At 45.3% G+C, this 550,768-nt stretch overlaps 25 protein-coding genes, 3 long non-coding RNA genes, 1 other non-coding gene and 1 pseudogene across 83 annotated transcripts; 18 read left to right on the forward strand and 12 right to left on the reverse strand.

Moving 5' to 3' along the window:
* Positions 1-54,599: 54,599 nt before the first annotated feature.
* On the reverse strand, positions 54,600-82,590 carry SEMA4F (ssemaphorin 4F). Of its 4 annotated transcripts, XM_086700762.1 has the most exons (15): positions 82,295-82,312; positions 80,606-80,677; positions 79,869-80,020; positions 79,148-79,207; positions 78,816-78,914; positions 73,811-73,904; positions 63,616-63,735; positions 63,367-63,518; positions 62,510-62,688; positions 62,154-62,301; positions 61,806-62,028; positions 61,559-61,668; positions 61,284-61,444; positions 57,178-57,236; positions 54,600-56,949 (listed from the first exon to the last, which is right to left on the reverse strand). In XM_086700762.1, the coding sequence occupies exons 4-15, from the start codon at positions 79,196-79,198 to the stop codon at positions 56,339-56,341; spliced, it is 2,007 nt and encodes a 668-aa protein (XP_086556888.1). In that variant the 5' UTR covers positions 79,199-79,207; positions 79,869-80,020; positions 80,606-80,677; positions 82,295-82,312; the 3' UTR covers positions 54,600-56,338. The 4 variants fall into 4 exon arrangements, with proteins under 4 accessions (XP_086556888.1, XP_025788003.1, XP_086556887.1 ...); XM_025932218.2 differs by lacking the exon at positions 80,606-80,677 and having other exon boundaries at positions 82,295-82,590; XM_086700761.1 differs by lacking the exons at positions 78,816-78,914; positions 80,606-80,677 and having other exon boundaries at positions 82,295-82,572.
* A 1,468-nt stretch (positions 82,591-84,058) lies between these two features.
* On the forward strand, positions 84,059-84,160 carry LOC112869803 (U6 spliceosomal RNA). Its single transcript, XR_003224447.2, has one exon. It is a non-coding gene; the product is annotated as a U6 spliceosomal RNA (small nuclear RNA).
* Positions 84,161-87,477: 3,317 nt separating this feature from the next.
* M1AP (meiosis 1 associated protein) lies at positions 87,478-158,299 on the forward strand. Its single transcript, XM_025931967.2, has 10 exons — positions 87,478-87,541; positions 93,391-93,682; positions 109,771-109,956; positions 111,435-111,603; positions 135,174-135,347; positions 138,881-139,043; positions 140,025-140,166; positions 154,367-154,573; positions 155,697-155,837; positions 156,818-158,299. The coding sequence occupies exons 2-10, from the start codon at positions 93,443-93,445 to the stop codon at positions 156,998-157,000; spliced, it is 1,605 nt and encodes a 534-aa protein (XP_025787752.1). The 5' UTR covers positions 87,478-87,541; positions 93,391-93,442; the 3' UTR covers positions 157,001-158,299.
* DOK1 (docking protein 1) lies at positions 158,255-161,768 on the reverse strand. Of its 2 annotated transcripts, XM_025931836.2 has the most exons (5): positions 161,083-161,768; positions 160,424-160,723; positions 160,180-160,273; positions 159,764-159,948; positions 158,255-159,525 (listed from the first exon to the last, which is right to left on the reverse strand). In XM_025931836.2, exons 1-5 carry the CDS (start codon positions 161,140-161,142, stop codon positions 158,689-158,691), a joined length of 1,476 nt encoding a protein of 491 aa, XP_025787621.1. In that variant the 5' UTR covers positions 161,143-161,768; the 3' UTR covers positions 158,255-158,688. The 2 variants fall into 2 exon arrangements, with proteins under 2 accessions (XP_025787621.1, XP_086556896.1); XM_086700770.1 differs by lacking the exons at positions 159,764-159,948; positions 160,424-160,723; positions 161,083-161,768.
* A 167-nt stretch (positions 161,769-161,935) lies between these two features.
* LOXL3 (lysyl oxidase like 3) lies at positions 161,936-180,867 on the forward strand. 6 transcript variants are annotated; one of them, XM_086700766.1, is made up of 16 exons: positions 161,942-162,083; positions 163,476-163,800; positions 165,855-166,018; positions 166,656-166,870; positions 174,355-174,411; positions 175,050-175,109; positions 177,389-177,608; positions 177,851-178,031; positions 178,176-178,330; positions 178,572-178,739; positions 178,877-179,039; positions 179,245-179,488; positions 179,581-179,696; positions 179,776-179,912; positions 180,009-180,120; positions 180,305-180,867. In XM_086700766.1, the coding sequence occupies exons 2-16, from the start codon at positions 163,488-163,490 to the stop codon at positions 180,376-180,378; spliced, it is 2,379 nt and encodes a 792-aa protein (XP_086556892.1). In that variant the 5' UTR covers positions 161,942-162,083; positions 163,476-163,487; the 3' UTR covers positions 180,379-180,867. The 6 variants fall into 6 exon arrangements, with proteins under 6 accessions (XP_086556893.1, XP_086556892.1, XP_086556894.1 ...); XM_086700768.1 differs by having other exon boundaries at positions 161,959-163,800; positions 174,319-174,411; XM_086700764.1 differs by having other exon boundaries at positions 161,959-163,800.
* HTRA2 (HtrA serine peptidase 2) lies at positions 180,814-184,197 on the reverse strand. Its single transcript, XM_025932102.2, has 8 exons — positions 183,507-184,197; positions 183,202-183,406; positions 182,918-183,112; positions 182,645-182,677; positions 182,305-182,410; positions 182,057-182,126; positions 181,280-181,375; positions 180,814-181,172 (listed from the first exon to the last, which is right to left on the reverse strand). Exons 1-8 carry the CDS (start codon positions 184,010-184,012, stop codon positions 181,007-181,009), a joined length of 1,377 nt encoding a protein of 458 aa, XP_025787887.1. The 5' UTR covers positions 184,013-184,197; the 3' UTR covers positions 180,814-181,006.
* A 24-nt stretch (positions 184,198-184,221) lies between these two features.
* AUP1 (AUP1 lipid droplet regulating VLDL assembly factor) lies at positions 184,222-187,344 on the forward strand. Of its 6 annotated transcripts, none has more exons than XM_086700771.1 (12): positions 184,225-184,435; positions 184,517-184,654; positions 184,734-184,884; positions 185,083-185,267; positions 185,505-185,577; positions 185,673-185,746; positions 186,000-186,066; positions 186,168-186,270; positions 186,402-186,521; positions 186,634-186,771; positions 186,935-187,053; positions 187,163-187,344. In XM_086700771.1, the coding sequence occupies exons 1-11, from the start codon at positions 184,386-184,388 to the stop codon at positions 187,039-187,041; spliced, it is 1,206 nt and encodes a 401-aa protein (XP_086556897.1). In that variant the 5' UTR covers positions 184,225-184,385; the 3' UTR covers positions 187,042-187,053; positions 187,163-187,344. The 6 variants fall into 6 exon arrangements, with proteins under 6 accessions (XP_086556898.1, XP_086556899.1, XP_086556897.1 ...); XM_025931904.2 differs by having other exon boundaries at positions 184,234-184,435; positions 186,634-186,749; XM_086700772.1 differs by lacking the exon at positions 187,163-187,344 and having other exon boundaries at positions 184,222-184,435; positions 186,873-186,940.
* Positions 187,345-187,491: 147 nt separating this feature from the next.
* On the forward strand, positions 187,492-194,311 carry DQX1 (DEAQ-box RNA dependent ATPase 1). Of its 2 annotated transcripts, XM_025932243.2 has the most exons (11): positions 187,492-188,486; positions 188,733-188,926; positions 189,313-189,697; positions 190,032-190,265; positions 190,356-190,455; positions 190,558-190,716; positions 190,819-191,010; positions 192,596-192,715; positions 192,888-193,078; positions 193,405-193,595; positions 193,839-194,311. In XM_025932243.2, exons 1-11 carry the CDS (start codon positions 188,250-188,252, stop codon positions 193,993-193,995), a joined length of 2,160 nt encoding a protein of 719 aa, XP_025788028.1. In that variant the 5' UTR covers positions 187,492-188,249; the 3' UTR covers positions 193,996-194,311. The 2 variants fall into 2 exon arrangements, with proteins under 2 accessions (XP_025788028.1, XP_086556895.1); XM_086700769.1 differs by lacking the exon at positions 193,839-194,311 and having other exon boundaries at positions 192,888-192,962; positions 193,405-193,585.
* Positions 194,312-195,026: 715 nt separating this feature from the next.
* TLX2 (T cell leukemia homeobox 2) lies at positions 195,027-198,202 on the reverse strand. The gene is made up of 3 exons (XM_025932244.2): positions 196,992-198,202; positions 196,360-196,597; positions 195,027-196,214 (listed from the first exon to the last, which is right to left on the reverse strand). Exons 1-3 carry the CDS (start codon positions 197,389-197,391, stop codon positions 195,998-196,000), a joined length of 855 nt encoding a protein of 284 aa, XP_025788029.1. The 5' UTR covers positions 197,392-198,202; the 3' UTR covers positions 195,027-195,997.
* A 3,938-nt stretch (positions 198,203-202,140) lies between these two features.
* On the reverse strand, positions 202,141-203,623 carry LOC147582431 (uncharacterized). The gene is made up of 2 exons (XR_015249097.1): positions 203,485-203,623; positions 202,141-203,275 (listed from the first exon to the last, which is right to left on the reverse strand). It is a non-coding gene; the product is annotated as an uncharacterized LOC147582431 (long non-coding RNA).
* Positions 203,552-205,856, forward strand: PCGF1 (polycomb group ring finger 1). Its single transcript, XM_025932265.2, has 9 exons — positions 203,552-203,679; positions 204,107-204,212; positions 204,323-204,475; positions 204,647-204,718; positions 204,841-204,946; positions 205,172-205,205; positions 205,303-205,389; positions 205,525-205,605; positions 205,709-205,856. The coding sequence occupies exons 1-9, from the start codon at positions 203,587-203,589 to the stop codon at positions 205,754-205,756; spliced, it is 780 nt and encodes a 259-aa protein (XP_025788050.1). The 5' UTR covers positions 203,552-203,586; the 3' UTR covers positions 205,757-205,856.
* Positions 205,857-211,881: 6,025 nt separating this feature from the next.
* On the forward strand, positions 211,882-213,945 carry LBX2 (ladybird homeobox 2). The gene is made up of 2 exons (XM_025932567.2): positions 211,882-212,126; positions 213,387-213,945. Exons 1-2 carry the CDS (start codon positions 211,922-211,924, stop codon positions 213,761-213,763), a joined length of 582 nt encoding a protein of 193 aa, XP_025788352.1. The 5' UTR covers positions 211,882-211,921; the 3' UTR covers positions 213,764-213,945.
* A 3,510-nt stretch (positions 213,946-217,455) lies between these two features.
* TTC31 (tetratricopeptide repeat domain 31) lies at positions 217,456-225,737 on the reverse strand. 5 transcript variants are annotated; one of them, XM_086700783.1, is made up of 13 exons: positions 225,563-225,737; positions 225,317-225,405; positions 222,231-222,333; positions 221,872-222,110; positions 221,616-221,699; positions 220,821-220,877; positions 220,644-220,724; positions 220,336-220,530; positions 220,038-220,089; positions 219,856-219,946; positions 219,626-219,767; positions 219,309-219,410; positions 217,456-219,029 (listed from the first exon to the last, which is right to left on the reverse strand). In XM_086700783.1, the coding sequence occupies exons 1-13, from the start codon at positions 225,600-225,602 to the stop codon at positions 218,739-218,741; spliced, it is 1,566 nt and encodes a 521-aa protein (XP_086556909.1). In that variant the 5' UTR covers positions 225,603-225,737; the 3' UTR covers positions 217,456-218,738. The 5 variants fall into 5 exon arrangements, with proteins under 5 accessions (XP_086556909.1, XP_086556908.1, XP_086556911.1 ...); XM_086700782.1 differs by having other exon boundaries at positions 217,456-219,032; XM_086700785.1 differs by lacking the exon at positions 222,231-222,333 and having other exon boundaries at positions 217,456-219,032; positions 225,563-225,613.
* A 125-nt stretch (positions 225,738-225,862) lies between these two features.
* CCDC142 (coiled-coil domain containing 142) lies at positions 225,863-233,973 on the forward strand. 6 transcript variants are annotated; one of them, XM_086700778.1, is made up of 9 exons: positions 225,863-226,934; positions 227,232-227,318; positions 227,396-227,587; positions 227,680-227,810; positions 227,883-227,996; positions 231,778-231,892; positions 232,103-232,280; positions 232,406-232,605; positions 232,762-233,973. In XM_086700778.1, exons 1-9 carry the CDS (start codon positions 225,863-225,865, stop codon positions 233,016-233,018), a joined length of 2,346 nt encoding a protein of 781 aa, XP_086556904.1. In that variant the 3' UTR covers positions 233,019-233,973. The 6 variants fall into 6 exon arrangements, with proteins under 6 accessions (XP_086556904.1, XP_086556906.1, XP_086556902.1 ...); XM_086700780.1 differs by having other exon boundaries at positions 227,396-227,545; XM_086700776.1 differs by having other exon boundaries at positions 227,680-227,996.
* MRPL53 (mitochondrial ribosomal protein L53) lies at positions 233,805-236,123 on the forward strand. The gene is made up of 3 exons (XM_025932120.2): positions 233,805-234,351; positions 234,454-234,566; positions 234,674-236,123. Exons 1-3 carry the CDS (start codon positions 234,260-234,262, stop codon positions 234,805-234,807), a joined length of 339 nt encoding a protein of 112 aa, XP_025787905.1. The 5' UTR covers positions 233,805-234,259; the 3' UTR covers positions 234,808-236,123.
* Positions 234,962-241,912, forward strand: MOGS (mannosyl-oligosaccharide glucosidase). Its single transcript, XM_025932460.2, has 5 exons — positions 234,962-235,088; positions 238,018-238,637; positions 238,829-239,055; positions 239,524-239,720; positions 239,960-241,912. The coding sequence occupies exons 2-5, from the start codon at positions 238,295-238,297 to the stop codon at positions 241,701-241,703; spliced, it is 2,511 nt and encodes an 836-aa protein (XP_025788245.1). The 5' UTR covers positions 234,962-235,088; positions 238,018-238,294; the 3' UTR covers positions 241,704-241,912.
* Positions 241,913-242,086: 174 nt separating this feature from the next.
* WBP1 (WW domain binding protein 1) lies at positions 242,087-244,889 on the reverse strand. 2 transcript variants are annotated; one of them, XM_086700788.1, is made up of 5 exons: positions 244,296-244,889; positions 243,868-243,969; positions 243,227-243,329; positions 242,926-243,102; positions 242,087-242,752 (listed from the first exon to the last, which is right to left on the reverse strand). In XM_086700788.1, exons 1-5 carry the CDS (start codon positions 244,362-244,364, stop codon positions 242,298-242,300), a joined length of 906 nt encoding a protein of 301 aa, XP_086556914.1. In that variant the 5' UTR covers positions 244,365-244,889; the 3' UTR covers positions 242,087-242,297. The 2 variants fall into 2 exon arrangements, with proteins under 2 accessions (XP_086556914.1, XP_025787659.1); XM_025931874.2 differs by lacking the exon at positions 243,868-243,969 and having other exon boundaries at positions 244,296-244,665.
* Positions 244,890-245,021: 132 nt separating this feature from the next.
* On the reverse strand, positions 245,022-247,910 carry INO80B (INO80 complex subunit B). Its single transcript, XM_025932294.2, has 5 exons — positions 247,755-247,910; positions 247,330-247,522; positions 246,995-247,113; positions 246,655-246,824; positions 245,022-245,642 (listed from the first exon to the last, which is right to left on the reverse strand). The coding sequence occupies exons 1-5, from the start codon at positions 247,843-247,845 to the stop codon at positions 245,112-245,114; spliced, it is 1,104 nt and encodes a 367-aa protein (XP_025788079.1). The 5' UTR covers positions 247,846-247,910; the 3' UTR covers positions 245,022-245,111.
* Positions 247,911-253,781: 5,871 nt separating this feature from the next.
* Positions 253,782-256,784, reverse strand: LOC147582432 (uncharacterized). The gene is made up of 2 exons (XR_015249104.1): positions 255,961-256,784; positions 253,782-254,313 (listed from the first exon to the last, which is right to left on the reverse strand). It is a non-coding gene; the product is annotated as an uncharacterized LOC147582432 (long non-coding RNA).
* RTKN (rhotekin) lies at positions 256,508-271,805 on the forward strand. 8 transcript variants are annotated; one of them, XM_086700797.1, is made up of 14 exons: positions 256,531-256,979; positions 257,116-257,308; positions 258,907-259,081; positions 265,217-265,416; positions 267,140-267,201; positions 267,299-267,352; positions 267,448-267,565; positions 267,786-267,995; positions 268,746-268,840; positions 268,947-269,053; positions 269,287-269,415; positions 270,088-270,256; positions 270,420-270,524; positions 271,110-271,586. In XM_086700797.1, the coding sequence occupies exons 3-14, from the start codon at positions 259,010-259,012 to the stop codon at positions 271,442-271,444; spliced, it is 1,656 nt and encodes a 551-aa protein (XP_086556923.1). In that variant the 5' UTR covers positions 256,531-256,979; positions 257,116-257,308; positions 258,907-259,009; the 3' UTR covers positions 271,445-271,586. The 8 variants fall into 8 exon arrangements, with proteins under 8 accessions (XP_086556925.1, XP_086556929.1, XP_086556923.1 ...); XM_086700802.1 differs by lacking the exon at positions 258,907-259,081 and having other exon boundaries at positions 256,533-256,979; XM_086700799.1 differs by lacking the exons at positions 257,116-257,308; positions 258,907-259,081 and having other exon boundaries at positions 256,508-256,979; positions 271,376-271,805.
* A 131-nt stretch (positions 271,806-271,936) lies between these two features.
* Positions 271,937-298,988, reverse strand: WDR54 (WD repeat domain 54). 6 transcript variants are annotated; one of them, XM_086700804.1, is made up of 11 exons: positions 298,736-298,988; positions 275,664-276,056; positions 274,963-275,185; positions 274,748-274,810; positions 274,288-274,354; positions 274,144-274,197; positions 273,689-273,816; positions 272,698-272,798; positions 272,461-272,623; positions 272,201-272,275; positions 271,937-272,123 (listed from the first exon to the last, which is right to left on the reverse strand). In XM_086700804.1, the coding sequence occupies exons 3-11, from the start codon at positions 275,182-275,184 to the stop codon at positions 271,992-271,994; spliced, it is 1,005 nt and encodes a 334-aa protein (XP_086556930.1). In that variant the 5' UTR covers position 275,185; positions 275,664-276,056; positions 298,736-298,988; the 3' UTR covers positions 271,937-271,991. The 6 variants fall into 6 exon arrangements, with proteins under 6 accessions (XP_086556930.1, XP_025788138.1, XP_086556931.1 ...); XM_025932353.2 differs by lacking the exon at positions 298,736-298,988 and having other exon boundaries at positions 275,565-275,696; XM_086700805.1 differs by lacking the exons at positions 275,664-276,056; positions 298,736-298,988 and adding an exon at positions 275,516-275,641.
* On the forward strand, positions 275,691-280,590 carry CA3H2orf81 (chromosome A3 C2orf81 homolog). Its single transcript, XM_025932463.2, has 4 exons — positions 275,691-275,848; positions 278,503-278,724; positions 278,804-279,025; positions 279,203-280,590. Exons 1-4 carry the CDS (start codon positions 275,831-275,833, stop codon positions 280,529-280,531), a joined length of 1,791 nt encoding a protein of 596 aa, XP_025788248.1. The 5' UTR covers positions 275,691-275,830; the 3' UTR covers positions 280,532-280,590.
* On the forward strand, positions 280,920-286,367 carry LOC112869710 (retinol dehydrogenase 12-like). Of its 2 annotated transcripts, XM_025932828.2 has the most exons (6): positions 280,924-281,425; positions 281,565-281,804; positions 282,067-282,156; positions 284,860-285,048; positions 285,516-285,622; positions 285,742-286,367. In XM_025932828.2, exons 1-6 carry the CDS (start codon positions 281,248-281,250, stop codon positions 285,928-285,930), a joined length of 993 nt encoding a protein of 330 aa, XP_025788613.1. In that variant the 5' UTR covers positions 280,924-281,247; the 3' UTR covers positions 285,931-286,367. The 2 variants fall into 2 exon arrangements, with proteins under 2 accessions (XP_086556936.1, XP_025788613.1); XM_086700810.1 differs by lacking the exon at positions 282,067-282,156 and having other exon boundaries at positions 280,920-281,425.
* DCTN1 (dynactin subunit 1) lies at positions 292,436-323,081 on the forward strand. 8 transcript variants are annotated; one of them, XM_086700793.1, is made up of 32 exons: positions 292,436-292,560; positions 306,343-306,588; positions 306,782-306,860; positions 307,061-307,095; positions 307,798-307,818; positions 310,160-310,177; positions 311,560-311,580; positions 312,828-313,019; positions 313,365-313,562; positions 313,712-313,916; positions 313,993-314,071; positions 314,193-314,352; positions 314,462-314,566; positions 314,741-314,932; positions 315,021-315,137; positions 315,367-315,519; positions 316,116-316,276; positions 316,380-316,548; positions 316,825-316,893; positions 317,134-317,196; positions 317,309-317,458; positions 317,622-317,783; positions 317,867-317,998; positions 318,219-318,344; positions 318,591-318,733; positions 319,022-319,188; positions 320,579-320,593; positions 320,804-320,937; positions 321,052-321,238; positions 321,496-321,575; positions 322,091-322,180; positions 322,578-323,081. In XM_086700793.1, exons 2-32 carry the CDS (start codon positions 306,361-306,363, stop codon positions 322,713-322,715), a joined length of 3,789 nt encoding a protein of 1,262 aa, XP_086556919.1. In that variant the 5' UTR covers positions 292,436-292,560; positions 306,343-306,360; the 3' UTR covers positions 322,716-323,081. The 8 variants fall into 8 exon arrangements, with proteins under 8 accessions (XP_086556919.1, XP_086556915.1, XP_086556916.1 ...); XM_086700789.1 differs by lacking the exon at positions 292,436-292,560 and adding an exon at positions 304,490-304,664; XM_086700790.1 differs by lacking the exons at positions 292,436-292,560; positions 320,579-320,593 and adding an exon at positions 304,490-304,664.
* An 837-nt stretch (positions 323,082-323,918) lies between these two features.
* On the forward strand, positions 323,919-337,923 carry LOC147582433 (uncharacterized). Of its 6 annotated transcripts, none has more exons than XR_015249099.1 (4): positions 323,919-328,611; positions 334,757-334,984; positions 336,474-336,642; positions 337,656-337,923. It is a non-coding gene; the product is annotated as an uncharacterized LOC147582433 (long non-coding RNA). The 6 variants fall into 6 exon arrangements; XR_015249103.1 differs by having other exon boundaries at positions 323,919-327,864; positions 328,270-328,611; positions 334,757-336,642; XR_015249101.1 differs by having other exon boundaries at positions 323,919-327,698; positions 327,781-328,611; positions 334,757-336,642.
* Positions 331,210-332,558, reverse strand: LOC112869681 (adaptin ear-binding coat-associated protein 1 pseudogene; annotated as a pseudogene).
* Positions 337,924-340,823: 2,900 nt separating the features above from the next.
* On the forward strand, positions 340,824-450,963 carry SLC4A5 (solute carrier family 4 member 5). Of its 4 annotated transcripts, none has more exons than XM_086700812.1 (28): positions 340,824-340,929; positions 352,298-352,479; positions 353,859-354,048; positions 364,897-364,977; positions 371,401-371,592; positions 385,068-385,197; positions 403,575-403,735; positions 404,460-404,615; positions 405,892-405,987; positions 408,530-408,585; positions 411,816-411,973; positions 412,429-412,516; positions 413,459-413,613; positions 413,970-414,155; positions 415,828-416,002; positions 418,248-418,381; positions 419,070-419,341; positions 423,070-423,128; positions 424,421-424,621; positions 429,572-429,685; positions 431,106-431,267; positions 432,015-432,193; positions 433,468-433,540; positions 437,643-437,711; positions 438,330-438,503; positions 443,990-444,145; positions 446,896-446,963; positions 448,995-450,963. In XM_086700812.1, exons 4-28 carry the CDS (start codon positions 364,899-364,901, stop codon positions 449,158-449,160), a joined length of 3,459 nt encoding a protein of 1,152 aa, XP_086556938.1. In that variant the 5' UTR covers positions 340,824-340,929; positions 352,298-352,479; positions 353,859-354,048; positions 364,897-364,898; the 3' UTR covers positions 449,161-450,963. The 4 variants fall into 4 exon arrangements, with proteins under 4 accessions (XP_086556938.1, XP_086556939.1, XP_086556937.1 ...); XM_086700813.1 differs by lacking the exon at positions 353,859-354,048 and adding an exon at positions 445,742-445,826 and having other exon boundaries at positions 448,995-449,132; XM_086700811.1 differs by lacking the exon at positions 353,859-354,048.
* A 929-nt stretch (positions 450,964-451,892) lies between these two features.
* On the reverse strand, positions 451,893-464,289 carry MTHFD2 (methylenetetrahydrofolate dehydrogenase (NADP+ dependent) 2, methenyltetrahydrofolate cyclohydrolase). The gene is made up of 8 exons (XM_025932135.2): positions 464,138-464,289; positions 459,258-459,442; positions 457,354-457,476; positions 456,269-456,421; positions 455,686-455,793; positions 454,734-454,826; positions 454,230-454,355; positions 451,893-453,011 (listed from the first exon to the last, which is right to left on the reverse strand). Exons 1-8 carry the CDS (start codon positions 464,236-464,238, stop codon positions 452,848-452,850), a joined length of 1,053 nt encoding a protein of 350 aa, XP_025787920.1. The 5' UTR covers positions 464,239-464,289; the 3' UTR covers positions 451,893-452,847.
* A 13,908-nt stretch (positions 464,290-478,197) lies between these two features.
* Positions 478,198-497,768, forward strand: MOB1A (MOB kinase activator 1A). Of its 2 annotated transcripts, none has more exons than XM_025932052.2 (6): positions 478,198-478,433; positions 482,229-482,392; positions 487,569-487,662; positions 489,024-489,157; positions 493,613-493,776; positions 495,377-497,768. In XM_025932052.2, the coding sequence occupies exons 1-6, from the start codon at positions 478,420-478,422 to the stop codon at positions 495,452-495,454; spliced, it is 648 nt and encodes a 215-aa protein (XP_025787837.1). In that variant the 5' UTR covers positions 478,198-478,419; the 3' UTR covers positions 495,455-497,768. The 2 variants fall into 2 exon arrangements, with proteins under 2 accessions (XP_025787837.1, XP_025787836.1); XM_025932051.2 differs by having other exon boundaries at positions 478,199-478,433; positions 482,226-482,392.
* Positions 497,769-503,372: 5,604 nt separating this feature from the next.
* Positions 503,373-511,391, forward strand: BOLA3 (bolA family member 3). The gene is made up of 4 exons (XM_025932053.2): positions 503,373-503,529; positions 505,704-505,827; positions 507,708-507,796; positions 511,146-511,391. The coding sequence occupies exons 1-4, from the start codon at positions 503,476-503,478 to the stop codon at positions 511,209-511,211; spliced, it is 333 nt and encodes a 110-aa protein (XP_025787838.1). The 5' UTR covers positions 503,373-503,475; the 3' UTR covers positions 511,212-511,391.
* Positions 511,392-550,768: the final 39,377 nt, after the last annotated feature.

The following is a 550,768-nucleotide window of genomic DNA, read 5'->3' on the forward strand; positions in this document are numbered from 1 at the left end:
TGAGTAGACAGCTGACACAAGTCTCCGAGCATTGGCACTAAAACTTAAGTTTGTTGTTGTTGTTGTTAACATTAAATAATTGTCTAGAAAAAGTTTAAGCAACTTTCTAGTAATTCATATACTGAAGAACATAAAAGTATACATGGAAAGCACAGACATAAGGCAATAACTTCACATCACCACCTAAACAGGTGCTCCCACCAAAAAGTTTTAGGAAGTTTTGAAGCAAGGAAAAAGCTATTGAATCGAGGGTCTGGAATTATTTCTACTCTAAAACCACTCCTTCAGCTTTACAGCTCACTAGAGACAGGGATTAAGCAAGAAGTGAAGTCCTATGAAGACATTTTTGGTACTCTGCTTTCTTAAAAGCTTAAGAGAGTTGAACTTTCATGTTTTTTCTGTCCTGGTTTCATGCCTCTGTCCTGGTTTCTGCTTCTCAGCTTCTGAATGTCATCCACCAAGGATCTGTGGACTGGAGGCTCCACAGATGGGAGCCACAAAATCTTCCCTGCTGGCTTTTTTCCCTCCATCTGGGGATCAGCCCAAGACCACAGGTAAATCACATCCTCCTACTAGGTAGATAACCAACTGCTCAAACCCAAGGAAGAGAATGGGGCTGGGAGTTGGGGGAGGAAAAAGGCAGCATCTTACCACTTGATTAAGTTTTGTTTATTTTAGTCTTTTTAAATAAACTTTTTATTTCTGAATAATTTTAGATTTACAGAAAAGTTACAAAGATCATCCAGAGAATTGGTATGTTTGTCCAAACTAAGCATACCATATTAGTATATTATGAGTAACTTTATTTGGATTTTACCAGCTTTTCCATGAATGTCCTTTTTCTGTTCTGGGATCCAATTCAGGATACCACATTTTGTGATTCATCATTTTAAATTTTTATTTTTATTTTTATCAAGGTTATATATGTTTAGGGGCATCTGGGTGGCTCAGTCAGTTAAGTGTCTGACTCTTGATTTCAGCTCAGATCATGATCTCACAGCTCTTGAGATCAAGCCCGATGTTAGGCTCTGCACTGAGAGCATGGAGCCTGCTTGGGATTCTCTCTCTCCCTCTCTCTTTGCCTCTCTCTCTCTCAAAATAAATAAATAAACTTATTTTCAAAAATGGTTATACATGTTCATGGTTTAAAACATGAAATGATCATGTATGACTTCTAACAAAGAAAAGCAGTCTTCTGTCAAAACTCTCCTCACCTCCGTTCCCTTCTTCCAAAGCCATTTTCAGCATTCCCATTGCTTTCCCCCTCTCCCTGCAGCCCACTGACCTCTGCACCAGTCTCTGAACATGCCAGACCTGCTCTTGTTGTAAGGCCAAGTCTTTACTCAAATGCCTTCTTCCCAAAGAAGTCTACCCTGACTACCCTATTTAAAATTGTAATACTCCTCACCCATACACTCCCAACCACTCTTACTCTGTTTTGTTCTTTTTCCTTACAATACTATGTAATTTATTTATTACATAAACTGTTTATTATCTCTCTGTACTGGAAGCTAAGCTCTACAGAGGCAGTGACATCATCAGACAAGTCCTAAACACCTGGAACAGTGCTTGGCACACAATAGTCACTCAATAAATCTTTGTTGAATAGCTGAATGAATGAATGAACACTGAGACAGAAAGTAGCAGATGATAAGGTGTAAGCTCTTTCCTCTTCCAGCTCCGCACTGTCACCATAGCTCCCCTGCTGACAGAGCCTCACACAGAACCAGCAAGGGAGAAATGTGGTTTGCAGAGTGGCACCCCAGCATCACAGAGCAGAGTGTGGAAGGGTGGGTTTGAAGCTGAGACATGATAGTGTAATAACTGGCTCACATACACACACATACACACACACACACACACACACACACACACTTATCATGTACTGATCTTTACAATATAGTTATATTTCAATTTTTGGTTAAATCTATATTTATATATTGTTTATGTTATCATTGATATATAATGTTATTCGCAGCTGAGTCATATAATGTGCCATGATAACACTTCCTTTCTGGGACAGCTTTCTGTTTTTCCTGGATTATATCAATATATAATCTTTATCTTTATCTTTCTCTGTCTCAATTTCATCTCCCAAATTCTCACCTAGACCTGTAAACCTCTTCTCAATACAGCCAAGCACATCAAGAGTCTATCAGCTCAATTCTTTTCTTGGCTACATCCTTCCATGCCACTCTCTGTCCTCCTACCTGTGTTCTCATCATTAGTTTCTTTATTCCTTTGGTTAAGTACTCCCATATTCTGCCACAGCCTTTCAATACAATTTTCACATGTATGAAATGATCTCAGTTCTTTTAATTTTCTTTCCTCCTAGAGCCCTGTACCCTCTGCTCTGTGCTGGTTGTTTCTTCTTCTTCTTCTTCTTCTTCTTCTTCTTCTTCTTCTTCTTCTTCTTTTCTTCTTCTTCTTCTCCTCCTCCTCCTCCTCTTACTCCTCCTCTCCCTCATCCTTTTTCCCTTAAATGTTTATCTATTTATTTTTGAGAGAGGGAAAGGGAGAACACAAGCAGGGGAGGGGCAGAGAGAGGGAGAGAGAGAATCCCAAGCAGGCTCTGTGCCATCAGCACAGAGCCCAACATGGGACTTGAACCCATGAACCCCCGAACTATCAGATAATGTCCTGAGCTGAAATCAGGAGTCAGAGGCTTAACTGACTGAGCCACTCAGGTGCCCCTGGTTGTTTCTTCTTGAAGCCTGCTGCCTAGTAGTTGTTCTCCATCATCCTGAGTGTCTTCTCTTTGGTGTCAAATCCACTATTTCTTCAATTCCAGGCTTCCTCTTTCTTGGCTTAATTGTTTTAGAGGCTCACATCCTGCACTATCTTCCTGAGAAAGTATACACAGGAGATAAGCATTTTGCCTGTCTGAATTGGCCTCCTCTCAGACTTGATGAATGGTTTGTCTGGGTAAGGAAATCTAAGCCAAAAACTACCTTCCATAGAATATTGAAAGTATGCCTCTAGGGGTGCCTGGCTGGCTCAGTCAGTTGAGCGTCTGACTTTGGCTCAGGTCATGATCTCATGATTTGTGGGTTTGAGCCCCGCATCCGGCTTCTGGGCTGACAGCTCAGAGCCTGGAGCCCACTTTGATTGTGTGTGCTCCTCTCTCTCTCTCTGCCCCTCCCCAGCTCATGCTGGCTCTCTCTCTCTCTCTCTCTCTCCCTGTCTCTCTCTCTCTCTCAAAAATAAATAAATAAACTTTTTAAAAATTTTTCAATAAAAAAATAAAAAAGAAAGTATGCTTCTATTGTCTTCTAATTTCCAAGTTACTATCAAAAAGTCATATGTTATTTGGTCTCCCAGTTGTTTACATAAAACCTACTTTTTTTTTTTTTTTTTTTTTTTATACTCCTCTCTGGACTACAGGACCTTCCCTATTTCCTGTGCTTTTCATTTGTTTGTTTGGGTCTGTAGTGATCATGACTATCTATTCATATGTGAAAGTGAGAAACTAAAGGCAGATTGACAGCCCAGTGTACATGGGTGGGGTTTGTTGGAAACTAGCCATTTTGTTGATCAGTCCTTTCTATCAGTATTTCCTCTTAAACTGGTCATTTTCTCCAGATAGAAGTGACCCAGGTTTTTTGTTTATTTGTTTGTTTGTTTGTTTGTTTGTTTCAGGTATTTTTGATGACAGTGTACTAAGGGAGGAGAACCTGTTCTGTGTGTGGTCTCTCACTTAACTCTGCTCTTTTCAGTATGGTGCTCTGCTCTGCCCTCTGCTGTGCCCTGAGTCCTCAACTCCAGAGCCTCTTCAACTCAGCCTCTGCAGAGAACACACTTGCTCCAGCCCCCTGCCAGAGGACAACTGACTGGCTGTGTGGGGTAGGGGAAGTGATAGGAAGTCTAAGAGTTTTATTCAGCCTTCCTGTTTGGAGTCACACCCTGAAATGTGTGACCCTGAGCAAATTGTGTAGGGGCCTCGGTTTCCTCCTCTGACACCTGAGGGCCTTTGAGACACACGTCGTCTCTAGGGTGCTCCCAGCCCTGGCACTGTGTGATCTATGAACCTTCACAAGGTGGAGCTCTCTGCCTAGTGAGTAACACAAACAGGAAGATACTGGAGGTCAAGGAGGAGGGGGTAACAGAGCGACAGAGTGGTAGGAGACTGCAAACAATAGGCGGAACTTGAGAACGGGAGCAGTTTGGAGAAGGAGGGCAGGGGATTCCTCCTCAAGTGGTCCAATTTGAGTACATATATTGGGGTCCAATAAGTAGAACAGAAGGTTCTAGAAGACGATGATGTTGAAGGGTAAACTTGAGTCAGAATGTGGGGAGTTTGAGTCTATTCTCTAAATTGGTGCATCTCATGATGAAAATCATCTGGGGAGCTTAAAAAAAATTGCCAGACCTTGTAAATCAGAATGTCAGAGAATAGAGCCGAGGAACCTGTATTCCTTTACACTTGCCACATGATTCCAACAAACTGGAAAGCTTTGGGACCACTTCCGTAGGCAATGAACCATGGGTGGTATATAATCAGGAATCATGATAAAAGTGGGAATTTTAGAAAGATGAACTTGACAGCAACATGCAAGGTGGACCAAGGCTGAGGGACAGGAGACAAGGTTGCATGTGAAGCAATTTCACCACCCCAGGCAGAGAGGGTCATGAGCACTTACACAGAAGTGGGGAAGAAGAGACAAAAAGGGGACTGTGCCAACCCATCTGTTATGGTTTGAATTGTTCCCCTGCCCCCAAATTCATATGTTGAAGTCCTAACCTCTGGTGCCTCAAAATGTCACCTTATTTGGAAATAGGGTCATTGCAGACATAATTCGTTTAAGTTAGGACAAGGTCATTAAGATGAGTCCTAATCTAATATGACTAGTGTCCTTATAAATAGAAGAAATTTGGGCCCTGTCATGGATACACATAATGAAGAAAAAGAGGGACAAGACAGCCACCTACAATCCAAGGAGAGAGGCCTGGAACAGATCCTTCCCTCACAGCCCTCAGAAGAAACCAGCCCCACTGAAACCTTGATCTTGGACTTCTGGCCTCCAGAACTGTGAGACAATAAATTTCTGTTATTAAAGCCACCCAATTTGTGGTACTTTTATGGCAGTCCAAACAAACTAATACACCATCTTTTTGTAAACACATTCTTGATTTTGAGTTATCTCTTCTTCACTTTCTAATGAGGAATGATTCCCCAGAGCCACCCTCCTGAGAGGGCTGGAAGCAGTGGTCGCAGAATAAGGCATGTGTTTCTAACACCACAGGATGCTCTTCTATGTGAGGAGTAAGTGGGGGTGGCTTTTCTGGGTCATTGCTCAGTTTGTTCCCAGAACCCACCTGAGAAATCAAAAAACCAACTCTATTAGTTGGAAATTGCTGGAGAGGGAAATGCCCATTCTCCTCACTTGAGGAAGTAATCAGTGCCAAGAATCTCAGACTGTGAGTAAAACCACAGAGGAGAAGGAAGACTCATCTCTGTGGAACCATGAACGTCCCGCTAGTGGCTCATCCAGAGAGAACAGAGCTGCCAGAGGTGGAGCAACCTACAAGCGAGGTAAACCCTGGCTCTGTCATTTTATGACTTGGCCTTTGCCGAAATAACTGTCCTCCTTGGCTAAACAAAGAATATCCAAGAACTCTACATATCAAGGTCAATGGCATAATGATTGATGTAACCCCATGGGACCAGGGACAAGTCTACCACAGAGTTCTTGGCCTCCAGCCATTCAGTGCTACCCTTGCTAACTTCCTTGGCCCCCTTGGCCCTTTTACCTGCCAATGCTCCCAACACCAACCCTCACTCTTGGTCACCCGCCATCTGCTCGCTCCAGGGCTGCCAAGTTTTGTTAAAGAAAGTATCATAACTGTACCACAGGGCCTGCTAAGTATTCCCACTCCCCAACCTCATCTGGGCACCCTCCCCCCCTGCTCCCATGGTTATGCATCTGGAATTAGCTTCCTGTTACTTCTCTTTTGTCCTTTCAAAGAATTTTCTAGGATCTACAGGTGTCCAGTTTCATCCCTATGTCTCTCACCTTCATCTGAGAATTTCATTTTCATTTTCCTGTAAAGTAAAAAGTCTGCCTCACTTCTGTTTCTCTCCACCTTAGAACTTCTCTCTGGACAGATCCATCTTCTCCTGGATTCCTCCTATTTCAGAGGAAGAGGTAAGGTTTTTATTTCCTTGTCCAGGCAAACCCATCTCTGCTGTGGCTCCTATCCCCTATTATAACATCAGTTATAGCATTTATTTAAAAAAAATTTATTGCAGGGGTGCCTGGGTGGTTCAGTCAGTTGAGCATCTGACTCTTGGTTTCAGCTCAGGTCTTGATCTCACAGTTCAAGGGTTGGTGGTTTGGAGCCCTGCATCATCCTCTGCACTGACAGCATGGAGCCTGCTTGGGATTTTCAGTCTCCCTCTCTCTCTGCTTCTCTCTCTTTCTCTGTCTCAAAAATAAACAAACATTAAAAAAAAACTTATTACAGGAATTTTTAAACACATACAAAAGATCTTACTTTTGTATCTTCAAACTCCTCTGACTTTCCTGACTACAAGCTCAGGTCTCTTCCAGTCTTAAAAACAAAATGTTTAAAAACTATTGTAATCTTGCTACTCCCTTGAGCTACTTTCTAATTTCTTCACATTTTTTTTTAAATTTTTTCAACGTTTTTTATTTATTTTTGGGACAGAGAGAAACAGAGCATGAACGGGGGAGGGGCAGAGAGAGAGGGAGACACAGCATCGGAAACAGGCTCCAGGCTCTGAGCCATCAGCCCAGAGCCTGACGCGGGGCTCGAACTCACGGACCGCGAGATCGTGACCTGGCTGAAGTCAGACGCTTAACCGACTGTGCCACCCAGGCGCCCCTCTTCACATTTTTTAATGGCCAGATATTGCAACATGTTCTTTCCTGTCTCCCCTTTATTTCTTAACTCCCTACAATCTAGCTTCAATCTCTGTCACTCTAGTCAAATTCCTCGTTCAACTTGTTAGCTTTTTTTGAAGTAAATTCAGACTTACAAAAAAGTTGCAAAAATTGGGAAAAGAGTCCCTATATACACCCTTTACCTAGCCATCCCAAATAATACATCTTATAGAACCATAGTATACTTATCAAAACCAAGAAATTAATGTTTCTACAGACTTTATTAGAATCTCACCATGTTTCATCAATGTCTAATTTCTTTTTTTTAATCATTTATTTATTTGTTTTGAGAGAGAGAGAGCTCACAAATGCAGGCAGATAGGGGGTAGGGGCAGAGAGAGAGGGAGAGAAAGGCCACATGTACAGGCAGCAAAGGGTCAAGGAGAGAGAGAGAGAGAGAGAGAGAGAGAGAGAGAATCCCAAGCAGGCTCCACACTGTCAGCACAGGGCCCAATGTGGAGGCTCAATCCCACGAACTCTGAGGTCATGACCTGAACCGAAATCCAGAGTCCAATTCTTAGCCAACTGAGCCACCCAGGCACCCCTCATCAATGTCTAATTTCTTAATCCATGATTTTAAGACAGGTTTTTTGTTTTTTTTTTTACTAAAGCCATCTTAACGTTTATTTATTTTTGGGACAGAGAGAGACAGAGCATGAACCGGCGAGGGGCAGAGAGAGAGGGAGACACAGAATCGGAAACAGGCTCCAGGCTCCGAGCCATCAGCCCAGAGCCCGACGCGGGGCTCGAACTCCCGGACTGCGAGATTGTGACCTGGCTGAAGTCGGACGCTTAACCGACTGCGCCACCCAGGCACCCCGTAAAGCCATCTTAAAGGAATTTTTTTTTTTAATTCTTAAGCTGGGGACACCTGGCTGGCTCAATTGGGAGAGCATGTAACTCTTGATCTTGGTGTCATAAGTTCGAGCCCCACATTGGATGTAGATTATTTAAATAAATAAAACTTTAAAAAAAAAAACACCAGCCAAAAATAAGGATTGATGAGTACAAAACTTGGAAAATGTGGAAAGATATAAAGAAGAAAATAAAAACAACCCGAACACAAGCTATTCATCTACAAGACATGTAAGAGACAGAAGAACACATTAAATGATACCATGATGGGGATACCATCAGCAAAATCCATATTGTGGATTTCTTCAGAAAAAAAAAAAGAAATTCGAGGAACAATAGAAGAGATGAGGGGGGGAATCTGCAGTTTAAACAAAATTCATGAGCTAAAGTAACTAATTGCAATGTGTGGACTTTGGACCCCAATTTAAATAAAATTTAAAAATATTACAGGACAATTGAGAAACTGTTAACTCTGAATATTTGATAATCTAAGAAATTATTGGTAGTTTCTAAGTGTGAAATTGGTACTATGTTTATGTTTGAAGAATATTTATTTTAGAGATACCTATTAAAATATTTATAGATAATATAAAGTGGGAAGAGCATGTGGCGCATGAGTGAAACAGACTGGCCATGTACTAGTAGTTGGTGAAGCTGAGTAATGGGTGAATTAGGTGCATCAAACTATTTTCTCTAGTTTGTGCATGTTTGGAAATTTTCTATCATGAAATGCTTTTTATTTTTTTAAGGAGGATTCATCTAGCCAATATCCCAAAAGTCATTAAAATAAATTTATATTTTTTGCCTCAATTTTTCCAGTAAACAACATAAGGAATTGCATTGTTTGAAACATGGCAAACATCAGTGAAAACATCAGCAGACTTTTGTGTCTTCTCCAGCTCTCATCAACTCAAGCCATGTTCTCCCTCCCACTGGCAAGCCCTCTGCCTTACCCGGGCTCTTCTGCCTTCTTCAACCCATGTCACTCTCGCCCCTTCCTTCCCTCTTCCTCATCTTCCCTGATATTTCATGCCCTTGCTCTAAGCCCTTTCCAATATCAAGCAACCCAGCCTTTCAAATATCCTTCCAGTTCTCAGCTCTGCCTGTAACTCTTTTCAGCTCAAAAAGAGCAGGAGCGCCTGGCAGAAAACATCCTAATATTGGTTAACATTCTATTCATTACCAAATCCTTAAATATTCTTAGAAAACCTGGTTTGTAATGCCTGCAGAATATTCCACCACATACACACACCATAATATGTGCACTTCATGTTCTAGCGTTAGATCCAGTGACCGCCTAGCTGTCAAAGCAATTCAGTCCTCTTCCTCTGTGACTTTCTGGAGTACTTGATGCTACTGACCATTCCTCTGCCTTGGAAAGTTCCTACATTGGCTTTTGTGATGGCCTCTCAGTCTCCCTCTTCACTAACCAGACCCTCTTTTGTCTTCTGTGACTTGTCTTCCTCCAGTTCCTCCCCAAGGTTTTATCTGGACTCCCCTGGCCCTCTCTCATCCTTTCCTTCCTCTCTCTCCCTGGGTGGGTTCTCTTTCCCCTGGCTTCATTGTGAAGGATTCCCAAATCTATATCCTCAGCCCTAACCTCACTCCAGTGTTCCAGAACAGCATCTGCCCGGTCTGTCCCCACATGACCACCAAAATATAGTCCAGTGTAGTTCCGCCAACACTACTGACCAAGAAAAGGGAGCCATCTTGGGCCACCTCTGCCTGCCTCCTGGCGCCCACCCATGTTGCTGCCATTTCCTCAGAGCCCATCATGTTGCCTTGGAAACACTGCCCAGTCTTTCCTTAACCCTGCACTTCACTAAGTCGCCAAGCCCTACGGAATCTATTTCTAAAACATCTCCACAACAACTTTTTACATTCCATTCTCACTGCTCCACTCAGACTTTGAGTTTTTACCCCTCATTTGCATTCCCCTCCTCCTTGGTCTTTCCTTCTCTGTTTCTGCTCCTTCCAATTCATCTTACCTCCAGATCCCATATTAATTTTCCTAAAGGCTGACTTTCATTAGGTGGTTTACCTGTTCAATAATCATCAGGGGCCCCCCATTACTTACCAGTTGAGTTCTGACATTTAAGGCACAATTTAAAATCACCTGACAAAATACATGAATAGATACTTTTCCAAAGAAGACATCCAGATGGCTGACAGACACATGAAAAAATGCTCAACATCACTCATCATCAGGGAAATACAAATCAAAACCACAATGAGATACTACCTCACACCTGTCAGAAAGGCTAAACTTAACAACTCAGGCAATGACAGATTTTGGAGAGGATGCAGAGAAAGAGGAACATTTTTTCACTGCTGGTGGGAATGCAAACTGGTGCAGCCACTCTAGAAAAGAGTAAGGAGGTTCCTCAAAAAATTAAAAATAGAACTACCCTATGACCCAGCAATTGCACTACTAGGTATTTATCCAAAGGATACAAGTGTGCTATTTCGAAGGGTATATGCACCCCAATGTTTATAGCAGCACTATCAACAATAGTCAAAGTATGGAAGAGCCCAAATGTCCACAGACAGATGAATGCATAAAGAAGATGTGGTATACACACACACACACACACACACACACACACACACACACACACACATACACACACACAATGGAGTATTACTCAGCAATCAAAAAGAATCAAATCTTACCATTTGCAACAACGTGGATGGAACTAGAGTGTATTATGCTAAGCAAAATTAGTCAAAGACAAATATCATATGACTTCACTCATACATGGAATTTAAGATACAAAACAGATGAACGTAAGGGAAGGTAAGCAAAAATAATATAAAAACAGGGACAAAACATAAGAGACTCTTAAACATAGAGAACAAACAGGGTTTCTGGAGGGGTTCTGGGTGGGGGGATGGGCTAAATGGGCGAGGGGCATTAAGGAGGACACTTGGTGGGATGAGCACTGGGTGTTATACATAGGAAATGAATCACTGGATTCTACTCCTGAAATCATTATTGCACTATATGCTAACTAACTAGGACGTAAATTTAATAAACAAACAAACTCTTCCTAGAAAAATAATAAAAATAAAGACAAAATCACCTGCTAAACCACCTTCTCAATCTTGTTTCTGACTTCCTTCCACACACATGTTGGAGGGGGAATGGCATGACTCCAGAGTCAGATCCCTACCTGGTAGTGCTAAGGCCTTGAGTAAATTACTTGAGCCTCTGTTTCCCCATCCATAAAATGGGAGTATTAGCAACACCTACCTCATGTGCTATTAAAGGATGGGATGAAATAAAGTACGTAAAGCATCATACCAGGCATACAGTAGGCTCTTAATAAATGTCATAAATTGTTACTTTTATTACACTACTGCAATCAAACTGAGCTGCTTGGTTTTTCCTCCACAAATTTTAGTAGTTATTTCCCATCCCCCTAATTTGGCTTATGCCATTCCCTCTGCCTGCAACTCTCATCCATCATCTTCACCTTCTGAAATCCCTCCTATACCCAGAGGCCCTGTTCAGATGCTATTTCTATGAAATTTCCTTGACCACCAGCCACAGAAGCTCTCTTGTTGCTCCTCTGAAATTTAGGGCTCTTTGCTTCCAACACTCCTGAGACATTTACACTGCCTTCTGGTGAGCTGTGTGAATGCCTGACCTCCCTACAAATTAGGGTGGGACTTGGTCTTCCTCACCTATAATACCCTTGACATAGTCTCACACAGGGTCCTGGCACAGAGCTGAGACTCGGGAAATGCTCATCAAAAGATGAAGTGGATGACCTCCCCTGTTTCTCAACAATAAAGTTTCATCTTGAGACCTGTCTATTACACAAATATTTATTAAGCATCCTATTAATCTTATTAATACATCTTATTAAAGCTAGGATTAATGGATATGGTTCTTGCCCTCTTGATACTTACAGCCTAGTTCAGAAGATTACACTCTCAGAAAGAAAACTGACAAGTCAGGGCAATATTTAATCATGTGTTTAATCAACTGTAATCAAATTTCATAATGTATAATCTAGACAGTTTCCTGGGTGGTCAAGTTAAGGTGGAGTCTGGAGAATTTAGAAGGTGAGGAGGGTAGGGGAAGAGGCAGAAATCTTCACTGGAAGGCTGAGCTTCCTGAAAGGCAGAAGAATTCAGGTAGGGAAAGTAGAGGGAGAAGTAATTTTACAGCAGAATGGTTATACCTGCTTTCATGAAGAGGGGAAGGGCACAGATAAACTAATAGGAATTTGCCACCTACTAAGTTAGTGATTCTTTGTGCTGGAGTACCAAGAGATGACAACGGGTGCCAGCTGGTGTTCACATGTAGTAATTATCATAATTACAAACACCAGGGATTAACATTTACCTGTCAGAAGTCCGTGTGAGGAACGGGTGTCTCCCAAACCTGTAGCTGAATAAAAGCAACTGCAGTCAAAGCTGATTTGATTAAAGAAGTTTCTGAGTTTTATTCTTTTTCTATTTTGAGATTCTGAATTGCTGTTCAGATTAATAAATTCCCTTCTTCATGCTTCACCTAAGAGAAGGAAGTTTGCCAAAATGTCAGACTTCCCTTTCAGCCACGTATGTTTGGCCTTACAGAAGGCATGAGCCCATTGTGAGTTATGAGAGGTAACTTAAGGAATCCTGGAAAGAACCTACTGCCCAAAAAGATCTCCCCCAACAGCCTGTCCACATGTATGAAATGACACTATTATTTATCACACAATTGTATACTGTTCTCGTCTTTTTTTATTTTTATTTTTTTATTTAAATCCAAGTTAGTTAATATATAGTGTAATAATGATTTCAGGAGAATTTAGCAATCCATCACTTCCATATAACACCCAGTGATCATCCCAAGTGCCCTCCCTAATGCCCATCACCCATTTAGCCCATCTCCCCCACACCTCCCCTCCAGCAACCCTCAGTTTGTTCTCTGTATTTAAGAGTCTCTTATGGTTTTACTCCCTCTCTGTTTTTATCTTATTTTTGCTTCCCTTCCCCATGTTCATCTGTTTTGTTTCTTAAATTCCACATGAGTGAAATCATATGGTATTTGTCTTTCTCTGACTTATTTTGCTTAGCATAATACTCTAGTTCCATCCATGTTGTTGCAAACGGCAAGATTTCATTTTTTTGATCACCAAGTAATATTCCATTATACACACATACACGCACATGCACACACGCGCACACACACACACACACACACACACACACACACCACATCTTTATCCATTCATCAGTTGATAGACATTTGGGCTCTTTCCATAATTTAGCTTTGGTTGATAGTGCTGCTGTAAACATCAGGGTGCATGTGCTCCTTCAAATCAGCATTTTTGTATCCTTTGGATAAAAACTAGGTATTAAGTTAGGTATTTAATACTATTAAATACCTAGTATTTATCCTATTCTCTTCTTACAAATGTAAGTCCTCTCATGGAAGGCCACATTAATTCTTTGATCTTTTGGTTTGCTGTGATTAGCATTCATTTGAGGGGAGGAGAAAGGGCATAGAAAGAGATGATGAACAGTTCCCTGCACAGCAAAATTGGGATAAAATAATCATCACTCGGTCTGACCTAAAGCGAAAAGCCTCCTGTCCCCAGACTGGAGAGCCAGGAACGATTCCTCTGCTTTGGTAGGGGCCTACACCAAATGGGAACTCAGCGCGGTTGAGCCCACAGCAAGCCACCCCCTGGGAGGTGCGCAGCTGCCGACCTCGCCTGTCCCCTGGAACGACACACGTGGATCCTCTGTGGCAGAGGATGCAGTTATACAGGGTTTGCATTATGACCCTGAAGGGACTGATAACCAACAGGACATTGCTCCGGCTCCTGCCCCCACTGGCCGTCGCAAAGCCTCTGGTGCAGCCTGGCAAAGGACCCTGCACCTGTCCCCCTGGCCTGCCCCGCAAGGCAACTCCCCTGGGCCCGTGAGGGCTGAGCCTGGGAAGTTTCAAGTTCAGCTAACCTGGAAAGGTTGAAATGAATGGCGTGTTTTATCCGAAGTCGGAGTTCATGAGATCTTATTTCTGTATCTAACCCCATTCTCTTCTTCTGTCTCTAAATCATTCTTTCTTGCCTTCACGCGACAGCAATGGCACGCGTGCTGCCGCCTGCAGGTGAAAGGGGAAACTGAGCGAACTGTGGTTGGGTGGCCCGTGACTAGAAGTTCAGGACAGGGCAGAGTGCATTTCAGATTACTGAATCCCTGGAATTACTGGCGTTTAAATATATTAATTCTAAGGAGCACAAAAATGGACAAAAGATTTTATCTAGCCTCCACACATCCTCTGCAGGTCTCCCTTTAGTTTGTTTTTCCATTTTGCTGATTTGGAAGGGGATTGATGATAGATATTTACACTAATGTAATTCAGTGTAGATGTTCACCACCAAAGCATGAAATTGATCCATATGGGTTAGCACTTCTGTGTTATCAGTGCCCCTTCCGTGTCACTGTGATCTCCATCACAGTCGGCTCTACCCTGCCTGTATTGCTCAACAGAGTGACCTCTGTGACATCCCCAGGGGTCATCGTCTGGGTTACTCATGGCCCTGTGGGTTACCCCATCATCCTATACACTGCACCATAGCGACTCTTCCTTCAAGCATCCCAATACCATGATTTTGAAAGTGATTGATTATTTAAATAATAATTTTAGAACGATTCCATTAGAGTGATGGCTAGGATCATACGCCCTGAGGTCAGGCTGCTGGAGTTTGAATCCTGACTCCAACTTTTTAACTTCATGACCTTGAGAAAGTCACTGTTCTCTCAATGCCTTAGTTTCCTCACCTACTAAATGGAAATGATAATACAGCCCTCATAGGATTGTTGTGCATTTTAAAGGAGGTAATGCCCGTGAGGACCTGCAGTGTAGCATGCTGAGAAAGAGAGTGTGTGCTGTGCTCAAAGCACCCAGAGGTGGGTTCAGGCTTTGCCACTTGCCAGGTTAGGGGATATATGATGAGTTACTTCACTTCTCTGTGCCTTGGGTTTCTCACCTATAAAATGATAGCTAAGAGTATCTATTGCACAGGTTATTTATGAGAACTAAATGAAATATGAAATAGACATAGTTAGTACTCAAAGGTTAGTCTTTTAAGCCTGAACTTGTTTTTGTTGTTTTCAGCATTCTTTTGTTTGGAAGATTCTGGTTTTTAGACTCCCAGATAAATAATGCCATCTGCTTGTTCATCATTTTACAGTTGTCTTGAGTACAATTGTACATAATCCTTCCATCACCCTGGGAGTTAGATGTTCTTATCCATTTTGCAGATGAAGAAACTAAGGCTCAGAGTGGTTTATTGACTTGCCCGATGTGATACAGCACATGGAACCAGCATACACTCAGCTTTTCTCTCCCCAACACCAGGGCTGTTTTTATACCATATCATGGGTGTCTTTATAATTCCTCTATATGGTATGAGTACACACTTGAGTTTAAAACCCTTTGCCAGATATCTATGCTGTGCATGAAATCTTTCAAGCCACAGCAACTTCCTAAAAACAGGTCTCAAATTTCAGAGTAACTAAAAGAAATACATTTAAAGCCTTTTCTTGGCAATCAACTTTTTCTAGGGCGCCTGCATGGCTCAGTCAGTTAAGCGTCCGACTTCAGCAGAGGTCATGATCTCACTGTTTCTGAGTTTGAGCCCCGCATGGGGCTCTGTGCTGACAGCTAGGAGCCTGGAGCCTGCTTTGGATTCTGTGTCTCCCTCTCTCTCTGCCTCTCTCCCGGTTGCGCTCTCTCTCTCTCAAAAATAAATAAATACATACATACATGCATATATACATACATAAATAAAACATTTTAAAAATTGTTTAAAAAATAAATAAACCTTTTCTTCATTGACTTATCAGTGGACTGGCCTGTTAGGTGTTGCTCTGGGGAGGGAGGGAAGACAGGGGCAGCAGCTTGGGACATTGGGGGAGTAACATCTTAACCACAATGTGTTGAGCCCTCCTTCTTTTGAACTCCTTCCCCACAGTAGTGAAATTACTTATCCCCTCCTCTTTCTTCCCTGACAGACTGTGAGCTCTGTGAAGCTCAGGATGGTATCTAACATGTCAGTTTTCTAACTGTAGGAAAGAAATACAGAGAAGAAACACTTCTCACTAAAAGGAGTCAGGAAATGATGACATTTCCTTAGATACTTGATAACAGATCCCATCTCAATCTATAGAGAAAGAGATTAGGGATAGAGTTGATAATTTTTGGCCAAATATCTCATTGATGACTTCCTGATTAATAACAATAACAACAACAACTAATATTTATCAAATAGCAACCATAAGCAAGCACTAAACTAAGCATGTTACACAGATGAGCTCACTCAAGTCCTGCAGTAACCCTGTATACTAGGTACTCTCCTTATTCTCATTTTACTGACAAAGAAGTATGCTGAGAGAGAGCTTGGGCTTCCCAACATAATACAACCAGTAAGTAAAGTAGCAGGACTTGAACCCAGGTCTGTCCAACACTGAGAAGACTCTAACTTCTGCCCAGCCTGCCTGGATAAGATGAGTGTGTGCATGCTTTCTACCCTAACCACCTTGATTCCCTCTCTTTGATTTATTTTCCACCTCAAGCAGCCATAATTTATATCAGAGTCATCTTCTTTGGCTCTTTCTCTGCCTGTGCCTGGCATTGGCCCTGCCTCAGGCCGAGAGCATTCTCCTCCCTAATTCCCGGCACCAGGGCAAGAGGGAGTATCCAGTGTCAGAGATCAGCAAAGCCCTCTATGTGACAGATGGGCACTTGTCTTCCCAGCTCCGCACCCATGCCTCCGATGAGTGATTTCGATGATGGTCAGCCAGACTGAGACCTTGTCTCTCCCTCAGCAAGTCCTGAATGCCCAGTTCACGAGGAGCAGCTGCTCCCTGCGTGCTCCTGGCTCTGAAGGCCAAACGTTTCCACTGGGTTCACGCAGCCCTGAAGCCTCCCCACTCTCTTCCCATGTCCCTGTGTGTCCCTACCCATCAAGCCTTTCAGGACTAGACCCTTTTATGACAGATGGCACAGCCAATTCGTTTCTGGAATTGGATTTGCAAATGCTCACTCAACACTTCAGTAATCTGTACACATAATCCCAAACCATTCATGACTTTTGTTCCCAAGGGAAAAAAAAAGTTTTGGGGCACCTAAATGGCTCAGTCGGTTAAGCATCCAACTCCTGATTTTGGCTCATGTCTCAGAGTTCATGAGATCAATCCCTGCATTGGGCTCTGTGTTGACAGCACAGAGCATGCTTGGGATTCTCTCTCTCTCTCTCTCTCTCTCTCTCTCTCTCTCTCTCTGCCCCTCCCTCACTCTCTCTCTCTCAAAATAAACATAAATAAATAAATAAATAAATAAATAAATAAATAAATAAATAAATAAATAATTTTTTTGCGTTTCAAAGGTTGTTTAGAATTTCAAACCATTTTCCTGTCATATCTGGTTCTGAATAATCATTAGGTGTTGTGGCAGACCCTAGGAACCACACTGATCATTTGCAGTGCAAGGCAATGGAAGACCAAGGATCTCTATGCCAATGAGATACTTGTGAAAAGGCAACTTCAACTAGAGAAGGAGGCAAAGGAGGTGGGGATTCAGGAAACAGGTTCTGAGTAGCCTCTGAGGCCACAGACCAAGAGCTTCTCAACAGCCAGATGCAGAGGAAGCAGCAAGGGAGCTTGTTAAAATGCAGATTCCTGATTCTGATTCCTCAGGTCTGAAGTGGAGCCCAGAACTTCTGAGTCCAGCAGAATCTCTTCCTACACAGGAGGTCTGTGGATGACACTCAGAAGAAAGCCCCTTGTGGGACCAGGAAGACCTGGGAGCAGGAGGCAGAGCTTACCAGGGAGGAGGGCTCAGAGCCCAAGGAAGAGGAGAGAGAGGAGGGTTTCCTAAGGCAGGTGTTTAGAAGGGAGGACAAAGAGGAAGGGGGAGATGGAGGAGAAAGAGATTCAGAGACCCCCAGAATCCCACATCCTGGAGGCACCTAAAAGTTAAGCTCTTCATACAACCCATAAATCTCACATTACCAGAGACCAGTCAGGCAGCCTCTCTCACAGTCTGGGAAATGCAACAGTGGCTCATCCCATTTTAATTCTTCTTCTTAGAATTATTTTTACTTTCTTGAACCAAAACCTATCTCCCTTTTTTCAATCTCATCCCCACAGAATAAGAAAACTTAGAAAACTAATTAATATATGACTGATTTATATCTCATAATCCTCTTAGAGATTTTTTTTAAACTTTATTTTCCGATCCAGGATCATGAACTGTACGTATTTTTTGAAGACATATTTTTAAATATAACCCAAGTGATGGGGCGCCTGGGTGGCGCAGTTGGTTAAGCGTCCGACTTCAGCCAGGTCACGATCTCACGGTCCGTGAGTTCGAGCCCCGCGTCAGGCTCTGGGCCGATGGCTCAGAACCTGGAGCCTGTTTCCGATTCTGTGTCTCCCTCTCTCTCTGCCCCTCCCCCGTTCATGCTCTGTCTCTCTCTGTCCCAAAAATAAATAAACGTTGAAAAAAAAATTTAAATATAACCCAAGTGAATCTCTAGTTGGTCAAATGCTAGATAAGAGAGAAACGGAGACCCCAACCTTTCCCTGCTAGGCCTGGCCTAGGATTCTACCTGCATAGTCCAGCCCATCCCTAGTTGTTCAGGTCTTTCTCCAGCTTCTACCTCTGCCCTCTGCTCCTCTCCTTTCCTTCTTCTCTGACACTTCCAGTGAACTGGAGGCCTCTAGGTAGTAGAGAGGAGGGACTGGCACACCAGGGATCCTGCCTGGTCACCGCCTCTGGGAGCCTCTACCTGGTCCCTACAGACAGGATGTCTTCCCCTTCATTTGGCTCTTCAATGAGTGTCCAAACACTCAGAAGTGTTCGACGGGGCACAAAGACACATCAAAAAGAAATGAAGAGATCTCAAACAAATAGACAAACCCAGGAGTGAAAATCAATGAAACCAAAGCAGTCCCGCCAGAAAATAAATGAGGGGCAAAAGGCTCAATCATGAAATAGGAGTCAGCAAACCTTATCCAGGCAACCCTAGTCAATACTGCTTGTGCCACAAGCCTCCTCACATCGACTCCAAGACTCCCCATCTGCTCCCACCTGCCCCTCCTTGCCATTACACCCACATACTCTGGCCTTCTGGAAAAGCCCTAGCCCCAATTGTTAATTACTGAAATCTGACATTGCGTCCACATCAGATCTTGCTCCCTAGTTGCAGTGGCCAGAGGCTGTATCTCTGCATCTCCAGGCCCTCTGTTATGCAGTTCCTATGCCACCAGTCTGGGTCCACCTGGGCTGAAAGTCTTTGGGTATGTGGGTCCTAGGCCCCTCCCAGACTGCATGTGCTGTCTGGAAAAAGCTCATGTGCTGCCATGGAAAAAAAATTAAATCTATTTGAATAATGATACGTGCTCTGGAGTCAGACCCGGTTTGAAATGCCAATGGATATAAGACCTTGAGCGAGTTCCTAACCTTCTGTGAGCCTCAGTGTCCTCATCTGTAAACTGGGACCATAGTATCTCATGCAATTATGGCAAAAGTTAAACGAAATAAGTTAGGCAAAGACCTCAATCCAGCATCTGGCATATTGAAAACTTTCCACAAATGTTTGTTCTCTTCCCTTTATTCATTTTTGAATCCCCAAAGCCTAACATATGTTGCCGATAATTTTATGCAAATTATGACTTATAATTATATGATTAACTCACACTCATTGTAGAACAATTGGAAAATACAGAGACGTAAAAAGAAGATAGAAAATCTTAAGTAATTTTCCAAATCCAAAGATGCTAGTGTATAAATTGGTTTGCACCTTTTGAACCTTTAAAAATACATAAATATTCATTATAACACCCTGTACACAGTGTTTTATAGTCTGGTTTTCTATATGATAATAGATGGCAAACACCTTTCACTGTCCATAAAGAGATTTACATAACATCAGCCACAATGGCTACAGAGTGATCTCTACAGGGATGTGTCTCCACTTACTCAGTCATCACTTACTCAGCCAATCCCCTACTCTTGAACAGCTAGGTCATTTGCAATTTTTTCACTGATTCTAAGCAATTGTTGTGATGAACAAGCTGTGACTCTTCACTGTCATTTTCAACTAAATTCCTATGAGTGGAATTGTTAAGATGAAGAGTATGTGAGAATGTTAGGGTATGAACAATTTTTTTTTTAATGTTTACTTATTTTTGAAACAGAGAGAGAGAGAGAGAGAGAGTCGGAGGGAAGGCAGAGAGAGAAGGAGACACAGAATCCAAAGCAGGCTCCAGGCTCTGAGCTGTCAGTACAGAGCCCAATGCAGGGCTCAAACTCACAAACCATGAGATCATGACCTGAGCCGAAGTCGGACGCTTAACCAACTGAGCCACCCAGGCGCCCGAGGGTATGAACACTTTGATACACGTTGCTGACTCACTCCCTGCAAAGATTATATCAATTTATATTCCTCACCTACTCAAGGTATACAGTCATTCTTTTCTTGTATTTTCCATAGAGAAAATGGTGTCTAATCTTTATTTGAACTTTCTTTTAATTTATTTTTTATAAACTATTTTTTTTAGTTTTATTTATTTATTTATTTAGAAAGAGTGAATGTACATGAGTGGGGAAGGAGCAGAGAGAGAGGGAGAGGGAGAATCCTGAGCAGGCTCCATGCTGTCAGGACAGAGCCTGACAGGGGGCTTGATTCCATGAACCGTGAGATCATGACCTGAACCGAAATCAACAATCAGATGCTTAACTGACTGAGCCACCCAGGCTCCCCTGAACTTCCTTTTTTTTTTTTAATTTTTAAAAAAGTTTATTTATTTTTGAAATAGAGACAGAGTGCAAGTAGAGTAGGGGCAGAGAGAGAGAGACACAGAATCTGAAGCAGGCTCCAGGCTCCGAGCTGTCAGCACAGAGCCCATTGCAGGGCTCAAACCCACGAACCGTGAGATCATGACCTGAGCCCAAGTTGGACGCTTAACTGACTGAGCCACCCAGGTGCCCCTACCCTGAGCTTCCTTTTTAAAAATACCACTTGTATGGGGCGCCTGGGTGGCGCAGTCGGTTAAGCGTCCGACTTCAGCCAGGTCACGATCTCGCGGTCCGTGAGTTCGAGCCCCGCGTCAGGCTCTGGGCTGATCGCTCGGAGCCTGGAGCCTGTTTCTGATTCTGTGTCTCCCTCTCTCTCTACCCCTCCCCCGTTCATGCTCTGTCTCTCTCTGTCCCAAAAATAAAATAAAAACGTTGAAGAAAAAAAAAATTTTTTTTTAAAAAATACCACTTGTGTTTAGTAGCTGTTGAGGTGACTGAAAGCATTTCTTTCATCCTGACCCTCAAACCAAATCTGTGTACATATTTGCAAGCTTTGCTCATCTAGGATGCATGGCCCCAAAGAGAAAATGATCATAATTTGGATGAAGCTCACTGAAGGACAAAGAGGTTAGGGAACAAGGACATCTGCAGCATTGTGAGGAACTGAAGAGGAGTGGGGCAAGACTGAGACACAGACACCTATGGAAAGGCTGAGACACAGCCTCTTGCCAAAATCAGGGAGAGAGTTCTTCATGTTGGATTTCAAGGAAGATAGGAATAAAGCTCACGATTGTGGGGCTGGGTTTTGAGAAGAAGAGAGGATGGGAAGGGACATACCCAGGGAGCAGTCTGAAGGAAATCAGGGCCTGCCAATTGGGAGCATGGTTGGAGATGTCTGGTTACGTTTCAAGGCAGTACAGTTTTTACTCTTTTTAAGATTTGTTTTATTTTTAGAGAGAGAAAGAGAGTGCAAGCAGGGGAGAGGGGCAGAAGGAGAGAGAGACGGGGATGGGGGAGAGGGAGGGAGGGAGGGAGGGAGGGAGGGAGGGAGGGAGGGAGAGAGAAAGAGAGAGGGAGAGAGAGAGAGAGAGAGAGAGAATCTTAAGCAGGCTTCACACTCAGCATGGAGCCCCACATGAGGCTAAATCCCATGATACCGGGATCACAACCCAAGTCAAAATCTAGAGTCAGATGTTCAACCGACTGAGCCACACAGGCGGCCAACTGTTTTTACTCTTATGTCAACTTCTTGTACAATATTTGTCCCTTAATAATCATTCTTCCTCATTTCCAGTTGGCTAAGTAATAGTAATAACTACCACCTATTGAGCACTTTCCACATGCTGGGTATTGTGCTCTGCTTGCATTTTCTAAATTGACCCCTACAATGGTCTCATGAAGTTTGCACAATCATCATACCCATTTTTCAGATGAAGACACAGGCTCAGAGAGATGTAGTGACTTGTTCAAGGCAACAGAGCTAGAAATGGAGGGAGCCAGGACGAGAACCCAAGCCTGTCTTTCTTCAAAGCCTAAGTTTTTGGGTTTTGTTGGTTTGTTTGTTTGTCTTAACTTTTTAATCACATTTTACAAGGGCCACTGACTTTACCAAGCACATGAGTTATATTAGATACCAGTTCAATTTGAAGGCCAAACAGCCATTAGAAAATAAAGGTAAGACTCTAATAGCAATTCCAGATAGAGAATGAAAATTGATCAAGAAATCTCCTTCCTCCATCCTCAGTGTACTCGCAAGCCCCAATTACCTAAGTGTTTAATTTGGTTTTTCCCCCATCTTCTTTGTTAGAGCAACGCAGTGCCTGCCTCACCAAGCAGGGGTAAGTTTAATGTACTTGATTCCTTGGAGATGTTACTCATTTAGGCCCAAAAAACAAATCTGTGTCCTGATTCACACATGCTGACCTCTGTCTCCCCTTGCAATCCAATCTAAAATGAGTACCAGTACCTGTTGGGGTTCTTGTAACACAGACCTGCAGTGGGACTTGGCCACACCTATAGAGAACAGGTGCAAGCTCAAAGACTTAGGAAAGACACAGAAGGACCCTCCTGCTGGTGGCTCCTTTTTCATGCTACAAAGATTTGGAATCACCCGCAGGCGGGGGTTGTTAGTACATCTCCAGGAATTGAGTTTCTACTGAGTTCAAAGTCTTGCCGTGACCTGAAAGCTGTGTTCTCCCTCCAACCCAGTCTGACTGGACATGTGGGGTTTCACTTAAGCCACTGTGACAGTTGTCTGTTCCTGTTACAGTGTCTTCTCATTACAGCATCTTCCTGGGAAATGCCAAGTTTCGTGTTTCACTTCCACCCATTACAACACAGCTGCTTCCCAGCAGCAAACAGAAGGGGAGAAAGGGCAAGAGGAAAAGTTGTTTCACTGTTTTCCAGCTAAATTCCACTTCCTTCGTGAAACTTTTTCTGACTACTCCTGCCAGTGGGTCATTGGGCTGCATCCCTCCCCTGCTTTCCAGCTTCTCTGACCTTCTAGAACACTGTTTGTCTCCACCAGCCATTCACATAATGCCTTGTTTGTCTCATCACTGATTGACATACGAATGCCCCCTTGCCTCCTTAACCAGTTCATGCATTTCTACAGGGCTGACACTGTATTTTAAGACATTTTTATATCTTCCTCCAGCTCAGAACATAGTGTTATGTGCCTTCCCTGATCACCCTATTAAAACTCCAAAGCCCCTACCCCTTCAACCTCAAATACAAATTATTTTGTTTAATATCTGACCCCCATTCAAAGATTAGCTCCATAAAGCAGGGATTTTTGCCTGTTTTGTGCACTGATTTTTTCCCCAGCATTTAGAACAGTGCCTGGCATATAGTGACTATTCAATAAATGTGTATTGAATTAATGGATGAATTAAGGGATGAATAATGTGAAAACTATGAAGTAATACACCAATATATATAGGAAGATGAACTTTTTCCATTTCAACTCTTTGATGAGTATTTTATGTATTGCTCTTTATGAATTTCAGAAGAATTTCTCAAGGCTCTCAAACCAATTTCATTTCTTTACTTCTAACTCAGGAAATCCTAAGATAAAGAATAACCACCAAAGGGTTCCTGGGTGGCTCAGTCAGTTAAGCATCAGACTTTGGCTCAGGTCATGATCTCACGGTTCATGGTTCAAGCCCCGCATGGGACTGTGCTGACCACTCAGAGCCTGGAGCCTACTTTGGATTCTGTGTCTCCCTCTCTCTGCTCCTTCCCCACTCGCACTCCGTCTCAAAAATAAAAACAAACATTAAAAAAAAAAAAAAGAAGAACCACCATACTTTCACTATGTACCAGTAACTGTTTATATTCTCATTTAATTACTACTCCTCTTCCTCACTGATACTGTTAAAACCATGATTTTACTGATGAGGATCTGAATCTTCTAGAAGGCAAGTAACTTGTCTGGTTCTCAAAGCTGGTAAGTAGTTTAGCCAGGACTTGAACCTAGGCCATTCTGGCTGATCACTGCTCAGCTTTCCTGCCTTAATGGAATCCAGGCTTCCGGGATGACCCTTGAACTTCCTCCCTGAGATCTTCAGGTCCTGACCAGCCCAGCTTAGCCCTCCCTAGGATGAGAGACCTGCCCTTCCCAGGAAGGACCAAAAGACACAGATACTACCCAGGAAACTAATGTGGGGTAGGTTTATGGTAGGCAAAGCAACTGAAAACAAAACAAAACAGTTGCTGACCACTGAGATTTCTTCATTAGATGCTGATGGACAATTTTAGCTGCACCATGAACAGGAACCAAGATGGAAATGACTACAGATAAAACAGGTTTCAGGCACAGGGATGAGTTAGGTTTTGGTCCTGTTGAATATGTGATATCTGTTCAATACTCAAGAGTAGATGTTATGTAAACAGTACAATACACAAATCTGAAGTTCAAGCAAGGGGGCTAGCGATATAAATTTGTGAGTCAACAACATCATGGAACCTTATCTAAAGTAAATGCCTCAGGGCTACCAGATATGCTTCTTAGCTGTCAGAGGCCCAGTCCTGAGGATTGTGTCAAATGTTTTTGAAAGGTTGATCATGTAGATATTTCATTGTTCCTTGCATTGCTTCAGCTGTTGTATTATAAAACTCAAATTTGAGGGGTGTCTGGGTGGCTCAGTTGGTTGAGAGTCTGACTTCGGCTCAGGTCATGATCTCACGGTTTGTGAGTTCGAGCCCCACATCAGGCACTGTGCTGAGACCTTGCAGCCTGGATCCTGCTTCTGATTCTGTGTTTCCTTCTCTCTCTGCCCCTTCCTCCACTCGCACTCTGTCTCTCTCTCTCAAAAATAAACATTAAAAAAAATTTTTAAGCTCAAATTTGCCATATTTTCCTTCTCACTGGGGTCCCAGTGGGATTCAATGAGTGTGTGTGTGTTTGTGTGTGTGTGTGTGTGTGTGTGTGTGTGTGTGTGTGTGTGTAAGAGAGAGAGAGAGAGAGAGAGAGAGAGAGAGAGAAGGCAATCAGTCACAACTGTTCAATGACTGAAATGGTGAATCCTAAAAAATTGGCCTGGAACTCCTTTTCCTTGGGCTTTCACGCCTGACTGAAGCACTTATAAACAGACACATTCTTCTTTTTGGATATGTTAAAACCATAATCCAGGCCTGGAATCCAACCTGTCTCTTCTCAGTGACTGCATATTTCTGATCTGAAGCACAGACACCAATTTCATAATGTTATCTGAGGACCCTCTGATTTCCTTTCCTTTAATATTCCAGGCATATTATGTACCACCTTCACTAACGACTCAGTCAATATGCATCCCATCTCTGCCCCAGCTGTGAAGGTGGAAATTACAGAGAGGAGGCTCAAGAAGCATGGCCAGAGCTCAGAGCTATTGACGTGGGGTATCTGAAAAGTACTGACTGATAGAGGAATAGAAAAAATTTTTGGCCACATTGAGAACCCAGCTGAGTTTGGAAATCATAAATTTGTTCTGGGACCAGTCAGCCTGGCTGTGGAATTTTCTCTAGCTGAACTCCCACAGAGAAAACACATAGTAGGGACACTTCAGGGTTGGGAAAGGGTCCAACAGGTGCATAGGGAGAGCAAGTAGTAGGTCATTGATGAGAATGTAGCCAGTGGGTCCCAGGCTGGAGAAGGGGACTATGAGAGGCAACTAGAAAAAACTGATACCCAGAATGTCCCAGCTCAGACAGGCTGTGACCTGAAGAACAGAGCATGGGGGAAACCTAGGAAAGACAAGCCCAGGACAAAAGAGACTAATGCAGCTGGACACCCGCATGCCATGTCTGGCTCAGTAACCCCAACAGCCACCTTCCCTCCTCAAGCAAGACAGCAGGAAGCCTACACAATCTCCTGTGGTCAATACCATTCCCTGCCCCTCAGAGATCCCCAGATATCAGGGCTAAATGCAACTTCAGTTTCCCAGAAACAACCCAGCCCATCCAGGAGAATCTCTCCAGTTTCACCTTTTATTAAAATGACACAGGGTTATCTCACAGTATCAAAAGCATAGCTGAATAATTAAGTCTCAAGAAGGCAGGAACCAGGAAAGCTTGGACCTTGAGGACTAGAACCAGGGACTCAGACACCATCGGGACCCTCACCTTCTCTGTAGCTTCCTTCTCTCTTCTGTTCTACAAGTTACCTTCATTCTCTCTTACTGAAGAAACTTAAGAGCTCTGGAACAAGATACCTGACATTGTAATCTTAGCTCTGCTCTTCCATTACCAGCTAAATGACCTAGAGCAAGTTACTTACCCTCTCTGTGCCTCAGTTTCCTTGTGGAGGTTATAATAGTGCCTACCTAATGGGGTTGCTTCAGTAACAAATAATTTGATACTTCTGAAGCACTTGGAATAGTCCCTGGCCGCTCAGTCTCTGTCTCATCCAAGAGTTTGAACACTAAAATGTTAATCAGGGGGCGCCTGGGTGGCTCAGTCGGTTGAGCGTCCGACTTCGGCTCAGGTCATGATCTCACGGTCTGTGAGTTCAAGCCCCATGTCAGGCTCTGTGCTGACAGCTCGGAACCTGGAGCCTGTTTCGGATTCTGTGTCTCCCTCTCTCTCTGACCCTCCCCCATTCATGCTTTGTCTCTCTCTGTCTCAAAAAAATAAATAAACGTTAAAAAAAATTTTTTTAATGAATAAAATAAAATGTTAATCAGCAATTAGCCCTCAAGTTTGAAGGGAATAAACTGGGTTCCCATCCAGGCCATTAGTGGGATCCACAGGGACCCACTCTCATGGACAGGGGGAGGGGCAGCAGAAGCTGTAGTGCTACTCAGAGTCAGGCAGGGACAGGTCATTTTGTTAGGAGTAGGGGAATCTATTCCAAACCCTCATATTTAGTCTCAGACTCTACCATTGCTTCCTTCAGTCATCAGCAGGTAACCACACCTACTATGTCAAGGGAAAACAGGGCATCCTGACCTCTTCTCTCTACTCCTACTCCCTTTCTCCTGGCCCCTTCTCATTAGCACTGAAGTAAGCTCAGGTCTCTCCTAATCTAGAAACAAATAGATCTTCCTAGACTCCCCCTCCTTAGGTCCGCACTTTCCTTCCCAGCTCACTGACTCCATTCCCCCCCCCCAATTCTCAACTCTCCATTCTCTAGCCCCCACCATCATTTGTCTCCAGCTGCCAAATGCCTACACCTCAGCTGCATTAGACATCACTGCTACCCCTATTTTAAACTCTCTCCTCCCTGGGTTTCCATAGTAACACTCTCCCCAGTCTCTCCAACCACTCCTTCTCCATGTCCTTTGAATGTTCCTCCTTCTTCATCCACCCATCCTTGAACAATCCGTCTTCCCCCAGATTCCATCCTTGCTTCACCTTGAAGCCTCCCTGGGAGACCTTATCTACCCTTAAGGTTTTGATCACCCCTTACACAAGCGAATGATTCTCAATTCTATATCCATCAGTTTAGGCCTCTCTTCTGAATGTCAGATTATCCATCCATCCAACAACCCATATAGCATCTTCATTTGGAGGCCCCTTGAAACACTGAAAACTCAGCCTGTAGTTTAGGAGACAGCTTCTAAGGGAATAATGGAGAACAGCTGAAGACACTAGAGGTGTCTGACCCACAGGGGCAACTCAGATGGATTATGGTGGTAAACTGGGCCAGAGTGGTCAACTGGAAAAGGAATTGGAGATATTCTGTATGGATGCCAAAAGGTCAAATGCAGACCAAGGATTAGAAAGGCGGAGAAGACAGATCTCAGCCGAACCTCAAAAAGACCCTTTGGAAGTCAGAATGGCTCAAAGATGGACTCGGCTACCTTAGAAGGTTGTGAGACCTTGGTTACTTAGAGCATACAAGCACCAGAATTTAAATTCCTTCCAAATTCAAGATTCTGTGGGAAAGCAAAACTGAGCTTGTGAAGATTTGACCAAATGCAGTAAAACCTGGTAATACTGGTGCTGGTGCCAACTGGGCATTGGCTTATTGGATGAAGTCCCTAATCACGCGAAATGGAAATAACAGCAGAGACATTTTAGGATAGCTGAAGGGACAGAAGACATTGAATAAATGCTCAAGTGGGCAAGGACTGATAGGCAAAGAGGACTTACTGCAACATGACTTCCTTGGGGGTATTCATACTTTACCCATACTGCATCTTTGAGTTCAAGTTCTATCTCAACAAACCTAACCAGGTGCTATTTGAGGCCAGAGCCCTGAGTCTGAATGGAACATAACGGCCTGACAACCAGTCTGGGGAGGACTTTTGTGCCTGAGTCTACAGATACCTCTGCCTTCTGAGTAAAGGACAGAAGACTTGAATTCCTGTAGGGAAAAAATGTTTCCCACTTACAGCCAATTCCATGTATCTTCACATGACAAGATACCCCAAATCTAGGACAGCTCCCTCTCTGCTCATCCCTGGGCCATCCCATCCCATAATATATATGTTGTAATTGTGCCTTTTTATTTCCTGGGTTCCTGCAACTTCTGTCTTCCTTGAGATGCAGGTTGGAGTCAAGCCAAGGAAGAGAAGGGGGTGGCTGGAGGCTGACACCTTCCATTGTATTCTTGCTCTGGATCCTCCAAATCCTAGAGATGAAAGGTATAAAGGAAGGAGTTTCGGTCCCTGGCCCCAAGGAACATCAAGGACATAGAAAACTAGGTTTTAAAGTAGGACTTGAACTAAGTATTGTTTCTTTTTTCTCTTGTAAGCCTGGAGCCTAGAGCTAGCCTTCAATATGCTCCTCTCTACTCCCTAGGCATGAGCCACATCAGCCCAGTAGGATGTAACCCAGCTCAAAGTTCTCCCCTCTCAAAATGCCCTCCAGGTCGTCAAGACCCCAATCTTACATCTGAGTCCCACCCCAGGAGAGGAGGGGGCAATAAGAGAGTGCTATCTCACCTCTCTGTGCCTCAGTTTCTAGATCTGTCAAATGGAAATCCTAATAACTACCTCTCAGGTCCCACAGAATCACTTCGAGGATAAAATTAGAATTGGCCACCTGATTACCCAACATCCAAGGCTATTCCGAGCAGAGGCAAGGCTATTCTTCTCTCAGAGAGAAGTTCAGGGAAGAGCTAATTTGGGGTGAGAGACATTGATACTCTGGACTATATATCATGCACTAGATATGCCAAGTTTTTAAGTCTAAGCTGGTTCCCCATGTTACCTAGCATTGCCTCAGAACTAATGCCCCTCAATTGATTCCAACTGGTATTTATTTACTCAAAAGATGAAATATAATTTAATATTAGTCTGAGCAGAGTATAACGGGCAAAGACAGATCTCCAGCAAAGAGTAACTCTAACTGTGGGGAAATGGTCACACTTCTACTCTGCTGATGGGATTGAAAAATGATACAGCCTCGCAGAAGGCTGTTGCAGAAGGCAATTTGGCAACAATCTATCAAAGCTCCATGTGCAGTTATCCTTTGACCTCACAAATGCACTGCTGGGAATTTAGCCCACAGATTCACCTACATTCCAACAGATGACATAAATACAAGGTTAGTTATGGCTGCAAGGGTTATTAAGGCAAAAACCTAGAAATCATCCAGGGGTCCATAAATAGGGACTAGTTAAATATACTGTGGTGCATCCTTACATGCAATACCTTAGAATGGAACACGGAAGCTTTGTATGTATTGATGTGGAAAGATTTCCTCTATAGATTGTGTTAGAAAGAGTGGGAAATAAAAATGCATTCTAATATTTTTAGATTTGCTTGTATTTTCACAAAGAGATCCTAGAAGGATTGCATAAGAAATTAACAAGAGAAATAGGAAGGAGGCTTTTCAATGTACAACTTTTCATATTGTTTTTATTTTTAAATCACTTGAATATTTTAACTTTGCAAAAAAGAAATTAATAAAAGAAAAAAAAAACCTCTAGAATGTGTTCCAGAAGGGCAAAGGGGACTGGACTGGGCGGCAGAAGATCATATTTGGTCCTGGCTGGGTCTCTGGCAGCCCTGAATTTCCTCATCTGAAAGACAAGAGGGGCTGGCCCTGTCTGCAGTCCCGCCTTCCAGCCCCAATCTTCTATAAATAGAGCCTTTCCCGGATTGTGACTTATTTTACATCACTGTCACCTTCTGTGCCCTTTCACTTGTACAGACAACTGCAAGTTGACTGAGCATGTTTAACACAACTTTCCAGAGAATTCCCAGACTCTTACATCCATATTTAGTTACTTCTCATTGTTGCATTAAATTTGTCAATTTTCCATGCCCCTGTACTTCTCTCTTAGGCTTTATTCAAAAAGCTCTTAAATTTGCACTTTAACTTGGATGCATATTTTTACAAAGCAATTTGGTCACATAAAAGGTAAATCATAAAAGTTTAATACAGCATCCTGTTTCTTTGGTAATTACCCTCTATATGACAAAGTCCAGTTCTTATTTTGTTCATTCATTTGGAGTTAACTTCAGTTAAGGGTTCTGGGAATGAGGGTGCAGGGGTAATAGAAACCCATGGACATGGGATTTGGAACCAGATATGAGCTGATTTGCTCTGTTGCATTACGGGACAGAGGGCAAAAGGGGCCAGAGAGGGCAGTGACCGCACCTGGGGCTTTTCAATGCTATACAGGACTGAGGCCCTGCTGGGTGCTGAGTGTTGTCCAGGGAGATGCCCTGCATGAGAGGATGAGAGAGGGGTGGGATGAAGGCTAAGGGGGCCAGAGGAGCTCTGTGAGTGTAAGGCGCCAACTCAAGGTTGGGTCTGGGCATAGCTACACCTGGCCTAGTGCCTGATGCTGGTGTAGACAGTGTTGGTATAACACTGAGATGCTCAGAGAACCCACCATCTCCATTTTCTTCTTTTTTTTCTTTGAAAGCCATTTTTGTCCAAAAACTCACTATTTCCGAATTAAAAAAAAAAAATCCATACCATCATCCAAACATAAATCTTTTCCTTTCTCAGCTTTTACTTCCAGGCCCTGATTGTTAAGAACTTAACTTTTCCAGAAGTGGAATCATTGTATAGGCAAACTTCCACGCTTTTCATTTAACATTATTTTACAAGCCTGTGGTCTCAAAGTCTTATTATTCCATTGCAAAAATACACTATGGTTTAGTTAACCATTTCCCTATTATCTTGGAGTTCCTTGTACATTTAGCTTCCCTATTCTTAACATTTTTCCTTACAATAAATTCTCAGCAGGAGGATAACTAGATTAAAGGATATGAACATTTTGGACATCTTCATTACTTTCTTACTTTTTTTCCTCTCCTGACATTATCCTATCTCTAGTCATGGAGTTTACTAATATAATCAGGCAGATTATCTGTTTACATCTGTCTATGTCTCTTAGTCAGTATTTGGGGTGGAGGTATTGTTTTCTTATGTGTTTGAATAAGCTTTTATAAACTTGAGTTTAAGTTACCATAACCACTATTTTTTTAATTTTTTTTAACGTTTATTCATTATTAAGAGACAGAGAGAGACAGAGCATGAGCAGGGGAGGGGCAGAGAGAGAGGGAGACACAGAATCCGAAGCAGGCTCCAGGCTCTGAGATTGCAGCACAGAGACTGACACCGGACTCGAACTTACAAATTGCGAGATCATGACCTGAGCTGAAGTCGGATGCCCAACTGACTGAGCCACCCAGGTGCCCCTACCGTAACCACTATTTTTATTTCAGAAGTAATGCTTGTTCACTGTAAAACTTAGAGTGGCTTTTATAAATTTTTGTATAATCTATCACATTGACACATGTAATCTTTTTGTTTTCCTATTTACTTAAATTCTCTTTCGAAATTTTCCATTATTATCTGTCAATCTTTTTCTTTATCATTTTTTCTGTAGTTTCAGTTGTTATAAAGTTATTCTCCACAACAGAAACGAGTACTCCTTGCTAGTTTTTTCATGACTTGATTTACATGTTTAATAAGCTGATAGACCTGGAGTTTACTTAAGCATGTCATGTGAGAGCCCCAGGTAAGAGCAGAAACCAGTCTTGATTGACTGTATTTATTTTATAACTATTTTATAATGTACACAGTCCCATTTCTGGGAGGTCAGCTTGGCAAATTACACAGTGGGAGTAGTTATTTTTAGGTCAACCAGTCAACTTACACATTGTTTTATAACATTAGGCTTCAGTTTGTCCAGGCATGAGACATTTTTTTTTTTGGTGGGGGGGGAGAGAGAGAGAGAGGGAGGGAGAGAGAGAGAAAGAGCATGAGAGAGCATGAGAGAGCTTGAGCAGGGAAGGGACAGAGGGAGAGGAAGACAGAGAATCCTGAGCAGGCTCCACACTGGCAGCACAGAGCCCAATTCAGGGCTCAAACCCATGAACCATGAGATCATGACCTGAGCCAAAATCAAGCATCAGGCACTTAACCAGTTGAACCACCCAACTACCCCTTTCCAGGTATGAGTCTTGATTTACACTTCTGTACTCCCTACAGCAACTAGCCTCATGCCTTCCTCATGGCAGATATTAATCCAACCTGATTTGACATCAGAATGAAATAAGCACACAGAACTGTTGTCTAAAAGAATAATCCATAAGCTGAAGGGTACTGTTTTTAACTTTCAGGACCTATCCCCACCAGTCAGTCTTTCCCAGGCTATTGTCAGGGTAGAATGGGAATGGCAGCAAAGATGGGCAGGGGTAAGGCTGTGGAGCAGACACACTTGACTTCAGATTCTGTATCTACCACTTCCCAGCTGGGGTCCTTGAGCAAACTGAGTTCTGCATCTCTTATCTGTAAAAAGAGCGCTCCTGCTGTGGCTAAAATAAGGGTTAGAAGTAAGACACAGCACTCAGCATGGTGCCCGGCCCTGGGAAGGTGCTCAATTTGTGGAAACAATTATCATCTTCCCTGCTTCCATCGTGTCCTTGGAAAATCTAAGTGCAAACCCTTAAGGCTGAAGGATATGGTAGGTGGTGGGAAAGCAGGAGTATCAAGAAGGAAGCGAGAAAGGATCCAACAATCACTTCCCTCCCACCGCACACACACATACATGCAAGAGTCCCAGGCCCAACCGGTTTTGCGAAGGTCACTTTATCAAACATGGAAATAGATCATTGCCAAGTTATCTGAACTCTGGTTATCTGAGTCAGAGTTTATGTGCCTAAGTTATTATCTCTAAAAGACTGAACACTTCCCAATTCATTCTTACGTACAGTGGTCCTATTTCTGAGAATTATTTTAAAGTATACCCACACATCTATGAAATCATGTATTCATGAGGTTACACACTGTGACAAAAGATTGGAAATACCCTGATGGCTGTGACAAGGGAACTAGTTGACTAAAATGTGGCACAGCCACACCATGGACACTTCGTAGCTGTGAAAAAGAATGCAGAAATGCCCTATGAACTATAGGGGACAATTTTCAGGATGTGGTGCTCAGTAAAAAAGAGTAGATTGAGCACAAGGCATGAAGCATGCTGCCTCTCCCACAAGATTTCCAAAAGCAGCAACTTCCCCCTCCCAGGTTGCAAAATCACTAACACAGGCAGACTCAGCATCAGAACATTAACAGGCTAAAGGAGAAAAACTATACCATCACCTTAATGGATGCTAGGAAGCTGTTTGACCAAATTCAACATCCATCCTGATTCTCCTAAAAGAAATATATAAAGCTCTGCTAGTGTTTGCGATATAGAAGGAGACTCCATTAATACTATAAACATATTAGAAACCGATTGGAATCAAGAAAAACGATGGTAAAATCCTAAAGTCACCACTACGAAAATTAGATTCAAATCAAGAATGAGTTCTGTCTGGGTTTGTTCTGGAAGTTCTAGCCAATGTGCTGAAATAAGAAAAAGAAGGGAGAAACAAATTTACCACTATTTTAAGCTGATACAGTGTTAAGCGATAGAAGACTAGTTAAAATAAGAAATACCAGGTCAGAAAGAATCCTATGTAGCGATCAAAGATGATAATGTAGAACCACATCTATTATTATAGAAGTTCCAAGATAGAGTACCAAATAGATGAATCAGGTTACACAACAGAATTATACCATACTATAATTTAAAAATATATATGTATATACCTATGTTGAATATATACATAGAAAAAGTCTGAAAGGAAATTCACCAAAATATACTAGAAATTACATCTCTGGCTTATGGGGTTCCAGGTGATTCTTATATTTCTACATTTTTCAGTATTTTCTGAATGCTTCATAATAAGCATATTTATATGACCAAAAAAAAAAACCAATAAATCTTTTTACCCAAAAATACATGTACATGGGAGCACATGCAAACTCATTTCAAGGTCGTCAGGATGAGCTGTGTTTCTCCTAAAGCAGTTAATGTTTGTGACTTAGTTCAATTCCCAACTCACCCTGATCTCCCAGAAAAAAACACATTGGTCTGCTCTGCCTTGTCCCTTCCTCCCTTCAGGGAGCCCCAGACCCATGGATTCCAGAAAGGCCTAGTCTGGCCCTGATTCCCCAGGTGACCATGGCCCCTGGCATCAGCACCTACAGCCAGTCCTAGCCCATCCTAGCTGTCTGCAAAGACTCCCAGCCCTCTGCAGGCTGCCCATCATACCAGAAGTTAAGAGGGCTCTTCCTTGCAGTCATCCAGCAGGAGTTTTTGCCTTCCCAGTGGGTGATTTAGAAATCATTCTGGCAGCCTCAAGCCTCCACATGCCAGGCCTCTCTGCCTCACTACTGAGCTGAAAGGTCACGAGCAGAGCTTGCCAGGTCCAGTAACCTCATCCCAGGTCTCTTGGAGACCTTAAATGTCTCGCACTTATTCCCCTTCGCTGGGGCCCCAGTCCTGCACTTCAGACAGCTGACTGGGTCCGTTCTGCTACCTCATTCCTGCTGGCCACAGTTTTGTGTCTGAACCCTGCATCTACTACCCACCTCATTGTACACACATTGCCTGGCATAGGTTGCTGCTCTATGTGGTACATCCCTCATACTGAGTCTCCATTCTGCACCTTGGAGGTTCTAAGAAGGTTCCTACTGGGTCCCAATGTCTGCTGGGAAGAGGACTAGATTTGCCATCTCCCTGTTTCAGCTTGAGTCATAATCTAGCAGGCCCTCCCTGGAGCTTCTTCTGCCTCATACTCGTCTCACACCCCACCAACTTCTCTCCTGGCCCAGAAGCCACCACACCATCAGAGAACAGTCAGGACAGATCCATAAAGCTAGACATCCTCTCCCTAGCCTGGAGCATTCTCTCCAAATTGATATAGTATTGGAGTGAGTGACCAAGTCCCAAGGTGGCTCAATAGACCAAAATCAAGGTTGGCCTTGATTATATTGGGACTTTAAAAGAAATTGGCATAGGGGCACCTGGGTGGCTCTGTCGGTTGAGGGTCCGACTTCAGCTCAGGTCATGACCTCGTAGTTCGTGAATTCAAGCCCCGCATCAGGCTCTGTGCTAACAAACAGCTCAGAGCCTGGAGCCTGCTTCGGATTCTGTGTCTCCCTCTCTCTCTCTCTCCCCCTTCCGTGCTCATGCTGTCTCTCTCTGTCTCTCAAAAATAAATAAATGTTAAAATAAATAAGTAAATAAATACATAAATAATTTTTTTAAAATAAATAAATAAATAAATAAATAAATAAATAAAAGAAATTGGCATAGTCATTCCTCATCTCTCCAGACCCAGCTCCCTATCAGTATCACTGTTCCATAATTCGGGTACAAACCAGGACGTAAATACACAAATACACATGCTTCAAATAGACTGGCTTTGAACCTGATAAACTTTATATGCATTTCTATCTAGTTTGGTTATTTGATTTCTAACCCCATAACATTTGAGGAAAAGCAAACTAGAAAGGAGAAAGCAGAGGGAATCAGGAAATGATAGCCTGAGAATGATCACAGGCTAGGACTGGGAAAGTTTGAGAGCTCAGAAAAAGCAGCACACAGCCCTATGAATGTGACACTACCATAGAGCACAGTATGATGTTCATAATGCTAACCCCAGGTTCTGGGTGGCTCAGTCAGTTAAGCATCTTGATCTCAGTTCAGATCTTTAACTCAGGGTCTTAGTTCAAGCTCCGCATTGGACTTGGCACTGGGCATGGCTCCTACTTAAAAATAAATTAAAAATTTAAAAAATAACCCCAAATCATGCAAAAGCCTGGCTCACATTCAGCATGTTCCCCAAGGATGCCTACGTGTTCACAAAGAACTCCCAGACCTCTGAAGGCTGCCCACCTTGCCCAAAGGTAGAGAGGGCTCCTCTTTATACAACCAGACTGCACAAACAGCATGGATTGATTCTCATCATTTGGATGGTAGTTCTCAGAAAGTAAATCCAAATGTATTTTTACTGTTGATACATTTATATACTAATACATTTAAAGCACAGGGGCGCCTGGGTGGCGCAGTCGGTTAAGCGACCGACTTCAGCCAGGTCACGATCTCGCGGTCCGTGGGTTCGAGCCCCGCGTCAGGCTCTGGGCTGATGGCTCAGAGCCTGGAGCCTGTTTCCGATTCTGTGTCTCCCTCTCTCTCTGCCCCTCCCCCGTTCATGCTCTGTCTCTCTCTGTCCCAAAAATGAATAAACGTTGAAAAAAAAAAATGTTTTAAAGCACAAGTAGTGTTGTTTTGCTGCATATGTGCTAATTTCTAGAACTAGCCAACAAAGAGGAAAGAAGTCTGGACCAATGAACAGTTGATGACTTAATTTCCTGGTTAGCTTCACTTTCACCATCTTTAAAGTGGAGTATACAATAGCTGCCTGAGTATTTCAAATTACTGCGGTGATAGGCTGGCTATGTGAAAGGAATAACGAGTGTGTTTAACTGTAGTAATTCCTCTTATCTCAATTGAGTCATGGATTAAAACAAGAGGAAGGGAAATTACAAGTACATAGTACTCAAATGTTAGAGATTAGGTATATCTCCAGACAATTGACTTAGAAATGGACACTGTTCAGAAGACTTCCTGGGAGTATAGCAATGTGCCGTTCTTTGAGAAAGAGCGACACCTACTGCACCCTAACTGTACTGCAACTGACTCGGAAAACCAGAAGGCTTCAAACCTAATAATGATTTGGGTACAATTTCAGTCAGGTGCGAGATACTACCGTAGAAATAAAATTAAAAACAGTCATATGGTATTCCTTGAATAGTTTTCTCTCATTTAAAAATAACAGTCATGTTTTCTCTCATTTAAAAATAGTGGTCTGCCTATTCACGCTTTTGCTGCCTATAGGCAGACCAACTGCCTATTCACAGTTTTCTCTCATTTAAAAATAACTTCTAGGGATAACTGGGTGGCTCAGTTGGTTAAGCCTCTGACGTGATTTCAGCTCAGGTCATGATCTTACCATGGTGGGATGAAGCCCAGCCTCTGGCTCCTTGCTGAGTATGGAACTTGTTTAAGATTCTCTCTCTGTCAGGGAGGGGCCAAGATGACAGAACATCATGGAAAGTTTTTTTGCATCTCTCACCCATGAAATACAGCCAGACCAACACTAAACCATCCTACACACCTAGAAAACTAGATTTGAGGATTAACACAACAATCTGCACAACCTGAACCACAGAACTCAGCAGGTACATGGCGTGGAGAGGTGAACTGGGGGAGAGAGAAGCTGCAGAGGGCAGGGGGCTGTTTTTGCTTGCAGAGAGAGGACGGAGATGGAGGGGGGAGGGGGAGAAGTATGCAAAAAGCACCTCCCAAAAGCAGCTAGAGAGAAAGTAGAAAAGTGGAAACAGCCACAGGGACTGAACAAAAAAGAGAGAAAGGAGAAAGGAAAGGGTTTAAATTCCATTAAGACTCTATAAACAGAGGGAACGCAGAGTCTGAAACTCCGCAGCTTGATACCTGGCGGTGCTCTGTGGGAAGGGCGAATCCCCAGGAGCAGAGAGCAAGGTCCTTGGAGTACTCGGGCCACATAGGGAGAGGTGGTTCCCCTGCTGGGAGGACATTTGGTAGAGGCTGTATGTCCACCCCAAGCAGAACCCAGAGAACAACCACATTCACTAGTGCTGGAACATGGGCATTAAGGGGGAAGCCTGGTGCCAGATGTGTGTTGAGATTTACCATAATTCCTGAAACACTGCTACACAATCACATGAACTTGTTCTGGGGTGGGCTGGCACCCAGACACAGTCTCTGGGCATCAGCAGCAGCACAGTCCCACAAATGTTCCTGAGGGCCAGCGGGCATCAGGCCATTGCTTGGTGAGACTCTCCCCCAGAGGTCAGAACAGGTCAAAGCCACAGTCCCTCAGAAGTGACGGGTCAGAAAATATAGCCGCATCTGAAATAAAACTCAGGAGGGAAGTGCTGCCTGGCAACCTGACGGCTTGGTCACGGACTGTAAAAGCAGAGCGTGGACGGAAGCCAGAGAGACAAAGGACAGGTGGGCGATTGCTGATCAGGAAGAAGAGTTCCAATATTAGAGACTGATACAATTTTCACCCCTCCCACACATGTGCATACACACCTACATGTGCCACAACAATCCACCCCAGTAAGCTAAGCAGCGCCATCTAGTGGAGGATGGAGCCGTTACACTAAGCCCCGCCCAACTGGGCCAACCTCCCTCTTCAGGAACACTAATCTCTCCACCTGCTTAGTTTACAGACTATAAAGTGCTTCATAGTCTGACTTCTACAGGAAACTGATGTAATTTCAATCATATTTCAGTCTGTTCGCTGGTCCATCTATTCAATTTCTTTTCCTTTTCTTATTCTTGAATAAAGAGAAAATTTTATTACTATTTTTAATTTTCATCAAAAATATATTTCTTTAATTTTTTTCTACTATATTTTTTACTTTTTTGGAAATTTTCAAATTCTATTTAATTTCCATTATTTCATTTTATTCTATTTCATTGTATTCATTTCATCAAATTTTCAAACACTTTCCTTTTTTTTCTCTTCTTATCTTTCCCTAATCTATCAACCTCCTTCAACAACCAGGTCAAAACACATCTAGGATCTAGCATCATTTATTTGATTTTTTGTGTGTGTTGTTTTTAATTTCCTAATTTTAATTTTGTTTACCTTAATTCCTTTTCTTCCTTCAAAATGATGAAACAAAGGAGTCACCCCAAAAGAAAGAGTAGAAAGGAATGACAGACAGGGACTTAATCAATACAGATACAGGCAAGATTCTGAACCAGAATTTAGAATCACGATAGTAAGAATACTAGCTGGGGTTGAAAACAGATTAGAATCCCTTTCTGCGGAGATAAAAGAAGTAAAAGCTAGTCAGGATGAAATAAAAAATGCTATAACTGAGCTGCAATCTCAAATGGATGCCACGGAGGCAAGCGTGAATGAGGCAGACCAGCAAATCACTGATATAGAGGCCAAACTTATGGAGAATAAAAAAGCAGAAAAAAAGAGGGAGACTACAGCAAAAGAGCACAATTTAAGAATTTCTAGGAATTCTAGGAAGCCAGCATTACCTTGACTCCAAACCCAGACAAAGACTCCACTAAAAAGGAGAATTATAGACCAATTTCCCTGGTTAACATAGATGCAAAAACCCTCAACAAGATATTAGCCAACTGGGGGCGCCTGGGTGGCGCAGTCGGTTGAGCGTCCGACTTCAGCCAGGTCATGATCTCGCGGTCCGTGAGTTCGAGCCCTGCGTCAGGTTCTGGGCTGATGGCTCGGAGCCTGGAGCCTGTTTCCGATTCTGTGTCTCCCTCTCTCTCTGCCCCTCCCCCGTTCACGCTCTGTCTCTCTCTGTCCCAAAAATAAATAAAAAATGTTGAAAAAAAATAAAATAAATAAAAAATAAATTAAAAAAAAAAGATATTAGCCAACTGGCTCCAACAATACATTAAAAAAATTATTCACCATGACCAAGGGGATTTATACCTAGGATGCAGGGCTGGTTCAATATCTGCAAAACAATTAACGTGATTCATCACATCAATAAAAGAAAGGACAAGAACCATATGATCCTCTCAATAGATGCAGAGAAAGCATTTGACAAAATACAACATCCTTTTTTGATAAACCCTCAAGAAAGTAGGAATAGAGGGATCATACCTCGAGATCATAAAAGCCATATATGAATGACCCAATGCTAATATCATCCTCAATGGGGAAAAACTGCCAGAAGGAGGTCAAACTTTCACCCTTCATAGACGACATGATGCTCTATATGGAAAACCCAAAAGATTCCACCAAGAAACTGGTAGAACTGATCCATGAATTCAGCAGCTGTGGGATATAAAATCAATGCACAGAAATCGGTTGCATTCCTATAAACCACCAATGAAGCAACAGAAAGAGAAATCAAGGAATTGATCCCATTTACAATTGCACCAAAAACCATAAAATACCTAGGAATAAATCTAACCAAAGAGGTGAAAAATCTATACACTGAAAACTATAGAAAGCTTATGAAAGAAATCGAAGAAAACACCAAAAAGTGGAAAAAGATTCCATGCTCCTGGATAGGGAAGAATAAATATTGTTAAAATGTCAATACTACCCAAAGCAATCTTACATATTCAATGCAATCCCTATCAAAATAACACCAGCATTGGAGAGGACGGAGGGGGAGCCAAGATGGTGGAACAGCATGGAAGTTTTTTGTGCATCTCACATCCATGAAATACAGCCAGACCAACACTAAACCACTCTGCGCACCTAGAAAACTGATCTGAGGATTAACACAATTAACAATCTACACAACCTGAACCACAGAATTCAGCAGGTACATGGCGCAGAGAGTGAACTTGGGGAGAGAGAAGCTGCTGGGGGCAGGGAGCTGCTTTTGTGGGTGGAGAGAGGAGGGAGACGGGGGGGGGGGGGCGGTGGAGGGATAATATGGGAAAAGCACCCCGTCCCAAAAGCAGCTGGAGAGAAGGTGGAAAATTGGAAACAGCCGCAGGGACTAAACTAAATAGGGAGAAAGGAGAAAGGAGAGGGTTTAAATTCCATTAAGCCTGTAAATAAGGGGAGCACAGAGTCTGCAACTCCGCAGCTCGATACCTGGTGGTGCTCTGGTGGGAAGGGCGAATCCTCAGGAACAGAGTGGGGTCCGGAAGGTTCTCGGGCCACTCAGGGAAAAGCGGTTCCACTGCTGAAAGGACATTTGGTAGAGACTGTTGAAGCCACCTGGTCCCAGCAGACCCCAGAAAACGGCTACATTCGCTGGTGCTGGAACAAGGTCGTTAAGGGTGAAGCCTGGTGCCAGATGTGTGTTGTGATTTTCCATAATCCCTGAAACACTGCTGCTACACTATCTCATGAACTTTTTCTGGGGCAGGCTGGCTGCAGTCTCGGGGCACCGGCAGCAACAGGGTCCAGCAGGTGTTCCTGGGTGCAGCCAACATTCAGTCGTTGCTCATTTGGCCATTGCTTGGTGAGACCCTCCTGCAGAGGGGCAGAACGGGTCAACGCCACAGTCCTCCGGAAGTAAAGGGCCTGGGAAAACAGCCGCATCTGAGACAAAACTAGGGAGAGAGGTACTGCCTGGGGCTTGGTCACGGAGAGTGAGAAAGCGGGGAGTGGAGGAAAGCTGAAGACAGAGGACGGGTGTGCGATTGCTGATCTGAGAGAGCAGACTGGGTAGCTGGGTACGGCAGTTTCACCGTTCGCGCGCATGCGCATATGCACCTACGAGCGCCGCAATAATCCACCCCAGTAGGCTAGCAGCGCCATCTAGTGGAGAGCGGAGCCATTACACTGAGCCCCGCCCAACTGAGCCAACTTTGCTCTCCAAGGGCACAAGTCTCACCACCGGCTTAGTTTATGGACTATAAAGCACTATATAGACTGACTCCTAGGGGAAAACAAAGCAATTTCAGTCCTACTTCAATCTGTTAGCAGGTCCATCTATTCAATTTTCTTTCTTTTTTTTTCTCTTTTACACTTCTTTTCTTGAATACAGAAAGAGAAAAAATTATCTGTATTTTCAATTTATATTAAAAACATTTTAAATTTTTATTACTATAGTTTTCACTTTTGTGTAAATTTTTTCAAATTCCATTTTACTCCCATCATTTTATTTTAGACTACTACAGTGTATTCACTGTTTCAAATTTTCAATTTCCTCTTCTTTTTTTTTTAATCTTTTTTCTCTTTTTCATTTCTTTTCTTTTTCTTGAATACAGAAAAAGAAAAAAATCATATTTATTTTTAATTTTTATTAGAAATGTTTTGTTTAATTTTTTCTACTATATTCTTTACTTTTGTGTATATTTTTTCAAATTCTATTTTACTCCCATCATCTCATTTTAGTCTACTTCAGTATATTCATTTTTTCAAATTCTCAAACAATTTTTTTTCTCCCCTCCCTTTTTCTTCTCTAATCTGTCAAACCACTTTCAACACCCAGACCAAAACACACGTAGGATCTAGCATCATTTATGCAATGTGTGTGTGTGTGTGTGTGTGTGTGTGTGTGTGTGTGTATTAAATTTTTTTAATTAAATATTTTTTATTTTAATTTCTTCAAGGGGCGCCTGGGTGGCGCAGTCGGTTAAGCGTCCGACTTCGGCCAGGTCACGATCTTGCGGTCCATGAGTTCGAGCCCCGCGTCGGGCTCTGGGCTGACGGCTCAGAGCCTGGAGCCTCTTTCCGATTCTGTGTCTCCCTCTCTCTCTGCCCCTCCCCCGTTCACGCTCTGTCTCTCTCTGTCCCAAAAATAAATAAACGTTGAAAAAAAAATTAATTTCTTTTTAATTTCAATTTTTCTACCTCATTAATTCCTTTCCTCCCTTCAAAATGACAAAACGAAGGAATTCACCCCAAAAGAAAGAGCATGAAGAAACAACAGCCAGGGATTTAACCAACACAGATACAAGCAAGATGTCTGAACCAGAATTTAGAATCATGATAACAAGAATACTAGCTGGAGTCGAAAATAGATTAGAATCCCTTTCTGCAGAGATAAAAGAAGTAAAAAATAGCCAGAATGAAATTAAAAATAGTATAACTGAGCTGCAATCATGGATGGATGCAGCGGCGGCAAGGATGGATGAGACAGAACAGAGAATCAGCGATATAGAGGACAAACTTATAGAGAACAATGAAGCAGAAAAAAAGAGGGAGATTAAGGCAAAAGAGCACGATTTAAGAATTAGAGAAATCAGTGACTCATTAAAAAGGAACAACATCAGAATCATAGGGGTCCCAGAAGAGGAAGAGAGAGAAATAGGGGTAGAAGGGTTATGTGAGCAAATCATAGTGGAAAACTTTCCTAACCTGGGGAAAGACACAGACATCAAAATCCAGGAAGCACAGAGGACCCAATTAGATTCAACAAAAACTGACCATCAACAAGGCATATCATACTCAAATTCACAAAATACTCAGGCAAGTAGAGAATCGTGAAAGCAGCAAGGGGAAAAAAGTCCCTAACCTACAAGGGAAGACAGATCAGGTTTTCAGCAGACCTATCCACAGAAACTTGGCAGGCCAGAAAGGAGTGGCAGGATATATTCAGTGTGCTGAATCAAAAAAAAAAAAAAAAAAAAACATGCAGCCAAGAATTCTTTATCCAGCAAGGCTGTCATTCAAAATAGAGGGGCGCCTGGGTGGCGCAGTCGGTTAAGCGTCCAACTTCAGCCAGGTCACAATCTCGCGGTCCGTGAGTTCGAGCCCCGCGTCAGGCTCTGGGCTGATGGCTCGGAGCCTGGAGCCTGTTTCCGATTCTGTGTCTCCCTCTCTCTCTGCCCCTCCCCCGTTCATGCTCTGTCTCTCTCTGTCCCAAAAATAAACGTTGAAAAAAAAAAAATAGAAGGAGAAGGAGAGATAAAAAGTGTCCCAGACAAAAAAAAAAAAATTAAAGGAGTTTGTGACCACTAAGCCAGCCCTGCAAGAAATTTTAAGGGGGACTCTCTGAGGGGAGAAAAGATGAAAAAAAAAAAAAAAAAATATATATATATATATATATATGTATATATCAAAAGCAACAAAGATTAGAAAGGACCAGATAACACCACCAGAAACTCCAACTGTACAAACATCATAATGACAATAAATTCATATCTTTCAGTACTCACTCTAAACATCAATGGGCTCAATGCTCCAATCAAAAGAAATAGGGTAACAGAATGGATAAGAAAACAAGATCCATCTATATGCTGTTTACAAGAGACCCACTTTAGACCTAAAGACACCTTCAGATTGAAACTAAGGGGATGGAGAACCATCTATCATGCTAATGGTCAACAAAAGAAAGCCAGAGTAGCCATACTTACATCAGACAATCTAGACTTGAAAATAAAGACTGTATCAAGAGATGTAGAAGGGCATTATATCATAATCAAGGGGTCTATCCACCAAGAAGACCTAACAATTGTAAACATTTATGCTCCAAATGTGTGGGAACCCAGATATATACATCAATTAATCACAAACATAAAGAAACTCATCGATAGTAATACCATAATAGTAGGAGACTTCAATACCCCACTCACAGCAATGCACAGATCATCTGATCAAAAAATCAACAAGGAAACAATGGCTTTGAATGACACACTGGACCAGATGGACTCAACAGCTATATTCAGAACTTTCCATCCTAAAGCAGCAGAATATACATTCTTCTCCAGTGCACATGGAACGTTCTCCAGAATAGACCATATACTGGGACACAAATCAGCCCAAAGTAAATACAAAAAGATCAAGATCATACCATGCATATTTTCAGACCACAACGCTATGAAACTCGAAATCAACCACAAGAAAGAATTTGGAAAGGTAACAAATACTTGGAGACTGAACACCATCCTACTAAAGAATGAATGGTTTAACCAAGAAGTTAAAGAGGAAATTAAAACATACATGGAAGCCAATGAAAATGATAACACCACAGCCCAAAACCTCTGGGACACAGCAAAGGCAGTCATAAGAGGGAAGTATATAGCAATCTAGGCCTTCCTAAAGAAGGAAGAAAGGTCTCATATACACAACTCAACCTTACACCTTGAAGAGCTGGAAAAAGAACAGCAAATAAAACCCAAGACCAGCAGAAAATAGTAAATAATAAAGATTAGGGCAGAAATCCTTGCTATCGAAACAAACAAACAAAACAAACAAACAAAAAAAAAAAACAGTAGAACAGATCAATGAAACCAGAAGCTTGTTCTTTGAAAGAATTAACAAAATTGATACACCACTAGCCAGTTTGATCAAAAAGAAAAAGGAAAGGACCCAAATAAATAAAATCAAGAATGAAAGAGGAGAGATCACAACCAACACAGCAGAAATAAAAACAATAATAAGAGAATATTATGAGCAGTTATATGCCAATAAAATGGGCAATCTGGAAGAAATGGACAAATTCCTAGAAATATATACACTACCAAAACTGAAACAGGAAGAAATAGAAATTTGAACAGACCCATAATCAGTAAGAAAATCAAATTAGTAATCAAAAATCTCCCCCAAAAAACACAAGAGTCCAGGGCCAGATGGCTTTCCAGGGGAATTCTACCAAACATTGAAGGAAGAGTTAACACCTAAAATCTTGAAGCTGTTCCGCAAAATAGAAATGGAAGGAAAACTTCCAAACTCTTTCTAGGAAGCCAGCATTACCTGGATTCCAAAACCAGACAGAGACACCACTAAAAAGGAGAACTATAGACCAATTTCCCTAATGAACATGGATGCAAAAATCCTCAACAAGATATTAGCCAACCGGATCCAACACTACATTAAAAAAATCATTCACCACGACCAAGTGGGATTTATACCTGGGATGCAAGCCTGGTTCAATATCTGCAAAAAAATTAACGTGATTCATCACATCAATAAAAGAAAGGACAAGAACCATATGATCCTCTCAATAGATGGAGAGAAAGCATTTGACAAAATACAGCATCCTTTCTTGATCAAAACCCTCAAGAAAGTAGGAATAGAGGGATCATACCTCGAGATCATAAAAGCCATATATGAACACTCCAACACTCATATCATCCTCACTGGGGAAAACTAAGATCATTCCCCCTAAGGTCAGGAACAAGACAGGGATGTCCACTCTCACCACTGTTATTCAACATAGTATTGGAAGTCTTAGTCTCTGCAATCAGACAACACAAAGAAATAAAAGGCATCCCAATCGACCAGGAGGAAGTCAAACTTTCACTCTTCACAGATGACATGATACTCTATATGGAAAACCCAAAAGATTCCACCAAGAAACTGCTAGAACTGATTCAAGAATTCAGCAAAGTTGCAGGATATAAAATCAATGCACAGAAATCGGTTGCATTCCTATAAACCACCAATGAAGCAACAGAAAAAGAAATCAAGGAATCGATCCCATTTACAATTGCACCAAAAACCATAAAATATCTAGGAATAAATCTAACCAAAGAGGTGAAAAATCTATACACTGAAAACTATAGAAAGCTTATGAAAGAAATTGAAGAAGACACCAAAAAATGGAAAAAGATTCCATGCTCCTGGATAGGAAGAACAAATATTGTTAAAATGTCGATACTACCCAAAGCAATCTACATATTGAATGCAATCCATATCAAAATAACACCAACATTCTTTACAGAGCTAGAACCAATAATCCTAAAATTTGTATGGATCCAGAAAAGACCCCAAATAGCCAAGCAATCTTGAAACAGAAAACCAGGGGCGCCTGGGTGGCGCAGTCGGTTAAGCGTCCGGCTTCAGCCAGGTCACGATCTCACGGTCCGTGAGTTCGAGCCCCGCGTCGGGCTCTGGGCTGATGGCTCAGAGCCTGGAGCCTGTTTCCGATTCTATGTCTCCCTCTCTCTGCCCCTCCCCTGTTCATGCTCTGTCTCTCTCTGTCCCAAAAATAAATAAACGTTGAAAAAAAAAATTTAAAAAAAAAAAAAAAAGAAACAGAAAACCAAAGCAGGAGGCATCACAATCCTGGACTTCAAGCTATACTACAAAGCTGTAATCATCAAGACAGTATCGTACTGGAGCAAGAACAGACAATCAGATCATTGGAACAGAATAGAGAGCCCAGAAATGGACCCATAAACGTATAACCAACTAATCTTTGACAAAGCAGGAAAGAATATCCAATGGAATAAAGACAGTCTCTTCAGCAAGTGGTGCTGGGAAAACTGTACAGAGACATGGCCAGAAGAATGAACCTGGACCACTTTCTTACACCATACACAAAAATAAACTCAAAATGGATGAAAGACCTAAATATAAGACAGGAAGCCATCAAAACCCTCAAGGGGAAATCAGGCAAAAACCTCTTTGACCTTGGCTGCAGCAACTTCTTACTCAACACATCTCCGGAGGCAAGGAAAACAAAAGCAAAAATGAACTACTGGGACCTCATCAAAATAAAAAGTTTCTGCACAGGGAAGGAAACAATCAGCAAAACTAAAAGGCAACCAACAGAATGGGAGAAGGTATTTGCAAACGACATATCAGATAAAGAGTTAGAATCCAAAATCTATAAAGAACTTATCGAACTCAACACCCAAAAAACAAAAATCCAGTGAAGAAATGGGTGAAAGACATGAATAGACACTTCTCCAAGGAAGACATCCAGATGGCCAACCAACACATGAAAAAATGCCCAACATCATTCATCATCAGGGAAATACAAATCAAAACCACAATGAGATACCCCCTTACACCTGTCAGAATGGCTAACATTAGCGATTCAGGCAACAACAGATGTTGGCAAGGATGCGGAGAAAGAGGATCTCTTTTGCAGTGTTGGTGGGAATGCAAACTGGTGCAGCCACTCTGGAAAACAGTATGGAGGTTCCTCAAAAAATTAAAAATAGAACTACCCTACAACCCAACAATTGCACTGCTAGGCATTTATCCACGGGATACAGGTGTGCTGTTTCAAAGCGACACATTTACCCCCATGTTTATAGCAGCACTATCAACAATAGCCAAAGTATGAAAGAGCCCAAATGTCCATCGATGGATAAATGGATAAAGAAGATGTGGTATATTCATACAATGGAGTATTACTCAGCAATCAAGAATGAAATCTTGCCATTTGCAACTACGTGGATAGAACTGGAAGGTATTATGCTAAGTGAAATTAGTCAGAAATGAGGACTTTAAGAGACAAAATAGATGAACATAAGGGAAGGGAAGCAAAACAATATAAAAACAGGGATGGGGACAAAACGTAAGAGACTCTTAAATATAGAGAACAGAGGGTTGCTGGAGGGGTTATGGGGGAAGGGTAATGGGATAAATGGGTAAGGGGCATTAAGGAATCTACTCCTGAAATCATTGTTGCACTATATGCTAACTAACTTGGATGTAAATTAAAATATGTAGATGTAGATGATATAGATATATAGATACAGATATAGATATAGATATAATTCTCTCTCTCTTCCTCTCCCTCTCTCTCTCTCTCCTCTTCCCCTTTCTTTTTTTTTTTTTAATTTTTTTCACGTTTATTTATTTTTGAGACAGAGAGAGACAGAGAATGAACAGGGGAGGGGCAAAGAGAGAGGGAGACACAGAATCCGAAACAGGCTCCAGGCTCTGAGCGGTCAGCACAGAGCCCGACGCGGGGCACGAACCCACGGACTGCGAGATCATGACCTGAGCCGAAGTCGGACGCCTAACCGACCAAGCCACCCAGGTGCCCCTCTTCTTCCCCTTTCAAGTGGGTATTCTTTCGCTCTCAAAAAGACAATAATAATAAAATAAAATAAACTTCTATTATTTTTCATATTCAAATATAATGCATATTCATTATAGAAAATTTAAAGAAAATAAAGATCATCCAATAACATTATTCTCGACACTTAATCAATACTTCATTTAGAACCACTGCCACTGTCATCATCAACATCATTCTCTCTTCATTCTGCTTTCTTTTTTCTTCTTCCAGTTCTCTCTCTCTCTCTCTCTCTCTCTCAATCCATTCATATTGTTAAAAAAAAAAATCCTTCATCACGGATAACCGTGTGCTAAAAGCTTGGTGTGTATTATTCCACACATTTTTTATAGCTATTACAAACAAAATGGACTCTACAGGTTGTCATTCTAACCAAAGACCACCATGAACACACCTGCACTTGAGCTTCTCACTCTGCAGTGAGGGAGAACACACACCATGGAAACTGCAGGCATTTCAGTAAGAGGCTGTTAGAATTTAAATGATTTGGGTTTGAGCTTGGCAATCTACAGGAGGGTTTAAGGAAGCAGGGCTCTGCTCTGAATTGGCTGTTTCCTGGCAGCAAGACAATTCTATGATTGGGTACCTTAATAAATGTCATCCAGAAGGAGGGCAAAGTAACGTGAGGCGCAAGGCTAAAGATGGGGAAAATTGGCAAAGGAACAGCAGTCCCTACTATTAACCAGGAAGGGTGCGTGCTTGGTCATTTTTGTGGTTTGGACAGTGTTCCTGTTTTGTCTGTTTGCAGACATGATTACGGAGTGGTCTTGTTTTTATCTGCTCCATCATATCACGGTGGCCTTACTGATGTTGCTGTGCTGTGAAACAGAACTCCACAGCCTCACGGAGATGCCAGGCCAGCTCCCATGGTTTTCTCTTTTTTTTTCACCTAACAATGTTGTTCCAAATTGACATTTCTTCCAAGTCAACATTGAGTCTTCTTTAACCAAATTTCTCTTGTTAAATGATTGGATTTTTCTAATATTTTAAGCTTACGATACTAAAATGAAATCCTTTAGAAATACATCTTTGCACACTTACACTGTTATTTCCTTAACAGATGGGGCACTTGGGTGGCTCAGTGGGTTAAGTGTCAGACTCTTGGTTTCGGCTCAGGTCAGTCTCGCAGTTTTGTGGGTCTGAGCCCTGCATCCTGCTCTAAACTAGAAGTGCAGAGCCTGCTTGGGATTCTCTCTCTCCTTCTCTCTCTCTGCCCCTTCCCCACTTGTGCTGTCTCTGTCTCTCTCAAAATAAATAAATAAACTTTAAAAAATTTTTTTAAAATAAATTTCTAGACATGTAAATACTGGGTCAAATGATGTACACATTTTAAAGTTTTTGATATCACCAGATTGCCTTCCATAGGGCTTGTACCAATTTCACTTCCCACAATAGGATAGGCGAATACCCAATTTCCCACCCCAAACCCTTATCAGCACCAAATCATGAAGTATCATCAATCTTTTTTTTTTTTTTTTATCTTTGTCAGTTGTAGCCCAGGGAACATCTTGTTTTGTTGTGTAAAATTGGATACACAACAAAGACCAAAGGAGCCACATAGATTTCACTAGACTACACTATGCTAGACTGTCTCAGTTATTTCAGGGAAGTCCAGTCAGGGGGCACAAAGCCTTTTGTTGATGTCTCAAGTCTGTTTCTCAAACTTCCAGTTAAGAAGACATATATACAGAAAGGGGCATCTTTGGGTTCCTTGAGATTTGGGACACACTCTGACAGCAGTGCTTTTCTTTTCTTTTCTTTTCTTTTTTAACTTGTTTTATTTTTTATTTTTTTAAATTTACATCAAATTAGTTAGCATATAGTGCACCAATGATTTCAGGAGTAGATTCCTTAGTGCCCCTTACCCATTTAGCCCATCCCCCCCTCCCATAACCCCTCCAGTAACCCTCAATTTGTTCTCCATATTTATGAGTCTCTTCTGTTTTGTCCCCCTCCCTGTTTTTATATTATTTTTTTTCCCTTCCCTTATGCTCATTTGTTTTGACAGCAGTGCTTTTCAAAATGTGTTGTTCTCTGCTCACTAGTCTGCCTCTCCACTGAATTAGGAGTTTCAAGGAGGCAGGGACTGTGTCTTAATCATTTTCTTTTCCAATATTTTTATTGTGATAAAATCCACATAACATTAAACTTACCATCTTAACCACCTTTAAATACATTCATACTGTTATGCAACCATCAGCACCATCTGTCTCCAGAACTCTTTTGCGAAACTTTTTTTGTAAAACCTTGTAAAACTGAAACTCTGTCCCCATTAAACAATCGCTCCCCGTTCTCCTCACCCCCAGCCCCTGGTCACCTTCTCATCATGTCCTCAAGGTTTATCCTTGCAGCATGTGTCCCAATTTCCTTCAAGCATTGTAAGAAATAAATATGTTGCTTTAAGCCACTAAGAGTATAGGGCTGTTTATTACTGCATCATAACAAAGCCTGTCCTGACCAACACAGCAATAAATGCCTACAAGAATAAGAACATATCTATCAAAACTCCTAATGGCAGTTTGTCATAAACGTGTGTAGAGGTGGCATTGGTTTCTCAACTAGGACCCATAAGTTCATGTTCCCTTTTCAGGATGTTCACTCAGGAATTACAAGGTGATCACAACTTGTGATGAGCTATCGTGTTATGATGAAACCATAAGTTGCCTAAATCCAGTAAATTTGAGAGATAATAGGTTTTGAGTCTGACAAAAGATTGATTTTGTGGATATGTATGAGGAGAGGCTATCTGAGGGGGAATGTCTCCTACAAAAGGATGGAGGAAGGCCCTCTTTCTTCACTTCAGACACCTAGTGTTCACTCAGCTCTACCCTGTCCACAGTCCATTCTGCTCTCTCACTCTCTAGGCCAGTTCATAATGCAGGCACTCTGGACTCAGCCAGGGTTAAAAATGCTGCTATTCATTACAACAGGCATGAATTTTTCTCCACAAACTCACAGGTGAGAAAAATATTACTTTATTTCTACACAGCAAATTAACTGGTCCTCAGCTCTCTGTCACTTCTGGGGGAAAATAGTCTATCTCAGCCATCTTGAGGGTGGCCATCCTTCTCTCGAGAATTGAGCATGAATTCAGGGAACTCAGTGTGGCGCCCAGCAAAAGGCAGGAGTCTCCAGTTCCTATGCTCAGTGATGAGCAGCTCACAATCTGAGCTGACAGAGACAAAACTTCTACACCAAACATGGGGACACTTCCCCATAACCTCAAGGCCAAGACTGTCTCCAACATTCATACATTAGATCCCTCCAGAGCTTGTGTCACTCCTGGAGAAGCTGCATGGAAGCAGGGTACAGGTCTACATCACTAAAAGAATAAAACAGCCATCCCCATCCTCACCTCAGGGAAGGGCCACTTCTGTCTCCTCACTTCTTCTAGAGGAAGGAACAGGAGCTTACCTATCATGCACAATTACATGTGTCTTAAAAGGGGAGTCTTGGGAATGGGTGCCGAGTCTTTGCATTCTTGGGCTTGCAGGGGAGAATTTCAGTGAACGAATGCATGTGGGACTGACCAGAACCCCTGAGCTGACAGATACAAAGTATGTCCACCAAGGCCTGAGGCCTGGACTTTCCCCATGAGTTCTCTACCTCAGCCACTACCAGAAAGGTCTAACCAGCCTCCTCTTCAATACTTAACCCTCAGAGAACTCCTGGGGTGAACCCAGTTCTGAGAGGATTTTATTCCCAGCCTCAACTCCAAGTCCTTGTGTGAACTTGAGGGTGGGACATGGGTCTTTGAGTCCAGTACCAGTTGCTGATTCCTCCTGCTCCAGGGCTCCAACTGCAGGTGGTGAAAGCGCTTAGCTTGTGGTCTGCCAAGCCTTGGAGTTGACGAGAGGGCTGCCAACTGTGACGTAATGAGGAGTACCACACCCGCCAGTGGGCAGGCCTGGGATTCACCTAAACCCCAGGCCCATTAGGCCTAGGGAAAACTAGTCCCATGGCTGTGAGTCTTTGAAAAAGAGAGGGGCAGAGAGTTCCTGGCTTGTGCTAATTTCTCCACAGAGCCTGGAGCAGCTCCCTGAAACTGATCTCTTACCTGTACCCTTCCAACCATACCTGGCTTCATCTAACATCCCAGGGGAGCTAGATCATTCTGTTGCTTGCCCTTCCCTACCTCAACCAGGACCTGGTGTTTTACATCAATCCAGATGGACCTCTCTGGAACCACATCTGCTATCTACTGGCCACACAAATTGCCATGTCACACAGAGGCCTCTCCCTAGACCCCACCAGGGGTCTGCATTTATTACTTTTTATTTTTATTAATCGTTTGTTTAACGTTTATTTATTTTTGCAAGAGAGAGCACAAGCGGGGGAAGGGCAGAAAGAGAGGGAGATAAGAGGATCTCTGTGCTAACAGCACAAAGCCGGACGCGGGGCTCAAACTCAAACCTCAAGATTATGACCTGAGCCAAAGTTGGTCACTTAATCAACAGAGCCACCCAGGCACCCCAGGGGTCTGCATGTAAAAACTGTGGAACTATTTCTTGTTATTTTTATTGCTAGTTTCTCCTTCAGTTGGTGAAGATGATTTTTAAAAATTCCAACCTTGCCTTTGTTACAACAAAAAGGCCAGTCCATATACACACACACACACACACACACATATATGCCTTTTTTAAGTTTATTTATTTTGTAAGAAGAGAGAGAGAGAGCTTGCAGGAAGGGCAGAGAGAGGAGAGACAATCTCAAGCAGGCTCCCACTGTCAGCACAGAGCCTGATGCAGAACTCGAGCTCACGAACCATGAGATCACAACCTGAGCCGAAACCAAGAGTCAGAAGCTTAAGCCACACAGGTGCCCCAAAAAGGCCAGTCTTATCCCCACACCCTTGAGACACAGTCTGTGTGCAGTTGAGCAAGAAACATCATTTGTAGCCATGACTGCCCCCCTCTGACAGGGACACAGTAGCCACGAGGATCCGGGCCTAGCAGATACCAAAAGAATCCCTTTACTGCCATCACTGAGCCACCAGTGAAGTTGTGGGGCTGCTGGGGACAAGGAGGGCCCCTGGAAAAGGAAGTGAGTCTGCCTGCTGCTGGGTTAGGGCCAGTGGTGCCCTGGAGCTCACTTGGCTTGTGAGAGCCAACAGCAAGCATCCTTCTCTGACTCTCCTTTCAGTGAGACCATGTGGGTAGCATACCACTGGGTAGGGGTGACAAGATGAGAGTCACAATTTATGGACCAGGGAACAGAGTCAAAAGCAGAGGGGAATTTAAGAGTGAGGGCCAGAAAGTGGGCAATCAGGAGGTAAACACAAACACAAGGCCCAACCCTCCCCCTCCCCCTCCCCATGGCTGCTTTAATGTGTGAAACCAGGCAGGTCTCTGGCGTCCAGAATCCTCACAATTCTCCATGCAGGAACCCTGCATCTTTCTTGAGCCCTCTTATCCACAGACAGATCCTCTCCCTTCCCACACAGGTAAAAGATCATGCAGTTATTCACACTATTTCTTTGGGAGTTGGCTCCACACTCCTGTGCTATCACTCATTCTTGGGGCTTGAACTTTACACCAAGAGGTGACTCTTTTCTCTTCGTGCCTATTTCCCTCTTCTTCATTTTTTCCTACATTTCTCCTCTTGTTTCCCCTCAATCAGAGCCACTGCCCAAGGACCAAATGCCCCAAAGCTACTGTGATCTGGTCCCCTCCACCTCCTCACAGAAACCACAGGCCCCTCTGACATCTCCTCACCTTTCCTCCTCCCCCCAAAATGGAACAAACCCATAATCTCAAGAGAATAAACCCAAGAACACAAAGACTTCTTCCATTCTCATATAGGACTAATAAAGTCACTAAGCTCAGGCACATCTGATTATAAAAACTACAAGTCCTGCCTCCCAAAACCTGGACACCAGCAGCTAAGATCTGGCCTGAGACGATCCAGGACAAGATGTCTGTGTAAGGCAATGATCCTTCTTCCACAGAATGGAGCTTAAAGTGATGGCATGTGTCATGGTTATCATATGGTTAAGCTATATGAATACGGCACGATAGGTCAACTTTTATAATAACAACATCTACTGGAATAGATAGTGCTTTATTGTTTACATGTTTCCCCATTTAATCCTTGCAGCAACCCTGAGGTAGGTATTATTATCCCCACTTTACATATGAGTAAACCAATGTTCCTATATTAGATTACTTGCTGAAAATCATACACTTATTAGTGGCAAAGCCACTGATAATCCCAAACCCAAGGGGACTCTTTTGAGTAGTTCACAGGCTGCTGCCAAGGTAAGTAGAGTTGAAACTTCAACTGAGAAGGGCTGGATCATTCACTGGAGCTCAAGGGGGTCCCCCACCAGGGATGAACGAGGCACATACACAGGCCAAGACCAGGACTGAGCAGGAGAAGCCTAGAGCATCTGGGAGCTGTGAAGCAGGAAGAGGTCTTTATGTTTGGTAGGAGTTGACAGTATCTTCAAATACACACAGAGCCCAGTTTCCAGGGATGGGAGAAACAAGAGGGCATCCAGCAGCTGCAAGTCCAGGGCGGGCCACAGGGAAGGGATGGTGGGGCAGGAAGAGCTGCCGCTGTGTGGCACCCCTCAGCTTGGCCAATGTGTGGCAACCTCGAGGCGTGGTCCTTTAACTTTGTTAAGGCCTTGAGAATCTGATGAAAGCCATAACCCCCCACCCCCATAAAAACACAGACTCACAGGTACAGACAACATTTTGCATATGATTTCAGGGAGTCCATGGACCCCAGGTGGAGAACTTCTGATTTAGGGCGAGGGTGTCAACCTGAGTAAAGTCACGGATACAAACCTATTTTTTTGCAACTTCTACTTCCTATGACTATTCCCCTTTTGTTGTCCCTTACACTTAGAATGTTGTGAAGTTTTTTTAATGGGAGCCAAAGAAGGCGGTCCAGCCTGTACTCCAGCCAGAAAAAGAACAGCTGTGCGTGGCAGTGGTGGCAGCCAGGAGGCAAAAACAAAGAGAAAGATGGGGTCACATGTACCGCTGTCCTTCCCACCCAAAAGGTCACTTGGGGAGTTTTTCTCTACTCAAGAGAAGGGTTGTAGGAGATGATGGGGATGGGGTGGTGGCTTGTTTCCTTTTAGAAAGGAAAGCCATTCCTTCACTGCCTGCAGGGTCTGAAGTTCTGCAGGCAATGCCTCCATTCCCACCTTCCCCTCCTGACCCCTCATGAGTACACCTGAGCATTGGCCCAGTCATTCATGCACATGTGGCCAGGCCTCCAACGAACACCTGTGTATACACACACACTCTTTTACAGAAGAAGGAAAACTGGGTTGGGGGACATCTCAGGGCAGAGATTTCATGTTGTGACATGGGGATCATGCACTCCCCACAGAGAATCCAATAAACTAAAGAGAATGAACAAAAAGATCAATGCACACTAGCCCCACACCACCTCTAGGGGCCTTCCTTCCAGCCAGGGCCCACCAGAAGGCAAAGTCATAGCTATGTTCTGTTCCCCATCCTCAAACTAATGGGCCCAAGATGGGGGGCCAAGGCTGAAGGGGTCGCAGCGGTTCAGAGGGCAGGCATGGGAAAAGTCCTGATTTGCTGGAGAAGGCAGCTCTGATCTCGCATGGCAATCAGGAAATCAAGCACAGGCTTGGGCCAGAGCCCAGCCAAACCCAGAGTAGGCAGACACGAAGTCTAAGTGATTACACAAAGACCAAAAGAGAACTCAGAGGCCATGACCGTCTTCCAGGCCCACTACCCCCAGCATCTTAATGGTCATTCCCCTCCAGGGGCTACCAATGCACTAGCGGTCATTTGCCCTAGATGGATGTTTCATCACATGTGGCTAGAGGAGCCCCGGTGAGCCGAATGTGGGCTGGGCTCGGGCAAGGATCAAGCAGGAAGGGGGGAGGGAAGCCACCAAAGCCACTGCTCCTCTTGGCCAGGGCCAGGGGCAGCCGCTCATCTTCAGGAGAAGGAGAGGGAGGGTCCTGGCTGTAGCTTGTGGTCCCAGATGGTGGGGCCCCTAGGTCCAAGCCCACCTTGTCTCTGGCCAGAAGTTCCCTCTGTCGCCGTCGCTGCTGACGCCGACCAATCAGAAGGAGAGTCAGGGATGCTGCAAGAACCCCCAGGACAAAGCCAGCCAGTCCCGCCCCTACTGTGTGGGCCTGACTTGGGGGGCCCCGCTGGCTGCCCCATACCAAGCTGTAAGCAGCCACCACACGGGCAGCCCCACCCTCCTGACATTCACAGGCATAAGCACCCATGGCTCCTGGGGTTACCACCACCTCCAGCCCATCCCGCCGGGGGGTAAGTGCAGTCACTCCACTGGGCCGGTGCCACACACAGGACGCCCATGCTGAACTTGGGGAACATGGCAAGACCACATGCGCAGCTGTAGCCACAGGAACTTCAAACACTACTGGGCGTTCTGCAGAGAGACAGCAAAGGCACAAAAGGTAGTGATGCTACCGGCTGGGACGTAATGCAGAGAAATGTGGCATGATATCAGACATAAGGGGTCGTGGGGACAAAGATAAAAAGTAGGGCCATGGGTCACCGGCTGCCCAATCTTCCAATTTTTAAAGCGGATCCAAAATGGACAACATTCTAGCCCATTTTCACCCACTCCACCCACATTTCCCTAAACCATACAGACCTCCGGGCTCTTTGGGACACAAAGAAGAGACATCCGCTGACTCTATGTCTTGGACCAACCTGTACAGAAGAGAATACTTGGTAAATCCAGTGTCAACACCCCCTTCTACCTTCCTCAGTACCACCGAACATTCAGTAACATAATGAGATTACAGCTCCCACCATCTCACAAATCACTCCTGAAACTATCAGTCAACATCCTCTTCATCAATAAAATTTCCCGATACCCCTTTTACTCCTCATGACACTTGCCACATCCAATTGTACAGATATTTCCAGAAGACCACAGGGAATTAAATTTGCACTAGGTGTGCTGGAAAAGTGTTTGGAGGTTGCTTTTAAAAAACACATGGGGGGGCGCCTGGGTGGCGCAGTCAGTTGAGCGTCCGACTTCAGCCAGGTCACGATCTCGCGGTCCGTGAGTTCGAGCCCCGCGTCAGGCTCTGGGCTGATGGCTCAGAGCCTGGAGCCTGTTTCTGATTCTGTGTCTCCCTCTCTCTCTGCCCCTCCCCCGTTCATGCTCTGTCTCTCTCTGTCCCAAAAATAAATAAACTTTGAAAAAAAAAAAAAAAACACATGGGAACCTTCTAAGAAATGTTATCTGGGTATCCACAACCACAAGATTTCTCTGGGGAAAAGAAGTCCATAAAAACTACAGTTAACTTTTTTTCTGTTAAGAGAGAAAACTTCTTTTCTATACAAGTTAATCAAAATTCTATGAGGGTCATGGCTTGTGAGTTCAAGCCCCACGTTGGGATCCTTGCTGGCAACTCAGAGCCTGGAGTCCGCTTAGGATTCTGTGTCTCCCTCTCTCTCTGCCCCTCCCCCACCTCTCAAAAATAAACATTAAAAATTCTGTGAGGGCCGGTGATGTGACTTTTTGTTTCATAAAAGCTGTTCATCTCCAAGTAGGACCATTCTGTCTCCAACAACTGTTGATATCTATTAGCCTCTAATGGATATATTTCAAACAACACAATCCTGGCACTTCCAGGATGTGGGTGGACTGTGTCTGACAGAGGGACAGCAGGATAGACTGCTCACTCCAAAAACCTCACCACTCCCCAGAGGAAGACCTCTATCAAGCTGTCAGTGGAGAGCAACCAAAAGCCTCAACCAAAGATAGGCTCCATTTGAGTGTGAACTCCTTCAACATGAATTAAGGCATCTGAAATGAGCTCCGAGACTGGTATGAATACATTACAACCTTCTGGGTAAAACCAAGGTCACTTGGTCTGGCTGAGAGTGGGGAACATGGGAAGGCCATATGTGGGCTATAGCTACAGGAACTTCATAGTCTTTCTTGCTTGTAGGAATTGAGGTTTGGAGCATAGAGTGCATACAGGCACCAACTTGGTAATTTCTTGTATTAACAAGAAATATATTAGCATATACACATACCCCACATTCCCCACACACATTTATATCTTAAGGGGACCCTGAGGCTCAAGTACACAGTATACCCAAGAACAATGAAATTCTTATTTTAATGGATATTAAAACAATGAAGCACTGGCCTTGTCTTAGACATTTAAGAGTTCTACCAAGAGAAACTACCAGATCAAAGTTGTTAATGAAAAACGGATCCCCAAAACAAGTACTTTTAATTCTAAAATACTGGTAACCTTACAGTTCAGCAATATGTACAAATATACTGCAGATTAACTGGGCTTCAACATAGGAAATCTCAAAGTCAGTTTTGAAAAAATACTTTCTAAGCAATCAATTAAAAATGTTTCATTAAAGGGAATCTTACTTAAAAATTGAAAGTCTTGGGGCACCTGGGTGGCTCAGTCAGTTAAGCCTCCGACTTTGGCTCAGGTCATGATCTCAGGGTTTGTGAGTTCAAGCCCCCTGTCAGGCTCTGTGCTGACAACTCAGAGCCTGGAGCCTGCTTTGGATTCTGTGTCTCCCTCTCTCTTTCCCCCTCCCCCACTCATGCTGTGTCTGTCTCTAAAAGTATAAATAAACATTAAAAAAAAAATTAAAGTCTTTTTTTTAAAAATTTTTTTTTTCAACGTTTATTTATTTTTGGGACAGAGAGAGACAGAGCATGAACGGGGGAGGGGCAGAGAGAGAGGGAGACACAGAATCAGAAACAGGCTCCAGGCTCTGAGCCATCAGCCCAGAGCCTGACGCGGGGCTCGAACTTACGGACCGCAAGATCGTGACCTGGCTGAAGTCGGACGCTTAACCGACTGCGCCACCCAGGCGCCCCAAAAATTAAAGTCTTATGAAACACATCAATCAGGGCGCCTGGGTGACTCAATTGGTTAAGCACCCAACTCTTGATTTTGGCCTAGGTCATGATCCCATGGTTCATGGGATCCAGCCCCAAGTCGGGCTCTGTGCTGACAGCATGGATCCTGCTTGGGATTCTCTGTCTCCCTCTCTCTCTGCCCCTGTCACATGTGCGTTCTCTCTCTCAAAAATAAATAAATAAATTTTTTAAAAAAAGAAAAGAAACACCTCAATCGATTGCAATTGATGGACATTATTTGAATCCTAACTTAAGCAACTATTTTTAAGTCTACCCACTTGAGGAAATTGGAACATTGATGGGATGTTTCATGACATTAAGTTTATGGTACTATAATGATAATATGCTTATTTTTTTTAATTCCTTCTGTGTTAAAGACGTACTCTGCAAGATATATGGATAAAGTGACATGATGTTTGAGATTTGCTGTAAAATAACTGGGAGTGAGTGAGGGTATTGATGAAGCAAGATTGGCCAAAGAGTTGATAGTTGTTGCAGCTGAGCAACAGATGATGGGAATTCATTATGTTATTCTGTTTTTGAATGTTTGAAATTCCCAATAATAAAATGTTTCTAAGAGAGTCCTTATCTGGTAGAGACACATATTGAAATATTTTATGAATATTATGCCAGGGATTTGCTTCAATGTGACATATGATTTTAAACTATCTGCTAAAGGGAAAATAGATGGTAGGATCCCCCAATGGTCAAAAGGAGACCAATTAAGGGGCGCCTGGGTGGCGCAGTCGGTTAAGCATCCGACTTCAGCCAGGTCACGATCTCGCGGTCCGTGAGTTCGAGCCCCGCGTCAGGCTCTGGGCTGATGGCTCAGAGCCTGGAGCCTGTTTCCGATTCTGTGTCTCCCTCTCTCTCTGCCCCTCCCCCGTTCATGCTCTGTCTCTCTCTGTCCCAAAAATAAATAAACGTTGAAAAAAAAAATTTTTTTTAAAAAAAAAGGAGACCAATTAAGGGGTTATTAGAATAACCCGGTCAAGAAGTGATGATGGCTTGGACTAGGGTGATAGTGGCAGAGATGGAGAGAAGTGGCTGTGAACTGAGGAAATCACAGGTGGAGCTAGAGTACAAACTATAATACAGTGCAGGCAAGTCTGGCTGGAGAAATTGGAAGGATGGAGATCCCATTCTCAAGATGAGGAAAACCCTGGGAGGAGCATGTGAAGGAAAGAAGAAACAACAGTGCATGCTAAAACTTGCTAAGCTTGAGTTGCTTGTGAAGCATCCAAAAGGAAGATCAAGTAGGTGGTTAGATAGGGAATTCCGTAGCTCAACTAAAGGCTCATCTGTAGTTGTCACTGGCACTCAGTGCCAGCAGTTGGTGTTGAAGATAATGGGAATGAAATCACCTAGAGAGTGTGCAGAAGTGTAAAGAGAAGGACTGAACCCTGAGAAATATCAACATTCAGAAGTGGGATAGAAAAGGAATCAGCAAGGGACACAGACTGGTAGGAGAGGGAGGAAGCCCAGGAGAATGCAGAGTCATAGAAGGCACGAGGAAGGAAAGAAGGAGGAGTCAACTGTGAAAACACTTCTGAGTGCTCTTGTAAAATGAAAACCGAGAAGTGTGTGGCAACCTGGAGGTTGATCAAGGTCAGCGCAAGAGGCAAGGACATTGATGAGGCAGCATCAGATGGACAGACACATGAATCAGTATGGGACTGACAGATGGACACACAAGTGACACAAACAGAATACACACACACACACACACACACACACACACACACACACACACACGTAGGGCAGCATTAACAGATGAGAAACAGACATAAACATGTGGATGGGCCAGTACCCTGAAACGGCAGGCAGACCAGTGCAGTGACACTCACCCTCCATGCTCCCCAGCATGGGCCACACACGCATCCAGCCGGAAGCTCCAGGCACACACAGGGTCTTGGGCCAGGATGCACTCTGAGCAGCTCTGGAGACGGCCACAGTTGGTTGTGTTCACTTGTGTCACCTCAGTATGGGAGCCCACCAGGAGCCAGTTCTACAGAAAAGCAGTGAGGAAGAAGAACATGCTGGATCTCTCAGACTTCAGGGTAACCAACTGGATCTGGGCTCAGATGTCCCCCCAGCAAACTCCGCAAAATCTACAACTCACTTGATACAATTTCATGCTCTCAATTGGCTGTGGCTCAGGGAATAAGGCCAGATCCTCCAGGACGCTGAGCTGGGCTCCAATCTGCACTGCTCGGTGGAGGTGTCCATCCTCTAGGAAGCAGGCAAGGGGCAAGACACAATGACAGCTATACCTGTGCCTGGGACTCTGACACCTATATGTATGGGACCCTCTCTGTGACAGGGGCATGTGTGCACTGGATGGGCAACTCACGACTATGAAATTGTACCTGTCCCCAGGTAGAGCACATCGTACTCTTTCCCTGAGAGGCTGGTCACCCTGTGGGCCACAATTCTGAGATAGGCTGTATCTGTAGTGACGAGCAGGGGATGACCATCGGCGGGAAACACCGGCCTGTCCATGAGTGGGTGGTCCCGGATGAAGGTGAGCACACGGTCAGGCAGGGAAAGTGATGAGCCAAACTGCTGGAGTTTCATGTTGTTGGCGATGCACTAGAGGAAACACAGGATGGGTGACAGTTTCCCAGGGGCCAGGAAGTCTCCGTGATGCTTACTTGGGCCCTTTCTCTCATGCAGCAATTCAGGTGTGAAGGGAAGAGATGCCTCAGCCCCCTCACCTCTCCAGGTCTGGGCTGGGGTACGTCATTGTCCATGACAGGCAGTCCCCTGTTGCAGTCATGTTTCAACTCTCTGAAGGGACCATTCAGCACTGTCCGAATGTCTTGTGGTAGAAAGGCACAGACAGCAGAGATGGCAGCCCCCTCCCTGTAAGAGCACAGGTTGGAGCCACATATCTAGAGGGAACTAGGAATCAGCAACTCATTCTGAGATGACCCAGGAGAAATGCAGGGACCATGACCCAGGGAGCCATGCATCCTGCTCCAGGGCAGAAGGAACAGGGCTCCAGGGAGAGCCTACCCATCCCCATGTCTCTCCCACCCTGTAGCTCTCCTCCACACCAGGACCTCCTCACCACTGGGAGGAAAAGATGCCATAAAAGATGAGGGTCCCCGATCCATGCTCAGGTCGAAGAATGGCCATGTCCTGCAGGACACTGGAGGCCCGGCCATGCTCAGGCCCTGGACATAGCAGGTCAGCCTTCAGAAATGTTGTCCATCTGTGCTGGAGGGTCTTCCGGCCCCCAAGGTCCCCCTGGGTGACAAGCACATGGGAAGTTCTTCTTAGAAGGCCAACATTATGGGAAGGCCACATTGTGTGTGGCCTTAGAGGGCCAACATTGTGGACACCAATATAGGTTTCCCCTGTCTTCAGGGCAGACACAGACAGATGGGAAGACAGATGCACAGAAATGCAAGGATGATGATACAGACCACTGCATGGGATAATGAGATACAGGGTGAAAAAGGTCACAATAACAATGATGGTGACTAAGTTCATTGTGCACTTTTGAAATACTGTCCTACATGCTTTACATAAGTTACCTCATTTTGTCCTCAAAACAACCCTTATAGCTAGAGGTCATTAATACTCTACCTTACAAAGGAGGTTCAAAGATGCTAATGAACCTGCCTAGAGTCACAGAGGCAGGAACTGGTGGACCTAGCACTTGAACCCAGGACTCTCTACTTGCAGTTCCTGCCTTTACCTCTCCACTAGTCCACCTCCAGGGGACAGTGTGTCACAATGGTAATTATGGGGGTGAAAAGCCAGAGCCCTTTCCCCACACCCCCCAACTCCCAGAAAAGGAGTCAAGGCAGAGGGAAAAAAGGAGACAGAGGAGAGATGCAAAAACAGGGGCCCAGAAAGGAAAAGACAAGAGGACAGACAGAGCAGAAGATAACAGACAGACAGTCGGGACGGTGGTCTTACCGCACACACACGGGCCACCCGTGGGACCTTAATGCGCTCATACGAGTCAAATGCTCGGGAAGTCTCCGTAAAGAAGAAGTAGATCTCATCATCTCCGTCTTCATCTCCCCAGTCGGCTGGGCTCAAGGCCACGGCTGCAACAAAGGCTGGGGCTGGGGAGAAACCAGTGGCTTCAGATACCAGACACAGCCTGGGGCCACCCGGCCTCAGCCAGCTCTGTCCCTCATGCACCCTGCCCCCTCTCCCCACCGTTAAGCCAGGATGGCAAGGTCTCTGTCCGAATCCAGTCCTCAGCGCGACCCACAGCCCGGGAGATAATCGGCTCCGTCCCCAAGTAGTTTTTCACAGTGGCAGCATAGAGGACCCCCCCTGCAGGGCGACAGGGAGGAGATGAGCTGTCAGAGATGACTGAGGGAAGCAAAAGGGGTTGTAGGCAGCACAGAGGATAAAGCAGGGGGCAGGAACCCTAGGAGCTGAGCGCCCATGATATGGCAGGCACTGCTAAGCACCTGACAGGCAACATCTCACTTAAAATCCACATAGACAGGGGCGCCTGGGTGGCGCAGTCGGTTAAGCGTCCGACTTCAGCCAGGTCACGATCTCGCGGTCCGTGAGTTCGAGCCCCGCGTCGGGCTCTGGGCTGATGGCTCAGAGCCTGGAGCCTGTTTCTGATTCTGTGTCTCCCTCTCTCTCTGCCCCTCCCCCGTTCATGCTCTGTCTCTCTCTGTCCCCAAAATAAATAAACGTTGGAAAAAAAAATTAAAAAAAAAAATCCACATAGACATAAAATGCTCTGGGGCAGTAAAGGCAACATGCGTTAAGGGAAACCTGTTGGAACGTTAATGTGCAGGAAGGAAAAATAAAGGCTGCCTTTGTGCAAATTGGGCTTTTTTGTCTGTTGGTTTGTTTGCTGTTGTCAGTGTTTTCAGTATGCTTCTATCCCATAATGTACTAATTATACTATGACCCTCCAGGAAGGAGGTTTGCTTTGCAGTATGCCCAGTCTTACTTTCGCTCTCCCCCTCTGGTAAATGTCTGACAGAACTAGTCTTCTTTCTGATTGGGGGTGGACATTGCTCTGGAATAAGTCACAGCTTTAGGGTATACCAGCATCACTTGGGGAATTGATCGAAACATAGATTCCTGGGCCCTGTGCCCAGAAATTCTCACTTAGTAGTGTTAGGGGATGGCCCAAGAACTAGTTTCAAACAAGCAGTAGGAGTTACCCTAATGTGTAACTTCACTTTGAGAAACCTCACTTTGGGAAACAGCAGCCTGGGGGATTAATGAATACTGCATGGCCAGCCAGAGAAAGCAATGAGGAATCAGCTCGTTCCTCCTGGTACAGTGCCGGGGCAGAGGCGCCCTACAGATGGTGAGGACTGGAGGGGAGAGAAATCACACACTCTGAAGGAAGGGGAGGTGCAGCCCTGTGGGCAGAATGTGGGACAACCATAGCCACCCTGTAACACAGACAAGGCTCAGACAGACTAGGAGAAAATTGCTCCAGGGGTAAAAGAAGGTCATGACCCCTTGGAGGAGTTTCAAGTATCACAGAAGCTCTGGACAGGACAGAGTGGCATTTTCCTTCACCACCTACTGCACAGAAGCCACTGTGCCAGGTGCTAAGCACATTGCTGCCCCCAAGAGCTCCCGTTTGAGTCTAGAAGACAAACATGTGATCAGATTCCAGGAGGCGTGGACTAACAGATGTGGAGGGGAACACGGAGGAGAACCCAGACACATCTAACGGGGGGAACAGCATCCAAGAGGTGACATCTGAGCTGGGGCTGAGGAATGAGCAATCTGCCAGATGGAAAGACTTCAGGGAGGAAGACAGGCAGGTGGCGACAAGAGGAGCCATGTTCAGGGATATGGGCACTCCCCGTGGCTGCAGCTCTGGCAGGGCCCAGGGGGCTGTGAGACTAGTGAGCAGAGATAAGCTGCAGGTGAAAAGATGGGCACCCAATTATAAGAATCTGCTCTGCCATGCCTGGCAATGTGGACTTTATCCTACAGGGAAGAGTACAGCTGCAGGTTTTCTTGAGGAAGAGAGTGACATAATCAGTCCAGGGTGTTAAGAAGACAGTGCTAGTTAAAAGGCCATTCACACAATCCAGGCAAGAGTGGAGGGGTGGAACTAAGGTAGCAGCAGAGGGGGAATAAAAGGGTTGACTGGGGAGATATTTCTGAGGCAGAATCCATTAACAAGATTTGAAAATCAGTTGAATATGAGATGTGAAAGAATGGAACAAAATAATGTCTTTAAGGTCTCCAGCTTATACGATGAATGACAGCACAGGGTGATACCATGAGCAAAGGCAAGTAATGATAGGAGAAGGCCCATAAAGGAGGTAGTTGGGGAGGAAGCAACTTCAGACGTAGAACGTGCTAAGGTTGCAGTCTCCTCAGGACATCTGGTCAGAGATCCTGGAAGGCAATCAAACAGAAGGGCCTACACAACAGGGCCAGTAGGCAACTTGGAAATTGGGCTGAAGCCATGCCATGAATATGACAGCCATGGAGAAAGAGAAAGTGAGAAGAGATCCCTGGGAATACCACCATTTAAGGGGAGAAGCTACATGAAGACAACTAGGAAAATCAAGTCAGAGAGAGGCTAGAGAAGCAAGAGAGGCTGGTGTTTTAGAAGCCAGTGCATGGAAAGCCCAGCAAGAGCTATGAGGGCTCATGCACCCTGAAGGAAGCAGTAGTGAGTAGGGCCACTCTGGGGAAAGCACAATCATCCTAGGGTCACAGATGCTTGAGCAAAGTTGCATGTCTCAGGCACTGGAAAAATAACCCTATTTTCAAAAATACTTTATACAAAGCAAAAAGAGTTGGAAACCCTCTGAGGGCAGTGGAAAAAGTCCCAACATTTTGGAGCTCAGAAGGCTTGGCTTTGGACCCTAAATACTTACAAGTAGTATGATCTTGGGCAAATTAGATTCAGGTACCGCAAATACAGCATAGAGATAATAAGGCCCTCCACTCAGCGGCACTGAGGGTTAAATGCAACACAAACATAGAGCCACACATAGGCCTGGCACATGGCCGGCATTCAGTGCATGTTGAGTTGTGGTTCCTTGTGTGGACCACAAAATGGCACCCCATTCCCTCCCAGAGCATTTCAGGAAGGAGAAAACCAGGTTAGGGACATAGTCTGGCAGTACATGGAGGAGCAAACAAGCCAATCTTCTGTACTTCCAAGGTTGGGGGGAAAGTTGATACAGAAACCAGAGCTACAATGAAAAATCTCCCTACAAGCATTGTACACAAAACACTATGAAACTTAAAACCCTAGCAGAAGCTGTGTCATGGATGCCCTGAGAATTGAGGGAGATGTGTGGAAGAGACAGTTACGAATATTTAGGAGCATGATTTGGTGTGGGGGTTGGGGGGGATGGGGAGCAACAGTCATAAATGATTTTCAGGGACCCAGCAGTGGATGGAGGTAAAAGGTCCCCAAAGTTTCTAAGAAATTAATGGGGGCATTCAGAAACTCGGAGCCTAGAATTGCAGAAGAGCACACTCACTCAGAGAGAAAGAGCAGAAGGTCACTGACACTAAAGGACAGCAAGAGGGGTCAGACACTTTGGGAAGAAGTAGTAGGGTTCCAGGTGTTCCAGGAATATCAAGGGGCTTGAAACACAGTCTTACACACACACACACACACACACACACACACACACACACACACACACGCACACACACGCACGCACGCACGCACACACCCCCTGAGGAGAAGGAACAGCGGCCATCACGGTCCACAGGAGGACACAGGATCACCACATGCCCTAGATTCTCCAGGATAGTCTCAATTTCAAATATTCTTTTGGATTGCTCATATAATAAAATATCCCTGTAAGTACAATTGTGGCAAGTTAGTACTGAATGAATCAATTCAGTAAACATTAAAACACACATTTGTTATTGGCAACAGATGATGTGCAAAAGAGAGTGGTTCCCATAGTGCTAAATTCCGTGAGCAAGCTGGTTAGGAAAAAAACACCAGGTATCATATAACCCTATTTAAAAATATACATATATGTATATATGCCTGTAGATATAGGAAAGATTGGAAGGAGCCATAACTCTACAGTGTTAATGGTATTTATTTCTGATCAATGGAATCACAATGATTTTTATTTTCTCCTTTCTACTTTTTTGTACTCACTAAATATTTTTTGTAGTTACCATCTTTTATAACTCAAAAAATTAAGATATTTTAATTTTAGAAATACTGGGGGAGAAAAGGATTGAAAGCCACAAAAAGTAAAGAATCACAGCCAAAGAAAAATCACATTCATGTGGAAATAGATCTCTACGTACCCAAGCATAAAGCCTGTGACATCGGCCTCCCAGGTGTACTAGCAACCAAACACCGACAGCCTAGAATGCCACCATGGCAGTGAGTGTCTCACTACACCCTGGGGGTTGAAATTTTCACTCTGGTATCAAAATGGCCACTTCTACACTTGTACCCCAATGTTTACAGCAGCACTTTCAACAATAGCCAAATTATGGAAACAGCCTAAATGTCCATCAACTGACGAATCAATAAAGAAGATGTGGTTTATATACACAATGGACTACTACTTGGCAATGAGAAAGAATGAAATATGGCCATGTGTAGCAACATGGATGGAACTGGAGGGTATTATGCTAAGTAAAATAAGTCAGGCAGAGAAAGACAGATACCATATGTTTTCACTCATATGTGGATCCTGAGAAACTTAACAGAGAATCACAGGGGAGGGGAAGGTGGGGGAAGTTAAAGAGAGGGAGGGAGGCAAACCATAAGAGACTCTTAAATACTGAGAACAGACTGAGGGTTGATGGGGGGTGGGAGAGAGGGGAAAGTGGGTGATGGACATTGAGGAGGGCACCTGTTGGGATGAGCACTGGGTGTTGTATGGAAACCAATTTGACAATAAATTACATTTAATATAAAAAAATGGCCACTTCTAAAGAAGATATACAATAGGAATAATCATTCATTAGCTTTTTAAAAAAAGGATTTTAAACATGCTCTGGCCTTCCTCCACTCCCTTTTCTTCTCATGGTCAGAAATTTGCAAGACAGATAATTCCTATCCTAATATTCTCTATTCCCTTATCTAAGGATTAGGCCAGCTAGACACTTTTTTTTTAAATAACAGCCTATAATGAGGACATAACTAGATAGTTGGAGATGCAGTGTTTATTCTACCTTTTCCTCTGTCGATTACCTAGGATTTCTAAGTGTCTTGTTTCAGTGTGTGCATGCTAGTCTTGGGACAATCACACTGAAATTTAAGAAGGAAGCTTGACCCTAAAGTGCTGGCAGCATGCAGTGCATCTGAAACATTTGCAAAGCTTCTTGGCAGATGCAGTAATCGCAAGATGCAATGAGATTAAACAGAGATAAAACACAGGGCAGATTCTGAGAGAGAAAGAACAAAACCTCCCTCCTTCTGCTCTTCTTGATAAAAACCCTATCTATTATAGGATGTGACAGGGAGAACCGAGGATAACTGACTGCTGTCTCCAGCTTGGGTACTTGGGGCAGGGGTGGGGGAGAGGAGGCAATGGCACTATGCACTCAGAGGAGAGGACACTAGTGGTGGAGCAGGTTTGGGGGAGATGAGTGAGGATGATGAGCTCAGTTTGGGACATGCTGATTTTCAGATTTCTGTGGGACATGTATGTGGAGATGTCTGGAAGGCAATTGGATATATGGTCTGTAGCTCCAGATAATGTCTGGGGGGGGCATCAGAATGCAGTGGAAGCAGAATCCACGCAGCTGGTTGAGATCACAACTGCAGTGAATAAGAAGAGAATAGGACCTTGACTGGGGGTCCAAGGAACCACAACACTGAAAGGATGAGAGGAAGACAAAGACCCCCAAAGGAGACAGAAGGAAATGCCAGTGTTCTTAGGCTAATGTGAACATTACTGTCAAAATATTTGCATTTTTCCAAACTGGAATAGTGCAAATAAAAATACTGAGATAATTTTGTTAATTTGATCTAAGTGCAATACAAATAAATGTCACATTTGAAGAACAAGATTTGAGACTTTTTCCTAAATAAATACAAGTACCAATGAACACATGAAAAGTTGTTCAACCTCACTAATGGCGATGCAAGCAAAAACATATAAAATTGGGCTCTGGAAGAGGTCACTGTATGTTTATTAACTATATTACTTGGGGGGTGCCTGGGGGACTCAGTCGGTTAAGCCTCCGACTTCAGCTCATGTCATGATCTCACAGTTTGCGAGATCGAGCTCTGCGTCAGGCTCTGTGCTGACAGTTCAGAGCCTGGAGCCTGCTTTGGATTCTGGGGCTTCCTCTCTCTCTGCCCCTCCCCAACTCGTGCTCGCTCTTTCTCTCTCTCTCAAAAATAAAAACATTTTAAAAAGTTAAAAAATAAAAATAAATAAATGAACTATATTACTTGGGATTGACAAGGGTGTAATGGAAGAGGTCCTCTTGTCAATGCTGGCGGGACTAACTGGAGAACAATTTGGCCAAATCTACCAAGTATCACAAAAGCCTTTACACCCTTTGGCCCAGCAATTCTACTTTCTAGATTGACTCATATGCAATTAATTAGATTCATGTAAAGGATTTACATAAACATTTATGTGAAAAGATTTCTTCCACTGCATTATTTATAAAAGCAATAATTTATTTTAAATTTTGAATGTATAATTACATGGGAATAGATTGGGCTACATTCAAGTAAGAGAGGAGTAAGTAATCACCAAAACTCATGTTTTGGGTAATTAATACTATGACAAAATGTTCAGTATATAATACTAAGTGAAATATGCATAATAATTCCAATATGTTACAAATATACACACAGACACAGCCGAAGAAAATACAAGTAATAATAGTGGCTACCTAGTGATGATTGAATTACAATGAACTTTTCACTTCCTTCTCTATATATTTGTGTATTTTCTCAATTATCTATAATGCACACTGTAATTCTTGTAATTTAAAACAAGAGATACTCCTGCTATTATACTCTAATATTTTCATTACTAAAAGCCCTTCTTTTTATTTCAAAATACCTCCATTATCCTTAAGGACATTTTCATAGACCCTAACTGCGAATTTGGTTCTAGTTCTTATGTAATGTTGCCGCTATTTTCTAGACCGCTATTTTCAAAACAAAAGGACAGCAGGGCTTAACAGATCAACATTGAAAACTCCAACCAAGTATTGGCACTTAAGTCAAATTTAAAGAAACTTAAATTATAGCCCTATAAAGCAAAAACTTCAGAGGACAGTGTATAATGTTGGGATTGACTGTGATTTGGATCTAAGACAGAAAGAGGCATGGGAAAGCTAGCCATTCTAAACTGTTAGAACTATTTCCAACCATCAATTATCAGCTGAAAGCAACCTGAATTTCATTACCTGGAGAAAAAAAAAAAAAAAGACTTGAAACCCTCTTGAAAAATGTTTTTCCTTTTAGAAAAATGTTTTTTGTCATACAATGATCTTATTTATGAAATTTGTGTTAAACCACATGCTAATGTGAATTCACTTGCTGACTAGAACACAGAGAAATTACATGCAGAAGGTTAGATATAAAGATTCCTGCTTGCAACAAAGAAAGTACGTTAATCGATTGCCTTAGATTGCTGTAATTGAGAATTCATCTTGTTGATAAAAAATTATGTAGAATCAAGAGATATTCATCATTTCTAAAACTGATGAATCTTTCTTAATGAGCCAATGACTGGCTCAGAGTTTTGCCAAAGATGCTTGATGAAAAGTCAGGAAAACTATTGAGTAAACTGTTTTATGCAAACATGTATAACTATTAACAAGATCTTGTCAATTTCAATTGCAGATAAAAGACAAAAATGACAAATCTTGTATGCAGTAGGTTTATACCTGATGTTCGTTTTCAAACACTTTTGTTATTTTATTACTTTTCAGAAAAGGGAAGTCATTAACTGTGTAAGAGTGATTTCATCTGTATAGCTAGCTTTTTAAGACTTTTCCTATAAAGTCATACATAAGAAAAAAAAGTCACTGTTAGATCTTGTATCCCAATTTTTGTCTTTCATAAAATGGAATCCAAAACAATAGGTAAAAATTAATTTTACAATTAAGTTCACAGCAAAAGTAAGTCAGTGAAGAGGAAAAAAAGCAGTATAATGAATGATGCTGAGTCAACTGATCAACTAAATGGGAAAAATTAATTTAGATCTCCATCTCATGCCATTCATCAAAGTAAGTTCCAAATAGGGGCGCCTGGGTGGCTTGGTCGGTTAAACGTCCGACTTCGGCTCAGGTCATGATCTCACGGTCCATGAGTTCGAGCCCCGCGTCGGGCTCTGTGCTGACAGCTCAGAGCCTGGAGCCTGTTTCAAATTCTGTGTCTCCCTCTCTCTCTGCCCCTCCCCTGTTCATGCTCTGTCTCTCTCTGTCTCAAAAATAAATAAATGTTAAAAAAAAAAATTAAAAAAAAAAAAGTAAGTTCCAAATAGATCAAAGAGTTAAATGTTTGGGGGAAAAACCTGTAAGAAGAAAAAATTTATCTGCTAACTGGGAAAAGATTTAACTTAAAAATGTAATCACAAGAGAAAAAATATAGATTTGAAAATATATTCTATCTAATAATTAGCCCAAGAATACAAGCAGAGGATTTACCAAAGAAGAAATAAAAATAAGTACTAAAACGTGAAAAATGTTTAACCTCATTAATATTCAAAGAAATACAAATTAAAACAAGGTGCCATTTTTAGCCTCAATTAGCAAAGATTTTCAAAATGACAATATGATTCTAGCGAAATTATGTGAGAAAAAACAAACACTCTCATTCCTGCTGATTTAGGGTGTAAATTGGTACACTCTTTCTAAAAACTCAATTAGCAACAAATAATGAGCCATAAAATGTTCACACCCTTTGATATAGTAATCCATTCCCAGGAGTCTCAAGATAATCTAACATGAGGATAAAAATTTATGCACAAGTATGTTCATTATAGTTTTATGGGTAATAGCAAAAACTTTGAGGTAAACTAAATAAACTTGGAAATTAAACTTACATAAGTGATTTAGGATTGCTTAATTAAATTGTGGTATGCTCAAAGAATAAGTAGTATCATATTATTAAATTTCTTCATAAAAAATTTTAAATTGTATAGAAATGACTATGATATAAAATTACATGACAAAATTCAAAATTAAATCCATGTAGCATGACATTTAAAAGTTTTACAATAGGGGCACCTAAAATGGCTCAGTCGGTTAAGCATCCAACTCTTGATTTCAGCTCAGGTCATGATCTCACGGAGTGTGGGTTCAAGCCCCGTGTCTGGCTGTGTGCTGACAGCACGAAGCCTGCTTGGGATTCTTTCTCTCTGCCCCTCCTTTGCACACATGCTCGTGCTTGCTCTCTCTGTCTCTCTCTCTCAATATAAATAAATAATCTTTTTAAAAAGTTTTATAATACACACGTGCTCATAAAATTTTTATTAACCTTATTGTTTTGTACTATTGTGAGAATATGGCCGGATTCTCACTAAATTTGAAGGGTGTACATGGGGTGATCTGACCTAAAATACAGGCTACGTGGCACACAAACAATTCACTTTGTGGCTGCCTAAGGATCAGGCAGTCATTCTCCAGAAAACATTTGGGCATAAACTGTGATTGAACCATTCCACACTTGAACAACTGTATAGAGCTGGGTCAAAAGAAGTAACAGCAGGAATTAACAGTCATTACTGATGACTGGTTCCTCTGAGCAACAAAGGACTGGCCAGCAAAATATATGTGCATGAGTGCACATGCGTGTGCACACACACATTTAAAAAGCTAGAAAGAAATACCCCATAATATTAGCAGTGGTTTTCTGATATTCTAGAATTGTGCCAAGATGGTGGACACTAGACACATGTGGTATTTCTGTTTAAACTAAAATTAAATAAAATTTAAAATTCCTTCGTTCGGCTAAACTAGTCACATTGTTCAAGGACTCAAGAGCCACATGTAGCTAGCAGCTATCATTTTAAACAGCACAGACATAGAACATTTCTATTGTTCCACAAAGTTCTTTTGAACAGTGCTGTTCTACAAGATTTCTTATGTTCTTCTTTATACTTTTTCCAAATTTATTACAATATGCATTGTAGTAGATTCCTCTTAGAAACAAGGGGGAAAACACCATGAGAAAAGAAAAAGAGGTTAACAGAGCAAACACTCATACTAGAGGTGCAGAGGACATATTCTCTAGAGAAAACCCAGGGGAATAATAATCTGGGGAAAAGCAGGAGGACACAGGCACCGTGGGAAGAACAGGAAAGGCTAGAAAGAGACACGGGAATAATAGACATTGCAAGGAAAGGAAAGAAAGGACACAGAAATTCCAACAGCAGGGGTGGGGAAGGAGGCAATTACGGCAAGGAGCCACAGATTCTGGGCTCTCCCCACTCACCAGCCATTACAGCTGCTGACCGCTGAGCTGGCTCAAAAGGACATTTCCCTCGGCCACTCTCAAGTCTTTCAACCTGCTGGAAACTGGACACATCCTACAGACCAGAAGGGGGCAATTGGTTTAGGGTCATGGGGAGGTTCGTGGTGAGAATTACAAAGATGGTCAGATGAAAGAACAGTTCAATTTCCATTCCAATCCCCATCCGCTACCATCCCCATACTCCCAGTCTATTCCTGATTCCCCCACCCACCCCGTCATTTCCCATCTCTGCCATCCCTCTTTTCATCCATTTGCTCCTCTTCCCTCCATTCCCCTAGTTCCAACACCCACATGTCCTGATGAAAGAATACCACAGACAGCCCTAGAAGATGCTAAGAGGCTGAGGGGGCAGATCTTTCCTCTGAAATGCTAGGGTTTGCAACTGGCTGGAGAATATGTGACTGGACAAGGGGGACTAAGGGAAGAAAGCAAGTCTCCTGAGGGCTAGAGCTCTTAGGAAGGGTAAAGAATAGTTCAGGCTGATATAAGACCACCGGAAGCAGGGGCTTAGAGAGAAGGGCCATACTCCCCCTACTCCTACCCAAGGATGAAAGACAAGACCAGAGTCAAGGAAACATAGAAGGGGGGAAGGGAATCTGTAAAGTCAGTAAAGACCTGAAACTCAGGTAAGAATTTGAGGATTTGGCAAGTAACTGCCTTCTTCATCCAGGGACTACAGCAGGACTGACCTGGACAGGGGCGAGAGATGTAAGAGTTCCACCAGGGCCAGCTGGAAGTTACCTCAGCTGAGCATCCAGCACTAAGAGAGCACTTCAAGATAACATCTAAAAATGGCAACCAGGGATGATGTCAACCTAAGACTGGCAGGGAAGTTAACTGTGGCTGCTTAGGAATCAAAGTTATGGCATAGAAAAGCCAGACACAATACCTCTAGTTCACTAGGGAGGGCATATGGTATTGCTGGAGCCTAACTACACTGATGGCAGTTGGAGTGGGAACGTAGATCTATATCCCCTAAGTGTAAGTATACTACTGACCCATTCTAACTGCTCATCTATTTGCTATGGTTGGCAAGCAAGGTTTTACTTTACTGAGAGCCTTGAAGAAGGCCTGTTAAAATTAGATGTGATCTGAGGTCTCAAAAAAAGGGAACACTGGGTCAAGAAAGTCTTCTGGAATGAGAAAGTCTTCTGCCTCCACAGGGGCATAAGCATCTCACATGTGAGGCAGTGGGAGCAGCCTAGCCTGAGAAAATGACGGATGACAGTGAGAGATTACCAAGATGTCTGGGCACTTTGGACAAAGGTTAGTACATGCTGCTGTGGCCCATCTGTGACCTCTCACCTAAACTACAGCAGTAACCTCCTCCTCTCCACACTGCCTAGCCTTGCCCCCAATTTACTCTACATACCCCCCACAGATCAATATTCCTACAGTATCAGTCACTACGCTGATAAGTTTTTGAGCAAGGAAGTGACAAAATGGCCCACCATTGCCTAGAGTACAAACACTTTAGTCAAAATTACTTACTTTCTAATACTTCTCAAAATGAATACTTTCTTCTAACCAAACCTGGGTCACTTGTTATTCCTAGAAAACAAATTATGTTTTCTGATCCCTCTGCCTAAAACTACTCCCTTACATTTCATCAAGGACTCCTTTTCTCAATGCTCACCCTCCTAATCTTTAGGCTGCATTTGATACTTTTGACTCACTCCCTCCTTCAAATATTGTCTTGATTCTCTTGGAAGCCTACCATCCTCCTCCTATCTAATTGTTTCTCTATCTCCTTTGGTAGTTTCTATTTTCCTTTCTAGCCCCTAACCATGTATCATAAAGATCAATCCTTAGTCCTTGTCACACATATTTCAATGACCTCACTCATTCTTACATTTCCAGCTAGATTTTCTATGCAAATTATTGCCCAGATTCTCTGAAAGTGTGATGCCTTCCAATCTCTAGTTTGTGTTGGCACTTGACTGCTGGACTTCCTCACAGAGATGGTCTATCAGCCCCCTTAAAACCCAGTATGTTTTACTGAAGTATGAAACAATTCCTCTTACAGTTTCCCCAGATGGCATCATTGTGTTATCTAGGTTTATAATCTTTCACCAAGTGAGACTCCTATTAACCAGATAGGTTATGTTTACTGTCTTATCAAAGTGACATTTCATTAGGGTCTGAAGGGGGCAAGACCACTCCACCACAGTCTCTGTCTGAGTGTTGAGATTCCTCACTGCATCATCAGTTGTGGTGGAGGCAAGTCTCGCTAGCTGAAAGACAGCTAGGTAGGAAGGCTCTCACCAAGCTGTAAGGTTGGAATCCATCCTTTGGCTTTGGCCAAGAAGGGTATAAGACATATAAAGGACCCTCCCCAGGTGGTTAGGGGGAAAACAAAAGAAAAGATGGCCCCTGTTACACCAAACAGGTCAAATGTCACAAGATAATGAAACCAGGTAAGGTCGTCTGTGCTGCAGACTGGACTAGAAGGACCGGGGGGTGGGGCAAAACCAGACACACCTGGATTTAAATCTTGGCTCTGCCGCTGCCACTTATATAATACTAGACATGGTACCTAACATTTTGGAACTTCCATTTCTTTGCTTGTAGAATGAAAATAAATAATACCTAAATATCATAGTGTGGTGATAAGAACTAAATTCAATTTTGAATGTAAAGTCCAGCACCAGCCTGGGCCAGAGTACATCTTCAACTGAATGTGAAATCTTGTCACTGCTATTGGTGTTTAAGTCTAGCATTTTTCTGTTAACTGCTGGAATTCTCTCAACAAAGCAAACTAAAATATTTTCCTCCAGGGGCACCTGGGTGGCTCAGTCAGTTAAGCATTTGACTTCAGCTCGGATCATGATCTCATGGTTCATGGGTTCGAGCCCTACATTGGGCTCTCCACTCTCAGTGCAGAGCCCGCTTCAGATCCTCTGTCTCCCTCTCTCTCTGCCCCTGCTCCACTCACATGCGCTCTCTCTCTCTCTCTCTCTCTCTCTCTCAAAAATATGTTTTCCTCCAATGAACTGTCACTCAATGGCAGAACTTCACTTTTAGTTAGAGCTGGTAGGTCCAGTGCTTGAACTTCCTTTGTAAGAAACTTCATTTCTCTGAGCAATCTACTCTGAGTGAGTCGTTGTGTCTGGATCAGCTAGTCAAAGATCTCACATAATAGTTATACATAGTCTCAAAGTCATCAGTCTGGGATGTGAGAGGTTTAGCACTAAGGATTGAGGCAAGAACTTCCTTAAGCAGACGGGAGTGCCAGGTAGCAGGATAAGACAGTAAAGGCAGAAGAGAACTTTGAGGAAGTCTAGAGGTCAGTCTTAGTATATGGCTTGAAGTGTTAACACAGCTGATTTGGGGGGTAGGGGGCCTGTGCCTTATATTCTCCTACAAACAAGCCGTGACCAAAGGATGCTCCTTCATTTCATATGCCTGCTAGATAGGAGTGTTCAGAGAAGGAGCTAAAAGTCATGGGAGTGCAGGACACAGATCCCTGGCTTTACTCTGGTTACTGATTTTTCTCAGGAGTAGTTAAGAGTCCAAGTGACACCAATCCTGACAGGACGTACAGAACATTTTATGTCCAGATACTTAGAATCTAACAACCATCAGGGTCCCCTCAGACAGCCGAGGAAGAATAGAAGGCCCTGGGAAATTAACTTGGAGTGATCATATTGTCTATAAGCCATGGTGCTGCTATTCACACCCTTGGGTTCCCCAAGTGTGTGCAGCCTGGAAAAAGACAAATATGGCAATGGCAGTTCCACACTACTTTCTGAGCTTTGTAAGAACTGTAGGGAAGCTATACCCTCAGCATTACTTGATGGAACATAGAGATTTTCAATACCACCCTGACCTGGAAACCTTGCCAAGATGAGGAAGCTATGCACACCCTGGGTGGAGAGTCTTTCTCATCCACATTATGAAAAGGACTCAACATAAGCCCAACTAACCCCAGGGCCAGCCTAGAGGGACTGACCGGGGCAGTCAAACATATACAGTCATAACACTGGAAACAAGAGACCTGAGGATGGCCTTCTGCAAGGAGGGGTTTGGAGATGCACACTGATAAGATCCAAGTGGCAAGGAGTACTGCAGTTTGCAAAAGGATCAAGTCAAAATCTACAGCTAAGGATCAGGGTCAGGAGAGAGAGTCATTGCACTCCCTCCTTTTGCTCCTTGGAGCAGAAAGGGGAGCCACTGAATACAAAGAACAGGGGAGGTTTCTGACTCATCCCAGGTTGTTGTCACAAGTGCATACTGGCAGAGGACCAGTAACTGACTGTTGGATAACTGATGGGAAAAGCTGAGGGTTCAAAAGCATTAAAACCCTCCTGAGATGCTACCAGTCCCAGCAACTTTAGAAGCCATGACTAGCTAGATATGATTAGGGGTGTACATGTACCAAGCCTGCCTGAGTATGAGGGCAAAGACGTCCAGGGCTCTGGCAGCAATGAACAGGACCTAGAAGAAGAGACGGCTGACAAAGTGCCCACTTTGAAGGCAAGATCCAGAATACGGGCCAGCAAGTACTACATTAGTGGGTAGTGACCTCAGAAGCCATGAGAGCAGAGGGTCACAGCCTGCGCAGAATGAAGTCGGCAGTGGGAGAAGGTGGTGAAAGACAGTCACCCACCTTGGGAGGAAGAAGCAGGCATGGATTATGCTGATTAAGAAATGGATCTAGGCTGCTGGGACAAAGCATACACAGGACAAAGGAAACACGAGATACTAGCCTCGGAAGTCTCTCCTGAATTTATCCTCTCCCTAGCCTAGCTAGCATTCCTAATTTCCTTCACCGTCCCTCTTCTCTCTTCTCACTCTGTGTACCTCACCTTCTACAGACAACCTGCCTCGCCCTCCCACTCCTACCCCCACCCTGCAAAGACATCCCTCACCCCCAATGCTTTTCATGCACAAGTGTTGCTTTAAGCATGCTCCCTGTCATGGACACTCACAGGAGACCATTCCCATCCTCCCACCCGTCACTCACAATAACCCCGCACTTCGGGTCAAAAGCGAAGGTGCCACAAGTGAGGAGGTGAGAGGCATTGGCAATGGCGAGAATCTGGACAAAATTGTGACATTCATCCTGGGGGTCAGAGATGATTAGAGAGAATCAGAAGCAGCAGGTACAGGGAAAGGCAGGGTAGTGTCAGGACAGTTAGATACAGCTCCGGGATCAGAGATGACAGGGGATGACATGGTGTTAGAGCCCCTGCCTGGGCCCACTGCTATGGGAGCACTGCAGGTGACAGACACAGAGCTAGGGCTAGAACTAGGTCTCAATGGGACACTTGGGACAGGGCCAGGATTCACACCTACCTCCTTCTTGCCTTTCTTCCTACAGTTCTGTCTGTGGGCCTCAGGCACCATCCAGTCAATCTGAGAAAGGAGGAGTGACTGTTTCTCCCAGATTCTCCCCAAACTCTTCCCAAGTCAGGGTAGGTGAAACAGTTCCACTACCACCATCAATTTGAGAACTTCAGAGACAACCCACCCCCCAGCCCCCACCCCTTCAGTCAGAGCATCATTTTTCCAACTGGAGGTCTCCACCCATTAATGAGTAATGAAATCAATTGTTTTTAATTTTAATGACATAGAATATATCAGAATGTATCACATACAGGAGAGTAGATACTGTTTCAAGAATGTGTTCTTTAAATACACACTTCCTGTACTGGGTCAAAATGTACCATATATTTCTTACTAAGGGATGGTACAAAAAAGTTTAAAAGCTATTGCCCTAAAGAAATGTGATTCTAATGATTCCTCTGCCCACTGTCACCTGAAACCTGGTTACTGTGGCCTCCTCTAGCATTAACCTCCCTCATAACGTCCCCAGTCACCATGACCCCCTCCCATCACCCTTAACTGAGATAATGAAGCCAATATTCTTCCTATATTCATTTTTACCGACACTCCCCCCTGCCACCACCACCACTGTTCCATATTTAGTTATTATGAACACACACCCCATCTCATAACACTGTGGATCTAACCACATGCTCTGGAGTCTGGGGTTCTCCCCACTTTCATTTCTCACCCTGCGGGGTCTCTCCCCAGAGAAGGGCAGGGATAAAGCGAAGATGGTGTCCCGGGCGCCGACATAAAGTGTATGGGAAGCAGGATCCACAAGGAGGACAGAGTAATTGTATGTCTGAGGGACGGTGAACCGGGTGAGATAGGAGTCAGCCTCTGGCAGGAAGAGAGGGTGAGAGGGGAGAGTGATATCAGCCATTGTTTCATAAGGGTTGGGTCCACAAAGACAAAGCCAAAGGGCTCAATTTCTGTTTTCTTCCAAGTATCATTTATTTAGCAGCCATGAAGGGTAAAAACAGGGCTTTGACAGGCCAACCATCTAACTTCCCCAAAGACAGATAACTGATGAGGCCAGAATATTTAGCATACAATGCAGCCAAGTATGCTTTTTCTATAAAAATAAAACACTTTATTAAAATAACAGCATAAATACTAAGTCTGTAATTTCTATCCATAGCAACATGATACATAATTTGAAAATACCTATAGGAAGTACAAGTACCTTCTTCTCTAAATTTCCTTTTTTAAAAAAAAATAACTACTTATTAGTAACTTGTTTTTACTTGGAAGGGAAATGATTCACTCTCTTCACCAACACTTTAGGAGACTATCTCCCGTCTTCTCACTGCTCTTGTACCTCCCCAACCCCACCCCATTTCCACCCAAAGAGGGAAAAAGTGGGCATGAGAATGTGCTGTGGAGAAGGATCAGCCCCAGTTTAAATGTGGCTCTTTCACTTACCAGCTGTATGATCTTGAGTAAGTTACTTGCCCTGAGCATCACTTCCCTCATCTGTAAACACCACCAATCAGGCTTGTTGACAGAATTAAATGAGATGACATATGTAGAAGTAACTGACATATAGTGCATGTTTCACAAATGGTTCCTTTTTTCCTTCCTTAGGCATGTGCTCCATTTGGGCCAAGTCTAAACTTCAGTGTCATCATTCAAAATTCCATTTAAAGATTATAACAAATAAGTTAGCAGGAATTTATCTTCTTAGTTCACTCTGGAGCCCCTATCCTTGTACCAATACAGCTCTGCTCTACCTGGTTCATCTGCTCAGCTACCCTCAAGACTTGACAGAATGGCTACCAGCCATTCATTCCTGGATGTGCTGATGTATGGAGCCCCACCCACCCCATCCTCCCACACCCATACTCAAATCTGCGCTGGACCTGCCTACTCTCTCATGCTCATTATAAGCCCTGGAACACCCAACCTCCACTCGTATCCCCAACTCTGTTTCACCTTGCTATCTAGACTTCTCTGAATTTCTGGTTATCAACCTCAACGCCATTTTGTGGCTATTGCTCCAGCACAAACCAACCCCAGGCTCTGACCACAACTTTGTCTTCTGGATTCAAAGTAACCCTATGTCACTAGGCTGAAGTTTAGACTCTAAATTACTATTACCCAGTTGCGAGGTTTTGCCAACAGGTTGCCCTCTCAACTTCACTGGGTCTGCACTAGGTGCTAACACTCAGTGCCCACTGAGAAGAAAACGAGGTCCATGGCCATGGCCATGCCCACCTCAGCAGAGAGCTTTTAAAGTATGAATCATTCCAATGACCATTTTTAGCCTGGTGGCATCCCTTGGCTTCTTCCAGATCTTTTCAAAGGACCAAATCTCCACCCTCCTTTTTTTTTTTTTCTTCTGAAGACTTTAGAAATCATTTAAACAGAACTTTAAATCAACTCACTGAATGATTTCCTAACATTCAATGTAGGGAATGGGTAGAGAAAGCACGGAATGCTGAGGAGTTAAGAGGGTTACGATGGATCCACAGATCGTGTATCAGACAATGGGAGTTGGTGTAAGAGTTGTGAGAGGCCTGGGAAGTGGGTTAGGGAGATGAGGGCTTCGAGCGAGGCAAAAAGCCTGCAGGGAGATAGAAATGATAAGGGAATAGATTTGAGAAGTGGGCAGATGGAGATGCTGAGTTGGTCATCAGAAGGATGGGTGGCTGGAATAGAACGAAAGACCAATGAGTTTGGAAGCAGAATAGGCATCAAGCTGGCGTGAGGGACACAGGTGTATGTTTGGGCAGAAGGGAATATGGGAGTCCATTCCCCGAAATGGACGACCTCGGGGAAACTTCCATCCCCTCCCTGGGCCTCAGTGCCCGCTTCTGCACGATGAGGGGCTTAACTCTCTCGCGGTCCTGCCAGTAAGGGGCAGCAGGAGCCGCCTGGGCGTGTCATGGGAGCCGAAGCGCGAGGCCGGGAAGCGATGCTGCGGAACAGCACAGCGTGGGGGTCCCGCCCGGGTCCTGGAGGGGCGTGGGCGGCGCGGGACTCGGTGCGCAGCGCGGAGGGGCCCCAGAGCGCCTGCCCGGGCTGGTAGGTAAGGGCAGGTGGGTGCCGGCACCTGCAGGCGGGGCCCGGGAGCGGCGCGAAGGGCTGAGGGCGAGGGCACCCACGCCTTACCTGAGATAGGAAGCGAGGTCCTGGGAACCGAGCGGGGAACGCGGCCGGATACCGGGCCGCTCAGCACCGCCAGCAGCAGCAGCGGAAAGGGCGAGGCCGGAGGCGGCTGGGAGCCCGGGCGGGGCCGCCTGGCAAAAGCCAGCATCTTAGGCTCCGCCTGGCCGCTGGGTGGGGCGCGCCCTGTCACCTCCGCTCTGGGCCGCGGTGCCACCGGCCTCGGCCCCACTCGAATCTCCTCGGTCCGGTTCGGCCTGCGTCGGCCAGAGGAGAACGCAACCCAGCTCCGCCTCTTCAAGAAGGGACTAATGGTCGGGCCGATTTCCTCCTCCAGCCAATCGGAATTAGGTGGAGGCGGAGCTAAGGAGCGGAGAAGCCCAACCCAGGTACAGGAGGAGCTAGACCTAGGTCTAGGTGGGAGTTCTACTTCGGAACCGGGCTGGAGGTGCGGGTCCAGGTCCTCCAATGGCTGGTTTGCTTAGTGAGTTCCAAAAGCTTAAATGTCCATATCTGTACTACCAGGGAAAATATGTGTGTAAATGGGTAAACACACCACATTTCTCAAAATTATTATTTTAGCAAGCATTTCACCAATAACTGCAAATAGATCATTGCAAGGCAAAGTGATTTATGTTTGCATAAAAATGTGCAATAAATGCTCATAAAAGTTAGGTTTTGCCTGAGAAAATCAAGAAGGTTTCACAGAAATGACATTTGAACTGAGTGTTCAAGGATAAGTAGTAGGCCTTTGAGAGTGAGGGGGGCAAAGACTCTGGATATGTCCACTAGGAAATCCTACATACAAGACAAACACAGGACCTGAAAATAACTCACTGTCTCCATCATCACACCCTCCCTGATCCTTCGTCAAGCACTTAGTCCTCCAATTTATAGCCTTGTAGGTAATCTTTGCTTTCTTCTCTTATATTCCCCATTGCTTAGTTATCTAGGCTGCATACCAGATGTAACAAATTAACATCAAAATTTAGTGGCTTAAAACAACAATAAACATTTATTATCTCTGTGTGTCAGGAGTAGTTTAGCTGGGTTGTCTAGCTCCCAGTCTCTCATGAGTTTATAGTCATGATATTGGATGAAGCCACTAGTCATCTGAATGCTTGACTAGGGCTGGGCGATCCACTTCTGGGATGGCTTAATTTCATGCCTGGCAAGTTGATGCTGGCTATTGGTAATAAGTCTCAATTCTTTTCCATATGGACCTCTCCATGGGTTGCTGGGATGTCCTCACAATATAGTATTACTTCTTTAGAGCTAGTAATCCCAAAAACCAAGGTGAAAGCCACAATGTCTTCTATAATCTAGCCTCAGAAGTAAAAATATAACGTCTGCCATATTGTCGGTCACACAGGCCAATCCTCATGCACTGTGGGGAGGGATAACATAAGGATGGAATACAAGAATTTCAGTGGACCATCCTGGAGGTTGTCTACCATGTCCAAATGTAAGCAGTCATCTTGTCCTGATAACTTACACTTATGAATCATAAATAACTTAAATTTGTCATTTTCTTTCAATTATTATCATAATTCAGGACTTTATTATTGCTCACCTAGACTATGCAATAGTTTCATTAAAAAAAAACAAAAACAAAAAACCTGCCTCCAATCTCTTTCCAAGTTATCATCAGGGTAACCTCTCTGAGGTGCAAATTCTGTTTTATTTATTCAGTGGTTACTGAGGACCTATGATGTGCTAGGCATTTTATTAAGTAACATAGATAAAGATTATTAAAAAGATTCCTGCTGCCTGCTTTGGCAGCACATATACTAAAATTGGAACAATACAGAGATTAGCATGGCCCCTGCACAAGCGTGACATGCAAAACATGGATCCTGGATTCAAATTGCTTAGTCTAAAAGGGAAAATAGACACTGAAGATTGATACTTCAAGTCTTCTCTCTGAAACTTTTTTTCTAATACACCAGCCTCAACACAACAGGACCCTCCTCTGTGCTACTTCCTTTGGCACTGATATATGCCTCTCCCTAGCTGCTCCCCAACAATCTAACCTAGACCTTAGCCCTTCTCTGAATATGGTTTAAATATTGATTTTTTTTGTCTTTTGTTTGTTTTCAAAGAACTCTTTCCATTTTGTGGCAGCAACACACAATATGAAGTTCTTTTTTACATTGCAACCTAGTCATACTTAAGTACTTTTGTAGTAGTGAAGTAAACTTTCACAAAGTCATACTTTCACTATATTTCTTTAATTCAGGAGCTAAACCCTGATATTTTCTATGGGATTGCACTTTATTATCTTTCATTTTTTTAAATGCTGGTTGCAGCCCACTAAATTGATTTTACTACCTATTAATAGATTGAGATCCCCACTTTGAGAAAAATCGCTGCTCTAAGCTGACTGACTCATACTAAATCAATATCTATTCCTTAAATCTACATCTCCAACTCATATTTTTCTCTTCAGTTTCTGACACATATATCTAACTGGCTGTTAAACATCTCCACTCAGTGTACCACAGGCACCTTGCTTTCAACATGTCCAAAACAGAACTGTCATCCTCACTCCCACACCAGCCTGGGTAACTGGGTAAGACGGTAGAACCAATGTTTTTTTTATATCTGTATATAGCACCACTATCTTTCCAGCTATCCAAGCCAGAAAATTTGCACTCATTCTTCAATAAGTATTCGCTGAATGCCTACTATGTTCTAGGCTCTGTCATTCTGGATTCCTCCTAATCGATCCAATTACTCATGAAGACCTATTCATTTTAACTCCTAAATATCTCCTCCACATCTTTGCATCCCCCTACTAACACCTTTATTCAAGCTGCCATCATCTCTTGCCTGGTCTACTTCTTACTCCTGTCCTGCTTCCATCACCAGGCACCACCACCCCAACTCCAGCCCCCAATCCATTCCCTTCAGGGAAGATAGAATTTTCTCTCCAGTACACAAATCAGATCACTCCTTTGCTTGAAACACATCAGTCCAGCTCCTCACCATACCTTCGCTATGGGATGAAATCCAAAATCCTTAATATAGTCCACAGGACCTTTTATATTCTGGCCTCTTGCCTACCTCTTCCACATGCTGTGCTCTGGACTGGTTGAGCCTCTTAAGAATTCCCTCTACGTGGAATATTCTCCATGTCCCTTATTTGGCTAACTCCTATTCACTCTATTGATTAAGCTCTGAATGATAATCCCATTCTCTAGGAAGCATTCCCAATTCTCCAAGTCTGTGCTTTTCCTATATGTTCCCATAACCTTGTACTTCCCTTGCCATAGCCCATATCACACCACATTGCCCATTGCCCAAGTACTTGTCTGTCCCTCATAGGCTTTAAGCCCCAGGAGGGCAAAGATTATTGTATTCTCAGATCCTAGCACGGTGTCTGGTATATAGTAGGCAGCCAATAAATATTTGGTAAATGCTTTTTATCTTTGTTCGTGTTTATTTTATTGTCTGAAATTACTTGTTCAAATATTCATGAGTTAGTCTAGGTCCTCTGAGAAGCAGACACCAAGATGAGATTAAATGTACAAGGATTTTACCAGGGAAACACCTGTGAGGGAAAAGGGAAATGGCTGGGAAAGCCTTCAAGAGCAGTCAGATGTGATGCAAGTCTAACCCTAGGTGCAGAAGAGAGGGAATGAAGCATCCTGTGCCTCCCAGGATCAACTCTTCCTTAGTATCCCAACCACACTCAGGCATTGGCTAGGAACAGCCTGTGGTCTTCACAAATATGACAGTGGATTTCTAAGACAGTATCTGATGCCTTTGGCCAGTTGCCCTCCCTGTAGTTTAAAACATGCAGGTTGCTTTCTTCATGCAGGTTGTCACCCTCCGAGTTTAGTAGAATCTTGGGGAAATCACATCATATTCCCCCACATCTAGCACAGTCTTTGGCACATTATCTAATAAATGCTACTCCAGATAGATAAAACAATTTATAGAGAAACAGAAATTTACTGTAGCTGGGAGCAATAGGTGATGTGATTTGCAATCAGTGTAAGGATATTGTTTGAGTTGAGCCTGATAAGGTAAGTGGAGTCAGTTATAACAGCCTTTGTAACCGAAACAAAGCAAAACAAAAAACAAAAACAAAACTATGTTTAAGCCAAAGAATGATGTCATCAAATATATTTTTACTAGGATAATTCTAGCATCAATGTATAGAATAATCTGGAAATTAAAGACAGGAAGACTAATTTGGAGCATGTGAGAAAGAAGACATGTTGAGAAGCTACACTTTATATTGAATCACAGGAAGTCTATTGATCAGATTACACCTGGGAGCCTGGATTAAGTATTTCTGGTTTTACTCTGAGGAGCAGTTGAGGGGACCAAAAATTGGTGTTGTAGGACTAAAACATAGGCAGGTGGTTCTTTTCCTATTGGTTCTAACTCGTCCTGAATCACTCGTTGGTAAACTGATTTCCCCTCCCCCAACCTGCATAGCAGGCAATGAACTGAGTGAGGGGTGGAAGGAGATGACAATAAACAGGGAAACAGGGGAAAGCGCGTGTCCATTTCTGGTTTGCTACTAGCATTATTTTCTCCTCTCCTGTGGGCTAATTCAGAGAGGAATTCCTTCAACCAGGGTTGAAGACCCGGATCAGCCAAATGATCCTATCTCAACTGGATTTTGGCAAAGGGACTATAGGAATCATCAGCAAGCAAATGAGAACGAGCATGAGTAGAGACGGGCAGACCCTCTTGGGATGTAGAGGTTTGAAGACTTGAAAGGACTTCTTGAAGGTAAACTAAACTCTAACTTCCATGAGGGCAGGGGACCATTGTGTGTCCAGTGTACCCCAATCCTAGCACAGTGCCTGGCACATAGTGTGCCCTCAACAAATATTTATTGAATAAAAGAGTGACCAACTGAATAAGTGAATGAATGATGTGGAAGAGAAAGGTTAAAGCTAAGGACACAATGGCGGTGCCCCCTGGAATGTCTCATTGCTGGGAGAGGGGGGGAGGGGGAGGTGTTACTGGAATGTTTAATTGGGGGTGGGGCTTAACTACCGAAGAAGTGTCAAGTTTAGCATGATACTCTCAAAGAGATATCCAAAACTCTACCTCAGGGCCAAAATAGGGCCATTTCCCTGGCGCCCGGGGGCTCGGAGACTGTGGCCCTGAGGTAGACCCTGAGACGGCCCCTGAGGCGGTGCGCTCAGTGAGCAGTCCTGCGCAGCCGCAGCCTGCCGGACGCGGGCGCTTTCGACGGCGCAGGCGCACTCCGAGAGCCTAGAGGCGCAGGTAATGGGGTCTTCGCCTTCCCAAAACAAGGGGGGAATACCGCACTTTCTCCCCGCCTCAGGGCAGGTGGAGGGCCGAGGGCCTCAGCTGGAGGATGGCCCTGAGAGAGAGCGGCCGGCAGCGCCTCACAGGGTGAGCTTGGGCCAAGCTCGGGCGCCCTCAGGGCGGTGTTGGCGAACCAGGCCTGGGCAACACTGACGCCCACCGATCCTCAACCACCGCGGGTTCTCGTCCCTCCGCGCACGTGTCTGAGATCCTTGACGCTGCGTGTCCTTGGCTGGCCCTCCCGGGCCTGGGGGATGGGTGGCCAGTCCGCCAGACGCTGTAGGCGCGGTGTCCAGGGCCCTCGACGCTTTGGGGGCGGGGGGCTACGACGGTTTTCTAACTTTTTGTAAAGTCAGGAAAACAACGACCCCTCAGGTTCAAAGAAAATGTTTTGATTTTTTTTTTCTTACAACAAAAGAAAAAAGTGAAATTTTTAGGGCTCACGAAAATCTATTAATTATTATTATTATTTTATTAAATTTTTTTTAATGAGGTAGGGGCTCACAAAGGCAAAAGTGCTTAGGATCCACGACATTTTTAATGCGGCCCTGCGGAAGGAAGAACCATTAAATAGTTTATCACACACAGTGTCCTAAGGGCTCTACTGACATGGTATAGGTGCTTTTGTGAGGGAGGGCACGTAAAGAGGCCCTAACCTATTAAGACCTAAAGCCTGAGACCTAAAGAATGAGTCAGGTTAAAGAGGGTAGTGATGGTAAAGAACTTCAGCAGCTGAAGGAATGAAAGGCCCAAGTGTTTGTGGACCTGAAAGGTGCCTCAGGGACAGAGAACGGTGGGAGGAGGTTGGACAGGGGATGGCATGGCCAGGGATGGAGAGTTGGGAAGGAGATACATGCAGAACTTCGGGGCCAGGATAAGGATTTGGGATTTTGTTCCAAGTGTAATTGGAAGCCATTGATGGGTTTTTAGTAAGGGAGTAACTTGATGCTTTTGGTGGTTCAAGGCCGAGTAGAGTTCCAGGTTAAACCAGTTTGCAGGGAGACCCCAACAGGTAGGTGTTTTGACAAAAGTGGGGAGTACAGGATCAAAAATTGTCAGATCCTGCTTACAACTATGCCCAGATACATCAGAGCATTCATTGATCATGTTTGAGAATATAGGGAAGAGAGCTGCCTCTTACCTCATTTAAAGGACAGTCTTGGAATTGCACATAAGTGTGGGATTTAAGAAAGACCGTGCAAGGGGCGTCTGGGTGGCGCAGGCGGTTAAGCGTCCGACTTCAGGCAGGTCACGATCTCGCGGTCCGTGAGTTCGAGCCCCGCGTCAGGCTCTGGGCTGATGGCTCAGAGCCTGGAGCCTGTTTCCGATTCTGTGTCTCCCTCTCTCTCTGCCCCTCCCCCATTCATGCTCTGTCTCTCTCTGTCCCAAAAATAAATAAACGTTGAAAAAAAAATTAAAAAAAAAAAATGACCATGCAAGCTGAAACTGTTCAAAGTAATCTTAATCATCAATGGGGAAAAATTAAATTTGTTCCAGGATCTCTCAAAATTGTCAGAATGTTAAAATCTCTTTTACCATCAGCTCTAAGTGGGAAATGAAAAATAGTAAAGCTAGTATCTATTTAGACACTGTAATTTAAAACATTAGAAACCTTGAATATCAGAGGCTTCTATTTCTTTGTAAAAAAAAAAAAAAAACTTAATCAAGAATAGTTTGAACAGTGCTTGTGCTTGTCTTCTCCTCATTGTACAACTTATGATCCAGCACGCATCTTCTTTATGCCTTAGCTAATTGTCATACTCCTTTCTATGCTTGGATCAACTTTCAACATTATATCCCTTGGGCTTTCCAGGGATCTCCAAAGAGATCCTTTAATATACAGTTTTTTGCTGGTGGCACTTTCTCTGGGCTGTCTTCACACTTTTTGTCACAACCACTTCCCCATTTATGTTAGGTTAGGTTCACCTTCGCTAAGATCCTCTAGCTGCTTATCTAGAGTCTATCAAATGGTGGCATTGTCAGCATTGTTACAGTCAGCTTTTTCTTCTAGAAGTCCATTTATGTTCTATCCCACTTTCACTTTTTAGCATTACCACATATCATTTCTTCGCTACACTTTAATCTTGAAATGGCCAATTTTAGCCAATTCCCTCTTTCAGTTATCCATTTTTGTAGAATGTTACATGGGTTTATCACTAACAGACAAGGAGGTAAAACAACTACACGCTTTGTTGTTTGTGCTTAAACCAAATAAGTGATATGCAGTGACTAGTCACTGACAGACCTTGAAAGAAGTGAAATAATTGATCACTGATCATGATGAGCATCTGTTGTTTATGTAGTGATTTGTGGACTGAAGAGCTAGCTGTGATTTATATTTCATGTAAGTACTCACAGTTAATATTCCACAGTAACTGAAATTTGAGCTGTGTTAATGAGGGACTGGTGTTAATGAACTAAACTCTAGCAAGATATTTGTATATATTAGAACCATCCAAACTTAGAACTGCCCATACTCTAAAATGACAAGAGTTTCAAATGTGAAGGAGGATGGAGAGAGGGAGTGGAAGCTCATTCTGCATTAAATAAGGCCTCTGTCTGGGTGCCTGTCTATATGAATCTGTGTGTTAGTTTCAAATTCAGCATTACATTGGTTTCATGCACTTACTTTAAAAGTACAGTTAAAATATATTACAATATTTGCTTTCTTGCTGAATACATTAGTCATTGATTTGGATTTCTAGTTCAAGATTATTTTTAAGAGATTAGCATATTCATTCACTTATTTGTTCAGCTGTCCTCGGCACATAGTTGGAACTCAATAAAAAATTATTGAACAAACGCTGAGTTCCACTAACCAAAAAGGAAAGATTGAAGAGGAATAAATTCACAGATTGATTTTGGGGAACACATTTATCTATGTACTATTAGATCATTTTTAAAATTTTTTTTTTTCAACGTTTATTTATTTTTTTGGGACAGAGAGAGACAGAGCATGAACGGGGGAGGGGCAGAGAGAGAGGGAGACACAGAATCGGAAACAGGCTCCAGGCTCCGAGCCATCAGCCCAGAGCCCGACGCGGGGCTCGAACTCACGGACCGCGAGATCGTGACCTGGCTGAAGTCGGACGCTTAACCGACTGCGCCACCCAGGCGCCCCTAGATCATTTTTAAAGATCATAAATTCCAAAGTGTTTCTGAAAATTATCATAAATAATAGGATATTTCTCTTGGACCTGGGGACATCAAAGAAGTTTTTATATTCCCTGCATTCTTTAGCTAACAGACAATTATATGGAATTATTTTAGCTCCCCAAGATGGGAACATGTTTTTTTAATCTAAAAAAATTTTCTTTTATGATTTTCCTAATATTCTTTTTGAAATATTTTTATTATTAAATACAACATATAGAGAGAACATTTCATAAAACATGAAAAATACAGCTTAATAATTATAAAGTGAGCACCCATGTAACTACAATAAAGTTCAGGAAATAGGGGTGCCTGGGTGGCTCAGTTGGTTGAGTGTCTAACTGTTGATATCAGCTCAAGTTGTGATCTCACAGTTGTGAGATCTAGCCCCTTACTGGGCTCTGTGCTGGGTAAGGAGCCTGCTTAAGATTCTGTCCCGCACTCCTAATGATAGAGAACAAGCTATGGGTTGATGGAGGGAGGTGGGTGAAAGATGGGCTAGATGGTGATGGGTACTAAGGAGGCCACTTGTGATGAGTACGGGGTGTTGTATGTAAGTGATGAATCGCTGAATTTTACTCCTGAAACCAATATTGCGCTGTATGTTGACTAACTAAAATTTATATTAAAAAAAAAAAAAAGGGCAGGGGGAGAATTCAGTGGTGAATAAAAAAAAATTAAACATTTAAAAATAGGGGCACCTGGGTGGCTCAGTTAGGTAAGCTTCTGACTTCAGCTCAGGTCATGATCTCTCAGTCTGTGAGTTCGAGCCCTACATCAGGCTCTGTGCTGACAGCTCAGAACATGGAGCCTGCTTCTGATTCTGTGTCTCCTTCTCTCTATGCCCCTTCCCCACTTGTACTCTGTCTCTCTTTCTCTCTTTTTTTTTTTAAATTTTTTTTTCCAACGTTTATTTATTTTGGGGACAGAGAGAGACAGAGCATGAACGGGGGAGGGGCAGAGAGAGAGGGAGACACAGAATCGGAAACAGGCTCCAGGCTCCGAGCCATCAGCCCAGAGCCCGACGCGGGGCTCGAACTCACGGACCGCGAGATCGTGACCTGGCTGAAGTCGGACGCTTAACCGACTGCGCCACCCAGGCGCCCCTCTCTTTCTCTCTTAAAAGTAAATAAACATTTTTTTAAATTTTTAAATAAAAAATGAAATAAAATCTTCCTGATGAAGAAAAAAAAAAGATTCTCTCTCCCTCTCCTTCTGCCCTTCCCCTGCTTTCATGTGCTCTCATGCCTCTCTCTCAAAATAAAATAAAATCTATGTAGACAGATTTGTACTATATGTATTCTTTGTGTCTTGCTGCTTATATTTTGTTTCTTGGAATCATCCCTGTTGTGTGTAACTATTTCATTCATTTTCATGCTACATGTGTGATGATACAAGAATTTATCCATTCTAATGTGGATTGACATTTGTGTTGTTTGCAGTTTGCACCAATTATGAGTAAGACTGTCACGAATAGCCTTTTGCTGTTATGATCTGACTTTGCTCATGTATCCCAGTGCCTGTCATTATTCACAGATTATATGATTGTGGACAAAAAATCCAAAAGGATTTACAAATAAATTATTGTAATTAGAGAGTGCAGCTGGGTTGTTAAATACAAAATCAATGTACAAACATCAACTTTATTTCTATATATTAGCAATAAACTAACAATTAAATTTAAAAAGATGTCATATAAGTTAACATTAAAAAAATAAGATCTCTAAGAATAAAATTTAACAAAAGATGAGACCTTTTGGGAGAAACTATAAAATTATAAATTCTTTTAGATTTTCCGTATACACAATCCTGTCATTTACAAATAATAACAGTTTTATTTCTTCCACTGCAATGTGTCATATTTATTTATCTTGCCTCTTATTGCTGCCTTCACTACAGTGTTGAAGTGGTGTTAGCAGTCTCCTAGTCAGATAGAAAGCTTTCAATATCACCATTAAGAATGATATTTGGGCATGCCTGGGTGGCTCAGTTGGTTAAGTGTCTGACTTCAGCTTATGTCATGATCTCACAGCTTTGAGTTCGAGCCCTGCATCAGGCTCTCTGCTGACAGCTTAGAGCCTAGAGCCTACTTCAGATTCTGTGTCTGCCTTTCTTTCTGCCCCTCCGCAACTTGTGCTTGCTCTCTCGCACTCTCTCTCTCTCTCTTTCAAAAATAAATAAGAAAGAAAGAAAGAAAGAAAGAGAAAGAAAGAAAGAAAATTCCTACATACCAAATAGACACTGTGCTAAACACTGATAGATCAAGTTGGCAAGTCCGGTTCTTCCCCCTTGGGACTCTCACAATGTATTGGGAGAGGCAGTCATAGAAACAAATTGTAAAAGATAGAACAATAAATGCCGATACATAAATAAAGTTTATGAGGGCAGGTAGCTTACTTTAAGACTGAAATTTGGCTTTTGTGTCACTTTTTGTTTAGTTCCACTCAGCATCTGTAAGCTGTCTCAGCCTTACGTTATAGGTAAACATCTAGATCCCTTGGGAGTTAAGATGGGATAGCCTAGAGAAACTTGACTTAATCCCCAGTCTGACTCCTTTCTGGATTTAGTCCTCTAGGACTGTGTTCATCATTTCAACCAAGCATATAATTCAGTTTTATGAAAGGCAGTGATTTCTCTTTCCTTCCTTATAGGTACAGAGAACATCCAGGTAGTGACTGCAGTTCCACCTCTGGTCTGGTTGGCATGTATCATGGGCGAAGTACTGGTAAAGGGCCCTCCACTCCCACGCAGATTTACCAGCAACCTCCAAGGCTTCTCATTGTGCATATTGCTCTACCGTCCTGGGCTCACATCTGCTCCAACCTCTGTGAGGCTCTGCAGAACTTTTTCTGTCTAGCCTGCAGCTTGATGGGCCCCAGCCGCATGTCCCTCTTCAGCTTATACATGGTACAAAATCAGCATGAATGTATCCTTCCCTTTGTGGTGAGTATATCTATATTTGATCATTTTATCCTGAAAACAACTATGAGGTTTCTGGAACAGAGATCACAGTTATTATGACTTAAAGCAGTAACTGTGCCCATTCCTTACACCCAGTACCCCACAGGCAACACAGGGAGAGCCAGATGTCATCCTGCACATGAGGGGTTTATGTAGAGGCCGCTTTTAGACAATAGGTTTGAGCAGTGGAAATTTGATCAAGGCAGAAGAGCCCACAACAACCACCTGGCTGAATACAGTGTACAGGCCCATCAGGCAACCCACCTCAAAATATCCATAAGTCTTAACTGATCAGTGGACTACTTAGAACCAGAAAAAAATAAAAATAAATTTTAAAACATTTTTTTAATGGGGTGCCTGGGTGGTTCAGTCTGTTAAGCATCCAACTGCAGCTCAGGTCATGAGGTTCTCAGGTTTGAGCACCGTGTCGGGCTCTGTGCTGACAGCTCAGAGCCTGGAACCTGCTTCATATTCTGTGTCTCCCTCTCTTTTTGCCCCTTCCCCACTTGTGCTCTCTCTCTTTCTCTCAAAAATAAATAAATTAATTTTTAAAATAAAAAAAAAAAAGAACCAGGCACAGTTACCAAACAGGGAAAATTCCATATATCCTCATACCTCCTTACCATCCCCTTTTAAATACAGCCCCCACCCACTGCCTCATTGCAGTCTCTCCTTTGCTGTCTTGCCTGCTGTTCCCTTGCAGTAAACTTCTGCCCCTGTTGAATCCCTTCACCTCCTGCACCACTGGCTTCCACTCCACTGCCACCCCACATTTGGGGGGCCCTATCCAATCGAGAGAGAAACCACAGTTTATACTACAGAAGAGGAACTCCAAAATTATTAATCTGAGAGTGTAAATAAGCCACATCTTGCCCTCCTCTACTCCAGAGAGGGAGAGAAACCTTGGCATTTACAGTCCTTTGGAATGTAAGCAACTCACCCCTTTTATCCCCCTTTGAAATGTAAACACAGGGAAACAGGTCTAAATGTCTTCAGAGGTCTCTGGCTAGTAAATCACCCTTTAATTTCCAAGACTTGTTCTTTAACCAGGGTTCCAGCTTTCTTTGCTCAGAAAGCCTAACTGTGAAGAAACATGAAAATATTTTCTCTACAGTTCCCCATAGGACTCCGGTGAAAAATCCCCTGAGATTTAAGGAGGCAAATGCTGGGCCAGGGGCAGTGCTTTTATGAAGCTTTCTCATACACAGACAACTGTCTCTCCTCCTCCTCCTCAAAGAAATGCACATCTTCACCTTCTCCCCTATATAAATCACTGGGATGTAAAAGACTTCAGCGGTTCTGGTGCATCCCTTTCCTGAGGTAGCCTTGCTGCTGGGAAAGTCAGAGAACGCCTAATGGAAAATCATGAGTTTTATCCCTACCTAGAGGGAATAAGACTTCCTCCCCCTAGGGTCTATGGAAACCACATTAGAGCCTGGACTCCCACCCTCCTACCCAACATAAATAGGACATCTCTCCCCTCCCTACTGAGGTGGTGTCTGAGGAGGTAGACTGAAGGCCATGTGGGAGCAGAAGTGAGGTGTGGTGTCTCTCTCAATCAGAAGGGGGCCCCCAAATGTGGCGTGACGATCTGGTGAAAGGATTCAGCAGAGGCAGAACAAAGGAGATAGAAGTTTATTGAATACACCACAAGGGAGCAGCAAGCAGGATAGTAAAGGGGAGACTGCAATAGGCAGTGGGTGGAGACTGTATTTAAAATGGGAAGGTAAGGGAGCACCTGGGTGGCTCAGTCGGTTGAGCATCCAACTTTGGCTCAGGTCATGATCTTGCAGCTCGTGAGTTTGAGCCCCTGTCAGGCTCTGTGATGACGGCTCAGAGCCTGGAGCCTGCTTCAGATTCTGTGTCCCCCTCTCTGCCCCACCCCTGCTTGTGCTCTGTCTCTCTCTCTTTCAAAAATGAATAAACATTTTTAAATGGGAAGGTAAGGAGGTATGGGGATTATGGAATTTTCCCCTTTTTGGTAACTGTGCCTGGTTCTCAGTAGCCTATTGGTCAGTTAGAGCTTATGGACATTTCGAGGTGGGTTGCCTGATGGGCTGGTCTGTAATCAGCCAGAGGGTTGGGGTCACTGTGGGCCCTTTGCCTTAATCTACATTCCATTGCTCAAGCCTGTTGCCCCAAAGTGGCCTCTACATGAGGTACCTTTTAGCTTCCAAGGCAGCGTGATGTCACTGAAGACCTAGTGAAAAGCAAGGACTTATATGCCCATTTGACGGTAATTTAGCTTCCCCATTCCAGGGTGTCAATGGGAGCCATGTAGAAAGCCAGAACTTCCACTCTCACCCAGAAGTAACAAGGCACCCTCCCTTCTGGGCTGTAATCAGAAGCCACCTGGCAATAATTATGTGGAAACCTCACTCTCCTCATTAGCACAGTATTAGGGTGGGGGGTGGGGGTGCTGCTAAAGCAAAAGTTTAAATAAGATCTAGAGTCCTCTAATACCCAAAATGTCCAGAATACAATAAAAAGTCACTTATTATATCAAGAACCAGGAAAATCTCAACTTGAATGAGGATACAACAGACACCAACACTGAGATGACACAGATGTTGGAATTAGCTGAAAAAGACTTTGAAGCAGCCATCGTAAAAATGCTTCAGCAAGCAGTTATGAACATACTCGGACAGATGGAAAAATAGAAAGTCTCACCAAAGAAAAAGAAGTATAAAGAACCAAATAGGGGCACCTCAGAGGCTCAGTTCGTTAAGCATCCAACTCTTAACTTTGGCTCAGATCATGATCTCACAGTTTGTGAGTTTGAGCCCTGCATCAGGCTCCATGCTGACAATGCAGAGCCTGCTTAGGACCTCTCCAGGCCCCTCTCTGTCCCTTTCTCTCTACTCCTCTCCCCCCCAAAAATAAATAAACTTTAAAAAAAAGAAGAACCACCAAATACACATTTTAGAACTGAAAAATACAGTAACTGAAATTTAAAAAACAAAAATCTTCAGTGGATGGTCTCAACAACAGAATGGAGAGGACAGAGAAAAGATATTATAGATAAATAGAAGATAAATAGAAATTACCCAATCTGAGTAACAGAAAACAGACTTTAAAAAATGAACAAAGCCTCAGGGACTTGTGAGACTGTAACAAAAGATCTAACCTTTGTGCCATCAGAGTTCAAGAGGAAAGGGGAAGGATGGAGCTGAAAAAAAATATTCAAAGAAATAATCACCGAAATTTTCCCAAATTTGGCAAAAGTTATAAACCTAAAGATTCAAGAGGGTGGTGAGCCCCGAACAGGATAAATGCAAATAAATTTGTTCTAAGATACATCATAATTTAAATTTATAAAAACTAAAGGCAAACTCTTCAAAGAGCACTGACATGTTACTTATAAGGAAAAAAATAAGGAACAGTAGCTTTTTTCATCAGAAACCAAGGAGGCCAGAGGAAGTGTCACATTTTTCAAATGCTAAAAGAAAAAGAACTGTTAACCCAGAACTTTGTATCCAGTGAAAATATCCTTAAGGAATGAAACAGAAATATAGATATTCTCAGATGAAAGAAAGCTAAGACAATTTGTCATCAGCAGATCTATTTTAACAGAATGCCTAAAGGAAGTCCTTGAAACAGAAAATATAAAAGAAAGAGTCTTGGAATATCCAGAAGGAAGAAAGAACAACAGAAAGAATAAAATACAGATAAATACAATAGACTTTCTATTGAGATTTCTAAATTATATTTGACAGTTAAAGAAAAACTTACAATATTGTCTGATATGGTGTTAATGTATATAGAGGAAATACTTAAAACAATTGCATTATAAATGGGAAAGTAAAGAGACTTTCTACATAAAGAATGTATATAATGTAGTACTTCAGAGAAACCACTTAAAAATCTATGCAAAAACACTCAAGCACTAAAGATAAATCAAAATGGGAATATAAAAAAATGTTTAAAAAATTTAAGTAACCCACAGTAAGATAGATAAAACAGAGAAACAAAAACTGAGGAAACAAAGAAATCAAAAAATTGGCAGGCTAAAACATACCAATAATTACATTAAATGAAAATAGTCTAAATATATCAATTAAAAGAAATAGATTTGCAGAGTGGGGGAAAAATTACCCAACTATATATCCTATTTATAACAAAGTCACATCAATTATAATAAAAGTAGGTGGAAAGTTGTGGAACCTGGGTGGCTTAGTCGGTGGAGCGCCTGACTTAAGCTCATGTCGTGATATCGCGGTCCATGGGTTCGAGCCCCACGTCAGGCTCTGTGCTGACATCTCAGAGCCTGGAGCCTGCTTCAGATTCTATGTCTCCCTCTCTCTCTGCTCTCTCTCTCTCTCTCTTTCTCTTTCTCTCAACAGCAGACATGAAAAAAAAATTTTTTTTTAAGTAGGTGGAAAGTATAAGGATGAAAAAAGATATACCCTGATACATTAATCAGCAAAGCAGAAATGGCTGTATTAATATATCAAATAAAGTAGACTTTACCAAAGAATATCAGGTATAGAAAGGAATATTAGGGGCGCCTGGGTGGCGCAGTCGGTTAAGCGTCCGACTTCAGCCAGGTCACGATCTCACCGTCCGTGAGTTCGAGCCCCGCGTCAGGCTCTGGGCTGATGGCCCGGAGCCTGGAGCCTGTTTCGGATTCTGTGTCTCCCTCTTTCTCTGCCCCTCCCCCGTTCATGCTCTGTCTCTCTCTGTCCCAAAAATAAATAAACGTTGAAAAAAAAAAATTTTAGAAAGGAATATTAAATGATGATAAAAGAGTCAAACCAAGAAGAAGACATAGCAATATCACGTGTGTACACACTAAGCAATTGAGCTATAAAATACATGAAACAAAAACTGATAGAACTGAGGTAAGAAATAGACAAATCCACAATGATAGTTGGAGACTTTGAATGTCCTTCTCTTGACAATTGATGGAACAACTAGAAAGAAAATCAATGAGGATGTAGAAAAATATCAACCAATAGGATCAACATTTATAGACTACTCCAGTCAACAGTACCAGAATACACATTCTTTTCAAGCACCCACAGAACACTTGATCAAAATAGACCATATCCTTGGCCATAAAAGAAACTTCAACAAATTTGAAAGAATTGAAGTCATACAGTTTGTTCACTGCCCAGGACAAAATCAAACTAGACAGAAACATGGAGTGCCTGGGTGGTTCAGTGGGTTGAGTGTCTGACTGATTTATGCTCAGGTCATGACCCCATTGTCATGGGACCCAGCTCCACCTCAAGCTCTGTGCTGAGCATGGCAGCTGCTTAAGATTCTCTCTCTCTGTTCCTCTGCCCCTCTCCCTCACTCATGCTCGCTCTCTCTCTCTCTCATGAATTAATTAATTAATAGCAAAAACTTAACAGTAAAATCTCCAGGGGCACCTGGGTTGCTCAGTCGGTTAAGCATTTGACTCTTGATTTCAGCTCAGGCTGTGCTCTCATGGTTTGTGAGTTCAAGCCCCCCACACACAGCTCTGTGCTGACAGCCTGGAGCCTACTTGGGATTCTCTGCCTCCTTCTCTCTCTGCCTGTCTCTCTCTCTCAAAAATAAATGAACAAAACAAAAAAAACCAGAAACCAGTAAAATCTCCAAACACTTGGAAACTGATCAACACATTTCTAGATAACTCATGGATCAAAGAAGGAATGTCAAAGGAAAATTTTAAAATACTTTGAATTGGATGAAAATTTAAATACACATCAAAATTTGTGAAATCCAGCTAAAGCAGTGCTGCGAGGGACATTTATAGCATTAAATGCTTACATTAGAAAAGGAAAAATTTCAAATCAGTAACATAAGATCCCATCTCAGGAAACTTAGAAAAGGAGTAGCAAAATAAACCCAAAGCAAGCTGAAGGTAGGAAGTAGTAAAGAACATAAATGAATGGAATTGAAAACAGAAAATTGGTGAAATAAACAGCTGATTCTTCAAAATGATCAAGAACTTTGACAAACTTCTAGCAAGATGTGAATCTACAGGTGTGATAATGTGGTATAAAACTCAATTCAAACATTATACCAAGGTCAGTTTCTTGGTTTTAAAATTGTGCTATAGTTATACATGTAACCACTGGAAGAAACTGGGGGAAGGGTACACAGGACCTCTCTGTACAATTTTGCAACTTTCTGTGGATCTATAATTATTTCAAAATAAAAAGCTAAAGAGAAACAAAGATGATTTTACATCCTCACTAGAATGTCTATCCTTAAAAAGACAGGCAATACTGACAGGCAATACCAAGTGTTGGTGAGAATGGAGAGAAACTACAACCCTCATTCATTGCTGACAGGAAGGTAAAATGATAACAACCACTTTAGAAAATATAGTTTGTCAATGTCTTAAAAAATGTAGATATACACCTTCTATATAACCCAACAGTTCCACCTTAGAATCTACCCAACAGAAATGAAAATATGTCCACACAAATACATTTACATGAATGTTTATGGCAGCATTATTCCTAATAGCCCCAAACTGGAAACAGAATGTCTGTTACTAATGAATGGATAAACAAAATGTATAATTCTCTATAATCCAGTGATGATATTCCTCCTAGCACACTGGGGACACAGTAAGAATGATAATGATGTTACAGCCATGTGGCATGTATGTTCCTCTGTTGTGCCATTTTCCTTGTGCATGTCTTTCCTGTGATCACTTTTGGCTTTATCCAACTTCTGTCCAGCAACAGGGGTAGATAAAAGTTGAGAGTGATCTAGAAGGGCAAATGGAATATATCCAGCATAGGAGGCTTTTTGGGAGATGAGCTCATGTCCCAAAGGTTAAAGGATTCTTTTTCCCTTTCTCAAGTGACTATGTTATATGCCTCAGGCACTCCTCAGTACATTTAGCCCTAGATAAATCCCATGATCCTTTCATCACTCCATTAAGAAAGGCAGACCTTTCTAGTCTAAAAACCCCTGACTGGTAACTCAGAAAAATTGCAAGGCAAAAATCCTGCCAAAAAAGCAGTAAATTCAACACTGGATAAAAGGTCAAGGAAATTACTGGAATAACATCATTACCTTATGTATAAAACAATCTGGTCTTTGTTTAAGGAAAAACGTTACCTTAAATCCTCTGTCTCTAACCTATATAAGTATGTAATATTTTCTATCTGCAAAATTAGCTCAAAATATAATGGTGAAAGAGGTAGGAAATCTTGCCCAAGATGAATACCTCAATATACTCCTCATATTTAATTTCTGAGTATAGTCAAATAACCCTGAACCTTTTATAAGGAATAATGACAGAGGAATCATAATTAAAATATTAGAATTCCTTTTATATCCATTGTGCCCTTAATATAAATAATCTGACCAAAATGATTAATCTCCTCTTAAAGCAGAATTTCAGAAAAATTCCCTTACAGTGAGTATCTTACCAATTCTTTTTATTTTTTCATTAGAACAAAGGAATTATTTAAATCATGTGTGATCTACAGTGGAATTTTAGGACAAATAGTGGTCTAATTTGGCTATCGCATTTATTTCCTCATGCTTCATAGCTGACATTCAAATGAAATTATTTAAAAGTGGCAAATAATAGGGATATATTACATCAAACAGTATAAAAGTAAACTCCAGTAAAGATAATAAAATAAACTATAATTGAGTGCTACAGGAGAGGGAAGGGAAGAGTAAGAAAAGGAAATATATAAATTTTGTCATTGTTTATAATGAAGATTTTTGTTATTGTTCATTAATGGATAGTACTAAAGAAATAAGGGAATTATATAAACATGTAGTTATAAAAACTAAAACAAATACAAACATTGCTAATTAGGACAATAAAGGCTTATATAGAACAAAAAATTATACAGTAAGATGCAAGAGAACTTTTTATGGTATCTTAGACCTGGGAGAGTGATCTCAAGAAAGGATAAACTTGAAAAGTGGACTCCTTTCCCAAGGCTGGAGTGAGTATAGTTGCAGCTCACTGGATGCAGAGAAGTTCACTGGTTTTCCCAAGCCAGAGCTGGTCCATGGTTACTGCAATCCTCCATGTGTAGGTGAACTATAATCAATGACTGGTGCACAGTGTGCAGAGTGGAGATGACAGGATGCCTAGAGCAGACAGTGTCCCTGTGGAAAGAGCAGCATCACTGGGAGGGTCACAGGAGACAGATCTCTGAGGTGAAAGATGGAGTGGGGTATTAGTGCAGGCAGGAGGCCTGAAGCATGGCTCCATGCCAAGAGGACCGCTGAAAGGTGATCACCAAGCCACGGCGAGGTGGTTGCCAGTGTCTTAGTTCAGGCTGTCATAACAAAATACTGTAGACTAGATGGCTTAAACAGTACACATTTATTTTCTCAAAATCTGGGAAGCTAGAAGTCCAAAATCAGGGTGCTAACATGGCCAGGTTCTGGTGAGAGCCCTCTTCTGCCTTACAAACAGTAGATACTTGCTGTGTGATCAGATGGCCTTTCTTCAGTGCATGCATGTGAAGAGAGAGAGCTCTGGTGTCCTTCCTCTTATAAGGGCACTAATCCCATCATGGAGACTGCATCCTCATGACCTCATCTAAACCTAATTACCTCCTAAAAGCCTCACTTTTAAATGCCACCACATTGGGAATTAGGGCTTGAATATATGGATTTTAAGGGAATGTAACATTCAGTCTGTAACATCAGGGTTCTGCAAGTTCCGGGCCCATGTGTGGAGCACTATCAGATGTACTCACACCCCATCGCTTTCAGCAGGAAAGTGTCTTCCTCCTGCAGTGTTCTTCCAGTGCTCTCTACTCAAATGTTTAACATCATGGTCCATGTAAGGAGAAATGTTTAAAGGGATTCTGTCCATTATTGCAGAGGTATATTGAAGGGTGAATTGGATCTGAGAAGCAACATGTTGATAATTAGCTCACAGAGCAAGGGGGAAAATATCAGAGGAAGAAAGGCTTTTCTAACAATAACACAAAACCCCAAATTCCAAAAATAAAAGATTAATAAAATTCAGCTGTATAAAATGGAAAATATGTGCTTGGCAAAAAAACAAACAAACAGTACTACATAATCAATAAGGTAATCAATAGAATCAATAATCAATAGAAAATGAGAAATGATATACGTGGTAATTTTCAGAAAAGGAAATGTAGATGGCCCTTCAACATATCAAAATATGTCCAATGTCACTTAACAAAAGGAAAAGTTAAAAGTACGTTGAGATGCTATTATTTTTCACCTGTATGATTGCCAGAGATATTTTTTAAGTTAATAACTTACTATTCATGAGGTTTTAAAGAAACAGGCACACTTACATGCCATTTATGAGTGTATAAATTAACACAATTTCTATGGTGGGCGATTTGATGACAGTATCATACCCTTTAACCTAGCAAGTCTGCTTTAGGAACTTATCCTACAGATATATTTTCATATGTGAAAAAATGATTTAAGTATTATCATTTCAGCACTGTTTGCAGTAGCAAAAGATTGAAAGTGATCTAATTTCAATAGGGAATTGGTTAAATAAAATTATGTTCCATTCATTAATGGAACACTCTGTAGCTATAAAAATTAAGACACTTTTTATCTATTGAATGAAATGATGGACTGCCCAAGTATACTATGTAACAAAATCAAAATACAAAAGACTATCATAGTTTCTTTTATTTTGGTAAGAAGAAAATTATCCTTTATATTTTCTTTCATGTAAAGAAAAAAATCTCTGGGAAGATACCCAACAAGGTAGCAATGTTGATTACCTCCAGGAAACCACTGGTTAGCTGAAGGGTAAGAGTGGAAAGGTAATTTTTTTTTCCACATATCATTTTATAACCCTTAAATTTTGAACCAGGTGCATGTATTATATATAGAAAATTTTAAAGTAAGATATTAAAAATATCTTTGTGCTGATAAAATGCAATGTATGCATAGAGAGTCTATGTAAATTTTTAATAAAAAGTTGTACTTGATAAAAAGATTTTTGAAAATCACTGACTTAAAGTATATTCTAATTTTTTCATCTGAATTCCAATGAGACATCAATCTGAGTTATCCTAAACTGCCTAGGGCAAGGAGAACACACTGGTACTAGATCTAGGAAAAGAACATCCTCTAGGCACATTTGTACCACTAGTCTACACAAAGCTGAAAGAAATGCAGTGAGGATCCATCAGTCCTTACCCATTTATCCCAGCGTCCACCTCTCTGTGCAAAGCCCATCTAACTGAATCAGGGTCTCCACTCTGCACCTTGAAACCACCCAGACATCTAAGACAGAGAACTTGAGTTTGTGATGTAATAGATAATAACTCCAAACAATGTTGTAGGCAACTTCAGTACCTGATTCTCTGGACCACATTTCAACTCAGCAACTTCCTAAAGCACATTTAAATCTTCCACAATGGTAATCCCAAAGTTTCCATCCAAGGAAGGGGGAGGAGGAGGTGTGACATTTGACTGCTCAGATTACAGACTGCAGGTAATTTGCTCAGAGGCACCAGGCCTCATCTTCCTACCACCTATTTTCTCCCTCTTTCTCTAACAGCTCCCTATAGGTCCCTGACCTGATCTTTTGGATTTGGAACTCAAGTCAAAACAATTTACACTGTTGCTGTATAGAATGTTGCCTAGGCAATTCATGAGGAAAAAGAGCTAAGAATAGGAGACTTTCTGTAGAATTCATCAGTCTATCATCAACATTTGATGTACAGAAATTGTTTCTCAGCCAAGCTATATGAGCTCTTCACATTCTAGACAATTAATGTTTCTGCAAAGCCTGCATTTTAAAATCACTTTCAGGGGGCGCCTGGGCAGCTCAGCGGTTAAGCGGCCGACTTCGGCTCAGGTCATGATCTCACGGTCCGTGAGTTCGAGCCCCGCGTCGGGCTCTGTGCTGACGGCTCAGAGCCTGGAGCCTGTTTCAGATTCTGTGTCTCCCTCTCTCTGACCCTCCCCCATTCATGCTCTGTCTCTCTCTGTCTCAAAAATAAATAAACGTTAAAAAAATTTTTTTAAAAATCACTTCCAGAATCAAAGTGAGTTCCTGAGAGATCAGATTCCATTTTCAAGGGATATAGATATAATGCATAGTTACGTTTTAGCCTACTTTCTGTTTAGCTTGTTTCTAAACGATGTTATCTTTTAGATGAATTGGGTGCATGGCCTCCTGCTACAGCAAGTTATCAACCAGGAGAGTTCTCAAGCAGTAAGTGGCCCTATTATTTGGTTAATGTAAGAAAGAACGGCTTAATTTCCAATATTTCCAAAACCATTGCATTTGGCAGAATTTTCCAATACAAAATAGGCAATATTTTCAAACCTTTTTGGAAGATCATTTCCCTTCCCTAAAGATTATTGTATCCCCCTTGCAGAACTATCAGGAGGTCATCCTATTAAAAAAAATTTTTAATTACAGGAAACAAGCTTTTTGTTTCAGTTTTCAAAATAAAAATGCAGGAGTGCCTGGATGACTCAGTCCGTTAAGCACCTGACTCTTGGTTTCGGTTTAGGTCATAATCTCATGGTTTGTGGATTTGAGCACTGCCTCTGGCTCTGCGCTCATGGCCACAGAGGCTGCTTGGGATTCTTTCTCTCCCTCTCTCTCTCTGCCCCTCCCCTGCTCACTCGCTCTTCCTCTCTCTCTCTCTCTCTCTTTCTCTCTCTCAAAGATAAATACACTTTTAAAAAATTGGGGGTGCCTGGGTGGCTCAGTCAGTTAAGCATCTGAGTCTTGATTTTGGCTTAGGTCATGATCTCATGGTTCCTGAGTTTGAGCCCCACACTGGGCTCAATGCTGACAGCAAGGAGTCTGCTTAGGGGTTATCTCTCTCCCTCTCTCTGTCCCTTGCCTGTTGCATGTGTGTGCGCTCTCTCGCTCTCTGTCTCAAAAATAAACACTTAAAAAAATTTTTTTAAGTTTTTATTTATTTTCAAGAGACAGAGCACAAATAGAGGAGAGGTAGAGAGAGAGGGAGATACAGAATCTGAAGCAGGTTCCAGGCTCCAAGCTGTCAGCACAGAGCCCGACACGGGCTTGAACTTAGGGACCATGAGATCATGACCTGAGCCAAAGTCAGATGCTTAACTGACTGAGCCACCCAGGTGCCCCCAAAAAACAAAAATTTTTAAAGAGAACTACAGGCCAGTATCCCTCATGAACATGGATGCAAAAATTCTCAATAAAAAACTAGCAAATTGAATCCAGCAGTACATTAAAGAATCATTCACCATGACCAAGTGGGATTTATTCTTGGGCTACAAGGGTGGTTCAGTATTTGTAAATCAATCAACATGATGCACCATATTAATAAAAGAAAGGATAAAAATCATATGATCCTTTCAGTTGATTCAGAAAAAGCATTTGACAAAGCACAACATCCATCCATGATGAAAACCCTCAACAAAGTAAGATTAGAGGGAACAAATCTCAACATAATAAAGGCCATATATGAAAAGCCCACAACTAGTAATCTCAATGGGGAAAAACAGATCTTTTCATTTATGGTCAGGAGCAAGACAGGGATGTCCACTCTCACCACTGTTATTTAACATAGTTCTGAAAGTCCTAGCTTCAGCATTTAGGCAACAAAAAGAAATAAAAGGTATACAAATTGGCAAGGAGTAAATCAAACTTTCACTATTTGCAGATGACATGATACTTTATATAGAAAACCTAAAATACTCACCAAAAAACTGCTAGAACTGATACACAAATTTAGTAAAGTTGCAGGACACAACATACCAAAATCAAACATATCAGTTTCAACATACCAAAATCTATTGCATTTCAATACAAATAATGAAGCAACAGAAGGAGAAATCAAGGAATCAATCCCATTTGATTGAAACCAAGTGCACTCAATCCCAATTACACCAAAAACCATAAGATACCTAGGAATAAATCTAACCAAAGAGATAAATAGACCTGTACTCTGAAAACTATAAAACATGGTTGAAAAAAATTGAAGATGACACGAAACAATGGAAAGACATTCCATGCTCATGGATTGGAAAAACAAATTTTAAAATGCCTATATTACCCAAAGCAATCTACATATTTAATGCAATCCCTATCAAAATACCACCAGTATTTTTCATGGAGCTAGAACAAACAGTCTTAAAATGTGTATGGAACCACAAAAGATCCCAAATAGCCAAAGTAATCTTTAAAAAGAGAAAAAAACTGGAGGCATTACAAGTCCAGACTTCAAGTTATATTATAAACTTGTAGTGATCAAGACAGTGTATGGTACTGGCACAAAAACACATGGATCAATGAAACAATAGAAAACTCAGAAATGAACCCACAACTATGTGGACAATTAATCTTTGACAAAGTTGGAAAGAATATCCAATGGAAAAAAGATAGTCTCTTCAACAAATGGTGTTGGGAAAACTGGCCAGCAACATGCAAAAGAATGAAACTGGACCACTCTCTTATACCATACACAAAAATAAATTCAAATGGATGAAAGACCTAAATGTGAGACGGGAAACCATCAAAATCCTGGAGGAGAACACAGGCAGTAACCTCTTTGACATTGGCTGTAACAATTTCTTACTGGATGTGTCTCCTGAAACAAGGGAAACAAAAGGAAAACTAAACTACTGGGATGTCATCAAAATAAAAAGCTTCTGCACAGTGAAGGAAACAATCAACAAAACTAAAATGTAGCCTTTGGAGTGGGAGAAGATATTTGCAAATTGCATATCTGATAAAGGGTTAGTATCCAAAATATATGATGAACTTATTAACAAATTCAACACCCAAAAAAACAGTGGGCAGAAAATTAAGCAATGGGCAGAAGACATGAATAAACATTTTTCCAAAGAAGACATACAGGTGGCTTACAGAACATGAAAAAATGCTCAACATCACTCATCATCATGGAAATACAAATCAAAACTACAATGATATATCACCTCACACCAATGAGAATAGCTAAAATGAATGACACAGGAAACAACAAGTGTTGGTGAGGATGCAGAGAAAGGGAAACCCTCTTACACTGTTGGTAGTAATGCAAACTGGTGCATCCATTCTGGAAAACACTATGGAGCTTCCTCAAAAAGTTAAAAATAGAACTACAATCCAGCAATTGCACTACTAGGTATTTACCCAAGGATACAAAAATGCAGATTCAAAGGGGAGCATGCACCCTGATGTTTATAGCAGCATTATCAATAATAGCCAAACTACAGAAAGAGCCCAAATGTCCATCAACTGATGAATGGAGAGAGAATATGTGGTGTGTGTGTATATATATATATTTATATGTAATAATATAATATAATATATAATATAATATATAATGGAATATTACTCAGCCATCAAAAAGGATGAGATCTTGCCACTTTCAACAGTGTGGATGGAGCTAGAGACTATTATGCTAAGTGAAATTAAGTCAGTCAGAGAAAGACAAATACCATGATTTCACCTATATGTGGAAAATAAGAAACGAAACAGATGAACATAGTGGGGAAAAAGAGAGAGAGGCAAACCATAAAACAGAGTTTTAACCATAGAGAACAAACTGAGGCTTGCTGGAGGGGAGGTGGGCAGGGGTTGGGGGAGTTAAACAGGTGAAGGGGATTAAGGAGGGTATTTGTGATGAGTATGGGTGTTATATGTAAGTTACGAATCATTAAGTTCTCCTGAAACTAATATTACACTATATGTTAACTAACTGGAATTTAAGTAAAAACTTGGAATGAATGAATGAATGAACGAATCATTCATCAGATTCTTTTAGGGGGTACGTGAAAAGAAATTCTTGAAGGCCTCTGGTCTATACCTATGGTCTCATTTGTTCTCATTGCTTTCTTGACTAGGTTTCTTATCTTCCCATCTAAATTGCAAGCTCTTTTTGTGTAACCATTTCATCCTGTTTCTTGTGTTTTTCCCAGAAACTCAGGGAGAGGAGCATATTCACAAAGTAAGCAGCTGTGGAAGTGAGTGAGGGAGGGGTTGACTTAAGCAGTCTTTGTACCCTGACAGTATTGCAGCTCATGCTTATAAATTGTATGTGCATTTTGCAAATATTGCTCAGTTCTGCTCTTTGTCAGGAAGGTTTCCTTATCCCAAGTAATCATTTTTCTGCACCCAACCCCCACCTGCTATTGATGCTTGGAATTCAAATAATGTTACAAATTTTCATTCCACATTTACTCAAAATGTATATACATCCTTAGGAAAGGTAACAGATTATATATATTATTGTATATATTATATATATATAATATATATATTATATATTATTAAATATATAATATATATTGTATAATATATAATATTATATAATATATATAATTATTATATAATATATATAAATATATATAAATATATTATATATTATATATATTTATATATATTATATATAAATATATATAATATATAATAATATTATATATTATATTATATAATAATATATATAAGTATTATATTAATTATATGTTATATAATTATATTCTATATAATATATATTATATTATAACATAATTATATTAATATTGTATATTATATATATTATATTACATATTATATATATATAAAAAGTTGATAGCAACTTTTTATAAAGGGGGGTGAGGAGAACCAAGAGGTTTACCTGTTGGCTCCTTGAGCTGACTGCAGACTGAGCCAAGCACCTCTTCTTTACTGAAGTGATCCTGAGGAGCAGACTGGGTAGGACCTTATCAGTTCTGAAATGATTAACCACATCAGAATCCTCATTTCTGGGAAGTAGAGAAGCTCCCAGTGCCTAGAAATGAAGATAATGTTTGAGAGTGACCCTGCTAGGCCTCCAGTTTGCAGACCACCCCAAAGTTAAACTCAGCAGTCACAACTAAACTTTCCTTTGGGTGAGTGAATGAGTTCCAACACTTCCTTTCCTGTTTCTGGTAACTCCATATAATCAAAGCCCTTTGGCTATAAATTTTCTTTTCTCTGGTGTATGGAAGATTTTAGTGCAGTGCCTAGAACATAGTAGGCACTGAGTAGATATTGGTCAAATAAGCAGGTTTCAGGAAGGGAAGAGACCCCTGAGGAGTAATTAGTAATTAAGTTAGACTGCCAATTAATCTGGAACCTGGGCCACTAAAGATGTGCATCTTTCATTCATTTTTCTCTGCAGCAAGTGAAAGGGAACTTTGCTAGGCTGCAGGCCTGCATCTCAGAACTCCGCACGTTGCAGAAAGAAGGCTGTTTCAGACCACACAGCACTTCTCTGCAGCTGGCAGTAGAGGATGGGCTCCAGCAGTTCAAACAGTACACCAGACACGTGGCCACAGGTGCAGCTCTGAGCTACACTTCCCTGGAGGTAAGAGATCCTGGCCTTAGGACTCTAAGCCCATTTCAGTCCCTCTAGATGCTTCATTATTTGTCATCCTTATATTTTTCTCTGTTTCATACACTTTGAAGGTAATTTTCAAGGCTAGATTTTCATCTCCCTCTAGGCAGAGATATGTTCCATTTTTCCTCTAGCCCGTGCAATTCTTAATACAGAGCTAGGCATAGAGAGGGACGCTAAAAATATGGGCTCACATGAATTATAATGAAAACTGAAATCAAAATAAAATCTGAATATGCCGTCTGCCTCTGGATTTTTGGAACTTACGAAGCAATTGCTAAACTGGCTAGATCAGTGTCTATATTTATATTTACTGGGCATCCTTAAGAATTTACAATTGATGGGATGCTTGGGTGGCTCAGTGGGTTAAGTGTCCATCTCTTCTTCTCAGCTCAGGTCTTGATCCCAGGGTCATGAGTTCAAGCTCTGCATTGGGCTCTGTGCTAGGTGTGAAGCCTACTTAAAAAAAAAAAAAAAAGAATTTACAGTTGTTGTTAGTCAAATCTTGGCATATAATTGAATAAATTTTCTTAGACTTAGCAAATGTGCAAATTTAAAGACTGCTAAAATTATAGTGCAGACTAAGATAATCTTAAAAATATATAAGTAAGTCATGCCTCAATACTCCACTGGGTGGGTGAGTGCTGTTAGTTAAAAACACATTCAGTCTCCAAAAATGGCAAGCATCAAACAGATGAGTTTAAAAAATAGCTGCTTTTATCTGCATTCTTCTTCTTTAATTAAAAATGTCTAAGCACCAAAAAAAAAAAGTCCAAGTACAAAAGAGAATTGTATATATTTAATATTTGCCTTCCAGATTTTTAAATTCAAGACAAAATTGCTAATGAAAACATATAGCATATTCATTCAGGTGGAATAAAATATTCAGATTATACACAAACACCTCAATATTCCTTCTGGTTAGCTATACTGATCTAGAGTAAGTACATTTTAGAGTTGAGAGCAAAAGAAACAGTTTACCTGTATCCAGGTTGAACAAGGAGAGAAGTCTGTGTGGAAGCACCACCATGAGAAAGAAGCTTTGAGACTCTCTGATATTTAATACACACTTAGTGATTGGAATTTAAGGATTTTCTTTCCTTTGTTACCTTATAACATTAAAGCATTTTTAGCATGAGAGACGCTGCCAGTGCTTCCAGCAATTTTAAAAAACTAAAACAGGGATGACTTCTCACTGGTCACTTTCTGGGGTAGGTCCCACCTGTTTGGAAGGGTCCTGTGAGGATTTGTCCCACCAGATCTCTCCCACCACAATCTGGTAAATGAAATTTGATTCTTAAGTTGCCATGAAACCCTCTTCTTTGTCTTAAAGACAATAGCCACTGCCAAAGTTTTCTGCTGTGTTTATCCTTCATATGTGATCTATTATATCCTTCCGTCTGTACATCAGGGAAAGTAGATACATTGATTCTTGAATTTATTTCCAGATTACTGTTCTGACTTCTCAGCCTGGAAAAGAGGTGGTCAAACAATTGGAGGAAGGATTGAAAGATACAGACCTAGTAAGGGTCAGGAGACTTCAGGTGGTTGAGATCACAGAGGGAGTCCTAGAGTGTATGGACTCAGTATCCCCTGTTGAAGAGCCTAGCAGCGATGGTAAGAATGAAAGGAAAAGGTAAAAAGAATTTTAATAAGTAGTCAGGAAGATTATTTTCCATGGTCTTTTTGTTCTTCAATGAAAAGAAACCAACAGACTTCACTACAGTTCAGACAGGTGTTTCCAGGTGTATATATAGACCTATACATATTAAATATATATTAAGTATGTATTTACTATTCTAGTGGGATCCCATTATATGTAATATTCTATAGCCTTCTTTGTGTGTTGGACAGCTATCTGTGTTAGTATCTGTAGATCTGTCTTATTTTTTACTGGCTGCATGATTTGTTTTGTGTGGTTGGACCATAGTTTGTTTGTTTAATCACTTACTAACAAACAATTTGGTTTGTTACACTTTGCTATTATAACCAATGCTGAATGAACAGATTTATACACAGGGCTGGCTTCATAGGTTTATGAGCACACAGTCACACAGGGCCGTGCATTCAGAAAGACCCTATGCTTAGGATTTAATGCTCTTTGGTTGCTGTCTTGAATTTCTTCATAATTTTATCTTTGGATTTATATTTTATAAGTTAAGTTTGACAGAACAATGGAGGATGTGCCAGGGGATTAGAGTCTCAGCTCACACACACCCTGCCTCCTGCATCCTTCCCACCTCCCCATGATAGGGTTCTTAGTTGCCAGCTTCCCAATCCTGGTGTCCCCAGCCTGCCTACCCTGACCCAGAAACCTCTGGTGCCCAGGCCCCTGCCAATAAATCCTACATAAATCACTAATAATTCTAAACTTCCCAGAACAGAAAATATTCAAACTGAGTGTTAAAGGACATGTAGGAATTAGTCATGCAGAGGAAGAAGGAAAAGGGCACTCAAAAAGGAGACCTGGGGGCATGAGAAAGCAAGGTAAATCAATTTTCAGGGAAGTGCCCATGGTTCCCTATGACTAGAGCCTGTCAGGCAGAGGCAAGAGTGAGTCTGTAAAGGTAGGCAAGGATTAGATCAAGAAAAGCCATATATGCCATTTGAAGACATTTAGATTTCATTCTAAGACAACAGAAATTTATGAAAAGATTTTAGTCAGAAAGTCAAGTAGAGATTCCCAAATTATGGAGTTTAAGAGGTTCTTAACCAGTTTTAATTTAACCAATACACAAGTTATTGTTCACCCGTCAGTGGCCCTTTCTGGCCCTTGGCCTTCTCCAAGGTTGTGCACATGGGAGGAGCCCACTGTTTTGACACCATTGATCTCTTCCTGGTCACACTTGGATAACCCGCTAATTAGGTCAAAGAGTTAGTAACTAAGGGTGTGTTTCCCCTCAAATCCTGACACATGTGGATCCTTCCAGCATCATGAGGCCATTGACATTGTTCTGGTCCAGGAGGGAGGGTACCAGCCTTAGCTGTGTGGTTTACGAACTCTCGCCTACTTGGCACGCTCTGCTTTTCTCAAGCCAGTCTCCTCACTGAATGTGTTTCCCTCTCCATCTCTCCACTCATAGTAGTCTTTTCCTCTGAATTCCCTCTTCTCTCCTGAGTTCCCTCCCTTAATCTCTTCCAGCCAAATCCTCCCCCTCCCTTAAGTCCTACTTCATGCTACTGATTACTATATGGATTTTTCTCTCCTTGGAACAGTGACATCATTTGTGGTCTGTACCAAATGATTTAGCTCTTAATTATATGCCATGGAGAATTGTTCACCATTGTTTTACTGTGTGATAATTGTGTTTTCTCATCTAATCTGTAAACTACCTCATATCTTTTCTTTTTGCATTAAACTATAATTGCCCTGGGATTAGGAATTGGCCTTACTCATTTCTATGTCCCGTGTGTAGCATATCCTAGATTATAGGAGGTATTTGTTGAATGAATTGATGACAGTGATACCTGTGGAGATGGTTCTTGGTCTGCCGAGCATCTGCTGAATCCCCATTCTCTAGTAACACCTCTACCTGCCTGGTCTCAGAGAGGACCATGACCCAAGTCAGGCCATCATAGTTCCTTAGGCCACCAGATTCCTCCCTAGTAGGTTTTCAAGCTGAATCTGAGAGAGAAGCTCTTTTTCTTTCTCTTTGGCCATGGATATCAGGCATGGACTATGTCCTCTTCTCTCTTCAGTGACTGTATCCAGAAAGAATTTACTGTATCTCTAGTGGCACAGAGCTCAGAGTACTCTCCACATGGTGCCTTTATTTAGAATAGTTAGGGAGCAGAGCTGTATAGAAGAGCTTTTACATTTAGGAAAGACGCTTTCTGCTTTGTGTCACTGCTGATGATTCTTCCAGTAACTTCCTATTTGCTTATAAATAATACATCATTCCATAAATTACTTGTAATTCCTCTTCATGGGTTAAGTGTATGTACGGTTCATAGTTTGAAATCTTCCCAGTGTGCCTCTACTTTCTTCATAATTAATCCTTTTTATTCCATTGATGTTTATCTCATATTGGTGTCCTTATGGAGGAATTAGCAAAAGCAACTTCTCTTATTCTCAAAAGGATGAATGCTCTGGAATAAGGTTGCTTGAGTCTTAATTACAGTTCTGTCACTCACTAGCTATGCAACTTTGGGCAAGGTACTTAGTGTCTAAGCCTTAGTTATTAATTCCTGCCCTATGCAGTAGTTCTGGGGATTAAATGACATCATGTGTGTTAATTACTTAATGTATAATAAATGTTCAGTAAAAGTTAGCTAGTCTTGTTAATATTTTTGAAAATTTTTGCACATGGGTGGTTTAATATTTCTGAGATTTGTTTTTAATGGCCAGGTCCCAAGTGGACTGTAAGGTACCTGAGGATAAGACTGTGTCTGATGCATCTTTATATCACCATGTATCATTCTGCCTGGCACATAGAAGATCCTCAATAAATGTTTCTTGAAAAAATAAGTGAATGATTGGGGGAAAAATGATTTGGGACAGGTGATAGTCACCCTCTCTGACATCAACTCAAATAGTTAGGTTCATATCTTAAACACTCATAGCTTCCCTTGTAGCCCATGAATATCATGAATTAATTAAAATACTTCTTAAGTCTGTTTATATATTTTTTTAACTCTGGTAATGATGATCATCAATTAAATAAAAAGTGTCTCTACTCCACTTTTGGAGAAGGAGACAGGTTACAGAGAAATGTTGATATTGCAGATTTGTTTAAAAAGTAACTATGAGAATATGTCCTTCAATTGGTCTAAATTCTGCCTCCTTTAATGCAGTCCTGCACAGTGAAAACTAATTGTAAAGATGACTCAGAGACTGCAAGGTCCAGAATCATCAAAATAACAATGAATTTAGAGATTAAGAAAGTAGGGGTCTGAGTCACCCAGACTCAGTTGGTCTAGTGTCCGACTTCGGTTCAGGTCATGGTCTCCTGATCCATGAGTTCGAGCCCCACATTGGGCTCTGCTTTCAGCATGGAACTTGCTTCAGATCCTCTGTTCCCCTCTCTCTCTGCCCCTCCCCAGCTCGTGCTCACTTGCGCTCTCTCTCTCACTCTCTCTCTCAAAACTGAATAAACGTTAAAAAAAAGAAATGAAGAAAGTAGACTCACATTTTAAAACTTTATTAAAAAAATTTTTTAATGTTTATTCAGTTTTGAGAGAGAGACAGCACAGGAATGGGGGAGGGGCAGAGAGAAGGAGACACAGAATCCAAAGCAGGCTCCAGGCTCTGAGCTGTCAGCACAGCGAGATCATGACTTGGGCCAAAGTCGGATACTTAACCGACTGAGCCACCTAGGCGCCCCTAGACTCACATTTTAGAATGGTTTTTAATAAAATCTAAAAGGAAAAGATTAAATCACATTTGTATCAGTTAAGGTGTTCTTTTAATGTTCAGACTATAGAGCCTATTATATATTTTCTTGCAGCCACATAAGTGGTAATTCGTTTCAGCTGTTCTTGCTTGGTCTAACTTGTTCATTTTTTCTTTGTTTTAAAATGTAGCTGAAGATCCAGCCCAGCTCTCTTTGTGGTAGCTTTTATCTGGTCATTTTAACATTTTTTTTTTATTACAAGTTGTACAAATTTAAACATTGCAGGAATATAATATAGATGGTTCAGAATGACCCAAAATTCTGCTCTCTCCAGAGATAACCACCATCAGCTATGTAGGGCACATTCTGCTGAATCATTCTCCTTACACATATGGACATGGACATAAATGTAACATTATTATTTTTATTAATACTTTCCTAAAAATGTACCTATATTCTGTCTGCATTTTTATTTTTTCATTTCTCTAATTATCCAGTAATTTTCTCCATATTGGCACATAGAGATCTAACACATTTCTTTTTAATAGCTGTGAGGCATTTTACTATATAAATTCATCACTATTTATTTAACTATCCGATTGGATTTTTACATTTTACTGAAGAACTGTGTGACTTCAACAAGTTATTTAAACTTTTTATTCCACAATTTTTTCATTTACAAAATAGGGCTAATAAGAATAACTGCCTCATAGGGTTTATATGAGGATTAAATACACCTTGTATATAAAGCACATAGAACAGTGCCTGACACATGTGAGCAGTAAATAAATGTTATCTGTTGATATTAATAGTAGTAATAGAACCTTTTTGTATATGCCTTTTTACTGAGAATATTTCAAGCTCTAAAATTTTTTTTATTGAAAAAGAAGATATGATCATAAAATAATTGTTAAATTTAAAACCATTCATAATCCCACTACCTCATTACACTGATTTTATTTTTGCACATTGTTTCTCAGTAATTGATATTTTTGTGTTTGTTTGTTTTTTTTAAGTAGGTTCCAGGGCCCAGCCCAGTGTGGGGCTTAAACTCAGGGCCCTGAGGTAAAGAGTCACATGCTTTGCTGACTAAGCCAGCCAGGTGCCCCTAGGTTACATTGTTACAATTCATGTATGTGGTGTTTTGTTTGTATGTAACAAAATATCATAAAACGCTTCCAACAGTTTTTGTTGCCTTTCTTTTCTGTTTATCCATTTTGTTCCTCTTTTGCTCTCAAAAGAGGACTAAGAAGTGTTGACTTATGAAATAGGGATATGAGGAGGTATACCTCTCACAGGGGAAGCTAGCAGACTTTTTTTATCTTTATATGCCCTCTTTGCATATAAGCCAACCCTGCCCATTAGAGCAGATCCCTCATACTGAATCTTGATCATAAATTTAGGGTCTAAGAAAGCCTACCAATTCCAACAGCCAAAGATAATCCCATAAAACAGCCGTCAATGGAGGAAATAATGCTACTAGCTTGTCTCATTTTTAAGTAAGTTCTGAGCCTCAAGGAAAAGATACATGAACTAAAAGCCACATTCTCTTAACCTAACTCTGTTTATGGATCTCTAACTTCTGCTTTTTGACCATAATAATAGCAACATTTTATTAAGCACTTACTGTCCAAATACTTTCTGTTCTAAATAGTTTCCACATATTATCTTATTAATCCTCATGGATATAAATGAAGAAACTAAGACAGTTTCTTGTACAGATTAACTTTCCCTAGGTTTCTTAGTTAAGAGATAGAGCAGGGATTCAAGTCTAAGCAGTTCGACTCCAAATCTCACATACTTAAACCATTCTCTTTCCTGCCTTAGTTGAAAAGAGCAATGGAAATAATCAACAATTCAAAAGTTGGCTCTTTGAAAAAACTGATAAACAGAGAATCCTCTGGTGAAACTAATAAAGAAAGGAAAAAGAGAAAGAAGGAAAGAGACACAAGAAACTATGTTAGGATTCAGAAAAGGGAACATAACTGGAGATAGAACTATGAATTCAAACATTTACACAAAAATGGACACATTCCTAAAAAGGTAACAAATTTGACTCACAAATAAAAAATCGGAATGGTTTCCATAATGTACCAATTTAGATAGCTTTACAGTTAAGTTATATCAAGCTTTCAAGGAACAGATCAGTCAAATCTTACACAAACTCTTCAAGAAGTGAAAGAAGGAAGGAAAAAAAGGAGGAAGGAGGAGCAGAGTGAGGGAGGGAGAGAGGGGAAAAGAAACAAGAAAACACCCCCCAGTCTCAAAAGACACCATGTATTAAGTGATAAGATAAATTATATTTCTAACTCATATGACAAAGAGTTGGTATACAGAACAAAGAACTTCTTAAACTATTTTTTTAATGTTTATTTATTTTTGAGAGAGAGAGAGAAAGAATGCTAGCAGGGGAGGGGCAGAGAGAGACAGAGACACTGAATCAGAAGCAGGTTCCAGGCTCTGAGCTGTTACTACAGAGTATGGTGCAGATCTCAAACCCACAAAGCTGTGAGATCATGACCTGAGCTGAAGTCGGAGCTTAAGTGACTGAGCTACCCAGATGCCACAAAATAAAGAACTTTTAAAAAAAAATCCATATTTGAAATGAGCAAAAGATCTGAACAGGCATTTTACAGAGAAGAAAAAGTTGGTGGCAAATTAACATAAAAAAATTTCTTACCGTCATTAGTAAGCAGCAAAATACAAATTGAAATGATATACCATTTTATGCTCACTAGTTTGCAAAAAATTAAGAAGTCTCACTATAGTGTTGACAATAGCAGAGCAGTAGAAACTCTCATACACTGATAGAGTGTAAATTGGTACACAGCTTGTCATTCTGTTGTAAAGTAACATTCACAATATCCTATAATCCAGCAATTCTGTTCCTAGAAGAATATCTCCAAAAATTTCTACAAATGTGTACCATTTGTACACATACAGGAATGTGAATATTGACATTATTCAAAAAGCCCCCAAAGTAGAAGCCACTCAAATGTCCGTTGAATGAGGAATGAATAATTACAAGGTATATTCACAAAATGGAATATCATACAGTTATGAAAATGAATGAACCACAGCTACATACAATGTGGATGAATCTTCTCAATATTGAGAAAACAAATAACAAAGATTTACCTCTTTATAAAGCTCGATCAAAATTAAGTAATAAAGTATTTGTTTAAAACAATAAAAGTACTTTTAAAAGGAAAGGAATGATAAACAAAATTCAGTGTGGCAAGGTGTCCCTTGGAGGAGATCAGAAAAAAGCATGCAGATATCTTGGTAGTAGTGTTGATGTTCTACATCTTAAGTAGAACAAGGATTCATGAGTATTCCTTGTGCCGTTATGCTTGTAGCTTAAATATGTGTTGCATATGTTCATTTGCATATAGTAAAAATCTTATAATAGCTTTCTAAAGAATGGCTAAGTAATAAATATGCCAAAATTTAAATGTCTAGTATGATCAATGCACTTTGGCATCAAGAAGGTGTCTGTCCAGATTGACAGCAGTGCACTCGCTTGGGTATGTTAGTCTTTCAGTCAGTTACAAATCAACCTAATGATGCTGTCAGCCAGCCTATATTTCTCAGCCTTGTACACGAGGATATCAGGTTCCCTTTCTAAATGCTCACAAACCATCTGGTTAATATTTCCTCTAGACTTTGCTAGGGATCAATGTCAGCTCTTTTGGAAAGGTATTTTATCCATATGTGTTCTCAGGAAACACCAAATGTTAACAACCCAAACAGAAGATAAAGATTCATTGCTACCTAAAGGATTCCAGAAAAAAAGTAAAAACAAAAAAAGCCAATCTTATGCTTCATGCTTCAGTGCAGTTGTCAAACTCCACATATGGATTGTTTTCCCCTTTCAGCATCTTGGAAAATGGACCAGAAAATGCAGCTCTTCATCAAGTCTGTCTTTGATAACCACATTAAAGTCATTTCCCTGTGTGTTAAGACTAAATTAGAACCATTATTGTATTCATTACCTAAAGATTTTTAACACAGAGAGACATCTGCTTATTTCATTAATGGGAGCCATGGTCTCAGAAAATGTCAGTTCTTCCCTTTTTTTAAATTGAATTAAAGAATTTTTTTTAGAGTTCAGAAAATCTAAAGTTATTTGAAAATAAAAATCTAAAAAAATTTTCCTCACCAAGTTTATAAGGGAATAATTTACACATTGTACATTGTATGCATTCAAAGTGTACAGTTCAGTGAGTTTTGACAGTTGTATATGCCCACAAATCATCACCCCAATTGAAATACAGAATATATCTATCATGCCTAAAAGATTCCTTATGCCCCTTTACACTCCTTTCCTCCCTCATTTCCGTAGAATATACCACTGATGTGCTTTTTGTCTATAGATTAGTTTGCATTCTATACAAATAGAATCATACAGTACATACTTTTATGTCTGACTTCTTTCTTTCAGATTTTGAGACTAATCCATGTTGTTGTTTATACCAGTAGTTTCTTTTTATTGCTGACTAGTAGTATATTGTACGAATATGCCGCATTTTGTTTAACCATTCACCTGGTAATGGGCATTTTTGCTGTTTCAGTTTTTGACTGTTGGGACTAAAGCTGTTGCAAATATCCATAAACAAATCTTTGTATGGATATGTTTTTATTTTTCTTAGGTCTTACTGTGTTTATGGTTCATCTTTTTTCATCCATTTGTTTCAACCCATTTGTGTCTCTATACTTAAAGTTTATCTCTTATTGACAGTATGTAATTGGGTTTTGCTTTTTATCCATTCTGCTAATCTCGGCCTTTTATTTGGACTATATACTCCATTAACATTTACCCTAAGTATTGATATGGTTGCATTTAGGTATACTGTTTTATTTTTTGTTTGTCTTCTCAGGGTTTTCTTCACCTTTCCCCTGCTTTCCCGCTTTTTTTAGATTAAAAAAATCTCAGCCTTGTAGCTGAGCCTAAAGCTCAGCCTTTAGCCTTCTCAGCCTTTTAGCTAAGATCAAGTGTAGATTATTACTTTTAGAATTCTATTTTATCTGTTGTCATTTAACTATCCTTCCGTGCATTACTTTTTAGTGGCTGCTCTAGGGATTATGTTATATATCCTTAACTTGTCACAGTCTACTCAGAGTCCATTTCACGTAAAACATAGAAGCCTCAAGATTACGATACTTAAGGGGTCCCTGACTGACTCAGGCAGTGGAGCATGTGACTCTTGATCTCAGGGTTGTGAGTTTGAGCCCCATGCTGGGTGTAGAGGTCACTTAAAAAAATAATAAAATAGGGGCACCTGGGTGGCTCAATTGGTTAAGTGTCTGACTTCAGCTCAGGTCATGATCTCATGGTTTGTGAGTTCGAGCCCCACGTTGGGCTCTATGCTGACAGCTAGCTCAGAGCCTGAAGGCTGTCTTCAGATTCTGTGTCTCCCTCTCTCTCTGTCCCTCCCCTGTTCACGCTCTCTCTCCCCCTCAAAAATAAATAAAATGTTAAAAAAAATTAATAATAAAATAAAATAATTGTGATGCTTTACATAAAATGTAGAAATATTACAGGGATTAAAGGATATTTTTAAACTTTTCTGCAGCCTGCTTAGAATTAATATAGTACCATTTCATGTAAAATACAGAAACCTTGCAACTATATAGACACACAGACACTGTCTTTTATGTTGTAGTTGTCATGTGTATTACGTATACATTATAAATTACACAAGACAGTATCATAAATTTTGCTTTAAACAATCATGTGTATTCTAAAGAAACTAAGAGAAAAAAGTCTTTTATGTTACCTTTTCCAGTGTTCTTCATTCATTCCTGAAGATCCAAGTTTCCTTTGGATATCATGTCCTAAAGGTCAAAGAATTTTAATATTTCTTGTAGCTAGTTCTGATGGTGACACATTCTCTTAGTTTGTTATTTATCTGAAAGTGCATATTTCACCTTTATTCTTTAAGAGTATTTTCTTGTATATAGAATTATGGGTTGACAGGTTATTTTTTCTTTCAGCACGTTAAAAATGTCATTCCACTGTCTTTTGGCCTTCCCTGGTTTCTGATTAAAAGTCTCAGTCATTAAATCACCTTCCTCTGTATATAAAGGATCATTTATCTGGCAGCTTTCAAGAATTTTCTCTTTATGTTTGTTTTACAATGATGTGACCAGGCACAGATTTCTTATTTAGGGTTCACTGAGCTGCTTGAATCTATAGTCATTCTGTGCCCAATTCCAATGTGTGGGGGCAATTTCCCACAAAAGCAGTTCTCCTACACCAGCTGGGTGTCCTACAGCTTAACTCAACTCTAGGACTATCCAGAGATAGCATCAGATCCACAAATTAAGGGCTCTGTCCCACAATAATTTCGCACCTGCACACATGTGCACACATGCACATGCACACACCAGATACCGCTTACAAGTCCAGGTTGTCACCTGTGCTTCTGACTGATCAGCTATAAATCAGAGGTTCCAATGACCACCTCCTTGGATTTGATTAGTTTGCTAGAGTGGCTCATAGAACTCAGAGAAACATTTTATTTACTAGATTACCATTTTATTATAAAAGGGTAGAACTCAGGAACAGCCCAATAAAAGAAATGCATAGAACAAAGTGTGTGAAAAGAGAATCAGAGCTTCCATGCCCTCTCCCAGTACCCCACTCTCCCCAAATCTCCTCGTGTTCATTAACCCAGAAGCTCTCTGAACCATGTCCTTTTAGGGGGTTTTATGGGGAATTCATTGTATAGGCACAAGTGATTAAATCGTTGGTCGTTGGTAATTGATTCAACTTCCAGGTCCCTTTCCCCTCCCCAGAGGCCACTATGTGGAACTGAAAGTTCCAACCGCTTAATCACATGATTGACTCCTCTGGCAACTGGACCCCATCCTTAGGTGCTTTCCAAAAGTTGCCTCATTAATACAACAAAAGATACCTTTATTGCTGTCATCACTTAGGAAATTCCAAAGAGTTTAGGAGCTCTGTGCCAGAAACAGGACAAAGACCAAATATATCTTTCTTATTATAAGTTACAGTATCACAACCTATATATAAATTTATATCCTTGACTCAATGTGGGAAATTTTCTGCCATCATCTCTTCAGGTATATTTACCATCTCATTCCCCTTTGTCTCTTTTTCTGGGACTCCAATTACCCACGTGTTAAACATTTTAAAATTGCTTTACAGTTTTCCAAGCCTCTGTGGTTGGTTTTGTTTTGTTCAAACTTTTTTCTTTCTCTTTTTCAGATTATCTCCATTGACCTATCTTTAAGTTCACGGCCTCTCATCTCTCATCTCCACTCTGCTCTTAAGCCCATGCAGTGAATTTTTTTATTCAATATTGTATTTTTCAGTTCTAAAATTTTTATATTATTCTTTTTTATATTTTCTATTTCCCTGTTGATATTTCCTATCTTTGCATTTATTATGAATATATTTTCCACTCATTTAGCATAATTATAATTTATGTATATAATTATATAATTATGCTGCTTTAAAGTCTTTGATAAATCTGATAGTGGGGCGCCTGGGTGGCGCAGTCGGTTAAGCGTCCGACTTCGGCCAGGTCACGATCTCGCGGTCCGTGAGTTCGAGCCCTGCGTCAGGCTCTGGGCTGATGGCTCAGAGCCTGGAACCTGTTTCCGATTCTGTGTCTCCCTCTCTCTCTGCCCCTCCCCCGTTCATGCTCTGTCTCTCTCTGTCCCCCCCCAAAAAAATAAATAAACGTTGAAAAAAAAAAATTTAAAAAAAAAAATCTGATAGCTTTCTCATCTCAGTGTTTGCTTCTGTTGATTGTATTTTCCTTTGAAACCGGGTCACATTTTCTGACTCTTCGTATGCCAAAAACATTTGGGTTGTATTTTGTGAATGTTGTTATAGGGACTCTGGATTCTACTATATAACTCTGAAAAGTAATTGTTTTGGTAGATAATTAACTTTGTTAGATTCAAACTGTAATCTGTCATGGCTTGCAGTAGTCAGGGACTCAGATATCATTTGCATTAACACTAAACTATGAGCTGCTTTCAGTTTGCCCCATACATGTGTAGTGCAAGGGTCAGCAAGATGCCTGGACTGAGTTTTAAACACACAATTTTGGGTTCTCTGGCTCCCTCCTTTCTTGGATTTTTCCTCACTTTCTGGAATCTCTGTTTGCCCCAGGCTCCTTCCCCTGGTAAGGCCAGTGAAAGACAGAGGCCTTTCTATTAAGGTTTTAGCTACTATGCTAAGGTAACACTGAGGTCACCCTCAGGGGAACCCATTCTTTGCTGGTCACTTACTCCCAAGTTTCAATTCCTCTCTGAAATATGCTTTTGTTCAATCTCCACAGCCCTCAGCTGTTAGTTTTTTACTACACACACACACGTGTGCGTGTGTGTGAATGTATATATATGTGTATATAAAAATGTGTGTGTATATAATCTATATCTAGAGTTTATAGCTGTTATTTAGAAGAAAATCAGTTTGTAAGGTATTAGAACCCAACCAGTCGGGAAGTCACTATTCACTGTTGATCAGTTTGGTTCTTTCTTTTTACCTCCTCTTCTATCTTCCATTCACTTCAGTAAGCTCAAGTGCTCCATCATTTCTCTCTGTCTTTATGAGACTATAACTTAAAAGAAGTTCTTCTGATTAAATCCCAACTCATCTCTCCACCTCCTTTCTCCTTCTCATCCTTTAGCACCTACAGATGCACATACTACCCCAGCTTTACTTGGCAAATGACCTTTCTTATTTCCACCCAGCCTTGGACAATCTGGCCACTTTCCCACCTGAAATTGGCCCCATCATATACCTAGCACTGGAGCATTAGTTAGCATAATACAAGGATTAATTGGGGACAGAAATAGACCCAAGTACAGATGTAAATATAGTATAAGATAAAGGCAGCCTCTCAAATTACAAGAGCAAAAATGGACTTGTTCCAGAAGTGGTGCTGGGGCAACTGGCTAACCATCTAGAAAGTATTCCAAGTGGACCAGGGACCTAAATGTAAAGAATGATATTTAAATAGTAGTAAAAGGAAACACTGATATATTCCTTTATAATCTTAGAATAGGGAAAGTTTCTCTACCTATGACTCAAAATCCAGGTATAGTATTTTTTTAACTACATAAAAATTAACTGTATAAAAACAAAAATATAGCAAAATAAAAATATGGCATGGCAAAAGCCACCAGAAGCAAAGTCAAAAGACAACTTAAAAACTAGGTCAAAGTATTTGCAATTTGAATCGGGGGGGAGGGGCGGGGTGTAGAGAGGAAGAACTAATATCTCTAATATAAAAAGAACACTTAAAAACTTAGAGGAAAAAAAGACAAAAACCCTACAGAAAAAATGGACAAAAGACATGAGCAGATAATTCAAAAGATATTTCAAAATGGCCCTTAAACATGAAAATATTTTCAACATCACTCATAGTTAGAAAAATGAAAATTAAGATCACACTGACATACTACTTCCCACCTGTTTAAAAAAAGTATGAGAACACATTCTGTTGGTGAGGCTACCCATCCATACATTGCTGGTAGAATGCACAGTGGCACAACCCTTTTGGAGAGGTATTTGGCAATATCTAACAAAATGATATGTGCATTAACTTTTGTTTGCATTTTTTTGTTGCTGTGGATTCATTTATTGAAATTTTTAAAATTTTAGTCTCTTTTTAAGTTTTTATTTAAATTCCAGTTAGTTAACACACAGTGTAATATTAGTTTCAGGTGTACAATTTAATGACTCAACACTTCATACATCATCCGCTGCTCATCACAAGTGCACTCCTTAAACCTCATCACCTATTTAACCCATCCCCCCACCCATCTCCTCTCCAGTAACCATCAGTTTGTTCTCTATAGTTTAGAGTCTGTTTCTTGGTTTGCCTCTCTCTTTTTTTACCCTATGCTTGTTTGTTTTGTTTCTTAAATTACACATATGAGTGAAATCATATGGTATTTGTCTTTCTCTGACTGATTTATTTCACTTAGCATAATACTGTCTAGCTCCATCCACATCATTGCAAATGGCAAGATTTCATTCTTTTTGATGTCTGAGTAATATTCCATTTTTTATATATAGCCCATCTTCTTTATCTATTCATCAGTTGATGGACCTTTGGACTGTATCCATAACTTGGCTATTGTAGATAATGATGCTATAAACATCAGGGTGAACATATCCCTTTGAATTAGTATTTTGTATTCTTTGGATAAGTACCTAGTAATACAGTTGCTGGATCATAAGGTTTAGTTCTATTTTTAACTTTTTGAGAAACCTCCATTCTGCTTTCCAGAGTGGCTGCACCAGTTTGTATTTCTACCAATGGTGCATGAAGATTCCTCTTTCCCCACATCCTCAACAACACCTATTGTTTCCTGTGTTGTTGATTTTAGCCATTCTGACAGGTGTGAGATGATATCTTATTGTACGTTTGATTTGCATGTCCCTGATGATAAGTGATGTCGAGCATCTTTTCATGCGTCTGTTGGCCATGTGTATGTCTTCTTTGGAAAAATGTCTATTCATGTCTTCTGCCCACTGTATAATTGGATTATTCAGTTTTGGGGCATGTGCATTTACTCACCGCTCCCATTTCTAGAAATACAATACCCTGAAGATGTACACTTCCAATAGCACAAAAATCCATACATATATACAGGATCGCAAAGCTGTCACACAGTCTGTTTAGATATGTTTTATGACTTTTTGGGTCTCTGTGTCTTTTTTTGCATATAAATTTTTTTAATATTTATTTTTTTTGAGAGAGAGAGACAGAGACAGAGCACAAGTGGGGGAGGGGCAGAGAGAGAGGGAGACACAGAATCTGAAACAGGCTCCAGGCTCTGACACGGGTCTCGAACTTGTGAGCAGCAAAATCATGACCTAGGCCAAAATCAGACAATTAATCAACTGAGCCACCCAGGCACCCAGATGGATCTCTGTGTCTTTTTAAAACTGTTTCTTCTTCTACCAAGCTCTCCAGTAAGTTTTATATTCTTTCTTGGTTCCTCTTACTTTTGTTTTCATTTCAGAGTAAATCCTTACTTTGGCTCCATTGGGCATTACAGAGACAAAGCTCTTTGGGCTAGTTCTTGGGGCCATGCTAATATATTTAGTGCCTTCCCAGCCCCACATCCTCTTCATTCAAACCTCTTTTTTTAACTATTCTATTTTTTTTTTTTTAATTTGAGAGAGAGAGAGAGTGTGTGAGCAGAGGAGAGGGACTGAGGGAGAAAGAGAGAGAGGTCATGTGGGATCATGACCTGAGCCGATATCAAGAGTCAGACGCTCAACCCACTGAGCCACCCAGGCGCCCCCATTCAAACCTCTTAAATAACCTGCTTTCCTGTTCTCCCTCACCACAGTGCCTATGAAAACACTTTCTCCTAGTCACCTTTTCAGATTTGCGTTGCAATTTACATTAAAGGCTTTTTTGTTTATAGACTATGTAAATATGTTTGTGCAGGAAAAAAAGACTCTTTAAATACTGTCTAAGTCTAGTATTTTCCAAGTTAAACTATGCTTTAGACTTTGGTATCTCAGTCAGGAGCAACCAACCTCTTTTGCATGTGGGTTGTATTTTTTTTTTTTTTTTAGTAAAATGAAAATAGAAATATTAAGGCCCATAAATGAAATATGTTTTCTTACAACTTGTATACTTTATTGAAGAGAAAAATGTCACACACATGAAAGAAAGAAAGGAAGAAAGAAAGAAAAGAAAAAAGAAGGAAGGAAGAAAGAAAGAGAAAGAAAGGGTACTGGATTTTAGTGACTAAAATGTTCACATACAGACAGCTAGAAGGCAGTTTTCTAATCTTTCATACCTTAGGGACGGCTGGGTGGCTCAGTCAGTTAAGCAGCCGACTCTTGATTTCAGCTCAGGTCATGATCTCACAGTCATGATCTCATAGTCTTATGAGATTGAGCCCCGAGTCAGGCTCCGTGCTGAGCGTGGAGTCTTCTTGGGATTCTCTCTCTCTCCCCCTTTGCCGCTGCCCTGCTTGTGTGCACACTGTCTCTCAAAATAAAGAAATAACATTTAATCTTCCATCCCTTATAGTTGCATGATGCCTTAAAGTCTACGGAGTGCTTTCAGGTATCAACATTTTTTTTATATCCAAATGAATGCCAAGCCTAGGTATCACTATCATTCCCACTTTACAGATGGAGAAATTGAGCTTAGAGTGATGAGAGACTAGTCTAAGATCACAAAGTAAGCAACAGGCTGGCCAGAACTAGTTTATCCTGTGCAGTGCAGCATTTATTGAGCTCCTGTTGTATGCCAGACACTGTGCTAGTGCTGGGGGTACCGAGGTGGATAAGGTGCTGAATCTGGTGCCCTCAGGCATACACACACCCTTCACTAACCCAGACCCTCCTTTCCTGCATCTGCAGGATCTCCTCTGGGGTTGGGCTGCCCAGAGCAGGGTGCCTTACACGACTCAAAACAGGATGACTAGCAGGGAATACCATCAGCTCCTTGTAACCAGGGTTGTTCCTGTGGCTCCAGAGGTGGGATTAGGGGTGCATTGCCCATGGGGCAGTCCCCACCATCAGTCATAGCCTTCTGCCCCCCTTACAAATACATAAGCCTAAGAAAAAGAGATTCTAAAATCTCCCGGCCAATGTAATTGCTCTGGAAACATTTTCTTTTCCTAATTCATCTGCTTACTTTGAAATTAGGTTGGGATCTATTTCAGAGCTAGGGAGGCCCGTAGTTCCTGAGTTTATTACTCACAATGTAGAACATCCACCGTAAATCATTTCATGATGATTTTATTCTTTAGTTGAGTCTTTTTTTAGCCCACCTCAGGCTATATCAGCTTGACTGTCTACCATAGAACTTCCTGGGTAGCCAGCTAGGCTGGGAAAGAGGCATGTCCACTTCAGGCTGAGGGGTCTCTGCTTGAGCTCTGCTCCTGGGATTCCCAGATTCCTTTCCTCTCCTTCCACCACCACTCACTACCACCACAGAACAGGAAAGTCTGTGTGGGATGGCTGAGCAGAGACATGTGGGCGTTCCATGCAAGCTAATAGTTTTGTACACCTGCAGACAAATATTTCTAAAATACTAATTCAACAATTGTTTAGGAGCCAAAGGCTACAAAGAGAAAGAGAAAGGAAAGAAGTGCTGGCTGTGCTCTGTCCCAATCTTGCACATTTCCCTAAGCAAAACCTAAGCCTCGCAATAATGGAAAATACCCTTCTTAGAAGCTACTGTAGTGCCTACCTCTTGTTACCTGCGCATGTGCCTCTGGAGTCCTCATCCTTCACCCCAGCAGCTTATCAGCCAGGCCTCACTTCTCCCTTATTCTGCTTTAGCCTTCTTGCTATTCCTCCAATAGCAGGGATAGCAAGACTCACTCTCACTTGGTTCAAGTCTCTGTTCAACTGTCACCTTCTTAGAGAATACTTACCTGTCCAGCCAAACTAAATATTCACACACACACACACACACACACACACACACACACACACACACACACCATACCCTTCTCATGCTTTTATTTTTTTTCATACCGTCTATCATTATCTGTTGTTTTCTGTTTCAATCATTTGTGTGTTGTTTGTTTATTGTTTGTTCCCACTAGAATGTAAGCAATGAAAGCAGAGACTTTGTCTCTTTCATTGTTGACAAAATTAGTGCCCAGATCCTAGAAGGCACTAAATAAATAATTATTGGAATGATGGATTAAATAAATGAAAGGATGAATGAATGAATGTCATCACTGCTTTCCCTGAGAACAGTTCTGGGAAATAAATTCTATCCTCATTATAGTTCTAGTGATGTTTTACCTCTCTTGGAGATTGGAGCCCTGGGAAGATAGTCAGCACTTGGTCAGTCCTGCACTCATTGCCCTGCGGAGTCTGCACCGCCATAGCCATCACTGCCCTGTCACCTCCTGTCAAGGAGCTTCTCCTTTCTCCCAGGGTCCAAGGATCGCCTCCACAAATGAGGCACGTGAGTTCTCAAAGACAAGCCAGACTGCCCCCAACATTGTGAACTGTTGGAGATCATCCTCATGTCATTGTTGATTTAAAGACAGTGGTTGGATGGCTCTGCATAGTTGTTCCTTAGCAAACTTTGTCCACTCTGATTACTTACCCTAGTTATTAACATCCTGTGCTACCCCTGTATTCAGAAGGTAGACAGCACTGATTGCAAACAGGCCCAGGGAGGTTAAGAAATCACAATTCCGTAGTTTTTTTTTTTTATGTTTATTTATTTATTTTTGAGAGAGACAGAGTGAGTGGGGTTAGAGCAGAGAGAGAGGGAGAGAGAATCCCAAGCCGGCTCCATGCTGTCAGCACAGAGCCCAACATGGGGCTCAAACTCATGAACTGTGAGATCATGACCTGAGCCGAAACCAAGAGTTGAATGCTTAACCAACTGAGCCACCCAGGCGCCCCCACAATTCCATAGTTTTTTGCAGTGGTTCTTGACCTTTTTGGGGTCACAGCACTGTTGAGAATCTGATATAAGCTAAGGGCCTATCCCCCTCCTCCACCCTATTAGAATACACCTATACATGTACAGATGGAATTGTATACAATTTCAGGGGGTTTCCAGAACCACTAATGCCTATCCTGCCCAAGGACAAGCCATATGAGGGCCATTTGAAAAGGAACCATTCTGGCCTATAGGCCTGGGAAGGGTCTACAGGACTGAGCTGGAGCACCATTTTCCTGGGCCTCAACTTTAAATATTCTACATCTGTTTGTGTGTTAAAGTGTTACATTCTCCCACCTTAAACACATTTCCATTGTGGAACCCTGTTTTAGGGTTGAATTCTGAGAAGAACTGCTTTAGGCATTACCTAAATTCTCATTATTCTCAATGATTTGGCCTTCTTAGTTTTTCGTATTATTGTGGCCCTTCCAGAAAAGCTTTCAAAGAGCTCAGTAAAGGGTATCACTACATGTGGCCACAGGAGGGCAGGGCAAGTCCAAACACTGACTGTGAATGCTGCCTGCAGCTGGCTGCAATGTACCAGTCCTTCCTCCCTTGTCCTAACCACCCGAACACCCAGAGCCGCACTTACTCCTGTAACCTTCCTATTTCATACCGTCAGTGGGACCTGTCTCATTCAGTGCCCAGTGCCCTGCTCGCCAGTCAAGGTGGAAGCTGCTCTTCAACATCTGAAAAGTGAGAAGTCTCTTCCCCATCCCCCAGGTTTAGCACATTTCATTGTTTGTGAGAAACACAGTTCTGCATGTCGGTGTTCTTACCTATGTTAGTGGTGGGGAGAAAATGCCATTTCTTGGACCTGTGCATGCCATTCACACATAATCATCTCACTTCTTCTGCCTCACTATAACTATGAAATGGGTTGTACTTTGTCCAAAGTCACATAGCTAACAACTTTTTTTTTCAATGTTTATTTATTTTTTTGAGAGACAGACCATGAGCAGGGAAGGGTCAGAGAGAGAGAGTGACACAGAATCTGAAGCAGGCTCCAGGCTATGAGCTGCCAGCACAGAACCCAGTGCAGGGCTTGAACTCACAAGCCACGAGATCATGACCTGAGCCAAAGTCACCACTTAACCGACTGAGCCACCCAGGTGCCCCGATAGCTAACAACTTTTAAGTCGCAATTCAAACCCTGCTCTTAACATTACATCCCACCACTTTTCATAAACTCACGGAAAGAGAAGAAAACCCTTCAGAAGAAACAAATTAGCAAATGTAATTAGTATTGCCCAAATGGAGCCCACAGATACCCAAGAGGTGCTGATTAAACCCAAATAAGGGAGAATATAATTAAGGATAACTTCCGGGACAGAGTCAGTTCCCAGTTGAGTTCTGGGGGAGGAGCAAGCCATGGATTGACAGAGTAATAAAAGCACTAAGGAAGGAAGGAAGTCATGTGGTAAGGAGACTAATTTAGTTGAAGCAGAAGAGTTACAGGAAAAAGTAATGAGAGCTGAGGAAGGGGAGCAATTGTTTAACACAGCAGGCATTTGCTAAGCTTCAGCTGTAAGCTAACTACTGCGCTAGGGGTTAGGGAAATGGGCACATAGGATCTCAACAGGTAGGGATGGGGAGGAACCATATGAGCCATCACAGAAGAAGGGAAGGGTGAGGTATGTGAGGAATAATAAGTAGAAGCAAATGGTTTAGGGTAAGTGAGGAGTATCAAGAAAACGACCAAGGAAGGCAGTATGTGCTCTTTAGCAAAGGAGGGAACTGATGAAACCATGTTTTAGAAAAATTAACTGGTAGTAGTACCTAAGAAGTACTTGAAGGGAAGGAATGGAGTTCATAGGACAATTAAGAGGCTACTACTATGATCCAGACGTAAGGAAAGGAATGCCTGAACCAGCGACAGAGAAAATGGAAAAGAAGTTCCCCTCTAGTGTGTTCTGGTTTCCACATTAGTCTTTAGCTTGGACAATGTGACTGGCCCTGACAAGCTGCTGGCTCCTTTCTAAGCCTGCAAAACTGTGGGCTTAAATATGAGGCTTACATGAGGATTTTTTCAAAGGAAGAAGGTCCGCTCTGCGGCTCTCCCAAGAACCTGTAGTTAAGAAGTTGGAAAAAACTTCAGTAACACTGATGGGGTGTCTGCAGGGAAGGCTGGCATTTTCCTTCATAAAGGTACCATGTTTCAGGCTTCATTCTTCAGCTTTACAAGATCAGAAAGTTGATTTTGTCAGTATCCTCTCAGAGATAGACTTACCTTACCAAGCTCAAGACCAAAGTATAAGCCAGAATATTTTAGACAGAGAACCATAACCACCATAACACCAAGAACGCAGAGACCTGACAAACACTTCCTTCCACTGGGACAGGTCACTGAGCCAGCATGCCCTCTCCTCCTAGCCATACTTGGATGAGTGCTGCCTGTGCATGCCCCTCTTGCTTTCCTTCTCTGTGCTCCATTTCTGGCCAACCCTCTCCCCTTCTAATAGACACATTCGTTCTTTGGATAAGCCAGTCCCATCCATAGGCTATAGCCAAATCTTGCTCTGGTCAGTAAGCCATTCTCTTTTCCTAAGGTAACTGTTTTTCACTGACCTCACCACTCTGTGTTGATACTATAGTTTAACAATTGAGAAAACTCCTCTATTTTTCTATTTCCAGATGTTTGATGGGAGATAACTTTGCTGTGGTTTCCTTATACTGCCATGGTAGGAGTTTCTAATCTTCTGCCTTTTCCCTGAGGAAAAGAAAAGAAACACATTTTTTTTCTGCAAAATTCCACTGTTTGAACTTGAAACCATATTTTCCTCTCCACTCTCTGAGATCCTTTGCTCAATTCCATTTCTTTACTTCTGTATGTGCCTTCTTATGCTTCAATAATGATTTTGCCTCACTGAAGTTCTGGATTCAGTTCTTTGCATACTTGTTACTCAAATTGAAGTCCAGGCCTCAAGCTCAGAAAAATCAAATTACTTCTTGTTTTGCCTGTGACAAAATAAAATTCACGTTATTTTTTTTTTTTAGTTTTTAATGTTTATTTATATTTTAGAGAGAGAGAGACAGAGAGTGTGTGTAAGTGGTGGAGTAGCAGAGAGAGAGGGAGACACAGAATCTGAAGCAGGCTCTGGGCTCTGAGCTGTCAGCACAGAGCCCGACGCGGGGCTCAAACCCACAAACTGTGAGATCATGACTTGAGCTGAAGTCGGATGCTTAACCGACTGAGCCACCCAGGCGCCCCTATAAAATTCACATTATTAAAAAGATAGTTTCCCTTTACTCACGAGGAATATTTCTTAGGCAGTGACTTCATATTTATCACTGTAGTACCTAAAGCGTTATGTGACAGATGACAGTGTGAAGAGGAATGGTCAAGAATAATGTAGTTTTTTTTATGTTTTCACTCTTATGTGGATCCTGAGAAACTTAACAGGAACCCATGGATGAGAGGAAGGAAAAAAAAAAAAAGAGAGAGAGAGAGAGGTTAGAGTGGGAGAGAGCCAAAACATAAGAGACTCTTAAAAAATGAGAACAAACTGAGGGCTGATGGGGGGTGGGAGGGAGGGGAGGGTGGGTGATGGGTATTGAAGAGGGCATCTTTTGGGATGAGCACTGGGTGTTGTATGGAAACCAATTTGACAATAAATTTCATATATTTTTAAAAAATAATGTAGTTTTATAAATTCCTTAAAGGAAAAGAGTATCATAATATTTGTACTCAGCACAATATTTCATCTTCTACGTAGTACATAATAAAAATTACTGCTTGATGGAATGAATGAAATACTTAGCCAGTGAATACTCAGAACTGTTATGGAAGATGGCAGAGTTTTAATCATGCTAGTCAAAGAGAAATGCATTTGGAATCCCTTTTCAGCCACAGCATAAGTCGTTAAGTATGACATGAAGTCATCTGAGTCTCCCCACACCTCCCCATGTGGTACCAACACGCTGGACTGAAGCCCTTTGTTCCCTGTGGAGTCTGCCACCTCTGCCTCCTTGTCCTCAGGAATGTCGTTCTAGAAATAAACCAGCCTTCTCCCTGGGGTCTATGAGTCATACACAGAAGTTAATTCATCAATTTTCTTAGGCTCTTTGTAAAAGTATTTCAGAGAGTCCCTCATGGTGAGGCGAAAAAAATCAGGTTTCTTTTCAGTTTCTTTCCAGCTCTTGCCTCATTTCCTCTCTCTGTGCTTCCTCTACCACCTTATATTTGGCTTTTACTGACAACCTTTACCTGCAGACCCAGACCCCAGTTCCTGAGCTAGTGTTGCCTGAAGCAGGAAGTAGACCAGCAAAGCCTCACCACCCCACATCCCTAGCTCCTTTCACTCAGATTTGAAATCAAATCATACTCTACCAGACCATTCCTGTCTTCCTGGCCGCTAGTCACACTTGTGAGTTACAGCGTGCCAATGACAGACTTGTATAATCGTGTCAGAGGGGAAGCCCGGGAGTACATCATTTTTTTTCCTTTACTTTTTTTAAAAATTTGCTTTTTATAGAAGAAGCAATAACTGAATACATTTTTACTGTGAAACAAGAGCTGAAGAAGCTGGAGTCCCCTGGGTTTTTTTTTTTTTTAATTTTTTTAATGTTTATTTTTGAGAGAGAGAGAGGCAGAACACAGGTGGGGGAGGTGCGGGGCGGGGGGGGGGGGACACAGAATCCAAAGCGGGCTCCAGGCTCAGAGCTGTCAGCACAGAGCCCAACGCAGGGCTTGAACTCACAGACTGTGAGATCATGGCCTGAGCTGAAGTTGGATGCTTAATTGACTGAGCCACCCAGGTGCCCTCTGAAGTTCCCCCCTTGTTAACTGAGTATTTAACTTGCATTGCTGATTATTTTTTTGGCTGTTTTTGTATTCCAGAATGTTTTCTAAATACAATGAAATTCAAACAGTATAGAAGTTTGAATGATACAAAGGAAACGTATTTCAGAACTCTGCCCTGTTTCCACTCCTGTTCACCATTAACAATTTGATGGTAGCCTTCCAGACCTTTGTAAAACGCATTTACATTCATACGTATGTACTTAATCCAATGATTTTATTTTTATATCAGTGGGTTCATACTACACATCTGTTCTACAACTTTCTTTATTCACTTACTGTCTCTTAGCTTTCCATGTCAGTACATTTAACTTTATTTTGCTTGTTAACGGCTGTATAATACTCCAAAGGTTGAGTGTGCCATAAGTTATTTAAACATTCCCCTATTGATGGGTATTTGAATTGCTTCCTGTTTAAAGGCTTTAATTAATTGTTATTACAAAACGCTGACTGAACATCTTTGCATATGTGTCTGTGTATAGTAAGAATGGCTCTAAGCTAGATATCCAAAGGTAGAATTGGCATGTTAAAAGATGGGTACATTTAAAATTTTGCATTTTTCAAGCTTTACAATTAAAGAATTAAATACTTTACCCATTAATCCCCTTTCTTCTGCAGAGAGTTCTGTCCTGGGAACTGACATTGACCTTCAGACCATAGACAATGATGTTGTCAGCATGGAGATTTTCTTCAAAGCCTGGCTACATAACAGTGGAACAGACCAAGAACATATCCATCTTCTTCTTCCTTCACGGTGTTTCAGCAACATTTCCAGATCCGGAGATGATTCAAGTACACAGCCCCAAAAGACATATTATATAGGCTATAATTATCTTAGTCTCAGATTAAGACTAGATTTGTGAGTCATCAGAATACGAGTAGTTGAGGTTTAGGGCTGTTCAGTGTAAGCACAAAGAATAAGAAAAGAACTTCTAAAAAGTGACCACAGTTAGAAAACTGAACCTAATTAAGCCTAGATAGCAAGGGCCAGTTATTTAGGAGCAAAGAATTAGACACCTCAATAATAGGGCAGCACCTAAACTATACAAAAGCACAATGAATCATATATCTTTCTCAGGTTTTTCATTTTGAATTGTGGTAGATATTACTGACATAATAATTTGAGGCATGCTGGTACCTCAACAATATCAACAAGGCCTATGAGAAGGTAGAGAACCAAGTTTTTCTTCTTCTTTTTTTTAAGTTTATTTATTTATTTTGAGAGAGTGCATGTGCGTGAGTTGGGGAGGGGCAGAGAGAGAGAATCCCAAACAGGCTCTGCCCTGTCAGCACAAAGCCTGACTCAGGCCTGATCCCACGAACCATGACATCATGACCTGAGCCAACCAAAATCAAGATTCCAGTGCTTAACCAACTGAGCCACCCAGGCGCCCCGGTAAAAAACCAAGATTAAACCAAAATTAAATAGAGGTGTGCTAGATAAAGACACCTAATTGAGGTAAACTAAAGCAACTACAGAGGCAGGCCCCACAGAGGACAGCTAGTAGCCCAACTAGTAGAGGTGGGAGTTCTTTGAGAAAAATGGGTACAGCCTCCCACCCACAAAGGGGAAGACACATAGTGGTCCTTTCTTTCTGAGGATAGCCATCAGATCTTTACCCTCCCACCCCCATTTCATCCCAGAGCCTAGAATGCCTTTGATGACTTGCCTTGATTTCAGTCTGTCTTTCCTTGGTGTATAAATCTTCTTCCCTGGACCTCTTTTCCACCCCTTATGTCCAAAGCTGGTGGTGCCAATTCCTCCCTGTCCCATCTTCTGGAATCCACTTTGTATATATTTTTCCCCAAACACTATATTACCTCCTCTCCTCCTGCATTATCCCATTTCATCTTCACCAACCACCACAAAGCAGGTACTATTACCATATGTCATTGAATCTAAGATGCTATCAACTATGAGATACACCATTACTTTATGTACCACTAAGAAAGAAAAACTGTCAATTAAACATGACATAAATGCTTTCTTGTCACTTAGAAATATTATTTTATCCTTACTGTGAAGTTAGGGTAGTAAATATTAAGAGTACGTACCTGGCCAATGGCAACTGTAAGAAACATATAACCTACACACTGGTATTTTTAAAAAGTCCCTCATGTGATTCTTACTGAGAATTACTGGAACTGTAGTCTCAACAGTTCGGAAGCTCGGAAGGCTGTCAGCCCAGAGAACATTCATCAAACCCAGGTCTGTCTGCTTGTGGAACCAGGACCCTCACCTACTACACAACCCACCTCATGCTGGGCAGTTCTGAACAAAGATGCTGCCTCATGCTGGCACTTCTTTCATTAGGCGAGCTGGGGCCCTCCAAGGCCAGGAACTCCTGCATCCAGCCTTTCTTCAACTGTTGCACAGCACTTGCCCATGGTATTGTTGAGAGTTTCTCTACCTTTCCCCTCCCTCTTTCCATGGCTTTCGACACCTGGGTCAAAGCCAGAATGTTTATCTCCATCTGCAGTCATTTTTTGGAAATGTGCAGGTCTTCAGGGTGCATGGCGGAACTTAGATCCAGACTCCGTAGCTCTTCTGCTGGAGAGGCCCAGCCTGGAACCCAGATGCCCAGGCACAATTGGAATGAGGTCTGGGAAAAGTAGGCCCCCTCCAGGATGGGTGTGACCTACCTGAGAGTTTATACAACCACAGTAAAGACCATAGTGTGGTTATCCATTATTTAAAAAACTGATGCATTACCACACTGGATTTTTGGAAATGTGGCACACCATAAAAATGAAACAAAACAATACATACCCTGAGCTCTTCTCCTCTAGAATCTTCTGAGGACTGTTCCTTAGATGTTCACTTGGACTCCTTACCAGGTTTTTCGCCCACTCTACCTGCTTCTGTAGCTGGCCAGGGCCTCTCACACCCGCTCTCCAGGTGCTTCTCTCAGAGGCCTTCTGACAGAGTGCACAGTCAGCTTCACATGAGTGTCTTTTCTCCTTTCATGGGTTTCAGAGTCTGCCACCTCTGCATCTGGGTTCTGGGTGATGAGAAGCACACCTAATTCTAGACTCTAGTCCTGCTAAGACAGCTTTCCCAGCTTTGGAACACTGTTGAGACTACAGTTCCAATAATTCTCAGTAAGAATCACATGAGGGACTTTTTAAAAATACGGGCATCTGGGTTCCATCTCCAAAGATCTCAATTTCACTAGTGTGAGGTAGGGCCCAGACATCAGTATCTTTTAAAAGTTCCTTAATAAAAAGGTGATTCTTACCACAACCGGAGTTGAGAATCTTAGCCAGATGAACACAGCTCTCCAGTCCTAAAGCCCAAAGACCTAACAATGGAGAAGTCAGGCACAGAGGAAATGAGGGGAGTCGTAGGCCAAGTCCCTCCTGCTGACTTCCTGGGCTCTGATACATACCAGGCCAAGACCGTCTTACCCAGAATTAATGTCTACATCTGACTGCTGGGCCCAGGAGGGCCAGCTGAATCTGACACCTATTCTGCCATCCTATTTCTTTTTCTGCATTATTTATACTTTCATTTTTACCTCATGTTTGTTAACAGTATTCAAACCTGGTATACATTTCATTGAAAAACTGTAATATCAAGGATTCGAGCCTAGTGCAACAGAACATGTACACTGTGGCACGTGAATGTACCTGCCAGAGCAGAACCTTACTACAGAAGAGCGTAATACCTTGATGAATAATTTATACCTAGATGAAGCCCCCTCAGAACTGTTGTCTGTTGCCACAGTGATGCTCTAAAAGGTTCTATGCTTGGGTTTCTTTGGGGAATTAAAAAATAAACTATTTCAGGGACTTATTCCTCCCCCTTTCCTGAATGTCCCTAGAAAGGCCCACAGAGAAATAGCAGCTGTCAGCTGACTCTCTGACTTCTGCTTTCCTGCTCTTCCTTCATCTGACCTATGGTCTTGCCAAAGCTTAGCCGCAGGGAAGCAGCAGAGGCAAGATTTCCATCTGTGATTGCAGAGGGTGTCTGCATATCGTAGTATTAGCTGCCTCCTCCACAGAGGGCACATGCTCCTCTCAGACTGGATCACAAGCCAGGTCTCTCACTATGAGGCAACTGCTCAGCCAACCCAGAAGTAAAATAAGCAAAAATCATATCAGACCCAGAAAATAAGTTAACTATTGTATTGAGCAACACTGTAGGTCCAAACCTGCTCTGCCTTTCCAAACCAGTCATACTTTCCCCTTTCCACTCCCCTGCCTCCTCCCAAGCTTTGCTTGCCTGGTGGATGTGGAATGGGTAGCAGATGTTGTCTCTTAATCACATACCCTGAGGTAGCTTGTGACAAACAATCCCTCCCCCAATGCCATTTTTATTGTAGTGTGCCTGAAATGTGATCTCCAAGAGCGACTTCTCAGCCCGTCCCTGCTCCCTGGCACAGCTGATGGCTCCTTGAGAATGGATGACCCCAAAGGAGACTTCAGCACACTTTACCAGATGGCCTCCCAGTCATCGGCCTCTTGTTACAAGCTCCGGGTGATCAAGTATGGGACAAGGGAACTTCCCCAATCCATGCAAATGCTTATTTATTCTCACTGGTTCCAACTAGGAAGTCCAGAGATAGAGGGCATCTCCAAGTGTCCCACAGGTGGGAGTCAGTTCCAAAGCAGCAAGTACAGGTATGAGAGTGAAAGAGCAAGGTCAGGTTTCTCAGTATGTGGAGACAAATGGACAGATGGTGGAAGATGTGCCTCAGTAGGACATTCTAAAGGCTGGATGAGGATTGGAAATCCAGAAAGTCTCTGAATGTGGAGAAAAACAAGATCAGCAGTGTTTACCCATTTAGCAACTGTTTGTTGAATACCTTACTGTGTTTAGGCATCAGGACAGAGATCTGACCTCCAAGGAACAAAGGGTAGATAGGATCAACCCCTGCCTTGCCACTTCTCCAAGTACTAGAATTCCTCCCAGGGGAGCCAGTTCTCAGGGAGAATTAACAATGATGGCAAAGACCACTTTTTCTGCTTCCTGGTTCCTATCACAATGCCTGTGCACAAGTATCTGAGTAAGCTTATCCATGGGTTTGTGACCATAGATGCTGCTGGGGAACTTTCTTAAATTTATTCTCTTCTTAAATGCATCCTCTGTCAGTACCTTGCTACAAGAAAGCCAGAACTGGGATGCAGATGGTTAGCATACTGTTGAGTTACAGGGTTATTGTAGCAGGGGTGTTCTGGGAGTGACCCCAGAGAAGTCACTTGGAATGGAATGAGCTCAGGAGAAGTAATATCCGTCAGTCTACAGCCCTCATGATGTTTGCTTCACTCATTGATTAATAGGCTTTGAGATTCTACTATGTGCCAGATACCTTGCTAGGTGCTGGCCATGCTAAGGTGAATAATTCACAGGCCCTAACCCAAAGGATTTCACAACAGAGTCTTAGACATAAGCTGAGTTTAAGCTGATCTGGGGTCAAGGTTCTAGATATTGCTGAGGAGACTTTCACTGCCATTGTCTCTTGCCAGGGCTCTAAATTCCAGTGGGATCTGCGAGTCATTGACATATGGACTGCCCTTCATCCTCAGACCCACAAGCTGTTGGCAGCTGGACTGGGATGAGCTAGAGACAAATCAGCAGCATTTCCATGCTTTGTGTCACAGCCTGCTGGTGAGTATCCATGTCCCCAGGTGAGGAAGAAAAAGAGTTAAAGCACCAGCCATAGAAAAGTAGCTAACTTAATCCTGACCTGATCCCAAACCTGTCCCAGTTCTCAAGAGGACAGGAAAAAACTAGAAATACTCTGAAATGTGGATTAAATAGGACTTGCCTTTTTTGTTTCATGATATAGAGAATACTTCCTGAACTCAGTTACATGACACTAAACTCAAAAATCCCTAATTTTGTACATTTAAATGGAAACAGGGCATTTTCCATATAATTAACTATGGTTTTTTTGTTTGTTTTTTTTAATTTTTTTTTAACGTTTATTTATCTTTGAGACAGAGAGAGACAGAGCATGAACGGGGGAGGGTCAGAGAGAGGGAGACACAGAATCTGAAACAGGCTCCAGGCTCTGAGCTGTCAGCACAGAGCCCGACGTGGGGCTCAAACTCAGCGGACCACGAAATCATGACCTGAGCCGAAGTCGGCTGCTTAACCGAATGAGCCACCCAGGCGCCCCTAATTAACTATGTTTTAACACTATTCTCTTTCTAACACCAGTCGGGAAATTATGGTTTATTTAAATGAATAACCCCTAGGCTGTGCCAGACATTTTGCTAAACTCTAGATACTCAATCGTAACATGATAGGCATTATCCATGGCCTCAAGAAACTTACTCTATAATAAAAGAGATAGAATTATATATATAATTATAATTTAGAAGTTAGGGGCACCTAGGTGGCTCAGTCAAATAAGCATCCAATTATTGATTTCTGCTCAGGTCATGATCTCATACTTCATGAGATCAAGGCCTGCATGGGGATACGCGCTGACACACAGAGCCTGCTTGGGACTCTCTCACTTTCCCCCTGCCCCTTCCCTGTTCGTGCTCTCTCTCTTTCTCTCTCAAAATAAATAAACATTTAAAAAATAATTTAGAAGAGCTTTATATAAGTTACATAAATATAAAAGTGTAATTACAGTAAAACCTTGGATTGTGAGTAACTTGTTCTGCGGGTATTCCGCAAGATGAGCAAACATTTCTAGTAAATTTTAACTTGATAAACAAGTGATGTTTTGCAGTATGAGTAGTATGTGATGCCGAATGTCACATGATCGCAACTAAGACAATGGTTCTTGAAGTTCACTTTGATAAACAAGTGCTTTGGATTAGAAGCATGTTTCCAGAATGAATTATGCTTGCAAAACAAGTTTTTACTGTGTATATATGTATAAATACTTAATTGTGAGAAGTTTGTGAAGGAAAAGAAGAGGCTGCTGCAAGAAAGCCTCTCTGTGAAAGTGACATTTAAACTGAGACCTGGCAGTTTATGGGGTGGGAATTAGACAGGTGAAGGGCAGCAAGAAGAACATGCTTGGGAAAGGCATGTGCAAAGACCCAAAGGCTGAAGAGAGCTGAGAGAAGAATCAAGAATGGAAAGACCACTGTGACTGAAACAAAGAAAGCAAGGGAGAGAGAGCTAAAAGGCGGGGCTGGAGAAGTGAGCAGCGGTCAAATCATGCAAAGTTTTGTAGGCCAAATTATAAGGACCTTGGACTTTAAGTACAGAAAGAAATCATAAGAAATTATTTGAGTTTTGAAAAAGATTACTTGCCAAACATTGGCAATGAACTGGCAGAAGCGAGAATGGGAACAAGAAAATGAGGTGGGAGGGCACTGCTGTAGTCTAGGCTTAGACTAGAATGTTGGAAGCAAGATGGGAAAAGTAAACCAATTAAAAAAATATTTTAGGGACAGAGCCAGAACTTAGGGAAGGATTGGATGTAGGGAGTGAGGAAGAGGAAGGTATCACATAACTGCTTGGTTTCTGACTTGAATAACTAAGTGGATGCCCGATCCCTGAAATGGAAAAAAATAAAAGAGCACACACATGAAACACTTAGAAAGCAAAATAAAACAACTGCAAATATAATCGAGGACAAGCCTAACTATGAGTGGAAATAGAGCAATGGTTTGACCTAGTAGCGTATGGGTGATCAGGCCAGCACAGCAATGTGTCTCTTTCACTATCAGAAGCAGGTTTCTTTTTTCCTGTTTCAAAGCCCACACTCCCTTTTAGATCCGCCCACAGAGTTCCTGTTTCCTATCTGAAGAACACCCATCCCCTGTCTTTGCAGAGCAGAAACAACAGATATGTCCTGACTATCAGAGCCCAACAGCTCGGTTGACCATTTTACTCCACCCCATTCCTCAGGATCTCAATGATGCTACATCACTGGGGAGGAATTTCCCTCAAGTGGCTTCCCTACATTCTTACAGTGTGTGATCTTTCAAACAGACATTTGCATTTTAATTTACTGCTAGAAGGAGTGTAAATTTTCTGGAAAGTGATAGCTACTTCAAAACTTTAATTCTATTGCTGAGAGTGTATGTAGCACAGGAAAACAATTAGAAAAGGGAACAAAGATATATATACCAGCATGCTTATCTCAGTGTTATTTACAATGGTAAAGAATTGGAAACAACCTAGATGTCCTAAAAAGAAGAAAGGTTAAATCGAAACAAGGGAAAGGTTATGGGAACAATAATTCAACCAAACAATGAAATATTATGTAGCCATTAAAAATGAGAATGGGGAAGAGTATTTTATCCCATCCTGGCTTACCTATATAAATCAGACTCTTCCTGCCTCTGAATTCGGTGTTTGGGCATCTAATATTTATTTATTTATTCAACAAATATTTCTTGAGCACTATATACCAAGTACCATTCTAGGGGCCAAAGAGACCTCTTTATCACTCGTCTGTCATGGAAATGCACAAGTATGTGTTGACCCATCACTAACAGATACCCATATTTTAGGGCACCTACTAAGTGCTAGTCACTTAACCAAGTGCTTTGCATACTTTACCTCATTTAATCCTCACAATAATTCTCTGAGATAAGGATTGTTTTCCCTGTTTTTACCCATGTAAAAGACTGAAGTCTAAAGAGATGAAGTTACTTACCAAAACGTGATCACATAGCTACCAAAGTGGCCAAGTCAGAATTTGAAACTAGTTCTTGACTACAAAGCCATGCTTTTAACTTCCTTGCTAAATTCCCTACTCTGGATGTAGCCAGATAAACACAGCATGCAACAGTGAGGCTGACTCTACCCTCAGCTAACACCCCATGCTTCTCAACTTAAATTCACTTAAAGTGACCAGTTACTTGTACTAGCTCCTCACCCATCTTGTGTTACTGTTCTCTCTACCATCTGTTTGTTCCACCCCACCAGATTAAAGAACACTCTCCTTTTCTGGAAAAGACAGAAGCAAAACAGTGTTTGGTTGACTCTTCCTTCTTGCTTTTCACATGACATCTCCAAGCAGCAAAAATCCTGAAAGGCAGTGTGTTATAGAGGGGAGAATTCTCCACACGCCTCTTCTGATTCATTCAACAACAAATCTTTTCCCAGGACCTACTATGTGACAAGACCTTACTTAGAGCTTGAACCTCTCTGACCCTGTATTTACGAGCTCTCAGCACTTCTCTAACTCGTTGGTTTTCTGGTGTTTCTTAGACCTTTTTCATAGGTTCTTTTAAAATCTGATGTCCTCAGCTCCCCATGTAAGTCTTGCCTTCTGTTTCTCACTGCAACATTTCCCCTCCAGCTAGCTTCTCATTCTGACTTTTGTCTTTCTGTTAATAGCAGTGCCACCGCTGTCTGCTCACCCAGGCTTGAAACCTCAGTCCCCTCCAGCCTTTTCACCCTTTACACCCACTTCATCACTAAGTCGAATCAATGTTCTTCTCATCAGGTGAGTTGCAACTGTCCTTGCCTTGGTGTTCCCATTGCTTGTTCTCACCAGGACTTCTTCAGTAAACTCCTAACTAGCTTCCCTACCTCCAATCTCTCCTTCTTGTAATTTTCTCTGTATGTTAGACCAGATTAATCTTCTTGAAGCACTCTCCTGACTATCACATGTTTTTCAGTGGTGCCAATACCCAGCAACTTGTCTATTCTATCCTGATAGCATCTCTGCATGTATTTTGTCCTCTCATTTTTATCATCACTATCCTAGTTTGAAGGCTGTTTACCTCTTTCCTTTAATATTGCAATAATCTCTTGTCTCAATCCATTTAGTGTTCCCCTTGCCAGTTCATTTTATACACTGCCACCAAATTAATCTTCTTGCAACATAGCACTGACCCTGCCACTCTTCAGCTTAAAGATAGTTTGTGGCTTACTATTGATTATACTTTAAAGTCCATATTCCTTAGCCAAGTATTCAGACTCCAGTCCATCTCTGAGCATTCCCTATTGTGCACCAGAGAGTCCAACCAAATTACTATACAAACTTTAAATTGCCCCACCTTTGAACCTTTATTCATATTGTCCCTTCTCCTCTTGCCATATGCTCAAACCCTACCCCATCCTGAAAGACTCAGCTCAAATGGTGTTTCTGCAATGAGGCCTTTCTGGATCTCTCTATTTTTCAAAAGACCTTTGTGTGCTGTCTTTCCTTTTTTTAGGGAAAGCATGTTTCTGTTAGCTTTCCAAATACATGATCTAATGATTTGGATTAAAGTTTGTGATATAAGTCTGACTACCCAAACTCCAGGATAACATGGTTGCCTTTTCCTGTCATTCCTACCACTTTCCCATTTTATGAACTAATTTCTCAGCCTTAGTCAAATTTTAGGTTCAGAGTGGAAATTCTCCCTTTGTTACGTCTCTTTCTGGGGAGTTGAGGCAAGGCAGTTTTCTAATCTATTGTAGTAAAATTTAGTTTGTATTGTCCCATGAAAAGCATGGACTTTGGAATCAGATGGCCCTAGGTTCCTAACAGCTTCATTATTTCCCAACTGAGTGAATTCAGGTGATATACTTAACCTCTCTAAGTATCAGTACATTCATTTATTTGAAACCCTAACAAATCTAGTGGCCCCATTTGGTTTAGCCTCTGTATAAACAGTATACAAAGAAGCACTATCCAGAGGCCAAAAAGTAATTTTAGAATTCATTTGTGCTTTCAAAGAACACCAAAGAGGAAATAGTTCATAACCCACAATGACATTTCTCAAATCTTCATCCTCCACTCCTCAATTATATCTAACCAGGAGTTATTCCAAAAGCCTTTCACACACACACACACACACACACACACACACACACACACACACTTTACAAAAAACTAAAACTCTGTCTACATCACCAGTCCCTGTTCCTCTACCTTCTTCCTCTCTCTTTCAGCTATATACGTATTCTGTAGATTGGCTTACCCCTCTGGCATACTCCGCCTCCTCCTCAGGTCCTGTCTCTGTCTTCTTATTTTTTAAAAAGATTTTATTTTTAAGTAATCTCTACACATCCAGTGTGAGGCTTGAACTCACAACCCCGAGATCAAGAGTCATATGCTTCACTGACTGAGCCAGCCAAGCACCCCTCTTTCTTCCTATTGAAAATATCCAGGGATAGAATTCACAAGGCTTCTCCTTTCATGAGTAGAAGTAGAGTGGGGGAGGACGAAAAAAGGGAGAAGGTGCATGACAGACACACATTAGTAAATCTTGTCCCTGTCACATGTTAAATAGAAACAACAAAACATATCTCATGTAGTTTTTAAGGTGATTGAGTAATATTGCATGTTTAAATATGTCTGGCAAATGATTTGCACATGGTGGTTGCTTAGTAGTTCTATGATTTACATTTGTGTCTCTTTTTTTAATAGTGTCTAATTCTCTGCAGATAGTCTCCATTTTTTCACCTATTTTCTTGAATATACTAATCATAGTTATTTTAGAGTTCTTGTATGCTGACCCCAATGCCTGGATCATCCATTTGTTTCAACTCTTTATTTTCTTTTGGTTTTTGGACATGTGGTTCTGTCTTTTGGTACAGCCAGTAATATTTTAATGAAAGATGCTCAATGTGTCTAAATAAGTTGCAGAGGCTCCAGTTGGCATTCCTATAGAGAGGGTCCATCCTGACCTGCACTAGGCAGATAGGGTGGTGACAGAACATCCTATTCTACTCAGGAGCTGTACTGAGTCCAGGCTTGACTGCTGTCCTGCTAAGGCTCAGTCTACCCTGGCTTGCTCCTGGCATTCCAGGATTTTCCACTGAAACCTGGTATATTATATGCATCCCCCTCCCTTGGAAAATCCCAACTCTAATCACTGTATCCTGAGTATGTTAAAATGCTCTGCTTCTAAAGGCTTTCTCCTTGGATATTTTTGCCTCCTGCTCCATGAAGCCCCAGTATTTGGTAAATGTGAAAAAAATGAGTGAAAAATTGGTTTGAGCACCCACCCCACACCTGCCTGGTCTCCACCTAAAGATCTGCTGGTTTCTCTGTTCCCTTGAAAGTGCCTCAGCAAGTACAAATCCTAGATTCTCAGCTCCCACCAGCTGTCCCTCCAACTCAGAATCAACTTATGCCCTCAGGGTAAAAGCAGTTTTGATTTCCTCCTCTCTCTGGATTCTTCCCTCTCCAGAGACTTAGCTATCACTCATTTTCACTGTCTCAGCACCTCCTGGCTGCCTTCATACAAATGGCTTCTGTATATTCCAGCTTTGCTAGTTGTTTTAGGCAGGAGAGCCAGTCTGCCTCTGGCCATTCCATTCCACTCAGATGCAGAAGGAAATGTTTGTTAAATATTCATTCATTCCCCCACTTTGCATCCCTTATTTGGCTAGACAGCCTATAATACATTTTCTGGTTTACTCTCAGCCAGTTGGCTGGCTCCACCAAGTTCTCATTTTCAGGTTCCTGGGTTTCCTTACAAGCATGAGCATAGCTCAATTCATTCAATACTGTCTCTTCCACTGCCCCTTCTTTTAGAATGGTTCTTCTGAACCAGGTCCACACTGCCATAATTAAATTCTAGTCATTAATACCAGCCCACCAGTCCTTATCAGCATCATAAATGTTGTATAACTTTTCTAATTACACTTTACACACACTCTAAACCTTAGTCAACTGCAGCCTTAAGTGTTATTCCATCCCCTGATTTTCTTACTGGAGAATTGACTGTTCTGTCCTTCTGTCCTCCTCATAGGTTATTTTATTTGAGTATTTTACTTCCTTTTCCTCAAAAAAATGGCACTGCATCAGATAAGCAAGGCTCTTGATAAACCCATTCCCCAGCCCTTCCTGAAAGATATGTGCCATGCATCAATTCCCATAAATTTCACTCTTAGATCAGTCCAGACCACAAGAGAGCAATGTGTTTGTACTTCATTCTTGGGAACTTTTATAGATCTATATCTAAGAATTATTAAATTATTTTTAATTTAGCAAAATGTAATAAACATGATCTAATACTTACTCAGTAGATGTTTAACTTAAAAAATTTAACACTTCTTGGTACTTACTGTGTGCCTGAAACCGTTCTAAACACTTCACAAATACTAATTTATATAATCTCCATAATCATCCTTTGAGGAATTATAATCTGTATTTTACAAATGAAGAAATTGAGGCCCACAGAGGTTAAAGTAGTTTTCCAAGATTACACAACTAGTAAATGGTAGAGCCAGGATGAAATCCAGAAAGGTTGACTCCAGGACCCAAACTCTTAACCACTCTATAGCCATATGAAATTCATTATCATATTAACTGCAGGAGTTCTGTCAAATACACTCATTCAATAAGGATCCTTAAGATAGCTTCTCGAACACTTTTATCAGGAAAAGCTGTGGGCCTCCCTTCTAGCAAAAGTGGGTGGTTTGCATTTCTCTGAGCTTACCTAATCTTGGCTCTGTAATTGCCCTACCCTTATTTTTCCTTTGCCCAATCCCTTATTTATCTTTGTGTACTGTTGCATGTTTCTAAACTGGCATAACTGCTTTGTGGAATATGGTAGGGAATATATATATATATATATATGTAATTGATTTTTTCCAAATATTTATGAGATGAATCTATCCATCCCCAGGAAAACATAATTTCAGTTAACAAATCCTACTATGTAGTCCCAGTTATGTAGCTAATGACTCACTTTCCACATCCTCATTTCTCTTACAAAGTCATGTCTGTATGAACTAGAAAAAGAAATGAAAATACCACCTAGGTCTTTCAGTTTCCTACTTAAAATGTCAGAGTCTCTGGAGACACATTCCAGAGCTTTATAGGCCCTGTCTGCCCTAATTGGCCACAGAAGTGACAGAATTCAAGCCAGGATGTGTCTAGCAGGAGTCTAAGTACACAGGCAATGACCTGGTTGGGCTGTAAATGGGTGGGGATATGGAAAGTCCTTGGTTACATTAGGCAAAGAGTCAAGAACAAGAATCCAAGCTGAGAGTGGGGTGATAGCAGGTCAGCAACCATTTAAAAAAAAATCAGAATGAAGTTAGAGAGGGGACACAGACAGGGGAAACAGATGATAGAACAGACAGCGGCTAGCATGGGATCAGTGGGCTTCTCATGACCCAGCCTTGTCTAATTTTTTTTTTTTTGCTTCATATTTCACCATGCCCCTTCCATCCTTTACTCCAGCCACACTAATAAATTACTAAGTGTTCCCCCAAATATGCTAAACTGTTCCACACTTCCCATACCCTTTTTCATGCTGCTCTCTCCTTTTGCCTCTATCCACCTGACAAATATCTACCCATTTTTTCCAGATTCTGCTTAAATACCTTCACTAGGAAGCTATTCCTGCCCCCCACCACAGCCTGCCCTCACTCATCTTTTTTGTCCCCTACCCACCCATGTACCTGTTGTCACATCTATCTTGACCTTCACAGCAGTGATAAGGGGGATGAAGTTGTACCTTAGCATTCTGATGTGAGAAATGTCATATTATTGTATTTTTCTAAACCAAATTTAGAAAATACTAATCCCTAAGAACTAGGATGTTGACACACCCAGTGTCTTTATGAGCCTCTCCCTGGTTTATACTCAGAATCCCAGAGCCCTAATAGTCTGGAAAATGTGGGAAATGGCCCTCTGGTCTTCAATATATCTCCAATACAATGTTGAATAGAAGTGGCAAGAGCAGATACCTTTGTCTTGTTCCTGACCTTAGGGACAAAGCATCCAGTCTTTCATCACTACTTATGATGTTAGTTGTGGGATTTTTGTAGAGCCGTTTGCCAGGTTAAGTTCTACTCTGTTTCTAATTTGTTCCTGAAAGGGTTTTGGATTTTATCAAATGCTTTTTCTGCATCTTTTGAGATGATTGTGTAGTTTTTATCCTTTATTCTAGAAACATGGTGTATTACATTGTTTGATTTTTAGGTATTAAACCAACCTTGCATTCCTGGAATAAACCCCATGTGGTATATACAGTTGATCCTTGAACAATGCAGGAGGTTAGGGGTGCCCAGTTCCCTTGCAGTCAAAAATCCATGTATAACATTGGACTTCCCCAAAACTTTAATTGCTTAATTTGGTCCCAGGACATCATATTGATGGCAGACCAAGGAAATGCTAGTTTAGCAGAATTAAAGCTTTTACCTGCTATAATAAATTCCCATCTGCCCTTCTGGCAAGGCCTACAACCGTGTCATTAAACTTGTCCCTTCTACTTCTGTCTCCTCGTTAGCCACATCCTCTTCCTTTCCTTTGCTATCTGTAAAGGATCCCTTTGGCTGCAGCTAACAGAAATCGAATCCAACTCTACCTTGGGTAATTAAGAGTTTATTTTTCTAATATAACAAGAAGTAGTGGAGACAGACAATTCTGAAACCAATACAGTTAATCAATGATACCATCATGGACCAGGATCTTTGCATTTTTCCACTGCAGCATCCATGGCAAATGTACTTCATCCTTATGCCTATTCCTCATGTGGCTATTACACCTTAAGACCAATCCTATTCCAGGGAGAAAGAAGGAATAGGGTAAAGAGGCAAAAGCCTGCCAACATATTAGGAAGCTTTCCCAGAAGGCCCACACAGCAACTTCTGCTTGTCTCATTATTTAAATCAAGGTCACATGTCACCCCAGACCAATCACTGAAAGACTGAAAAATGTGTAGGGAGAAGGGAGTGGGATGAGGGAGTAGTGGGCCAGTCAACCAGCAGTGCCTATGCCTTCCTTCACAGCCTTAGAAATTAGAAGTTAGGGCAGAGGTGGGGAAGAATGAGCTTGGAGCATGGCATGCCCTTCCACTCTGCCCTGTCCATACCTGTTCTAAACAGAATCAGTCCCCACCTCCTAAAATCTAAGCTCCCTAGTACCTTCTGTAGCAAACGTATCATAAATGCAGATACATTTTTACCTGTCTTCTGATAAATTCACCATCTAACTCATTCTCCTTTCTTTGGAAATTTGCAAAGGGGCACTGGGCTGGCTCAGTCAGTAGAGCATGAGATTCTTGATCTTGGGGTTGTAAATTTGAGCCCCATGTTGGGTATAGAGATTACTTAAAAATAAAATCTTAAAAAAATAGAATTAGAAAAAGCCTATTGTCATCTGTAGTCATTAAGCATTGTTCAATTTGAGGACCCCAAAAACTACTCTTCTGGGACATGCTCTTGTCTTTTCTCAACTTTGCCTACCTGCCATGGCAGTTAACCATTTCCATCACAGGTACAACTGCCTGTACCTACAAGTCAACCCATTACCTGGGTAACATGTTCAAGCTTGGGTCCTAGACTTTAGATCTCTACTGCCATTAACTACTGTCCAGGAAGAGGTTAGAAATTCAGAGTCCAAAATAAGGATCTTAAAGTTCGACTTTCCTATCTCTCACTTTACCCCCAAATGCTCCTGAGAATTACAGATGAAGTAATATCTTTATCAAACTCTAGTAAGTGCATTTGCTTCTCTTCCTTCCAGAGCCTTACTCTAACCTCTCTTTAAATCAGCCCAGAAGTTTTAAAGCAGTCTGCAAAATCCTTTCAACTCAATCTCTTCCTAGTCCTCTGAAAGCCCACACATCAGGAGTTACTTTTGAGGGGTACTTGGGCGGCTCAGTTGGTTAAGGGTCCTACTCTTGATTTCAGCTCAGATCATAATCTCATTGTTCATGAGTTTGAGCCCCATGTGAGGCTCTGAATTGACAGCGTGGAGCCTGGTTGGGATTCTCTGTCTCCCTCTCTCTCTGACACTCTCATGCTTGTGCTCTATCTCTCAAAAATAAATAACTTTTTAAAAAAGGAGTTACTTTTGAGAGACCTCAGTCAATTCTGTATACCAGTTCTATAATAGAATCTTAGCTGTTGTCTCAAAATCAATAGGCTCAAATTTTAAGGATCATAATTTTTTGTGTGCAGCATTCAAAGTTCCTTTTTTGGGAGTGCCTGGGTGGCTCAGTCGGTTGAGCGTCTGACTTTGGCTCAGGTAATGATCTCGCGGTCTGTGAGTTCGAGCCCCATGTTGGGCTCTGTGCTGACAGCTCAGAGCCTGGAGCCTGCTTGGGATTCTGTGTCTCCCTCTCTCTCTGTCCCTCCCCCACTCATGCTTTGTCTCTCTCTCTGTGAAAAATAAATAAAAACATTTTTAAAAAATTTTTAAGTTCCTTTTTTGTTTAATTTCTTAATGTTTATTTATTTTTGAAAGACAAAGTGTGAGCAGGGGAGGGACAGAGAAAGAGAGAGACACAGAATCCGAAGCAGGCTCCAAGTTCTGAGCTGTCAGCACAGAGCCCGATGTGGGACTTGAACTCAAGAGCCATGAGATCATGACCTGAGCCAAAGTTGGATGCTCAACCAACTGAGCCACACAGGTGCCCCTCGGGGTTTCCCAGTAATCCCACAGTGTAGCAGTCATGAATTTGTCCCATAACACTGAGGTGTGAGAAATGTCACATTGCCTAAAAAAAAAAAAAAAAAAAAGTTCAAGAAATGTTACAATGCCATAGTTTTAGCCCCCAGTGACTTGCCACAGTGGAAAGATACTCTATTGTCTGTGGAATCGTGGAAGGGTGACCAACCACACCAGTTTGCCCAGCATTGGGGGGTTTTCTGAGATGTAGGGCTTTCATTGCTAAATGGGCAAACCAGAACAGGTGGTCATCCTAAGTATTGGACAAACGTTAATCTACAAACCTTCCCTTTACTATATATAAACTCTCAAAGGGCAAGAAACATGTCTAATGAATTTCTACATATTCATGCCTAGTGCTTCGGACATAACAGCCACCCAACGCATTCTTAATAAATAAACAAACTAGTTCACAAATGCATGAACCAGCATAAAAAATAGACTAAAATAATAGGGGCAGAGGGAGAGGGAGACACAGAATCTGAAGAGGATTCCAGGCTCTGAGTGTCAGCACAGAGCCCAACTTGAGGCTCAAACTCACAAACCGTTGAGATCGTGACCTGAGCTGAAGTTGGACGCTTAACTGACTGAGCCACCCAGACACCCCAGATATGAGCAAAATGTTAAGAAAGCATAAACTTCTAAAGGTACCTACCACCTTCCCAGCCTACCAGATCTCCTAACAGTTCTGTGGTGCACAAAATGATGACACTGCTTTTAAGTGTCTGGAAACTTCTGCACCACCTCCACCCCAGCACATTCCCCCTAGGGTGTAACTCTAATGCTACAGCAGGGTTTTTTGTGCTTCACTGTGTCACTTTCCACTTGTCTTCCACAAGACACTGATACTCCTCAATCCCCTTAAAATCTTTCCCCGCTGTTTGCCTTTCCTCTCATATTCTTCCAACTTTTTGTATCAGTTAGAGTGGGTGGAGCTAATGTGCTTGCTTTCATCTTCTGTAGCAGAGAGGCTGTTATGTTTGTGCCAGGTGGAAGTGCTGATCACCTCAAGCAAGAGGGCACAATTTGCAGATGATCGTAACAGTCTGACTCCACATTTCTTAAGAGTTTTGTGGTTTTCCTTGAAAAACTACCAAAGAAAATTGCCTTATTCCCATGCCTGATTTAAAAGGGCACACCTAGAAAATCTGCTAATAGGTCTGTGTGTCTCTTCTCCTGACCCATGGCACACAGCAAAGTGTCACCCCCTCTGTTCTGCAGAACCTTTCACTCAGAGTCACTGCCCTGGAATTCTGACCCTTCTTTTTGTCCTGTGACTAGCTGTGTTGATCTCAAGGATCCTGCACCCACTGGCCTCTTTGTACCTAAGCTTTTCTCTCCCTGCTGTCTCCTCCTCCTCTTGCTTTGGCAGGTGACTTTAATCACCTTCTTAAACCCTTTCTGGGTATTCTACAGATATTCCCTAACCAGCCCACTCTGATCTCAGTCATGCAGCACAAGCACATTTTGTCACCCTCTAAACAAGACCTGAATTTTCACAACAGCCCACACAAGTCTGTATTTCAAGACTGTTTTTAAGAATTGTAATTCTTGGCGCGCCCAAGTGGCTCCATTGGTTGAGTATCCAACTTCAGCTCAGGTTATGCTCTCGTGGGTTCATGGGTTTGAGCCCTGCATTGGGCTGGCTGCTGTCAGTGCAGAGTCCCGCTTTGGATCCTCTGTCCCCCTCTCTCTGCCCCTCCACTGGTCATTCTCTCTCTCACTCTCTCTCTCGCTCTCTCTCTTTCTCCCTCTCAGAAATATTTTTTTAAAAAGTTTTTTTTAATGTTTATTTTATTTTTGAGAGTCAGGAAGACAGAGCACTAGCAGGGGAGGGGCAGAGAGAGAGGGAGACACAGAATCCGAAGCAGGCTCCAAGCTGTCAACACAGAGCCTGATGCGGAGCTCGAACTCACAAACCATGAGATCATGACCTGACCCAAAGTCGGACACTCAACCAACTAAGCCACCCAGGCGCCCCTAAAAAAAGAATTGTAATTCTTAAAATTCTACATTTACCATTGAGTAATACATTAGCCATCTCCAGAGTGAACACCTACTTCAGGTTAAAGGGCATCTCTTGGGGCGCCTGGGTGGCTCAGTTGGTTTAGCACCTAACTCTTGATTTCAGTTCATGATCTCACAGTTTGTGGGTTTATGGGTTTGAGCCCAGTGTCGGCACAGAGCCTGCTTGGGACTCTCTCTCCCTCTTGCTCTGCCCCTCCCCCTGCTTCCTCTCTCTCTCTCTCTCTCTCTCTCTCTCTGTCTGTCTCAAAATAAGTAAACATCTAAAAAATAACAAGAAAGGGCCTGTCTTGTCTCTGCATTGTGAACCGTTTTGTGTACAACTCCAACCAGGGAGGAAGAGCACTCCCTTGGGGCAACTCAGTTAGGAAGTCCCTGTCTCCCAGGACCAAAGAAAAATGGTTCAGTCCTCCCTGACACCCCCAGAGAAACTTGGGGAAGCCTTGATTGAGATAGATCTTCAAAACATGCCAAAGACTGAAGGTGAACCAGCATTTATATATGCTCTTGTTTCAGAAAAGAGAATGGCTGCTGTTGGCCAAAGGGGAGCCCCTGAGTGGAGGACACAGCCTGAGGACGCCTGCCAGCACTTTCTATGTGATTGTGCCATCACGCTCCCCCACTCTGCTGGTGAAGGCAGTGGCCACTAGGGAACTGTTGCTGCCCAGCCCCTTCCCCCCGCTGCCTGAGGACCCAACTGACGTCAGCCTTAAGACTGTGGAGGCAAGTGAAGCTCAGATCTCATGGGGCAGACAGAAGGGAGAGAAGAGTTGGGAGCTGGAGAAAAGGATACGGGAGAGGAATTAGCCTGTGGGAGAAAGGACTGGGGAGCAGAGGGAGGAGTGGTTGTTCCAAGAAGGTGGTGGAGGGTGAGAGAAGAAAGCGAAGGTAGGAACTGAGGCCAGGTGGAAGGAAGTAATGTGATGTGTGTCTGTGTGGTGGTGTCTTTCTCTGCTTTGTGCATGTGTATCTGTTTGTTGAGGAAAAGGGAAAAAGGCAGTCAATGCAGGCATTCAGGATAGGAAGGGCTTCAAAATGAGACTCCCATGCAATGGAGAGAACTGCACTGCCACCATTTTCCCCCTCCTCCCCTCCCCCATCTTTCCCTTTCCCCCCCTTCTCCCCCCTTCTCCTGTCTTCCTTGGATCTGGATTCTGGATTTCCTCTGCCAGCCTCCTCTGGCTGAGGGCAGGAGGAAAGGCTCTGGGCAGGGAGAACTGGAGCCACATCGCTGCTGGATCACTGGCTTACGTGCAGAGAGGACAGAGCTTGGGATTGTGTTCTTGCCTTGGCGGCCACCGGGATGCAAAAAGAGGTGGGCACGAGTGGCCGTGGCTCGCTCAGTGTCTCACTTCAGAGCCAGTGGTTCCTGGCACAGGATGTTGTGGCCGGAAAACCTGACTGCTCAGGAATGCTGTGCTTGTGTGCCCTCCGGCTCCGGCTCTGCTCACCTAGCAGGCGAAGAACTCCATGTACTGCCCCTGCAGACTGTGAGCAGCCCCAGGCCTTGGTCACACCCTCTCTCACAGCCCGCACACTGGATCCCTTGTGACCCTTCCAGCACTTCAGCCCCTCTCAGAATCCCATGACACGCTTCTCAGAGCCAGAGTATTTGGTGTCCCTAGCCACTCACGGCTATACCTACTTGTTGCACTCTTACCTGACACTTACATCACAGACACTCAGACCTGGGGGCCGGAACACCCAGCGGAGACCCTCATCTACTTCAGTCTTGAGCCAAGCCCCGGGTCTTCACACATCCTCCAGTCTCTCACAGTCCAAGGTCTCTTACTGTGTTCTGTGACCTCAAGCTCCCTGGGTGAGTCTTCTCTTCTCTCTTCCACAGAGGGTGCTGGACAGCCTGGAGCTAGAGCCCACCTACAACCCCTTGCAGGCTTGGAGCCACCTGTACTCACACCTGAGCAACACCTTGACCAAGCTTCAGGGCCGGATCCAGCCAAGCTTGGAAAGCCGGGCCCTGAGAAAGGTACAGCTCCCTCCCTACTCCCTCCTTTATGCCCAGAATGCAAGAGAGACCTCCTCCCCTGTCCCTGGCTCCCCCCATCCCAGGGAGCAGCCCCCTCCCCTGGTGGAGGGGAGAACCAGGCCAACCAGGGAAGGAGAAAAAGAACAGCCCTTTGCCCTAGACCAAGGAAATTACAACCCCTGTCCGGTAGGGAGGGTTTTCTGCCTGGGCACTTACATATGGTGATGTTTAGGCATCTTCACTGTGCACTTGTGATAATCCATTAGTCATGTAGCAGACCATTGTCCCACTAAGCAAATTGGCAGTACTGAGAGCACAGGTTCTGTTTAAAGAAAAGGCTGAATGGAAGGTGGAAAAAGAAATATCCAAAGGAAAGGAAATTAGCATGTACTGAACACCAGCCATTTGCCAGGTTTTGTGACCAGTGCTCTCACAAATATCTTTCTCATTTAATCCCTACAGCATCCCTGCAAGGTAAGTGTTATGTTCACTGTACAGATGAGGAAAAGGAGGCTGACCAAGCTTAGTACATTGGAGTCCAGGCTTTCTCAACAAGGGTTACAGAGAGAAGAGTAATTGAGGGTGGAGTTATTTTTTATGAAATTTATATTCTACAGTGTTTGTATAGAATATAAATTCTTAATCTTTTCCTAATTTCTTAGTAACAGAACCTTTAGGAACTCCTGCTTTGCCTTAGCTGAAGTTACAAAAGAAAGATCTTTCCAAACTACAGTCAATCTAAAGATGGGAGCTGAGCCCACCACAAGTTAGCTGATGGACAAGCTAACAGAGAAGGAACACTCAGCCAGGAGACCGGCACTGTGGAGACAAGCCCAGGGGACTCCACCGCCCTTGACTTTGAGGCTGTCACTTAAGGGATGGGACACGTGAAGGAGTTAGGACAGGAGGCCCAACAAGGAACAGGACAGGAGATCGGGAGCCATGTCTGGGCCTCAGAGAACTCTCTGCTTTCTTTGTAGGCTGGGCAGTTGCAGACGAACCGAGTTCGAGCCACAGTGGCCCCCCTGCCTATGATTCCAACCCCTGGCAGAGCCCCCAAGATGCCAGCAGCCAGCAAGCCTTCCTCAGAAGTTTTCTTCTGGCCTTCCAAGGAGGAAGAAGTGGAGGAGCAGAAAGGGGAGGAGTATCCCTCTGGGCCCTAAGTCACCAGCACCAGAGCCTGGCGGCCCTGTTCAACCACATCCACACTAAGGCTCATACAGTGAATGGCCTTTGCTCCACCTGAGCCTCTGTGAGCTCCAGGCGACTGGGAAACAGAGCCTTTCCCTCCTCAGTCTTCAGAACTGCTGCCGCCCCACTGCTTAGTCCTGGAAGAGACACACCTGAACTTTTTCCTTCTCCAAGCAGGAACTCATTTTCTTTTGGATTATTTGATACTGTTAGCACAGTATCAGATTAAATACCCAGTAAGTCTCTACCATTGTTAGGAGCATTCCCAGCCCAAATTTCTCCTTGTAGTTCCTGGTAAACAGGTAGACGAGGTCAGGTCACCTTCGGGAAACTGGACATCAGGAGACAAGTACAAGGTTTTTAGAGCTCATGAAAAGAAGTAGGATTGAAATCAAAGCCTCATTCCAAAGGCTGCATTCTTCCCGCTACACCCACCACACTGTGGTTTCCTTCAGCCCTCAGACAGAAAAGCAGTTGGTGCTGATACCTACAGGCAGAGTGGGGAGTGGGGGGGCAGGAGGTGTCCTATAGCTGAGAAGAGAAGGGGAAAACGGTGTGGAAAAGGCCTGTTTCCTTCCTATTTCTCTCTCCCCAAGCCTGTCCACTTTTCTTTTTTTTCTTTCTCTTCTTTTCTTTTTTCTTTTTCTTTTCTTTTTTCTCTTCTCTTTCCTTTTCTTTTTTATTTTGAGAGAGAGAAAAAGAGAGAATCCCAAGCAGGGTCAGCACTGTCAGCGCAGAGCCCGACGCAGGATTTGATCTCGTTAATGTGAGATCATGACCTGAGCTGAAACCAAGAGTCGGACGCCTAACTGACTGAGGCACCCAGGCACTCCTGTCCACCTTTCCGTTGGCCCTTTCCACCTACAGAATAACTACCATTTATAAAATGCTTAATCTGCGATTCAGGTTGCACTAAGTACTTGAGAAATTTAACTCCTTTCACACAAACAACCCTGTGAAGTAGAGTCTGTAATTGGGTTTTCCCATTTTACAGGGGGTCACTGAGGAAAACTGAGGGTTATAGATGTTATATGACTTGCTCAGTATCACAGAGACAGGCTCAAGCCCACGTGGGCCCAACTGGACCACCCAGGCTCTCAACCACCACACTGCTCCACTCACCTGCGACCCCATCCTCCTTCTGTGGATTCTCCTGACCCCCTCCACACCCACCCAGCACCCCTGCCACCATGGCATCTCTGTGACTATTCACACACATAGACCTCTTAAACCCAAACTGACTTTAATGAGAATAAACTTTTTAAAATCTATGTCTCTGGCAAAGAACAATGCAGGGGTCAGGATCCAGGCACAGTTCAGCAGCTCCCTGTAGCCTCCATGTAGGCCCCTTTGACTGCACCAACTCAGAGCAAGCACCCCTCTTCATAGACCTGGTCCAGCGCTGTCCATTCCTTTGGGGAGGATGACTTAGGGGTGCCGCTCTCTCCCAAGTCCTATCCCTCACCCCTGCCACCTGTCCCACTTTCAGGACTTCTTGAGATTGATCATCCTCCCCTTGATTCCCCTGGTCCCCCTGGTGCCCTGGGCTGGCTCACACAGGACCTTCCGGCCCTCTGGTTCCTGCAGGTCCTAACAAGTATCTTTGATCCCCAGTGCCACCTTCCCGTGGTCCTCCCACAGTGTCCCCAGTTTCGCCCTCTCATGTGGAGCTCTCTGCCTTGGCCTTGGTCCCTTCAGCCCCTGCCCTGGACAGCCCACAGTCCCAGCTCCCCGGGGCACCACCGCTCTTTTGGACCTGGCTGTACAGGACAGTGTCTGAACTGTGGCCTCTGCCACCGCCACCGCCACTGCCACCGCCACCAGCTGCAACTCCAGGCTCAGGGAAGGGCCGGCCCCGGGGCTTGGGAGCCAGGAGGGGCTTTGTGCTCCGAGGAGGCGGTGGCACTTCATAGTCATCAGTGGCAGGGTTATAGGGGAGTTCGTAGCCCTCCTCCTTCACTCGAGCCTGGCACCACCATGCATCCTTGGGCTCCTGAGGCAAATCATAAAGGCCCCGGAGAGCAGCTGGGGCCAGGCCCTCAGGTTCATCATAGATGGGGTCCTCTTTGGGGTCCGTCAGCTTGGCCTTCAGCAACTGCTGCTGCACATGCTGGTACAAGTCCCAGTAAAGAGGTTTCTTTAACTGTGCCGCCTCCCCTGCCCGAGCAGGGGTGCTGTCCAGGGGGTCTGAGTATAGGGAATCCTGGGAAGGGCCTGAAGGAATGCGCAGTGAGTCTAAGGGTTCAGCATACAGGGCCGGAGGAGTGCCCGGGAGTTCCTGAGCGCCAGGGAGGGACACCAACTTCCCTTCTGCCGCTTCTCCTTCATGGGAATCGGCTCTGAGACTGTCCTGCCCTTGACCGTCCTTTCCCTGGACCTTCTGCCGGTGAATAGCAGTTTCAACCGCCTGAAAGATATCATTCCCCTGTGCTGTCTGGAAGGTGAAGTTTCCAGGGCCTGAAGGGCAGCGGCGGCCAGCCTCAAAAGAGAACATGACCTGAAGAAAGTGTAGAAGGAAACACATTACCAGGAGCCATGAGAGATAAGTCACAGGGCCCAACCTAGTTAGGGGATGCACAAAGAAAAGACTACCTGGGGAGGAAGGGAGGGTCATGGGCTAGGCAAGGAAGGTTTATCCTGAGGACAGGGCTTCCCACCTTCCTGTTCTGCCCCACCCCACCAACCCCACAGCTAGCCCCACCTAGGAAGTCAGTGCGCCCCAACAGACCCCGCACCTTGTCCCGGCCATAGCGGCGCAACAGAGTATAAGGCCAGGAAAGGAGTGGCTCCAGTATCTGACCCTGGGCCCCTATGGTCAGGAGAGTCAGCTTCTCAGCCTCCACCCTCAGCACATAGGAGCCATGCAGGCCACAGCGCTCAGCGGCTTCAGTCCTCTGTACAGTTACCCAGAACTGGGATCCTGGAAGGAATACACAATTAGACTGGCACCTGGCCGCACAGATGAGTGAGGGGGCTGGGGAAGCAGGAACAGGTTGCCCAAGCACTCACTTGGAAACCAGTTTCAGGAGCTTCCTACTTCCCCATGGGCCCCTGACCATTTAATCACTCCCTTCCCAAGGACACCCTTCCTTCTCCACCCCACCCCACCCCACCCCACCCCCATCCCTGCCAGGGCTTCTCAGCCGTCTACCTTCCCAGGTGGGGCTATACAGCGAGTTCTCCAGCATCTCCAAGGCAGAAAGCTTGGGTGGGTTCTCAGCAGGCGCCAGAGCCCAACTGCCTTTCTGGAGTAAAGAGAAGAACAGTATGGAGGACCCCGCAATTCCCTCCACGCTGTTCCCAGGGTCTGAGCCAGCTCAGGCCCTTTACTGCTGTAACTGCCCCCACCCCGCGTCGCTTCTTGGCCCCGGTGCATTTCGCCCCGGCCCCCTCACCGGAAAGGCGTTTCGGCACAGCGTTTGCACCCAGGCGGCGCTGGACGGCGCGTCGGCCGCCAGCAGGTGGGAGCGCTGCGCAGTGTCCAGGCGGAAAGCTGAAGCGCCGGGCTCAGGGGGGCTCTCCACAGCCACGGGGGCCACGCTCACACACTCTGCCAGACGGATCACCTTGCAGTCCAGGCGGCGCGAGCCCCCTCGGCCCCCTCCAGCGCCCGACCCCTTGTGGTCAAAGAACTCGAGCCGCGCTACGCCGTGGGGACTGGCAGGATAGAGCACGGCCCAGGTCTTCCTCCATCTCTGGGGAGAGAGAGCGAGAGACGCTGGGGAGGGAGCGGGCGAGCACCGGCTGTCTGCGCCCCGACGGGAAAGGAGAGAACCGGCGCGGGCCGATTTCGGGTCCAAATCTTCCCTACGAACGGCGAAGTTTCCCGAGAAGGATGCCCCTCCGTCTCCCCAGGACCAGAAAGGGCGTACCCCGAGGCCGGCCGCCGCTTCTCCGCAGTGTGAAATCAACTTCGCGGGAACGTCATAGGGCTCTACAACTCCCGGCCGGCGCTCCATCCAACCCGCTGCCGCCCCCTCCCTCTCTCTCTCTCTCTGGGGTCTCCAGCCCACCCCTAGGTATGATGGGACTCGGCAACCCCTGCCCCGACTACCTTGGTACCGAAACGCTGACTTTGCAAAAAGAGCGGCCCTTCCATCACAGCCCCGTCCATGGCCCCCGGCGGTTCCTTCCGCGCTTCCTGGCCCTGCGGGCTAGAGGCGGGGCGGGGGCGGGGCCGGGCCTCCGGAGGCGTTCCCGCCCCTCCCCCGGCCTTCGCGGACCGCTCAGGGGGAGCCAGGAGAGGAGCAGGAAGAAAGGGGAGGGGGTCCCCAGATAAGTTGGCGGTGCACCACTCTTAGGCCCCTGCCCACAGTCCTGGGACGCGCACAAGTGGCTTCACCAAAAGAAAGCTCGCGGTTTCGACCAGAGGGCTCTGGCGCGCCTGGGCTTAGGGGTTGTGTACGACGTCGTATGCTCAACGTGACGTCAGAGTGAAGGCCGTGACGTCACTCCGAAAACGCCAGTGGGCATTCTGGGGCACCGGAGGGACTATGTGGGCTTTCATAGCCTCGGTTCCCCTGACCGGACCCGCCCCCAGCCCGGCTGGAGTCGGGCTGTTTACACTCCGCGGAGCCCGGGACTTGGGGGAAGGATGGGGGCTGGGGACTGGAAGGCTTCCCGGAGCCCGGAGCTGAGCCGCGGACTCCCGCCGCCCCAGGGGCCGCCGTTCGGGCCGGTCCGCGGCCCCATGGCCTTTTGCGTGTCTAGCTCACTGACCGCAGCTGCCCGGCCTCCAACCCGCGGGAAAAGAAAGCTTCATTGAGCAGGCCGGGAGGGTCGGCGGTGGGGGGCGGAGGGAGGTGGAGCGGCTGCGGCCAGCTCCACGGGGGAGGGGAGGACCAAAAGGAGAAGAGGAGGGAACTGGCCTGGGAGGAATCGAGGGAGAGGGCGGAATGTGGGAGGGCTCAAGGGGACATGGGAGGGACGAAAGGAGAGGGGGGAAAGAGGGGGGGGTCCAGTCTCCCCTGGCCGAGCACTTTTTTGGGGAAGTCCTAGGACTGATCTCCAGGACCTGGACTCTTCTCCCAGCCCCTAGGTCCCCGCTCAGCCAAGGTAGGGGGAGTCACGCCGCCGCGGGAGGAAGGAGCGTTTCGGATGGGAGGATGGTGGAGGGACCACGAAAAGGGGTGATGCGGGTTAGGGTCGAGGGGAACCCAACCCACTGAGGGTTTTATCATTGTTAAAGAAGAGTGAGACACAAGGAGAGTGGAGAGAGGAGGCAGATATTTGGCGGGTGGGGGGCTGCAGGATGTTCCAAATAGGGCAGCCGCGAGGGCCCTAAGGCTGGGGGCTCCTCTGTGAGGCCCTACCCCTGGGCCCCCAAGCCAGAATGTCCCCAGAACAAAGCTTTCCTGTTGTGTTGTTTGTCTGAGTGGGGGGAAAGCATGTTCGGGGGGCCTCTTGCTGGAGAGGGGCTGTTCTCAGCCCCAGACAGAGGAAAGGCCTTGGCTGAGGAGCCGATTGGCGCCCTGGGCTCCCGTTGCCCAGTGACAGCCATGGCAGTGTTGGCAGGAGGTCTGGACAACCCCACCCCACACCCCTCCCAGCTTGAGGCCTGGCCCTCCTGGGCCCCTTGAACCTGCAGGGCATGTGAGAGCCTGTGTGCTGGGTAGGGTGTGCAGGGGGTTCTCCATGTGTTCTGGTCTCTGCCCTCTCTGCCTTGGGATCTGCCCAGACAGGACTCTGGGCTTGGCTCCCATTCAGGAACCTAACTAAGATCTGAGGGTCTCCTAACCCCCCTTGCCTGCTTCTCTCCACAATCAGTAGCTGTCTGTCCTCTGTCCGAATGGCTGAATGGAATCATCTGGGTCCTTCCTGCCGCCCCTTGCCCCTCGTTGGCTCCTGCCAGTCCCTCTCCTCACCTGTTGCCCATGTCTCTCCATTGCTCTGTGTACTTGGCTCTCTCACAATCACCTTCTATCCATCTTCCACATTGTCTCTCTCTGCTGTCTCTTTCTGTTTGCTCCCGCTTTGTTCCCACAGCTTCCTTCCTCTTACATCCTGTCTGGGTCTCCCTCTTGCTCAGTCTTATCTCTTTCTCTGGACCATTCTCTGCCCTTGGTCTCTAATCACTATCTTTTGATCTCTGGGTCTCTTAGACCAATGGGTGGGGGTGATGGAGGTGCCAATGACAGAACTAGGAAAGGACGTTGTGAGACAGAACAACTGATGGGGACAGTTTTACTCTTTACAAAAGGGAGGGAGAGCCTATCTCTGGGTCTCTGTCTCTCGCCTCCCTCCCTAGTCTGCACCTCTCTCACCGTGTTTCTGCTCTTGTTTAGTTTGTTTCTTTCTCACTTAGTCCATGGGTCCCTGTCTTTCTCTCCCACCATCTCTGTCTCTGTCCTTATTCAGTGTCTCTCTTCCTCTCACGACCTCTCTCTGGAACCCAGGCCTGACTTCATCTGTGATTTCTCTTACACACTCTCTCTCTGGGGCACCCAGGCCTTCCCTGCCATGCGACCTGTCAGTATCTGGCAGCGGAGCCCATGGGGGCTGCTGCTCTGTCTGCTGTGCAGCTCATGCCTGGGATCTCCATCCCCATCCACGGCCCCCGAGAAGAGGGCTGGGAGCCAGGGGCTACGGTTCCGGCTGGCCGGCTTCCCCAGGAAGCCCTTTGAGGGCCGAGTGGAGATACAGAGAGCTGGCGAGTGGGGCACCATCTGCGATGACGACTTCACGCTTCAGGCTGCCCACGTCCTCTGCCGAGAGCTGGGCTTCACAGAGGCCACGGGCTGGACCCACAGTGCCAAATATGGCCCTGGAACAGGTAAGCAATGCTCCATGCATGGCCTAGGTATTGTCTAAATGCAGGGAGAGGGAACACCAGATGGCACAGGCACAGGGACCCAGGACACCAAAAACAGCCAGTGTCAAGTAAACCCATGGCTGACAAACCAATCAACACAGTTGCTTCCCAGAACTGTGTGACCTTAAGGTGGTCAGTGCCTTCTCTGAACTTCAGAGACCCTAGGTGCAAAATGACTACATGATCTCTATGTTCCTTTTTTCTGCAGAAGTATGATTCTACCTTGCTACATGCAAGGACAGCCCTGATACAGGTGAGCCCTGTACAGTTAAAGTACAGTTGGTTTGATGGAAAGCTGAGAACAGATAAGTGATGTCTGGATATCCCAAAGCCAGAACGGATCACAGATACTGCAGCTGACCAAATCAGATTATAGGCAAGAGCTGAAACCAACAAGCTGGAACTAAGAACAAGTATAAACTCTAAGACAAGAATGAGTGTGGCTAGTAGGCGCTTAGGAGGAATTCTGAGACCTGAGGATGCTTACATTGTAGGAGCCCACAATGGGACTGATGGACAGAAGCTGGTGCAGTCTGCAGCTAATCCTCCACTTCCTACTGGCTGGACCACTTCTGGAATAAAGCGTCACTTGTAGTTGCCACATTTAAAGAGTGACAGTAGAGGGGCTCTTGGGTGGCTCAGTTGGTCAAGTGCCCAACTCTTTTTTTTTTTTTTAATTTTTTTTTCAACGTTTTTTTATTTATTTTTGGGACAGAGAGAGACAGAGCATGAACGGGGGAGGGGCAGAGAGAGAGGGAGACACAGAATCGGAAACAGGCTCCAGGCTCTGAGCCATCAGCCCAGAGCCCGACGCGGGGCTCGAACTCACGGAGCGCGAGATCGTGACCTGGCTGAAGTCGGACGCTTAACCGACTGCGCCACCCAGGCGCCCCATCAAGTGCCCAACTCTTAATCTCAGCTCAGGTCTTGCTCTCAGGGTCGTGAGTTCAAGCCCTGTGTTGGGCTCCATGCTGGGCATGGAGCCTACTTTTAAAAAAAAGAGAGAGTAGAAAATGGATATACTTTCAGAGGAGAGCTGCCCAGATGTGAAAGACTGGAAGCCAAGTTTCAAGAGGGAATGGCTGAAGAAACCAGGGATGTTTGGTATGAAAACTAAAAGCTTTGGGTAGCAATTGCATGAAGGTTGTCTCCAAATATGAGGACAGTCATTTAGCTGACAGTCATTTAGCTGCCTGGATGGCATCGAAGGACTGAATCAGACCTTGGGGGATAGTCATAGAGAGTCACAAGGACTTTGTGATGGTTCAGTGGCCTGGTGGGGCAGGAAGTAGGTATCCCAGCAGAAGCTGGGAAAGTCCTGTCAGGGTATGCATGATAGGTCCCTGCCATTGGTTGGGACAGTCACATTGGGTGGAATCCCATGGCTTCTGGGGGGAATTGAATCCATCCCAACTCTGAGAAGTCAGCAATACTCATTTCAGGATGGTCCAGACAGAGAGGAAAACAAGGGGGCAAAGCAGTAACACAGACAGGGAAGACGCATGGGAGAAAGTGAAGCTGAGAGGAAAGGATCTTAGATTTCCAAGTCTCACAAATGGCTCAAACCCTTAAGCCCCCATGTATTGGCTGTATGGTCACCCCAATTTCTTTATGTAAAATGGTGATAACACCTCTGGCAGCTCTGTTGTAAGGATAATCATGTATATACATACATGGCAGAGTGCCTAACACAACACATACTTGATTAATTGTAGCTATCATTGAATAGGTCAGGACTGATCAGAATTTCAGTGTTGACTCTTGGTTTTTTATTCACCCTACCAAATTCTTGAGTATCCCCCCGATCACAACTGACCCTCCATCAATCCTGTGCTCCCTTTCCTATTCCCTTCCAGGGTCTCCTCTTTCACATCCCATTATCTAACCAGAAAAATGGGATCATCAAACCAGGTGTGAGGCCTTCATGGTCACTCTCCCCCAAATCCTCACCACTTACCCTTCTCCTCCATCCTGCCTCCACAAGCCTCTCTGTTCCCTCATCTCTCCCTCAACAGGCCGCATCTGGCTGGACAACCTGAGCTGCAGTGGGACTGAGCAGAGTGTGACCGAGTGTGCCTCCCGGGGCTGGGGGAACAGTGACTGTACCCATGATGAGGATGCTGGAGTCATCTGCAAGGACCAGCGCCTCCCTGGCTTCTCGGATTCTAATGTCATTGAGGTCTGCCGTTCGTACACACATACACACACACACCCCAGGATGGCCAGAGAGGGCTGTAGGGTGGTTATATGTGGTTAGAGGGGATGCTAAAAGGTAGGGGATCCTATATGCCCCATGGGATCATTTGAGTCGGTGTGAGGCTGAGGGGGTGGGGGACAAATGGTAATGCTCCTAGGCATATTAAAGCCCAGGGTTGTTTTCACATCAGCATTCACGTCACTAAACCTGGCAGGCGCCTCTCCAACTTCATCCCTGGTCCCCAGGACATCCCTTGCTCTCCCTCTCCTCAGAGGTTCCTGCTCTCCTGGAACATTTCCCTTCTTACTCTCTCCTACTTCTTCCTTCAGTGCAACTTCCTCTGTGAACTTCTCCCTCGTGCTCCGGGCCGCCTTGGCTGCTCCTTCCTCAGTTTGCTCCGCACCCTTAATCGCCTCTCAGAGCAGGACATGTCCTTCCACTCCCGTGGTTGCAGGAAAGTCAGTTCCCCACAGAGAGCAGGAGTGCCTCTCAGCCCTGTGTCAGCCCCTGCTCGCCACTGTCTTCATGGCAAGCACGCTGATCAGGGTTCCTTAAGGGTGGCAGGACAAATAAAAGTCGCTACTGAGACTCCGTCCTCTGCCTGTGGTCCCCTCCCCAGGTAGAACAGCACCTGCAAGTGGAAGAAGTGCGACTTCGGCCCGCCGTGGGGAGGGGCAGGCGGCCTCTGCCAGTGACCGAGGGACTGGTCGAAGTCAGGCTTCCCGAAGGCTGGTCGCAAGTGTGTGACAAAGGCTGGAGCGCCCATAACAGCCACGTGGTCTGCGGGATGCTGGGCTTCCCTAGCGAAAAGAGGGTTAACACGGCCTTCTACAGGTGAAGGGGCGTGGGCGCTGGGGGGAACAGACTGGGATGGAGGGCTGCTCGCTAGGAAGCGGTGTCTTGACCTCGGAGAGGGTCCGGGGCTCAGGAACAGTGGGGAACTATGGAGGCCCTTTCGAAACTGGAGAGTTGAGAAACCTTGTGGAACTATGAAGGGCTCCTCAGGGCGGGTCCGAAGTGGGGCAAGCGAGGCTCCGGCTCTCTGAGGTCCGCAACCGGGGCGGGGCGAGTGGCGGCCGGTCGCGCGTCCGCACCCGTGACGCCCTCGGTTGGCAGGCAGAGTCCCGGCTCCCCGGGGCGCGCGCCGAGCCTGGCGAGGCCACGCCCAGCGGCCGGCTGTGTCGCGGGCGGGTAAGGTTACGGCGCGGGCGCGGCTCCGGGGCCCGACGTCCGAGTTCAAGGAGCTCGCGGCCGCGCCCTGCGGAGGCGGCGCTTGGGTGTGTCCAGCGCCGGGCTGGGCGCGGGAGTCCCCGCCAGAGGGCCGAACCTTGAGGGTTGGGGGCGCTCCTGGAGAGGTGAGGCCTGCCCCTCGGTCGCGGCCATCCTCGAGGCGCGTCCGTGAGCGCGGGAGCCGCTGGCACTCCTAGGCAAGTCTTCCAGAATATCCTTTGGCCGAGGCGCCCGACCCTCTCCAACTGCCCTGGAGCCCTGGGGTACGCACTGGCTACCAGGGTAACGAATCACACTGGTAAACTGCTCTGTGCTTACCGTGCCTCGCAACCCTGGAGCATCATATGTGGTCGTTTAGAGGAATTTGGAAATCTTTACAGTCACTCTATTTTGCAGACTGAAATACTTTTTTTTTTTTCCTCTCAGCTCTTCCTAAGTTGAGTTTTGCAGAAAGACCTCTTGACATCTAGGTCAGCTTCCACTGGGCACACAACGTCAGATATCGTCTGATTAGAGCAGGGTACAGTAGAAATGCTCAACTTTGAGTAGAGCATGCCCAGATTTTGTATGCCTTTCTGTTGAGGAAACATCCCACGGTTCATATTGAACTAGTAATCATCTAAAACCAATTCAGATCTTCCTTTATCCTTGATACTAATAGAAAAGCCTATTTGAACCTAAATCTATGTTGAGTTTATTCTATTAAGTTAGTTTGATACATCATTTAAAAACCACTTAAAAGCCACAGTGAACCCATGAGATTATCTTGAATCTTGACATTATTTTCCATTTATCATCCCTCCCAGCCTCCTCTGGAAGATATACAGGATAGTTAGGTCTTCTGGCTTCATCAGAGTGACTGTTAAAATTATTGAAATGTTCAAAACCAAAGTCTAACCCTTCCTTACTCATCAAGTCTTTACTCATTACTTGTGAAATGTTTTTTTTCCCACTAACTGGGAACAAACTGAACACTACAATGATGTGGCCAGCATTTCACCATTTTATCTATAATGAAATCGTGGGAGATTTTGTTAGTCTTCCTTAAAATCTAGATATATTATGTTCATGGCCATTTTCCAGCCTTCCAATTTAGAAAGCTTATCAAAAAAGGAAATCATGGTGGTTTGAGCTAACTTTTACTGAAATCCTTCTGGGTCTCTAAGCATCTCCATATTTTTTCCCCACTGTTCACAAACTTTCCATTTAATAACTTATTTTAAAATATTATTCTTTAGATTAAGGAATCCTTTTTCTTCTTTTTGAAAGTAAATACATTGTCCAACCTCTAGTCTTTTCCATACTTGCTCAGATTTTCGTTGCCTTGGCTCTCAGACACACCTGAAAGTTCTTTCAGCCCCAAGGAGTATACTTTATCTGGTCTGGAGACTCAAACTGTTTTAAAACAGCTGTGTGCTGTGCTCCTTTGCTATTATCTGTCTTGGAGCTATACTTCTTTCTCTGTGCTTTTTCTTTACTTTGCCTGACCCCAACATCAGGTTCTGAAAGATTTATACAATTTAAAAAGCAGGGATTTCAAGTGAAGAGGATAGCATGAACAAAGGTGAAGAGATTCATTTGGTCAGTATTTATATATTGTCTACTGTTGTAGGCACTAGGGATTCGACAGTAAACAAAACAGACAAAAATCCCTGATCTCATGGACTAGGGAAGAATCAGAAAATAGTAAAATTTTAAAATGCAAGGATGGCAAAGAGTGTAATGAATAAAAATAAAGCAGGGAAGGAGTTAGGAAGTAAAAGTGAGATTGCAATTTTAAAAAGAGCCATCAGAGAAGGCCTCTTTGAAAAGGCATCATTTGGGAAAAGATTTAAGGGAGGTGAGGGCACAATCTGTAGAAATCTAGACAAGTGTTGACAGGAAGAGGAATGATAAATGAAAAGATCCTAGGGAGCAGGGGGAGGGAGGGGAGAAGAGTCATGCTCCTGGAGGCCACTGGGGCTGCAGCTGAGTGAACAAGAGAGAAAATGATAGGAAAGGTGATATAAGAGGGGATAGGGAAAGAATAGGAAGCTGGATTGCATAGGGCCATTTGGGAGGACTGGTGTATACTCTGTGGGAGATGAGGTTTTGAACAGAGGCGTGACATCTGACTTCCATTTTTAAAGTATTATTTTGGCTGCTTTAAGAATAGACTGTGAGGAGGGCACCTGGGTGGCTCAGTCGGTTAAGCGTCTGACCTCAGCTCAGGTCATGATCTCACCGTCTGTGAGTTCGAGCCCTGTGTTGGGCTCTGTGCTGACAGCTCAGAGCCTGGAGCCTGCTTCTGATTCTGTCTCCCTATCTCTCTGCTCCTCCCCTCCCCTGTTCATTCTCTCTCTCTTTCAAAAATAATAAACATTAACATTTTATATATATATATATATATATATATATATATATATATATATATATATATATAAAGAATAGACTGTGAGGGATACAGTAGAATCAAGGAGGCAGAGAAATTAGTTAGGAGGTTATTATCTCCTGAAAGCCAAGTACAGAAAGTGAGGGTGATGGTGACCAGTGAAAGAGATGAAAAATTATAAAATTCTGTGTATGGTTGAGGTAGAGGCGACAGGATTTGCTGATGGATTTAATGTGGTGGGAGAGGAGAGCGATTAAGGTTCACCCCAAGGTTTTGAGTCTGAGCTAAGTATGGAGATGGCCTTACTTGATAAGGAAGACAATGGGTGAAGCATGTGTTGTGTGAGGATTGGGGGGAGGGGTGTTGTATACCAAGAACTTAGTTTTGGACCTGTTTAATTTTTGGATATATGACTCTAGAGTTGCTGAATAAACATATGTTAAGTCCTAAAACTGGACATCACCAAGGGAGTGAATGTAAACAGGAAAAAAGAGGTCCAAGGACTGAACAGAGAGCTTAAATGTTATGTCAGGAAGGTAAAGTGAAATGCAAACAGCAAGGTGAGGTAGAAAGAAGACCAGGCGAGCAAGGCAGCCTATAAGCCAAATAAAGCGCTTCAAGGAGGAGACGAAGAGCGCCATCACCTGAGTTGGTGCTGCTGGTGGGTCTAAAAGCACAAGGACTGAGACACAAATGCTGGATTTAGCAAAACAGAGTTATTGCTGACCCTGACAAATTTGACAGTGACTAGGATATTTTTCAAAAGACAGTTGACTAGAGTAGAAAATTGTGCTGAGAAATAATGGAAGGAAGATCTGAATGCATAAAAGCCAAAAAATGGAACTTTTTGATGCCAGATTGGAGAGTTTGATCTTTATCTTATGGAAAAATTAAAAATAAAAGTATTTGTATGGGACAATGATAAAATAAGACCAGTGTTTTTAAAGTTTACCTGATAGTAGTGAATTGGAGGAGGAGGTTCTAGATGCCATAAGGCCAGTTAGAAGCTTGTTATAAAAACGAAGCTGATTAGGAGGGTGACAACAAAGAGAGAGGATGAATAGCTGAAGGATGACTGATAATAGAAAAGAAGGGAGGGACACCTGAAATGATCCTGAAGCTGCTTGAGAGAAGGATGGTGCAAGCCAACAGGCATCTCTGGGCTTCAAGTTAATATGAACTAGCTTTAGAAGTGAGCCATCCTTGGGATGTTTGAGACCCAGGAATTACCTATAGGTATGCATGGCCTGAAGTAATTTTCAGAGATCAGGAATATTTGTGTACATCTTGGAATCTCCTACTGAGTCTAGGATATGAAGGCTGGAGAAGGACACATACTAAGAACAGAGACCATTCTTAGTGAGGAGAGAGGTTGCAAGAGTCCTGAGAGTTCTATGATGGACATATGAGATAGGCTTCCTTTCACGGCCAAATCACACAGAGGGAGCATTCTCATGGGTGGTACAATCATAAAGGATAGATAAGATCATTTATAAAGAACTCCACCTTCCATAGAGAAAGAAGATACATCTGCTGGCTTTTAGAGGAAGCCAGTAAGATTTAAGGAATGAGAAAATCAGAATGAGGTGCGTTTATCATTTTTCAACTTGGTTTTATAGTTCTTCCCTACAACACGTGAAAGCTGTAGAATTTTAGAAGAGGAAAAGAATGTAGAGATAATTGAACCATTTACTGCCCTTTTGCAGGCAAAGAAATTGAGGTTCTAAGAGCTTAAGTGCTGAAAGCTATTTACTGAACTCCTGCTATTTGCAAAGCACTGTGCAAGGTGCTGAGAACACAGAGGTGCTGAGAGATCATGGAAGACCTCACAGACTACACTAAGGATTTGGGTCTTTATGCTAAAAGCAATGGGAAGCGACCGAAGTGTTTTCATGAGCAGGGCTGTAAGAGGACATGATCAGGTTTGTGGCCCCCAAAAAACCACTCTGCATTTCTGAGAATGGTGTGGAGAAGAACAAGAGTGAGTAGATTGAAGAGATGTTTAGGAAGTAATACTGACATGACTTGGTTCTGGACTGACTTTGGGAACCAAAGACGAGAAGTATCAAGTTGACTCCTAGGTTTCTAGGGTGGATTTTGCTGAAAGAATTACAGGTTTATTTTTTGCACCTATATTACATTTTAGAAACATTAAGAAGGCAGGGGCGCCCGGGAGGCTCAGTTGGTTGAGCATCTGACTCTTGGTTTCAGCTCAGGTCATGATCTTGTGGTTTGTGAGTTGGAGCCGCCGCCGATTGGGCTCTGTGCTGACAGCATGGAGCCTGCTTGGGATACTCTCTCCCCTCTCTCTCTGCCCCTACCCTGCTGACACTCTCTCTTTCTCTCAAAATAAACTTTAAAATTAAAAAAAAAAAAAGGCAATGGACTATACCAGGTTAGGTGTAAATGGGAACATATAAAGAGAGGATGTGGAGTGAGAAGAATGCCTTAGGGCTCCAAAAATGTAAGTGACTAGCTAGAGGAGGAACATGCAAAGAAGACCAAGAGAGAGCAACTGGAATGAGGAATCAAACCAGACTCATAGTGTTAGGACAGCCAAGGAGGAAGAGAAGGACAGAACAGCAGTGTGAGATGCTACCAAAAGGGGAACATGATGAAAACTGAAGCTGTCTACTGGATCTATTCTCGCAGAGTGATGGGGAAAACCAGAAAGGAGTGGGTTAAGGAATGAGTGGTAAGAGATAAGATATAGAAGTGGAGCACTGACAACTCTTGACAATTTTTTCTATGAAGAGGAAGGGAGATATGGGGTGGAGGGTGTGTATATGTGCGTGTGTGTCGGAGAGATCGGAACAGGTTTAAAATGATTCAGTTGAGGAGAGATTGTATTCGACCTCTCAATTTAGGAGAAAAAAGATCCTAAAGGATGGAATTCAGAAACCTTTTGGGGGAGTGGTCTTGGAGGAGAGAGATGGGTGGATAAGAAAAGGTGATGCTGACGCGGGTAGGTTTTTATGTTTGATGGCTGAAGAAACAAATTGTAAGGGGAAACAAGCACATTTGTGAATGTGCAAGTGTAAATCAAAACAAGTATCAGTACTAGTATTAAATAAGTACCAGATCCTTAATATAATCTATATTGTATTTTATTATATATATATATATAATATATATATATGTAAAATCATATGTACCATATGATGTATAATATAAAACCTTATAAATAGAGAAGAGGTACTTCCAAGATCTAGATAATACTACACTTTTTATGCTTATGTATTTTAAGAGAGAGAGAGAGGGAGAGCATGAAAGCATGTATGCGAGGGGAGGAGGGGCAGAGAGAGAGAGAGAGAGAGGGAGAGAGAAAATCTCAAGCAGACTCCATGCTGACAGCATGGGACTTGATCCCACGAACCATGGGATCATAACCTAAGCCAAAATCAGGAGTTTGACACTTAACTGAGCCACCCAGGCATCCCTAGATAATACTACATTTTTCTGAGTACTAGTTGGAGGATCAAGGTAATCTTGAAAGAAAACATAAAATACATTTCATTTTAGACATATCTGAGAAAAAGACATTTGGAGAAAAAGTTTCACCCTATACTTATATGATGAAAGGTTCTAAACTCTTAGTAATGTCTCAGGAAAGGGACCTGAGACTTATTGTGAACTCTTTCCAAGGAATGTTGGACACAGTGGATAGTTTGGCAAAAAGACCAACTAAATCCATCCTCAGGAAAAAGCCAGGGCAGGAAATACCAAGCAACTTCAGAGCTGTTTCAAATCTGTTTATTAACATCCAGTGCTTCTGCACACAGTATACTATGTCCAGATGACTCCTCAGGAGAAACAAGAGTAGGAACGTGTTTAAAGAAAGAATAACTAAGATGATAACAGGGAGTCTCATAAACTTAGAAGAACAGACAAAACCTGCATTCATCTATACATAGTTGGACAGAACGAAGAGGGGGCAAAAAAAGTCTTTGAAATCAAAAGGAGAATGAGAGGAGAAACAGACCTAGTTTCCAGACCTTAGACTTAAGCCAACCTCTTGAAAAATAAAATAGGTCAAATATTTAGGCCAATTAAAAAATAAAGTTTTAGAACTTATTTCTCTGGACGTAAGTTTGGGAGCTGAGCTTGGTTTGTAAATGACTAAAGCATATGGGATTTAATTTGGGCAGGAAGGATGCTGTCATCCTAAGCCGCCTGGCTTCATGCTCCCCAGTCAAATCAAGTTACTGTCCTTGGACATCCAGCCTTGGTGCTTGGTCCTAATTCACTGGCCTCAGACATGGAAATGCCAGAAGTCAAAGAGCATCCAAGAATAAAAGACAGTTAGCCTCCCTATGACCAAACCAGTTCTCTCTCCTTGCCGGGTCAGTCTGGCGATCTTAACAATCCTAACATCCTTCTACTTATACACTTCCCCATAGACCTCCCCTGAGGTTTAGATCAACCCTGATATTGCCCCTCGTCCCCATCACTCACTACCCTAGTGTAATTTCTGTGCGTGCTAGTACAGGGGCTCTATCAGCCTGAGTCCATGAATTTCACTACTGTTCATCAGTGTGGTTATGTGCGCGTGAGGCCAGACAGCTGTGAAGGGTAAAGCCTCGGGAGTATCTGATGTTATAACATCTTGTTGACTTTCCAATTTTCCTGTTGGAAAAGAAGTTTGCCCCTGGCTGCACCAGTCTTTCCCACTTGGTTCTAGACTGATTTTGACTCTGCTATTGTCTTATCCTCACAGAAAGTTGAGGAAGCGAGCGGCCAAAGCCTCGGCCCGACGCCCCAAGCCCCTTGGAAGGTAATGGGGCAAGAGCCCCGGGACCTCCTGCTCGCCCCTGAGGCCCCAGGAGGTGGATGGATGGAAGGCAGCCTATCCATGTCCATCCCGGAACCCAAGCTGATGAATTAGGGATGTAACTGCACAATGGCCATTCCAGGGGAGGTAGGGAAGGGAAGGGGAGGCAGGCATGGGGATGGGCAAGCTTTGACCTTAGGGTGTACAAAGAGGAAATAATGTAGGAATGGCTGAGGAGAAGCCTTCTCATCTTTATGCTTCCCCCAAATAGCTTGGACTCCAGCCTCAACCACCTGCATGCCTCCTACCCCCCTTAATTCAGTTCACCCACATTCCCATTCTCTCTCCTCCTTTTACCTTGTATCCCCTTCTCCCGTCACCCCCTGGACTGACTAGATTTTTCATCACTGTGGTTGAATTCAGAGTGCAACAGGAGTTCCTAAAGTAGAGTTCAGTGGTGTGCAGCCGTCAGTGTGTGGAATACCTGGCCCCCTTCACTTTACTCCTTCCCACACTCTGCATAAAGTGTCCTTCCTGGAAACAGGAAAAAAAAAAAAAAAAACCAGAAAACAAAACCCTCTACCTTTCCTGGGCCACGTACCTAACCACTACCTCCACTAACTTCTTTCTCCTTTTTTCAGACCAATCACCAAGCTTAAAGTCAAACCCAAACCCCGAGTGGGCAGGGGATCAATCAAGAGGTAAATGAAGTTCAGGCTGGGTGTGAGGAGAGGGAGAGTGCAGAGTGATGATGAGTCAGGGCAATTGAGCTGTGGTCAGGAAGGGGTCTAAGAGGCCCCCACCTAGAGGTGGAGGGGTGGCAGTAGCTATTAGAAACCACCTTCCAGATGAGTCACTGAAACATAAAGTGATGCTGGGCCTTATCCTCGTTTCTGGGGAATTATGCTTATCACAGGATTTTTGAAAGTCTTGATAGAAGTTCATCCACTGAACTCCTGTTCCACAGGCTTGTTTATCTTCTCCCAGTGAATTCTAGCAGATACTCTAGCACTTTCTCCTTCAGATGCCATCCTTGCCTCTCCCCCAAGAAGTTAAGTTTGCCTATGGGATCAATGTTCCCATCTTAACTTTATTTTTTAAAAATAGGTGCTACCAGCTTGGAGGTAAGACTCAGGATCCCCTCTGGAAACTTTGCCAGGGATGGGTTCAGATTATAACCCCTGTGTCTCTGGCCCAGTTGACACAATTAGGCTCCCAGTTCCATAATTTTCCTTGTGGGGTCCTTCAGAACCGAAGGGAGTGGAAAGCTTCCAGCCCCACTGATTACCTCTCACTAGGCTTCCAAAGGCCATTTGCACATGAGAAGTCTCCCTGATAACTTCTTCAGCAGTGGCTGAGACACAGAGAATTCATCCCTTTCTTCTGTCCCCTCCTCTCTTCTGCATATTCTGGGATCACCCAAGTGGTTCCCTGGTGGCCCTCCTTCTCCAGCTCCTCCTTGTGGTGGCTTCAGAGGAGCTTGGAATTTGAGAGTACTCTTGTGTACCTTCTAGCTAAGGGTCATCTGTGCCCAACATAGCCATGCTCTGGCCTTCCCTGAACGCCAAATTCAAGGGCACACTGCTGTTTTTACTGTGTTCCTTGTGGGGAAATGGGAGGAGGGAGTTTAGAAGAGCAAGATCTTTTTCCTGTGGTGGCCTCTTTGACTTTTATTTTCAGCAAAACAGGACTTTGGGAGAGTACCTGATCTGTTTGAGCTTCAGAATCCACTGATCCTGAGCTTCCAAAGGTATTCTGTAAAGTCTCCAGGCTTGTCTGTTGTGCTTGTTTCCTCCTCTCTGCATCTTCCTAGGCAATGACTTTGAGTCGTCATAACCTTCCTTCCTCTGACATCAAGTGATGGGCACATTACTGAAATAGTTCATTGCCAGGCCAGCCTCACAGGCCCATACCACCAATAGCAACCCTCCTCTCTGGGCACTGCTCTCACCACGCGCCTCACTGCCATCTCTTACTCCGTTGGTGTCAATACACCACGCCCCTCCTTCTCTCAAGGCATCTCTCTGAAGGGTTTCCAAGGTTTAACATCTCTAGTTTAGTCCCATTTCCATGCTTGGGTGGCTACAGAACATTCTTTCTGTTATGTTTAAATTGCAGAAGCATGGACTACCTCATTAAAGTCCAGCTCAGTTCCGATTCTGTGTCTCCCTCTCTCTCTGCCCCTCCCCCATTCATGCTCTGTCTCTCTCTGTCCAAAAAATAAATAAACGTTGAAAAAAAAAATTTTTTTTAAAGTCCAGCTCAGGTCTGGAGAGACCGCTACCATTCTGTTGTGCATATTCTCTCCTTCTCTGGTCACGTGGACTAACTTTTGTCTGTCTTGCATTTGTACATCTTCATTCCCACATGTGCCAGCCCCAGTCCTTCCCTATGTCCACCTTCTGGTATAATCTTCTCATAACTACCCATCATACTCTGGCCTGGAAGACCCTCTAGCCTCTGAGAAGCCATTTAGACCCAAGACTTACTCAGTCCTTTGCATCCTGACTCATTCAGTTATTTCAGCCTCAGCATAACAGAAGGATGTGCTCACGCTGGTTCTTCAGGCTTCCTGTTTGTCAGCTACTCCCTCCTGCCCATCTCTTCCAGCTGGGCAGTCCTGGCTTCTCACTCTCTTTGCACAGCAGCCTCAGCCTCAGCCTTCGTTAGGGCCAGCAGCCTGAAGCCATTTGGAGCAAGGTTTCTGTCAGGCAAGTCAAGACTAGCTGTCTACCCATAGTGGTCTTTGGCTGCAGGTCCCCAAGGACCCTCCTATCTGGGTAATCTGGGCTCTTTCAGCCTGGAAACTTGCCATTCCCTTTGTCTCTAAGGAGGGAAACAGCAGAAAAGAAGGGAAGAAGAAGGGATAAAATGGTCATGAAAGGTTGGGGGATGGTGGAGGCATGGAGGGGAGGAGGGTTGTCGGCAAAGAGGCAGGAGCATTGTTTTACCCTACTGCACCCCACTCCTGTCCCCCCAGGCTGCTGGCCCAGCGGCAGCAACACTCCTTTGGTCTGCATGGGGTGGCGTGCGTGGGCACGGAGGCCCACCTCTCCCTCTGCTCCTTGGAGTTCTATCGTGCCAATGACACCACCAGGTGCCCTGGGGGGGCCCCTGCGGTGGTGAGCTGTGTGCCAGGCCCTCTCTACGCAGCATCCAGTGGCCAGAGGAAGCAACAACAGTCGAAGCCTCAGGGGGAGGTGTGTGAGACAGTGACTATAACCTTCCCCACCCCAGGTGGAGAACCCCTTAGCCTAGCCAGCCCCTGACTTAGCACAGCCCTGACCTTTGAGGACAGAGAGGAACCTCTCAGGGGGTGGGCCACAGACCTGAGACCACCCCCTCCCTCCCACCAGAATCTCCTTTATCACCCAGGTCTACTTAGCCCTCTCTGTGCTGATGTTTCCATTCACTGCTTTGGGCACATCTCTCTCCTCTATAGACCCGAGTGCGTCTAAAGGGTGGGGCCCACCCTGGAGAGGGCCGGGTAGAAGTCCTGAAGGCCAGCACATGGGGCACAATCTGTGACCGCAAGTGGGACCTGCAGGCAGCCAGCGTGGTGTGTCGGGAGCTGGGCTTCGGGAGTGCTCGAGAGGCTCTGAGTGGTGCCCGCATGGGGCAGGGTGAGGGGGATGAAAATGGGAGGAAGAGGGAAGGAGGAGGTACACACTCTCCCGGGGGGTGGTGTATGGTCCTTGGGAAGGAGACCCCTGGGCAGACAATGAAGGTCCAGTTATAACCTCCTGATCTTTGACCTCTGACCCTAGGCATGGGTGCCATCCACTTAAGTGAGGTTCGATGCTCTGGACAGGAACCCTCCCTCTGGAAGTGCCCCCACAAGAACATCACAGCCGAAGACTGTTCCCATAGCCAAGATGCTGGAGTCCGATGCAACCTGCCCTACACTGGGGTAGAGACCAAGGTCAGTTATCTTCCTGGTTTAGTCCAGAAATCTCACATCCTATCCAGTCCTGGTCATGAGCTGCAGCCTGACAGCTTCCCAGCCCACTGTCCCAGGCCCCTGCCATCCTACAACTCCCACCTGATGCCCCCACTTGCTAGCCTTTATGTGCCTCTGAATCACCCTTCAGCCACATACCTGTTATAGGCTCCCACTACCCCTCCCCAAAAGCTTACCCGGAACTTCCATTGTGTCACTACAGATCCGACTCAGTGGGGGCCGCAGCCAACACGAGGGGCGAGTGGAGGTGCAAATAGGGGGACCTGGGTCCCTTCGCTGGGGGCTCATCTGTGGGGATGACTGGGGGACACTGGAGGCCATGGTGGTCTGTAGGCAACTTGGACTGGGCTATGCCAACCATGGCCTGCAGGTGAGTGGGAAGGAAAGGGAAACCAACACGATTGCCTCCAAAGCCTGTGTTTGGGGCAGAGGACTATGGAAATGAGTCCCTTGGACCAAGAGGCTGGATGGTGGGGGTCTCACAGAAATACCAACATATGTCCCCAGGAGACCTGGTACTGGGACTCAGGGAATATAACAGAGGTGGTGATGAGTGGAGTGCGCTGCACAGGGTCTGAGCTGTCCCTGGACCAGTGTGCTCATCATGGCACCCACATTGCCTGCAAGAGAACAGGAACCCGCTTCACTGCTGGAGTCATCTGTTCCGAGAGTGAGTGAAGGATAAGGTGATGCAAGCCAGGGAAGGGAAGCTCTGGGCCACCCCCTTTGAGGGAAAAAGAGAGCCATAATCTGGAGGGGTGCTCCTTCCCTATGAAGAAGCAGCCTCTCACACTCTACAGGGGGAGCAGAAGCACCCCCATCTGTCTCCACCCCTCAGCAGTGACTTCCAACACTCTGCTCCCTTCCATGTGCAGCTGCATCAGACCTGCTGCTGCACTCAGCACTGGTGCAGGAGACCGCCTACATCGAGGACCGGCCCCTACACATGCTGTACTGTGCTGCAGAAGAGAACTGCCTGGCCCGCTCAGCCCGCTCAGCCAACTGGCCTTATGGCCACAGGCGTCTGCTCCGATTCTCCTCCCAGATCCACAACCTGGGACGAGCTGACTTCAGGCCCAAGGCCGGGCGCCACTCCTGGGTGTGGCACGAGTGTCATGGGTGAGAGGATCAAGTAGAAGGGCAAGGTCACTGGAGATGGGGCAAGCCTGCTGGGGGCAGGGACGAAAACAGGGGTTCCCTTGTCCCCACAGGCATTACCACAGTATGGACATCTTCACTCACTATGATATCCTGACCCCCAATGGCACCAAGGTGGCTGAGGGCCACAAAGCTAGTTTCTGTCTAGAAGACACCGAATGTCAGGAGGGTGAGTTGGGCCTAGAACAGACTCCGGTATCTCCATCCCACAGCCTTGCCTCACACTGACATATGCCAATCCCTCTCAGATGTCTCCAAGAGGTATGAGTGTGCTAACTTTGGAGAGCAGGGCATTACCGTGGGTTGCTGGGATCTTTACCGGCATGACATCGACTGCCAGTGGATTGACATCACAGATGTGAAGCCAGGAAACTACATTCTGCAGGTGCCCGGGGCCTGAGATCCAGCTGGCAAGTGGGAGGAGTGTTTGTTAAAGATTTGAAGACTGCAACTGGTCAAATTGACTTTCTCCCACTCACAGGTGGTCATCAACCCCAATTTTGAAGTAGCAGAAAGTGACTTCACCAACAACGCAATGAAGTGTAACTGCAAATATGATGGACATCGCATCTGGGTGCACAACTGCCACATTGGTATTTGATGGGAAGAGCAGCCCAAAGAGACTGGGGGATGGGAAGGAAAGGCCTTCATTCTCTTCTCCCAAAGTTGGTTCTATATCTTCCCACCCTCCTCTGGATCTCCCAGCCTCTCCACTTCTACTCACCCTTCCCCACAATGAGTCCGTTTCCCTGCCTAAACTGCCCATTCACCTTGCAGGTGATGCCTTCAGTGAAGAGGCCAACAGGAAGTTTGAGCGCTACCCTGGCCAGACCAGCAACCAGGTCATCTAAGGTGCTGCCACCCTCCTCTGAAAACCACCACTGGCCCCTAATGGCAGGGGTGTGAGGCTGCCATTACCTCAGGAGCTTACCAAGGAACCCCTGATGTCAGCAGGCCAGCCATGCTCATCCAGTGTGTGCTATGGATGTGGAAACATCAAAACGAAGTTATTGCCCTCCTTCCTACGCCAGCTGCCGGATCTGTGGCCAAGCATGGGGAATTTTTGCTCCCAGGCCCAGCACTGAGTGAAGCACACTACAAAGAGCAGCACCTGACTGACTGCCCAGAACAACAGACAGCAGGAGCTCATTTTCTCAAATAGGGAGGTCAGAATGGTCAGCTCCAGTATCTCCCCTCCGTTCAGGGGGAATACAGCTTTACCTCTAGCCTCTTCATGGGGAAAAAGATCAGTACCCCCCACCCCGCCCTTATTTTTGACTATAACATGATGCTAGGTATAATTTTATTTTATATAAAAAGCATTTGTGTGATTCCTCAGAGCCCAGGGATTGGTGCTGGTGGTTGGAGGGACCTGCCCCCCACTGGTTCATTTAATCCTCTGTCCAGGTACCCTCAGAGCCTAGGCCAGGAAAGCCAGGTGGAAATCAGAGCAGGAGCCTCAGAGTCCTGCTGACCCACTCATTCTGTGACTTCAGGGGTCACATATAAGGTCAATGTTTCTGGTCCCCGCCGGATGCGCACTGCCAGCTGGGATTGGGTTCGAACAGCTTCATAAATATCTTCAGCATTTTGTACCAGCTGCTCCCCAATGGCCAAGATCACATCACCCGGCCGTAGACCAGCCCTATGGTGAAAGATGGACAGAGAGAGAAAGGAGGGACTAGACAGCCCAGTTCAAGGGCACATGCACGCTTCACCCATCCCCACCTCACAATGCAGTCTCTCCCTCACCGGTGGGCAGGGGAGTCCAGGATGACTTTATGGATGAGCACACCATGCTGAACATCAGGGAAGCTTGGTTCTCGAAGCTGTAGTTCAGCAAGGATGCTGAAAGGACATAGATCACCCTGTTAACCACACCAAGGCACTCTCCCTTGGGTTCACCTCAAATCTCTCATCAACACACTGACAATCGTATAGACAAGGGCATGCACTAGATACTCCAGATACAAAGGCAATTCACTTTCTGCCTTCTCGAAGTTAGGAAGTAGGACATGTATGTAAAAAGCAAGTAATTCCAAATGACACACACTACTAAATAACACTAATGTCATTCTAGAATGCTAAGGGAAGCTTTAAGGAGAGAGTAGAACTTAACTTGGGTGTAGAAGCATGGTTCTGGTATTTAACCACATAAAGCAAGAATAACATAAATAAAAACATGAGAGTAGGAAATCAGGTTGGCTGAAACAGAGTATATTCATGGAAGAAGCCAGGTCTGGAAGGCCGAACTGGAGACAAATGGAAAATGGCCCCTGAACACCAGGTTAATGGACTGAAGTTTTTAAAGCAGCAGCAGGATGAAATCAATCTGGTAGCAGGTGTGCAAAATGGATTGGAGTGAGAAAGTCAATATGATGAGAGAGGACAGCTCTTCTGATAGCTCCACGTATGAGGCAACTCATCTTAGATAAAGATAAAATTGGTAACAAAGCTCAACAGAGATGCTAGTTGCCCACCATTGAGTACACTGGTAGTCCTACAGGTCACTACTTTTAAAGTTCATACCTGGGAGTCAGGGTCAGCATCATCACCCCAATGTAGCGGCGCTGGGACCCACTGATTCCAAACCAGGAATCTGTGATGGAGGGACAAATGAGCCTCATTCGGCTACATCCTTCCCTCCCCTCCCTTTCCTCCCAACAGACCCCCACCATCCCCCTCCCCACACTTCACCCCTCCCCCTTCTCCAGCAAGGCCCAATGAATGCCCTTCCCACCACTTAAAGGAATCCCTTTCCCCCAAGCCAGGCTCACTCTTCTTTTCCCCACGATGCAGAAACTCTCGAAGGCGATCAGAAGGGATAGCAAAGGAGATTCCAGCTGTGACCTTCATGGTATTCACTCCGATCACCTCCCCATCCTGCAGGGATAGAGCCCACTATTCCCTAGCCCAAATAAATAGTAGGAGATGGAGATACCTGAACAAGAGTAGCAGGAAGTATTGGGGAGTTGGGGAGATCTGGTTGGATTTTGGGAGATAACCAACAGGAGACTGCTCAGAAACTTGACCAAACGTCGTTGAATTAGGGAACACACACCCCTTCTCACACTGACCTGGAGCAGGGATTCTTGGAAAGAAGGATGTCCCACTCACCAGGTTAACCAGAGGACCTCCAGAGTTTCCAAACTGCAGGACAAGGACAAAATATGGAAGAGATCCAGGGACTCTATGCCTGGGGGCATAACCAGGATGTAGGCACTTTCTCCAAAATCTCTCTTTTCCCAGCCCAGCCACAGTGGCCACATATGTGCAGCCCAACCTCTGTATATAAACTCGTCCACCAGCTATCACAGTTGGTGCCTGCCCCACACAGCCTTTCCCCCAACCCCCAACCTAGTTTGCCATTCTTCTCATATCAGGACGCACATCAATAGCTGCATCAGTCTGGATGTATTCCACATTGGTTTGGGGGAGGCCCAGGTCTCTGGCTGGACGCTGAGCAGAGCTGACAATGCCAGAAGTGATCGTGTTCTGCAGTGCAAAGGGACTTCCCATGGCAACAACAAACTCTCCTTGCCGGACATCGGCTGAGCGTCCCAGGGGTAGGGTGGGGAGAGGTTCCTAAGAGAGAATGGGAATAAGAGACCTGTCGTCTAGATATGTGAAAAAATTCACAGTCCCAACCAGACCCGGCCTGCCTAGACCCCCACCTTAGTCTGAATCCTCAGCGTGGCAATGTCTGCCACAGGATCCACAGCTGTGACCATGGCTTCATACGTGTCGCCGCTAAGCAGCCTCACACGGACTCGGCGCCGATCAGCCACCACATGAGCGTTCGTTACGATGAGCCCGTCGGCAGCCACCACGAATCCTGAGCCATTCGAGATAGGGACTTCGCGGCCGGAGAAAGGGTGCCTAGGATGGGGGTAAAGCAAGGATGTGAGGAGACTCAGACACCTAGCTCGCCCGCCCCTTAGCCCGCGGCTGGGTGCCTCCTGCCCTTCCCCACCGTTACCGGCCCAAGATCTCGATATAAACCACGGCAGGTGCTGTCTTCTCCACCACGTCTGCGATGAAGTTGTACTGGCTCCGGGGAGAGGTGGGCGGTGAGCCAAGGACCGAGGCGAGGACCGCTGGAGGACCCCGACCCCCGCCCCACAATAACAACAGCACTGCCCCCCCAGCGCCCAGCGCTACCGCCAGCCATATGCGCCGACGGGTTCCAGGAGTCTCTGAGACCTCCCGGGTCTTGAGATCCGGGGACCCTGCAGTCAGCCGTGCTCGGGAATCCGAAGTCCCCGAAGTCAGACACGTCCGTGGTTCAGGGACCCCCCCAGACAACCGGGCCCAGAGACTGGGGGTCCCATAAGTCACTCGGGCCCGAGGGTCAGGAGTTCCTGACGTCAGCAAGGCCCGGAGGTCAGGGGTCAACAGGGGCCCCTTCCCCCAGGGAACCCCCCCCAAAGCCCGCCATCCCCAGAGGTTCCAGCCTGCACCCCGCCCCGCCCTCAGTGCAGCCATCAGCTCCGCCTCGGCTGCCTCTTCGCCCGCCCTACACAGAGGCGGTGCCCTGGACGCGAGCTGGCGGACAGCGGGACGCGGAGCACGCCGGTACCTGAAGTCCTTCAGAAGTGCACGCCGGGACCCAGGATTCCGGGAGGCCGACTCCGCCTCCGCCCCGTGAATGCTGGGAATTGTGGTCCCCGCGGGACGCGAGTTCTGAGGTGGCCCAAGGGCCCGCGAGGCATGCTGGGACCGCTAGCCCTTCCGGGGCGCCTCAAGATTTCGGGTGCCGGCACCCTGGGCGGATGCCCGAAGACTCCACCTTCCCAGGAGCCCCTGCGGCGGGGCGCGAAGATGGCGGCCGTGGTCGAACAGCCCTAAAGCAGCAGCGATGGAGCCTTCTCAGGCGCTGGGGCCGGAGCGGCTCTTTGACTCGCACCGGTAAGAGCCCTGGCGGGAAGAGGTCGGCTCCCGCATCCACTACGGCCTTCGGCGCCCGATCACCCCGCCTCTCGCCCCCAGGCTCCCGGGTGACGGCTTCCTGCTCCTCGCGCTGCTGCTCTACGCTCCCGTCGGGTTCTGCCTCCTCGTCCTGCGGCTCTTTCTTGGGATCCACGTCTTCCTGGTCAGCTGCGCTCTGCCAGACAGCGTCCTTCGCAGGTAACAACCCAGGGATTCCGGGAGGGTCAGGGCTGGGCCCGGCCCGAGGCCGTGAAGTCACCACTGCCTGCGTCCCCAGGTTCGTGGTGCGGACCATGTGTGCGGTGCTGGGGCTCGTGGCCCGGCAGGAGGACTCGGGACTCCGGGATCACCGCGTCAGGGTCCTCATTTCCAACCACGTGACACCTTTCGACCACAACATAGTCAATCTGCTCACCAGCTGTAGCACCGTGAGTGGGGGGCGAAGCCGAGAGTGCCACGGGGCGGTTCCCTGGGGCCCAGCCCAAGGCTCCCCTTTGCCCTCCCAGGTTTCCCTTGGGGACCACGAAATACTGAATCTTACCCCTAATCCCGCTTCTCTACCCCATATGTCAATTTTTCTCACTTCTCAATATTCCTTTTTTGCTTTCTCTTTTTTCCATTTCTAGCCTCTACTCAATAGTCCCCCAAGCTTTGTATGCTGGTCTCGGGGCTTCATGGAGATGGATGGGCGGGGGGAGTTGGTGGAGTCACTCAAGAGATTCTGTGCTTCCACGAGGCTTCCCCCGACCCCTCTGCTGCTATTCCCTGAGGAAGAGGCCACCAACGGCCGGGAGGGGCTGCTGCGCTTCAGGTGGGTGAGCACAGGTATGGGTCTCCAGCTGGGTAGGTGGTCAGGCTTGGGGGCCCTTGAGTTTTCACAGTTTTCAGCCCTGCCCTGTCCATCCTAGTTGATTTCCTTTCTGTTCACTTTTACTTCTTTCCCCCTCTATCTCTTTACTCCTCATTTATCTACTTGTACAGTTTGACAGTTTTCTGTTCTAAGTAAGGCTGGCTAGAATCCCATCCTACTTTCTCTTCCCTCTTCTAGTTCCTGGCCATTTTCTATTCAGGATGTGGTACAACCTCTTACCCTGAGAGTCCAGAGACCCCTAGTCTCTGTGGTGAGTGTGTGTTGGACAGGGAATCTCTGGGGCTTGGAGGGCAAATTTCCCATTCCTGGCCGAGGCTTAGACCTCCCTTCATGCCCTTCCTTCAGACCGTGTCCGATGCCTCCTGGGTCTCAGAACTGCTGTGGTCACTTTTCGTCCCTTTCACCGTGTATCAAATAAGGTATTAACTGTCTTCTTTTTTGGTGCTGGGAGAAGCTCACCTCTTCCTTGAAGAGGCTGCCTCTTCTTGTCCTTTTGCAGATCTTTTAGTATCAAGATTCTATCACAGAGGCAATACAAAGTGTTTACTATCTCCCCACCCTAATCACAACTGTTCCATGAAACGAAATATCAAAATGGGGAGAGGGTGACACACTGTACCCCAGGTGCACTCAACATGGTCCTGGATTTTTTTATTTTTTTATTTTTTGCAGATGGCTCCGTCCTGTTCATCGCCAGCTAGGGGAGGGGAATGAGGAGTTTGCCCTCCGTGTACAACAGGTGGTAGGGTACACAGGCAGGGTGGAGGTGGAGTTTTTCCTTAAGACTAGAAGGAGGAAGTCTTGCAACCTTAACACTTTCAACCTTCCAATTCTCCCTAGCTGTTGGCCAAAGAATTGGGCCAGACAGGGACACGGCTCACTCCAGCAGACAAAGCAGAACACATGAAACGACAAAGACACCCCAGATTGCGCCCTCAGTCAGGTATATGGTCTCTGTACACAAAGTTTTTTGGGGTTTTACAGCCTATTGTGATTTCCTTCCTATTCCTTGCTAGTCAGCCTCTCCTTCCTCCCAGTTCTCCACTCACCATGTTTCGGATTTCTTTTTTGCAGCCCAGTCTTCTTTCCCTCCCTCCCCTGGCCCTTCTCCTGATGTGCAGCTGGCAACTCTGGCTCAGAGAGTCAAGGAGGTTTTACCCCATGTGCCACTGGGCGTCATCCAGAGAGACCTGGGTATGGGAAAGGGTAGCCTCACACAGGAGACAGGCACAGAGAGAAAAAGTGGGTGGTGAGGGGAGAAGTAGAGCAGGGAAACAGACTCCCTTCTTTCTTCCTCTCTCCCCAGCCAGGACTGGCTGTGTAGACTTGACCATCACTAATCTGCTTGAGGGAGCTGTAGCGTTCATGCCTGAAGATATCACTGAAGGGACCCAGTCCCTTTCCACAGCATCCGCTCCCAAGGTGAGACCCAGGAAATGGTTAGGTACAGGACTTTGGTGGGTAGGGGCAGTCTTCATACTCCCTTTCCTTGATATCTCTTTTTTGATCCTGAGACCCTAGCACAGTGCCTCTCTTGCAAAGTAGGCATTCGATGCGTGTTTAATGATGATGACTTCGCAAGCCCTCTGACATTGTGATCACCTCAGTTCCCCAGCTCTGGCCTGGTGACCCCTCAGCCCACAGCCCTCACATTTGCCAAGTCCTCCTGGGCCCGGCAGGAGAGCCTACAGGAGCGCAAGCAGGCACTGTATGAATACGCGAGAAGGTGAGGGGCTTAGAGGACAGTGGGCAGGAAGGGGTAGGTTGGAGAAAAGTGGTAATTATAGGGACAATACGACAAAGCCCACACAATGTCTTCTTTCTATGTCTCACAGGAGATTCACAGAGAGACAGGCCCAGGAGGCTGACTGAGCACAGGATGGCACCCAGAGCCGCAGGACGGAGACTGGGGGCAGCCCTCACCCAACTTACAACAGGCTGGAAGGGTGGGTGGTAAAAAGGGAGGGATGGGGCTCCCCCCAAAACCACATTAAATTCAGGGTTTTCACTCAAGGTATATCTGTTGCCTCTCTGGGTCTCAAAAACCTACTGAGCAGGTTCCTTTTTCCTTGGTTTGGGAAGAACATGGGTGAGAGCCTCCTTGTGGGTTTGTAGGAGGTGGTTGAAATCACCTCTTCGTGTCAAGAGATGAGTGATATTAAGGAAGTATAACTGAACGAAAGACCAACAGCCACTGGACCCTAGCTTGGGTGTTCAGCTCAGCTTTGTGAAGAAACAGCTTGCAAAACTTCAAGTCCCAAGATGCCTTTCACTAACAAGTACAATATACATTGTAGAGTACACATGCTCAGTGTGGTGTCTGGAACCTGTTTTCCTTATAGGCTTCTGGCAGGTTAAATAAGGTGGAGCAAATGGCCCCACCCCAAAACCAGTCTAGGGTTCCCATTTAAGCCCAGCCCCAGGGTGGAGCCGGAATTTACCTTTGTACTTCACTCTGGTCTGGGTTGGTGGTGACTGGCTGGGTGGGTCCAGAACTGGCTGCCATCCTGACACGTCTCAAGAGCTGCAAGCAGGTTTGAATCCAGGATCCTTGTGGCCCTGTCGCCGCACCCCCCCCCCCCACCCCAATTCTTGTCCCCTTCTTCTTATTCTCTATCCTTTTTCTCTCGGAGCCTTCCCACAGGATACCACAATTCCTGCTGCCCTGGAGGCCCCCTATGTTAGTCACAGGATTTTTACTACCTGACTACAGGTTAATAGTCCGCTTGTGATAGTACCTCACTTTCAGACTCCGGTCTCCGCGGTTTTGTAGCAGGCAAGAAATGCTGGGAAGGATGGACCCCAGTGCAGTATCACCTGAGGGTACAGGTTAGGGATCAAGGGTGGGAAGATGGTGTAACTCATTTCATACGAAGCCTTAATCACTGCCCTGCCTTCTGTAGGTACTGCCAGTCAGCCAACATGGCCTCTCAGCTTCTTGGGCTGGCAGAAGAGTCTGGCCCAAGCCCCAGGGAGTCTGAATTGGCTGTGAACCCCTTTGACGGGCTCCCATTCTCTTCCCGCTACTACGAGCTTCTTGAGCAGCGCCGGGCCTTACCCATCTGGGCTGCTCGCTTTATCTTCATGGAGCAATTGGAGAGTAGCCCCTCGGGAGTGGTGTTGGTGTCTGGAGAGCCTGGCTCTGGCAAGAGCACCCAGGTTGGGGGAGATTCTGGGAGTAGAAAAAGGGAGGGGCTAGAGAACTGGTCCTGCCACAGGCGAAGTGGGGGTTGGGCTGCATGGGGTTATTGGGGAGGTGGTCAAAGGGAGACCAGTTAGACTGACCCCAGGATGGCTGGTGAAAGACCAGGGAACTCCCCAAATGAAAGTGGCCACAGCGCCCCAGCACTTCTGACTGAAGTCCTGCATCTTGCTGATTGGTTGTCCTTCCTGTCCCTACCCCAGATCCCTCAATGGTGCGCAGAGTTTGCATTGGCCAGGGGTTTCCAGGAAGGCCAAGTAACTGTCACTCAGCCCCACCCTCTGGCAGCCCTGAGCCTGGCCCTGCGGGTTGCCGATGAGATGGACCTAACCCTGGGTCATGAGGTTGGATACAGCATTCCCCAGGAAGACTGCACTGGGCCGGACACCCTGCTCAGGTGAGGCCTCTTGCAGGCCTGACCCAAATCTAATTCCCCTCACCCAGTAGAAACAAGCCCAGTCCTCTGACATCTCACCATACACTCCCTCAGCCTAGTTCACCCTTTAAATCATGCATGACACAATGCTGAATGAAGCCCTTAACCCCAGCCAAGGACCTCGGACACTCAACCTCACCCTCATCATGAGTCCCACTCTCCCAACTGGAGTACACCTTGTGAACAAAATGTCATCAGTGGGGTTGTGGGTCTCAATACAGGTTCACGGTCTTTTTCTGACCTTATAATCAAAAGCCTAGCCCCCTCCCCCAACAGGAAGTCACTCCCCTGGACTCCTGGAGCTGGTCACTGCCCACACTGACTCCTCCCACTGCCAATGTCAACAGGTTTTGCTGGGACAGGCTGCTTCTACAGGAGGTGGCCTCAACCCGGGGCACAGGAGCCTGGGGCGTGCTGGTGCTGGATGAGGCTCAGGAGCGGTCAGTGGCCTCGGATTTGCTCCAGGGGCTACTGCGAAATGCCAGCCTGGGAAACCTTCCAGGGGACTCAAGAGTGGTTGTGGTTACTGACCCTGCCCTTGAACCTAAGCTCCAAGCCTTCTGGGGCAATCCTCCTATTGTGCGTGTACCCAGAGGGCCTGGTGCGTGTCCCACTCCTGTATACAGGGACACTGTCCCTACTGATCGAGTGGAAGCTGCCTGCCAAGCTGTGATTGAATTGTGTACGAAGGAGACTCCAGGAGATGTGCTAGTATACCTGCCCAGTGAGGAGGTAAAAATGGGCTGCAGAAGGAGATTCACATGTATGCCGCCTTCCTTTCTGGGGGAGCAATGCTTGTTAGGAACATTGGAGTTATAGTATTTACTATGTTGGGGTCCTTAGGAAAAACTCAAGGACTTCAGGGTAAAGAGGTCTACCACCCCCTTCTTGAATCCATGTTAAGGCAGAGACTGTGGTTCAGTAAATTCCTGAAATTATAACACCCCCAACTTTATGAGTATGTGCATTTTTTCAGAGTGAAAGACCATAGCTTTCATCAGTTTTTCAAAAGGGTTTGTCACCCAAAAAGGTGAGAACTGCCTTAATGCCCCACCCTTCTCTTCAGGAAATTTTGCTGTGCTGTGAATCCTTGTCCAGGGAGGTGGGGCCCTTGGCTCTCAGAGGGCCTCCACCACGAGTGCTGCCCCTTCACCCAGGACATGGCCCAGCTGTTCAGGCTGCATACGAGGACATAGACTTGGGTGCCAGAAAGGTCGTGGTCACTCACTGGCTGGCTGACTTCTCCTTCTCCCTCCCTTCCATCCGACATGTCATTGACTCAGGACTGGAGCTTCGAAGTGTGAGTGAGAGAGATGAGGGGGATGAGGGGGCTAAAGATAGAAGTGGCCCGCTCTGATCTGTCTTGGCCTTGGTTGGGGGGCGGTGACAGGTGTACAATCCTCAGATCCGAGCAGAATCCCAAGTGTTGAGACCAATCAGCAAATGTCAGGCAGAGGCAAGAAGACTCCGGGCAAGAGGGGTCCTACCAGGTAAGAGTCTTTGCCCTTCTGAGATCAAACATGAAAAGTCACCACACACAAACTCTGAGAAATCTACGGTGGCCTTCTGTCCCAAATCTTTTCTCCCCTCAGGATCCTGCCTCTGCCTGTACCCTAAGTCCTTCCTAGAACTAGAGGCGCCCCCACTGCCCTCACCCAGGGTATGTGAGGAGAATCTGAGCCCCCTGGTGTTACTACTAAAGAGGAGACAGATTGCAGAGCCAGGGGAGTGTCACTTCCTGGACCGGCCTGGTGAGCACCCCTCCTGCCCAAGTCCTGCTGCCTGACCTCCAGGCTCTCCGGGCTCTCCAGGCTCTGAGACTTCCTGCCCTATAAGCCCTGTTTCCTCACCAGCTCCAGAAGCACTGATGCAGGCCCTAGAAGACTTAGACTATCTGGCAGCTCTGGATGATGATGGGAACCTGTCAGACCTGGGAGTCATCCTATCAGAGTTCCCCCTGCCCCCTGAGCTGGCCAAAGCCCTGCTGGCCTCCTGCGAGTTTGACTGTGTGGATGAGATGCTCACCCTGGCCGCCATGCTCACTGGTATAAATCACTTCTGTCTCTGGCTCTTGACACCACTTCAGTCCTTCCCAGCCCTTTCTGATGTTCTGGTGCTCCAAAGGCCAGCCCCATCTCCTATGCTTCCCTTACAGTGCCCAAAATCACAGCCTTAATCACTTACCCTTCTCCTGTCTCGTTAGCCTTTTCCCAATGCTGGTTCTTGCCTCCAACATGCTTAAATCTCTCCTATTATTACTAGAGCTCCACACCCCTCTCCCTCCACACTCTACTCCCCAGCAGCTATACAGAATAACCTCTGTCCCAGTCTGCCTAGTGTGTTCCTGCCCACTGCATCCCAGCCTTAGGCCCGTAGCAACCCTGACAAGTCTCAGCTCAGCAGTGACCTCCCACCCCACCCCCCAGGCCGAATCCACTAAACACTTCTGAGCCCTTCCTTGCTCCTTATGACCTTCTGACACTTGAAAATGCCGACCACTCCCACCTTGAAACTGCCCGCTCCCTAAGCCTCTGTGACCTGCTTCTCTGGGTGTTCATCCTACTTCTCTGGTCATTCCCTTCATCTCTTCCTGGGCTCCTTGTCCTCTGCTTACCCACGGTAAATTAGACCTCCGAGTTCCATCCTTTCCCCTTTTGCCTTCTCATTCCTTGAACTCTCCGAGCAAGTTCATGCACACCCATGGTCTTTAGTGCCATCTTTACACTTAAAATTTCCAAACCTTGTATCTCCCTGCCAATATCATTCTTCTGAATCTTAGATTTATATATCCAACTCCTGATGGACATTTCTACCACAATTGTCCACAGTATCCCAGCCCAGAGCTGAACTCAAGCACTTGCTTAAACTGTTCCCTCACCACCACCACAAAAGCATGCCATCGCCTCTGCAGCTCTACTGCCATCATTCTAGACTAATATTTCTCCGGGTTCTTTCATTTTTATCTCCTAAATGTGTGTGTTTTTTTTTAATTCATCTGTTTGTCTCCAAACTCACTATCGGTGCCAGTGTTAGATCCTCATCCCCACGGAGACTGGATTCCTTTAGCCTCCTAACTTGTCAAGTAAACTTCTTCAAACACGTGGACTCTCTTACTTCAAAACTCTTCTCCAACAGCTACTCTTTACCTTCCAGATAGAATATAAACTCATCAGCACAGCACATCCAACCTCTCATGACCTGGCACATACCTGCCTCTCCAGCTTTATCTGCTGCCACTGTGCCACACATGCCATTCTCTCTACCCTTACTAAGTGCTTGCAGTTCTCCAAACAGGCCACATTACTAACATCTGTGCCTTGCCATGCCCACAGTTCAGACTCTCTGCCCCTTTGCCACTGAGCTAATTCCTAACAAAACTTCAAACATTGGCCCACACACCTGTTGTGCTGATCAAGCTTGCTTATGTCTCCCACTAGACTCTAAACTACTTGAGGGCAGAGACTCTTTCATTATTTACGTTCACTGTGTAATAAAGTTTATAGCACCTAGAAGTTATCGATGTCTTTTGAATACATTTCCCAAAATGGCATTTTATACCTTTTCACCCTTCCTTCTATACTGCTATCCTCTCTCATTCCCCAAAATGACCTTCCTTGTTTCTGCCTCCAGCTGCCCCTGGGTTCACCCAGCCTCCACACTGTGCAGAAGAAGCTGCCTTGCGCCGAGCCCTGGAACACACAGATGGTGATCACAGTTCTTTGATCCAGGTGTACGAAGCCTTTATACAGAGTGAGTAGCCCACTCGGCATCTTCTTATAAAATCCCAGATTTTCCAAAGAGGGGAAGCAGTATGCAACCAGCTGGCAGATCTCTATGCCCAGGAGGAGGTGGCCCTTTGACCAAACTCTGGGTTCTCTTGGGGCTCTCTTTGTAGTTGTAGCTGTTCCCTTTCCTCTTTTAGGTGGAGCAGACAAAGCTTGGTGTCAGGCTCGGGGGCTAAACTGGGCAGCATTGTGCCAAGCCCGGAAACTTCGAGGTGAACTCCTAGAACTCATGCAACGAATTGAACTTCCCTTGTCCCAGCCAGCCTTTGGCTCTGAGCAGAATCGCAGAAACCTTCAGAAAGCACTGGTGTCAGGATACTTCCTTAAGGTTAGGGGAAAGAGTTGGGGTGAAGGTCATAAATGGAGCAGAAAGCAGAGGGATCAAAAATTGATATGCCGTCTCTGAAATCGGAGTCCAGATGATCATTCAAAGGATTTTTAAGAACCAGAAGAAATTTTTGAGGCATTGGAGTACAGGGGGCTATGGGAAATGCCATATGATAGGGACTCTAACACCTAGAGATGATGCTTTACTTTTAATACTCTCGCCACCCATCCTAATTCTTTCTCAACCCCCTTTTCTTTTTTCTGTTGTCTTCCTCTCCCCCCCCGCCCCCACCACTCACTCCCTCACTATCTTTGCTTTTCAATGAGGTGGCCCGAGACACAGATGGGACTGGAAATTACCTGCTCCTAACACATAAGCATGTGGCCCAGCTCTCCCCATACTGCTGCTACCGAAGCCGCCGGGCTCCAGCCAGACCTCCATCGTGGGTGCTTTACCACAATTTCTCCATTTCCAAAGACAACTGCCTTTCCATTGTTTCTGAGATTCAACCACAGATGTGAGTTCCCTGACACCCCTCCTACGTTGCCCATTCCCCTTCTAGGGGCCAAAATTATGGCTGGGGAGTTAGAGAGCCTTAAGGAGAGGAGGATATCTTAGTGGTTTGTAGTGACATATGATTTGAAGAGGCAGGGTTTGTGGACAGAATGGGAAGTTTAAGAATCTGTATTACAAAAAAAAAGAATCTGTATTACAAGAGAGGATACAGAAGTCATCTTCTGATTGTGACTCTCTCTGTCAGGCTGGTGGAATTGGCCCCTCCATACTTCCTTAGTAACTTGCCTCCCAGTGAGAGCAGAGACCTCTTGAACCAGCTGAGAGAAGAAATGGCAGATTCTTCAATAGAAAGTGAATCCCCCTCCACCCAAGAGTTTGGAGATGCCTGTGTCCTGCAGTGACTTGCCTAAGGAATGGAACTGAGCTCATCTCAAGGCATTAGATCCCCCTCAGGCTAGCACTAAGGCAGCCAGCCAGATTTAGAAGGCCAAAGGTTAGGGTCAAACGTAAATCCTGGAATCTGAGACTCAAGAAGTGGTGGACCAAGAGTGGAGGGAATTGGGAAAGCCACAGTATACATAAGGTTGGACCCTTTCCTTAGCCTTCTTCTATTTATTGGAGAGTGACTGACATGTCACCGCCAAGCCCCCAACTTATGCCAAACCCATCTTTGTGTGCTTCATTTTGGCCTATAAAAGTTCTTTTTCTATGTGTCAAGTTTGAGTTTTGTTCTGCAGCAGCATACACAACATCCATGAGTTAGAGATGACACAATATCATCCAACTCCCCCCACAATATCCTCTTGCCTGGTTCCGTCCTGTGGTCAAGACTTGGTGCTGTGACTGACCTAGCTGTCACTACCCTAGAACATGAGCAGTTTGACAACAGTTGGTCTCTGACCCTGCCCAAAGCTCACTTCCCTCTGTCTTACTGCTGCCTCTAGGGGAGGAAGAATGAGAGTGCTGTAAGAAATCAGACAAAAATCTTCCCTTTTTCACATACAACTTAGATCCTGCTCCTTCTTAAACCTCATGGCTGTTGCAACCATCCCCAAACTCTTAACTTTCCATCAATAAGCTTCCCAGCAGCCCCTGGCCCACTCACAAGCTAAAGTCTTTCTAACAACTTCAGGGACATCATGCTTTCCTTTCTTTCCAGCTGAGTGCTCATTCCCTTTTCTTCCTTTGAACTATTAACTTTGATATCCTCCATCATCTTGCACATTGTAAATGTGTTTGTAGAAATTGGTAGAAAGAAAGGTTTAATCCTTACAACTCTGCTTTTTTCTCCTCAGAGTGTCCTCCCCTTGGAGACTCTATCTGTTCTCATCATTCTATCTCCACGTCTGCATAGATGTCAACCAACCGCCCCCAAAAGCACTTTTCCAGAATGTATTCTCTTTAGGTCTGGCATTTAGTTTTGCCTGCAGAGTTATCTTGCTCCAGTCTTTTCATTCCTCTTTATTATCCACAACACCATTGATCTCCTGGTCCTCTACATTTCCAACCTTGGAATTATCTTTGATTCTTCTCAGATATCCCTACTTATTTGCCAAATTCTGCTCACCCTAACTCCACAGGGCCCATTAATTTTATCCACTGCTCCCCCCTCTCCCCTCTCTGTCCCCATAGGACACCAGAGCCAGATTAGTGACTGTGTCTTTCATGGGGTGTATAAGCATCCGTCTTGCCTGCCGCCCAGGCACGTTGTGAGGCTCAAGGAGGAGGACGGAGTCAGCGGGTTGAACACACACGACAACATGAGGTTCAAAGTCAGGAAGGTATCCTTGGCGATTATTTTACAGTTGAAGAATGAGATGCCCAGTGTGGATAACCCTCTGGTTCCTGTCACAGTCAGTCAGACTCTCACCCTCCAGCACCTCCTCCGTTATACCACTGTCATTGGTGTCTTCTTTCCTTCCATCACACCTTTGGTACAGGCCCAGGCAGTGCGTGCGAGCTGCCGCCGTCCCATCCCAGCACCACCTTGAGCTTGCCCTGTGGGTCCAGAACCCCAGCACTAACCCACCCTCGGAAGAATCCGTAGTCCTCAGGAGAGCAGCTCCCATTGGCCAGCCCTCCCCCTCCCCTCACCTCATTGGCTACCATACTGCAGGTCCCGCCTTCTCGGCTGCTCGGATTCCAGCTGGGGTGCAACCACAGTTGACTGGGAAATGGCGGGAAAGGCCACGTCTAAGCACGGTGCTACCGTGCAACGCTAGCCTGGGAGCCGGCAGTGGCCCAGGAGCCCTCGACGATAGCCTCGAAGCCAGCCCTTCCTCACAAGCTCCGCTACCACAGAGCCACGGCATGGTCAGCCGCGCGCTCCGTGGCCCTGAGCCCGGCGCTCCACACGGCGCCTCGGTCCGGAAAAGAGCGCTCGGCGGGTTGGGCAGGCGTCGCTCACACCACCGAGGCGAGCCCAGACACGGAAGCCACCTTGTTGTCCTCGGCCCAGGGCTGTAGGTTCTGCAGCGCAAAGAGCGACGAGTTGTGCAAGCAGAGTGGGTCGGGGGGCAGCGGCGGCCGCAGAGGCCGGGGTAGGGCGTCCTGCTGCAGGTGCAGGAGCAGCCGGCCCGCGCGGTGCCGCTCCGCCTCGCGTTCCTCCGCCGTCTGGCGCCTGTGAAAGTCGAGTCGCGGTGTCAGGCCAGCCCTCGCCCACCCCGCGCCTCGTCGTCACCGCCGGGCCCGAGGTGCCTCACCCGCCCCGCGCCTCACCGCCACTTTGACGCCACCCGCCAGCCGTCGCGCGCCCCACGCCTCACCGCCACTTGGTGCGCCGGTTCTGGAACCAAGTCTTGACCTGTGCGTCGGTCATGCGCAGGGCCTTGGCCAGCGCTGCCCTCTCGGCCGAGGCCAAGTACTTCTGGCGCAGGAAGCGCCGCTCCAGCTCCAGCACCTGCGAACGGGAGAAGGACGTGCGCGGCTTCTTCCGCTTCGGAGGGGTCCGGTTTTGGTAGGGGTGGCCTATGCGGCGCGTCCCGGGGAAGGGCGAGAGTGCGGCTACAGGGAGGAAGAAAGAACAGGGCAAGGTTTTCAGGGCAGCCCTTCCAGGTGCCCCAGGCTCGGCCTCGCATCAGCAAAGGCCTCCAGACAAGAAAGGGCCTCGGAAGAAATGGCCCTCCCCCTCTGCTAAGGAAGAGACGGCCCCCGGAACTTCATCCTTCCCTCCCCTCAGTGTGGACTGTGGCCTGCAAAGGAGGGCGCGGGCATCGACGGCAGCTCCTACCCCATCGTCTCTCTTAAGCAGCTCGACCACGAGACACAAATTGGGGAAGGATCGCCTGGGTTGATCCGGGCGGGGAGCGTACGGGGAAGTTGAGTTGGAGCAGGACGATCAAAGATGAGGAAAGGGGGTCAGTGTGGGGCAAGACGCTGGAGGGTCGGGCAACCTCACCCGTGAGCCGGTCCTTGGCAAAGCGGCGGCCGCTGTCCATCCAAGGGAAGGTGAGTCCCGCTAGGCCCCCGGCTCCGCCCAAGCCAGAGGGTCCAGGCACCGCAGGGGCACCTCCCGCAGGCGGCGGCACCGGCAGCGGACGATGCGCCGGGACGCGGATCACGCCACCTGGGCCCATGCCGGAGCTGCCAGGTAGGGGGGCCAGCGATCCCGCGGGGCCGTAGCTTGAGGTTCCGTGAAATCCACCCGAGAACGCCACACTCTCCCCATGGCCCTGGCCCGACCGACCGGGGCCTAGGCTGCTCCCGGGGGGTTCCGGGCAGCTCAGGATCTGGTCGATGCCAAAGCTGATTGGCTCGTGGTGCGGGAGGTTGTGCGAGGCCAGGACCGCCGGCTCCATGGGTCCGGGTCAAGGAGGACCGCAGGAGGTTTGGCGGTTGGGGAGGGCGCCCCAGGCAACTCTGGGAGCCCAGCCGCGGAGCGCTGGGGGCGACGGCCTCAGGGGCCCGCGGAGCTGGCCGCGGTGGGTCCCCGGGCCCCCCGGGAAATCTTCATGCCTGTGCACGGGGAGTAGCCGCGCCCGTGCCGGCCTCTGCCGGGCGTCGGCGCAGGGACTCGCATCCCGGGGGAGCGCGACCGGCGGGGGCCCCAGGAGTGCCCTTGCTGTCTCTGAAGCTCAGATGGACGCTAGGGTGCCGGGGCCTCTGCCCGAGTGCAGGGTGGAGAGGGTTGGCCGGCTGGGGCTGGGGCAGTGACTGACAGATCAGCACTGGGTGGGCAGTGGGGGCTGGGGGTAGGGCAGGGGCGGGGCCGGACCCGTTAAAGGGAAAGAGACGCCTGTTTGTGCGAAACACGGGGAAGAGTGGCGGGCGGGTATGGTGGGGGTAAGGGGGGAGGTGGCAAGGGTGTTAGGAACCAGGCTCAGCACGGGAGGGGCCAGAGCTTGGGCCGCTGCCCGCTGAGTCAGCCGAGATGCGCACAGCAACTCCATCCTCACCGGCCTCCGCCTTGGGCCTCCTGGGCCTCACCGGCTTCCTCGCAGGTGCCTCCTCCCACAGCCCCCACTCTTCGTCTCGCGATGGGTCCTGCCTGCCAACTCCCGGATTCGTTGTGGCCCCCGCCTAAGTGCCCTCGAAGACCAAATCTCGTTGTGGCTTCCTGGCTGCGATGGGAAGCGGTTGGGGAACAGCGCCGACGAGTTGGAGGCCCGGGAAGAGGACAGGTGTGGGAAGGGAGTGGCAGGGTGCGTCTGGGGGGCTAGGGCGGGCAACAACCACTCTGGGCCAGCTATCCTGGTGCACCTCCCGGCCTCTCCCATAGGGCCCCTACCTCCTTTCGGGAGCGCCAGCAATTGGTGCCCTGTGTTTCTTAGAATTTCGATTTTCTGAAATCGATGTAGAGCGGACCATTGGCCCAAGCCGGGCCAACTCCGGCCGGTGAGAGCTTGGGGCTGGCGTTCCGCCCCGGACAGGGGACCACCAATGCGGGACTCTGCCCCTCCACTAGGCGCCTAGGAAGTCTATTCTCACACACTTCTCCCCTCCCTCCTCAAAGTCAGGAGGACAAAATCGCCACAGGCGACACATGAGTCCTCACCGAAGCCTTCGGGGGGGATCAGCCGCCTCATTTCCCACAGACGCTACAACCCACCCAAGCCCTAGAAACTGTGCCTGGAGTGTGTCAGAGAAGGGAGGTGGGGAAAAACTGAAGCCGCTTGGTGACCTTATGACCTCTGGCCGCGGACCCAAGAGCTGGGAGTGTGTGAACTCTGCGTCCTTCCCGGGATGGGACCCGGGCCCGGCGGGCCCCCGCGTCGTAGACCCGCCCCCGCCGCCGCCCGGCCCGGTGCAGGCCGCCATAATCGGGTTAGCTGGGTCGGAATTACATTACCTTCCCCGGCCCGCCCCGGCCCCGGGGGGGCCCTGGCGCCTCCGAGCCGGTGAGACTGGGCGCAAGGAGGGGGGTGTTCCTACCATTCTGCGGCGGGTGGGCACCGATGAGCCGCTTGGTCTGCCTTGGACACGTGGTGGCCAAAGGACCCCGCCCTGCTGTGCCAGCCCTAGCCCCTAGACTCCAGCCCACTCTGGATGCTCCACTCCAGGCTCCAGGCTGCCGGTTACCCGTATAAGCCGAAATGCCTTCTAAGTCTAGTAAACGGGCTTCCCTGAGAGCACGGATCTTTCAGTTGATTCTCCAGGATCTCCTGGTAAAAGACTCTGCCCCTCCTTTCTCCCTAGCAGATGGGCTGCAGCCCAGTGCCTGAGGCAGGATAAGGGGTCTTTTCTCTCCAGGGAATTAGGAATGATATTTGGGCATCTGGGCAGGAAGATAAAGAAGAGAAAAAAGGGAGTGGATTTTCCCCCACTAAAGCCACCAGGCCCTGGTGTTCTCAGGAGCCTCAATCTGAAGGGAGTGGACCATGGCGGGAGGCAGGCAGTTGGCATTAATAATATGTAACATCCTCCCCCAATTTCTTGTCTACTTCCACTATGCAGTTTCTTCAGTCCTTTCCCCACCCTGCCAACAGCCCCTTCTGAAAGGTGGGCAGAGGATCCTGCCAATTTGACAGCTGTGTTGTTATCTTAGTGGAAAAGACAGCCATTATCACCTCCCCTAGCACCCTTTGTCAGCAGTAGAGAGATGGGGCAACTAGGGAGTATGAAAGTTCTGCTGTCCAGGGAAAACCACCGAGACAGCTTGGGCTGGATCCCCTGAACGAAAACAGAGAGCCTAGGGAGCCAGCAAAGTAAATAAAGACTCTGAGAGGAACTGGCCTGCAGGTTAGGAATCTGGCAGTCCCTTTACCCACTCTAGGGGGTGGGCCTCTGAGGAAAGGGTGGGCACTAATGTGTCTACAATCAAGCTGAATAAATCCTTCTTGAATGAATCAATCAGAGAGGAGGAGGCAACATCGTGCAGACCTGTATACCTGCTGACTGTTCATCCTGCCTTTTGAGGTCAGCACAGATGGCACTGCCTCCCAGAGATGGCCCAACCGAGTCTTGGGCAGGGGAATGGTCACCAACCCAGTAATATATACATATCTTCTGGGGAGTTACAAAAAAAAAAAAAAATTACTGCCTCACTTCAGAAACAATGGGTATCCAATTCTGTCAGCCACAGTCCTAGGAATTTCTCTGCTTGCCTCCACCTCTCTGATCCCAATTCTCTGGGAAAAGTGGTTCCTTTGAGTTTATATCTAGGATGGAGGCCCTGAGGTCAGAACTCCCACCTCCCATACACACTGCTTTGCATCCATCTCCCCATGTCCTACATGCATGCAGGCGGTCCCTAATTCTTCAAGTTGTCAGGCCTTTAAGCTTGCAGCTTCACAGGAAGAGGCACATTCTCAGCCTGTGCCTTTCCTTCCTTTCCGCTTTTTGTGCAGTGTCTTTCCCAGGAGATGGTCCCCACTCCTGTATCATCATTTCTGTCATTAGCTTAGTCCTTCCTACCCCCTGCTGTCTTAGGTCTCTTTTATCTGTACAAGAGAGATTTTTATCTCCAAGAGAGATTCTGTTTTTCTTTTCCCTTGTCCACCCCACCACATACCCACTGCCTCCACTTCCTCACCATTTCTTTAAAAATTTTTTTTTTTACTGGGGCGCCTGGGTGGCGCAGTCGGTTAAGCGTCCGACTTCAGCCAGGTCACGATCTCGCGGTCCGTGGGTTCGAGCCCCGCGTCAGGCTCTGGGCTGATGGCTCAGAGCCTGGAGCCTGTTTCCGATTCTGTGTCTCCCTCTCTCTCTGCCCCTCCCCCGTTCATGCTCTGTCTCTCTCTGTCCCAAAAATAAATAAACGTTGAAAAAAAAATTAAAAAAAAATTTTTTTTACTTATTTTAAAACTAATCTGTGTGCTCAACGTGGGGCCCGAACTTACAACCCCAATATCAAGAGTCACATGTTCTACCATCAACTGACCCAGCCAGGCACCCCCTCATCATTTATTCTTTTAACTCATCACAACCTGGTTTCACTACACTCTTTTTCAAAGAGCTCCTATGTCCCTATTGAGGACTTCTCTGACATGTTTCACTCTCTGGCTCACCAACTGTTTCTTGAAATGTCCCTTTTGGTTTATGTAATATTGTCTTAGTCTACTTCTCTAGATTTTCATAATCAATGCTTATGTTTTTTCTCTACTGACTTTGGTTTTTCCACTGAAGACTGGGCATTCTCAGATCTCTGACTTCAGCTTTCCCTCTCTCTACATCTGCTCAGGTTTCACCCATTCTAACAGTCCCACCTATTATATCCACCCAGAAGACTCAGAGATCTCCATCCTTGGCTCTGACACTTGTTGTGTTCCAGCCTTTCTGTCCTAACCTTCTGGCCAGTTCTGCTTGCCTTTGCTGCAGCCACCTTAAAGTCCACCAGGCTGGGGGACATGCTCCCCTTGCAAGCTCCCCGCTCACTCCCTCCTATAATGCTTTCTTTTGAAATATTTCAGATATAGCCCTTCCTTTCCATTTCCACTGATAAAACCCTAATCTAGGCCATCATCACCACCACCTATATCCATTCATTTGTTAATCTAGAAAATTTTGATTGAACACCTACCATGCACCAGACACTGGAGATATAGCTGCAGACATAACAGAAAAAAAAAAAAATCCTGCCACAACAAGGCTTATGTTCTAATGGGGGAGGCAGGTAAAACAAAAGACAATATATATTGAATAACAATAAATGCTAAGAAGAAGAAGAAAAAAAAGCAAAGAAAGGGGAGGAGTGAAAGGGTGGGGGTTGTGATTTATCTAAAGTGATCACAGAAGGCCTCACAGAGTAAAGACCTGGAAGAAAGGAGCCATTTGGACATCTGAGCATTTCAAGTTGGGGATAATGCAAGTATATCTTGGTGTTATCTGTGCAACAAACAGTGAGGGGTCCAGCATGGCTGGAGAGACTGAGTGATTTGGAGAGACCATGCAAAGCCTTGAAGGATTGTAAGGACTTGGGCTTTTATTCTGAAAAAGAAAGCTATTGGAATTTTAAGGAAAAGACACCTGATTTTTTAGTTTTATTTTTAACAGGTTTCTTAGGGTAAAAGTAACATACAATAAACTGCACATATTTAAAGTGTACAAAAGTGTATGTATACACACATGAAACCACCACAGATAATAAACATATCCATCAACTCAAAAACTTAACTTATATCCTTTTTTATTCATATGGAAACGTGGAAGCAAGGAAAGCAGGCAAGAAGCCACTGCAATCAATCATCCAGAGGACAGATGATGGTATCTTGGACCAGGGAGGTAAGCAGTGGACGTAGTGAGAAGGGGTTAATTAAAAAATCACTAATCTCATCACTTTTTGCTGCTTTATCCACTCCAATTTACTAGAAGATAAATGAGCAAAATATTTCTTTCATAGAATAATTCCCTCCCTTCAAAAAAAAAGGTCTGCTAGCTCCCTATTGCCCTCAGGCTAAAGTCCCAGCTCCATTAGGCCCTGTTTCTATCACTACTCCCACATCCACACCTCTGCCTCTTTCCTATCCCTCTCCCTGGTCAATCCCTTCGAATCTGCCTTTCTTTTCTATTTCCACCACACTTCTTATCCAGGCACCCCACCCCCATTCTCTGAACTGTGACCACCCAAAGTCCCACTTCTTCCAGAAAGCCTTTGGTGGTCTCCATTGGGGTCTCTCCCTTGATTCTCCAACTGCACTTGACGCTAATACTTCACAGTAAACTTATCCTTGGTTTTTAATCCCACTGGAAGTACCTAAGGATGGCAGTGCACACGGTCTAGAGCTCCTGCGTCCTCTCCAAGTACGGGACTGGGCCTATGCTACTGCAGGCGCTCGCTGCTTCAGGGTGTCTATGTGCGGTAGTGTCCTAGTCCTCCTCCCCTCCTCCTTCGGCATCTGCTCTGCATTAGTCTGTCCCAGGCCTCCGCAGGCGCCGATGATTGAATCATCATCATTAACCAGGGTCTGCCCCCCCCCCCACTCGCCGCCACCACAAGCCCCGGCGGCAGGGGAGGATGGGGGGGGGGGGGCGGGCGAGGGACGGAATAAGATCACTACCAAGTCCCTGGGGGTCCCTCCCTCCCCGCCACCCTCTCCGCAAAGCCCCGAGACTCCGCAAAGCCCCGAGAAAATCCCGCCGGGAGCCGGGAGAAGGCCTGCCATCCAGATGAAGCTCCGTAACGCGTACGCGTCAGCCGACGAGGGCGACTTTATGAGGAGAGGACCCGGGAGGGGCTTCTTTAGCGGGGTCGTGGTCACAGGAGATAGACGACCCTAAGCGGCGGCTGGCAGAGACCGCCGGGCCCTTTGGGGTAGAAGGGGATAGTCTTTTCAGGCTCCAAAAGTTAGTCCCGCGGTCGAGTAGGGTCTATTATGATGATTACTACAAGAGGTCAATGAGATAGGACCCCCTCCCCACGCCCCCCCACTCCCTAATTACGGATTGAGGAGGGGGAGGGGCCAGTGAGGCTCAGGTGAGCACACGGGGAGAAAGGGACATGGGCGGGGCCTTACAGAGGGTCAACGAATCCGAAAAGACCTAAGCCCTCGTTGCTGGGCGACAAGTCCCGCCCCGCAGGCGGCACCGGAAGTGGCAGGCCGGGATCAGCCTTTAAGATGGCGTCTCCTCAGGGGGGCCAGATTGCGATCGCGATGAGGCTTCGGAACCAGCTCCAGTCAGTGTACAAGATGGACCCGCTACGGAACGAGGTGCAGGGGCGGCGGGGTTACTGCTGTGGTCGGCTAGCGGTGCGAACTGGGGCCGGCTAGAGGACGGGCGGTGGCTGGCCCGGCGCCCAGTGCGCCTGCGCAGAGACAGGGTGCCCAATGCGCCTGCGCGATTGCGATCGGGTTGCCAAACTCCGAGCTAGGACGCTTGCGCATTGTGCCGCCCACGTCGTGTAGTCTCCCCTGGGAAAGGAAGGTCGGGCGAGTCCACGGGAAGGGAGCCCCCGCTGTGCGCGGAGCCCCCTGCTGGGCGGAGGGGGAGTGTCAGCTCCCGGGAGCTAATCCCTTGCGGATCGTGCAGGGTGCGAGGCTTGGCCTTGGAGTGTGATGAAAGAGGCATTTTCGCAGCTGGGAAGGCGTATGATTTGGCGTTGGAGGGAATGGTTGGTGACGGGCGGTGTGTCCGCAGGAGGAGGTCCGAGTAAAGATCAAAGACCTGAATGAACACATCGTCTGCTGTCTGTGCGCCGGCTACTTCGTGGATGCCACCACCATCACAGAGTGTCTTCATACTTGTGAGTGCCCTGGACTCTGTCTGGTCCTTCAGGCCCTAGTCTCCACCAAGCTAGTTGCCAGTGAATCCCATTCCCAGAGAGACTAAGAGTCTGCTTTTTCCTTCCTGCAGTCTGCAAGAGTTGTATTGTGAAGTATCTCCAAACCAGTAAGTACTGCCCCATGTGCAACATCAAGATCCACGAGACACAGCCACTGCTCAACCTCAAACTGGACCGGGTCATGCAGGACATCGTGTACAAGCTAGTGCCTGGCTTACAAGACAGTGAGTGACCAACCTCACTTTGAGGGGTCTCTGGAGGACTGATGCTGGGTGGCAGCTTGAGATGACAAAGGCTTTGGTGGGAATCATGTAGGTAAAGAGGTTGACAGCCCGAGAGGGACAAAGTATGAGGGAGGGCTAATATTTACTTCCCACATCCCCCCTCCCTTCTAGGTGAAGAGAAACGGATTCGAGAATTCTACCAGTCCCGAGGCTTGGACCGGGTCACCCAGCCCAGTGGGGAAGGTATGTCCCTTGGCAGCAGGAGGGTAAGGTAAACCCCCCAGAGCATTTCTCCTGCCCAGTTTTTCTCTCTGGGGAAAAAGGAGTATGGAATCTGTGCCACTCTCCTCACTACTCTTTCTTAGAGCCAGCCCTGAGCAACCTCGGCCTCCCTTTCAGCAGCTTCGACCACTCTAAAGCCCACTACTATCGATATGATGAGCAGCTGAGTCTATGCCTGGAGCGCCTGAGGTAAGGGTCAGGTCATGAATTGTCTGATGTGACAATGTCAGTGACCCAAAACCTGGGAGGGGCTTGGTGAGAGGGTAAGCAGTGACCCAAAACCTGGGAGGGGCTTAGGTGAGAGGGTGAGCAGTGAGGGGGAGTATCTCTTCCCTTGAAGAGAGTATACCATGGCTCTTGGTGAGGGACAGGGGGAAAGATAGGGCTCCTAACCTGTGTCTGTTTCCCTCCTAGTTCTGGGAAGGACAAGAATAAAAGCATCCTGCAGGTGAGAGGGGCTGAGGGGAGGGCCTCTCTGAGGACTCACCTCCCCATTGCCCCTCCCTCACACACCTTGTCCTCTTGCCTTCCCTTCCTATCCCCAGAACAAATATGTTCGATGTTCTGTTAGAGCTGAAGTTCGTCATCTCCGAAGGGTCCTATGTCACCGCTTAATGCTAAATCCCCAGCATGTGAGTATTCCCACAGCCAGTGTTTGGGGGAAAGGGAGGAGCTCAAAGGGAGTTCACAGAGTCTGTAGTGGACCAGGGCAGTTCTTGACCTGCATGAGACAGGGGTTTCTAAAACTGTCCCCATCTCCCTCCTAGGTACAGCTCCTTTTTGACAATGAAGTTCTCCCAGATCACATGACCATGAAGCAGATATGGCTCTCCCGCTGGTTCGGCAAGGTGAGCCAGGGCCGAGGCAGTCCTCAGGGCAGGGATGTGCTGAGGGGGCCTTTTGAGTAAGAATGCTCCCACCGACTGCTTCTTCTGCTTGTTTTCTCCTTAGCCATCCCCTTTGCTTTTACAATACAGTGTGAAAGAGAAGAGGAGGTAGGGGCCAAGCCCCCACCACATCCCTGTCCCTTTCCCTCCCCAGATATTTATGTGAAATTAACTGCGGCTTTATTTTTTGAAATAAAAACTTTAAAAAAGCATCTTTTCTCTTCCTTCCACCTATGCGTGCTTTGTTCTGTGTCCTGCTTCCCTTAGAAGTCCTCTGAGTTTCATCACGAAAGAGGGCCTCTCTCTGTCCCTTGCCCCTCAGTGAATTGCCAAAGGAGAAGGGTAGAGGACTCTATACATGTAAAATTCAGAAGGTGAGCTAAGTGGAACCAGGCTACCCATACCAGCTCTTGTGTGGGGTGTGTGTGTGTGTGCGCGTGTGTGTGTAAGTAGGGAAGGCTTTCTGGAGGGGAGCTGTCACTCTACTGGAGTGTTGCAGCATATGCTACAAACTTGAGTGGAGGTGTCTTGATTCAAGAGCAGGGCTAGGGTTGGACAGTGGCCACTGAAGGACTGAAGAAGAGTGCTATTTTAAAGGAAAAAAATCAAAGAATTGCACTATGGAAGGAATCGAAAAAAAAAAAATTGCGGGGTGGGACACAGGGAGAACAAGGGTGTTGAGTTGGAGACATGGTTGTCCTTCAGGTACCCGGACTAGGTGAAGCAAGGATGAGGAGAGGGAACTAGTGTCCAGCAGAGCAAAGGCAGCTTCAAGTAACAAGAGGGAAGCAGCAAGGCTGTTAACTCCCTTGATTAATTCAGCAAACATCCCTTTTTTATGGGAGCCCAGCCATGAGCCTTAGGCTCTGGAAACAAACTTAGCTAGTCTTCCTGTTCTATGACCTCTTAGTGGGGTAGTCAGAAACTTGCCTGACTGGGCCAATAACAGATGGAGGAGAAAGCAAGTTCCTGAAGGAAGCTAACAGGCTGTGGCTGAATCTGGGACAAGTGGGAGGGAGCAAGCAGCATAAATTGTGGCCAGAACTCAAGTTGAAACCTAAATCTTACACTGGCCTAAGTCTGACTCCCATGAGTTCAAAGGGGTCATTGTGCCTAGCTGGTGAGGGCTGAAGGCACGGAGCTCCCAGGGATAGAGATGAGGTGGCAGAAGACTTGGGAGGAGGTATACAGTGAAGGAGGTCTGAACTGGCTGAGAGAGCCTGAGACTGGGGCGGGGGTTAAAGGGACTGGGCATAGCAACCAGTGCACGGTGGACCTGGGCTTCCCTCCACACAGATGAAACTTGTAGACCATGAGAAAAGCACAATGTGGGGAGGCTGCAGAAAGCAAGAGCCCTCAGGTGTGAGGGGCAGGCAACAAGCAAGAGGGTGGGGACATTGCAGAACAACCACCCTGACAGAATCTCCAAGATTCCCCATGCCTCCCATGTTTCGAGCTGCATGCCTGGAATGCTTGTCCCCCTATGCCCATACTCAGCTGTCTTTTCAAGGTCCAAGTGTCACTTCCTCCAGAAAACCCTCTCTCTGCCAGGACCCGGGGTTTTCCATTCCTTTGCATCAGCCTCTACACCAACATACATCTAGGGATTTGGGATTCATTATATCTATCTCAGGGCTCCCCTCGTCTCTTCCGGGGACTCCATGCCCACTCAAGCAGCCACACTGAGGCTGTTCTCAAAGAGTTTGTCGGTGAAAGGGCATTTTCTTTTCTTTTTTTTTAATGTTTATTTTGAGAGACAGAGTGTGCTTGCAAAACAGGAGGAGGGGCAGAGAGAGGTAGAGAGAATCCCAAGCAGGCTCTGGGCTGACAGCGAGGAGCCACAAGTGGGGCTTCATCTCACCGACTATGGGATCATGGCCTGAGCCTAAATCAAGAGTCGGAGGCTAAACCAACTGAGCCACCCCTGAAAGGGCATTTTCAAGGAATGACTCACCAGGGAGACGTTTGGACTTGGGGTGAAGGAGGTAGAAACGTTCCTGGGGACTTTTCAGGTCCTAAGTGGCTGCAGGAGGAGTTGGGGAGTAGCTTGGGGCTTGGCAGGAGCTTGGCGTCAAAAAGGCCCAGTCAGAAGATAAGGCTGACTTAGGGACCAAGCCTCAGGATGAGGCTTTTGACAAGGCATGGTTTGAGGCCAAGGAGCAGTAGAAGGTGCTCAGGACAGGATCTGGGATGGCGGACCAGTGGCGGCCTCGCCAGGGGCCCAGCAGAACCTTCTTTTTGTCTGTCAGCGGTGGTGGCAGAGGCAGCTGTGGTGAGTCTCCCGAGGTGGCTGATGCAGGCCAGCTGCGGGCTCTGCGCCACACAGACCCTGTGCCCCTCAGGTCACGATCTGCGCCACGGGGTGAGGGGTGGGGGTGCAGAATCAAGCCCAGGGTTCTCTTGGGCTGCGCGACCCAGAACGAGCTCCTTGTCTTCAAAGAGGCGGCCGCAGGGCAGTCCCAGCGCGCAGCCGGCCCACTCCCGGGCGCCCTTGACCTCGCTGTGCTTCCGGTGGTGGGAGGGAGCGGGGGCATCGGTACTCACGGGCAGGGCCCAGCCGGCCATTGCCCCTGCCGCTTCCGTTTCCGCGGTCCACTCTCACCTGGGGGAAGGGAGCACCGAGCTTTGCGCCCGCCCTTGGCACAGGAGAGAACAGGTCCCTCTTAGCCCGGGCAGTCTGTCCCCGGCCCGGGGTGGGCGGGAAAGGAGGGAAAAGGTACTTCACTGGTAATGAAGCACACTTCTCGGTGTGCGTGTGTGTGTGTGTGTCCCGCCGCTCCCCCAGCTCGGCTCGCACGCCCCCAGAGCTCTTTATGAGCCGGCGGAAAGGGCCAGAAAGGGCTCACGGACCCAAGCAAGGCCCTAGAAGAAACGAAACTAAAGTGGAAGTGTCCGAGTCGGTTCATTCAACAACGTTTTCTGAAAGAGAAAACAACCCTTGAAGTGTGCGAGACGGACTGCCGCTCCGCCCCTCGCCCCTCGGCCGCGAGTTTCCTCCCTCAACGCCCACCCCCCTCTCACTAACGGACTTCCCTAAGGGTGGAAAGGGGCGGGCAGGCACCTCTCCGGGACTGGCCCTCATCCGTCCACTGCCCTGAGGGGGTTGTTCGGAGGATCCCCAATCACAGGATTCAAAGGAGTGCGTGGAGAGGGAAATTCGGAAACTAAAGGTTGTTTATTGAACAACTAAGATTGTGCCAAGAGAGGCAACAATCTGGGGGGTGGAGGGCTGGGTAAAGGAACCCGCTAGATGGGAGGCTGAGATGGGCAATGTGGGTGAGAGGTGCAGTGTCACGGAATGAGAGATAAGGTAGGGACGACGAGGAAAGGGAAATCTGAAAAGAGATGATGCGCAGAGGTGTGAGAAAGCATCCTTAAAGGAGAATGGAGGCTCCTTCCCCAGGGAGTGAAAGTCGGAATGTGGGGATCTCTACAAGGAGGAGGAGCAGAGGACCCCAAATGTCTGAAAGGACAATAAGGGGAATCCGTGGAGGTGGGAGACATGAGGGGTTGCTGGAGAATGCTGAGAAAGGAAGACTATCAGAACGGGGGAGGGGGGCTGCGGAAAGGTGCCTGTCTGTGGATCACTCTGTGAAGGTCCAGGACAGGAAGGGTTGGGCCTTGGGGGTGGAGGGTATATGGGGGGTGAAGGCTACAAGACAACTGATGCAGCACCCCCTTCCCATCCAGCCCAGAACCCAAGTTTAATCTCTTAATCTCCCTCATTAATCATTCACCCTCCTCCTACCCTCCCCCCAACATGGGGATCGGGTTTCTCCCCAGCTCAGGTTCCAGAGGCATTGCTGGAGAAGTCCCCTCCTGTGCCCCCCCCCCTTGTCTGGACTAGTCCCTGGCCGCTGGGACAGCCTTAGGGCTCTGCTGTCAGCGGCCTCCTCCCTTTACTAGTCTCGCCTTCTCTTTCATCCCCCAAATGGGGACCTCCTAACCCCACTGTCATCGAACCCCATTACCTGAGCCTGGTTGCAGTTTGCAGGGGGGGTAGATAGGTGGGAGGGATGGAAAGGGCAAATGCCCTTCAGGAGAGAGGGCACTCCTCACAAACATACTAGTAATTGAGAGCAGAGGAAGAGATGACATAAAAGCTACACAGAGGAGGGTTGTAGTGTCTGTTTGGTGACAGGCATGGGACATGAGCTAGGCAGTTCCTGCAGCTTCCTGGGACTCTCTTTAAAAGCAGATTAAGTCTGGGCCACCTGGGTGGCTCAGTTAACTGTCAGACTTCAGCTCAGGTCATGATCTCACAGTTTGTGAGTTTGAGCCCCATGTCAGGCTCTGTGCTGACAGCTCAGAGCCTGGAGCCTGCTTTGGATTCTGTGTCTCCCTCTCTCTCTGCCCCTCCCCTTTTCATGTGTGTCTCTCTGTCTCTCAAAAATAAATAAACATAAAAAAATAAAAGCAGATTAAGTCAAACCACCAGCATGGTTCAGAGGACGGGGGCCTCCAGCCATGAGGTTCTCTCTTGGCCTCCCTCCGCCTCCTACCATTAATAACCAGTTAACAAGATCCTGAGGCATCTCAGTGTTCTGCTGTGGCCTAGCTCTGTTCTTAGACCAATCAGTGGGCCATTGGGCTGTGTTGCTCAGGCTGCCGTGAGGGTACTATGCCAGTGTCTCTGTGTGTCTGGGGGATGGGAGGGGTCACTGGAGGGAACTCATTACCAAGAAGACCCTGTGTTTCTCCATCTTTGGGAGGCCAGGTTAGTGCCTCCGGCCAGGTGAGGGTTCCTCACCCCCATTATCTTTGGCCCAGGGGCCTTAGGTCTCTCAAGCTCTGTTTAGGGCACCTCAACGGCAGGCTCCACTTGCCCCAGGGAATAGGCACAGAGGATCTTCGCACAAATGGTGAGAGGTGCAGAGGTCTACAGAGAAGGTGACATAATGGACACCCCAAGAGGGACTTCTTGGCACTGTGGGAAGAAACTTGAAGAATCCCATAGAAGCAAGTTCCTCAGGAACGGTGAGCTCCTCAGGAGTGGTGGGGCTTCTCTGCCTCTGGGCTGTGAATCCCCTTGCCTTGTTGGGCCTCCACTGGTGGAGCAACCACTGTTCCAGAGCTGCCTTCTTCCTACAAAGGACAGCTGTAGGGCGCTCACTCAGGTGTGAGCCCAGGCCTGGAATAGGTGTGGGAGAAAAGAAAGAAAGGACACAAATAAAATAGGAATGAATATCCCAGACCTTAGGGACCTTAGGGACCCAGACCTCAGGGAAATCCCCGAGCTGGCAGGGGTTTCTGTCCCAGGATCTGGTTGGGTCCATGAAGTCTGACCTGCAAGTCACTTTTCTATGGGGACTGACCAGTGGCCCTTTCCATTGCTGCTCTACAGGGTGGTTTCTGGGCTTTGGAGGCTGGGGAACCCTACCTGAACCACAGGAGCTTAATATGGAGGCAAAGACAGATCGACTGATAGGCCTCCGCGGAGGCCAGTCTTCCCTGGCCAAGACCCCTGGGTGGGGGCAGTAGCGATAGCTCCGGATTTGCTGTGTCTTCTTTCCCGAGGCCGCGGTCTATTCCACTTCTCCATGTGCTTTGACTTTCTCAGGGCCTCTAAGCCCGGGTCCAGCCAGAGAGCTGGTGGATCCACTCACCTGTTTTTGCTTCCGCATCGCATCCCCATTATTCCCGGTTGCAGAAATTCCGCCAGGCCAGGTCCTTCCAAGTCTTGAGTTCCCCCAGGCCCCTCGCGCCACTCTAATAACTTCCAGCCGCCGGGACCTCTTCAAGAGGGTTCTGCAGGGGTGGGGCGCGGACGAGGGGGCTAGGTCAGGAGACCAAGATCCTTTTTAGGAGGGATCAGAGATCCTAGAACGGTCAGGTCTGATCTCCCTCCTCGGAATTCTGCAAATCCCATCCGTTGGGGCAAGGGGAAGCAATTTATTGCCGACTGGTTTATGAGCCAGAGCAGCGGCTAGGCGGGGAGTCGATGGTACACAGAATCTGCGGGCCGTCCAGGAAGGGTCCAGTCAGAGCGTGTACGGGGCCATGCCCTGCCGCGCGGAACAGCTCGGCGGCCGGGTATGGCAGGTTGTTCCTGGTCTGCTCTCCGCGCCTCCCCACCCTGTTAGAAATACAGCTGCGGGGACATCTACAAGCTCCAGACCCACCGCGGCCCCGGGATGGGGGTTGGGGGCGCAGGAGGAGGGGCACAAGGGGCTTGGGCCCAGCGCGGGGGGCGGGTCCGAAGCTGGGGGCCCAGATAGGGAGCCGCGGTCTGGGGCCCAGCGCAGCCGGCGGCGGGACCGCCACAGCCCCGTCGGCCATGAACTCGGGACCAGAGCCCCGGACACCCCGGACATTATTCAGCATCGCCGACATCCTAGGCCCGCGCCTGATCCCCCGAGGACCCTCTACGTCCCAGCTTCCAGAGTCGAGTCCTGATCCCACGTCGCCTCTGTGCGCGCTGGAGGAGCTGACTAGTAAAACTTTCCGCGGATTTGACTGGCACGCTCCGGAGCCCTCTGAAGGTATAGCGCAGGCAAGGTCGCGCACTTTGACTTGGCCTTCTCCCCATCTCTCTCCTTCAGGTCCCGGTCTCGACCCTTCGTTCACAATGGCCCCCACCCTAATCTGCCCTCTGTCCTCAGCCCACGTGCTGGGACTTCCATATCCCAATCCTCACCTACCCTCCGTTAGTTCCCAGGCTCCGCGGCGGCTCCTTGGAGGCCGCCAGCGCCGAGGGGGAGGGCCAATCTGTCGAGAACTGAGTGACCCGTTGGTCCGTTCGCTGTAGGCGGGGCAATCGCGACACCGAAAGGCCGGCGAGATGGAGACAAAAGGCCTGAGCCCGAGGCTGTGAACAGTGAGCTAGGGCATGGGCGGTCCACAAAGTGCTGGGAGGCGAGGCTCGGTCTCTCCGGGTGACCTAGCTCCGCTCCACGCCGTTCTCTTCAGGAAAGGGGACAGGAACAGAAGGTCTTTGGGGCGGCAAGGGTCGGGGATTACGGACTTCGCCTCTCCTTACACTTTGAACCCCCACTACCTCCTTTTGGGCTCGAGGAGGAGGTTCCCGTGTCACTAAAAAAAGCGTAAAACAAGAGTGCTCATCATAACCTGAGAGTCTTTAGAAGGGCATGATCAGAGTCGTATTACATTCATCACACAGGGCTGCCCCGGGCTGTCCCTATTATTTTTTTAATGTTTATTTTTTGAGAGAGACAGAGTGTGAGCAGGGGAGGGGCAGAGAGAGAAGGAGACACAGAATCGGAGGCAGGCTCCAGGCTTTGAGCTGTCAGCACAGAGCCTGACACGGGGCTCGAACTCATGGACCATGAGACCATGACCTGAGCTGAAGTCGGATGCTCAACCGACTTAGCCACCCAGGCGCCCGGCTGTCCTATTTTGACCATGGTCGCCCGGCCTCGGATGCCGGGCCCAACCTACAAGCCCACTTATCCCGGGGCTCCGGAGGGCCTCAAAGATCCCTCCCCAGATTGCCTGACGCCCTGCCAAGTCTCCTTTGGCCAGTCTCGCCCTCTTCCTACTCCCTCACCTCCTCAAAATGCCCTCAGCCTGCTGCTTCCCATACCCAAGTGGCCCGTTCCACTTTATGCCCCCCACTCCCAATTCGGCCTGAACCCCCGTTTGGTAAGGGACCACGGTTCAGGCTCCTGTCCGCCTTCTCGCTCCGCCTCCCCCACCCCGGCTTGAGCCCCCCCCACAGCTTCTCCTTTGAGCGGATGCCTGATTCCTGCAGGCTAAGACTGACCCCCGCCATATCCCCGCAGGCCGCGCCGCCCCGAGTGCTCTGGGCCCTGGCCAGGCTGGCCGCAGACGGCGAAAGTCACGCACGGCGTTCACTGCGCAGCAGGTGCTGGAGCTGGAGCGACGCTTCGTCTTCCAGAAGTACCTGGCGCCTTCCGAGCGCGACCGGCTGGCGGCGAGGCTCGGCTTGGCCAACGCACAGGTTGTCACGTGGTTCCAGAACCGGCGAGCCAAGCTCAAGCGCGACGTGGAGGAGATGCGCGCCGACGTGGCCTCGTTGCGCACGCTGTCCCCCGAAGTTCAGTGCCGCCTCTCGCTGCCTGACGGCACCCCACGCCCCGTCCCTGGCCGGCCTGACTCCGGGCCCCACCTGTCAGAAGAGGAGATAAAGGTGGACTAATGAAGGCAAAGCCGCCGCCGCCCTGGGCACCTGGATCCCCGACCCCTTGCCTCCGTGCTCCGCGCCCTGGGTACTAGGGTGGAGGGAGGGTGTGGATCTGGCCTCCTCTGGCTCACAGTCCAGACACTCACTTTTCCCAATTGTTGAGAATAAAATGGAGACTCAGTCGCTCGACGCCTCAATCTTGGCGCCCCAGAGCAGTAAGAGCAAAATCTGCCGATTGTTGTGCAGATTCCGCGCTTGGCTGAGCGCTTTAAACGCGATGTCTCCTTCAAACCTCATAGCAAGTCTATTCGGTGATATAATTATACCCGTTTCACAAAGCAAGAAGCACTAGGTCAGGATTTGGGCCTAGGTATCCTGCCAGCCTTCAGAGCCAGTGCATGTCAGCCGGACGGCACTCTGGAGACTTCGAGCTGAGGGACACGTAGCTGCGGGCGACCTACCCCTACTGACTGCCTTTAGTCGCTGGACTCCAGCAGGCCTTTGACCCGCCTCCTCCAAGACCTTGCAGCTAACCTCTGGGCTGCTCCAAAGTGACAAAGTTGTGCCTGATCCTACCCTTTCCCCACCCTGAGGTCATTTGTTAATGGGCTTCAGACCATTCCCTCACTTCTGCTGAAAGAACCCCATGCTGAAACACAAGCTAAGTGAAAGCGGTGGGGAGAAGGGGCACAACCCTACTTCTGGGACCTCTGCCCCACACTTGGGCAGGAAATGTTCCCCCCAGGATAGTGGCCTTGGCAGGAGGGTGGGGAGGCTGAGTCTGGCCGCGGAGGTGGAGGCTGGAGTAGCTGCATGGGGACCTTGGCGGGTGGAGTCAATAGCCTACCCCCACCAGCGGACATTTCTGAAATTAATTTATTCCACTGGTAATTAATCACCCTCTGGCAATATGATGAGAAGGTAAGAGGCCTATGCCTATGCAGGGCCATCACTTCAGATCTTCAGAAGACCATGCTTAGGTTCTTTCCTGGCTCCCCTCTCTCCGTGTCTGTCCTTCCTCCCTCCTCAGGCTTTCCATGCTTCTGCCCAGATGCCACAACTCATTCTCAAGAATGTTCTGAGAATGATCCATCCAGGATTCAAGGGGAGTCAGCTAGGGCCTCGGTTGCAAGTGGAGGTCCCAGGAGAGAATATTTCAGGGAGACTGAACAATGCTGGAAGGCAGAAGGGAACCTGGCACTGTTGGACAATAACTACCGCTTATTGAACATAATTCAAGTGATGTGCATGGATTAATCTTCACAGTAATCCCAAAGATAATGAAATTTTAATTTCATTAAATTTTTTTTTAATATTTATTTTCGAGAGAGGGACAGAGTATGAACAGGGGAGGGGCAGAGAGAGAGGGAGACCCAGAATCTGAAGCAGGATCCAGACTCTGAGCTGTCAGCACAGAGGCCCACGTGGGACTCGTGGGACTTGAACTCACGAGCCATAAGATCCTGACCTGAGCTGGAGTCAGATGCTTAACCAGCTGAGCCACGCAGGTGCCCCAGATTTTAATTTCACTTTAAGTGTAAGGAGACTGAATCACAGAAGCCCAAGAAGATGTAGTAATGTCATGGAGCTTGTAAGTGGTAGGGCTGGCACTAACCTGCTTGTTTGACTCAGGGGCTCATGCTTTTGACCACTGCATGTTCTGTCCCCATAACTGTGACTGGGCCTAACTGAAAGAAGAAAATGGTTTACAAAGAAAGCCGGGGAGAAAGGGCCAAAGGTAGCAGTTTTGGGATTCTACTATAGATAAAGCATAGTCCTTGAAGGTTTTAGAGAGGAGAGACGTGACAGCAATGTTAGAGCAGGCCAATCTGGCTGCAAGTGTAGGGCGGACCAGTAACTGGCAGGGACCTGAAGAAGGAGCGTATCTCTGGCCACTGCAGAAGGTAAGAGCCGAGAGAATTCGGGGCCAGACGTGGTGGTGGCGGGGGGCGCTGTAATGAAAAAGGAATCTGTTTGATTATCCCAATGACCGAAGATTGCATGAATCTGTGACAGCCTCACAAACCTGGGTAACTGGAAGAAAAATGGCATCATGGGCAGAAATAATGACTACTGGTGTGGAGCTAAGAACTTGTCAGCCATTACGTACAAAAAGTGTTCTTTGCACCTGTGTTGCCCTTTCAGTACACATGTGCAACACACACACATAACTTCCCTGGTTCCTGTTCAGGGCCTTCATCCCCTTCCTAAGGCTGCCTCTTTGGAGACTTTAGAGTGACCAACTCATTCCCATTTGCCCAGGACTTTCCCAGTTTTAACACTGAAAGTCCCATACTCCAGGAAATCCTTTAGTCCCAGGAAAACCGGGATGGTTGGTCACTGTGCTTTCCAACCCCAGGGACTCAGAACTCAGACTGCTGTGTTGGAACCCTACCCGTTAGCAGGGTGAGTGTGGGGCAAAATGGGGATAAGGGGTCAGGAGTCCTGTGGTTCTTAGAGAAGGTTCAAGTCCAGGATAGGTCAAGAGATACTGGGGAGGGGATATTTCTTCGAGAGGCTGGAAGAGCAAGGAGCCAAATCAGCCTGAAAGCAGATACCACACAGCAATGGCGGCTGCCCATTCTTTGAGGAACCCTGGAGGAATCCCCAAAGCAGAGAAGTACCCCTCTGCTGCCCTGAACAAAGCCAGATGAGCAGGCCTCTTATGAAGTCACCATAATAGAATCCCCTTTCAAGCAAACACAACCACCTCTCCCCAACTAGGCACGAGCAAAGAATTCTCAGAGCAAATAATTCTTGTTAGGAAGTATGATTGTGTCAAGTTAATTGGCTCTGAGCCGTGATCCCCCTCCACTTGTGTCCTCTTAAATTCTAGCCCAGTGCTTCCACCTCTCATAATCAAGCCTTGGATGAACAAAACTGAAATCTCTCCCACCAAAATGGCCTCTGGATGGTATCTCCCCCGCCGGGTGCTAGAATAGTGCTTGGGTTGGGGCGCCTGGGTGGCTCAGTTGGTTAAGCGGCCGACTTCGGCTCAGGTCATGATCTTGTGGTCCGTGAGTTCAAGCCCCGCGTCGGGCTCTGTGCTGACAGCTCAGAGCCTGGAGCCTGTTTCAGATTCTGTGTCTCCCTCCTTCTCTGACCCTCCCCTGTTCATGCTCTCTCTCTCTCTCTCTGTGTGTCTCAAAAATAAATAAATGTTAAAAAAAATTAAAAAAAAAATAGTGCGGGGCGCCTGGGTGGCGCAGTCGGTTGAGCGTCCGACTTCAGCCAGGTCACGATCTCGCGGTCCGTGAGTTCGAGCCCCGCATCGGGCTCTGTGCCGACAGCTCAGAGCCTGGAGCCTGTTTCCGATTCTGTGTCTCCCTCTCTCTCTGCCCCTCCCCCATTCATGCTCTGTCTCTCTCTGTCCCAAAAATAAATAAACGTTGAAAAAAAAATTTTTTTTTTAAAATAAAAAAAAAAATAAAAAAATAAAATAAAAAAAAATAGTGCTTGGGCATTAGGGTCGATCACCTGGAGGGCTTAATGAAATACTAATGGCTGAGCCCTGCTGTTGCACTTTCTGATTGAAAAGGTATAGGGTGGGGCCTGAGAATGTATATTTGCAACAAGTCCCTGCTGGTTCAGGGACTACACTTGGGAGAACCACAGTCCCAGGAACTCTGTATTTTGTGAAATAAGCAGCAGTGTACTTACTCATACTCATCTCTTGCCACTATGGGAATCATGATTATGTAGGACAGTTGCAGATAAAAAATCAGTTTATTTAACACCCTTTATGTACCAGGCACTTTGTAGGTATTTTCTCACACTTTTACTTCCACTCCTCACAAAAGCCCTGTGGGGTAGGGACTGCCCCCATTTTACAGATGAGGGAACTGAGGCAGATGACCCAAGGTGACCCAGCTAGCAATGGCAGACTTCATTCTGATATATTCAAGGAGCCTGCTCAATAAACAAAAAGAATTTGGGAAAGCCCTGTAGAAAGAAGGTGTGTTTCAACACCTCCTATACAGGTGTGAATGCTGTTGAGCAAGACCATAAGGCAGCAAGAATCATTTATCCTGGCAAATGGTTCTCCCAGGCAAGGCATTCTGGAAGGCTTAAAAGTCCCCCACAGATCCATATTTCAATGAGCTGAGAGTTCCAGGCAAGGCTAGGGAGGAAGCAGCCAGGGGCAGCTGCCAGGATCTTAGAGAACCAAAAGACCTTGATTCTTACACAAGAAGTAGGGAATTATGGCCTTCTTTGGGGGGCAGTAACTCTTGGTGGGAAAACTGCATAAATTCACATGGGGAAAGGCTCATTACAATACCCAGTGCTGGAACAGAAAAAGAGCATGGCCAAGGTAGCAGCTCCCTGGGTGCTTGCTGACGCCTCATCAGCAGGACAGTCAGCAGTGGGAAGATGTGATGTTATGAACCCTGCCAACTCCAAGCAGGAGCTGGTGAGGGACTTCCCAAATGCAAACCCCAGTGAATCTTCTAGCAGTTGGAGGAGTTGAGACTATTGGGCAAAGGAGAGGTCAGAATGTGCACCAAATGACAGAAAACAAGGCATGAGTGGCTGGGGCTAGAAGAAACAGGGTAAGAGCTGGGCTCAGGAAGATGTGAGCCTCTATCAAGGTGAAGGGTGGGACTCAGGCCTCATTCATCATCGTGGCCCTGTTCCTGAGCATAGAGCTCTGGTTGGTGAATGAGTCCCTCGGGGCCAAGAAGCAGAGCAAGCCCCATATGCTCCCTGTGGGGTCTGTCATAGTCTGAAAACCTAACTTTTGTACAGTTCCCTCCTTAGCCTTGGTGGGTTTTATTTTTCCTTACTGCTCCCAGAGGAAGCCATCTGCTTTAAAACCAAAGAAAGGTTGTTTCAGTGGTCATGGGGCTCCTTTCTGTCATCCGGTCTCTGTGGCAAAAGGAATGACAACCAGGGGTGTCTTTAATTATGGTTTTAGAGTACAAGGTCTCAAAATATGCAGTGAACTGTGGGATACACACATGGCCTTGTCCTATGAGGGACAGGTCCTCTGTCATCTGGCTTGAGGTAGATGCTGGGGCCCAAGTCCTAGCACACCAGAGCCCTTTGAGGGGTCCTGGAGAGGGTGCGGTCTTCTAGTCTGAATTTGGGGCAGGGTCCAGTTGGGGTGGCTCAGATGACATGGGGGAAAACGCAAGGGTAGAGACAGAAGGCCAGGAGCTCTTGGAGCGGTGCTTGGAGGGCGACTGACAGACGGGAGGCCTGTGGTGCCCGGCTCAGCATGGGAAAATGGTTGCGGGAACCCAGTTGTCAGATGTGGCACCCGGATTCCTCCTCGCTGATTCTGCTGAGAAGGGAAAGGAAGGGGCACCTGTAGATACTCCTTTTCAGTGGACTTCAGTGTTAAGGGACTTCCCAAATGCAAACCCCGGGGAATCTTCTAGCAGTTGGAGGAGTTGAGACTATTGGGCAAAGGAGAGGTCATTCCCGCCCATTCCCACCCATTCCCGCCCATTCCTGCCCCCACTATCTGTCTGAGGCAGAAGGGAGCAGGGCCCACTGTGGAAATGCCAGCCATTTCTCCTGCTGCCCCCTCAGCATGACAGTGGGCAGGTTCCCTTACCAGGGCGAGGTGCAGAAGGCAAGAGTGGAGCTCCCGGGCTGCGTCAGGCTGGGAGCCGCCTCTCAGAGTCTCCTGGAACACAGCAGCTGCCTCTTCAAAACGCTTTGGTCCCAGAGGGATTAGAAAGAGCAAAGCTTAGGTATCAAGGGGGTAAATGAAATTAAAACTGCCCCTTTCTCAAACTCGCCTAGGCCTCTTGTACCACTAAGACTGTGACACTGTGGTACTAGGAGCTTTCCTAGAAAATGCAGTGTAGACCCAATCCCCACCGCATCCCACCCAAATTCCTCCTTTGCTTCCAATCTCAGACCCATTACCTGCAGTCCCATCAAGGCCTTGCCCAGGCGGAAGAGGCCTCGGGGCCAGCCAGGTTGCAGAGTAAGGGCCACCTGGGCATCAGCCAGGGCCCACATTGGTTGACCCAGCCGTTCATGGCAGAAAGAGCGGTTTCCAAATAACCTGATAAAGACAAAGTGGCCAAAAGTCTGGATCCTCAACACTTTGCCTTGTCCTGACCTCCGAGCACAGAGGCTAAGCCCCTACTCACCGATGATCCCGAGGGTTGAGCTTCAAGGCCTCGGTAAAAAGAAACACAGCCTTGTGGTAGAAACCATTTTGGGCCAAGGTGGTACCCAGCTCTGGGGAGGAGAGAAGGCAGGAAGGTTCAGATGGGGCTAACCCAGAGAGGGGAGGGTGAGGAGGGGAAAAGAAGGAGAGAGATAATCTCACTTGCCAGCTCCTGGCTCTGCTGTAAGGCAGCTGCCGGTAGTCCTGGAGATGCCTAAGGATGGGGAGCAAAGTCAAGTGGGACTTGAGACCTCAGCCTCCCCAAATCTTTCTCCTTTGTTCAAACAATAAATATTGCAGTCAGCATCACCCAATTTATGTAATTTTTATGACAGTTCTGCAAGATGGTATCAGCCCTACCTTCCTGCAGAGGAAACTAGGGTCAGGGTGTCGGTGATGGAACTGGACCCCAGGTCTCTTGATTCTAGAGCCAGAGAAGTCCTTCTACTGGTCACCTCACCTCTGCCTTAGGGGTCTGCCTGGGCCTTTCTTCTATTGGAGGGCTCCCTTCCTCCTGGCCCATCTTCTCTTGGGGGCCCAGACTTTTGCCTCGGGGCTCCTGGCTCAGTCCCTTGTCTCTGCGGGCACCGGGGGGCCAATCCCCAACCTTGCGCAAAGCCAGAGACACGAAAGTGCTAGATAGATCCAGTAAGTCCTGTGAGCAGAAAGGAGAGTTAGGAGGGGATGGGGATGAAGTATGTCCTGGAGTAGGTGGAGGGATAGGTGGGAGTGGGCAGAGACCAAGAAGGGAAGGAAGGGGGCTCTCACCTCTTCCTCACCACACTGTCCCTGAGCAGGGTTCCCAGGGCTAGATGGAGGGCTCCCATCTCTATCTGGGGTGGCCTTGAGCTGGAGGGAAGGCAGACAGGGATCACCCTGAGCTGCCTTTTCAGCTCCCACCCTCCTAGCACTGAGTGCTCCTCATTCCTGCCTATAGACACTCACCTTGGGCTCCCCACCCTCCTGCTCCAAGCGTTCCTGTCGCCTGCGATCCTTTTGACGCTGCAATGATAATGACGATGATGTATTATTTGAAAATTCTATGTTTTTTTTCATTTTTAAAATATCTATTTTATTTTTGAGAGAGAGAGAGACACAGCATGAGCAGGGAAGGGGCAGAGAGAGAGGGAGACACAGAATCCGAAGCAGGCTCCAGGCTCTGAGCTATCAGCACAGAGCTGGATGCGGGGCTTGAACTCATGAACCGTGAGATCATGACCTGAGCTGAAGTCAGAGGCTTAACCCACTGAGCCACCCAAGTGCCCCTGAACCTTCTATGTAAATACACACACACACACACACACGCACGCACGCACGCACGCACGCGCGCACGCAATTTGTATCTTGAAACCAATTCTTCACGTGTACCAGAGGTTATATGACATGTACTGGGTTAAGAGCTTTGTATACACTCTCATCTAATGGCTACCTCCAGGAGGTAGGTAGGTTTTGTGTCATCCTCATTTTACAAGTGAGCAAGCAGACACGAGAGTCACCAGGCAGAGGTCTCACAGTAAGAAAGAGGCAGATTCCAACCCGGCCGGTACAGTGTGACTCCAGAACCACCACATCATAGGGCTTCCACGAGACCTTCCACCTCTGGGCTCTGAGCTCCTTGGCCCCCCTCTGGCAAGAGGGTCTACTACAGACCACCTTGGGTTCTTTCCTGTTCTCACAAAGCTTCCCTCTTTCCCTCTTCCAAATCCCTCCAGGTTCCCACTCCTTCTGCCTTCCAGCCACCTTCTTCTTGAGTCGTTTCTTCTCTGCTTTCTGTTTCAGGCGCTCCTCCTCAGCCACCAGCTCCTCAGCCAGGTGGTTGGCTTCCTGGAGAAGGAAAGGCAGGTGACGGGAAAAGAGAAAGAGAACAAGAAAACCAAAGGGAGGCCAGCAGTATGGAAGGAGCTTGAAAGGTCCAGATTAGGGGAAAATACATATATGGGAATATGGCAGTTGGAGGAGCCCTGGGGGAGGTGAAGCCCCTTGTTGACCGTCTCACCTCTTCAGTCAGCAGGAGCTTCTGGGGCATGGCCACCTCAAGTAGGCTGTCTGAGCCACCGGAGGCAGATGCAGAGGCAGAGGGGCTATGAGGGCAGGGCTCACAGGGCTCAAACCCTTGGGGAGGATACAGGAAGGACTTTCGGAGACCACAGTAAGTGCCCAGTCCCTCAGCCCCTTTGTCTCTGTCACTCTGTCCAGGTGTTTTAGCCTCATCACAGAAATGGTCCAGGAGGTAATCTGTCAGGAGGGATAAGGAAAAGGGAAAGAAAAAGGAACATGAGAGAAAGGAGTATCTGAGGGCCAGCCCTCCCCAGGGTACCAGCCTCGATCCCTGGGCCCGGCCCCTGCACGCCCCACCATGGTGCCACAGCTGCAGCCGCCTGCTGCTCCCATCCACATGGATCCGGTGCAGGCCCTGGGGATCACTCTCCACAAGCCGTCGAAGAAAATCCACTATGTCCTGGGAGGGGGAGGGGAGGGAGGCTGGTATTGGGGGGAGCTCTAGGAGAGAACGAGGGGCTTGGCTGGATTGACCCCTCCACCGTGGCCACCACAAACCAGCCACCCAGCCTGGAGAACCTTATTGGCTGACCTCTCCCCACTCAGCACCTTAAGACACACTGCTCTGGTTTTCCTGGTATCACTACTCTCCTGCTTCCCAAGGGTTCTGTGAGGCCTTTCAGTCCAGCCTTCTCCATCATACAAGATCTCCTCCCCTTGACCTGCCACCACATCAGCCACACTGAGGCCCCAGAAACGGAACCCTCCTACCTGCTCTTCCAGCCATGTCCCTTGTCAAATCCCTGAATATGAGCAACCCCATATAACCTACTCGGGAGCTACCGCATGCCTGAATGAGAGCAGCAGTTCCTGGCTGGCCTCTCCCCTGCACTTCATTTGCTTCCCCTCAAACCAAGCTCTCAGCAGTTACTTCCCTACTCAGCAACTAACTTCCAGTAATTCCCCACTGTCAATTCCCCAGGATTACTGTCCCCCCCAGTAATCCTCCCACTAGGCAGGACTGAGTCTAGCTCCTCAGCCTGAGATTCGGAGCCTTCTGCAACACTCCCTGGCTGACCTTTCCAATCTTCTCTGTAATTCTCCACTGCTTGGCTGCTTTCATCCCTCTGCTATCAGATCCCTTCCAGGATCTTCCTCCCAACTGTCCCCCGATCCTGGCTGTGAGCTTCTCATCACATCTTGTCTCACCTTCAAGGCCCAGTTCAAATTCCATCTGCCCTCAAAGCCTTCCCAGACCTCTTCATCTCCAATAATCTCTGCCTTCACTCAACAAAGCTATACTCACATGCTCTGTGTTATACAATTTAGAACCTTATTATTCACTGCTTTTTATTGCTCTCTCAATTGGCAAGAAGCATGGAACTGGAAAGAACACTGTCATGAAATGAAACTGCTTGCATCTTAGTTCTGGCTCTGCACTGCCCGGTTGTTTGATTGTGAACAAGTCATATAACCTCTCTGAACCTTGGCTTCATCATTCACAAGATGAGAGAAGACTCTTCAAGACCTGGTCCGTTATGTTCTGGGGTTCTTATGAGAATCATTTCCCCAGTTACTGTCAGCTTTAGGGGAGAACAGGAGTCATCTTGTTCCTGTGTGGCCTAATCAGGCCTAAACAGAGCACACCCCTGACTAGGTGGTGGCCCACTGACTGAGAAACTTAGAAGTTACGTGAAACTCCAATGTGCTAAACTAATGCACAGGAAGGACTTCAGATCACTGAGGTATAGTCAACTTTCTAAGCAGTTTTAGAGCCAGGGTTTCCATCAGAAGATTGTCCTGACTTCACAGCATCTTCATTTAGCACTTTTAGCAATACTTATTTTATTTTCAAACTCAATTGCCTGGTGGGTTTGTTTCAACTTCTAACTGGCCCACTCTAGCCATCTTTAAAAACAAAAAATGATTACCTTGATCTTCTATTTCTCCCCAAAGCACAGTCTATGCTACTCTCTTAATTCACATTGCTGAACACAATCTAGCAACTCAGTCCTCCATGAATCATCTCCTACCTTCTTGTCCTACCTCAACCTACAGTGGCCAGTGGTCTCCTCTGAAGTTCCTACAACACACCAAGTGTGCTCTCATCTCAGGCTTTTGTACTTGTTACTTCCTCTCCCTGGAATGCTCTTTCCCCAGTGAATGGCTCACCCCTTCAGATCTCTTCTTAAACCTTTTCCAGGAGGCCTTCTCTGACCACTTCCTTTAAAAAGAGAAGCTCTCAACTCCACTCAGCACCCCCTGTCCTTCTTGCTTTATTTTTCTTTGCACTTTTCATATTTGGCATACTATATTGTTTATTTGTTGATTGGTTGCCTCCACTAGATGCTTCTAATTCATTGAAAAAAAGGAATTTTGTCTGTTTGGTTTACTGCTGTCTTTCCAGTGCCTACAACAGTGCCTGGTATATAGCTGGTGTTCAATATGTGTGCTGAATGAGCAAAAGCAGAGAGACTGGTGAGGAGACTATTCTAATAGAGATGCAGTCAGAAGCTGGGTCTGAAGAACCTTTGTGACCCAGTGAGTTTGGACTTCGTCTTGTCAGTGATGGGAGTGGAGTGCTCAAGTGAAACAGCACTGGAGAAGATGAGTCTAGGGGTGGAATGTTTAGTTAGCAGGCCATAGGCCATAGAGAATGAGTTCTTGAACTAAGGCCGTGGCAGTGGGAGCAGGAATGGAAACGATGCGCTTGAGTCAAGAGACACTTCCAAAGTGGATTTTAGTGATTTCATGTGTGAGGTAAAGGAAAGGGAGGATTATGTACAATGATTCTCAGATTTATGCTGTAAGCAACTGGATGTCAGTTCGTGTTGCTAACCAAAATTAAGATTAGAGGAAAAGGAACCAATTTGCAAAGATGATGAGTTAACTTCTAGACTTGTTGAGTTTGAGGTTTTGGAGAGCCCCAGGAAGCAACTGGAGACACAGATTCTCAGGGCTCCTAAATCTGATCCTGTCCTTCCCTCAATAACCCTATCACCTACTTGAGGACACCCAAGCCCCTGTGCCAGACAAAGCCTTTCAAGCCTCTCTCTTCCTTCTTTCCCACTGCATTTCTTACGGTTCCAACCAAACCACTCAAGTCCCACTTCGGTGAAGTCCTCTAAACTTTTCCTTGCCTCGGCGTCTTTGCTCACACTCCTCCCTCCGTTCGTAATATCTTATCCTAAGGAACTACCACCCACTTCCCAAATCCTCAACTCAGAAACCGTTGTCAACTCAATCCCGCCCACGTCCAGCACTTATCTAGGCAGCGTGGTTCCCGGGGCCCCACGCCCTCCATTTGTCACGCGCTCCTCCAGGCTCCACGGAGCCCTCAGAGCCCAGGGCATCGCCCGGCATAGGCGGGGCTCAGCACAGCTGGTTGGAAAGAGGCGTGACCAAGATAAACCGGACGAGGAAGAGCTAGGAGTCCCTTTTACCTCTGCGCCGTAGTCTTCAGGACCGAATTCCTTGCAGAGTTTGGGGACAGCAGCGACCTCCAGCGGACAGCCAGACCGCAGAGGACAGTCTATGGTAAAGGAAAGCAACGGCGCGTCACGGGGTTCAGGTTGGATGGGCCGGAGCCCTACGCCCACCGCGTGAAGCCCAAGACCCTACTGAAAACAGACCCAAGTGGGGCTGCCCTACCCTCCTGGACCCTCTCCTGTCTTGTCACACCTGCTTACCTAGCTTTATCCGCCCCACAGTCTTCGGAATCGGCGCCATCTCTCAACAACAGTAACCCGAAAGTGAAAGGTGATCTGGTACTTGATATCCGCCGAAGGGCGGAGTAGGACAGAGTAAACTGCCATCTTTGTTACGGGCAGAAGCCTCCGATTACGGAGCGCGAGAGAGTCCAAGACGGTCCCGGCGGCTCCCGGGCGAGAAATGACGGCTCCTGGGACAGGGCGGAGTCCCGGCGGCAGCGGGCGTTGGGCTGTGCGGGGAAGTGGGACTCGTTAGGTTCGTTCCGGACTCGGCGTCCCATGGCCCAGGGGTCTCGCTCCGGTGGCTTTCTGCCTCCGCTCGCCACCGTGCCGTCGTTTTGGTCACAACCAGAAGGCGCTGTGGAAGAGCAGTGGGAGAGAAGGCAGGAGGGCGCTCTCGGCGGGGACTTTCGTGGCTGGCCGCGGCTGCCGGTTGCCGGGAGCATTCCCTGCCTGAACCCACGGCCCGGCGGAGCTCGGGGAGCGCAGCCGTGGTGGGCTGCGCCGGCGCCAGCAGACGCAGGAGAGCACCGCGAGGCGGGCGCTGCAGACTGGTGGCAGGAGCCGGCAGCCGGCCGCCCCATTCCTCCCGCGCTGCAGCGTCTCCGGGCCGTGTTGCTGCGGCTGCATCGTGAGCGGGAGCAGCTCCTTCAAGCCCGGGACTGCGCCTGCCACCTACAGACGGCCGTGCGCCTCCTGAGGATCCTGAGTCCCAGCGCGACGGCCCTTGGCCCCGGCCCCTTGCCTCAGCTGTGCCGCGACCTGCTGCTGCCTTCCCGTGGGGCTGTCCTGCGAAGCGGCCTACGGGAGACTCCGGAGCCGCTACTCCTGGCGCGTCCCGTTGGACTGGCCGCTCAGCGCCTGGATGCTGCCATCGAGATGCAGCTTCGGGCTCTGGGTCGGGAGCCTGCCAGCCCAGGCTTGTCGTCCCAACTTGCTGACGTGCTCTTGGCACTTCCCGCCTACCACCAGCTGATGGGAAAAGCCTTGAGCCAAATTCCGGGGGCAGCGCGCCCTTTCCCACCCCTCCGTGTGCTCCACCTCCTGACGGGGGAGCGGGGTTGCCAGGTGGCTGGTCAGCTAGATGAGGCTCTCAGGGGGTCGGGCTTGCGGGACCACCTCCGAAGTCGGTGCCAGGAGGAGCGGGAGCTGCTGCCCGGGCTGCTGGGGCTGCTGGGGGGTGTGAGTGATTCAGCCAGCAGTGGACTGGGGCTTGGAGGGGCTGGAGCCCTGTGGAGCCAGTACTGGACCCTGCTATGGGCAGCTTGTGCTCAGAGTCTGCACCTAAGTCTAGGACCCTGGAGGGACCACAGGGCAGCCGCACAACAACTGAGTCAGGCACTGGGTCAGGGTGAGTGATGGGCCTGGGTGGGCATTTAGGAAGACTGGGGTCTCTTTCTTCTCCCTAGCCTCCTCACTCCCCTGCCAACCAGACTCCAAAAGCAGTCCCTTTAGAATGAACACCCCCACCCCACCCCTCCTCCCCACCAGTCAGGCAATAGTATCTGGGCTTTCAAGGCAAAGTCTCATCTTCCACTCAAGTCTTGAGGCTTGGTGGAAGCCTCCCCTCTTCCCCCATCACTGAGTGGGCAGTGGTTCTGGAAAAGGGAAGCCTTCTTTTCAGGCTCCAAGTCATTTCTCCCACTAGCATCCCTGCCTCAGGAGTGTGAGAAAGAGCTGGCTTCTTTGTGTCGCAACCTATTTCATCAGTCCCTTATCTGGAATTGGGACCAAGGTGAGAAGGAAGGGGCATTGGGAGTGACACAGCCCCAGATTGCCCCTTCCTTATCAGACCATACCCCTCATCCTCAGGCTTCTGCCAGGCCTTGGGATCTGCTGGTGAAGATCAGAGCAGCCGTCCCTCATCCTCTCATACCACTGAACTTTTGCAACAGCTTTTCCCTCCTCTCTTGGATGCCCTTCAACAACCCAGGTCAGGGCTGCTCCTCTGTCAGCCTCCAGGTGAGACAAAGTACTGGGGATGGAGGAACAGAACAGTTGAAGGTATCCTCTTTATTCTTTCACTCTGTTCTGAAGCCTGCCTCCTCCCAGAGGGGTTCTATGACCCCTCAGATGTTCCATCCTCCTCTCCCCAGATCCTGCACCCCTTGCTTTAGGGCTCTGTACCCTGCAGACCACCTTGCTCTGGTTTTTGGGTAGAACTCAGCAGCATCTGGCAGCATGGGCCCCAGATTCTTTCCTGCTTCTGATCCAGAAGGACTTACCTGTGAGTAGCTGGGGAGTGGGCAGGAGAGGAGCCTGGGCTGGGCTGAAATCTCACTTCCCATTTCTGCCAAAGCCTCTATTGCATGAGGCGGCAGCTCTGTCTAGACTGGCCTCAGAAGAAAGTTTGTCCCTGGAGGTGGAGCAGCAGCTGGGCCTGGAGATCCAGAAGCTAACTGCACAGATCCAGGTGAGAAGAGCAGGGGCGCTGGCAGTGGCAGTTTAAGAGTCTGTTCTATGCCCAGCTTTGGGGTTAGGATGATGGTGGTGGTGATGGTGGTGGGACATCCCAGGGACTTGGAATCTCTAGAGTCTCTGCTGAATTTATCTTTTCTTACTCTGTTCATTTTTTGTTCTCTCTTTCTTTACCTTGTTACTATGGAAAACTTCAAACATATACAAAAATAGAGAGAAGCGTATAATGGACCCCCATATTCCTACCACTGAGGCTTTAACAGCTATCAACTCCTGGTCAATTCTGTTTCATCTGTATGTCAGGCTCTCATAACAGCCACTAATGATTACTGCCTAGATCCATCATTTCATTAAAGGGTGCAAAGTGGTGATATCCCAAGTCTATCATTTCTTCTTCATTTATTAGTTGAATTATTCCTATAAAGTGAAATTTGCCTTCATTAATTATTTGGTTACTCTGAAGTACATTTGATAGAGAAAAAGCCAGATAAATGATTGAACCTATTCTTCTATTTACTAGCTTTGATATGATGTTTCTCTTTTCTAAATATATAACTTATGTTTTTTTATTAAAGTAATACATGTCCATAGTTTAAAAAGTGAAACAAAATAGTGGTGCCTCTCGGTGGCTAAGTTGGTTGGAGCATCTGACTCTTGACTTCGGATCAGGTCATGATCTCAAGAGCGTGGAGCCTGCTTGAGATTCTCTCTCTCCCTTTGCTCCTCTCCCCACCTTGCGTGTGCACGCGCTCTCTCTCTCAAAATTAAAAGAAGTAAAAATTTAAAAAGGTGAAATAGAATATTATTTTAGAAGGGCTTTAATGAAAAAACAATAGCACTTTAACTACCCCCACCCCACCTCTGATTCCTGTTCCATAGTGGTGACCTTCATCTACTCTTGTTTGTCTTCTAGTAGTTTATTTTCTTCTAAACTTATGAATAAAATTATTATACTTCTTTTTAATTTTTCCCCATTTTGCACAGTATCTGTTCCTACTATGGAGGATGTTTCTCCGTCTTTTTGTTTTCTCTCCCTGCCCAAGTTTCTCCTCTGCTCTGAATTATTCTGCCCTGAATAGGGGCGTGGCTACAGAGTTCAGGCTTTGTCCCTCTGCTCCTCTTCTCTCTGTATTCCTTTTATTTATTTATTTTTTAAATGTTTATTTACTCTTGGGAGAGAAAGTGCGACAGAGCATGAGCAGGGGAGGAGCAGAGAGAGAGGGAGACACAGAATCTGAAGCAAGCTCCAGGCTCTGAGCTGTCAGCACAAAGCCCAGTATGGGGCTGGAACTCATGAGCTCTGAGATCATGACTTGAGCTGAAATCAGATGCTTAACTGCCCCTCTCTCTGCATTCCTGTTTGCCCACAGTGCCTTGGTGCTGTGCTTCACTTCCCCCTGCCTCAACGGTTTAGCCCTACTCTACCATCTACATCTGCCTGTTCCACCTCAATTTATTGCTGCCTCCTTCAACTCAACATACCCCAGAGCAGGCTCCTCATGAGGAAGTTGGGACAGTGATAGCCATGGGAACTAGCATGTAATTACATGTAATTACAGAAGCTCCATACAGGGTCTATGTCTCGAGCTGGTGGCTAGACAGCCTCAGAGGAGCGGCAGGGGTTACTGGAGGTGGGGGTGGGCAGTACATAGTTCCTTGGGGAAGTAGTGGGAAGGTGGCCTGACCAAAGCACAAGCTCCCTTTGTGTGTGCATGTGTGTGCATGTGCGTGTATGCATGCATTCAGGCATATACACACTTGTCCAGAGATGGATGGGGGACTGTGGAAGAGAAAGCAGGTTGGCATCAAATTGTGGAGGGCATTGGACACCAGCCCACAAAATTTGGGCTTTGTCTCATGAATGATGGAGAGCCATGGGAAGAGCAGGAGGGGAACAGTGGAGACGGTGATAGAGTCTGATCCAGCTATACTGGTCAGGTTGGGAGATGAGGAGACATAAAAAAAAGGGCCCAGCTCTTGGTGGTGGTGAGAACAGGGACAGTGTGCTTACTGTGTGAACTAACCATTGTGCAAAGGACTCTGCATGCCTTGTTCATGTGCCTGGTGATTGCACTGTTGGGTGTCTGCTCTGGGCATTCCACTGCATATGGCACTGGGATGGAAAAGAAGAATCAGACATTGTGAGTTTTCTCCCCACCCAGACTGTAATGTCCCAGACAGAAAGACTATTTCATAGTGTGACCTTGTGTTTCCTCGGAGTGTTGGGTACAGAGAGATTCCTAACAAATGGCAGTTGACAATAGGGTAGTTTCCTTGGTATAAATAAGGAGTAAGGTGTTTTGGCTTTCAGGAGAAGAGAGCAAGAATTTGGATTTAGGGGGGCGCCTGGGCGGCTTAGTCAGTTAAACATCAGATTCTGTGTCTCCCTGCTTCAGATTCTGTGTCTCCCTCTCTGTCTGCCCCTTCCCCACTCGCACTCTGTCTCTCTCTCTCTCAAAAATAAATAAACATTAAAAAAAATTGGATTTAGGATAGGCTATTGTCAGGATATATACCAGAGGCCACATGGGCTCCACTTCCCCCAATCCAGCCCCCAGGTCCCTTCCTCTCTTCAGGCTTACAAGCATCCAGTTACCTTTTCTTTACAGAGCTGTCACCACATACCCCATTTCTTGGGGTTCCTCTCCAACGGGCTGTAGGGACCTCTCTCTCTTTTTTTTTTTTTTTTTTTTTTAAGTTTATTTTCTTTGAGAGAGAGAGAGAGCAAGCAGAGCAGGGGCAGAGAGAGGGAGAGAGAAAATCCCAAGAGAAAATCCCAGGCTGTCAGCATGGAGCCTGACTCAGGGCTCAAACTCAAGAACAGTGAGATCATGACCTGAGCTGAAACCAAGAGTCGGATGCTTAACTGACTGAGCTGCCCAGGTGCCCCAAGAACCCCCCTCCCTTTTTTTCCTTTTTTTTTCCTTTTTTTTTTTTTTCTGCCCTCTCCCATTACAAAAACATAACCTATCAAAACACAGAAACCAAACCAGCCCATGGGCCTTTTTTGCTTTATGGGTTACAAAAGTAATAGAAGTAGGTGTAAAAAATATTCAGTTTAAGGACATTCCAAAAGGTCCTGATTCTCAGAAAGTTACAGTGCTTGCTCCTGGTCTGCATATAGTTCCTGCCTTCCTTTCATAGATGGTGGAAGATCATACAATTCCCCCTTTCTTTCTTCAGCCTCTGCCTGTCCGTAGATCCGCAGACCCCTCTCTCTGGCATTTGCTTTTAAACATTGGTAGTGGTGAGGGTATCTCCCCCTTTTTCCTATTAATGTTCCTATAGAGTAAAATTAACCTGGAGGACTTCCAGACTCTGAACCAAGCTGAGAAGAGCAGGGTAATCCTATGACAATTGTCTATCATCTTTTCTGGGTCCAGGCCTTTAGGAAAACCCAATAAAGCTAGGACATCTTTCCTCAGAATTCTGTTCTGGGGCTTTATGAAAGCCAGGTTAAAAACCTGAGATTCAGGGGCGCCTGGGTGGCACAGTCGGTTAAGCGTCCGACTTCAGCCAGGTCACGATCTCGCGGTCCGTGGGTTCGAGCCCCGCGTCAGGCTCTGGGCTGATGGCTCAGAGCCTGGAGCCTGTTTCCGATTCTGTGTCTCCCTCTCTCTCTGCCCCTCCCCCGTTCATGCTGTGTCTCTCTCTGTCCCAAAAATAAATAAATGTTGAAAAAAAAATTAAAAAAAACCCCTGAGATTCAAAAAAGCATCATAATTTGGCAGTTCTCCAACAGAGAAGCCCCTTTTACTTTCTCCATATCTACACAGCTCCTGCCTGAAGAGTCATTAAGTCTCTTTTTTCAAGAATGTCATAAACAAGCCACACAGGGCTTCGAACTCTACATGCCACGGGGCCGGTACTGGCGGCATCGTCTCTCTCCTGGTAACTCCTCTTCCCAGCATCCCCTTCCAGGGTTCCCAGGGGTAACAGTGTCCTGACTCCTCCAGATCCTGGCTCCACTACTCTGTCTCCATCCTTGTCCTTGCCTCCCATGTCCCCACAAATCCTAACCATCTTCCCCTAAACGTTCCCTTAGGAGCTCAACAGATCTCCATAGCCTCATATGCTGTCCTTTCTCTTCTCTCATTCCAGAACTGCCCAGCATTCCCAGTGAGTATGCTGGGTTGGTGGTTCGCACTGTACTGGAGCCTGTGCTGCAAGGATTGCAGGGATTGCCGCCCCAAGCCCAGGCCCCTGCCCTTGGCCAAGCACTGACAGCCATCCTGGGTGCCTGGCTTGACCACATCCTCAGGCACGGGATCCGGTTCAGGTGGGGAGAAAAGGAGGCAGTGGCAGAGGGCTGGATGGAACTGGAAAAAGCGAGGGGGTATAGGTGGGGCGGAGCAGTTAGAGAGGCAGTAGAGGCAGGTGGCCACATTGTACCTTGGCCTTCAGCCTGCAGGGGGCGCTGCAGCTCAGACAAGACTTTGGAGTGGTCCGGCAGTTGCTGGAGGAGGAGCAGTGGGGCCTGTCGCCAGAACTTCGACAATCTCTGCTCACACTCAACATCTTCCAGAGGCTGGATGGGGCCCTGCTGTGTCTATTCCAGCAGCCCCTGCCCAAGCCTGAAGTCCACAGGAGGCCTCCCTGTTGCTGTGAGTCACTGTTCTCCAACTCCAGGCTCTCCTTGACCTGCCCTTGCTACTTCATGTGCTCCATCCCCCATCCACATCACTGACCTCGTATAGTTGTCAAGAGTGGTGGTACCCCTCCTCCTGCCCACTGCCTGTCTTCCATTCCTGCCTTACTAGGTATATGCAATGAGGTCCAGACCATGGAATTGCCCAGCAGCAGCCTCAACAGCTTGGAGAACTTGGAGCCCCCTCTTCGGCCTGGAGCACCCCCAGCCCAGACAGCTCAGCTGCTAAGCACACTATGGGGAGGGGGACCTAGCCCAGAGGCTTACCTGGTGGGAAATCAGCAGGCCTGGCTTGCCCTGAGGCAGCACCAGCGCCCCCGTTGGCACTTGCCTTTTCTTTCATGCCTGGGGACCAGTCCCGAATCCTAAGGAACCTGGGATGCCGAGGCAAAAATTCAGAGCTCCCCATCTCTGGCTGGAAAAGCTCAGCCATTTAGAAGTGCATGTTAAAGAAGCCTACATTGGGAGCCTGAAAGAAAGGATACCTGAGAACCACAAGCTACAAAGAACCTGGACTTAGAAGCTAAGAATCCAAGATCACTCCAGTGCCTGGAGTCCAGAGTAAAGGGCCAAACCACCACAGCCTGGAACCTGGAGGTCAGCATCCTTGGGAGGCTCAGGCCTAGTTCCCCAACAGTGAAGACATCTCAGGGCTAGGCCCTAGAAGAAGGGCTATGGAGTTGGGTCCCTGGGGAAAGGGAAAGAGAAAAAGTGATAGAAAGCAGAAAGCCTAGATGCCACTTCCTCTTAAGTCCCAGGAGCCAGGCTAAACACACAATTCATCAGGAACCACAGAGGTGGAATAGGCATTTCTACATTTGGATCAGTCCCAAGGGTTGTATTACCCTATACTCCCTGTGTTGTTACTATTCAAAAAAAAAATTTTTTTTTAATGTTTATTCAGTTTTGAGAAACAGAGAGCAAGCAGGGGTGGGGCAGAAAGAGAGGGAGACACGGAATCGGAAGCAGGCTCCAGGCTCCGAGCTGTCAGCACGGGGCCTGACGTGGGGCTCGAACTCACGAACTGTGAGATCATGACCCGAGCCAAAGTCAGAAGTGCTGACCCACCCAGGGCCCCTTCTATTTTAAGTCACTGAATATTAGGCTAAAGGTCCTTCACGTTTAAACTTTGTTTACTCAGAGTTCAATGTGTTTGATCTTCAGTTACTTGAGGAGGCTTTACCTCCCTGGTAGCTGTATAATCCCTGCCATGGCAGTGTCCTCACCGAAGGGACCAGCGCTTGACATGGTGTTAACCTAGATCTGGCACAGCAACATACGGAAAGGGAAAGACCGCAAAAGACGGACTAGTTATCGCAGCCAAGTGCAAGGCTTTTGCATTATTTATTGTTTTCGCCGTGGTACAAGAGGACTATTAATGATAGGTATTTACTGACCGCTTACTTTGGGGCCCTCCATACCCTGTATCGAAACCACCTCCCCGCTGGCCTTCCTCCTCTCGGGGTGGGGAGGCCAGGGCCCCAAGCACCCGGAACGCTAGCTACTGGAGAATCAGAGACCCGCACCCTGAAGAAGCCGGGGGCAGGGAGGGGAGAGCGGCGGTAACGGACACTTCCGCCCGCACGAGGCCTTCCGGTGCGGAGGTCACCATGGCGGCGTCCTTGGCTCGGCTCGGGCTCCGGTCTGTGAAGCAGGTTCGGGTTCAATTCTGCCCCTTCGAGAAGAATGTGGAGTCGACGAGGTACTAGGAAGTGGGGACGGGAAGGGGCGCGCCTTCCTCCCGCTGGGGGTCTAGGGCGTCTAGCCCTCTCGGCCGGACCCTCAAGCTGTTTTCCCACCGCAGGACCTTCCTCCAGGCGGTCAGCAGCGAGAAGGTCCGTTCCACCAATCTCAACTGCTCGGTGATTGTGGACGTGAGGCACGACGGCTCCGAGCCCTGCGTGGACGTGCTGTTCGGTGGGCTGGGGTGGGGAGGCGGGCGGAAGGGGCGCCAGGCAGCCTGAGCGTCCTCAGTCCGGGGCTCGCCGCCCTCGCCGTGCCTGACTCGTTTGTTTCTTCCCCAGGAGACGGGCATCGCCTGATTATGCGCGGTACCCACCTCACCGCCCAGGAAATGCTCACAGCCTTCGCCTCCCACATCCAGACTAGGGCTGCGGCGGGGAGCGGGGACAAGCCAGGCGCTGGTACCGGGCGCTGACAGTGCAGAAGAGATCAACAAGCAGATTTTAGCTTGGGATTGTTAGGACACTTACCTAAGAGTTTGAGAGACTTCGTCACTCGAATCACCATCTGGAGGGCCATGGAGCGCCAAAAAGAAAAAAAAAAAAATGCGAGCCCTGTGACTACTGATCCAACCAACGTTTCTGAAACGAGACATGATTGGAGAGGGATCTGCACAAACTTGAATTTATTTCGTTTTCTTACCATCACTCCCTGCTTAACCCTTTTGAATATGGCTTTTCCCACCACTCACTCAAGGTACCTCTTGCTCTTATTAGCCAAATCCAGTGCTGTTTTTCTCGGTCCTCATAGTTCCATCTCAGTAGCATCTGCCACTTTTAATTCACTCCCTTGTGGAAGTTCTCTTCCTCATGGGTTTTTTTTTCTTTTAACCATAAAATTGTACTCTCATCCTTCATTTTCTTCTGTATGTCTGAGCATTTCATCCTGTCATAACTTGAACTCTGGGGTTAAATCCTACATTTCTGTTTGGCTCTAATCTCAACGACTGTGCTATGGTCAGGTTACCTACTACCGATTTCCTCCAAGCCCCACCAAACTCTGTGTCCAAAATAGAATTGATAATCTTACATATACATATACTTGCCTCTCCCCCTGACTTCTCCATTCCTTCATCTGCTTCATCTTCTCAGCCATCTGGGCTGGAAACCGCAGCATTATCTCTGCTTCTGCCCTCTCTCTTTCCCTGCATATCCAGTTAGTAAATTCAAAATATTCTTTTTTAAACAAAAGCTTCTGAAATGTTTTCTCCGTTCCCATTCACTTTCCTGTATCATTGTATTCTCCCACCCAATCTCCTTTTTTTCTGACCGTTTTTGCTGCTGCTTACTTTTTTCTTTCAAAGCACATCACTGTCTTTATGTCTCACTACTTGTTTCACACTGTGCCCAATGCGTTTTTCATACTAGGTTACCAACTCATTAGTATGGATCATGAAATCGATTTAGAGGGTTAAATCAGCCTTTCAAAAACAAAGTAAAATAGAATAAAAAGTATCAGAGTGCATGGCATGGAGAATGGGAAGTACTCTTTTAAGAAATTTAAGTTTTCAGCATAATCATGAATATATATATAAAACATGAAGTATGTTTATGTGTGCGTATCTGCAGGTACTTGGTTGCAGAATAGAATTGTTATCACGGGTTGTAGGAAAAGATGGTTGATGGCTACTGGTTTAGAGAACTTCAGAATTCTTAGACAATCAAGGATCTCTAGACACTGGCTGCTGTGTACTTTGCCAAATACATTTTCCATGACTTTGCTATAGCATTACTACACCGCTTCTCTGCTTGAAAGGGTGCTATCTTCAAGGGCTGTTTTTTTCCCCTCCCCTTTAAAAAAGAAACTACCAAAAACTAAACCAAAAACCTACCAGGAGGCAGTATGGTGTAGTAAAGAGCCAGAATTCCTAAGGTTGAAATCTTAGCTTTGCCCCTAAGTAGTTCTGTGACTGTGGAAAAATTACTTAGTCTCTCAGTGCCTGTTTCCTCATTAGTAAAATTGGGATAGTAGTACCTATCTTCTAGGACTGTTGAGAGGATTAAATGAGTTGCTATTGTAAGTGCCTAAAACATTACCCGGAGCATATGTGTTATCTAAGAGGCCTTATGCTATAGCCAAAAGGATACTGACAGCCTAGATTTGAGTTCCCCAGCTCAGTGGCTAGCTGGCTCTTCTGTCTGGCCAGACTTTACCTCTCTCCTCATCTGTAAAAATGGGCATGGTTCAGACATTGTTGTAAACATAGATTGAATGCTGGCACTGTGAACTTGAGGTTGGGGCTGTTTTTTCTGTGTCCCCAGCACTTTGCATAGTGCCTGATACATAGTGTGCAATTAACAGTTGTCGAGTTTACAAATATTTACCATCTACCGTGTGCAATTAGTACTGTAACTGTGATTCGTACTGGGATACAAAGATGAATAATGAAACCCAGGTATGTAATAAGTGCTACAGTAGACATGTGAATTAGATGCAATGGTAGCAAGGAAGAGAAAGACATGAGTGACCATTAGGTTTGGTCAGAAGGTGATTGTTGAAAGAGCAAAAAGTCTACCAGTGGAGGGTAGGGCCAGATACCATATTATAGCAAAATTGAAAGCGGATATATGTAGCATAAAGTACTAGCTTTATATAATGAGTTTGGATGGGAGGTGTGATAGTAGCTAGAGTAGCATAATGATGTCGAGTAGGGTGTTTTAAAGGATGATAGGGATTTGTACTTTATGAAATTACCTTTTAAAAAGTTTTTTTAGTGTTTGAAAAAGAGAGACATAGAATCGGAAGCAGGCTCCAAGCTCTGAGCTGTCAGCACAGAGCATGATGCAGGGCTCAAACCCAGGAACCCTGAGATCATGACCTGAGCAGATGTCAGGAGCTTAACTGACTGAGCTACCCAGGTGCCCCTATGAAAACACCTTTTATGCTAAGGTGCAAATGTTGCCTCCTTCCTACAGCCTTTCCTGACCTGAATATAAGCTATCCTTCTAAGCTGCTTCACTTCCTGGTTTGTAGAAAAGTGGGGGAAATGCATTCTCGAAGTGCATGCACCACCATTCTGGTCCTATTAGGGTTCATCTAGATAAGGAATCCTGGACTGAGTGGATATCTGATTTGTCTAAAGTTACAGGTCGCTTGAAGACTGCTGGAACAGGGCCCCTGGATGCCTCAGTTGGATAAGTGTCCCACTCCGGCTCTGGTCATGATCTCACAGTTCTGGAGTTCAAGCCCCACATCCAGCTCTGTGCTGACAGCTCAGAGCCTGGCACCTGCTTCTGATTCTGTGTCTCCCTCTCTCTCTGCCCCTTTGTCTCTCATGCTCTCTCTCTCTCAAAAGTAAACAAACATTAAAAAAAAAAAAAAAAGATTTCACGCTTCCTTTTGGGTCCACTCCAGCACACTCCACTTAAGTTGGAAAGAAGGCATGAACGTGGGCAAAACGATCCAGTCTGTTTTAGATACACTTCGGCTCTACGCTAGCCACTTCCTGGCTCTGTGGCCGGGGCCAAGTTACTTGAATTTTCTAGGCCACAGTTTTCAGCCACCTGCCTGGGGCGGGTTAGGGGGCGGTTAAATGTCAACCACTCGGGATGGCGTCTCAGGTTGTTAATATATAGTCATTTGAAAAAACAAAAAAAGCCAACGTGAGATTACTTGTATCTACTAGCCTGTGAAATCCGCAAGGACGCCAAAGAAACGTTAACCCAGGGTACAGCTAGCCCTAAACCACGCGGGTGACGGCGGTTCCGGACTTTGAGACTTAATCTGACGTGGCGGGGCGGGACTTCCGGCGGGAGACGGAAACGGAGCGAGAGGCGCGGACCGGCAGGCGCGGGTGACAGGTCTGTGGTCTCCGGGCGCAGCGCGGAAGCCGGGGAAGCAAGGCAGGACCTGGGCTCCATTGCCGCCTCTCCGAGCACTGCGACGCCGACGTCCGTGCCAGGATGGCTCGGGGCGAGCGGCGGCGCCGTGGAACCCCGGCAGAAGGAGCGCGGATAGCTGAAAGGGTGGTTCGGGGCGGCCCCGCACGACGGGGCGGCGCGGCCCGTGGCGCTGTCGGGAGAGCGGCTCTGGGCGTTGTGGTCCTGTCTCTGGCCCTGGGCCTGTCAGGATTCTGGCTGCTGGCGTGGCACCGTGTGCGGCGGGCGGTCACACTGCACTCCGCACCCTCGGCACTGCCTCCCGACTCTTCCAGCCCCGCCGTGGCCCCGGACCTCTTCTGGGGCACCTACCGCCCTCACGTCTACTTCGGCATGAAGACTCGCAGTCCGAAGCCGCTCCTCACCGGTAACTGGGCCTCGGGGCGGGAGGGCAGGCAGGCGGACTCTTAATCTGGGCGCCCCAGCTTCACGCCAGAGCAACAGTGGGGAGGGATGGTTCAGAAGAGTTATGAGGATGAATGATCGTGAAGTTCTCGGAGACCCAGAGGGACAGGTCCCCTGCTCTCTCTTTGACTTACGTGGCCATTCTACCCCCAGGACTGATGTGGGCGCAGCAAGGCGCCACCGCAGGGACCCCTAAGCTCAGGCACACGTGTGAGCAGGGGGACGGCGTGGGTCCCTATGGCTGGGAGTTCCACGACGGTCTCTCCTTCGGGCGGCAACACATCCAGGATGGGGCCCTAAGACTCACGACTGAGTTCGTCAAGAGGCCTGGGGGTCAGCACGGAGGGGACTGGAGCTGGAGAGTGACTGTAGAGCCTCAGGTCAGGGCCTCAGGACACCCTTCCCCCAGCCCAGACTCCCTCCACCCTTTCTTTGCTGCCAGCAAACTGAGTATGTTGTGAAGGTTAACAGCAGGGGCTCTGAATCTGGCTGCCTGCCTTAAACACTTGCCTGTATAGACCATCTCTATTTACTATCCATAATCTGTGGTTTCTGTGTCTGCAAAATGGAGATACAAATAACACTTTACTCATAGGATTGTAGGAATAAAAGAAAATGATGTGTAGAGTTCTTAGCATAGTACGCAACACAAAAACACTGTTTCCCAGAGATCCCTGTGCAAATCTCCATACCTCATCTCACTAGGTACTTAACGCTCATTGACCCTCAACGCTGCAGATATATGTTTACCATGTTGCTCCTGCATGGCGTCCCTTTGAGTAAGGCTGGATTTTCAGGAGAGACTACTAATCTAATGCTATGTTTTTCTGTCCTCCTTGGTCACACAGGCCTCGGATACCTCTGCCCTGCCTTTGGTGTCCCTGTTCTTCTATGTGGTGACAGATGGCAAGGAAGTCCTAGTACCAGAGGTTGGGGCCAAAGGGCAGTTGAAGTTCATCAGTGGACACTCCAGTGAACTTGGTGACTTCCGCTTTACACTTATGCCACCAACCCATCCAGGGGATACTGCCCCCAAGTATAGCAGGTAACGGGGAAGAGAGTGTGGGGTGATGGTAGGGATGGTATGGATGCTGACTTAGCCTGATATCTATCTCCCCCACTCTACCTTCTTTCCACCAGTTAGTTCCCTTCTCACCAGGCTCCAAGTCCCCTGCATTGCCAAGACCCTCCCATCTTGACTCTCCTGATCACCTCTTATTTCTCTTTATAATCCCCACCATTTTCTCCTGAGTAATATTTCCAATTTATCTTCTTCCCTTCAAGCTACAATGTCTTCTGGTCCTCCAACCCAGGACTTCCCTTGCTCACAGAGATGGTGAAGAGTCGCCTAAGAAGCTGGTTTCAGCATCGGCCCCCAGGGGCTTCCCCTGAACGCTACCTCGGCTTGCCAGGATCTCTGAAGTGGGAGGACAGAGGCCCAAGTGGGCAAGGACAGGGACAAGGGCAATTCTTGATACAACAGGTGACACTGAAAGTCCCCTTTTCTGTGGAGTTGGTGTTTGAATCGGGCAGTGCCCGGGCAGGAGAAAGACAAGCCCTGGCACAGTTGGCAGGCAGCCTGCTCACCCAGGCCCTGGAGAGCCATGCTGAAGCCTTTAGAGAGCGCTTTGAGAAGACCTTTCAGCTGAAGAAGAAGGGGCTGAGCTCTGAGGAGCAGGTTTTGGGTCAGGCTGCCCTCAGTGGCCTCCTTGGTGGAATTGGCTACTTCTATGGACAGGGTCTGGTGTTGGCAGACATGGGGGTTGAGGGGTCTGAGCAGAAGGTGGACCCAGCTCTCTTTCCACCTGTCCCTCTTTTCACAGCAGTGCCCTCCCGATCATTCTTCCCACGAGGCTTCCTCTGGGATGAGGGCTTTCACCAGCTCGTGGTACAGCGGTGGGATCCCCGCCTTACCCGGGAAGCCCTAGGCCACTGGTTGGGGCTGCTCAATGCTGATGGCTGGATTGGACGAGAGCAGGTACTAGGAGATGAGGCCCGAGCCCGGGTGCCCCCAGAATTCCTGGTGCAACGGGCAGCCCATGCCAACCCCCCAACCCTGCTTTTGCCTGTAGCCCACATGCTAGAGGGTGGTGACCCTGCTGACTTTGCCTTCCTCCGCAGGGCCTTCCCCCGTCTGCATGCCTGGTTCTCCTGGATCTACAAGAGCCAGGCAGGGCCAGTGCCACTATCTTACCGCTGGCGGGGCCGGGACCCCGCTTTGCCAACCCTGTTGAACCCTAAGACACTGCCTTCAGGGCTGGATGACTATCCCCGAGCTTCACACCCCTCAGCCAGTGAGCGGCACCTTGACCTGCGGTGCTGGGTGGCACTGGGTGCCCGTGTGCTGGTGCGGCTGGCAGAACAGCTGGGAGAGGCTGAGGCGGCTGCAGAGCTGGGCCCACTGGCTGCCTCACTGGAGGCAGAGGAGAGCCTGGATGAGCTGCACTGGGCCCCAGAGCTAGGAGTCTTTGCAGACTTTGGGAACCACACAAAAGCAGTGCAGCTGAAGCCTCGGCCCCCCCAGGGGCTGGTGCGGGTAGTGGGCCGGCCCCACCCTCGCTTACAGTATGTGGATGCCTTGGGCTACGTCAGTCTCTTTCCCATGCTGCTGCGGCTGCTGGACCCCAACTCATCCCGCCTTGGGCCCCTGCTGGATGTTCTAGCTGACAGCCGCCATCTCTGGAGCCCCTTTGGTTTGCGCTCCCTCGCAGCCTCCAGCCCCTTTTATGGCCAGCGCAATTCAGAGCATGATCCTCCCTACTGGCGGGGTGCTGTGTGGCTCAATGTTAACTACCTAGCCTTAGGGGCTCTCTACCACTATGGTCATCTGGAGGGTCCCCACCGGGCCCGGGCTGCCAAGCTCCACAGTGAGCTCCGTGCCAATGTGGTAGGCAATGTGTGGCGGCAGTACCAGGCCACAGGTTTCCTTTGGGAGCAGTATAGTGACCGGGATGGGAGGGGTATGGGCTGCCGCCCTTTCCAAGGCTGGACCAGCCTTGTCCTACTGGCCATGGCTGAAGACTACTGAAGGGGAAGGGTGAGAGGGGAGCCAGGCCCCCACTCTGGACTAAAGGGACCAGGTCCCTAGCTTCTGCCCCCAGCTCTCAGATACTAGCGCTTCAAACTCTCCTCAGCTCATCTCAGGTGTCTCCTTACTGTCATCCCACATAGCCCCGGGGTGAATGTGAATTCAGAGTCTATTTTTCTAAATAAATTGGAAAACCATGCCAAACTCCATTGCTTTTGCCAATTTTGCCTCACCAAGAAGTCTTAGCTCAGTCCAGACCTTAGAGCTGCCTGCTTTTCTTCAGAGGAGGTTGGGAAACGTGGCTATTACCTGTCCCCTCAAATCCAGTCAGGTCAAGTGCGATGCAGAAGTTCAGCACCAGTCCACCCAAATTCACAAGCAGCTGGTTCACATCTCTTTAATGAGATCAAAGGCTTCTGTGTATGTTTTAGGGGGTAGAGCTAGCACAGTCCCCCAAACACAGCCACTCTCCTCAGGATTCCACCCCTTTCAGGCAGATTCGAGGAGGCAGGGAAAGGCCAAGGAGAACTCAGAGGAGTTGGGGCCAGGGCTGTTTCTGGTGGGCAAGTAATCCACCCACCCTCCCAAAACTGATTATGGGATGTCCCCTTCACTGGAAGCTAGCCCCACAGGAGAGACCTGGGGCACAGGATCAAGGGACAGCACACAAGGGTCCTCCAAATCTGGTGGAGTGGCACTAGCCCTAGCTTCCTTGATTGGCTCGCCCTCACTGGAGTCAGGACAAGGGCAGAGCTCAATACCTGAGTCACCAGTCAGGCGGCGATAACGGCAGGATGGGGGCGTGGGGGCGGGGCTCACCCCTGCCCCAGGCTCATCCTCTTGATGAGGGGGGGCACTCTGGTGGGAGGAAACACCTTCCACATTTGTTCCCTCGCAGCGGGTAGGGCAGCTAGAAGCAGAGGAGCAGCAGGTACGTTCACTGGAAGCAGTCAAGGGGCAGCCTGAGGCTGCAGTGTAAGGAGGCGGTGGTGTGCCAGGGCGGTGAACCACATCCTCGTAGGCAGGGGGTTTGAAGGCGCTGAGAAGGCCTGCAGGAAAGAATGGTATGGTCGGTGGGGCAACCAGCAGTGGGGTAGTAGTAGTATCTTTGCTATTAGGTAAAGTGTGCTTTGAAATGTCTGAAAAGGGAATGTGGGGATGATTCAGGGTTCTGGGTTGGGAGGGGCCGCTGGTAGTGAGCCCAGAGCCTCAAGCCACTCACGAAGGTCAAGCAGTGAACCGGAAGGGACAGGGCCAGCCCCATGGCATGCCCCATGGTAGGCCAACAAGTTGATCTCACGCTGCCGCTGCTGTTGCTGCAGTCGGAGTTTAGCTCGTCGATGACGGAAAGCGCAACAGCAGCTAAAGAGGATGAGGACAGTCCAGAGCAGCCAGAACCCTGCAAGGGGTGAGGGAGGGTCTTAGATACCTCCCACGCAGAGAAAGGTCCATGAAGACTGGAATTTTGAGGCCCAAGGGCAGGTGGGCAGAAGGACCCGAGAATAGCCCCCTTGGAGACTCACACCAGAGCTCATAGTAGTAGGTGCAGCAGCCTGTCTCCCCGCAGCAGTGACCACTCTCACAGAGGTAGGGCTGGTTGTTCACTCCTGGGCACAGCTCTCGAAGCTGGGAGCAAGGAGGCACTTAGAACCAAGGGAGATTCCAGCCCCAGGCACTGTCCACCCCCACCCCGCTGCATGCACGGACACAGTCCCACCCTGTGAACCAAGCTGAGCTCAGAGACCTATGGGGAGGGGAAGAGTGATGGAGAGAGGAGTGTTCAAATGTCAGAAGGGCTGTCGACGTGAAGGCCTGTGAAGGCATTTGGAATAGCAAGTATCTATCTAGAGAACTAAATGCACAGTGTGGACATACAAAGAGGCAGATTTCAGTTCTGCATATAGGAGACCTCTCACACTCAGGCTGGCTCCCCAGGGTGTTTTCTGTTAACAGAGTGTCTGGGCAGAAGCCAGAGGGCAGTCTGAGCCATCTCAAAGTCTCAGACAATAGGTAAGGGGTTTAAGGTAATTTCCAATGTTAAGATGCTTTCATTATCCTCCCGGGGCCTGCTTCCCCACCCCCAAGCTGGGTCTTTCCACCCTTGGGTCTCAGGCTTCCTAGGGTATAGGAAGGGCCATATGAGACCCAGAGCAATGCTCCCAACCAGATGGGACTGCTGTGGATGATAAACGACGGCATCCAGGGCATGAGTCTGGGTTCCAGCTCTTCTCCAAATTGCTCCCTCAAGAGAAGACGCTGCCCGACTCTGTTGTGACAACACGCACACAGAAAAACATCACAAATAACTGTTGCAAGACAGAGGGAGCTTCCCTGGGCCTCACTATGCCTCTGGTCACTGGAGAGCCACTGCAAGCTTCCACTGCAGCCATGGGATGGGGTCTAAGAAGCTGCAGGCAAAGTCAACTGCATCTACGTTACAAAGTTTAGACAGAGTAGAAGGGACATGTTTAGGAACTTCACAGTACCTTTGGCTACCTGAGTTCCTCCCCAACCCCGCAAAAGGAAGGGACAAGGAAAGGGAAAAGAGAAATAAATGGCTGTCGTGATAGGCTTTTGGAACAGTTGGGATACCTGCTGTTGCGGCACCCGAAGTGCCCCCCAGGCTTCCTCGCTGCCGTTCCCGCTGCTGGCCTGAGCCATGCCTCCACCTACAGCCCCCTGTAGACCACAGCCTCCTCTATTGCCAGGCGCCCCGCCCCTGCCACCTCTGCCATGGTCCCTGCCCGGCCCATCTTCTCTGCCGCCACCATCACTCCGCGGCCGGAGCTTCCATCCGGGGAGAGCGCTGCCAACTAGGACCCAGATTGCTCGGTCCTACCAATCAGCAACGCCCGCCGGCGGGCGGGCCAATAGCAACGGACCAGAGGTTTCTCCCAGTGACCAATCTACAGCAGTGCCTCTGCCACTCTCCGAGACAACAAGAGCTTACACAGACAAAGAGTGGGGTAAGGTTCGACCCACGGCCCTGACTGACAGCGACAATAGCCAATATGGACAACAGAACGGGCTCTGCGTTATCAACCAATGAACGGCCGCCCAGAAAAGCAAAGTTTCTGCTGATTGGCTTGAGCGCTATTTTCGGGATGACGCCGAAGGCCCAACCAAGCCAGGTAACTCCGATGAAGAGGCGGGGGAGGGGGGGGGGTCCCAAAAGTCCGCCCAAGTTTGGGGGGCAGATCGGTCAGTCTTCTTTAGGCCTAGTGGTCGTTTCCCGGGGCTTGATGCAAGCTCCCGTGAGGGTATCGTGTGTGCGAGGAATTGACCTGCCCATACCCCATTCCCCCAATTCTGTACAAGTTGAGGCACCGGATGAAATTTAATAGGGTGGGGAAAATAATAAAAATGGGGGCAGGGGAGAGGGCGCAGAGTCCGGGTTAAGTAAGGACCTTAAGTAGCCAAAAGGGGAGATCCGGGGCCCTCGGGCCCTCCAAGCCGCATCTGCAGGTTGATACGGTAGCACTGAAGGCTGCAGAGCGCCTGGCCCGTGCGGGAGCAGGCGTAGCGGCGCGGGTGAGGGCAGCCCGGGACAGAGCATCGAGGAGGAGGGCCAGATGGGGATGGCCGCTGAGACACTGGTGCGGGGGCGGGAACGCCGGGTGGGAAGGAAAGGGTGGAACCCTGTGCCCCGCTGCTGTAGCGCACCATGGGGGCTGGGGCCACGGCCCGCCCGCCCCGCCGCTCGCCCCTCGCTGCCCCTCGGCCTCCCCGTCCGCTGGGCGCCGCAGTCTTAGTGAGGCGCTCAATAGTCTGGTTCTTGTGCTCCTCCGCCCGCCGAGCCGCCTGCAGCCGTCTCTTCCTCGCCCTCTCCTCGCGCTTCAGCAGCATCTCCTCGGTGAGTGCCGGGGCAGGGCAGACCCCAGCCACGGGCAGTGGCAGCATCGGAGAAGGCTGACTCCGCGCCTTCTGGAGCAGAGCTCGCTGGGGAGAGACAGACCGAGGGGTGTCAGAGAGAGGAGTTCTGAACAAACGAAGGCAGGGAAAGCAGGGTCTTTGAGGAGTGCTGGACTAGAGAGAAGTGGAATGAGCACCTCTCCAGGTGCCTTTTAGTACTGCCTCCTCCCAGATCCCCAGACTTTCGTCTTTCGACCCTTGACTCTCAAGAAAAGCATTAGTAATATTTCCTGCCTGCCCCCAAACTTTGTTTACCACCTCTCCAGGGTGGTTTTGTTTTGTTTTGTTGCTGTTTTAAATCTTTTCATCTCAGTGGAGAGCATCAATTGGATAACTGCTCAAGCCCAAAACTCAGGGTTACCCTTGACTCCTTTGCTACCCCTTCCCTGACTCCTAACAGGTGTCTATTTCCAAAATAGATCCAGAATCCATCTGATTTCCTCCTTCTCCACAATTTCGCCTTGGTTCAAGCCACCACCCCATCTTTCACCTGATTCCTACAGCTTCCTGGCAGATGTTGCTTCTACTCCTTACCTCCACGAAGAAGCCAAAGTAATCTACCAAAATATAAATCAAATGTATCACTTTCCTGCAAACAATACTTTCATGGCTTAGTCACACTTATTTTTCTCCTTGACCAATACTAGGCATGTTCCACTCTCAGGGTCTTTGCACCTGCTGGTCTCTGCCTGAAAAGCTCCCCTGGTATTGGAAATGTACTTTCTTCAGAGAGGTCTTCCCTGACTACACTATCTAACATTTCTTCTCCACCACTTTCTATTTCATCACCCTATCTTTGTTATAAACCGTGCTCTTCAAAATTATTTATTTACTTACCCCTCTCCCCCCAACACACACACACACACACACACACACACACACACGCACGCACACACACACACGAATACTACTCCATGAGAACAGAAACCTTTTCTGTCTTTTTTTCACCATCGATATCCCCACTGCCTAGTAACATTCTTGGGACATGAGAAATTCTCAATATATGTTTAGCAAGTGAATAAAGAATGAACCGACTTACCTGTCGAGCAGTGAGCAGCCTTTCGTTGATCTCCTTCTTGAGATCTCCATTGTCATCCAGCTCTCCCTTTTCCAGGGCATCCAGCCACCTCTGTTCCTCCTCTTCCTCTTGACCCCCTAAGCCCCCCGACAGGTCCCGAAGTGGGGAGGGGGATAGATTACTGTCTTCATCTGGAAAGCAAAGTTGGAATGCTAAAAGTAAAATTGTTCAGATGGGGAACCCTAATTTAGCCAAGTTAATACTGGGACACTCAAAATTCTCACCATCCTCAGAACCAACCCTCCTCCTTTAATCAGGTATAATGAGAAACCCAGTTTCCCCACCTCCAGATCCTTCTCACCCAGCCAGGCACGGTACTGCTCAAGGGGGACTCCTTCCATAGGTTCCTCTTCATTGTCCACAACCATAAGGGGAGAGGGTGATCGAGGACCTTCAGGTATCACAGTGAAAGTAGGAACACTGCAGAAAAGCAACCACTGTGTAAGCTGAGCAGTTGTCTCCTCCTGCTTGGTAGCCTTTTCCAGTCCTCCCCTGCACCCTCTTGGGTTCTCGCTACCTTAACCTCAGCCCTGAAATCAGTGTCCATTCTCTTCTATTGGAAAGCCCAGAGAGCTTCTTCTACCTCTGCTTGCTCCTAAAGTTCCTCAAGTAAAACCTTGGCTTTCTTGGCCTCACCTCTTGGTGCCCAGGACCTGCCCACCCAGCTTGATTTTGAGTTTAAGCTGGGGCTTGGCAGGTGACGGCTGCGTCGGCCCAGCTTCCTCTTCCTGATGGTGTTTCTTCTTGTGTTTTTTCTTGTGCTTCTTGTGCTTTTTCTTGTGCACTCCATGGCCGTGGGCACCCGCCAGACTCAATTCCAGTGCTTCCCCTGCGTAAGGAAAGCCTGTCAACAGTGGACCACAACAGCCGGGCAGGGAAAGCCTTGAAGAACCCAATACCCCCGAAGGGGCCCACTCTTCCCGCGGTACACGCTGTTACCATAACAACACCTCCGCCTTTCTCCTTCCCACCTGTGGCTAAGTACCCCGGAGGCTCGGAAGAGCAAAAAAAGGGACTCCTTTTCTGAGAACGCCTAACTTGCTTTACCGACCCGCGCCTACCCGGTTCAGGGGCTTCCATAGCCCCAGAGGTGCTCCCGCGCCGCCACAGCTTGCTCATAGGGTCCTGCAAGGAAAGGGGACTGGAAAACATAGGAACACATGCTTAATTGCCTTTTCCGCCCCGCGGAAGAACTGACTCCCGCAAAATAACAAGCTACTTCCGGTGCGTAACAACCATGCTTGTGCGGGGCACGCTCGGAGGCTAAAATCCTCCCTGAGAAACAATGAAACGTCTAACGAAAGTTCCGGACCTCTGAGGCTGGGACAGCTTAAAAGGGCACGGCTTTGCCTTCGCTTCGTCTCCTCACACTCGGTTCCAGGACTCAGGGCGGGCGATTCAATTATTATTGTACCTAAACGTGGAAAGCGTGTACTCTGGACCAAATTCGGTGCTTAGGCTATGAGGATACAAAGATGAACATGAACAATTTCCCCTGCTTTTGAGGAGCTCACAGCGCACTGGAGGAGTACGTAAGAAACTATACTGCCGGTAAATGGCAGATGTATTTAATAGGACAGGTACCCTAGGAGCAGAGCAAACTGTATTTAAGCCTACATTCTCATCAGTAGAGAAATGATGAATGAATTCTGGTGCACCTATACAATCTGGAACACTTTATTGCCAACAAAGTTAAGAGTGATAAGTAACTGATAACATTGACATGGAATTTAGATCCTAATGGGTAATAGCACTGGAGACGATCTAAGTGTCCCTCTAACGAAACACCAAAGTAATTTGGTGTATGGACTTGGCACATCCATACAATGGACAGCTATGCTGCTATTCAGAGGAATGAGGCCTCCGAATGCTCCCAAGAAACTAGTGACATCAATTCTGATAGGTGACTAAGAGGAACAAAGGTGAAGGGAGACTTATTTTTCAAAATATACACTTTTGTGCCTTTTTAACTTTGTATAAGATATGTGTCCATTTTACCTAATAAAAAAAGAAGAACATGGGGTGCCTGGCTGGCTCAGTCGGTTAAGCGACAGACTTCAGCTAACTAAGGTCATGATTGTATGGTTCATGACTTTGAGCCCCATATCAGGCTCTCTGCTGTCAGTGCAGAGTCTGCTTCAGATCCTGTCTCCCTCTCTCTGCCCCTTCCTCCCCCCTCTCAAAAATAAGTAAACATTAATTTTTTTAAATAAAAAATAGTTTTTAAAAAGAACAACAAAGTAGATCTGTATGTGCTGATATATGAAATAAGAAAGGTGAGTTTCAATATGATGTGATTGCATTTAAAAACTGTAATATGCTTCTATATACATAGAAAAAATGAGGAATGCATACTACACCTTAATTGTGTTTATCTTTAGAAGTTGGGGTTGGGGAACTTCTACTACCTAGATCTGTGATGAATTTTCTTACAGCCAGTATATATCATATTTATAAATAGAAAAATGTACCGCCTATATACAAATGTTTAAGTATGTACAAGATGTGTGTCTGAACTAGATAGCATCAGGGAACAAAGAAAGAACTGATTCAAGAGACATTTCAGTGACAAAATTAAAAGGAATCAATGAAATTATATATGAGAATTCACGAAGAAGTCAATGTTGTATAATGATTAAGATTAACAGAATGGACTTTGGAGTCAGACTATCCTATTATAAAAAAAATAGTTCCACTATTTATTAGCTGTATAATCTTGAACTAAAAAGTTATTTAAGCTTTCTGAACCCTAGATTTCAGCTTTGTAAGATGGAATGAAGTAGGATTTACTTTAGAGGGCTCTTTCAAGGAAAAAAAGTGAATCAAGAATGCAAAGTACTTTGTACCTGGAAAATAGTAGATGTTCAATAAGCAAATGACAGCAACAATACTTGACTTCTGCATTTCTGGCCCAAGTATTTAGAGGGAGCGTAGTGTTTTAAATAAGAAAGTGAACATAGGAAGAGAAGAAAGTATGAGAATCAGTTATTGTTGCCCAAGGTGAATTTGAAATGCCTGAGTGAATGCCCAGATGGAGATGGAATACCGACAGGAGAAGCCAGTGCAAAAGGTGTGAGTATGGGTGTCATCAGCATAGAAACAGAGGTGCCCCCAAAAGCATGGGAATAGATGAGACATTCCAGAATGAACAAGCAGATGAAGAGGAAAAGACCAGGAACAGATCTGAGTGATCATCTGTCCTGGATAGGCAGGCAGAGTGGCCAGGCAGAGTTGAGAAGAAGAGGCCAAAAGAGGGCAAGAAAGTCATACTTCAAAAGATGAAGGCTGTGATCAGTTATGTGTAGTCCTGCAGAGGGCAGGCTGAGCTCCTAGAAGGAGATGCATTCTAGCAGGTGTGAAGGCAATAGTCCTGTATCACCAGGGGTTAAAGTGAGGGACCACCTACAGTTAGTATTTGTCAAACACAGTATAATTTATAACCTGCTTTCATATCCCTTCTCTCCCTTGATCTCCATGGCAGCTCTGTAAGAGCTACTATTGTTACCTCATGAAGAAACGGAGGCTCAGAGAGGTTAAATGATTTAGTCAAAGTCACATAGTTAGGGAGTGTTGAGCCAGCCTCCAACAGAGGCTTCCTGACACCAGGCTCAGTGGTATTTCCTCAACATCCTGATGCCCAGCAGGGAGCAAGTGGCAACAGCAAGTAGCTGCTAGCTTCGTTATTTTGTTTTGTTTTGGTTTTGCTTTGTTCAGAAGAGATTTAAGCATGTTTGTAGGGTAAAAGGAAGAACTTTATTCTTCTGAAAGAGTTCTTGGCCTTATTTTAAAAATATAATTTATTTTGTAATAATCGCAAACATACAGAAAAGTTGCAGGAAGAGTACAAAGGACTCTCATACTTCCTAAAATCAGATTCTGCAATTGTTAACATTTGTCATTACCCCTCCCCCTCATTATCATTACTTCTTTTCTGATCTCAGACAAAGTTGCAGACCTGATGCCATTTCCCCCTTAAATATATCACCAAACAAGTATTCTGTTCTATAACCTTTGTGCAACCCTCCCAATCAGGAAATTAACATTGATAGAACGTGACCATCCAATCCACAGAGGGCATTCAAGTTTGACCAGCTGCCCAATGTCTTCTTTTCCTTTCTAGCCCAGAATCCAAATCCGGAATCATGCATTACATTTTCTTATTGTATCTCTTTGATTTACTTTAATCTGGAACATTTCTGCACTCTTTCCATATATTTCATGACCTTGACAATTTTAAAGAGTACAGACCTGGAGCACTTGGGTGGCTCAGTCAGGTAAGCTTCCAACTTCAGCTCAGGTCATGATCTCATGGTTCATGGGTTCAAGCCCCATGTGGGGCTCTGTGCTGACAGCTCAGAGCCTGGAGCCTGTTTCAGATTCTGTGTCTCCCTCTCTCTGCCCCTCCCCAGCTTGCACTCTGTCTCTCTCAAAAATAAATAAACATTAAATAAATAAAAAATAGATAAAGAGTACAGACCTTTGGGGGCTCTTGACTGGCTCGGGCTCATTTGGTAGAGCATGCAACTCTTGACCTCAGGGTTGTAAATTTGAGCCCCACATTGAGTGTAGAGATTACTTAAAAACAAAATTTTTAAAAATGCTTATTTATTTATTTTAAGAAAGAGAGAGTAGGAGAGGGGCAGAGAGAGAAAATCCCAAGCATGCTCTGTGCCGTTAGCATGGAGACCACCATGGGGCTCAAACTCATGAACCACAAGATCATGACCTGAGCTAAAATCAAGAGTTAGTCGCTTAACCAACTGAGCCACCAGGTGCCACAAGTGTATTTATTTTTGAGAAAGAGAGAGCACGCATGTGCAAGTGGGGGAAGGGCAGAGAGAGAGATAGGGGAGGGAAAGAGAGAATCCCAAGAAGGCTCTGGCATTGTCAGTATGGAGACTAACACAGGGCTCGAACCCACAAACCATGAGATCATGACCTGAGCCAAAACCAAGAGTCAGATGCTTAACCAACTGAGTCACTCAGGCACCCCCAAAATGAAATCTTTAAAAAAGGGGGGAACAGGCCTTTGGTTCCTTAGGATGCCCCTCAACCTGGATGCATCTGGTGTTTCCTCATGTCTAGATTCATAATTGTTGGCCGGAATACTACACAAAGAAGACTGTGCTGTGTTCTTCTCAGTGTATCACATCAGGAGGCACATGGTATCAGCCTGTCTCACTATTGATGACGCTAACCTTGATCACCTGGTCACAGTGGTGTCTGTCAGTGTTCTCCACTGTAAAGTCTCCATTGTTCACTTTTGTAATTAATGAGTTATTTTCTGGGGATATACTTTGAAACTACTCTGATAATCCTGTTCCCCATCAAACCTCCATCTACCAGGCTTAGTATCCATTGACAAATACTCTGTGAATCAACAATATGTAATAATTGCCAACGTAATCTTTCTACTTCCATTATTGCATCTACATGTATTATTAGTGGGCATGCTACTGTGAAGGGGTGCTTTCTTTTCTTACATTCCTTTACATATGAATTATTTATATCATTTTCTGTTTCAGTCAGTGGGTTGTAATCCATTAGTATCATTATTCATTTTGATGCTGAAACATGTCCCAGGTTTGGTCAGTGGGCATTTCTTTAAGATGATTTCTGGGTCCTTTTGACATGTCTCCATCATTCTTTGAGCACTTTTTTACTTCCTAACACTACAAAATGTTTTGGGCTCATCTTGTCCTTTCCTTTGAAAAGGGTGGGAACCAAGAGAGGCCAGGAAGTAGGAACATGTGGCTGAGGTGGCACTGAGCTACACCAATGACACCACCAGAACCTGCTGATGAGGATTTCCCTGTTGGCACAGCCACCTGCTCCCCATGGGCTGCAGGTGCAATGATTATATCATGAACTCTCCCTGGGTCTTGTTTTCACTTGTTCAAGATTCAAAGTCCAGTTGGGAGCATTCCAATTGGTTGGCTTAGGCCAAGCGCTTATGCCTGAGCTGTGAAGAAGTGTGAGAGAGGATGAATAACCTTCTCCAGATGCCATAATGAGGGTAGAGCCTCAGCCTACCAATATTGTCCACAGTAGGGGACCATGCAGAAATAGGAGGATGATTTGAACACCAGGTGACTGACAACCCCTTCTCCGGATATCTACTTCATAGTTGGAGAGACAGAGACACAGACATAAGTAAAGGAAAAAGTTGGAAAGATTATGCACCCAACCAGTAGTACGCTGGTAAATTTTTAACAAAAGCTCCCTGAGAGAAAAGAAAAAAAACCAGCCCTGATTTATGGTGTTCACCTGTTTCTGTTGTGTAACTACTCTCACCATGCCCAATTTCAAACGTGACATGATGGAACACAGGAATTTAGGAAGAGACATAGCATTTCCACTGTGTGTGTGTGTGTGTGTGTGTGTGTGTGTGTGTGTATACTATTGATACAAATAACCTCAACAGATAATAGAAAAATAGTGAAATGAGGAAGTGATGAATTTTGAGTATTTGTCACCTTTCCTTTAATAGAATTTATTTGTGAGGTTTTAGATTTAATTTTTAATCAAAGCTGTGTTTAACACCTGAAATGCACAATTCTAGGCAATTTAGCAGTTGTCTCTTATGAGCTAGTGTGAGGCCTCAGTACGCCATGGCACTAAATGTCTCAATGTTTTTCTCTGATGCTGAGGAAGGCATGCTTTTATTTATTTATTTTTTACTTTATATTATTTTTATTTTATATTTTATTCTATTGTATTCTATTCTGTTTTACTTCATTTTATTTTTAAATTTTTTTTTCAACGTTTATTTATTTTTGGGACAGAGAGAGACAGAGCATGAACGGGGGAGGGGCAGAGAGAGAGGGAGACACAGAATCGGAAACAGTCTCCAGACTCTGAGCCATCAGCCCAGAGCCCGACGCGGGGCTCGAACCCACGGACCGCGAGATCGTGACCTGGCTGAAGTCGGATGCTTAACCGACTGCGCCACCCAGGCGCCCCTATTTTATTTTATTTTTAAGTAGGCCTCACACCCAGTGGGGAGCCCAATTCAGGGCTTCAACTCAAGGCTATGAGATCAAGACCTGAGCTGAGATCAAGAGTCAGACCATTAACCAACTGGGACATCCAGGCACCCCATATTTTGTATTATTTTTAAATGTCAAATTAGGAGTACATTAGTTTTTTTTTTTTTCCAACTGTATGTGTGTTTTCAAATAAGAATTTAATTTAAAAAATAAATCAATCCACAAAACTGTTGGCCCTTGTTTCTCCACTCCTATTCACGCACAGTGTCAACTGGCTTCCCTGACCCGTCACAACCTCCTCCAACTGATTTATGAAAGAGGCTGCCGGATTATGATCTCTAAAATACAACTCTAGCTATCCCACTCCTTTTGTAAAATCTTCAGTCACATGGAATTCAGATTCTCAGGCAGGATGTGAGCTCCACTTCCTTTCCAGACATCTTCCATTCCTCCAACCTCTTGCAGGGGTTTTCAAACCCTTCCAGAGAGGGAGAGCACAAGCTCCCCGGGGTGGGGTGCAGGGCAGCTGAGGGCCTGTGGAGAGGACAGTGCTTGAGGCTCCAGCCCTGCTCCCATCACAGCAGCTGCTTGCTTCTATTTCACATATTCCAGGTAAGATTTCATTCTGTTGCTAAAAAAAAAAAACAGTGTTTGAAATGAACCCTTTTAGTCCAACAGCATGGCTCATCCCAGTCAGGTACTCTCAAATCTGCATGTTGACTTGAGGCATTTCCTGTATTCATTTACTTCAATGATGGTTGATTGAGTACTTCCTTTGTGCCGGGCACAGGGCATAAAGCAGTTGACAAGACAGATTGTTCCTCCCTGGGGAATTTACAGTTAAGGAGAATGACAATAGAGGGGCGCCTGGGTGGCTCAGTCTATTAAGCATCTGACTTCAGCTCAGGTCATGATCTCATTGTTCATGAGTTCAAGCCCCACATTGGGCTCACTGCTGTCAGCGCAGAGCCTGCTTCCGATCCTCTGTCTCCCTCTCTCTCTGCCTCCCCTGCCGGCACTCTTCCCCTGTTTCTCAAAAATAAATAAACATTTAAAAATTAAAAAAAAAAAGAATGACAATAGATATTTGAAGAAATAAACAATTCTGGGGTGCCTGGCTGGTTCAGTCAGTAGAGCATATGATGGTGACTCTTAATCATGAGGTCGTGAGTTTGAGCCCCACATTGGGGGTAGAGTTTACTAAAAAAACAAAAATGAACAACACTAAAAAAAAAACAAAACAAAAAAACCCAAAGCCTTTCCCCTTCCCTCTCCTCACCCACTCTTTGAGGTTTATCTCAGAGGCCATGGATTTTATAAAATCTTTTGATCGGACTTTCCTACTGACCAGAAGAATTCCCTTCTCCATGTAACTGTATATCAAGGCTGTTTGCTGTTTTCCTCCCCAGCATCCATTCCCTCACCTTCTGGTGGTAGTACTGAAACAGTCTTTGGGAAACCACCTCTCCCTTCCCTCCTCTCCTCGGTCAATAGGTTCCAATAGGTCTCTGGGAGTGGGCAAGTGACCCAGGTCTGGTCGACTGGCATGTAGAATCCTCCCTTAGCCACAGTGATTGGTTCAGGTCGGTCGACCCCTCTGGCTACAGAGGTTGGACAAATGATCCCAGATGGCCCATAGTGAATCCAAGACATGGGTAGGATGTTCAGGAAACAGATGCTGTCTTTTTCCCTGAATTTAAGCCTGAAAAGTTATAGACCCAGAATTTTCGGAAACAATCTCATGCTGTGGAGAGTGAAGCCAATGTGGAGCAAAGTAGAGGTAGATGACGGGAAGAGGCAGGATCCTTGGGACACTGAATGCCTGAGTCAAGCCACATCTAAAGCCTGGCCTCTGGATATTTTAGTTCCTTAAGACAAGAAATGTCCCCTTTTGCTGAAGTAATCTTAAGTCAGGTTTTCTAGAAGAACATTTGAGTAATTTGCCATAGCAGAGCAATTCTGTCCTCTCTAAAGTTAAAGGCTACTATTTCTCCGACTCCAGCCCATCTGCTATGAAGGAGACTTACTCTCAAGATTTATTCACTTATTTATTTAATTTTATTAATCTATCAAGTTCTCTCCAGTAAGTTCTAGAATCCCCAAAAGACTAATCAGTGTGGTCAGCAAGCTAATACTCTGCCATTTCTTTCTCTCTCACTAGGCTCTGTGGGGTGAGGAGGGCCCCCTCTTCTGCACAGACTGAGAGTGTTAATCCTGTCTTGCCCATCCAGCAAAGCAGCTGAAAAATAGTCAACATTGAGGTCAATGATCAACTCACCCTCGTAAGGCACTTATGATCTGGGTCCAGAGCGCTGAGGTCACCTGTGCCCCATCCAAGGACACAAGAGTGCTGCACCTGCTCCTTTGTCTTCATAGCTCCACTTTTGGAGCAATTGCTTTATGTCAGACACTATGCTGGGCATCTTACACCCATTCTCATATGGAATCCTCATAGCAACCGGAGGAATGGAGATAATTACTATACCCCCATTGAACAGATGAGAAAACTGAAGCTCAGTTCAAGACTGAGTCGAGGCTCCACAGTTAGTAATTGACAGAACAGGATTCCAAAACATGCTTAAGCATGGCCCCGGGATTGGGTGGATGGGCAGGTAGCGAATGGAGGACCTAAAGCGGGAGGGGGACGAAGAGACATTGAGACTGTAGGAAGTTGAAACGATCACTTCAGAAGCTGCTTGGTGTGGAACTGGGGACGGTCCCGGGGCCCGGCTAGAACCACAGTGTGCCACGCAGTGACCCCAGGTGGCCACGGGTTTTCCGCGCGCAGGTAGTGGGGCTTGCCAGGTGGGGGAGGCGGGCGGGGCGGGGCTTCCCTGGGTCCGCCCCTTTCCCAGGTGAGGCGCCTGAGACCTGGGCGCGACCGGATGACGCGCCCCCGCAGTGTTTGAGCAGTGTAGGGTGCCTGGCTGTGGGGTTGTCGGGCCAGGACTGCTTGGTGCCTCGGGACTGGCTCGGCCGGCCTGGCCTTTGGCGGGGGTGGAGAAGGAGGGTGCCGCGCCCTGCCCAGCCCAGGTGTCGTCTCCGGGGGCGGAGTTTGGGAATCCGGCTGCGGGAGATTCCCAGCCGGACTGGCGGGCGGACGTCGAGGAACAGAAGCGGACGAGATCGGACACAGCTGGCGGCTCCGGGAACTCACAGAGCAGGTAAAGGCGCGGGGTCGCCAGCATGTTCTCCCGAAACCACCGGAGCCGGGTCACCGTGGCCAGGGGCTCCGCCCTGGAGATGGAGTTCAAACGCGGCCGCTTCCGACTCAGCCTCTTCAGCGACCCGCCCGAGGTGAGACACGCGTCCCGGCCTCCCCCTTCCCCCGGCTCCTGCAGCCCCGGCTGCCCTCGGCCCCCCGCCCCCGCCCGCGCGCACGCCGAGGGGCGGAGACGCCGCGGTCTGGGTTCTAACCGGTTGTTGACTTCAGAAGTGAGGCGCGCACCGTCTGAAAGTTAATCAAACCTGTGCCACCCCCGACACTCCCTGACCAGTTGGGATGACTTGTCTCTGCCTGGAAAAACTCCGGGTTGGCTCGAGTTTAGGGGTCCGCAGGCTCGATTCCCAAAGTGTGCCTGGACCCGGCCTATCCTGCGCATCCCGCGGCGAAGGGAGGTGAGCAGGTAGGCGGGCCCCAAACAGCTCGGATTCGTTTGGGCTCCCTCTTCTTCCTCGGCCGCCAGCCCTATCTCACAACCTGTCTCAACCATCTGGGACAGCCTTCATCACCAACTCGACTTCTAGGCCAGGTCTGACCACTTAGTCGCTGAAGCCCTCCCCAACTGCTCCTCTGTGCCCCTGAAGGGCTGGGAGTGTGTGTGGTGGGGCGGGGGAGTCCCTTTTAATGATTTGGGCGTTTACCACACCAAAACTTTGCAGCCCAGTCTCTAGTCACAATTTCGGCTCTACCCCATTACCTACCTAGTCTGAGCCCTACCTGTAACTCCCCATAGAGGCTTGGGAGCGGCTGAACGTTGTGGGCCTGAGTTAGGACCGAGGGCAGTAGCGACAGCAAAGAGGCTGTCCCCAAGGTCACCTCTCCTTCCCTACAGGACCTGTAAAGGGTTAAGTGAGGGGGCCTTCCTCCCGCCCCCCTCTCCCTCCGGGCCGAGATTCCAGGCCTGGCTTCTGCCCTTTCCCCCCAGCCTGCCCAGAACAAAGGCCCTTTCACATCCACCTCCCGGTGTCCCGGGCCTTCTCTGACTCAGAAGCCAGTGGACCTGGGGGAGAGGGGCTTTGTCGGGTTCCTCACGAGCAACCCAGCGTGTGACCAGCGTGGGGGAGGGAGAGGCGAGGCCTGGGGACCAAGAGGAGGGGCCTGTGGGCTGGGGCCGCCCCTGGGATAAGCTGGGCCTAAGGGGCCAGAGCAGAGGAGCCAGAGGAGCCAGAGGAGCCGGGGCGGAGTCGCAGGGCCCGCCGGCCGCTGAGGGGAGTGTGACTCCGTGGGCAGGGTTGGAGGTGGTGGGGGGGGGGGGGGGGGGGGGCAAAGCTGCAGCTGGCTGGGAATCGGGGCTGGTTTCCTGTCTGGAAGGGAAGGGGCCCGCAGAGGGGAGCGGGGGCAGCAGCAGACAGGCACACCCCTGCCTTTCTCCCGCCCTCTCCTCCCTTCTTCTGGAAAAGCGAGGTAATTGTGAGCCCAGGGTGGGGCGGGCTGGATAAGGGCCCCAAGTTGGAAGAGGTGGCCCTGGGGGTTGGGCCCAGTGTACCCCTTTGTCCCGCTCCCTGGGCTCACCAGTTAAGTCCTCACCTCCATCCCTCTTCTTTCTGAGAGTGAGAACCCCTCTCAGAAAGCTCTGACCTGCTGCCCAAACCCACAACTCTGTAAAACCTGCGTGAGCGTCCCTTCCCTGCCCCCTTCCAGCTGTGCCTGCCCCTCACGCCCTACCGGCACACAGACTCTCTGTCCACCAGGCCAGGGATGTGGGCGGGGGCTGGGGAGGGGCCAGAGTCGGAATGAAAGGGCCTTTTTCTTCCACAGCTGGGAGAACAGCTGCCACCAAAGCAAGACTGGACACTCTGTGCCCAGAGCCCCCTCTGCAGCTGGCCTCCCTTCCTGGGACCTTCCTCACTCTCACCTCGCTTTCCTTTCTTCCCATGCCTGGCTCCCACCAGGACTCTGGAACAGTGGTAGGCAAGGGAAGTTTGTCACAGCTGCCAGAGGGGTGTAACAGGAGTGCAGAGGGACGAGGGCAGCCTCTGCCCTCTGCCCACTTCTTTCAAGACCAGGGAAGCAGCGGGAGGAGGAATTGTGGAGCAGCGTGGTGCCTGTCCAGCACCCCCCCTCTGGAGGGGTCCACAAGGGAAGGGGCAGTGGGGGCACAAAGATGCAGGACAGATTGCACATCCTGGAGGACCTGAATATGCTCTACATTCGACAGATGGCGCTCAGCCTGGAGGTAACGCCCCCACCCCTGGAGTACACCTCCTGTGCATGCACCCCAGCCTCAGTTTGCCCCCACGCAGCCCTGCTGGGGCTGAGGAGGGAGGGTGGGACCTGCTCAAAGTGGGGAGAGGGCCAGGTGGTTCTGTATGCCTTGTGTTAGATGCTGTGTGTGGACCTACGCTCAGTTCTGTTGAGCAGAGCATTATGTTGGCAGAAGGGTCTTTACACCTGTTTCTGAAAGCTCTGTGAGTGGGTGTGGATGGTGTTTTGGAGGGGGTCATTTAAGTGTGGAAAGAAGAGAGGACTTTGATGTAAGAGAGGTTTGTAGGAAGGCTGTGGCCTTGCTAGAGAAGGGGAGAGGGGCTCTGCATCAGGATGTAAGAATTCTGTTGGCCCTGGAGATGGCAGCGAGCTGTTTGCTCCTCTATTTATTCTTAAACACCTTTATTGAATACCTCTATATGTCAGGCTCCTTTCTAGACCATGGGATACAGTGAACCAGACAGGAAAGGCCCATTCACCTGGGGGAACATATAAACATGCAAACATGTAAATCATCTCACACAGTGAAATGATGGCGAAAATGGGATGTAACACACATCAGGTAGGGAAGGCAGCATTCAGTGTGGAGGTCAGAGAAAGTCTTTGCAATGAGATCATGAACTGAGACCTGAAGGATATGAAGGTATGTGAAGACTGGACAAAGGGCTTTCCTGACAGGGCATAGCAGGGGCAAAGCTCTCAGATGAGGATGTGTTCCAGTTCCAGTGTGGCTATACCTGGGGCTGAGGTCATGGACAGAGTACAGATTATGCAGGGCCTTGAAGGCCCTAACAAGGCATGTAGATTTTACTCTAGGTATGCTGTTGGCCCATGCAAGGTTTTGTTGGTTTGTTGGTTTGTTTAATTTTTAATGTTTATTTATTTTAAGAGAGAGAGAGAGACAGAGCATAAGTGGGGGAGGGTCAGAGAGAGAGGGAGACACAGAATCCGCAGCAGGCTCCAGGCTCTGAGCTGTCAGCGCAGAGCCTGATGCGGGGCTTGAACTCCTGAATCACAAGATCATGACCTGAGCCAGACTCAGCGCTTAACTGACTGAGCCACCCAGGCACCCCTACCCATGCAAGGTTTTTAACCAGGAACAGTACTTGTCTAATGTTTTAAAATAATGACTTCTGTGGACAATAGGCTAGGCAGGGGTTGGGGGTGAGAGAAAGAGTTGGCAAGAGTGGCAGCAGAAGACCACTGGACAGCAAGTTGTTACTGCCTTAGGGGAGTGAACGTGGTGGTGTGGAAGAAAGTGCTGGTGGTGGAGACAGAGTAGGGGCTGGATTTCAAATGACAGTGGTAGATCTGACAGGGCTGGTTGATGGATTGGACATGAGGACTGGACACTGATGGATTTGCCTCACAGCAAAGAGCGTTCCAGGTGTGTGGCTAAGCAGCTGAGTGGTGTGGCCATTTACTGAGATGGGGAAGGAGAAGGAAACCACAGAGGTGACCTCCTGGACAAGGCAGGAGATTGCTGTGGGGGAAGGTCGGAGGTGGGATTGTAAAGAGAGCACATCCTTGGCACAAATTGTGCAGGTTGTTTCCTTCACAAGGGTGCCAGGCAGAGGCAGGAGTCCTGGCCTGCTTTGGGGCTACAAACCTTTAGAGGGGACACCTTTATCTAACTTGTTTGCCTGGAGAGGGTCACCTATTTCTAATATGCAGAAAGATGCTCGGGGTACCTGGGTGGCTCAGTCAGTTGGGTGGCTGACTTCGGCTCAGGTCATGATCTCACAGGTCATGAGTTTGAGCCCTGCATCAGGCTCTGTGCTGACAGCTCAGAGCCTGGAGCCTGCTTCAGATTCTGTGTCTCCCTCTCTCTCTGCCCCTCCTCCACTCACATTCTGTCTCTCTCTCTCTCAAAAATAAATAAACATTAAAAAAAAAAAAGATGCTCAGTGAGCCCATTGGGACTCTGATACCACCTATTGTCCTGTGTTGGCACATGGGATAAAACCTAGTCCTTTGCACCGTCCATGTTACTAGTTACATGTGGCTATTTAAATGTATAATTTAGTTAATTAAAATGAAATAAACAATTTATTTCCTTGGTTGCTCTAGCCACATTTCAAGATGGCTGCTAAACATGTCCATCATTACAGGAGATACTGTTGAACAGAGCTGGTCTAGGTATTTAAATGTTTAAATTCTGCACCCTCTCCACTGTCTTGTGCTCCCTTCCCCCATGTAATTTTTCTTCATGGTAAGTCTGTTCAAGTTCTGGGGCAGAGGAGGGGGCTCAGATTTCACTTTGGTCATCTCTCCTTCAGCTACAGGCTGAGGGTGCTGTGTTCTTTTTCCACCAAACTCAGCAGTCTCCTCCCCCCAGCCCCTACCCCCAACTCAAGAGAGAGATCCACTGATATTTCAGAGATTGCTAAGAGAGGTACTCATGGAAGAATAAATCCAAGAAGACTTTCTGGAGGAAGCAACTTAAGCTGCAAGTAAAGGGGAGGTGGGAGTGAGAGAAAGGCTGTTTTTAAATATGTGCTGGGCCAAGGAAACAATTAGACTTTCCCACTTAATTCTCAAACAATACTATGAAGGAGATAGAACACTCCCCAGTTTATAGTTTCCAGAGGCTAAGTTCTCATAGCTAGTCAAATTCCCAAGCCAGGATTTGGATTTAGCCCCAGTGGAGATTCTGAAGGGAACAGAGGTGATGGGAAGCAGAGCAGTAAGTCAGGGACAGAAGAGAATGGGAGGGAGGGACAGGAAGATGTCCACGGAGAGCTTAATGTGTGCTGGGCTTCTGCCCATGACTCATCCTCCTTCAGCCCCTTGGGCCTTGACCCAGGTCCGGCTGACATCCAATTCTGGGCTCTTTCCCAGGAGAGTCTGGAGAAAATGCCTGCTTGGGGAGAAAGGGGTGTGTGGGTGGGGAGGGGGAGACAAGAAGCTATCCTTGGGGTGGGGAGATGGGGGCTAAACATAGGGATCTAGAAACAGTGCCAGGATTCCTGAGATGCTCTGCCCAAAGGGAGGAAGCAGGATTTCTAGAGTCCTCTCCTCCCTGGAGCTGTGGGAGAGCGGGTTTGGGGCCAGAGTAGGGGGGGATGATAGCAGGCTCATTCATTTAGGCTGAGCCCAGAAACTTTTCTATGGCCCCAGTTATTCCAATTTACACACTATCTTCCTCCCCCATGCTTTTGGGCAAGGGGTCACCTTGGAGGGCAACCGCAAAGCAGGAGGGGCCTCTGGCCTCCTGCAGCTCTAGCGGCACCAAGGCCAAAAAGCCCTTTCCAATGCGACGTGGGAGCTCTGGGAGGCAGCCTTGCGCACGACTGGGTCTCCTGGCTGCGCAGCTAGAGCCCGGAGCCTAACCCTGCCGGGAGCTGGGAGGGACCGCCTGCGCCCAGGAGCCCCTCGACTGCTCTCGCGGCAGTTGGGAGCTGATGTCACCATCGCCCCAAGCGCCACGGGCGGGAGCGTGCTTGCGAGTCCCCGGAACCAGCGCGTTGCCTGCGTTGGTGCCACAAGCGCAATGGACAGGGCTAGGGAAGGATCCGTGAGTGCTGGGGCCCGGACAAAGAGACTAGCCAGGAGGGGGCTTGAGGACGCCTCTCTGTGCCCTCCCTTCTCTCATCCGTTTGTGGTGTTTGTGACAGAAGCTGGATGCAGAATGGGATGGGGGTTGGCAAGCAAGAAAGCTTAGCAGAGGTGGGACCCTGGTGCAGACAGACATAGAGGGGCTGAGGGGTGGGGGTGGGGCAGGAGCTGTGTAGTCTGGGAGGGCTTCCTGGTGGAGGGGGCATTATGAGCTGGTTGGCCTATTTCTGAAGTGTCAGGAAGAGAAACAATGCTGGGAGAGGGGTCATGAGAGTCAGGCCTAGCTCATTGGTGGCCCAGGAAATAAATAGTGAAGGAAGAATGTTTTCAGGGAGGCTGGACAAGGCTTTCGAAAACAGGAATTTAGGGTGTTCAGGTCTTGGAGATGTGGAGGCTGGAGCCACCGGGGACAGAAGAAAGTGCCCAGTGTGATAATTGGTGTGAGGGAGAAGACAGGTTTTGGGTGATCACATTCACCCCCCTCTTCCAGCCTGGTGTCTCCACTTGGTTTCCTCTTAAACTAATCTTATACTGTAATGGGGTTAGTTTTCTACCTCCTTTCTGAAGGAGGTCACTTCTGGTCACTTCAACCAGAAGCAGACATGGTCTCTGTCCTGTGAGTGTGTTTATACCATGACATGGCACTTATGGTGCAGCCATTAATGTCTGCATCTGTCACCTCCCAGCTGGATTTTAAATGTGGGCCTTGGACAGCACAGGGATGCTCCAGGTTTGTTGGATGAATGCTACTGCTGTCAAAATAGCAGAATTTAAAAAAGCATCCTCACCATTCATGTATACTATGTGCTGGGCATTGTGCTAAGTGCTTTACATTCCTGGCTTACTGAATTTTCACAAATCTGGGATGTGGGGACTATTTCCATCCTCATTTTACAGATGGAGAAACCAAGTCTCAGGGAGTCTGAGTAAACTGTCTAGTGTATTTTAAATAAGTTTTTTCTCAGCTTATCAAGACTGGCAGGAATGTCACAGACCCAGGTTTGTCTCATGTCAGACTGGTGCTCTCACCCTCTGCTCTCTGCCAAGACCTCCAAGGCTCTTTCTGAGTGAATGTTCCTGAGAATCCTGGTGCCTCTCTCATTGCCTACCCACCCCCATCCTTATGCACAGCCTGTTTAGCCCCTCACTCCTGACCTCCTGCCTTGCTTGCCTTCCCATCCCCAATCCTTGCCTCTGTCCTTAACCTCCCAAGCTCAGATCTCCTTAGGCAGGTCCCCTAATTTGGAGTGCATACAGGGTTCTGTGCAGCATGGGTGAACTCTATACATGGTATGTTCCTTCTCCACCGATCCCTTGCTAACTAGATGCCCCCCTCCCCCAACTCATCACTAGAGTTTTTGGGGTAATCCAGGATGGTCTTTACCATCTTGTCCATTTTCTTTAGTTGGTGGTTCTCAGCCCTGGCTACACCTCAGAATCACTCGAGGAATTTTCAAAAAAACTCACACACTCCACTCTTAGAGATTCTTGTTCTGCACATCTGAGGCAGAGCATGGTAATGTGTTTTTTGTTTGTTTTTAAATGAGAAGATTAAAAATTTTTAAAAAGGTAACAATTTCCGAAAGTACAGTAGTAAAGAAGGCTGTATATATTTTTAAAGGTAGCATAAATCTGTTTTCCATTCCTGGCACCCAGGCCCACAACCTCATATATATACATATACATAGGTATATATATGTATATACATATACATATGTATATGTATATGTATATATATATACATACACATATACATATACATATACATATATATATATAGTACACTAATGGTAGAATTGTGTAATACTGTTTTCTTTTCTCACTTAATATATTTTGAAGATTTTTTTCTTATCTATGCACAAACGTTTACCTCACTCTTTAATGTCTGCAGCCTTTCATATTCCATGATATAGAAATGTTGTGATTTATTTAACCAATGCCTGAGTGAAGGACTTTTAAACTTGGTGCTTTAAAACAATGTTATAATGAGTGGTGTCTGGGTGGCTCAGTCAATTAAGCGCCCAACTTCAGCTCAGGTCATGATCTCATGGTTTGTGAGTTCGAGCCCTGCGTCGGACTCTGAACTGACGGCTCAGAGCCTGGAGTCTGCTTCAGATTCTGTGTCTCCCTTTCTCTCTGCCCCTGCCCTGCTCATGCTCTCTCTCTCTCTCTAAATAAAAACATTTAAAAATTTTTTTAAATGTTGCAATGAATATGGCTTTGTCAATAGGTATAATTGTATTTGTAGGATAAACTCCTAGATATTGAATAGCTTGATCAGAGGATACGTGAATTTCTAGTTTTCATAGATTTTTCCAAATTGTGCTCAACAGAGGCTGAAGGAATTTATGCTCCTACCATCAAATGCATGAGTGCATCTTTTTTACAAAGCTTTTCTGGTTATTCTTGGGTAGCTGAGGTTGAGTTGCCTAAAACATAAATTTCTTATCTGTTTCTCCTGGGCCACAGCCTACTTGGGGACTGGAGGGTGCTTCATTCTGTCCCCAACTGACATTTCCTTCTCATTCTTTCCCCCAACTCTGGCTAGGACACAGAGTTGCAGAGAAAGCTAGACCATGAGATCCGGATGAGGGAAGGGGCCTGCAAGCTGCTGGCGGCCTGCTCCCAGCGAGAGCAAGCTTTGGAGGCCACCAAGAGCCTGTTGGTGTGCAACAGTCGCATCCTCAGCTACATGGGTGAGCTGCAGCGGCGTAAGGAGGCGCAGGTGCTGGGCAAGACAGGCCGGAGGTGAGCAAGGGGGAGGCAAGGCCATGTGGGGGGTAGTCGTGTACTGTGTGTATCTACGGAGTGTGGATCACCCTGAAGATGACTTCTCCTTGAAGCCTTGTCAGAGGCCTGGGAGATGCCTTAGTGTTTTATCACCACAGTGTGCTGCCCAAGGTGCACTAAGGAGTAGCTAGGGCTAGACTCAGGAAAGCCAGTGTATCTGGTGAAAGGCTGTCAGTCTGAGGGGTTATAATGTAAAAGGGCTAATTTGCTAAGCCCTGCCTGTGATCCGATGAAGCTGGCTGGCTGGCTGGCTGGCTTCTGGAAAGATAATTTTCTCAAAGTGGGTTCACCAGATGGCCAATTTACCACAAACTGACAATAGTGTACCTAAGGTTCACCATCACAGGCAGTGCTCGAGAAAGGAAATAATAAAAAAACATTTAAGGGAAAGCCTATCTGCTCCCCTAAATTAGATTGTGTATTCTAAAAGGGGTCGGCTTCTGGATGTGAAACACCAGCTTCATGACATTAGATGTTGCTCATCTGACAAATCCATGGTGAATTGGTTGAGGTGATGCTCTGGTACAACTAAAGTGTTTGGAGAAAATACCTGGCAAATGAGGCCACTTTCGGTAGCCTGGTCATTTGGAAAACTGGCTCTGGCAAAATAAGCCTGTTTGTCCCCACTGCTGAGTAGGGAGAAGGCTCCAGCTGCCCACTGGCAGGGTGCCCATCCCAGCTTGGCCATGAAGGCTGACACAGGAGAGGTTGCCAGGAGCCCTCCACCCGTGAAGCCCCTGGGGGAAGGCAGATAACCAGCTCTGGCTTCCCCATAAAGCTAAAGGGCAAGCAGGCTGGGAGGTGGGGGGCAGTTTCCAATGTGAGCTTGCTATCTTCTGAAAGGCAGCCGTCAACAGGCTCTGCCCTGGCCATAAAACCTAGGCAGTGTGATTTGAAGTACATCCCAAATTGCTGACAGCTAAACACACTGTCATCAGTGCCACATCATTTAGCTTAAGGCCTTACTAAGTTGATAATTAGTGGAGCTATGAATTTGTATGGATAAACTCACTGTCACTTTAGGAGAGACACATGCTTGGTGAGTCCTGCTGACGGGTGGGGAGGGGAGTAAGGCCAGGTGTCTGGGGCCCTGCAGTGGGGTACTGGGAAGGCCCAGCCTACCTGGAGATGGTAAAGGAGAAATCAAAGCTGAGGGGGAGGGAAGAGAGGTTTATGGCAAATGGAACACAGATATTCTTTACTTGAGTTCTTGATTTTCCAACCCACCCAGTATCCTCCTGTATCAAAGAAGTGATGAAGGAGATGGTAGAGAAGAACAGCCTCCCCCATTGTTAAAAAGAAAGCCTGCAAACTCCTCCAAGTTGGGTTTAATGGAGAAGAACTCTTGAAAAGGAGTCTCTGCGGGCACCTGTTCCCTCAAGCCCCACTCATCCCTGGCAGGGCTCTGGGGAGGTGGTCAGAGAGGATGCTTGGAGGGGGAGGAGCCTGGAGCTTATACTGCATGTGAGCTGATACTCCTCCAGTGTCCCCAAGCCCAGTGACTCCCTGGGTTCAACTGACAGCTCTTACAGTCCCTCAGTCCTGCTAGGTCAGGCTGGTGGGGGACCTGGGGTTGGGCCCTGGGCTGGAGGCAACAAAGAACCCTTGGGAACCAGAACCGGGGGGTGGGGGGTGGGCATAGTGTCTAGAGGCAGGTGGCGATGTTGTGATTTGCCCACAGGCCTTCTGACAGCGGGCCGCCTGCTGAGCGCTCCCCCTGCCGTGGCCGGGTCTGCATCTCTGGTAAGAAGCACAACTCCCCTAGTCACTGGCACTCTTTGCCCAACCACAAGATCTCCTGCCCTGTCTCAACATCTCTTCCTGCCCCTCTGCCCCTCAGACCTCCGGATTCCACTCATGTGGAAGGACACAGAATATTTCAAGAACAAAGGTGGTGAGTTGCACACATGCTGGGACAAATGGAGGGAGTGACCTGAGGTTGGGTGTTCTTGTGGGCACATCTTTACCAGTTTTGGCCTCTGTCCCCAGACCTGCACCGCTGGGCTGTGTTCCTGCTGCTGCAGCTAGGGGAACACATTCAGGACACAGAGATGATCCTGGTGGACAGGACCCTCACAGACATCTCCTTTCAGAGCAACGTGCTCTTGTGAGCACCTGGTCCCTGTGACGCCCTCCTTTCTCCACTCTGCTCCAATCCCTGGATGCCATAGCTGCAGGGGGAGAGGAGAGGGAGGAAGGGAGATGGGCCTCACCTGGGGAGTTGTCCTGTACTTGCACCACATCTGTCCTTCACCCCTGCCCGCCCCCTCATGCCTCCCTGGACTTCCCCAGGAGCATCCTCCTCTCTTCCTCCCATACTCCTATAGCACCGAGGCAGGGCCAGACTTTGAACTGCGACTGGAGCTGTATGGGGCCTGCGTGGAAGAGGAGGGGGCCCTGGCTGGAGCCCCCAAGAGGCTTGCCACCAAACTCAGCAGCTCCCTAGGCCGCTCCTCAGGGAGGCGTGTCCGGGCATCGCTGGAGAGTGCTGGGGGTTCGGGGAGCAGTCCCATTTTGCTTCCGACCCCAGCTGTGGGGTAAGGCTCTACATTCCTCCACTGCCCTCAGTTGCCTCTGTCCTGGCTACGGGTGACCTCAGAGCTGTGTTGAGCATGCAGAAACTATTTTGTGCTGCTGCCACAGCATGCAGACCTACATGAAGTAGCAGTGGCCACACAGCTGGGAGGCACTCTGGCCTACACCCTGGAGCAGGCCCATGTCAACTGAGAAGACCAGTAAGAATGCAGGGAGAGCTAAGCTCTGGGGTCTTCAAGTTTTTGCAGCAGCAAATGCATCTTATATGGATAGAACAGAGTGCTCTGGTTGGAGCAAAGTAGCCTGGGTCCTGAGGGGTTGCCTGCTGATGCCTAGAGGCACCCAACAGAAACACGGGGCCTCTGAGAAGCAGTTTGAAAGCTCTAGGGCAGTGAACAGAATGCTGACTTTGGAGACACACATGAGTTCAAATTCCAACTCCACCACCTACCAGCTATAAATTTGGGGCAAATTTCTTAACTTCTCTAAGCCTCAAGCTGTCTCATCTATTAACAGAACAATGCCACCAACCTTCCAAGGCTGTTGTGGGAATACAGTGGAATAACATAATTAAACCACAGGACCCAGCACTCAGCAGGAGCTCAGTAAATGTTCTAAGCCCCGTGGAGGAGGCAAGCTAGTTTTCTGTGGGGCCGCCTGAACGATGGGGCAGATCTGCTTAGCTCTCAGATCTCCTGCTATTTAATACGCCGATCATGGGGCTGAAGCCCACTTCTCTGTCTGTCCTGCAGGGGTCCTCGTTACCACCTCCTGGCTCACACCACGCTCACCCTGGCAGCAGTGCAAGATGGGTTCCGCACACACGACCTCACCCTCACCAGCCATGGTGAGTATGTGCTGTGGGGTGGGGGGGATGCTGGACAGTGAGAAGAGGGGCTGTTGAATGGTCCATTTTCATTCCCTATCCTTACCCTGCACTTCCTGTCCCCCAGAGGAGAACCCCGCCTGGCTTCCCCTTTATGGTAGCGTGTGTTGCCGCCTGGTGGCTCAACCTCTTTGCATGACTCAGCCTACCGCAAGTGGTACCCTCAGCGTGCAGGTGAGGAGGGGGCCCTGACGTATAGAAGGGAACCTGGAGAAGGAAAGCTGGATCACCTAGGCACCGAAGGACCACTGAAAAATCAAGATCTGGGTAGAGGAAGGAGGGTTAGGGCAAGAAGAGAGTTGGATCAGACAAGAGCATGGGCAGAGAGGAGCAGATTCTCACTGGGGGAAAGGGAAGAAGGGTGTTGGCGGTGTGATTCCCCCAGGTAACCTGAGTCATTTACACAGCAAGCTGGGGAGCTGCAGGACTGGGCACGAGTGCATGGAGTCCTGAGAGGCACAAACCTCTTCTGTTACCGGCAACCTGAAGACGCAGACACTGGGGAAGAACCGTTGTTTACTATTGCCATCAACAAGGTGATGGGTCCCTTGGTGAAGCTACCAGGTGCCAGGGCCCAGGAGTGTCTCCTTCAGGTCCCAGGAGGGTGGGTGCAGAGAGATGGAAATTCACCTGTTGCTCCTAACAGCACCATACCTAGCTTCAGGGCCAGGAATGTTCTCCCTCACCAGCATCACTGGAAAACTCTTCTACTCACCAGCTTCAGCCCCTGCCTAGTCTCAGAGGGTCCCATGGCCAGTTTAGGATTTTCATCCTCTTTCTGCCTTTTCCCTCAGATTCCAATCTGCCCCTACTTCACCCTTTCCTGGATTTCTCTCCCAAACCCAAGTCCAATGACTTCTCTTGGTTTCCGAGCCCTTTTGTTGGCTTTCCTGCCAACTTTTATGAAAGTACTGAGGGACATTAGGCCTCAGCATTCCTGCGTGCCTCTGTGCCTTCCTTGCCTCACTCAATCCCTCCTTCCCTGTCTCCATCTGCTCCATGTTCCTGACTGAGGACGATCTGTCTCATCTCCAGTCCTTTCCTGCCATTCCCTCCTGCTCTGCTCAATAGGAGGCAAATAAGAGGGCTTGAGGAGAGACCCAACAAGCTCCTCCTTCTAAGTCAGGGATGACCAAACCTGCCTGATGTCACTGCTGACTTCTGTGACCAACGTGAAGGTGGCAGCAGACCCCTTCCTTCTCCTGCAGGAGACACGAGTCCGGGCAGGGGAGCTGGACCACGCTGCGGGCCAGCCCTTCACCCTGAGCATCAGTAACCGGTATGGGGAGGACGAGGTGACACACACCCTTCAGACAGAGAGTCGAGGAGCCCTGCACAGCTGGATGGAGGCTCTGTGGCAGCTTTTCTTTGACATGAGTAAGAGGAGGAGGCTGGTTTGAACCTTGGGAGGGATTAAGGTTTGATGTTTTTACCCAAGGCCTCTATATCCAAAAAGTGTGGAAGGGAACGTGGCAGGGGAGAGGATGGCCTGGCCCTCTCAGTCTTCCTCCTCCCACCCCAGTCACTGCCCTCCTTCCAGGCCAATGGAAGCAGTGCTGTGATGAAATCATGAAAATTGAAACCCCTGCTCCCCGGAAACCACCCCAAGTACTGGCCAAGCAGGGGTCCTTGTACCATGAGATGGGTGAGTGAAAGTGCACTCAGGGAACCTGATGGGAAGTGGGGTTGGGGGCTTCAAGGGAGCCTAGATAATGGCAACAGAGAGAAAGCACTAGACTGAGGCAGAGCTCTGGGGACCCAAGGCCCACTCGGTCTTCTTGTATTTGTTTCTCTTCTCCAGCTCTTCTTAGAGCCACCTCCACCAAAGTTCCAAACAAACCCCCAAAAAGCCAGATTCATTTCATGGACTTCTGTCCTAATTTCTTCTTCTCTGTTTCCCTTTCTGCATGTGGATTCCTGTCTCCTCCTCTGACCCTCCACTTGCCTGGCACTGCTTTCATTTTCCTCCTCTTTCCTTGATTTTTTTCACCCACTTCTGCCCACCCCCTCATCTCCATCCCCCCTGCTCCCCATATCCCATAGTTGTATCAGAGCCAGTGGCTCCCGGGGGCCCAGGTGAGGGGCTTCTCCTGCAGGATAACACAGTCTCGGCTGAGATCCGGGCTTTGCTTTCCTCCTATTACAGTGACAGGTGATGGTCAGGGCTGGGTAGGCCTGGGGCCTAAGCTCTGACTAGCCCCCTCCCCTCAACCCCTTCCTGGTGCCACAGCTATTGAGCCGCTGGATGACATCGCAGCGGTGACAGACATCCTGGCCCAGCGGGAGGGCACAAGGCTGGAGACACCCCCACCCTGGCTAGCAATGTTTACAGAACAGCCTGCCCTGCCTACCCCCTGCTCACCTGCCTCAGTGGCCCCAGCCCCAGCTCGGACCCACCCCATGCCCTGGGGGCGACCCCGAACATTCTCCCTGGATGCTGTCCCCCCAGACCACTCCCCTGGGGCTTCCCGCTCGGTCGCCCCTCTCCCCCAGCAGCCATCCCCACGGTCCAGAGGCCTCTTCAGCAAAGGCCCGTCCCGCACTTGGCTCCAGTCACCAGTGTGAGAGAGAAAGGTGCTGGCAACAGGATCTGGCCAGAGGAAGAGAAGACCCATGTGCAGTCAGGCTCTGGATGCGGCGCTGTCAGTAGAAGGTTGGCCAGCTTGGCCTCACCTTCCTCTGCTGGACTTGGGGTAGGCTGGGGAGGAGGAGCAGAAGCCCCTCTTAAGCTGTGGTTGCCAAGGTGTTGAGGGGCTCGTTCCTGGGACTGGCTGGTACCCCCGAAACCCTTCCTGGGAGAAAACTGGAACCAACCCTGCCCTACCTCCCTGCACTAACCAGCTTTGAGGATGGCACTGAAGAGCCTTGGGAGGGAGTGCACCTCCCTTGTGACTCTCACATCAACCATTAAAGTTATTTAACGGCAGCCTTCCCCTGGTTCTTGAGGACAGGTTGCCTTGCTGCTTGGTCTAGACCTGCCCCATCCCCTCATCCCTGGAGCTTAGTTGACCAGGAGTTGTGAAGTATAACTGTGATACTGAGTAATCAGACAAGGGCTGGGAGGAGGGGTACTTTATAAACACCACAGGGAGAAAGGAGGACTGCTCTTCTCTCACACGCTGCTGAATCTCAGGATCTCAGCGAGGTCATAGCCAGTCACAGCAAAGGAGCTCCCCGAGGGGTCACAGAATCGGGCACCACACACCTGGGTGTCAGGCACACACTCACCATGACAGTGTTCCACCTGGGGGAGAAGAGGGCTGCTCAGGGCCTGCTGCCTCAGGCTTGGGCCCCCCTCTCCACTCCTGCCACCACACACACCTCAGTGTAGCCACTCTCTGGGCTCCTGCTCAGTTTCCAGATGTGTACAAAGGTGTCTTCGGCTGCAGAGAGAAGCTATAGAAAAGGTGGTGGGCTGAGTGGGCATTGGTACATGCCGACAGGGGACCAGGATAGGCTGGGGTGCCTGGTCCAGATACCCAGGGAGAGGGCTACACTGAGCAGCAGACAAGTCTGTGGACTTTCTCTCAACATCCCCAGCACCAGGAACAGGGTATGGAGGGATGAAGAAGGAGACTGACCTTGCCCGCCTCGGAAGCCAGGTCCAGGGCGCAGATGGCCCGGGCATGGGCGCTGATCTGGACATGCAGAGTTCCTGTGCCGGCCTCATACAGACGCACCTGCCCATCCCCGTAGCCTGCTGCTACTGTCCCATGCCACAGCTGCACGGAAGGGCATGGGACCCTGCAAGGGTGATAACCCACTTTAATTTCCTTGGACCCCTCAGGAAGGCATCAGTCTCCTTCCACCTCACCTACCCAAATCCTGGAATTCGGGTCAATAATTTGAATTCGGGCCCTGACCGCCAGACACACAGCAAGCCTGAGTCATCTGCCGTCACCATGTCAGCCACACAGTCCTAAGGAGAAAAGCAGGATCAGTCCTTCCCTTTCCCCCTGCTGGGTCCTGTATACAGAGCAGGAGGGGAGGGGACACAGCATTCGCATCTTTGTCTCTCTAGGGAAAGGGCAAGACATGCAGCTCTCCTGGGCTGAATGGAGGGTTCCCCCAGGATGCATAAAAAGCTTTCTTTGCTTTCCTTAGAGCCTCACTCCCCCTGACCCCCGACAAACCATGTGTTAGGAGAGGGATATAACAATCTTCCCTGGAAGGATAGTAAAACTGAGCCCATAGTGTTACAACCTTCTGGAGGTCCTGCAGGGAGCCAGTGACAGTCATGACTAGAGTCCAAACCTCTTGAGAACCCCCAACTCCAGGCAGGCAACATAGCCCATGGGCCCAGCTGTGGGTCAGGTGCGGTGGAGCATATGAATTAGAAGATACATCCCCTGCTCTCAAGAGGTTTGCAATCCAATTAGGGAGACAAGAGTTGTCTTTGAGAGTAGTACCGATTCAGGGTTCTGCCAAGGGAGATCAGTGAGAACGGAAATAGGGGGATGGCTTCCCAGAGAGAGTGGCACTGGGGGTGGGTCTGAATAGGTAGGACTTGCCCAAGTCCAGAAAAGGAAGCTGCATGTGTCAGACTTGGAAAGCATCTTAGAAAACATCTGTCCCAACTCCTCAATCCACACTAGTATTGAAAAGTGTTCATGAACTACTAAATGCCACGTAAATGGAAAGTCAGGCTTCATCACTGGACTTAAGGTTGCTGAAGCCTAGGAAAGTGCAGCAATTTGCCCAAAGCCATCCAGCTGCTTAGTGACAGTCAAGACTTAAACCCGGGTGTCCTGCCTCCCAAAATGGGAAGGCTCCCAGGCTCCTTGGAATTGGTAGGGGGAATCCACTCACCTGTCCCTGGGCAGGTTCGGTGGCAATGTCTGTGACTGGTGTCTGGTGTCCAGCCAGCTCTTCACTCAGTACAATGTTAGGACCCTTGGCTGGGATGTCAAACACCAGTATCCGGCCCGACCATGTTCCTGCGGAACCAGTGTCCCACTGATGGCTTCCTGATCCTCCCCAGTGTCCAACCACCACACGTAGCACTCCCGCCATCCCATAAACCTTCATAACAACCCCCCGACACGGGGCCCCAACAGCTCTGCTCCTCCAGTGACCACCATTATTCTATCCTACCCTGCCCCTCTGAAGCCCTCCATGCTTTTCTGGAGTCTCTAAGGGCTTCCTTCGATCCCATCCTTCCCTCTAACCCTCAAAAATTCCCTCAAACCTTCAGCATCTTTCTGGCCAAAGCCCACACCCCTATACTCCAGCACCCCCCAATTCCCTGCCTTTGGCTCCCTCACCCACACAGATGAAGTGGCCACTGGCAGCAATCCCTCGGGCAAACACAGCCTGTACTGAGTATGAAAGGGGAAAACAATTAGAAATAGCACCTCCAGCCCCACCCAACACTCCCTACCCTGATGGCACTCAAGTCCTGCAGGTACCTGGAGATGCATCTCCAGAGTCCAGTGCGTGCCAATAGACCATGACAGAGCCATCTGACTCGTACATCTGCAAGACAAGAAGCAAGGATGGGGGCACAATCCAGCTGACCTTTGCTGAGCTGTGTACTTCACATATTCATGTCAGGCCTTAGCCCATTTAATCCTCAAAACAACTCTGGAAGGCAGGCAGTTTTTATTCCCATCTTACAGAGGAGGACACTGAGGCTCTGATAAGTTAACTAAATTGTCGAAGGTCATACAGCTAGTAAAGGGGAAGGTATTGGAGATGGCACTTGGGAACTGGAAAAGACGGGAGAAAGGAAGATGAGAACCGAGGAAGAATGAGCTAAACATGTGAAAAGTTTGTAAGCATTTAGAGACAAGTAGGGAAGGGTCTAGGGGCTTTGGGGAGGAGTTGAGAAAACTCTACTGGGGGAGGGTAGGAAGCGCCTCTTCTTACCTGTATTCCTCGATGTGAGGTGAGTACCAGCAACACTCGGAAGGGGAGGACACACCAATGGACCTAGAGGGAAGTGGCCCAGTCGGAAGAAGTGGTCAGAGCAGAGGACAGGAGGACTCAGAAGAGCGTTAAATCAGAGGGTTAGGGAAGGCCTATTCCTTGAGGTTTGGAGAGGAAGGACAGAGCTTAGGACCGGGTTCAGCAACACCACTCACCTGGGTGATAAGCGGAGGGCTCACTCCGGCTCCCTCCTTAGCGTGGAGCTGGCGCTGGGCCAAGGGCACACCTTCAGGGGCAGCGCTGACAAGCTGGGCGCTGGGTCCATGGACTACCCCAAAATGTGTGAGGTTGCGGGAGGGCAACTGCAGCACACTGAGGTTGTTGCACAGTGCAGCGGCCGAACCTCTAAGGGGAATGGAGCGCTCCCGGCGGAACATCCTAGTGAAGAGAGGCTCGAGTCACAGGCGCGCTGCGAACAGTAGACAGCGGTGATTACAGCGGGAGGAATGGGGGGGTGCTGTCATGAGGCACTAAAGACCACTGGGAGTGGGTAAGGATGTGATGGGGAACCCGAGGATGGCGATAGGAGAGTCCGGAGCGGGGAGGTCTTGGGGAGCGGGAAAAGGGAACCCTAGGGCTGAGTCATGGGGCGATGGGGAAATCCCAGAGGAGGAATGGTGATGGCACAGGACCCGATGGCCCCAAGCGCCCGAGCGAAGGCGGGGTGAGGCAGGGTAGCCACCGCACCCCTCTTCCTTCAGCTGGCACCCTGAAGCTCCCGGCGAGGGTCAGAGTTCACACCCGCAGGTCGGCTTGCCTGACTGCGGAATCTTGAGGTCCCTGCGAATCCACCGCCACCATAGAGACGACGCACGTACGCACGGCCAATAGGCGGGGCCGAGCAACCCAAACGTACAGAGCGCGGCGCGGTTGCCAGGGCAACTGTGGGCGGGGCGAGTCGGCCTGCGAGGGGTGAGCCTCTCGGTGCTAGGCGCCGTTGCTAGGGCGAAGGTTAGGCAGGAGCGGCGGCAGCAAGGCTGGGAAGCTGCTTGAAACCCCGGGGTTGGAGCGACCGCTGCGGCGATGGCTCACGAAGGCTCGGTGAGCTTCAGCTCGGCTGGGGGTGCGCTGGAGCACCGGAATCGGCCTTTAAGGTCGGTGGCGGGAACCATGCATCGGGTAGGCTCCGCGCTAGTCGGCGCCGGCCCACCATGGGAGCGTTGGTGGTGACCAAGGAAGCCACGTCGGTCTCGGGCAGAAAATCTACATCTCCACCACGCACGCTAACACGCTCTGCCACAGTCGGAACCTGAAGGAAAAAGTCAAATGGGTGGTGCAGAACCCAAGAACAGGGCTTTTTGGAAGCAGCTAATGCATGTAATAAGTCTCTTATACTGCGGTACCCATTCAAATGGATAAACCAGAATTGGTCAGGCATTGGGGAGAGGTGTTGCTAAATAAACTCCCTTTCAAGGATTTTTAAGAGAAAGAAATGGATTAAACAACTCTGAGGCTGCACTTAAAAGTCAAATTGTTTATGGGGCGCCTGGGTGGCTCAGTCAGTTGAGCGCCCGGCTTTGGCTCAGGTCATGATCTCAGGGTTTGTGAGTTTGAGCCCCGCGTCGGGCTCTGTGTTGACAACTCAGAGCCTGGAGCGTGTTTCAGATTGTGTCTCCCTCTCTCTCTCTGCTCCTCCCCCGCTCGTGCTCTGTCTCTCTCTCTCAAAAATAAATAAAACATTAAAACAATTTTTTTTAAGTCAAATTGTTTAAAAGCCAAGGAAACTTTAAATAAAACAGATTTGAGGAGGTTTTGTGCTATAATATTTCTAGCCCCTCTGGTCAGGCCATGTCTAGGCACGATCGCTATCACCGGTGCCACCCATGAAACACTGGGAGGGTAAATACAAGAAACAGACTCTCCTCTCCGGACCCTACGTGCCCTGCTCTGGCCAAGCCTGGTCTGGGCTGTGGGTTATTCCCTGGGTTTGCCACCAGGGCTGTTTTCACCAGCAGAAAAGGGAAATGACACTTAAGGGATTTTGAGGTTCAGTGTAAGGTTTAGGAAACACCAGATTTGGGGGAGAATGAATTTGGGAGGACATCTGGTATGAAGCAATAAGGTTGGGGTGAGGAGGCAAAGATTTGGGAAGATTACATTTAGAGGTACATTTTGGAAAGAACCAGGTTCAGAGAGACTTGAAGGAAAGTGAGGAGGTTCCCAAGAATCTGCTCATAAATTTCTTATGTCCCTAAAATGAATTTATGGAACCAATCTTTTTCTTTTTACATGGCGTTTTCTTGATTATAAAAGGATAAAGCCTCATTATAGTACAGAGAACTTATAAAATAGAGAAGAGCACAAGAAATAAACATATCCACTGTTACAGTTTTGGTGTTTTCCTTTTCTTTCACACATAATGGTTTATACAACTGAGATGATATTGATATCTCATTTTATACCCTGTTTCTATCATGTATCATTACATCATAAGTATTTTCATGTGCCATTGTAAATTCTTCCTAAAGATTATCTTTAATCATTGCATAATATTCCATAATATAGAGGGCACACAATTAACCATATATTCTTTTTGTTACACATATGTTTTAAATATGTTTAAATGTTTTAAATATTATGCTATTGTAAATGACAGCTCAGAGAGTATTGAAGGATATATTGTGATTTTCACTTCAGAATATGCCTTAAAGGAAGGAAGGTTGGACACCTTTTCAAATGTTTGTTAGTCATTTGCAGTTCCACTTTTGTGAAATGTTATGTCCTTTGCTTATCCTTGGGGTCTTAGGCTTTTTATTATTTTTATATGAGTTTTTAGTATACTTGGGAATATTTATCCTTTCTTATATTTATTGCAATTTTTTGAAAGCAGGATAAAGTCAGGTTCTAGGGGCAGACAGACCTGCATATGAATTATGACTCCACTACTTTCTTGCTGTGTAATCTGGGCAAATTCTGCAAAATGAGGATAAAAATAGCATGTAGTCTAAAAATGTAAGACTTGAGTCGATTGTATGTAAATGAAACACTTAAGTGCCAGTAAATGGTAACTACTGTCAGCTTGTACTTAGGAGTGTTTTTAAAATATGTACAGGAAAAAATTTGCATATATATATATATATATATACATATATATAGCTATTTCTTTATTATTTCTTACATAGCTTTTATGCTTCGGTAGGTCTTTCTCGCCCGGAAATTGTATGACAATTTAACCTATTTTTTCCTACATTTAATTTTTTGCTTATATTTTTATTTTATTTGCATGTGTGTATCCTTTAATTCATCTGGAGTTTATTTAGATGTATATTGTGAAATGAGGATCTAAGTTGATTTAGGGGAGGGAGGAGGCTCTAAAGAGCACTAACCATTTAAGTTCTTTGAACTCTCAAGGACTTTGAACCTTTTGAACTAGTGCCAATAGCAGGGACTGTGGCCTTAGAGCTATATATAGTTTGGGTATACTCTGTAATGTCAAGCAAGTGATGGTTAATTTGTGTTGTTTCAGTTTCTTTGTAAAATGGATTTAGTGAGCTGTTAAGAAAATTAAATTAGCTAGGTCGAACATCTAAAAATGCATCTGACACATTGTAGGCTCTTAGTGGACTGCCTGTTCCTCTCAAAAGGCTTTTCCTTCCTACTGGACAACTTGAGAAAGCGTCTTCCTAGCCTATAGCTGCGTCCCCATTACACTTTTCCAGGTTTCCTGCCCTGATTGCCCCGTTCTTTCCTCACAGAGGCAGATCCGGGACCGCGGGGTGACCCGATCCAAGGCGGAAAAGGCGCGACCGCCTACGGTTCAGGTACCACAGGTGGACATCGTGCCTGGGCGGCTCACGGAAGCGGAATGGATGGCGTTCACGGCCCTCGAGGAGGGAGAGGATGTTGTGGGGGACATCTTGGCTGATCTGATGACGCGAGTAATGGACTCTGCCTTCAAAGTCTACCTGACCCAGCAGGTGGGTCTGGATGGGGGTTTCCAGACCATCTCCACCCCGCCCCCCCAAACTGGGCTAAGACCCTCTCTCACCTCCGTAGTGCATTCCATTCACCATCAGTCAGGCCCGGGAGGCGATGTTGCAGATCACCGAGTGGCGCTTCCTGGCCAGGGACGAGGGAGAATCTGCAGTGGCCGAGGACCCCACGTGGGGCGAGGACGAGGAACCTTTGGCATGCACGACGGATGCCTGGGCTCAGGGATCAGTGCCCGTGCTGCAAGCGCCCGCCTCTGTGGGGCTGGAGGAGATCTTCCAAGGCGAAGTAAGCACAGCCCCCAGCTCCCTCCGCCCCTCATCCCCCTACTCTGTGCCTCGCCGCCGCCGCTGCGTCTTCCTTCTCCTCACGGCCTCTCTGGATTCCTCCACCCTTAGTTCCTCTCTCCCCTTTCCAATGTGTCACTATCCACCCTCCACCCCTAACCTCGGTGTATATCCCTAGGACCGAGGGAGCGTGGACCAGATCTCTTTAGGAAGATCGTGGACGGCGAGAGGCTCTCAGGAGCAGATGGAATCTTGGGAGCCTTCTCCAGAGCTGCGAGTCACTCTGGGCCCCCCACCTACCCCAGAGCTGTTTCAGGAGACAGGGACCGAGGGCCTTTTAGAGGAACTGGACGTCCAGGCCGGAGACCATCAGTCTTCGGCTGGATCCTTGAACTCGAGCAGCCAGCTGTCGGTGGAGATGGCTGTCGACGGCAGTCCCCCACCTTTTCCGGATTTGTCCCAGGTAGCCAGCACCCAGGCATCAGCCCAGAGGGTACCGCCCGGCAGCTCCCAGTTCTCGCTGGAGGACCTCTATCATTGCACCGCCCAGCCGCACGCGGCTGGGGACTGGCTGAAGCTCAAGAAGGAGAAAGTGCCCCGCATGGACGGCCCCTCCTCCTCATTCGAGCCACAGGAGCCTAGGTGCGCGGACGCGCTGCGGGGCGCGCGTCACTACAGGGTGGGACGCATGGCCCGGGCGCGCCTGGACCCCGCGCGGCTGCCGCGCCACTGGGTGCGCCCGCTGGCTGAGGTTCTGGTTCCAGACTTCGAGGCGCGCCCGCTGGAAGCCTACCGCGGGAGCAAGAGGGGCGGGAAGACGGAGGCTCGGGCCAGACCCCTAGCACCGGGCCCCAGTGTCCGCGTCTCCCCGACAGTTTTCTTTTCTCTCTCGCCTAGTGCTCCTTTCCGTGTCTTGGGCCCGGGCCCTGCTCTCCAATCCCCCTCTCTGAGCTTAGGCCCACCGCCACCAGGCTTTGGGTCAAAGCTGGCCTTTCCCAGCCCTGGGCTTCGCTTTCTTGCCACCCACCCAACCCTCCAGGATCTGGCCCGGAGCCCCAGCCCTAAACAGTGGCCAGGTGCCAAGTGGCCCAGTGGCTGGGAGGGGGCGGCTGAGTTGCTGGGCGAGATGTGGGTAGGCCGCTGCCACGTACCTCTGCATGGCCTTCATCCCAGGGACCTGGAGGGTCAGGATCCACACAGGTGGCCTCAGATGGCATCCCGAGTCCTCGAGGCCACGTCCCAGGTGATGTGGAAGCCCATGTTGCTGCCTGAGGCAGTGAAGCTGGCTCCTGGTGTGAGCTTGTGGAACCCAACCACCCAGGTGCTGCTCAGATCTGCAGTACCCCAGCAGGCAGACACAGAAGGCAGCATCTCTCTTCCCATCCAGCAGCACCCCATCCAGACCGGTGCCCCAAAGCCTCAGGTGACCATGAGACAGCTAACGAAGAACTCAACACCCAAAGTGTGGCCACTCCTCTCCAAGGACCTGACCCATTCTGGGTCCTGAAGCTCAGCCAGTACTTTCCTTCTTTCTACTTGCCAGAATAAACACCTCAGTTGCTTTAAGAGTTGGCCTGATGTCTGTCAGTTTCTTCCAAGGGTGCTTACTCAGGAGCAGTTGTCCTGACGGCCTGGAAGGTTGTGGAACACTGGGTCCAGGGAATAACCCCATTTCCACCCTTAGGAGACCCTGCATTAGGGCCAAGGTTGCTCCCCAGCAGAGGCATTCTGGAGAACCATCTCCCTCTCTACAAAGGAATAGACATAAGGGCTACAGGTCGGGTCTGCTTCAACTGGACGAACTTAAGAGTCTCTTTGCAGTAGGGGACTGAGGGGACAGCCCTGCTTAAGCACACCGTGATTAAAGATGGGAGAAATTTGATATTTTGCTTCTCCAGTTCTGGAGCTCATAAATTCACCTTAGGGTGGAAGTCCAAGTTTCACTTGTAGACCACTATGAGCCTACACAGGAGAACACTGACTCTAGGCCAAGGATAGCAGCGAGGCAATCAAGTGACTAAGGCACTCAGTTGAAGGTGGAGTTCACTTTCAGTTTCAAACAGGTTGCTTGAACAAATCAGAGAGTAACTGCCTCTTTAAATTTTGTGTCCTGGACAGCACACCAGCCTGACTGCTCAACCCCACTCAGCTTTGACTAGCTCCTCCCCAAATTACCTTCACTTCGGCACAACACTTCTGGTAGGAGGTCAGCAAGTTTTTGCAATGTTGCAGTGGTCTCTACTCAGCACCCTTGTCTGGAGCCCTGGCTCTGTCCTGCTCATTCTGGTCCTCCTGCATAGACTATGTATGTGGCCTTGGCATAAGTCTCATCTTTGGGACCTCCAGCACTGCTCCACAGACTTGACTGGGAAGACAGCGGTGGTGACTGGAGCCAACAGTGGTGAGTGCCCTTCTCATCCTGCCACCTCATTTGGCGTCTCAGTCCAGTCCCCCAGTAGCCCCAGTGAGGCTGGCCAGAGGGCCAGCACGCACTTTAGTCACACCCCAGACTAGCCTATTCTGAAACTGCCCTTCTACAGGTATTGGGAAGGCCGTGTCCCAGGAGCTGGCCCGCCGTGGGGCCCGGGTGATCCTTGCCTGCCGTAACTGGGAGTGTGGACAGCAAGCCCTGGCTGAGATCCAAGTAGCCTCGAAGAACAACTGCCTCCTGCTTGGCCAGGTGGACTTGAGCTCTATGGCCTCCATCCGTAGCTTTTCCCGGTGGCTTCTGCAGGAGTGTCCTGAGATACATCTGCTGGTTAACAATGCTGGAGCCTGCGGTACATGCCTTGAACTGCTGCCCCCAGACACATTGCAGGAGCCTCCTTTCCAGTTCAGGGACCCTAAAACAGGCACCCCAAACCTAACTGGTGCACCCTGCTGAATAACTTTAATTCGTACGTGATCCTAAAAAGCCTACCTTGAGTAATAGCCCCCATCCTTGCACGTACATGTTCCTGTGGAGTTTCTACTGAATGCCAATATATGCCCTAGGTCTGTATCCCTCCATCACCCACTACCTATGTTCTCATTTCCTCCCAGGATTTCCCAAGACACTTACCCAAGAGGGCCTTGATCTCACCTTTGCCACCAACTATGTTGGGCCCTTTCTGCTTACAAATCTACTCCGAGGTAAGGAAGGATGGCTGCCTACCTTCTGTGCTGCCCTCACTTCTCATTCCCCTGGCATTTTCGTAGCTTACTGTTTCCAATGGCTACTTCCTTTCCCTTGGCCTCAGCTGTTCACCGAGTGATGACACAGTAAGCTTTTTGATGCACACAGCAGGGCAACCCGCCTGACCTAAGTCAGGACTGGGAGGCTGGTACTAAAATCGGTCAGGCCAAAATATAACCGGCAAGGGGATATAAGATCCACCTCTCTTTCCCCCAGCTCTGAGTTCTAGGTAAACCAGTAGAGTCAGTCATCTCGACAAGAGCTTCTTAAGGGTGGCACTAGACCACTAGGAATATAGACACCAAGAATGCCTACTTCCTGCTCTCAAATAGCTCAATATCCCCCAGGAATCTAGACAGAACACATCACTGTCTTGGACCCAAGTCCTTTGACTTTCTGATTTTTGAATCTTTTCTACTTAAGGAGGTTTGGGTTCTTGCTGGGGAAGCTGGGGCAGAGTGAGTGGTGGGCACTTTCTTCCTAACATTTTCTCCTGGATTGCACCCTCTTTAAAATAAAATCAATTTTGGGGGTTAGGTAATATGTGTCCAAAACATAAAACTGAAAGCGTACAAAAGGGATGACATTTCAAAAACTCTCCTCTCAGGGGCGCCTGGGTGGCTCAGTCGGTTAAGCAGCCAACTTTGGCTCAGGTCTTGATCACTCAGTTTGTGAGTTCAAGACTTGCTTTGGGCTCTGTGCTGGCAGCTGGGAGTTCAGAGCCTGGACCCTGCTTTGGATTCTGTGTCTCCCTCTCTCTCTGCCCTCCCCCGCTCACTCTCTGTCTCTCTCTCAAAAACTGAATAAACATTAAAAACAAACAAACAAAAAAAACAAAAACCCTCTCCTCTTCTCCTTGAAAATCAGCTACCCGTTTGCCTCTTGGGAGGCAGTTTGTGTTGCCAGGATCTCATGGGCTCTTTAGTGGCTGATTAAATTAGCCACAAAGGGAAAGTGAACAAGCACAAGGCAAAACTGTATGGGTTTGCAAGTAGGAATGTTTTGTCTCCTTTGCAAAAATTCGAACACCCTGGCTGCACCTTGCTTAGTAGTAGGTTCTTAAACTGTCTTTTCTCTTCTTCTTCTCTTATCTATTCTTCTTCTTGCCACTTCTAGAAATCACTTTTCACCATATTACTTGCTTAAAATCCTTGGAAGGAAGGTACTCTATCCTTTACAGGAGAGACTCTAAACCCCTTATCTCCACTTACAGACCCCCTGCAGACTGAGCCTCGCCTTTTGCCCTTCCTTAATCCACACTTTTCTCTCTAGCACACAATCTGTAGCTCTTGGTCCGCACTTTTTCCCCCCTCCAGCTGTGCTTTTTGCACATGTAGTTGCCTCTATCTGCACTGTCCTCTCCCACTCTTTTACCCTGACTAACTTTATTTAGTTCATCCACCAAGACTGAGCACAGATACTGCCCGTGCTGTGAATCTTGTCTTTCACCTCCCCCAGCAGCCTCCCATTTATGGGGCTCCCTTAGCCCTTGTACACATCTCTGTTCCTGCATTGACATTGTTCCAGGATGATCGGTCTCCAGTTAGGCTGTGAGCCCCTTTAGTCTTTATGTCACTATGCCTAAAAGTTTGGGGTCTGTTCTCTTTAAGAATAATTCTTTTTTCCAGCAAAATTTTGGCTAAATACCACCTGCTCAATTTTTCATTTGTGATTCTTAATTTAAATGTAGGGCTCAAAATAGTTTTAGCATTTTGAACACTGTAAACTCATATGTGACAACTACTATTTTTAGTATTTTATAGAATCCAGACTATATATATATATATGTGTGTATATATATATGTATATATACATATATACATATATATATACACACATATATATATGTATATAGTAAGGCACTTAACATTTTTTTTAATGTTTATGTATTTATTTTGAAAGGGGGAGGGGCAGAGAGAGAGGGAGAGAGACAATCCCAAGCAGACTCCGTTCTGTCAGTGCAGAGCCTGATGTGGGGCTCGATCTCATGAACCATGAGATCATGACCTGAGCTGAAATCAAGAGTGGGACACTCAACTGACTGAGCCACTCAGGTGCCCCCCACCCACTTTTTTTTTTTAAGATTTAATTTGTACTATTTATTGTATTTATTTATTTTTTTTTTTACTTTGGAAGATAGTGGTTTGTTTGTTTGTTTTTTTAACACTTTCCCAAGTGTCTCTATACACATTTCTTTCCCCACTCAACCTAGCACCCTTATGTCCTTAGCACCTATCTTGGTGTCTGTCACGATCCAGAGACCTAACGAACATTTGGGTGACAAATATGTGAAAGACAGGTTACATGATGTCTCCAGTCTCTCCTTTTCCCTCTTGGCCACCAATGAGGTAAAACATAAATAAGGATCCATTAAATTAGCTCCAGCTGGCAAGTGGAAGAAAAACAAGGCAAAAGTCCAAACTCTACAATGAAAGAGGAGGAAAAACATTAGGAAAGTAGCTAATGAAAATGAGTCTCAGTTCACATTAAGCTGTCCTGTGCCTAGCCTGGGGAATGTGGGGGGTGGGCAGTGACCCTATCCTGAAAATCCTGGATGGTCCCTGCTCTCTTGGAGTCACCTGGAGAGGTAGGTTGGGGAGTGGGCATGGGAGTTCACTCCAGAACTTGGATCGAATGAGTGTGGTTCTCTTTCTACCCAGGGGCCCTACAGCGGGCAGGATCAGCCCGGGTGGTGAATGTGTCTTCCTTTCGGCATGCATATGGGTATGTTGATGAGGAACATCTGACAGGGGCTGGTAAACCCTTGATCTTTAACCAGAATTATGACTGCAGCAAACTGCTCTTGACCTCCTTCACTGGGGAGCTTGCCCGGAGACTTCAAGGGACAGGTAATTGCCTGTGAAACCCCCTTATTCCTCCATTCCCAACACCACCTCCCAACAGTCCACATCTCATCCCAATATGTTCTGGCTAGTGTCCCCCAACCCAGCTGTTAATCTCTGCCATTTTTCATCTATGCAGCCTGTATTTCACTCAAGTCTGTCTTCACATCTCCCTTTCAATCTTTCCAACTCTCTTATCACTCCTAACATCCCTTTCCTCTCAGTATTTTCCAATACCAACACCATCCGTTATGTTCCTCCTAAAGTTCACCCAATGCTTTCAAATACTTATGTCTCCTTACTGGCTTGAACGCTACCATTCGTGTAAGTTCCAGAGGACCGACTTCCTGGTCCTCCTGGTCCTTCCTGGTTACGTCTGCCCACAGACCTGGTAGGATCTTTGCATTATTGCATACTGGAGAACCGCACTTAACTCTTTCTTCCCATGCTCTACTTGTGTCTCATCCTTTCAGGTGTGACTGTGAACTCTGTGGACCCGGGTATAGTGTACACAAGTATCATGAAGCATTTTTCTTGGTCATACCGCTTCCTCTTTTGGCTCTTCAGCTTCTTCTGTAAGGTGGGTAGGGGAGGAGCTGGCTAGCCTGAAGAGGGTGGGGCAGGGCTCTGCTTCTGTGTGTCCCCAGTAGGCTAAAGTCAGCTTGGCATGACTCCTTCTCTTCCCCCATGTCTCTACAGGATGTCAGACAAGGTGCAGTCCCAGTCCTCTACCTGAGCTTGGCAAAGGAGCTGGATGGCATTTCTGGAAAATATTTTAGCAGTTCCTGTAGGATAATTCTTCCCGCGAAAGCTGCTCAGGATCCTCAAGCGGCCCAAAGGCTCTGGAATGCCACGGTCCAGCTAACAAACCTGGACAAGATGGACTGATCCTCCGTGCCCCCAGCCCTAACTTTGCCATCCTCCCTGATTCCCAGCCCCTACTCTGATCCTGCCTTTTGTTTGTTGGCTCCAAGCATCAATCACCTTGTCTAGTATAGCAATCACGTCCTTTTCCTGTTGCCTCAGTGGCATGAGAGCTCAGATTAGCCAGGGGACAGTTTTAGCTTCTACTTTACTGCCAGTTCTCTAATGGAAGTGTTCATTCCTTGGATACTGGGATCTCCAAATCTACAGAGTCCCACGTTGTGGTGACCGGGGGGGGGGGGGGTGTAAAACTCCTTCCAGTGGGGATTAGGGGTGCTGGAAGAAGGGAAACTTCCACCTGTATCGCTTAGTTTCTACCCATGTACTTGCTGACTCTGGGGGAGACAGCACCACACAATGCCATCTTGATTAAAGCATATACCACATCCTGTAGGATAGCAGTCTGACTTCACAGAGTGTTGTCTCTCAACTGGTACTGTAACTGAGCCTGCAGATGATCATTCCACATTTCCGTTAAACCAGCTGCTCCTGGGTGATGAGCCAAGCATTCAGATCAGTGAATTCTGGTGGTGGGAGCCAATTGTTTTTTCCCTCAGGTCTTGGTTCATCTGTATAAATTTGGGGATCGGCTCTTCAAATTTCACACACATACATGAATACTTTTTGTGGTTGCATTCCATCTATGATGTCCAGTTTTCCTAACCTTGGACAAGTATACTCCTATCTATTTAACTCTCTTTAATAGCTTTACCAAATTTTCAATAATTTTATCCATAAAATCTTGCACCAGTTTTACTATATCTAATTCAGGTACCTTAATTTTGACACTATTGTAAATGGGGCTCTTTAACCTTTGTGTGCTGATTGTCTATCAAACGACTTGGAAAAGTTGTCTAATTTTAATGAGTTCTCTGTAGGTGCTTTTGGTTTTTCTACATAGAAAATCACCCCATCTAGGAAAAATAAGTTTTACTTCTTCCCTTTCAAGTATTCTAATTTTTGTTTCTTTTTCTAGGAGACCCTCATAGATATTCTAGCGTTAAACCAACCCTGTATTTCTGAAGTAAACCCAGTAAGCCCCACCTAGCATTTCTGGTCGCAGTGTTGTATAGACATTGCTAAATTGAACATGCTCATTATTGTTTAGCACTTTGCACTGTGTTCGTAAATGAGATTGACCTATACTTTTCTTCTTAAACTTTTATTTAAGCAATCTCTGCACTCAACGTTGGGCTTGAACTCACTGCTCCAAGAGGAAGAGTTGCACACTCTTCCAGCTCAGCCAGCCAGGTGCCCCTGGCCTGTACTTTTCTTTGCCTATATTGCCATTGTCTGGTTTTGCTGTCATGGATGTATTCATTTTATACAATGAATTGGGGATTTGTGTTAATCCATGGACGTCATCTGAGAACCAGTTGCCAAGTTAGGATTGAATGTTCAAGAAACCTATTATGGGAAACGGCTGCAAGAGAAAATGGGAAGGAAGCTGGGAGAAGCTGAGAGGGCCACCAGACTGTGATCTGAGTATGACCCTGAGTGAGGGAGGGAAAGAAGGCTGGTTGGAGCCTCTTAGAGTACAGTGCAATGATTTTTCCATTTGTGGATTCCCTCTCTTGTTTTGAAAGTATGCAATCTATTTATGTCCTTTAGTGGTTAGTAAAAAAATTTCAACCTGCCTATTTGAAATTGGGTGGGCCTGTCCTAATCAGGTGAGCCCTCTAAAAGTGTTTAGGTTTTCCCAGAAGCCAGAAAGACTCTCCTGTTTACCATGAAGAAATAAATTGCCACATTGTGGAGAGGGCCATTCCTCGGGAACTGAATTCTGCCAATACCCAGTGAGTCTGGAAGAGCACCCGGAGCCCAGATGAGATTGCAGCCCTGCAGTACATGGTGATTTCCGCCTGGTGAGACCCTGAATAAAGGATCCAGCTAATCTGTACCCAGACTCCTCGTCCACAGAAACAGACAGTACCCGTGTTCTTTCAAGCCGCTGAGTGTAGTAATTGGTTATGCAGCAATAAAAAGCTCATATGGGATCCAAAGAACCGTCTCAGTTTTATTTGCTTGAAAATGTCTTTATTTCACCATTTTTGAGGGATCATTTTGCTGGCTAAGGAATTATAAGCCGACAAGTATTGTCTTTTATCTCACTGAGCATAATTTCTTTGTCTCCTGGCTTTCATTGCTGCTATGAGAAATCAGATATTAATCTAACAGTACTTTGTAGGAAATGCCTTTTCTGTGTTGCTCCTTTTATGGTTTTATTATTGTCATTGCTTTCCTGCAGTTTCACTACTTTTAATCCAGATGTGTATTTCTTTTTGTTTGTTCTGGTGGGAATCCCTTGGGTTTCCTGAATCTGAGGATATATATGTCTCCTGTATTTCTATTTATTTATTTGATAAATCTGACACGTTAAATTTTATAAGTTTAACGTGTACAGTGTGTTACTTTGATACATTTATATATGTAATATGACTGCCATTGAAGCAATATTTATCACATCATTACAGTACAGTATTATTGTCTATGTCCATCACACCATGCATCAGACTTCTATGACTTGTTTTCTACTCGTTACAAGTTTATATCCTTAAACACCATTGATCTTATCCTTCCTATCCTCCATCTTGTAGTAACCACCATTTTACTTTGTTTTTTTCACAAGTTTGACTTTTTTAGATTGCCCATATAAATGATATCATACTATATTTGTCTTTCTTCATCTGACTTATCTCACTTAGCATAATGTACTTAAGGTCCATCCGTGTTGCCACAAATGGCAAGAGATCCTTTTTTTCTCATGGCTCAATAATATTTAATTATCTATCTATCTATCTATCTAGATATATACCTACACATATCTGTATATGTATAATACATATATAAATATAAATATATATATATATATATATATATATATATATACACACACATACGTATAGTAATCCATTCATCCATTGATGGATGTTTGGGTGTTTCCATATTATTTTGGCTATTGTGAGTAATGTTGGGATAAACACGGGTGTACATATATCTTGTTGAAAACCTGTTTTCATTTTCTTTGGGTATATACTCAGAAGTAGAATTGCTGGGCCATACAGTAGATCTGTTTTTAATTTTTTAAGGAAACTCCATATTGTTTTCACCGTGGTTAGACTAATTTACATTCCCCCCAACAGGTTTTATAAGGCTTCCATTTTCACCTCATCCTCACCAGCACCTATTGTCTCTTGTCTTCTTAATGATAGCATTTTCTTTAACAGATAAGAAGTGATACCTCATTGTGGTGTTTATTTTTATTTCCCTGGTGATTAGTGATTTGGAACAACTTTTCATGTGCCTGTTGGTCACTTTTATTGCCCTCTCTGGAAAATTTTCTATTTAGTTCTTCTGGAAATTCTTTAATCATACTGTTTTTGTTGTTGTGTTAGTTCTTCGTATATTTTGGATATTAACCCTTTATTCGATATATGGTTTGCAAAAATTTTCTCCCATTCTGTAGGCTGCCATTTCATTTTGTTAATTATTTCTTTTGTTGTGCAGAAGCTTTTGAGTTTGATTTGGTCCTGTTTCTTCATTTTTACTTCTGAGTTTGGATAGTGGTGATGGTTGTGCTGGTTTTCCTTTACACTTCAAAAGTATTCTAGCTGATCTAAGAATTAAATTGACGTGGGACAGATTAATAGGAGAAAAATTCTGAGTCTCCCTCTCTCTCTGCCCCTCCCCCGTACTCACACTCTGCATCTCTCCCTCAAAATAAATAAACATTAAAAAAAAAAGAGAGAGAGGGATAAGGGACATAGAAGAGACTTTGATCAAACAGGCAGTGCTAGGTTCCTCCCTATTTACCACCCCTAGTTAATATTATAATGTAGTTATCTATGGTGAGAGCTCTCTTCCTGAAGAGGGTCCTCTATTTAAGTTCTTTTAAGCAGTTAGGTGGGAGGTGAAAATTTCTTCCTCTTTTGGGCCTTGATTATTTTTAGCTTGAAATAAGCTGCATGCCAAAGTGACACATTTTGGGGTAGACTGCCCTTGGCTCCTACAGTTGCAGAATAATGTAAGTGTACTTAGTTCCATTGAACTGTATGCTTAAAAATGGCTAAAATGAGCATCCGACTCTTCATTTCAGCTCAGGTCATGATCTCATGGTTGTGAGATCCAGCTCCTCATCAGGCTCCACGAGGAGCACAGAGTCTGCTTAAGATTCTGTCTCCCTCTGCCCCTCCTCCACTTGTACTCTCTCTTTCTCAAAAAAAAAAAAAAAAAAGGTTAAAAGGGTAAAATTTACGTATGTGTTACCACAAGAAAAAGTATGTGCATACAGTGCCTTTTAAATTTATTTTCAGGGGCGCCTGGGTGGCGCAGTCGGTTAAGCGTCCGACTTCAGCCAGGTCACGATCTCGCGCTCCGTGAGTTCGAGCCCCGCGTCGGGCTCCGGGCTGATGGCTCAGAGCCTGGAGCCTGTTTCCGATTCTGTGTCTCCCTCTCTCTCTGCCCCTCCCCCGTTCATGCTCTGTCTCTCTCTGTCCCAAAAATAAATAAACGTTGAAAAAAAAAAAAAAATAAATAAATTTATTTTCATATGCCATTTCTCTTTAATTGAAGGGAATGGAGGCCATTTCTACTAAAATTACAGATGCATTTATTATTTGATCCAGATTTATCCTATCTGTATATACCTACTCACATACGGAGTGTCATGTGTACAAGGTGATTCACTGTAGTCTTGTTTGCAACTGGCAAAAGACTGGAAATAAAGTATCCCCCCCAGAAGAGGCTGGTTCATAAATTATGTATATCCAGGCAATAGAGTACTATGCAGCTGAAAAAAATGAATAAGGAAGATCTCTATTTACCGATTTAGAAAGATCTCCAGGATATATTAGGTCAAGAAACCAAGGTACAAGTATATATAGCATGCTACCTTTTGCATAAGAAATGGGAGGACTAAGACTATGTATTCTTATTTGTTTGTATTTGCATAAAACATTTAATGGATAAGCAAGAAACTGTAAAAACAAGGGTTACCTGTACCGGGCAGGGGGAAGGAGTGGATGAGAACTAAGTTTGAAGGGAGGTTTTTCAGTGCATACTGTTTATATTGATTTGATCTTTACACCCCAATGTGGGGTGTAAACACATGACCCTGAGACCACAAATCAAGTGCTCTACTGAGACAGCCAGGCACCCCAGGTTGTTTTCACTCTTAGATTAACTGAGATAAACGAAACAATAGTTATCATTCAGGCTTTTTACATGGATTCATTTAATCTTCTAACAACCTAATAATATAGATACTATTATTAACATTCTCATTTTACAAGTGAGGAAACAGGGACACGGAAGGAGTTAAGTAACTCACCTAAGATCTCACACAGCCCACAAATTGCAGTTAGAATTCAAACCCTCCATCTATCAAATCCTGGCTCTCCCAACATCCTTGAACAAGTATCTTTGAACACTTGTCCTATTATTTCATTTCTTTGGCTACACTATTAGAAGTGGTTACATTGGAGGCACCTGGGTGGTTCAGTCCGTTAAGCTTCTGACTTCGGCTCAGGTCATGATCTCCCGGTTTGTGGGTTCCATCCCCTCTTAGGGCTCTGTGCTGACAGCTCAGACTCTGCTTCGGATTCTGTGTCTCCCTCTCTATCTGCCCCTCTCCGTCTTGCGCTCTTTCTCTCAAAAATAAACATTAATAACAACAACAACAAATTTTTTTTTAAGTAATGCTTTAAAAAAAAAGTGGCTACATTGGGTCAAGGAGTTTGTCCTTTTAATTTTTTTTCTTTCTAAATTAAAAGAACCAAAATGCCATTATGTACATTGGCATTATTTTACATTCCCATCATAAGGGCACGAGGGGGGTGCCTGGTTGGCTCAGTTGAGCGTCTGATTCTTCGTTTCGGCTCAGGTCGTGGTCTCGAGGTTCGTTTCATGAGCCTGCTTGTTATCTTCTCCCTCTCTCTCTGCCCCTTCCTCAGCTCGAGATATCTCTCTCTCTCTCTCTCTCTCTCTCAGAATAAATGAATAAACTTGTGGGGAAAAAAAAAAAACAAGGGCATAAGAATGCCTGTATCCCCATATGGATAACACTGAGTAGCAGCAAAATTTATTTTTTTCCTCAAGCTAACTGATGAGATATGGCTTGCCACTAATGTTTTAATTAGCAGTTTAGCACTCAAAAGCTTAGCGAATGACCCCTGGGGAGCCATTTGCCTAGGGCAACGAGTCGTCCAGTCCCGGTGCGCTGTCTCCCCTCGGCCGGCAGAGGGCGCAGGCTTAGAGGCTCCTCTCTCCTGTGGTCCTCGTTGGCTTCCCAGGCACAGTGCGCACGCGCATATTTCGCTCCAGGTGTCCAGCTTTGTGCCTGACCGAGGTCTCCTCGGCTGCGCTCAGCGCGCAGTTTTTAACCCTGGCTGGTTTTCGGGGAAGAGTAGCGTGTTCCCTGAACCCCAAGCGACTCTGGGCCTCTGGGGCGAGAGGGTGTGGGGCGGGCCTCGAGGGGTCGGGCGGCGCGTCGGGCAGCCCACGCGGGCGGGGCGGGCGGGGCGCGCCCGGCAAGGACTTGGGCGTCGATCGCCGGTGGTGGGGCCGGAGCCGGGCGCGGAGCCCCTGACAGGACAGGTACGGAGGCGGCCACCCTGCCAACCGTCTCCGCCGCAGCCCCCCGCGTGTTCGCTAGGTTCCCGGCGGTGGACGGGGGGCCGGGTGCTGGACTGGGGCGCGGCATGGAACCCGGTGTGCGGAGCGGGGACGGTAGGGATGGGCCGCGGCGGGGTGGGCGCCTGCCTGAGTCTGGGCCTGTCCGACCCACCTGCACTCTTCAGTCTGGTGGTGTTCTCCCGGGGTCGGAGTGGTGTTGCCTCCTAATTCCTCCGCAACGGCGAGGGCCCCCCTCCTTTCCTGGGAGTGTCTGAGGCACCCCTGAGCCCATTCCGAGCTACAGGTTTCCTTGTGGGCACATGGTTGAGAAGTTTGTGTCAAAAGAAAAACAAAAAAACCGTAGAGGACTGAAATGTGGGGGCGTGGATATGGGTTTGTTGTGTCTGTGCCTCCCACTGCTGGGGTCCGCCTTAACTGGCTGCATGACTCTTGAGAAGTCATCTTGCACATTCCTCTTGTCTTTAGGCAGAACTACAGGTAAATCACACACACAGGAACTCCGCCGTTTTTAAAGAGGCAATGATTTAGAAGCTTCCCCTCATGTATTGCAGTGATGAGAACAGCAAGCCCATGTTGACCACTTACTAATCCAGTGTGCTTAAGGTACTGAGAGTCAAAGAGCGATGAGGTCAAGATAGACATTCTTTACCTGGTGTACTGCCAAAGCCTCAGCCACTGGGATATTAAAGGAAATTACTGTAACGTTTTTCTTTTAAGGCATTATGTGCTCAAATATGTTTTGAAACTTCATGGTTAAAGTTTTCTCTGGAATATTTCAGAGCCTTCAGTGTGCTAACAAGATCACTGAAAGTATGGTATGGAGACTTTCCCAGATTTGAATGGGAAATGCTGTTTTTCTTGGGTGCTAACTCTGTTTAACATCTGAGATAGTTTAGGAAGTGCAGTTCCAGAATTAGAAAATCAGGGTTTGGAAGGGACTGTGTAGATCAGTGCTTTTCAAACTTTAATGGCTCATAGACTTGCAGGTCTTGTTAAAAACAGATTCCGGGGGGCTCTCCATTTCTTTCTTTTCTTTCCATTATTATTATTATTAAGCACGCACAAGCAGGGGAGGAGCAAGGAAAGAGGGAGAGAGAATCTCGAGCGGGCTCCACACTGTCAGCACAGAGCCTGACTTGGGGCTGGATCTCACAGACTGAACCATGAGATCATGACCTGAGTCATGATTGAAGGTCCCACACTTAACCGACTGAGCCACCCAAGTGCCCCTGTTTCTGCATTTCTAACAAGTTCCCAGGTGATGCTGCTGCTGCTGCTCTATGGACCACACTTTCAATAGCAAGGGTGTTGATCACTGGATTGAAATTTAGAGACCATGTTCTGCTTCCTGCTTTGTAACATAAACTTTGCTGCCTTGAATGAGCCCCTTCACCTGTCCAGGTCTGTAAAATAGGAGGCTGGACTAGAAGAGCAGTAAGGTTCCTTTCAGATCTAAAATGCTTGTGATTCAAGTTCAGTAACCTTTGTGATAGTTGAAGTCCATCTAAAATATCATTCCCAAATGGCCAGTTTGGACTTGAATATTTTCTAATAATGGGGAATTTACTACATTTCATCCTGAGATAGCTTAATAAGGAACTTTTTCAACTAACTGAAATACATCTCTGCAACTTCCATCCTGTTGGTACTAGGTTATTTTTTAGAATTGAACAGAAAAAAAGTGTACAGTCCCCCTTTAAAAAGGTTACTCGTAAAGTATTAGATGATGGTTGTCCTCCCAAATTTTCTCTGCTGAATTATCCTTAATTCTTCCATGTCATTGTTTCAAATCCCTCTTTTATTTTTTTTTAACATTTATTTATTTTTGAGAGACAGAGAGAGACAGAGCATGAGTAGGGGAGGGGGAGAGAGAGAGAGAGGGAGACCCAGAATCCAAAGCAGGCTCCAGGCTCTGAGCTGTTTGGTAGCACAGAGCCTGATGCGGGGCTCGAGCTCACGAACCGCGAGATCATGACCTGAGCCGAAGTCGGACGCTCAACCGACTGAGCCACCCAGATGCCCCTGAAATCCCTCTTTTAAATTTAGTCTTTCTGCATGGAGTCTAGTGAGGTTTTGGCTAGCCTTTGAAGGCTGGGTGGGGCTTGCAAGACTAGGGAAAGCATCCTAAGCAGCTGCCAGTGGTGCAGAGATGACGCTGCATATGTCAGAGCCAGAATTGTTTGGTTAAGTAAGAAATGGTATGTCAGTGAAAGATTTGGGGCAGGTGAGTATATGGACAAAATATTTTAGAGTGCATCATCGTGTTACTGTGATATATGATGTGGTTGGAAATGGAGAAGGAGAGAGGCAGGGAGCCAAATATACTTCACATCCTAGTAGTAGAGGATTTATGTTGATGATAGAGGAATGCCTTATATTTGTGTATAAGATTTTACAGATTACAGAACCTTCCACCGGCATGATCCCATTTTATTTAATAGTCCTGTGAGGTGGGCAGAGCAGCTGTTATCCTGCTTTACAGATGAGGCGCCAAAGGGGGAAAATGCCTTGCCTTAATTCTCAAAGCTATTAAATGGTGACCAAAGTGGCGACAATGGTAATGGAGGAGAAAAGAAGGATGCAGGAGGCAATACTAAGGAAGAATTGGTTAAGTTGGGCCTGACTGACATGAGGATACAAAGGAGAAGTTGTTACAGAGAATTCAAGATTCAGGAGACTCATACTACCATTGACAACTGCCACTCTATGTTTTACTCTACCTTCTCTGTCATTGCTAGTGGCTGCCTGGAGTTATGGGTTGAGAGGGATTGTAGTAGAGGATTCCCAGGTTGCTTGGCCTGTCTACAGCTACTGGTGGTACTGTGGGGACTTGGGTGTCTGTCCCATACCAAGGGAAATGAGAACTGGATCCACATCCCTGAGGAGGTAAGTGCTGAGCAGTTGACTGATTGAAATCTACCTTAGGGTCCTTGCCATCCTGGAGACTCTGGATTTGGCTTTATATCATTTTTTTTTTTTTTTTTTTGGAGTTCAGGCTAGTACCAGTAGCACTCGGCTGATGGCCAGACTGAGTGTCCATTCTGACCTCTTGAAGCTCCTACATATCCCCTGAGGGTTTCTCTTAAGCAAATACTAGACCTTTGTCACCCGCAGAGCCTCACTCAAGCTGTTTTCCCAGATCTGCACTTGCGCTAAAGCCTAGAGGTCTCTCTGTGGTTCTCCTACTGTGGAAGCATGTGAGATTGAGAATTAGTGTCATTGCCAAATTCCATAGGACCTGGGGCTGTCCCTACATTTTTAGTTTCTTAGGCTCCTATCTGGAGAGGAAAGAGTACATCTGCTGGGGTTTGTGTGTGCATGACTGTTAATTTCCTCCATGGTGGGGGTCTTTTTAGGGTAAGCTACTCTGGGAAAGTTGACAGAGCCAGCTTATATCCCTAGAGCCTGGTGTTGGTACAGGCTTGTATTTAACATTAAATGTCTTCTGTGCTCAGTGCTTAGGATACTGAGATGAATAAAAACTCCCTTCCCTGGAGGAATTCATCATGGGATAAGAGAGACAATATTTTGATAAAAACGTGGTGTTGTAATAGAGATCTGTCCAAAGTGCTGTGTGAGGGCACAGGGGGGAATGGCTAGCTCTACATGGAGACATTGGGAGTCTTCAGGAAAGAGATGATAATAGAGCTGAGCCTTAATGATGAGAAAAGAGAATGGCCTTGGTGACATTTGCAGCATTTATAGAGGCAAAGGGGGGAAGGTAAATAGATCCATGTAGCTGGAATATACGAACTTTGGGATCAAAGGAGAGGTTATTGATGAGACTAGATGTAATGAGGCCAGGTTTTTAATGGTCTATAGTGCTGTGCTCAGCAGATTCAGTTTTGTGGGCAGGGAGATGATGTGATTCTATTTTGGGAAGCTAACTGAGGAAGTAGACCGAAAGGGGAGAATCTGGATCAGGGACATTAGTAGGAGACTCTTGTAATAACATAGGCATGGCTTAAGACTGAAGTAAGGATTAGGTTAGTGGGGATGGTAAGGGGATGAATCTGAGAGAAACCGTGGAGACAGTCAACCTAACATAATGATTAACAGGTTGTTGAGAACAAAAGAGGGAGTTGTTAAGGATGACTTGGTCTTCTGTTTTGGGTGAGTGGTGGTGCCAGTAGTAAAGAGGGAATATAGGAGTGCCTGGGTGGCTCAGTCAGTTAAGCATCTGACTCTTGATTTTGGCTCAAGTCATGATCTCACGATCGAGCCCTGTGTCAAGAGCCCTGTGTTGAGTCCTGCCTCAGGCTCTGCACTGGGCATGGAGCCTGCTTAAGAGGCAGGCTCTCTCTCTCTCTCTCTCTCTCTCTCTCTCTCTCTCTCTCAAAAAAAAAAAAAAAAAAAAATGAAAGAAAATCTTTTTTTTTTTTTTTTAAAGGGAATATAGAAAAAGAATATTTTTTGAGGGGGAAGTTACCAACTGTGTTTTAAGTTATGTTGAACTTGGGTCCGTGGCACTTAGCAAACAGGTGGAAGTGTGGGTCTGAGGTTCTGAAGAGAATCTGTGCCTGAGGCAGTAGGTGTAAGTGGGAGTTGATGCTGCGGGAATGGATGAGCCTGGCTATGCTTATAGGAGGCTGAAGATGACAGAGGAGTCAAGAAGGATTGGTGTGCAAGGTAAGACAATGTTGTCCAGGGAGCTAGGAGAGGAAAATGTTCCAGGAAGATCAGCAGCTTCAGTTGCTACAGGGAAGTCAAGTTAAGACGAGCTTGGAAAATGGGCCTTGAGACTGGATTGTTGGATCACCAAGGCTCTTCTACTTTTGGAGTGTGAGCAGCTTCCGAGAAGTGGTAGGGACAGGAGCCAGGTTGAGCCAGATTGAGGAGTGGATGGGAAGGGAGGACAGGGAGGGTGTACTCACTTTGAGTAGTTTGACAGGGAAGGAAGGGAGAGAGATGGTGGCATCTCGTGGAAGAGGTAGCGGTGACTAGAGACAGTTTTTCCTAGAAGAGTCTTGAGCATAGGTTACCTGATCCTGTATAAGAGCTAGTAGATAGGGTGCAGTTGAAGGTAGGAGAAAAAAATATGATTGCTAAATCAGGTCCTCAGAGGAGGGTGGAAGGGTTGGCTCTGAAAAGAATGGGACATCATTTTCTTTGAAAGAGGAACGACAGAAGAAAGAATGTAGGAAGAAAGAGGCAATGATGGTTGCAGATGTATCTAAATTTGCAAAGGAATTCTTATCTAACAGGTTCAGTTTTCTTTTTCAGCAGAATTATCCGCTGAGGAGAGCGGGTGCTGGTGTGGGCTCAAATAGGAATAGGACTTGAAATTAGTAAGGGAAGCTTGAAATAACTGTCCAGAGGCAGGGAAAGAGAGTAGACCTGGTATTCTCTTCAAGAGAATCTGAACTTGAATCTTGCATTGTAGGCCTCTCCTTCCTCTTTCTCATAATAATAATAATAATAATAATGGCTGATGTTTATTGATGCTCCATACCAGGTGCTCTTCTAAATGCTTTAAAGGCATCCTCGTGTAATTTTCACAACTTTGTTAGAAAGGTATTGTTGTTGTCTCTATTTTACACAAGGGGAAATCAAGGCATGGAGGATTACTTAGGCTTAGTAGTGTTTATATTTGATGAGCCTCTTACCTCTGCTGAAATGGCATTCCTTCCTCTTAGGCACCAGAGAAGGCAGAAATTTAATCCCAGCCCCCAGTTTTCTGGACCTAGAGGGGCTAGAGTCTCGGGCTGCTAAGAGCAAGTCTTACCTGGCCAGTGTGTGAGCACGACTGTGGCATGGGTGGGCAGGGAAGTGGGGTCGGTGTTGCCACTGGCCTTTTACAAATAGGTAGGAAACTCTGAAATCCTTGAATGAGAGTAGCATCCGACTAGAAAGACAAGTAACTGATAGTGATTTGACAGGTATTGCAGGCAGAGATTCTGTCACCTGAGACAGTGAATATGTAAAAGAGAATTGTCTCCATCAACCAGAAAAAGAGAATTTTTTTTCTGCCACATATGGGAGTAGACAGACCTATATAACCTTACATAATAGCATAGATTATTAACACTCGCCTTTTATGTTATCCCCTTTAGTGTGATAGAATTTGCAGGTAAGATGCGCTTGAGTGAAGGGGGAGAATGGTGGGATAGCATGAATGGAAGAGAAACAGGCTTACCTTTTTCTGCTGCAGCCACTGGAGCATCATTTCTGTGTCCTTCCTCTTGTGGTTGCTATGGATACGCCTTTGCGTGGTGACTTGAGGAGATTGATTTCCATTATGATCAAATGATGACGTGGATTTAAAAAGAAAGGACAGAATGCTCTGCTTCTGGGGAGTGGCTGGTGAGCTGCCCAAAAGGCAGAGTCCAAGCACAGCCAAGGTGGCTGTGGCTTTGTTGGCTGCCTTGGCTTTTGCTGAAGTTGTGAAATGGTGCATCTCTCTCTTTAGAGCGCAGGCTCAGGGTTCCCTGTCTGCAGGGTCCTAGTGCCAGAGATTTGCAGTTGATTCATGGGGAGGAGCCGGCAGGAACTTCAAACAGGCTGTTAAGTAGGACTCCTGCTAGCACTGGGAAGGTTGTAGTTCTTGAGTATGGGGCTGGGGGCTGCACTCAAGTACCTGTTACCTTCCTGCAAAAGTTCCTTTATTGAGGATAAGTGAGGCATATTGTATAGCTTTCCTCCCTGACTCTTCAGGGTCTGAACCCTCTGGAGGCAGGCCTGGTAGTCTCTGGGTATTCTTGGAGGAAGGGGATACTTTGGGAAGAAGTCAAGCTGCATTCAGATTGGGAGTGGGCTGTAGGCATTTCTGGGATAATAAGGAGCTGGAGAGGTAAAGAAAGTCATTTAGGCGGTGCCTGGATGGCTCAGTTGGTTGAGTGTCCAGTGCTTGTTTTCGGCTCAAGTCATAATCTCGTGGTTTGTGAGTTTGAGCTCCACATCGGGCTCTGTGCTGACAGCGTGGAGCCTGCTCGGGATTCTCTTTTTCCCTCTCTCTTTGTCCCTCCTCTGCTCGCTTTCTCCCTCTCCCTGTCCCTCTCTCCCTCCCAAAATAAATAAATAAAAGTTTAAAAAGTCCATTTAGGGTTTAAGTCCTATCTGTATGAGATCTGTAAAGTAGATACGAGTCAGACCGAGGAGCAATGGGCTTTGTGTGTGTCTAATTTCTGGGTTCCTGTGTGTATCTGGAATCCAGCCTTCCACCCTCGTAGTCCCATCCTTGCATACCCCCTGACACTCAGTGAGCAGACAGCTCTTTTTTTCCTGATTCCTGAGGGACTTACATCAGTACTTATCCCTTCCTTACTAGTGCTTTCAGAGATATACAGTTTTATCCTAGTCTGAAGAAAATCTGAATCTTGTTGGTTACCATTGTGTGTGTGTTTTTTTTTTAATGTGTTTTATTTATTTGTGAGACAGGGAGAGAGCATGAGCAGGGGAGGGGCAGAGAGAGAGGGAGACACAGAATCCGAAGCAGGCTCCAAGCTCTGAGCTGTTAGCACAGAGCCCGACGCAGGGCTCAAACTCACGGACTGTGAGATCACGACCTGAGCCGAAGTCAGACGCTTAACCGACTGAGCCACCCAGGCGCCCCAATTTGTGTTTATCTTTGTAACCAAACTTTCAGTGCCCAGTGCCTGATGCAATTCAGTTCATGTGTGAACCTTGCTATCAGACTGCCTGGGACTCAGACCACTTCCTCTATGAGTGGGATGAGGGAAATGAGACAGTTCAGTTAGCTCAAGATCAAGGTTAATTGAGATGAGACAAAGGAGGTCAAGGGCTCAAAGGATGCTGGGGTGCTAGTAAAAGCGAGGTAGAAATGGTGCAGGCTGGGCGCCAAAGAGGCTTTTCCTTCTTACTTGTTCCTCCTTAATTCTTAACAGTCTACTCGTTTTCCTGTCATTTTCTGAAATAATCTCTAAGATCATTGGTTATCTATTTATCAGACATAGATTTTCCCTTCCTCTCTTCCCATTTTCCTAGATATTTTAACAGTATATAATATCACTGGGGAGAAAAATAGATTAGAAATCCAGGGTGTATCTGTCTCATCTCTGGCTGAGGGAACATGTAACTCAGAATTATTCTGTGTGACATGGGATGGAGCCCAGTGGTGCTATGAAAGGATCACCTGTCCGTGGAGCTAGTTAAGTGTGCGCTCTGTCATTTTCTGGCCATGAGACTCAGGAGAGTCCTTTGACTTCTGAGACTCAGTTCCATCACCTGTAGGATATAGAGATAATGGAATCTGTTTTGTTGGCATCACAAGTTCATTTTGGAAGGAGATAGTGAAATACATGTGTCCACGTACAGTTACATTTGTTCCAGAGAAGGCCCTAAGAAAAGACTTATCCTCTCTCCCCTAACATGTTCCATTTCCCTTCCCGGTTCCTCCCAATTCTCTTATTGTTTTCGATCATCATTCTTCCAGTACTCATGCTTGAAAGCTCCTGGGTTCATTCATTTTAATTTTTGTGCATTCATTCATCCATCCATTCATTTATTCATGTAGCATTTAAGTTCTTACTGTGTGTAAGTCATTATTGATGTACCTTCTCACTAATGATGAAGACAACATCTGCATTTTGTTGAGCATCTAATCTGTGCCAGGCACTGTGCTAAATGCTTTACTTCTTTAATCCTCACAACATCTCTGTGAGGTAGGTATCATTTACCCCTTTTTTCAGATGAGGTAACTGGGGCTCAGAAAGTTCAGTATCTTGACCAGAGTCGTACAGATGAGGAAATAGGAGAACCAAAGCTGTGTGCAGGTCTGTCTGTCTCTGGAGCCGTGCAGGCCCTCCGCCTCTTTCCCCATGTGTGATCTATCCCAGGGCCTTCTCAGGGTGTCTTTGTACATCCTCTGAATTGGTTTCTGTCCTCTCCTGCTTGAGTTCAGACCCTCCTCACCCGTTGCTCATTATGCAGCAACCTCCTTGCTATTATCCTGTCTTTACCAAGTTGCTCTTGCCTCCACTCCAGCCTGCTCTGCCTCCAGTTTGATCTTTGTAAAATAGTTTTCATTATGCCAGTCTCCTGCTCAGGAAGAAGACACACTTGTTGTTATTGGATCATGGAGATGGACTTATCTTTCCCTACCTGAATGTTAAGCTCCCTGACTATCCATACTTAACCTACTAGTATATCTCAACATTGATGTGTTTATTTATTCAATAAACATTTGACTCCATGAGCTAATGGTGATGGGATCACAGAGACGAAAAGTTGTGGGCTATGCTTTTTTAATTATTTTTTTTTAAGTTTATTTATTTTGAGAGAGAAAACACCAGCGGGTGAGGGGCAAAGAGAAAGAGAGACAATCCCAAGCAGGCTCCGTGCCATCAGCACAGAGCCCGATGTGAGGCTCGAACTCACAAACTGAGATCATTACCTGAGTTAAGATCAGGATGCACTGACTGTGCCATCCAGGGCCCCTGTGGGCTTTGCTTTAAAAGGCTTATAGTTTGATAGAGGAACTCATCTAGAATTCTTTACTTCAGCCAAACTAGTCTACTTTAATATTTCCTAGTCAAGCAAAACTATTCTGTCCCTACTCAAAGTGTGTTTACAACTTACAGTGTTTGTAGGCCTTTCCACATATCCAGAAAAAAACAAAACAAAACACCCAGCCCATAATTCAAGGCATAGTCAGGTACCCCTTTTCTTTTTAATTCACCTGTTTTTTGTCTGTAATTCCTATAATTATAACATTGCCTAGATATTTTATTTTTAGGTTTATATACTACATTGTGTCAGCTGATTTTTTTTTGCATTTCTACAGCTTCTGTACTTTTTACAAAGCACTTTTATGTGCTATACCTTATTTGAGCCTTATAACATTAATGTAGAGATGGCAGCTGATATTCCCATTTTATAGAAGAAACAGCCTCCAAGAAGTTAGGTGACTATATATACACCTGTATGGTTGGTGAGTTATGAGGTTGTTTTTAGATATGAGTTCTCCTGTATTTTGGAAGACAGTATGGTCTAGAGGCGGAGCATGCCCTTGGAAGAAGCCTAGAGATACATGTGGTAAACAGTGAGGCTAGTGGAAAGTGCATAGGGTTCCAGTTCAGGCTTTGGTTCCAGTTTTGGCTCCATTCCTCACCTTGTGTGTAACTTTAGGGAAGTTACTTAGCTCCCTAAGCCTCAGTTTCCTTGTTAGCACTGTCCCAGGCCTGCCTTTCTGTGGAGTTACTGTGATTTACAAATATGAGGATAACAACATTGTTATTAGCTGACTTTTGTTGAGTACTTACTAAATGCCAGGCAATGCCTTAAATGTTTTACATGGATTATCTTGGCTAATCCTCACAACAGCTCTCTGAGATGTGTTCTTTGCTCCCAAATGACAGATAAGGAAATTGAAACACAGAGATGTTAAGTAACTGGACCAAGTTTACGCAGTTCCCAGGGGGTAAAGCCAAGAATTGGACATAAGCAGCTTGAGTCTAGAACAGTACTCTTAACCATGGTACTAAAACTTGTGTTTTTTACGGTGCTCTGTAGGCTGTAAAGTGCTCTGAACATGCGAAGTCCAGGCTGCAAGGAGCTGCGTGGCTCTGCCTACCTGGGTAAATGTGACTAGGGAAGAAGAGGGCAAACATGGAAATTTTGCAGGGGAGGAAAGAAATGGTTTCCTATGGGGGTCTGGCCAGGATTGAAGATGTGAAGAGGTGTTTTGGGGCCATATATCTAACTGTTGACTGTCATTCTACTGTTGGGCTTTTTGGCCTGCCTTAGAGGGTGGAGTGGAGGAAGATTCTGTTCGGCCTGTGAAGACCAGTGCAGAGAAGACAAGTATCCCTAGGCCCAGGGAATCTAGATCCACTCTGCACATAGTGGAGCTATATAGGGCAGACCCCAGACCAGCCTTGAGTGCTTAGGGGCAGGGACTCTGGTTTGTCGGTTCCTAGGCCGTGTTAGATGGGTAAATGAATGAAGTGGTATTATGACATAGCCCTCTGGAGACTTCTTACTGGAATACTTAATCTTGTTAAACATTTTCAATTATAAAAGTAATACATGCTTATTAAAGAAATTTTGTGAACTATAGAAAATAAACATCTCATTTTTTTCTGTTAAGGAGATGCCTAGAAAGCAAGGCCAAGAGTGTAAGGGGCAGGTAATTGAGGTAGATTGGGCCTTGTGCTGTAGGGGGCACGTGGAGCTCTCTGCTCTTACTCATCCAGTTGAACCTGATAGTCTTAGAGTTCAAGTGTGTCCCTTTATAACGACCAGAAGGGAGGAAGGGTATGGTAACCTTTTTCAGTGTGGGGAGGACTGAGGTACTTGACTTGCTTTTCTGTGTGTATGAAATTATCTCCATTACTGCCCTTCCTTTGCTGGGTAGTGGGCAGGGCCTGGCTCCTTTGGCCCAGTGTGAGATTGAAATCCAGACTCTATAATTATATGGGTTTGGGTCCTGAGTTCAGAGTTTAGAAAAAGGAGGGAGAGAGAAGAGCTCCAGATAGGGAGTAAGAGACCCTTGTTTTGGCTGTGTGGAGGCCTGCTGGTAGCTGATCTTTTTGAAGTGTCACTTGATGCTTGTGGTCCTGCTGAGGCACATTGTAGGGGGAGGTGTTGGGGGGGGGGTGTCAGTGATGCTGAGGGGTGAAGACTAGGAGGACCCACCAGGGCTGTGCTCCCAGTTTACTCTAGAGGTGACTGCTGAGGTTCCGTGGTGTGGGCCTAGCCCCTTAGTCCCTGCCCTGCTTGTCTGGGCCAGGTGAAGCAGGGGGGCACTAGGACCCAGATGCAAGCACGGTTCCTGACAAGTCTAGAGCAGCACTAGCGCAGAGTGAGACTCATCAGCTGGCAAGCAGGATTCGGTGTCTCTGGGTTCAGGAATCATCAGGCAGCAGAGAGGACTTGCTCCTCAGCCCCCATCTCTGCCCCCACCCCTACCCCGGTAGGCCACCGAGTGAGGTCCATGGACTGGGGAGGGCCGTGCCTGACGGCTTCTGTGTCTGTCCATGAGGGCCTGGAGCCCTGACCCTCCTGTCTAGGTTTCTGCCTTTTCTCTCTGTCTTTGGCCCACTGGGGGAGGGGGTAGAGGCCGGGTGAGCAGCATGGCCCAGAGCAAGAGGCATATGTACAGCCGGGTAAGTGGTCCTTATTGGGATGGCCCTGGGAGGGCTGCTGGAGAAGGCCTGGGTGCCTGTGGACACAGCTGTGGGGGCTGGGGAGACAGGCTGGAGCTAGACTGGGGCCACTCGCAGCAGGGAGTGATGGTGCTAGGCTGGACAGGCCTCCCCTCCCAGAGTTGGGCCCTCAGTGGGGAGTGGCAAGGCCTGACCTTTGACTCTTAATTGGACCTCTGGCCAGAGGTTCCTGAGGGGATTGGACTATCTTGGGGACTCTGAATGGGGTTGGTGGGTTGGAATGGCCTTACAGTGACGCCTTTCTTTAGAACTGCTTTGTTGTTTGTCACTTGCTCTTTCTCTTTCTGGTTGAGATTGAATCTGTACCCACTATTGTGTCCACCTGGATCTGAGAGGCTTGTTAGGATTGGGAGGTTGGGGGAGTCTCTTGAGTGTGGGGCTAGCCCTGATGTCACTGTCAGTTCTTTTTATCGTCAGATCCATGAGAGCCACTCTGCTGTGCTAGGTGTGATTTGGGGTCCTGAAGCCCCTGGGAACTATATCCTTATCTTCCTAGATGAGCTCTTTGGGGAAGGGATTCAGGGAGTGACAGGCTCTGTCAGAGCTCCCTTCTGAAGCCAAGTGGGAGCATCAAGGGGAGCCCTGTGGAATCTTTAGGACCAGGGAGTCACTTTCTCATGTCTCATTCATCTGTTTGCTGCAAGGCCCTTGGTTCATGGAGCTGCTGTTGCTAAAAATGGCTTAGGTGTGATTTTCTTCTAAACCATGGCCCTCTTTGGGACCTAATTTCATGTTGTGTCCTGTCATCACGGGTGTGTCAGAAGCTGAGAACTTCTGAAGGACAATGTTTAGTCTATTCCTTTGCCTTGTCCATCCACGGGATAGTAAGCTATCCATTTGGACCACTGGCAGAGTCTGGGAGACAGTGCAGGTCAGATCTAAGATATCTGATTTACCTGGCTTTTGTTTTTCTTTTTGTAGCAACATAGCTGGGGGAAGGATCTCCTGAGCTTGGGGTAGAGTTGATAGGGCATGGCTTGGGCCAGGGAGAAGGGAATTAAAAGGTTGAATGGGCTGTGGTGAAGTATCTAGGAATGTCATGGTGGGTGTGTGGATGGGGTGGGGGCGGGGAGTCAGGGCTGGAGGGAGGCACAGTTGTGTGCCTTTGAGAGTGAGAGACCTAAGAGCTGTTTGACCACAGGGAACACAGACAACAGTGGGGAGTGGAACAGGATTCTGTGTGGGAGTAACCCATGAATCACCTGTCTTCCCAACTTAGGCACCTGAGTCAGGGTATTGGGCTTGGAGAGCCTGGTCTAAACTGAGTTATTCACTTGAGCTTTACTCTCCTGCTTGGGGGCAGTGCTCCTGAGAAAGAAGCCATGTGGTGACATTCACAGATCTGTCATTGAGTTCTGATTTGTTATAAAATTTAAATATAAACTCCTAAAAATTCTGGCAGATTCCAGAGGAGTTTGGAGAAGTCTTAGAACATATCACTGGTATTTTTCAAAAGGGAATTTGGGGTCCACTTCACCCTGAGAATGGGGTTCAGGAAAGTGACTTCTTGTCCTTTTTCAGTCCAGGATCTTGTCCAGGCCTTACTTAGGATGCATTAGGATGATATCCTTGATGTGAGGCCTTTAACTGCATATATTTGCATGTGTCTTTCTTTCAGACGCCCAGTGGCAGCAGAATGAGTGCCGAGGCAAGCGCCCGACCTTTGCGAGTGGGCTCCCGTGTAGAGGTGATTGGAAAAGGCCATCGAGGCACTGTGGCCTATGTTGGAGCCACACTCTTTGCCACTGGCAAATGGGTAGGCGTGATCCTGGATGAAGCAAAGGGCAAGAATGATGGAACTGTCCAAGGCAGGAAGTACTTCACTTGTGATGAAGGGCATGGTATCTTTGTGCGCCAATCCCAGGTACTTACACCCTGCTCTGGGTGTATGCATGTGTACATACTCTGTTGCTTGGGTGGCTTTTGTGTTTTTCTGGGCATGAGTGTAAGTCTCTGGTTGAGAGAATGGGAGGTAGTGGGGGAGGGAAGATTAGAGATCCATCCCATATTGCAGCCATCGCTGATCTGGCTATATTGAGTTTGTTCTGTGGCCTCAGATCCAGGTATTTGAAGATGGAGCAGATACTACTTCCCCAGAGACACCTGATTCTTCTGCCTCAAAGGTCCTCAAAAGAGGTAACAGCCACCCAGTTAAATTGCTTTTTCACATCCAGGAGTCCTCAGGACTTCTTCCCAGAATACAGGGCCACAGTGGATCCTGAGATTTCTCTATCCCCACCATACTCCCTTGTTATATCTCTTCTACCCCACCACAATGATCTCTGCCCCTACCCCCCTATACAAACACATGCTTTGTTTCTGTTTGCTTCCTACAGAGGGAACTGACTCAGCTGCGAAGACCAGCAAACTGGTGAGTGGTTGGGGGTAGGAGTGGGGAGCAATAGAAAGAGGGGAAGGAGAAAGAGAGGAGGGAGACTAATGCTAGATAGGTAGAAATAGTAGGTGAGTAAACGGAGTTAGCCTTCCAGTCTCCAACCTCCCTGGAAGCTTTCTGGGTATGAGCTGCTGCTTTAGGGGTAAAGGTGGTAGCATGGAAAAACTGTTAGGGCCCAGATGTTTAGAGTCAAAAGGGGCCGAGGCTAGGGGTGATAGGGAAGATAGGTCTGACCCTAGTAGTGTTGTTGCCAACTTCCTGCCTTATGGTACCCAAGGCTGCCAGGCTCTAAAAGGACAGAGGGTAGGGGTAAGGTGAGAACTAGAGGAAGAAGGAGTTCTCCTGTTTGCAAGCGAATGGTAAGGAGCTGTGCCTACTGCTGCCTATTTTAGGCTGTATGCAGAGGGCCTGTTCTAATTCTCCTGCACTGCTCTGCGCAGGGTGTGTGAGGGTGGGGATTCAGATTCTCCACTTTCTCTGGGCCAGGGTGTGGACAGCCTGGAATCTGATCCTTGAGGGACCCCTCATCTCACTTACCAGGACTTGGCAGTGACCTGACTTCCCCCTTTACCTGTGTGTACCTGAGTTGGTCTTAACACCTACACCCAGGATGTCTGGCCAGCTAGTCACACTGTGGCGTTTGTTCTCTAACTCTGCCCTTTCCTACTCCTCATGCAGCGGGGACTGAAGCCTAAGAAGGTGGTGTGTTTACTATTTGTGACTGGGTGGGTGAGGGCCATGAGCCTCCTCCCCAGCTGTCCTGCATGTCCTTGGGCTGCTGCATGCATGTGTGTGTGACCTTGGGGCTGGGATGGCCAGAGGAAATGGCAGCCTTGGCTTTCAGAGTTCCTTTGAGGGATGCAGGGACATCAGGCTCAGTACCAGGCTCAGATGGCACTCATTAGAGATGATTTCTGCACCTATTTGCCCCTCTCCCCACTGCCTTAGGACTTCTCATCAGACACTCCAAACATTTGACTGTGAATGTAAAGCAGCAGCATGGAGTACAGCATTTACTGGATTACATTACTGGGTTTTCAGCTCAAGTTTGGGGGCAGTGGGAGGAAACACTGGGAGGCTAGGTGAAAGTACCAGGTGAGATGATTGGGCAAGGAGGCGGGAGGCCAGGGAGAACAGTCCTGAGTTGGAAAGCCTGATAGTCCATGTGCCTCCCTCTGGGTGAGCACTGCCGTGGATGCCCACCCTCACACTGCTCCACTAGTCTTTCCCTGCCTCTTCCTTCTTCTGGTGGTGTGCTTGAGGCCCAGCCCTTGCAGACTTTCATCAGCCATCATTGAATGGGGCTCAACTGTGCCACCCCCAGACTCTTTTGAACTCCTAAGTCGCTGCCATGACCACTTCCTCACACCAGCCCCTGCCTTGGGCTTGTACCCAGGCTATCTCTGACGTGCATGTGCCTGTCTGACCTGTATGTACTGTGCTGTATGTATGGTTCTGTGATTTCCTTGTCGCCAATTGTCTCAGGCCCTTATGACCTGCATGGAGAGCTACTGGATCGGGGCAGTGGGTGGGGAGAGGAAAACATCTTTTCAATTCCTGGTTGTTAGTGGGTCCTCATTTTGGAGTCTTGCCATGGAAGAGACCACATACTGGTACTTGCTCTGAGGTCCTGGCTCAGGTGGGAGTGGAGATGTGAGAAGGAAAATCATGCTGTAAAGGATGCTGGACCAGTTACAAGGTCATAGAACAGTGGCTTCTTCCCTTGGTTTTTGTCTCCTGTTGGGGCTCCCATCTTGCCTCAGGCCCCTGAATAGAGAAGAGCATGGACCTGCAGTCTGATATCGTTGGAGGAGTTCTCATCACAGGCTGACCTGACCTGGGCGGGGCCTGAGTCATGTCTGAATGCTGGGGTTTTGGCAGCTGCCTGGGGAAATGTGGCAAAGCCCAGCATAGACTGCCTGTGCTGGGATACGGGGCCTTCTTTGCTCCTGGTGCGACATGCCAGTTAAATAGTCAAGTCCGTAGCCAGATCTTCCTCTCCAGTGGTCCTCTCATAGCAGACCACTTAGCCCAGGGCCCTGCTCTCACTCTGCGGGGAATGGAGAGCTAGCACTAGAACCAAAAACAAAGGAACTTTTGAAGGGGAGGGCAGAAGAGAACCCAGATGTCTCTAAAAGGTGTCCACTCCCTTCTCGAAGGCCTTTAGAGACAGGCTTTAATCCCCCTTCAACCAGGGGAGGGTTTGGATAGGAGCCAAACTGCCATTAGAGCTACTGCTGAATATTCCCCAGGGTTTCTTAGTGTCATTGTTGCCCCTCAGAGCGGATGCTGTCACAGGAGGGGTGTTCTGGGTAAGGGCGTTGTCTTGTGTGTGTAAAAGACAAGTGGAGTTGATGGGCTGTGGGCAGAGGGAAGTGTATGAGAGAGGCTGAGGGAGCAATGAGGCTCCATGTCCCTGCCCAGTCATGCCCTGGCCCCAGAGAGTACCATTTCTGGGATGGCCCCTAGCCCAGTTTCTTGGAGCAGACTCTTGGGGATGGGGTGGGGGAGGGAAGGGGAGGGAAGAATCAGAACCTGTTCTTTGGAAGAAGAAGCAGGGCGGGTTCTGCGCAGGACTTTATCCAGTCATGTGGGGGAGGCGGAGCCAGCAGAGCCTGGCGGTTGCTAGGTGACCGTGGAGCAGTGGCTCCACCCCCACGGATCAGAGGAGGGTGGGTGCATGACGTCAGGTGGAGCTGGTGCTGCGGCCACTGAGGCTGCCATCAGCCTTAGCTGGTGAACTGGGCCTGGCGCCTCTCCGGTGCCTGCCGGAGCCAGGCTGACCCACTGCGCACCTGCGGGGGCTTCTGCGTCTGAGCCACAGCCATTTGCAGGCTGGGAAGCAGTCCGGCAGAGAAGCTGAGGCTGCATTGCTGGGATTTGATGCACTAATCTCCTATCTCCGCCGCCTTTCCCTCTGTTCGGTCTTTTTCCCTCCCTCCCTTCGTCTGTCCTTCCTCTGTGTGTTTGTCCATCCTCCTCTGTCCCTCCTTCTCTTTCCTCTCCTGGCTTTCTTTGGTTTTCTGCAATGATGAGACAGGCACCGACAGCCCGAAAGGTACTCTTGCTTGCTCTGGTCCTGCTGCCGGGTTGCCAGGGCGATGGTGGCAGCAGGCTGCTGGGGTGGGGGTGGGGGCTGATTGACTTCATCTGTCTACCTGGTTGGGGGAGGAGGGTGGGGTTGAAGGTGGGGGGCAGGGAGAGGTGTGTGTCACTGCCATGCCCCACACGCTGGAAATTTGCTCCCTGCTCTGCCTGATTTGGCCTCTGACTGAGTGTGTGTTCGGGGCCTTGTACCCAGTAGCCTCACAACCGTGGGGTTCAGGCAGCTTTTGCTGCAAACTGCCTCTGGGAGTTTCCTGCGAGAGGATTTGGGAAGCAGGTCCCTGTGTCTTCATGCCTTTAGCAGGACTACCTCACCCTTATCCTTTGCTAGGATGCCTCTTGGTTGTACTCCCAGCATCCCTCCCCCACCAGGGGGTGTATTAAGGAGCTTTCCCAGGGTGGGATGGGTACCCTAGAGATCTTTGACCCTCAGCTATGGAGGCTAAGCTCAGGGTAGGAGGGGTGGGCGTTGGTCTCCTTGGACTCAACGTCTCTTAGAAGCAGGGTCTAGGCCAAATCTATCTTTGCTGGAGCTATGAGACTCTGTGTAGCAAGAACATAATTTGGGACTCAAGATTAATCATGTGTTTTAGTTTAAGGCAGTAGTTTATTTATGCTGCTGCCCACCTCCATGTCCTTTCTTGCAGCTGGGTGGGGTTACTTTGCTGAGCTCTGGGCTTCTGGTTAATGCAGTATTCATGGTTCTGTCACCTGAGCCCTCTGCCCTAGGGATGGAGACTGCTGCAGGATCTGGCCCTGGGGAATGGGGTAGGGTAGAGAGGATGGCTGCCTTAGGGGCCTGATCCCCTCTGCTGGGGTCGTATCCCTCACTTCTGGACATCTAGCATCACTCTGGTCACACAGTATTTCTAGGGAGTCTTCTGTAGAGTCTAGCACTTAAAGGAAAGGGCTGACCTGGGAAAGTCCTTGGGAGTGGTGGGTGGGTGGGGCCTCTGGCTCTGGGCTGGAGTGCCAGAAGGACTAATCTCTGGGAACCTCTACCAGCTGCTGCCTTTGGTCTCCTGTGGCTTAGCCTAGGAGACGGGGATTTCTGGGATATCCAGGGTGTTCGAAGGGGTGAGGTCTGCAAGGGTTGGGCATAAGTGGGACAAGGAGCCAATGGGGGAATAGGAGTTCCGAGTTCTTGGCGTGGGAACAAGGTAATTCACTGGAGGGAAAAAATGACGGGGTGGGGATGGGAGTGGGTAAGCAGCTAACTGTAGCCCCATTCCTGGTACTTCTTCTGCTCTCATTGCTGTCCCTTCTGCTGTCTTTCTGCCATTATCCTTTCTTTCCTGACTACTTCTCCTCCTCTGGCTCCTGTTGCCTGTCCAGACCACAACTCGGCGGCCCAAGGTGAGAAAAAAAAAAAAAAAACCCTCTGTACAAGCCACTGCTGAGTGTAGACACACATTTCAGGCATGTGCATGTGTGTGGGCATGTGTATGAGCAAGTAGAAGTTGGTCACGGTGCATCCTGGGTTCTCTTTTTCAGAGGAGTGAGGGGACTGAGGGTAGTGACAGGCCTCTCCTGCAAAAATGACTTCTTAGGAGAGTGTATGGGCCAGTAGCCTGAATGCAAAAGAGATATGAGAGTGGTTGTGGTTAATCAGGGCTGGCTTTCTTCAAAAAGGGCATTTTGACCAGTTTTGATGCATGAATGGGGGTAGAAGTTGGAAAAAAGGTAAAGAACTTGGCAGTGTCAACGTCGGGGGATAAGGAGCTGGGGGTGTCTGTGGGTAGCATGTGGTCTCTGAATGTCAGCCCACCAGGAATGCTTCAGGGCTCAATACTTCAAGGGAGAGCACTGGACAGGCCTGTCTGCTCCAGGGCCTGGGGCTTCAGAGAGCTCCTCTGCCTCAGCCCCACAGGGCCTGGGTAGATACTGCCTGATTAGAGCCCCTCTGTCTTGCGGGGAGAGAGATGACAGAAGGTTGGCTGTACTGACCGTGTTTCAAGGGGGAGCCTAGGAGTACAACTTTCAGTCTGGCCCTTTTACCTGCAGGGTCCCCTAAAGTAGACCAAGGGAGGGAGAATCAGCTCAACTTCCAAAGAGTGGGATACAGAGCTTGGTACCTGCACTCCTAGCCCAGAATTCTCTGGGAACATGGAAGTTAGAGAACAAACTCCAGTTTGTTCTTTTGCTCTGGGAATGACATTGGGGTAGTTTTTCTTCCTGGGGGAGGAGGGTACAGGCCCAGAGCAATGATAGGACTGGGAGTATTTGGAAATTGCCAGAATGATCACAACTGGGTCACAGAGGGGAGGTCTGGGGAGTAAGGGATTCTGCTGTAAGTGGGTAGTGCCAGAGCTGGGAGGAATGTGGGGTCAGTGCCAAGGGAGGAGCATTATAATCTTATGTCTTCTTCTATCACTTCCTCCCTCTCCCCTCTGCCTGCCTCCCGCCTCCCCCGTCCTTTGTCACCATTTCTGACTTTGTCATTTTTCCTCTCTCCTTCACTTTGCTTCTCTGTTCTCACTGTGCTTTGATATTCTCTCTCACTGTCTTTTTCCTTCTGTGTCTCCTTCCCTTGACATATTCTCATATTCTGTCTCTCACCACCCCTGTTCTTTTTCTGGTCTGCCCCTGCCCTCTCTGAATAGCCCACCCGCCCAGCCAGTACTGGGGTGGCTGGGGCCAGTAGCTCCCTGGGCCCCTCTGGCTCAGCATCAGCAGGTGAGCTGAGCAGCAGTGAGCCCAGCACCCCAGCTCAGACTCCCCTGGCAGCACCCATCATCCCCACACCGGCTCTCACCTCTCCTGGAGCAGCACCCCCATTGCCTTCCCCCTCCAAGGTAAGGACTGGGGTTGGAGTGAACAAGAACCAAGATACAGAGGGCGCCTATGACCCTGGGAAGGATCTTGGAAATTTTCCAGGGTTGGGGGAGACCCAGAATTTGGATCAGCAGGGTGGGGACATAGCATATGGTTAGCCTGTCATTGACTTGGCTACCCTTTCTTTCCTTCTTCCATACTTGCCCCTTATGCATTGGTCTTTTCTCAGATGTTTGTATGCCACTTGCTTTTGACCCTGGGGCTCTAGAATGTTGTTTGCATACAGTCTTGTCCCTTTGCTCCAGCTCAACCTTGGTGGGAGGAGTGGGAGGCTGTGCACCCACTGAGGGGTTTCTCCTTTGTAGGAGGAGGAGGGGCTGAGGGCCCAGGTACGGGATCTGGAGGAGAAACTGGAGACCCTGCGGTTGAAACGGGCAGAAGACAAGGCAAAGCTAAAAGAGCTGGAGAAACATAAGATCCAGCTGGAGCAGGTGCAGGAATGGAAGAGCAAAATGCAGGAGCAGCAGGCGGACCTGCAACGACGCCTCAAGGAGGCGCGGAAGGTGGGACTTGGGGTGAAAGGGGCTGGCTGGGGAGCTTGGGACCCAAGCCACTGTACCAGTAACTGGGCCAGAGCCTAGAACATCCAGTGAGAAGGGGCACATGAGGCATCTCTCTGCTTGCACTCCCACCAACCTCCACTCCTCCTTAGGAAGCCAAAGAGGCACTGGAGGCGAAGGAACGTTACATGGAGGAGATGGCTGACACTGCTGATGCCATCGAGATGGCCACTCTGGACAAGGAGATGGCTGAAGAGCGGGCTGAGTCCCTGCAGCAGGAGGTGGAGGCATTGAAAGAACGTGTGGATGAGCTCACCACTGACTTAGAGATCCTCAAGGCTGAGATTGAAGAGAAGGGTAAGGGGCCAGGAGCTGCTGGGGGCCAAATGGTGGGGTTAGAACTATGTCTGAAAGTGTAAATGGTCTTCCCCAGGCTCAGATGGGGCAGCGTCCAGTTATCAGCTCAAGCAGCTCGAGGAGCAGAATGCCCGCCTAAAGGATGCCCTGGTGAGGTAGGATCCCCTCCCTACTTGGCTCCGGAGCTCACTCTCCTGTCCCCAAATGTATCATAGCGCCCATTGCCAGTGATGTGGACACACACTTTCTCCCTTCTCCCTCCCCGCTTCCCCATAGGATGCGGGATCTTTCTTCCTCGGAGAAGCAGGAGCATGTGAAACTCCAGAAGCTCATGGAAAAGAAGAACCAAGAGCTGGAAGTTGTGAGGCAACAGCGGGAGCGTCTGCAGGAAGAGCTGAGCCAGGCGGAGAGCACCATCGATGAGCTCAAGGAGCAGGTCTGGGGACCCCAGCCTCTGGCCCAGAGGACCCCTCTCCCAGGTTGGTGCCTCTTTTTTCTAGGCACCTTTCAGCAGCCCTTTTCTCTGTTCCCTCCATGTAACACAGGTGGATGCTGCTCTGGGTGCTGAGGAGATGGTGGAGATGCTAACAGACCGGAACTTGAATCTAGAAGAGAAAGTGCGAGAGTTGAGAGAGACCGTGGGGGACTTGGTAAGAGAACAGATCCCAGATTTCCCACCCCGATGGAGGGTGTTTGGAAGACGCTTGCTGAAAGAGGGACTGACACAGGACCCCTTTGAGCAGGGTGTGCGGTGAGTGGCCCCACCCTGACCTTCTACTCTGACTCTGCTTTTCCTTTGCCTCTACTGCCTTGGCACCTTCCAGGAAGCGATGAATGAGATGAACGATGAGCTGCAGGAGAATGCGCGCGAGACAGAACTGGAGCTGCGGGAGCAGCTGGACATGGCGGGCGCGAGGGTTCGGGAGGCCCAGAAGCGTGTAGAAGCAGCCCAGGAGACTGTTGCAGACTACCAGCAAACCATCAAGAAGTACCGCCAGCTGACCGCCCACCTTCAGGTGCCTCCGTACCCCCTGTTGTCCACTCATGATTGCCCAGGGCTCCCTCCTGCCCCAGCTGTGCCTCATTGTCTGTCTCTGCCCCCAGGATGTGAATCGGGAACTGACAAACCAGCAAGAAGCATCTGTGGAGAGGCAGCAGCAGCCACCCCCGGAGACTTTTGACTTTAAAATCAAGTTTGCTGAGACTAAGGCTCATGCCAAGGTCAAGAAAACGGATAGACCAGAGAGTGGGGAGTGTTGGGGCATCCAGCCTGGGTGTGGCCGTAGGCTGATCTGGCGTGGGGTCCTGGACTTCAGGTTGCTGGAGGAGGGGGTGCTTTGTGTGGTGGTTTGGAAGACTCCTGAAGCAGGGGACCTGGTGGAGCAAAGCATGGTGGCTCTGAGACTCTTTCCAGCCTGGCTGAGAGCCTGCCTCCCTGTCCACCTCACAGGCAATTGAGATGGAATTGAGGCAGATGGAGGTGGCCCAGGCCAACCGTCACATGTCCCTGCTTACAGCCTTCATGCCAGACAGCTTCCTTCGGCCAGGTGGGGACCATGACTGTGTCCTGGTGCTGCTGCTCATGCCTCGTCTCATTTGCAAGGTATGGCCAATCAACCTAATCACATGTTCAACAGGAATCTGTTGAACTTGCTGTGTGACAGGCATTGAGGATGCTGAGCGAAGATAGCAGCCAGCATCCCTGCTCATAAAGAGTTTATGATGTAGTGGAGGAATATAGTCAACAAAGTCGCAGAGGAATGTGTATTATAGATGGTGGGTTTTGATGAGGAGGTAGCTTCTTTGAGAGAGCACGGTCTGGGCTCTGATTTAGATGGGGTGGTGTCACTGAAGGAGTAACATTTGAGCTGAGACCCAGAAGATGACTAGGAACTAGTGGGGGAATAATTGTCAGGATAGAATTCAGGTAAAAGGGTAGCAGGAGCAGCAGGAGCTTTAAGGCAGGAAAGAGCTTGGGCTCACTGGCTCCACATTCCAAATCCTCATAACCACCAGTAATCACATCATTATCTTTTCCCTGTGTGAGACTCCCTGACTATCTAGGAGCCGTTTCTGCTTTTCTCCTCCACGTGTGTCCATGCCCCCGACGTAGTTGCTCAGTTTTGTGTCCTGTATTCCTGAGTCTGTGTTCTCCATCTTCTTCTCTGAGCCCCAGGTCCCTGGTGCTTCTTCCCACAGGCAGAGCTGATCCGGAAGCAGGCCCAGGAGAAGTTTGAACTAAGCGAAAACTGTTCAGAGAGGCCTGGGCTCCGAGGAGCTGCAGGGGAGCAGCTCAGCTTTGCTGCCGGGCTGGTGTACTCACTGAGTCTATTGCAGGCCACACTCCACCGCTATGAGCAGTAAGTGATCCCTGGCCCCACTCTAGGGCCGCAGGCTGAGATTGGATAGAACCGACATTGCCTGGCAGGTCTTGGCCTCAGAGGACCCTTCTCTGGTCTCTAGCGCCCTCTCTCAGTGCAATGTGGACGTGTATAAGAAGGTTGGCAGCCTCTACCCTGAGATGAGTGCCCACGAGCGCTCCTTGGATTTCCTCATTGAGCTGCTACACAAGGATCAGCTGGATGAGACTGTCAACGTAGAGCCTCTCACTAAGGCCATCAAGTACTACCAGGTCTGGGGCAAGAGTTCAGGCTTGGCATAGGAGGGAGGGAAGGTTTTTCCTGGTAGGGCTGTTGGCAACATAGCCAAGGTTGTCTGTCCTCAGCTGGCTGCCTATGGCTTGGCTTGCTCTTAGAGGAGCTTGCCTGAGGATGCAGTTCCCTGGGGGTTTCAGATTCTCCTGTACCTCTGGAGTCCCATGATGACTGGGCTCCAATTACAGTTTGGGAAGAATTCTCCGTCCTTCCAAGACCTAAAGATTGCCTGTTGCTTTGTCATTTCCCCTCAGCATCTGTACAGTATCCATCTTGCTGAACAGCCCGAGGACAGTACCATGCATCTGGCTGACCACATTAAGGTAAAGGTTCTGGGCCAGTGGTTGAGCCCCCTGTAGATATCAGAAATGGAGGACATCAGATCAAGAGATCTGGCCCTCAAGAGGTGTCACATAAGACTGGAACAAGGTCAGATCAGGGAAGCCAGAGAACGAATATCTTTATGGGGGTCAGTGGAGGGTGGGGACTTCTTAGAGATGGATGGTGATGGTGCAGAAGGGCTCCTGTTGGGGGCTGACAACCACATGCATCTATCCTTACAGTTCACCCAGAGTGCCCTTGACTGCATGAGTGTAGAGGTGGGACGGCTGCGTGCCTTCTTGCAGGTGAGAGCACAGCTCGATCTCTTGGACCTCCTCCTCCTTGTTAACCCCCGCCTCCTCACCTCCAGCCCTAATGCTGACTTGGTTCCCCGTCTGTTTCATATTCTCTGAGTAGGGTGGACAGGAGGCTTCAGATATTGCCCTCCTGCTCCGGGACCTGGAAACATCATGTAGTGACATCCGCCAGTTCTGCAAGAAGATCCGAAGGCGAATGCCAGGGACAGATGCTCCTGGGATCCCAGCTGCACTGGCCTTTGGACCACAGGTTTAGGGCAGCGATGGGGGGAAGGAAAGGAAGCTGAGTAGAACCAGGAAGGGCTTAGAGTGTCAAGATCTGGATCTGGTCAGGGAACAAGAATGGTTTTAAGGTAACTGGGAACTGTGGTGCTGGACTCCGGGTGGGCTCCTGACTCTGGGCTGTTGCACAGGTGTCCGACACACTCCTAGACTGCAGGAAACACTTGACGTGGGTGGTGGCTGTGCTGCAGGAGGTGGCAGCTGCTGCCGCCCAGCTCATTGCCCCACTGGCAGAGAACGAGGGACTGCCTGTGGCTGCCCTGGAGGAGCTGGCTTTCAAAGCAAGCGAGCAGGTAGGCCTGGACGGCAGGGCAGACATGGTGGGGGAGTGATATGGCCAGTGTGGGATTTTCACTACTGCCCTCGGCTCCTGTAGATCTACGGGACCCCCTCCAGCAGCCCCTATGAGTGTCTGCGCCAGTCGAGCAACATCCTCATCAGTACCATGAACAAACTGGCCACGGCCATGCAGGAGGGAGAGTATGATGCAGAGCGGCCCCCCAGCAAGGTGGGTGGGGAGCTCTGTGGAGGGGCTTCAGGGGCTCAGGGGAACAGGACTTGGCAGAGCTGCTGCTGGTTGTGGAAGGACTGGGAGGCAGGAGCGGGGAATCCAGAGGGCACCGCCCTGCTTAGAAGGCAAGGTTTTCCCTGTGCCCAGCTCTCTCTGGAAGGAGAATGTTGGTGACCTCCTCTCACTACCCCTGCCTCTGCTCTCGCTTGACCCCTAGCCTCCCCCAGTTGAGCTGCGGGCTGCAGCCCTTCGTGCAGAGATCACTGATGCTGAAGGCCTGGGCTTGAAGCTTGAAGATAGAGAGACAGTTATCAAGGAGTTGAAGAAGTCACTCAAAATCAAGGTGAGGGTGTAGGGTAGGCTCAGGAGCTAGGGGGCTGGGAAGTATGCTGAGGTACAGGTCAGCACTGAGTGTTGGGGATCTCCTGGGGCTGAGACTGGTTGAGGGTTGAGGGCACCTGTGATCAGTGTGGGGAACAGCTGTGGGCCTTTAGGAGCTTTCTGGTTCATGCTCTGTCACAGGTCCCTGGGGGCCCTGGGAGGATGTAAAGGAGGGTGTAAGGGAACTGGACACTCTGACCTTCGCCAGGGGGAGGAACTAAGTGAGGCCAACGTGCGGCTAAGCCTCTTGGAGAAGAAGCTGGACAGTGCTGCCAAGGATGCAGATGAGCGCATCGAGAAAGTCCAGACTCGCCTGGAGGAGACCCAGGCACTGCTGCGGAAGAAGGAGAAGTCAGGCACCTTCCCTGGGCCCCTGCTTTTTCCACCCCTCCACCCTGCCAGCTGGTCTCCCTCCTAACTCATCCCCCTATCCAGGCCCTATCAGAGTGAGACTCTCCCCAGAGGAGCAGATGCCATCTCCTTTCCCCACTGCCAACACCATTGTGTCACCCCAGTCATATCATGTGCTGCTCCTGGCTCCTCACCAGCAGGGCTACTCCAAGGACCTGTCTGGACTGAGAAATGGGGACGGGGCTCTGGGGAAAGGGCATTGCCCAAGCCCGGATTTCTTTTTCACAGAGAGTTTGAGGAGACGATGGATGCACTCCAGGCTGACATTGACCAGCTAGAGGCAGAGAAGGCAGAGCTAAAGCAGCGGCTGAACAGCCAGTCGAAGCGCACGATTGAGGGGCTCCGGGGGCCCCCTCCCTCGGGTATTGCTACCCTGGTCTCTGGCATTGCTGGTGGTGAGTGCAGTGGGACAGGCACCATTGGCGCAGAGGAGATTGAATGGCCTCCCTCCTGTCCTTGGCCTCAGTTTGACTTCTACCCGCCTCTTACTGGACGTTCAGCTAGGAATGTGCTCGCCCAGTTTCACTCTGGCAGTTTTTCACCAAGTTTTTACTTCTCCTGAAGATATGTGCAGAGGTTCCCCCCGCTCCCCCAGCGCTGATCAAGGTGGGGCATTACCAAGCTGACCTCAGAATTACCATAACAGTTAGACTCTAGCATATCTCCCTTTTGGACCTGCAGTCTGGCCTTTCTGTCCCAGCCCTATATCCCAGAGGGTCATCAGCCTGCAGCAGATTGGGCTAACTCTGCTGCCGTATCCAGCCATGCCTGGTTCCTGCACTTGATTGCTTCTCTGCTTACACTTTGCATTTCCCCCTACTGAATTCACATGCATTTACTCCATGGTGTGGTTGTCTGTCCCGTTGCTGACTTCTCCCACTTGGGGCTTGTGTACTGACCTCTGCCTGGTCTCCAGTGTGGTCAGGGCTCCTTACCTGGAGTTTTTCTGGTTATTGGGCCCAGGCTCCCCAGTTTTCTTGGATCATGGAGGTGGCTACTGCCATGTTAATTCTCATCTGCTCTATAGTTTTTCAGTTTCTTACCCCCAAAAGACAGACTTCTTGCCCTAAAGCCCTCAAGATCTCTAGAGCTCCCCTGCTATGCCTGTCTTGTCACCTGGCCTCACCTAGGGTCTTGTTCTCATCAAAGCCCCCCTCACTGGTGCCTCTTGATCTTGGGAGGTGACCAAGTACCTTGTTGACTTTGGACTCCTGTGGTACAGTGGGCTCCTGTTCTTTGGGGAAGGGGTCTCCAGAAGTTACCCCGTTGTGTTGTTTTAGCACAGGCTTTTTAAACAGATACCGGTTCAGACTTACAAAATTTCCCACCAAAAAGAGTGTCTTTCGCCTCAGAACAGTGGGGAACCCAAGGAGCAGGAATGTGGCTGCATCTTCAACTTCAGCTTTTCTACTGCGGGAAACAAGGGTGCAGACATCTCAGGGTCTTGGGAGTATCCCCTCTGCCCTTCTTGGAGATGGAATATGAGGCAGAGAGGCTGGAACGCCACATGCCCCAAGTGCTTCCTCCACGCACACCCCCACTGCTGTTCTTCCTTATGCTCTGCACCCTGTCTCATGGCCTTATTCCTCTTTCTTAGCTTTCCTTCACACGTATTTGCTCGTACCCCAGATGCAGAGGGCAGAGGCAGGGTCTTATTAGAGGAGGAGTGATTAGGGTTTCCCTGTAGGTTGTGACCAGCATTCCTCTGGCGTGACCTCTTAGCCCCAAATTGTCTAACTCCTCTCTCCTCTCTTCCTGCTCCCCCATGGGCTATTCCGATCACAGAAGAACAGCAGCGAGGTAGAGACCCGCCCTGGTGGGGGGTTACCGGGGCTGTGGGAACCCACCCTGGTGAGGGTTACCAGCCTGGGGGAGCAGGATAAGGCTCCCCCCCTTGGGAGCAAGCAGGACTGGAGGTGGGAGTGGATAAGGAGAGGGGTTGAGTGGAGATGGGGCCCATCTTCAGCCCTCTCCACTTGGAGCTGATGGCATTTGTCTTGGTACACACAGGAGGCACCCCCGGGCAGGTACCAGGGTCTGTTGCAGGCCCCGGGCTGGTGAAGGATTCACCCCTGCTGCTGCAGCAGATCTCTGCCATGAGGCTGCATATCTCCCAGCTACAGCATGAGAATAGCATCCTCAAGGTGAGTTGTTCACAAGGAGGACTGGGGTGCAGGTGGAGCCCCCCTGCCCCATTGATGATAGATGGCAGGGCCTTCTGTCACCTCTCACTGCCATTTCTCTTCTTTCCTTCACAGGGAGCCCAGATGAAGGCATCCTTAGCAGCCCTGCCCCCACTGCATGTGGCAAAGCTCTCACCCCATGAGGGCCCTGATAGTGAGCTAACAGCTGGAGCGCTGTATCGTAAGACCAGCCAGCTGTTGGAGACGTTGAATCAACTGAGCACGCACACCCACGTAGTAGATATCACTCGTACCAGCCCTGGTATGGAGCCACCAACCCCTGAGATTAATAATATACCCCCTCCCTTTGCCCCAGGGATGTAACCCCTACCCAGGCAGCTGCCATACTGTAGAGGCTCTTCCTGGCATTGCTTTTTGGCCTCAGTGTTCAGTTTGCTTGATTCACCCATTACGTACCTGCTCCATGAGAAGGTCTAGTATCTTCACTTTCTGACTCTTAATCCAGTATAGCTGCCTGCTTGGGCCTTGGTGGGCCTCACTAGCCTTCCCTCCCCACAGCTGCCAAGAGCCCGTCGGCCCAGCTCCTGGAGCAGGTGGCTCAGCTCAAGTCCTTAAGTGACACCATCGAGAAACTCAAGGTTAGCTCAGACCCTGCCCTTCCTCAGTCTACAGAGTTTGCTTCATAGTGTTCCCTGGTGGAATCCTTAGCACATTTGTTTCCACAGGCACTCCCATATTTCCTTTGAGCCCAGCCCTGTGATAAGAGGTAGAGGGCAAGGTGGGGTTCCTGCTTTGGAAGCTCACTGTCCCAGTGCAGACAGAAGACAGATTCTCATCAACAAAATGGGTTGAGCTAGGATCATCTTGAGAGTGTGTGGTTTGGGTGCAGCTTCTTCAGTGCTGAGATCACTGTGGGGTAGAATGGTTGCGGATGGCTTCCCAGGGGCCGTAGAATCTGAGTTGGACCTTAAAGGATAAGGATCTGTAAAGTAAGGATATTGGATAGGGATGGGGTTGGAGGTGAGAACAAAAGTGTGATGACAGAGAGGACCAGGTCCCTGCCCCCTGATATTAGTGTCCCTGTGAAGCCAGGGAGATACTGGGCTAGCCTGTGCGGGTCCCCTAAATGAACCCTTGTTCCACTCCTTGCCAGGATGAGGTCCTTAAGGAAACCGTATCTCAGCGCCCTGGAGCCACAGTCCCCACTGACTTTGCCACTTTCCCTTCATCAGCCTTCCTCAGGGTAAGAGGGAGCATTGGGGGGAGGATGGGCAGTATTGAGGGCTCACGCGGGTCCTTCCCCTCTCCTCCAGAATATGAAGAGGGCTTTGGGGTCTCAGGTCCAACAACTGCACATCCTGAGTTGCCTGTCCAAGTCTTACTTATAAGGGACTCAAGAGTGCTTGCAGTGCTTCCAGAAATTCAGTATTTTAGCAGTTAAACATCTATGATTTTTGACACCAGGAGAGACTCAAAACTCCCTTGTCAGACTATGTACCTCAATTCTGATTTGAAATATGTGGTCACCATAGTTTAGGATCCTCAAAGCCTATCTCGCAGGGACTGCCTTAGTCTCCATGCTCAGAGGCCTTGTGAGTGGCACACAGCTCAGGTGACCTCTTCCCCTTGCCAACTCCCAGGCCAAGGAGGAGCAGCAGGACGACACTGTCTACATGGGCAAAGTGACCTTCTCGTGCGCAGCTGGCCTTGGACAGCGACACCGGCTGGTGCTGACCCAGGAGCAGCTGCACCAGCTTCATGGTCGCCTCATCTCCTAAGTGCTCCTTCTCCTCTCCCACACCCACCCCTTGCCCCATCCACTTCTACCCTCAGCCCTCCTGGTGCCACTCTGCCTGATGCACAGCCACCTCAGTTAGTCCCCATTGTAGAACCGTGTGTGTACAGCTGTTCCTGCCCTACTCAGCTTCACTTCTGCCAGTCAGTGCCCTGCTCCTGCCCCTCGACTTGGGTTCCCCTATTTCCATTCCCTGGCCTCTGCCAGAATTTGCTGTTCAGCTGTTCCCTCCTTCCTGAGGGGCCTCAGGGCATGTGGGGGGTAGGCTGAGACCCCACCACCAAAGGTTCAGTGAGGTCCCCCTGATAGAGGACTTCACCCCTTGATTAAAGCAACTTCTGCTTCAGTGCTTTCTGTGTGTTGTTGGGAGTGGGACTTGGGCCTTTCAGCTCAGAGTGGGAGTGGAGAAGAAGGGATGCTGAGGAGGCTTTGGCTGTGCCAAATTTGAGAGACCGATAGAATGTTCACGTGCAGTAAGTTACTGTGAACAAGGGGGAAAGGGCTGGACCAAGGGCTTGGCACCTAAGTTCATCTTCAGTTAGGAGAGCTGGGACTTAGGCTCAGCTACCCAACCTCCATGTGTCTCTCAACCAGTTCCTGTTGACGGCAGAGGGACCTTTCCAGATGCAAACTGGGCCATGTTATTCCTTGCTTTAAATCCTGAAATGATTCTTCCAACTAAAATGTAAAATTTAGATAAAACCCTGAAATAGTTTCTCTAAGTATCTAGAGTATAAAATTTGAATTCACTAGAATAGCACACCTACTAGAATAGGCTGTCTATGATTTGGGTCCTGCCCACCTCTCCATCCTCTTGTGGGTCTACTTGTCCACATGTGCCTTGTGGTCTAGCCTTAGTGAATCCCTACAGTTTCTTTGCCACCCTGTGCTCTCTCAGACTCCTTTCCACTGCTCAGAATGCTAGCCCCCTCCTGCCCTCTGCTCCACCTCCCTGCCCCCATCCCACCTCAGCTGACATCCTGTTCATGTATTAAGACCACTCTGACATTGCCACCTTAGGGAATCTCCAATTCCTGTTGCTTGTTAGGTGCTCCTCTTCTGGACGGAGCAGAGAATATGAACCTTTTTTCCAGGTGTGCTTGGATTTAGTTGTTTTGTTACTTGGCAAGGTCTCTAATCTTTAGTCTGTTTCTGAATCACAGCATGGAAAGAATGATACCTTACAGGGTTGCTGTGAAGGCTAAATGAGATAATGCACATGGGCTTCTAGCGCCGTGCCTGGTGCACGGCAGGCTTTCTTCTCTTCCCCAGCACACACACCTGCAACACTGCTTTATGCCAGGAAGCCTCTCTTTCCATTGTAATCGTTAGTTAACCCATCTGTCGCTCACTTTAGACAAACTGAGAGTTCCAACAAGATGTCTTTTATTTCTTCATCCCCCCAAACACAGGAGAAGAGTACATGTTTGGGGACGAGAACTGTGAGTTTCATTTTGAAAATGAGTTTGAGGTGCTTGTGAGAATGCCCGAGTGCAGATGGCCATTGGCAGTTGGAGCCAGCTGGGTCTGGAGTTTAGGGAAGTCTAGGTTGGAGATACAGGTAGGGGAACGAGCTGTGTCATTGGTGGTTGGAGATTTGGATGAGGTGTAGTGTCTTAGTTCAGGTTCCTCAGAAAATTGAGCCGGAGGCAAAGCTGAAGTGCTAGTGCTTAAGGCAGCTGCAATCTCCAAGCACTGAGATGGAGGAAGAGGATTGAGGGAAGCTAGGCAGGGAAGAAAAAGAAATGAGGTATGTTTTTAGGAGTTGGCCGCTGCTTCACAAAGACACAGCTAACCCCTTGCCTGTGTGTACTGTCTCTGGATAGACTGTTGAGAAACACTGTGCCCAGCTGGAACATTCCATTGGGATTGATGGAAGGATGGAGAGCAGATTCACCTCCTCTTCCTCCTGTGTTCTTTTGTTGCTCCAAGTTTTCCCTCCCTCACTTGCTGGGATTGCATTACTTGGCCACCAGGAAAGCCGGATCCCATGCCCTGCAGCCATCCAAGTCCTGAAGTAGTGAGGTGAGCAGAAAGGCACTGGCCCAAAGGACTTGGCCAAGGCAGAGCAAGCAACTGAAGGCCTGGAAATCAGGTGAGGCCTCAAGTCACCCGAAGAGAGTGTCCAGGGCAGGGGGAGGCAAGAGCCCGGGGCAGTCCTGAGTGTTACAGAGCCTGCAGTGGAGCTCAAGGGAGCATCCATTGGAGAAAGGTCCCCAGAAGAAGTGTCACAAGGCCAAGGAGGAGAGGTAGTCAGCAGGCTCTGATACAGCTCAGAGGTCTTGTGGGCTGCATTCTGGAAAGTAGCACCTGATTCTCAGATGCCTGATGAGCTGACCAGAGCAGTCTTGGTGGGATAGAGGGAGCAGAAACTGGGGCATGGTGGCAAGAAAGGGGAGAGAGCAGCGTGTGTGCGCTGTGTCCCAGTGTTCAATCGTGGAAGCTGATGCAAGCATCACTACAGATGGTAATGGGAGCTCCTCATGGGGCCCAAGAGGTTTCTGGAAACTGGGATGTGATGATGGGGTAGAGAAGCCTAGTGAGGCACCCTGTACCAAGGATGGAGCACAGCATGGGAAGAACCTCCTTTGATGCATCCACTCAACTCCCAGTTGTGCCATGAGAACCAGGCAGACTGGCTGGCGATTGGCAGGGGCAGGGTATAAACAGTCTCAATTTTGTCACCTAGGAACCCCTCTCTTTTTGGGGTTTTCTTGGGCAGATTCCTAGGGTCAACATCAATTTCCCCAATATAGCAGCTTTGTGAAGTAATAAGGCTCATATCCCAGCTCTTCCTCTTATAAGCTGTGTGAATTTGGGCAAGTTGCTTAAGCTCTTGTTTTCAGTTTCTGTATCTGTACTGAGGCTAATAGCACCTTCCTCAGGTGGTATTCCTTCCACAGGTAATTTCTAGGGGAAGATTAAATGAGATACCATGTTTGACACAGGTACTCAATAAAAAAGGATATTTGGGAGAGGCTGAAACTGAATAAATGAAATACAAGTAGCCATGTTCCTAAGACATACATTTATGACACAAATAATCATATTTTGGGTCCCAAGGGATAGGCAGTCCTTGGCGCTCAGCTTTTAGCTTGTTTTCATGGTCTGTTACCATCTTACTTTCTGCCGTCCGGGTACTGTTTCCTCCTACTCTTAGCAGGCCAAGACTGAAGGAGAATCAAAGGTTTGTGGCATTCTCCCTCCCCACCCCAATTTGAATTTGCTCGCTTGGTTCCCATTTTCTGTGCTACCCCACAGTGGGGAGCAGGAATGGAGGCAGTACGGAGACTTGAGTCTCTGCTGGCTAATCCTAGGAACCGTGCAAGGCCCCAGAGCCGACTGTGCCCTACCCAGCCTTGGAGCTGAAAGTGAACCAAGAGCACGTGTGCTCCACAGCTCCAGGTGCCCAACTGGGGCAGCTTCAGAGGATGGAATACCTTTACCCCTGTCAAGTAGGCCCAGGGCACCTGGAGAACATGGGACCTGAGGGTGAGGGTTCCTCCTACCTTCCTGTGGGTGTTGTGATCCATGTAGTTCTCTCCAATATGTATGTTGAGAAACATGTCATTCATCCAGGCTTCTTTCATCTTTACCACATGTGCAAGCTGAGACTGGCACTGCTGCTCCCAGGGACAGATGGCCGTTACTGCTGAGGTGCTCAAAGGGGTGGCCTGGGACGTTTGGCTTCCATTCCTCTCCGGAAGCGTGGGGAGTTTGGGAGTGAGACCTGGACTCGTCTTGTTTAAATAACTGGTGTCGGAGTAAATATATGTCTGTCACTCTGTGTTTTGTTTTGTTACTTTTTATTATGGGAAATTTTAACATTCAAATGAAGAGCATAGGGTATAATGAATCTCCATTTGCCTGTATTTACCATTTCATGACCATTCTTATTTCCTCTACACTCGTTCACTCTTCTTTCCCCCCAGATTGTTTTGAAGCAAACCTCGGGCATCATCTTACCATTTCATTTCAAAGTATTTTAGTATCCCTAAAAGATAGTTCTTTTAAAAAAAGAAACTACAATACCATTATCGTGCCCCAAAACTGTACTTCATCAAATATCCAGTGTTCAAATTTCCCTGATTGTATCCTAAATGTTTTGTTTTACAGCATGTATATTTGGGTAAGTTTCAAGGGAAAGACAGCACACTACAAATAGTTGTCTCTTGAGTCCCTTATTCTAAATTACCATTATTGCACCAATATATGCTTTATATGTATATACTTTAAACTTTATTTTTAATGTGTCAGCAATTTATACACGTATTATCATCTTGAGAACACAAACAACATAACATGGAGGAAGAGTGAGAACATAGGTTCCCAGTACTTAGTCACTAATGATTGTGGAGAGTTTCCTTTTAGGCTTTTTTCTCTTTTTTTCTTTTGAGAGAGTGAAAGAGCGAGCGTGCATGTGTGAGTGGGGGAGGGGCAGGAAGAGAGAGGAAGAGAGGGACAGAAGCCCAAGCAGGCTCCGCACTGTTAGCGCAGAGCCCAGCATGGGGCTCCCATCTCATGAACCGCAAGATCATGACCTGAGACGAAATCAAAAACCGAATGCCCAACTGACTTAGCGAACTAGGTGCCCCTGTTTTCTATTTAAAATGTTAATTTAAAGATGTCCTGCCATGGCTCTGCAAGCATAGAGCTGCCGGAAGGGGAGTACAATGAAAACAAAATGGACCCAAAGTTAGGAAGAGATAAAGAAGCAGAGTCAAGAGAGAATAGACATTGAAACTAAATATAAGGATTTCCTCCATTCAGATTGCTAGCCTCGGTCTTCACCTGGGCTGCTGGAGCAAAATACCACGGATGGGATGGTTTATTGGCAACAAACATTGATCTCTCTCAGTTCTGGAGGCTGGGAGTCTGAGATCAGGGTGCCAGCAGAATGAGGTTCTGGAGAAGGTGCTCTTCTGGTTGCAGGCAGCTGACTTCTCAGACCCTTACATGGCAGAAAGTAAGTAAACTCTGTGGCCTCTTAGGAGGGCACTAGTCCTATTCATGATGCTCCACACTCATGACCTAATCACCTCCCACAGACCCTACCTCCAAATACTGTCACATTAAGGATTAGATATCAGCATGGATTTTGAGGAACACATTTAGTCCATAAGGGCATCCAAGTAAGTGCTAAGAAATTATATCTTCCAACCCCACCCTCACCCTAACAGACAATCTTCAGATTGTCCTTTAATTAACCAAATTGATGGGCCCCATTCATCTGAGAAGGAACAACCTCCTCACAGCACTGTACACGGAAAGGGGGCAGAGGGAAGGAAAAGTGGTGGGACGGCAACCTGCTTTTGAGGTTCTCTAGGTGTTGGGTAGTAGAGCCTTCGCTTTGGGAAGCCTGTCAATTCGCTGGAGCTATGGCCCTTCAACTTTATAAATGATGCTGTAACATATTTCTACTGAAGAACTGCAAGATTCACCAAAAAATGTTTACAGAAAGGGACCAGATACCCAGGCAGTATGGCAACGTGGGTATTGATCATGAGCTGAGTGCCTTCGAACTCTCTGCTCCACAGGTTAGGTTAGAAACTCCAAACCCATGACTTTTGATTGAACAATGGGGCCAATACCAAGTGAAGCTTTGCTTCACGTGCGACGACAGGGTGGAGCTACAAGAAAACAAACACTTCCGTAGAATATAACTGAGAAGCCCCTTGAACTTCCTTCAAACAAGCCATACCTACTGGCCAAAGATGTTGTGCTTTTCAACCGACAGAGGACAGTGGAGATGCCATTGATGCCACCTTTTACCATAGGAAGGGACATCTGAATGTACAAGAAGGTGATGGAGCTGCGGTCAGCACCGGATGCAGCGGATGCAGCAGGATAAAGAAGGATACAGAGCAGTGCCAAGAAAGGTTAACTTTCTCCATCCCTATCCCTGCCCAAATTCTGGATTTATAAGCACTCAGGTCATTCTATCCACTTTCAGAGAATTGGCTTAGGGGAGAAAGAAATGCAGAGATTTTTTGTCTCCTGAAATTGCTAAATAGGACTTCACAAAGAGGTATATGAGGGTCTGAGATGACTGAAAAAATTTGAATTTAGAAGGTGGAGAATTTTATAGGCATTCGAGTCACTTCTCCCTGGGCTGCTGAGCCGTTCACAGTAAACCACAGGTATGGTAAGTCCCACTATTCTCGCCTTGTTAGTGAGCAGGAGACAGCAGATACATAGCAAGTAACATAACAAGTATGATATCAAATTACATAAACCAGCTTGCAATGGTAAAGTTAAGAAAAAGACTGTCCAGTAGTTTTAGTTCTGGGACAGAGAAGGGTTTCCAATTTAAAGATTTGTGTCCCCAGAGTCATGAGTCCTTTTTTTGTTTGTTTAATTTTTCATATTTTATTCCTAGTATTAATAGGTTAAGAAAGTAGAATTTACCAATTATTGATTTATACTGTTTATAAACACACAAAATGCTCAATTTCACAAATAGTGATATTCACTGATCTCTTTAAATGTAATTTCAATCCTTATTTTGAGTGTAATAATAATTTAATACCTAAACACACACAAAATATGTATATCCTGAACTACAGGAAGTTGAGGAAGTGGTTTCCATAAACGATATTTGATTTTAATCAAGTACACATTTTCACAATCAACAAGTGCTAACAAATATGTTAATAAAACACTACCCCAAATGCTTATTCTGGCATCAGCGTTTTAAGCAATTCCATTCCAACTACTGCTAAAAACATGTATTTTAGAAGCTTTAATCTGATCCAGGAAAATGAGTTCTACAACTTGACAAATATTATTGTCTAAGCCCCAGAGCTTTTAAGTCAAAAAAGCCTTCCAACACAAGCATTCACGTGAAATTTAGTTTCTCCCCAAAATCACTTGCTATCTAAAGAAAAGGACATGGAAGGCAATTATCTTTTTTTTTTTTTGAAAGTTTATTTATTTTGAGAGAGAGAGAGAGAGAGAGAGTGAGCGAGCATGTGTGTGAGTCAGGGAGGGGGAGAGAGAATCCCAAGCAGGCTCTACACCCAGTGCATTAGATGCTCAACCAACTGAGCCACCCAGGTGTCCCTGAAGAAAATTATCTTTTAAGGCAGATAAACAGTAGTACAAAAGACTATATTCCCATATCATCTACTTAAGAGAAACACAAACCAGTTTACTATCTTTTGTTAAATTTTTTATTTAAATCCCAGTTAGATATTAGTTGCGGGTGTACATTATAGTGATTAAACCATTTAGTATCCTTAATAATCTGTTAGATTACTGTTGCTAGGAACTTGGGTTCAGGTATTACAGGGTAAAGGTGACATTTAGATTTCACATATTAAATAGCTATAGTAGGGGCAGGTGGTTAAATAGTTACATATTTATATATAATATATGATAACATTAAATAGTTATAGTAGGGGCTCAGTCAGTTAAGTGTCTGATTTCAGCTCAGGTCATGATCTCAAGGTTTGTGAGTTTGAGCCCCACGTGGGGTCTCTGCTGTCAGCACAGAGCCTGCTTCAGATCCTCTGTCCCCCTCTCTCTCTGTCCCTCCCCTGCTCGTGCTTCCTCTATCAAAAATAAATCACTTAAAAAATAAAAACAAATAGCTATAGTATAGCTTACAATGGCACAAAGCCATCTAATATAAGTACTACTTCATCATTTAGATAGTCAAAAGTCAGAAGGAACTGTGTGGTTTGCAAGATAATTTAACTTTTGTGTGGTCATTAAAACCCAATGAGTAATTCAAGTATGGTATTATCAAAGCAGGCAATTAAAATCTCAAATATCACTCTAAAATTGAAGACATGAAAATTTTGTTTCTCCATCTTTCAATTACACAGATCTTACTGTAGAAAATATTCAGTTATTATATATGGTTTCCACACAAGATACTGAAGCTTCATAAATTACAAAAAGTGTCAAGATCCATAGTAGGCTTCGTCAAATTATTTTTCAGCTCGTTTCAAATTTTCATTCACAGTAATCACGAGTAACCTTAGCAAACTTCCCTGGGTCCTTTCAAATCAAAAAGATGAATCCTCAACTTGTACTTACCTTGTCTTTCATTTGACATTCCCTTATGCGTCGTTTCAGAATGAACTCTATGGCAATGTCTTCAAGAATATGCACTGTCTTAGTGTAAGTATTCCAATCATCCGGGGTACCTGGGTGGCTCAGTTGGTTGAGTGTCTGACTCTTGACTTTGGCTCTGGTCGTGATCTCACAGTTTGTGAGATGGAGCCCCGTATGGGTCTTGGCACTGACAGTGTGGAACCTGCTTGGGATTCTCTCTCTCTCAAAAATAAATAAACATTAAAAAAAAGTATTCTGATCATCCACCAAACAAATGCATTATATATTGCAATTCTTTAGAAAAAGTCTTCTCTGTACCTCCGCCATTTTCTTCATCAAACACGGGGTTTTCTATCCTATCTTCTCAAGGTCATTTTTATTCTTCAAGTCTGTTCTTGGTGTTCTGCCAAGGCTATTCAGTCCTGGACTTAGTTGGATGGCTGTGGTGCCAGGTTCGGAACAGAGCTGGAAGCAGTGCCAAAGTCTCCCCAAGTCATTTCTCAGAGACTGGAGCTGGTGTTATGACAAGAATGGGAGAAGCCTAGGATATCTATGTCACTGCCTCCATGGTTAGATTTGGAATGGGTGGTGGGGGCAACATGACTGCTTGTGGCAACCTCTGAGGATGGAGGGGGAAATAGTGACTTTGCCTCCAGGTGGGGCTAGGAGTAAACTTAAACTCCCAGTGCCTAAGTTTAGTAGTCCTGGGCTTAGAAACATATCATCTCTTGGTTGCAATGTTACTATTACTCAACTTGGTGATCTGTCCTTCCTTGAAGCCCAGATGTAATTTGGGATGAATGTCTAGTTCTTGAGATTCTTTGGACATCTTAGATACTTGCTTTACCTACTTGAGGTGATTTTGCAGAAGGATGTTAAAGTCAAAGGCATCACCCTGATCTATGAAGTAAATGTCAATGAAAGCACTATGCCCAGTGTAGTCCCGGAACACAGTAGAAGCTGGAATCTGCCCCTATCTCCTCATCAATGGTAAGATATTGTTTTTTGTTGGTCCCCAAGCAAGGAGCTCCTGTGATATTTTATACTTGAGTTGATAGGCAACCTTTCATTTTGAAGTGATTTGGAGGTGCCCAGTCTAAGCAGGCTGGCCCAAATTCCAGCCTGTACCTGCTGTAGGAGGCCCTGGGCAAAATCTGGTAGATGTTGACATCTAGCTTCATACACAGGTCAAGTCTTGTATTTCCACCTTGCTGCTATATTGGCCCTGCTCTCCATGCCTGTTAAATCTCTTTTAATCTCTCGGTTCTTAATTTCTTTTTTTTTTTTTTTAAGTTTGTTTATTTATTTTGAGAGAGACAGAGTGTGAGCAGGGGAGGGGCAGAGAGAGAGACAGAGAGAGAGAGAGAGAGAGGGAGAGAGGGAATCTCAAGCAGGCTCCACACTGTGAGTGCAGAGCCTGACACCAGGCTCCAACCCACAAAACCGTGAGATCATGACCTGAGCTGAAATCAAGAGTCAGATGCTCAACTGACTGAGCCACCCAGGTGCCTCTCTAGGTTCTTTATTACTTGATTTTTCCATATAATTTATTTGTCAAAGGAACTATTTCTCAGAGTTTGAATTTAAAATACATTCTCATGGTGTTAATAGGTTCCTTTGCCTTTCACATTTCCTATAAATTGTTAGCTTTTCCTATAAATCACAGCTGTGATTCTCAAAGTATGATTCTCTGGCCACCAGCACCAGCACCACCTGGAAACTTGTAAGATATGTTAATTCCTACCCCACCAGAGGGGCTGGTCATCAAAGCCAGCATCCCATGGCCTTGGGAGGCTTAGCATCCCATTTTTGAAGTCATCAGTTGAAGAAACAATGTCAAAACAACTGGGGTAGGGAGGGGTAAAATATTGGTGAGGTAGTAGTTGGTCTCTTGATGGGATGACATGCAGGTATTTCTAGGTTTCAATCAATGAAAAATTTAAAAACTTTTTTTTTGCATCATATCAAAACAAATGGAATGGTAGACTTATGGTTAAACAGTTAGCTTAGTTGATTTAATGTACTGTGAAAACTGTATGACTACTGAGGGTCCAAGTTTCCCTGCCTTTCTTGGAGAAGTGAGAGGACAAGTGTTCACTAGGTTATCAAATCTTGACACTTTCTGGATGACAAGGTAGCTCAGATATGGAAGACCCTCTCCTGGAGTCTTAGATCACCTAGGTACTTAGCAGCTGAGAACACCTGGTTTAGAAGACCCTTGGCTGGGTCCTTAACCTGCAGCAATGGCTTGTCAAGTTTCTGTAGAGAGTTGAAAGCCAGGCCTGTTTTCCCTTCTAATCTTAATGGAAAGAGCTAGCCCAGGACTGGCTGTTCTAGAAGATAGTGAGAACCTATGCAAACAATTGAGCAAGGACCAATAGGTGAAACTCAAGTTTTGTGAACTTGTGGAGTAAATACAGCTTGCCTACCAAATTGTGAAATCAAACTTTGTTTTCCAAAGTCTCAGTGGACAAAATCTAAGATAAATTACTTTAGACCCATATGGACACTCCTTTGTTAAAAAAAATGCTGTAAATATTTGTTAACACTCATGGAACAGACTGCCAGAAGAGAATGGATTTTACTGTAAATTAACTTTTTAAAATGGATTAAAAAAGAAAAAGAGCACTTAGACGCTTAATACAATGATAAAACACAAGTAGTTGACCACAACTTGTTAGAGTTTTCCTATATATTTACACAATGATATAGGAAATTCATTTTTCAGTGGGAAAAAATCCTAACTATTTTATAAAGTAGGTAGTTGGACTCCTGTTTTTGTTTTTTTTATGTAGTTTTGAGAGAACCTGAGTGGGGTAGGGGCAGAGAGAAAGGGGGACAGAGGGTTTGAAGCAGGCTGTACGATGACATCAGTGAGCCAGATGCAGGGCTCGAACTCATGAATGTGGGATTATGACCTGAGCCAAAGTTGGACACTCAACTGACTGAGTCACCCAAGTGCCCTTGGGCTCCTGTTTTAAATGAAGACATGTTTTCTGAAAAAGAAACATCCCCCCTGACACTAGGTCAGTGGGGATATAGAATGACTTGGGGTGCAGAGGCTGGAACGTACTTATCCATTCTACTCTTGATGGACATCTGGGTTGATTCCAAGTTTGAGCACCTATAAACTACGCAATGTAAATATCCTTGTTTACTTGGCCTGGTACACATATACAAAAGTGAAATTGCTTAGTCATTTTGATGAGGGAGTGTAGGGCAAGCGGAGGGCAAAATACAGGCTAACAGCACCCCCCACCCCAGGAAAATATGTGGGATATTGCTTGGACACTCCTGGCTACCCAAGAACAAAGCAAAGGGGTTTAAGTGCTTGCCATGGTAATGTGGGAAACTAAGGCAAATGAAAAATTGAATTTCTTTACTGCCTACAGCCCACTGACAGGTCCTTGAAACCTGCAGAGTCACCTCCCTCTAGGAGCTCAGCTACCTCAGGATGACACTTTGCTAGGGGTAAAAGAGAATCTTAGCTTTACATTATCCCAACCTCAGGGATCCTGTAAATCTACTTCCTTTATCTCAACTGCCCCAAAATATATGCTGGCAATCATGCTCCAAGCTTATAGCCTCCTGATGTGCATATGAAGGGTCTCATGACTGAGGTTTTATTAAACAGTAATAAGTGGTGTTTCCCTGGCAACAGCTAGCCCCTCAAGGTCCTGGAAACCTTGTTCCCAAAATACCTTAGAGACTTCATCCCTCACCCCCTCCCAACCTGAGGGTATATAATGAGTTACCCATCACACCCCCAGTGCAGCCCTTTCTGCCCATGGGTCTGTCCCCATGCCTTAACAAAATCACCATTTTTGCACCAAAGACATCTTCAAGAATTCTTTCTTGGCTGTTGGCTACAGACCCCATGAACCCCCCCTATCACCCCAAAACTTCATTAATTTGGTATGTGTATTTTCATCCTTATTAACTATCTCCACATTGTTCTTGCAGAGTGGCTGTCCTGGTTTACAATCCCAGACCAGGATGGATCTCCTTGCCTGGATTCAAGTGCTCCCCTGTAGAGAGTGGGGGAAAATAAGTGTTAGGAAGAACAAGGAAGTTTGGCAAGGAAAGGCCTTGGGTGCCAATCCAAGGAGCTCAGACTTCATTTGACTGCCCTGGAAATCCTCTGGTGATTTTGGAACAGAGAACAAAATGCAAAAATGCGGTTTTAGGAAGGTGACCCTTTAAAGCTGACAGTTGGTTTGTGTTGTGGGGAGAGTGGGGATGGTCATGGGGCTGGCTTAGGCCAGCAGCAGGACTCAAGTTCACAAGACAGAGATTTGTGGGGTGAATGTGCAAAGGGGGAACTGAGCAAATGCCATGGGACAAGAGATCTGGACCATACCAGCTCTACCAATGCTTGTCCTTGAATAATCCCATTAGACCATTGCACACTGCTGGTGGGGGTATGCTTACCACATTCCTTCTGGAAAACACTGTGTCATTATTTAGCAAAGATGAAGATGCAGATACCTAATGATCAGAAGTCCCAAAATATACCAAAACAAACAGGCAAACAAAACCACTTCGAGACGAGGGACTTCAGGAAGGAAGGAATTTTCAACAATGTCAAAGGTAACAGGCCCGTCAAGAAAAGCCCTGAAAAGCATCCACAGACTTCGGCTATCAGGAGTCTGATGATGAGTTTTGCCAGAGAAATGTTTGTGACATGGTAGGAACAAAATGCAGAGCAGAGTGGTTTGAGGGCAGAGCAGATGGTAGCAAAAGGTAACTGCGTGTGTGACGTGCTGTCAGGATGGTTGGCTGAGCACAGACTCAGCACACAGGAACATTTGGGATGTGATAAAAGCAGCATTTCAAACTAGTGGATAGAGGATACATAATTTGACAAATGGTGATGTAACACAGGGGAACAATAATAAAGTTAAATCCTTGTCTTACACCATATACTAAATTCAAGTCAGACGGCTTTTAGAACTAGATGGAAATATAGGTGTACTTAAACCTGGTGGTGGTTAAAGTGTTTCTGAGACTGGCAACAAAACTAAAACCTTAAAGGAAAATATGGATAAATTTGACCTCATTAAAGCATGCATGCACACACGTGCACTGGACCTCCTGGAAAAGAAGGAAAGGTCACTGACAAAATTGAATAACAAATGACAAATACAGAAAAATATTTACAATACATGATAAATAATTCTTATGCATAAATAAGAAAAAAGAGAAACACACTGATATAAGCATAACTATGAATAGCAATTCACAAAAACTCCAATTGTTTCATATTAGCTACAAAAAAGTCAACCTCAGTAGGAATCAAAAACTCTAGTTCGAGATGAACTGAACTCTTACATTTACTTCTCTTCCCTCCCTAAGTTCATCTGAAATTACTTTTTTTTTTTCAATGAAATAAAGGAAAGAAAAGGGAAAAAATTCCAAAGCAGTGCTGGAAAACAAGTAGAGTAGTTATCCCTTACCCATGGGGTACATATTCCAAGACCCCCAGTGGAGGCCTGAACTGCAGATAGTACCAGGCCCTGTATATACTGTTTTTTCCTATATATAACATACCTATGATAAAGTTTAATTTATCAATTAAGCACAGTAGGATATTAATAACAACAATAATAAAATAAGACAACTATAGTAATATACTATAATGAAATTCATATGAATGTGGTCTTTCTCTCTCTCAAAATAGCTTATGGTATGGTACTCACGCTTCTTCTTGTGATGCTGTGAGATGATAACAGGCCCACGTGATGAGATGAAGTGAAGTGAAAGACATAGGCACTGTGACATACTGTTAGGCTACTTCTGACCTGCTGATAAAGGAGGATCACCTGCTTCTGGACCACAGATGACTGCAGGTAATTGAAACTGCAGAAAGTGAAACTGTGGGTAAGGAGGACTCCTATACAGTAGATTCTTTGGGATCTGACACCCAGCACCTGTCCCTTTGGCAGGAAAGTCCTCCAGCCCCACTCTGTTCATGTGGTTCATGAGGGACTGCCATGTTCTTGCAGAGTCAGCTTCCTAGCCGTGGCTGAATGACCCAGGCTTGGGCACAGTTAGGGGAGGGGATGCCTCTCACTCACACCTCCCTTACCTTGTGTTCTATTTTATGGCACAAACACATCATAGTCAATTGGAAGACCAAATATAGCTTTACCGGTTGGTAAAGACTTAGAAACCTTGTGGTACATTCTTGGATAGGCTCTCTTAAGATCCCTTTTGCCCTCCTTTTTATTTAATTTTTTTCTCATGTTTATATTTATTTTGAGAGAGACAGAGAAAGAGAGCAAGCAGGGGAGGGGCAGAGAGAAAGGGAAAGAGAGAATCCCAAGCAGGCCCTGTGCTGTCAGCACAGAGCCTGTCTTGGGGCTCTATCTCACCAACCGTGAGATCATGACCTGAGCCAAAATCAAGTGGGATGTTTAACCGACTGAGCCACTCAGGCGCCCCTCCTTTTCGCCCTCCTAATTGCACAGATTGGAAAGCCCCAAACCTTATTTCTCAGTATCCATTGCTGTTAGAGTTCTGGATATAAACTGGGTTCTACCAATTGACTATGCTTGCATCACATTTGCTGAGGAATCTGCCTCCTAACATGGAGAAAAGAGGGAGTCACCTGAGAATTAGGTAGAGTAGGAAACCCTGCAGCTCTGAGACAGTGGGCATCGTGGCAGCCAGTGGCAGTGGGGACACTTTGGGCGTGTGCCCCACAGTCCACCCTGCCTGTCCCTTTGTTCACACACAGCAATTGAATGGCTGTTTTTCTACAACAAGGCAGAAAGGCTCTCGAAGTAAATAAGAACTCTTGGAATAACGTTTTTTGTTTTAAGCCAAAAAAATGTAAATAAGAATGTGCATTGGTTGACAGCGAAGGTGGCATTAGAGCTGGACAGAGCAACAGTCAAGTGCTCCAGGGAACTCTCGGTGGACACTGGACACAAGCAGGACAGCACTCTGCTGCCAGGGCAGTTCTCTCCCCATTTCTTTTATCTGGAAAGATCCTCAGCCTGCAAACCTGTCCCCTTTGTGCATCCTGGAGGGAAAGCTATCTGCCCATACCTTCCTGTCCCCTCACTAACCCAGGGCGAACCTCAGCCTCTAAGTCCTGCATGAAGTGAAAAACAAAAACTAAAATATCTGAACTAAATATCCAAATGATTTAAACAAAACCTGGGTGGGTGGAAACCAAAGGGTTTCAGTAGAACGCTTGGTGGTAACAGCCCAACGGGCCTTAGCCCCTCTGCTACCATCCACTCTGAGTCCGATCACTCCGTTCTTGCACAAAGTCCCATTTCCCATTCCTTTGCGCTCAGACACATTTGCTGATATTTATGTCTCTCCCTAGAATGGCCCAAACCTTTTCCTCCCCAAACTTACTGTGTACAAGGGAAACTGCATTCTTCCACCAGTTAGGTCTTTATTTTTACAGCTTCTTCCCTCTGCCTCATATACACCCTTGTTCTGCTGTTCCAAATCCCACCCCTACCCTTTCCCTTCACTGTCCTTCTGAGGCCATTTTCTCCATGAAGTGTTTCTTTAACACACAGGGCCTAAGCTAGGGCCTGGGCCCTCCGAGACAAGCAACGATCATTTGTGAAATGAGTCAGTCCTCCAAACACATATGATTTTTTTCTTACTGAAACCCTCCTTCCCTTTGTGCTTTTTTTATGGGGCCTTGCACTTTTCTGCTTGTGCTTTTGTCTAATTTCTGATGTGCTAGAGACTCCATGAGGCTGGACACTGTACCTTCTGGGCCAGGGTATCCTGATGTGCCCAAGATGGAGGGGTCCCCTGGCTTGTTGTTCTTTCAGAGCTAAAATCAGGAAAGTGTCAGACAAACCAAGCTGAATCTGTTATCCTAGTCTTGCTAGTCTTTGATTCCATGGATTGTGGAAAGAAACTAGGATGTAGGGTTAATATTATGGCTCAGACATGGTCTCCAAAATATATGCCCATATGTCTGCTACATGTGTGGCTTTTCCATTGGGGGAAACCTCAGTGAGCTGGAAATAGAGGGAGGACTTTATACCAGAAGATAAAATTCCTATCTGAAAGAGAAGGTAAACCCTGAAATATGGGTCTGAAGACCTTCAGTAAATCTACAATAGGGCCTGAGTAAGAAGAGGGGTGGAGTTCATTTTTTAATGGAGCTTCCAACCCCGGCTCTTCCTCCTACATCTATGAGTCCATGGGCTACTATTACACTCTCTGAGGCTCAGTTTCCATATCTGCAAGATTTCATCTGGGGATGAAAATCCTTACCTGGCAGGACTATTGAGAGTTAAATAAGGGAAGGTGTATGTGTCACCAGGCCCAACACTTGGTGTCTAGAGATGCCTAAGCACTGGAGATTTCAGCATGCTCCTCTTCCTCCCCCCTCCTGTGTGCTAAAACTCCAACCCTGTGTGCCCACACCCCAGCCCTGTGTGCCCCCACCCAAACCCTGTGTACCCACACCCCCACACTATGTACCCACACCCAACCCTATGTGCCCACATCCCAACCCTGTGTACTCATACCCCAATCCTGTGTACACACACCCCCAACCCACACCCCCAACACTGTGTGCTCACTGCTGTGTGCCCACACCACAACCCTGTATCCCCCCCCCCACACACTGTGTGCCCATACCCCCAACCCTGTGTGCTTATATGCCCCAACCCTGGGTGTGTACACCCCAACCCTATGTACACACACCCCCTAATGCTGTGTGCTCACTGCCCAACCCTGTGTCACACCCCAACACTGTGTGCCCACACCCTAACCCTGTGTACACACCCCGATACCATATGTTCACACCCCCCTGACCCTGTGTGCCCACCCCCAACCCTGTGTACACACCCCAATACCATATGCTCACACCCCCCGACCCTGTGTGCCCACCCCCAGCCCTGTGTGCCAGCACCCCAACCCTGTGTATACCCCCAACACTATGTGCCTGCACCCTCAACCTTGTGTACACACCCACCAACCCTGTGTGTCTGCACCCCAACCATGTGTACACAAACCACCAACTCGTGTGCCTGCACCCCCCAATACTGTATGCCCACATCCCCATTGCTGTGTGCCCACACCCAACAACCCTGTGTACACACCCCCAAGCCCTGTGTTCACACCCCCAACCCTGGATGCCCACACCCTCAACCTGCTGTGTCTGTATCTGAACCCTGTGTGTTCACACCCCTCGACCCTGTGTACACCCCCCAATCCTCTGTGTCCACACTCCCAACCCTGTGTGCCCACCCTCCAACCCTGTGTGCACACCCGCCCAACCCTGTGTGTCCACACCCTGAACCCTGTATACACGCCTGCATCTCCCAACACTGTGTGCCCACCTCCAACCCTGTGTGCCCACATCCCCCAACACTGTGTCCCCATACTCCCCAACCCTGTGTGTCTACCCCTCAACACCATGTGCCCTCACTGCAACACTGTGTCCCTCCCCCACACCATGTGCATGCCCCCACTACCGCTTCTTTTCCCTCACTTCCCACTCACTGTCTTGTCCTCTTCCCACCGATTGCTCCCTCAGTATATCTTTCCTACTTACAAAGCAGTTAAAATGAGGGCAAAAATCAGCACAAAACAGAAAATCACAAAGTACACCTTTTTCTTGTAAGGTTTGATTTGCTCAAATGCCTGCTTCATTTCTCTTGTTCATATCCTTCTCTGAAGAGTCAGGAATTGGGGTTTGCAGAGCTGGAGGGGCTGTGGGATATGGAACGTTCTCCTTAGCTTCAGGCCTCTGAAGAGAAGAGGCAAAAGATCTGCCATTTTCCCAGAGGATTATCTCTTTTAGAGGAGCTGATTCTCTTGGGGTAAATGCCTGAGCAGGCTCATTGTGCTTGGGCAAGCTAAACCGTCAACAATAAACCTCCCTAGGACACGCTGATTAGATAAACCAATAAGAATTACAGAAAACACAGACATTAGATTAAAAAACTTAAAATGAGTGTTACTTTTACAGTGTCTGTGAATAGACAAAGACTTTTGTTCTAAAATAGTTAGTTTGTGAGGCAATAGAGGAGGGACTATGTTAGTAGCAGAGGCAGAAAGAAGGAGAGGTGGGTGGGTTCCAACTGCAAGGCCAACCCTAAAGGATTGGATTCAAGGGCCCCAGAGCAACAGGCCAGTGCACCTGGGTGAGTAGAGTGGATTTTAAATATATGGAGTTAACAGCTTGACTGTAGGTTCTGGTTTTGGGATGTGAATGAATGAACCCAGTAGAATAGGCAGGAATCTCCAAGCCCACAGAAGGTCAAGTGAGAGTTTTGCTGCTTTTTGCTAAAGGCCTGTGCAAGATTTAGAGAGCAAAGATAAGGAACAGCCTGATGTTCAAATTAATTTTTAACTATTTCAACATAGCGAAAGACAAGTCAGATAATGACCAGGTTGTCCTGTGGTAGTGCTGCTATTCTGTGTTCCCCTGTCCCCACCTTTGGAGAGGGGAGTATCCATGCGCGTGTGAGGTCAGACCTGCACTGAGGGTCTGAGATCTAGATCTAGTCATATCCTCTGCATGGAGCTCCAACTACCCTTCTCAAATCCATGCTTTTCAGCCATGGAAGTCACAATGGTTGGTCCTGTGTTTACTTCAAGCTTCTTCCAATTCAATAAGAGTTATTTTCAGCATCTTCTTGGAGGTTCCTAAGAGTCCAGGAAACATGAGACTTGTATAAAAATCCCCACATCAACTAAGCGTTCCCACCCGAAGGAGGCATCCTTTGCCAAGGATCTGCTTCTTGGGCTCTAGGGAATTAGAGGCAGGTGATAAATGAGAAACCAGGGAGCCGGTCCTCATCTGTCTTCCTAGATGTAACAGACTGTGCAGTCTTGCAGGACTCCTGGGGATCCATGTGTATCCAAGAAAGGGTCACCCAGCCCTTGATGAAATCCTAACTTAGAAATCTTGAGCCCTTAGCTTTGTGGGCTTCTGTCCCTGAGAAAGGGTATTTTTACTCTACTGGGATTTGGGACTGAGCTGTGAGTTAATGAGCTGAGGAATGTTCTCAGGAACATCCTAAAAACTCCACCAACTATGCTCTTTCTCCCCCTAAACTCCCTAGCTTATTTTGGGTTGCTCAGTCTGAGGAGAGCCATCTTTCCCCATCCACTGAAGGTGTTCCGTAACTGGCTGTTGCTTGACTGAATGCCTGACCATCCTCCCTTCAGCTAAGTTCATCTCAGGGAGGCAGTAATCAGGCACTTAGACCTCTTAATGGAGATACTCAAATATCTTCTCTTTTACCTCCCTGCTCTGTGACCATTGATGGAGGCCATGCCAACAAAAGAGATAACTCAGGATGAGTGAGGTGGTCACATGAAATGGATGGCAGAGTGTATTCTCCAATGTTACCATCCCCAAACCAGAATCAGCTGGTCTTTGGTTTCCTTTTCATAACCTTCATCTGTAGAAAATTTTGTTTCTTGAGCTACTTGAGATCTACTACTTCCTTATTTAAAGAGTTGGGCTCTGTGCTTCTTCAGCTAATTTATTATCTCAGAAGTACATAACTTGGATCATTTTATATAATCTTGAAGACAGGAGCCCTTTAGGATTCCTTACTCAAAAATGAGTTCAGCTCAGTTCCAGGCCTAATGGGGCACTTGCATTGTTCACTCATGGTATCACAGGGCATGCGCTGGGTCTGCTCACACCTTCCTCTTGTGTCTTAGCCTTCTCCTTAATTCAGAACAAGAGCAGCCTGAACAGAGAAACAGAACATGATCATCCACACCGACTTCATCTCTGTGCCTTTTACTCTAAGTCTGGGTAACCCGCAACATCATTTTATATCAGAATTCCTTGAACACAGGCTCTGTCTTTAAGAAGAGTCAATTCAACTCAGCCAGGACTTGTTATTCTCCTGCTCTGTGCCAGGCTTGGTGTAAGTACACTAATGGCCTGGTGTGGACTCACTGGGAATAATCCCTCTTGGTCAGCAGTGCAGTCAACAGCCATTTCAGTGCCTGCTGTGTACACACAAGGCACTTTGCTGGGTTGTGGTGACAATATAAGGATAAATAGCACAGGGGCCCTGCCCTCTGAGAGCTTACGATCTAGTGGGAGATGCAAGATCTATGCATGTTAAGTAACAGTTGAAGATAATATTGTGTAACTGTTCCATTAAATAAACATGTCTCATGGGGTAAAATCAGAAAGCAACCTAGTTTTTACCTTTTATTGCTTCTTTAAGTTATTCTGGGTGGCTAGATCTTGCTCTGCCCCTGGATGAAACTTAGACAAGTCACATGATTGTTCTGGTCACACTTGGTCTCAGTCTCATTTCAGAAATTATAATGTTGATCCCAATGATAATCCACACTTCAATCTCAATTTAAAACTGAGGCTTCCATTTGCAGCAATGTGGATGGAACTGGAGGGTAATGCTAAGTGAAATAAGTCAGTCAGAGAAAGATACCATATGTTTTCACTCATATGTGGATCTTGAGAAGCTTAACAGAAGACCATGGGGGAGGGGAAGGGAAAAAAAGAATTACAGAGAGGGAGGGAGGGAAACCATAAGAGACTCTTGGATACTGAGAACAAACTGAGGGTTGATGGGAGTGGGGGCGAGGGGAAAGTGGGTGATGGGCATTGAGGAGGGCGCTTGTTGGGATGAGCACTGGGTGTTTTTGGAAACCAATTTGACAATAAATATATTAAAAATAAATACATACATATACACATACATACCGAGGCCTCTTCCCATCCCAACCTGGTGCTGCTGAAGAAGAGAAGCTTATAGTGGTTGGTGGTCTGGATGGAAAGTCCTGGTTTCTACTTTCCTCACTTATTTAACTATGAGGGTCTACAAATGCTTGAGGATTGTTTCCCAGGGAGGGAGAAAAGATGAGAGGAGTAAGAAAATTCTCTCTACTCATGTCTGATATCCAGCCTCACCAGGGTCCTCAGCGGGGATGTGGCAATTCTTTTACACATCCCTGGTCTGACCCCTTGAAGGTCAACCTTTCTACTAACCTCAAAATCCACCCACAAGCTACATACTCCTGCCTCTCACCTCCTTCCTCATGGAGAAAGTCTGTGTGGTCAGGTGGGAATTACCTCTTCTTCTGCTCCTGCCCTTCATCTCTTCCCTTCCTGTCTCTTCCCTATCTTGGATGAAGTTGCCCTCTTCCCCTGATCCTACTTCAGCCTTTCACCTCCGCTCTGTATCAGGGATCCCCCAGAAGCCAGTCAGCAGGGCAGGTTCACCTGGCATGGTGAAAGACAGGGTTTGGAGACCTGGGTCATTTTCCAGATAGGGCTTATTCTTTGTGGTGGGCCATACAGTACAACTCCTTCTAATCCATTTCTATATCTAACAGAACTCTAATCAAAGTAAAAAAAGGACTATTTAATTTTTTAGTGTTTGTTTATTTTTGAGAGAGAGTGAGAGAGAGCACGAGCCAGGGAAGGGCAGAGAGAGATGGGGGACAGAAGATGTGAAGCAGGCTCTGTGCTGACAGCAGAGAGCATGATGTGGGGCTCAAACCCATGAACCATGAGATCATGACCTGAGCCGAAGTCAGATGCTTAACCGACTACTGAGCCACCCGGGTACCCCTAAAAAGGGACTATTTTAAAAAAGTGTTTAAGGGGCGCCTGGGTGGCTCGGTCGGTTAAGCGTCTGACTTTGGCTCAGGTCACGATCTCGCGGTCCATGAGTTCGAGCCCCGCGTCGGGCTCTGGGCTGATGGCTCAGAGCCTGGAGCTTGTTTCCGATTCTGTGTCTCCCTCTCTCTCTGCCCCTCCCCCGTTCATGCTCTGTCTCTCTCTGTCCCAAAAATAAATAAACGTTGAAAAAAAAATTTTTTTTTAAATTAAAAAATGTAAAAAGTGTTTAAAATTATATTTTATTTAAAATTATATTAAAACTATTTAATTTTTTGTGGTAAAGTATATATAACATAAAATTACCATTTTAACCATTTTTGAGTATACACATTTAATAGCTTAAAGTATATTCACATTATTGTAAAATCACCATCACCACCATCTGAATCAAGAACTTTTTCATTTTCCCTAACTGAAACTCTATACCCATTAAACAGTGACTCCCCAATCCCCGTTTCCCCAGCCCCAGATCTACTATTCTGCTCTCTGTCTCTGTGAATTTGGCTGTTCTAGGTACCTCATATAGGTGTAATCATACAGTATTTATCTTTTTGTGTCTGGCTTATTTCACTTAGCAAAATGTTCTCAAGGTTCAGCCATGTTGTAGCATATGTCAGAATTTCCTTCCTTTTATTTTTAAAAAATTTTTTGAAGATTTTATTTTTACATAATTTCAACACCCAACATGAGGCACAAACTTACAACCCTGAGATCAAGAGTCACATGCTCCACCAACTAAGCCAGCCAGGCGCCCCTCCTTCCTTTTAAAGGCTAAATAATATTATATTGTATGGATATGCCACATTTTATTTTTCTATTCATCTATAGATGAACATTTGGGTTGTTTCCACCGTTTGCCTATTGTGAGTAATGAATGTTAGAGTAGAGTACTAGCACCTGTTTGAGTCCCTGCTTTCAACTCTTTATCCAGAAATGGAATTTATTTGTTTTTTAATAGAAAATACATCCCTATGGTGGACAATATAAAAGGTACAAGTGGTTGTACAGTGGCCCCTGAGCACCTGCCTCCCGGTTCTGCTCCCAGGAATCTTCACTGAACCCAGGTTCTTGTGAATTCTTCCCTGGAGAGACTTTTGCAGCCATAGGCATGCCTGCCCCACACAAAAATGGTGGTAAACCATAAGCACCCTTCTAAACCTTGCTTTATCCCCCCCACCTAACAATATTTCTAAAAGATCATTTCATAGCAATGTTTAAAGAGTATTCACTCTATTTTTTTGAGAAAGAGAGAGCGCACATAATGAAGGGAGAGGGGCAGAGGGAGAGAGAGAGAATCTTAAGCAGGCGGCGCACGCAAAGTGGGGCTTGATGCAGGGCTCGACATGGGGCTCAATCTCACAGCTGTGAGATCATGACCTGAGTCAAAATCAAGAGTCTGATGTTGGGGCGCCTGGGTGGTGCAGTCGGTTAAGCATCCGACTTCAGCCAGGTCACGATCTCGCGGTCTGTGAGTTCGAGCCCCGCGTCCGGCTCTGGGCTGATGGCTCAGAGCCTGGAGCCTGTTTCCGATTCTGTGTCTGCCTCTCTCTCTGCCCCTCCCCCGTTCATGCTCTGTCTCTCTCTGTCCCCAAAATAAATAAACGTTGAAAAAAAAATTAAAAAAAATAAAAAATAAAAAATAAAATAAAAAAAAAGAGTCTGATGCTTAATCAACTGAGCCACCCAGGTGCTCCATTAGTATGCACTCTATTTAAAAGCTTCGTGGTTTTCCATGTACAAAACTTTTTTTTTTTTAATCAGTCTCCTATTGATGTATATTTAGGTTGTTTCCAGTGCTTTGCTGCCACAAACAATGCTGTAATAATAACAGCCAGAATTTACTGAGCATTTACTATGTACCAGGCCCTCTTTAAAATCCTTTCCATATATTATATCATTTAATCCCCATGGTAATCCTCTGACATAAATGCAGAAAGGTGGGTAACTGCTCCAAAGTACACATATGTCTTTACCCACTGGTCGACTATATCCGTAAGATAAATTTCTAGACAAAGAGTTGCTGCTACCCAAAGGTATGTACATTTTAAAGTTTTATAAATATTGCCAAAGTGGCTTCAGAGAGCCTGTGCCTAACTGCAGAATCACCAGCCATTGTGTGGAAGAGGGCCCATCTCCTTCCACTATTGCAGTTGTGAAACCTTTTAATATTTGCAGATCCGAAAGGTAAAAAAATGGTATTTCACTGTGACTGCCACACAAGTGGCAGTTTGCTTCTTTTTTAAAAAATAAGGTTGAGCATCCTTTCAAATGTTTAAAGACCACTTGTTTTATAAATGAGGTTTTAAAAACTTGACAAAATGGAGCCACTTGGGTGGTTCAGTCAGTTAAGCACTGGACTTTGGCTCAGGTCATGATCTCACAGTTAATTCATGAGTTTGAGCCCCACATCAGACTCTGTGCTGTCAGTGCAGAGCCTTCTTGGGGTTCTCCCTCTCTTCTCTCTCTCTCTCTCTCTCTCTCTCTCTCTCAAGTAAATAGACTTAAAAAAATCTTGACAAGTGATTCCACAGTTTATCTAGAAGAATCTGTGGGCAAGGTAGCCTGGGTTCCTTAAAATTTCCATTTCCCTCTATATTTTTCTGAATACGTATAATCACAATATTATAATATAATCACAAGATTATATTATATAATCACAATAATTATTATATAATCACAAGAATATATTATAATCACAATATTATATAATATAATCACAAGGTTCAAAATTTAATAGGAGTAAAATGGTATAGAGTAGACAACCCTCCTTACAAGTCTCTTACTAGCTGCCCAGTTCCTATCCCTAAATGCAATCTGGGTTCCATTTCTTGTCTCCTCCTATGGACATAACGTGGGCCATGCTGTTACCCTGAGCTGTTTCGTGTCTGAAATACTAAGTTCCAACATCCACTCCAATCCCACCAGTGTCCTCTTAACTCCACACAGTACCTGACCTACAACCTCACCAAGACTCCTCTTGTGAGGCATCATCTGCCCCTTCCTTTCGCATCCAGGTGAGATTCTCTGCCCCTCTGGAGCTTCACTTTATTGCCCACTGGCCTCTAGTCCCCCCAGCCTGGAAGTCTTTTCTGTTTCACATCACCTAGCTGACAGTTGCTCATCCACAGGATTGCTTGAATTTTAAAATCTTAACAGAGTAACCACGTAACTGATTGCCCAAACCGGAATCCTTTTTGAGAATGAAAGGGGGGCACTGCTAACAATGAAGCCAAGACAAGTGGGCAGATGGTGACTGTCCAAGGCAAATTGGGATGCAAGTTTCAACCCTAGTTTTAAGGACAATTACATTTAATTTCAGGGCAGAGATGAATGTGCTGAGTCCAACAAATGAATACATTGCTGGCTTTGTCCACTGCCCAAGATTCTCCTCCAAATTGAAAACATTTTTAATAGCACATTTCTCCAAATCTATCCTTTGTAATATCAGTTTCAGCCCCTAAACTGAAGTGTATTAGACACAGTTTATTTTCTAACATTCTTCGCATATATCTTGAACCCCCATTTAAAAAAAGGTGCTGACACTTAAATTTCTGTTGGTTCCAGTTTCCCTTTTGGGGTTGGAATGGGGTGGGGTGCTGGACTCTGAGGGAACTACTTAGGCCCCTACAATTGATGTCATCTGTCCTTGTCCCATCTAATCCTAAACCCATCCCCCAGGCCAGTTTAGCCATTTACCGGCTGTGTAAACTCAGACAAATTACTTTATCCTCTTAGAGCTTAAATTTCCAAATTTCCTTATCTGTAAATGAGGGTAACAGTAGTTCATGTTAATTAAGTGCTTAGCACTTGACAGGCACTGTTCCAAATTACTTCATTTGATCCTAAGCCTAAATTCATGAGATACATACTGTTATTCCCATTTTACAGATGAGGAAACCGAATCTCAGGGTTATAACTATCCTGCCCAAAGTCATGTGATCTCCTGCTGTTAACCACTGCCCAACCCTTTCTTTCATAAACAGTAATGATCACATAGGGTTATTGGAGGATTAACTGAGGTAATTTTGTAAAGTTCTCAGCCCAAATCCTGGCACATAGTAAAAGCTTAATAAATTCTAAGCTAATGTTTTAACCATGATTTTTTGGTTGTTTTCATCCAAAATGCCACTGGAATTGTATTTAAAAGATATATAAATTTGGAGCACCTGGGTGGCTCAGTTGGTTAAGGGTCTGACTTCTGATTTTGGCTCAGGTCATAATTTCACAGTTTGGTTCATGAGATTGAGTCTCACATCAGGCTCTGCACTGACAGCATGGAACCTGCTTGGGATACTCTCTCTCTCTCTCTCTCTCTCTCTCTGCCCCTCCCTTGCTTGCATTCACTCCCTCTCTCAAAAGAAATAAATAAACATTTTTTAAAAATGTATATAAATTTATGAATATTTAACATGTTTGCCCTATTCGGTTTTCCAATTCTGAAATGTTACCTTATTTTATGTTTCTTAGCAAAATTTTATCATGCATTCTCCTATAAGACATGCATTTCTAGGCAAGTTTATTTCTAGATGTTTTAGGAGTTTTGTCACTATTGAAAATGAAATCTTTCCATCAGACAGTATGGGTGTGTCCAGATTCTTGTTAATGAATCACCCCCCAGGGGCCCTGAGAGGAGTGGCTTTCCCTCTCATTTTAGGCTGACAACGTGAAGGCCACTTGACCCACATGGTGACACACAGTCCGACAGGGAATGAGGCACAGGCTGAGGAACGGCTTTCCATGGGGGCTTAGGTTGGCTGACAGATCACTGTCCTCTGTCTCCAGAAGTACAGCCTGGGGGAAGGGAGAAGTGGTTTTGCTCTGGGTCTCTCCGGGAGTCTGAGGGATGAATTCCCAGGTACCTGCATTTCCTCTGTGGCCTCAGTGATTCCTAATTGAGTTTGTCAAATGATGGCTCCCACGGCAGCTTTGTCAAGGGCCAAGCTTGCCACCTTGGGAGTGTGGATTGCTTGAGAAAAGGGATTGCTCATTTTTCTATGGTGAATAAGTCATCTGTGGAGTCCCTAACAGTCCTCTTTGGCCAGCCTTCACCCAGAGCCTTCAGAGGGCAGCAGAGAGCAGATGCAGAGGTTCCTGGCCTGCAGAGGGATTTTGGTTCCCAGGGAAGTAACAATGACTGCTCCGTTCCTGCAAATGGCCAGGAATACCACTCCCCACCTCCTCAGAATAGGCATATTGTGAACTTCCTGGGAATGTACTAATTATTACTGGTTGATACTAAGTATGTTCTGTGGGCCAGACACTGACCTAAGATTTTATATATATATATATATATATATATATATATATATATATATATAGATAGATAGATAGATAGATTCAGTCAGTTCTCATAACAACCACTGAGGTAGATACAATTAATATTTCCATTTTTCAGTTGAGGAAATTGAAGGGAAAAAAAGATAGGCAACTTGCTCAACATCCCGTAGTTTGTGGAGCCAGGATTTGAACCAACCATCTATAAGCTATTATGGGTGTCAGGGATGCCTCAGTGAACAAGACAAAGTCCCTGCCATGTTAGAGGATAGACAATAATGAATGAATAAACAAACATATAATGTGGTTTTGGATAGAAATTCCATATGGACCAATAAGGCAGAGTTAAAGAAAGGGGTGTTTTAGATAGGCTGGTCAGGAAGGACCTTCCTGGGTAGATAACATTTGACCAGAAAGCTGAATACACGAGAGAGCTGAAGGTTGGAGAAACAGTAAATGCAAAGGTCCTGAGGTGGGAATGAGCTTAGGATGTTAGAGGAACAGCAGGATGTGCAGTGTGTTTGGTGCAGAGTGAACTGAGATCTGTGCTGTTGCTGGCCAAGGCCACAGCAGTGATGGGAGGTAGATGGAGATGAAGTAGGGAGAGAACCCATCCATTGTATAGCCTGAGCCTGGCTTCCTCAGGCTTCTCAGCTTCCCTGTAAGCGATCTCTCGTTTTTTTTTTTTTTTTTTTTTGCCTTCCTGACTACAGTATTGACATCCCACAGTATGTTCCCTCCTCACCCTGGATACAGTTCAAAAGCAGCTAAAGTGGACAAGAATCTGGGGCAGCCAGTCTTGTACCACCCACCAAAGCTTCACACAAACAATCTGAGAGAAAAAATCTCACATACTGGCATGAGGCTTGCCCAGCTTGTGGAAAGCCTTTTGTGGGTCCCCAAATAACTCCTTACTCCCACCAACACAAGGGTAGGAAGCTCGCTTTTCCTTCATGAGACTTCACCCCCTATGCCAGCACCCTATGTCAAACCTGCCTACACCCTACTATATGTGAAACCCAGGTGGGGTTCAGATGGCATATAGCCAGAAGGTGGAAGGGAATCTTTCCCTCTAAATTAACCACCCCTGTCTGCTGGGTTTCTAAAGGAAAGGGAGACCCAGAGGTCAAAAGCTGCAAATTACTAAGAATCTTTGCCCCTCCTCCCTCCCTCATAAGCATCCTGGTGATTGAGGTGGGCCCATGTGAAGTGTTCTTTTGGCCTGGGTCACAGGCATCCTGGTTTCTAGAACCAGAGGGGGCTGAACAGTCTAATCCAGGATTTCTCAACCTTGGCACTATTAACAGTTTGGGCCAGCTCATTGTTTGCTGTGGAGGTGTCTTGTTACATTGTAGGATGTTAGCAGCATCCCTTGCCTGTACCCACTAGAGGCCAGTAGAGCTCTCATCCCAGTGTTATGTTACAACCAGAAATGTCTCCAGACATTGCCAAATGTTCCCGGGGGTGATGGGACACCTCTGACTAAGAACCCACTGGGTCCAATCTCTTCCCTTTCTCCTAAGCCAATGCATGGGTCTCAGCTGTTACCTCTCCGGTGGTGAGGGAGGACTGAAAACCCTCAAGCATTTGTCTCAATGCTTAATGCCAGCTGGGCAAACCAGTCCTCTTGGCAGAGGCCAGAGGTAAGGAAGAGGAGAGAAATGGGATGGCCAGATCTTCTTTCAACATTTTTCACTCACAAAACTGAACCATGGGGAAGGGCAGGGGTCCAGATGGCTATAGGTACCACTGGACTAGGTACCACTGGACTAGGTTGGTCTCTCTCTCTCTCTCTCTCTCTCTCTCTCTCTCTCTCTCCATTTGGTCTCCTTAGGGTCTCTCTCTCTCTCTCTCTCTCTGTCTCTCTCTGTCTCTCTCTCTCTCTTTCTCTCTCTCTGTCTCTGTCTCTCTCTGTCTCTCTCTCTCTGTCACACACACACACACACACACACACACACACACACACACTTCTACCACTCTGTGTCTTGGCTCTGTTCTCTCTCCCTGAAGACAGGCTTTCTCCAAAGATAAAAGAGAGCTCAGTGCAGGAGAAGAAGGGTAGCAGGTGGGTTGACAAAGACCAAAAGATTGGCAGGACAGGAACAAGAGATTTTGGGTATCAATGAGGTAAGAGTGAAGTCATTCATCATGGGGTCCAGGTCAGAGTGGGGGTAAATGAAGCCATGCACAGCTGGTGGAAGGGGAGAAGAGGAAGATGTGTGGATACTAGAGGTCTTCATCAGGTTGAAAAGCAGAAAGGAAGAGAGGTGGAGATTGGAGCTGTCTGCTAAGAGTCTCAATCTTCCACCCAGCCTCACGAATATTTGTTCTGCTTCAGAGACAGGCTTGTAGAATCACAGGATGATAGAGCTTGAAGGAAATTTAGGGACCCTTTAGTCCAATCAACTCCATGGAGGCTCTTTCATTAGTTCATCAGCATTGGAATTTGAGAATGATACTTGTTTACAATCTTTCCCTCTATGCTTGGCATCAAATGAGAAATAAGATATAGAAGTCACATAGGTACAAATCAAAATAACTTTGTAACAAGTAAAGCTGATTAGAGAATTTGGTTTAGAATGTACAACCACAGTCACACTTCCCAATTTTCCCCCCAGAATTAAACCTGTCTACCCAGCACTGGAAGACTCCCTACCTACACAGTGAGAATCTGCACTGGAGGTTTCCTGTGAAGAGAGGAGGAGAGGAGCACAGCCTGGACTTGCTCTGAAGCAGGCAGTTCTCAGAAGGCTCTGAGTCATGGCACAAACCCATTCATTCTCCCAATCGCCTCCTCTAGGTAAGAGTGAGTAGGAGGCAGAGAGGTAAGTGAAAAGGACCCTTAGCAAGACTTCGGAAAGGACAGAAGCTACTACTTTATAAGGAAGGGTATGGGGCTTAGAGGGAGATGGAGGGGTTCCCCTAACAAGATATCATGTCTTAAGTGCAAACTCGGCTTCGAGAAAACTGGAGCCCAGAGAGGTGAGGTGATTATCTTAAGACTACACAGCTTTGGGGACAGAAGGAGGTTCTTCAGACTTCTCATGCCAAGGCCTTACCGTTTCACGCTTGTAATTGCAGCAGGTCCGCTTCATCCAGCGTCCTCCACGTAATAGTCAGTAACAAGAATCTCCTGCTCTATCATTCAGAAGCCTTCTTGCCCCTTTCTCCATCACCACCACTCCCTCCACCACCTCCATCTACCCCTCATCACCTCCATCTACACCTCTACGACCTCCATGGGCATCTCATCACCTCCATCCTCGCCGCCACCACCTCCATTTATGCCCAACTACCATACTGCCAATTCTACCATTCCACCTACCATTTCTCTCTTTACCATTTCCACCATCATTACTACCATCCCCTTTTTGGTTAGCAGGAAGCCAGCACAGACCACTTGGGTGGAGAAGGCTACCCACATGGCTGTGGTCTTGAGATGTCTTCGGGATCATCTTCGGGATGTCTTCGGGACATCGGGATGTCTTTGAGATCAAATATCTTTTCAGCTTTTGATGTCCCCAGTCCCTCCAAAAATATCATCTTGGAGTGTTTTAAGAAGATTGTGATAGAGATACATAAACATAACTACACGCATTTAAACTCTTTGACCACAAGTATAAACTGCCACTGTTTCTTGTCATGCCCTAATCTGATAGCTACAGATTTAGGCACCTGCAATGTGATAAGATTCATTACTGGCATCTCAGTAGTCCTCAAAGCTCTAATGACCTAAAGGCTGAAGATATTCAAATAAGCTGTAATTTGGTGCCAGCCAGCTGGGGTCCCCCCAGGATGTAATACAAAACCAGTATGTAATACAAACCCAGGCCTCTGCAGCCTCCAGGAAGTGCTGCCACTGATCTGTGCAATGGGTGGCCCTGGGTAGGGGTGGGGGTGGGGTGGGGGTGGCTAGATCACCTGTAAATTCTCTTCCAGCTCTAACATCCCTCTGAGACAGAATCCAAAAAGGACATGTGTATAGAAATCATGTAGGGAGATAAACAAGTATTTAAAAACCAGCGCTGAAACACAACACTGCCTTAAGAGGATCACTAAGTTAAAATCCAAGAAGAAATTTAGAGCAAAGTTGTCCGCCTATGATTATGGCCAGCTCTGTTTAGACTCTGCACGACCCTGGTATGTCAGCTAAGCAGGCATCAGTCCCTTCCCCTGCAGGAGTGTCCCTTCCCCCACCCTGGTCACATGGCTGACCGCCACTGAGCCCCACAAGTCAATCTCCAATGCCCCAAATACTGTTCAGCCTGGAAATCACAGAGCGTCCCTCTTGCCACCTAACAGCAACAGAGCAAGTGACTCTGGTCTTCCTGAGATTTGGATCCTGGTTTCCAGTGCTAAGATCGTGAAGGTAAGTTTGCAGCTTGGAGTTTCAGAGATAGTAGACAAGACTATGCAGATAAGGGAAAATATGCTTTATAATATGAACATAGAGTATTTGAGAGTGAGCTTCACACACACTGAGACAGAGAATACCATGAAAGCTGAATAAATCATCCAAATGAGCATTGTATATTTGCCTTTTCTTTAAAAAATTATACTGTATTAGTCACCCTGGTGCCTTGATTTCACTCCAAATTAACCAAAATGACATGAAGAGTCACTCTCTCTTCACACCATGGTGACTTAGTTCATTGTTGTTCTCATCTGATGGAACTGGGAATCTTTTTCTTCTCGGCAATGCAAATTTCTGTTGCCTTTGCCAAATTTACAAGATTGGCTGAAATTTTTATGAAGTAAGCAAAAAGCCTGAGACCCACTTCTTCCCCAGAAAGCTATGGGAAAATAGATTATATATGTTGATATAACCTCTCAGGATAGAAAGTAAATAATGGCTAGCCTCTTTCATTACACATTTCTGTTGTTTGGTTTAGAAACTGTACCTGGTCTTGTTGCTAGTGGTTAGCTTGGGGATACTTTGCTTGTTTTCCCTTCCTCTTCTGGGGCATTCATGGGTGAGGTCTGCAGGGCCCAGAGGCAATGAATAAGCTACCGGTTGGGAGGGTGGCCTTTCTCTAGCTTCTAAGCTTAGTTTTTAAAGCCCAGCATGACCCTGTGTCATTCTTGTCAATTCAGTTCACAAAATAATCTCAGATGAGCCCTCGGGGAGGTCCTTTTTTTGCAACTCTTTGGACTATCAGAAGAGTTCACTGGATATGGATGTTGGACTGGCCCCTGTTCTTAGATATAATTAGGTCAAATGGTTTAAAAGATGGGATGGTAGGAAAAACTCCCAAAAGACTGACTGGTAAATGTGACACAGTCCTTTTTCTAATTAGTTCCCCCCACCCCGAGATATGGATGTCTAATCTTGAGGATTTATTGCTATATTTTGCCCCTCTTCCCTAAGAAACTATTTTGTTCTGTTTGTTTTCAGTGTCTAGAACAAATACCTGGAACAAAGAGGATTTGTTGAGTTGAATTGACGTGCCTCTGTGGACAGGGTTAGGGGGTTCGGAGAGGTGGCATTGTTAAATGTCAGGTGATTCAATTACCAGAGTTTTGATAGTCAAAATGTATTGCATACCCATGAGGTTGGCTGTATCACCACCTCCTTGCTGCTCTGGATAATAAGGCTGCTTGGGGAGGGACTCTTATTTCTGTTTCCTGGTGTTGCACTCTGGTGCTTAGCCTTGCAGGCTTAGGACATTGATTTTGTCAGTAGGGTGTGCATTCTCAGGGATCCAATATGGGATTCCAGGCTGGTGGCAGGAGCAGTAAAGTGGGAAAGAGGATTTGGTCTGATTCCTCACTATAAAGCCATACTCACCCCAGGCTCTAAAGATGGATGGGAGAATAATGATGAGTGAGTCATGTTACCCAGTGGAGGGGCTGGTGTAGGAAAAACTGCTGCTACAAGTTCTTTCATTTGTGACATGCCAGGGGCTGGTGTGTAACTAACACAATTCCTTTGGCAACATATTGCAGTGGCTGGTTGTACTGGTTAATATTCTAGGGATGTAAATAACTCAAATGGACTGAAGCTAGCTGAAGAGAAAAGAAGGGTTTATTATAAGGCCTTTGGGAGGTCTTGCAGATGGGAATTCAGCTAGACATCTGGAAAGGCCTAGAACTCAGAAGTTGATGGCCTCTTCCAGACTCCCCTATCTCTCATGTCTTGACTTCTTTCTTTCCTCTCCTACCCCCTCTCTCCCTCCATTTTCTCCCTCCCTTTCTCTTTCCCTTCCTTCCGTCCTTCCTTCCTTCCTTCCTTCCTTGGGTTGGGGAATCAAAGAGAAGCGAATTTCAATTATAGCTCCACCATGCCTGGCCCTGTGACACAGGAAAAAAATGACTTAATTCTCTGAATCTCCATTTCTTTATCTGTAAAATGAGGGTGAAAATTATGCACCTCACTGAATTTTAGTCTGGATTAAATGAGATTATGAAAGCATTCAATTAATATGGATTATATAAAATGTGGAGATAGAAATTCTGTTTCAAGGGTTAGGTCACTTTTGGAAATTTTTCTGGTGAGCCATTGCTGCTGCTGATTAGAGTAGTAGTTTATTTAAACACTTTGCATATGGCCAACATGCTGCCTGATTTGTTTCAAATGAATGGTTCTTTTGAAGATGATCAGGGGCAGCCTGGGTTCTTCTCCTACTTCTGCATACTCCTGGAAGGGAGCTTCTCTCAAGTTGTGAGGAGGTAGGAACCAGCACAGAGGAGGTGGGGAAAGAATGGTCTCAACTAGTGCAGAGCTGGGAGACGTGTATCTACTTGAATATGAACTACATTACATCTCCATGCTTCCATAGTTGTGTAAAGTTTTCACCTGCTCACATCCGTATTGTCATTTTGCATTCACTTTTGTTTGGTTTCCAATCTGAGAATCCATAGTACTTCAAATATGAAAGAATATGTTTTTAAACCATGCTGGAAAAGCCTCTTTCATTTATATTAGTCAGGCCTGTTCAAAATCCACTGACTCCGGGAGTTACAATGTTATCAGTACTTCTGATACTGTTTCTCCACTTTTCTTGGATGCTTTCCTCCATGTGGCAAGCAAGATAGTAGCACCCAAGCTTGTCAGCTTCACAACACCAGCTCCAGAGCCAGAGCCAGAGCCAGAGCCAGAGCCAGAACAGTTAGTTTTTGGATGGACCAAGTGGAAATGTCCTGGGAAGAATTATGATTGGCCCAGCGTTGGGCATGGGATCAGCATGCAACCAATCTCTGTGATGGGGGAAAGGGGAGTATTTGATTGGCCAGGCTGGGTCACATGGCCTTTCCTGTTTGTGGTTGGGGAAAGGTGGAATCTTCTCACCTAAAAGATTTGGAGGCAGGTTCTATTTGTTAAAGAGAGAGGATCTGTTACTCATCTTCTCTACTCCTCATGCTATGAGGGTCGAGGAAGATATAAATTCTCAAAAAATCACCAACCAATCGGAGCTACCAGTGCGTCCATGCTAAGCTTACCAGTACACAATACCCGGCTTGGATGCAAAGATGTAATCTTTTTATGTATGTGAGGCTCATGTGAAGCAAACTCCGTGTATGGTGATTCAGTTTAATAGAAACTATAAATGGGAGTTGTCTTTTTAAACAGTGGTTCTCAAAGTGTGGCCCCTGGATCAGCAGCTTCAGCATCAACTTGTTGGAAATGCAAACCTTTAGTCTACACGCCAGATCCACTCAATCAGTAACACTGGGTGGAGCCCAGAAATCTAGGTTTTAACCAGCCTTCCAGGTGACCGATACATGCTTAAGTTTGAGAACTACTGTGAACCACTTTCTTAAAGATTCTTTGTTTTATAGTTCTCCTAAATATTTTAAACATGATTCACTTTGAGCAAACGGACTTAAACATGGATTTTCAGGGGGATACAATTATGGCATGAATGGGGAGTACACATGCCATATTAAATTATTTGCCTTAAAATATTTAAAATAAAAATAATATATACCCATATTTTAAAAATCAAGTAACACATGTAAGAGATTATAATAAAAAGCAAGAAAAACTCCATTCCAGCTTCTTACACACTCCACTGTTCCACTTCCCAAAGATGATCACTTGGAATTCTTTTAGCTTTTTCTGTTGACTACGCCCGCTAATAATTATACATATGGTTTATATATATGTATCTCCTGCAATTTATCAGAGTTGGATAGTAGCCATCCACTGGTGAATATTTAATTATCTTATACCACACCCATCTCTTCTTCATTCTCTCAATGTACATATATCATCATTTTTAGTTAATTAAAAAATCAGTGTTTATACTCCTATGACCATGTACCATAATCACATTTTATTTCCTGCGGTTTTAATTTTTTCCTGGTGTTTCCAGTTGCCTTTCTCGGCATTTTCTGTCTTTGTCGCGGTCTTAAATTGTTCCAGATTCTCAAGGAGTGTATCAAATCTCTGGCATTTCATCTTTTCCTTGAGTGGCTCCTTCTGAAACCTCATTTTTAGCTCTTCTGAGGACTGACTGGGGCTGTGGCACAGCTGTCATTATTCTTCTGGTTGGGCCCCTCTCCTGAATCCCATTGTCTTCCCCTTCTTGGTTCCTGGTGGTAACATACTTAAATAACTTCCCAGAAGTTATGAGACTGAAGTAAAATGATTTCTTTTTTTTTTTTAATTTATTAAACGTTTTATTTATTTTTGAGACAGAGAGAGAGAGAGAGAGAGAGAGAGAGAGAGAGAGCATGAACGGGGGAGGGGCAGAGAGAGAGGGAGACACAGAATCGGAAGCAGGCTCCAGGCTCTGAGCCATCAGCCCAGAGCCCGACGCGGGGCTCGAACTCACGGACCGCGAGATCGTGACCTGAGCTGAAGTCGGACACTTAACCGACTGAGCCACCCAGGCGCCCCAAAGTAAAATGATTTCTTGCTGAAATCATTGCTGAGTCTGAAAATGTCTTCTACACTCTGTCTTGACTGGCTGAGTAGAGAATGCTAGGTTTGGAAACCATTCTCCCTCAGAATTTTGGATGCGTTGCTCCATCATCTTCAGTTATCCAAGTTGCTGATAAGAAATCTTCTGATGGTCTGATTTTTATTCATTTATAGGTGACCTGTTCCTGTTTCTTTCACTCTAGAAGTTTTTAGGATTTCTTTTTTCTTCACATTCATCTAGTGTTCTAAAATTTCATAATAACATATCAAGGTGTGATATTCTTTAGTCATTCTTTCTGCAAGGTTCTCAGTTGGCCCATTTTATTTGAGACTGTTATGTCATAGTGTTGGGGATTTCTCTTATTTCTTTAAAAAAAACCTCATTTAATAGTTTTAAATAAAATATTTCAAACTTGTAAACATAAGACATTCACATATCACTGTCCAGAATTAACAGATGTTCACATTTTATCATATTTGCCTTATATCTCTCTATAGCTATCCAAAATATCAAAGATACAGCTAAAACATCAATATTAAACCTTACCTCTCCCCAGAAGTAACCAGAAGTTAGTGTGTCTCATTCCTCTGCATGATTTTATGCTTTTACTTACAGTGTAGCAATGAACAGTAAAATGTAAAACAATGTTTTCAAGTTTTATATAAATAATGTCATTTTGTTTATATCTCTTTACAACTTCTTTTTAAAAAAAATCCTTATCTTTTTGAGATTTATGAATGTTAATACACAGGATCTAGTTAATTCATTTGATCTCCCCATAGTATTCCATTATGTATCAGTTAGGAAGGTCTTTAGCTAAAAGTAACATAAAATTTGGCTAGCAATTTAAATATACAAAGTAGATTTTTTTTTCATGTAATAGGAAGCCCAGAGATAAGTGGTCTGGAGCTCAGTGACATTATCAGGAAGGAAGATTTGCTCTAGCTTTCTGCTTTGTCCTCAGCCTGAGCTGTTGCTCTCATACCCATCACATCATTGGTGCAAGAGGGCTCCTTCATGTAGAAGTCCCATGTCTGAGGTCTATGCAGGAAAATGGGGGAGGTAATTGGCCAAATGTGCATTCCAGAGGTGTTTGTTACTTTTTATTAGGAAAATAAAAGCTTTTCTGCAAGCTCTACCCAGTGGACTTTCATTTAAATCTCACTCACTTGATAGGATTACATGACTACTCCTAAGATCAGTTACTGGTCAAAGGCCATATGATCACCATGAGTAATTTAGATAGATCACAATTCATGCCTGGAGTTGGGGAAGGTGTCTACAGCAATGAAGAGCCCTGTGTCTCTACCTGAAAAAAAAATAGGCAAGACAAGGAGAGGATGGATGTTAGAAAGTGTAGCAGACACTGTTACACAACCACTCAGTGCCCATTCTCTCTGTTCTCCTTACTAACAGAACCCAATCTTATATGCCCAGTAAATACTGTCCCAGAGTCTTTTGTCCTATGACCCAGGTGTGGTTTTGAGAAACAGAAAAGTATAGTATTTAAACAGGAAGTGGTTCAACTGTTCCCCATATCAAGAAGCCCAAGTGTGGGCTGTCCAGTGCTATAGAATGGCTCGGCAAAGACATTAAGGATTCAAGATCCTTCTTCTCCTTGTATCCATAATTAGCATGTGGCCTTCATTCTCATGATGACAAGATGGCTACTGCACTTCCAGGCATCATGTCTATGCTCCAGAAATAGAGGGAAATGGTTTGCCAGATAAAATAGTTTGCCCAAATATTACTTGGGACATACTTATACTAAAAATTATTGACTGTGTATACAAAATTCATATTTAACTGGGAAAAACTCTATTTGTTAAATCTCACAACCCTCTCCAGGAAGGAAGAAGAAGGAAAAATGAAGGGGCTTTCTTCTGCAGAGGCTTCATCCAGGAAGGGAATCTTCCTAGGTTCTTTCTCCTAAATCTCTTTAGATAGAGATTGCTGAGGGACATCTGGGGGAAGTGATTGTTTTTAGTCAGCTGCACTGCTGCCCTGAATAAAATCAGAGAAGAACGGGGGATGGACATCAGGCAAAAGGTTAGCAATATCCTCTATGTCTTACAACCTCTCTTTACCCTGAAATCTCCTCATCTCTTCAAATAGTTACTTCCAATGTAGGTATTAAAAATATTTAACAACTCATATGGTATTGACACTGACCAATCAGAATGGATACATGACTACTAAGAATGAACACCAGCCACCAACAGCAAGCAGTATAATACTGCACATTGGTGGAATACCTATCATAGTTTTTGCTTAAATTAATATTCATTTTTAGGGGCGCCTGGGTGGCGCAGTCGGTTAAGCGTCCGACTTCAGCCAGGTCACGATCTCGCGGTCCGTGAGTTCGAGCCCCGCGTCAGGCTCTGGGCTGATGGCTCAGAGCCTGGAGCCTGTTTCCGATTCTGTGTCTCCCTCTCTCTCTGCCCCTCCCCCGTTCATGCTCTGTCTCTCTCTGTCCCAAAAATAAATAAACGTTGAAAAAAAATATTCATTTTTATTATGACTGTATAAATATTATAAATATTCTGACATTTGAGTTACATAGTGTTTAGTGATTATTTTTCCTTTCATAACTCTTTATTCATTTTTTAAATGTTTATTTATTTTGAGAAAGAGAGGGAGGGAGGGGCAGAGAGAGAGAGGGAGAGAGAGAATCTCAGGTAGGCTCCACACTATCAATGTGTAGCCCAAGGCAGGGCTTGAACTCGTGAATGGTTCATGAGATCATGACCTGAGCCAAAATCAAGTCAGATGCTTAAGTGACTGAGCCACCCAGTCACCCCATTGACTTTTTTTCTTTTTTTTAAAAGTTTTATTTGCTTATTTTGAGAGAGGTGGGGGGCGGAGGGGGAGGGGGTGTGCACATGCATGCAGGGGAGGGGTAGAGAGAGCAGAGTGAGAATCCTAAGCAGTATTCCAGCTGTCAGTGTGGAGCCTGAGGCAGGCTTGAGTTTACAAACCATGAGATCATGACCTGAGCCGAAATCCAGAGTCCAGTGCTTAACTTACTGAGCCACCCAATTGCCCCTTGACTTTTTATTCTTGATAGAATCTCGGTACCCTCTCAAAACAGTGAAACACACCCAGATGATTGTTCCAGGCTTTTCTTGCACAGCCTGTGCAGAGCCTGGTCTAAGATGAACCCATTGCTCTCTGGACTGCTACACAGCTTCGTCCTGGGGCCTCCTGTGCCCATCTTTTGTGGTGGATCCCATTTTCTATATGCCATACTCCTTTCCTAGGTGCTCCTCCATCTTGCTGGAGTTCTTCCTTCAGTTGCTTCCTGAAAAGAAGTGCATAAGCAGCAAAATTTTAAGACATTTCTTGTCTAAACATGCCCCTTTTCTGCCTTCACATTGGATATTTTGGTTAGGACTGGAATACTACTAACAACTTTTTTCTCACTTTTGGAGGCATAACTCCATTGTCTAATAGCTTCCACCATGTCTGATGCCAGTTCTCATGTCGAATTCTTTGTAGGTGGCTTATTTTCTTCTTCCAGAAGGTTTTCAAGGTCTTCTTTTTATATGTGATATTCTTACACTTCACAGTGATGTGACTTGGAGTCGATTTTGTTTTAAATTCCTTTTTCTGGGCTCTCAGCAATTTCTTTCAGCCAGGAAATTCAAATCCCATGTCATTTCCTTGATAATTTCCCCTCTATTATTTTTTCTTACCTCTCTTTTGAGAACTTGATATTAGATACCTGGACTGATCCTCTGATTTCCTTGTCTTTTTCCTATTACTTAAAAAATTATTTGTATTTGTGTTCTATTATCTCACATATTTCTTTCACCTTTATGTTCCAACTCTTTCACTGAAAATTTTCTTCTAGCGTATCTTTAATTTTGAAGAGTTCTTTCTTATTCATTAAAAGTTCCAGGTTTATAGCATTCTACTTTTCTTTTTGTCATGGACACAGTGTCTTTTCTAGTCTACTTGAAGATGTGAACTGTATGCTTTTTAAATACTTCTTTGGCTGTCTACTTTGCTCCTGTTTCCTTGGACTTCCTCTTTTTCTGTTTGTTTTGGTCTCTGTCATTCTGGTGATTCTTGGTTGGCCATCATTCTGGAGTGGAGCTACCAAGCAGCTGTTTGACAAGCTGGAATTATTGAATGATAAACCCAAGATGGTGAGCCCTCACCATTTGTTAGAGATCCCCAAAATGTCAGGATCTGTAAGTCCTCCAGTCTCCCACCTGGCGGGTGTAAGTTTCATTAGTGTTCTAGGAGCCAACTAGGCAGAGGACTGAGTGGCTAACTGCCTTTGCTTAAATCGTGTCCCCATGCCTCAATGCCTTTAGTTATCCAAAGGCCTTCAGGTTTAACCCCTCCATATTCTGGAATGGGGTAGGGGGTGGTGAGGGGGAGACATCTAGGAAACTCCTAGGAGAGAGAGATCTGAGTGTTTAATTGACTCCTTATGAAGATTTACAACCAACTCTCCTGCTTTTAGTCCTACCTTGTATCCTGGTCTTCAGATGTTTATACTGCCTCTGATTTCCTTTTTTTCTACTTTTGAGAACCGTTTTGTATCAGTTAGAGACTATCTAATCCTTGAAGATTCAGATAAAACATTTTTTAAAAACTATCTGATCCTGGTATTTATTTTTCTTTTCACTATAGAGAAAATTTCAGACATAACAAAAATAGAAAAAAATGATGATCCTTTTGTACCTATAATCCAGCTTCAATAATTATTCATGGGATATGGGAAAGGCTGTCTGTAATGCCTTTCCCATAAACATTTCGGTTAATGGTTATTGGTTAATCAAGGTTTTCTAATTATTTTAAAGTCAATTTTGATCATTTCTATTATTTTTCTAGTAAAATATCCATTTATCAGCCTTGTGGCTAAGAGATTATTTTTTTAAGTTTATTTATTTTGAGAAAGAGAGAGGGAGCACACACATGAGCAGGGGAGGGGCAGAGAGTGAGAGAGAAAATCTCAAAAAGGCTCCTTGCTGTCAGCACAGAGCCCCATATGGGGCTTGAACTCATGAACTTTGAGTTCATGACTTGAGCCAAAATCAAGAGTTGGTCACTTAACCAACTGAGCCGCCTAGGAATCCCATGGCTAAGAGATTTAATTCCAGAAAAAGATTGTCTGGGTTTGAATATCTGTTCCTCCGTTTCGGCAGTCAATTAAGCTCTCTGTGCCTCAGTTTTCTCATCTGTAAAATGGGAATAATAATGTTACTTATCTCCGGGGTGCCTGGGTGGCTCAGTTGTTCAAGCGTCTTGATTTCAAGTGACTCTTGATTTCAGCTCAGGTCATGATCTCATGGTTTGTGAGATCTAGCCCCACGTTGGGCTCTGCACTGACAGTGCCCAGCCTGCTTGGGATTCTCTCTCTCTCTCAAAATAAATAAATAAACTTTAAAAAATAATGTTACTTACAAGATTGTTGAGAAGACTCAATGAAGTCATGCATGCAGTCATAAATGCAAAGCATTTAAAACAGTTCCTGACACACTGAAATGTTAATTATTATTATTATCAAAGTTAAAATGTATTGGCATAAAGTTTTTCGTGACATTCACTTTTAATTTTTAAATTCTGCACTATATTTTTAGTTATATCTCTTTTTCATTCCTAATATTGTTTACTTACGAATTTATCTTCATGATTAGTTTTATATAATTTGCCTATTTTAATAGTCTTTTGAAATAATTGCCTTTGGACTTATTAGCCATCTCTAATCTTGTTTTCTATTTCATTATTTTTTTGGTTTTATATTTATATTTTTCTACTTTCTTTGGGTTTTCTCTTTATTTTCCCCTAGGTTCTTTAGTTGAATGCTTATCATATTTCTTTTCCTTGTTTTTTCCTCCCTGCCTCCATCACTCCTTCTTCTTTCTCTTCTCTTCTTCCTTCTTTGTTTCCTCTAAGTATGTTGCACCCTGTAAGTTTTAATATTTAGTAGTTGTAATTGTGAGTTCTAAATATCTAATAATTTCCATTGTGGTTTCCTATTAAACCCATGATTATAAATTACTTTTAGTTTCCAAGCTTAGATGTGTATATATATGTATGTGTGTGTGTGTGTGTGTGTGTGTGTGTGTGTGTATGTATATGTATATGTATATATTCTTACTGTAGAAGTATGATACAGATTCTTTGAAATTTACTAAGGCTTTCCCTGTGACCTAGCATATGTGCTCTCTTTAAATGTTCCATTTGTACTTGAAAAAGAGGTGTGTTCTCTATTTGTTAGAGATAGATATTTGAGCTTTTTCAATTTGTTTATGAATGGACTTGACCATTTCTCCTTGAAATCCTACCTTTTTGTGTCATACATTTTGAGGCTGTGTTCATCTTTTACTTTATAGTTATGAAGGTGGAAGAAGAGAAGGCTGGGGTAGGGAAGCTGGACCCTACTAACTACAGGAGGAGATGTCAGGATCAGGAAGGTAAGGTTACCTTGAGAACTTGATGCAAATCCTAGGAGGTCTGACAATTTCTTTATCCTTATAACACCCCTCCAGCAGGGGAATCTAGAGAGTTGGTTCCTTTCCCTTACCCACCCACGGTGTCTTCTCTGGATCTAATGGGACCAACCTTCACTGTGTCTTAAAGGGACCATATGGTCAGACTGAACACTGGAGACTGGCACTTTGTTTCTATGGATTAGGGCACAGCACCCCTGACACAAAATTAAACTTACCTAATTTTACAAGATGTACAAACCATACAAGATGCCAGTATTTCATAGATTCTAAAAATGGCAGCTCAGTTAAAACCAGTGTAAGAGGATGTTGAGTGGGGATATCTGTTGTTCTAAAATGCTGACTCAAAGACCCTTACTTCCTACACTCTACAGAAAAGCAACCACAGGGCTTATGAAGAGGCAACCAGACAGGCTACTGCCCCACCACTGTTCCGGCCCCACTTGGAGGGAAACGCTAATCTCACTGTCTAGCTGGATGCTTTGTTGAGCTTCAGAATGTGTAGAGCGATTCTGGGGCTGTAGATAGAGAAGAATGCAGCTGAAGAGTTCCTAGGAGAACTTGGCATTGTCCTGAGCCAAACTGCAAGGTGTTCACAGTCAGCGGAGAGGTTCTCCATTGTGAAGGAGGGAGCTTGGGGGAGGGCTAACTATTCTCCACAGTTCACCAGCTACACAGCTACACTCTGACGATTATGATAAGAGCCAGGAAGAAATGGGACAAGTTAGATCCAGGACAGAAAGTAAAATATCTTCCTGACAGCCATCTCCCCTGATTTCTTTAATAAGTATATTCTTCATGTGTATAGCCCTAACCATTTTCATAATCATTTTCCCATGTCATCCCATTCTATCTTCTCAAAAACCTTGCCCAGACACTAGAGAAAGGATTTTATTCCCACATTACAGGTGAGGATAATGAGTCCTAGAGAGGCAGATATCTATGGTCATAGAGCAAGTATAGAACAAGCCAGGGAGCACCCAGGGAAGCTGACTCTTGGGCAGAGGCCTTTCTGGTATACCAGCCGTTCCTGGTCTCAAGGGTGGAGAATAGGAACTCATCTGCTAAGCCCTTAGAGTAAAACTACTTACCTCTAAATTTTGGTGTCTATGGCTTACTCAAATTACAGATTGCTTAAGAAATGTAGAATAGAGCAAGAGAAATCACACCATGCTAGAGGGAGAAGAGAGAAGAAAGGAGGAGCACCATTCATTCTGATACTGATCCACTAGAAAGCAAGGCTATACTTCATAAAAATCTCCACCTCACATTCCTGGGTACAGCCAAGAAAGACTGGAGGTTCAGAAGAGTGAGCAGTGAAGTGAGCTGGGGCAGGAGTCGGGCTCTAAATAGATTTAGACACTGAAATCCAGTTAACCTCATTTTCCTGTGCCTAGGAATGACTCATAGAGTCTTTTCACCAGGGTAGACACTCAACATATCTCTAAAAGGCTTAGATATACTTCTCCAAGATTCAGCTTGATGTGGTTTCTATGTGATAGCTGCAGCCATTGAATACCCAGACCTTTGTATCTGCATTTCAGGAGTTTGAGCCAAGAGACAGGCCTCCCTTCCAAGGAAAATAAAATCAAGTTAATGCAAATCTTGATGTAAGAACACAAATTCTAATTTCCTATTCTGCAGTAGCTTTCAACTCTCAGTTGCCATCCTTGGGCTTCAAAAATATAGTAGTCCCCTTACCTGTTATTTCACTTTCTTCAGTTTCAGTTATCAGTAGTCAAGCATGGTCTGGAAGCAGATGATTCTCTTTCTGACACATCATCAGGTCAATAGTAGCTATATCACAATGTCTATGTCATTCATGTTACTTCATCTCATCATGTAAGCATTTTATCACCTCACATCATCACAAGAAGAAAGGTGAATATGTACAATAAGATATCTTGAGAGAGAGAGAGAGAGAGAGAGAGAGAGAGAGAGACCATATTCACAACACTTTAATTATAAAATTTTGTTACAATTATTCTATTCTATAATTTATTTGTTAATTTCTTACTGTGTCTAATTTATAAATTAAACTTTATCATAGGTATGTATGTGTAGGAAAAAACATGGTATATATATAGAGTTCAGTGCTATCTGCAGTTTCAGGCATCCACTGGGGATCTTAGAACATATCCCCTGTGGATAAGGTGGAACCACTGTAATTATAATAGTTTTTTTTTTTTTTTTTTTTTTTTGGCCAGCCTGCTCTTTGGAAAATTGTCACCAGGGAATTCCAGACTCAAACTTGTCCTAAACCAGTGGTTCTCGAACATTTTTGCTACAGTTCACATAGGAAGAGAAAAAGATCTTCCCACTCATTTACCCCACCCATTCTCATTTCTCTTCAAAAAGAAGAAAAAAGAGAACAAAGTGTAAAGGCCCAAAAGAGAAAAGTAGCTTTAGAACTCAGGGAGGGGAGAGATGAATAAGTGAAGTACAGGGAATTTTTAGGATGGTGAAACTATGCTGTATGATACTGTAATGGTAGATGCCCATCATTATGCATTTGTCAAAACTCATAAAACTATATAACACTAAGAGTGAACCTTATTGTAAACTATAGACTATAGTTAATCATAGTGTATCAATATTGGTTTATTAATTGTAACAAATGTACCACACTAATGCAAATTGTTCATAATAGGGGAATCTATTCATAGCAATAAATGCCTACATTAAGAAAAAAGAAAGAGCCCAAGTAAACAACCTAACTTTATACCTTAAGGAACTAGAAAAAGAAAAACAAACTAAGCCCAAAGTTAGTGGAGGGAGGATATAACAAAGATCAGAACAGAAATAGGTAAAATAGAGACTAAAAAGACAATAGAAATGATCAATGAAACTAAGAACTGGTTTTTGAAATGATAAAATAAGCAAATCTTTAGCTAAACTTACTAAGGGAGGAAAAAAAGAGAAAACTCTAATAAATGAAATTAGAAATGAAAGAAAACACACTACAACTGAAAACAGATATAAAAAATCAGAAGAGACTACTATGAACAATTATATGCCAATAATTTGGACAACTTAGAAGAAATAGATAAATCCCTAAAGATACAACTTACCAAAACTGAATAATGAAGAAACAGAAAACCTGAATAGACCAATTACTAGCAAGGAGTTTGAATCAGTAATCAAAAACCTCCCAACAAACAAAAATTCAGGAACAGATGGCTTCACTGGTGAATTGTGTCAAACATTTAAATAAGAATTAATACTAATCCTTCTCAAACTCTTCCAAAAAATAGAAGAGAGGAGAACACTCTTTTTTTTACAATGTTTGTTTTTGAGAGAGAGAGAGAGAGAGAGAGAGAGAGAGAGAGAGAGAGAGCGCAGGGAAGGGGCAAAGAGAAAGGGAGACACAGAGCCTGAAATAGGCTCCAGGCTCTGAGCTGTCAGCACACAGCCTGATACAGGGCTCGAACCCATGAACCACAAGATCATGACCTGAGCTGATGTTGGATGCTTAACTGACTGAGCCACCCAGGCACCCCCAGAAGGGAACACTTTCAAATTCATTTTATGATGCTAGCATTACCCTAATACCAAAACTATGACACTACAAGAAAAGAAAATTACATGCTAATATCTCTGATGAACATAGGTGCAAAAATCCTCAACAAAATATTGGGAAACCAAATTCAACAATACAGTAAAAGGATCCTACACCATGATCAAGTAGGATTTATTTCAGGAATACAAGGATGGTTCAACATCTACAGATCAATCAATGTGATATACCCCACTAACAAAATGAAGGATAAAAATCGTAAGATTATCTCAATAGATGTAGAAAATATATTTAACAAAATCCAACATCCATTCATTATCAAAAATCTCAACAAACTGAGTATAGAGGGAATGTACCTCAACATAACAAAGTCCATATATGATAAGCCTACAGCTATCATACTCAACAATGAAAAGCTGAAAGCTTTTCCTCTAAGATCAGGGACAAGGTCAAGATGCCCACTCTTGCACTTTTATTCAATATTGTACTGGAAGTCTTAGCCAGAGCAATTAGTCAAGAAAAAGAAATAAAAGGCATTCAAATCAGAAAGGAAGAAGTAAAACCATCTCTACTTGCAGATGACATGATATTATATATGGAAAACCCAAGACTCCACCAAAAAACTGTTAGAACTAAAACACAATTTCAGTAAATTTGCAGGTTACAAAACCAATATACAAAAATAAATACATATATATTTCTATATATGAATAATGAACTATCAAAAAGAGAAATTAAGAAAACAATTCTATTTACATTTGCAACAAAAAGAATAAAATACATAGGAATAAATAAACTTAACAAGGGAGGGAAAAGACTTGTACACTGAAAATTTTAATACCTTGGTCAAAGAAATTGAAGAAGACACAAATAAATGGAAAGATATTCCATGCTCATGGATTGTACAAATTAATATTGTTAAAGTGTCTGTGTTACTCAAAGCAGTCTACAGATTCAATGCAATCCCTATCAAAATTCCAATGGTATTTTACACAGAAATAGAATAAATAGTTCTTAAATTTGTATGGAACCATGAAAGACCCTGAATAGCCAACAGTGACCTTGCAAAAGAACAAAGCTGGAGGCATCATGCTTCCTGATTCAAAAGATATTACAAAGCTATAGTAATCAAGACAGTATAGTATTGGCATAAAAGCAGACACATAGATCAATGGAAAAGAATAGAAAACCTAGATATACACACACACACTCGTAAATTCAATTAATTTATGACAAAGGAGCCCAGAATATACAATGGGGAAAGGATAGTCTTTCTGATGAGAAAACAGGACAGCCACATGCATAAGAATAAGACTGGATCTGGGCGCCTGGGTGGCTCAATCGGTTAAGTGTCCGACTCTTGATTTTGGCTCAGGTCATGATCTCACGGTTCGTGAGTTTGAGCCCCACATCAGGCTCTGTGCTGATGGTGTGGAGCCTGCTTCGGATTCTCTATCTCCCTCTCTCTTTTTCTCTGCCCCTCTCCTGCTCACATGTTCTCTCTCTCTCTCTCTCTCTCAAAATAAATAAAGCTTTAAAAAAAAGAATAAAACTGGATCTCTATTTTACATCACATACACACACACACACCTTAAAATGGATAAAAGACTGATGTAAGACCTGAAACCATAGAACTCCTAGAAGAACACATAGGGGGGTAGCGTTTTGGCATCAGTCTTGGCAGTGACAGAGAAAGACAAATACTATACGATCTCATTCCTATGTGAGAACCAAACTCATAGAAACAGAGAACAGATTAGTGGTTGCCAGAGGCAGGAGTTTGGGAGGGGACAAAATGGGTGAAAGTGGTCAAAGGTACAAACTTCCACCATAGGATAAACAAGTTCTGGAGATGGAATGTACAGCATGGTAACTATAGTTAGCAATCTGTTTGTATATTTGGAAGTTGCCAAGAGAGTGATTCTAAAATTTCTCATCAGAAGAAAAAGAATGAAACTATATAAGATGATGGATGTTAACTAGACTTATTGTGGTAGTAATTTTGCAATATATACATGTACCAAATTAGTATATTGTACACTTTACACTTGAACAGTGTTATAGGTCAATTATATCTCCATAAAAAAATAATAGGGGAAACTGTTGTGGAGTGGGGGTAGGGCAGAGATAAGATGGAAGTCTAAGTACTTATGTATTATCTGCTCAATTATTCTGTAACTATACAACTACATCTATTGATTATTTTAAAAGCTGTTGACCAATTCAACAACACTGATGAAAAACTGATAACAGAATATCCATCCTGAGAGCTGAGAGAATTCCAACTGCTCTTGTGTGAACAGACCTAGTGGGGGCTTTACACAGCAAACAGCCTTCTTAGTGGAATTCCAAATTAAAGTTCTTGGTAATTCTAGTTTTTGAAAATTCTGGTATATAAAACCAGCTTTGAGAAATCCATAATAACTCACTTTTCTGATATGCAGTTTATGTAGTTTTTGGTTATTAGTAATAAATGGTCCTTGATGGAAATATATACAGCTTTCCCAAAGAGGGGATCGGTATTTTGGACTAAATCTGTGGCTCACTGAGGGACTGTCTCCTGGGCCATGTGTCATAAGGCCTATGTGGTTACTGCCATTCTGGACGAGCAAGAACACAGTGATGGGAGTTCTGCTCATTCTAACAAGAGTTCCAACTATAGCACCAAGGGTCTTGTTTCCAGCAACTGCTGAGTTGTTCAGAAATGGGATTCTGTCAAACCCAAGACTCAGGGCAGGGGCTCTGTCCAGGAATCCCATGTCTTCCATTTTGCTTTGGTGGCCCTAGCTCTTTGTAACTAGAGGCTGTTAAAGGGAAATGCCCATTTTCAGTAACTCTTGCCTCCCCTGTCTTTTGTGCTTTGCCCACAGACTGCCGTTCCATTCACATTGGGCTTTCAGTCCCCAGTTACCCTCAAAGGAAAAGAGATCAGCAAGGACGTCTTTCAGGACTGCAGAAGGTCTGCTGGGGCCTGCAGCCAGACAAGCCACAGCAGGAACTGACTGGCACAGGGAGCAGGGGAAGCAGCCGGGATGGCAATGTGGATCGTGTCAGCAGGACCCGTGAGTTCTTGAGGGGCGTGTTCAGGGGAGCCATCTGGTGAGTGCAGCGGCTTGGGTGGCGGGATGGATAAAGTCAGAAGATTCTCTGCAGACTAATGATGCCCCAAGGCTGTTAGCACCTGCTGCCCTGCTGCCACTGCAGACCAACCTCCCTGCTCAGAGGCACCTTTAGTCAGGCTGAGCTCCATCTCTCTCTGGTGACTCTGAGACTTCTGCTCTGATCCCCCCCAAGTTGGTTTCATGGGTTAATTCTCAGAATCATTTTCCTCAATTCCAAATTCCTGGAGGCCACACAGCCATGGCATGACTAACCTAACCACAAACATGACTGTTTGGCATGAAGCACTGTGCTCAGTAAACTGAATTACCTCTTCCCTTTCCTCACCTGAGCTTGATGGAATGGTCGTGAATTGTCTAGGCACCTGAGCGGTAGCTTGCAGACCCCTGGGAAGCTCTCTCCCAGGTCAGCAAATCCCCTGAGGCCTTCCTCTGCTGCTGCAGAAATCAGCTCTGGACTGATTAAAAATCAGTATTTTTGGGGCGCCTGGGTGGCTCAGTCGGTTAGGCGTCCAACTTCAGCTCAGGTCACGATCTCACGGTCCATGAGTTCTAGCCCCGCATCGGGCTCTGGGCTGATGGCTCAGAGCCTGGAGCCTGTTTCCGATTCTGTGTCTCCCTCTCTCTCTGCCCCTCCCCCATTCATGCTCTGTCTCTCTCTGTCCCAAAAATAAATAAACGTTAAAAAAAATTTTTTTTTTGAATAAAAATAAAAATCAGTATTTTGTTCCTCCCCATGGAAAGAAAAATATCAATCTTAAGAGGAGTGAAGAGTCTGGAATCCTTAGAGCACAGCTGTGATGTTTTATTCTTTTGAGACTTTACTGTTTCTAGGGACATGATTTCACCCCAACGTATCCTAAATCTGCCCAACAAATAGCATCTCATTGGGCACTATTATATATTTCCACTGTCTTGAGCAAGGCAAAATGAGTTATTTTACTATCTAAACCTTCAAAGGAATGTCAGAGGCAGTAATAGTGTTTCAGCGTCCCTGTAGGAAAAGATCTGACATTCATGCTCCCAAAGGCCAACTGAGCCACCCCCAACCTTGCAGCTGCCCTGAACAACTGCTCTCATTGCACCAAGTCTACTAAGGCCCATGGCTTTTCCAGATTAAATGTGTCTATGTGGCAGATGGGTTAATGGAAGTCCTTTGGGGCTGTCTAGCATAAGAGATGAGCTCTGATTAAAACATGCATATGCACACATACACACAATACACATGCACATGCGTGTGCACATGTATCTGCCCAGAGGGTAGGAACATCAGGGACCCAGAGGAGAGCAAGCCTGTTGGGAAGATCTCCAACTCCCCATGTTGGATCTAGATGGGGCATTCTCCTCTAACCCTACCACCTTCCCCACATTTAGGGATGAGGTTCCCCTTTGAAAATCAAATTTTCTGGGTGTCTCCTGAGTTATGGAAGAAATATATAACATGGTAGGTTATTGTGGTGGGTAAGTAAATGTGGTAGGCATTTAATATATATTAGTTTAGTTAATACACATTAACCCAATTTAAGAGCAAGGAACCCAAGTCTTTTTCCTCTACTAGTGGATATTGGTTTGGTTTTGCTGTCCTCACTGGTACCAAGAACTTCTGAAATCCTTCTGGTGGGAGGGGTGTGAAAAGTTATTCTTATACTTACCTGATACAAGTTCTTATACTTGCCTGATATTAAATAACTTTGGGGCCACTAAAAGATCAAAACCACCCCAGATGATCAGGAAAGGAGAGCTAGGCTGTTTTCCAGTGAGGCATTTGAGCCTTATATTGTTCCAAAGTTCCAAAGCCTTAGGACCAAGGACATATTTCATTTGGTCTTCTATTCTCATTTCCAGTGAGGAAGGAACAAGGGTTGGGACAGAACACATATTTGTCTCTAAAGCATCTTCTCCATGAACACTTCATGAGACAGTTTTTCCAACATAGGTGCAAAGACAGTTGGGGTTCTTTTAGAGTTTGCAGCTTTAAAATGGGCTAGCGTCCTTGCCTTTGTGTACTTACAAATTTGTGCCTTGGAAGGATACATCTTGGAAAGAGGTGGGGGAAAGGAAGAAGGAAAAAGAAAGAAAGATGATCATTCTAGCCCTTAAATGCCCCATTTGGGGTGGGGAGCAGGTAGGAAAGCAAGTTAAAATTTATTTCCCAAAGGAAGTCTGGGGCACCTGGCTGGCTCAGTCAGTAGAGGAATGCTTGATCTTGGGGTTGTGAGTTCAAGCCCCATATTGGGTGGCACAGAGATTACTTAAAAAAAAAAAAAAAAAAAAAAACAAACAAACAACGGGCACCTGGGTGGTTCAGTCGGTTGAGTGTCCAGCTTTGGCTCAGGTCATGATCTCACAGCTGTGAGTTTGAGCCCCGCATCAGGCTCTGTGCTGATAGCTCAGAGCCTGGAGCCTGCTCCAAATTCTGTGTCTCCCTCTCTCTCTTCTCCTCCCCCACTCATGCTCGCGCTCTCTCTCTCTCTCTCTCTCTCTCTCTCAAAAATAAATAAACATTAAAAAAAAAACTCCTCCCAAAAGAAGCCTATATTTTCTCTCTCTTCTTGTCCTTTGGCACCTTAAAACCTGGATCTCCTAGAATTATCAACATATGCAGCATTCCCTCCCCAGCCATGAGAGCTATTCTAAAAACAAACAAAAAAATCCTATTAGAAGAGAATCCTTAGTTATTGGCATTAGGACCTTGAGGGGAAATTAGGATTGAGCATCCAAGTTTGCAAGTGAACCAGTGAAAGTCTTAATAAATGGAAAGTGTCACCTTTTGGGATGAGCACTGGGTGTTGTATGGAAACCAATTTGACAATAAACTTCATATATTGAAAAAAAATAAATCCAAGTTAATTAAAAAAAAATAAATAAAATAAATAAATAAATAAATAAATAAATAAATAAATGGAAAGTGTTCATAAACTATACATTAACCAGATTTACCCTATTCTTTGAGAATTAGCTAAAGTGGAATCTAGCCTCCCTGGCCTCATCCAGGGGAAGGTCCATGTCTTTCCCCAAATTTCTGTGCCTTCCCAGGGGCTGCCAGTCTCACTGTCTGGCTCCAAGTCCCTCCATAGTGGGCTCATCTCACTATGTTTCACTGCCTATACCTGTTCTCTGCCTTCACCTCTAGGCCTTCTCAGGCATGGAGTTCAGACCTTCTTTGGTTTTCCCCCAAATTGGTTATGCATGACATATATGTGAGTAGAAGGCTTTGCTGAAGGTTCAGAACCAAGTTTAACATTGCAGAGATACATACTAGATATCTGTGTTCCTCTGGTGACTGGAAGTTTTCCAGTGCACATTTTTCTGTGCAGTTCCAGCCTCCTATCACATATTTTGGGGGCTCCTGCCCACCCTTGTCCCCTCCTGAGTCCCCTCATATGTTCTTGCTTTCAGTGTTGAGCCCCGTCCTCACATACATGCTCAGTCCCCTCCTTTTTAGTTACGTCAATTTTTCTTCCTGCCCCTCCTTGGCTCAGGGCCCATTTTTGCACAGCCGAGGCCACATAATGGGTTGAACTAAACACAAAGACCATCTCCTCTAAGTCTAGCCCTTCAACATCCTTGAAAACCTGAAGGAGGCTTTGACATTTCCTTCTCCCCCTACTCCCACCCAGGGTCCTCTGCAGGCCATGTCAAGACTGTGTGTGTGAATCAGGCCCCCACACCCCTGTTGGCTTAGACAGGAGAAGCAGTAACTGTCGAATTTGATTTTAAATAACAGTTTCCTCACTTTACTGCATTTATAGTCACCAAAACAAAACAATAAAAGCCATATGCTAATTGAAGACTACTGGGGACATTTCATATACCTTACATTATAAATCATGGATATGGTACAATCAATTGCCCTTTACTATTTTGGCTCCCCTTAAATGTCAGAATCTCTTCCTCTGGGGCTCCAGTGAGATAAGTGTCATTGCTCTCTTTTCTCTGCAGCATATTGAGGATGACGCCCTTCCTGGGGAAGGCGGAGGGATCTCTTATTTGGATTTGGTTGAATCTCCCCCTTGCCCAACACACCAAGATCTGCCAAGCCTTGGTTCCACCCACTAGCATGTAGGGGAGCCAGCAGTGCCCTGGCCAGGCTCTGCCAGTCCTCTGACACAGCTCTTCACTTGGCCAGGGCCAGGGCCAAGGTTTCTTTTCCTTGGCCTTCCTTCTTTTCTTGCCTTTGGCCTGCTCTGCCATTGCTTTACTCCCCTCTTTTACTGATTCCTGTTCTTTCTTATTCTAACTATTCTTACTACAGTGACCCAACATTCTTTATAACTCTTACACTTGGAGTTTTTAAGAAGGTACAAAGAAGAAAATCTCCAACCCTAGAATTCCCTATAAGGGGCACTCATGGTTAAGAAGGTAATTTGATCATATGTATTAGAAATCTACTTGAGCTGGCTTGGGCAAGGAGGCAGTGTGTGTGTGTGTGTGTGTGTGTGTGTGTGTGTGTGTACACACACGTGTTATTACAAAACCAAAGAAGTTTTTCACAGTCCCAAAGCAGAATAAACAGCCAGGCTCAATGGGTAGACATAGCACCTCTCAGTCCCCTCTCTGGGACTGATGGCCCCTGCCCCTGCTTCTCCTGTGGGTCTGCTCCATTCCCTTCTCTCTGTAGCCCTTTCTGCATCTCTGTGCCCTTTTATCTTAGTTTACATGCTCTCTTTTCCAGAGACCATCAGGAAAGGCCCCAGCTATCTTAGAGACCCAATTCAAAATTTCCAGGCTTGGCTCAGATGTCCAATGATTAACTGTAGCCAAGGGGCACAGGTCATACATTCCATAAACACAGCTGCCAGAGGACATCCTTTTGGGTATGGACTGGGCTGACATCCCTAACACTACCATGATAAGAGGAATCCCTATAAACACTAAAGGGGGCAGATTCGCTTCCTCTTCTTAGAGAACACATTTGGAGTTTTAGGACAGCTTCCTAGAAAAAGAATTTTGCTGTCTATGAAGTTAGGATTGGGGGGCTTTTACATCACCTCTCAAGACCCACCTCACACAATTGCAGGAATGACTTTAACCCTAGATCAGTCTCCCAGTCCCCAATATTCAGTTGCCTTGAGCTACCCAAAGTCTCCACCCAGCTCCACCCCTAACAGCATTTCCTTGTCCTTAGCTCCTTTCTTGCCAAGCCTAATCCCAGATGATACACTCATGAGTGCTAATTAGTGAATTCATTCACCCAGCAAATATTTATTGAGTGCCCATGCTGTGTGAGCCCTGTACTGGGGACCAGCAGCATGATGCAAGCAAGGTAGACTCCGATCTTGCAAAGTTGGCCATCTAGAGATTCATGTGGAACTCAAGACAGAGGGAGAGAACCTCTGAAAGGGCTCATCCAGGGCCCCAGCCCCAGGATCAAATCCTCATCCTGACTTCCTGACTGCCTAATTGCCTTCTGGGTCTTTACTAGTTGTTGAAGACTGGCTTGTTTGTAGTATACTAGATCATTTTGTGCTTTACTCATCCAATAACTGGACAGTCCCCACCCAGTAAAAGCACAATTCTGCTTGCTTCTTTTTTTTTTTTTTTTAATTTTTTTTCAACGTTTTATTTATTTTTGGGACAGAGAGAGACAGAGCATGAACGGGGGAGGAGCAGAGAGAGAGGGAGACACAGAATCGGAAACAGGCTCCAGGCTCTGAGCCATCAGCCCAGAGCCCGACGCGGGGCTCGAACTCACGGATCGCGAGATCGCGACCTGGCTGAAGTCGGACGCTCAACCGACTGCGCCACCCAGGCGCCCCTGCTTGCTTCTTTTAGTGTGCTTCCTGAAGCTTGTTCCTGCTGGGTTATGTTTCTCCCAGCAACTGCTGGGAGAGTCATATCGTGGGTCGTCGCTATGTGACTCTCCCTGTGTGCTATCAACCACAGGGGCTATTACCTGTGGCATTTCTCATTATGTGGATTAATTTCTGATGTGTTGCACGCACGTGGGGCCCACAGTGCATTAGAGCCACCCTGATCCAGGAGCCCAGCGTGTGGTGGGCTAAACCTTCTGTGAGCAGGAGGGAGGGGCAGAGAGAGTGGAAGGCCCTCAGGGTGGAGGGCAGGGAGGCAGCATGGGAGCAGCATGAGCATTTAGAGGCTGAAAAGGATTGAGCCCTTGGAATGTTTAAAAGGGCCAGGCTGATGACTGGTAACAAGGGAGAATGTGTCAGACCTGCTGGCAACAACAACAATAGCAATATCATTTATTGGGTGACTGGTGTATACCAAGCACTGTGCCAACCACATCACACGTATTATCTTCCTTGAATGGCTATCACAATCTAGTGAGGTAGGCTTGATTATTCCCACTTAATAGATGGGGAAACTAAGGCTCAGAGAACTTAAATGCTTTGCCAAAATCCTACTGCTAATAATCAGCAGAGTCAGGTGTTAAACCCAGGTCTGGGCTCTTAAAGCACCACATGGATAAAGAGAATCTTCTGGCATCCTTGACAATCTCTCTTTGGGTGCTTTGGGGTCACCCACAGCCCCTGACGCAGTGTGGCATGGAGTAGCTACCTAGTGGTGCTCAAGAGGAGATGGGCCAACTTCAGCCACAGTGGCTTGTGAGCTGTAGAGCCTGGGACCCTGGGGAGGGGCCCATCTACTCACTGTCCTGTCCTGCTGAGAAGCCCAGCATTGCAGAAACTTCTGGATGGTGGTGTTTGCTTGGAGCCCAGTACCTAAACAGACACCCTGACCTTCTGCTGCTGTTTCCTCAGCTTTATTTTTTTTAAGTTTTTTTATTTATTTATGAGAGAGAGAGAGAGAGACAGAGACAGAGACAGCAAGAGTAGGGGAGGGGCAGAGAAAGAGGGAGACACAGAACCCGAAGGAGGCTCCAGGCTCTGAGCTGTCAGCACAGAGCCCGATGCGGGGCTTGAACTCACAAACCGTGAGATCATGACCTGAGCCAAAGTCGGATGCTTAACCGACTGAGCCACCCAGGCACCCCTGTTTCCTCAGCTTTAAAGTGGGCACCCTCGATCATTGAGCCCCAAGTATGAAAATGTGAGTAGGGCCAGCCATTCCCGGGTGGGCAGTGTAGGGTGGAGGATGTCAGTGGACTTGACTCTCCTCCAGGTTCCCCTAATTTGGGGCCTGATGGGGCCTTTCTGTGGCATAAACTGGGTCTCAAATTTCTCATCTGTGAAGTGAAGGGCTTAGATTCTTCGACAACAGCTAAGCTCCCTCCTAGCCCTGAGACTTAGAGAATCCAAGGCTCAGCACCCCTTGGAGCAGTAGCCGCCCAGTGACCTCTAATCAACCTTGGCACATTCTAAGTACTCAGTAAGAACTTGTTGAACCGAACCCAGGAGATTAGGAGTTTCTCAGCAGAGCAAAATAATTCCCCAATGGGGTTCTCCCCACAGCCTCAAGTAACCAGTTCCCACTGTCCATGGGCTCCCAGGAAACATCCACTTAGTGATGGTATTTAGCACTTTGTCCTAGAAGTAGATAAAGAGCTAGAGGATCAGGAGTCTGGGTTAACAGTTGGGGACAGAGGGGGCTCCTGGGTGGCTCAGTCAGTTAAGCATCTGACTCTTGATTTTGTATCAGGTCATGATCTCACAGTTCTTGGGATTGAGCCCCGCATCGCGCTCTGCACTGACAGTTCAGAGCCTGCTTGGGATTCTCTCTCTCTCTCTCTCTCTCCCTCTCTCTCTCTCTCTCTGCCCCTCCCCTGCTCATGTGAGCTCATCCTCACCCTCTCTCTCTCTCTGAAAATAAATAAATAAACTTAAAAAAAATAATAGCAAAAAAAAGTTGGGGACAGAGAAAAACCAGCTGCGTGGAACATTACTGACCAAGCATGGTTGCTTTGAAACCTGAGACCCCACAACAACCCTCCCTAACCATCCCACCTGGAGCGGGGGAGGGAACCACTGCGCAGCTGAGAGAACTCTGTCTTGGCAGCCACTCTCCAGCCTCTCACCTGCAGCCAAGACTCTTAAGGAGGCCCCGGGGAGTCTGAGGGCAAATCCTACCTCTGCCTTTATAAAGGGGCCTGAGGAGAGGTGCTGGGGCTCTCCTGGAGCCCTCATGGGGGAGGCGGGACAGAGGCAGTTCCGCCAGTGTTCTCACAGACCTGCAGCTGTTCCACCCTGCCCCTGCCACCGTGAAGACCCAGCTGCCTGTTCCAGTCTCTGCGCTGCTGAGCCCCTCTCTCTCCAGTGCACTTGAGGACCCCCACCCCTCACACTGCTCTCTCACATTCTTCCCTCTCATTCTCTCTCTCTCACACATATTCTCTCTCTCTCACACACACACTTCTCTCATACTGTATCTTTAATTCACCCTCAATATAGTCTTTCTCTCACACTACATCTCTTTTCTCTCCCACATATAGCCTTCTCTCTCTACCACCCGTCTTTCACGCATTCCTTCCCTCTCTCTGTTTCTCTCCCTACACCTCCCCTGGTGCATAACTGGAAACAAAGTGAGTTTGTTGTGACCGGTGGGGAAGAGGACGTTTGGAGGCAGTGGCCAGGGCGGCAGCAGCAGAGACAGGCTGGGGCCAGAAGCCGTGCCGACAGCCGGAGACCTCAGTGCTCAGCTCTTCCAGGGAGCAGGTAATGCCCCAGACAGGGCTGGTTCAGGCATCCTGCTCTCTGCCCTGTCTCATCTCCCTATTGGTTGTTCCATCTCTTTGTCTTCCTATCTGGCCTTTAACGGGAAGGGGATTCCAAACTTAGGGAAGAGTAGGCACAAGGATCCAAGGAGTAATGTGCCCTCCTCGTCAGAGAACTGTGTGTGGTGGTTAGGGTCCAGGATATCTGGGATTGGAGGGGGGGTGCTGGGGTATCTGGGGTCAAGGGTAACTGGGTTCCAGGGCATCTGGCTGAGAAACATGATAGAACCTAAAAAGACCGGTAAGGGCCAGATCACAAGGGATGTTTTGGGCCAGGTCAGTGACCCTAGGCTCTAGGTAATACAGAGCCATTGAAGGCTTTTCACCCGGAGAGTAACCTGATCAAACCTACATTTTAAAAGAGTTGTTCTAGAACTCTGATTGCTGTGTCCTCTCAGAATCAGTCATAGGCTTCTCCCAGTGTAAAGAAAAAATAAGGTTATTTGTTCAATTGTTAGTTTTCTATAAAACTTTAACCTTTGATGTCTGCTAGCAAGTGTCAGCAATCCATAACCCAATGAAAAGATGATGTTTAAAGTAATAGAAAAATTCAGAAATAAAATTCATTTAAATGAGGCAGATTGAGCTATATACAGATAAATTAATAATTTCTGCTAAGTAAAATTATTTCTAACTCAAATGCAAAATATTTTATGGTGCTGCTCAAAGAGCACCATGACTCCCAGGAGTGTGTCCTGTGAATATGTTTGAAATGTTTTAAAGGCAAACTTGGCTGCCATATAGGGAATAGGGTGGATCAGGCAACCAGAGGCAGTAGTGGCAGCAGGAGGCTTTTGCAGCAATAGGAACGGGAAATAATGAGAACCTGAGCCAAGATGGTGGCAATGGGTAGGAAAAAAGGGAGACAGCTGAAAAATATTTAGGAAGCAAGGGAAAGAAGTTAGTGTCTGATTGGACATGAACAGTGAGACAGAAAGAGGCTTCAAGAATGAGTCCGGTATTTCTTAGCTGAATGGCTGGAGAGTTAGGGTTGCTATTATTCAAAACAGAGAATGGCAGGCATAAAGGAGTTGTTTTGAATATATTGAGGTCGACTTGAGGAGGCTGCAGAACTCCCACATGGAATAATCCAGTTGACAGTTGGAAATGTTCAATACAGGTAGGGCCCAGAGACATGGGTGACCTTATCTACAGGGTGACACCATAAAGAACGCAAGATGGCCCAGGAAGAGCGTAGAAGGAGAAGAGAGAAGAAGTTTAATGAGAAATCTTGGGGAAGACTAAGATTTAAGTGAGACAGGCAAGAGGGGTCAGGGAAAGATATTAAGGATTCCTTGAAGAGGTAGGAAAAAATATCAAGAAAGTGTTGTTACAAGAGCTAAGAGTAGCATTTCAGTTCAGGGGGAGCAGTCAGCACCACTGATGCCCCAAAGAGATAAGCCAGACCTGTTGGTTTGATTGGTTTTATTACTTTACTCGTTGAGAATAAGATAACAAGAGCGATCTGAGGGCAGAGTTGTAAACTCAGGTGCATAACAGCAATGAGATTAGCAGAGTTGAGTAGGGAGCAGTGGGGACCGTGGCAAACTACAATGCATATGCCCATAACATTGTGTGTCAACAATACTCAGATAAAAGAACTTTAAAAAATGCATATGCCCGCCTAAAGAAGGCAGCTATCATTCAGCTTTGGTTAATTGTTGCCAAGCAGGAATGTAGGCACAGTCGTCAGAGCATCTGAATTTTCAAGAAAAGTCAGAAATGTGGATTATTATATGAAATCCCACAATTCTTTATGTTAGCAACAATTTCAAAAACTTTTATACTCTGTGAGAGCTGAACTAAACATGTCTTTGAGCTGCCAGTTGAAGTCTCTGCCTTAGTCAATGTCCTTTAGAGTAGTGGGATTGAACCAGTTGGAGCATGGGGCGCCTGGGTGGCGCAGTCGGTTAAGCGTCCGACTTCAGCCAGGTCATGATCTCGCGGTCCGGGAGTTCGAGCCCCGCATCAGGCTCTGGGCTGATGGCTCAGAGCCTGGAGCCTGTTTCCGATTCTGTGTCTCCCTCTCTCTCTGCCCCTCCCCCGTTCATGCTCTGTCTCTCTCTGTCCCAAAAATAAAAAATAAACGTTGGAAAAAAAAAAAAAAAGAACCAGTTGGAGCAGGTTGGAAAGTAATTGGGTAAGGAGAAAGTGGAGACAGTAAGTGCTGACTATTCCTTCAAGAAGTTGGGGGGAAAGGCAAGCAGGAGAGCTGGGAAGGCAGGCAGGGTCATGGAAGAGTGTTATAGGGTAGGAAGAACTATTTATAGGCTAGGAGAAAAAGAGTGGAGAGATGAAGACCAAGGTAAACAAAGGCTTGTTGATAAAATAATGATCCAGCAGAAGGGAATGAGTGGAGCCAGAGATTAAGTTGGAGGAAGGACTCCTTTGCTCAAAAATGGACTACAAAGTGGTAAGGGTACAGAACTAGAAGGGAGAAGGTGATGAATCTCACATCTAGAGGCCTTTATTTCCTTGGTGAAGTGGATAGGAGATGGATCAAGAGGCTTGAAGGGAGGAGCAAAGGTTAGGAATGGCATCAAGGGACATGGGACATGGTGCTAACAAGGATGAGTGGGAGGTGGCTACACTTCTGAGACCTGCTGAGGGTGGAAATACTTCATTTTCTTTTTTTTGTTTTTAAAATTTTGTAATGTTTATTTATTTTTGAGAGAGAGACAGAATCCAAAGCAGGCTCCAGTCTCCAAGCTGTCAGCACAGAGCCTGATGCGGAGCCTGAACCTACGAACCACGAGATCATGACCTAAGCCGAGGTTGGATGCTCAACCAACCGTGCCACCCAGGCACCCCAAAAATCTTTCATTTTCACCATTGGGTGGGGCTCGTGAGCCTGGGTGCTGGGGTTGGTAGTAAAGGGGATCAGCACCTGTTACATTCTAGGCCCCATGTCATGTGTCTTATTCTCCTTATCTGAATCTCCTTGTTCCTCCCAACAACCCTGCTCACTCAAACTGAATTCACTCACGAGCAAGTGGCAACTCTGAGATTCATACCCATGTCTAGCTGGGTTGCAAGCTCACTGTGCACCTTGTCTCCACTATACCACAGTACCACACTGCCTCTCCCTGTCCCCCCATGACACTCCTGCACAGAGGAAGACTGGGCCAATGAATTCTTGTTTGGGTACTGGCTGCCTGGTTTTACTGGGAAGTCAAGGAGTAAGAGTGAGGAGTATGATGAAAATGTATTTGAAATTATTGACCATGGGGAAACCATGGAGAAATTAGGTGAGGGCCTGTAAGGATGATAATTTGAAGGGACAGAGGGGCTTGGAGGAAGGGGAAGACTTGATGAAGCCCAAGGGACAATTAATGAGAGACTGAACCAGGGCAGGGGCAAAGGGATTGGTGAGGGGGGACATATTTTCGAAAACTTTCTATATGAGGGTAGAGGTAAGAGAAAGTGGTAAGGTGTAGGTGACTCCAGAGTGTCTAGCCCATACAGTTAGTGGACAGTTATGCCTTTCTACATGCAAGGCAGTGACATCATGTCATGCTTCTCTCTTGCTCACCATGGTCTAGACACAATGGCCAGCCCATTCTCACGTCAGGGTCTTTGAAACACTCAGAGCACTCTTTTTCCAGAGATGCAAAAGTAATTCATTCTCATCTTCCAAGTCACAACTCAAACACATGCTCTTCAGAGCGGTCTTTCTTAATCAATCTATCTAATGTAGTTCTCTTGTTGTTGTTGTTGTTGTTTTTCCAGGACGTTTATCACTACCTGAAATGATTATTTATGCATTTGTTTACTTGTTTATTGTTTCTGCCACTAGAGCAGACATTCAAGAGAACAAGGATGTATGGGCCTTCTTCACAGCTTTGTTTTCCGACACCTGGAACAATGCCTGGCACATAGTAGACTTTCATGAAATATTGAGAGAAAGGAAAGAAGGGAGGGAGGCAGGAAAAGGGGGAACATGTTTGGGGCAGAGTACATTTTCAGTGTTAGAATGCTGACTTTTGAGGTGCCTGAGAGACAGCTAGGAGGTGACATCCAGTGGGCAGTTGGAAGGCAGACCAGGAGTGCAGGAATAGGTTGTCACTTTGCCCATGAAGAAGGTGGGCTCATGTGGCACACTGGTACAAGCACATCCTTTTGCAGAGCTGACTGCCCCTTCAAGGCCAACACTGGGAGTTGACTGGTCTTGGCCCCAATGAGAAAAGGAGTCCTTCTGGGTTTGTTATGCTGAAGTTGGGTCAGAGTTTTTCTCACTTTTCTGTTTCCTGTCCTTGCTACTTCCCAGCTTTGGCCATTTTCTATCCTTCTTTGTTGTCAGCTACAAGACCCTGGAGTCTGAATGCAGATTAAATCCTTCATCCCTTTTATCTCAAAGAATATTTCACCCACGGGGTGCCTGGGTGGCGCAGTCGGTTAAGCGTCCGACTTCAGCCAGGTCACGATCTCGCGGTCCGTGAGTTCGAGCCCCGCGTCGGGCTCTGGGCTGATGGCTCAGAGCCTGGAGCCTGTTTCCGATTCTGTGTCTCCCTCTCTCTCTGCCCCTCGCCCGTTCATGCTCTGTCTCTCTCTGTCCCAAAAATAAATAAACGTTGAAAAAAAAATTAAAAAAAAAAAAAAAGAATATTTCACCCACATCTAACTGCAGAGGCATGAGTCTAGCTTTGCCCAGAAACTGGACTTAGTTTTACTAAATTCGGAAATACTTTTCTCTTGAACCCGGCTCCCGCTCCATTTCAATTGGCCCTGCAGCCCTCTGCCTCCCCCAGGCCATTCAGCAGACCCTGCTGCCCTCTTTTTGCAGGGTCTCCAGCTGCTGAGCAGCTCCAGGACATCCTGGGGGAGGAAGATGAGGCTCCCAACCCTACCCTCTTCACAGAGATGGACACTCTGCAGCATGATGGAGACCAGATGGAGTGGAAGGAGTCAGCCAGGTAAGGTGGAGTCCAAGGGAAGGGAGAAGGGAGCTTCCCACTACAGTCTGCCTGGGGCCCAGGCTGAGCTGACCCTCCTGGTGGGAAGGACAATTGACTAGTGGTATCTTGCACTTTAAGTTCTGCTGGGGCACTTCCTGGTCCCTAAAGACCTCCCCTTCTGCCTTCCCTAGTGTCCAGGACTGGGCTGGACACTAAGGAGCAAACAGATACTTATCACTTTGTCTTTATTCTCAAAGAGGTTAAAATCCAAGTGGAAAAGTAGAACAGACATCCATGAGACCATGAGAGAATAATACAAGGATATATATCCTTTCTTGTCAAATGGTTCAAACTAAATGCTGTAGGAGAAGGGAAAGCACCAAGGGGGTAGGGTAGGCAGGGAGGGCTTCCTGGAGGCAGGAAAATATATACCATGGAAAATCCAGGTGGGATGGCCAGTGGGCCTCTGAAGAAAAGAGACTCTGCAGAGTTTGGGGTGGGACAGGCAGAGTGGAGCTCGGGAGGCACATATTGGCGGGGGGGGGGGGGGAGAAAAACTGTGTATATAGAGCAGTAGAAGGAAGAGAAGAGTCAGAAAGCTGGAGGGAAACCACGTGGTGAAGTCATGCAGCCAAAAGAGGATTGGAGTAAGGAATAGTGCTGGCCATACACAGTGCTTGGGACAGACTGGGCTTCTAAATGCACTGCACTGGTCAGCAACACCAAATGATGCCACGAGTCCAAGGAAAAGGAAGGAGGCAGCAAAAAGGGCCAATGAGAGAGGAGGGACCCTGGGAAGGAAGCTGAGAAAGTCCAGAAAATGGACCATACCAACGTTTCTCAACCTTTTTTTTTTTTTATTGTGCCTCTCGCCCCTAAGAAATTTTAATTTAAATTAACTTTATTAAATTGGAATTTAATTTATTCTAATGAGAGGAATTAAATACTAAGGGACATGATTCTGTGAGGTTGGCTTAAACTTTGGAGTGCCACAAACCATGGTAATACCTAAAAAATTTTTTTTGCTCTCCTGAGACCTCTTTGGAGCTGATATTGCCCTGGTTGAGAATGCATGGACTAACTTCCACCTGTGCCTAGGACTAGTTCTGCCTGGGAGCCACCAGGATACCCAGATCCTGGCAGCTGCTCCAGCCATGGCCTGGGATCCTTCCTCACCCACCAGCAGTCACTCACCTGGGAAGTAAATTGCTCTATGGAGCGAGGAAGAGGAGGTTTGGACATCCTATACCTCCTCCTTCCAATCTCTCCTGGAACAAACGCCATTGGGTGGATTAACAAATCCCTGCAGGCCTCAGGGAAGGAAGGAATTCCTAGCCTCATGGCTGGCCCCAATCCCTGTCTGGAAGCCCTGAACCTCTATTTATCAGCCATTCAGTGAGCTCTTTTATATGCTAAATAATTTATGGGCTCATTTCCCTCAAGCTGCCCAATGACCCTGAGAAGGTGGGAACTATTATTATCCCCATTTTGTAGATGAGGATACTGAGGTTTAGAAGGGCAAATAGCTTACAAGGGTCAGAGTATGCAGGTAGCTGAGTCTGGGTTATAGCCCAGGCCTGTCTGACCCTAACTTGAGGGCTTATGTACTTTGTCATGCTTTCCCCATTTTCTCTGCTACCTCCTTCCATTTCCTCCAACTTCCAGGGACTCTGTTTGTATTTCCATGGGAAGACATAAGTCTGGAGGCAATTCCACTGGGATGGGAAATAAATGGAGATAGCCACAGAGACTAGAGCATCTATTCAGGGCTGAGAAGAAAGGATAGGACATTTCAAATGACCAGAGCTCAGTCTGGGCTACTGTGGCTTAATGCCTCTGAGGAGCTAGTGCTTCCCATCCCTTTCTTGTCCAAGGTGGGCAAGTAAAGAGAGGGAACATTGCGAAGGGTCTTCTCAGAGACCCAGTAAGGACTGAGTGCCTTCTTTCCACTGGGCAAGGTCTGCATCCAGGATCACTGGCAACAATTACCAGGACAGACCTTCCGTGAGGGCCTATCACACTCACCCACAGAGCCCTTGCTAAGAAATCCTCAGGGCCCTCAGAGACTCAATTGTCTGCCTCTATAGACAATAATAGTGCTTCTAGTTTCTCTGAGAATGAATCCATAGAGACTTCTACACTATGAACTCTGTAATGAAACTGATAAACTGTAGGTTATGATGTTTCTAGAGGGAGGCTCCTCCTGAAATATAAAGGGATCTGATCTGACAGTTACCATCTGTAAGCTGGTGGGTTTCCCCACAAGCTAGGCTTTCTGAGGATAGCATTTGAGGAGATCCTGGAAGGGTCCTGAATAGACCTCAAACCAATAATGAGAGGACAGTAATGACTAAAAGAAGTCCAAATGGCTTAACCCAATTCCAGATGTGAAAGAGAAGTAGCTTGGGGGCCAATGTGGGGCAGGAAACAGTGGGGAAAAGAGGAGCTCAGACCTCCCTACCTCCCCTTTCTCTACCTTGCCTCCTTTAATCTTTTCTCCAGCTAACCCCATCAGGTTTCCAGCTCACTGTTGGAGGTATGACCAGCAAGCTTGTAAAAAGATCAGGGGAAAGGCTTGACCATTGGCCAACAAGTCCACCTTGGCCTGGACAGTTGTGCCAGAGACTCCTCCAGGCAAACTGCAACAGTAGAGGTGCTTAGGGCCAGGCCACACCCCCACAAAAGAATGGGAAGCATTTCCCTCAGCTGACAGGCTGTGAGATCTACTCTGGGAAGCCAGAGGTCTTAGAAGTTTCCAGAATCCAAGAATCTGCAAATCCCAGTGGGTTCTGGGGCTCCTTGGGGTAACAGGAGAAAATGATGGTGTTTCAGGGGTTGACAACCCCTCACACAGACACTCAGGCCCTGGGAGGGTTGCAGGCCTATACCCACATCAAAGAGAATGGAGGAGGGGACCCTTTAATAAAAGTACTTAATTTGCTGCAGGAGTGTTTGCTTTATTGAGTTAGGAGATTAACAGAGTAAAAATCTCAAATCCGCAAGGAATTTTCCCTGGTGGTGCTTTGTCAGGGGTTATTAGTTTGGGGGATGTTTTGAGCCCTTGGAGAAGGAGTCACCCCTGGATGGATTTAAATGGCTTTTTGAGCTCCACTGAAGCTTTGCTCCTATGCACATGATGGGGACTGTGTGTGCAGGCGTCATTTCTAATGTGATCAATGCTGGTAGGTCAGGCTGTTAATAAGATAGATTTTTACTAACTCAGTCTCTTTAGCATTCCCAGGAGGAAAATGCAGCTGGCTGTTTGCTGATACTGACCTTGCCTGAAGGGAGGGCTGGGTCAGGTGGGTGGGGGCACCCTCCCCCCCCTCACTTCTAGCAAACAATTTACCCAGAATTCCATCCTCTCTCAAGAGTCTGCCTGGCTGCAAGGACAGAAAGAGAAGGAGAATGACCTGGGCTGGAACCCACCCAAGTGTGGAGAGTCCTTTGAGGTTACTCAGAAATAGCTGGAGCTTAGAGCCTTCCAAGAGTTCTGAAAGCAAATTCCAAATCCAAGCTGCCTCTGATCTCAACTCAGAGAAAACCAAAAGAGTGAACTTTCCAGAGGTTCTTATGAGACACATATGCATTGAGAACATTCCTGCGATGACCAGGAATGGGCAGAAAGAAGGGCAGGAAAAGTGGGTCAGCTTAGTTGGGTAGAACCATATCAGTTTATTTTCAAAAGCATCCTACATGTGGAGATGTTTGCACACTCCCATGTGATGGAGGGGAAAGCCTGAACTTTGCCTCAACTTTGAAACTGCTCCCACTTAAGATCTTGAAGAATGCCCTCCTAGTATCATTTCCCTGATTATCTGGAGTAGAATCCACCCCCAGACCTCTGGTCTCACCACTTACCTGGGATCATGCTTGTGGGGCCAGAGCTGCCTACTTGTATGGAGTAAAGCAGAGTAGGAAGCTGAGAGCTCTTAGCACAGAAGTCAGGAAACCTCCTTCATTCATTTAACTAATATTTACAAAGTGTTTACTGTCTGTAAACCTGAGCCAGGTGCTGGAGATACAAAAATGAACATGACAGATGCCATCCCTGCTCACTTGGGCTTTCAGTCCAATGGGGCACAAAAGGCATATTATCCAAACAGGCATTTGATGAGGGGGGTTCTGTGAAAGCACAGTGTAGGGACACCTAGCCCAGACAGCAGGGGCTAAGAAGACATCCAGGAGGAAAAGGTGTTCACACTGAGACCTGAAAGTTGGGCCAAAGTTAACCAGGAGAGGGTATGGAAAGGGGAAGAGGAGAGGCCTCTGGAACACAGAGGAAGGGGCAGAAATTGCCTGTGGCTGTGCTAGAGTAAGGGCTAATCGTGGAGGGCCTATGCAGGCCATGTTGTGGTTGTGGAGCTTGAATTTGATGCCGAGAGCTTTGGAGGTCCACTGAGGGGGAGAGGAGCAGGATTGTCTGTTTGAGAGAGTCCGCTCTGGCTTCAGTGTGGAGAATATATAAAAGGAGGCAAGACTGGGCCTGTTAGGAGGCTGGACTAGGTGAGAGATGAGACCCTGGACCAAGACATTGGCAGTAGGAACAGAGAAAGGGGGTGGATTTGAGACATATTTTTTTAGCATATAATTTTATATATATATTCCTTTTAGATACATTTTTTTAGAACAGTTTTAGATTCACAACAAAATTGAGAAGGTACAGAGTTCCCATATGCCCCCTGCCCCTGAACATGCATAGCCTCCCTTGTGACTGACAGACATCCTCCATGACAGCAGTACATTTGTCACTACTGATGGGCCTACATTGACACATTATCACCCAAAGTCCATAGGTTATGTTAGGGTTCACTCTTGGTGTCGTACCTACTATGGGTTTGGACAACTGTATAAAGACATGTAGCCACCATTATAGTAACATACACGGTAGTTTCACTGCCCTAAAGATCTGCTCATTCATCTCTCTCTCCTCGCTAATCCCTGGCAACCCCTGATCTTTTTGCAGGATTTGAGACCTATCTTAAAGGGTAGAATTTTGATAGGACTTAATGACAGATGGCATATTGGGAAGAAGGTTAGTCAGGGAGATGCCCAGGTTTCCAGGTTGAGCAGGTGGGGGACTTGTGGTAACAATGTAGGAAACACAGGAGGGGTAGCACGTTTTTCTAGTGTTGAGTGATTTGTTTTGGTGGAGGTTGTTGATGAGTTCCCTCTGGACATGTTCTGTTTGGGGAAACTCCAAGTGGAGACATCCATCAGGTCATTATATAGATATGGAGGTCTGTAGCTCAGTAGGGAAGCATGAATTTGTGAGTGATGAGCATCTGGATAGGAATTAAATCCATAGACAAGGAGACTTTCCAGGGCAGAACCCCCAGGTCACTCACATTTAAGGGATGGGCAGAGGAAATGGGATCCACAATGGACACTGAGGAGCAGCCAGAGAGGTCAGAGAGGAGCACGAGGAGTGCTATGTACTAGAAACCAGGGGCAGGGAGACATTCAGGATGGAAGGAGTGGCCAAAAGTGGGGGAAGAACTGAAGAGTATCCAGAGAATAGAGAGATGAGAGCAGTCTCAGGTGGGATGGGGCAGCAGGTGGAGAAGAGGGTCAGAAGGACGAGGGTGGGTACGGTTGAACAGTTCTCGCAAGATGCTTGTCTGTGAAAGGCGGCAGTTAGGTCTCTCAAGGGAGGCTTTTGTTCTTTGTGAGCAGGAGAGATCTGAGTATGCTGACTGCTGACAGAGAGGAGCCAGGTGAAGGAGAGTGGTTTAAAGATGCAAGAGTCAGAAGAGAGCTGTTGGGTGGAGGGTGCGGGGCCCTGGGCCTGCAGCTAGAAAGGCTGCTAGCCATGTGACAGGTCCCAAGGAGCAGAGGGCAGGGCGGCTGCAGTGACGCTTGGGGGTTCCTAGCAGAAGTGTAGGGGGCTGGTAATTGCCAGACCATCTCTCGTTGGAGGAGACAGGGGAGCAGAAGAGCTCCTGCAGGAGCTGTGGGTTGCCAGGTGGTTCAGAGGCAGGTAAGCAGTGCCAGGAGCCTCCTGTTTTATTGCAGTGGAGCCATGCATGGAGATTTGTGGTCAGATGAAAGTTTTTAAGGTTGTTTGACTTTGACTAGATGCTTATTTCCTGGTCTGAATAGTCACACCATTATTATCAAGCCATTTTCACATCTAATATCTAACATGGTCCTTCCCTGTCCCTCCACTAGTCAAACACTGATACCTGACACTTATGCTGGGCAAGTGGGAAATAGTGATTGTATATGAATAAGAACTTGGATCAAGGCCCAGGTAGAAGTGGGCAAAGTTCCCCCAGGCCTCAGAGGCCCTGGTTGCAACTAGTGCTCTCACCTGTGAGCTGTGTAAACACAGAATAGGGGCTATGCCAGGGTGTCTGTGCCCCAGGGATTTAGTGATCACTTACAGTTAGCACACAGCTCAATGTGGGGGCTGCATGAAGCCTAACACACCAGAAGGGGCCACCTTCATAGGGCCTGCCATTGGGTGGGAGAAGCACCAGTCTGCACCTGTGTGGACAGCCAGGCAGTGACACAAGGCCACCACCTGGTGGACTCAGGATGCTAAGATAGGATTAGCTGACCAGTGAGTGGGATAGGAAGGCTAGCTATGTGAGGAGAGAGGGCAGGAGTCTTCCCAGATGTGGCTTGACTGGCTGGCAGTTCCTCAGAACCCCTAGAAGCTAGTTGGCAGGAAGGGTCACCTCCCCACAACTGAGGACATCCTCGGGTGGCTCCCACAAATGCCGTTGTCAAGAAGGGAGAAACCCCACCATCAGACCACTTTGCTTGCCAAGATGCCAATTGATTCATCCACATATATATTTGTATGTAAATATGTACTCATCTAAGTCCAAGTATATAATATTTTACTTTTAAATATCTAAATATCTATCTATAACTTATTATGGAAAATTTCAAACACAAAAAGTAGAACAATATAATGAGCTCCCATGTATCTATTACCCAGCTTCATCAAAGATTAATATCAATTTTTCTCCATCACTTTTTTTGTTTGCTTTTAGGAATTCCATTTTGTTGTTTGTTTTCACCACAGTGTTTTAAAGAAAATCCCAAGGGTACCTGGGTGGCTCAGTTGGTTGAACATCTGATTCTTGATTTCGACTCTGGTCATGGGTTGTGGGACTGAGCCCCACATCAGGCTCTGTGCTGAGCATAGAGTCTGCTTGGGATTTTCTCTCTCTCTCTGTCTCTCTTTCTCTTTAATTAAAAAAAAGAGAGAGAGAGAGAGAAAATCCCAGACATTAGAAACATCTTAGTACACATCTTTATGAAATTAGACTTCTTTATAAACACAACCACAATGCCATTATATCTCCTTACAAAGTTGAGAACAATTCCTTAATATGCTATTTCATCTACATTCAAATTTCCCTAATTGTCTCAAAACCTCCCTTTACTGTTGGTTTGTACAACTTCAAATCAAAACAAGGTTCACACATTGATTTTAGTGGTTATGTCTCCTGTCTTATTAGGATAAGAACTGTCAGACTCTGAGATGCTGAAGGAATAAACCTTCCTGAAAATGCTTTGTCAGTCAGGAGCTCTTTGTGCTAAAGTCAAGAGCTTTCCCATCTGATATGTCTAGCTTCACAACCATAGTCTAAGCTCAAGTGAGCTGTCAGGGCCTGTGTAGGATGCCCAAGGGAAAGGTAATGCCCCTGTCATTGTTAGGACATTTGAGACTTCAAGTAACAGACACCCACCCAAGCTAACCTACACAACAGGAGGAGGCATCAGCAGAACACAGGCTGACCTCATGGTACCCAGGGATGGTCAGATATCTCAAGGCTTGGTCCCAGGAAACCAAGCTGTCCTTTTTCTCTGCTTCTGGCTCTACCTCTCTCTGGGCAGCTTCTTTATTCTCTGCAGCTGGCTTCTCCCATTTGTCCCTATCCTTGGCCATTCCTTAGCTTCCGTGTTTACATCTACTCAAGGGACCATTCCACAATGCATAGCCATTTCTCAGTCCCAATTCCTAATTCTTCAAAGAGCATTGGATTTGCCCAACTTTGGTTGTCCCATCACTGTGACCCAAATCAGAGTTATGGGGAGGTATGGGGAAGGCTGGCCATGGTTTGGGGAGCATATCCCCATGTATGGAAGCAGAGAAGACACCCCAAATATGTCTTTTTCACATGTATAATAGTGAAGATATGTGCTTTATGTACTCTAGTCTTTGGCCACAGTCATGTGTCTAATGCCAACCAGAACTTTAAGAATTCTTCAAGTCACCATGAGAGTATATGTGGTGGAGTATTGCAAACCTGTCCCCCTCTTAGACAAGCACCTCAGAGATCATATCCTATCTTTGTACATGGATATCTACTGTCACTACTGCTCTATATCAATTCATAGGGCTGTGGAAAAGTGGAAGCTCTAATCTGTGGGTCTAGGAGAACTTCGGAAAGTTGATCTTATCCACACCTTTCTTCTTTCATTCTAAAAATATGTTAGGGGACGTTGTGTTAGGTCCTGTGGGAGAACTGAAATGAGTCAGGAATGAATCTCTTCTCAAGATGCTTATGATCTATTGCAGGTGTCAACAAAATTCTTATAAGGGACAGATAGTAAGTATTTTAGGCTTTCTGTTCATATATGATCTCTCCTTCCTCTTTTTCTTCTCCTTTTCCTCCTTTATTACTACCCTTTGAAAACTGTAAAAACCATTCTTAGCTAGCTGGTCATACAAAAGCAAACTGTGAGGCACTTTTAACTCCTAGGACGTGGGCTTTTTGACCCCTGATTTAGTGTAAAAGGCAGGCATGTGCTCATATACATAGATAACTAAACCCAAGGGGAGTGCTGTGATGTAGTGAGAACAGACCTCTAGAGTCAAAAGATTTGCCCCTAAACATTGTCTTTTATAAGCTGCATGACCTTGAGCAGGTTCATTATCCTCTGAGTCTCCAGTCTCCTAATGTGGACAGTGTGAATAGTAACAGACCTTCCTCAAGGGGCTGATTTGAGGATAAAATGAGATAATACATGTAAAGTATTTGGTATAACGTCTGGTGCATAGAATGTGCTCTGTAAACTTTAGCCACCGTTGTTATGGTAAGTGCCATGTGACAAATGACACAAGATGGGATGGGAGGTCAGAGGAAGGAGCAGTCTCTTCAAGCTTTGCCTTGGAAGAAGTGGCCTTTGAACTAGGGCCTGAATAGCACAGGTGAGAGAGAGAGAGAGCACCCAGGTAGAGAGGAGGGCCTTTCCTGAGAGGCAGTGAGGAACAGGTGCCAACAGACTCTGAGGGAGACTGACAAGTCTATAAATGACAGTCCTTTGGGAGTAATTACAAAAACCTCCTGGACACACAAACAAGTGGCCTTCAGAGAGATTTGTCTCCAGAAGCCTTTCCCTGAAGGAGCCAGTAAGGGATTTGCTAATAGCTGTGTCTGATGGCATTCACTTAGCTCTGGGCTCCCCCTTACCCCTGAATGAAGACATGATGTACAGCAGGATGGACCCTTCACCAGATGCATGATCTTGGGCACAGAGTAACCACCCCCATCCCACTCAACACGGCTCCTGGAATGATGCACCTCTGCCTCATCCCTGCCAGCTGACTACTGGGTACTCTTTCTGAGAAGTGGGTCTCCAGCAGTGCCCAGATCGCACTGGATAACCAAAGGCCCTTAGAGGGGACTCCTATGCTAGCAAAAGGAAAGACTTTCAATCACAGGAAATTAGTCAACCATGAAAGCATGCGGGGTTCATTCCAGAAAAGTCTATGACAGAGGTGTCCACTTGTCTGGTCCCAGACCCAGGCAAATCTCATTTACAGAAATGGAAGGTTCCAGACATTTTATCCTGAGTCTTTAAACATTTGAGTCACTTAGCCTCAATTCTGATTCTATATCTTTCTGATGATAATTTGGCTTTCCCTATGCATCTGCCTGTAAGGAGAGAATGCAAGGGCTGCAAGATGACAGTACCTAACCCCTATAACCGTTGTAAATCTCATTGTAAATTTGGGCTAATACATCAATCCTTGTGAACTTGGTTAACATTAGTCAGTATCCTTGGACCTAATCATCTCTGGGACGATATGAAGACAAATTTCCGAACCTGGTCTTGGGTGGAAACAAGTTTTTATATTATTTCAGATACATTTTTTTAAAATAGGCTCCACGCCCAATGTGGGGCTTGAGCTCACGGCCCTGAGATCAAGAGTCGGATGCTCTACTGACTGAACCATCCAGGTACCCCACTCCACATACATACTAATGGTTTCTCACACATCTCCAGGAAAATTTTTAGTTGGTCCATAGGAGAATTAACACTGGCCTTTGGTTTCTGCTGGAAAAGTCAAGGTGTTAATATGACCCAAAGTTCAGTTAAATAGCTTTGCTGGATGATAGGGGAGAACACACATTCACATTACTTTTAAGAAATCAATCCATTAAAGTCACAAAATTTATTACCAACTGGCCTTAGCAGCAAGCAAAAACACTATGTCTTGATACTTTGTAACTAAAACGTGGAAGTCAAGTCTTTGGACAATGGGTGATGGAGTAGGGATGAGAGAGTTACAGAATAAGGTCAGTGAGGGGGGCCATGTAGATGGAGAATTACCACACTGTGGGCATGTACTTCTCAACTTTTAGGTGAGTAAACATAACTTCATCTAAGCAATGAATTCGTACAAATATAAGTCTTAAACGTTTCGAAGCAACATAACCTTAACATTAAAGTTCACATTCTATAGATTACATTTTTTTAATCTTCGAATTTAGGATTTTCTGAGAGGAATTTTTGTTAAGTTTATTTATTTTGAGAGAGAGAATGTGCACAAGCTGGGGAGGGGCAGAGAGAGAGGGAGAGAGAGAATCCTAAGTAGGCTCTGGGGTGTCAGCTCAGAGTCTGATGCAGGGTTTGATCTCTTTTAAGGGGAATTTTTGCAAACAAATTAACCAGGACACAATTTAATGGTGATTATATGCAAAATAAGCACAGAAAGAAAGGACCTTACCCCAATCAGAATTTCTCCAGATTTTACTCTTATATTCTCCAGATATATTCTAATATTCTCCAGATTTTACTCTTAGCTAACCACACATAATGGCCTGTTCACTGTCCTCTTAAAGACCTGGGTCTTCCTTTTAAAAAGTCCTAATGTCCGATTCTCAGGCCCTTGAGATTGTGATGTCATTAGTCTGGGGTTCAGCCCCAGATGCTGGAATTTGTAATAAGCTCCCAGATGACACTAATGCAGGGGAGGTGAAGAGCCACGGATGCACTAGCCAGGGCAGGGTCAGTGGGGGTTAGAATTTAAGTCTCCATCTGAGGATGGAACTAGAATTTAGGTCTCCTAGTTTTTAGCCCTTTCCAGGGCCTACAAGGAGAACCTCCCTCTTCTTCTCACATCCTGAGTTGAGTATTGGAAAGCCTTGGCTGTACTGGTAGCTTGCCCCATGACACTTTTTATCAGTCTTGGTGTAAACTGAACAGCGACTTCTCTAATTGCATCTGTGATTGAGTTTCTAGTCACAGAAAAGGCCTCAATTCCAGACCCTCTTTGCGTGACAGAGAACTGCTTTCTGTGACATGTGACTCTTTAAGGTTCTGTTCAGCTCCATCCCAGATGGGAGAAGGGCATCTGGTGCCCTGCCCTGGCCTGGACAAAATCCCTAGAGTTCTTTTCCAGCCCGGAGATTTTCTTTCTGCTTGACCTGCTTCTCCAACTCTAATTCCCCACCTTTTGAAGCCAACTGTGGTGTAAAGATCACTTTGCAATGAGTTGTTTGGGATTACACATTAACCATTTTATCAGGCTTCTGAGTGTTTTTAAGCCAGGCTTTGGTCAAAGGCTTTCTAAAATGCCCATTCCTTTATTCATTCTGAAAAGTGGTTAAACATTTTACTACGGAAAATTTAAATGTATACAAAAGTAGTATGTAGTAGAATGAATCCCCATGTACCCATCACCCAGCTTCAGTGGTTACCAGATAATTCATGGCCAATCTTGTGTCTCTACCCCCTCCTTGCTGCCCGCCCCTCCACCCACACTGGATCACACTGACACAAATCCCATACACCATATCATTCTATCTGCAAATATTTCAGTGTGTGTTTCTAAAAGATAAGGCCTCTTTCTTCCTTCCTTTCCCATTTTTTTATTATGATAAAATATGGTACTATCTTAGCTATTTTTTAGGTGTGCAGTTCAGTGATTTTAAATACATTCAGCCATCACCACTATCCATCCTCATGGTTCTTTTAACTTATAAAACTGAAACCCGGTACCCATTGAACAGTAACTCCCCCTATATTCCCCTACTCCAGCCCCTGGAAACTACCATTTTACTTTCTGTCTTCATGATTTTGACCACTCTAGATGCCTCAAAGAAGTGGAATCATACCATATTTGTCTTTTCATGCCTGGTTTATTTCACTTTGCATAATATCCTCAAGGTTCATCCATGTTGAGGGATGTGCCAGGATTTCCTTCCTTTTTAAGTCGCAATAATATTCCATTTATGTATATACCACATTTGGCTTATCCGTTCATTCATTAGTGGACACTTGGGTTGCTTCCACATTTTAGCTATCATGAATAATGCTGCTGTGACCATGGGTCCTGATCCGCAGACTGTCTTCAAAACCCTGTTTTCAATTATTTGGGGTAAAGGCCTCTTTCTTTTTAATACAACCATAATACCACTGTCACATATTTTTTCTAAATGACACTAATTCTTTATTTTCACAGAATTATCTAGGCAGTGTCTATATCTCCCAGATTATCTCATATTTTAAAAATATAATTGGTGCACATACTGCATTTGGGAGATCTGTCTCTGAAGCCGTTCTCTACAGGTTCCTCCTCTTTCCCTTGTGATTGTTGTCATTGCTAAAGAAGCAGCATTTGTCCCATATGCTTTCCACATTCTGGATGTTGTTGTGTCTCTGTGATGGTGCTTAACCTGTTCATCTGCCCCTGTATTTTCTGTGAATAGGTGGTTGGGTCCAGGTTTGTCTGATTCCTGTCTGAGGTGTCTGCTTCTATCAGGAGGCAACTCCTGCCCCATTGGTCTATGTGTGTGTTTGTGATGTTACTAGACTATGACGATCATTGCTTAGATCATTCTAAGTATTTTTAAGCACACTTAAGCCCTATGATTGTGTCTTTTCCCCAGTCATTTCCTCATAACTGGACTTCACCCAAAGTGATCAGTGAGGCCTCACTGCCCTCAAGCAGGAAGGAGCAAGCATTTAAAGACTGTAAGGGAACACCAGTGAGGAAACAATGGTCCCTGTCCTCAAGAAACTTGATGTCTATTTGGGGGAAGCAAGTATCTATCAAAATAACCAGGAAACACAACTGACTACAATTAACTGTTTGTTTTAGCCTCTGAGCCCCACAAGTCAGGAACGTTATGTAGGACAGTCTATTGCAGAGTTGCCTGGGTTCCATTCAGGTATTCTGATGTAATAGATCAAGATAGATCTAGAAATCAAGATTTTAAAAGCAACTTAGGTATTTTTCTGTGCACCTAAATTTAAGAATCATCATCCTAAGACAGTGGTTCTTTTTAGAAATTTTTTTAATGTTTATTCATTTTTTAGAGAGAGACAGAGTGTGAGCTGGGCAAGGGCAGAGAGAGAGGGAGACAGAGAATCCAAAGCAGGCTCCAGGATGTAAGCTGTTAGTACAGAGCCCAACGTGGGCTTGAACTCACAGACTGAGAGATCATGAACTCGTCAAAGTCAGACGCTTAACCAACTGAGCCACCTGGGTGCCCCCTAAGACAATGTTTCTTAAAGTGTGATCCCTAGATCACAGCATCAGCATTATCTGGGAACTTGTTAGAAATGTCCAAATTCTTGGTGTTCCCTCTCTCTCCAAAATTAATAAATAAGCTTAAAGAAAGACTGACAATGCCAGGGTTTGAGAGACTTCAGAGAGATGTGAGGTTTCCTGTACGTTGGTGGAAGTGTAAATTGGCAGAAGCTTTCTGGAGAAGAGTTTGGCAATGCATATCATACGCTTAAAAATGTACAGACATAGCAGTTCCATTTCTGAGAGTTTATCCTAAGGAAATTATGGAGTCGGGCCAAGGACATTCAATCCAGCCTTGTATATGATAAAGAATAATTAGAAATAACCTAAATGTCCACCAAGTGAGGATTAGTCATATCAGTTGTCATCCATTCACACAGTGAAATACTAAAGAGCCTTTAATGATATCAGTATTTATAGACATGAAAGAATTAATGTCCAGTAGATATTCTGCCTTTTCAGTGGTGTCATTAATGCAAAATTGTGTATGTGCCCATGTACACATATGCATTTATACACACAGAGATCTATAATGGGAGTCATCAAAATATCAACCACGGTGTCCTCTGGTTGGGAGATCTTTGAATGCCTCTACTTTCTTATCTTTTATTGTTTCTAAAGTGACAAAAACAATATTCTTTATTTCTATATTAATAGCTAACACCAACAGAATGAGCATTATATGTCAGGCACTGCTCTGATTGCTACTGTTAATAATTAATTAATAATATTAGTTAATGCTGTTATTTCTGTAGAAAACAAAATGATAAGGTTCATAGCTAGTAAATGATGGAGCTGGGATTCAAACCTGGTTGTCTGGCTCTATAGGCTGCGCTGTTGCTACATGAATTAACCCAAACAGAGTGAAAGTCTCTTAACCCCTCCCCCACCAGCAAACCCACTCCTCTCCCCAGAAGTAACCATCTTGTTAACCATTTGACAGGTAGCCTTCCAAAGCTTCTGCCAGGCACTTTTAGACACATGTGGCCAAACAAATAGATGTGTGTTTGTTTGTTTGTTTCTGAAATGGCATGGTATTATCTTGTCAGTATGCATAATTCATCCTCACACTTTTGACCTCTGAGGGGTATTCTGTGGCAGGGATGCAGGGAATCAATGTGACGATGGACCTACTGGAAACTAGCGGTCTCTAGTTCTTCACCTCAATGGACAAGGCTGCAGTTGAGTATTCTTGTAGACATACTACTGTGATATTTCTGCATTAATTTCCTAGAAATGGAACCATTACAGCAAAAGACATGCACACTAAATGTTTAAAGCAGCTGCCCAGTCCCCACACCAAGACCATGCTGTTACACAGCATATACACACATTGTTTACATACACATGCACTGTGCATGCACATCTACTAAGTTAGTGCCCTGCCTGTATCCCCTTGTGTTTTCACCAACACAGGAAGTTGTCAGCCCTTTTCATTTTTGCCAATAGGAGAAATAAAGAATGTCATTTAATCTCCAATAATGTAAATGTCCTCAATTACCAGTAAAGTTGAAAAATCTTCTTGGCCCTCTTCATTTCTTTCCAGAAATGTTTGCTCGTCATTTGGGTAATTTGACTTTTTCTTATTAATGTGAAGGAGTTTTGTTATAGTATAGATACCAGTTTTTTTGATGCCCTGTGTGTTGTAACAGTTTTCCCACTATGTTGCATTTCTTTGAACTGTGTCTTATTTTGTAATACGGATGTTTTAGTTTATTTTTATGTAACAAAATCTGTCCGTTTTTCCCCTTGTGGCTTCACATCTTGTCTAGGAATTCTTTCTGTACAACTAAGAATATTAGAAGACTCTTTCATATTCTCTTCTAGTATATTTGTATTGTTCTTTATACATTTTAAATTATTTATTTGAATTGTGGTGAAATATATAAAACATGAATTTTACCATTTTAACCATTGTTGAGTGTAAGGTTCAGTGGCCTCGGGTATATTCACACTGCTCTGCAGCCATCACCACCATCATCTCCAGAACTTTTATCATCTTGCAAAACTGAACCTCTCTACTGTCTCAAATTCCCACTCCCCACTCTCCTCAGCCCCTGGTAGCCGCCACTCTGCTTTCTGTCTCTGTGAATTTAACTACCCTGGGTCTCCATGCAAGTGGAAATCATATAATGTTTATCTTTAGGCCTCGCTTATGTCACCTAGCATAAAGTTTCAAGGTTGTAGCATGTGTCAGAGTTTCCTTTCTTTTTAAGAGTCAATAATATTCCATCATAGACTTAATTTTATGTTTAGATTTTAACCCACGTAGAATTTAATACTGTGTTTGGTGAGAGGTAGGTTGAGAGGTTACAGTTTTTTTTATTTTTAGGTTGGTCATCTTTTAAACAACTCCTATAAAAACCTACATTCCCATAGGGGGCCCAGGTCTGCTTCTGGACTGTTGTTCATTGATCCTTTTGTCTATATCTAGACTGGAAATAAACTATTTTAAGTACTCCAGCTTTTCGGCAAGTGTGTTTATCTGCTAAAAGCATGTCCATCCGTTCTTCTTCCTATTTAGCCTTTCTTCAACCACTTTTAGACAAACTTCAGAATTAGTCAGGGCCCCAAAATACTCTTTTAGGATTTTGACTGGAATAGCTTGAAGCTACCCACTAAGTTGGGGTTGACATCTTGCAAAATGGAGCCTGCTAACCTTGCTCTCCTGGCAGCTTTCCAGGCTGTGTGGTGCTGCCCTCTGCAGGGGAGATACGGGTCACTGCAGCCACGGCTGCCTTGTCCAAGGCCATCTCACTCCACTCCTCAACTCAGCCTCTGATGCCAAGTCTTCCAGAAAGAACAAATTCCTACACATCCTTGGTTTAATTTATTTCCTTCCCCAAATGACATTTGTATTTTAACATGAACTTTCAGAACCAAAACCCAGAGTGGACGTGTAGAATCTTCATGCCCCACAGTAGAAGCCATGGGGAAATACTTTTTTTGTCAGGAATGCTTTCTCTGCTCCCAGCGAACCACACCACATAAGGCAGACACTGAACACATGTGTGACCAGCCCTGAGTAACCAGGTTCCAGTTGATACTTTAAAAAAAATTTTTATTTCGTTAACACACAGTGCAATATTGGTTTCAGGAGTAGAATTAAGTGATTCATCACTTACATACGATACCCAATGCTCATTACAAGTGCCCTTCTTAATACCTATCACCCATCCAGCCCATCTCCCATCTACCTCCCTCTATCAACCTTCAGTTTGTTCTCTATCGTTAAGAGTCTCTTGTGGTATGTTTCCCTCTCTCCTCTTCCTCCCCACCCCCCCCACCTTCCCATATGTTCATCCAAATTCCACATATTGGTGAAATCATGGCATTTGTCTTTCTCTGACTTATTTCGCTTAGCATAAAACATCTAGCTCCATCCATGTTGTTGCAAATAGAAAGATTTCATTCTTTGTTACGGCTGAGTAATATTGCATTGTGTGTGTGTGTGTGTGTTTATTGATTCATCAGTCAATGGACATTTGGGCTTTCTCCATTGTTAGTTATTGTTGATAATGCTGCTATAAACATTGGGGGACATGCACCCCTTCAAATCTGTATTTTTGTATCCTTTGGGTAAATACCTAGTAGTGCAATTGCTGGATCATAGGGTAGTTCTATATTCAGTTTTTTTAGGAAACTTCATATTGTTCTCCAGAGTAGCTGCACCAATTTGCATTCCCACCAATAGTGCAAGAGGCTTCCCCTTTCTCCACAACAACACCTGTTATTTCTTGTGTTAATTTTAGCCATTGTGACAGGTATGAGGTGGTATCTTATGGTTTCGATTTGTATTTCCCTGATGATGAGTGATGTTGAGTATCTTTTCATGTGTCTGTTAGCTATCTGTATGCCTTCTTTGGAGAAGTGTCTATTCATATCTTCTGCCCATTTATTCACTGGCTTATTTGCCTTTTGGGTGTTGAGTTTGATAAGTTCTTTATAGGTTTTGGATACTGACTTTTTATCAGATGTGTCATTTGCAAATATCTTCTCCCATCCCATAGGCTGCCTTTTAATTTTGTTGATTGTTTCCTTTGCCGTGCGGATGCTTTTTATCTTGATTAAGTCCCAATAGTTCATGTTTGCTTTTGTTTCCCTTCAGAGATGTGTCTAGTAAGAAGTTGCTCTGGCTAAGCTCAAAGAGGTTGCTGCCTATGTTCTCCTCTAGGATTTTGATGGTTCCCTGTCTCACAATTAGGTCTTTCAGATACTTTTTTTTTTTTTTTTTACAAAACAGCTTTATTATTATATTTTAAGGTCAACTTCCCTCATTTTAAATGTACAATTAAATAATTTTTAGTAAATGTACAGATGTGCAACCATCACCAAATCCAGTTTGGGAACATTTCTGCCACCCCAAAAAGATCCCTCATGCCCATTTATGGTCATTCTCTGGATGTCACTGTGCCCTGAGCATGCCATCATCAGAGGAAGTGGGGATGGAGTAAGGGAATTCCCAGGATCCTCTGCCTGTCAGTCTAGCACCAGTGTCCCAACAACATGCAGCAGATGAGTTGTGGGCCAACATCCCTCGCCCTGAGGGGAACTAACAGGTGCTCCTCCAGAGGGTGCTGGCCACACTGAGCCCCATCCTAACCCCTTTCAGGTGGATAAAGTTTGAAGAAAAGGTAGAGGAAGGAGGCGAGCGCTGGAGCAAGCCCCATGTGTCCACACTGTCGCTGCACAGCCTCTTCGAGCTCCGGACCTGCTTGCAGACGGGGACGGTGCTGCTGGATTTGGACAGTGGCTCCTTACCACAGATCATAGGTGAGGCAGGGACCACTGGGGCCCCTGAAAGCCATGGCCGCCTTATGCCCACTCTGGGTCTGTGTGGCACCCACTTGGTCCTGCAGAAACCAGGCTTTGGGTCTGACGCTCCCAAAACAGTCTCAGTCCCATGTAGAGCTCCAATGGGGAAAAGATCATCCTATGAATGCCATCCAGCAATGGAGCAAAAAGAAGATGGGCTTTCTAGTGTTCTCAGAGACACCTATTGCCATGGCAACCTGTTGCTTGTTAGAGTAAATGGATCATCACTTATCTTTAGGAAATTAGCTCTTATTTAGTGGAGTGGTGAAGGAGGGGGTGGCTCACCTTATTATCCCTAAAACGTCTTATGAATTTTGTTCAGAAATTTGCCACCAGTATTTTGCCTGAAATACGTTTCTAAAAGGAATTCATGTTAGGACTAAAACCATTGAACACAGTAGTTTTGTTCTTCTCAGGGTATTTCGTTTACTTTTCACAATAGCACTGATAGAGCATAGAATTTTATATACACATACATACACACACACATGTACAGACATGCACATACCCAAAGGTTGTGACTTGCCCATGTTTCTGCAGTTTGTAGCAAGCCAGGACTATTTCCACATCTCCTGCTTCCTTTAGTCACTTTTAATCCCATTAATAACAAATGAAACTGAAGACTCCCATACCCCTGGTCATTCTGTCCCACATGGATGAGGCATGTCTGTTCCCCACTTAGATGATGTCATCGAGAAGCAAATTGAGGACGGCCTCCTGCGACCAGAGCTCCGGGAGAGGGTCAGCTATGTCCTCCTGAGGAAACACCGTCACCAAACCAAAAAGCCCATCCATCGCTCCTTGGTTGACATTGGAAAGTCCGTCTCTTCCACCACCAGTGAGTTGGGCCATATGCTGGTGGGCATTGGGCATGTGGGGGCCTGTGTCAGGTCCCAGCCTCCAGGTGAGCTTTCCTCGGTGGCTGCGGGGTCTTAGCAACTTGGAGCCTCCCTGGACTTCATGATCCTGGAAAAATTCTGAGCTTCTGGGGATCCCTCAGCCTCCTTCTCTAGCAGGCCTGCAGAGACTCCAGCCATATCCCAAAATTATCCCCACCACCAGAGCAGAACCATTCCTAGGAAGAGAGTTGGTTCTCAGCCTGTGCTGCACAATGCAATCATGTGGGGGTATGAAACATGTCCCAATGGATAGGCTCCACCCTGGGAATTGGATTCAGTTGGTCTGAGGTATGGCCTGGAAACAGGAAGTTTAGAAAGCTCCCCAGGAGATTCTCATGTGTGGTCAGGCTTGCAAAATGCTGGTGGAGATGGCATGTTTATGGAAAGAGTTCAAAAGTTTCCCATTGAACCCCCAAGAAGAGCCAAAAGCCTTGGCAGAAAATTAAGCACATCAAGGTGGTAGAAGGTTCTGGGTTCATCTCAAGTGTGCCAGGGCTTGTAAATCTGGCAGCTGTGTTACTCTGATTAGCAGAACCTGGGTCATTAGGGAGAATGGATTGTTCCACACACACAGCTCAAACCTGCAACCCTCCACTGTTGATATTGCAGAGTCAAAGTGCCCAGACAGCAGCCTTGCTGAACATACTAGATAAATGCAGTAATCAGAAAAAAGTCCAGAAGGTTGCTAAATGAAGAACCTTGAGCAATTTCTTTAGATGAATTGTTTTAAAATGGAAAGTGTTTAGCATGTAACTAGCAGGTACATAGCACTTACCATGTTCCAAGCACTGTTCTGAGTGTCCACATGTGTTAACTCACTTCATCTTCACAATAACCCTGTGGCTAGGTACGGTCTTGTTATCCTCATTTTACAGATGAGGAGCCTGAGGCGCCAAGAGGTTAAGTTATTTGCCTAAGGTCACACAGCAAGTAAGTGGTGGAGTCAGGGATGAACCCAGGCAATCTACAACACCTGCTGCCTATTTAACAATTGTGTGTCTCACTCTCAAGAGTACAAATATTTTCTGTAATCTTGTTCAGACTATTAACTTCAAAAACAGAACACAAAACAACCAAAATACACTTTCTTCCTGAAAGGGGAAGAGATGCATCTCACAGCCCAGCTTTGTTTAGGTGGAATGACCGTGCTAACTGCAGGGGCTGTGCTGTAGATCAAGGCTGCTGAAGCCAAATCCCTTCTGTTCCTCCTCCCAGATCGCAGCCCAGCCCGGAGCCCAGTGGCTGGTCCAAGCCTACACCACTCCACCGAGGACCTGAGGATGCGGCAAAGCGCCAATTACGGAAGGCTGTGTGAGTGTGTTCTCGGCTGCTGCAAGACAGCTTTGTTCTATGTCGGCTTCCATAGACTTTCAGAGTTGGAGGAGATAAAGGTCAGGACCTGTCTAGAATTTTCAGGACAGGCATCAGGAGAAATCTAACCTTCACCTCAAACCTGGGCTGTCCTTAGGACCTAACTCACTACCCTACGTTTCTATGTAACTACTCTGAATAATGCAACTCTAAATCAAGTGCTGGCATAATCAATAACAATCCTAGGTGCTAAGCATTTTTTATCTTAGTCTCTACCTTTGTCTTCACCAAACTGATCATTAGCCCCATTTTTGATAAGAAGTCTTCCTTGAAACTTAATTAGATACAAGCTAAGAACTTTCCCCCGGGACAGTCAGAGAACACTGCCATCTCTGGGTGAGAGTCTTGTGCACCACAAAAGTGGGATGCTGGCAATCACAGCCCCCTGAGGAAATGGGTGAGGGGGCTTGTGAAGTACACAGTCATAGACAGGGCTTTTCAGGCAATTCATGGGGGTGGGGGGTAACTGACAGGTAAGCTGTGAAGCAAAGAAAAGAGAGAAGTTGCAAAATGGAAAGAAAAATGAGTGAGAGGAGTATGTTCCTTTAAATACTTTTACTAAAATGCCAAGGTATGTACAGGTTATGCCACCTGTACCTTGACCAGGTTCAAGGAATGATTTGGAGGGCAGTGTGGGCCCTGCCCAAGGCCTCAGGTAGTCTTTTCCGTTTGTTGTTGGTGACCCCAGAACCCACTTAGTCTTCCTGGCATTGGTTATTCCATGTAGGGATGCCAGGAGGCAGCAAATGGCTTTGGGGCAAGCCTTCCTCCCAGTTGTTCATTGTGTCTGAGGTCACACTTGTGCCCAATACTGCAGTGGAGACCCAGATAAAACATTCTGTGTGCACACCACCCCATGCCCAGGGTGGGCCCTGGAAGGCTCAGAGAGGAGACACGTCTGAATCTTGGAGAATAAATAGGGATTTTCTAGAAGCATGCAGTGGGGTGGGGGCGTAGAAGGAGGAGGCTGTTCCAAACAAAGGAAACTAACAGCAGAAGGAAGGCACTGTGAAGTGAGCATTCACTTTACCAGGAGGGCAGGGCCTGAGGGCAAGAGGGTCAAAGCGAAGAGAGCATACACACATATGCTGCAGAAGGAGCCTGTCTTTATGGTGAAGGTAATGGGGCCCCCTGAGAAATTTTCAGCAGAGGCACACCATGATCAGATTCTTATTTGAGAAAGAATAAACTAGAGGGGGACAAGATCGAAAGTGAGAGACTGTCAGAGCAAGACTGGAGAGGACAGGGCCAAAGTGGGATGCAAGGACCAGGAGAAACAGGAAATGAGGAGGTGAGGCCAGCACCTAGGTGGGGTGGATGGGAGGGAGGGGCATTGAACAGACTAAGATGTGGAGGGGGAGTCATTTGGTGGAAGCCAGTGAGTTCCATTACCTGGTATGTGGAGTTTAAGGTCCCAGGTGGGGCTGCACAACAGAGTCTGGGGCTCAGGAGAGAGGTATGGAGTGGAGACCCAATCTGGGCATCCTCAGCCCAGTGTAGGCATTAAGTGATGGGGGTGGAGAGGGTGGATGTAATTGACCAAAGATGGAGGGGGTGAAGACTCTGCAAGGGATGAAGCAAAGCAAGGCCCTGAGCCCAGCAGGAGAGGATCCTGAATGCATGTAAGAGGAAGGGAGCCAAGGGAGGACAGAGTCCTAGAAGCTAGGGCTGCCACAGGCCACAGAAAGCCAAGAAATAACAGATCTGAGAGTGCCCGCTGGATTTGGCTGCTGCTGGGAAATGAGAGCTGACTTTCTCCTGCCTCAGCTAGGGAAGGAACAATTGGCCAGTTCAAATAATTTGTCACCACTGTTCTCCCCACGTTCCTTCCTTCTGCCAGAAAATACCTGACCATTTAAAAAAAAAAAAAATCTCTAACGTTTATTCATTTTTGAGAGACAGAGTATAAGCAGGGTAGGGGCAGAGAGAGAGGGAGATACAGAATCTGAAGCAGGCTCCAGGCTCTGAGCTGTCAGTGCAGAGCCCAACATGGGGCCGTGAGATCATGATCTGAGCTGAAGTCAGACACTTAACCGAGTGAGCCACCCAGGCGCCCCAACACCTGGCCATTTTTAAACACTCATATGGGTCATGGAGGACAGAGGTGAAACTGATCTTCTTTCTCCAACAAGCCCAAGCTCAGTGGCACTGGCACCTCACCTGATCATGTGTCTGTGTCCCTCACCTCCTCCAGGGCCTGGCGCAGAGCAGACATCTCGATCTCTGCCCAAGAAGGTGGGGTGGAGGAGTAGAGAGCAGAGTATAGCAGACTGAGGGGTGAGAATGGAAAGGAGAACTTGCAGTAGAAGGGAAGAAAGGGAAGGAAAAGGAGCAGAGGCTAGCTCCAAGGGGCCGAGCGATGAGGAGACAGGGGGGTCTTGCTTTGGTTATGAAGCTGGGAGAAGCATGTGGAGGGACCAAGGGAAAAGGACCTGCAGGAGCCTGACTTCCCCTGATGGACCTTCTTTTCCTTCTCTCCTAGGTCACGCCCAGAGCAGGAGCATGAATGATATTTCTCGCACCCCAAACACAGACCAGGTAGTAAAGGCCCGGTCCTTGGCTGCCGTGAAGGCGCAGGGTGGGAAGGTGCCTTCGGTTTCAGGGACAGGGAGCCCCTACGGGCAGAACTCCACTCCCATGAAGGAATAGGAGTCCCTAGGGAGGACCCAGGTGGGGGCTCTGGGCTGCCTTTGTGACTGCCCAGCCCATCAGTCAGGTACTCACTAAGCCCTACATGCTGGCTCTGTGCCAGGTGCTCAGGGAGTGGGGGACAGAGAAGTATGATCAGATGAGGTGCCAGCTGTCCCCGAACTTGGTATTTGTTGGACAGAAGAAGACCAGCACACAGTCTCACCTTCTCCATGACCCCCAAGCATGGAGGTCGTGGATTTAAGGATGGAGTGGGGACTTGGGCTGGCAGAGAAAAGTAGTGGGGCCTGACTGTGGAGACAACAGTGCCAGTGGATCGACTGGACTGCCCACTAGTGTGTCTTCTCCTAGGCCAGGGCAGGACATCAGTTCTTGTCTCCCACCAGCTTGGCTGAAATCTCCATGAGGAGATCAGAATCCTACAAACAGGTTGAGTCCAAGTTCTAAGGCCCACAACCAAGGTACCCTGTGACTTTGCCCCTGGGGAACTCTAGTGGCGGCCACCTTCAACTGCAACCCTCATACATCTTGATGGTCCCCTTGCCTGTGCCTCCAGAAATAGGAAGAAAGGTGATGGAGGAAACCTGAAATTTGATGAGAATCTCTCAGGAGCGTGGGTGACCTCCAGGCCTTCAAGGCACCCCCAAGTTTGGTGGAAAGCAAAACAAAAAGAGTCCCTCATGTCAGAGTCCCAAAGTCCCTTTGGTGGCTAAAATAATAACAATAACAGCATCAACCAACATTTCAGGTCCACATGCTGCATGCACTACATTGCACAGAGCTTTTTGTTTGCATCACAAAGGTATGCTTATCATCTCCATTCTACTGATGAGGACACTGAGGGCTTAAAGCAGTTAAATAATGTGCCCAAGTTCATGCAGCTGAAAGGTAACACAACTATGATTTAACCCAGGCAATCTGATTCTAGAGTCCTTAGTTTGGGGGTGACTTGGGAAGGAATATTCTGGAATATTATTTAGAGAGGAAACCCACTTTACTATAGTCATGCACACAGACGGTAAAGCCACCATAAGAAAGCATTGCCTAGTAAAAGTCTTTCAGAGACTATTTAAATAAATATCTAAGTGGTAATAAGAATGCTAGCTATCCCTTTCCCCAGGCAAAGCTGCATCAATCTAGGGATTGGAGCCGGGCATCCAGCTCCCCCGACTGATTGAGTGATGCTGCTTCTCAGTATTTGCAGCAGCATGGCTTATTGTGGGGTCAATGGCTTGCAGGCCAGCGGGTGCCCTTTAGGTCCATCTTTCTTTAAAACTCCACACCTGCCCTAGACAGGTCAACAGGTTTCTAGTAAGCAGAGCGTGGATTCACTGTGTGCAGAGACTCAGCAGAGGTGGACCAGAGTTCCCATGGAGTTCAGGAAGTGGGGTCGGCAGGGCCCCGGTTGGACAAACCCATGTCCAGATTGTCACCAAGCCACGAGGGCCAGAATGCCAGTGTGGCTCATTTCTGGGACACCACCATGGCGACCTCCTTATCAAACATGTCACAATCTGCAAGGGCGCCTTCTCCTCTCCTGGGTTATGGATGTGCTGGTTGGATAACGCCAAAGCATTGTTGTTTTCAAGGTCCAGGGCATTCCTGCCACCCCTCCCCTCCTCCTGTCCTGTCAGGGGGACAGCACCTGCTTGGCACACCCAACCCTCCATCTTGAAGAACCTCCTTATGAATCAGCTGACTATGCCTGCAACAAAGGGACTTTTTGAACCTTTGGGACTCTGGCTTTCTCATTTAACATCTGGCCATACTTATTCTCACTGTTAGGGTCCTTGGTGCTATTAGCTGGGTGGCTGTGAAGAGTTTTGTTTGCTTATTTGTTTAGATTTCAAAGATTATAAGGGTGCAGCCATTGCTCACATGCCTTTTCTTCTGCTGGTAGGCTGCCGAGCCCAGTCTGTATCATGCCCCCCATGAGTGCATCAGAGAGTAGCCCCTGCCTGTGCCCAGGGACATGGAACAGGAAGAGACACAAGGAATCTGTGTCTCCACTGTGCTTATGAGAAATAGGAGAGATTCCAGACAAGGAGGGATTGGGGGGCAATGTTGTGGTGTCCACGGGATCTCTCGTTAGCACTTGTCTCCCCCTTCTGGCCCTTTCTTCCTTTGTTGGCCACTTTGGACTTCCACCAGCCCTGCCCCCACAAAAGCCTTCCTCTCCATCCTCTCTGTACAAAATTATCTCTCTGTCCCTTGTTCATCCCCTTGTACCCAAGGAGAAGCAATCTGAAAAACTAATGTAACCTATGATGTTAAAGACTGAGAAGAGGCTTGTACATGACTGTCCCTGGGGCATTTTCATTAGAAAAGAGAACTCAGGAGGAGTCAGTATCTTAACCCTAGGAATGAAGTCATACACGGACAGAGTGGGAATAAGTTTGGGATGAGGGCCTGCCTCCTGTGCTTCTTATATTGGACCCCACTCGCTCTGCCTATTTGACCTTCCTGCCCTGAACAGACACTAGCCCCCAGCATCTCAGTGGTCTTAAGTCGGAAAGTCTCAGAAGCTGAGTTTCCTGGGAGTTCCCCTGGGGGTGACTCAGGGGCACAGAAGTCTCCCACAGATTTGGAGGTGGGGTCCAGGGGCTCCTGTCAATCAGGAAGCTGATGGCAAAGGGAAAACAAAGCATGTCTGCCCTGTCATCAGAATGGGCCTCATCCTTTCCACAGTCACCCAAGGTGAGGGCAGAGAGGGAGGGCTGGGCACCTGGTGTGGAAGAGCCAAGACTCCCATCTGCTTGTGCTGCAGGGGGCTGGGAGATAAGGCCTGATGGCCAGCAAGCCTGGGCTCTCTTCTTTGACCCCTTGACTCACACTTCAGTTGAGTAAAGTTTTCCCCCATCAAGGAATATCTTAGGGTTCAGATCATTGCCTGTTCCTTCCCATCTACTAAGGCTTACTTGGTCCTGGGGTTAACCAATTTTGAGTCTCCTTATCTGCAGAATAGGGAAAGTGTTTGGTTATTTCAGTCTCTTGAGAAGTGCATGGAGAATTTTTTTAAAGTTAGGCCTTCACAGCAATCTGAAGTGGGGTGAGGGATTGAGAGCTGAAACCACTGATGTGAGTATCCATGGGTATCTTGTTTTCCCCTCCCTGACCAGCGGAAAAACAAATTCATGAAGAAGATCCCCAAGGACTCAGAAGCCTCCAATGTACTCGTGGGTGAGGTGGACTTCCTGGACCAGCCATTTATTGCCTTTGTGCGTCTCATCCAGTCAGCCATGCTGGGAGGAGTGACTGAGGTCCCTGTCCCCACCAGGTGAGGGCCACTGAAATCTGCCCCCACACCCGCTTGAAGGAAGCCAGCTGTCCAAGCAGTGGTCCCAAAGTGCTACTGGAGACACCCCTAAAATGTGGAAGGAAAATTAGGGAATTGCTGGGGAAGAAAGTCTTCTGACTAGGGCAGTATTTTAGATTTTATTTTAAATAATCATTAAAAAAAGAAGCCAACAGCTGAGACAAACACCATTGGCTGGGCTTGGACAACAAGACAATGGTGAGGATGCTCAAGTGGGAGCTGAAGGGAGTGAAGAGGTGCCTCTGCAAAGCAAGTGTGGGATTCAAAGGAGGGAAGGGACAAGTGTATGGTCAATTCATGAGTTAAGAATGAATCATGTCCAGGGCCAGAGATTCCTTTTCACCTGCTCCTATTTTTCCTTCTCACTTTCCTCCTCCTCTGCCTCCTCCTCCTCCTCCTCCATCATATTTTTGCAGATTTCTGTTCATATTGCTTGGACCTTCTGGGAGATCAAAATCCTACAATGAAATTGGCCGTGCCATTGCAACCCTCATGGTAGACGATGTAAGTGGGAACAAGAAGCACGTACTCCAGAATGTCATGGCTCCTGCAACAAGCACTGTGCCTTTATTCACTCACTTATCCAATAGGCACATATGAGCACCTACTGTGTGCCAGGCTTGTGCAGGGCACTGAGGGTTATAAGAATCAGGGAACAGTCCCTGCCCTTTAGGAGCACTAATCAAGTGGGAGAGACAGACCTGTAATTCTAAAATGAACCATATGCTAACTGTCCAGGCAGCCAGGTGAGGCTTCACATAGGAGGGGCCTTTAAGCTAAGGATGAACAGGAGTTACATAGACCTTGCATAAGCCTAAGAGGCAGGCATTCCAGACAAAGAGAACAAGAGCCAAAGCTTGAAGATGGAGACGCTGGATAAAAGTGGTTTGACTTAGGCTCAGTGTAAGAGCTTCAAGAGCAAGAGGTGAGCTAGAGACTACACAGAGCCTGTAGGCACAGCTTAGTGTTCCCTCTGTGCCTGGGGTGGTGGGGAGCCTAGAGGACTTTAAACACAGGCATTATTTGTAAATCAGAAAGAACACCTTGGAAACAACCTGGAATGATGCAGCCTGACCCTCCAAGGCTGAGGGGCTAGGAAGTTATAATCAGATTTAAAGTATTTGAGCTTCTTGGACTGGACTCTACATAGGTTTTCTAATGAGCTTGCTGTGTGCAAAACTGACAACAGAAAGGTTGAGTGACTCAACCAAAGTCCTACAGCTAGGACACAGAGACCTGGCCTTCAGGTCTTCCCCCAAGGCCCTGCTGTTCCCCACTGTATCTAATTTCACCTGAGGGGCTCTGTCCTTACCTCAAAGACAGAGGGTAAGCTGGCAGGAGCAATGGTTCAGAGGAATCTTCTCCAAAACTATATGTGATGTGTTCCCAGGAGGTGGATAGGAAGCAGACAGTCAGCAAGACGTCCCCTTACTCTTTCCTCCCCAGCTCTTCAGTGACGTGGCCTATAAAGCCCGAAATCGGGAAGATCTGATAGCAGGGATTGATGAATTTCTGGATGAGGTCATCGTCCTTCCCCCTGGAGAATGGGACCCAAATATCCGAATTGAGCCCCCCAAGAAAGTGCCCTCTGCTGATAAGAGGTATGTATGTGGATGGAGGGGTGGCAGAAGAGGGCGGTGGTACAAAGGGAGCTCTGTCTGTCTCTGGCTTTTCTGGTCAGCATGAATGGGTTATACTATTTCTTTTTCTGGTGTCGTTTTATTTCTCTAAAAAAAAAAAAAAAAAAGCAAGCAATATGCTTCATATGAACATCTATGAAGTGTGGGTGACTCGTGCATGGGTATTGCAAGTTCATTTTCGGCATTTGTCTCTGCATTTTAAGATATTTCACGATTTTTGTGGGAGAGGTCAGAGGTGTTCTCCAAACAGTTCTAGAACAGCTAAGCTTGTCCCAGGATTGGGAGCCCTGCTGTCACCTGCCCCTTGCTCTGTACAGGAAATCCGTGTTCTCCCTGACGGAGCTAGGCCAGATGAACGGCACTGTGGGCGGAGGCGGAGCGGTTGCTGGAGGCGGCGCGGGAGGCGGCGGCAGTGGCGGCGGGGCCGGCGGAGGGAGCAGCGGGGAGGACGGAGAGATGCCAGCCATGCACGAAATCGGGGAAGAGCTTATCTGGACGGGAAGGTGCCCACCCCAGGCTTGACGGCTACGCCAGCCGTCCTTTAGGCTTCTCCCCTCACCCAACTGCGGGAACCTTCTCCACTTCTGCCTGCAGCGCCCCCTCCCGGCCATGGGGTCTGGCCTCTGCACTCTTCTTCCCCACGCCCTCCAAACCTCTCTGGATCCCGCATAAGGGTTGCAGCAGAAAGGAAGTGGGACCCAGCACAGGAGTGGAGGAACCCAAACTTTTCTCTAGATACTCTGTGTTCCTGTATGAGTTTTCTAGGGTTGTCATAATAAAGTGGCACATTCTCGGTGGCTTATACAATAGAAATTTTCTCTCACAGTTCTGGAGGTAAAAGTTCCAAATCAAGGTGTGGGCAAGACCAGCTCCCAGACTCTGAGTGGGATCCTCCCTTCCCTCTCCCCAGCTCCTTCTGGTGGCTGCCAACCCTTGGTGTCCTTGGCTTGCAGCCACATAGCTCCATCTCAGCCTGTGTCCTCACGTGGTATTCTCCCTGTGTGTGTCTTCCTATGACACTTTCCTCTCTGTATGAGGACACCGGCCATACTGGATTAGGGCCCACCGCAGTGACTTCATCTTAGTTTTATTACATCTGCAAGGACCCTATTTCCAAATAAGGTCATAATGATAGGTATAGAGGTTAGGATTTTAATGTGTCTTTTGGAGGTGACACAATTTAATCCATAACAGTACCATCTGAAATTTTTTCTTTTCTCTTTTTCTTTCAAAAGAGAAAGGATGGAGGGAATCTCCTGGCTTGGGTTTCCTTGCTGGTTCTTGGAATAATTTAGGAAAGGACAAGGACATGGCCCTACAAAGCTATATGTAAATTATGACTTTGAGAATGGAGTCATGTTTTATATACCTTTGGCTCTATGCCAGCCAGTAGTTCCAAATCGGAGGTAACTTTGCCTTCACCCCCATCCTCCCCCAGGGGACATTTGACAATGTCCACAGACATTTTTGTTTGTCACAGTTAGAGGAGTGATGCTGCTGGCATCTAGGGGATAGAAGCCAGGGATGCTGCTCAACATGCTACATGCATAGGACAGCCCCACAATAAAGGATTACCCAGCCCTACATGTCAATGATACCAAGGCTAAGAAACCCTGCTCCATGCCAAGCATTGCATTAGGGGCTGTGGGGAATAGTATACCCAGTAAACACTATCTCTAAGCCTAAAATTCCCCACTCAGTTGTTCCAGAGAATAAAGAAACTAGTTATAAGATTAAGAACCTACCCTTGATAAATATGGGATGTCTAACTCTCTCCTAAAGTTGGACACATCTATGTTTACCAAACACAGGGAGGTGTCCTGCAGATGATCAGGGACATCACTGAGGAGAACAGCCAGGATTTCTGTGGACCCCAGGATTTCCATTCCCCATGGGATGTTGGATCTACTCCAAGACATGTTCCCATCAGGCTTTTCCTCTCCCATCCAGGCCGCCTGTGACCACCTTTCCAGTAGGGATGGTGCTGACCACAAACTTTCAGTCCTGTGAAAATCCTTCCCTGTCTTTAAATGTTCTGGTGGAAAGATCCCTGTCCCCATCCACCTCTAGTCAAGTTCCCTTCCTTGCCCCAGATTCTGCAGGCTCCTGTAAATAGCCCTGACCCTGCACTGGTGTTTGTGGTGAGAAAGCAGCCCCCGGGCCTGTCTTGAGCAGGTTCTTCGGTGGCCTGCGTCTGGATATCAAGAGGAAGCTGCCCTGGTTCCTAAGTGATTTCTACGATGGCTTCCACATTCAGTCCATCTCTGCCATCCTGTTCATCTACCTCGGCTGTATCACCAACGCAATCACCTTTGGTGGGCTTCTGGGGGATGCCACTGACAATTATCAGGTGTGTGCGGACTATGAACATGAGTGCAAACCTCCATAAAAGCTGCTGCCACCAGGTGGCACTAATGAGCTTCATCCCATTATCCCAAAACCAAGGCTTGGGTTTCATCCACCATGGGGTTCAGACCATCACTTTTTGTAATCCTTTGCCATTCAAAAAAAATAATAACCAACATTATTAAAAGATCTAAAGTTAAATCATGTTACTAAAGTCCAATGTAAGGATGACATAAATAGATCAAACTTTTTAGTTTATTTTGTTATATTTATTAAGCAGTGTCAGTTGCCCTCTAGTCTTTTTTGTTAATTTTTATCATTGAAGTATAGTTGACTTGCAATGTTATATTAGTTTTCAGGTAGACAACATAGTGATTTAACAATTCTATACGTTATGCGATGCTCAGACTTTTAAGGGGAATTATCTGTTTTGTTATTTGATACTTTCCCCATTGAGGTGTGAATGAACAATCAGCACAATTAAGTTATTAATTATGGACTTCTCTGCACATTTTTTTAAACACTCTTAAATTCTTAGCTGGAATTAAGACATGTTTAGAAAGATTGTAAGCTCTTACCATGACAATAACAGAGGCCTCCCTGGGGAAAACCTCAGTCAACAGAGACACCAGCCCATATCCCAGGCAAGGGGCTTTTCCCATAGAACCTTCAGGGTAGAGCCATTGGAAAACTCAGACATCAAGTGGAAGACCTATTTTCCCAAATACATTGAGATGAATGCTTCTCTTCAGACCACACCACTCTCCTGAGCTGCAGGTCCAATATCCAACTATCTCCTGGGTATGTCCACATGGCTGCCCCCAGGAATCTCCCAATGCACAGGGCCAGCATTGCATCCATTGCCTTCCCTCTAGACCTGCTGCTACCCCCAATATAGCAAGTGACACATGGTTCACTCAGGTATGCACGTATCATCCATGACTCATAAGTCCCAGCTTCCCCACATGGCCTTCATGAATGACATGGCCCTACTTGCTTCTCAAGACTCCTCTCCCAAGGAACCCTTTCACAGATTCCTGTTCTTACCCATTCTGTTTTCCATCAATCTTGATCATCTTTCACTTCTTCAAAGGCATCCTCCCTTTCAGCTCCAGCCTTTGTAAATAAGAGTCCCTCTTCCTGGGACAGTCTTTTTTTGTCACCCCGCTTACCCTATTCTGGTCAATTCCGTGCTCATATTTTGGGTCTCAGCTGCTACATATATACCTCTTAGGAAGCCTTTATGACCACTCCCCTTATTCCTACTGTGTGTTCCTAACACCTTGAACTTATCCCTGGTTATCACACTCCTTGGCAGTGATTCTCAACAAGGAATGATTTTGACCCCCAAGAGACATTGAACAATATCTAGAGACAGTTTGGATTGTTATAACTAGGAGGGGGTGGTGCTACTGGCATCTTGTGGGTAGAAGCCAGGCATGCTGCTAACTAAACATTTTAAAATGCACAGGACATCCCCCTACAACAAAGAATTATCTAGCCCCAAATGTCAATAATACTAAGGTTGAGAAAGTGCTGTATGGAAATTGCCTGATTACTTGTTTGTATTTCCCATTAGACTGAAGATGCATTATCTTGTTCACTGATGGGCCCCCAATACCTAACAAAATGGCTGGTACAGAGCAGGCACTTAAAGGATTTTTTTCTTTTTTTCTTTATTTTTTTAAATATGAAATTGATTGTCAAATTGGTTTCCATACAACACCCAGTGCTCATCCCAACAGATGCCCTCCTCAATGTCCATCACCCACTTTCCCCTCCCTCCCACCCCCCCATCAACCCTCAGTTTATTCTCCATTTTTAAGAGTCTCTTATGGTTTGGCTCCCTCCCTCTCTAACTTATTTAAAGGATTTTGAGCAAATGAGTGGTCTGACCTCTGAAAGCACGTAACAGATGTTTGAATGAATAAATGACTGGATGGATGAATGGACTGTCCTTTGGGAGTAGACTGGGCATGAGGACAATCACATGCACATCCACTGGCAGCCCTGTTTTCTAAGCTGTAGGGTGCCAAAAGGAAGTCATGTGGGACCTTTATCCAAATGGAAATTGAGACTAACAGTGGTGATGCAGGGGTTGTAGAATAGGAGATAGGAAGCAGAATATTTGGAGGAGAGGGTCTGGAATACAGATGAGCACTGTAGCCTGGGCCCTTGGCTGGGTTCTAACCTATGCTAAGAGGCCCCTTCTCCAGCTTCCGCTGAGACTCATATTCCTCATCCCCCAGGGAGTGATGGAGAGCTTCCTAGGCACTGCCATGGCTGGCTCCTTGTTCTGCCTATTCTCGGGACAGCCCCTCATCATCCTCAGCAGCACAGGGCCCATCCTCATCTTTGAGAAGCTCCTCTTCGACTTCAGCAAGTAGGTGCCCTTGGTAGTTCCCAGTGCCTGCTCTCACACTTAGGGCAGTACACTAAGGCCAGGAAGGAGAATAGGCCCAAAACGGAGGCAGGGGGAGGAGGTACCGAAACTGTCTTTACCTATGGGAAGGACTGCCAGGAGGTCCTTCCTGACTCTCTCCAGCTACCTGCTTCTAAGCCATCTTAGTGCTTTTTAGCATAGCTGATAGGGAGACACGGAGGCAAGACAAGAGGAAACAATTCCCACCACTGTGCTTGTAAGCAACTGTGATGGGAAGTCAGTGCAGTCTTGAGCTGGAGGTCCGAAGGCCACATCCTGACCCAGGCAACTCCTGTGATCACCCTGGGCTCAGTTGCCTCATCTACAACATAAGTCTATTTTAAGGCCTCCCCCAGCTCTGTCACTCTGATATTCCCTGTTTTTCATTTACCCTGGGTGTTTGTTATCAAAGTTGTGAGAACTGAGATGTCTTAGCCTCTTCCTGCCACCCCTGTGAAATTCTTTCCCAGAATTTACAAAGAGGAGACAACCCAACCCAGGAATTGTCCCTGTCCCTAGTGTTCTCACAGCTCCTAGGAGGGCATCTGTGGCACAGAAGGGACAGATGATCCACTCAGGGTGAGTCTGGAGAACCAAGCACAGTGAAGAGCCCTGGGCTGGAGGTCCCTCCCTTCCCTCTGTCTTCCAGAGGCAATGGCCTGGACTACATGGAGTTCCGCCTCTGGATTGGCCTACACTCAGCCATCCAGTGCCTTATCCTGGTGGCCACAGATGCCAGCTTTATCATCAAGTATATCACCCGCTTCACCGAAGAGGGATTCTCCACCCTCATCAGCTTCATCTTCATCTATGATGCCATCAAGAAGATGATCGGTGCCTTCAAGTACTACCCCATCAACATGGACTTTAAGCCTGACTCCATCACCACCTACAAATGCGAGTGTGTCGCCCCTGACACAGGTGACCGGTAACCCCAGACATGCCCTGCGCCTCCACCTACTCACTCTCCCCCCACCACAACTCTCTACTCAAATGTAGGAGATATCACCCTGAGAAGTATCAGTCCCCTTGGGTGGTCACAAGATACCTGGACACTCTCTGGATGTCCGTCTACCAAGGGTGTTAAAAGAATCCCTTCACTGGGTGGGAGGTTGACTCAACCAACTGGTCAACCTGATAATACTCAGTGCCATTCCCATGGAGTTCCTTACTGACCATAAAAGTGTCATCTGTAAAGTTAGGGCTTCCTATAGGCTGAAACACTGGCCTCCTTCACAGTCATAATCATGCCCCTAAGAGCCTCTAGTGGAATGTGCCCAGAGTGCCCAGGATGCTACAGAGCAGGGAAGGACACTCATGGATCTATACCTAGATCTATATCTGTATATCTAGAGAGAGAGAGATCGAGATCGAGATCCATCCATATATCTCTGACACTACCAAGCTGGACTCACAGAGAGCAAACTGAGGTCCAGAGACCACCCAATTCACACTGAACCTCAGTTTCCCTGGCTGTAATAGAAGGATATCAATGCTGTCCCTGCCAGTCTCATAGAACTCTTGTGAGGCTTTCAAATCTATACCCAGATTGGATTGGAGTTTGACATAAGTAGATTTTGTGTGTTCAGCACTGTAACACAACTTATTGATTAAAAGATGATCATAAGTCAATCAAAAATATTATACAATCATTGTGCACCCTGTTTTAGGCTAGGCCTCATGGAGATGAAGATGTCCTGACCTCAGGGAGTACAGTTTTGTACTCTCTCCCTCTGTCACTGCACTGGTTTTGTAAAGCAGTCTAGACTTAATTTTTGTCTATCATAAATTTTGGGTTATTTCATGAAAATCCATCAAGAGGTGAGGCTATCCTTTGTCCTGAGCCAGAGCACGTTGCTTGCTGGGGGAACAAGGAGATCCTACCTACACGCCCTTCTCACTCGTGTCCTAGAGTGAATCTCACCTCCGTGGCCAAGGCCCCATCAGGGCACTCCCATTTGCTGCTTGTGCCCACTGAACTGTGGCTTTATTGCACTGACTGAACACAAATGTTCCCACAAATGTGCCTTTTGGAAGTACATGGCCTTGATATCTTTTAGAAACTGTCCAAATGCTGGGGTCATATGTGGGTGGCACTTCAGCCATTCAGAGAATCCTCTATCTGCAGGAGAAACCAAACATGGACATGCCCTAAGAACAGGCGATGTAGGAGCAAATAATGTTGGATTTGAGGGCCATAATAAAATCCACTTGCCTCCAAATAGTGTCCCCTCTGGCCTTGCCCAGGTGCCTGACATCGCCTCATTCTTTTGAGTCACTGTATTGCCGTGGTTCTCAAACTGTGGTCCCCAGAAGCAGCAGCTTCCAGGAAATTAGAAATACAAATTCTTGGGCCTCACCCCACACATGCTAAATCAGAAACTCTGGGGTAGGGCCAGCTGTATATTAACAAGCCCTCCAGGTGATTCTGATGCATGCTTAAGTGTGAGAACCATTGCTCTATTGAACTATTAATTAGTAATACGGGACCATTATTAGCCACTAACTCTAGTAAGATTAGATTTTCAGTTTCTCCACCAAGAGTAAAGGAACTGGAATCAGGACAAGTTACTTTTGATTATAATGTGAAAAGGAAAGTCCTAGACATTAGGAGATGGGTGGGGGGAACTAACTGAGGAAGGTTTCTTTCCCAGTCCATGGGCCAATTGCTTACAAAATGTTCCATATTCCTAGCTTTACTGGAAAGCCCAGTCTGGCTATGGCACCCTATCAGTGTCCATCTCTCTTCATCCTAAGAGCTTGTTGTAGGGGGGTGCTCTCTTTTTAAATTTAATCTTGTTTCCATTGTAACTGATTTGTATTCTATTTATGGATGCTGCACACACTGATTTGGCTGCTTTCAATCCCAAGTGAGTACTACTTTGTAAACACTAGAATTTAAAAATATTTGATACTTGGACCCTTTCTGGAATTTTCCATGTTATATTTCATCCTTCTTCATCTCAAAGTGGCTTTCAGATAAACCCTACCCAATATAAAAGAATGGCTAAGCCTAAGCTGAAGACATCAAAGGAATATCTGGTCTGACAAGCTTGGGCAATGGAAAGGTGCCCAAACTTTCCAGTCTCTAGTATTAGCTGGGAATCCTCTAGCATTTGTGTGGGTAGGCCTAAGTTAGCTTTCCTGCCCACTTTCTATGCTTTGTTGGTAACCGCATCACGTTCTCTTGGTCAGTGGTATGAGGTAAGGCAGCAGATGTCCTGATTTCTGTAAGTGAAGCATTCTTCAGAATAATAACAAACCTCTGGTTTGGAGAACTTTTAGGAATATTCTGCCCTAGGTCAAGACTGAATTCCTTGGCCACTTCCATCCCCAACTGCCCTAGAAGTGGGCTACACAGATGGGTCCTGTGATCACATCCACCCCACAACAGTTTGTTGGAGGTTGAAGGAAGCTTCAAGAATAGCCTCTACTTCACTCTGGGTCCCCAATCAACCATGGATAGCCAGCAGGAGCCAAATGGGACTTGCAGTGTATTTCAGATTTATTGCCAGAAAACTGGCTAGCAGACCTCCTCCCTCCCTCCCCAAACCTGCTGCATAGGAACTACTTAATCACCTTCCACCTGGAGAAGAAAGGCAAGAAGGACCTAGGCCTTCTCTACCCATGCTGAGCAGGAGCAAGAGAGAAGGCAAACAGCAGCCTCCAAGGCCTGTCTTTTTAATGAATGGCTACATCCCACAGGAAGGGAATTACAGTTCTTCTCAATTCTTCTTGTGGCCTGTGATGGGAAGCTTTGTATGCTCCACTTACAACTAGGGATACTGAGGCTGGGGAAAGGGAGTACCCAAACAAAGGATGTGGTAAATAGCTAAGAGCAGCACCTCTGGGCTCTGATTCTCCTTCAGATCCTGGACTTGGATTTAATTTTTCTCACCTTGCATTCAAGGGGCAGATTAGAAAATTTAATATCAAAGCCAATGTGTTTCTTACAGTTGACCTAAAAACACATTTGGACAGGTAGAGAAGAGAAGCGGGGACGGGGGGAGGGTAGGTACAGGCAAGGATATTTGCTGTGTGGGGCTTGAAGGTATACAGGCTCTGGACCAGCCTGTCTGGGATGGATCATGACTTCTCCAAGTAGTAACTATGTGCCCTTGGGCAATGGGCAGGTTACTTAATCTCCCTGGGCCTCAGTTCATCTTTAAAAAGTGGGGAGACTACTTGGGGATTTAGGAACTTAGCAAGATGATGTGTGTAAGGTTTGGCATAGTGCATGGCATAGAGTAAGTCCTTTGAAAATGTCTAAGAGCACAGACGTGGAGCCAGTTGCTGGTAGGGATTCACAAGGCACATTATTCACTAGTTTGTGTCGGCACTTTGTCTTGGCAGCAGATTCCTCACTTTGGTTTTTAAAGCCAGCCCTTCATGGTGAGATAGGAGCTGTCCTAGCCTGGCCCAGTGGGTCTGTCAGAGCTGTGACCCGGACTCCTCCACCACCCCTGTCCTCACTGGGCAAAGTGAGGAGAGTGGAGAGGGGCTGGGTGCAATGAGCTGCCCTCATGAGGGAGGCCGCTCCCGGGCTCTAAGAAATGGCATGAGATGGGAAAGGTGGGGGCCGGGTGGGGGCTGCAGCCTCCCAGCCCAGCATCTGCTGACGCGTTCCCATGTCCTGTGCTCATCCACAGCGAATACAACCGTGTTCAATGCTTCAGCCCTGCTGACGCCAAACACCAACACCTCTCTGGTAAGTCTTCTCCACTTATTCAGATATTTGAGGGCTTTTGTTTGTGGGGAAAGAGAGAGAAGTTGGGAAAACAGAGAACATTTTATGGCAACCCAGACTTGCAGGGGTCAGTCCCAGCTGTGCATCGGGATCACCTACAGAGCAGTGGAAATGCACATTTTTATCTTAAGTACATACTGCCAACCCCTGCCCCCCTTTAAAACACATCTCATTCTACTAAATCAATGTGCAGAAATATCACACAAGCACATGCACACACATACGAAGGGGAGGTAGGGGTGAGGAATGGTAAACAGGGCCACAAAAGTGGTACAGTCAGTTTCCTAGCCATCTTTCTATATTCTTCCTTGCCTTTCTACCTAGCACCTCCAACTCCAGCCAACAATGCCACTGCCACCCCCCCCCAGCCCCGGAAAGGTTATTAATCCCCCCTCGCTGAATCTGATCTGTTTCATGTGCTCACGAGTCCCGATCAGGTCTGGTCTGCCTCTCCCAGTAATGAAGAGTAGTGGCCCTCAGGAGAGGTATCCAGCCTAAGCGGCTCCAATGGTGGGAAGTCCAAAACCAGGAGAAGGGCAGCCCCTGGTGGGCTTTGGGGGAGATCTTTGGACTTTTTGGATCCCTTGAGGTTGCTCCTTTAGTTACCCCTGCATAAGCAGCTGACTGCTCAGTTGGCAAAATAACCTAAGATTTTTCAAATTCTGGTTTTGAGGGAGGAAGGCTGGAATCAGCCAGTGTCTATGCCTGGATACTTACTATGTGCAAGGAGCTGTGTGCACTCTGAGAGCTAAAAGGACATAGACAGACGTGGCCCCTGCCCTCAAACTTGCTTGTAATATGCGTGTGTAGACAAACATGAAGGGTAATGAAACAGCAAAAGCAGAGCACGCCATGTGTCAAATATAGGCCAAATGTGCCCTTCTAGCCATGGAGACAGGAGGTACCCTGCAAGCTGGAGAGGAAAGCCTCAGAGAGAAAGTAGAATGTGATCTGGTCTTGAAGGCTGGGAAAGTTGGTTTCATAGAGAGAAACACATTCCAGGTCCAGGGACCAACACAGACAGAAGGGGGAACAAAGGAAACACAAAACCTGTTCTGAGGACAGAGTGGACCAGCCTGGCTGAGACCAGTGGCATTGAACAGGGAAAGTAGGAGAGTTGAGCTAGGAGAGAGACCAGTGGGGCAGTAGAGGCATGGGAGGGGTGTGTGGGCTGCCTGGGACTACAGGGGGGAGGATACAGCTGAACCCCCAGGAAGACCCTGACCCTTTCTCTCCTGTGCTTCATCGCCAAGTACAACCCCCTTAACCTCACAGCGCTGGACTGGTCCCTGCTGAGCAAGAAGGAGTGTCTGAACTACGGTGGGCAGCTGCTGGGGAATTCCTGCCAGTTCATCCCAGACCTGGCACTCATGTCCTTCATCCTTTTCTTTGGGACGTACTCCATGACCCTGACCCTGAAGAAGTTCAAATTCAGCCGCTATTTCCCTACCAAGGTAAGCTCACCCTGCAGTTAGGAGGGGACCTACAGTTACGCAATTTACAAGGAAGCCTCACTGGGTCTCCTTGTGAGGGTTGTGGCCCACTGACAGGATGGACATCACATCAGCACTGGCTCACCAGGGTTTTTCAAGTTAAGAGCATGGATTTAGAGTCAGAGAGAACTGAGTTCTCTTATTGTCAAGTCCCCTTGGCAACACTGGGTATTGTTAGAGTTTTATCTTTAGTCTTTCTGTGTAGTAGTATCTCATTGTGTTTTTAAAATGTTCGTTTTCCCAATGACTAATGAAGTTGAAAATCTTATGTGTTTGCTGGCTATATAGCCATTTGACTTTCTTCTTCGAAGTGCCTATTTAAATCTCTTGCACATTTTCTATTGGGTGGTCTTTTTCTTTCTGATTTGAAATTCCTTATACAGAAAAAGGATAGAAACCTTTTTGTGATCATAAGGTTGCAGATATCTTCTATGTTACTGGCCTTTTTACTTTCTTAGTGGTATCTTCTGGTTAATAGAAATTCTTAGTTTTATTATAATCAAATATACCAAAATATTCCTCAAGGAGACTATTGGACAGAAGATATTCTGTTATCTTCCAAAAGCTTCATTGTTTTTCCTTTCACATTATATTCACAATCTACCAGAATTACTTTTGACATATAGTGTGAGATAGTGTTTCTACACACACACACACACACACACACACACACACACACACACACACACGTACATACACACACACACACACACACACACGCACACACACACAGCAATTTGTTTTTGAAGACCATCCTTTCTCATTGCTCTGCAGTACCTCCTTTGCCATATGTCAAATGTTCACATATGATGGGGTCTGTTTCTGGGTTCTTTATTCTGTTTGACTGGTTTATTTGTATGCCAATATCACAGTCTTCATTTATGTGACTTATACTAAGCCTGTATGCCTTACAGACCAAACTTTCTTTCTTTGTCCTTCTTTTCCAAAAAGCATTGTACATTTTACTAAAATAAAAACTTGTTGGAATTTTGATAGGATTATATTGACTCTACATGTCAGGGGTTGCCTGGGTGGCTCAGTCAGTTAAGCTTCCAACTCTTGATTTTGACTCAGGTCATGATCTCAAGGTTTGTGGGATTGAGCCCCATGTCTGGCTCTGCACTGACAGCATGGAGCCTGTTTGGGATTCTCTCTCTCCCTCTCTCTCTGTCTCCCATATGTTCTCTCTCTCTCTCTCTCTCTCTCTCTCTCAAACTAAGTAAATATTTTTTTAAAAATGTCAATTTGGGGAGGACTGACACCTTTTAAATTTTGAGTCTCTGACCATGAATATTATATACTTCACCATTTGTTTAGTTCTTTGTTCTCTCCATAATTTTTTTAGGTTTTGGCGTTAAGCTCTTGCACATTTTTTAAAAAGTTTATTTATTTATTTTGAGAGTGAGAGTGTAAGTGGGAGGGGGCAGAGAGAGAGGGAGAGAGAATCTCAAGCTGTCCCTGCAGAGCCTGACTCAGGACTCGAACCCACGAACCATGTGATCATGACCCGAGCCAAAACCAAGAGGTGGACGTATAACCAACTGAGCCACCTAGATGCCCCACACTCTTGCACATTTTTTATTAGATTTATTCCTGAGTATTTGACTTTTTATGCCATTGAGATGCTAAGTACTAGTTTTAATTGCATTTTCTGTGGCCAGAATAAAACATTAATTAATCAAAACAGCACTTGCATATGTGAGCAATAACTGTGCCATGGGGTGGGGCACCCAGAAGAATTTTAGCAACACTCTTCCACCATAAATCCCATGAGCACTCTCCTAAAGCCATCTTAAATAAATATTACGGCTACTGCTACAACTACTATAACTAATGATGATGATAATGATGATGATGATAAAATTGATATGAATGATTGAATTTTTCTCAATATTTCATAAGGACTAAATAAAAGGCTCTTTAGGGAGCTTTGCAATATACAAGCTGAGTAAACAATAGAGTGCTCACAACCCAAATGCATCCTCAAGACAAATTCCCCCCCTTCCACTTCCAACTAGATCATATCCAAGTCACCTCTTACATAAAAGTTCTAGAGCTATGATTGCATCTGAGAATGTTGATTTCTTGAAGAATGAAATATAATTCATATAATAGGAAATTTTTTTACCCAAACTTTTTCTCCCTCAAATTTCTTACGTATTACTCTGTTGCCTCCTGGGATTTAGTACTGCAGAGAAGGATGAGATTATACCATTGCATATCCATCAGATTGGTAAAAATATGAAGGTCTTGAGGGATAACAAATGTTGGAGGTGAAAAGCAGGTGAGAGTGTAAACAGGAACAAGCAATTCAGAGAGCCAGTGGCACTCTCTGATGGAACTGAAGATGAATATGATTTTCCAGTGGGCATTTTCACTCTCAGGAATACACCCCAGAGAAATTGTCACATGTGTGCAAGAATGCTCTTAGAAGCATTGATTTTTAAGAGGAAAACAATGAAAATAATCCAGATTGATCTATCAACAGGAGAATGAAGACAGAAATGGGCAACAGTCATAGGAACATAAAGCAGCAATGCATACACATAGACTACAACCACATGTATCCATAAGGAAAAATAGCTCCAACACAAGGTTGAGCAAAGAAAGCAAACTGCAGAATATTACAAATAATATGAAACCATTTATGTAAAATTTTTAAACATGCTGGGGGCTCCTCCTGACCAGCTCAGTAGGTAGAGCATGTGACTCTTGATCTTGTGGTGATGAGTTCAAGCCCCACATTGGGCATAGAGCTTACTTTAAAAAAATTGTTGGGGCGCCTGGGTGGCGCAGTCGGTTAAGCGTCCGACTTCAGCCAGGTCACGATCTCGCGGTCCGTGAGTTCGAGCCCCGCGTCGGGCTCTGGGCTGATGGCTCAGAGCCTGGAGCCTGTTTCCGATTCTGTGTCTCCCTCTCTCTCTGCCCCTCCCCCGTTCATGCTCTGTCTCTCTCTGTCCCAAAAATAAATAAACGTTGAAAAAAAAAATTAAAAAAAAAATTGTTTAGCACATTTTATTTATTAAAAAAATGTCATATTTTGTTTAGAGCTGCATACATATTTAGTAAAAGTATAAAGACATTCATGGAAATAATTAAATCCAAATTCAGAGCAGTGGATCTGTCTAGAGAGCAGGGACAGGGATGCCACTGGATGACAGAGAGGCATCGACTGAATGGCTATATTTTCATTTTTAAGGTAGAGTTCACAGCTGTTTATTATATATACCTTCATACTAGGTTAGACCTAGTTTATGGCCTGCATTGGACTGCTTTACCCTATTAAAAAATGGCAAATTCATATGGTTTAACTTAATAACTTTTTGATATGGATGTTGGGAGTATTGCAGAAAGAGAGTTGTAAATGTGCATACTGCTTGGTTCTGCCACGACCAATATTTTATCTGCTTGTAGTAATATTAAGCTGTTATTGATTTTCAACTTTTAGAATCAATTCACAGATAAAACACAAAAAAGCATATGTTTATGGAAGACAGTATGATTGTTCTCAGCCTTGACAATGTGAAGACCAACATGGAGGAGTCACAGATGAAAGAGGATGGTGGGGTGGGGGCAGCTAACCTCACATGATGGAGCATGAGAGGGACTGGCAAAGTCAGCAGAAAGAGAGGTTTAATTTTATAACTTGGAAGTACAAAGGAAACCCATAGAAAGAGGTTAAAAATAACTTGCAAAGCTTGGGAATGAGGAAAGGGCAGGAAGGATGGTTGCAAGTAAGCTAAATCTTTATCAATAGATGATGCTTTAAATTAGTAAATCAAAATATAAAAGTATAGCATATTAAGTTTTTTAAATGTTTTTATTTTTTATTTTTTTTAAGAGAGAGATACACACACAGAGTATGAGTGGGGGAGGGGCAGAGAGAGAAGGAGACACAGAATCCTAAGCAGGCTCCAGGCTCTGAGCTGTCAGCCCAGAGCCCGAAGTGGGGCTTGAACTCATGAACAGTGAGATCATAACCTGAGCCAAAGTCGGACGCTTAACAGACTGAGCCACCCAGGCACCCCAAAAGTATAGCATATTAGATAATGACATGGAGGAAATCACCAGAACAACTAAAATCAAGCAGACATATGGATATATCTGAAATGAGGACAGGTGCGTAGGGGACTTTGCTTTCTACACTCTGTGGGTTTTTAATTAATTGTATATGTTATTTTACTAACAATTTTAAAGAAGAGTAGGGGGTATAGGGAATGCATTCAATGTGTCATCCATCGCCTGCCCCTGCCCTTCCTAACTTCTTTCCCTATTGTTCTCTGGAAACTGCTACCTCTGAAGAGATACAGACAAGGTGGCAGTGTAGACATTGGTCAGGGGGCAGGGGGGTGAGGTCAGGAACCTGGCTAGGATGGGCATCCTGAGACGGAGCAAGAGGGTAAGGACTTCTCATGGATAGAAGGTCTGAGAGCAGACAGGGGTCCCCAGCAGAACCGAGGAGCTCCCTCCCAGCCCAGGTGGCAGTACAGCAATGTGCCACACATTCTCAGGAGCTAGGATTTCCGTTAGAGTTTAGCCTTGCCCTCACCACCCCTTATGAGTTCAGACTGTCATACCAGGAAATATCTTCAGCGATGGCTACCATGCCATGTGGATATAACACTTCCCACTTTCACTAATGTATGCAAAGCCCTCTGAATGTGTCAGCGCTCACTTATGTCTATGTGGTAGGTGCTGTCATTATCTGCATTTTGCAGATGAGGAAAGTGAGAATCCAAGAGACGATATGCTTCCCCAAGGTCACACAGCTGGCAAGGGCACAGCCAGGATTTGAACCTAGGTCTGCTGACTTCAGAGCCCAAGTTCTTAACCGTTCTTGTGCTGCTGGAGGACTCAGTCCTTCAGGAAGCAGGAGGGTGCTTCATTCACTTGTCCATCTCCTTTCTGCAGGTTCGGGCTCTGGTAGCAGACTTTTCCATTATCTTCTCCATCCTCCTGTTCTGTGGAATTGATGCCTGTTTTGGTCTGGCAACCCCCAAGCTGCATGTGCCCAGCGTCATCAAGGTTTGCTCCTGGCCCCTGCTCCAGGCATTAACTTTGCCTGCCCACCAGCTGCAGTTATTTTCCCCTCTATGCTGATCAAACTTTCATATACTCTTAGCCAAGCGACTTGTGGGTTCTCTGTGTATGCTCCGCCCTTCCTCCCCACAGCCTCGGCGGTGGGGCGGGGATGGGGGGGGACGGTGGGGGGGTCCCTTGAGATGGTAGGCTGGGGACTTATTCACAGTGAAATGTTGCAGTGTAGCCACTGAAAGGAGAGGGTACTGAAACCCACCCACCAGCCTGGCAGAAGCCCCCCCTGATTTCCATTTAAGGGTCTACAATCCCATGGCTCAGGCAGTCTATAAGCAGGGCCACCTGGGGTCTACTGAAAATGATCCCTTAGAATTCCTATTCTCAAAGTGTGGTCTCCAGACTAATATCACATTATCACCTGGGAACTTACTAGAAATACATATTCTCAGCCCCACCCCAGACCTGTGGAATCAGAAGGTCTGGGAGTGGGACCCAGAGTTCTGCACTTTAATAAGCCGTCCAGGGCTTTCTGGAACCTGCCAGTTTGAGAATCACTGCTGCACAAAGTCCCAGTCAGTCCTGAGTTGGTATTTGTTCATGGCTAAACTCAAGCCCTGCTCCCTCACAAGGAGCACCATCCACCTGCACTGGGCTTGGAGGTTCTAGAACTGACCCTCCCTGCCTTTGAGGGCTTGACCTCCTCGGTATTACTTCAGGGCTCCTAAAGTAATTTAAACACAGAAAGTACCTCTTTCTCTTAGATAAAACAAAAGATAAATTTCAGCCCAGCCCCTGCACAGATAATCCCTTGTTTCTTTTAAATATGAAATTTATTGTCAAATTGGTTTCCATACAATACCCAGTGCTCCTCCCAACAGGTGCCCTCCTCAATGCCCATCACCCACCCTCTCCTCCCTCCCACTCCCCATCAACCCTCAGTTTATTCTCAGTTTTAATCCCTCATTCTTAATATGCAAGTCTGAATTAATGTTTGGTGTTTTACAGAGCATCCTATAATGCTCCCCAGACAGGTGACTCAGAGGAGAGGCAGAAGCGTCAGGCTCTGTATTCTTGCCTGTTGGGTCTCATTCTCGCTTCTTGTTATCTTGCAGTTAGTGACTGCAAGCTCTTTCCCGGCAGCCTCTGGCTCTGCACCTCCCCATTCCCAACCAATCTCAGGGCGGCTGCCCCCAGTGATCTTAGTTCAGCAGACACCATGTCCTTCCCAAGCCTATCTGCCTCCATGGTCTCTTTAAAGTCGCAGGTGCCTAACATCTTGAAAGGAAAAGATTGCACTCAAAAAGCACCCCAGGTCGGGGGTGGGAGGGCAGGGAGAGTGGGGCCCCAGACAGCAAGTGCACTGGGACAAAGGAGAGAGGAAAGTGCCCTTTCCATTTGTTCCGCTCAGCCTACGCGGCCTGACCGAGGTTGGTTCGTGGCCCCCTTTGGGAAGAACCCGTGGTGGGTGTACCTGGCGAGCATCCTGCCTGCCCTGCTGGTGACCATCCTGATCTTCATGGACCAGCAGATCACAGCTGTCATAGTCAACCGGAAGGAGAACAAGCTGAGGGTGAGGCGGGTGCTAGGAGCAGGAACACCACTTCTTTCTTCCCACAAAGTCAGAAGGAAAAAGAAGGAAGATGGTGCTTCTGTCAAAATTTGAGGCCATTTACGAAACAAGATATGAGGTCAGAAGACTGTGGAGCTCTGGTGCATGTGTAGGGAAATGTGACCTCCAGATGTAGGTAAGGCCACCAGAGCCAGGGTGACTTGATCCAAGGATCAGGACCAAGCCCAGGGTGGGCTACTGGGCACAGGCTCCTTGTTTCTCCCAAAGTAACCTTCTGGCTCCATGCTTCCTGACAGGAACTTGGGAGTCTGAGCAGATCCTAACAGGAAATTTTGACCTAGAACCATGAGGCAGAAGAGAATCCTAAGCCCTCCTGGCCTCTGCAACTCCCTCCCTGCCTCTGGGTTTGAGGAGATTTGGGCTACCCTCTCCCCCATCCCAAGACCTACCCCAGCCAAGGTCAAGAACTACAGAGATATTATGGCCACTGGTAGGAAAACTTCTTCCCAAGGACCCAAGCCCAAGGCCTCTCCAAGCCTGAACACCCGTCTCCTCACCTTCCTGTGTCCCTTCCCTGGCTCAGCAAACCCTGGGGTTGGGGAGGCCTGAACACTACAGGGTAGCAGCACCCTAAGAGTACCTATTGAATGCTGAGGGGAGCCTTTGAACCATGTTCCGCGAAATGGCTGCTTTGGGGAGATTTCTATCTCCCTCACCCCATACCAACCCTCCCCCTGCCCCATGCAGAAGGCTGCTGGCTACCATCTGGACCTGTTTTGGGTGGGCATCCTCATGGCCCTGTGCTCTTTCATGGGGCTCCCCTGGTATGTGGCAGCCACGGTCATCTCCATCGCCCACATCGACAGCCTCAAGATGGAGACGGAGACCAGTGCCCCTGGGGAGCAGCCCCAGTTTCTGGGGGTCAGGTAGGTGGGGAGCAGTGACGGGACCGCCTGAGCAGGGGTATTGATTTTGGGAGAAGGGAAGCAGATGTTGCTTTTTTTTTTTTTTTTTTTCACCATCGAGGTATCTGGGCTAAAAGGGCCCTGCTCGGACAACCCAGGAACTGCAAGGATGGGAGTAATATTCCTGAGGGAGAGAGGAAGGAGACAAAAATTCAGTTCTAAGTAGTGTTTTTTTGGTAATGGATTGCAAACAGTATCCCACCACAGTCTGTATGCACACTGACCACTCACCTGCATAGGCTACTCAATGTCTCCACATTCCCCTCTGACCTGTCCTTTTGTCTCCTCTTCTTCAAGACCCCCACTACCACTGTCTCCCAACCCCTCTTGTGGGTACAGGTCCTACCCAATTCCCATTCATCCAGAGAGTCTTCCCAGGACCACTGCCACTCCCTAGACTGTGGCCCATGGCCTATCACTTCCATTCCCTCAATCCTCCTTCTCTCAAGTCCATGTGAATCCCATACCTGTTACAGGCAGGCATGTGCCTCTTAGGGGCTCTGGGGTGAGCCCACACCAGACACTGGCTGTTCAAAAAGTCTCTCCTCACTACCGTAGGATACCTGGGCTACCCAGCTTCCCTGGGGTGAGCCTTCTCTGGTCAGGGTAGGGGTCCCTCCTGGACCCCTGAGCCCTAGAGGACTGGGCCTGAACAATCTGCCCCCCCAGTCCTCAGTTCCCACTTGGGTTGTGCCTGGGCCTGGGCCTGGGCACTCAGGAAAACATACCTGCTCTGCCAGGCCCCCTTCCTCTGATTCCAGCAGCCAGCAGCCAGGCCCCCTTCCTCTGATTCCTCTTAGTCATGCCCTACAAATGTAACATCTTATTACAATCAAACGGCAGGGATAATAAGCAATGTATATCCCATTTCATTCTCACAGCAACTCCCAAGGCAGTTGTCATTATCTTTCTTTTGCTGAGGCTGAAGACATTTAGGGCCTTTCCTGATGCCACTTAACTACACATCCAAGTCAGTCTGGCTCAAGTACCTCCACTGTTAGTCACTGCACTGGACAACCTCCCAAATGCCCCTACAAACTGCCTTGGTCAGGGCTCCTCTCCTCCCATGTACCTGTCAGCTGGGCCCAGGCAGCAGGTTTATTCTCTGGAATGGGGAAACAAGACAGAGGCTAGGGCCTTGGACACAACCTTTAGGTGCACACGGAGGGCCAAAGGGCTAGGATGGTGATGGGGCATCTCCCAGTCCACCGTGACCGTGTGCCCTTCTCTTCCAGGGAACAAAGAGTGACCGGCACCATTGTCTTCATCCTGACGGGCATCTCTGTCTTCCTGGCTCCTATCCTGAAGGTAAGGCTCTATACCCTATCTCAGAGCCCTAGCCACCTGAGAAGGCACTGACTTGATGCCTGAGTTGGGGAGAGGGTCGCCACATGAACCCTAAAAAGGAAGGACCCAAAGAGATATTTCATCATCATCCTTGTTTTCTGGAATGTTGCATTGCTTATAATCGGCACCAGGCAAACCTCACTGATCTTTTCCACCTTTCTGGAGGGCATTCTTCCCTCAGAAAGTTTGGCCAAGTTCCATCCTTGCTTGGATCAGAGCTTCCCAAGCAGGTTATGTTTTCCACGTTGTGATTTATGGCTCACTAGATGCCTCTTTGCTCACCCATTTTCTGAAGTTTAAAACTTACAGAGGGAAGCCTTTTATAGATTATCTTGCGGCCTGTTCTCTGCTCCTCTTCTTACATCTCTTGGGAACATAACTGATTTTTCCCTACATAGTTGGAAGCTCCTTTTGCTCATGTCCCTCCAGACCAATTGGAAGAGATGAAATCAAATGGGAATATATTCAGAGCCTGGGTCCCCAGAACAGTTTCTTTCTGCTCAGATGTCTCTGTCCAATTCAGCAACTCACCTGTTGTATTCATTTGCTACCATAACACAATTCCACAGACTGGAAAGCATACACAACACTTACTTTCTTACAGTTCTGGAGGCCACAAGTCCATGACCAGAGTGTCGCCAGGTTTGGTTTATTCTGAAGTTAAATATGGGGCAATGTTCATTATTACTCTGGCCATCATGGAAAAGTTTCCACGAGTCTACAGAGCTCCAAAAGCTCTGGTATCATCATTGTGTTCAATGACAAAATGATCTGAAAACTCCTACCCAAGTTCTTTTATAGTAAGAGTGGAAAAAATACAATATCATTTTATTCACCACCAATTAATCTATTTGATACATTTTATAACAGAGAAGACCTATCTAGATTTTTCTTGATCATAAGATTTAGGATTTCTCATTTGATTGTATTAAGGTACATACCTTTTTGTTTTGTTTTATTTTATTTATAGTTTTGTACTTTTTTATGAACATAGGCTTTCAGAGGAAGCCAACAACTTTACACACACTTCTTCAGAGACTGATTCCACCCAAAACGGCTCCTGGGAATGAGAGCTGAAGAGTGTCTTTGAGACAGACCTTCCCCATCACAACCTGACAACTATCTTATTCAAGAGTCTTCCATCTTAACCAAGCAAAAGAAAATCATCTCTAACAACAGCAACAGAAAAAAGAGATAGGCTTTCAAAACAATTGGTTAAGTGATGAAAGCATTATCACTAGCTGACACCAGTACTAAATACTACATTAAATTTAGGTGAAAGAAGAGATATTCTGTATAACCAGTTCAAGAAAACTATGACTTAACCCAGATCTGAGGTCCTAGATTTAATCCCAGCATTTACTTCCAATAAGAAAAATTTTCCATAAAGCTTACTTAATTTTCTGCAACTCTATGTTTGCCCGTGCCTGTCAAATTAGGCATAGCTGAGTACCTATCAGCCTCGGAGAACTTATACTGGAGGGCTATCTACCCAAAACATACTTTAGTTGAGATCTTTAATTCTTGTTTATGTAGCCAAAAGAGGAGAGGTCTCCTGGGTGCTGCAAATTTTAAAGGATCCTAGTTATCGGTGTTTCTATTTTTATCAATGTTTCTAAGTTGGTTATTAACTCTACCTTTGTACCAGTTCATCCAGTAGAATTCTGCTCTAAAGGCTTCTCAAATTTTAATGTGTATAAAAATCACCTGGGAATCTTGTTAAAGAAAGATACTATTATAATACTGTATGTTAACCACACTGGAATTAAAATTGAAACTTAATTTTTAAAAAAGATACTGAGGGGGTGCCTGGGTGGCTCAGACGGTTGAACGCCTGACGCTCAGGTCACGATCTCGCAGTCCGTGAGTTCGAGCCCCGCGTCGGGCTCTGTGTTGCCTGCTCAGAGCCTGGAGCCTGTTTCACATTCTGTGTCTCCCTCTCTCTCTGACCCTCCCCCATTCATGCTCTGTCTCTCTCTGTCTCAAAAATAAATAAACGTTAAAAAAAATTTTTTTTAAATAAAAAAAAAAGATACTTATTCAGGAGGTCTGGGTGAGACCCAAAACTCTGCATTTTTAACAAGTTCACAGGTCATTCCAATAACATTGGTCCAAAGACTACACTTTGAGCACTAAGGAATGAAATCTCCCCCTTGGTGGATGTATACTAATTTTAGACAGTGATTTTTACTGCTAGAGGACTGGTGTTAATCTTCAGCCCTTTCAACACCAATATGCAAATCTTTGGTTATCTTGCCACACAAGGGCTCTGGGGGATGAGGAGGCCATGTTATCTGACAGGCAGCATAAATGATTTACTCAGTCCATCCCAAACCCTGAAGGTTTGTCTTGTTTCAGGTTTTGCTTGCACCTTGCCACTACTGTTCAGTACTGTAGATTTCAGAAGTCTGCCTCAGGGGAGCCTAGACCATATCAGTAGCTCCCCCTCTGAGCTCCATGAGTTGTTCTCATGGTCTCAGCCTCAAATTATATGGGAGGGCTGTGATGTCTTACGTTTGTGATCATTGTTGATTCCTCCAATAGAGGGTAGAAAGTGGACCCTAGAGGCACCTTTTTTTTTTTTTTTTTTTTTTTTTTTGTCACTGTACTGTTTCATTAATACTTGAAAAGAACCTGTCTTTGGGCATCCAAGGAATATTTGTGCTAATATAGAATTTTAGATCACAGCCCATCACTGGCCAGAGTGTGATGTCATGGGCCTTTGGGATTTGCCAAGAAAGCTGTTTGAGCTTACAAGTGACAGGACAGGAGATAATTTACTAGGGTTGATAGGGGACTTTAGGACCAGACACTGGTAACTGCAAATTATCTAAGAGTTAGCCCAGTTCTCCTGTTTGATGTGGTTTTCACACAGGGAAGTTTTAAGCCATCTAAATTTGTGTTACTACAGACAGTAGCTAAGTCTTTTATTTAAGATTTTATTTCTCTCTCAATTGCTCCCACACTTTGAAAATGATTAGGACAGTGTTGTTCATGGAAAGTTTTTTTTTTTTTTTTTTACTTTGTTTCGTAATTAGGCAAAAATCTTATCAGCCATGTACAAATGGAATGATGCAATGGCCCAGGTTTCCCTTCTTTACTTTAAGATCAATGTCTTGAATTAAAGTTTATGCTTTATAGGTCCAAATCATAGTTTGTGTTTAAAAACTGAACCAAGTCTAATTTATTTTAGATATGCCCAATTTATTTTAAAAGAGCGGTTATTTATTCGGTTGGATTTATGGACATCCTAAATGGCATCTAAAAGTTGGGTACAGGACTTGTGTTCTGCCACATGTTCCAATATGACAACCCTGGAATCGAGGCAGAGTCTTGTTCCCAATGGTAAGCCCAAGGGGCAGATAAAGGGAAGGATGAAAGAAGCAGAAACACAGCTTAGACAGTAGAGAAATACCTCAAAAGCTTCTAAAGAGTCATAATGATGTCTGTAGAACAGTGTGAATGATATGTATGATCCCATTTTTTAAAAAGCTAACAAACTACCTATGAGCATGACTGGAAGGAAAAATGCCACCAAACCATATATACATCTGTTCTGCTTCTTTTTAAAATCCAATTGTGTGTGGTATATGATTTTTGTTAGTCAGCAGGTACTCTCTGCTAATGTGGGTCAGCTCACTAAAGGTTCCCAGAGCAATGCAGCTTTTTTGGGGTGGGAGGCAGTCTTCCGCTGGGGCTGGAAGTGGAAAGAAGCTGACAAGAATAAACAGGGGGGGCTTTCTATGGAGCTTTCCCATGTTCCAGAAGGTGTGTCTTCAGCCAAAGCATATGGCTTCTGCAGGCACCAAAAGAGAGCAGCCAGGCTGGAAGAGCAGCTGCACAGAAAGAAGGGGGCAGGTCAGCCCTTCCCATGACACTGGCTCCAGATCAGTGCTCAGAGGCTCAGTTCCCCAGAACATCCCACTCCTCCATGGTGAGGGGCAAGCTGAGGGAGGCCAGGCTGCCTGTGACTTGGCAGGCACTGTCGTGCAGAAGAGGGCAGCCAACAGCCTGCCCCTGGCAGAAGCTGGGTCCAAAGCTCCACATCCCTGTCTCATTTCAGTACATCCCCTTGCCCGTGCTGTATGGAGTCTTCCTCTACATGGGCGTGGCCTCCCTGAATGGCATCCAGGTAAGGTTCTCCCCACTCCAACCACCGCCAGGCTGATCGGATGGAAGTCAGCTGCCATGTTGCCCAAACCCCAAGTGCTTGCTTTCCCAGCGCCGTGGAAGAATAATGGTGATAAAGATACTGCCATTTACCGTGTGCCAAGTAAAATAACTATATCGGGCACTTTATAGGTCTTCTATAGTGAAATCTATATAAATAGGTGCTGTGTTACCTATTTTACAGATGAGCAAATAGGCTCAGGATTCAAAACCCTGATGGGTCTGACTCCAATGAGCATTTCACTACATCTCTCTCTTCTCTAAGGCAACTCTGGCGGAAGAAAACATTTTGTTTTGTTCTTTATTTACCGTGATGCACCAGATGTCTTGGATAGTTTGTGTTGCAATTAGTTGCATTTTCCTTGAATGTGCATAGTTTTCATTTATGGCCTGCTCCTCGGGCAGGGCTCAGGCCCCCCTCCCAGACCTCCAGTACCCTCCGGTGCGTCCTTAGTACCGACGAGGGTCTACCTTCTATGAGACCCTGCCGCAGCACCCTTTCCCCCAGTCCCAAGCTCCCAGCAAGGCCACCTCACTCAAGGTGTCCCCACCACCTGGCTGAGCCTTGCACTCTCAACAGTTCTGGGAACGCTGCAAGCTCTTCCTGATGCCAGCCAAGCACCAGCCAGACCACGCCTTTCTGCGGCACGTGCCCCTGCGCCGAATCCACCTCTTCACCCTGGTGCAAATACTCTGCCTGGCGGTGCTCTGGATCCTCAAGTCCACGATGGCCGCCATCATCTTCCCGGTCATGGTAAGGTGGGCGTGGGCTCCCCATCCTGCTCAGTGGATTGGCCCTGGGCAGGTGTCCGCGGGGAGGTCCACCGTCGCAGATGGTCTGACTCTCTCAGGGTCACAGAGGCAAGCACGGAACAAGATTCGCATCGTGAGTGCAGGCCAGACGGAGCAGCGTGGGGGGGGGGGGGGGTTGCCAAAGTGGGGGGAGGATGGTCCCCTGCGGGGGGCGGGCCCACAGGCCTCCACCCAGCTCAGTTTCAGGCACTCAGCAAAATGCAAAAGCCCACCAACCTACCGGCTCTGGGATAGAATGGAGAAGCTGGGCAAGGTCAACAAGGACACAAAGTCCCCACTGTCAAAATTCAAACCAAGTGCAGAGGAACACCTGTACTAAATAAATATAACTCTTTTAACTATTCAAAATAACAATTTGAAAAGATAAGTGGGTGGGGAGGAGAACTAGAGCCAAAGAGTAAGAATTTCATAGTCTAATGTCACGAACGTGAGGTTTGGTGAAGTTGTGGAAAGTGCAGGAGATTCTTTAACTATTCTTGAAATTTTATATAATCTTGAAATTATTCCAGAATTAAAAGCGAAAAGAACAGCCAATAACATGTTGCATCTGGCCCCTAGATAATCCCACCCAGGGGAAGTGGCCCCAGGCCCCTGCTGGGGCTAGGGGGTGGGGGGGGGGGGAGGCGGTTACTGCTGGAGCCTGTGGGTTAGTACTTAGGGAAAGCCCTGGGTGGGCCCCAAAGCCTGGCAGGGCCAGACTAGAGGCCAAAGTGAGGATGCAGAGGTGGGATTTGTAATGTGCTTGCCTGGGATTCTCAACCCTGGGTGACCACTAGAATCACTTGGGAGCTTTTTAAAATTGTGTGCCCAGACCTCACCCCAGTTCAATTAAATCAGTATCTTTTGGGGAAACCCAGGCATTGGTATTTGTAATATACCAGGTGAGCATAAATATGCAGTCAAGGAAAGGGAAATGGATCCTCCCCAATGGAGCCCTCATGGGGTTCAGTGTTAACAAGGAGAAATGAAATTATAGTCACAATTAGCATGTATGGAGTGCTGTTTCATTTAGTCCACACTAGACCTGAAGTACTATTACTAATCCTACTTTACAGGTGAGAAAGCTGAGGCTCAGAGAGCATGCATAAGTTACCCAGCTCACATAACAAGGAGGAGCAGAGCCAAGATTCCCCTACATTCCCTTCATTGATTTTTTTTTTTTATTTATTTACACGCAGTAAAATTCACTCTGTGGTTCTGAGTTTTGACAAATGCACAGAGTAGTGGTTCCGCAACCACAGCCATGATAGAAAATAGTTCCATCACCCCTAAAATGCCCTCATGCCATTTTTTTTTTTTAATATATGAAATTTATTGTCAAATTGGTTTCCGTACAAAACCCAGTGCTCATCCCAAAAGGTGCCCTCCTCAATACCCATCACCCACCCTCCCCTCCCTCCCACCCCCCATCAACCCTCAGTTTGTTCTCAGTTTTTAACAGTCTCTTATGCTTTGGCTCTCTCCCACTCTAACCTCTTTTTTTTTTTTTTTCCTTCCCCTCCCCCATGGGTTTCTGTTAAGTTTCTCAGGATCCACATAAGAGTGAAACCATATGGTATCTGTCTTTCTCTGTATGGCTTATTTCACTTAGCATCACACTCTCTAGTTCCATCCATGTTGCTACAAAAGGCCATATTTCATTTTTTCTCATTGCCATGTAGTATTCCATTGTGTATATAAACCACAGTTTCTTTATCCATTCATCAGTTGATGGACATTTAGGCTCTTTCCATAATTTGGCTATTGTTGAGAGTGCTGCTATAAACATTGGGGTACAAGTGCCCCTATGCATCAGTACTCCTGTATCCCTTGGATAAATTCCTAGCAGTGCTATTGCTGGGTCATAGGGTAGGTCTATTTTTAATTTTCTGAGGAACCTCCACACTGCTTTCCAGAGCGGCTGCACCAATTTGCATTCCCACCAACAGTGCAAGAGGGTTCCCGTTTCTCCACATCCTCCAGCATCTATAGTCTCCTGATTTGTTCATTTTGGCCACTCTGACTGGCATGAGGTGATATCTGAGTGTGGTTTTGATTTGTATTTCCCTGATAAGGAGCGACGTTGAACATCTTTTCATGTGCCTGTTGGCCATCCGGATGTCTTCTTTAGAGAAGTGTCTATTCATGTTTTCTGCCCATTTCTTCACTGGGTTATTTGTTTTTCGGGTGTGGAATTTGGTGAGCTCTTTATAGATTTTGGATACTAGCCCTTTGTCCTATATGTCATTTGCAAATATCTTTTCCCATTCCGTTGGTTGCCTTTTAGTTTTGTTGGTTGTTTCCTTTGCTGTGCAGAAGCTTTTTATCTTCATAAGGTCCCAGTAATTCACTTTTGCTTTTAATTCCCTTGCCTTTGGGGATGTGTCGAGGAAGAGATTGCTACGGCTGAGGTCAGAGAGGTCTTTTCCTGCTTTCTCCTCTAAGGTTTTGATGGTTTCCCGTCTCACATTCAGGTCCTTTATCCATTTTGAGTTTATTTTTGTGAATGGTGTGAGAAAGTGGTCTAGTTTCAACCTTCTGCATGTTGCTGTCCAGTTCTCCCAGCACCATTTGTTAAAGAGACTGTCTTTTTTCCATTGGATGTTCTTTCCTGCTTTGTCAAAGATGAGTTGGCCATACGTTTGTGGGTCTAGTTCTGGGGTTTCTATTCTATTCCATTGGTCTATGTGTCTGTTTTTGTGCCAATACCATGCTGTCTTGATGATTACAGCTTTGTAGTAGAGGCTAAAGTCTGGGATTGTGATGCCTCCTGCTTTGGTCTTCTTCTTCAAAATTACTTTGGCTATTCAGGGCCTTTTGTGGTTCCATATGAATTTTAGGATTGCTTGTTCTAGTTTCGAGAAGAATGCTGGTGCAATTTTGATTGGGATTGCATTGAATGTGTAGATAGCTTTGGGTAGTATTGACATTTTGACAATATTTATTCTTCCAATCCATGAGCAGGGAATGTCTTTCCATTTCTTTAAATCTTCTTCAATTACCTTCATAAGCTTTCTATAGTTTTCAGCATACAGATCTTTTACATCTTTGGTTAGATTTATTCCTAGGTATTTTATGCTTCTTGGTGCAATTGTGAATGGGATCAGTTTATTTATTTGTCTTTCTGTTGCTTCATTGTTAGTGTATAAGAATGCAACTGATTTCTGTACATTGATTTTGTATCCTGCAACTTTGCTGAATTCATGTATCAGTTCTAGCAGACTTTTGGTGGAGTCTATCGGATTTTCCATGTATGATATCATGTCATCTGCAAAAAGCGAAAGCTTGACTTCATCTTTGCCAATTTTGATGCCTTTGATTTCCTTTTGTTGTCTGATTGCTGATGCTAGAACTTCCAGCACTATGTTAAACAACAGTGGTGAGAGTGGGCATCCCTGTCGTGTTCCCGATCTCAGGGAAAAAGCTCTCAGTTTTTCCCCATTGAGGATGATGTTAGCTGTGGGCTTTTCATAAATGGCTTTTATGATCTTTAAGTATGTTCCTTCTATCCCGACTTTCTCAAGGGTTTTTATTAAGAAAGGTGCTGGATTTTGTCAAAGGCCTTTTCTGAATCGATTGACAGGATCATATGGTTCTTCTCTTTTTTTTGAATCCCACTTGATGGTGAATAATTCTTTTTATATGCCGTTGAATTCGATTTGCTAGTATCTTATTGAGAATTTTTGCATCCATATTCATCAGGGATATTGGCCTGTAGTTCTCTTTTTTTACTGGGTCTCTAGCTGGTTTAGGAATCAAAGTAATACTGGCTTCATAGAATGAGTCTGGAAGTTTTCCTTCCCTTTCTATTTCTTGGAATAGCTTGAGAAGGATAGGTATTATCTCTGCTTTAAACGTCTGGTAGAACTCCCCTGGGAAGCCATCTGGTCCTGCACTGTTATTTGTTGGGAGATTTTTGATAACCGATTCAATTTCTTCGCTGGTTATGGGTCTGTTCAAGCTTTCTATTTCTTCCTGATTGAGTTTTGGAAGAGTGTGGGTGTTTAGGAATTTGTCCATTTCTTCCAGGTTGTCCAATTTGTTGGCATATAATTTTTCATAGTATTCCCTGATAATTGTTTGTATCTCTGAGGGATTGGTTGTAATAATTCCATTTTCATTCATGATTTTATCTATTTGGGTCATCTCCCTTTTCTTTTTGAGAAGCCTGGCTAGAGGTTTGTCAATTTTGTTTATTTTTTCAAAAAACCAACTCTTGGTTTCGTTGATCCGCTCTACAGTTTTTTTAGATTCTATATTGTTTATTTCTGCTCTGATCTTTATTATTTCTCTTCTTCTGCTGGGTTTAGGCTGTCTTTGCTGTTCTGCTTCTATTTCCTTTAGGTGTGCTGTTAGATTTTGTATTTGGGATTTTTCTTGTTTCTTGAGATAGGCCTGGATTGCAATGTATTTTCCTCTCAGGACTGCCTTTGCTGCGTCCCAAAGCGTTTGGATTGTTGTATTTTCATTTTCGTTTGTTTCCATATATTTTTAAATTTCTTCTCTAATTGCCTGGTTGACCCACTCATTCGTTAGTAGGGTGTTCTTTAACCTCCTCATACCATTTCTATGCAGACAGTGCCTCTTCCCACCCCTGTCCCTAGCAACCACTATTTTGTTTTCAGAGCTAGGATTTTCAAAACCCAGGTCTGTCCATTTCCCTAGATCTACTTGCTCTCTAGAAAGGGTCAGTGAGGACCCAGAGTTAAATTCAACTGAATGGTTTTCTCCCTGATCTCATTTAATGACCAGTTCTTGGTAGTGAAGGGGCAATATTTATAACTAGTTACTCTGAGCCCATTGAGTCTATTGAAAGGCCAGTATTTAATCTTCCCCAAAGTGCACATGTGTTTTCCCTTTAATTCGTTTATCCCGAACAGAACCAAACTTTCTAGACTTTACTGTAAAAACTCCTGATATCCCAGTACACTTTATTCAGTATGCTTTATACTTTGTTAGCAGAGAGATTGGCAGCTCTCAGAAATAGGGACAGTGGGTCTCAAAATGTGATCTTTGATCCAGAAATATCCATATCTCCTGGGAACTTGTTAGAGATTCAGATCCTCAGGCCCCACCCCAGACCTGCTGAATGACAACCTCTGGGGGTGGCACCCAGCAGTGTGTGTATTCACAAGTCCTCCAGGTGTTTCGATGGAAGCTCAAGTTTGAGGACCACTGATTTAAAGAATAACTGTAGTTCTTTAGTCCTTGGTCCTCAGCTGCAACAGGCTCCCTCCCCTGGGTCACTGATAGGCTTTGTTAGTCAACTGAGGAAAGACCAGATGAGAGGAACCAAGCTGGGCAGAAGGTGAATGATGGTTTGTGGGAGCTCTGAGATGGCTCCAAAGGCACCAGAAAAAGTCCCTGAGTATAGCTGACTGAGAGAGAAAAAACAATATCTGACTTTGGGGCCTTGAGCCCATGTTTTTCTCTGAACTCTCACCACAGATCCTGGGCCTCATCATCGTTCGAAGGCTTCTGGACCTCATCTTCTCCCAGCATGATTTGGCCTGGATTGACAATATCCTCCCAGAGAAAGAGAAGAAGGAGACGGATAAGAAGAAGAAGAGAAGGAAAGGGGTCCCTGAGGACAGTGATGAGGAGGTGGGGAGGACGTGAGGCCAGGGTCAAGGGAAAAGATCAAGAAACCCTCCCTCCATTTCTGGCAGGGTCAAGGAGGAGGTAGCTTCTCAAGTGGTCAGCTGTGATCACCTGGGCCTAATCCAGGATGAGCTGAGGCTTCTCCTCATACTGGTGTGGGGTGCTGAGAGCTTGTTTGCTTATGTGAATATTCTCAGGGAGGGCCACAGTGAATGAACCACCCCCCCCCCCCAATCCAGGGAAAGGCTGGTTGCCACGCCCACTCTTTCCCATTTCTGTGAGTTTCTGGGGCCATTATCAATAGCAGTGCAGGTCCTTGATGGAACAGGGCAGAAGACTCAGCTCCATCATGGAGATTATGAGGACTGATCTCCAAAGAATAGAGCAGACCTCAGGGGAGAAGTCGGATGGGTACCCACATCAGTAGACTAGACTCCTGGACAAGTACTGGGGGACAAGGTTTGCTTGGCCTGCCCTTGGGGTATTAGGGAAGAAGGTGGGGGGGAGAGGCTATGTCCTCACTGAAAGGAGAGTGGCTACATTCCTCAGATGCTGGGGACCACCTGGTTGCCCCATCTACCCTTCTTCTCTCATGCTTCCTTCCCATCCCACCCCCAAAACACCCAGGGAGTCAAGAGACAGGAAGCCAGTCCAGAGCTTACAGTAAATCACAAAATGTTAAGCAGGAAGATTATCTAGTTCAAGTGCTTATTACAGATGATGAAATGGTCCCCCAAAAGGGAAGTAGTTTACCCAAGATGGACATATGGCTAAATGTCTAAAAGGGAATTAAGAAAACTGTTCCTGACTTTGAATTCGATCATTTCCAATATGCTAAGCTACCCATGCCATCTCCTCACACCATGCCTGTCCTTGCATTCTCCCAGTTTGACCTGAACCCACATTTCTGCATCTATCTTGAACTGTTCTAGTGATTTTGCCTTTTGCAGATCAGAGCTGTTCACAGACAGATCCTTGATTAGTGGCAATCAAACCCTCTTCTGATGGTAGTGATAGACCCAAACTCCCCTTGTCCTTAATTACTTTCCCCTTCAAGAGGCCCATCATTCATTCACATGTTTTTCATTGGTGATTTAGTTGGTTTGCAAAGATAGGCTTGAGAACAAAGAAACGGAGAATCTAAGTGCCTTTTAAAGACAAATACTTATTCTTTCATTGATTCATTCAATAAATATTTGAGTGGCTACCACGTGCCAGGAACTTCTGCAGGGTTGGGGAAAAGCATGAAAAATTCAATGGAAAAATGGGATTCGATTTACATAAATTCATTTTACACGTGTCTTTACAGCAACACCAGCCATTGTGTGAGATTCACTCCCAAGAGATTGGTTACTCTAACAGTTGGAACTGTTCTGATCAATAACGTTCCTGGAAGACTTCTGTCTTGTCTAGGACAGCAGGCTAACTATGATTGCCCCTCAGCGGGCCCCAGGGTATTTGTAGCACCTCCTAAGTGTTTAGATGTAAAGAGGATGGTGGTTGGCACACATTGTGGTGCATGTATTTTCCATCTTGGCAAGAAAGCCAAAGCTGTTGTATTGCTGGTGTTTATCAGCTTTTCCCACTGTTTCTCTCCAGCCCCAGTTCCCTCCTCCCTCAGTTATAAAGATTCCCATGGAAAGTGTCCAGTCAGATCCCCAAAATGGTATCCACTGCATTGCCAGTAAGTAAAACACATGGTGTCTCTCCCTTCCTACTTACTACTAATCCTCCAGCTCTTCCTCCAAGGAACTTTCATCTTTAATTCAGGGGGATCTAATAATCTTAGAAGCTAGAGGACTCCTGTGGTAGGCAGAGTTCAATGAGAACTGGGTCACAAGGACTGAGACTTCAACCAAATAGAAACCCAGAATCAAACCCTGCAGACGCCAGTGATCAATCTTCACTTCCATTTGGGCAAAGTCCTTCATTCCTTCCTTTCCCCTGGTGCCTCCTGATGTCTATGGCACTACCTGGCCCTCTCTTGAATCATTTCAGACCACATTTACCCAATCCTGAATCCCTGAGCCTCCCATGTTTTCCAGTGGTTATTGAAAATGATTGGGAGTTCAAATCCCAGCTGAGTTGTCTCCTTTAGAGAAATAGTATAGCATTGGGATCACAAATTTTTGTCAGAAGGGGAGGTTTTAGTGGTTGGGCTGTGCTTCCATATGAATCACAGGTACCTTCCTCCTGCTGAAATGGAGGCTGTCTGGGAGAGATGGGGCTTTGCTTACGAAGATCCTGGGGCATCTGTGGCTGCCTTTACCCCCTCCCAGCGTCAGCGCCCTCCCAGTGCACACTTCTGTCAAGACAACATAGCCTTGTCTGAGAGTAATCAGAAAGATTCCACTTGAGTCCTGACCCCAGTGCTCCTAATATAGGACTTGCCACCTTTTCTACAGGACCCAGATTAGAATCCTGCCAGGGCCCTTGAAGGGCTTCCCATCACTCTCTGTCAGAGGTACCTTTCCTTTTTTGTTTCTAATTTTCCTTCCTCCTTGCCATTTGTATATTTCCATCACCCTTTCTCACTCTTCCCTGGCCCCGCCCATGCCTCACACCCACCTAACCTGGCTGAGAACCGTCTGGTGAAGTCACCCATCCCTGTGAGGCCCCTGAATTTCTCTTGTGTAGTGTTGGCCATAGGGGTTAGAGAATAGGAAGGAGGGTGAGGGAGGCACTGGAGAAAGGCCTTCTCCAGTATGGTCCTCAAACCTGCTCCACAACTGACATTTTAATTTTCCTGCCAGGAAAAAGATCTTCCAGTTGGAGTTACTCATTCTGATTCTTCCTTCAGTGACTCAGACCTTGACCGAAGGTAATGGCCATGAGGTAGACTCCTTGGGTTTTAGATAAGAGACTAAGCAATGGCCTGGAAGGCTGAGGGCTTAGGATTTCTCAGGCTAGCCAGTGTCTCAGTAAAGGCCTTTGCTGGTCCACCAGAAGTGGAGAGACATAGTTATTGGGGTCAAGTAACAAGTATGACATAACATGATTACAATATAAAAGGTACTCAACTTTAGAAAAGGAAATTTTTACAGAATACTACATAGAATGAAAACTGAAAATACTGGGGGAAAAGAATATAGAGAAAAACTACACATTACTTAAGTATAGATTATTGAATGCCAGGATAAAAGCAGGTCTAAGAATCAAAACACCAGGTACTCCAATACCAGTGGAATAAAGTAACAGTATGGTTAATTAGCAAAGGGCAGAAAGGCTATCAAAGAAAGCTATCTAAATATCAAAGATCAAGTGGAGGGGTACCTGCCTGGCCCAGTCAGTGGAGCAAATGACTCTTGATCTTGGGGTTGTGAGTTCAAGCCCCATGTTGGGCGTAGAGCTTACTTAAGAAAAAAGATTAAATGGAGGTAATAGTCAAGAAAGGATTCCAGCCCATTTCCAGGAGCCCCTCTGCCAAATGTGATACCTTGGCATTCTGAATGAGAAGCCATGAAAAAAGTGGGGCAACCTGATGACTGAAAACACAGAAGTCTCGAAAATGGAAAAGAGAAATCCAGGGGCAAGAAAGTCGGCCTCAGTTATTACTGGGAAGATGGTAGGGCGCTCCTACATAGTGCTCTAAACTGGACAGGAATCACTGTACTACGTCACCCATGAGCAAAAGCACAGGCTATCCCAAGTCCAGAGGCAGATGAATCTCCACACTCAGATGGCACTCATTCAAGAGATTTTAGAAAACTGAGAAGTCAAGGCTGTTCCCACATTGCTAGGATGAGAAGACAGATCTCACTGTAACAGCCTCCCTAAGCAGCAGACCCAAGGCCCAGGGGTATCACATGTCCCAGTTATATCTCTGCCTGGCTTCTCATCCCACCCCTCAGGTTAGGATTCTACACCATTACAAATGCCACGGATTTTTAACATACGAAGGTGTTAAGAGAAAAGCAGTCTATCTGGATCTATTTTCATTTTTAAGTAGCCTACACCAAATTGAATCTCTGTCCCAATTTCAGTCCATGGAGAGAAAATCTGGACCAGTATAGGGGATTTTCAAAAATCTGTTAAATTGTACAAAACCTGGGACAAGATCAGAAATGGAGAAAATTTGATAATTGGTGATGGCACCTCCCAACTATCCTGGTGTTTTACCGTATCTATGGAAGTAGGTGGAAGCAGAGACCACTAAACAGGATTCTCTGTTTCAGTGGCGGAAAAGGCTCAGCAACACGATCTAGTTTAACAAAGATTAAGCATCTGTGATCCACCAGCATGATGCTTAATCCCTGGGGATATACAAAGACAGGCCTATGAACAAAGACATACAGCACCATGTGCCAAGAACAGTGGAGCGCATGGAAGAGAAAGGTCAGTGTCTAAGGGAGGGATTTGCCTTATCTAGAGAGTCTGGGAATGATAAATAGGAGTCTGCCAGTTACAGAGTAACGAAGAAAAGAGGCAGAAGAAGGGCATTTCAGGCAATGGGAACATGCCTGAAATACTATTTGAAAATACACACACGGCGAAGACTGCTGGGATAAGCAGGCCATCAAACTAGAAGTAATCAGGAGTGCAAACATAAAAGGCCCTGTCTGCCACTGAGGAGCTTGGATTCTAACTTTTGGACAGTAGGAATCACAGAAAGACCTGTGATCCAGAAAGTTCACCTTAGCAATAATGTGAAGACCAGGCTGAAACTCATGGCGAGACTAGCTAAGCAACCACAGCTGAAGGCCAAGTGCAGAGGATGCCACTCATTCCCAGGACGTGTTAAGAGTTCATAAGCAAAGACAACTATTTGCACTAGAGCCTGCCCTGGGGCATAGCAGTTGAAAACACCCAGTACTAGATAAGTCACTCTTCCCTCCCTCTTTTTCTCATTCAGCATCACTTTGCACTTCAGAATTTCCTGTCCAGCTTCACCTGCTTTCAACTACTCACAGAACCCAGTGTTCATGGTGCCACAGGTGAAGATAGAAATGGAGTCAGACTGTGACTTCACAGATGTGGACAGATATGGAAGAGAAACTGACGGCGAGACCACCCTCTAGGACGCAGCTTCCCCCAGATGTGGTTTAATCTTCACTGTGGAAGGACATGGTTTAATCTTCATTGTGAGGCCGGGGCCGAATCCCTGAACTTCCCTGTGCCGGTTTCCTTATTTGCCAAACCGAGGGGTCACTCCACTGGATAAAAAACTGACCTGTGGGTGAAAAGTACTACTTATGTGCAAAGCTATCTCCTTTTTGTAGTTATGAAAACAACAAAGGAAACATACTTTATTTTAAAATGCCGTCCAGGATAGAAATTATAACATGTCTTGAAATGAAAAAAAATGCTTGCCTCCCCAAATTATAGCTAGGATAAAGGGGCAATAGTAAATTTTTATTAAAACAAATATCAATTAGATTTTTTTTTAAGTTTAGATTTTAAAGTATCTAGATGGTCTTGAAAGAACTATTAAAATGCTCACACTTCAGTACACCAACGGTGGAAAATTTGTTTTGCAACTTGGCATTGGGAAGAAATATTTCAAAGGTCCTATCTTTCCCTATCTCATTCAGTTTTCAAAGGGTCATTTGTCAAGTCTGAACCATCTGCATGCATTGTGGCCTTGTTCCAGCACAGAAGTGTGACTGGAGCTTTCCCAGATTGAAAAGCCAGTTGTGAAAGTCTGTTAATGAAAGAACCAACACATTAGAGTGGGTAAATGTTTCTAAAATAAAATTGTTCTTGTTAAAGTGAAACTTCAAACCACATGTTACAGCAACAAAATGACCCTTTAAATTAATAGCACTGGTTTTTCACATCCAGAATAAGATTTCTTTACACCTTCAGGGAGACTCTTCCTACAAGTTTTCAATGGCCTGATTCCCAAAGTCAAACTCCCATCCACATGACTGCTGCATGTTAGGCAGAGCTAATGTAAAATATTAAATTATAACTTTGCAGTATTAGATTACTACTTTAAAGGAATGATTAGAAGCCAAGTTGGATAAATTAATGACGCATTAGTAAAGAAGCATGAAACTTACTATCAGTCTGTCTTCAATCCCCATTTGACAAACATCAACATTGTTTATTTAACACCTACTATGTGCCTGATAGCCGCAATGCATCTGACATTTACTGTCTCCAAAACAACTATGGATTTGAATTTCAAGTAAATCTCTTTGGTTAGTCGCCACATTTACTCAAGATTACAAATGCAGGTGCTTTTTTCTTTATTCTTTTCTATTTTTTAAAGACAAATGACACTAGATCATTAACATTTGGGTACTAGGACAGCTAATTGCCTCTGCGATCTTCAGAGCCTTGTACAGTGCCTGGTCCATGGAAAAACTCTCAGTGTTTATTAAATCTCAGAGCTCCTTTCCAAGGGATACTGCCAAGAGGTAAAGCTCTAAGCCTCTCCCACTTGATCACAGCAGAATGACTAAGCTGCTCACTAATCCAGAACCATCCCCTGAATTTAAGTGCAAATTCTGTATCTTCATCTGCACCAATCCTGGAAGAGCTACAATCTACCCTTAACATCTATTTTAAAACTTGGCTGATTTCCAATGGCACTTTGTCCAAATTAAACTGTAGAAATGTTATGGATTCCGGAGTAAATGTGCTTGATTAATCAAACAAGTTGGAAAACTATGATGTTAGTTTTTTGTTGTTGTAAATTGATCACTGTAATTTCCACCTTCTATGTCATTTATATTTTGTACACACATGAACATTGTAATTTTGATAGCTTTTAACAGGTTGACATATTGTTACTTCTCCTTGCAGTAGGTCAGAACTATTTTCCCATTTGTAACTATAATTCAATAAAACTTAATCCTGTCTGCTCATCTTGCAAACTATCATCTTCTTACATCTCCAGAAAACTATCAAAAGAATAAAGGCAGGGGCGCTTGGGTGGCTCAGTCGGTTGAGTGTCCGACTTCAGCAGCTCAGGTCATGATCTTGCAGTTTGTGACTTCAAGCCCTGCATCAGGCTCTGCTGTCAGCACAGAGCCCACTTCAGATCCTTTGTCCCCCCGACTCTCTCTCTCAGAAATGAATAAACATTTAAAAAAGAAGAAGGCAGTTGGCAGAAGAACAAGGAGAGAATAAGTCAACTCAAGTAAGTAAGTAAGTAACTTAAGTAAGTTGACTTACTCCCTCCTTGTTCTTTCTCTTTCTATCTCAAGCTGCCTGGAACAGGAGCTATATCATCTGCCTGCTTGGAAGCCAAAATACCCAGTCCTGGTAGAGAAGAGGATACACAGGCACCTGTCCCAGACTCAAAATGCGCACAGCAAACACCTTCCAATCTGTCAAATCAAACACACACATTGAAAAAAATAAATGTATACAGAGGAAGGGGGCAGAGTGAAGGGGGGCAATGGCAAGCATATCAAAAAGGGCTGTGTAAATCCAACAATGTGTACATTGAGCTGCATGGTTTAGACAGCACCTAGAATAGGCCTAACCACTGACATGAATCTTACAGATTAAGCTCCTGGCTTGGCACAATCTGTTGGGATGTAAGACTAAAAGGACTAGACTTGTTTCTCCACCGTGCTTTGTATCAATTTAAGGCACAGGATTAGGTGTCACTGAATACAAGAATATCTATGTCAGTTACATCCAGTGAAAAAGATTAACTGTGATTAGGACACAACTAAAACTGTAGCAGGAAGATACGGTATTTTGGAAACTCATTCCACCCCAGTCAGAAGTGTTTTATTAAAAAAAAAAAAAAAAAATGGGGAAACACACACACACACACACACACACACACACGCACACAGAAAACCCTTTTAATCAGAAAGTCTGATTAAATTCAATATTAAGTTCTCAAAAACCCATCGGGGAAAGTCAACAGGTTACATCAAAGCAGGCAGCTGCTGACAAGTCTTTGGTGGAAAAGTAAGTTGCATACTTCTATAAGCTGCCCTAATGATTATCAAGCCCGAGTTTTGTTTTTCAAAAATAGTTTCAAGATATACCAAGGAAACATACAGACACCCTCAACAGTACAAAGATGTAACAATGAAGTTTAAGGATATAGGAAAAGCCAAATATGACAATACACACAAATCTATAAAATAAGCCTTTCAATCCTAGAAAAAAATGGGAAACCTCATGAATGTAATGCACATAAAACGAGGACTAACAACACATGGAACCACCCTAAACATTTTCCCAACACTAAGCCATGAAATGACAGCTTAGGACACCATTAACATGTAGTTTTTACATACATTATGTATGTAAATTAGAGTAATTTTTTTCTACTCAATTACCATTTCTTCCTTTTTACCTTTTCCCTAATTTTCTCTAGCAACACTTTTCCTTTGGTTTAACCAGTTGAACTCAAAAGGTTTGGAACCTAAAGTGAGTATCAACTCTTATTGGAATAGCACTTGGGAAATGCAATCCTAGAAAAGGCAAATTTTAACTGAAGTGGCTTGACAAAGTTAAGCATCCATTCTCACTGTGACAATGTCCTCCATGTTAATCACTAGGTTGATGGCTTCTCTTGGCTGGATCACACGACCCAGCATGATACTGGCGTGCTCCATGGTGAGGTACTGCAGAGTTCTGTGCACAAACTCCCAACCATTTAAGCTTTCAATAAATACAAAGCATCATTTTAAACCATTTCGGTAAAATAAATAAAAAATATTGCATTTCTATTGGCCTGTTTTGCCTCTTGAACTGGCTTGGACTGTTGTTTGTGACAGAAGACACAACAGTTAATTAGTAGCAACTCCACGCTCCTTAGGCTTCAATACTTCTCGCTCTTCAAGCCTCAGCACCTTTTTTGCAGCAATAATGGTATTCTTCATTAGCATCGCCACTGTCATGGGACCAACACCCCCAGGGACTGGAGTGATGTAACCGGCTTTCTTTCTGACGCCTATATAGAAACAGGATAGGCAGACTGCCTTAATTATAGCAAAGGAAATGTATGCATTTTAACATACCATGGAAGAAGCATTTAAAGAAAAAGCAAGAATATATGTAAGCACCTTCAAAAACCTCAAACTCATTAAAAAAAAAATCACATCTATATGACTCAGGGGTAAAGCTTTTTGAACATACTAATAAAACAACATTCACATAATAAGGAGTTGTTCAATGAATATTTATACATTTAACCTATAATTTACTAGTCATACTTTTCCTCCATATTAAATCAATTTCAAAAGAAATACCTGGATGGGTTAACTGTATGTGAAGTATAACTATAATAATTATTTTTATGTTATTAATATATTAACAATAGCTACCTAGAACAGTTTAATTTTATTCTATTCTATTTTTTTACTATTTATTTACTAGATTTCTTTAACTATATACTGTTTACCCAAAGCACCAAACAAAGTAATTTTCTGGAAAGTGAGAAGATTTTTTTTTAACGCAATCTTAAAGCAAAAATACTTAAGCACTTAGCCTTGTGTCTGATTGCTTATTAGAAATGGAAAGCTAGAAACAGACTTATCAGCATAAAATTGAGATAAACATGATACCTTAAAAACTGAAAGGAGAAATCTACTAGTATACTTCAAAAGTCAGGAACGTGACTTTTTCCTGGACCATTTTTAACAGGTTCAGGTTTGTGATCTCCCCTTTCAATGTGAAAATGATAAATCTGTAACACCTTCTAGGAGACTGAATGGTGTCAGAAAGTCACTTCATTAAATTTTCAGACTTGTTAAGTCATGAAGTCGTTTCAACTATGAAGTAACCCTGAAGAAAGAATGAACACCTTCCTGAAAAGCTTATAGCTGGTCCCCATAATCTTATGATATAAACATCCTAAAATGATTCTAGAATGACTACCATTTCTTAAAAGATTTCTCTTTAATTCATGTGGGATACATTTTAAATTACCAGAGTAACCTAAGTGGTTTTTTTTGTTGTTGTTGTTTTTAAAGTACTCTCTACCCCTATCATGGGACTCAAACTCAACGACCCCAAGATCAAGACTCGCATGCTCTACTAACTGAGCCAGCCAGGCGCCCCCAGAGTAACGTAAGTTTAAAAGTTAAAGAAAAAGTAAATAATCTGTCCTAAATGTCCATTAAAGGTAGTATTTACTGACTTTATATTTTAAGAAAATTATACCATATACCTTCAAAATCCACATCTCCAACCAACTTGGGTTTAGCAGTGATGGGATCTTGAATTCTATTTATTCCCACATCGATGACTGCTGCTCCCTCCTTGATCATATCTGCTGTGATCAGATTTGGAATGCCTGCAGAGACAGGAATGACAGGAATGGTCACTAGTACCGAAAGAAAGATTCCACCTGTCACAGTCTTATCTGATTTCAATTTTAAGGGACATGGAAGAACTAAAAAGCTTATTTCGTGAAAACCTGTGAAAACTGTTAACCAAGGAATGACTGAAACTTCACACAGTAAACAGAAATATTTGGGCCCATTTGAAGTAACATTACCCACCAAGTCTATAGTGAAAAGCCAAAAACCAACACCGCGCGTATAGTTCCCACCTCATCTTTGTGGGCAGCTCACAGGGTCATCCCTAAAGGAATGGGAATGGGGTAGCAGAGAGGCAGGCAAAGTCCAAGATTCTAAGGGCTGTCCTTCCATCCCCTCCCCGGTGTTCGTACCTGCAGCAGAGACCACAATGTCTGCGAGAACTGTATGTTTCTTCAGTTGCTCTTTGGGAGTGTATCGATGAGATATTGTAACAGTGGCATCGCCTAGGAGTTAAAATATAGATGTCCTGATTTCTGAATCAAAGCTGAGATTGGATTAGGTCTTAATTAACCAACCCATTTTAGAAATTCACCATCTCTGAAAAAAATAATTGACTTAATTCATGTACCATATTTTCTGGCCAGCTCAGTAATCATTTACTTTTCAGAAATTAATACCCAGTTTCTTAAACTTTCATCCCCTCATCCTATCTCTATCCTTTTGAATCATATATAATTAAATTTATTCCTTATCCTATTTAGCAGCCTTTCAAGAATTTTACTTTTCCTAAGCACAGTGTCACTAGAATTACTCAAGGCTTAAAAAAATAAGTGTGCTGAAACATATTTGGAAGTACATAGTTTTGCCATTATTTCTGATGTAATCATGTAAGATCATATGATAATCACGTGTGATAACTGATTTATGAGGCTTTTCAGACAAATTCACAGAACTTGACATAATGACACACTACAGCCTTTTCAAGTCAATCCTTTGCAATGGTCTAAGATTTTTTTCTATCAAATGACATAGAATGGGATACTAACTTTGAACTGTTTCTTAGCCCCAACTATCCAAGCCATAAAGGAAAATGTGTAACTGCCGTCAACCATGCTTACACTCAAAATTCAAATTTAATTCTGAGGCATATCCATTTCTGTAGTAGGTCCCTAATAAAGGCATTTAAAAGTCTCAGGTGACATGAGTTCAGCTTGTCCTACCAAGATCACTCCCCAAATATGCCAAATATCTGCTAACAAAATCACAATAAATACACATGCAAAGTTTAACAAACATAGGACAGCCTCTGAAGGTTTGCACAAAAGGGAGGAAGGAATACTCCTCAGAACTCCACTGCCTTACCTCCAGGGCGCTCGTGAGCCCCATCTGTGTGTAGTAGCATTGCAATGGGCATTCCAACGTTTTTTGACCTCCCAGCCACAACCACATTCTTCCCCAGGGTTGGAATGCCTATGAAGAAATATATATATTTGCATTAAAAAGAGTGCTAGACTATCTTAGAATGAGCACCAAAGAAAAAGGCAGACAGATAGCCTTGGACATAAACCAGTGGTAACTAAGGGAGTTACTAAGCTTGTTGCCTCATCAGTCAATGGGGCCTATCACCTGCTACATAGAGTGAAGGCTAAAAAGAGAGAGAAAGCACCCTGTAAGCTACAAAATGTTATAGGAGTGTGCACTATCAACACAATCAAATCTTAAGTTTCCTTTATGGGGGCTTCTGGATTAAATAGCAACAAAGTTAAAATAGGCAAACAGTCAAAATAGGCAACTGCAGAGAGAGGTAGGCTCTGGGGTCGGGACCTAGAGGATGTGTGGCCAGAGTATCGGAGCATCCTTTCTGCTTACTGTAGGACTTTTTATCATCTGTAAGTACTATTTTTATAATAGTTAACACAGACATACAACTATAGGATAGACCTACCGGTTCGCTTAATTATTTCCCAGACACCCCATGGGGTAGCTGGTAACATGGAATACTGGTCCAAACACATTCGCCCTACATTAATTACATGAAAGCCATCAACATCCTTGTCTGGAGAAACGGCATTGCAGATCTTTCTCTCGTCCATGTGCTCTGAAAAAGAAGTCAGAGCAGTGGCCTTAAGTCACTGTTGTATAGTTATGACAGTCTGACTCCAACTTATCTGGTTTATCATGCAAACCAGTTCCCCTTCCATGACTTGCCTCTGTGATTTACTTGTTTGTCTGCACAGAAGGAACACACACCAGGCAAAGACAAATGCTAATATCAAAGCCAATATCCTCTTGTACAACTGCTTCCCTCCAATGCCATTTTGTATCAAGATCTCAATACCAGGGGTGCCTGCGTGGCTCAGTTGGTTAAGCGTCTGACTCCTGATCTTGGCTCAGGTCGTGATCTCATGGTTCGTAAGTCCAAGTCCCACATCAGGCTCCACACTGACAGCATGGAGCCTGCTTGGGATTCTCTCTCTCCCTCTCTCTCTGTCCTTCCCCCACCTGCTTTCTCTGTCTCTTTCTCAAAATAAATTTTTAAAAAAAGACCTAAAAATAAATAAATAAATAAATAAATAAATAAATAAATAAATAGGGGTGCCGGGGTGGCTCAGTCAGTTAAGCATCCAACTTAAGCTCAGGGCAAGGTCTCACAGTTTGTGGGTTCAAGCCCTGCATCAGGCTCTGTGCTGACAGCTCAGAGCCTGGAGCCTGATTCAGATTCTGTGTCTCCCTCTCTCTCTGCCTCTCCCCTGCTCACACTCTGTCTCTCTCTCAAAAATAAATAAGCATTAAAAAAAATTTTTTTAATCAAATAAATAAATAAATAAATAAATAAATAAATAAATAATCTCAATACCAAATTAAGGAGCAATTAGTATTCTGAGTAGGGCTGTGGATATCTAATAAAATATTCACTCTTTTGAATGTAACTCCCTTTAAGTCAAATCCACATGAGGGCCAGGTATATAAAGTAACTAAGAATCCTCTACTCCTCAGAAATCATTCTAAGTGGTGGAGCCCAAAACTCACCTGGAAGAGGCAGCTGAACAAGGAGGCCATCTACATTATCATCATTATTTAGTTTATTAATTAAATTCAACAGTTCTTCCTCTGAAATTGAAGCTGGTTTCACAATTGTCTCACTGTTGATTCCTATAAGATTATTTCAAGGTTAAAAAAAACATTGAGGCATTTAATGAGCAATGTTATGTTGCCTGCCATGGTATTCTAACCTAGAATGTTTTCATCACACTCAACCCTGGTAGCTAAAAAGCCTGAATCAGTTCCCAAGGCACCTAAAAAGGTACCTTCACAAATATATACACTACAGAATGCTGGCTTGACAATTCTATACATTATTCTACACTATCCTCATTAACTTCAATTTACAGACAGGGAGACTGAGACTCAGCAAAATTGAAACACAAGCCAGTTAGCAGTGAAGGCAATCCTTCCAGTTCCAAAGTTCATGTTCTTTCCACTGCACTGTGCTACCTCCCAGTGTCTTAAAAAGCCACAGCTTGCTATTTTCTAGAGGTTCTAAAGGTTTTTCAAAGAAAAGGGGAGCAAATGTCCACTGACTGATGAATAAAGAAGATGTGGTATAGGGATGCCTGGGTGGTCTGACTTCGGCTCAGGTCATGATCTCATGGCTCGTGAGTTTGAGCCCCACACCAGGCTCTGTGCTGACAGCTCAGCGCCTAGAGCCTGCTTCAGATTCTGTATCCGTCTCTCTCTACCCCTCCCCTACTTGCACACTGTCTCTCTCTCTCTCTCTCTCTAATATAAATATACATTAAAAAAATGTAAAGATGTGGTACATGTATCATGGAATATTGGCTATCAAAAAGAATGAAATCTTGCCATTTGCAATGACATGGATGGAGCTAGAATGTATTATGCTAAGCGAAATAAATCAGAGAAAAACAAACCCCATATGATTTCACTCATATGTGGAATTTAAGAAACTAAAAAGATGAACATATGGGAAGGGGAACAAGGAGAGAGGGAAACAAATCACAAGAGACTCTTAACAAGAACAATCTGACGGTTGATGGAGGGAGGCGGGTGGGGGATAGGCTAGATGGGTGATGGGTATTAAGGAGGGCACTTGTGACGAGCACTGGGTAAGTATATAAGTGATGAATACTGAATTCTTCTCCTAAAACCAGCATCACACTGTATGTTAACTAAATTTAAATTTAAAAAAAGAAATAAGTAAAACCAACAAAGAAAAGGGCAGGAAGCCTCAATCCTCAGTGGTAATGAACAGAGTGTACTAAAAGCTCATGGTCCACCCACACGTCGTTTCACAGCCTTTCAGAAGGGAAGGGCACCAGGGGCTCACACCACTGACCCACAGAGGAGCAGGGAGAGGCAGAACTGAGACCAGGAAGTCTGTGGTATAACAAGACCTAGAACACAAACCTCCCATCACCCACACCCTCGGCTTCTACATTCAAAACTCTAACCACCTCTAACCTACATGATTTAATTGGCTTTGGACTCAATTGCTGGAGAAGCTGAAAGCTATTTCCTAGAAGTCAGAGTCACTTCCTTCAAGCCTAGGATGGTGTTCTAGGCCACATCACTGAGGTCTCCTCAACCAAATCAAACTCAAACATCTCAGCCAGACTTGCATTACTGCTCAAGGAAAGCAAATGTAAATTGTGTTTAGTGTCACTTGTCAATGTCACAGAATTTAGCTTATATTCCAGAAGGCACCAAGAATACCAACCATATTCCTTCCATCCTAGTCTATAAACCTCCCCAGCAGATAGGCTGGATTTCTTTATGACAACATTTTGGATACAGTTCAATCACATTAGCCTCCTCTGACTGTCTTCTAATCAGACAAAATAATGAATGACAATGAAGTTTGCCTCAGGTAAGCCACAGTTTAGCAGCAGTCAGAGTCTGAGAGTGACACATACCCACTTCTGCCGCTGCCCTGGTTTTGTTGAGGACGTAGGAGTGACTCGCAGGATTTTCACCAACCAGAACCACGCTCAGGTGTGGCCGCTTGTTGCCCGATGCCACCCATTCTTCCACCTCCTGCCGCACTTCCTGCTTGATCTGCTGTGCAAGTTTCCTTCCAGAAATGACAACAGCTTCATTTCTGTGGAAGGCAACAACAGTCACAAAACCAGAGAGCTTACATTTTTGTGAGAAGTAAAGACCAAACTATAAAATAAATAAATAAATAAATAAATAAATAAATAAATAAATAAAAATTATTAAATACCCCCAAACTTAAAAAGTAGATTAAAACACATGGTGCCTAATCTGAGGGACAATGGAAATCTGCAGGCCAGGTTCAAAGTGGTAAATCTGTGTCTAGCTACATGTTCAGGAAGATAAAGTTGACGGAAATAGTTATCATTATCACCCTGAAGCTCAGAGAGTGAAGTGACAGTGAGGACTTGACAAGCTGGCTCTCATATCCAGATCTGTCTGAATCCAGAGTCCAGGCTCTTCCTGCCACACCATTCTGCCTCCTGATCATTGACAAATTGATAGACCAAAAAAAGTTTTTCATTGCTTTATTTGACCCATCATCACTATGAGGTCAAACAGGGTTTCCTACGCACTTATATACCGTTTGTAGTTTGTGTTTTGCCCATGTTATTCGCATCCAGTCATATGTTTCAAACCATTTCCCAGTTAAGTCAATTAGCTTTTAATTTCTATGATGCTTTCAAATATATAAATTATGTTATGCAATTAAACCAATAAACAATATTCTGGACAGGTCAAACCTCAAAATAACAACTGCTGCCCCCAGCCCCTCCTGGAGAAGACTTTCCTAGTAAGAATAGGGGTGGGAGGAGACTAGTAGAGGTTCCATCTCATGGGTGGCAGTGTGCTCTACCCCGGAACCCCATGGCCCTTCCACAGCTGACCGACTAGCAGTGAGTATCTGACATCAAGGACGACAATTTCTAAGTAGGCCAGTGGTCCAGTTGGTACAAAAGCTCAGTAAAGTGAAAGCAGTGGTAGTTAACCTAGACTGGTAAGAGCTTCTCCCCAAACCACATTCACACACTAGAACCACAGGGGACCTGTTGGTAGGAGGCCCCGAAGAAAGACAGAAAAAAGCAAAGAGAGAAAACAGCAGTTACACTCATGGTAGACAGAGCAAGAGATGCAGAAACTGCTACTGGGGGTGAGGCAATGAGAAAACTCAGGGTCCAAAAGAACCTCCAGTTCCCCAAATCATGTTCAGATCTCTGAAAGGTCATCTCTTCCCGATAAGAACTGTTTATGCAGCTCTTCCTGGGTTCCAATGTGGAAGATTCCTGGTTTTCTTAGCATCTGCTCCCTAACATAAAGGTCTCAGTGTAAACAAGTCGTCCCCTTTAGATTTGTCCTCAGTATCATGAAGAATGCTCCAACCTCAAGGCCGAGATACACAACTATTTGAAATACTGAAACAATTTCTCCTTACAGCACATATTTAATTGTCAGGGATAATAACATCAAGGTACTAGTTATCTTGTAGGTCAGATATGATTCATTCCTTTTTTTCTTTTTAAAGATTTTATTTTTCAGTAATGTCTACACCCAGTGTGGGGCTCAAACTTACAACCTCAAGATCAAGAGTTACTTGCTCTATACGTGCCCCAGAAATGATTAATTCTTAAGACCACTGTTAACTAGGGGTGTCTGGCTGGCATGTGACTCTTGTTCTCAGGGTGGTGAGTTACAACACATACATACATACATACATACATACATACATACATAAATGCCACTGTTAACTACAATGGAATTTTAAAGCTCCAACAGTCTTTAAGCCATCCATGCTTCCTTTCCATTTGTATTAAGATTAAATACCTGCTTTAAACCAGATGAAAATGTCTTAGATGTACAGCAGTAATTTTACATTTAAACCTTATATTAATTTGTACTTGTATCTTGGGAGGTATTAAAAAGATATAATTTTAGAGTAAATGAAGTACTTTTACCCACATTTTATGTAATGATACTAGCATAGCACAAAGTATATAATAGTACTTCATTATACCCATGGTATATTAAGGAATTGAAAACATGTTCACATTTGCAAATCTATTTCAGAATTACATCTGAAGGGGACTTAATTCAAAGGGCTTTGAACACAAACACCTCTGGCAACATTCCTGGGGAATAGCCCCAGTCCAGAAATGCATTTCCCAACCCTGGAGAAATTGGTTAGAGTTACACACACACACACACACACACACACACACACGCACACACACACAGATCCTTAATATATAATAGATATATTTATATACTTATATACTCATAAGGATATGTGTGTAAACGTATATACACATGTATAAATATTCAGAAAGTCTTAAACTACCCTTCCTTAAAAGGTTCCTTTTGAAAGCAATGAACTTAGAGAAAATGATAGCAGCACATTGGGGCTAAGAATGATATACTCAAATTAAGGACACAGGGTTCTGAGAGAACCCAGTGTTCCAAGTCCCAAAGGCAGGTTCTGGATGTTATGCCAATTAGCTTTTTAAAAACTGTCAAAGAGTAACAAGAACCAAAAACAAAGCCACAACACAATGAGTATCTTCTGTAACAGAACCTGTTTTAGCCTTCCTCTGCATATACAGCTCTGCAGAATGTGAAACACAGTCCTGCCAGTGAGTCATTACCTAATTTCCCATCATCTCTTTTGCCAAAGGGCAGATAAAATAACTGCTACCCCAAAAGAAACAGAGGCTCAACTTAGTCCCACAGGGAATCCAAAATGTATTAACTATATTAACTAACACTTATTTAAGAATTAAATGCTTTCACAGATGTGTTTAGAAAATCTTCCATTAAAATTATGAATGAATAAAAATAAAATAAAATAATGAATGAACAGACTAGAAAAAAGTCACAAGGACTGTTCAAATAAAATTCAAAACTAAAAGCCAACTCAGTAGTATCTTTACTCTCCTAATTCAATAGCTTTACAACACTGTAATTTTCCATAAAAAAATTTTCAGGTGCACTTTATGATTCCTGATCAGGTTATTCTAGAAAGACTTCAGTTATCTACTAATTAATGGAACCAGTAATGAGTAAAGAAAGCTACAAAGGGGGACGGAACTAACATCTATTAAATACTAGATATTTTGCTAAGAATTTTACATACATTACTCTCAGTTACCTTGGGGTTATTATACTAACACTGGTATATAGAAGGGGAAACTGAGGACAGTAGAAACAAGATTCAAACACACTCAAACCTCTGCCTCCAAAGTCCATTTTTCCCTATGCCCCACTGTGTCCTAAACTATAGTACTATCTCTGCAACCATGAGTTTATGCTCCTGAAACTCTCTGCCAACCCCCTCTTCGCCAAAAAAGGAATACACACAGATTCATAAAACATATCATTGTTTTACATTTACTAGCCAGCAGTGATCAAAGCAATACCAGGAAACCATAAACACCAAACACAGTATTGCCTTCAGAGATGTGGAGCCTACTTGTTCATTCAGAAAGGCAAGTCAAAGGAGGGCATTTGTTACTGGAGAGTGAACAAACTGGTCCAGTTTTCTAGGTGATGAATTGAGGATCCTTACAAATCTCTTCAGTCATGAAAGCCACAGGCACACATGGCCAGAACTCAGGAAGGGGACAAGAGGGAGGCGAACAGACAGTAATGAGAGATGGGACTGGAAAGGCAGGTCAGGGTAAGACCAAGAGAAGTCTTGAGTGTCCTGGGTCTTCTTTCAAAAACGTATTAATCCGCATTCTGTGTTACAACAGCACCTTGGCAATGCCTCTAATAACATTTTTACACTGACTGGAAATTACACATGTGTTCTGCCCCTTGAATTCCATTAAGGAAAGAAGACTTGATCACCCCTGAATTCACACAGCTTAGCGCAATGCCTGCATGAAAGAAAGAGCTGCTGGTACAAGGCTTAGATCGCCGGCAATGCAAAGGCTCTAAAGGTGGGCGTGAGAGTGCGCAGCTTTAGGGTGACAAATCACAGGCCCCCTGAAGACCCTTCAACCTAGGTTTAAGAATGGGAGTTTGAGGTCCCGAAAGATCAGGAAAAAACCTATTACCTCCCTAAGAAAATGCAAACAGCTCTTTCTCTCCTTTTCTTGGGTATTTAACCCTTCAGTTTACTCAGCCTGGCAGACCAACTCCGGGTGGACTGCATCAAAGCCCTGGTGAACACAGCACATGTATTCTCCTGGGAGGGGAAAGAGGCAGCCAGAAGAGCAGCCCGAGCCACATCCACCTCCCGAAGGAGGAGGGAAGTGCGGGTACCCGGCGAGCAAGCCGGCTCCTGGATTTCATCAGACTGCACCAACCCCCTCCGCCGCTAGGGTCCGGACTCTCACTGAAGGCTGCTCATTCAGAGCCCTTCCCGGCGCTCGCCAAAGCGTAACCTCTGCTTTCCGCAAGCGGCTCGGCATCACAGCCAAGGGCGGCCGGCAGGTTCTGGCCAGTGACCTCAGTACAGTCCTGCGTTAATCGGGGCGCCCCATTAAACGTTAATCGCCTGCCCCTTCGCTCCGCACCGTGGGCCCCGTCCTGCGGACGGACTGACCCCAAGAGAGGGCGACGCCCCGGGGCTGCGGGAGACCTGCTTCCTCTAAAAGGCCGGTTCCGGGTATCAGCCCATCCCACGGAACGATGGCCCAGATCGCAGCCGGGGGCCGCGCGCGACTGCCACGTCGTCCCGCCACCGCCCGGGACGGAGATGCTCAGCAGAACGTCCCCCAGCGCCCCTCCGGAGCCCGGCCGGCCCCCCGCCCTCGGTTCCCTCAGCTTTCGGCGCTGACCTGGCTCCCGATCCTCTTACCGAGCTACCGAGAGGTGGAAGGGGCGATGACGGAGGTGGCAGCTCTGCGCGGGCCGGAGCAGCCGGATGGCCAACGTGAACACGAGGGAAGGAGCAGCCATCACCCGCGCCGGTGTCCGCGCCAGGAGAGAAGCGCGCGCGCGGGCAGCGCAATTATACCGCGGCCGCGTGGCAGGCCCCGCCTCCCGCCGGCACCCGTTGGTCCCTTCCCAGTAAAGTCCTGCTTACGATTGGAGCAAGAAGAGCTAGGAGCAAGGCCCTGAAAGGCTCGGAAGCTTCGATAGCCTGCAGAGATTGGCTGAGGAAGGCAAGCCCCTGCCAAACACAGCTAGTGTCACGGAAGCCCGGCTAACGCGAACAAGAGTTTGTTCATTCATTGTTTGAACAATTATCTGAGCGCCTACTGTGTGCCAGGCACCGTAAAGAGTGGATAGGAAGATAGACAGAATACCAACTAATAAATGCAGAAGAATGATAGAAAGAAACTATTTGACAAAATCATAGTAAAAACGGCTCACCGATAGATGTCAAAACAACTGGGTGAAACTGGATTAGGAACGAGGTAGGTACTTACTGGGTTGCCAGATCTTGCAAGTAAAAATACAAGACACTCAATTAAATTTGAATTTCAGATAAATAATTTGGGGAGAGGGATATACTTATACTAAGATAGTATTCGATGGTCATCTGCAATTAAAATTAAATTGGGCTTCCTGTATTTTATCTGGCCACCCTTTTTGCATAATCTTAAAGTATCTCTCCCACAAAATACTTATTAATAGCAAAGGAGGAAAATAGTAAATTTACAATATGGAAACCTGACAGTCATGACCTTAATTAAGTGATCAAAGTTAAGACCATCAGTAGTGGGACAAACACACATGGTGCACTGAGGAGGATGTATCACCTAATAATCTTAAGTCTGAAAATTGAATGAAATGGTTTTTCTAAGCCATTAAGTCCCCTGAAAACTGTTACAGATTTTTTCATTTACACACCAAGAAGAGAGAACACAGACCTGGAATATTAAAACAAACAGTCCAGGAAAAAGCCACATTCCTAAAAATTTTGGAATTTACTAGAGGACATTAATCTAATCACAAGGAAATCCCATATCGAGAGACATTCACGAGAAAAGCAGCCTGTACTCTTTGAAAAATACCAAAGTCATGAAAAACAAAGAATGAGGACCTGTTCTAGATTAGAGAAGTCTAGACATGACAATTAAACATAATGTGTGATTAAGAACAAAAAAAAAATGGCTTTCTTTCTCTTTGTTTCATTTTTCTTTTTTCTTTCTCCTTGCTATAAAGGATATTACAGGGAAACTGGCAAAATATTAATAAACTTTGTAGATCAGCTAATAGCATGGTATCAGTGTAATTTCCTGATTTAACTAATCATATAGTGGTTGCATAAGAGAATGTACTTGCCTTTAGAAATAAAGGGGCATTATGTCTTCAACTTTCAAATGGTTCAGTATATATATATATATATATATATATATATATATATATATACATATACAGTTGACCTTTGAATAACAGGGGGGTTAGGGATGCACACTCCACATAGTCGAAAACCCACATATAACTTTTGACTCCACAGAAATTTAACTACTAATAGCCTACTGGTTTTTAAATGTTTGTTTATTTATTTATTTATTTATTTATTTATTTATTTATTATACTTATTTATTTTTCAGAGACAGAGTGAGACAAAGTGAGAATGGGGGAGGGGCAGAGAGAGAGGGAGACACAGGATCCGAAGCAGGCTCCAGGCTCCAAGCTGTCAGCACAGAGCCCAATGCAGGGCTTGAACCCACAAACCATGAGATCATGACCTGAGCCGAAGTCGGACGCTCAAATGACTGAGCCACCGAGGGGCCCCTATTTATTTATTTTTAAATTTAATGTTTATTTATTTTTGAGAGAGAGAGAGGCAGAGCATGAGCAGGGAAGGGATAGAGAGAGAGGGAGACACAGAATCTGAAGCAGACTCCAGGCTCTGTACTGTCAGCACAGAGCCCTACACGGGGCTCAAACTTACAAATTGCAATGTCATGACCTGAGCTGAAGTTGGATGCTTAACTGACTGAGCCACCCAGGCCCCTAATATTTATTTATTTTTGAGAGAGAGAAAGAGACAGAATGTGCAGGGGGAGGGGCAGAGAGAGAGAGAGAGGGAGACACAGCATCCGAAGCAGGCTCCAGGCTCCAAGCTGTCAGCACAGAGCCTGATGCGGGGCTCGAACTCACGAACCGTGAGGTCATGACCTGAGCCGAAGTCGGATGCTCAACCAACTGAGCCACCCAGGTGCCCCTAGGGTTACCTGTTTAAATATTTGTTAGGGGTGTCATAACAGAATATCACAGACTGGGCAGCTTAAACAAGAGAAATTTATTTTCTCCCAGTTCTAGAGGCTGGAAGTCCATGATCAAGGTGTTGGCAGGGTTGGTTGGTTTGTTTTCTCTTGAGGCTTCTCTCCTTGACTTGCATCTGGCTGCTTCTCCCTGTAATCACATGGCCTTTTCTCTATGGCAGTACACCTGTGGTATCTCTCTGTGTACGTCTTAATCTCCTCTTCTTATAAGAACACCAGTCAGATTGGATTTGGAGTCACCCTAACCACCTATTTTTAACTTCGTTGTTTTAAAGGCTCTATTTCCAAATACAGTCAGACTCTAAGGTACTGGGGATTAGGGTTTTAAATATGAATTTGGGGGAGGGCACAATTCAGTCCCTACCAATGGATATGCATAAAGACAAACTGATAAAGCATGTGGCAAATGTAACATATTAACAACTGGGAAATGGGTGAAGAGCATACAAGCATTATCTGAACTTTTCCTGCAACTTTTTTGTGTGTCTAAAATTATTCCAGAATTAAAAAAAAGAAAAAGACCAGTAAGATTTCACACTCTCATGGTGCTTGGGGGTAAGGTAGACGTACAGTGAACAAGAAAAGAAGTAAGAAAAAAAAGTATGTGGTACCAAGAACACTCTAGACAGCAGATATGAACTGCTGTATGGGTCAGAGGACTCGCAGAACCTGTGCCCAGTCAGCTACAGTGAAGAGGCCCTTCCAGTCACCTGGATCTTACAGTGGTGGCTGTGAAGAGGGAAAGCAAACAGACATGCCCAGATGTCTGGACACCTAACCCTCTGAACAGATTTTGAAAATTCTCTTTTCCCCAACTGTGAACTCTCAAGAGTGAAACCATGAGAACATTATTATAATGTTTTTAATGTTTATTTATTTTTGAGAGAGGGAGAGAAAGCACGAGCAGGGAGGGGCAGAGAGAGAGGGAGACAGAGGATCCGAAACGGGCTCTGCACTGCCAGCACAGAGCCCAATGTGGGGTTGGAACTCACGAAAAGCGAGATCGTGACCTGAGCCGAAGTTGGACACTCAACCGAGTGAGCCACCAGTTGCCCCCATAATATTTTTATATATTCAACACAAGGATTTACTTCTATGCTCCCCCATATTGAAATATCATTTATTTAACAAAAATACTTTACACTTTGATTTTTAGTCCAAATCCTGTGGGGTGCAGGTTCTCAAGCCCTTCTATAGTCAGGCTCACCTAGCCTTTCTGCTCTCCTCTTCCTTTGCTCTGCCCTCCACTCAGTACTTCACTTCTACCTGGCGTTTGGCTGGCCTCCTCTCTCTGCTCCCAAGAACCACTGCTGTTCATCCCTCAAGGCTGCACCCCCAGTCTGCCTGACTTAAAAGCTTTGCCTGTGTCTTTGTCTTCACTTTTTTTTGAGAGAGAGAGTGAGAGTGTGTGAGCAAGGGAGGGGCAGAAGGAGAGGGATAGAGAGATTTTTCTTTCTTTCTTTCTTTTTTTTTTTTTTTAGAGACAGCACAGGTGCGTGGGGGAGGGGGGCAGGGGCAGAGGGAGAGAGAGGATCCCAAGCTGACTCTGCACTGACTCGGGGCTTGATCTCATGACCCTGGGATCATGACCTAAGCCCAAATCGGATGCTCAACCCACATAGTCACCCTGGCACGTCTGGTCTTCACTTTGAGTGGCCCCAAATGTTTCACCAACACATAAGGAAGAATCGGGACCACACACAGGCAAAATCAAAATTTTTTAAAGTTTATTTTATTTTGAGAGAGAGAGAGTGGGGGAGGAGCAGAGAGAGAGGGAGAGGAGAGAATCCCAAGCAGGTTCCACACTGTCAGCACAAGAGCCCAGTGCAGGGCTCAAACCCATGAACCATGAGATCATGACCTGAGGCTGAAACCAAGAGTCGGACGCTCAACTGACTGAACCACCCAGGTGCCCCAACAAATCTTTGCTCCAACACAACTTGGACTGGCAGTATGAACTGCCCTCTCCTCTGGACTGTCGCAGCATATAGGACTATCTTCTTTCAGCCCTCAGAATGATATCTTGAGATTATTTTGCACCTGTCTATCTCCTCCAATACAGTGTGGCCTTATTTATAAGAGAATTCATATCTCATGACTCATCTCATTCATGCAAGCACAAAGCGTAGGAATGACCAAACATCTATTAATAATCATTCTAGTCATAGCTAACCTTTACTGAACACTGACTATGTGTCAGACACTGTTTTAAGCATTTTGTGTATATTATCCTATGTAATTCTCACATTTACCCCATGAAGTAAGTGCTATTACTATCTCCATCATACAGATAGAGGAAATGAGGCACAGGAGGTTTAAGGAATGTGTCCAAGTTCACAGAGCTAGTAAGGGAAGGGGCAGGGGCTGAACAGGCTGGCTCCAGAGTCCCTGCTCTAATATCACCTACCACTTATTGAGCATTTGTTCTGTTCCAGGAGAATCCCAACTTCATGGTTCGTGAGTTCAAGTCCCACATGGGGTGAACACGAGCTCCGCTTCAGGTGAACAAGAGCCCCATTTCTCTCTCTCTCTCTCTCTGCCCCTCACTCACTTGCACCCCCACCCCCCAAAAAAAGAATAGAGGTGAGGGGCGCCTGAGTGGCTCAGTTGGTTAAGCGTCTGACTTGATTTTGGCTCAGGTCATGTTTTCGCAGTTTGTGGGATCAAGCCCCGAGTCCGTGGTGTCGGCTTGAGATTTACTCTCTCCCTCTCTCTCTCTGCTCCTCCCCTTCTCACTCTCTCTCTTTCTCCCTCAAAATAAAGAAATAAACATTAAAAAAAAAAGAATACAGAGATGATGCTTTACCAAAGTGGTTAAAAATACATGATTCTGAGAGCAGCACCAATCAAGAATTGTTATGTAAAATGCTGTTGGTCTTCCAAACATCAGTACTTAGATGCCAGTCCATCATGTTCTTGCTTATTATTTCCTTATGATTAATTATAAATCAATTACCTCTTGTATTTTATCGTGAACATAATTCAACACATTTTTTATTTGTTCTGATTTTATTCCATTCAAGATTAAAGGTGGTAGTAATATTGAGGGGAGTGATTTGCTGCAGAGAACAACATAACTAACACTGTGTGCCAGGCTTTATGTTCTAAATGCTTTATGCTTAGGGGCGCCTGGGTGGCTCAGTCGGTTAAGCATCCGACTTCAGCTCAGGTCATGATCTCACAGTTTGTGAGTTCGAGCTCTGCGTCGGGCTCTATGTTGACAGCTCAGAGCCTGGAGCCTGCTTCCGATTCTGTGTCTCCCTCTCTCTCTGCCCCTCCCCTGCTCACATTCTTTCTGTCTCTTTGTCTCAAAAATAAATACTAAAAAAAATAAATAAACTAAATGCTTTATGCTTAATAACTCGTTTAATCCTCATAATAACCCTATAAAGTAGTATGCTACAATATCCCCATTTTCTAGTCAAGAAACTGAGGCACAGAGAGGCTAGTAACTTTGCCAAAATCACATGGCTAGTAAATAGCAGACTATTTTTCAAATTCCTTTCCTTTCTTTTTTCAAGACACAAGAAAATTAGTTTTTGAAAATGAAGAGAATAGGAAAGAAGTCAGCAACCCAAACTTTGGTTTCTGAGACTAATAATAGCAGCATATACTAGGCACAGTTGTGTTTTACATGTATTATCCAATCCTCATACCTATCCTATTATTACCCTTATTTTACAGATGAGAAAAGTAAGACACAAAGAAGTGAAATAACTTGGCCTAGGTGCACAGCTGGTCAGTGGCAGAGCAAAGTAAAATGCTGAAAAAAATGTAAGAGAAGAGGCATTATAAACTTTAGGGTCACTGGGATCTCTCCATGACAGAAAGCAACTTGACCCGAATTTTGTCACTATTGCTCACTCAAGAAAGAGTACGCTTTCAGAGAAAGCTACTACTCTTCGATGAGTACTGCAAGCCATGCCTGGATGACAGAAGTTTTCATCAGTACATCTGGTTCCTGCCCCGGTCCCTTCCCGAACATGTAGGCAGTTACAAGGCCTCTGTCCTGAATCACTGTGGTGGAACCTGAAGGCGAGAATCAGATTTCCCCATAGTCGCTGCTTTCATAGACTTTCCCTTTAGTCTTCATCTTACCGGAACCTTCAAGATCACTCGACAGGGTTGACCCCCTCTCTTATTCTTCAACACTCTTTTCTTGCTTTCATAACATCCCCTCCTAGTTTCCCTTCTACTTCTCTGGCTTCTTCCTCTCAAAGTCCTTTGCCAGTTTCTTCTCCTCTATGTGGCCTTTAAATATCAGGCTCTATCCTGGCATTCTCTACTCTCCCCTCGGCTATTTTATTCTCAGCCATGGCTGTGACTATCTCTATGCTGCTAACCCCCAAGTTTATCTCCATCCTGGTCTCTTCTGTGAGCTCCACATCTGTGTCTATCCATATCATCAACATTTCAGAGTTAATACATTCAAAATACAACTCCTGATCTACCCCCAAAGCTGATTTTCCTCCTAGTCTTTTCTATCTTAGTCATTGGGAAAAACCAGCTACCAGCTAGTTGTTTGTGCCAGAAACACAGGACTCAGCCTTGAGTCACACCCAGCTCTTCACTGAGACCTGTATATTCTTTCTCCAGAATAGGCCTCAGTTCCATCCACCTCTCTCCATCGCTCCAGTCTGGGTCAACTCCATCTCCTGCCCAGACAACAGCACTAGCCTCTTAAGTGATTCAGTATTTCACAGTGTAGCTGGCAGCATCCTTCTCCTGAAAACCTCTCGATGGCTGGCCACCTTACTTCAAATAAGATCCAAGATTCTTGTGGCTGCCTTTAGCCCCCTTCACCTTTCTTCTTGCCTGCCACACTCTCATCACACTGGTTTCTTTCACAGCCTTGATCACAGCAAACTCTTACCTGCTTCAAAGCCTTTGTGAATGCTGCTGGCTCAGAGCAGATCCTCTTCTCTGGCTCTTCAGTTGGCCAACTCATCTTCTGGGGGCTCGGCTTCAAGAGCATCTCCCAAGACTCTCCGGTCTCTCTTACATGTCTCTTATTAGACTCTCTGAATGCTCTTGATGCATTCTGTGCTTTTCTTCCTAATAGTAGTTATGTGATTATTTGATCAATATCTATCTTCTCCAACCAAATGTATGCTCCAGGAGGACCAGGACTATGTATTTTATTTATTTATTTTTAAATGTTTATTTATTTTTGGGGGGGAGGGGCAGAGGCGGGGACGGAAGATCCGAAGTGGGTTCCATGCACCCACAAACCACGAGATCATGACCTGAGCAGAAGTCAGATGCTTAACCGACTAAGCCATCTGGGCCCTGCCCATGTATTTTATTCACCAGTCTATGTGACTGACAGAGGTCTGGCCATAGACTTAAGATATTTTCAAAGGGCAAACTTTCACCCAGCTTCTTTGCTGAGTGTTTTCGGTGTCTGCTCAGTTGGGATTTCTCTGTCACAATCTGCCATCTGAGTCCTGAGATAACGGCCAGGGGCAGCTTAGCAACTTGACTGCCTGTCTTTTCCCACTCACTTGTGAGGGGGGGCTAAAACACAAGCTGCTGCTGACTAGCATCACTGGGAAGGGCAGGAACTTTGCTGTGGGCCATGTAGGAAGAGGCCCCACATGTGGGTGAGGTTGTCACTGCAAAGTTGGAGTTTTGCAAATGATGAGACAGGACACTTACACAGAATGAAAATGCAAGGTTGCAAATTCTGTTCGAGGGAGCTGGAAAGGGGAACTGCATGATGAATGGGGTTGGGGGGGGTTGGGAGAGGTTCAGAAAAGGCAATACTGGCTACTTTATAATTTACTGCTTATAGCTTCTGCTTTCAGCATCTGCTGTGAACAGATGGTGGGCTAGGATCTCTTTAGCCAACTGAGCCAAGGATGGAGTGAACCTCCCCTTGTCTTTGTAAACTATAGGCTGTGGGTGTCGCCTGGGGGGGGGGGGCGATTGCCCTGTAGCAACTGGCAATTAGCTCGAGATCTCCCTCCCCCAACTCAGATATCTTATCTCTGATTCCTAAGTGAACTATATTGATATCCTGGTCTCATATTGACCTATGTGTGTTTTTGTTTTTTCCCAAATCCCTGAGACTCCTCGCTTCTCTCATCCCCAAATCTAGTTATCCTGAAAGGTTTTCTAATAAATAGGTAGCTTTTCATATCATCAGGGGTTAGGCCCAACTTAAAGAACAAACCATTAAGAGGGGGAAGAACTTTCATGGATTCCTTTCTCCCCATGCTGTTTAGAAATATTTTCAGGGTAATTACATTACTTAATAATATAAAAGTATAAATACAGAAGTATTTTTATATTTATAGCTTTTTACAGCTATCAAATCACACAGTTCTAAATTAAACACCAACAAAACTACTAAAGTTAATAAAATCAAAATACCATCATTACTTAATGTGACAGATTACACTTGGATGAAATGGAATCACCTGCAACATGAGTGTGGTCGTGCCAGGTACAGAGCGCTGGGCATCCTGCACCACCATTTCCTGAGCTATGACTCTATTCTCCTACAGTTTCCCTTTCCCTTGGTTTCTTCATTCCGCCATGGCATCAGGGAGCTGTCACTTGGTGCTAATGTGTTGTTTTCATATCATTTGCTCCTGTTAATGTTTCATCAGCTCCTAACAACTTGGCACTTTGGTACCAGCAAGAGCAAGCACAAATGGACCCATGGTACTGAAATTGTATTGTTGGGGGATCATACAGATGATCTAGAATTGCACTGTCCCATATGGCAGCCACTACCCACCTGTGGCTGCTGAGCACTTGAAATGTGGATAGTCTGAATCGCGCTGTGTGTAGATGTAAAATAAACTCATATCATATTTTGATGACTTAGAATGAAAAAGAGCAAAATATCTCATTCAAAATTTAAAAATTGATTCCATATCAAAATCACATTATTTGGGGTATATTGGGTTAAGTAAAATATATTGTCAAGATTAATTCCACCTGGGTTTTTTGTTTGTGTTTATTTTTGCTTTTTAAAAGATGTATACTAGAGGGGACCCTGGGTGGCTCAGTCAGTTGGGCATCCAACTCTTGATTTAGGCTCAGGTCATGATCTCACAGTTTCATGAGTTCGAGCCCCAAGTCAGGCTCTATGCTGACATCATGGAGACTACTTGAGATTCTCCCTCTTTCTGCCCCTCCCCCACTCACATTCTCTCCGTCTCTCTCAAAATAAATAAACTTTAAAAAATGTATATATATATATGTATATATATATACATATATATATATATATATATATATATATATATATATATATACTAGAAAGTTTTAAATTGCACATGTGGCTCACATTGTATTTCTATGAGACTACATGGTCTAGAATAATTGTGTGTGTGTGTGTGTGTGTGTGTGTGTGTGTGTGTGTGTCTGAGAGAGAGAGAGAGAGAACATGTGTACAACTTTCTGAAAATACTGTATAAAAATTCTCATAGAAAACACATGGGTATCCAAAACACATAGACCTAGCAGTTTACCACTGCTCTAGCATTTAAAGGCTACATTCTTTCTCAGAAGCCAAGGATACAGAACCAGCATAGGACTTTCCTTGGCTTTCACTCCAGTATCCTAGTGATATATTTCTGTGGTTTTCCCACACGGTTTCCTTGTAAAAGTAGCTGGGGGAAGAATCCAGGCACTTCCATCCCTCCCAGAACATATGTACTACCATATATGGTCATTTCACAGTCATTTGATCAAAAGTGTTCTCCACTGGGGAAACCCATGGTAGAGAAAGACAAAAAACAAAAACAAAAAACAGTGAGCATGTACTTTCTAGGCCAACTACTGAAATTCAAGGACTGCATCAGTTAAAGAATTGGCCTAAAATGATGTATAGCCAGATATCCAATTGCATTCATTTCGCAAATATTTTCTGAATATCTACATTGACACAAGGCCCCACGGTAGACACGATTAAAATAAAAAGATAAATAAATCAGGAATTTGCTGTCCAGAGGTGATAATGATACAGTCTGGGAGATTCTGAAAGGAAAACAGCATGAGTCTGGTCTTTGCTTGGGGCCTGGGGTTTTTATTAGCGATTGTGGTCTGGTGCAGTACGAATATCCTCTTAGGCAACCAAGAACTGGTGAGAACAAGGACAGGATACAAGTGTCCTTCATAAGTCACTCATTTCCTGAAGCCAGGGGTCTTGGCATCAAGGTGTTTGGAGTCAGTGGTCTTGGAGAACATTTATAGGGACACTGCCTGGTCCCTCCTTAGATGTTATCTGTTGTGATGGAAGACTCCAAACAAATCATTATTTCTTTGTCTATTACAAGGCATATGTGGAGTGAGGTGGGGGTGCAGGTCCTAGCAAGAATAGAAGCTGGCAAAGAAGCAAAGGGAAAAAAGCCAGCTTTTTTTTTTTTTTTTTTATGGGGGTCCCTTCATTTTCCTGTCTCAATAAGCCATGTCAAAATTTCTTCCTTTTTAAATAGCAAAAGTTGCAGTGCATGGGTGGCTCAGTCAGTTGAGCATCCAACTTCAGCTCAGGTCATGATCTCATGGTTCATGAGTTCAAGCCCCTCATTGGGTTCTCTGCTATCAGGGCAGAGCCTGCTTCGGATCCTCTGTTTCTCGACTCTCTGCCCTTCTCCCACTTGCAAGCGCATGTGCGTTCTCTCTCTCAAAATTAAATAAACCTTAAATAAGTAACTAACTAAATAAATAGCAAAAGTGAATCCAGTATATGTTCTAAGAATAGTCTAAGTGAGCTCTATATCTGAACTCATTTAATCCTCACAGCCATATGAGGTTGTCCCCCATTTTACAGGTGAGAAGATTAAGGCAAAGGATTATGAAAATACTTAAGGTCGTATGATTATTAAGTAGCACTGGCAGGTTTCAAACACAGAAATCATCTGCAAAATCTGAGCTTTTTAGTCACTATTCGATCTTGCTTCACTTTATTATTTTTTTTAAGATTTTATTTTTAAGTAATCTCTACCCCCAATGTGGGGCTCACAACCCCGAGATCAACAGTCACATGCTGTTCCAACTGAGCCTGCCAGGCAGGCCTATCTTGTCTCGCTTAAAAAAAATAAATTAGGGGCGCCTGGGTGGCGCAGTCGGTTAAGCGTCCGACTTCAGCCAGGTCACGATCTCGCGGTCCGTGAGTTCGAGCCCCGCATCGGGCTCTGGGCTGCTGGCTCAGAGCCTGGAGCCTGTTTCCGATTCTGTGTCTCCCTCTCTCTCTGCCCCTCGCCCGTTCATGCTCTGTCTCTCTCTGTCCCAAAAATAAATAAACGTTGAAAAAAAAAATAAATTAAAAAAATAATATTAGTATTTGCTTATTGGAAAAAAAACTGAATATACAGAAAAGTAGAAAAGAGCATAAACCCTCAAATTCCTACCCCCAACACGACAGTTGTTTAATATGTAAATACTACTTTTTTTAAAAGTTTATTCATTTTGAGAGAAAGAGAGAGTGGGAAGGGGCAGAGAGAGAGGGAGAGAGAGAATCCTAAGCAAGCTCTGCACTGTCAGTGTAGAGCCCATCGCAGGGCTCGAACTCTCAAGCTGTAAGATCGTGACCTGAGCCAAAATAGAGTTGGACGCTTAACCAACTGAGTCATCCAGTCTCCCTATAAATACTACTTTTAATTTGAACCATAATTATGTATTGTAAGAAGGATATACATAAAGGGCTACAAAAGTTCAGAGGAGGGAAAGAGGACTTCTGGATGGATCTTGAAGAACAGGTATGATGTAGATGTTGGGGCATTCCAGACAGAATATTGCAAGAACAGGGGTGAGGATTCAAGTCAAGGAGGTCCAGGGCTTATTGGGGAAACAGCAAGGAATTCTTGGGGAACGGCGTTAATCTTGAACAATGAAGCTAGAAAACGAAATTAAGGACAAGTCCTAAAAAGTCTAGAATTCCTCCACCTTACATCTTATCAGTACAGGTAATACCGCACTGATTATCATTTATTCCTGTGTCAATCTCCCCAATGAAAGTAGGAATTCCAGTTTATATCCCCATTCATTTGATGAGTGCCTAGTTTCTGTGTGCTAGGCACTGTGTTGAGCAATGGGGATGACCAATGACCTACCTATATCTCTGCCCCGAAAAGAATTCACAGTCTAGTAAGAAAGAAAATATAAGACAGGTCAGATAGAAATATGAACAATGTAGGTTTCTGTCACTTGCTAACAAAAAAGTGTGGCTAAAGTAAACTATTACAACATCTCTGGCCATGGTCTCCTCTTTTCTTATAATCTCACCTTATAGAAGCCAGATCACAGGGAGTAATAAAGAGGTTTTTTTGGTTTTATATATATATTTTTTTTCTTTTTTTTTTTTTAAGGAATCACTGTGATCAAATGAGAAGTCTAGTAGAATAGGCCAGATAGAACTAAATGACAAGTAAGATAAGGACTAAAAAATGTTCATGGACTTTAAAAACTAAGACACTGGAGAGCTTGATGAGAAGAATTTCTGCAGTTTCAAGCAGTGTGCAGAATCCAGGTGGGTGGGTGTTGAGGAACAAAGGGATGGTGATGTCCTGGAGAAGGTGAGCTACACTGTTATTGAAATGGAACCCCTTTTGAGTTGTTGTATTGTCCTTTGAGGGGCTGAGATAACTTTAAAGGAAGGTGAAAATAAATTTGTTTCAAATGACCAATAAGCACATGAAAATGTTCTCAACAGTAGCTGGCAGGGAAATGCAAATCAAAATCTACAATGAGATATCACTTCACACCCACTATTATGATGGCTATAATAAAAACAACAATAGTAAATGTCTAGGAAATAGTAAAGGATATGGAAATATTAGAACCCTTAGACAGGTGCCAGTGTGAATGTAAAATGGTGCTGCCAATTCGGAAAACAGTTTGGGAATTCCTCAAAAAGTTAAACATATATTTAGTTAGCATACTATCCAGCCCCTCCTGGATATAATACCCAAGAGAAATGCACACATTTATCCATACAAGAACCAGTACAGGAATGTTGGTAGTAGCACTACTTATAATAGGCAAAAAGTAGAAACAACTCAAATGTCCATCAGCTGATGAATGGATAAACAAAATAGGTATACTCCTACAGTGGAATATTATTCAGCCATAAAAAGGAGTTAACTACTGATATATAGGAATTAAGTACTACAATGTGGATGAACCTTGAAAATATTATGCTAAGTGAGAGAAGCCAGTCACAAGACCATATTTGTATAATTCCATTTATGTGAAATGTCCAGGTACAAGACCATATAAAAAAATGTAGACCAGTTGTTGCCAGGGGTTGCCAGAAGGAAGAAAGAGAAATGATGGGTTTCTTTTTGGGGAAAAATGTTCTAGAATTAGAGGTGATGGTTGTGCAACTCTAAATAGAGGAAAAATACCACTAGAGTGTATATTTTTAAAGGGCCAATTTCATATTATGTGAATTATATTTCCATTTAAAAATAAAACTAAATTTTTAAAAATTGCAGCGCTTTGAGAGACTCCTGCCATAAGGAGAAGATGGGACTGAACCCAACAGCAACAACGCAGACCAAGCACAAGGTGAGCCACTCCTCCAGGTCAAGGAGAGCTACCTGACCACGCCTTCAGGAGAAGGCAGTCCCGGCTCGGAGGCCGCTGATTGGCTGAGCTTTAGGAGTGGGCGGGGCGCAAAGGGGCGCGCCCAGTCCCTCTCGCAGGGGCGGGGCGAGCCGAAGCCTTCGCTCGCGAGATTTTGCTGGTTCCGCATTTCGGGTGGGCGAGGTGGGGGTGGCGAGCGTAGCAGCTAGCACCGGCAAGACCCCCGGCTCGGAGCAGCGGCTCTCGGTGTTTCCGCTGGCGGAGAGCTGAGGGCTGTCCGCTTCCTCGTGGTTCCCGCGCGGGTTACGAGTCCAGACCGCGGCGGGGGCCAACGGCCCCTCCCCTCCGAGGATAGAAGATGAGCTTCCTCTTGTGAGTGTGGCCGAGCCGAGGGCCCCAGGGCTGAAGGCCGAGGGCAAGGGCGAGGAAGGGGGCAAGGAGGTGCCTGAGGCTAGGGCCGGGCCCCGGGGTTGGGGTCGAAGTGACTGACGTTTGCTTTGCCACCCCTCCCCCCACTCCCGCGGGCCACGGGGGAGGCCCGGACGTGGGCCCAGGCAGATGGAGGTGAAGGTCGAGGCAAAGGAAGCGGAGAGGGTTGCGGAGTAGTGAGGCTCCGAGGCCGGCAGTGCCTCCAAACTTTTCCGCCCGAGCGCCCCTGAGGGCGGCGGGACGACCCAGGGGCGGAACCCCGAACCCTGTCTCTGGGCTTCCCATTCCTTTCAAGTCTGGAGCCGTCTAGTCTAATGATCCATTCTGACTTAGCGTTTTACTCCACCGTTTGTCAAGTTTTATTACCTTCAGTATTAAATTACCCCCGTGGAAAAACACTGCCCCCGGAAAACGGGTAGTGCTGCAGTTTGGGAAGCTTGAAGTTAAGCTGCGGCCTTGCATACAGACTTCTGTCCAGTGCGAATTCAGCCACATTGTGAATTTGTGTAGATTTTATTTATTCATTTTTAAGTAATCTCTACACCCGGTGTGGGGCTCAAGCTTACATCTCCGAGATCAAGAGTGGCATGCTCTCCTGATTGAGCCAACCAGGCTGGCCCTGTGACTTTGTGTAATTAACTTTTCCTGGGTAGAATCATATTTTAGAGATAAGGCCTGGGGCCCAAATGAGTCTTAAATGGAAACTTTTGTAAATTATCTGACGATTTTTGAAAAATGCTTATTTTGAGAGAGAAAGAGAATCCCAAGCGGGCTCCGCACGGCTCCCTGCAGAGCCCTGCTCAGCTCCACCTTACCAACTCTGAGATATGACCTGAGCCAGAATGAGAGTCTGATGCTTAACCAAGTGAGCCACCCAGGCGCTCCTCTGATGATTCTTAAACATTTTTAGGTTTGGGAAGCATTGCTCCAACACATTATTTTCAGGTGGCTCTCTCTACCTGGTACATTACTTGAATGTGTGTTGTGTGATTGAGTAAACATCCATCGTCCACATATTTGATATTTTCATTAAATTTATTATTAAATTGTATAGTATTCTGTAACCAGAGTTTATCCAGTTTCTTACTGTGAGAATGTTTTGCTTTGGGAAGCAAATTACACTCAGAGACTGAGTTGGTCTTTGCCAGCAATTTATTTAACCTAGGTTTGCTGTAGGAATTTCATAAGCCAAGTGCATACAGGATAAGTTTCTTAATAAGCTAGTGAAATATTTCAAATCAGTGATAGATTATTTACACTATTGTTCCAGGCAAGGGGACATGAAAGAAATAAAGTCCAAATTTAGTTGAGGTGTATCTTTATACGAGTCAGTACTGAGGAGAGGAGTTGGGCTTACCCAACCCAGAGCTGAGGTCCAGCTGCCAGCACGAAAGTAAAAGTTCCTTGTTGCCAGGGAACCATGGTGCTGGTGTTGACCGGCAGGTGGATTTTCCTTCTGGGGCTGGGCATTTGCGTGGCAGGGGCTAATAGTCCCAAGGTTTACAGAGAACTGTTCAGATCATCAGAGTGTCACCTTGCCCATACCCAACACTCTTGAGGACTCTTCACAAATTCTTGGTATTTGTAGTCAAAATGTCTCCTTGCCGGAGTTACTTCTTCATAAGTTTTCATTGTTAAGCCCCAGCAGGGTCCCTGAGCAGCTGAACTACTGAGTTATGGGTGAGAACAGATGAGAGGATGATGTCTTGACACAATTTACTTTATTCTTATATGAAAACTTTTTTTTGTCTTTGTCATAAACAAGCGAATTAAAACAAACTTAAGTCATAAACAAATGGATTAAAACAAGTCATAAATGGATTTGAAATCTTATCAAACCAATACAGAGCAGAGAAGTTTGGATTCTGTCTAGTATTTTGCTGTTATAAAATAGCACTATGGAGAATATCTGTTCAAATTATTTTTTCCTACCTGTCGATTATTTTTTAGGAGTATGGTCTACACAGTATGATTACCATGTCTAAAAGTTTGTATGACTTAGATTATAATTGTAAATTTCCATATTACTGGAACAGTCTCTCCCTTCTCCCCCAAAGTCTTTCTCTTATGAGTTCATGTTAAATTAGTGGTTTGATTGTGGATGCTCAGTTGCTTAGTTACTTTTTGGATCTAAATGTGAGGCCCTTTTTTTCTTTTAAACTTTGTTTTGTTGACAGGCATTTGAGTTTCCACTTTTTGACTGTTAATGAATAATGCAGCCATTATTCATCTGTAACTTTTATATACATCTGTAACTTTTGTGTACAGATTTTTGTATTGGATGTACACGTTCATTTCTCATTCTGTCTGAGTAGAATGAGAAGTTATATAGTAACTGTGTTTAACCTTTTGAGGAACTGCCAAACTTTTTCAAAACACTGCACCATTTTGCATTCCCACCAGCACTGCATGAGAGTTTCAATTTACCTACATCCTAAGTAGCACTTGTTAATTGTCTTTTTGATTATAGTCATCCTGAATGAATGTGAAATGTTCTCTCATGATTTTAATTTGCATTTTCCTAATGACTAATGATGGTCAGCATATTTTTGTTTGCTATTGGCCATTTGTATATCTTCTTTGGAGTAATGTGTTTGAATCTTGTGATCATATTTATTTATTTATTTATTTATTATTATTATTTTTAACGTTTGTTTATTTTTGAGAGAGACAGAGACAGAATGTGAGTGGGTTAGGGGCAGAGAGAGAGGGAGACACAGAAGCAGAAATAGGCTCCGGGCTCTGAGCTGTCAGCACAGAGCCCAACGCGGGGCTCGAACTCATGAGCTGTGAGATCATGACCTGAGCTGATGTCGACGCTCAACCGACTGAGCCACCCAGGCACCCCTCTTGTGATCATTTTTAAATTGGGTTGTTTTTTTGTTTTTAAGTTGGAAGAATTCTTTATCCTGGATACAGGTCCTTTATCACCTCTATGAATTGCAAATACTTTCTCCCGTTTTGTGGATTGTTTACACTGTTTTGATGGTACCATTGGAAGCATAAAGGTATTAATTTAGATGAAGATCATAGTGAATCTTGAGATATCATTTCATGTTAGTTTTCTTTTTCTTAAGATTTTATTTTTAAGTAATCTCTACACCCAATGTGGGCCTCAAACTCAACCCTGATATTAAGAGTCGCATGCTCTTCCTCTGGTGCCCCCTTTCTAACGTTATCTATGCATTTACAGAATGGACTTCCACTGTACATTTTGTCTTTTAATATGTTAAACTATGTCTTGAGATCTTTCCATGTGAATACATGTAGCTCTATCTTGTTCTTAACTACTGTATAGTATTCCATGTTATGGATGTATTGTGATTTATTTATTCCTCTACTAATAAGCTTTAGGATTGTTTCCACATTTTTCACTGTTAAAACCAATCTTGGGAAGCACATCCTTATCCATATTTAGGAGAAATACCTAGAAGTAGAAGGGATGGGTTGAAAGTACTTCCCGTGTCTGTAGATCTTGTTATATTGCCTTCCCAAAATATTATACACTTTACCCTTTCACCAAGTGTATTAAAATACTAATTTCTCTTTTACCCTAGCTGACACTTAATGTAATTATTTTAACTTTTGGCACTCAGATTAGGATCATAACACCCTCCCCATCCTGGCACTTTTCAGGGAGTATTTTTTATTTTCAGAACAATTTATATGCCTAAAATTATGCCATGCTGCTTTCAGTCCTAAAAATTGATAATACTTTTACTTTCAACCTAACAGCAGCAGCCGCTCTTCCAAAACGTTCAAACCAAAGAAGAATATCCCTGAGGGCTCTCATCAGTATGAACTCTTAAAACATGCAGAAGCAACTCTGGGAAGTGGGAATCTGAGACAAGCTGTTATGTTACCAGAGGGAGAGGACCTCAATGAATGGATTGCTGTTAACAGTAAGTTTTCAATAGCATTCAGCTTTGCTGATTTATAAGAACATTTTGCCAACATTTTTTTGTTAATGAATTTCCTTTTACAGGTATAACTGTTGTAGTATAATGCTGTACCTGTAAAGAAACTCAGAAGTACAAATACATTAGAAACTGTTCTTTTCAGAGTACTTGGTTGTAGCCAGTGTGGTTGAGTAGACAGACTGGAGGAGAAACGTTGAGTGCTTTGGGTTAATTTCTGAGGATAGAATGGATGAATTGCTGAGTAAGGTCAAATAAAAGATTGGAATGCAAAATTCTATGACTTTGCAGGGAACGCATCCTCACAGTTGCACCCCCACTCCCAGCAGCTCTCATCTGCCTGCGTATACACAAAAGCCCGTTGCAGTTCATATGGGCAGTCACTTGATTGTTGTGACTTAGAAGTGGTCAGAAGGAAATTAAGAAATTGGGAGAAAACAGGAGGGACCCATGAGCTGAAAATCACTCTGAGTTCAAGAAAGCTAGCATTACATGGAAGGTTATATGTACTGAAGTTAGAGATTTGAATATTTGAGCCTGTCATTTCTTTTTTTTCTTTTTTCTTTTAATTTTAGAGAGTCCGTGCACGCGAGTCGGGGAGAGGGGTGGTGGGGGAGAGAAAGAGAATCTTAAGCAGGCTTCACCTCAGTGCAGAGCCCAATGCGGAGCTTGATCCCAGGACTCTGGGATTGTGACCTGAGCCCAAATCAAGATTGATACTCAACCAACTGAGCCACCCAGGTGCCCCAAGCCCGTCATTTCTGAGATCAGTGCTGGGTGATAAGGTTTAAATCTGTTAGGAAATTTAGATGTTACAGGCATTTTTAAACTTCTTAATGGAAAATTTCAAACATACAGAAGTAGAGAAACTAGTATAGTGAATTCCCAGGCATCCATTATCCACTTTCAACAACTGTCAATTCATGGCCAGTTCATGCTTCTGTATCTCACCCTGATTGTTTTTTTTCTTTCTATATTTTCATTCCTCCCTCTCCACCTCCCTCCCCTCCCCACCTCTCCCCACTTCTCTTTGTTCCTCGTTTGCAGGCCGACCCACCTCTCCCTGATTGATTTGAAGTCAATCCCAAATATATTTCATTTATAAATATTCCCTATCTCTAAAAGACAAGAACACCCCCTTTTAAAGATAATGACAATACTGTCATTCCTTTGTTAGCAAATATCCAGTCAGTGTTCACATTTTCCCTGATTGTCTTATAAATGTTTCTCTTTTTTTTATTTTAATTTTTAAAAATGTTCTATTATTTATTTTTGAGAGAGAGAGAGAGAGAGACAGAGCATGAGTGAGGGAGGGACAGAGAGAGAGTGACACACAGAATCTGAAGCAGGCTCCAGGCTCCAAGCCGTCAGCACAGAGCCGGATGTGGGGTTCGAATTCACGAACTGTGAGATCATGATCTGAGCAGAAGTTGGACACTCAACCAACTGAGCCACCCAGGTGCCCCTAAATGTTTCTTTTTAAAAAAATTTATGGTTGTTTTAAATCAGGACTAATAAGGCCTGTGTGTAATGTTTCTTGAATCTCTTAATCCACAGGTTTCCCCTCATTGCAGTCTATTTTTCTTGCTATTTTGTTATTGTTGAAGAAACCAGTTCATTTGTTTACCACAGTATGAATTCTGTTGATTATACCCTCAGGGCATCCATTATGTTCTCTTCTTCCTTTTATTTCCTGTAAATGTTAGATCTAGAGCAACACTGTCCAGTATCATTTCTTGCAATGATGCATATGTTCTATATCTGTACTGTGGCCATTTAGCTCTAGAAATGTGGCTAGAGTGACTGGAACTAAATTTTAAATTTATTTTTAATGTAAGTAGCCGTATGTGGCTAGCGGCACCCATGTTTGCACAGATTTGGAGCTTTGTTCAAATTCAAGTTTGATTTTGTTTGTTTGTAAGACTACTCAGTGGTGGCATATACTCCCAACCGTGTGTATACTTCCATGGTGTCTAGCTATCTTTTTTGTGGAGTTAATTCAGCTAATGCTAATCACTCCTTTGACCAGCACTGTCTGATAGAAATATAATGTGCACTACAAATGTAATTTAAAACTCTAGTAGCCATATTGAGAAAAAATTTTGTTTTCCTCAGCACATTAAAAAGCCATTATTCATATTACTAAGAGGAAAAAACAAGGTACAGAACTATGTACAGATATATTTTGTGTAACACAGGATAAAGGTACTTAGGAGGCAGGAGACAAAAAAAAAAAAAAATAATGTAGTGGTTATCTGTAAGAGGAAGTTGGAGTGACTGGGATTAAGATTTATCATTTATAAGGGTGCCTGGGTGGCTCAGTTGGTTAAGTGTCTGACTTTGGCTCAGGTCATGATTTCACAGTTTGTGAGTTTGAGCCCTGTGTCAGGCTCTGTGCTGACATCTCAGAGCCTGGCGACTGCTTTGGATTCTGTTGTCCCCTTCTCTCTGCCCCTCCCCACTCATGCTCTGTTTCTCTCTCTCTCTTTCTCTCTCTCTCTCTCTCAAAAATAAAACATTAAAAAAAAATCACTATATATTTTTATGTATCTTTTTATTTGTGAGCCATGTGAAGCATAATATATTCAAAAAAGACCCTCCCCTATTCTTTTATTTTTAATCTTTTTAATGTTTATTTTTAATTAAAAAAATTTTTTTTAATGTTTATTTTTGAGGGAGGCACCTAGGGTGGCTCAGTTGGTTAAGCGTCCGACTTCAGCTCAGATCATGATCTCATGGTTCGTGAGTTCGAGCCCTGCGTCAGGCTCTGTGCTGACAGCTCGGAGCCTGGAGCCTGCTTCCTATTCTGTCTCCTTCTCTCTCTGCTCCTCCCCTGCTCACACGCTGTCTCTCAAAAATAAATAAAGATTAAAAAAATTTAAATGTTTATTTTTGAGAGAGAGCATGTGAACAGGGGATGGGCAGAAAGAGAGGGAGACACAGAATCCAAAGGAGGCTCCAGACTCTGAGCTGTCAGCACAGAGCCCGACATGGGGCTCGAACTCAGGAGCTGTGAGATCATGACCTGAGCCAAAGTCGGGCATTTAACCACTCAACCTACTGAGCCACCCAGACACCCCTCTCCCCTGTTCTTTTAAACCTTAACTCAAATTATCATCTGTTATTTTGAAGGCATCTGTTGGCCTTCTTCAGCCTTCAGTTTTTGAGACTTTTTCTTTAGGTTAGCTGTTCTCAAAACTTTCAGTCTCGAGATCCCTTTATTCTCTAAAAAATTATCAAGAACCCCAAAGAGCTTTTAATTATGTAGGTTATATCTAGTGACACTTACTGTGTTAGAAGTTAAAATTGAGACATTTAAAATACTTTTTAATTTTTTTATTAAAAATTTTTGTTTAACATTTATAATAAATAAATAATAAATTATATATTATATAATTAATAATAAATTGAGAGACAAAGAGAGACAGAGCATGAGCATGGGAGGGGCAGAGAGAGGAGGAGACACAGAATCCAAAGCAGTCTTCAGGCTCCGAGCTGTCAGCACAGAGCCTGACACGGGGCTTGAACTCAGAAACCACGAGATCATGACCCGAGCTGAAGTCGGACACTTAACCGACTGAGCCACCCAGGCGCCCCATAAATACTTTTTAATTTTTTAAAAATAACTCACTGCATGTTGACCTAAATATATTTTTATGAAAAATGATTGTTTTCCAAATTGAGTTTTAGTGATGAGTATGGCATTGTTTTACATGTTTGGAAATCTCTTTTCACGTTTGGCTTAATAGGAGACAACCGAGTCGTCCTGTCCACTTCTGCATTCATTCTGTTGTGATGCCTCACATCAGGAGCCTCTGGACAACTCCACTGTGCCTTCTGAGAGGATGAGTGTGAAAAGAGCCATTGAAATGCTCTGACCTCACAGATGCCCCTTGAAACTAGGAGGGATCCCCGGACCACATTTTGAGAACAGCTGCTTTAGACCAATAAGCCAGCACACCATCTGGGCATACTGTTTGTTTTGAATGAATATTGAATGCCTATTACTTTCTTAGAAACATGACTCATTAAGAGGGAGGTTTATAAGTGAGGGAGTTTTATATAAAAATCCTTTTGACAAAGTAGAACTTTTTTGTCTACTTGATTTTTAAGAAACTTGGAAAAGCCCTAGTTGGTTTTTAGGTAGGTACTCCTTTAGACAGGGAACTGAAAACATTTTTTCAAACTTTCCAAAGCTTATGTGGGTGTCTTTGCAGAGGAACATTTTACTCAGATAAGTTCATTACTTACCCCCTTCCTCCTCCATTGTCTTCCATACCTAGCTGAAGCTCCTGAAGGAAGTGCTCTCTGACTACCTCAGCCCTTCAAGATGTTGTCTTTTCTCTGAACCCTTAACGTGTTGTACTCTTTGTTTCAATTTTGTCCCTTCTCTTAGCTGGAGTCTCAGAGGCAAGGGATATTATCCCATGTCCTTTTTATGTCCTCAGCATGAGTTAGGCTTCAGGTTGTTTTTTTGTTTTGTTTTTTTAACTATTTACTTATTTTGGGGAGAGTGCAAGCGGGGGAGGGGTAGAGAAAGGGGGACAGAGGATCGGAAGCAAGCTTTATGCTGACAGGCTGACAGCAGCAAGCCCAGTTTGAGGCTCAAACTCACAAACCGTGAGATCATGATCTGAGCCGAAGTCAGATGCTCAACCGACTGAGCCACTCAGGTGTCCCTAGGCTTCAGGTTTTTTATAAGATTTTTCAAATGCTTATTAATATAGCTGCTACACCTTCTCCTTCACAGTATATTCCACAACAGTTTCTCCTAACACAAATGGTATTGTCTGGTCCAGATTGATAGCAAGCAATAGATTTTTTTTATTCCTTTGGATATAATCAAATTATATATTCTAATGATCCAATAGTCACCATTAAGTTAGAATTGCCGCTAATGTTTTATTTTCCTGCTCTTCTATGCTGGGTAAAAGCTTAGTATATTAAAGTGAATATATATTAAAAGTTAATTTTAAAGTTAAGTAAACAACTTGAGAAGAAGCAACTTAGAAGAGAATTTGCAGTGCCTCTGGATTGTTGAATCTCCTGGGGATTTATTCAAGAACTTGAAGGCATTGTCCATTTTTCTTCAACTGAGAGGTCTGATATTTTACTGTGTTGGCACAAACATTTTAACACAATTTTCCTTTTATTTTTCCAGCTGTGGATTTCTTCAACCAGATCAACATGTTATATGGGACTATTACAGAATTCTGCACTGAAGCAAGCTGTCCAGTCATGTCTGCAGGTCCAAGGTACATATACTGCCTATTATATAGGTACTTGAAGTACTAAATAAAGCTAACTGCTAATTGATGCAAATCAAATTATAAAGCTTTTTTGTTTTTTTTATCTGTTTGCTTGTGTAAAAGTAGTTCAGTTTTATGAGTTCTCGAATACTTCCCTATAAGCTTTTTGTTATTAAATATTTTGGTATGTGGTATTTAGTATTTAATTGCATTATAGTAAGTAATGTTCAATTTTTTCTTGTGTGTAATTTATGTTAATTACTTGCAAATTGTGCTGCTTTAATCTGGCTCAAAGATGCTAGGTTTTAAAAGTCTGACTATAGAGGCACGTGGGTGGCTCAGTTGGTTAAGCGTCCGACTCTTGATCTCGGCTCAGGGTTTGTGAGATCAAGCCCTGCCTTGGGCTGTGTACTGTCAGCTTGGAGTCTGCTTGGGATTCTCTCGCTCCTTCTCTGCCTCTCCCTAGCTTGTGAGTGGGTGTGTGCGTGTGCGCGCTCGCTCGCTCTCTCTCAAAATAAATAAATAAACTTTAAAAATAAAAAATAGAAATTTGACTATAATAAATTTCAAGAAATATTAAGAAACATGGAACTCTTTATCACCCATAATGTTAAGTCAAAGTGTGGTGGGATTAATGTTTTAGTGTGTTTCTTTCCAGTCTTTTTGCCAATAATTGGCCATTTTATGTGAGGATAGATGGTATTGAGTGAGATATTTACCCCTTGGGAAAAAACTGTCCTTCCTGAATTTGCTACAGGTATAAAGGAAAAAAGTGTCCAATGAGTTTATAGTCCTATTTTTAATTACAGTATTTTGGAGGAATGTTTTTATTTTGTGTTAAGTTTTATTAATTAAACTTCTCTATGGCTTAAATGCTTCACACAGTGAAGTTTTGCAGAAGTCTTAATCATTCTAGCTCAGCAAAGGGAGAGAGGAAAAGATGCATGCCTCAGGATGTTTCTTTACTTACCCTCTCCAAGAAACAGTCTTACTGTCTTGACTCTGATGTTGATACTTTCATGGCCAACTGTTGTAGAATGGGGTGGATGCATCAGTCTCTTACCCAGTCCTCAGCACCCTCTGCCTGGAATGCGTAGTTCCTTTATCTTTCCTAGGGCTGTGTTAAAAAAAAAATCCATTCTGGCACTGTCAGCTGCCACATTATCCTCCTTTTCTCTTTCAATTATAGCTCATATTTCAGGATAATTCTGTAGGGAACTTTGAGTAATCTTCAGCAGAACTTGAGAGGTAATTTAATAAAGTTGTATGTAACGTCTACTGAGAAATTGTGGGCCTACTTTGATTACAAGTTGTAGATTTGTTAATGTTTTTGAAAACTCATATCAATAAAATCTTTTTCTCCCCAGATATGAATATCATTGGGCAGATGGTACCAATATTAAAAAGCCAATCAAATGTTCTGCTCCAAAATACATTGACTATTTGATGACTTGGGTTCAGGATCAGCTTGATGATGAAACTCTTTTTCCTTCCAAGATTGGTAAGTTATAATGTTGAACTGTTTTTCTTTTTAACTGATAAATGTGTTGTGTTCTTTTTAATACTCTGTTACTTAAAAAAAAAAAAAAAAAAAGTAATAAAGACTGCTAAATTCCTCTCCAAAAAGATTGTACATGCAAAATCCCTTCTGTTGTGTTTGTGTCTGCCTGTGTTTTTTCACTATTACTTGTTGGCTACTCAGTTTTTATTCTTTTCAATTTGGGTAAATTTGTCTTAATGTACTTAATGTATTTAAAACAATACTGATTTGGATTATTGATCATTATTTTCTGTTTCTATCCTTTGTCCATTTCTTTGTGTGGTAAGGATATTAGCTCGTTGTATATGTTATATGTATTTTTCCCCAGGTTGCCTTTTTCTTATTTTGTTCATGAGGTATTCTTGCTGTATGTAACTTTCTTATTTTGTCCTGCTGATCTTTTCCTTTATGATGTATGGATTTTAGTACAATGATTAGAAAGGGTTTCCCTATTTCAAGATTATAAAAATATTTGTCCACTTTTTCATTTAGTACTTTTGTGGTTTTGTTTTTATGTTTAAATCTTTGTTCTTGCCAGAAATTTTTTTCTCAAGGCTCCCTCCATTTTTTTCCAGTTATAAATGCTAATCAGTTTGTCCAACACCATTTATCAAATACATGTGTCGTTTCTCCCCAGATTATTTATGTGTACACCAGATTGCCATATAATTTGGAGTCTTTCATTCTCTTTATCTGTTCCTACAGGGATTCCACACTGTTTTAATAACCATGGCCATATATCTTTGAGCATCTTGTAGGGCTAGTCTCTCTTCCTTCCTCTTCTTTTTCAGAATATTCACCGCTATTCTGGGATATTTGTTCTTCCAAAGAACCTAGAATATTTTTGCAAGGTAAAATAAAAATATTCATGAGATTTTGATTATTATTTCATTCAAGTTGTAGATTAATATAGGCAGTCTTATTCTCTTGACAATACTGAGTCTTTCTACCCAAGAACAAGATATATTTCTTCATTTCTTCATGTCTTTTATTTCTTCCTCTTATGCAGTTCTATAGTTTACTTTGTTAATTTTTCAAGTGTCTTAAGTTTATCCCTAGACATTTTGTGTTTTTTTAATTGATACCTGCCTTCCACATGGTTATTGTTTAGTATATAGGAAAGCTATTGATTTTCATATACATTTTTATATAAGTTGACCATCAGATTCTGATTATTTTAGTTGTTTTGGTTGGTTTTCTTGAGTTTTTGAAGTATGCAATCACATTAAGATAATATTAATTTTGCCTCTTCCTTTCTGATATGGGTGTTTCTTGTATAAGTCTTATCTAATTGCCCCAGAGTAGTGCTGAGTAATGATGATGATGGCAGACATCCTTTTGTTTCCTTACTTTGATGCAAGTGCTTCTAGTACTTCAGCATTAAGCAGGAATCGTGCTTTTGGTTAGAGGTGTGTGAATTTTTAAAACTCAGGTATGGTTGTTGAGTTTTGTGATATTTTCCCAGTGTCTGTTGTTGGTCACCATAAGGTTTTCTCCAGTATATGTAGATTTTTAATGTTTTACTGGAATCGTATTTTTTATTTGCTAATATTTTGATTAAGATTTTGGCTTCACTATTCATAAGATCACTCCTTGTCATTTTCAGTTTAAGAGTGTCTTATGAGCAACAGGTTGGATTCTGTCTTATCTGTTCTGGCTGCTAATAATAAAAATGCCAGAGATCAGATAACTTATGAATAACAAAAAGTTACTTTTCAGTTCTAAAGGCTGGAAGTCTAAGATCAGGGTGCCAGCATAGTTGGGTCCTTGCAAAGGCCCACTTTTGGGTCTCAGGCTGCTGACTTCTTACCTAGTCTTCATATAGTGGAAGGTGTCAGCAAAAGTTCTCTGGGGCCTCTTTTATAAGGGCACGATCCCACTCCTGAGGGCTATGCGCTTGTGACCTAATCACTTCCCAGAGTCCTGCCTCCTAATAACATCATCTGGGCGCTAGGATTTCAACATAGGCGTTTTGAGGAGATACACACATTCTGACCCTGGCAGATTCCTTACTGCAATCTAATCAGTGGCTCTTTCAGGGGAAAGCATGTATCACATTATACCTGGTCTGTTTGCCGTTGGTCAGCTTTTCCATTTTATTATTAAACCTTTTATTTCCTCTCTCGCCGATTCTTTTTTTTGTTTTGTTTTTTAATTTTATTTTTTATTTTTAAAAATTTACATCCAAATTAGTTAGCATATAGTGCACCAATGATTTCAGGAGTAGATTCCTTAGTGCCCCTCCCCATTTAGCCCATCCCCTCTCCCACAACCCCTCCAGTAACCCTCAGTTTGTTCTCCATATTTATGAGTCTCTTCTGTTTTGTCCCCCTCCCTGTTTTTATATTATTTTTGCTTCCCTTTCCTTATGTTCATCTGTTCTGTGTCTCATACGAGTGAGTCCTCGTATGAGTGAAGTCATATAATGTTTGTCTTTCTCTGACTAATTTCGCATAGCGTAATACCCTCTGGTTCCATCCACGTAGTTGCAAATGGCAAGATTTCCTTCTTTTTGATTGCCGAGTAATACTCCATTGTATATATATACCACATCTTTATCCATTCATCCATCGATGGACATTTGGGCTCTTTCCATACTTTGGCTATTGTTGATAGTGCTGCTATAAACATGGGGGTGCATGTGTCCCTTCGAAACAGCACACCTGTATCCCTTGGATAAATGCCTAGTAGTGCAATTGCTGGGTCGTAGGGTAGTTCTATTTTTAGTTTTTTGAGGAACCTCCATACTGTTTTCCAGAGTGGCTGCACCAGTTTGCATTCCCATCTCACTGATTCTCTATTGTGTATTGACTGTGCTTGAATGTTTCTGTTAAATTCAGTTTGGAAAGGGCTTGGTTTGAAACAAATTACTTACAGTTCTTTATTCATTAAAGAATATCTTCCCATTTATGGAAGATAAAGAATAGTTACAACTTTATTCTCTTTTTTCAGCTTTCCATTCTTCAGTAATTCGGCCTAATGTTCTGGAATCTTTTCCCCCCTCGGTTAGGCTGTTATCCACATTTTCTGCCGATTATTTATTCTTATTGGATAGAATTGTTTATTACTCATTTTGAACTAATACATCCAATTGTTAACTATTCCTTTTATTAGCAAGATGCATATTTGTAAATTCTCAGAAAGGAGTTTGACTTAAAAATTCATCTCTTCAATACGGGAGTACAAGACCCAGTCCAGAAAAACATGCCCACAGGCTCCAGGATTATGTTTGAAAATGCAAGTTGTTAGTGGCACCTGGCTGGCTCCATCAGTAGAGTGTGTGACTCTTGATTTCAGGGTTGTGAGTTCAAGCCCCATGTTGGGTGCAGAGCTTACCTTGAAAAAAAATTAATAAAATTTAAAACGAAATGAAAATGCAAGTTCTTAGCCAAGACTGATGTGGGAGAAATGAAAAAAATTAGCTTGAAAGAGTAAAAGACATTAAATTTCAGGCTATTAAATGGACTGGTTGAGAAAATGCATGAAAGGAGAAAGTGTTTTAACCTTTGTTTTCTGAAAGATTGAAGAAAGGAAAATGTTTCTTGAGCGGTGCTGTGGAATAGCTTATTAAGGCTGTCTAATCTAGGTTATTTTGGAAGCTGATGACTTATATGTTTATATAGTGTTCTCCGTGCCACTGTATTGTCCTTCTGTCCCTGTTTTCTAAGACTTTGATCTTATCAGCTGGAATTCTCAGGAATTGAGACACATCCCCACCTACACTGCTTGGAGGGAGATTACCAAACCATCTCTCAGTTCATTTCTAAGGAAGTGTTCATTTTCTTTGCAAAATGGTGAGGTGCCCTTCCTCTCCTTTTCAGGAAGTGTATCTCTGTCTTGTACTGTAGGAAAATGAAAATAGCACTTTGAAAAGATAAGATAAACATTTGGGGACTCCTAATTTAAGGAAGAAAAACTAGTCTTTCAGAGTAATTCAGAAGATAAAATATTTGTAGACCATAGATTATAATGCCTTTTTCTCTTGGAATTTTCATTCCTAATTGAGTGCATGTGTGAGTGTAAAAATTTTTTAGAGTTACAAATTACAAAAATAGAAGTTTTTATTTATAGTCAAAATACTTATTCTTGTTGCATTGAATCTTGGGAAGAAACTCTAGTGTTAAATAGCTAAAATTATGTTTATTTTAACTTTGATTCAACGGCACATCATAGGTTGATGTCTGTGCCTATTAGTCTAAGGCAGTCAGAACAAGCATGCTATGTGAGGATACCTCATATATTTGTTTGAGATTTTTTTTCCCTTTGCCCTTTAAAAAAATATCTGGAAAATAGACTTGTATTTGTGAATGTGTGTGTTTGTGTGTTGGAGTTGCATATGGCAGTTTCTAAACTTTCTACTGTTAGCTAAAAGACCAATTGATATGTGTATAAATGTACGTATATATTTGCTTACAGGTGTCCCGTTTCCCAAAAACTTTATGTCTGTGGCGAAGACCATTCTAAAGCGTCTGTTCCGGGTTTATGCCCATATTTATCACCAGCACTTTGATTCTGTGATGCAGCTGCAAGAGGAGGCCCACCTCAACACCTCCTTTAAGCACTTTATCTTCTTTGTTCAGGTAAGTTGAACTGTGTTGACTTCTTTGTCCTTTGTCTTGAACTCATTTGATTGGTAATTTTAATAAAGAGCAATTTACTGAGTTGTCTAATTTATAGACGTAGAGTGAAAGCATAAGCAGAATTCTCTCTTTTCTCCTTTCCGTGTTGTTTACTTCATTGGTGTGCAGAGCGACATAGAAAGCTTCCCCCCCATTTTAGGCCTTCTGCCTCTGTCTGTCCCCACCGGGTCTCTGGTTAGGATGTGACAAAGAGCACCGGAAACCCAGGATAGCTTTCCGTACCCCCCTGTTCCATCGCCACTGCCGAGTGAAGGGATACTATGAGAAAACGTCGGCAGTTGGGTTGTTTCATGAGATGGCTATATCCGAAAGAGAGACTTTTGGAAGAACATGTTAGTCGCTGTCTTGGTTTAACCTTCCAGAAGTACCATTTCAGGCCAAATCTTATGAAGTCATCAGCTAGAAACTTCAAGGACCATCCCCTTCAGAGATGTGGCCTATTATTTATGGGCCCTTAATTGGAAGTGGAATTTTTAAAAATCAAAAGAGGGGCACCTGGGTGGCTCAGTTGTGTAACCTTCTGACTCTTGATCTAGGCTCAGGTCATGATGTCAGAGTCCGTGGGGTTGAGCCCCATATCAGGCGCTGTCAGTGGGATTTTCTCTTCCTCCTTCTCTGCCCCTCTCCCACTCGCTCTCAAAATACATAAAAAAAAGAAATTTAAAAAATAAAAACAATTCATTGTTTGAAAAAGATATTAAAGCAGCTTTAGAGATAGATAATTCTATATGCAAAATGTAACTACATCTGTCTAGACACTGTTTTTTGGTAGAAAAGTCAGTAGTTTTATAGTAGATCCTGTGTATTTCAGTTATATGTGCCACACAAAGGAGAATGTACTGTGCTTTTCTCTGTCTTCCTTCTGAGATTGTTGCACAGCATAGTTATAGGTATAGTGTAGGTGCTGATACAGATGTATAGGTACAGATAGAGGGTGGGGGTGTAGTATAGCTATAGAATAGACAGACACCAGATAGATGTAGGTATAGATCTATGAAAGCAACAGATCCACTGCCCCTATCGAAAGCTCCTGGCCACTATCAAAAGCTCATTGTATAGTTTCAAGATCATTTCCATGTAAATGCAAAAATATATATAGTTTTGATTTTAATGTTTTACTCAGTGAAGATCATGCTGATATATACAGTTGTTTTTTTAGTCAGTCCCCCTATATTTCAAAAAAATGAATAAAAATGATCCCATTTTAAAATGTTTACAGGGGTGCCTGGGTGGCTCAGTCAGTTGGCTCAGGTCATGATCTCAGGTTCATTGGGATGGAGCCCCGCATCCGGTTCCGCGCTGAGTATGGAACCCTGGTTGGGATTCTCTCTTTTTCCCTCTGCCCCTCTTCCCTGCTCAGGTGTGAGTACATTCTCTCTCTCTCTCTAAAAAAAAAAAAAAAAAAAAAAAAAAGTTTACAGAGATGATTTCATCATTTTTTGGATTTCAGAAAACTAGGGTTAGGAATCCCTTCTCTGATATTTGCAGAGTTTTAATATTAGATCTGTTTTTAAATTTTACTTTTCTTCTCTTTTTTTAGGAGTTTAATCTGATTGATAGGCGTGAGTTGGCACCTCTTCAGGAATTAATTGAGAAGCTTGGATCGAAAGACAGATAAATGTTTCTTCTAGAACACAGTTACCCTCTTGCTTCATCTGCTAGAACTCTCTCATTGCTCTCTGTTATAGACTAGTGATACAGACTTTAAAAGAACAGGATTAAAAAGACACCTGTTGTTTGTGTCTACTGATAAAATTGTCCCAAAGGTAGGTTGGCCTAATCCTTCAGTGAGAAATTCAAGACACAGCTGAATCTGAGGCACTGTGTGACCACTCCTGTTATTGTCAGAGTCATACTTGGTTGTAATATGTGATGACTAACATAAAGTCTATTAGTTTACTTACGCTTTTACTGAAGAAAATGTGCTTCGGGTAGCAGCATAATGACTATTGAGAATTCCCACCAATAATTTATTAACAGGTTTCCAGAGCAAATTACCTAATAATGCATTCAGATCTGTTTTATTCTGCTTTTATTTACACATAGAAGAGATATTTTTAAGTTTCCTTAAGATTTAGAACATTTGTGTGTTACTTTGGATAACCTTTTAGTTTGAAGTTTGTATGCTAGTGTTTTTATAGATAAGAATATATATATATATATGTTTATTTTTTCAAAATTCATGATTGCATTTTAAATCCTCATATGACCTGTGTGGTTGGTATGGGAGTAACCAGAGTTATTTCTAAAATGACTTTATTTTTTAATCTTTATTTGGGATTTTATTCACATAAACCTATCTAAATTTTTAGGAGTGTGTATATCACAAATAATTTTCTTAAGGCATGTAAGGGTAGTCTTTTACATTTTTATTTTGAAATGCTTCATTCAGATTAATTTGAATAGGTAGCTTTTGGCTGAGAAAAAGACTGCAAAAAATTATAACAAATTTAGGTCTCAGAACCACTATTTTCATTCATGTTGTTTTTCAGAGGCCTTGAAATTCTGGATAGGAGAATGGAAGAAAGTACTCAGAGTACTTGATTATTTTCTTTTGAGTGTCCTTTAAAAAAAAAAAAGAATTACTTCTATATGTTTTTGTTGTGACTTGAGACTTAATTAAGAGTAGTGTAGAAATACTTAATCTTTATCCCAATAAGGATAAAACTTAAGGAAGACCATAATAAAAAGCCTTGAAGGTGTACACATCTTATTTTATAACACAGCTTAGTTTGGTGTGCTGTGTGTGTGTGTGTGTGTGTGTGTGTGTGTGTGTGTGTGTGTTTAAGGGAAACAAAATGGGAGGAATAAGTAAAAAATCTTACTTCATTCTGTTCGTAGTCCAAGGATGGATTGAGTCCCCATAGGTTTAATCCTGTTTTAATTGTTTTTGTATCAAAACTTGAAATTCTTCTATTGGGATAAAAAGAATCTTCCTCTTTAGTGAAATAAAAGCCGTTAGGTTTCTAGGATGTAGTAAACTCCAGCTGCCTGTTGAGAATGTACCGGGCACAGGTATACTAAAGACTGCCAGACTGGCGCTGCTTTAAGTTTGTCTGCATTCTGGGTTTCAGAGCCGTGATTTTTGCAGAGTACTCACCAACTCCCTTGATAGTTTTGATAAAACGTTAGATTTGTTAGGGTTTTTTTTTTTTTGCTGTTGTTATTTATTTTTATTGTCCTACTAAAGTATGAAGAATTGCTTAGCTACTCCATTTTTATAGTAATTCAACTTCATATCCAGATATCCAGAATTTTAATTTTTGTTTTTTAATGTTTATTCATTATTGAAAGATAGAGACAGAGCATGAGCAGGGGTGGGGGAGACACAGAATCCAAAGCAGGCTCCAGGCTCCAAGCTGTCAGCACAGAGCCCAACGAGGGGCTCGAACTCACAAACTGTGAGATCATGACCTGAGCCAAAGTCAGACGCCCAACGGACTGAGCCACCCAGGTGCCCCCACATATCCAGAATTTTAAAGGAAACAAAACATCTTACCTATTTTAGGCTGAAACCATATATCGTTTCAGGAGTTTAAAAGTGGGATAATTAGTCCCTTATGAGAAAAAGAGAAAAGCCGTCTGAAACATTCCACAATCCATGTTTAAAGCTTATCCAAAGGTCCCTGTCAGAAGTTCAGTGTGTTTATGTTGATCATTTATGAACAAGAAAGCAGGTTTCTAGATGCTGCCTAGAACGTTACTGCCTCTCAACTTTGGCTTTGATTAAGTCTTCAAGGAATGAAATTATATTTCTCAGCTGGGGTTGTACTTTGCATCATTTCTAATATTTCATGATTCTTAAACAAAAGAGTTCTCACTTTTCTCCATTTATTTTCAGTGCTAGGAATCCCCCCCTCTCGTCATGACTCACTCCCAAAACAAACCAAAGATGGTCACATGCTAGACATAAATAAAAAATTTGTTGGTAATTTAAGACTCAGAACGTCCTTTTTAAAAAAAAAAAAAACAACAAAAACCATTATCAGGTTCCCAGGCTAATCAGGCTTAACCAACAATGCACCTAACCATTAAGTTAACGCTGTTTTGTTTACATCTAAAGTCAGGGAATGGAGGGCAAGAGGACCCGAGAATGGGGAGAGGATGATGCCCTCCTGATTGGCCTAGAGGGCCAGCCTTTGAGAAGAGTTGGAAGAGATCAGTCTGTCTCGGACCCTTCTCTCTTGTGATTTATCTCCCTGTGCCCAGTGTCTGCCTGTTCCACAGCGTACCCCCTGCCCCCCCAAATCAGAGGTCACCTCCTGTCAGTGTCTTCTGCTCCTCACCCCTGGGTACAGTCATGGGGTGGAGAGTGCTTGCTAAATTATGCAGGTAGTCCTATGGCGCTTTAGTTTCTGGGCCTTTAAAAAAACTTTTGGACAATGATATGCAGGTTTTTGTTTCAATATTGAAACTTCCTCATTACTACAGTTTTTGTTTTGATAGCCAAATGTATCCTTTATGCTCCAGACTGTGAATAGGGTGATTTTTAGAGGGCTACCAGCTAACAAAGTATTTCCTTCATCTTAAGACTTGTAGAGCCCTAGCTTCTGTAGCTGTGTGCTTGAGAAATGCAAATCTGTACTTATTCACCATGACTTTGATAACAAAGCAAAAGCTTTGCTAGTAGTGCAGAGGCATGAGAAGCAGTCTGCTGGTGCTTTTTAACTTTTGCAAACATTGTTGAGGTTTTCTGATTATACCGTTGACTTTCTCTGAGTGGTGGGGTTATACTAGAAGTGGAGCTTCTAAACATAACATCATTACCTCATCAGCATAAACAAATCAGCCCTGAAGAGTACAAGTCTTAGAAATTTGTTTCTGAGCGGCAGCAGCCCGGGTGCTGGTGTTAGCGCCTGGCTACAGGAGGCTGTCTCCTGGCGGCACGACTCTGGCCTGAGAAATGCTGGCTGAGACCCCAAACACTGAGCACCTTCAAGAGGGACATTGTTTCTTCCTGGAATCAGTTCAGTAAGTGGATTTGGTTTTTACTATCGTAGAATCCTGTGAGAGAGGGAAAGTAGTTGTCCCTCAGTCTTCCTTGTGTGTTTGCATTAGATTTTGGTATTTCAGACTATAAAAGGCTTTTGGGGATGATATTATATGTGATAGCAGTGACTTTATTGAAGCAACTGCATTGAAATTCACTTGGGTTTTCTCTCATTCTCAGATTCTATTCCAAACAAGTGTTCTGTAAATCCAAATGGATTACCAGCATGCTATATAGGTTTTTTATAGAACGTTCTATGTTTGGTCTACTTCAAAAATAGTTTGCATAAGTTAGTCTTGGTTACCATCTAAAATATTTTTGGATGTTCTTTACATGAAAATTTATGTTGTATTTTTAAACCTTTAGGGGCTTTATCTATTTTTCTAAGTCAGTTAATTGTACTTTTAAAGAAAGTATTTTGTATCTACTTTTGTAACTTCATCAGAATAAAATATATTAAAAGAAAGAAATGACTGATTAAAGTATGTCTTAACACACATTTCTACTTAAATGTGAAACTTGAGATTTTTGCTTCTATGGAAGATTGTCTTCTGCTTATCGTTCAGTAGCTAAATTGTTGCCTTAACTCTTAGAGGAAAAGGAAGTCCCTAAATAAATATTCTGTAACACCAGGGCCCCACCCCAAGAAACAAACTAAGCCTACGATTACAGTGGCTGAAACCTATCCCAGACAAAAAATTAGTAGTCTCCTTTCTCCTGAACTAGCCCAAGCTTGGGACCTCTTTTGCATATTCCTGGTTGTGAGATTGAGAAAAGGGAAGAGGAGGCAATGGAGTGCTGATTTTCTGAACTTGAACTGAGTGCTCAGCATATCTGTAAGACACTGCCCACTCCAGACAGTCAGTTTTTGTTATTGTAGGAGAACTGTTAGAGTTCTTTTTAGAGGTCCGAATTACAGGTGCCTAATTTTAATTCAAAACAGCACTGCTATAGTTGTTTTGATTTTTTGATTAGAGTTAAAATTTGGGAGTTAATGTGGCTAAATAATATGGGTTAACACTCCTATTTTGTATGAGATATGGAGAAGCTATCAATCAGTTTTGGATTTTTTTTTTTTTTTTTGATAGTTACATTTCAGTAGGATTAAAATTGCTCACAAAAATGGAAGAGTGTCTAATGGCTAAGTTGGAAAGCTGTTTTAAACTTTATAAATGAGTAGTAGAATAACCCAAATAATCTTTGAGAGGGCCAGAGTTGGGCTTCAAAGCTACACAGCCAAGAACAATGTCTATATCATGCCTTGGGCCTCATTGCTAAAGGGCTTGGAATGGACACTATAGCCTACACCATTATTTCTGACCACTAGATGTCAGTCTCTGCCTCAGCATGTCCCAAAAGCTAGATTCAACAGCCCTGACCAAAATAAAGGATCTTACCTAAAACCATCTTCCTTTCGTGTGTCTTCCTAATAAAAAATGTACATGGGCGACAAAAAAAAGCCTCAGATTGGCAGATCTTCGGTCACATATATCTGTCCTGGCTGCAAGAGAGGCTAGGGAAGTTTCTGGATTTTACTGGGAGGTTTAGGGCTCATGGTAAAATTGATGCTGGATGTTCCGAAAGCGTGGACTGGCTCCTGCTCTGAACTTTCTGTTCCTGCTCTGTGAAAAGATAAGGGAGTTTTCACTAGAATGTAAGGGTCTGGGTACACTGTTTAGCTCAACTGACATTTTTTGTAGCGTATTTGCTACGTGAAGGAAGTACAATATTGATTCAGAATTATGGCCAAGCTCTTTATCTCGTGGCTGATGAGCATTTTGAGTACCACTTTTTAGGGGAACCTACCTATTTAGGGGACTCCTTCAGCAGGTTATCTTATTTAATCCTTACAGCCACCCGGGAAGGGAGTTGTAACTGAGAGGTATGCTAAGAATTTTTCACTGTTTTTCATATGGTGGCACAAATGCTCTGACTTCAAATCGCTAGTTCATAATGAGACCAGTCTGTTTCTCTGGGGTGCATCTGTAAAAATTCTATTTGCTCATGAGTGCTAGGAGGCTCTATAAAACAAAGTGACTGCAATTTAAAACCATCTCTATGAGGTAAAAAAGATGTATTCAGAGAGATCCTCCTGAAGGAGTTTTTTACAGTTAGCTCAGATGTAACTAGAAGTATGAAAGCAGGGAGTAACCATGGACCAATATAAGTAAAGATTAGAGAATCTCAAGTTCAGGGCAAAAAAGCAAGACAGAAAGGATACACCCATTTCCTGTGACTAAAGCTGTTAAACTTTATAGTAAGAGTAAAACTGGCCTTTTATTTGCTTCTATCATAAAAAGTTATACTTGAAATGTTAAATTGGAACTAATTTGGAAGCCCAAGATTTGTGAGGTTCTGCAAATCCTTTCCTGAAATGGTTCAAGTTCATACTGTGGAGCTAGAATGGCTAAGCCACTGTCAGCTCTGTTCAGTAATCAGCACGTGGACTTTTTGTCCCATGCCATGCTGGGTGACAGGTTGACAGGACTAAAGCAAGATCCTGTCATGGAGCTCAGGGATCATTTGGAAAAACAGACACCTACATAAATTGATAGTTCTCAAGGGCCACATGTGCAATAAAAGTTATGCACAAGTTGTGAGCCCTTAAGTGTACTGTGTGGCAATCAGAGGTGGCTCCCTGGAGAAGGCTTGAACTGGCTTCCAAGATGGGTAACGGCATAACCAAGCTTACATGTAGCATGGCTTGTACAGAAAGGTACGAGCGGCCCAGTATTACTGCAGGGTGGATTTCAGGTAGTGGTTAAGTCATCCAAAAGACCTTGGGTTTTTGCCAGTAGGCGATAGAGAGTCTGAAGGATTTGAGATAAGCAAATAATGGACAGGTTTGCACTTCAGAGGACCCTGACAGCAGGGTGGAAATGCCAAGGGGAGGATACTGGGGCAGTGACAGTCCAAAATATAATGTGAGCAATTGTGAAATTATGAGGAAGAGGAAGGTTGGAGATAAGCAAAAGTACTGACTTTCAATAAAGGAAAGAGGAATTCAAATAGAAATCAGTGAGTTGAACGTGGTCTCTTACAAGTGACAAAGCCAACTAAAATTACTTCAGCGCTCCTTTTTGGCACTGCTTGACTCCCTCCGACTCTACTGTCTCTACTTCATTTCCAAAGTGGGCACTGCCCACATGATTACAAAGATGACAGCCAGCTGTTTAACAGTTTAGCAACTCAGTGGTAAATGACCATTTCTTAGTTCCAGACAAGTCTGTACACCAACTCTCATTGGTCTGGCTCAGGTCATGTGACCAACCCAAACAAATCTGTCTGATTGGCCAAATCTGGGTCATATGGCTACTCCCAGAGCTGGGGATAGTTCGGCCTCCTTTGAACCGCAAGGTTTGAGGAGCAAAGGCTTGTTCACTACCACACCGCTGGGAAAAATAGTTTTGGTAGTTTTTATTACACTAGCAAATTATCCCTAATCCCACCCACCATGATTTTTAAGGAATCAAGCAAAAAAATGTGAGAAAGGTTATTACAGTAATCCAAAGGAGAAATTATGAGACCCAAAGCATGGAAGACACTCAATACTGAAGTACCTATCTAGGTGATCATTTGAAAGAGCAACTGTAGGTCCGTCCAACTCATCCAAGTGCCAAGCTGAACATGATTGATTGCATAGACCAGAAGGCAATAGCAAAAAGAACTAGTAAAGCCTGCAGGGTATACCAGACCACATGTTGCAAACAATTACTGCTAGAGAGAGAAAGCTCTTGGTTGAATTTTGACCTTGACATCAGTCTGAATTACTCCAGAGGTGGGGCAGGTTTGCTGGGTAACTTTACCCAGCCTCACTGGAGACAGCTTCCACTACATTCTCAGGAGCCCGCGGTCTGTGGTTCCAGCCTACTTCTCTGCAGGGCCGTGTCCTGCAGGCACCTTGAAGTCAGGCAAATTCAAAACTGTGTTTGTCGGCACTCTTCACCCCAAACCTAGCCCTTCTCCACCCACTGCACTCTCCACGCCAGACGCCTCCCTCACCCCCGCTGCCTAATCCAGTCACTCCATTCCCTTCCCTTCCCAAGTGACCTTCATCTCTGCTGCCCCAGCTCCCGTTGAGACCTCAAATCTCACCTGGATCATCGCGGTAGCCTCAGAATTTCTGTCCTCGCCTCCAAAGTCCGCCCCCTACAGCCCCTCCTCTTCGCGGACCCAGAGCGATCTTTCTAAAATGCAAATCTAAAAACGACTCCCCTGCTTAAAGCCCCTCCACGGCCCCCTGTTCTGGAGGGAGAAACCCACACTCCCCAGTTTGGAAGCCAGGTTGCGGTGGGGACACAGGGAGGTGTCCCACCTAGGGCGCGAGGGGCATAGGCGTAAGGGCAGCTCAGAACCGAGGGTCGAGAACACCGGGCGTCTCCAGGCTGGGCAAGAAGGGCCCGCCGGTGGTGGAACGGGCCCGGGAGGCTGGAGCAGCACGGGCCGGACCCGGCCGGGGATGGGCGCGAGCGCGCCGAACGGCTGGTTCCGGGGAGGTGTCCCCGGGACGCGCACGGGGCCGGACTGGGGCGGCTCGCGGCCTCCGGGCGGCAGGGGGCGGCGTCGCCCGCGGCGGCGACTCCCGGTCCGGGGCTCCGCGCCTTTCAAGGGACGCGGCGACCTCCGGCGGCGGGCCGTGTCGGCCGGGCATGGCGGCGTGGAGCCCGGCCGCGACAGCGTCTCTGCTCCGCGGGATCCGCGGGGTGAGCGCGGGCGGGGCCGGGCTGCTCTTCACGGGTGGGAGCTGCGGAGGGGCCGCAGGGCTGTCCGGGGCCGGAGCTCGAGGACGGGCTCAGGGAGATCGCGGCGCTGGGCCCTGGGGCCTCCCCCCTTCCTTTCTCTCATTCATTCCTAGTTGTTTCGGTCACACAGTGGATCCGGGCGGCCGGCTTTCGGAGAAATGTCAGACCCTGGCGCACGCTGGCGGAGCTTGAAAGCCGGTGGAGGTTGGGGGCGAGGGGAACAGACACATAAACAATGGTAATCTGGTGGGCACCGAGAGAGCGGTGTTGACGTACTGAGCCAGAGACATAGCAGTCACAGCTATGCCACAGCCGGGAGTCCTGGAGTGGGTGCCGGAGAGTGTGAGGTGTCTGGACTTTGGGCAAGTCCTCCCAGCCTCTGTGACCTTAATCCTCTCCAAAATCCTACTTGTCCGGAGTAGAAGCCCAGCAGAGGGCACTCACTACGCGCTCTATAGTTTTCTCGTTTCTGATTCTTTCCTCACTTCATCCACTTTGCTCTCCTATTCCTTCTCTCCTGCTGCCTTTGAACCCGCCTCCACCAAGTATAAAAAGCTGGTGACTTTCAGCGTGGACAGTCAGAATTCTAGGGATTTCATCAGATTGCTCGTTTAAAGGCCGCTGCCCACAGATTAGCTAAAATGGAGGAAAGACTTATCCCAAAAAATCAGCAATGCTAACCACCTACACCCCTTAGCGATTATTGGTTCTGCCTGCCACCTCTGCCTTTGCCCCCCAAGGCTCTGTCCTCAGAAAAGTCTCCTTCTCTCTGTTCCTTCCTCCACCCCAACCTTAGCCTGGCCTGCAACACCAAGTTTCTGTCCCTCCACTCAGTCTCACTCCAGATCTTTCTTCTGACCTGTATTTCAACTGCCTGCTAGAATTGAGACTTCTTTGCAGGTGCGAGTAGGCATGCCCTGAATGGTGTGCACATTCCACTAATCCATTTGTTCATTCATCCTCCCATCCATACCCAAGTCCTCCTGAGAGCCTGCCCTGGCCCAGGTTTGGAAGGCTGCAGTAACAGGACAGACTCAGTCTTGGCCTTTGAAATGAGCTGATGAAAACCAGTGCACAGGTCATTTTAAGGAAGGTGCTTCCAGATTCTCTAACACAGGACCCTGCTCTGGGCCATCAGGAAAGGCCTGAGGGTGGGCAGGACTGACAGGTGAAGGGATGGCACCTTCAGCACCAGCACTGGATGAACAGCACTCACGTATCCCACCTGCCATCCCCCTCCAATCCCAGGCCCTTTGTAATGCCTCTTATCTGGGCACCTTTCCAGACTAGCTTCAAAAGGCACTGTTTTGTGCAGGTTACTTTGGCCGCCATGCTGTATTTTCAGTCTCCCTTTCAGCATGTACTCAACCCAGCCAAAGGGGTGCAGACCTGGCTTTTTGCTCCTTCTCCCCTTAGGGTTGAGACATGTTCCCACCAGATGCATCAGATGCACTGGCTCCCTATGGTAGCCATCCGGGGGGTAGGGAGAGTGTTGCTGCCAATAGTAAATAATGTAAAAATGTTTTTCCTTCAGATCACTTAATAGAATTCTGCTCCTTCTTTCCAGTAAGAATTAGTATGTGTCACAAAGTGTGGTTGGCTTAGTGAGCAAGGCCACATCCCACAGGAGGGTGTGGAATGTTGACCGGGCCTATGGGATAGGTGGCGTTTGGTCTCACCAGTGCATGGTCAGTGGCATGCTGGCATAGTGAGGCACATCTGAGGCCTGCTGCCTGGCCTCTCCAGGCTCTGGATCTAATAGATCCAACCGTGGCACTCTTTCCTTAGTGCCTCAGTTTCCTCACCTCTAAAACTGAAATCATGACAGTGTCTCTCTCACAGCAGTATCATGAAGAGTTTAGTATCTATTGAGTTTGGTCTCTGGAGTCAAAGCGAGTTATTTACAATTCCACTCCCCACCTCCATTTACTCCCCTTGAAGTTTATTCTGTGTTCTGGGGAGCTTATGCGGACATCTGACACCATGCAGCCCCTCTGATGTAGCCCGTGGCCATGCTGGCGGGGGCCCGGGGCCCTGGCTGGCAGGGCAATGGTGGGTGGGGCCTGCATAGTGGCCTGGGCCGAACTGGGGGTGGCATCATCTTGCTCAGCCATGACTTCTTTGTTGTGTGGCAGCTTCCTCTTCTCCACTGCGCCCAGCGGATGTTTGCCTCGCAGACTGAGGGGGAGCTCAAAGTAACCCAAATTCTCAAAGAAAAGTTTCCTCGAGCTACAGCTATCAAGGTGACCGACATTTCAGGCAAGATTTTCTCTCATCTTTCCCACAGGGTTTGGTAGGATTTTGCCCTCTGGAGGGGTAGAGGGCAGGGGGCTTGGCAGAGTGAACTTGTCATCAGTGGCTTTTCAATATGTGTGGCTGTTGGAGAGATGGAATTCTGGCTCTCCCAGCTGAAGGGGTGGAGGTGGGGCTGTGGAAGCGTCAGAGGGAAACTGTGTGAGGGGATAAGGCCCAGCTGGGAGAACTCCTGGTTGCCAGCCTGGCCCGGCTCAGATGTGGTCCCTCTCCGTCACCCTGGGACTCCGGTCCACAGTCTTTTTTTTTTTTTTTTTTTAAAGTTTATTTTTATTTATTTTGAGAGAGATAGAGAGCAAGCAGGGGAGGGACAGAGAAAGAGAGAGGCAGAATCCCAAGCAGGCTTGGCACCATCAGGGCACAGCCCAATGCAGGGCTTGAACTCATGAACAGTGAGATCGTGACCTGAGCCGAAATCGAGAGTCAGATACCCAACCGACTGAGCCACCCAGGCACCCCTCAGGTCCACAGTCTTTAATTTGACTTTGAGAAGGACATGACTTTAATTTCTCTGCATTCTTCTGACACCCTAGCATGTCAGGTCTGCAGAGGACCCCAGAAGGATTTTATCCTTTTGACAATAACTTCCTCACTTTCCCCACGAGGAGCCGAGCCCGGAAAGGCCAAAGACCCCGCCCAGCCCCTCGCAGGGAGGAGGTGGCAGAGCTGGAACCAGCACCAGGACACGGGTAGACTCTGTCCTGAGCCCAGTTACCAGCCCCAGCCAGGCCCTTTCTCAGATGCCACTGGCACCTGAGAAGTTCAGGCTGGCTGTGCATTAGGAGGAGGCTGGGGAGGCGACTTGCGCACAAAAGGAAGATGGGGCCTTTCTCCAGACACTTGTGGAGCAGCCTAGTGGAGGTAGTAAGGTGGGCGTGGACCTGCGTCTCCCCACACCCAGACATGTCTTTGCCGCCCAGCATTGCTGTGAGGCCGCTGGCTTCTCTGAGAACGTAACATCTGCAAGGATTGGGCGAAAGTTTAGAAAATAGTTTTTATTCAGAAGTGTAGAAAAATCAATCAATCCAAAGATCCGTTGGTGAGCTCTCTGCAGTGTCCCAGGGCATCGCCGAGGCCTTGACGTCACCGGTCCTATACCTGCCCCAGGCCCAGGTCAGGCAGAGCTGGAACCTGACCTTCAGTCTGGCTCTGCCTAGCCCTGAACAGAGTGGGGAAGGCTGGGAAGCTAGGTTAACCAAAGCTTGGACTCCTAGTACACATAAAGCCCATTGAGTAAATTGCACTTCTCATAAAACGGCCGGGTGTTAACAGCACGGGACGTTTTCCTTCCTGCCCATGTTGTTTCCTGCTCGGGCAGCATGTTGCCATTAGTCCCTGTCTCTCTCATGCTTCCACTCCTTTCTTTTCTTTTGGTTAGTATTACACAGTTTTCAAGCCAAACTTTAGTGTATTTTTTGCATTTTTAAAAATATTTTTTTGCTGGTGCTTAGGAAGGTTGAACACTGAACTTCGGTCTCTCCCATCCTCTTCCCTGGGGATTATTGGCCTGTTAAAAAGAAATGCAAGGCAAACCTACATTTCCTAGGTTTTTCATGCTTTGTGCCTTATCTTTCGCACCCCACAAGTAATCATCCTGGGCAGTGCAACTGCCTTGAAAAAGGAACAGCACGTTTTGGATCGAGGCAGCCTGCGGGGAGGGTGTGGTCAGGTTAGAAGCCATGATGTTTTCCTAACAGTCTTAGCAACTTTCTGCTGAACAATAACATTTCAGACCTTCTTTGGATTGTACGGTACTCTAAGGACATATGGGACTGTGGCTACCGTAAGTTAATAATTGAAACACTTTTGAGTCATGTTTATTTCAGGAGGCTGTGGGGCTATGTATGAAATCCAGATCGAGTCAGAAGAATTTAAGGAGAAGAGAACTGTCCAGCAGCACCAGATGGTAAATCAGGTCAGTACAAGCAACAAGGCTCCTTTGCCGTTGATCTCCAGCATCTTGAGAGGGCCTGACGAGTGGGGATGGTATTTAACTGTTAGTCCTAGGAACAAATACTACAATACAGCACTCATGCAAACAGCATTCAGGACCTGAGCAAAACATAATCTGGAACTACCTGGAATCAGACTGTGGGCAAATAGGAATTTTACTCAGAATTGAAAACAAGCCTCCTGATAGTTTCCTTGTATATTTCCTTGGATAATGCTACAGGTGTTTACTGTTATTGACACATATTAAATGTATTTTGTAAAAATAGATGTTTTTGTAGATTTGAAGATTTTTTTAGCACTTCTTTGGACTGCTTTACAGATGGGCAAATTGAGGCATGGCATGACTGAGAATTGCTCTAGCTGCCCCAGACCCAGTGACATAATGTTAGGGGTCTGGAACATCAGATTTAACCAGACCCAGGCCCGGTTTATTCATTCTCTATGCTTCTTTTACTTGGAATCTATACCAGCCTTGACCCTGGGCCTGTATCTGTAAACTTGCCCCCTCCCCTGCATCAGGTGTGTTTGAATCATTCTGGAAGGTCTTGTACATTGTGAGCTGGTTTAATTTCTGTACAGCACAGCTCTGGTCATAAGAATCCCTCGGTGGCTCCTTGTATATCAAGTTCTGGTGTTCCAGACTGCTATTCCAGGCCTTTCCCCACCCTTCTCTGAATGAACCCTCCCCTGGCCCCTGCCTACCGTTCTGTCTTTGCATCTGGACCTTTGCCAAGATCAGACCTCCTGCCTGGGCTCCCTTCCTCCCCTCCTGCACCCGGCTCAAATGCTGCCTCCCCTACCTGCGTGGTAGGGAGTGAATGCCCTTGCATCCTCTGACTCCAATATTTTCTGCATTGTGTCCTGGATACTTACATCCCTGCCGTCTGTCCCTTGGCCCTGTCAGCCCTTTGTAGGCTGTTCCCTTTGGGATCCATCTTTGGGTTCCTCACGGAGCCCAGCCTTTCCCTCGGATGTGGGCATCCATGACCATATGGTGCGCTGCTGGTCTGCCTGGGAAGTCTGGGGTGGAACAACTACTTTGCTCCCCCAGAAGTGCTTCTAGTCTCACATGATGTCAGGGGTTGGAGCCAAGACAAGACAGGGAGGACGTCAGTGACCCAAATCATCTCCAACCGGTTAGACTTTGGGTTTTGTCCCCAAAACTACTCAGGCTGCCTGGTGAGCCTGCACTCCTAGGGGCACTGTTCATTTGAGTGCATCCCCCGGTCGGGAGCCACTGTTACAAGTGGTCAAGGATGCAGGTTCTGGAGTCTGTCTGCCCACATTACAAATCTGGGCTCTGCTGCTTTCTAGCTGTGTGACCTTGAGCAACTTACTCAACCTCCCTATGCCTCAGTTTTTTAATCTGTCACTGGGGAGAGTAGTAGTGCCTACCTCAAAGGACTGTTTTGAAAATTAGTGGTAAAGCACACGTAGAGCACTGAGAATACCGTCTGACACCTTACTAGTAAGCCCTCGGTAAACATCAATGGCCATCACCATTATCATCATTGTTGTCTACAACATTTTCATCTGTGAGCCCAGCACAATAGCAGGTGCTGAGAAATGTGTACCCAAACTACATTTTACAAACTGTGGGGCTTTGGCCAGGTCCCTTCCCTACCAGGGACTCAGTTCCCTCAACTGTGATGTGACCCAGGTGATCTCTAAGGCCCTCTGTAGCTGGGAGATACAGTGACCTACCTAGGTCACAGGTCCTTAGAAGCCTGCAAGAGAGTTGGTGGAAGGCATTCAGAGGGGTAAGTGCACAGGACATGAGGGGTCAGGGCCTTCCATGTGAAAATGTGGCTGGGCCCTTGCCTAGCCAAGGAGGCTTTTAGAATTGTGGCCCAGGTTGCAGCCCAAATATGGTCAGGGACAGCCTTTAAGGGGTACTCTGTGCCTACAGAAAGCAGAGAGCTTGTGACCCAGGGGTCTGTGTTCCCTTCCCCCAGTGATCACAGGAAGCTTTTTCCCCCGGGGACATTTCTGTTGTCTGCAGAGCTGAGGGGGTTGTGTGTGAATACGCAGGTGGTGGGGCAGTTCATTGGCTCCCAGCACAGATGAGCTTCCAGCATCAGGGCTGGCCAGGAGCCCCAGGGAAACCAGGAGTGGCCAGGACATCGGGCTCAGGTCCTAATTCTGTTATTTGCTTGCTGAATTTTGACAGGGGATAGATTCTATTTCTTTTTTATCAGAGAAAGGGACGGGACCAGATTCTCTCTAAGGATCCTTCTGACTATAAACCTGACTGCACATGTTAAGAATTTTTTTCGTGTAAACTAGCAAAAGCAAACAAAGGGAATTAATTGGCCCATGTAATTAATTTATCTGGTTTCTGACATATCTAAATTCAGGGTCTTAAACAAGTTCATCTGCTTGTACTCTCTCTCCTCTGAGCTTTTGGCTTCTGTGTGTTGGCCTCATTTTCTCCTATTGGAGACAGGCTTGCTTGCTTGCTTGCTTTTTTTTTTTAATGTTTATTTATTTTTGAGAGAGAGACAGAGCGCGAGCAGGGGAGGGGCAGAGAGCAAGAGGGAGACACAGAATCCAAAGCAGCCTCCAGGGTCCGAGCTCTCAGCCCATGGCCCAATGCGGGGATCAAACTCATGGACCCTAAGATCATGACCTGAGCTGAAGTCGGATGCCAACTGAGCCACCCAGGTGCCCCAGGCTTTCTCTTGTTGGAGAACATGGCCCCCAGCCATCTCCAATTGACGTTGTTCAAGTAGAGTCACTCAAAAGACTGGCTCCACACTGAAAAATCCCAGCAGAGATTCTGATTGGTTCAGTTCGGGTCACGTGTTGCCCCGGACCTATCGGGCTGGGCCAGAGGCACCTAGCCACCTAAATGGAAATTGGTAGGTCTACCAGCAGTACATAATTAAGATCTCTGGTGGCTAGTGGAGAAGGGGAAGTATAGAACAATGTGTTTGAAATGCTACCATTTGTGCTATTAAAAGGCAGCTGGGTGGATATATATTCATAGTAGCCTAAACATGCATTTTTCAATCGTTGCAAAGACACACAAGAAATTAATAAGGGTTCTCTATTTGGGGATGGAGGTGGGAATGGGGGGGTGTGTGGAGGACAGGTGTGGGGGAAACTTCACTGTATGCCTTCCATAACTTTTGATTTTTGAGCCTCATTGGATATTCAAAAAAATTAAAAAAAACCTTTTTTTAAAAAGGTAAAAACTGTTTAGACAAAGCCTCCTATAAACACAGAGCTATACGCAACTATTCTCACAGAGACTTAATGTATTCAATGTCAAATGCAAAACAAACAGTGATGCTTTTCTACTTACTTAGGCACTAAAAGAAGAAATCAAAGGGATGCATGGATTGCGGATATTTACCTCCGTTCCCAAACACTGACCACATCCTGACTGTGTAGATGCTGCTGCTTAAAACCTTGGATGAACTTGGCTGACACCATTCTTTCCTAGGCATTTGCCAAAAAAATTATCTATTTTGTTCATAGACATTTGCATATTATAATTATAGAAGAATATGTTCTCTATTTAGAGATTAATTAAAGGCAACAGACAACTGAAACTTTTGAAGAGTCATTGGTGATGCGTCTAGTTCCTTTGTTTCAGAGGCAATGTCCTTTTATCCAAAGTGGTCTCGTCCTTGGACAGTTCTGTCCAGCTGCTACAGAGGCGGAATGGAGTGCCAGCTAATTCTCTCGTGTCAAGAAACTTTCTTATTTCTTCTCTATGAAGCTGCTCCTCTAGGACACTGCTGTTAAGGCCTCTTAATCTTACCAAAAAGGAAAGAAAAAAAGGGAAGAAAAAAAATCCTTTGGTTTTGCTATTCCTTCAGTTTAGTGCTCTCTTTCCCTTCCCCTCCAAACTTCTTACGAGAATGATCTTAGGCCTTCCATTTCTTACTCCCTGGAGTGGGCTCTGAGGAGTCCGGGATGCCAGGATCAAGGTCTTCTTCCTGTTTGAAGATTCCCCCACCCTTTGCATCCCGGAGGGAGGTGCAGCCCATCTCCCACAACAGAAGCGGAAAAGGTTTGGCTTCCTAGCTCCCTTGCAAATGGGCACAGGTCGGTGGTCTGGACTCAGCCCATCAGATAGATCTGGACTTTGAATTGGGAGCAAGTGAGCCAAGAAGCAGGGGTAGCGGCACATCCACTCCAGCCGCTGTGGCTGCATATCCGGTACTCTGGGTACTGGCAGCCACAGAGCGCTACAAGCTGCTGTCTCTCGAGTCCATGGTGGCGGGCACGGTGTCTGGGTCTGCAGCGGGATATGGGCCCTGGTAACGGAGCCTTCCTGTTCCTGCCCCTGCCCCTTTTCAAAAACTCGTTCCCAGCGTTTCCAGAATTTCTGTGATTGTCCCATGTCCTTTCACTAAATTCTTCACTGTTCACATCGGCCTGGTCAGTGTCTGTCGCTTGCAACCGAGAGCCCTACTGTGTTCACCTGCCCTCACAGTGTGGCTCCTGCCTTCCCACCCCCACTTCCCTCCCGGACGGCTTTCCGAGAGACTACGTCCACTGCCTCTCCCAGTCCTCGGCACCCCGGTCACCATGGTGATAGCAAGTTGACCATCTGCTCCTTCCTCAGCCACCTTCTTTATCTTTCAGGGAGCTGCCCACCAGGGAAACCAGTGTTCACTGTCATTTCTGAAGATCCCTAAGAAATGAAAGTATGTAGTTAAAACAACCTTGGGCCTGAGTTTTGGAGCAGCACAAATTTTAAATATTCTGTTCATATACCATGCCCCCATTTTCTGGTTTAAAAATACTCTCTTTCTCCACAGTATGGGGGAGGGATTGGTGTCCTGCCAAAGAAGAACCACCTTTTACATGGAATACATGTACTCAGTTGTATAATGGCTGAGAAGCCAGGATGAAACAGAACTGAGGACCAGAGGCACCTCTGAAAGAGGTGTTTTTAGGTAGTGTAATAAGGAAAAGCCTAAGAATGGAGTCCCACAGGGGCGCCTGGGTGGCTCAGTCGGTGAAGCATCCGACTTCGGCTCAGGTCGTGATCTCACGGTTGATGAGTTCGAGCCCTGCATCGGGCTCTGTGCTGACAGCTCAGAGCCTGGAGCCTGCTTCAGATTCTGGGTCTCCCTCTCTCTCTGCCCCTCCCCTGCTCATGCTCTGTCTCTCTGTCTCTCTCTCAAAAATAAACATGGAAAAAGAAAAAAGAATGGAGTCCCAGAGACCAGAAGAAGATAGTGCTTCTGTCTCTCTGTCTCTCTCTCTCTCAAAAATAAATAAACATGGGAAAAAAAAAAAAAAAAAAGAATGGAGTCCCAGAGACCAGAAGAAGATAGTGCTCAGGGAGAACTGAGAGATCACAGAATTAGATACATGTTGGTTACTTGTGTGGAGCCTGAGGGTGGGCTGGACAAAGGGATCAGCTTCTAAAGAACAGAATAAAGCAGAAATGACAAGGTGCAGCTTCAGGGACTAGGTCATAAGAGGCACTGCGGCTTCCTCCTTGCTCTCTCTTCAGTTGCTCACTCTGGGGGAAGGGAGCCGCCATGTTGTGACAACACTCAAGCAGCCTGCGGGGAGGTCCACGTGAGGAACCGAGGCCTCTCACCAACAGCCAATGAAGCGGGCCTGCCAATAGCCAGCAGGGAACCAAACCTGCCAAAACAAGAGCCATTTGGGTGAGCCATCTTGGAAGTGGGTCCTTCCAAGTCACAGTCACAGTTAAGCCTTCAGACAACTGTCGCCCCAGCTGACATCTTGACTGCAGCTTGAGCCGGAACCACTCAGCTAAGCTACTCCCAATTCTTGACCAGCAGAAACTATGAGATAATAAATGTTGTCTGAAGTCACTGAGTTTTGGGGTAAGCTACAGGGCGATAGCTAACTGGTATGCTTTTGCACTGCTGGCTGGACACTGGGGCGTTTCACATATTGAAGGAGAGGTTGAAGAGCCAGACTGCAGAAAGGATGGGGTCCAGCTAAATGTCAGGAACATACCACACCCCTGGGTCTCCACATCACCTGTTTGCTTCTCCCTGCAGATCAGCTTTATTACAGACACATATTTTATTTACTTTTTTTCTTTGAAAAAATTTTGAACTCACCGTGAGATCATGACCTGAGTTGAAGTCAGACATTTAACTGACTGAGCCAGCCAACCGCCCTTGTTTTATTTATTTTTAAGAGAGAGTGTGTGCACGAGTTGGGGAGGAGCAGAGAGAGAGGAAGAGAGTATCTGAGGCAGGTTCTGTGCTGACAGCAGAGAGCCCGATGAGGGACTTGAACTCACGAACCGTGAGATCATGACCTGAGCCAAAGTCGGATGCTTAACCGGCTGAGCCACTCAGGCGCCCCTAGATATGTTTATTGTCGATTGGTGTTCACCATATACTGCCAGTATATGACTCACTGCACTGCCTATAGATAGCTCTTAATTTTTATACTTCACGTCCTAGCCGCAAGAAAGGCAGACTTTCCTTCCAAGTTCCGGTTCAAAGAACGCCAGGGAATGCCTCTGATGGGCCCATCTTGAATCAGGAGCCACCCAGGAGTCATGTGACATGGCAGCCTCTCCCTGGACTCTGGTTTGGAGGGGGGAGAGGAGCAATTGCCGAAATAAGCGGGGTTCTGTCCTCCCAAGAAGAGGCTGAGGACAAACAACAGACATTCTTGACCAGAGGGAACGGTGATGTGGCCTAACAGGCCTGCTAGGAGGCTGGGGATACCAAGGAAACTTGGACTCTTCCCTGGCTTCACCCCAGGCAACTCTTCAGGCCCAGAGAAATGTGTCAGCCCTGCCTACCACTTCCACATGTCTGCTTCCAAACCTGGCAACAAGAACTTTTTTCAAGTAGCTCCCCTACCCTCCCTGCGGTTGTTCTTTCTCCAAAACTAAAAAGGAAGTTGGGAGGGGCGCCTGGGTGGCTTTAGTCAGTTAAGCTTCCCACTCTTGATTTCCGCTCGCGTCGTGATCTTACGGTTCATGAGTTTGAGCCTTGAGTCGGGCTCTGAGCTGAGTGTGGAGCCTACTTGGGATTCTCTCTCTCTCTCTGCTCCTCCCCTGCTCTCACTCTCTCTCTCTCTCTTAAAATAAATAAATAAGCTTAAGAAAAAAGAAAAAAGGAAAGTTGGGAGAGGAATCTTTTTAGTCTCTTTTTAGCTGATTACACAAGGAGAAATTGTTTAATCTGAGTGGCCAGAGTACGACATTGCATCTGATATAGCCAACTCCTCGCTTTTTGATTAAGTGCTACTTATGGAAATTGCTGAATTGAGATAGTACATTTTCTGAGTCAAGTGTCCTTTTAAAAATAGTGTACATGGGTGCCTGGGTGGCTATGTCAGTTAAACGACCCACTCTTGATCTCAGCTCAGGTCTTGATCTCAGGGTCTGAGTTCAAGCCTCCTGTTGGGCCCCATCCTGGGTGTGGAGCCTACTTAAAAACAAACAAAAAACAAACAAACAAACAACCCCCACCATGTGCAGTTTTCCAGTGGAAAAATCCAAAACATCCTGAGATAGGTGTTTGCTGACCATGTAAATCAATCTAAGATACATTGCCCCTCCCCCAGGCCCATTCAGTCCCAAAGGCTCAAGTAGTGCCCCTCTCTCCCCCTATTACACTACCCAACTAGTAGTCTTGGGGTCGAGCTGGCCTGCAGCCTGGGAGGGGACCTGGGGCCACGAAGCCCCACCCATACTCTTGATGGTGGCAAAGAGCAAAGGAATCCCAATTCTCTTTCTTGGGAATCCAAATCGGAAAGGGTGAGTAAATACCAAAGAAAAGCTCATGGCTGGTGGAAAGCTCTGGACAAACAAATCTGGGCACTCAAATCAGGATATATGGAGAGAATCAATCTAGGAGAAACGGAAGTTGGAAACATGGCCTGGGAGATGCCACGCGGGGCATTGGCAAATCTGAGTGAAGAGGAAGCCTCCACTAGGGAATAAAGAAACCGGTGATTCTCAATCCTGCTGCGAATGAGAACCACCTGTTTAAAAATACTCACACCTGGAGCGCTCTCAGGTCCATGAGGCAGAGACCAGGCAGTTAAACACAGAAGTGAACCGCCAGGCCCTCCTTAGAGCCGCGTGAATCAGGACCAGCCCCTTAACTCTGCCCCCAAACCTGGGTGAGGCCTGCCCTGCCCTCTCCTTGCAGGTTGCTGCTGCGCCTGCGGCAGTTTGCCAGCTCGCCTCCAGCCGCTACCCGGCTGAGGTGGGTGGCTGCCCCGCCCCCTAATTCCAAGGGGTGAACAGTGGGAGAGCACCCATGCTTCCCCCCACACCGCCGGGCTCCCACCTGCCCCAGGCGGAATCCGGTCTTCGGATCAGAGGAAAAAGGAGCCAGGCCTCTGCCACCGGGGACCACCGCGCTCCACGATGCTGCCCTGAGCTTCCTCCCGCCCAAAAGGTAAGCCGCCCCCCCCACCCCGCACGTGCCGTGTGGGAGTCAGAAACCTTTGGCTTGAGTCAGCAAAGTTGGTTTCTTACTTGCAACGCAAAGTAAGAGCCTTAAGCCACACCATCCATATCTTACAATTCTCCCCGTGCGGAATGAGCCCGACTTTTGACATCTTTTATCCATGGATTTGCTCTAATAATGTTGGTAGGATTAAGTCGATCACTAGGCATCTCCTTTCAGGAAATTAATCTCATTTCTCAGGTCCTAGTAAGATACCCTGACACTGAATTTAAAAGAACATGTCTGCACTTTAATTTTGTTTTGTTTTGTTTTAGAAAAGTGTAATGCTTATTAAAGAGAGGCAGATAAGAGGGTACAACTAAAAGATGCCAGTTTCTTCAATCATGTTGACCTTTATTCAAACACGATTTATTCAGAACCCAAGCGTCTGTAACCTTCTCTTGCCTCAGGGAGCAGGGGCACCTCCCAGCAGTTATAAAAACACAAAGTTCCTCCCGGGAGCCAAATAACCAGCAAATGGATGAAAGAGTAAAAAGTGAGAACAAGTGAAGTTCAAGTAATAATCTTAGCTTTTTTAAAAATAAACTTTTAAATAAAGTGTTTAGGACAGTTTACATAACTTTTTAGAACTATTTTAGATTTACAGAAAAATTGAGTTTCTATATATCCCACACGTTTCTCCCACTGTTAACAGTTTAATGTGGTGTATTTGTTACAGTTAATGAACCAATATTGATATGGTATTACAAATTAAAACTCATAGTTATTCAATAACTCTGTACATTACCTTCAACTATTTCTTGATTCTCTCCTCTGTCCCACCTCCAGTGTGATAACCATCAGCTTGTTCTTTATAGTTAAGAGTCTGTTTTTTGGTTTGTCTCTTTTTTTCTTTGTTTTATTTCTTAAATTCCATGTATGAGTGAAATCATATGGTATTTGTTTCTCTGACTAATTTCACTTAGCATTATATTCTCTAGATTCACCCACATTGTTGCAAATGGCAAGAATTCATTCTTTTTTATGGCTGAATAATATTCCATTGTGTGTGTGTATCACCTTTTTAAAATTTTATTTTTTATTTTTTAAAATTTGCATCCAAATTAGTTAGCATATAGTGGAACAGTGATTTCAGGAGTAGATTCCTTAATGCCCCTTACCCATTTAGCCCATCCCCCCCCCACAACCCCTCCAGTAACCCTCAGTTTGTTCTCCGTATTTATGAGTCTCTTCTGTTTTGTCCCCCCTTTGTTTTTATATTATTTTTGTTTCCCTTCCCTTATGTTCATCTGTTTTGTCTCTTAAAGTCCTCATATGATTGAAGTCATATGATTTTTGTCTCTCTCTAATTTCACTTAGCATAATACCCTCCAGTTCCATCCACGTAGTTGCAAATGGCAAGATTTCATTCTTTTTGGTTGCCAAGTAACACTCCATTGTATATATATACACCACATCTTCTTTATCCATTCATCCATCGAGAGACATTTGGGCTCTTTCCATACTTCGGCTATTGTTGATAGTGCTGCTATAAACATGGGGGTGCATGTGTCGCTTTGAAACAGCACTTCTGTATCCCAATACTATCTCTTCTTTATTCATTCATCTATCGATAGACACTTGGGCTGCTTCCTTAATTTGGCTACTTTAAATAATTCTGAAGTCAGCACAGGTGTGCATACATCTTTTCAAATTAGTGTTTTCATATTCATTGGGTAAATACCCAGTAGCGGAATTACTGGGTCATATAGTGATTGTATTTAAAAAAAATTTTTAAGTAAGCTCTAGGCCCAACATGGGGCTCAAATTCGTGACCCTGGGATCAAGTGTCATATGCCTCTACTGACTGAGCCAGCCAAGCATCCCCTATTTTTAATTAATTATTTAAAATCCATACTGTTAACTAGACCCACAAACGTATGGCCAACTAATCTTTGACAAAGCAGGAAAGAATATCCAATGGAAAAAAGACAGTCTCTTTAACAAATGGTGCTGGGAGAACTGGACAGCAACATGCAGAAGGTTGAAACTAGACCACTTTCTCACACCATTCACAAAAATAAACTCAAAATGGATAAAGGACCTGAATGTGAGACAGGAAACCATCCAAACCTTAGAGGAGAAAGCAGGAAAAGACCTCTCTGACCTCAGCCGTAGCAATCTCTTACTCGACACATCCCCAAAGGCAAGGGAATTAAAAGCAAAAGTGAATTCCTGGGACCTTATGAAGATAAAAAGCTTCTGCACAGCAAAGGAAACAACCAACAAAACTAAAAGGCAACCAACGGAATGGGAAAAGATATTTGCAAATGACATATCGGACAAAGGGCTAGTATCCAAAATCTATAAAGAGCTCACCAAACTCCACACCCGAAAAGCAAATAACCCAGTGAAGAAATGGGCAGAAAACATGAATAGACACTTCTCTAAAGAAGACATCCGGATGGCCAACAGGCACATGAAAAGATGTTCAGCGTCGCTCCTTATCAGGGAAATACAAATCAAAACCACACTCAGGTATCACCTCACGCCAGTCAGAGTGGCCAAAATGAACAAATCAGGAGACTATAGATGCTGGAGAGGATGTGGAGAAACGGGAACCCTCTTGCACTGTTGGTGGGAATGCAAATTGGTGCAGCCGCTCTGGAAAGCAGTGTGGAGGTTCCTCAGAAAATTAAAAATAGACCTACCCTATGACCCAGCAATAGCACTGCTAGGAATTTATCCAAGGGATACAGGAGTACTGATGCATAGGGGCACTTGTACCCCAATGTTCATAGCAGCACTCTCAACAATAGCCAAATTATGGAAAGAGCCTAAATGTCCATCAACTGATGAATGGATAAAGAAATTGTGGTTTATATACACAATGGAGTACTACGTGGCAATGAGAAAAAATGAAATATGGCCTTTTGTAGCAACGTGGATGGAACTGGAGAGTGTGATGCTAAGTGAAATAAGCCATACAGAGAAAGACAGATACCATATGGTTTCACTCTTATGTGGATCCTGAGAAACTTAACAGGAACCCATGGGGGAGGGGAAGGAAAAAAAAAAAAAGAGGTTAGAATGGGAGAGAGCCAAAGCATAAGAGACTGTTGAGAACTGAGAACAAACTAAGGGTTGATGGGGGGTGGGAGGGAGGAGAGGGTGGGTGATGGGTATTGAGGAGGGCACCTTTTGGGATGAGCACTGGGTGTTGTATGGAAACCAATTTGACAATAAATTTCATATATAAATAAAAAAAAAATAAAATCCATACTGTTTTCTACAGTGGCTACACCAGTTTGCATTCCCACCAACAGGGCATGCATGAGGGTTCTTTTTTCTCCACATCATCGCCAGCACTTGTTGTTTCTTGTGTTTTTGATTTGATCTATTCTGAGAGGTGTGAGGTGATATATCATTGTGGTTTTGATTTCTCTGATGATGAGTACCTTTTCATGTGTCTGTTGGCTTATTTGGAGAAATGTCTGTTCATGTCTTCAGTTTTTTAATTGGATTATTTGGTTTTTTGGTATTAAGTTGTATCAGTTCTTTATATATTTTGGATACTAACCTCTTATGGGATATGTCATTTGCAAATATCTTCTCCCATTCCGTAGGCTGTCTTTTAGTTTTGCTGATTGTTTCCTTCACTGTGAAGAAGCTTTTTATTTCGATGTAGTCCCAATAGTTTATTTTTGCTTTTATTTTTTAATTTTTTAAAGATTTTATTCTTTTACGTTTATTTATTTTGAGACAGGCAGAGTGTGTGAGCAGGGGAGGGGCAGAGAGAGAGAGAGAGAGAGAGAGAGAGAATGAGAATCCCAAGCAGGTTCCACACTGTCAGCACAGAGCCTGATGCAGGGCTCGAACTTATGAACAGTGAGAGCATGCCCTGAGCTGAAGTCAGATGCTTAGCCAACTGAGCCACCCAGATGCCCCTAATTTTGCTTTTATTTCCCTTGCCTCAGGAGACAAGCTAGAAAAATGTTGCTATGGCTGATGTCAGAAATTACTGCCTATACTCTCCAAGGATTTTTAGGGTTTCAGGTCTCACATTTAGGTCCTTAATCCATGTTGAGGGTTTCTTTGTGTATGGTATAAGAAAGTGGTCCAGTTTCATTCTTTTGTAGGTGGCTATGCAGCTTTCCCAACACTATTTGTTGAAGAGGCTGCCTTTTTCCCACTGTATATTTTTCTGTCCTTTGTCAAAGACTAATCAACTATATAATTGTGGGTTTATTTCGGGGCTTCCTATGCTGTTCCATTGATCTATGTGTCTGCTTTTGTGCCAGTACCATACTATCTTGATCACTACAGCTTTGTAATACAGCTTGAAGTCCGGAATTGTGATGCCTCCACCTTTGTTTTTATTTTCCAAGATTGCTTTGGCTATCTGGGGTCTTTTGTGGTTCCATACAAACTTTAGGATTATTTGTTCTAGTTCTGTGAAAAATGCTGTTGGTATTTTGATAGAGATGGCATTAAATCTGTAGATTGCTTTATAACAATATGGCCATTTTAACAATGCTTGTTCTCCCAATCCATGAGCATGGAATGTCTATTTCTTTTGTGCCCTCTTCAGTTTCTTTCAGCACCATTTTATAGTTTTCAGAGTACAGGTCTTTCACTTCTTTGGTTAAGTTTATTCCTAGCTATTTTATTATATTGAGTGCAGTTGTAAATGGAATTGTTTTCTTTCTTTTTAAAAAAATTTTTAATGTTTTTATTTATTTTTGAGAGAGAGAGAGAGAGAGCATGAGAAGGTGAGGAGCAGAGAGAGAGGGAGGCACAGAATCTGAATCAGGCTCCAGACTCTGAGCTGTCAGCACAGAGCCCGATGTGGGGCTCAAACTCATGAACCACAAGATCATAATGTAAGCCAAAGTCAGATGCTCAACCCACTGAGCTACCCAGGCACCTGGAATTGTTTTCTTAATTTCTCTTTCTGCTATTTCATTATAGTTTATAGAAATCACCAGATTTCTGTATATTGATTTTGTATCCTGTGACCTAACTGAATTCATTGATCAGTTCTAGTAGTTTTCTTTCTTTCTTTCTTTCTTTCTTTCCTTCTTTCTTTCTTTCTTTCTTTCTTTCTTTCTTTCTTTCTTTAATTTACATCCAAGTTAGTTAGCATATAGTGCAACAATGATTTCAGGGGTAGATTCCTTAATGCCCCTTACCCATTTAGCCCATCCCCCCTTCCACAGCCCCTCCAGTAACACTCTGTTTGTTCTCCAGATTTAAGAGTCTCTTCTGTCTTGTCCCCCTCCCTATTTTTATATTATTTTTGCTTCCCTTCCCATATGTTCATCTGTTCTGTGTCTTAAAGTCCTCATATGAGTGAAGTCACATGATACTGTCTTTCTCTGACCGACTAATTTCGCTTAACATAATACCCTTTATTCCATCCACGGAGTTGCAAATGGCAAGATTTCATTCTTTTTGATTGTAGAGTAATATTCCATTGTATGTATATACCACATCTTCATCCATTCATCCATCCACGGACATTTGAGCTCTTTCCATAGTTTGGCTATATCAATAGCTCTGCTATAAACATTGGGGTGTATGTGCCCCTTGGAAACAGCACACCTGTATCCCTTCAATAAATACCTAATAGTGCAATTGCTGGGTCATAGGGTAGATCTATTTTTAATTTTTTGAGGAACCTTCATACTGTTTTCCAGAGTGGCTGTACCAGTTTACATTCCCACCAGCAGTGCCAAAGAAATCCTCTTTCTCCACACCCTCGCCAACATCTGTTGTTGCCTGAGTTGTTAATGTTAGCCATTCTGACAGGTATAAGGTGGTATCTCATTGTGGTTTTGATTTGTATTTCCCTGATGATGAATGATGTTGAGCATTTTTTCATGTGTCGGTTGGCCATCTGGATGTCTTCTTTGGAGAAGTGTCTATTCATGTCTTTTGCCCATTTCTTTGCTGGATTATTTGCTTTGTGGGTGTTGAGTTTGAGTTCTTTATAGATTTTGGATACTAACCCTTTATCTGATATGTCATTTGCAAATATCTTCTCCCATTCTGTCGGTTGCCTTTTAGTTTTGCTGATTGTTTCCTTCACTGTGCAGAAGCTTTTTATTTTGATGAGGTCCCAATAGTTCATTTTTACTTTTGTTTCCCTTGCCTCCAGAGATGTGTTGAGTAAGAAGTTGCTGTGGCCAAGGTCAGAAAGGTTTTTGCCTGTTTTCTCCTTGAGGATTTTGATGGCTTCCTATCTCACATTTTGGTCTTTCATCCATTCTGAGTTTATTTCTGTGTATGGTGTAAGAAAGTGGTACAGGTTCATTTTTCTGCATGTCGCTGTCCAGTTTTCCCAGCACCACTTGCTGAAGAGACTGTCTTTATTCCACTGAATATTCTTTGCTGCTTTGTCAAAGATTAGTTGGCCATATGTTGGTCCATTCCTGGGTTCTCTATTCTGTTCCATTGATCTCAGTGTCTATTCTTGTGCCAGTACCATACTGTCTTGATGATTACAGCTTTGTAACACAGCTTGAAGTCTGGGCTTGTGATGCCTCTTGCTTTGGTTTTCTTTTTCAAGATTGCTTTGGCTATCAGGGTCTTTTCTGATTCCATACAAATTTTAGGATTCTTTGTTCTAGCTCTGTGAAGAATGCTGGTGTTATTTTGTTAGGGGTTACATTGAATATGTAGATTGCTTTGGGTACTATTGACATTTTAACAGTATTTGTTCTTCCTATCTGGGAGCATGGAATCTTTTTCCATTTTTTTGTGTGTCTTCTTCAATTTCTTTTATAAACTTTCTGTAGTTTTCAGTGTATAGATTTTTCACCTCTTTGGTTTGATTTATTCCTAGGTATTTTATGGGTTTTGGTGCAATTGTAAATGGGATTGATTCCTTGATTTCTCTTTCTGTTGCTTCATTGTTGGTGTATAGGATGCAACCGATTTCTGTGCATTGATTTTATATCCTGCAACTTTACTGAATTCGTGAATCAGTTCTAGCAGTTTTTTGATGGAATCTTTAGGGTTTTCCATATAGAGTGTCATGTCATCTGCGAAGTGTGAAAGTTTGACCTCCTCCTGGCTATTTGGATGCCTTTTATTTCTTTGTGTTGTCTGATTGCTGAGGCTAAGACTTCCAATACTATGTTGAATAATAGTGACAAGAGTGGACATCTGTGTCTTGTTCCTGACCTTAGGGGGAAAGCTCTCAGTTTTTCCCCATTGAGGATGATGTTAGTGTTGGGTATTTTGTATATGGCTTTATGATCTCGAGGTATGATCCTTCTATCCCTACTTTCTTGAAGGTTTTTATCAAGAAAGGATGTTGTATTTTGTCAAATGCTTTCTCTGCATCTATTAAGAGGATCATATGGTTCTTGTCCTTTCTTTTATTGATGTGATGAATCACATTGATTGTTTTGCGGGTATTGAACCAGCCCTGCAGCCCAGGTATAAATCCCACTTGGTTGTGGTGAATAATTTTTTAAATGTATTGCTGGATCCAGTTGGCTAATATCTTGTTGAGGACTTTTGCATCCATGTTCATCAGGGAAATTGGTCTATAATTCTCCTTTTTAGTGGGGTCTTTGTCTGGTTTTAGAATCAAGGCAATACTGGCTTCATATAGAGAGTTTGGAAGTTTTCCTTCCATATCTATTTTTTGGAACAGTTTCAAGAGAATAGGTGTTAACTCTTCTTTAAATGTTTGGTAGAATTCCCCTGGAAAGCCATCTGGCCATGGACTCTTGTTTTTGGGGGAGATTTTTGATTACTAATTCAATTTATTTACTGGTTATGGGTCTGTTCAAATTTTCTATTTCTTCCTGTTTCAGTTTTAGTAGTGTATATGTTTCTAGGAATTTGTCCATTTCTTCCAGATTGCCCATTTTATTGGCATATAATTGCTCATAATATTCTCTTATTATTGTTGTTATTTTTGCTGTGTTGGTTGTGATCTCTCCTCCTTCATTCTTGATTTTATTTATTTGGGTCCTTTCCTTTTTCATTTTTATCAAACTGGCTAGTGGTTTATCAATTTTAATTCTTTCAAAGAGCCAGCTTCTGGTTTCATTGATCTGTTCTACTGTTTTTTGGTTTTGATAGCATTGATTTCTGATCTAATCTTTATTATTTCCTGTCTTCTACTGGTTGTGGGTTTTATTTGCTGTTCTTTTTCCAGCTCTTTAAGGTGTAAGGTTAGGTTGTGTATCTGAGATCTTTCTTCTTTAGGAAGGCCTGAATTGCTATATACTTTCCTCTTATGACCGCCTTTGGTGTGTCTCAGAGGTTTGGGGTTGTGGTGTTATCATTTTCATTGGCTTCCATGTACTTTTTTTTTTTTTTTTTAAATTTTTTTTTTCAACATTTATTTATTTTTGGGACAGAGAGAGACAGAGCATGAACGGGGGAGGGGCAGAGAGAGAGGGAGACACAGAATCGGAAACAGGCTCCAGGCTCTGAGCCATCAGCCCAGAGCCCGATGCGGGGCTCGAACTCACGGACCGCGAGATCGTGACCTGGCTGAAGTCGGACGCTCAACCGACTGCGCCACCCAGGCGCCCCTTCCATGTACTTTTTAATTTACTCTTTAACTTCTTGGTTAGCCCATTCATTCTTTAGTAGGATATTCTTTAGTCTCCAAGTATTTGTTATCTTTCCAAATTTTTTCTTGTGGTTGATTTTGAGTTTCATAGCGTTGTGGTCTGAAAATACGCACGGTATGATCTTGATCTTTTTGTACTTGCTGAGGGCTGGTTTGTGTCCCAGTATGTGGTCTATTCTGGAGAATGTTCCATGTGCACTGGAGACGAATGTATATTCTGCTGCTTTAGGATGAAATGTTCTAAATATATCTGTTAAGTCCATCTGGTCCAGTGTGTCATTAAAAGCCATTGTTTCCTTGTTGATTTTCTGATTAGATGACCTCTCCATTGTTGTAAGTGGGGTGTTGAAGTCCCTTTATTATTATGGTATTATTATCAATGAGTTTATGTTTGTGATTAATTTATATATTTGGGTGCTCTCACATTTGGAGCATAAATGTTTACAATTGTTAGGTCTTCTTGGTGGATAGAGCCCTTAATTATGATATAATGCCCTTCTTCATCTATTGTTACAGTCTTTATCTTAAAGTCTAGATTGTCTGATATAAGTATGGCTACTCCAGCTTTTTTTGTTGACCATTAACATGATAGATGGTTCTCTATCCCCTCACTTTCAATCTGAAGGTGTCTTTAGGTCTAAAGTGGGTCTCTTGTAAACAGCATATAGATGGATCTTGTTTTCTTATCCATTCTGTTACCCTATGTCTTTTGATTGGAGTGTTGAGTCCATTGATGTTTAGAGTGAGTACTGAGAGATATGAATTTATTGCCAATATGTTACTTGTAGAGTTGGGAGTTTCTGGTGATGTTCTCCAGTCCTTTCTAGTCTGTGTGGCTTTTGGTGTTTGTTTGTTTGTTTGTTTCGTCTTTTCTCCCCTCAGAGAGTCACCCTTAAAATTTCTTGCAGGGCTGATTTAGTGGTCATGAACTCTTTTAATTTTTGTTTGTCTGGGAAACTTTTTAAAAAAATTTTTTTAACGTTTTATTTATTTTTGAGACAGAGAGAGACAGAGCATGAACAGGGGAGGGGCAGAGAGAGAGAAACACAGAATCGGAAGCAGGCTCCAGGCTCTGAGCCATCAGCCCAGAGACTGACGCGGGGCTCGAACCCACGGACCGCGAGATCGTGACCTGAGCTGAAGTTGGACGCTCAACCGACTAAGCCACCCAGGCGCCCCTTGTCTGGGAAACTTTTAATCTCTCCTTTTATTTTGAATGACAGCCTTGCTGGATAAAGAATTCTTGGTTGCATATAGTTCTAGTAGTTTTCTACTTTCTTTAGGGTTTTCTGTATCTGGTGTCATGTCATCTACAAATAGTGAAAGTTTTACTTCTTCCTTACCAATTTGGATGCCTTTTATTCCTTTTCCTTGTCTGATTGCTGTGGCTAGGACTTCCAGTACTGTGTTGAATAAAAGTGGTGGGAGGGAACATTCTTGTCTTATTCCTGATCTTAGGAGGAAAACTCTCAGTTTTACACATTGAGTATGATGTTAACCTTGGGTTTTCATATGTGGTCTTTATTATGTTGAGGTATGTTCCCTCTAGATCTACTTTGTAGAGGATTTTTATCATGAATGGATGTTGTACACTGTCGAATGCTTTTTCTGCATCAGTTGAAATGATTATATGTTTTTTATCCTTTCTCTTGCTGATGTGATATATCATGTTGATTGATTTGTATATATTGAACTACTAGTCTTGTTTCCTGGGAATAAATCACATTGATTGCGGTAAATGATTTTTTTAATGTATTGTTGGATTTGGTTTGCTAATACCTTGTTGAGGATTTTTGCATCTATGTTCACCAGAGATATTTGGCCTATCATTCTTTTTTTTTTTTTTTGGTAGTGTCTTTCTGTGGTTTTGTTGTCTGGGTAATGCTGGCCTCAGGGAATGAATCTGGAAGCTTTCCTTCTTTTATTTTTTGGAATTGTTTGGGAAGTATAGGTATTAACTCTTCTTCAAATGTTTGGTAGAGGGGTGCCTGGCTGACTCATTTGGTAGAGTGTGCAACTCTTGATCTCAGAGCTGTAAGTTTGAGTCCCACATTGGATATAGAAATTACATAAAAATAAAAATATTTTTTAAAATGTTTGGTAGGATTCACCTGTGAAGCCATCTGTTCTTGGACTTTTATTTTTTGGTAGTTTCTTTCTTTTAATGAATATAATTTATTGTCAAATTGGCTTACATACAACACCCAGTGCTCATCCCAACAAGTGCCCTCCTCAATGCCCATCACCCATTCCCCCTCTCCCTCACCCCCCATCCACCCTCAGTTTGTTCTCTGTATTTAAGAGTCTCTTGTGGTTTGCCTCCCTCCCTTTCTGTTTGTAAATATGTTTTCCCCTTCTCTCCCCCCATGGACTTCTGTTAAGTTTCTCAAGATCCACATATGAGTGAAAACACATGATATCTGTCCTTCTCTGACTGACTTATTTCACTCAGCATAATACCTTCCAGTTCCATCCACATTGCTGCAAATGGCATGATTTCATTCTTTCTCATTGCCAAGTAGTATTCCATTGTATATATAAACCACATTTTCTTTATTCATTCATCAGTTGATGGACATTTAGGCTCTTTCCATAATTTGGCTATTATAGAAATGCTATAAACATTGGGGTACATGTACCCCTATGCATCAGCACTCCTGTATCCCTTGGGTAAATCCTTGCTAGTGCTATTGCTGGGTCATAGAGTAGTTCTATTTTTAATTTTTTGAGGAACCTCCACACTGTTTTCCAGAGCAGCTGCACCAGTTTGCATTCCCACCAACAGTGCAAGAGGTTTCCCGTTTCTCCACATCCTTGCCAGCATCTGTAGTTTCCTGATTTGTTCATTTTAGCCACTCTCACTGGTGTGAGGTGGTATCTCAGTGTGGCTTTGATTGGTATTTCCCTGATGATGAGTGACATTGAACATCTTTTCATGTGCCTGTTGGCCATCTGGATGTCTTCTTTGTAAAAGTGTCTATTCGTGTCTTCTGCCCATTTCTTCACTGGATTGTTTTTTTGGGTGTTGAGTTTGGTAAGTTCTTCATAGATTTTGGATACTAGCGCTTTATCCGATATGTCATTTGCAAATATCTTTTCCCATTCTGTTGGTTGCCTTTTAGTTTTGTTGATTGTTTCCTTTGCAGTGCAGAAGCTTTTTATTTTGATGAGGTCCCAATAGTTCATTTTTGCTTTTAATTCCCTTGCCTTTGGAGATGTGTCGAGTAAGAAATTACTGTGGCTGAAGTCAAAGAGGTTGTTGCCTGCTTTCTCCTCTAGGGTTTTGATTGTTTCCTGTCTCACATTTTGGTCTTTCATCCATTTGAGTTTATTTTTGTGTATGGTGTAAGGAAGTGGTCTAGTTTCGTTCTTCTGCATGTTGCTGTCCAGTTCTCCCAGCACCATTTGGTAAAGAGACTGTCTTTTTTCCTTTGGATGCTCTTTCCTGCTTTGTCAAAGATTAGTTGGCCATACATTTGTGGGTCTAATTCTGGGTCTACTCTATTCCATTGGTCCATGTGTCTGTGTTTGTGCCAGTACTATACTGTCTTAATGATTACAACTTTGTAGTAGAGGCTAAAGTCTGGGATTGTGGTGCCTCCCACTTTGGTTTTCTTCTTCAATATTACTTTGGCTATTTGGGGTCTTTTGTGATTCCATACAAATTTTAGAATTGTTTGTTCTAGCTTTGAGAAGAATGCCAGTGCAATTTTGATTGGGATTGCATTGAATGTGTTGATTGCTTTGGGTAGTATTGACATTTTAACAATACTTATTCTTCTTACCCATGAGCATGGAATGTTTTTCCATTTTTTTGGTGTCTTCTTCAATTTCCTTCATAAGCTTTCTATAGTTTTCAGTGTATAGATTTTCACCTCTTTGGTTAAATTTATTCCTAGGTATTTTATGGTTCTTCGTGCAATTGTAAATGGAATCAGTTTCTTTATTTCCCTTTCTGTTGCTTCATTTTTGGTGTATAAAAAGGCAACCGATTTCTCTACATTAATTTTGTACCCTGCAACTTTGCTGAATTCATGCACCAGTTCTAGAAGTCTTTTGGTGGAGTCTTTTGGTGGAGACCATGGAGTCTTACGGGTTTTCCATGTAGAGTATCCTGTCATATACAAAAAGTGCAAGTTTGACATATTTGCCAATTTTGATGCCTTTTATTTCATTTTGTTGTCTGATTGCTGATGCTAGGGCTTCCAACACTATGTTCAACAACAGTGGTGAGAGTGGACATCCCTGTCATGTTCTTGACCTCAGGGAGAAAGCTCTCAATTTTTCCCCATTGAGGATAATATTAGCTGTGGGCTTTTCATATATGACTTTTATGATGTTTAAGTAGGTTCCTTCTATCCCGACTTTCTTGAGGGTTTTTATAAAGAAAGGATGCTGTATTTTGTCAAATGCTTTTTCTGCATCTATTTACAAGATCATATGGTTCTTATCCTTTCTTTTATTAATGTGATGTATCACATTGATTGATTTGTGAGTATTGAGCCAGCCCTGCAGCCCAGGAATGAATCCCACTTGATCATGGTGAATAATTCTTTTTATATGCTGTTGAATTCAATTTGCTAGTATCTTGTTGAGAATTTTTGCATCCATGTTCATCAGGGATATTGGCCTGTATTTCTCCTTTTTTGTGGGGTCTCTGTCTGGTTTAGGAATCAAGGTAATGCTGGCTTCATAGAGTGAGTCTGGAAGTTTTCCTTTTTATTTTTTGGAACAGCTTGAGAAGGATAGGTATTATCTCTGATTTAAGTGTCTGGTAGAATTCCCCAGGGAATCCATCTCATCCAGGACTCTTACTTGTTGGGAGATTTTTTATAACTGATTCAATTTCTTCAGTAGTTATGGGTCTGTTCAAATTTTCTATTTCTCTCATTTGAGTTTTGGTAGTGTGTGGGTGTCTAGGAATTTGTCCATTTCTTCCAGGTTGTCCAGTTTGTTGGCATATAATTTTTCATAGTATTCTCTGATAATTGCTTGTATTTCTGAGGGATTGGTTGTGATAAATCCATTTTCATTCATGATGTTATCTGTTTGGGTCAAATCTCTTTTCCATATATTTTTAAATTTCTTCTTTAATTGCCTGGTTGACCCATTCGTTCTTTAGTAGGATGCTCTTTAAAAAAAAATTTTTTTTTACATTTATTTATTTTTGAGAAACAAAGTGAGACAAAGCATGAGTGGGGGAGGGGCAGAGAGAGAAGGAGACACAGAATCCGAAGCAGGCTCCAGGCTCCAAGCAAGTGGTCCAGCACAGAGCCTGATGTGGGGCTCGAACCCACGAACTGTGAGATCATGACCTGAGCCAAAGTCAGACGCTCAACCAACTGAGCCACCCAGGTGCCCCAGTAGGATGTTCTTTAACCTCCATGCATTTGGAGGTTTCCCAAACTTTTTCCTGTGGTTGATTTCAAGTTTCATAGCATTGTGATCTGAAAGCGTGCATTGGTATGATTTCAATTCTTTTGTATTTATTGAGGGTTGTTTTGTGACCCAGTATGTGATCTATCTTGGAGAATGTTCCATGTGCACTCAAGAACAATGTATATTCTGCTGTTTTAGGATGAAAAGTTCCAAATACTTATGTCAAGTTCATCTGGTCCGGTGTATCATTCAGGGTCATTGTTTCTTTATTGATTTTCTGTCTAGATGATCTGTCCGTTGTTGTAAGTGGAGTATTAAATTCCCCCTGCAATTACCACATTCTTACCAATAAGATGCTTATGTTTGTGATTTGTTTTATATATTTGGGTGTTCCAAATTTGGTGCATAAACATTTACAATTGTTAGCTCTTCTTGATGGGTAGACTCTATAATTATTATGTAATGCCCTTCTTCATCTCGTTACAGTCTTTAGTTTAAAATCTAGTATGTCTGATATAAGTATGGCTACTCCAGCTTTCTTTTGGCTTCCAGTAGCATGATAAATGGTTCTCCACCCCCTAACTTTCAATATGAAGGTGTCCTCCAGTCTAAAATGGGTTTCTTGTAGACAGAAAATAGATTGGTCTTATTTTTTTAATCCATTCAGATACCCTATGTCCTTTGTTTGGAGCATTTAGTTTGTTTACATTCAGTGTTATTATTGAAAGATATGGGTTTAGAGTCATTGTGTTATCTGTAGGTTTCATGCTTGTAGTCTCTGGTCCTTTGTGGTCTTTACAACACTCACAGAGTCCCCCTTAGGATCTCTTATAGGGCTGTTTTAGTGGTGATGAATTCCATCAGTTTTTGTTTGTTTGGGAAAACCTTTGTCTCTCCTTCTATTCTGAATGACAGGCTTTCTGGATAAAGGATTCTTGGCTGCTTATTTTTCCTATTCATCACACTGAAAATTTCCTGGCACTCCTTTCTGGTCTGCCAAGTTTCAGTAGATAGGTCTGCTACTACTGTTACGTATCTACCCTTATAGGTTAAGTCCCGTTTATCCCTAGCTGCTTTCAGAATTCTCTCTTTATCTTTGTATTTTGCCAGTTTCACTATGATGTGTCATGCAGAAGATCAATTCAAGTTATGTCTGAAAGGATTTCTCTGTGCCTCGTGGATTTCAGTGTCTGTTTCCTTCCCCAGATTGGGGAAATTCTCAGTTATGATTTGTTCAACCACACCTTTGGCCCCTTTCTCTTCTTCTTCTGGAACTCCTAGGATATGAATATTGTCCCGTTTCATTGAATCACTTAGTTCTCTAATTCTCCCCTCATGATCCAGAATTTTCTTATCTCCCTTTTTCTCAGCTTCATCTTTTTCCATAATTTTATCTTCTATTTCACCTATTCTCCCCTCCACCACTTCAATTCTTGCTGTCACTGCCTCTAGTTTATTTTGCACCTCATTTACAACATTTCTTAATCATGGCTATTTTTTAGTTCCTTGATCTCTTCAGCAGTAGATTCTCTGCTGTCTTCTATGCTTTTTTCAAGTCCAGCAATTAACCTTATGACTATTATTCTAAATTTGTGTTCAATTATATTGTTTATATCTGTTTTGAGCAATTATTTAGCTGTCATTTCTTCCTGGAATTTTTTTGAGGCGAATTCTTCTGTTTCATCATTTTGGCTATTTTCTGTCCCTTAGTGTTTTTTTTTTTAATTTTTTTTTTTAATGTTTATTTATTTTTTTGGGACAGAGAGAGACAGAGCATGAACGGGGGAGGGGCAGAGAGAGAGGGAGACACAGAATCAGAAACAGGCTCCAGGCTCTGAGCCATCAGCCCAGAGCCCGACGCGGGGCTCGAACTCACGGACCGCGAGATCGTGACCTGGCTGAAGTCGGACGCTTAACCGACTGCGCCACCCAGGCGCCCCTGTCCCTTAGTGTTTTAAAAGCTTGTTATGTGCCCTGCACCTGTGAGCACTACTATATTAAAGAGGGTTCATATACTGTCCGGGGGCTGGCCCTTCAGGAGGTGTTTTTTGGAGAGTGTTACTTGCACTCTGTTGTTGTGACTTTGATTACTTTATCTCCCTGCTCGTAGTGATATTTTGAACCCTCCACTAGATGTGCTTTGATTTGTTTGTTGAAGTAGGCCTGGAAAGGAAAACAAACAAATAAACAAAAAACCCCAAATCAAAAAACCAGAAACACCAGCTGCAAGTAAACAACAGGGTGGAGGTGGTACTGATGGAAGAGGCCTTGTCCCATACAAAGAGAGAAATGACCAGAGAAATTATTCAGCTTAATCCAGAGAGAGAGAAAGGAGAATAAAGAAGGAGGTGTGGAACAGGTATGAAGAGAATGGATTAAATAGGTCTGCTTAAACAAACCAACAACCAGAGTAACCAGACTAGAGGAGGGAAGAGATAAGGAGAAAAGGAAGGAAGGCTATATCTGTATAATAAGAATTGTCTAAGAATTAAGCCAGGCAATGCAGCAGTGCTGGTCTGGAGAAGGGGCCGTGAGGTTCCTCAGCATAAATCCCACTCCAGTGGATAAGCAGTTACCAGCTGCACAGGAGCGTGGTTTGGTGTAGGCCAATCCCGCCTCCACTGTGGGCCTTGCTGTCTGATCCCTGAGGCCCCACCTTGGTGATGGTGGGGAGAAAAATGATGACATCCCAGTGTCTCCTCTATGGACCAAGTGTCCCAAACCACTCTTTTTGAGCTGTCCTCACTATGCCACAGGCACAAACAAGGCAGTTTATCGCACTCTGCCGACTTCCATGCCCTGGCATTTGGTTGGGATTCAAACTCCTGCTCCACACCACCTAATATATGATTTCTGACTGGCAGGCACAGGCAGGCTTTGTCCTGTCCCACAGCACTCCAGGGAGGGGATCACTTTCTTCTACTGTGGACTGCACCTCTCAACTAGCCACCGAGCCGGGGCTGGCTCCCCTTCTCCCTAGGTTCGTGATCCAGGCAGCTGGCCCCAGTCTGGAGAAAGCCCCTCAGTCAGAAATTGGATCTTTCTGTCCTGGTCTGGCAGTTTTCTCTTGTCCAGATACAGTCCTATGTTTCCCCAGCCTCTTTTTCTCTTCCTTTTGTCTCTCTGCAGAAGGGGATCCCTCCCCTCTGTTCGTTTTATCTCTCCTAGTTCTCAGTCATGCACCTATGGCCCGTCAGGTTGTCCCGGTGGGTCCCTGGAAGCAACTGTCTCTTTGCTTCCCAGACTCTCAGAGTTCAAAGTCCTTTAGCTTCAACACTGCTTTGTTTGAGAGATGAGGGAACGTTGGATCCCCCTACTTCTCCACCATGTTGGTCCCTCCTCTGGTAGTTTCTTGATTACCAATCCAATTTTGTACTAGTAATTTGTTCAGATTTTCTATTTCTTCCTGATTGAGTTTTGGAAGATTGTATGTTTCTAGGAATTTATCCATTTCTTCTAGATTGTACAATTTGTTGGCATATAATTCTTCACAATATTCTCTTATAATTCTTTGTATTTCTGTGGTGTCAATTATTATTTCTCCTCTTTCATTCTGATTTTGTTTCAGTCTGCCCCCCACCTCCAATGAGTCTAGTTAAAGGTTTATCAATTGTGTTGATCTTTTCAAAGAACCAGCTCCTAGTTTCATTGATCTGTTCTATTGTTTTTTAGTTTTTATTTTGTTTATTTCTGTCTTAATCTGTATTATTCCTTCCTTTTACTATTTTTGGGTTTTGTGTATTCTTTTTCTGCATCCTTTAGGTGTAAGGTTAAGTTGCTTGAGATTTTTCTTGCTTCTTGAGGTATAGGCCTGTATTGCTATAAACTTCCCTCTTAGAACAGCTTTTGCTGCATCCCAAAGATTTTGGATCATTGTTTTAATTTTCATTTGCCTCCATGTATTTTTTTTATTTCCTCTTTAATATTTTGGCTAACTCATTCATTGTTTAGTAGCATTTTATTTATTTTTTATTTTTTTAATGTTTATTTTTGAGAGAGAGAGAGAGCATAAGTGGTGAAGGGCAGGGAGAGAGAGAGACACAGAATCTGAAGCAGACTCCAGGCTCTAAGCTGTCAGCACAGAGCCCAATGCCAGGCTCAAACTCATGAACCGTGCAATCATGACCTGAGCCGAAGTTGGACGCTTAACTGACTGGGCCACCCAGGCACCCCTAGTAGCATTTTGTTTAACCTCCAATTTATTTTTGCTCTTTCCAGATTTTTTTCTTGTGGTTGACTTCTAGTTTCATAGCGTGTGGTCAGAAAAGATGCATGGTACAACCTCAGTCTTTTTGAATTTGTTGAGACTTGTTTTATGGCCTAACATGCAATCTGTTCGGGAGGATATTCCATACACATATGAAAAGAATGTGTAATCAGAATGTTTGGAACGTCTGTTAAATCCTTCTGGTCCAATGTGTCATTCAGAGACAATGTTTCCTTGTTGATTTTCTGTTTAGATGATCTATCCACTGATGTATGTGGGGTGTTAAAGTCTCCCTACTATTATTATATTACTATAGATTACTTCCTTTATGTTTGTCTTTAACTGCTTTATGTATTTGTGTGCTTTCATATTGGGTGCATAAATATTTACAATTGTTATATCTTCTCATTGGATTGTTCCCTTTATGATTATGTAGTGTGTTCCTTTATCCCTTATTACAGTCTTTGTTTTAAAGTCTACTTTGTCCAACATAAGTATTGCTATCCAGGTTTTCTTTTCACTTCCATTTGCATGATAAATGCTTTTCTATCCTTTCATTTAAAAAAAATGTTTATTTTTGGGAGAGAGAGAAAGTGCACATGCACCCACATGAGCAGGGGAGACAGGATTCTAAATGGGCTCTGCACTGACAGCAGGGAGCTCCATGTGGGGCTCGACTTTGTGAACCAAGACACGACATCATGACTTGAGCTGAAGTTGGGTGCTTGACCGACTGAGCCGACCAGGTGCTCCCCACTACTTCACTTTTAATCAGTATGTGTCTTTCAGTCTGAAATGAGTCTCAGGTAGGCAGCCAGCATATAGATAGATGTGTCTTGCTTTTTATCCATTCTGTCACCCTGTGTCTTTTGATTGGAGTGTTTAGTCCATTTACATTTGAAGTAATTATTGATAAGAATGTATTTATTGCCACTTTATTTATTCTTTTAAGTTTATTTATTTTGAGAGCGAGAGAGCGGGGGAGGAGCAGACACAGAGAGAGAGAGAGACACAGAGAGCGAGAATCCCAAGCAGTCTGCAGGCTATCAGCACAGAGCCTGATACGGGGCTGGAGCTCATGAACTGTGAGATCATAACCTGAGCTGAAGTCGGATGCTTACCCAATGGGCCACCCAGGCACCCTGCCATTTTGTTTCTTGTTTAATGGTTGTTTTTGTAGTTCTTCTCTGTTCCCGTCTTCTCTTGCCCTTCTCTCACAGTTAGTAATATTCTTGGATTCCTTTATCTTAATTGTTTGCATATCTATCACTGGTTTTTGCTACAGAAAGCAATTTTTATAACAAAAACAAAACTACAAAAGTCCCAATCCACTTGGCCAACTGAAAGTTACTCTATCCCAAACATTTTGGCAAATACTAAATAGTCACATCTTAGACACCACACCAAAAACAGTGCTCTGGCATTATTAAAAATAAAACAAGTACCCTGAGTTAGAGGCATCAGAAAGTAGCAGCTTCACCAGGACAGGAGGAGTTTAAAGGAGGACGTTATCTAGAGTAAGGTTTGGTAGATTTATTTACTTCTTTATTACTCATTCATTCATTCATTCATTTATTTTAGGGAGAGCGCAAGCAGGGGAGGGGCAGAGAGAAAGGGACAGAGGATCCGAAGCGGGCTCTGTGCTGACAGGCTGACTGCAGCGAGCTGATGTAGGGGCTCAAACTCACGAACCGTGAGATCATGACCTGCGTTGAAGTCAGAAGCTCAACCGACTGAGCCACCCAGGCACCCCTGGTTTGGTAGATTTATAAACAAGGTTAGGTAGGAAAGGCTTCTCCACACACATCATTAACCTGTAAGCATGTTAATATTAACTCGTGAAACAAAGGAAGAAAACTGTATAAACAAGCTATTGTCCTCCTTTTATTTAACAGATAACTGCTGGAAGAAGAAAAATACTTTGGGTGGAAGTGGAAAGTTCTGATGCCTTGAAATTGTTTTAGTACTTTTTCTAATACTTCAGGCATTGACTAGAGGAACTGAAAATACAAAATACCTTAAACTGTTCAGTCTGAGTCCCACATCTTCCCCTGTTCTCAGGGCTGAAGCATACAAACAACGCAAACTAATGATCATACATTTATGCACAAGCCGCCTGCCCCACCCTGTACAAACCAACTGAGCTATTTTCTGAATCAAATTTGCACAACTCTGAAGAAAAAACTTCAAAGAACAGGATGTTTTTCATGGCAGACTTTTTAGGAGCTAATGGTGACTTTGCCCTGTTTTAGGCTTTTTCAGTGTTTATTTTGCTTTCTCTGCTAGCTAACAGTTTGGTAATGAGCTCATCATCTGGTATAGGAAGGTCAGACTTTTACATCTTCAGTCTCCCCTTCCTTTGGTTAAATGCCTGAAGCTGGTAATCTATTGTTGCTGCAGAAGGGAGAAGAATTTCTGGCTCATTAAAGTAAATCCTCGTGGTGGGGAGCCTGGGTGGCTCAGTCGTTTGAACGCCTGACTCTTGATATCAGCTCAAGTCATGATCTCATGGTTCGTGGGTTTGAGGCCCACATCAGGCTCTGCTGGCAGCAGAGACTCTATTTGGGATTCTGTCTCTGCCCCTCTGGCTCTTGTGCTCTCTCTCTTTCAAAAATAAATGCATAAACTTAAAAAAAATATGTCCTCATGGTTTGAGGATCAGCTGATTTTCTTGCTACAATACGTGAAAAAGAGAACTGAATTCCCCTGAAGAAGTCTAGATCAAGATGAGTGGCTTTATCAATATCGTGTCAGTAAAGACATAACTCAATTTTAATTGCAAAATTTAAAAAGTTGTGTAGTTGTAAGTCAGGTTGTCATTAAGTTAAATCCACTACATTTCACTTTGACAGCCCTTGTAAATGTAAGCTGGGGCACCTGGGTGGTTCGGTTGGTTAAGTGTCCAACTTTGGCTCAGGTCATGATCTCACAGTTCGTGGGTTCAAGCCCCATGTTGGGCTCTGTGCTGACAGTGTGGAGCCTGGAGCCTGCTTCGGATTCTGTGTCTCCTTCTCTCTCTGCTTTTCCCCTGCTGGTATTCTGTCTGTCTGTCTGTCTCTCTCAAAAATAAATAAACATTAAACAATTTTTTAAAAAGTAACCTAACTCACTGTGCTAGGATCTTGAAACATGAGCCATTCAGCAAGCAGGACTCTCTTCCTGCCCCTTTCTGATCCTCTGATTTGAGCTTCTGAAATGAGCCCATAATGTAGACACAAGAAGCTAATTTTCTTGTCTAAAAGCAGGAAGGAAATGAATAAATATTTCTCAAAGGAAAAAAAACATTTCAACCTGACACCTTTCTTCTGACCCATTTAATAGCTGGTTCTCTGTGATCTTGGGGTAGATCTCATTACGGAACATGACTAAACACTGGGCTTTAAACACGACTAGTTTCATTGTCCATCCCCGTGCTTCACTGTCAGTTTAAGAATGCAAGTCCTATGTGGGCAGGTTTTTAAAGTCGGTGAGAAAATTTTATATTATTCTGGCTAAAGTTAATCATATTACTTTCTAAAGTGAGCCTCCACGTGTATTGCTATTTAAAAATCCCAGTCAACTCGAAAGTGAAGTTTTAAGGATGCCAATGATTTGGGGACACGTGGGTGGCTCAGCTGGTTAAGCGTTGGACTCTTGAATTCAGCTCAGGTCATGATCTCCTGGTTTATGAGATCGAGGCCCGCGTTGTGCTCTGCACTACAGGATTCGCGCTCTCCTTCTCTCTCTTCCCCTCCCCTGTTCTCTTTCTCTCTCAAAAATAAATAAGCAAACTAAAAAAAAAAAAAATGTTAAAGATGCTTGCAATTAAAAAATCTGCCCTTTGAAAAGCAATATGCTGAGTGTCCCTGTGTGATAGTTACTGCCACACTGTATTCTAGTTATTGGGCAGCCTAGGGAAGTGTGAGCTGAATACTGCTACTCTTGCCACAAAGCCTCCAGATGAAACAGAATCAGGGTGGTTGAGAAGTAGACAAGGACTGTTTGCATATAAATGTGTCTACACAGCAAGAGAACATCTGATCTACTGTGTCAGTTTGGTGGAGAGAAAAGGTCAACTGATGTCAGATTTTAGTAAAAATCAACAGGTTGATTGTCCAAACGTTTCCGGATTCCAGTTGGTTATTTGGGATCAAATAGACATGCTAGAATAATCATGATGAACCGACTGGGATCTTGACTGCGTTTAAGGAAACATGCAAATGTTTGGTACCGGTATAAGGATTTTCTCATTTACTCCTTTGCTCAAGAAGGGCGGCATTTTATCTTGTTCATGATTTCCCCTAAGTGGATGATGGTAAGATTGAACAAACTAGCATAGGTCAATGATACACAATGTAACATTCTGACGTGGTCTAATTTCCGGTAGACACTGTATCTAAATAAGAGAGTGGAAGTCTTCTGCACCCCCATGATGCTATCCTTTTTGGTTTAGAAATAACGCTTAAAAGGTAGAGTCCAACTTTTTTGTCCTAGACGGATGCTGCCAAAAGAAAAAAGGTTTCTCAGATTTCAGCTGACACCGTTGTAAATTGGCGGCTGGCAGGCGTTCAGTGTAAAACCTCATCTTAGCAAGAGAAGCTCGATTAGAGTCCAAAGTAGCGACGTTTTTTTCTGCTGTCTGTCGCGTGTATGCTCCCGGGAAGGGCCTGACTCCCTCACAAATCGTGTGACCCAGACTCACTCACAAGGTGTTGCGTAAGCGCATTTTGTGACAGGCAATAAAGTCTCGAGAGTTCTGAAGGCCTTGCTCCTTGTCCTTCTGAGGACCTCTACCATTTGATGAAGAAAAGCTCTTGCCATTTGAAAGCATCTTGAGAGGAACAGAAAGGGTAAGGATGCTAAATTGTTACTGATTCTCATAGAGAATCACCAGTTGGCTCGATATTATAAAGTCCTCCCCCTCCCCCCCATTTGGAAACCCCAGTCGTCCACAGCCTCTGTTCTTGTTGCATAAATGTGTCTGTGTGTTCAAGCAATAAAATCATTGTGTAACTAGAAAAACAAAGTAGCTGAGAAAGGATGATGCAGAAAAGCCTACTATGTGAGGCCATAAAAATATATACTGTGGCACTGTCCCCCCATCCTGTCTCCTGAAGAGAGAGCTGCCTGTAACCATCACAGTTGTGGGGAGAAATAATTCCAGTTTTGTTTTTTTGTGCTTTTTTTTTTTTTTTTTTTTACAAAGTTTTAAAAGTGGTAGTAAATATCCATCTTAAGGCCTTTGGCACTTTTGTCCAAACAGACTTTGATAGAGAAAGTGGGACTGTAACCCTTTTCACTTTCTTTCTCCCAGTGCAGATTCATCTTTAGTTTCCTCTGTGGCAAATGGTGTTTCTGCTTCAGCTGCAGAAGGATTCCTTCATTCTTCCCCTCACAGGGAGAGCTTTATAAGTCCCTGCGGTGGGAGGGGGTTCCTCATCATCAAACTCATGGTTAAGGTCCGTGCCCAGAACCTACCCCTGCCTCTCCTGACTCGGCTCCTCTGTGTAACTGCTGCCTGTGTCCCCCTGGGCTCGCGCACCATTGTTTGGGGCTTGGGGGTTTGGTACATTTTACTCTGGTGTCAGGCCTGTTTGCCTGGAGCTGGGAGCCCGCCTTCAGCCTCAGCCAGCCGGGCTTAGTCACAGTTTTTCTATATTTTTGGCCGACCTCTGTCAATTTGTGACCCAAACTGGCTAGGTCTTCTGTCTGAGGCTTCTTTAGAGTCATTCTCCATCCTTGTTATGCCTCCTCTTTGATACATCTCCATCCGGATTTCTTTATTGAATTCATTGACTTTCTTTTATTGCTTCTTCCTTCTTTGTTGAGGTGGAAGATTACTGAAATCGTCTGGTGTTGCACCCCCCTGAACTTTCGGCTTTTGAAGCCGCAACTTTGGGGTTTGAATATCATGAATTCACCGAAGCAACGAGCTCCTTTTTCCCTTCGGGAGGCTTATTTATTCTTGGGAACCGCCATAACTTCTTTTGGATTTGCTAACAGATTTGACCTCTGGTTTGCCTTCTCTGGAATGGGAAAGATTGTTATCAGACACAGTACACTTCTTTGGCTGAGCGTTGTCCTCAGATGTCTCCTGGAGGCTCAAACCCTGACCTGACAGTTTCTATTAGCAGCTGTGACATTTTCCCGATCACTGATTCAACTGCCTTTATGATTCTCTCTGAGAACTTTCCATTGACTGTTTATTGCTCGTTAATCAACCTCTGCACGTCTTCAGTGATTCTCCAGTTCTCACCATCCTTCTTGCATCCATCTCTTGTATTTTCTGCAAGATGTTGGAAATACGAGGATGGTAATATTCACGCAGCTCGTGGTAGAATTTCTCAGAATTGATGAGTATTCTTCTTTGTCCTCTGCCGTTGGCGACGCTTTTGAGCTTGTTGGTGTGCCTTTTCTCCATCTACTTTTAAAAACATTCCTGTCGGCGTCATTTTCTCAAAACATTGCTGTGCTCTGCCAGTCCTTTTACGGTCTTGATCAAATCATCTTTTACTTGACTTAGGTTTCTTCCAGCAAATATGTGTCTTCTGTGCATCGTGGAAGTGCAGTTTCCACGCCCGTGCAGGTCTTGAACATAGCGTGCTACCTCTCCAGTGATCTGTGAGATCAACTTCTGGCAGTTGGGTTAGTGCTGCCCGGCGTGACCACTCAGTATGCTCACAGGGTGTAAACATGATGTATGCCTGCATTCTTCTTCCTCCTTCGACTTCTTTTGGGGTTGGTATTTGTTCAAAAGATCCTGAGTTGCTCTGTGTAGCTGAGTTTAATCTCTGTCCCTTCCCTGACAAATGTGATGTATTTCTCAAGAATACCAGTTTCCCACTGTGTGTGGTTTTCTGAGTCAAGCTGATCCCTCGGTCCCCCTCTCCAGGTGCAGGGGGTGAGAAGGGGTGCTCCCGGGGGGACAGCTACGGTGGGTCCCTCCCTGGCCACACCCATCCCATCCCCTCGTCATTCATCATGTAGCTGCTCCTTTCTGGGTATCCTCAGCCCCCTGCCCCCTCACTCCTTACCTGCACACCAGCCCTGCACCTTGTGTGCCTTAATTTGTAAATGACCAGGAAGCAGACTTGGACAAATGGAAAATGTAACCTTGTTCTTGAATAGAAGGACTCAACTGTATAAACATGTCAGTTTTTTTTTTTATTTACTTGTTTTGAGAGTAAGAAAGCACGCATGGGTGGGGGAGGCGCAGAGAGAGAGAGGGAGAGAGAGAGAGAGAGAGAGAGAGAGAGAGGAGAATCCAAAGCAGTTCTCTGAACTTTTCAGTGCAGAGCCCAGAGCAGGGCTCAATCTAATGAACTGTGAGATCATGACCTGAGCCAAAATCAAGAGTCGGTCGCTTAACCAACTGAGCCACCCAGGCGTCCCAAAAACCCAAAAAACCCAAAACCCAGAACCCCAAAAATAGTTCTAAGTAACTTAGAAATTTAATGTGAGTCAAATACAAGTATCAACAAGTATTTTTGTTTCCTGGCACTAGGCGAGTTCATTCCAAAGTTCATATAGAACAATAAACATTCAAGAACAGCTAGGAAACTCCCGAAAAGAAGAGCAATGTACACTAGCTGTTGACTAGCAACTAGGTGTTAAAATATTACTATTCAAATATACTCAAAATATAACTGCCCGGCTGTGTGGACCTGGTCACAGGTGCACAGCACCTGGCACAGCAGCTGCCAAGAGCAAGGTGCCGAGTGCCAGCTGTGGAGTGAGCGGCTCTGAGATGTGGGGCAGCAGCTTTCGCTCTGGGTTCCAAATGCGAACATGCCGAAGAGTCGAAACGTCTTTGCAGAAATATGTCTCCAGGTGATTAGGAGAAAGTTAATTTCCAGGACTCTCCCTTCTTGGTGGAATGAGCCTTGGAGGTATCAGCTCTCCTCTGACCTCGTTCAGAATATTTCTGTTCCCAGAGACCTTTGATTGCTGGTTCAGAACCAGTTATTCTGTGTCCTTTAACTGGGAACTCGCAGTATTCCCAGGAGGCACTTCAGTGCCGTATTCTCATGGTCTTGTATGGCCTCATGCCTCTTCCTGTGTCTTCCTTCACCTTAAATAGCCGTTCGTGGATCTACTGTGGTTATTCTGTTCTCTGCACGCCAGTTATGCTTTGTGCTATTTGGTTCATTATCTCGTAATCTTGATTTTGTTGAGTAGCTGGGATATTCTTTTTAATCTTTTTTGAAAATAGACTGCAATCACTGTCTACCCTTTTATGTTGCTTGCAAACGACTCATCACTAGCCTGAATTCTTAATGTTTGTTGTTCTTTGTGCAAAGTTTTTCTTTGGTTTCAGATAACTTGCCTCACTGTTCATTCGTACTTTTTGAGTAAAATTTTGCTGATCTTTTTGTTCTTATTGATAATTTATTTGGAGTAATTTTATAGTTTACGTAAATATTTTAATAGATTTTAAAAGGAATGAGCTCTCGGTGGTATTACTTGGACTACCATTAGTCTGAAAGCCCCTTCATATTTAAGGAGCCCCTGGGAGGCACTGAGGAGATCATGAGGTAATGAAAGGCCCCACGTGGACTACAGTGGCCCAGAGATGTGAGCTGAGCCCGATTCCACGGCACTCTGTGACAAGGTCAGGATGCTGCACTTTATCCTGAGAGCTGTACCAAATGGGGAGCATTGAGGAGTGTTACAGGGAGATAGTATCATCTGATTTGGTTTTTAGGAAGATTATCTGGGTAAGATTGGGTTTGGTGAGGTGGGCAGAGAGATGAAATGGAGGCTAGACAGCAGGCTTTCAAAGATCAACACTTGTTAAAAAGCGTGAGAGCACAAATCTTCCCATAGAGCCACCTTGTTGCAAGCTGTGCCTCTTGTGCCCGCAGACCCCCAGGCTGCTGGCCATGCCTTAAATTCTGCTCAGGGGCAGGTTCCTGTCAGTGAGAACACTGTGTATCCGTTGGGTACATGGCTCCTAAGGCGCAGAAGAAGCAGGGGTATGGTTGGATGGGGCACAGGCTTTGGTGTCAGACACACCTGGGTTTGAGACTGGGTTTTGCTACTTCCTAGCTGGATGGTCTTGGGCAAGGCACTTAATCGTCTGAAAGGTCTCATTTTTAGACCAAGTTATGAGGCCCTCTGCCCTGGGTCACCAGCTTTAGAAGACCCTGCTGTGGTCCTTTTCCAGCATGCCCTTGCCCGTGGTGGAGAGGAGTCTATGCCAATGATCAAACGCCCAGGTGGTAGTCCATATGAATGGTGCCTCCCAGACTTGTGCAGGGCACACCCTGTGCAACTGCCACGTGTGAGCTGCTAATAATATTGGCACGGAGGAGCAGGATTGAGGATACTGAGGAGGTAAAATCCAGACTTGGTAGGTGTCAGGATATGACCAGGAGAATGATGGGACCATCAACAGCCAAAGGAAAATATGGCAGAGAGTTGAGACTCAGTTTTTGGTGTGTTAAGGCATTGGCCCTGCAAAACAGCTACCCAAAGCTACCCAACAGCCTGAACTCATGAGGGAGGTCAGAGCTAGACACGGTTTTGGAAATCATCAGATTGGTGTCATAGATGAGGCCTGGCGGCTTTGTGAGGGCTCAGAAGGAAAGCCTATAGGCCATAGGATGGACTGAGATGATCCTCTTGGGAGTGTCTCTATTTATCTTATATTGTTTTGTTTTATTTTATTTTATTTTATTTTAATTGCAATAAACATACAGTGTTAAATTGGTTTCAGGTGTACAGTGTAGTGATTCGGCAATTCTGTTACTCATTACTCATCAAGATAAGGTACTCTTTTTTTTAAATTTTTTTAACGTTATTTTTATTTTTGAGACAGAGAGAGACAGAGCATGAACAGGGGAGGGGCAGAGAGAGAGAGAGAGGGAGACACAGAATGTGAAACAGGCTCCAGGCTCTGAGCTGTCAGCACAGAGCCCGACGCGGGGCTCGAACTCACGAACCTCGAGATCATGACCTGAACCGAAGTCGGACGCTTAACCGACCGAGTTAAGCCACCCAGGCGCCCCAAGATAAGGTGCTCTTAATCCCCTTCATCTATTTCAACCATTCCTGTTCCCACCCACCTCCCCTCTGGTAAACATCTCTTTGTTCTCTATGGCTAAAAGCCATTTTGTTTGTTTGTTTTTCTCTTTTATATTCCTTTGCTCGCTTTATTTCTTAAATTCCATTTATGAGTGAAATCATGTGGTATTTACCTTCTTCTGCATTAATTCACTTAGTATTATACTCTGTAGATCTATCCCTGTTGTTGCAAATGGCAAGATTTCATCCTTTTTTATGGCTTAATAATATTCCTCTGTGTGTGTGTATAAAGATGTGATATGTATGCACACACACAGATATATATCACATCTTTTTAATCCATTCTTCTGTTGATGGACACAATCTACTTCTGTAAGTTGGCTATTGTAAATTATGCTGCAATAAACATAGGGATGCATATATATCCTTTCAGATTAGTATTTTTGTATTTAGTAGTGTGATCACTGGATCATATGGTAGCTTTATTTTTAATCTCTTGAGGAACCTCCAAACTTTTTCCAGAGTGCCTGTACCAGTTTTCATTCCCACCAACAGTGCATGAGGGTTCCTTTTTCTCCACATCCTCACCAATGCCTGTTGTTTCTTGTGTTTTTTATTTCATCCATTCTGATAGATGTGAAGTGATAGCTCATTGTGGTTTTGATTTTCATATCCCTGATGATGAGTGATGTCGAACATCTTTTCATGTGTCTGTTGGCCATCTGGATGTCTTCTTTGGACAATTGTCTGTTTATGTCTTTTGCTCATTTTTTTTTTTTTTTTAAGTAGGCTTCACACCCAGCATGGGGCCCAGTGCAGGGCTTGAACTCACCATGCTGAGATCAAGAGTCGGATGCTTAACTGACTGAGCCACCCAAGCACCTCTTCTGCCCATTTTTAAATTGGATTATTGTTTTTTTTGGTATTGAGCTGTATCAGTTCTTTATATATTTTGGATACTAACTCCTTATGGGATATATCATTTGCAAATATCTTGTCCCATTCAGTAGGTTGCTTTTTAGTTTTGTTTATTGTGCAGCTTCTTGTGATTCTTCACTGTGCAGAAGCTTTTTATTTTGATGCAGTGCCAATAACCTATTTTTGCTTTTATTTCCCTTGCCTTAGGAGACCTATCTAGAAAAATGCTGCTATGACCAGTGTCAGATAAGTTACTACCTGTACTCTCTTCTAGGACTTTCATGGTTTCAGATCTCACATTTAGATCCTTAATCCATCTTGAGTTTATTTGTTGTGTATGGTGTAAGAAAGTGGTCCAGTTTCATTCTTCTGCATGTAGCTGTCCAGTTTTCCCAACATCATTTGTTGAAGATACTTTTTCCCATTGTATATTCATTCCTGCTTTGTCAAAGATTAATTGGCCATATAATCTTAGGTTTATATATGGATTTTCTATTGTATTCCATTGATCTATGTGTCTATTTTTACACCAGTACCATACTGTTTTGATTATTTCAGCTTTGTGATATAGTTTGAAATCAGGATTGTGATACCTCATTTTGTTTTTCTTTTTCAAGATTGCTTTGGCTATTTGGGGTATTTTGTGGTTCCATACAAATTTTAGGATTATTTGTTCTAATTTTGTGAAAAATGCTGTTGGTATTTTGATAGGGATTGCATTAAATCTGAAAATTTGGGTAGTATGGACATTTTAACAATATCTGTTCTCCCAATCCATGAATATGGAATGCCTTTCCATTTGTTGGCATCATCTTCAGTTTCTTTCATCAACGTTTTATAATTTTCAGAGTACAGGTCTTTCACCTCCTTGGTTAAGTTTATTCCTAGATATTTTATTGTTTTTTGGTACCATTGTAAATAGGATTTTCTTCATTTCTCTTTCTGCTGCTTCATTATTAGTGTATTGAAATGCAATGGATTTCTGTATATTGATTTTGTATCCTGTGACCTTACTGAATTCACCGATCAGTCCTAGTAGTTTTTGGTGGAGTCATTAGGGTTTTCTATACATAGGCTCATGTCATCTGCAACAGTGAGAGATTTACTTCTTCCTTACCAGTTTGGATGCCTTTTCTTTCTTAATGTTGTCTAATCATTGTGGTTAGGACTTCTAGTACTATGTTGAATAAAAGTGGTGAGAGTGGACACCTTGTCTTGTTCCTGACCTTAGGGGAAAAAGCTCTCAGATTTTCACCATTGAGAATGATGTTTGCATATGGCCTTTATTATGTTGAGGTAAGTTCCCTCTAGACCTACTTTGCAGAGGGTTTTTTTTTTTTAATCATGAATGGATATTGTATACTGTTGAATGCTTTTTCTTCCTTTTTTAAAAAAAATATCCCTGTGTCAATGCTTGACACACATAAATCTTGTGGTTTTTTGTTTTTTTTTTTTTAACAAAATGTTTATTTTTGAGAGAGAGCCAGCAGGGAAGGGGCAGAGAGAGGGGGACAGAGGATCCAAAGCTGGTTCAGTGCTGTGGGACTTGAACTCACAAACCATGAGATCGTGACCTAAGCTGAAGTCGGACACTCAACCAACTGAGCCACTCAGGTGCCCCTGTTGAATGCTTTTCTGCATCAATTGAAACGATCATATGGTTTTTATTTCTTCTCTTGTTGACATATATCACATTCATTGTTTTGCAAATGTTGAATCACCACCCTTGCATCCTGGGAATAAATCCCACTTGATCGTGGTGTACAATTTTTTTAATGTATTGTTGGTTTTAGCTTGCTAATATTTTGTTAAGGATTTTTGCATCCATGTTCATCAGAAATATTGGCCTGTGTTTTTGTTGTTTTTGTAGTGTCTTTCTTTGGTTTTGGTATCAGGGTAATACTGGCCTCAAAGAATGAATTTGGAAGCTTTCCTTCTGGAGTATCTACTTTAGGTAATTACCCTTTGACCTCACCACAGTGATCCCCTTGTTTTATACAAGCTGTGTGTTAAGGTCCAGATAGGGCACAGAATAGCTGTGTAGTGTGTGGACTGTCCATCTGCCCAATCCCCACTGTCAGTAAGTTACCCTGAATAAACTCTGTGTAAATGGTATGGAGGGGCTTGCTTTGTTTTTTGAGTGCCTTCTTAGTCTGGAGGATAGTTTACTGACCCTCCTCCACCTTCTGACAGCAACTCTAAATGATGTGGTTCTGCAGTACTGATGCTTAAAGATATATTAAGTGAAAAAAGATTACAACAGTATTATTGCATTATTCTTTCAAAATATATGTGTATATATATGTATGTTTACATACTCAGATGTTTGCAACCAATGTGTGGTTCTCTTTCAGTGGGATTTCAGGTAATTTTTAAAAACTTCTGTCTTCTAATTGTATAAGAAGAGATGAAAGCATAATTATACTTACCCTGGAGTCAGCCAGACCCTGCTAAGGCAGGAATCTCCCAGCCCTCTCCTCAGGCCCTACAAGTGCAGCCAATATGACAATGGCTGGGGACGGGACAGGACTAGGTCTCTTTCAAACCCAAACTGTCAAGTGGAAAGAAGCAGGTTACCAAACACAGGGTGATCTTGCTTTTGTAAAACATGCAAATGTGTATGAGGATCCCCAGAGGGCCTTGTGTGCTCAGGCATTTCCAGAGGGTTCATTTGCAAGTGAAAGAAAATGGAGACAAAACCATATGAGCCTATCTTCTGGCAGCCTGTTATGATTATGGGCTTTCATCCAGATGCCCTTGGAGAGCAGCTTTCCTATCTGGTGACCTAACAGGATGTTAGCATCCACTAGAAAGAATGCTCAGGTCTTTATGGACTGCTGGCTTGGTTGTCAGTCTGAGACTCTGAATTTCAGTTACATGTTTCAAGCAGAAGGGGATTCTCTTCCATTTACCCTTCTCTCTTTTCCTTTCCCCAATTCACAGTTTCACCTTTTTTCACGGATCAGCCACCACCAGGATTGGCTGGCTGGCTGGCTGGCTATCTATCTGTGTATCTATCTATCATCTACCTACCTACCTATCCACCAACCGACCCATCCATCCATCTATCCTTTTGTCATCATGATAAATGCCTTCTAGTAACCATCAATCTGTTCTCTAAAATTAAGAGTGTTTCTTGATTTGTCTCATTTTTTTTTCCTTTGCTGTTTTTTTTCTTAAATTCCACAAGTGACATCATATCGTATTTGTCTTTCTCTGACTTATTTCACTTAGCATTCTACTTTCTAGCTCCATCCTTGTTGTTGCAAATGGCAAGATTTCATTCTTTTCTACGGCTAATATTCCAGTGTGTGTGTGTGTGTGTGTGTGTGTGTGTATACCACACCACCTCTTCTTTATCCATTCATCAGTTGATGGACACTTGGGCTACTTCCATAATTTGGCTATTGTTTAAAAATACTGCAATAAACATAGAGTGCATATATCCTTTCAAATGACTGTTTTGTGGTTTTTGGTTTTTTTTTTTTTGTATTCTTTGGGTAAATACTGAGTAGTGGAATTGTTGGATCATATGGTAATTCTATTTTTAATTTTTGAGGAAGCCCCATACTGTTTTCCACAGAGGCTGTACCAGTTTGCATTTCCACTGACAGTGTACAAAGACTCTTTTCTATCCACATCCTTGCAAACACTTATTGTTTCTTGTCTTCTTGATTTTAGCCATTCTGACAGGTGTGAGGTGACATGTCATTGAGGTTTTGATTTGCATTTCTCTGATTAAGAGTGATGTTGAGCATCCTTTCATGGTGTCTGTTGGCCATCTGTATGTCTTCTTTGGAGAAATGTCTATGTCTTCTGACCAATTTTTAATTGGACTGTTTTTTTGGTGTTGAGTTGTATCAGTTATTTATATAGTTTGGATACTAATCCCTTATAGGATACGTCATTTGCAAATATCTTCTCCCATTCCATCGGTTGCCTTTTAGTTTTGTTGATTGCTTCCTTTACTGTGCAGAAGCATTTTATTTTGATGTAATCCCAGTAGTTTTTGTTTTTGTTTCCCTCGCCTCAAGAGACCTATCTAGGGAAATGTTGCTACAGCTGATATCAAGAAATTACGACCTGTGCTCTCTTCTAGGATTTTTGTTTGTTTCAGATCTCACATTTAGGTCCTTAATCCATTTTGAGTTTATTTTTTGTGTATGGTGTAAGAAAGTAGTCCAGTTTCATTCTTTTGCATGTAGCTATCCAGTTTTCCCAATACCATTTGTTGAAGAAACTTCTTCCCATTCCATATTTTGCCTTTTGTTGAAGATTAATTGGCTGTATAATTGTAGGTTTATATCTAGGTTTTCTATTGTAGTCCATTGATCTGTGTGTCTATTTTGATGCCAGTACCATACTGTTTTGATTACTTCAGCTTTGTGATATAACTTGAAATCTGGGATTGTGATACATCCAGTTTTGTTTCTCTTTTTCAAGATTGCTTTCGCTGTTCAAAATCTTTTGTAGTTCCATATAAATTTTAAGATTTTCTGTTCTAGTTCTGTGAAAAATGCTGTTGGTATTTTGATAGGGATTGCATTAAACCTGAAAATTACTTAGGTAGTATAGACATTTTAACAGTATTTGTTCTTCCAACCGACGAGCATGGAATGGCTTTCCATTTCTTTGCATCCTCCTGAATTTCTTTCATTAGTGTTTAATTCTCTGATTAAGTTTATTTCTATTTTATTATTTTTTGGTGCAATTGTAAATGGGATTGTTTCTTCATTTCTCTTTCTGCTGCTTCATTATTAGTGTATTGAAATGCAATGGATTTCTGTATATTGATTTTGTATCCTGTGACCTTACTGAATTCACCGATCAGTTCTAGTAGTTTTTTTGGTGGAATCTTTAGGGTTTTTTATACACTGGATCATGTCATTTGCAAACAGAATTTTGCTTCTTCCTTACCAATTTGGATGCCTTTTCTTTCTTAATGTTGTCTAATCATTGTGGTTAGGACTTCTAGTACTATGTTGAATAAAAGTGGTGAGAGTGTGTTGTTCCTGACCTTAGGGGGAAAAAGCTCCATTTTTCACCACTCAGTATGTTGTTTGCTGTGGGTTCTTCATATATGGCCTGTGTGTTCCCTCTAGACCTACTTTGCAGAAGGTTTGGATGAACGGATGATGTACACTGTCAAATGCTTTTTCTCCATCAACTGAAATGATCATAGGGTTTTCAACCTTTCTCTTGTTGATATAGCACATTGTTTTGCAAATGTTGAACTGCCCTGGCATCCTGGGAATAAATCCCACTCGATTGTGGTGTACAGTTTTTTAAATGTATTGTTGGGTTTGTTTGCTAATATTTGGTGAGGATTTTTACATCTGTGTTCATGAGATATTGGCCTGTTCTCTTTTTTTGGGTGGGGTCTTCTGGTGTTGGTATCAGGATGACACTGGCCTCACAGAATGAATTTTCTATTTATTCTCTTTTATTTTTGGAATAGTT

Source organism: Puma concolor, chromosome A3, assembly GCF_028749965.1.
Source record: "Puma concolor isolate L17-30 chromosome A3, mPumCon1.1.hap2, whole genome shotgun sequence".
Taxonomy (NCBI): Eukaryota; Metazoa; Chordata; class Mammalia; order Carnivora; family Felidae; genus Puma; species Puma concolor.

What these genes read in the sequence shown, in the direction of transcription:
- SEMA4F (XM_025932218.2), bottom strand. Translation starts at nt 82,439, where the DNA reads ATGCTGGCTTTTGCCAGGCGGCCCCGCCCGGGCTCCCAGCCGCCTCCG. An exon ending in CTTGCCATCCTGGCTTAACG is followed by an intron (nt 63,519 to 63,615) that starts GTGGGGAGAGGG and finishes GTTTCTCCCCAG; the next exon opens with CCCCAGCCTTTGTTGCAGCC. An exon ending in GGCATCTTTTCCTCCCAGTG is followed by an intron (nt 62,302 to 62,509) that starts GTGAGGAGGTCC and finishes GTGCTCTTACAG; the next exon opens with GGAGGGGGCTGCCATCTCTG.
- M1AP (XM_025931967.2), top strand. Translation starts at nt 93,443, where the DNA reads ATGTATCATGGGCGAAGTACTGGTAAAGGGCCCTCCACTCCCACGCAG. An exon ending in TGAAGAGCCTAGCAGCGATG is followed by an intron (nt 111,604 to 135,173) that starts GTAAGAATGAAA and finishes TTTCTTCTGCAG; the next exon opens with AGAGTTCTGTCCTGGGAACT. An exon ending in TACAAGCTCCGGGTGATCAA is followed by an intron (nt 139,044 to 140,024) that starts GTATGGGACAAG and finishes GTCTCTTGCCAG; the next exon opens with GGCTCTAAATTCCAGTGGGA.
- DOK1 (XM_025931836.2), bottom strand. Translation starts at nt 161,142, where the DNA reads ATGGACGGGGCTGTGATGGAAGGGCCGCTCTTTTTGCAAAGTCAGCGT. An exon ending in GTCAGCGTTTCGGTACCAAG is followed by an intron (nt 160,724 to 161,082) that starts GTAGTCGGGGCA and finishes CTCTCTCCCCAG; the next exon opens with AGATGGAGGAAGACCTGGGC. An exon ending in TGTGCCGAAACGCCTTTCCG is followed by an intron (nt 160,274 to 160,423) that starts GTGAGGGGGCCG and finishes TCTTTACTCCAG; the next exon opens with AAAGGCAGTTGGGCTCTGGC.
- LOXL3 (XM_086700768.1), top strand. Translation starts at nt 162,825, where the DNA reads ATGGAATCATCTGGGTCCTTCCTGCCGCCCCTTGCCCCTCGTTGGCTC. An exon ending in CAAATATGGCCCTGGAACAG is followed by an intron (nt 163,801 to 165,854) that starts GTAAGCAATGCT and finishes CTCCCTCAACAG; the next exon opens with GCCGCATCTGGCTGGACAAC. An exon ending in GGTGCACAACTGCCACATTG is followed by an intron (nt 180,121 to 180,304) that starts GTATTTGATGGG and finishes TTCACCTTGCAG; the next exon opens with GTGATGCCTTCAGTGAAGAG.
- HTRA2 (XM_025932102.2), bottom strand. Translation starts at nt 184,012, where the DNA reads ATGGCTGCACTGAGGGCGGGGCGGGGTGCAGGCTGGAACCTCTGGGGA. An exon ending in GCATCGTGGGGAAAAGAAGA is followed by an intron (nt 182,127 to 182,304) that starts GTGAGCCTGGCT and finishes CCTCCATCACAG; the next exon opens with ATTCCTGGTTTGGAATCAGT. An exon ending in ATGCTGACCCTGACTCCCAG is followed by an intron (nt 181,376 to 182,056) that starts GTATGAACTTTA and finishes ATGTCCTTTCAG; the next exon opens with CATCCTTGCTGAACTACAGC.
- AUP1 (XM_025931904.2), top strand. Translation starts at nt 184,386, where the DNA reads ATGGAGCCTTCTCAGGCGCTGGGGCCGGAGCGGCTCTTTGACTCGCAC. An exon ending in CGTCATCCAGAGAGACCTGG is followed by an intron (nt 186,522 to 186,633) that starts GTATGGGAAAGG and finishes CTCTCTCCCCAG; the next exon opens with CCAGGACTGGCTGTGTAGAC. An exon ending in CTGTATGAATACGCGAGAAG is followed by an intron (nt 187,054 to 187,162) that starts GTGAGGGGCTTA and finishes TATGTCTCACAG; the next exon opens with GAGATTCACAGAGAGACAGG.
- DQX1 (XM_025932243.2), top strand. Translation starts at nt 188,250, where the DNA reads ATGGCCTCTCAGCTTCTTGGGCTGGCAGAAGAGTCTGGCCCAAGCCCC. An exon ending in GGGCCGGACACCCTGCTCAG is followed by an intron (nt 188,927 to 189,312) that starts GTGAGGCCTCTT and finishes CAATGTCAACAG; the next exon opens with GTTTTGCTGGGACAGGCTGC. An exon ending in TCACTTCCTGGACCGGCCTG is followed by an intron (nt 190,717 to 190,818) that starts GTGAGCACCCCT and finishes TTTCCTCACCAG; the next exon opens with CTCCAGAAGCACTGATGCAG.
- TLX2 (XM_025932244.2), bottom strand. Translation starts at nt 197,391, where the DNA reads ATGGAGCCGGCGGTCCTGGCCTCGCACAACCTCCCGCACCACGAGCCA. An exon ending in TGCCAAGGACCGGCTCACGG is followed by an intron (nt 196,598 to 196,991) that starts GTGAGGTTGCCC and finishes TCCTCCCTGTAG; the next exon opens with CCGCACTCTCGCCCTTCCCC. An exon ending in AACCGGCGCACCAAGTGGCG is followed by an intron (nt 196,215 to 196,359) that starts GTGAGGCGTGGG and finishes CGACTTTCACAG; the next exon opens with GCGCCAGACGGCGGAGGAAC.
- PCGF1 (XM_025932265.2), top strand. Translation starts at nt 203,587, where the DNA reads ATGGCGTCTCCTCAGGGGGGCCAGATTGCGATCGCGATGAGGCTTCGG. An exon ending in CACCCAGCCCAGTGGGGAAG is followed by an intron (nt 204,719 to 204,840) that starts GTATGTCCCTTG and finishes ACTCTTTCTTAG; the next exon opens with AGCCAGCCCTGAGCAACCTC. An exon ending in CTATGCCTGGAGCGCCTGAG is followed by an intron (nt 204,947 to 205,171) that starts GTAAGGGTCAGG and finishes TTTCCCTCCTAG; the next exon opens with TTCTGGGAAGGACAAGAATA.
- LBX2 (XM_025932567.2), top strand. Translation starts at nt 211,922, where the DNA reads ATGAACTCGGGACCAGAGCCCCGGACACCCCGGACATTATTCAGCATC. An exon ending in CGCTCCGGAGCCCTCTGAAG is followed by an intron (nt 212,127 to 213,386) that starts GTATAGCGCAGG and finishes ATATCCCCGCAG; the next exon opens with GCCGCGCCGCCCCGAGTGCT.
- TTC31 (XM_086700782.1), bottom strand. Translation starts at nt 225,602, where the DNA reads ATGGCGCCGATTCCGAAGACTGTGGGGCGGATAAAGCTAG. An exon ending in TGTGGGGCGGATAAAGCTAG is followed by an intron (nt 225,406 to 225,562) that starts GTAAGCAGGTGT and finishes CCTTTACCATAG; the next exon opens with ACTGTCCTCTGCGGTCTGGC. An exon ending in GACAGTGTGGTGAGGAAGAG is followed by an intron (nt 220,531 to 220,643) that starts GTGAGAGCCCCC and finishes TTCTGCTCACAG; the next exon opens with GACTTACTGGATCTATCTAG.
- CCDC142 (XM_086700776.1), top strand. Translation starts at nt 225,863, where the DNA reads ATGGCCCAGGGGTCTCGCTCCGGTGGCTTTCTGCCTCCGCTCGCCACC. An exon ending in GAGTCAGGCACTGGGTCAGG is followed by an intron (nt 226,935 to 227,231) that starts GTGAGTGATGGG and finishes TTCTCCCACTAG; the next exon opens with CATCCCTGCCTCAGGAGTGT. An exon ending in TATCTGGAATTGGGACCAAG is followed by an intron (nt 227,319 to 227,395) that starts GTGAGAAGGAAG and finishes CCTCATCCTCAG; the next exon opens with GCTTCTGCCAGGCCTTGGGA.
- MRPL53 (XM_025932120.2), top strand. Translation starts at nt 234,260, where the DNA reads ATGGCGGCGTCCTTGGCTCGGCTCGGGCTCCGGTCTGTGAAGCAGGTT. An exon ending in AAGAATGTGGAGTCGACGAG is followed by an intron (nt 234,352 to 234,453) that starts GTACTAGGAAGT and finishes TTCCCACCGCAG; the next exon opens with GACCTTCCTCCAGGCGGTCA. An exon ending in CTGCGTGGACGTGCTGTTCG is followed by an intron (nt 234,567 to 234,673) that starts GTGGGCTGGGGT and finishes TTTCTTCCCCAG; the next exon opens with GAGACGGGCATCGCCTGATT.
- MOGS (XM_025932460.2), top strand. Translation starts at nt 238,295, where the DNA reads ATGGCTCGGGGCGAGCGGCGGCGCCGTGGAACCCCGGCAGAAGGAGCG. An exon ending in GAGTGACTGTAGAGCCTCAG is followed by an intron (nt 239,056 to 239,523) that starts GTCAGGGCCTCA and finishes TTGGTCACACAG; the next exon opens with GCCTCGGATACCTCTGCCCT. An exon ending in ACTGCCCCCAAGTATAGCAG is followed by an intron (nt 239,721 to 239,959) that starts GTAACGGGGAAG and finishes CTTCCCTTCAAG; the next exon opens with CTACAATGTCTTCTGGTCCT.
- WBP1 (XM_086700788.1), bottom strand. Translation starts at nt 244,364, where the DNA reads ATGGCTCAGGCCAGCAGCGGGAACGGCAGCGAGGAAGCCTGGGGGGCA. An exon ending in ATCCACAGCAGTCCCATCTG is followed by an intron (nt 243,330 to 243,867) that starts GTTGGGAGCATT and finishes CCTTGCTCCCAG; the next exon opens with CTTCGAGAGCTGTGCCCAGG. An exon ending in CTACTACTATGAGCTCTGGT is followed by an intron (nt 243,103 to 243,226) that starts GTGAGTCTCCAA and finishes CACCCCTTGCAG; the next exon opens with GGTTCTGGCTGCTCTGGACT.
- INO80B (XM_025932294.2), bottom strand. Translation starts at nt 247,845, where the DNA reads ATGTTTTCCAGTCCCCTTTCCTTGCAGGACCCTATGAGCAAGCTGTGG. An exon ending in CAGGTCCTGGGCACCAAGAG is followed by an intron (nt 247,114 to 247,329) that starts GTGAGGCCAAGA and finishes GCTTTTCTGCAG; the next exon opens with TGTTCCTACTTTCACTGTGA. An exon ending in GCAGTACCGTGCCTGGCTGG is followed by an intron (nt 246,825 to 246,994) that starts GTGAGAAGGATC and finishes TTTGCTTTCCAG; the next exon opens with ATGAAGACAGTAATCTATCC.
- RTKN (XM_025932269.2), top strand. Translation starts at nt 256,869, where the DNA reads ATGTTCTCCCGAAACCACCGGAGCCGGGTCACCGTGGCCAGGGGCTCC. An exon ending in TCTTCAGCGACCCGCCCGAG is followed by an intron (nt 256,980 to 265,216) that starts GTGAGACACGCG and finishes AACTCTGGCTAG; the next exon opens with GACACAGAGTTGCAGAGAAA. An exon ending in GCAGCTTTTCTTTGACATGA is followed by an intron (nt 270,257 to 270,419) that starts GTAAGAGGAGGA and finishes CCCTCCTTCCAG; the next exon opens with GCCAATGGAAGCAGTGCTGT.
- WDR54 (XM_025932353.2), bottom strand. Translation starts at nt 275,608, where the DNA reads ATGGTGGCGGTGGATTCGCAGGGACCTCAAGATTCCGCAGTCAG. An exon ending in CCGAACCTGCCCAGGGACAG is followed by an intron (nt 272,799 to 273,688) that starts GTGAGTGGATTC and finishes TTTTCTCCTTAG; the next exon opens with GACTGTGTGGCTGACATGGT. An exon ending in CAGAGAGTGGCTACACTGAG is followed by an intron (nt 272,124 to 272,200) that starts GTGTGTGTGGTG and finishes CTTCTCCCCCAG; the next exon opens with GTGGAACACTGTCATGGTGA.
- CA3H2orf81 (XM_025932463.2), top strand. An exon ending in AAGTCTACCTGACCCAGCAG is followed by an intron (nt 278,725 to 278,803) that starts GTGGGTCTGGAT and finishes TCACCTCCGTAG; the next exon opens with TGCATTCCATTCACCATCAG. An exon ending in AGGAGATCTTCCAAGGCGAA is followed by an intron (nt 279,026 to 279,202) that starts GTAAGCACAGCC and finishes GTATATCCCTAG; the next exon opens with GACCGAGGGAGCGTGGACCA.
- LOC112869710 (XM_025932828.2), top strand. Translation starts at nt 281,248, where the DNA reads ATGTTGCAGTGGTCTCTACTCAGCACCCTTGTCTGGAGCCCTGGCTCT. An exon ending in GGTGACTGGAGCCAACAGTG is followed by an intron (nt 281,426 to 281,564) that starts GTGAGTGCCCTT and finishes GCCCTTCTACAG; the next exon opens with GTATTGGGAAGGCCGTGTCC. An exon ending in GCTTACAAATCTACTCCGAG is followed by an intron (nt 282,157 to 284,859) that starts GTAAGGAAGGAT and finishes CTTTCTACCCAG; the next exon opens with GGGCCCTACAGCGGGCAGGA.
- DCTN1 (XM_086700789.1), top strand. Translation starts at nt 304,632, where the DNA reads ATGGCCCAGAGCAAGAGGCATATGTACAGCCGG. An exon ending in CTAAAGGATGCCCTGGTGAG is followed by an intron (nt 314,072 to 314,192) that starts GTAGGATCCCCT and finishes GCTTCCCCATAG; the next exon opens with GATGCGGGATCTTTCTTCCT. An exon ending in CAGAGCGGCCCCCCAGCAAG is followed by an intron (nt 317,999 to 318,218) that starts GTGGGTGGGGAG and finishes CTTGACCCCTAG; the next exon opens with CCTCCCCCAGTTGAGCTGCG.
- SLC4A5 (XM_086700811.1), top strand. Translation starts at nt 352,440, where the DNA reads ATGGCACAAACCCATTCATTCTCCCAATCGCCTCCTCTAG. An exon ending in GGATCGTGTCAGCAGGACCC is followed by an intron (nt 371,593 to 385,067) that starts GTGAGTTCTTGA and finishes CTCTTTTTGCAG; the next exon opens with GGTCTCCAGCTGCTGAGCAG. An exon ending in GTGTGTCGCCCCTGACACAG is followed by an intron (nt 419,342 to 423,069) that starts GTGACCGGTAAC and finishes GCTCATCCACAG; the next exon opens with CGAATACAACCGTGTTCAAT.
- MTHFD2 (XM_025932135.2), bottom strand. Translation starts at nt 464,238, where the DNA reads ATGGCTGCTCCTTCCCTCGTGTTCACGTTGGCCATCCGGCTGCTCCGG. An exon ending in CAGGGCAGCGGCAGAAGTGG is followed by an intron (nt 457,477 to 459,257) that starts GTATGTGTCACT and finishes ATAATCTTATAG; the next exon opens with GAATCAACAGTGAGACAATT. An exon ending in TGTTCAGCTGCCTCTTCCAG is followed by an intron (nt 456,422 to 457,353) that starts GTGAGTTTTGGG and finishes CTTCTTTTTCAG; the next exon opens with AGCACATGGACGAGAGAAAG.
- MOB1A (XM_025932051.2), top strand. An exon ending in TCTTTTTCCTTCCAAGATTG is followed by an intron (nt 489,158 to 493,612) that starts GTAAGTTATAAT and finishes ATTTGCTTACAG; the next exon opens with GTGTCCCGTTTCCCAAAAAC. An exon ending in ACTTTATCTTCTTTGTTCAG is followed by an intron (nt 493,777 to 495,376) that starts GTAAGTTGAACT and finishes CTCTTTTTTTAG; the next exon opens with GAGTTTAATCTGATTGATAG.
- BOLA3 (XM_025932053.2), top strand. Translation starts at nt 503,476, where the DNA reads ATGGCGGCGTGGAGCCCGGCCGCGACAGCGTCTCTGCTCCGCGGGATC. An exon ending in TGCTCCGCGGGATCCGCGGG is followed by an intron (nt 503,530 to 505,703) that starts GTGAGCGCGGGC and finishes GTTGTGTGGCAG; the next exon opens with CTTCCTCTTCTCCACTGCGC. An exon ending in CAAGGTGACCGACATTTCAG is followed by an intron (nt 505,828 to 507,707) that starts GCAAGATTTTCT and finishes TGTTTATTTCAG; the next exon opens with GAGGCTGTGGGGCTATGTAT.